Genomic DNA, 573,703 nt, shown 5'->3' with positions numbered 1-573,703 from the left:
TTTATTGGCTGTCCTAAATCTGTAGAAAAAGGTACACTTTTCTATGCAGAAACAGCCTGTACAAATGATTTTTTTTGTGCCTTATAAAAATGACATTTGCACACTGAGGCCCTGATTCATGGAATTATTTGCTTTGGGTTTTGGGTTTTGAGTCCCATTCTGCCCGTAAATCCCCATTCGTCAAACAGGGGTTTGCGTGCAGAATGGCACGCAAATCCCTGTTTTACAAGCAAATAATTCGATGAATCAGGGCCTGAGCATAAATAAACTGCTTGCTCTGTTAAAGCGCATACATCCAGGAATTAAGTATTCTGATTTTGTCTGGAAATCAGTGAGGGACATGCTGATAATGTTAGGTTGTCAGCTAGTCTTGCTTTGACATAGAATGTCTCGTGCCCATGAATGGAAAGCATACTGTGTCCCACCATTATAATGAAATCTATATCGAAAGTGCAGAGGGACATAGGAATAGATCTTTTAAGAAGTGAAACAAAAGTCCTGGAAAAATGCTGAAACAAATCAGAGTTGGATTTATAATAAACTGACTTGCAGTCAGAGGTGCTATCCCTTGACCCAATGACCCCCTTACTTTTTGTGTAATCCTTTTCCTTTAAGTAGGGTTGTCCAAGGAGCATTTGTTAAAGAGTTGTTCTCATAAAAAATGCTAGCCCTGCTTTTAAGTAGCACACATGCCTCACATCCCATCGCTGTTAGTCACATGATCTCCGACCAATCCCTGCTGTAAGGGATCTCAAAGTCCTACTCCAAGGAAACTAGACCTGAGCCGAAGGTTGAGCAATCCGAAGATCAGCAACAAAATTAACATTGAAAGTAGCCTCAGAATCACTTAAAGGATGGTTCAACATCTGTTGCTTGCAGGGGACAATTGGACAGCCTCTGGTGGTGATGCCTTAAGGAACCGCCTGTCCTTGCCTTGTCCTTGATCCAGTCATGAGGCCACATAGACTTACAGGTACAGTGTTTTTCTCAGGTCTATGGGGCTATTGTGATGCTCTCAGACATGCATCCCCCAGCCATTGTGATGGGGTCCATCAACTTGCATCCAACCTGGAGCATGAATCACTGTACCTTTAAATATTATTGGCATTAAATCAAACCCTTTAGGACCAGAGCAATACATCAGCAAAGTTGGCTGGATCATTGTTATTTTCCTTTTAATTTCTTGCCACCCTGATACATAATTGTTGTTTGTTTAAACATTTACCATACCAAATGACCTTATGTCCAACGGAAGAAAGTCCAGAGGTCCAAAGCGATGGGTTAGTTGACTCTAGCTTTGCACTTGGTTTGGTAACACGTGTACTTATATTGAATTGATACGAGGGAAATTAAAATGGCCCAAGTACAAAAAGGATGACGGGCACTTTCGTGAAGCATTCACTATTTTTGACACATGACAGAAACATTCTTAATTTGCAAGTCTTTATTTTTTAATATGTCTTTTAACTGCAAAGGGTTTTCCCCTCCAAGGCCCTTTTTGGTGATTTTGGTATGTCGCCATTCAATCCCTTGTAACTTTTTTGTTACTTGAGGTATCTCAGCAAAATGTGGCCCCTCTTCTTCCCACATGTATAAAGCCACCAAGGAATCATAGTTTGCTGTATGGGGATAGAGAAAATAACCAGAAAGAGAGAAAATGCCAATACAATGATGTACAAACAAGCCTGTGGATTTTTTCCTGGTAAGGGCTAAGAACACATGGTTTGCTGTGCTGAATTCGCCATTTTCCAGGCTTTCAAGAATAGGTTGAGAGGAAACCAAAAAAAAACATATTTTTACATTGTTACCATCCGATTTTGTGAGAGGTAAGCAATGTTGCACTTTTATTCCAATAGGACATGCATGGAGGAAATGGAAGAGCAGGGTAGGAAAGCTGAATGGGAAGAGTCCTACATTTCTGAAAAGTAGATAAACATCCAAGTTTAGGAATGGGTAATTTGCACAGGCCAGGCAACAACTATGTAGGGAAAGTTTCCATAGTTTGGGGAAAAATTGGAAAAATTACAGAAAAAAGGTATGTGGTGGACATGGTTGGCCCAGTAAGGCAATGGCTTCTGTGAATTTTGGGAAAAACAATGCTCTGCTACATTTCCCCGACTCTTCAAGTTATGAAATCATACTTTTTTCGTAATGTTTCCCAAAACAAGCAATACCTCAAGCCATAAACAGAGTCATGGTACACAGGATTTTTATGCTTATGGCCTAAACAGACGTAATTAGCATGTGAAATAAGGAAAACCAATGTGGTGAGGAAAGGCAAGCATACATTTTTTTGAAAGAGCAAAGGCAGACCTTTTGAAGGGGACTTGTGCAGGTTACTAAATTGTATAGTGCCTAAAGCAGCAACTAAATGTAGGTCACATTTGGGAAATGAAAGGTTTATGTGACAAATTGCAGCAGCAAATGTATGAAAACCAAGCAAACACAACAAATGTCCTACCTTTCCATGTTCCCACAGGTATCCCCACAACGGTACCTCACATGTTATCTGGGCGCAAAGGGAAAAGGCTAAACCACTAGTAACCCCAAGTCTTTCGGCAAAGCAGATTTTGCAGGAATTTTCTCTTGTGGACAGTCTACAGATTTGGGCCTAGGTTGTCGAAGCCACCAAGGAAAACAAGGAACCCCATGGATTTCCGAAAAGAAGACACCCGTGGGAATCCACAGAGGTCTGACTTGCGCGAATCACCCCAGAATGCATTACCCGCAATCCCTGCCAAGTCCGGAATTTTGGGAAAACAAACACAATTTTCAGATATTTCCCCCCTGACAATCCACCGAAACGCACCGCCAACAACACATGCCCTACCTTCGCGTGTTCCCAAAGGTGTCCCGACGAAGACGGTACCTCACAAGTGTGGGTGCACCTACCTGGGTCGCAAAGGGAAAAGGCTAAACCACTGCAATCCCCCAAAGGGTTTGGGGAGACAACCTACAGATTTGGGCCTGATATGTCGCAGCCAGCAAGGAAAACAGGGAACCTCATGCATTTCCGAAAAGAAGACACCTATGGGAATCCACAAATATAGGTACATGGAGATTATCAAATATAAGAATTAATAACGTTTGATCTGGCTTCTGTTTAAGCTGCTTCGATTATTTGATTCTAATTTGACATCACCTTATTTGCAGTGGAGACCTTCATTTTGACTTGGAAATTGGGAATTTTAGAATATTTATCAGGTTAGTGGGATTATTGGTTTCCAGCCATGCATGTTGTTTTTAATGCCCAAGTGTCCATCAGTCATATCTGATTATATATACCTCCATTGCTCATTATCCCCTAGCTCCAGTGACGTTTAACAAGGACTTCAAAGGTACATGCCTCTTTTGATTGGCACATATGCATTCAGATATGGCTTTTGTGCGCTTGCTGTGTACGCATCATGTTGAACTACCGCAGGATCTATCCTAAATGGATGTTTTTTGTCTTTCCTCCCTCCCACCCCCTCTTCTTTTTTTTCTTTCCTGTTAGCATCTAATTTGTACTACACCTAATTTGCTGGCACTTTATTCACAACTTGCTGCAATTTGCCGATGCCTAATATCCTTTTGCTTTAATAATTGCACCCACGTAATGTATGGATGATTTATTTTATGTTTTTCAAATGGTTTCGCCATGACTAATGGCTACTGTCCTATTATGTATGCCCTTTTGTGTTTGTTTGGTTTGGTTTTTACTGTTTACTACCTGCATTGGAATTATTGTGTTTAATGTACATGTATAATTCAGCCTCAGAAGAAGAGCCTTACAGCTCGAAACACGTGTTAGGCTGCTGCTCCAACCAAATTAAACGCATGCAATTTGTGCAGTGACTTTTGTATTTAAGTGCGCAGTGTGGAAGCAAGCCCCCCCCCCTTTTCTATCTAATTACACTGGGGATAGTTTGGCAGGCGACCCACAATTTGCTTTCACCTGCTGCCAAACAATACTCAAATTCACCGTTAACAAGCGCTGCAATATCACTCTGTCTCCCTCTTCCAACCTCTTTTTGTCAACAGTAAAGGTGGTAAAGGTCACCTAGATGCCGGATTGGGGACACAGGCTTCTCTAAATGAGATCAGAGTGCACAAGCGGACACAGCGCCGGCAACTCCGCACCCAGTGCCAATGGCACAATGCTGATGTCGGCAGAGAAGGAAACAGCAACATCACGGTAGGAGTCAGGCAGGGAGAGAATGGAGGGGCCATAGGATCACAAAAGTAACTAACTCATCCCCAGGGGAACCCGTGAGCTGTCCGCTACATTCCTTCTCCTCCCACAGACTAGAACGTGCCCAGGGATCCTACACAGAGGATCTATGTAAGAAAAACGGAGCGATCCTTCTCGAGGCGGTCCGACATCCAATACGCACACTCAGGAGGAAAACCCCCACAATGAAGGCCTCTTGGGGATGCTCAGCACACCAGTAAGAGCTCTAACGGACGCACAGCTCCTACAGGAAGGCTCCAAGATTGCTCGAGGCTCTAGAACTCAATCCAAGAACCCAACATAGAACAATGCAAGCACTGGCCTCCATATAAACAAGGAAGAACAACAACAGGGGAGGGGACAGGGACCCTGAGGCTCCGTAGTCCATGGACACAATACCCGAAACAGGGGTGAGGCACGTACGCAGCCAAAAGGGGGCGAGTAGGCACATTCATACCCCCCAACTCCACACCCTCATACAGAGACACAGGAAGGAGCAGATGCAGGAACCCCTGATTCAAGGAACCCCAAGTCAGAGAGCAACAGAACCCATCACCGCTACATACTAGATTGGAGATACACCAACAGGGTCAGCTGTTAATGTCGAACTAACTGAACTCATTCAGGCCACGGTGCAGCCAAGGGACAGGAGACTACTTAAGGACAGGACCCGATCACCTCTTCCATGAACTAAGAAGGGACAAGAGGGGAAACCCACAAAGGACATAAGCCAGCAACATCCATAATTCATCCATAATTCAAGTACCCACAGCTGGCAATAAAAAGGGGAGAATGAAGAACGGGACATAGTGTCAGCAGAAGTTGACGGGATTTAAACAGAACGGGGTGAGAGACAACAATGAATAGCATTGATATCCAAAATCAAGAGGAAAAGGGGTTCAGGCCTCCTCACAGAACCAGGCAGCCAGAAAGGAATCCAGCTTGATCCAGTTGTGGACCAACGACAATTCCATCAGCACCAAAGGGAAAGTCCAAGGGGAAACATCGACGGAGCAGGATCCGACCCCCCGCAACCAATGGTGGCCACAAAAGAGGACATGCAAGCATGGTTCAAGAACCTACAAGAGAAATGCATGACCATGGTGCAGGATCAATTTGCATCAATCAAAGACGAAATGAAGCAAGCGGTCTAGGAATTAAGGACTGATGTACCCAAACTAGAAGAACGTACGGACACTCTAGAAAGGGTGGTCCAAAATATGGAAGAAGCACAGCTAAACAGTGAGACACAAGAACACCTGGTACGCCTCACGCACAATCTAGAACTGCAGTGTGAGGACCTGGAAAACCGCTCCCGCAGATCCAATATACGGGTCAAAAACATGTTGAACTGCATCCTTTATGTCCTTCTCTTCCACTGATTCCACCAAGTATTTAAGGACATCTTGCCAGAGGGGGACGAAGAGGAAATCCTGATAGACAGGATCCATAGGGTAGGCCCAGGAAAGGACAGGGGAACCGGGCACACGCCCTCGCGATGTACTGGTTGCCCTATCCTCCTATCCCCAGAAGGAACAAGAACTACGCAAAGCAAGTGTAATGAATTGCATCAGAATGAATGGGGTGGAAATTCGGTTGTATTAGGACCTTGCCAAAGTAACGCTCCAAAAAAGGAGTGAGATGGCTCCAGTGGTAAAAAAGCTGGTCGTGAAACAAGTAAGATACAAATTCACTTTTCCATTCTGACTCCTTTTTTCGCATGGGAGGGCAAGCAGCACAGAGTTAGCACCTATGAGGAGGGGACACATATCCTAAATGTCTGTGAAGAAGAGAGAGGGGCATACGACAAGTGCAGGACCTCGAAGAAGACCATGGGAATGGAAGACGATACACCAATAGAAGAACCAAAAGGGACACAAGAAATGAGGTGGCGTGATGGCCGGCAGCCCCCCAGCGGGCAAGGACACAAGACACCCAAAGAGGGAAAAGAAACAGTAACCCGAAGGGATCGAAGAGATCAACGAACCAATGACCAAAAAGCAGTCATGGCCCATCAGGGGACCACCATTGGACTCTGGGTAAGAACACAGGGGTGAATGTGGGGTTCAGGATTCCCCACGCAGTAAATTCCGTGTATGTAGAGGGTTAGGCATGATGGACACTTCGCCCACACAAGCATAGGTCCCTGGGCCCTCCTCAGGACAGTTTTTGGGGTGACGACGGTTTTCCAAGTTGGGGGTGGTGGGGGGGGCGAGGATTGAGGTAAGGGAGAGAGGAAGGGGGCAGAGACAGGATAACAGTGAGGAGCACCAGCATGAAAAAGCTGAAAATTCTAACATTTAATGTGAGGGGCCTAAACACCCCGGCAAAAAGTAAAAAAGTGGAAATTCTCCATAGGGAGGGATACGATATCCTAATGCTACAAGAAACGCATATCAGGTCGAAAGATAGAGTGAAACTTTACCTTAGGGGATATAGGCATCTTATACAATCCATCGCGCTAGAAAAAAATGTGAGAGTTCTTATGGCATTCCACAATAACTTGAAGATACAGGTACTTGACACAATAGTAGACAAAAACGGGGAGATATATTTTCGCAAATGTGACACTCGGACACCCGCTCACGCTATCCTCATTATATGCACCAAACATGGGACAGGACGGTTTCATGAGGGAGGTACTGGGAAAACTGGAAGAATTCGCAAAAGGTGAGATAATACTAGGAGGAGATCTAAATCTAGCTTGGCAACCCAATATTGACAGGAGTGGCACGGGACACCAAGGCCAAGGGGCACCCACAAACAACCTCTGTCAAAAAATTGAAAATCTGGCACTTTGCGATGTATGGAGGGAGCGAAGGGGCCAACAAAAAGGGTCCACGCATTTCTTCCATGCATACAGTACGATGTCCAGTATAGACTACTTCTGGGTGTCGGTGGGGCTAATGGGGAGAGTCTACGAGATAGACCTAGGGCCCATATCGATATCAGATCACGTCCCCCTGTGGGTGGAGATCTCACTACCAGGTAGAAATAAGGTACTCTGGAGGTGGAGACCTCCGCAAGAGCTACTCCAAGATCCCATCATGGAGAACAAGATATGAGGAAAGATCAGAGTATTTCGGCCACAATAACACGGATGAAGGGTCTCCAGAAACCATATGGGAAGCCTTCAAGGCAGTGATGAGAGGCCAAATGATAACCCTGAAGGAGTCCAAGGATAAGCAGAGGTTTAAATGGGAAAGAGAATTGGAGGGGAAATTAGGGGACATTCAAAGGGAAATAACTAGACACTCCAGTAATAGGTTGAAGAAGGCCTTGAGACATGTGCAGGGCTAATTAGAAATGCTATGCACGCAATGAGCAAAGAAGAGGGTACTATACCATAAACATTGGTAATACACGAAGGCCAACAAGGCCGACAAATACCTTGCCAGACAATTGAGAGCCAAACAAAACACTCTAATGATTAAAAAGGCCCAAAACAAAGTGGGGGAGTTACAGACACGTACAGGAGATATAGGGGAGGTCTTCACAGACTTCTATCAATCCCTCTATAAGTCGGACAATCCGGTTAGCGAAGAACAAGATTCATATTTAAACACGACCATACCGCAAATTACAGAATTGGATAGACATTCCTTAGACAGGGAAACCAGCGAAGAAGAGGTAAAGAATGCCATCGTAGGACTTCCTCTAAGCAAAGCCCCGGTGCCCAGATGGGATCACTGCCACCTTCTATAGGAAATATGCAGATATTCTTGTCATGATGCCTACCTCCAAGGAGCCAGGCCGGGCCCAGCAACCCCAGAGGCAGACATCATTTTCCCCAGGGAAGTCTCAGCGGGCCCAAGTCGGGGCCCTTTGGACTCAGTCCTGGCGCCTTAGGCTCCAGGCTCATAGCGGACCCCAGTCCTGGCGCCTTAGGCGCCAGGCTCATAGAAGAGGATATGTGTTTAAGTGCTTGGGTGCACACTTACCTGATGCAGACCTTGCTGCTTCATCCAGGCCCTCTTGAGGCCTGAATGGGACTACTTTACCTGTAGGACTACTTCACCACCCGGGTGTGGTCGGGGAAGGATACATACCTGATTGGTGGAAGGATACATACCAGGAACTTCTTCCAAGGCTATTTAAACCCCACCCGAACAGCCACACGTGCTTCGCGTTGTTCTGCACCTAGCAGCTGGACGCTCACCGTGTCAGCTCCTGCATCCTGACTTCAGCCACGCCTGCCAGCACCCTGGAACACCTGCAAGGGGAGAAAGGAAGAGAATAGGAGAAGAAAAGCCCTTACCTGCTAAATCTGCATCCCGGAGTCATTTCTCCAACGGCCCTGAAAAGGAAGACATCATTTTAAAGGCATTTTGTTTCGATCGCTGCAGCGCTGCATTTTACTCGCCTTTGCAAGGCGCTTCCATCTTCAGCAGCGATCTTCCGGATTTAGCTACGCCCCGGCGCCTAGAGGAAAAAAGACAAGAACAAAGGTGAGAGGGAGAAAAGGAATAAGGAAAGCTCAGTTTCCTTTTAAGTCTTACCTGTTGGATTATTCCCACTGCATTTCGGGTCCTGCCGCTTCCTGGCATCTCCGGACCCCGGCCCCTATGGGGAAAAAAGACAAAGACATTGAATGAGCGAATGCAAAGACATTACCTGAGCGCTCATCCAGAACTGTTTCACTTCGGGTCGGCGCCATATCTCCGGCACTCCGAACCCCGGCCCCTAAGGGGAAAAAGACATAAGCATTAGCGCTTGCTGCAATTAGACAACGAACATTATTATTAAGCTTGAACTTTTGAACAGAACTTTTACAGCGCCTTACCTGAACAGTCAAGCTTACCTGAACTCCCATCAATCCTCAATCCAGTGAAGTAACTGGGTTTCAACGCGCCCCTGCATCAGAAGCAGGATGGAGAGCTCATCCTTCCAAACCCTACGGTGAGGCTTCACGGGGAATCGTGGAGGAGGTATCGTGGAGGGTTGGAAAGGAGTGGGAGGCTTGAGCATTGTTCCACAGTTGGTAATACTCCCTTTTCACGCACAGGAGGGTATCCAATGAGCCAGGGAAGCCAGAATGGAGGGGCCCTTCCTGTCCATCTTCAGAGTTCTGCGCCCTCGACGCCGCGCCTCCGTGGGAACCAGGTGAGCGTTACAGAACGCGAAGCCTTACCACAATTTCCCACCTGGGCGCTATGGATTCTTCCGAGACAGATCAGCTGGCCCATCTTTTAGGGGAATCACGGGCAGAAGTGCACTCAGCCCGCCAGGAGACTAATGCTCTCAGAAGGGAACTAATCCTATCCAAGGAAAGAACTGATGATCTGGCCAAAAGGTTATTGCAGGGCCAGGCAGAGCACACTCCTTTACCTGTTTCCGGAGATATTTCTACAACAATGGGTTCGAATAACCCGGTACAAATCAATCTACCTGGACACATGCCTTTGGCCCCGCCGGAACGTTTTGCGGGGGATCCCAAGAAATATGCCGTTTTTATGAACCAATGCCGTTTACACTTTTTATGCAGGCCCGGGGCCTTCCCCAACGACGAGACCAAAGTAGCCTTTGTACTATATTCCCTCAGTGGCTGTGCTGCCGATTGGTCTATTCCATTGGTAAATCAGGATGATCCCATTCTCCGGGATTTCCAGGGCTTCCAGGCCAGCATGGAAAGATTGTTCGCTCGACACTCGCAGGGACAGGCCCTTGACAACGAACTGCTATCCTTACGACAAGGTAATCAGGATCTTTTGTCCTATATCGCCACCTTTAATAGACTAGTTGTGGAAACCGGATGGCCTGAAAATAAAAGGATCACATTGTTTCATCGAGGCCTGCACGGAGAGCTTAAAGATGTTATAGCTCAGATAGTAGATCCACCCCAGACCTGCGCAGACTACATAGACTTAGTGGTTCAACTTGATCACAGACTTCAAAATAGAAAAGCAGATCGGCTCAAGTATGAAACCAGAGTACCTATCAAGACCCACGTTAACTCCAAGAGTACTGACGTTTCCGAACCTATGCAAATTGGCAGTGTTAAAGGACCATTAACGCAGAAGGAACGAGAGAGAAGGCGACAAATGCAACTTTGTCTGTATTGCGGAACTTCCGGTCACTTTCTTCAAAGTTGTCAGGTTAAACCACCCAAGAAGGTGGTTGGAGCCACTGATAACGAGTTATTGACACCTGGTTCGGGAAACGACCTAGCCCGACAAGCGTAGGGGTCCGCTTGCCGAGCTTGAAAACAAACTCTTTGACCTCGCATTTTGTCATGCCAATGGTGCTTGTGAACCCAAAACAGCCTCAGCAGTTGCATGCTATAAAAGCATACATAGACAGTGGAGCTATTGGAAATTACATAGACCGTGAATTGGCTTCCAGGATTAAGCTTCCTCTCCGCCCGAAAGTAACCCAAGATGTAATTACTACAGTTGATGGAACCGAAATAGCCTCAGGGCCTGTAACGCATTCCACAGTTGAAATCACTCTGGTGGGTCAGGACGGACATCGGGAAGCAATCGTGTTTGATGTGATCAAGGCCCCACAATTTCAAGTACTTCTTGGTATCCCTTGGTTAGAAACACATAATCCGAGAATAGACTGGCGAGCAAAGAAGATAACTTTTCCTGATTGTGAACCAACCTGTTACCCAAGGAATCCAGCTATGGGTCTAGCCTCTGTAACTTCCACCCCTGTACAGTTACCATCTGAATACCAAGAATTCCAAGACATTTTTCAGAAAGAGCAGGCTAACACCTTACCTCCCCATCGATCTTACGATTGCCAAATCGACTTGGTACCCAATGCACAACTACCTTGTAGTAGGATTTATGCTCTTACTGAACCTGAGAACCTGCATTTGCGCCAGTATTTGGATCAATACCTGGCCAATGGCTTCATTCGCCCATCAAAGTCACCAGTCTCTTCCGCTTTGTTCTTCGTACCTAAAAAGGAAGCAGACCTTAGGGCCTGTATTGACTACCGCGCCCTAAATCAGATAACGATTAAGAATCGTTACCCTTTGCCCCTGATACCTGAGCTTATCGACCAAGTAAAAGATGCTCGTGTGTACACCAAGCTAGATCTCCGAGGAGCTTACCACCTGGTACGTATAAAAGAGGGCGACGAGTGGAAGACTGCATTCCGCACCAAATTTGGGCTCTTCGAATATCAAGTAATGCCCTTCGGTTTGTGCAACGCACCTGCCGCCTTTCAGTACTTCATGAATGATGTTCTTCGGGAACTTATCGATGTTTGTGTCATCGTTTATATTGACGACATCCTGGTGTATTCCTCCTCAGAATCTGATCACAGAAACCATGTTAGGGCAGTTCTTGAGAAATTGCGCCAGCACAAATTATTTGCCAAGCTCGAAAAATGTGTTTTTCATACCACAGAAGTGGAGTTTCTCGGATTCATCCTGACACCTCAAGGAATCCGAATGGACTCGCGGAAAGTGGACGCCATTCTCAAATGGCCATCTCCTAGCTCTGTGAAGGGAGTGCAAAGCATGCTTGGCTTTGCCAATTTCTATCGAAGGTTCATCCCGGAATTTTCCCGAACTGTTCAACCCATCACAGCTCTCCTAAAGAAAAATAAACGCTTTGAATGGACTCTTGAGGCTGAACAAGCCTTTCAGGACCTGAAAACCAAATTCACCTCTGCACCTGTATTGAAGCACCCGCGCCCAGATCTCCCTTACATCGTGGAAACCGATGCATCCAGTTCGGCCATGGGAGCTGTCCTGTCGCAAAGAGACCCAGAAACTAACCAACTACACCCTGTAGCCTTTTGGTCCAGAAAATTCTCTCCACCTGAACTCAATTAGGCAATTACCGACAAAGAACTACTGGCTATTAAATCAGCTTTCAAGGCTTGGCGTCACTATCTTCTCGGTGCAAGACACACCATCACCGTAATTACGGACCACAGAAATTTGCAGTATTTAAAGACGGCCAAAGCTCAATCTTCGCGACAACTCCGATGGGTTTTATTCTTTGCGGAATTTGATTTTGTAATTACCTATCGCCCTGGCTGCAAGAATGGTAAGGCAGATGCCTTATCCCGGATAGGCATGGAAGAACCCAATTCGAGTTCAGAACCTGTGCCAATCATACCGGAACAAAGAATTCTGGGCTTGACTTCATTGCAAACTATTGAGGACATCCAAGCTCAAGTAAAACAGCTTTTTGACTCTTCTGCCTTACTGGAATGGAGTCAAAAGGGTCCTCACTACACCGTTAAGGATGATTTACCCTACTTCCAAGAGCGGTTATTTCTGCCAAGTAAAGAATTGCAGGAACTTGTCATTACCCGTCATCATGAATCATTAATGGAAGGACACCCCGGTATCGCGAAAACAGAAGAAAAGATCAAACGCCACTTCTGGTGGCCTTCTTGGAGAAAAGACATAAAGTCATTTGTGTTGTCTTGCGGAATCTGTGCCCAAAATAAGAGTCAAAAGAAAAGGCCAGCCGGCCTACTTCAACCTTTGGACATTCCACCAGCACCTTGGCACACCTTGTCAATGGACTTTATAACTGACCTGCCTCCTTGTGGTGGTTACAACACGATTCTCGTAATAGTGGATCTATTCTCCAAAATGGCCCATTTTATCCCTTTAAAAGGATTGCCGTCAGCTTCCACCTTGGCCAAGGAATTTATGGAAAATATAGTGCGGTTACATGGTTTCCCTTCCATATTAGTCTCAGACCGTGGAAGTCAATTTATCTCCCACTTTTGGAAGAAATGTTGCCAATTAGCACAAATAGACGTGCGGTTATCCACCAGCCACCACCCCCAGACCGACGGACAAACCGAGAGAACCAATCAGACTCTCGAGCAATATCTGCGGTGCATGTTACACCAATCCGAGTTAAATTGGAAAGACATCCTTTGGATTGCAGAATATGCATACAACAATTCAGTGCATTCTGGAACCGGACAGACTCCTTTTTATACCCTGTATGGTCACCATCCTCGGACCTCTGACCTAGATCCATCTCTGACCCTGGAGATACCTGCAGTAAATCGCCTACATTCCACAATAACCCAAGCCTTCAAAGAAGCTACAACCCACTTACAGCAAGCCAAGAAAAAGTATAAAGAAAACGCTGATTTGCACCGAAGTAAAACTCCTCCTTACCAAGTAGGAGATCAGGTATGGCTAGCAACTAAACATCTACCCCTCAAGGGTCAGCGAACTTTTAATCCCAGATTCATTGGGCCTTACCCCATCAAAGCTATTATCAACCCAGTGGCCTTTAAACTCGATTTACCATCCAACATGCGGATTCATCCCGTTTTTCACGCATCTCTTCTAAAACCAGTACAACCTGGAACCAGACTGTCTGAGCCCCCAGGCCCTGTCCAAATTGATGGAGAATTAGAATTCGAAGTGAAAGACATTTTAGATTCCAAGATAGTTAAGTCGAAACTCTTCTATCTTGTTGATTGGAAAGGATATGGACCTCAGGAATGATCTTGGGAACCCAGTAACTATGTTCACGCACCACGATTAATTCAACGATTCCATCGAAGATTCCCGCACAAACCAAAACCCCCGGAGGAAAAGACCTTGGGAGGGGCCTTGAGGGGGAGTACTGTCATGATGCCTACCTCCAAGGAGAGAGGCCGGGCCCAGCAACCCCAGAGGCAGACATCATTTTCCCCAGGGAAGTCTCAGCGGGCCCAAGTCGGGGCCCTTTGGACTCAGTCCTGGCGCCTTAGGTGCCAGGCTTATAGCGGACCCCAGTCCTGGCGCCTTAGGCGCCAGGCTCATAGAAGAAGATATGTGTTTAAGTGCTTGGGTGCACACTTACCTGATGCAGACCTTGCTGCTTCATCCAGGCCCTCTTGAGGCCTGAATGGGACTACTTTACCTGTAGGACTACTTCACCACCCGGGTGTGGTCGGGGAAGGATACATACCTGATTGGTGGAAGGATACATACCAGGAACTTCTTCCAAGGCTATTTAAACCCCACCCGAACAGCCACACGTGCTTCGCGTTGTTCTGCACCTAGCAGCTGGACACTCACCGTGTCAGCTCCTGCATCCTGACTTCAGCCACGCCTGCCAGCACCCTGGAACACCTGTAAGGGGAGAAAGGAAAAGAATAGGAGAAGAAAAGCCCTTACCTGCTAAATCTGCATCCCGGAGTCATTTCTCCAACGGCCCTGAAAAGGAAGACATCATTTTAAAGGCATTTTGTTTCGATCGCTGCAGCGCTGCATTTTACTCACCTTTGCAAGGCGCTTCCATCTTCAGCAGCGATCTTCCGGATTCAGCTACGCCCCGGCGCCTAGAGGAAAAAAGACAAGAACAAAGGTGAGAGGGAGAAAAGGAATAAGGAAAGCTCAGTTTCCTTTTAAGTCTTACCTGTTGGATTATTCCCACTGCATTTCGGGTCCTGCCGCTTCCTGGCATCTCCGGACCCCGGCCCCTATGGGGAAAAAAGACAAAGACATTGAATGAGCGAATGCAAAGACATTACCTGAGCGCTCATCCAGAACTGTTTCACTTCGGGTCGGCGCCATATCTCCGGCACTCCGAACCCCGGCCCCTAAGGGGAAAAAGACATAAGCATTAGCGCTTGCTGCAATTAGACAACGAACATTATTATTAAGCTTGAACTTTTGAACAGAACTTTTACAGCGCCTTACCTGAACAGTCAAGCTTACCTGAACTCCCATCAATCCTCAATCCAGTGAAGTAACTGGGTTTCAACGCGCCCCTGCATCAGAAGCAGGATGGAGAGCTCATCCTTCCAAACCCTAAGGTGAGGCTTTACAGGGAATCGTGGAGGAGGTATCGTGGAGGGTTGGAAAGGAGTGGGAGGCTTGAGCATTGTTCCACAGTTGGTAATACTCCCTTTTCACGCACAGGAGGGTATCCAACGAGCCAGGGAAGCCAGAATAGAGGGGCCCTTCCTGTCCATCTTCAGAGTTCTGCGCCTTCGACGCCGCGCCTCCGTGGGAACCAGGTGAGCGTTACAATTCTGGCCCCATTCTTGACTAGGCTATTTAACACGTTCAAAGCGGTGGGGAACATCACAGCATCCATGAATGAAGCCAAGGTACTAGTATTCCACAAACCGGGGAAAGATCCAACGCAGCCGGGATCATATTGTCCGATTGCCTTTATCAACCTAGACTCAAAACTGTACACGAAAATCCTGGCAGCCAGATTATCACCCCTCCTCCCAGACCTAATTGATCAAGATCAATAGGGCTTTATTCTGGGAAGGCAAATCCAAGACAAATCATTCATCTAGTGGAGAAGATGGGCATAACCAAGACCCCAGCAGTATTACTCTCCCTAGACGCCGAAAAGGCATTCGACTGAGTAGAATGGTTGTTCCTCTTCTGCATACTAAAGCACATGGGGGATCAGTTTATAAAAATGGTCCAAGCAAACTATAACTCTCCTATCAGAATAGCCATAAACGGAGAAGTCACAGATAGAGTAAAGATCACCAGGGGAACAAAACAGGGATGCCTGCTATCGCCGCTCCTTTACGCCATCTGCTTGGAGCCCCTCTTAATAAGATTTTCAGAATCAACCAGGTTGAAAGGGATAGAAATGGCAGGGAGTTCCCATAAGGTAGTAGCATAAGCAGGCGAAATGTTAATGGCTCTTACAGTTCCAGTACGTTCGCTACCAGAAGCGATACAGGGACTAGAAAGTTTCAGAGCAATTTCAGGTCTAAAAATAAATAGACACAAATCGGAGCTATTAATATTAGCAGGGGGACCAAGACGAGATCAGGAGATGGGTCTCTTCCCTACATCTAAGGATAGCAGACAAAGGGATCACATACTTGGGCATAACCCTTACAACACGGGTGGGGCACTTATATGGGGAAAACTATCCGCAGCTGCTGGAGAGAATCAAACGAGACCTGGTAAGATGGAACCCATTATTGATCTCATGGTGGGGTAGAATGATATCAATAAAATATCTTACCTAAACTACTTTACTATTTCCATGCCATCCTGACTAAGATCCCCAAGTCCTTTTTTAAGGCATTGGGCCTCATTACAAGTTTGCCGGTACAGAATCAACGCTACCTGTAAGCTTTACCTTACCTTTGCCTTAACGCCCGCCAGGCGGACCAGCACCCGCGAGCAGACCATGTCGGATGCACCGGCACCATTCACAATGGTGCAATTACCAGGTCCGGCGGGACTGTAATGAACCAGTTATTACTCATTCCCAGGCGCTGGTAAAAAAACGACTCAGGCAGCAGCTGTGCCAGTTTTACCGGAACTGTTACCGCCGTAGTCATAATGAGGCCCGTTGAATAAGCTAATCTCGTCATATATTTGGAGAAAAAAAACCTTGAGTAGCTAGAAAGGTACTGGCAGCTCTGTTGCAAGAGGGAGGGCTAGCCCTCCCCCACTTCTATAAATACTATCAAGCAGCACAGCTGTGGGTATTAAAGAGATTGGCATCGGGAGACCCACAAAAAATCTGTGCTATACAGGACAGGGCGGTGGCAGGTGCCCCACTGGCAGAGACCCTATGGAAAGGGAAACAACATAGACACCCTAACATACATATTAGCGAAGTGATGAAATCAATATTAGATACATGGGATGAGTTATCCAGCAGGGCCATCCTAACAGAAGACCAGGCCCCGTTTAAACCCATGTTTGGGATTCCAAAGTTCCCACTGGGAAAACGAGGGTGCTCTTTAGAAAGTGGGAAACAGCAGGATCCATGAAAATAGGGGATATGTCCCACAAGCAGAGCATCCGATCATTTGAGGATTGTAAATCGTTACTGGGCCTGAGAGGCACAGACATATATAATTATGAGCAGCTCAGACACTTGCTAGCGTCAACGGCCATCACTCAAGCCGCGACGAGAGACCTCACCCCCCTTGAAAAATATACTCTGACCAACACAGGCTCAGAGAAACTGGTAGCTACACTATATAAATTAATAAACGTACAGAAAGAAGAGCTCCATTGGAGCTACACGAAAAAGTGGGAAACTACTCTATGGGAAACTATCCCCAGAGCTCATTGGGAAGGTTTGTTGAAGAACATGCCTAGGCTGACACGGCCTATCCAATTGAGAGAAATGTGGGTAAAAATGGTGGTCCAATGGCACTATACACCAGAGAGTCAGAAGGGAATGTACCTGCAGACGTCGAATCTGTGCTGGAGAGGTTGTACAAGGGTGGGAACTGGAGGCAAATCTGTTGGGTCTGCCATGGGATACAGAGCTTCTCGGATGGGGTAAAAAACCAGATACAGGGGATCTTATCGGACATGAGTCAAATAGAAGAAAAGGTTTGGCTATGTGGAATGTGGGACCCAAAGTCAAAGACATTTACAAAACTACAGAAAAGGTGCTTCATGGGCCTATTGATAGCAGCATGGCTTGCGATAGCCCAGAAGTGGAAACAACGGTCCTCCCCGACGATATATGACTAGTTGCAGAAGGTCTGGTCACTGGTAACAATGGAATAGATGACACAAACTACAGGGTACTTCAACAGGTCGGAGATATACAGATCAAAGAGGCAGGGTGCCAAAAGGAAAACCTGCCTCAGACCTACATGAGTGGAAAGGCCTTTGGAATAGCTACCTTCACATGAATCCAACTTCTTACATGAATCCAACTAGGAGAGTGAAGTTGTATGATTATTTTTAATCGGCCTATGGGAATCCCTCAATGCCAAAGTTTATCACAAAGGTGTTGACGGTCAAATCTGTCAAAGGCGATGCTTAGATCAATATAAGCCACAAATAACTGGGTCACTTCTGTATCCCAAGCTTGATTTGGCAGCAATTTTAAGAGTAAAACCATTTAATAAGGTTCTGACTCCTTTCCAGAACCTGGTCTGTAACACAGCAAGCCTATTGGGTTCATATGCTCACTCTTGTAACTCATTAAAGATAAAATAAACAAATATGTTACTTGTAACATCAAGGAGGACGATCGGACGATAGTTACCTAGTTCGAGTCCATTTCCCTTTTCGAAAATCGGGACCAGAACTCCTGAATTCCAAGAGGTCGGAAGTCGATTTTCCCCCGAAACAAAATTTCATACAGGGAGCCCATATAAAAGTATCCCCTATAAAAATAAAATTTGATGACCCATCTGTCGCAATTGCTTTAGATTTTTTCAATTTAACGTTTTAATCCTATATCTTCCCTAACATGGTTTCCCTTCCAGTTGGGTAGGCTGTTGTAGACAAAGATTGGTATTGTGGCAGGTTTTTTACCAAATATCTCCTTTAAAGTAAGTAACTCACAATTCCTCTCTAAAGGGTTTTATTGAGCTTTACTTGCAACAGGTTGTATTCTGTTAATCAGAGCCAATTATTTTTTAGATTGTTGATTCCCAATGCTCTTTGAATATTGGCTCTTAAATTCATAAATGCTTTTGGCCATAACATGCCTATTTAAACTAGTTTAGGTTCAGTTATTGTGGTTTACCACATATTACTATCCACCCTACTCGCACCTGCCTCTCCCCATCCTACCTGCTATCCTCAGACTAATATCTGTCTTTTGTCATCCTCCTCCTAGCCTCTCTATCTTTCCTCAGGGGGCTCCAGACACCCATCTCTCTGGCCCATCCACCCCTCCTTTTTCATCCAAAACGATCACCATGCTCTCCCCAAAAAGACTCTGGGGCCGTGCTGCTGGTTCCCTCTCCCTAACCTCCGTTTTGATGTTACGCTACCAATGCAACTTTCCTCCCCTCCCACAACCGCAATAACTTTACTGGATCACCCTATCACTCTGTATCCAGGGAGGCAGCGTAGCGAGTATCTTAATCTGTATAGACACCTGTCATGGGTGGCGATCACAAAACACAGTACAAGTGACGTTTTCACCCTTTTTTGATTTGTTTATTGAATGTTTAATGAGGATGGTTTGGACCATTGCCTACACGATGGGGTGCCGCTCAGAAAAGAGAGAACTCTATACAAAATGATGTACAAGAGTAGGTTTAACACCAAAAGGTCTGTGCAAAGATCTCTCATCTAAAGGAGGGGTGGTCCAAAATCAGTCTGTAATCTTATGCCAGATTCTAAAGTTCCCGATGTCCAAAATCCAATCCTAGTCTAACAACAAAGCCCTGGTATAACGGGGCCCCCGATGGCCCTGCGGTGCGGGGGCCCCCTCCCCCACATGTCCTGGAGGCGGCACTGAAGAGTGACTACAAGAAGACACTTTCTTTTTGAAGCCCAAGGGCTCCCCCACTCCATCACACTGAAGACCCTTGTTTGAGTCCTCCATGTAATGTGGTGGGGGAGCCCTATGACTTCAAAAAGAAATATTTTTGATGTCACTCTGCCTTGATAAAGACAATATTTCCATTATGGTTCCATCCTTAACGGAAATCATTTCTTTATGAAGTCCGAGTGACTTCAAAAAGAAGCAATGTCTTTTTGAAGTGATAGGGCTCCCCTCAACCCCATTATGTCTGCATGTATGAGTGTAAGGTGAAAGGGTGCACACTTACATGTATAGGTGGTTGCCTGTGTGTGTGTGTGTGTGTGTGTGTGTACAGTGAAAGGGTGCTTACTTAAATATAGGGGTAGCTGCCTGGGTGTGCCTGTGTGGTGAAAGGGTGCACACTTAAATGTATGGGTGGGTGCCTGGGTGTGCCTGTAAGGTGAAAGGGTGCACACTTAAATGTATGGGTGGCTGCCTGGGTGTGCCTGTATAGTGAAAGGGTGCATCTGATGGGAAAGGGTGCGCACTTAAATGTACAGCTGGCTGCATGGGTGTGCCTGTATGGTGAAAGGGTGCACACTTAAATGTATGTATGGATGGCTGGATGTGCGTGTGTGTATATGGTGAATGGTGTGTGTGCTTGTGTTCAGGGGCGCAACGAAACCTACATTTCGGGGGCTAACCCTTCAAATGTTGGGAGAAGCGCTAACTTCAAGGGCAGAGGGTAAAACTTATTTGTGTGGGGGCATCTAATTTCTTTACGCATTTTATTGAGACTATTATAGTGCAGCTTCAATGTTACATGCAGTTAACTCTCTCCTTTAACTCTGAAAGCACCCACTTATGGACTGCTGTGAGAATGAGAGGTCTCCTGTTCCCTCTCTACCCTTCCAATCACTCCCCTGGCATGCACATACTAAACCCACATCACGATTTCAATTGGCTAAAAAATGTGGTATTTGAATGCAGGTACTAACAGTGAAATGCTTTAGGTTAGTAATTGCTGGACCCTTGTTAACAACGAAACCCAGGTGCTGTTTAAAATCTGTGTCCTGTTCTGTCAGGCAACTGCTCTGTAGGTCAGCCAGGTCGAGTCAACATAGACAAACATTTCAAGCGGGTGTAGGGGAGCTCCGAATCCCAGTCAGCTCAATGGTATTTCACCACTAGTTGTTATTTAATGCCTTGATTACTTATTGGTAATCTTCATTACTGCTAGCCCTATTCTTCCTCGTCGCCGTACTTGTGCATGAGGCAGTACTTGTGTTTGAGGAACTCTGACTCATATACAAGTACTGGGATGAGGTAGAGGTACATGGAGGTAATGCCTGACTTAGCTACCTGTAATCTTCATTACTCCTAGTCCCACTCCTCCTCATCCCAGTATTTGCCTATGAGGCAAGTAGCCTAAACAGTGGGACAAGTAAGAGGGAAGTGGAGGTAATTCTAGGACAAGGAGCTGATTATGGAGGCTGGGGTAGGGGTTGTGAGGGAGAGGGGCTGTATGGGGGGCTGGGATTGTGTGATAAAACCATAATTGTCGTCCATGTCCAGGCTAAGCAGGAATAATATGTGATATTGGTGGCTAGAGAGGCATTTTGGTGCAGCCAGTCTAGTCATTCCTCAGTTTGGTATGACTTTTTTTTAACTGGGCATTTCTGATAAAGAAGTCCTCCAAGTGTAATTACCTGGCTAGACTGGCATTTGGGTGCTGGCAGTCTAGCCGTTTCTTACTGCGGCATTGTATATTTTTCTGGGCATCTGTGATAAAACTATGATATTGTACCATAAGTCATTCATAACGCGCCTGTACACAAGTGTTTTGAGGTGTGACAAGGGAGGGAAGACAGGGCGGACAAGACAAATAATCTTACTAAGTCTTGTGTCCTTCAGATCGTGTAAGTGCGAGAATGAGAAGTGCAAGGGGAAAGGGAGGGGGGGGGAAGAGTCCCAGGGAGAGGGGATGGGACAACGGCAGCAATGCTCTGAGTAAGTGCCATCAGGGCAGCGCGGCTCTGGGTAGTGAAAGGAGAACAAGGGACTGTAGGGTTACAGTTACAGTGTCTAAGTGTGTGGTAGGCCTGAAGTCAGTGCAAGGGTGACTGACCAAGAAAGAGCCTGTACTCAGTGATACTCTGAGGGTAGCCAAGCAACCAGCTGGTAGGGCAGACAGGTAGGTCAGGTAGGTCAGCAGATGAGGGAGAGAGAAAGCTGAGGAGAAGAGGAATGTTTTGAGCCATTCCAGAGGGAGGCACCTGCAGAGACGAGGGATCAACCCCCCACTCTCTGCCTGGAGAAGCGTCTAACCCAGGGCTCGAAAAGAAAAGTATGTTGGAAGCGAGCGTTGGATCTAGTGCGGGCCCTAGCCCCAGAAAGCCTTGTGGGCAGTGTAAAGGGTCTTGAACCTGATCCTTGCAGCCAGTTGGAGCCAGTGGAGAGATTTCTGGGCTGGAGAGATACAGCCTTTGGGCTTGAGGCTTGAGGCCAAGGATAATTCTTGCAGTCCTGTTGCAGTCCTGTTCTGAATCTGAATTGGTTGTGTAGAGTAGGGGAAGGCAGATTGAGAAAGAGGATGTTGCAGTAGTCCAGCCTAGAGAGACCCAGGGCTCTGGAGACAGTGAGCTTCTGGGGAAAGTGAGAAAAGGAAGAGTCCCTTTGAGGAGGTGCATTTGGTAGTGGGACTTCTTGGCAATGTCCGACATGTGAGGAGAGAAAGAGATTGGAATCAAAGATAACACCAAGGTTTTTTTCCATGCAGGAAGGCGAAGGAAGAGGGCCCAAGGCTGCCAGCCAGAGTGAGTGAGAGAGGGAAAGCAGGGGTGGGGGACCCAAAGACCAGAAACCCTATCTTACTGGCATTAAGGCAGAGATCGTTCGATGCGCACCAATCCTGAATTTGCGGATAGACCGGAATGAGCGAGAGAGAAGAGGAAGCTGAGGGCAGCCTGAAGGAAGGCTGAGTGTCATCCACATAATAATGAAAGTTAGAGGAAAGGGTAGAGATCAGGTGTTCCAAAGGGGCCACTTAGTGGTTGGAAAACCAGGATTAGAGGATAGAGCGCTGGGCAATGCCACATGTAGAAGGAGAGGTGGCAGAGAGAAAGTGACCAATTTGGACTGGGATGGGCGGTCCAAGAGGAAGGAGGTCAGCCACTCCAGGGCCTGATTCGTGATGCCCAGGTTCTCTCAGAGTCGATTGGTCATGATGGCGTGGTTGACTGTGTCGAAAGCAAAGGAAAGATCAAGGAGGATGAGGACAGAAAGAATTCTAGAATTAAGATTATAGAGCAGATCTCCACGGGTTTTCAGAAGAGCAGTTTCTGTGCCTCTGGCAGCTCTTAAACTAGACTGATTGTCAAGGAAACAACCAACAGATTGAGTTTGGAGAGTAAGCTGGGAGATGTCCAGCTTTTCCAAGAGTTTACCCATGAAAGGGTTGATGGGGATTGAGCGATAGTTTGCCAGGCAGGTAGGATCGGCTGACGGCTTCTTGAGGAGTGGATGCACAAGGAGTGCTTAAGGGTAGAGGGGAGAGTTCTAGTGGCAAAAGATTGATTACAGAAATTGGCCAAGGCTGGAGCAAGGGGGTCAATATGGTCCTTGATGGTTCAGGAGGAGCAGGGGAGTACCTGTTTTAGATGACACTTTCATACATCAGACTTGTCAAGAAACCTTGTTGGGTGTTGTCTGAGAGAAAGAGGAGAAAGGAGGAGGAGAGGGAGAGATTACCCAAGGGGAGGCTGAGAGAGGAAGAGGAGATGGAGGACAGGATATCCTGAGTTCTAGCAGAGAGGTGAGAGGTCAGAGCTGTACAGAGGGCCTGGGTGGGAACAGGAGAGGTAGAGACCACAACGGGATTGGCCAGTTCCTTGCAGATTTTAAAGAGTTTGGCCGTGTTGTTACCTAAGTGGCCTGATACTATCTATTGCAAAATGCGACTGCGGGCTTCTTGCCTTTGAGCCCCGCCGCTGCTTAGAAAAACTTTGCGATAACGTTTAAGAGGATACTAGCGAGAGGTGATATTATTGGCTTCTCGTCTGTGGTCAATTGCTGATTAATGCCTACTATGCGAAGTGGCTTTCGCTCTATTGAAGAACCCATCAACAAGGAGACAGGTTCCATATCGACTAGGCTGAGCACTATGAAAGATAAGGGATCTGATGTTCCCTCCAAGGGTTCGCAGCCTCATCACAGTAACCAACTACAGTGGTTGATTAAGTCGATAACTAAAATGGGGTCAAATGTTACTATTGAGCTAGATGCCATTGTCCCCAATGCAGATTTGGATACTGCAGTACAATCTGATAATAATAAGGGGAAGACCGTACTAGAGAACTCACACCCAGGCATTATCGAAGATGCTTTATTGGGATCTTCCACCACCACTACGGGTTTAGGTGAGTTAACTGACGCAGAATCTTTACAAGAATGCTTACCTGCTGTAAGAAGGGTGGTATGTTTTCATGCTTCGATGCCAATGCAAGTAGTTAACTTAAGTGGCAAGCTGGGGAGGGAAAAATCTCTGGGACTCTTGACCTCATTTAATGGTGGAGGTATAAGTGCTTACAACAGTGAACAGGGTCACACGAAGGTTATATCCGATCTCAGCTCCTCGAATGTTTTTGTATTTGGAGGACCCTGTGGTGACTCCAGGTTTGTATTTGAATCCCTAAGTTTGTTTAAATCGGGATGTTCCTCCAAGCTACAGATTCCTTGTTCAGTAAATCAGGCCCAGGATATACACAAGAAAATGCCCCTGGGTCAGAAACGATGGGGGAGATTGTTTGGAGGATTCATTCTATCAAGTTGCTCACACTACAGGGGACTTGCTTAAAGAAATTATAGATCTAGGTATGACCCATAGGACAAACAACCTCAACCACACTAAGGTAAAAAGGAGCTTGTCTGAGGGTGGTACTGCTCTGGCTGCTTCGATGGGTTATAACCGAACTTTCGGGCCTTTTGGCTTAGGTGTCTTCAGAATCAAACTAAAGATTCAAAAAAGACATCACAACCTAAAGATCTTATCCTGGGTACAGGGGGGTTAAGGGGCTTGGTCCCAATGATTAACATACTTCTCCTCTCTGTGACCCGGCTGAATGTGAACATAGCAAACTCTGCTACATCTGTAAGACAAAAGAGGGGTCTACGAAGATATGGCCACCCGAGAAAGAACTATTGCCTGATTTAAGTGCTGGTTCTATCCCAACCGTTGATTTTGACGCAAGGGAAGGACTGGCGCCTAAGAGCCAGACTGATGGCAAAAAATCCTCTGATATGCTGGGTGTTTGCAAACTGATATTGCCCTTGTTGTCTAACTTGCATGTCAGTTTGAATTTAGCCCTTAGGACCCAGGGAGAGACACATGAGAACTTGGGAAGGATCCTGGTGGGTTAACAAACAGCCTTCAATGAGTTAACTTCTCGTGTGGTATTCCTCGAGGGTCTTGTTAGAGGTAAAAATCTGACTGAAAATAAACCCAAAGAAAATATTGGGTTGTTGGATGATCACAATATCAGATTGTCTACTAGTGATGCCAAACTTACCACGCTATTGGAATATTTCACCTAAGGAGAGCAGGCATCCTCCTCTAATATTAGGGGAATGAGAGGGACGACGGTGATCTCTTGTCAGACTTCAGGTGAACTAATACAAGAGAGGGGTTCTGTTTGTGAATTCGATAGCCCTACCGCCCTGTTGGAATTCATGGGACAGTTGGAGAAGGCTAATCCTCAACAAGTTGAAGAAACACTGAATAAGGGGATATCTTTAACTACCTCCAATGAAGAAATAACGGAGGTACTAAAGACCCCCCCACTCCCCAGAAGGGAATAAATGCAAGAAAAAGTCAAAAATTCCTAGAAAAAATATGGAACAATTGGAGGAGGATGACCCTCAAAATGAGGCTGATTTACCTACTTGGGAGTGGGGGGCTGGGGGGGGTCCATTACCTACTCTTCCAATGAAGAAATAACAGAGGTGGTGGAGACCCCCTCCCCCCAAGGGGGAAAAAATGCAAGAAAACATCTAAATTTGCAAGAAAAACTAAAAATATGGCTGCGGTCAAAATAAAGGGGAGGAATTTAAATCTTAAGGCTATTAGGCAAATATCTAACCAAGAGGAACAAGTTGTTATTATAAGTCCTTGCAAACCTTTACAATGTGGGGCTGTTCCTCAATCTAGGCAGCCGCTGAATAGTCTGGTTGTCCCACATGATGGGGCAGGAAATGGTGGTGAGCTACCGAGTACAATGGAGGGTTCCAACTCGGAAGCCAAGGTGGAAAGTTTACTTGACCGCCCCCAGACTAAACAAACTAAGATGACTGCATTCAGGAAGATCGTTAGTACGATGCATGCCCGGGTGTCTATGGGTTTGCAGTCCATAGTTGTTCCTTCTTCTATGGGTTTGCAGTCCACAGCTACTCAACCTATTACTGGCAAGGGAAGTTTTCCCCTTGGTTTTAATGGGGGGAGGGGACTGGTGGATATACCTGGGCATGCAATTTTCTTAAATAGTATTTTGCCTGAGGTGGTTAGTTCTAATTACACTAGGGTTACAACAGATTTACAAAAACAGCCAGAGGCAGCTGTCCCTAAGGGACCGGAACCGACAATCAACAATGGCAAAATTAATGGATGGATAAATAACAATAAAGGTGACCCAGCGTCAAGTCTTAATAGGATGAACCTTTTAAATATCTTTAAGAAGATTCCGCTCTTACGTTCTATAACTATGGATGATATTGATGAAATCTCACTGCCTGGTCTCAATAATCTCAGAATGGTAAGTAACTTCCACTTGGAAATGGCGGCTGCCCTGGTGAGAGGCCAAGAGAAAAATCTAGAATCGTTGGGTTTTAATCTGGTGGCACTTCATAGTGCCACAGGGGCAAATACCTTTCTTGCCTTTAAAGAACCCATGGCTACATCGCTTGTGCAAGCTGGAATCCTTAATTCTAGCTCTCCACGCTACTCAAGCTCAGCACTGATGCTCATTTCCAATCTTCTAAATAACGGACAAGATTGGTCCTGGTTACAGACAGCCCTTAAGACTTTAGGGAACAAAAGACAAGGAACAGGGTGTGCATGACACCATTGACATTGACATCATCTTGTGTAATGTGTGTGGCGGTGCAAATTTGATCAAATACATGGCTAATCATTCTTCAAATAGCTTTCCTTGTATCTATATGTTCCAAGAAACCATGAACCTTACCCAAACTGCTATAGAAGGTTTTTATACCTTCTAGTGTCCGGGTGTAAGGGGATTGGGGGGAGACCTAGTGGAGGTTTGACTATAGCGGTAGACCGTAATCTGGGGTTTAAATGTGAAATAGTCTGTAGTAAGAAATGGCTTCTAGGCATCATGCTGGTCATTGAGAATTCTTTAAAGCCAATTCTATACTTAACTTGTATTGGAACCCTGCTAGGGTCCTTATTGAATATGTTGAAGGTTTGAGTGAGGTTATTTGTGAATGGTATGAGAAGGGCTACGGGAAAAAGGTTGTGTTGGGTGGAGATCTCAATTCATTTTGTGCTGATGGAGGCCTCTGGAATAACAATGGTGCTAACGCTAATATTCTCCATCCCAATATTAAACATGTAATCCGATGGGATCTTTTTCTTGAGGAATGGGATCTGGCTATGTTGGACCACCCACCCAACTTTTGTACATCTAAACACACTTGGCACAGTGGGCCTCATAGCTCTAGGATAGATTTTGTCTACATTGCCTACGGACTTAGGAATGATTGCAGTTATTTGAGTCATATATATGCTAACTTCTGGGACCATATACCTCTGTCCTTCACTATGACTATACCTATTCCTACTATTGATCTTAGGCTGGATTTGAAGGGGTTAAGTATTAGTAAACAAGGGAGGTCAGTCAACTGGAATATAAATACTATCCTGAGGTTTATACATCTTCTTATGGACTCTCTGACGGACAGGGTTTACTCTGATAAGGTGTGGACCAGTATTCAAAGTCCAGAGAATTCTTACCACAATACTATACTGGCCTGTGCCTAAGAAGTCAGTAAACTGGGAGACAATGCCAGCAACAAGCCAGGCAGAACCGTGAATGATACAAGAGTTTATAATTCTAAGCTCTCTAAACAGAGGGATATGGCCACTCTAAAAAATCAGGGCCTTACACCTTCCGAGTTTGTGGTCCTAAAACGAAAAATCATTCTTAGGCATAAAAACCTTGTTAGATCTTTGAAGATAGACCAATACCGTAAGTTACATCAACATATGATGGAACAACTCTGTAAGGGAATGCATGGCAAATTATGGTCCACTGTTAACAGGACCCTTGATGCCAACAAGGGGGGACTAGATTGCCCTATACAAGCTGAAGCTTGGGTGACCTATTATTTGAACAAATTTACTTTGCCTAACAAATGTACAGAAGTTGGAGGTTTTGACCTGGGACCCCTTGTGGCTGGCCACTGCAGTTGGGATCAGAATGACATCATTTGGGCCATAGGTACACTTAAGCCTTCTCGTGTCCCGGGGCCTAAGGGCCTTCCACCCTTTGTACTCAAGGAAGATCCCGAACTGTGGGCCGACCTCTTGAAGCCCATGTTTGATGCATTTTCGATACGCACACTGTCCCTGCCTCTTGGGTCCAGTCAATTATTGTACTCATTCACAAAAAGGGTGACTCACTTGACCCTTACAATTATAGGCCCATAGCGCAGCTCTTATTGACGCTACGACTAAAGTATTTTCCATCTTGCTTCTCGGGGACCTCAATTGTGTGGTCAAGGGCAACTCTCTTTTTGAGTACATTTCAAGTTGGCTTTTGAGAGGTCCTGGGTGCCACCTTACATGCAACCGTTGTGGCTCACTTGAGAGACTCAGTACATAACACACAATTGGGGATGTCTTTAGCCTCTTTGGACCTCTCCAACGCGTTTGATTGCGTTATTAGATCTAGGCTTTGGTCCAAGATATTAGCTATGAACATTCCACGTAAGCTTGTCCAGCTCCTTGCACTTCTACATACCTACACTACAATACGGGTACGATGGACTAGGGAGGGGATGCTTTCCCGGGTGATTGCTTCTTACATTGGGGTCAAACAGGGTTGCACACTGGCACCTATACTCTTCAACCTGTACGTGTATGATGTGGAGGGATTGTGGCAGGGTACTTCCATCGCACCCGCCAGGTTGGGGGGGTGCTAGGATAGAATGGATGGCCTTTGCAGACGATTTTATTTTATTAGTTCGCACCCCGAGAGGCCTCAGGACGAAAATGCAGCTGTTTTTCAACTATGCTGCTGCTAACAATCTTATGCCCAATGTGGCCAAATCCCATGTATTTTCTAGGAGAACTAAGGTGCAGAGACAGGAAAAAAGTGGACCAGGTTAATGCTGTCACCTACCTTGGATATAACCTTATCAACAGGGTTAGCCTTGATTTCTGGAAATCTGGTCTAACCGATAAAGCCTTTAAACTTAAAGCACAATTCAAATTCTTGGAACAAAACGTATGTACATTTTCTTTACTTCCTTTAAGGCGTTATTATCTTGCTAAATTTGAGCCCATCCTTCTATACGGTCTTGACCTTTGTACTCATGATATGGGTCACACCCTTAATATTATAGAAGGGAAACTTTGAAAGCAATTGTTGTGCTTGTCTCTGGCCGTGCCTAGTGCAGTTATACGACATGCGCTCTCTCTAATATCCCTTAAAGCAAGGCACGTTTGGAAACAACTTAGCACCTTTAGAAAAATAAGTGACCCCCCCGAAAAATTCACTCTATGAAATACTGGGTGTGGTTATGTGTGCCGATTCTGTCCCTTCAATGCAGGAGTTTTGCTCCAGGATGAAGCTGACTCTGGTCTCCCTAGGGTGAACGGTGGAAGACCTTATTCAACGACTGGGGATTGTGAAGAGGTTGATTGGGTTGAGACTGTTGATTGTATAGCCACCTACTCAACCTACAGGGAATATTCAAAATGTGGGCATGTTAGGGAATGTATACCACTCTACCTTCAAAGGGTTCCATGCCCAAATGCTATATGCAATTTAGGCTCAATCGGATGCCTACTTTTGAGAGGATTAAGCATTGGAATTAATCCTCTACAATGCCAGCGCACAACAACTCAGAGAATCAATGTAGATTTTGTGGGGCTAAAGATTCTGCTGAGTCCTTGAGGCACATTGTCATCATGTGTCCTTACTTTGACGCTATGCGTTTGGAGAGCTTCAAATATAAATTTGATTAAAACATGGAGGTCTTAGCAAATCTTTTCTGGTGTAGATGCATGTGGGGCACCAACATTTCTCTGATCTTGGCCCTAAATGTGTTCCTGATGAAAGTTGCAATGGAATTGGACAAAAAGAATCTTTGCACTTAATGGGTCATTGCCAGTTGAAATGAATTAGCCAAATGGACTGAAGTTATCATGTGGCACTGGTTCATAATGTGATATGATTCTCTTTCTATCTGTATTTGATGCTGCTGATACATTTTTCTATGTGTGTTGAAAATTGTTTATATTTTGATATGTTTTAATACTGTAAGGACATTGGTAAGAGACTGCTAGTCTTTCTTTTTTCTCTTATTTCCTTTATTATTCTTGTTTTCTGTTTTTCTCTTTTATTATTCTATCTTTTTATCAACTTCTATATACATTTTTTGTACATTTTGTGTAAGGTTTTCTGTAAATTATGAACAAAACAAAACATTATTTTTTTTAAGTTCTTTGCACTTCGTTGGATTTTGAATCAAAGTTGCTTACAAACATTCTGATTCCACTAGAATATTGGTACATGCCACTTTTAAATTATTCAAATATAGGTTAGATGCACCCTGATGGACCGTAAACACGTCTTTGTAAAGTGACAGGGTAGGTGGGGACAACCTATACAATGTAATCAACTTCCATTCCAAGCAAACCCTAAGTGATGGAACACCAAGTGCATATCTCAGGCATGCTATAGGGATGCAGTCGGACAGATTCAGCACACGCCACCACAGAATGCCCTCCAATCTCTCCCAGTCTATAACATGAGAGTGCAGATTAGTATCAAAGCTGAAAAGGAGGGTCAGTATTATCTTACCTATACAATATTTAATGAGTGATAAAATAGAAAATGTAAAGCACTTATTTGCAATTCTTTTCATCTATGAGCCTAAACGCAAGATGTTTCCATCCAGGGCAGCTGTGGCCAACCCCTTAGTTGGATAGGTTCTGACGACCGATCCCAAGTAGACCATCTCTTTTGTTATGGGGATCACTTGATTATCGAAATACCAGGAGAACGTTTTAGTGAGCTTTTGTGGGTTTTTGAAAATCAAGATTTTAGATTTTTCGGGATTGGTTTTCAGCCCGTTCAAATCTGCATATTTTTGGAAGGCGGTGAGTAACCTTTGAAGGCCAATCTGGGTGCGGTCTAATAGCACAATATCGTCAGCATAGGCCATCCATGCAATTTTGGAAGGACTCTGTTTTGGACTGGCCAATGCTGACTCCACCATCCATTTGACCAGGTCAGCTAAATACAGATTAAACAAAAGGGTGCCTCCAGGCATCCTTGCCTGACTCCGCTTGATATGATGATAGATTTGGACAGACGACCTGATCTATCAAGTCTAAGATGTAATTCTGTCTCCCTATGTAGCTTGATAAAAATGCCCAATAGGTTTTCTGGCAATCCCCAATCTCTTAATTTCCCCAGAGGCGTCGCCGGTTGATGGTATCAAAAGCCTGGGACAGGTCAATCCATGCCCCAAACAAACAAGAGCTGCCCCTGGAGACAGATTCACTACTCGCCGTATTTAAAACAAGGTTACTCAGGGAAGTAGTCAAGCCTCTCATGAAGCTTGTTTGATATTTAGAGATAATACTATGTGTATTGGCACATAGTTCCAAGTCCCGAAGGACAAGGCCCGGAAAGATTTTCCCGTCGGCATCCAAGAGGGAGATTGGGTGGTAATTTTAAGGATCCAACCGATCTCCTCTTTTAAAGAATGGGAATAAAGACGGCCCTTCTCCAGGAACTAGTAATATGCTTTGAAACCATTATTCCCTTAAATAGTGCCTCTAGTTCTATGGCCCAGGTATCGGGGTTGGATCTCAAAATCTCGTTGCTCGGGCCATTGGTACCCGAAGATCTTGATGCTGAACTTTTCAATGTAAGAGTTTTTATTTCCTCCGAGGAAAACATCAATGACCAAGGGAAGTCGCTATTCCTCGCTGATTTCACTTTCTCAATTGTACTATAGAGCCCGGAAAAATGATCAACCCACACCTGCTGCTGAATAACTCCATCCTGGCTCACAGTGACCAGATTATCCCAAGACATAATTATTGACCAAAAATTCTGGGAATCGTTTTGTCCGACTGCTCTCAACATAACTTCCCCCTCTAATTTTGCAGGATGTGCTCTAGACCAATTTATGTAGGAATTTCTAAGTTTTTTAATTTCTTTCGTATAATTCTGTGTGTTCTCAACTGACATCTCATAATCGTTTTCTTTTCCCATGTTTGATCGTCAAAACTATGTGGACGTTTCACTTGCTGCTTCACCACTGCCATGTTGGGGGGATTGATGTCCCAAAGGAAGTCCACAAAAGTGCCAGAAGTCCACAAAAGTGCCAGGGTGACATACCTCCCTCAGCCGTTCTTCCGATATAGAGGAGATAGATCGACCCAAGTTGTTAGTAAAATTCGACCCTTGTTTTTAAATCTAGCAACTCTGTTCCCTCCATTATTTACAGTCAAGTCCTGCGAAAAATATTTTTCAACTACCTATATTTTTTAAAAAAGAAATTAGCTTGTAAAATGGCATGATCACTCGGTTAACCATTAACAATAGCAAGACGAGTACATTCTACAAACAAAGGCCTAGAAAGGAACAAATAATCATCAAGAAACTATCCTCCCTCCCCCAAGTTTGGGTAGGTGGGATGTCTCCCTCAATAGAGCCATTAGTTCTCAGGAGATCCTAGCCCACAAAAAAGTTTACCCATAACTCTGTTAGTTGATGGTACCTTATTAATCACGGAGCCCGGGGCAGAGCTCTTTATAAATTGTGCATTGCAGTCACCCCTGACCAAAACATGGAAACTGCTCTGAACATAACAGCAGATCTGTCAGAGATCCATGAAAGTTCTCAAGTTCATTGATCATGGGGTTCCAATAAAAATGTATTATAATCCACTTCAAAGAGCCCCTTTCAGGCCCTGAGTCAGCCTTCACCGCCAAAATACCTGGCTCTACATTTGACGTCGTATGCTGGAGACTGTATAATGGGACTGGGACCCCTCATCCACTCTGGGATGTAGGTCTGGGAGGAGAAATTGCATATTGGATCCCCAAAAACTGCCTAGTGCAAAACCAGGCTCTCTAAGTAAATGATGCCTTCAATTATCCCAAAGACCATGGAAGCTCTAGGCTCAAAGACACTAAGAGAATGCAAAAATATGATTGCTGAAGGAGTAGTTTGCTGAGGAGACAAGGATCGTCTAGAACAAGGGGTCACCTACCAGGATGCAAGTTAAGGGGAACCCCTGGGCTTAAATCTATCTTAAAGGCCCCTACAGACTCCCCTCAGACCATGGATGCAGTTAGGCTAAAACTGTAGACTCCTTAAATCAAGCAAGAACTCCAACCACTAACCATTGTGGCTTACAGAACCGTACAGCATCGGAAACCACTAGTCCTTTTGTAGATAGACCTCTGCCCACAGGAAAAAAGAGAAGCTACACTTGCTAAGGTACACGATCAAGGGCATGAGCAAATAGACTTTGCCATTTCAAGTGCTAAAATTGTTACATGTATCAAGCAACAATCACTGTTTTTTTACACAGAGGTTTTGAAGGAGGAGGACATGCCGAAGAAAAGGGGCAGTAAGCTAGTAGGGTGGTTGCAACTAAACTACTGGGAGAGACTATAGTAGGATCTGTGACCAGAACAAAGAGGGCTTAAGCCTAATAACGTGGTATTTGTATTGTCATTCCGCTCCCATGACAGGGGAGTCACTCTGAAGGGCAGCCTCATTACGGGCAAGGACACTATTCTTGCCTGATTCTAATAAGATGTGCCCAAAACTCCTATTGAAATGGCAAAATATAGCTTTATACTGTATCCCGTAGTACAATATTTAAAACTGGTGCTACAGTAAAATATACTTTCTTTTAATTAAAACGATAATGTCATTCAGTTTACATTGAACATTTGCACACTAATTTGACAAATACATAACATAAAGATTGCTATAACTCATACAAAGAATACAGCTACACAAAATAAAATCAATCTTAACATTCCTGATTACTCCAAAGTAATCACGTTAATACAAATAGTTCATTGGAAGACCACCCTCCACACGAAATTTAAATGTAAGTTTCCCAAATTATGCACCAATCATATTCTCCCTGTTTCATTAGCCCATTAAGCTCTGATAAAGTCTTTAGCAATAGTTTAGCCAGGGCTAAGGTTAAAGCTTGATTAGAGGATAACATGAGCCTCCCTTGTGCACCCTCTCTTAAAAAAGCTGTCTGCTGACCCCTCCTACCCGACTAACTATCCCCTATTGCCACTACCCCTTTCCTGGTTAAACTCTTGGAGAAGCTGGTCCTCCCCAACTGACCCTCCACACTGACCTTGTTCGTTGCCTTGATGACCATCAATCTGGATTCCCATCATCCAGAGGCACAGAAACTGCTCTCCTGAACACCCGTGAAACCATGCTCGTAAATCTTGACTCCAACTCTCCTGCTGTTCTCATCATCCTTGATCTCTCCTCTGCTTTTGACACAGTCAACTATTCCATCCTCATAAAACGACTCTGTGAGACCCTCAGCATCACTGACCGGGCATTGGATTGGCTGACCTCTTTTCTCACTAATCGCCCTTCCGAGCTGCAATTGGGTAATTTCTCCGCCTCACTCTCTATCTTTGGCACCCACCCCAGGTCTCTATCCTTTCGCCTTGGCTAGTCAACATCTATCTTACCCCTCTTACTCGCCGATTTTCTCTTTTGCTCCTCATTTCCAGTGTTATGCCGATGTCACACAACTTCCCTTCAAACTTCCCTCGACTACCTCCTCTTTCTCTTCTCTTATCCCTGACTGTCTGTCCACCATTCAGGTCTGGGGTACAGTTAACAATCTCTGCTTTATTGCCAGTAAGATGGAGATCTTTCTGATTGGGACACCTGCGCCCTCTTTTCCTCCTACCCTCTGGCCACCCTCTTTAGGCTACCATCTTGTGAGGCCAAAAATATTGTGGTCATTTTAGATTCTGTTCTCTTTCATCCCTCACATCAAAGACCTTCCTAAGAACACCCACTTCCAGCTCCACCTCCTCAGAGGCATTCTTCCTTTATTCACCTTTCCCCAGAAGCTCAATGTCTCCAGATCTCTGGTCCTCTCCAGCTGGGCTATTGCAACAGCCTCTTTCTCATTCTCCCTCTTTCGTACCTACGCCCCTCCAGCTAATCCAGAATAGGGCTGCAAGACTTATCCTTGGCCTCAAGCCCAAGGCGCGTGTATCTCCAGCCCTAAAATCTCACCACTGGCTCCTAGTGGGTGCAAGGATCAAATTCAAGATCCTTTGCATCATCCACAAGGCCTTCTGGGGCCTGGAACCACAGGGTCTCAAACTTTCCCTTCCTAAATACTCCCCTGCTAGAGCCCTACACCCTCTAACTCCAACTCTTTGAGTGTCAAACGCTTCTCTAAGCAGAGTGTGGGGTGCAGGGCTCTCTCCTCGGCCAGTACCTCCCTTTGGAACAGCCTCCTTGCCCCTCTCGGGCTTGAGCCGGACCGCCTCAACTTCTGGAAAATGCTCAAATCTCTGCTCATCTCTACCTCTTTCCATTCCCTGGTATTACCCCCACTGCCGCTGTGACTGGTGGCCTGATCCTCATTAACTTCACGGGATTGCAGGCCCTTCTCTCCACTCGATATCTGCACACCCCATCACCCTCCACTGCATTGCCCTGCTGGCGGCTCTGCATCCGATCAATAGGAGTTGCCTGCATTTGCTCTTAGCCTAAGGTTCTCCTCCTTGGCCCCCCCTTAGCACTTTCTTCCCATGCTCTGCATCAGCACTTGCCTACTCCTCTGATCCCCCTCCTTACCCTCCCTATCTCCTGCACTTCTCCTCACTGCACTTGCACGTCTGAATGCCACAAGGTCTAGACTGTATTTTACTGTTTTTGTCATTGTTATTTTTCTCCTGTTCCCTTCCCACTTAGCCTTGTGGCACTTTGAATCACTATTCCGTGCCCTAAGCCCCTCCTCACACGTTGCTGGAGTCACGAGGGAATTTATCCCACTCTTCAGCAGAGCATGTTCCAATTGTAGGAAGTTGGAGATGAGGAAGAGGATCTGGTGCCATTTTATCTGGAACCCCTCCATCTGAAGGATATTAGGGATTTCCCAGATAGGTTTTACAGGAAGTAGGGAGACCTAGTGGAGCTTGCAGCTGACTGACAAGAGGCTAGTGGACAACACACCTCACCGGAGTTAGACATGCTCCCGCCTGCTACGCAGGGCAAGCCCCAGGCTTCCTTTCAGCAGCAGATGGCGAAGGTAACCGACACCTTGGGGGTTGTCGGCCCCATCACCTCTGAAGATCCAGTGTGAACTCAGGCATACTGGAGGACGGCCCTATGAATGAGGCAATATTGCTCTTAAATCTGGCAGTAGAAGGACCAGTGGTTGAGCACTGGGTGAAACCAACCTCGGTCCTAACGGTTGATTAAGACTTGGCTAAGAAGCACAGACCTGCCTCATCAGACCCCATGTTTCTTTCCACACATGCCTCTCCCGAAAGCATGGTGGTTCAGGCTGCTACGACAAAACTTAAGACCACTTCCTTTCCCTCTTTGACCCTGGATATTGAGAGCAGGAGACTGGATGCCTGGGGAAGGAAGATTTTTGGCTCTTTGAGTTTAGAGCTCTCACTGGGCTATGCTCCATCATGGCAGAGGCACCTGAACATATTGGTGTGGTGGGATGTGTGACGGATTTGAGACCCTGATCAGGGATGGCAAGGAAGCCTCCCGGCAAATACTGCAGTCCAGCCTTAATACTGCAGACTGTGTAGCAAGGACCATGGCGACAAGCACAGTCTTGCACAGGTTCTCACAGTTCAGGACATCTGGGTCACCCTCAGCATTCGGGAGAAATGTCTAGACATGCCCTTTGATGGCTTGATTAACTTATTTGGCACCAAGGCCAATAAGTCTCTGCAGAGGTTTCAGGCCTCAAAGGCCACAGCAAAATCACTGGGGTTAGCAGTCCAGCAACACCGCCCGGGAAGCCCTGCAGGGGATTTCGCCATTTTCCACTTCAGCCCAAAGGGGTAGAAGGCAGGCCCCCTCGGGCATGCAAGGTCAGCTTCCACCTCAACTGTGCCTTCCGCACGCCCGGGTGTGAAGCCTCTGTGAAGGGGACTTCAGCCACCCATCCCCTGTAGGAGGCAGGATATCCCAGTTTGGCAAAGAATGGACACTTACTACTTCTAATGCCTGGACCTTACGGTCATCAACAGGGTTACTGCCTCCCCTTTGCCCTTTGGTCCACCCACCTGTCACAAACCCTTGCTTCCATAACCTCTCCTACTGGAGGAGGTCCCTCAGCTTCTGGAAAAAGGGGACACAGAAATGTTATCCTGCTTGGAACGAGGCAGGGGTTGGTATTCAACCTATTTTCTGGGACCAGAGAAAGATGAAGGCCTGAGACCCATCCTAGATCTGGGGCTGCTGAACTTGTACTTACGTAAGGACAAGTTCAAGATGGTCACCCTAGCCCAGATGCTGCAGGCCCTGGACCTGAACAACTGACTGATTTCCCTGGATAATTCCATGTTCCCATCCACAGGAAGCACAAGAGGTAGCTGAGATTCAAAGCGGGCAAGAGTCATTATCAGTTCATAGTTCTGCTTTTTTGCCTCTCTTTGTGCCCATGGTCTTTCACCAAGCTCGCCTCAGAAGGGAGGACATCCATGTCTTTCCCTATCTGGATGACTGGGTCATCTGAACCCGCTACCCAGATTGAGCGTTGTCTCACATATACCAGACATGCTGCCTGTTGCACATCTTGGGCTTCTCCCTGAACTTAAAGAAGTCTCTGGGATCGCCGTCCCAGTCAATTACTTTATTTTGTATATTACGCCACATGCCTGGAGGCCTCAGCAACATTTTTTTGGCGCGGTCTTGGACACTCGCCTGGGCCTCTGCTTCCCATCCAAGGACAGAGTGGCGAGTATCTACAAGATGGTCCAAATTTCCACCCACAGGCAAGAATTCCAGCCTTGGTATTTCTGTGTTTGCTGGGTATTATCGTCTCTTGCTTCCTTCTGGTGCCCGAGGCCCGGCTGGCATGAGGTCTCTGCAGTGGCTTCTGTGCTTGCAGTATCAGGGACGAACATCGGATCTTCTACTCTTCTCAGAGTGTGTCTCCAGCGACTTGCAATGGTGGTCCGTGAAGGACAACCTACTAAAAGGGTTGTTGTTTCATCACCTTTGGCCACTGGTGACTTTAATCATGAATGTGCCTGAAAGGCTGGGTGCTCACCTCCAAGACCTTATGGTAAGCGGACTGTTGTCCCCATTTACTGGAGCCACTAAGCCACGCCCCCTTACTTTAGGTGGTCTGCTGGGCACCCGTAGCAGTGAAACCCAGGCTGTTGGGAGCTGAGGGCGTTTGGAGCTGTTCTGGCTAACATAGCCACGATCGACATTAGGGCCTCAGGTCCTCAATAATATAAAGCTATCCCATAGATGGTAAGCTGCGAAACTTGAGTATGGGAAATTGTGGAAGCAAACTTTCTTGCTGTCTGTTTGAAATGGATGCCACGTGAGAAGCCAGGAATATTGCGATCGTTGCTGCCTGGTTCTCTGGATCCTTGCCGCTGAAAAACATGGCAGAGCCTTAAGTGTATTATTTTTATACTTTTTTTGTGGGGGGGGGAGAGATGGGCTATGGATGCCCCTCTAGGCAGCTGACTGTGCCTCTCCTCATTTAAACTGGACTGATTATTGACTTATGAAATGACTTCTTAAGCACACTTTGTGCATCTTGTGGACATCTAAAACTTTATTTGCTGCTAAATAGTTCTGGAACATTGAAGGGTTTTTTAGTGTGTATCGAAGACAGTGCATTTTAATTTTTTAGAATATTTTACATAATTTTTAACCAGCTTCTTAATATGGTCAAAAGGAAATAGGAGAATGCTATTCTGGGAAGGCGGGGGGAGGGAGGGCAAGTGGCAGAGCAACATATCTAAATTGTTTAAACCGATTAACAGAGTTAATCTTTTAATCACTGAAATCAAAGGCTTTCTGCATGATATCGATGGCCCTGTAATCCCGGCAATCCTTGCAGGGGACAGGGTTGTAATCTTAAGCACACTTTGTGCATCTTGTGGACATCTAAAACTTTATTTGCTGCTGAATAGTTCTGGAACATTGAAGGGTTTTTTAGTGTGTATTGAAGACAGTGCATTTTAATTTTTTAGAATATTTTACATAACCTTTAACCAGCTTCTTAATATGGTCAAAAGGAAAGAGGAGAATTCTATTCTGGGAAGGCGGGGGGAGGGAGGGGAAGTGGCATATCTAAATTGTTTAAACCGATTAACAGAGTTAATCTTTTAATCACTGAAATCAAAAGCTTTCTGCATGATATCGATGGCCCTTAATCCCGGCAATCCCTGCAGGGGGCAGGGTTGTAATCCCTGGGTAAAAGGGGGCTGTAATTCCTGTGGAAAATAGGACATGAACGTCATTGGGTAAAACGGAATAGAAAGCCTTGATGAGCTCGGCCTCTAATTGTGTGGCTTTGGATAAGGGTGATTTGATTTCTTTTTAAAACCCGGTTTTGTTAAAGGGGAAATTTGCAGGGAGTCTGAAACATAGACTTCACATATCATACTAAGACCATCTGGCACCGTATGAAGTGGCCCCTGTTACAGATCAAGTGGATGGCAGAAGCTTTGCTTTTACGGTAAATCATCCTGGGAAAGAAACGGGAATGGGAATGTTGGTTGCGACCATTGTGGAACTGTATATCCCAGTGTCTGATTCACCTATAATAGACAGCAGTGTTAGACCAGAAACGTAACCCTATAGTCAAATGATATGTATAATATGTTGGCCTGAAACCAATCGCATCATGTGACAAACATTGCGATCACAGAATCGACAATGAAACCAAAGGGCGTCCATTTTGTGAAATGTCGGCCATTTGCTTTTTTTTCCTTTCTGTCAAAATGCTTTGCAAAATGTATTCTATGCTTTAGACTCGCACATCATGCGAGACCACGGCTTGAACGCTGAAACACTAACACAGACAGGAATGTCAAACTGTGCAGAAATACATTGTTTTCCTCTCTCACTAAGTCCTTGAAGTCGAGCAGAAGCAGCATCTAATCGGCAGACCAGGTGCCGGTTTGTCTTGCAAACGCTGTTGTAAAAGCCAGTAAAACATTAATTATATTCTTCTAGCGGTGCTCCTTCACGGAGAATGGTATTTTCTGCTTCAGGACTATCTGACCCTTAGCTCATGAACCAAGACACACAGATAACGTAGTAAGGAATGATTCCCTGCTAAGAACACAATATCTTTGCTGAGCCAGAAGCTCCATGTTCCCCATAACAGAAAGCTGCCTCTGCTGCCCTTGCTAAAATAACTATATTTATCCTGAATGAAGACTTGTCATAATTGTCAATCACTGAACCCTAGCCTGCATGACATGTATGTGGGCGGATTGAATTGCCTTCAAAGATTATGTTTAATGTATATATATTGCTACTTGAGCGCTGATCGCTCTGTCTCGGATCTCGCGGTGTTTGGGAACACACGTCATGAGGCGGTGAGACCCAGTCGGCCGACTGAGAATACTTTGAAATAAACCAGACTTGTTTGGAAAACGAACCTCGTGTCTGACATGTTATTTTAGTACATGGTTATTGTGCCTTAGTTTCCATATGCGGTCTTTATGCCCTAGCAAATATGGCGCCCGAATAGGGACCCTCCCACTAATGCCCCATCGTATACGTTGAAGTTGAAGAAGGCAAAAACGTTTCAAGGACAAAGCCGTCGAGCTGGGATCGGAAGGTGTTCAGGTCGCCCCTTTAGAAGTGATGAGAGACTCCTCCGCTGATCTGTACACAGCCGATTCCTGATCGACGAGCAGCACCCAGCGAGCATCAAGGTGAGAGTCCTGGAACGAGGCAGATTGAGCCAGACACACAGTCACGACGATTCTTGGTTGAATCTGTATATGGGCGAATTGCGCCCTGAGTGACGAATTGGTTCATCAGTTGAGTCGTGCCCCGATTCTTAAACGTCCTGATATTGGTTGAGTGTTGCTCTTGCAAGATCAAATGCCCAGAGTAAGAAAAGGGTAAGAATTAATCATGCCTGGGAAATTGTCTTCCTGTTTAGTGAGTTTTTTTTCACTGCAGTAAACAATCTTTGGAAACTGGCCAGGTCGCGCCACCTGAAGGGCCGCCGGCACATGAAATGTATATCGAATACGGTATAGGGGCAATAGTGTTTAATGCAATTTGGCATCGGCAGACTAGATGTGTATCAGACCTTCAGTGGCCTAATAATGGGAGCTTCGAATTAGCACATATAGAACACCTAGAATCAGTATTACTACGCAAAAAGGCCCGATCAGCAGCGTTCGACGTTGTAAGAGACTAGAGGAAGGAAGCTAATCTCCGATTAAGAAGTAGGGAGAAACATGTGCGCTGACATAAAACGAATGTAGAGAAAGCGCTAGAGCATGACCAACATCTGCAGACAGAAGCCATTAGGAACATGGGCAGGGCCTTCCAATTAGATGTACAGAAAATATATCCTCAGCAAGATTTGGATACATCAGATGAACTAATAAAATATTAAATGAGCGAAGAAATGAACATCAAAGTACTGACCCAGTTGCATCTCCCCCTTATGTACCTCCCATTCCCGTTATTCCATCTGCACCTGTAGTAAGTAGTCCCTCTACCCCTGTGCCTGTGACATAATTTCCTCCAGCGCTGCCAGAGCATGAGTTAGCCGCTTTAGCAGGCAGTTCCACTGAGATGGGGCCTGCGCAAGGAAGCATTAGACAGACTTGTAGCACGATTAGAAAAGGAAGGAAAGAAGAACTGAAAGAGTGGGCGAAACATATATGAATGATGACAATGAAGTGGCTGTGCGAAGTTCCATATCTGATCATAGTGGTCTTGGTGAACAGCAGGTATTCTTAGAATGCATGGGGAATTATCTTGTGAAAATATGGGGTGATTTGACCGATACAGTGGTACTGCAAGAGTTGCGCAATTTGGTGGTTCTTTCGAATTTGCGAGATAATGCGACGAAAGTACAAGACCACGTAAGTCGAATATTTGTGTTTAAGCGAGAACTTGATCAATTGCATAAAGAATTATTGAAAAAAAATAAACCACATATGTCGTATGTCCAGCAACGGTTTTTGCCACCGTTGAAACCTGTTAGTGAAGAAATGCGGGTTTGTACGTGAGACACGCTTAGATGGATTACGGATGCCGCCATTTCCCCAATTGAAGTGCATGATACGTTTAGTCAGTATAGTCAGTATAGTCAGTATACACCAGAAATGCAGAAAAAGGTATTACACGTTATGGTAGAGTACCTACAAGATGAATGTATGAAGAATAAGATATGTTGTCCCGCTGATTTAATGACGATTTACAAAAGAGCTTTTTCGCCTGAAACTGAAACGGCTGTTTTTTTCACTTGATTTAGCTTTGTTGCTTAATAGACGAACAAATGTAGAATTGCCTAGTTTGCAATTACCCATGAGGGAGGTACCTCCCACGTTTGTCCCGAAATTAGAGATTGCTGCAGATGGAGCAGCTCCAGCGCGAATGATAGAAGCTCATTATATTGCACAGTTTGTACATGTCCCTTTTTCTAGGCAAGAGCTAAAGACTATAAAGCAGACGATCCCTGATATTAGGAAGAACCTGTCAGAATTCTATAAGGAAATTGAATCTGTTTTGAATTCATCTGTTTTTACATTGAGTGACATTGATTTATTGTTTCCTGTGATTCTTCCTGTAGACATATGGAAACAGGTTAGAAATATAAGTAATGCGCCAATGTTAGGCGAAACATGGGAGAATTTGATCAGAATTGATAGTGAGAGAAAGGCTGGAGAGAAGCCACCGCAGATAATGTTGGCTTTACCATCGCGAATAGTAGAGACATTGAAAACTTTGGTGCTCGAGAAAAGAATAGTTTGGGATAAATTGACTGATTGTTTGCAGGGCAACGAGGAAGGGGCGATGGATTTTTATCGATTTGAAGAAGTACTTGCGGATTTTAGTGCTCAAGATCTAAGTACTGAACCCGGGAAGAGATTGTTTGTTGATAAGTTTGTGCAAGGGTTATCGCCGAAAATTCAAAGTTTAATAATGACATATGAAAGTGCATGGCAAGCAAAAACACAGAGTGAAGTACTAAATATGGCCCAGTATGATGAGAACAGAGCACATTCAGAAAAGGATTAGGAACTGAGGGAATTTGAAAACATGAGTATTGTTACAGCAAGTAGCGAACAATAATAGAGGTGGTGGGAATGCACCATCAGAGTCCAATTTGCATTAACGTCCAATATGCAAGGGGGTCCAATAGGGATTAGTCAATGTACCTATTGTAGACAAGAAGGCCATTGGTGAGCACAGTGCCTGCATATACAGAATAGAAATGGGACTTTTCCGAGAAGACAGACTAGAGGTTGCCCGGGGATACAAGGACAGAATACCAAAGAGCGCCACAATTTCAGGAAAATCAGGGGAACCAGACCCAACAACGAAACAATACAAATGGTGGGAATGTTTTTGACAATCAGACCAATGCATATTACTCTGGCGACTTTACATCTGACGATGTACTGTTCTACTAGGACAGCCCGAGACAGGGGTTGGAACCAGAATCTATTCCCGTAGACCAGAAAGGGCCCTATGTAGAAATGAAGGTTGGGAATAGGGAACACATTTTTTTTAGTGGACACAGGTGCACAAAAATGTTCAATTGACCATCAGCAGGTTCCAGAAATACCACTGTCAGGGCATAAGAATGTCTCAGTAGGGTTCTCAGGTACGCCAGTAATTAGTCCAGTCTCACAACCAGTGCCTATAAAATTAGCTCCATTCACAGAGTCTTGCCCATTTCTTTTGACAACAAATTGCGGCGAAAATGTGTTGGGATTAAATTTATTGAAGAAATTGAATGCGGTCATTTATTGTTCTCCTGATGGAGTGTATTTGACAATCTCGCCACAAAAGACTCCTGTATCACAATTTGTATTGAAACCACTACAAACTGAATTGAGTAAATTACTGGCTTCTATATGGACAGTAAACGACAATGATGTTGGTTGTTTGAAAGTAGAGCCAGTAAAAATTGTTTTGAAAGAAGGAATTACATTGCCGCGTATTCCGCAATATAACATTTCGGCCGAGGGAGAAAAGGTGTTGAAATGCATTGTATCAGATTTGATTAAAAGAAACCTTATTGAAGAAACCTCTGGTAGTAGTTGCAATAGTCAGATTCTTCCGGTTTACAAGAAAGGAGGTAATGATATACCTTACCGTTTTATAATTCATTTACGCAGAGTAAATAAAGTGGTTAATCCACAATTTCCATTAGTCCTGAATATGACTACAATTTTGACTATGATTCCAGCCTCTGCTTCGTATTTTAGTGTTATTGACCTGAAGAATGCATTTTTTAATATCCCAGTGCATCTAGATAGCAAATATGTATTTGCTTTTACTTTAGGAGGACGTTCATTTACATTCACACAATTTCCACAGGGCTACACTGAGAGTCCAAGTATTTACAGTAGAGCATTGAAGGAACAACTAGATATGCTTGAACTACGGGCAGGCTGCGTATTACTAAAATACCTTGCTGATTTGTTGATAGCAGCAGATACAGAATATATTTGTAAAGAGAGTACAGTTGCATTATTGACTCATTTAGCAGCACACGGATGCAAAGCGTTGCTTAAAAAATTCCAGTATTGTTAAAAGGAAGTGGCCTACTTGGGCTACCTCCTTTCAAAGGAGGGAAGGAGATTGACACCAGAAAGAATAGAAAGCATCTCTGATATGCCTATTGCAAATACGCAGAAAGAAATCAGGGCTTTAATTGGCATGGCTTCATATTGTAGCCAGTGGATCGCAAATGTTTCGATGATTGTGAAACCAATAGTGGCATTGACAAGGAAGGATGTTACCTTTCCTCTGCCATGGAACATGGATGCCAAGAACCATTTGACCTGCTCAAAGCTGCATTATGTTCAGCTCCATTTTTGGGCACACCAAATTATGACAAGAATTTTAAGTTATTTGTGCATGAAAAAAATGGCTGTGCTTTGGCGGTTTTGACCCAGGAACACAGGAGAAGAACTAGACCATGTGGTTACTTCTCTTCCACGTTGGAATCCTGTTGCATGTGCTTTGCCACTTTGCTTGCAAGCTGTTGCTGCAGCCGCTGCGTCAGTAAAACAAACCGAGGGAATGGTTTTAGGTCACGCTTTAACCGTAATGGTAGCACCCTCAGTGGACCTTCTTTTAAATAAAACGCAGACGCAACACCTTACATCAACCAGATTAACAAGGTATGAACTAGTTCTATTTGCACCGCATATCCACATGAAAAGGTGTTGCGCTTTAAATCCGGCCGAGTTAATGCCCCCTCCAAATGAGAAAGGGGATGAAAAGCAATTCCCCCATGATTGCTTAATGCTTACTGAACAAGAGACAAAAGGAAGAATTTACCTAACTGACACCCCACCGAAAGAGCCAGACGGAGAACTGTTTTGTGACGGTTCTTGTTTTAAATTACCAGATGGCACATCAACTGCTGCATATGCCATCACTACACTGAAAAGTATTATAGAAAGCAAAAGAATCCCATATAACTCAGCACAGGCTGCAGAAATAATAGCGTTAACAAGAGCATGTGAAATCTCGGAAAATCTCCATGTAAACATATATTCTGATAGTCGGTATGCCTTTGGGATAGTACACAATTTTGGTCGATTATGGGCTGAAAGGGGTTTCAAGACATCACACGGAACCAAAATCCAACATGGCACTTTGATAGTGAAACAATTGTCAGCACTTGCGCTTCCCAAGCGATTAGCGATAATGAAATGTGAAGCACATAAAAAAGTAGCATGTAATGTTGCAAAGGAAAACACATTTGCAGACAGAATTGCGAAACAAACTGCCACTGATTTACACACAAAAAATGTATGTTTAAAAAATTGAGGAAGTGCCCTGCATGATAGAAAATGGAATTGCAACAGTTAAAGAAATGCAAGCAGAAGCTACTGTAGATGAAATAAAAAACTGCTCTGAGGGCCCAGCAGAATTAGATTCTGAAGGTTGTTGGGTGAACAAGGGAAATAACCGTTGGATGTTACCAAATGCTTATGTGATGGCCATGGTTACTATGGCCCACAGTCCGTCACATATATGTGCTAGAAAAATGATTCAACACCTGGATTCTGTATGGCAGAATCCACACATTAGAAAAACTGCTGAAAGATTGGTTCCAAATTGCATGACTTGTTTAGAACATAACATTGGAAAAGGAACAGTGACACCAATAGGAAGTTTTGGCTCACCGTCTATGCCATTTGAAGTTATCCATTTTGATTTCATAGAAATGGAGAGGTGCCAAAACTATAAGCATGTTCTCGTGGTGGTCTGCGCATTCAGCAAATGGGTGGATGAAAGATTGTACAGCTATGTCCACAGCTAAAGCCATGCTAAAGGAATACCTTTCCTGTTTTGGCCTGCCCCATGCCATATGGCACTTTGTTGCAGCTGTGATATTACAAATTTGTGGAGGTATCCAAATTGATAAACAATTCCATTCAGCCAGACACCCGATGAGTGCCGATTAAGTAGAACGCCAGAACGGTATTTTGAAAAACAAGTTGAGCAAATTATGTGCAGGGAGCAATTTGAAATGGCCCGATGCGCTACCGCTAGCTCTGCTCTGTATGCACACAACTGTACAGGCGAGATCTGGTCTCTCCCCTTATGAAATCTTGATGGGGAGACTAGCAAATGTATGGAATGTGCCTCGGCCGAAAAGGCTGAGGGCTATAAAGTAGCCATTACTTATTGATTACTGGAAACAGTTAACTCGAAACTTGCGTTTGATTCATCAGCAGGTGCAGGGGCTCTTCTCGTCAGGTATACCGGCCCAGGACATTGTCTGCAGCCTGGGGACGGGACACTTGTCAAAAATTTTGAAAGGAAATCTTCACTTGTTCAACGCTGGACAGGACCCTTCCAGGTGCTGCTGGCTACGCAGACTGCAGTCCAAGTGAATGGACGCAAGCAATGGATCCACGCAACAATAAAAATGTAAACCCATGCTGGTAATTATCGTACCACCAGAAAGGGAAAATAGAAATGTTGAACTCCTAGGCACCGACTGCGTATCCACGCTAAAAGAGGTCTTGCTCTGAGCTACATATCCGGACTGGTCAACAGGATTTGTTCTTTAAAACTCAAATATTATTAGACACTCTTCCTCTCTCCCATTATAATATACAACAGTGGGATCGAATAATACTGAAAATTCGACAAGCCTTTACCTTTATTAGAGCTAGTGCTTTAAATATCCCCGCTCCTGAACCTTTTTTTTGTTACCCAATTGTCATCTGTAGTAAGTCCATCAGAGTTAGACCTACCAGAGGCAATTCCTTCAACAGATTCAGAATCCCTACCTACCACACTCAGAATGGACCAAACCTTCACTAAATTCAGACAAAATTGGATTATATGGCTCTTGGAGAATGCCGACAAATGAACTTGCACAACTCGACCTCATGTGTAATTAGCTGTACATTTCTTCTGTATATTTTTTGTCTATTTTTTCCCACCACTGCCTACTGTATGTACTATACACTATTAATTACTAGATTAGATGTTCTGCCATTACTTTGTAACTAATGTAACCTCTGTACTAAGCTGTATGTCTTCTTATTGCATGCGCCCTGATACCTGCGGGTCTGGCGCGCATAATAAATATCAAACAAACAAACAGAATCAGAAGAGCCAGACCACTTCGAAACGTTATCTGAGGGAGTTGAAACCGGTTTCTTTTTAGACTGAGAAAAAAACCATAGAAGGGACCCTTACCCCACTGAACAAAAAGGCCGACCTAGCCAATGTCATTGCCCAGTTGGCGGCCCATCAAATGCAGGCTGAAGCTAGGATCCAAGAAAATTTAACTAAGTTGCTTGAATTTCAGGCTAAGCCCTAATTACCACAAGGGACACTTCAACCATACCTAGAAGGGGAGGATCTGGGAAATGTTTTCTTGAATTTCGAGCGCCTAGCCGAACAACTAGGATGGGAAGAGAACCTTAAAAGGTGCTATTTGGCTGTCTGTTGAAAGGCGAACTACAAACTGCCTATCAGCTACTATTCTTTTAGAGGGAGCCACCTTTCTATCCATTAGGGAAGGGTTGTTAAAAATAGTGAGGCAAACCTGCAATTTTTATCGTCAGAAGTTGAGGGCCATCAGATTAATCCCGGGACAAACCCCCCCTAGTAATGGGTGAAAGTGTTAAAAACACTGTAGCGCTGTGGATTAATAACAGTCCTTAGAAGAACTGATAGAGATGATCACTCTCGAACAATTCACTAATTCCTTTCCCCTTTTTTTTGAAAAAGGCTGTTTCACAGCTAAATCGATCAACCCTAGCCATGGTCATTGAAACTAAACAAAACCATTCAGATGCAGATAAAAAATTCCACTTGGCCCATTGAGGGGAGGAGCGGATGGATTACAGACCCATCCACCGACCTCAACCTCAAGGAGTAGATAAACAAGCAGATTGTATAGAATTAAGGAAGGGATACCAGGAGACAGAGTAAAACTCAAAAGATCTGATCCTAAAAACAAGGATGAAAGCAGAAGGGAGGAAACTAAAGGAAGCAGACCAACCCATCCTGTCTGTATTTCCTGTAGAGAAATGGGACATTTAGCTAGACACTGCCCAAAGAATCTAAGGGACTATTGGCAAAAGAATGCAGAAAGCGTGTAGAGTGGGCGGACCCTGAAGAAGAGCTAGAGACCTTTACCATATGTTTGTCAATCTTCTACTTACTTCACATATGAAAATGCGTGGGTAAATGGGAGACAAGTAAAGACCTTAATTGGTTCGGATAGTAAGCAAACCGCTATACAAGCTGATTTAGTCACAACAAAGGACCTTGAAAATGCTGCCCTAGTTAGTTACCTATGTACACAGGGACAATGAAGTGTATTCCAAAATCCCTGTGCACATTAATATCCGAGGTGAGCCCTATGTAATATCGTCAGCCATCATTCCTGGAAGTTATTCTGGGTCTGGATTTCCCTACCTTCTCTAAACTCCTGCAGGACAACCCAACTCCCTTTGTAGATTTTCTACCCCAGAATTGCTGGCAGTCAAATTATTACTCCAAGAACTCTCCAATATGGGATAGGGCACATTCTGAACCTATGACACCCGTTGCAGACCTTTTCATAGGTTACTGTAGAGAGAACAATGACCCCACTCCACCTCTAACTACACCGTTCAAAGAAAACCACTGGAATATGTGCGAGTTCTTGGACATTTCTCATCCCTGTTCTCTCCCAAGTCTTAACAGAAAATAACCAGGATAAAGAACAGGCATATCCACCTTGCATAGGGGAAGGGTATGTGAGACACCTGAGGGTGTCACACCCACTAGTCCCCGGGGATCTGTCATACAGGTGGCCAGGACACAGCCCTCGCTGTTGGATCCAGTTCCGGGGGGTGAACCAGTGGGGAGGATCACTTGGATGGGGGGGAGGGGTCGCGGGGAGTGGAAGTGGGACACTTAAGGGTGAGATGCAGTATCCCCTTCCTTATAATAGCTTTTCCCCATCCTACCAGATAGGATACCTAGAAACTCAAACCCCCCCCTTTTTCAACACAAACACTTTCTCACGAACAATTCATTGTGAGCGACAGCGGACTAACGTCAGAGCCGTATATGTGACATGTCCCAACACAAGGGTCAGGCAGAGTCCGGCAATTACTGATAACTATACAAACCTGACTCATTACACTTCCCCACACAGATAAAAGACAGAGCATGAAAGCACACTCTGAGCAAGGCAAAACGCACAAGGAAGCAGCAATTCCGACATGGCAGTCTAAACCGAGGAGAAAGGCGGCGAGATCAGAGAGGATGACAAGATGGGAATTACCCTTGCCATTTTCAACACAGAACTGCGACTTTCAAGAAGCGTTGAGGAAAAGAAACGTAAGCCAAGGGATTGCAGCTGGCGATTGTTGTAGCGTATGTCAACAGTGCACGGACCCCCCCTTGCAGCGTGGGGAGAACTGATTGCTGCCGTGGTACCGTGCTTGACTCCAACGGCAAAGAAACATTGAGTTCAGCAGTGCCAGTGAGTTGGAGAAACTGATAGCAGACCGGACTGTGTTATGCTCAAAGTTGCAAGCGGCAACATTGTATGAAGAAAGAGAACTTGACTACAATTGAACTTTCTGAAACCAAGATAGGTACTAGATACAGAGTGGTCCGGCGTTTTGTGGGTGCTCACTCGATCTCTGTTTGGTGCCACCCACTTTCTGAGCGGGTAAGAAATGTTGAACTGTAAAATCGAAGTGGTCCTGCAGCGGGTTGCGTTGAATTCCATGCACACTCGAAAGTCTTCGATTGTCTGTAAACTGAAGTTGGTCTGAGACCGGCTGAGGGGGACTAATGGTACAAAAGGGATCTGAGCCTGGAACATAGAGGTCCAGGGTAAACCACACCCGAGAAGATTGTTGTGACAAATGTGAACCCGACTGAGGGATGCCTACAAATTGAAGTTGGTCTGAACCCAACTGAGGGAGGCTAACAGTGAAGGAAGGATCAGAGCCTGGCTGAGGGGGATTCAGGGTGAAGAGTACATCGCCTGAGGTAAATATTCAGTAAGGAACTTTTCTTTGTCGTTTGTGGTATATCAGGTCCTCAGAGGCAAGCAACTTGGCACAAGAGAGACTTGGGCACAGAAGGCCCTGATGTTGGTGAAAGAAACTGTGACCTTGTGTAAGAGAAGCTCAGGAGTGTGCTGTGCTTCAGTGACCCACCTTGTCCCATGCTAAAATCGTGGGCAAGAGAGGCCCACAGCCTAACATCCCGATTTATCATTTTTGTGAACACTTCTTTTTTTTCCCGAACAATATTCCACACTATTTTGTAGCATAGCGGTAGGGATTGGCAATCGTTTTTTTTAAATTTAGTATGGGCCCTTCTATTTGACTAGACTCCACAAGGACTGTATTATTATTATTTGATGGTCGTAGCTTATATTTTAGATTTAGGTTTAGATTAGGCGTTTATCTCACCCATATTGCAGTTGAATAAACACTGATGAACTATGATCACTTGTGTCTGCCTTACCTTGATACCATGCCATCCTTACACCTGTCCCATGTCATGAATTCTAAAGGGGGGAAAAGCCTAAAGTGGCTGGTACACCTAAAGACATGCATTTTTCAACTGGATATGCCAGCTCTCTGGAATAAGCCTCTGGAATAAGCCACAGGTACCACATGTATGGGATCTGAACACCTTGAAAACTAAGGCAAATAGGCTAATGCTCGAAGAACTGATAGTCAATGCCACAAAGCTGAAATTCAGTGTGGAATACCTAGAATCAACAGTGGAACTGTGGTTTAAGGTTTATCCGGACACTATTCTCTCACCAAGGCTGAAATCTCTCCATGCTTGATTTAAGCTTGGAGACCTATCAGTTGCCTGTATGACCAAGAGATGGCAGGGGGTTTAGATTAGGCGTTTATCTCACCCATATTGCAGTTGAATAAACACTGATGAACTATGATCACTTGTGTCTGCCTTACCTTGATACCATGCCATCCTTACACCTGTCCCATGTCATGAATTCTAAAGGGGGGAAAAGCCTAAAGTGGCTGGTACACCTAAAGACATGCATTTTTCAACTGGATATGCCAGCTCTCTGGAATAAGCCTCTGGAATAAGCCACAGGTACCACATGTATGGGATCTGAACACCTTGAAAACTAAGGCAAATAGGCTAATGCTCGAAGAACTGATAGTCAATGCCACAAAGCTGAAATTCAGTGTGGAATACCTAGAATCAACAGTGGAACTGTGGTTTAAGGTTTATCCGGACACTATTCTCTCACCAAGGCTGAAATCTCTCCATGCTTGATTTAAGCTTGGAGACCTATCAGTTGCCTGTATGACCAAGAGATGGCAGGGGAGGTATTCTGACCTTTTCCCAATGTGTGGTTCTCACCCAGAAAGCATTACGCACTTTTGATTAATTTGCAAAAAAACTCATAGTGTGAGGGGTATGTACCGGCGACCTATCCTGAATAACGCAGGTATTCAACATGTACTTTTTGCCACTAGGTACTTAAGAGAATGTTTGCTCCCCATGTACTATTTGGGACTGCACGTTTCATTTTCAGGGCTTGGCTGTTGAAAAACAGGATTTTAAAAAATGGCTCTGGTATTATGGTTAATGACGTCTAAGTGCCCGAGGCTGCAAGCATTTGCTCTCCTTGGCCATAATTGTGTCAACTTCCCAGTAGCTCAAAAGCGATATCATGAAGAAGTATTGTTTTATGGAGGTTCTGTCAAATGACATTTTTAACGATTGGTAACTTTAAGCGGAGCAATTTTTTGCATACTCGCACTAACCCCTCTCCTTGAATTGAGGGTATTCAATAAAATATGTATGATTTGTATTGATCGATTTGTAATTTCATTATCCTGTGTAATTTCCTATTTTACACCCTCTCACATGAATAATGTATGGAATAATTTACTGAGCTGTATGTGATATTTTTTTATAGTCAGTCATATGGTTTTTTACTTTCTTTTTACATGTATTGTTTTATGGAACTTGAAGGTTGTAAACTGAATACAAGTATGTTTGATGATGACATGTGGGCAGTAGAGCGCACACAGCATCCAACATGTAGCAAATGGCACCTGAGAAGCCAGATAATTCCACATCTGAAGCTCCAAGGTTCTCTGTCATAAATTTGTATCAAAATCGCCTATCTCACCCTTGGAGTCTTCGGCAAGCATATCAATTGTATTAACAGTGACCTGACCTCGGTGAAAAACCTCACCACAGGCCACACTGGTACATTGTGAAAATAATGCAATAGCTTAGGCAAAATCACCATTTTGGCTATAGCAACACCCCAATGCAGATAAGGGAAGCGTGCACCATCTGGAGATCCTACTGCCCATGTTCTCTAGCATTACTGCTTGGAGTGTTTGTTTTGTCAGGACTTTCATTTTGGAGGAGCTTTGCTTCAGTGTTTTCTGGTTTAGGTGGTGACCTTGATATCCTGCTGGCTCCAGGTTATTGTACTGCTTTGGTAGTCCATCAAAGATGAGGAAGCCATGGTAGGAAGGGGTACATTAGAAAAACACATTATTTACCTCTCTGTAAAGTTCTTTCTGATGGATGTTCCTCCCACAGATTCCTCATTGCCCTCCCTACCTGGCCCTCTTGGCAGATAGCTAATACACATTGGTTCTGCAATCTCTCAGCATTGGAGTGCTAGGGGAAGGGGGATGGCATTAATGTCGCAGGGTGTGGCACCTCTATATATACTGGCTCGGGCTTGATGTCCGGTGCGTAGAGGCGTTGGGTGGAGGAGAAATGTACAAAGGGCAGCTGTACCAGGAGATAGATATCAAAGATGAGGAATCTGTGTGAGGAATGCCCATCAGAAATGACATTACGGAGAGCTAAGTCATTTGTTCTTCAAAATGCTCACAATGTGATATACCGCCCAAATAAGTGTCGGCAGTTATAGGGGCAATCAAAATGTGATTGGCAGGCCTTAGCAGATTGAGCATTTCCCAGATGCGTCTATTATCCAAGGGCCTAAAGGTGTGCTGAGAATGACGGTACCTGAAGTGCTGGAAACATTTCTGTGTGTCACAGTACATGAAACGGGTGTTTCAACCCCGTATTAAAGATAACACAAGATGAACTCCATCAGTGTTTCAGGTGTTAAATGAACTGAATATTGTACACATTCACAGGAATGGAGCCACATGCTGCTAGGTTCCAGCAGCTGAGTGCAGCCTAAAATAGGTCTGTGTGGAAAAAATATTTAGATATTTGGATATAAAAATAAAGAAAGCAGACAACGGAGTGCAGAATTCAACATGAAGTGCCAGTTTGTGTGTGATGTTTGTTATTGTTGTTTTATTGTAAATCAATAAAGAGATTTTTTTAAAAAAGATGGTGAAATACTGATTGACACGAAGGAATACATGTGAAACCACCAGGCTTGAAGTCCGGTTCCCAATCAACATGGAGTAAACGAATGCTCAACCTCGGGTCAGACAACATTACAGGATATGATAGGTGCCTGATGCCCCTCACAGTGGGCCCATTTGTGTTGTGGACAGAGCATGCAAGTTCAACCTTTTGGCCGCTCGTTGTGACAAATTGAAAGACCGCAACCTGCAAGGGTGCATAGTGGATTAATTGGAGTGAGATAATAAAGAGTGATATGCACACATTTCATTCACAAGATCACTAATGGCTTTTTAATTTATTTTTTCTTACACTAGCACAGGACCAAGGAAGTGTGCTTTAGCTGCTGGCACAGTATTTAAGAGTGGTTACATTAAGTCTGCTAGGGCAGTAGATAAGACTGCGGGAATTTCGGTAGGCAAACGATTAGTATGTGTTCCCGCTGGATATTGACACTCTATATCTGCCATTGCTTCAGTCATGTGACGTAAGTATTCTTCTACACTACATGCAGCATTTCTTCCAGGTACACCATGTTCTGCTACAGAGCAATTCTCCTGTGTATTTTGGCAGCTGTGGCCTCTGAATCCCATGAGTGCCCCTGATTTTTAGTTTATTATCCAATTCCTTTGGGAAATTGTTCTGTAAATTGCAACACTTGGTCCCATTTTGTGAATAGTTTTTTTGGGTGGAGAAGCACTCTGGGGACATTAGGTTTGCTTGCCCCATGCAGTTCGGGATTGGGTATTAATGCACCACTGAGTTCAACCAGCTGCTGCATGATTTTGAAGCTGGTACTTGAATACCTTTAATGCTGCTGTGTGGGTGATGTATGAGTTACTTGGGCCCTCTGGAAAGTACCAACACAAAGGAAGGTTTAATCAATCACTAGGTTTATAATGTTGGCGATTTAGGTGAAAGTTACTGATTTTAATAGGGGAAATCTATGACTGCGTTATGTTTTGTGATGTGGCACAGACAGTGAGAACGATTTCAGAAGATCCCCTATGCATCCAATGATTATGGATACCCCAGGTGGTGACGTTTCCCCAAAAATGCACCCTCCAGAAAATACAACACTTTCTCCAAATATTCTAGGATTGGAGGGGTCAGGGAATAAATGTGGCTTACCTGGTAATGTTTATAATGTGGACAATTATTAGTGAACACAATGTGTTATTAAATATATTGAAAACTTTGAGTTCTTAAAATAATGAACTGTTGTAGAACTGAACGGTATGCATAGAGTATGAATTAATGTTTTATTGAATTAGAATTTATATATGTATTTTTACAATTTGAATTTGCATCTCATATCTGATCAGAATGAAATAAAATAATGAATAAGTAATCGCAGCTCTAGTCTTTATCTCACTAGTCTCTTCTAATTCTTCCATCTGGTACTATTACTGTTCTATATGACGTTTCCACGGCGACATAATCACATGGAACCGATCCCCTAATGCTGTATGCGCTAACGAAGCAATCTACATGGTGTTGGGCAGTTTTTCCTAGACTCTGTTAATTATCCGTTCGACCCGATGCCATGCGGAGGTTTCTATAAAATCATTCATGGAAAAGTTCTGCACGGGCACGCTCCCATAGTCTTGATGGTGTAATGATTGGCCATGAAGGGCCTGTGCTCGATGTAGCAATTTACCATCAGTCCACCTTAACCAATGGGTCCGGTTATGGTTCTGATCATGACAAGCAAAGCAGGTGATTAATACATTCAGAAACAATGCAGTGCTAATTGCAGGAATGTCTTAAATAGTTCATTGAGATTTTGGTGATTTTATAACGTGTTCTTTTAAAACTTATCTGAAAATAACATAATTATGTTTTTAAACTGGGACATTTAAAGGGTTCATCTGATTTATATGTTCTATGTGACAAAGCTTGTATACACACTACACACTAAGGCAAAAGCCCCACCATAGGGGTCTCCAAGTGCATAGGCTTGTCTGGCAGTTCAGTACGGTGCCCCGCCAGGGGTATATCCATACCTTAGACCGCGGGGGTAAATGAGCAGTAGAGACGCTAAGAGGAGGGGGACGTTTTCAAATGCATGAGGTAATTAAATCTTTGGCTGAGTGATGGGCTCATGCGAACTCTTGAAGTGTGGTGGCTTTTGCCTGGGATTAGAGAACCCTTAAATAATTCCCAATGGGCAAACGCAGAATGGTAATTCTGGGACTGCCAACGATACAGGTTGAGTGTCCGCACGCTCTGAGTCGACAGTGTGAAACAGGATTGTGGGTAGAGAACAAAGCAAAGGAAGGGTTAGGTTGAGGTCAAAGCGACACATTTCAGCATATGTTGAAAGTCTGGCACCCTTAAATGTGGGAGGTTTTCATGAGCAGATTGAGCCAGTGCTGCCACTGTCCCATTTCCAAGTGAAGCCTAGTGGTGCACCGTGCAGAGGAAAACATGCACCAGGGAGCACAAAGACAATAAGGCATCGCATAGGAGGCCACCCTGCGTTGCTCGCTGGGAACCAGTCTGGAACAGGAATCACTGGTGGGAGCACAGCCAGGAGCAACATTATTGTTCAGCCAAATTAAGATAAAAATAGGGAACATGCATAGAACACAAGAATTGTGCATACATTCAGTGGGGAGCGAAGTTAGTGATGTCACTTCCTGTATGTGATGCCATCGCTTCCAATCAGGCCGCCTGGAGCAAATGGCACGTCATGTCCTCTGATGTCACTCGGCAGTACGCCACTTCCTCTACACCGGACGTTGTATGGATTGACATATCTGCTTGATTAATAGGGTGTTGTGAGAAAATGAGCGGGGGAAGAACAGCGATAAGCGTACAGCGGTGTGCAAAATTGGTGTTGGATAGAATGTTCAATGCCAAGCTGAGGATATGAATATTTCAGAACCACAGGGCTGTGGACGAAGGATAATGGTGCGAAGGGAAATGGCAGTCCATGAGTTTTTTTGCAACAGTTAGTGAGGATTGGCAGTTAGTTTGCATGATTCTGCTGGGATAACTGAAGTGCATGACGGTCAAAAAGAAAAGTGGACAAACCTGCATGTAGACGCAGTCAATGCAGCCTTCCGAGTAGATAAGAGTAGCAACAGGGAGAAAAAAAAGAAAATGACAAGAATGAAAGTGCCTTACCTAGTTTTTCTGCCCATTACTTCCTCCATGTGACATTGCTAGGCCTGCATGTGGCAGGGAGACACTGGGGAGGGGAAGCAAGTCGGTGGGAGGTAGGATTGCAAGGCAAAGGGACAGCGTGTAATCCCACTGCCTCTTGTTGACCTAACAATCCACTGCAGCAGAGCCACAGGCACCATTCTCGAGGGCTAGTGCTCAATGATTTGGGGGATCACCAATGTCTATCTCATAAAGGGCCCTAACCCGAAAGCCCCTGTACAAGGAACCATGTTGCATGAGGTCATGAGTTCCACCCAGTTGGTAAAAAGGGGTTGTCCAGACCCTTACTAATTCCCAACCCATGTAGGGCCTAATAGAAAATGTCTGCACTCCAACAGATAATCATCCCCTCTCTCCTGTCATGCATCTAAATATGCTCACTACACAATAGTTGGTTTGTCAGGTACAGTGAACCCATGCCCCCTCTGAGCAGTGCTTGCTCTTAGGGATGAACGCCTTAGTCTGTTTCTTTGCAGATCCCCCTCCCCTGATTCTATGGAGGGGATGCTGCAACCGCTCTAAGAATCCCAGATTATGGTCCATCAAAGGCGCTCCCCTCCAACTCTTTCTCCATGGAAAATTGCCCCATATCTCCCCTTCCTAGTCGCCAGATTGAATAGGAAGTGGAGATATGGGGCCATTTTCCATGTAGAGATTCCCCCATTTGTACCTACCCCCATCTCCCTCCAGGTCAGAGGAAACCTTCCCATGGTCCTCCAGAACTACCCAGAGTGCTCTCATAAAGATCAAGTCCATAGGAACACGCCCAATCCAAAACCAACAGCCCTCTCCCCTGCCAGTGCTAAGAGAAATCGTGATACCCAACACTAGAGGGTATCAGTATTGATGGGGAACAGTTTTCCCATCCCTAGAGGCCTCCTCATTCCTAGTCAAAAATATCTACATGGAATCATTCTGAAGCCATCTATTGACTCCATACTGGAGTAATACACAGCTAGTTCTTGGAGATCGTCCTAAAGCACACTGAAGTACCTATATATGTTATATTATTTAAATGAGGTGACTTTAGAGTATTCACAGTGACTACTGCTTGCTAAATCTCCCTCTCGGAAAGTCTATTCATTCCTATTCCAGGTGATGTTCTTGCCCTAGCTAGCGTTGACGTGCCACCTATCTAGGAAAGAGGATAGATGAACAGGCTGACCCTAATCTAGCTCACTGCTTTACAACAACTACTGGTTATCTAAAACCCTAACACTGGGGGGAGTTTCTTCAATTTTATTTCTCCCTCTTTAGTGTGTCTAAAACAGCAGAATCACCTGCATCAGTTATAACAAAAGGAGTATCTTTCCCTGGTATTCACAAATCTGAATGTCCTCGGGGTTCAGGGACTGAACCATGAACACTTAAGGTCTACCAGTTTCAGCGGATTAGGCAATGGTGGAACCACTTTCTTCAGGACCAAAACAGTCTAAAGCTGTTTTTTAAATCTAAAAGGCAGAGGTTAATCCGTGTTCAGCCATGTTGTGCAGACACAGGCTTAGATGTATGCTTCCTTCTTGGACAGGACAGAGAGTCTGTATTACCTTTGGAGCAGGTAGCAGGCCAGGTTATCAGAAAATGCGCCAGATGCTTTCCACTTCCTCTCAGCCACCCTACACTTGCGTTTAAGGGTGGCGAGGATGGAGTCATACCATGAGTTACACTTGGAGGTAGACCTCAAACAGATCCTCATGACAGGGGAAAGGACATCAAGAGTATTAGAGATGCACGTTACAGAGGGCTGTGTCAGAGTGTGAGTCAGCCGCGGGCATAGGAGGAGGAGAGAAAGTGGCACCGAAGGCCTTAACTGACACACGCCTCATGGGCCGGATGACCAAGAAGGTGGGTGGAAGTGCCGGGGTTGGCTTCACCTGGGGGCAGAGAGCGTCGGGTGGGAGGAGAGAAGAAAGTGGTCAGTCCAAGAGAGAGGAGTGGGAAGTGGATTAGAGAGGGAGATGTCTGAAGAGATGAGAACATCCAGGGTGTGCCCGGCGAGTGTGTCAGGTCAGAGGGTAAAATAGAAAGAGGGAGAGATTTGCAGAGATTGCGAAAGAGCCCTGAGGAGGGGTTACAAGCATCCAGGTGGATGTTGAGGTCTCCGAGAAGGAAAAGTTGAGAGGAGAGGTTGGCCCACTCCAATAGGAACAGGACAACCTGGCCAGGTGGCTTGTTAGTGAGGGCCACAGTAAGAGGGAGGTCAGGAGAGATAAAGAGCCTGCAAACCAGGAATTCAAAGGAGGAGTAGGCCTGCCTAAGAATGACAGAGGCAGGGATCCACTCTGGGATGATCGAGGCTTCTGTGCCTCCTGGACAGTTACTTTTGGGTTCAGAGAGGATCTTGTAGCCATCAGGGTGGAGAGTGTCAAAAAACGTGACAGAGCTGGCCGTGAACCGTGAGTGTGTTCCTCTGCTTTTCTACAATGCACATCTGGCTCAAGACTGCCAGGAATCTCTGGCCCATCTTCTGGAAGACAAGAGTCTTGGAGATGCTTCTCAAAATTACTTTATAACCAGACACCCCATCACTAGGCTACAGCCATCCTAACAATTGGAAAAAAGTGAGTATCAAAAATGCAAACTAAACAGCAGAAAGTGGCACCAGACTTCTGGCAAGACAAATATTGTACACCATGTGAACATTCAATGACAACAGACAAAGGGCCTCTTCACGAGTTGGGCGGTAACACCGGCGCTATTAGGCCTACCGCCAAACCCCCCGGTGCTATTAGCGCCGGGTCACGGGTTTGGCAGAAGGTTTATTGCCCATTCCCCATTGGGCCCGATGGGGAAAATTCACACTATTACCACCGGTGGGATCCCGCCGAAAATCGGCAAATTTGCTGAGGATTTCCCCCCAGTTTAGTGCTGGGGGAAATCCGCCAAAGCCATGATCTGGTGGACCCTTAAATGCGGCGGTAATAGCACTACTGCCGCATTTAAGGGTTACCGCCAGACTCGATTTGAGGCCCAAATTCTTAAACACTACAAAGCCTAACTTTATAATTTACTGAATATGAACGAAGGCTCAGACTACCCTAATCTTTCACACGGATCCATGTCACAGATAGCAGAGGATCACTCCAAGACTCAGATGGATCAAGGTTTTCATTGATTTTTCACTGGGCCAGATCTTCAAAAGCACCTTCTCTCTAATGCAGGTGTGCATTGCCCGTGGTTAGTAGATGGTGGATTTTAATCCCTTCTGTTTTATCTCTACCTTATATTGGAAGCCATGACTTAAAGGCAAGATCCCTTTGCTAAAGATTCCGTCACGTACCTCCCGAGACTGTCCCTACCTCTTCCTCCACAATACTTCGACCACCTCTGGAGGACTTCTTCATCCCCCCTACTCAGTCACCCTCTTTTCATACGCTTCACAATCACTCATTACACTGAATTCACCTAACTACACTCACCACACTACTAAGCACACCCTCACTGCAGTATCACTTCCACTCCTTAGCCAATACATCACATTCTCTAGAAATCACCTCCACACTCCGCCTTGCCTTCCTTCTAACCTGCTGGTCGCTTGGTCATTCACCACCTCCTCTGAGCTCATGCAAATAACCCACACATCTTGCTGCTTCATTATACCTGCGTCTCTTCTGATATTTGTCGTCTTTCACTGGGCAATCTGTCCCTGTCTTCCCACCCAGTGCGTATAAGAAAAGCAAAAAGTCATAAATCGCGTGCTAAACCCCACACACTTTTTCCACACTGGACAGAGTAAGTGTGCCCTTGCAGTAAGTACACTTGAGAGGGGTTCGTGTCACTCCCTCTTTTGTCTCTGGTGGTCTAGGGACTTCCTGAGGTCTTGCCCAAGCTCACCGGTATCCCCCCGGCAGCCACCTTCAGTGCTTGTGATATCTGCCTATGGGCGTGCCTCCACTCTACAGTTCTTGTTTCCTTTGCCAGACTCGCTTAATGTTGTGGCATAAAACCGCATGGCTTCTCTATTTCTTTCTGGGCTTTTGGGTTTGTGGGGCTGATCACTTTTATTTAATGGGGGTCTGGTATCGGGCATCTTAACAGGAATACGGGACACTGTATCCGGATTCACTTTTTTAATGCCTTTTGGTTTCTTGTTCTGATGACTTTTCTTATACCTAGAGAAACACTGACAAGCCTCTTGCAATGGAGGCATTGCTTGAGTCAAAGGTGAACTGCATCGAAACATGCTAGCACCGAGGGAGTGGGACAGGAATTAAGGCACCATACACCTCAGGGGTAGGACTGGCTCTGGATCTCTCCCTGTTAGGCCCCCCACACCCGGCTGAGAGGGGTTCCCTCCCCCTCTTAACAGAGCCAGGGTACTGGTCTTATCACACCCTACTTTCAGTTGAACATGAAGAGGGACAAATAGAACTTAGCCTCTATTCGTTGCTCCCAGGTTATTAGTTAATAAGCTTTTCAAACTGATTAACTCCACACAGGCATGCTATACCACTGTCTTCCCAGAAGAATTGGCCTGCTACTATACAAGGGGCATGACTATAGTACAATTTGAACATCACTAGCAGTATTGTGTAGGTAACTGTAATAATATAGCATGAGTATATTCATTCATTGGATCAATGAATGAATAAACCGGAAAACATATAGGGGAAAATCCACAAGTGGTGGAGGGCAAACTCTTACGGTGGCTTGCTCTGTCTTAGCCCTCTACAGGTATACACAGTCTTATGAGAACCAAAGCAAAAGAAAAAGCATGTGACACGCACATCTGATCCAAAGCCAATCTTTAGAGTGATCCATGGCCAAATCCAGGAAGTGAAGAAACTACAGGTCAACAAATGGAGAAAGCAGTCAGTGAGGACTAGAAGCAGTTCAGGGGCCTAGACACTTAGCAGGAAAGAAACAACAAAGCAGTCCAAAGTGTAGTACAAGAAGTTTCTGAAAGCAGGACAAACATTACTGGGCTTACAAGGTAACTCCTTGTGGAGAAATATGGTAGGGATTTAAAACATTCAAGTAGCTAAGCCTAAAGCAATATGGCCTCCCTGAAGTTGGACTACGGGAGATTCATGGGACCTGTAGAGCAATAAATAGCAGTCGCAACATAACGGAGAAGGGCATAGAGAGAAAAGCAAAAACTGCAGGGAAAGCAAATGTGTGCATCATTTGACTGGGTCTTGGAATTCAAATGACTCTTCCATGTGGGCTCTATCAAAATGCATTGGAAATGAATGGATCAAACGGAAATTAACACACAGCATTCCTGTTTTTACCAAACCAGTATCTCCTTCGAATACACCCAACGTTAATTGCTAATAATACTAAAAAGGTCTCCTACTTTTATGTGTTCACATAACCAATATTTACCTTTCAAGCACTTGGTGCTACAAATAATGCAGTCACTGAGTTTTAATTTAAGGTGTTTTATTTGTTTTGTCGGTGTGGTTGTCCGGTTATCTGGGTTGACCCCATACTGTACATTGTGGGTACAAGGTTCTTCTCGTCTCCCTGGGCTAGTTCCCGGCCCACTATTATGGCTTACATCTTCTGTTCCCTGGGTTAGGGTCTCTGCCTTTGCCTTCCCTGCCTTTTCCCTGGAGACTGCCGTAAGCTTTTTTTCTCAGTGCCTTTTCCCTGGCCAGAGCTTGGACCTTTTCCCACTCCACTTTTTTGGTCAGGGCATCTATCATTTTCTGTCTGCTCTCCTCCTGCCTTTGGGATTCAGCCTTTTCTCTCTCTGCCTTCGCTTTGGCCACAGCCTCTCCCTTTCCTGCTGCTGCATTTTCATGGGCCGCAGCCTCTGTCTGTTCCTGGGCCACAGCCTCTGTCTTCTTTTGGGACAAAAACAAAATGGGGCCCTAGGATTGGAACCGTCCTTGCTAAACTGTGTCTATTATTGTGATATACTTATTTTTAGTGAAAGGTCACAGGATGTGTTTTGAGGTGAAGCCCACACCTCCTTTTTGGTATGTTTGGGAGAGTTTTTCACGGATACCTCGCAATTTGTTTTTGAAAAAGTAGATTTTAGATGCTGTTTGCGTTTAGTGATAAGTGCAGGTTTTATTCATCAATTGTGGTGTGGGTTCATGGTCCCAATTTTGGGACAAGTTGCCCCACTCATCTTCCGATAATCTGATAGTCTGTAGATGAATTCCAGCACAAGATAAGTGACTTAAGACCTTCTTCTGGACTGTTTGCAATGTGCTGGTAACAAGAAGTGAGTTGGGAATTACCCATTTCTAAGACAATTAGTCTTCGTATGGTTGGGACAAAGATCTGGTAGTCCCATCTCTTTTCGCGTAGTATAACAGACACTCCTGTTCAATAAAATACAGTCCCTATTTGGTAAGGAGGAAGCCCCAACAAAATTTCTCCTCAGCAGTGTGACAACCTGCTCAAAGGCATGAAGAGGGGCGATCATTCCTTTGGACTTCTGCAAGCTCATTGGAGAGAGGTATTTCCTCATCCAACCAGAATGGAGTGAGCTCTGGCACTTGCTGAAACATATTTAAGCTATCTACGAGGCATCAATCAACCAGCCTCATCAATTTGGAGACTGCATTGAATGTCTTCCATATAGAAACTGATTGTCTGTGACTTACATATGATGTTTTTGATTTCTAAATACAAACCATAAAAAAGTATGTTATAATAACACAACTGCTTTTTGTTTATCTGTTGTCCTATATGACTACCTCCAAGAAGTGTTGTATATACTGCGTAAGGACCTAAGTCACGTACAAACCCCACCTTGAAAAATCTTTATTAACAGTACAAATTGTTTTTATTCAAGTTTAAAAGTATTAAATAAACTATTTTTGTTAAAAAAGTAGAATTGGAGATAATGTGAGCAACTACAAACATTGTAAGGCTAAATAGTGGTGGACTAACCCAAACAATAACTGACATAGAGAGGGGTAATAAAAGTATTTCACAGATCAACTGAGCAACTGGGTCTCCAATTTTTGGCCACAGCCTCTCCCTTTGGGGAAGGGTGCCAAGGTGCGAGGCGCTAACTACTCATTGAATTGCAGTAAGTGGGTATTTGGGAAGCTCTGACTCTGGTTTTGATGATTCCACTTCTGACACCATATATTAAGGTTGTGGGATCAAGAGACTGCTCAAAAGAAATAGGGCACAAACAGGTTTTCTTTACAACATAAATAGTGTTCAGTGGGTAAATGAGCTGGAGATTAAAAAGGGTGCAAGCCCATCTTGCTTGAGAACTGTAATCCGCCAGTCAGTCTTTCATTCCCATGGGGTTACGCATCGTAGCAGTCAAACAAGTCTTTACAGTCTATGTGGTTTTAAATGTCTCCTGTATTTCTTTGTTGGCTTGGCTGGTTCTTCCCATTGTCGTCATATTCAGGATTCTGAGTTCTCTCTAGGTGGTTCTGCACACCTGCCAGGGTCATCGGGTCTGGACATACCTGCTGTAACTCCATACCTGACCAAGTTCAGGCTTTGGGCCTCATCATGAGTCTGCCGGTAACCCTTAAATGCGGTGCTAGCGCTATTAGCGCTGCATTCAAGGGTCCACCAGATCATGGCATTTGCAGATTTCCGAAATCCGCTGCAAATTTGGAAATCCGCCAGCGGTAATAGCACGAATTTTCCCCATTGGGCCCAATGGGGAATAGGCAATAACTGTTCTGCCAAACCCGTGGTCTGGCGCTAACAGCGCCGGGGGGTTTGGCAGTAGGGCTAATAGCCCCGGCGGTAATAGCGCCCGTGTTACCACCCAACTCGTGATGAGGCCCTTTGTCTGATCAGTTTGTCTCCGGGGAGCTTCAGTTGTAGACCATGGGCTACAGACAGCCAACTCTGCAACAGTTGCTGCCTTTTGCAAGACCATACTAGACTCCTCAACCTCCTAGTCTAGTTATCTCTCTATTGCCTCATTTCTCTACCCCCTCAATGCCCCAGCAATGATCAGGCCCTCGTTATCTCCCTTCTTAACTTTGCTAACTCCTTTTTCTGTTCCAACACCTGTTTGTACTTTCTCCTTCTCGCCCATCTTGTTTTAAATCCCCTCATTTCCTCCTGCCTCTTCCTTCTTTCTGCATGTCATCCCTGTGTTCTCCACTCCCTTCTTTCTCTCCACGTCTTGTTGCTCGTCTCCTCCTTCGTGCCCGACTTACAACTTTTAATTTCTTCTCTCTGCTCCCCTCTCCTGATCTCTCTGCTAGTTTTGACCACTTTCTCGCTACATGCCTATTTAGGTATTTTCCCTCCTACCCTCCCCTTTCTCCTCCTCCAGCCGCTCGGCCTTCTGTTCCTTCTTACTTGCGCTCCTCTACAATCCTTGCTTGCCCTCCTTGCTTTCTTTCACCACCACTAGTCTCCTTCCAGCACCCCCCCTTGTTTCTGGCCAGCTTTACAGTGGCACAGTCGCGGCTCCCGTGCCCACGAACAGGGTGTCTAGTCAAAGGATCGAAAAAAAGGGTCGACAGGACAAAGGATCGACACCAAAGGGTCGACAGGACAAAGGATCAAATTTTTTTTTTTTAATTCTATATTTTTTGTAGGTTTTCGTATAGGTAAAAAAATAGTTTTTAGCAAAAAAACAGGGTTTGGGGGGGACCCCCCAAAAATAAAAAGTAAAAAAAAAATTAAAAAGAAATTCGATCCTTTGGTTTTTCGGTCCTTTGGTGTCGATCCTTTGGCCATTCGACCCTTTGGTTGTCGATCCTTTGACCTACAACCCACTAACAGCAGACTGAACTCAGCATTGGTGTGGGGAGCGTGGAGCAGAGCGATTGGCTGCTAAAATTGTAATTCTCTTCCTCAATTGTTTCACATTGTTCTGTTCTTTTTCAATGTGGCTACCGGAGCAAACTTACAAGAGGGGTATCCAGAGGCATAGCCAGGAATGTCAAAAAAGTGGAGCCTGAAGCTAATGTAGTTTGGCCCACTGCAGTGACATTAACATCTGTAAATGCCCACACAGCGCTGCTAAGTGGGCATTTACAGATAGTGGGTGGGCCTTGATCACTCAGCTTCTACCCAGTCTAGGCCTCTGGGGCATTTGCCACCATGCCTCTCGTATCAATCCTGCCGCTGATACTCCCCTCCGTGGCCGGAATCCAGTAATCTCAGCACCTCTGCTACTCCGGTAGAGTATTCCCTAGGGTTTGGTGTCCATCAAAGGGAAGTGCTCTGAAAATTAAATCACTTTGTCATATTTTTGGGATGCAAATGGTGGGAACTTGCGGCCATTGATTCCCTTAGGCGTCCAGTTGTTAAAAGTTGATATTCTTTTTCACCAGGCTGATGGCAAACATACTTTAACTAATGATGTTCAACGCAAGTCTCGGATGCTTCAATCATTCGTTCTGTCATGGGGTGCTGTAACTTGTGCCGGGCTTGATAAACTGTGGGGCTTTGAGTATGTAGGAACTTCTCAGATGGATTTGCGGTGTTGCTTGGTGGGTGATGGAACGTAGGGCAAGGGTCTGAGTGGCAGATTGATCACCATATGTTAGAGGTGGACTTGGGAACCTGGGAGACCTCTTCCCTATTCCTTCAAAAGCCCCAACATAGCCTAGCTGTTAGTGGCACCTGACCCCCATGATATCTGCAGCCTCCTCTACAAACCTAAAACTTGACACTCAATCACAGGGCTCAGAGCTCTGTGGTATGTGAGGTATTGAAAAGACCCTTAGGTCTCCTGGAGGGGAATCCGTCTCTAGTTTGTGTTCTTCTCTACACACCTTGTGGACAATCTCTAAGCTTATACCAGATGGGTAATCAATAGCTCTGCTCTCAGAGTTTATGGGGTTCGGACTGATCTTCCATGAACCAAATACTCTTGCAGTGAATCGAGCAATGACGTCTGCTTTGTTCATCTGGATGGTTTGGTCTGAAAAATGTAATAAAACCACCAGGTACCCGGAATGTTCAGTGGAAACCGAATCACAGATAAGCACTTGGTCGTGGGTCCAAATGTGGGTGGTAGCAGTAGGGGCAGAACTCCACATATCCTGATGGAATCTCTACATGAAGGTCTGCCTCAAGCAGGAGACCCTCAATTCTCGAGACCCAATAGCTGTGAGGGCAATAGATTTCGAAGGCAAGATTCCATGGGGATCGATGGGTCGGTAGCTGGGACTTTGGAGTCAGTCATAAAACCCATAAAGTTGGTTTTAGTGCTGGGTCACAGAAATCAAGAGCCTGAGCTCGAGCCATCTCTGAGTGATTGGTATATAGTCAGATTGTTTCTGGTGTTGGCTCAAAGGACATAGGTTGAATGATGCATAAGGTTCCCACCACAAAATGCTACAGTGTTAGAAATGACAGATACAGAGTTCTATTTTAAGTTATTTTATTTGCTTTTTCAGGATGGTTGTCAGTGTCTCTACAGTTTTAAAGTTTTACGATACTGTAAAATAGTCTCTAAAAGGTTCTGGTCTGCTCCCTGGCTGCTTTTACTTTGGTCAGAGCACAAGCCTTTCCTTGGCAGGAGATTCAGCATGTCTCTCCTGTGTGTTTTGCTTAGCCAGGGCTTCAGTCTTTTCCTTCCCCACTTTTCTTTTAGGTAATGGCTTCTGGCTATCCTGCTTCCGTCTCTTTCCTTTGCCTGAGTTTCAGCCTTTCTCTCGTCACCTTCTACTTGGCCACTCACTCTCGGCATCATTTAGAGTTGAACGGTGACTGAACATGCTTGGGTATGCTTTGCAGTTCTCGGTCTGGTATAGATGTCTTTAAATACTTCAAATAGGCTAGCCACCATTTTGGATTTATTGTCTATGTGGAACTATGCGCTGTTATGATGGTGCTGTTCTTTTGACTGGCTTCGTGACTCTCACCCTCTTTGAGCCCATCGTGGCAACCACCTGGGCTCATCAGCTTAGTCTGTGTGCTATAAAATCCTTCTATTGGACCGTAGTCATAGAGACACCTTTTCTGTATTTTATTTGGTCTGGGTGTTTTCCCCAGTGATATCAATGCAGTTATTGGTCATTGGTAATTAAGGTATTTCTGCAAGATTATTCAGATCAGGCGAGAAGATAAAACTGCGGAACTTCGCCACATGCAACACAGCTAATATCTACTTGATCAAATGCCCCTGTGGATTATACTACGTGGGTCAATCCAAACGACCGGTGAAACAAAGATGTAATTAACACATATCATGTATTAGAAATAAGAATACCAACTTAGCAGTGTCCAGACACTGGCAGGACAAGCAACACAACATATCACAGATCCGTTTCCAGATAGTTGAGACTGCGATTAGACACAATAAGTATGAAAACCTGACTAAAGAATTAGATCAGAGAGAAACCTTTTGGATCGAGCTGTTGGGCCCCCTGGTACCTAACGGAATAAATGAGGAAATCAATTACAAGTGCTTTGTGTGATGTTGAGTAGGATGCTCAAAGTATAACCAGTATGACAATGATCTGGCACCGACTAATACACCTTGTGTACAGTAACCGGTTGGTTGTAGGATGGTTACTGTCATACTCAATGTACTACTAATGATCTGGGACCGTACTTCCACTACTCTAATGCATCCATACTTGAGCTGTGATTGCATACCTACCAGTTTTAGTAAATAATATGTACACCATAGTGCATCATAATGTATCCAAATCATGATGTTGACCATGTACATACCTACTTTGTGAACACATTGTAATTTTTGAGAACTGTTAAGTACTACAATGTATTCCATCTATACATGCATCAGCATAGTTAGAAACTGTTCAGCTAAGTTTACTTAATTATAAACACGCTCAGCCCTTTATTGTATTATAGTGTATTCAAACTATGTAGCAGACAATATATTTACCTATTTATGTGAACACACTGTGGCATTCATTCTGCATTAACATATATCATTATAGAGTTAAGCTGAACATGACTACACACACAACAGGTTCCCCCTGGGCCAATCCCGCTCTCCTGTCTTCACAGTGACTGCGGGACTGGAAGCGCTGATGACGTCATCACATTTGCCAATGCATGACGTCACAACACCAATTGGTATCCAGGACAATGCAACATAAACATGGAATGGAGATGTGGGTAGAGTCAGCTTATCTTGCGCATGCACTCCCTTATAGTCCACTCAAAGAACGATTTAAAAGTTGCTTGCTTTAACTCCTCAGCGAATTTTATTGTTGCATCATACTTAATTGTTAAATTTTTTGTTGAATTATCTTCATTCAACTAATACATATTGTTGAATTATTCTTCATTTAACTCTCTTAGCTACTGTGCTTGGCTATATTTCCCTCTAATTAGTATCCCGAATTGGCTGTGCGTCCCTTTTTTAGCTGATATCCCGGCACGTGTTTCCCCATCTGGCTAACGACGGTTCTTCAGGGAATATGGTGCGTTTGATGCTTTGAAACGTTGTTGTACAAAGAGTTTTGGTTTTCAATTGTAACACTTGTATTTTTTTATGGATTCCTAAGAGATGAGGGATAATTGAACCAAAAGGTTCATTATTTATATTCTTGAATTATGTATATATTTATTAATTGGTTTCAGGATGTACTTAATACTTACTATGCAGTGCGCTTGCCTTTAGAAATTGTTCATAGTGCCAACAACTATTTATACCACTGGGGCGATCTGTTTGCCCCCTTGAGGTGATTTAATTCAAATTGTTGCATCAATAGTTTCCTTTTGCTCCCTAAACGTACAAACATCACTGAACATTAGAATCAATGCTTTCACTTCACTGGTTACGTTACATTAGGTTTACACTTGATTTGTTTGAAAATCTCATTACTATGTGTTAGGTAATACCTAGTGTCTCACTATTTCTCTGATGCTAAGTGTCCTCAGATCTATATATTTAAGTTTTCTGTCCAAACCAGTGCTTACCTTGATATTTGAATATCTGTGATTTGCTGGTCTCTCCTGGTTCGATTGCCGTAGATTTTAGCCAGCCGTATTGATGTTTTTATGTGGCAGAATGACGTTGTGCGTGATGCACGTGAGGACGTCACACGTTAATCTTGTGTGTAGCCTCCATGATGTGTTGTAGTTTGATTTAGCGGATATATTTACATTTGCTAATATTGTTACTTTCGCTATTATCTATATATTAATGACCCTTTAGGTTATTTTTTCTCTCCTCCAATTTCCTTATTTAGTTTAGTTTTAGTTAATTACTTTTTGTTAGGTTCGCTGAGGTTTTGGTTTAATTATGTACACAGAGGCTGCTTACTGAACTCTGTTGACATTAAAAGAGGTGATCACCTATTGTTGTGTATTCTAGATGTTCGGATTCACTCAACATAATTGCTTAAAAGAAATTACATTCTACTGTACTTACCAAATATTGATCTAAAAATTGTCACCAACATACAAAAACAATATAATGTTCATTTTTTAAGACATGCTCAAATGATTAGAGAAAATGGTACATCTCTTGGTCTATGTTCAGACCAGTATAGCATGTGTCCATGCTACATATCCAAAATTCCCCCTGTCTTCTGAGTTGTGTTTCCATATTGCTTCCACTTGGTGGGGGCAATATTTTTTCTATTCCATAACATTTTAGTTGGGTGATTTCTGATTGCAGATGCTGTTCCTGAAAATGTGTTGCAAGAGGCGATCTTGAATCTTGGTTAGTAATTGCTCTTACATGTTCTCCGATCCTTATTTTTAGTTTCCCGATTGTGCTTCCTATATATAGTCTGTGGCAGACACATTCAATTACGTAAACAACTTACTTGCTATTGCAATTGATGAGATCCTTAATGGTTACCTTAATACCATTGGGTTTGGTGACGTCATGCTTTGCATTGATCATGTATCTGCAGATCTGACACTGGCCACATCTCTAGTTCCCTGTAGTCCGAGATTGAAGTCATGGTTGGGGATCCTGATGTTTGGATTTTTCAAACTTTTCAATATATGGTCAAAAAAAGGACTCAGAATTTATTTCAGATTCTTACATTTGCAGAAGGTGATGCTGCTTGGTTGTCTTTTTAGAATTGTAAGCATGTCTGTATCTACTTGTAATATGTTCCAATTCTTTTGTAGAATACTTTTTATTGTGGAATTGTTTGTACTATAGGTTGTTATGAATCTTGTTTTTGTTGATTGTTGTTGTGCTTGTGTTTTGATCATGTTATTGAGAAGATCAGACCTTGGTCATCTGTTTGCTTTCTGAAGTGTTTTGGTGTTTGGGGCTGTATGCTCTTTTCAAATTTTTCATTTGCCCTAGTTGGATGTTTTCTGAATCCATCTTCTGTTGTGCAGTTTCTTTTTGTTCGTAACAATTCTCCATAGGGTATATTCTGAATTGACAGTTGGTGTGTGTACTTATACTGCGCAAGCAGATCAAAATTACAGTAATCAATACTCAAAATTAAGTTTCAAATCCCATAACATCATCAAAAAATATATGGATGGAGCCGTCCTATATGTGAAAGGTGATTTATTTATGGACAGCCGACACGTGTTTCAACCAATCGGTCATTCTCAAGGCATATCATTCTGGGGATGATGCCCTAATTCGTCTTTAGCAGAACTTCTTGGGTGAATTGAGTTGGTTAAGCTGTTGAGTTGTGGTGCCTTTTTCATAAACCACTATTCTAGACCATCTGTCATGATGCCTACCCCCGGGGACCCAGACCAAGTCCAGCAACCCCGGAAGCAGGCATCAAGTTATCCCAAGCAAGCCCAACAACCCCTGCTAGGGGCTATTTGGGTGCAGTCCTGGCGCCTATGGCGTCAGGCTCATATGGAGAATCAGTCCTGGCGCCACAGGTGCCAGGCTCATAGATCAAAACTTACCTGATGCAGACCATGCTGCAAGAGCTCCAAGCCAAAAGAGGCTTCGAAGGGACTACTTTACCTAGGGACTATTTTTTTACTCGGGTGGGGCTGGGGAGGAATACTTACCTGGGACTACTTTGGAGGCTATTTAAAACACGCCCGAAGAGCAGCAAACTCTTCGCGTTATTCTGCATCCAGCAGCGTAACGCTCGCCGTGCCTGCAAGTCTGCATCCAGCCTTCTGCCACGCCCGCCTTGAGTTTGGAGCTCCTAGAAAAAGGGTGAAGGAAGGAAAAAAGGTTAGAATAAGAGCAATACCTTTGATCCTTACCGGTATTCCCGATCCATCGCGCCTTTGAGCTGGAAGAAAGAAGTTATTTTATGCGCGTCGCCTCGCCTGCTGCAGCGCCACGCTGAACTCACCGGCCTTCGCAGCATCTTCACATTCCAAGGCATCCTCCTGCATGTTCCCACCGCACTCCGGCACCTAAGGAGAAGACAAGAACAGCAAGGTGAGCCAAGGGAATACGCAGAGGAATATTAGTTACCCCCCCATAGACTTACCTGATTTTACCACTGGGGGTACTATTCCTCTTCACGGGTCGGCGCAGCTTCCACTGCATCTTCCCAAACACCAGCCCCTAAGGGGAAACAAAAGGACAGCAAGGTGAAACAAAGGGACTAACAAGGGGAACCCTCCTCACCACAATAGACTTACCTGATTTTACCGCTGGAGGCATTATTCCCCGAGACTTCATACTTTCTCTCAGCGCCTGAATAAGGGAGAAAGGAAGAGGTTACATATTGACATTATTTTATCGAACTGTGTTGGATAATACAAATCCTTACCAGAATATTACCGGTTGCCAAGAGGAACTCTTCACTAGGGTCAAGCTGCAACCTGCAAGGAATCGGACAAAAGTGAAAATCAGGCATTTGAACTCTTACGAAATACATACTTACGGTGTCTTGCCGGGAATCTCGGAGTCAATATTGTTCTGGAACTCACCAATTCCTTCGAGCCAGTGAAGCAACTGGTTATCTACGCGCCCCTGCGCTAAATGCAGGATGGAGAGCTCATCTTTTCAAACCATCAGGTGAGACTATAAGAGGGGACATCAAAGGTGATCAGTGGGGAGAACAGCGGGGGTGGGGGGATTTACGCTCAACTTCACGGGTGGTTAATTCCCTTTCTCCATTTGCATATATATTCCTACGGGCCAAGCAAACGAAGTTAGGTGGGCCAGTCCAGTCTGTCATTTCGGCCCTACGCGTCACATTGATGGAGACCGCAGCTGTCCAGTTCAGATCGACGCCTCTGTGGGAGCCAGGTGAGCGTAACACCATCTAAGTTCAGGGCTTAAATGCCTTAATATATGTCATAGTACGGCGCAATGGCCTGTCTGTTTCAAGGAATCTTCATTGTGTAAATGAAGTCCCAATACCTTGTAATCCATGTTCCAGGGATAGATCCCAGTTGAATGCACGCCGTACTATGCCATATATTAAGGCATTTATGCCCCAAACTTAGATGGTCTAGGAAAGTGGTTTATGAAAAAGGCACCACAACTCAACAACTTAATCAATACAATTCACCTAAGAAGTTCTGCTAAAGATGAACTAGGGCATCATCCCCAGAATTATTTGCCTGGAGAACGACTGATTGGTCGAAACACATGTCGGCTGTGCATAGAATAAATCACCTTTCACATATCGGACGGCTTCATCCATATATTTTTTGATGATGTTATGGGATTTTGAAACTTAATTTTGAGTATTGATTACTGTAATTTTGGTTTGCTTGCGCAATATAAGTACACACACCAACTGTCATTGTCTATTCCCTTTGAGGTATCAAGGGGAACCTCATGTGTATTTTCTGCGCATTTTGACATGACTCCAGAAAGTTGAGCGCACTACCCCCAGTTACTCCCCCACATTTTGGGTATATTCTGAATTGTATGATACGGATGATTGCTTGAGGTGTGTAAGATGCTGTTGACATCACAGAACCAGCGTTCACACGGGTTGCCAAGCTTCTCCCAACGTCTTCCTGACAACCAACTAGGGTAAGTCCCTTTACTAGATTCGGACCACACGTTTTGGTAGAATCTCAACTATTTATTCCACTAAAACTATTTACTTGGTTATAAATTAGGGAGACGGATGGCTGCAATTGAAGCCATCTAGAATCACTGCGTAGCTAAGAGCCGTTTTTTGCATACTGATCAGCACACTTGTCAATCACTTATGACACAGAGCCTTACTGTTCCTATTTTTTCTACAAAAATACAGGAAATACCATTTTAGGTACATTTCCTAACATCTGGGTAGCTAACATTAACAGTGGCAATTGCTAACATCATCACTGAAGTAATGATTTGTTCCTTTTCCTTTTACATCCCACTTTGATTGATGTTATGGTATGTACAACATGTTGAACTTTATTTTGACACCACGTGTTAAGCACATTTTTCTGTATTCCACATTGCTGTCAACTGTACATTTAGTACATCTGTCAATAGCTCAGCCCTGAAGATGGAATGTAATTCTGAAATGCATTGGCTGAGGAGCTAACACTGACAAGATTTCCTCTGAAGAGCATTAAAAGAAATGTGGGCGCTTTTATCAAAGAGTCTATGTATTTGAATACACTCTAATGATTTCTTGTTCAAAGCTAACAATAGAACTTATATCTAATAACTGCAGCTTTTTCTTAAGAGCATATTGTGAGCACTAGACTTACTGAGTGGGCCCACTCAGTTTCTCTTATCTATCGATTTTGATCCTTGTGTCATAGTATTTCTCTATGCCTAGAACCTCCTATTGAATGAATTACATTTATGTAAGAAAGCATTATCTAAAGCATATTTACAAATATACGGTTGTGCCCATCCACTCCACACAATTCTTTCTGGCAAGCCGGTGCCGGCATGTACAACCACAGGAGCTAGTCTTTATTGCATACTTAAGAACAGAGGTGTGTCAAATTAAGTTAAGGAAATCCACAACATCAATGCTCTTCAAGCAGGCCTTTCAAAAATAAATGTTGACTCCTGTGACATGCTTAGTATCTGACCCTCTCAGTAGGGGATACCAGGGGCAGGTTGCGTGTTAGGGTATTTACCAGAAGATGTCCTGCTCCCCGGACTGGGGGTGAGGGAGTTGGGATGGCCACAGTCTCTGACCACAGCCCCTTCATGTGCCTGGTGACAAGTGGGGATTACAACTGTCAATCACTGAATGCTTGCCTTACAACATCCTTGTCATGAACCGTCGTCTACGTCCCTTCTGGACCTCCAGGGTCCCTGACTCGCAGGGGATTGAATGCAGTGATCCTTCCAACATGGCCGCCCGGAACAGAATGCTCCTGGCCAGTCTATACGTTCCACGCCGCCGCATCGGGAGAGAGTAAAGCCAGCTTTACTCTCTCCCGAAGGGGATTAAACAAAGAAATAAAAGATGAGCTTCCAAGGGTTGCCCGCCCAACTCCTTCCAGGCTCTTACGGACCTCTCATTGCAAATAGATTTCCGAATCCAAGAAAGAAGAGCAGAGAAAAGGAAATCTAAGGGAACTTTCCAAAAGACCACTATGGAACCTGCTCCTAGAGCTGAGCCTACTGCTCCTCCTACCCCAGACCCAGAACCTATGCAACTAGGAGCCTTCCGTGGTCCCATTACCCCTCAAGAAAGGATGCGGCGGATCCATACTGGTCTGTGCATGTATTGCGCCTCCGATAAACATCTAGTGAGAGAATGTCCTATTGCCCCTCAACGGCGTTCGGGAAACGCCAGCTCATGATCCTAGATGGAGCACGGTATCGGGAGAGAAATGTTTGCTCCACATCAATTCCATCCTTGAACTCTCCTGGACGAAATAATCTTGTGGTTCTTCAGGCCCTTCTATCACCTTCCAAGACAGAATCCTACCCCATTCTGGCTTTAATTGACTGCGGAGCTATGGGTGTTTTTCTAGATCAAGATTGGGCCACTGCCCACAACATTCCACACGAAAGCCGAGCAACAATGCAACCAGTAGAGACAATTGATGGGAGACCTCTTTCTTCAGGACCCATTACCCTTCAGACTAAAGAGATTCTACTCTCTATTAATCACCATCAAGAAAGGATCAGATTTGACCTCATTAAATCAGCCCATTATCCAATGGTTCTTGGAATGCCCTGGCTACAAAGGCATAATCCTTACATCAATTGGGCAGCAGGTTCCCTGTTCCTAGGATCTGAATATTGTATGGCTCACTGCTTATTTCAGGATACCTTACCGAAGCCCTCTGAAGGCTTCCAGAGAGCCAACAAGGTCCAGTTACCGTTTCTAACATCATCCAGATTCCCAAGGTCTACCAAGCCTTTTCTGATGTCTTTTCGATCGCTATAGTTCAAGCTCTCCCTCCTCACAGGCCAGAGGATTGTCCCATCGATACAGAACCCTCAGCAGTGATTCCTTTCGGCAGAATGTTTATAATATCAGAACCTGAAAAGAAGGCTCTCCGTGAATACCTGAATACTAACCTGGAAAATGGCACCATACGCCCATCCAAATCTCCAGCGGGTGCTTCATTGTTCTTCATGCCCAAGAAAGACACCAAGGAACTCAGACCATGTTTGGACTACCGTGGGCTAAATCAGTGCACTCTCAAGGACCGTTACCTCTTGCCCCTCATCTCGGATATCCTAGAAGCAGTCAGAGGTGCAGTAATCTTTACAAAATTAGACCTAAGGGGTGCCTACCATCTCATTCGTATAAAGGAAGGTGACTAATGGAAAACAGCCTTTAGAACCTCCTTCGGCCATTTTGAGTACCTGGTCATGCCCTTCGGTCTTGCTAATGCCCCAGCAGTCTTCCAACATTTCATGGATCGAGTGTTCTCTGATATGTTGTTCATCTTCGTTATAGTATATCTAGACGATATACTGATATATTCAAGGGACCATCGAAAACATGAGGAACACGTGAAGACAGTCTTGCAATGTCTACGAGAACATAAGCTCCTGGCCAAGCCTGAGAAGTGTCTTTTTCATGTTTCAACTGTTCACTATCTCGGTTTTGTCCTTTGTCCTTAGTCCTAAAGGGATTGGTATGGACTCCATTTTGTCCTGGCCTACTCCTACCACCGTGAAACAGATACAATCCTTCCAAGGACTTGCACATTTTTATCGTAAATTCATACCAACTCATGGACTCCTACTCCAACCAGCAATACCAACAAGACCCTGGGAAATCATCGCCACTGATTTTATCATGGAATTACCACCCTCTAGAGGCTACATGACAATCATGGTTACCATTGATTTGTTTACTGACATGGCTCATTTTACACCCTTATCCAAACTGCCGTCCTCATCTGACCTTGCCGGAATCTTCCTGGAACATATATTCCGACTTCATGGGCTGCCTTCCAAGATCATTTCAGACCGAGGACCCCAGTACATATCACAGTTTTGGAAGCAAGTGTGTCGTTTTTTGGATATCCAACGTGCCTTATCGTCTGGCTACCATCCACAAACCAATGGAGCCACTGAGCGTGTGAAGCAGACTCTCGAACAATACCTTCGTTGCTTCGCCACCAAAGTTCAAGACGATTGGTCACTCCTAATTCCTATGGCAGAATTCGCTTATAACAATTCAGATCATTCAGCTATCAAGACCAGTCCCTTCTTCTGTAGTCATGGATTTCATCCATCAGTGCTACCTTCCGTACTCCCTCACCCTACCCCAGTGCCTGCAGTAGACTCCTGGATCGGGAACCTCATCACAGTACACAAGGAGGTTAAGGAATATATAGAAAGGGCCCAAAAAAAAGTCAAACATTATGCTGACTCCAAAAGAAGACCTGGACCTTCGTATTCAGTAGGAGATAAGGTTTGGTTATCTTCGAAGCTTCTTCCTCGACATCTGCGCCTTAATAAACTGGCTCCCAGATATTAAGGTCCTTTTTCTATACAGGAGATCATCAATCCAGTAGCCTTTCGACTTCGATTGCCTGAGTCCTGGAAAGGAATCCATCCAGTATTTCACACTTCTCTGTTAAAACCATACATTCAGTCGTCCCGAACGGCTCCTAGATCCACCCCTGTTATCGTAAATGATCAACTGGAGTATGAGGTTTCCAGGATTTGTGACTCAAGATATCGACGTGGTCAACTACAATATCTGGTTGAGTGGAAAGGTTACCCATCCAGTGAGCGTACCTGGGAACCCATGTCAAACATGAATGCTCCCAGACTGGTTCGACGATTTCATCTGATCCATCCGGGCAAACCCAGAGGAGCTGGGTTTCAGAGGAGGCATGCTGTCATGAACCGTTGACTACGTCCCTTCTGGACCTCCTGGTCCCTGACTCGCAGGGGGTTGAATGCAGTGATCCTTCCAACATGGCCGCCCGGAACAGAACGCTCCTGGCCAGTCTATACGTTCCATGCTGCTCATCGTACAAGAGAGACATGCCCCCGCGGCTCAGCGCGTCTCAATGCTACCGCTACCTGTAGTCGGACGCGTTTAGTCGGAGTTCGATCGGGGCTCTCGCTTCTATCCCTATTTCCAGTTCCTTGAATCCCGTCCTGTTCCTTTTCCCTCTCCAAAACTCCTGAAACCCTTCTGCGCTCGAGTCACGGACCTCCGTGTCTCTGAGCGTACTTATTTACATCCTGGTATTACCCTGGATTTACGAAGTCTCCTGGAAGCTGAACCGATATCCTCACACTGGATGCCGAGGACCAGCGTTCAGGTCTATACAAATCCCGGGCCGTGAAGAAGAAGAAAACCCAGAAGGTCGCAAGTAAACAACAAAGACAGGTGAGAAGGGGAGAGACTTGTGACAATCCTGGCTGATGTTCTCTCTGTTCCTTTTCATAACTCCATTCACCAGAAACCGATACTGCAAAAGATGAATGACCGGATCCACGGAAGTGTGACGCAGCGATAAATGCTGGCCATCGAGATGCTCCATTGCAGCAGACCAATGACTCTTACATTAGCTATTCCAATGTTTAGCGGCCATCAAGGAGCACTGACAGAATCACATTGGGGAAAAGGGCGATACTTAATTAGCATTTTGTAACCTTGCACCTGTGTGACCCTGCCCTTGGGTGAGAGGCCAGGTAGAGATTGGCCCATGGTAGCATCTGTGTTCTCCAACCAATGGGAAGGTGGAGGGGACCTGAACCGCAGAAGTGGCCATTTAAAAGGGAGAGTACAAAAAGGCTGGATCTTTCCACTGAGGGCAGGTGGGGAGGAAGTCGACAAAAGGACCAGGCAGAGGAAGGACGGTGAAGTGAAGCTTGGAAGAGATTAAGAGAGCGTTTGCAAGAGGTGAGGTACTGGCTGCAAGAGAAAGTGATACTTGTGTTTGTGAGTGCGTGTAGTGTGACTGAGCAGTTTAAGAGTTAGTGAAAGAGTAGAGTGAGAAGTGTGGTTGAGAGTTAAGAGTAATGAAGAGTAGATGAGGCAGGAGAGGGGAGAAAAGAGGGGAGAGGAGGATCAAGAGTAGAGGTGAGAGGAAGGTAGTAGGGAGTGAAAGGAAGGCCTGGTATCAAACAGTGAAGATGGACACAAGTGATCACTGTTCACGGTTGATATTGAACTTCAATGGGTTGGTCGAACGCGTATCTAAACCTAAATCTGAAGATGGGAGCAAGCTACGAGTCGACCATCAAATAAAAATAACGCAGTCCTAGTCAAGTCTGTCAAAATAAAAGGGCCTATACTAATAAACCTATTGCCAATCCTTACTTCTAAATACAAAATGGTGTGAGACAATGGTGTATGCAAAAAGAAAAGTGTTCAAGAAATAATATGTCAGGATAGTACAGCAGTTGACTTCCCTTCCCAACGTTTCCGATACGGGGCAAAGCAGCATGTTCGAGCATCTCACACAATCTGGCTTCTCTTCCACAAGGATACAGTTCAAAGCAAAGGTATCGGGGCCTTTTGCCAAAGCTGCTTTTCCAATAACAGTCTTTTACTGCAGAGAGTCTGTTGCAAAAAATAAGCAACAAAGTTCCTTTCTTCTAAGGGCTTTTACATGTACAAGTTCTCATTTTCAATATTCATCATGGGTCTCTCTCCTTCAGGCTTGGACCCCTTTTTACCACAATGTTCATAACTCGTCTCCCTAGTTCAGGCTCGGACCATGGATCTCCCTTGTTCGGGCTCGGATCCTTTTAGACTGGTCTTGTGTTGGCCTCCCCAACGCACCCGCAGTTTTGATCTCTCTGGCGCTACTTTGCTCTTGGAGCCAAGGACGATACCAGGATGGCTGCTGCTGCTCCCCCCCGACTTGGTCAGCTACTCAGGACGGCCTCTGGTATCTCCGACACACAATGCAGAATTCTTTAGCCTGATTTCCTGGCCTTACGTTTTCTGATCTGCAAGGTTATTGAAAGAAACGGTTTCCTGTCGGAAAGGTCAAGGGTATTTCCCTACTTGTAAACCCTTCTTGGTTTAGCGTCTTGCCCCCCTCGTTCTGCTCTTCTCTCGAACCTACTGCTCTTTTCTGTGCTTTGCCCCGCTCAGAGTGTGCTCTCGTGCTCCACCTTTTATCCATGTGGGGATGTTTAATGGAATTCAGGTGTGAGTGTTTGTCAGTAATTGCCTGACTTCCCATGACCAAAGTAGCGGGACATGTCAGGTGCACGGCTCGGGTGTGAGTCTGTTTACTCCCAGAGCAGGCTGTCTGTGTGGAAGTGTTTGTGAAGGGAAAGGGGCGGGGGGTGTGTAAAGTTCCCATATAGCCTACCTGGTAGGATGGGGTAAAGGTGTTACAGGGGGAGGGATACTGTGTCTCGCCATCCGGTGTACCACTCCCTGAATAATCCTCACCCAGGTAATCATCCTGCACTGGTCCACCCCGAGGGTCTGGATCCAAAGGCGATGGCCATGCCCGGGGCACCTGAGAGAGAGATCCCCGGGACTAGCGGGTGAGACACCTTCTGGTTTCTCACAGGAGAGAGGACCAGAGGGAGAGATCTAGAAAGAAAGACTAGAGGAAGAGTAGGTGAGATTGGTGAGCCTGTCAGAGGGAGAGAAAGAGTAAACCAGGAGAGAAAGAGAGGGAGAAAGAGGGAGCAAGGGAGTAGTAGGGGGAAAAGAAAAATAAAGACCATATTTGGTAGAAACATAAGGGTAAGGAGGCCAGTATGCGAAACTGTGCAGTTGAAAAGGTAATGCATCCCATTGTTCAGACCAAGACATTTCGGTGAGATATTAGGATAGGTGAGACCTAGAGGTACCCAGGAGGAAGTGAAATAGTGAAGGCTGAGACCTTCAGGCCATCACTCGAGTAAATATTTCAGACAGAAGGGGGTTGCCAATCTCTAGTTGCAACCCAAGGGAGCACGGAAGCCTGGGCTAGAGTGGTAGGAAGTCCACAGGAGATGAGGGGGCGGGGGGGCTGCCTTTAGTGTGTCGTGCTGCCCTTGCATACCATCAAGTTTTAATGTTTTTTATGTTCTGGAAAGTAGAAACCCTTGAACTATCTTCGGGATCATTGGCATTCTTTAAGGCCATCTGTAACTTTGGCTCATAGGGTACCCCTGACCTGAACTGAAACTGCACGGTCACTTGGAACAAGCCAGCAAGTCTGCTAATGGGGAGACTGAACAAAAATGTGAACTCCCCCGAGACGTGTAATATCGCCTTGGGACTCGCCTCCACAATGAGAATTTTTTATGCCGTTTGGTGGTGTTCATTAATGTCCAGGCCATGGAAGGTGACCTCCGGTTGCTTTTACTCTGTCTTACTCCTACCCTTCCTCACCTTTGCTCATTCCTTTTCCTAGCCTACATGTCCCTTGCTCCATCTAGCGCTTTAAAGTCATTGCTGCATGCAGCACCCGAAAAGTCAAAGTGAACAAGGTCTAGACATATGGGAAAAATTGCTTTTTGGATGTGTCTTGGTTAGTATATATATCATGTAAATATTTCAAAAAAGGTAGCAGGCGTGCCTCTCAAGAAAGAATATGACATGATAACCTGTTCTGAGATGAGAGTTTGCAGGACACGCTTTTTGCTCACTGTACCTTTCACATGGGCAGTCCAGCACCAAAATGCTATGGCAATTCCTCTCTGAACAAGAGTACCGACAGCAACCCCATACACGCGTTTCAGCCTCGGTGGGCCTCATCAGTGAGGTGAAGCTGTGTCTCTCTGAGCACAGTGAGCAGGGAGTCCACGTCTATATCATGTAAAGCCTTCTGGCTTATGTAATGATATTTAAAATCAATTCTTGACTGTTTACTTCGATGTGACTTTGGTCTAGTCATCTCTTTTATTGGACTATCGGAAGCATGCATGAAAATTATGGAGCTTCTTACTAAACCTGCGATGGTCTTCTTTGCCTGGACTCTCTATTGATCCTAAGAGAGTGGCACTGTTTTGGAATGACCAACCCCAAAGTGTGTTAAGGAAACGCAATGTTTTTTTGTATTATTTATATTTGTAGAGCACTTTCATCATACCGTTTTGACAATGAAATTAATTAAATCATAACCAACGGGACAACATTACAGTGACAGTGATAGTGATAGGGAGAAAGAATGATAACAGAGTTGCAAATGGACACGAGACTGTAGCAAATGAGCTTTTAGTGGACTCTGGAAAACGTGGGAGCAAGAAGAAGAGCTAATATGTAGAGGAAGAGCTTTCCAGTGTTTCGGAGAAAGAAGCGTAAAACAACAGAAGCGAGTAGAGGCACAGGGGGGCTTTGGTACAGAGTGAAAAGCGAAAGACGGTGAAGAGACCTTGTAGGTATACTAAGGAACACAGATAGGGAAGAGCAAGACCGTGCAAGGATTTAAAGACAAAGTAGAGAAATGAAAGAGATGGTAAAGATCTAAAGAGCGAGAAGAGGCAGAGATAAGAGCCTGTGTAACAGAAGAACATGGAGGGAGCAGAAAAGGAGGGCCTGTAGCTGAATTAAAGACAGAGCTGAAAGGTTCTAGATGAGAAGAAGGAAGGCGAAGAAGGAGAACAGAACAATTATTAAGATGAGAGAAAACTAAAGAATAGATTAAGAGTTTTGTGGCCTGCAAGAACTGAAACGGGCAGGCGCACCAAAGGTTATAATGGTGATAGCAAGCTGAATGGGCAATGGAGAAGATGTGAAGGGAAATGGAGAAAGAGGGGTCGAATGTGATCGAGAGATTACAGGCAGAGGGGGAGAGGAGAGGAGGGATGGTGTAAGTAGATGCAGGGGGTAGGGAAGGGAAATAAAGTACCTCCATCTTAGTAGGGTTAAGTTGAAGAAAACGGGAAGCCAACCGTGCCTTGAAAGTGGAGAGGCAGGAGGAGACACTGGTGTGAAGAAAACGAAAGAGAGAAGAAAGGAAAAGTAGATTTGCATGTCATCTGCATAGAAATGACACGAAAGATTGTAAGAATTGATGAGTGTAGAGAGAGAAATGGTGCAAAGTGAGAAAAGAAGGGGCCCAAGGACAGAACCCTGAGGAACTCCAAAAAGAAGTGTGCAAGAAGAACACTGACCAGCCCAGGAGACCGAGTAGGAGTAGTTGGAGATATAGGACTTAAACCATTTAAGGACAGGCCCAGACAGACCAAGAGAGGAAAGAAGGATAGCGTGGTTGACAGTATGAACGGTGGCAGAAAGATCTAAGAGGATGAAAATTGAAGATAACTTATTGAGATGAGCAGAAAGTAATGAGTTAGACATGTAAAAGAGCGGATTCAGTGGAGTGGGCAGGGCGAAAGCCAGACTGTAGAGGGTGCAGAAGAGAATGGAGATGTAAGAAGGATGACAGCTGAGGGTAGACTACCCTCTCTAGAATCTTGGAACCAAAAGGAAGAAGTGAGATGGGATGGAAATTAGATGGCAAGGAATACCAAGGACTGGTGGAGATCATCTAGGCTATTGGACTTTTTCCACCAGAGCTCGGATTTACAGAGAGAAGAGCGAGTGGAAGACAGCCAAACCTGGGGGCGTCAATATCGAAGAAGTCAGCATTGAAGGGGAGAGACCTGAAAAGTCATCAGTAGGGAGAAAAGGAGAGAGAGAGAGAGGAGAGAAAGCATTAGTAATCAAAAGAGCATAGGTTTTGGAAAAGATTGTTACCACGCAGCTAAAGGGCTATTTAGAGGAATATTCCATTCTTGATACCTTCCTGACCGGTTTCAGGCCTGGTCATGGAACTGAAACAGCGCCATTGGCCATGTGGGATGACATCTTGAGGGTAGCAGATGAAGGGGATTGGAGTATGTTGATTCAGCTACATCCTTCTATAAGGTTAAGAACTTAGGCTGCATTTGGCAAGCATCTCTGGGCAGCAATGCCCATGTTTCAGAGGTAGTTAAATCTGTCTATTTTCAAATTAGACTCCTGAAACCTATCTTGCCTCTTGTTTCTGAATCAGACTGTTACATGATTGTAGGTACTCAAGATTGGACTTCTGCAGCACGCTGCTACTTGCAGCAACGGACTGTCAACTGAAACGACTTCAGGTAGCTCAGAACGCTGCCGTCAGATTAGTGTTTAATCTACCAAAAAGAGTTTCCATCTCCAGGTACCGCCAAAAACTGCACTGGCTGCCAGTATGGCAAATAATTGAATTCCGACTGCTATGCCTGATTTTTAGGTGCATAGTAAGGGACCGCACTCAGGTACCTGACCTAAAAAATTAAGGCCTATCAGCCAGTACGCACCTTGCGCTCCTCTGGGAAAAATCTCCTGGCTGTCCCTTCATCTAAATGCCTCTCCCGGGGAGATCGATGCTTTTCTATCAGGGGCCCTCAACTCTGAAATGCACTCCCAGCAGAATTGTGGAGTATGGGCATCTATCATTCCTTTTTGGAAAAAATTGAAAACACATTTGTTTCAGTGATTTATGGGTAATGTGACTGTGTCCTGGTGTGAGCAAAGGATTTTAACATCTGTGCCTAGATGCAGTTTACTGTTTGTAACGAAAGGATGTGCGCATTATAAATCCCTAATTTAATCTAATCTAGATCACAGAGCAAGAGAGGAACAGAAGGCAGAGGTGAAAAAGAGGGAATAAGAAGAGAAGGAAAAAGGGACAGAAGGAAATGATCAGAGGAATAAATAGGATAGGCTTGAACAGGAGGTTTGCAGGAGAAAGAGGTGTAAGTCAAAGAAAGAGCCAGCGAATGTGAAGGAGTAGGACGTTGAGATGGATGGAAAGAATTAAGAAGGGGAAGGAGAGGAATAGAGGCACGAGTGGTCATGACCTGTAGTCATGAGTTACAACTGCTTGGACCTGCCCCAGTACAACTGATAAGAAGTACGTCTTCATCCTCATCAGGTCTGTGGTCCCTTGCCTTTATCTGCAAAACCTAAAGTGATGTGGCTTCTTCAAGCTGTATCACTTTAGGTGTTGCAGATAAAGGCTTTTGATGTGGGTGTGGTCCTGCCCATGATGCTTGGGAATGGCAGACTCATGTGAAATGGTTTGTTTTCCCACACCTACTTCACGCCTGCCCTTTCACAGAACGATGGCCTTGGGATTATTAGCCTCCAGAGGAGTCATGTTAACCTAATGACTGGTTGAGGGGCAGCCTTGGTCCTGGCCTTCGGAGCACTTGTCACTACACATCCTACGCGCCACTATACTTCATCAACATGGAGTGTTTGCAGCATTGCCTCCGCATGCAAAGCCCAGGCATCGATCTAACTCCAAAATTCCTTGTACCATGATGACTGGTTCCCTCAAGATTTGCCAACTCACCCTCGGATGAGCTAGACCTCCAACTAATCATTTTGTAGATGAGTGTTCATGTGAAGGCCAGTTGTTGTGGTCTTGCGTAGAATGCAAACATTGGGGCTTTCTCTGCTGTCGGCCTGCCACAAGGGAAACCTATCATACTATGTATTTACCAAAGGGACTAAAGTAAGCATACATTATAGTCTTTGCATCAACCTACAACTTATTTACCGGGTGTAATGTTTTGAAGATTTTGTGCACACACCAAACCTGCTGTGTAAAGTACATTTCTTTTATTTTTTTATTTTATTTGTTAATGATCTAACAATAGATTTTTACAAAAAAGAAAGAATCAGCAAGCAGAAGATAAAAAGTAGCAGTTCATTCATTCCTTCATGTTGGAGGTCGTAAATCAATTTGTTTGGAGTCCGAAAACTTGCGAACACTTTGGGCGACTCTACTGATTTTGTTGTGATTACACTCAGTGCAGTTCTTCTATATAGCTACAGCGTCAGATACGTTAAAGGAAACAACTCTTTCACTATGTGTTGCATAATGTTGATCGTAGCCAATAGCCATGATGTTTTGTCCCCTCCTATCAGTTTTTGCCAACAGAGATCTTCATCCCTGAGACAAAAGTTCGATAAAGTGCTTGGCAGGTATTTGAAGCGAATAGTTTGAGTCGCTGGACATCTCAGGAGCAGGTGGCGGATTATTTCTTTAATCAACGGGTCATTGCAAAAGCAGCAGAAATTTGTAGCTGCTAGACCTCTGATTGCCAATATTTCTTTTGTTTCAAGCAGGTTCAGCCTAATTCTCATAAAGGTATTTCGGGCCAGCCTGTTTGGGAACAATTTGATATAATTTTGCAATTCGTCCAGTTTTTTGAAGGTCTGAGGTAGATGCTTAGTAAGTTTATTTTTGTTAGCAATGTTAAGTGTCGCGATCCAGTCCAGTTCTTTTATCTTTTTTATGACTTTAGTCGGGTTGTTTAATAGTTCTTCCTCGGAGCTCTCTGCATCTGCTAGAAGAGCCTGATTCTCTATCTTCCATCTGGTCAGCATGACACAAGTGGAGCACATTTCTTTGCCGCCTCCTCCTCCTCCCTTTTTGACACAAAGTGCATTTCAAGTCTTTTCACCCGCATGGAGCCCTTTTGGGCCTTTGCTCAATTAGTCATCTGATATATCGAACTGCGCCATGGAAGAAATATAAACCTTGACCCCTCAAAGGAAAGGGCCACTCTGTCGACGAGAGGTGAAAGAATCAGGCTGCACCTCATCCTCATGACTCGTGACTGAAATTTACTAGGAAGACTGGCATCTAGCAGAGAGACATGGCGAAGTTCAATGCAGCTGCGGGCACCAGCCACAGGGAGGCGGGATGCTGGCGGCAAGGTAGCAAGTCCTTGGTGACGTTTGACGCATCTTATATTATGTTAGCGGTACTTGTATAGCGCACGGTCACCAACGGAATTGGTCCCCAGGCGCTCTGGAGGATCTGTAAACAAGAAGGGTGGGGGAGGGTTAGTCGGGAGGAGGGGAGAAGGAGAGTGGGAAAAGTGGTGTGCTGTTGGCAGCATCAGCTCGGTATACAGCGAGTGCTGGGCTTTTGTGCTAGTATCGGATCGGATGAAGGTCTCGGGTGCTGTGGGTGAAGTTTTTGTGTTGTTGATGCAGTGTTGTAAAGTGCGTGCAGATTTCTGGGAGAGAGATGGTTGTGTGGTTTTGTGTGGGTTTAAGTATGCAGAAGATTGAGGGTTGGGTTAGTGGGGTCTGTATCCTGGTTCAGGTACTTATGATTCCGTTAGAGTTGTATACCTGTGGATTTGGATGTTGCTGGTTCCTCGTGGGCCGACTCGATTTGGTGGTGTTGCGCTGATCCAACTGTATCCTATTGAGTATAGTTTGGATTGGTGGGTGCATCTGAACCTAATCTTCAGGTGTGGGACTGGGTGGGTGATATCTATTCTCAGGTGATCTAGTGAATCTAGTGACAAAAAAAGTGCAGCCACACAGGCACTCACCACAAGCGAGCCTCTGCTCTGCACAAAAAGAAGCTTCCAAGGGCGTTTCCAAAAATGTTTTATTATTAAAATGTATTTCGCCAATTAAATGGCGGCCGCACGTGCTTCAGCACAGAGCCAGAGGGCCACTTATATGAGGCCAAGCTGCATGCCCTTAGGTGAGCAGGCAGGCATACAGGCATTGCGACATCAATGCTGCTGTTTGCACGGCACCAGAGTCCGTCCAGTGCTCGTCGCCAGCTGTCATGAGGAGTGCTGAATGATCGGGCCCACTGGAGCAGTGGGGGCACAGTTGGAAACTCTGGAATGGAAATCACGTGTCAGCATGCGGAGGAGTGTGGTCTGGACGCTGTACACTTCATGTCTCGGAAGGATAGCTCGGGGGCATTGCGCTCGCCTCGGAAGCAAGACTACACAGAGAAACACAGGTTCGACCCACGGGTGCACGCTTAGAAACCTCTGGGTATTAAGCGCGTTATAAATTTCATATCATTAAGTCAGTCCTATTTCTTTCTTAGCCTGATAACGCCAACCCAACAGTCATTGAATATATCTGCTAACACTTAACATCAACACGTCTTTGAGCTCTGAAGACTGTACAAATGGAATTAATGAAATGGACTGCAAACGCATTCCCCAGTGGTTCTTGCAAGATGCAAAGAGGAATGCACACCGGTGAACTTAAAGGTGTATTACACAAACATGTGTGATTTAGCCGTTACAACAGATTTTTCCCAGAAATACCAGCGGGTTTCAACCATTTCCTGTTTGGGCATTGAACGACAATAGATTTCTCTACACTGCCTGTACTTAAAAACTTGCTCTTTTATCCCCTGTAAAATAAATGACCACTACGCTTTGACTATTGTACTCAGGAAGCTGAGGAAAGTAACTAGAAGGGGGCCATCTCCAAGAATAACCATTCTAGCCCCCAACCAGCGCAGCAATAGCCGATACTGAGATAGAGTAAATTAAACTAAGTGCTGAAAACTATACATTCAGTGTATAGTTTCTATAGTGCGAGTTTCCTTTCATTACACAATTCAAGTCCACTTGCCAGCTGCTTGTTGAAACCCATCGAAGTCTTTGAAATAATGACAGCGTCACCAGCATATAATCGTATTCCTATTTTCTATTTGGCAAAATATGTTGTGTCACTGCCTGTTTGTGAGATTCTTAGTGTCAAATCGTTGATGTAAATAAGAAAAAAGTAAAGGGGCAATGAACAATCTTGTCACAACCCACTTTCCAAGCAAAAGGGGTTGGGTTTCACACTGTCTTGACTGCATGTAACGACTGCTGTGTTATTTCCACAAGGGCACCAGATGGGGATACAAAAATCCAGAGGGATTTTTCAATCAATTAAAATGTTCCACTTTGCCCCCGATCCACAGAATCAAATGCTGTTTTAAAATCTGCAAAATCCAAATGTTCTTTACTAAGTGTCACACATTTTAACCCATTAACTGTCAGGCTATTATGCAAGTCTATGCAAAAAGGACGCGCACACTCGTCCTTGGCACATTGAAAAAGGCCTGCTCTACCATGCTCACTCCTCCTGTCTGGAGATCCGAAATGATATTCCTTTCTTGGACCCAGTTCGCTTACCAATTTAGAAGGATCTTCCAGCATACTTTCAAAACCCAGTTATATTGTATTTACTCAATCATTTCCATATCTACATTTCTGTTTCTTAAATAGCTTCTTCCTAAAAAGGTTGAAACTGCAAAAAATAGAGGTCTATTGGGGTTATTCTTAAATAGACTGTTAGCTTCTCTTCTAGTGCGAATTCTGTCAATTTAAAATTGGTTTAAGCCATTTTTGCCTAAGAGTTTGTGCTGGAGTGTGATAAAGTGTTTGCTCCATACCTTTAGTGAGTGCTGCACAGTGGTGTGTTTATGCTCGCTCTGGCTGCTTTCTTCAGTTTTTTTTAGCTTTTTAGCATCGTAGCATTATCAAATTGCCTTGCTCTTACCTGCACCTCAAGCAGGGTCTCCCTTCTCCTGGTTTAATGGGCTCAGCCCCATTGACGTATTTCTGTTAGTCTTTGGTAACAGTTCAGTTTCTGCATTTGTAGAGAATGCCAGGAGAATGACTCCCTTGTGCTGGTCCAAGAGGTCAGCAAATGCAACCTTCTCCTGGTTAACTTGGTCAGTTTCTTGGCTGCTGTTTGATAACCTTTTGCCTTAGTTTCTGATTCAACAATTATATGGAAAACCAGGAGAATGACTCCTTTCCCCTGGTTCAGTAGGTTCAGCCACTGGCTATCTTTGTATAACTTCCTGCAACCGTTTTTTATCAACCTTTGAAATTCTAACCAGGGTTCACCTAGGGCTTGCTTAAAGGTCATACTCTCTTTGGTTTCCAATATACAGTTATTCTATCCTTTTCTTTACCTTCTTCCTGTTGGTAAGAACAAGGGGAACTGTTCCCATAGTGTCCTTGGTTCATTCTAACACACTGACAAAGGAGACTTTTCTCCTTGTAGTCTCTGGCCATAGTGTCTCTGTTGAGGCTAGAGTGTTGAGGAAGACTAATCCCAATGCATTCTTCTCTTCTAATCTCTTTGACCCAACAACTGAGATGAGGAAGATCACTTGTTATGTAATCTCCACACTTGGTACTTCTGTCACAACTCTGGAGACGAGGGAGATTACTCCTAATGCTTTCTTTCCATTCAATATTCTTTACCCCACTACTGAGACGAGGGGGATTACTCCTGATGCCTTATTTATGTACAGTACTTCTGGCACAAAGACTGAGATGAGAGAGATCACTCCCAATGCATTCAGTACTTCTGGGACAAAGACTGAGACAAGGGAGATTACTCCTGATGCCTTGGTTCCACTCAATACTCTTGATAACTACTGAGATGAGTGAGATTGCTCCCAATGCCTTCTTTATATCCAGTATTTCTGGCACAAAGACTGAAATGAGGGAGATCACTCCTGATGCATTTGATACTTCTGGGACAAAGACTGAGACGAGGGAGATTACTCCTGATGCCTTTGTTACATTTGGCACCCTCCCCCAATCCCCTATCGGGTTTCCTGTGACTCCCGCTACCGCTTCTCTGGTGGGGACACGTCACTGGTACTTCCTGGGGTGATGGATCGACACGTTCCCATTGAATGCTCTTCTTGCTTCTCGTTTTGGTCCCCACTACCATGCTTTGACTCCATGAGGTCTCCTGCCAGGCGGTGTCTGTGCAGTTAATGGACCACACAGTCCACGTCCTCGAGGTCATGCCACTGTCGGTCGGTTGCCAGCTTCCAGTCAGGCCTGCTCTGCGTCGGCCTGCAAAGGACTCCTGCAACATGCTGTCGACGTTCTCCCGACTGGAGGATTGCTTCCCTGATGAAGCTTCTTGCCAAGTGTCATTGTCCTTTGTTTGTGTCTTTTGTGTACTCTTTATGCCTCCTTGGAGCCACCTCTTCCCAGTTCCCTCCCTATTCGCCAAAGGACTAGTTTGTATAACTCTGCCAATATTCTTCTTCACAGTATTCTTTGAAGATGACTTGAGAACAGACTGTATGTTTATTTTAGACTTCCCGGTCTTGGTGGTATCAATTCTTCCAGGAAGAAAGGAAGGAGTTTTGCAATAACATACAGTTGTGCTTTCAGATTGTTTCTCAGCAGACTTTATGGGTTTCAAGGTCTTGTAGAGGAGCAGATGTTTACAGCCGCAGGAGTACCCGCCCACTTCCGCTTTTGTATTGGAGACCTGAGACTGTGCCTTGCCTGACACCATCTATCGTGCTAATACTGCAGCACGTATTTGGAAGGAGATATCCGTGGAGACAATCCTATCAAATGTATCCTCGAAGTGATGACAACGTACAGGAGGAACTCCATGAAGGAAAATGAGAAAGAGCAAAGAAAATTAACTGATGACATCATAAGAAAGTGTGCATGACGTCCCGAGATACTGACTGAAGACAAGGTATGAATCCTAAGGGACAAATGATGAAGTAAAGGATCGAGTGAACTCTCAAGTGTAAAAGAAGAAGATTATATGTCCACAAATTTAATGCAAAAAACAGAAGTTCAATAAATGTACAGATGCTGAAACGCAAGATAGATCAAGTCATCGCATAGGCTAGCTGCGAGTAGTGAATACAATGCAAATGAAGCCGTCATTGTATAGAAACTGGACATTGGTATCATAAAATAGTAAGCTAAGAAATCATTGAAAATGAATGAGAAGCTGAGTCGCAGCAGAATAGCAGGCTAGTGGAGCTGCGTGGAGAGGCTGTCTGGCCCGTAGTCAAGATCCTAAAAAACAAGGTCAGCTATCTACTCTGAAAAAGAACGCATGTGTGGAGGATGAATATTCTCACATTAAGGTGCAAGAAAGAACACAAAGGATGTCAAGTTTTAATTCATTTAGAGCTTTTAAAAGCTGCAAAATGGACCAGATTGTGGTCTCGTGTCACGTGAGCCAAGGATGATATTATATGATATGATAGGTTATTTATAACGCGCTTAATACCCAGAGGTTTCTAAGCACGGACCCGGGGATCGAACCTGTGTTGCTTCATGTCGTCTTGCTTCCAAGGTGAGGACATTGCCGCTGAGCTATCTTCCCGGGACAATAGAATTAGATGGAAATAGAGTTTGAACTTGAAGCTACAGACATGATAGCATGTGCCCTCCCGTGCATTCCCAAGAAAAAGAATACTCGGCAAGGCCAAGTACAGAGCCAATTTCATGGCAGAAGGCATGGGTAATGAGCGATGCTAGGCTAATTGGGTCGTGAGGTAGCTTCATGTCCTATCTCCCTGCACCTAGGTCTTGTCTTACGTGCTGCTAAATTAACCGAATGTTCCAGACATGGCAGAAGCGTGCCAACCAATTGTTTTAGTCCGTATAACGAAGGACCTAATAGCTTGTAAGACCAATGAGAAACTGTGTATCTGATGTTTCTGAAATTACATGTTTTAAGAGGTAGGCATAGGTTGTCCACCTGATATCGGATAGCCAATAACAATTCCAGCTTTGAAAATTTAAAACAAACCACCATCCCCTTCCCACCCCACTTATTCCCAAGGTCTACCCTCTGCTTATTCCCTACTTAACCTCTTTCCTCGGCATCTGTCTCTCCTCTGCCACCTTTCCCTCAGCCTTCAAACACACTACCATTATCTGCCAACCCCGTTCTTGTATCCAATTTTCGTCTTATCTCGCTTCTTCCATTCCTCTCTAAGCTTCTTGAACGCTTAGTCTATTTCCAACTCTGTTTTCGTATCCAATCTCTCTCTTCTTCCTCCTTCTCAATCTGGATTCCGCCCTAAACACTCAACTGAAACTGCTCTCACATATGTTCTCAATTCCCTTCTCACTGCTCGCTACTCTAAACAATCCTCTGTCCTCATCCTCCTTGACCTCTCTGCAGCCTTTGATACCGTTCATCACACTTTGCTCCTCAACACTCTTTCTTCCTTTGGTTTCAAAGGCCCTGTTCTCAATTGGCTTTCTTCTTATCTTTCCAATCGTTCTTTTGTTGTTTCTTGGGGAGGTTGCACCTCCTCTACTCTTCCCTTGGACTACGGTGTTCCCCAAGACTCTGTCCTCGTCCCTTTCCTATTCCCACTTTATTCCTCCCTTCTTGCCCCATCATCTCTTCCTTCGGTATTTCTCACCATTTCTACGCTGATGACACCCAGCTTTTCCTCTCCTTCTCTTCCTTCACTCCTGACCTCCACCTTAATCTCTCCTCTTGTCTTACTACTATTAAAAACTGGATGTCATCCCACTTTCTCTCCCTCAACTCTGATAAGACTGAAGTCCTATTCTTTCCCTCCAACACTCTTCCCCCTCCGTCTCCCCCTCCTTCCATTCACTTCCCCCTTCTAATCTTCCCATTTCTGCCCACGCTCGCAATCTAGGCCTCCACTTCGACTCCTCTCTCCTTCACCCACCATATTTCTCTTACCTCTCGTGCCTGTCGCTACCACCTCTTCAATATTCATAAAATCCGTTCCTCCCTCACCTTCCATGCAACTAAACTCTTAATTTCGACCCTTGTTTTCTCTTGACTTTTCTATTGCTCTTCCCTCCTCTTTGAACTCCCTGCCTCTCATTTCACTCCCCTTAAATCCCTCTACCACTCTGCCATCCGTACCCTCTGTCTTCTTGCCCCTCACGACTCCATTTCCTCTTCGCTCTCTTACCTTGGCTGGCTTCCCTTTCACTCCCGACTTAAATTTCACTTCCTTTGTCTCATCTTTAAATCTCTTCATGATCTCGCTCCCCCCTATCTTTCCTCTCTCCTCTCTTTCTACACTCCATCCCGCTCCCTCCGTTTAGCTGATCTCTTCTTGCTTACTGTTCCTCCCTCCCCTTGTGCCTCTTCTAGTTTCTGTTCCTTTCAACTCCTTGCCCCCCTACACTGGAACTCTCTACCCCTCTCTATCCGCTCCATTACCTCCTACTCCTCCATCCGTGCCTCCTTAAATTCTCTTCTCCTTTCCCCGACCTGATTTTATTCTTCACTTCCCTTTCACTTCTCCCTCACCCCCCTCTCACACTTCCCTTGCTCACTTGAAATTCCATCTTTCATCTCCTCCCCTCATCTCCCCCTCTCCTCCACCCTCCTTCAATCGTTCTTTATCCTAGGAAAATTGTTCTACTTACTGTTTTTAAAGGCTTGTCTCATTATTGCAAATATGTTTCTGTTTTATATATGCTATGTATTCTTGTTATATTGAAAAGCGCTTTGGCATAAAGCGCTATATACATTTAATAAATACGAATACAAAATAAAAATTCCCCACATTACAATTCCAAATAATTTCATCACATCAGATTACTCACGTTAAAAAAACCCAATAAAACCATTTCATTTTGCCCACATTTATGGACAATGCAAAATTAAAAGTCCCAAAATGCAAACAGCAGTTGGCAAATGCCCGGGCTGTGTATAAGAGTTAGATGGTGCTATGAAGTGACTTTTTGGCGCCTCACAAGCCAACTATACATAAATAAATAAATAAATAGACATATCATGGGACTACTTAGTGACTCTAAAACCATTGGTGGAATTGAATTCTATCTCTAGAACCTTCTGCCCGTTTCATCTTAAGTGTGAAGTATAACCACAAAAATGTGATGGACCAGTGGTTTTGAATGAATCTTAATTGCTGTCACTGCTCTATGCAGCCTTACACGCCAAATTTGTTTATATTGTACGCCCCATTGCAGAAGGGGACCAGCCATTTGAAAATTAGTATTGGAACTGGCACCAATGGGAGCAGACCAGCCCATATTGGTAGGCCATGTTCCCACTGAAGTGATTCACAAGCAACCCAGGCATGCTTAATCGTTGTTGGGACTCATCAGTGAGGTGAAGCTCTGTTTCCTATGGAGCAGCGAGCAAGAGGCTCACAACTGAGGCGGAAACATGCCTCTGGTTGCTTGTGGTCTGGTGCAAAAAGGATGTGTCCTAGCAGTTCGGACTGGACTGCCCCTTTTGGTATTTGGACCGAGGTTGATTTACTTATGGTCTTTCCCTCATGCAATGGCTTAGCAGGCTGAAAAATAATGGTCTGGAGTTTTGCACCGAGCAGTGCCTATGGTTATGATTAATTTAAAACCTTTCAGCCATGCCCCTTTAATTTTGCTTAAATGTGAAATAATGCACCAGTAATGGCTTGCGGCCCACATCACACTACAAATCTGCTACTTTTTAGTTCTGCATTTACAAAGGAAAAATTAAAACTTCAATGTTGAATAAAAGTGACTTAAGCCAAAAAACGATGACTGGCAGAACATATCAGAACTAGACTAGACAACGCAGGAGCTCTATTTCTGCATAATTTTGAGGGTAAAACAAGAGTGCAAATGACAGTTTGATGTTACGCAATTGTGACAGTAGACTGTGAATTTTTTTTAATTTTTTTTTTTTATTGGTTTTATTACAAACCTTAAAAAAGAGAAGGATTAACATACATTCCAATTCAATGAGGGCTCACTAGTCATCCGCTATACCCCTGACTTTTACTGTTAATCGCGACCTCCAGTACAGACCTCAGGAGGTCCCGGCGTTCAGCTCCACCGGGACGGCGTATAAGCGGTCTTTTACAACTTGAAGGAAAGAAACTAGTGCATACAACACCACTCTGTTTGACCCATCAAACAGGGCTCTCCACCAGTCATCTCGAGTTAGGAACTGAAAGTTCGTTGTTATTGGGCTAAAGATGTTGTTTCTTTCGCTCTCCAACTCGGGACATACTAAGATCAGATGTTTAAGTGTTTCCTTGTTGGTGGAGCAGAACCGGCACGTAAGGTCCAAATCCGTAGATTGAGACCAGTAACAAAGACGTTCCTTGGTTGGCATGGCATTCAGCCTAAACTGCAAATAGGAGGCACGAGACCACTGGTCCGGGAAACACGACAGATAGGGCGGGACCCAGCCATAGGCTCTTGCCTCGGGCGGCGCTTCAAGCATGGACTTAGAAGCAGCTCTTTGGGTACAGGTGTAAATCCAATCATTTCTCCAAAGCTTTAGTTTTGCAGCATCAGGATTCTCAAGCAACAATTGTTTCGTGATGTCGTGTGAACTAAGCACATCATGACATAACTTATTCCATTGGAATAAGATTGAGGGGGCTTTGGCGAGGTCTAGGCTGTGGAGGATCTCCGTCTGAGGAATTGGGTTGCTTGAATTTAGTTTCCTAAAGACACTTAAAAGATTCCACGCAACTCTCGCTTGCATAGATATGTAACCAAGCTCATATCTGACGCAAACAATAGAGGTACCTTTAGGCAGATGGAGAACCCTAGACCAAAAAATACTTTCCAAAGAGTTCCACACTTCAGACCCACAACCAAAAGCGTTTTCACCAGCATAGATCAGTGAAGGTACCACCTTCTGCTGGAAAAAGGTTATCGTTGGTCTTAGAGAGAATTTCCCAAATTTTTTATTAATCAAGACTGCTTGGCACGCCAGTTGTCGGCATTTTTTCTTGGCTGCGTCCGCCCAAGGTGCATCATTTCTACTCGCGCTTAATTGCATTCCCAAATATCTGGTGTTAAGTACGCGCCCAATGGGTTCTTTATCCACATACCATTTAAATTTCTGCCCATTTGGTTTAGAGCCTTGCAGTCTTTCAAAGACGATGGCTTCACATTTCCCTCTATTGATAACCAGCCCCTTATCTGTTAGGTATTTTTCCACGGCGACGAGTTTCCGCTGTAGACCTATGGGAGTTGAGTCCATCAGAATGATGTCATCTGCATAGACTAAGTAGTCCACATGTGAGCCATGAAGTTTAGGTGGGAAAGTGCGTAGTCCATTGAAGACATCTTTGATATCAGATATGAACAGGTTAAATATAATTGCCGCAAGAGGGCAGCCTTGCTTGACACCTCGAGAGGTGGCAATCGGTGAAGATAGGTTGCCCTTTTGGTCCAAACGGACTCTAACGGTCGTGTTCATATGGAGGTCGTGGATAGCAGCCAGCAGACTTTCAGGACAGTTCCATTTGGTCAGTTTAGACCATAGCAAGTCTCTATTTATGCTATCAAACGCCTGGGATAAGTCAACCAGAGCGAGATAGATTTTAGAGTTTGATCGCAGTGCTTCCATTTTCAGCAAGTTCAATATTAAAAGGTTGACGCCGCAGCCCAACCCTTTGACAAAGCCAGTTTGTCTGGGGTCCACCTGATTACAATGTGTGGACCAATCCGTCAATTTTTGTTATAAAAGAGTGGCGTAGACCTTGCCCAGCACATCGAGAAGTGCAATTGGTCTATAGTTCTTTGTGTTGCGACGGTCGCCTTTTTTGAAAATGGGTATGATCACTGCAGATTTCCAAGATGTAGGGGTCTCGCAGCATTTGACAATCCTGTTGAACAGCAGCTCACAACAGGTGGTCCAAACTTCTGGCTGAAATTTGAGCGTAAAATTAGTCAAGCCATCTGGACCGGGAGCTCTTGAGTTATTCAAATTCTTGATGACTTTAAGAATATCTTCGTGATCGAATACTAGGTCCCAATGTGACAACACTCGAGGGATCCATACATCCACCTCATTGGTTTTGCTGAAGAGGTCGGCATAGAAGGATACCCACTCAGACTCAGAGACCAGGTTTGCCTGAAGAGCATGTTGTGGAGCAAAGTTGTCATTTATCAATCTCCAGTAGTCAGCAGAGTTAGAGCTCTTCATTTTTGATAGCATAAGCTCTGTGTCATTTTGCATCATAATGCACTTGTGAGATTTAAGCCAGTTCTTATATCCTTGTTTGAATTTTCTTACAAGACCAGTGGCAGCAGTAGGCAATTGTTTGCGGGCCGTTCTTAACTGCCAACGTAGAAGGCGTTTTCGTTGTTGCACTTGGAGGTCAAATTTGTGCTTCGGTATAAATAGGCTGTTTCCCATATGGTTTCTGCATTCTTGATATTGGGTTAAAAGATGGTTGTATTCCAGGGATTCAGACAGCTGGAAACTCAACAAAATATGGCCCAACTCAATAGGATCTAGATTTAGACGAATCCTATTAGCTCCTGTTCTCACTGAGAAGGCCCAGCGATCCTGGTGCGTTCCGTCATTTATCACAAATGACAGAACCACCATGTCATGGTCACTGTGCTTCATTGTTTGAACAGACAAGCCAGTCGTTCTCATATGAATCTTACTGGATACAAAGATATAATCTAGGGTAGAGCTAACGTCCCCTCGTCTCCAAGTTGGGGCTGCGGGAATATCGCCCAGGGTTTGACCATTCAACATGAACAAGTCCCGCAGCTCCATTTCCAGGCACCACTGAGTTGTCTGGTGAAGTTCTACGGTGTTAACGTTCTTCTTGGGTCTTGGTGTGTTTGAATGACTAAGACAATCGATGTTGAGGTCGCCACAGATAATCAAGTCATCTGAATGGCCATATTCCATGTGCTCATCCAAAGTCTTTGTAACTTCGTCTATGAAGTTTTTAGCTCCGGTTGCCCCATGGTTCCAGTAAAGATTAAAAATACAGAGGTTAGTTGTCGGGCCAACAGCGAGGCTTCCAACCCCAATCGTAGTCACTTGGATATACGGAGAAATGTCAATTGAGTTCAGAATCCGAAGCCCTGAATTAATCCTGACGGCTACCAGTAGGCCAGACATTGGTCTACCCCTAGTCTGTTTGATGGCTGGGGTATGGGCGATTTCAAAGCCCTCCAGAATTGGTTTTTCACAAAGCCATGTCTCTTGTAGACAAATGAAATCTAACTCGTCAGCCCAGGTGGAGTTAAACAGGTGACTAAAGCCCCTTGTGTTCCAGGATCCCAATGTATAATTTTTTTGGTTATTGTGTCGTTTGAAGGCCTGGCGTTAACATGACGTGGTGTTGTTTAGGGTTTCAGCAACCCAGGACCAACCATTTCCTTTCGCCCTAAATGGCGTGTCAGTCTCAGGCAGGTCTGTGATCTGATGCGCTAGGCTAGCTCCTTGGATTGTTATCTTTATGTTATTATAGCTGGAGGTTCCGCTCAATGACTTCCGAATATTCTGTGTTGGAGAAAGAGTGCTTAGAGGGAGAGCTGAGGGGCCACGCTCGCTCGGGCATACTGAAGGATTTTTATTAGCACTTCCAGCCTCTACCGGATTCACAACTTCATTCAAAGCCTCAATTGGAACACGTGTAGGGGCTAAGGAAATGTCAAAACCCAGAGACAGCAGCACCGGGCTAGCTTGGAGCAATGTGTCCACTATGAGCTTAGACTGGACGTGCAAGATGACTGCGTCATTTTTGGTTTCTTCAAGGAATTCGACAATTTTTAAGTCTTCAGACTCAATTGCCCTAAGACTTGGTACCAGATGGCATAGCCACAAGACATTGTGGCGATTCATTATCAAGTCGTCTGCAGAATCAATTCGTTCCAAAAGTACTTGGTGGTATGGTGAATCATTTTTCAGATGTATATTCTTAGAAGATTCATTTGTAGGGTACTTTTTCAGTGGAGGTCTTATTTGCGATAGCCCATTAACCTTAGACTGCGACGACTTAGTCGGGACAGAGTCCCTTGGGTAGAGGCGTGTTGAGTCGAGCTTCGGGACCACCAACGATGATGAGTTGCTACAAGAATCAACGGCGACTTTGGCCCCTAAGTCTTCCGTTTTGCGAAGGCCTTTGTTAAAATGATCACAACTCTTACGACGTTTTTCATCTAGCGTCATGAAAGGTTTGGAACAAAGAGCCGTGTCATCCGTTGAAGTGGTGATTGGCCCGCTGACTTCACACAGTGATACAAATCTAATTGCCTTTTGGAATGGCACATGGGGAGGAATGGTGTTTGGGCCAGTTTGATTAGACCCTGGCCCGGCCTGGTTGTTCATTTGCGGGCCGGCTGCAGTCGCGGGGACAGGTGTATTGTCAATCAGCTGGGCCGATACAGGGAGGCTGACAGATGAAGAATTAATTTCGTCAGCCCCAGCCAATTCCTCGGTCACTGCGTCCTCGTACACAGACATGTTCAACAGCTCCTCTGATATGCCACATAAATCGATTATGGGTTTAGTGGTCTGGACTAAGTCGATGGCAACATCATTTGACTGGGGGTCAGGGACAACCTTTTTGTTTTTAAGAGTTGTTTTGTTAATAGTGACATTCACAGTTTTTAGGTTTCTCAGGAATTTCCTGGAGTCGTTACAACGGTTCCTTTTTTTCGTAGGCATGTTTTTCGATTTTTTTAGTTCATGGCCTCTACAGTTCCCATCACTCGAACCTGTGATGGAATCAGTCTTGGGGTGCTTGAATATGTCATACACTGCCAAGCCAGCATCATATCCTTGTTTTTGTACAGAATCGTGACCACCCACAGCTAATCCCAGACCAAGATTTTGATCAAACGGGGCAGCCATTTGAGGATCCAAAAGAGCCAAATTTTCAGGAGCTTGAGTCTCCAAGAGGATGTCCTGGAAGTTAGTCGACAGGGGTGTGTTTAAGTCACAGGTGGAAGGGAGAGGGTCTGCCATTTGCGGTCCTACAAGGCATGGAGCAGAGGCAGGCGACAGCATGGATTGTTCCTGACAATCCGCGGGAACAGATTTTTCAGTACGAGCCAACAAGTCTTTATTGCTTTCAAGTTCTAAAGCAGTGGCCGCTGCAATCTGAGCACATGAGGCTAGTGGTATCCGGACAGGAGAGCGGAATACAGGGTTGTTTACGGGCCGAGAGGTCAGAACACCTCCATCTTCAGCAGCTCCAAACTGACCGCAATTTTCAACTTTTTGTTGAAAAAGATTCAATGCCTGTTTCGCCACTTCAGCCAGTAGTTTTCTGTCTAGAAAGGCATTTTTATTACTATCCATTAAAGCACCCAACGCCGTTTCCACCTGTTTATTAGTGCTCAGTGATGTGTTCATTATAGTCGTCTGAGTAATCTCCAGCTCAGAGGTCTTTGCATTCATGCCAAGAATTAGAGCAGTCAGGTCTTTCAGACTGTCATGCAAATGTTCATACATTTTCAGAAATGGAGCCAAAGCTATTGTTGTTGATGACATAATGATGGCTTGGAGATCTTTCATGCTTGGTGTGGGGTGTTCATTGCCAATGCTGTCCGTAGAAAGACTGGTGTGTCGCCTTTTGCCTACAGGAAGACGTCTAATTTTTGGGAATGGGCGCTCCATAAATGATGAATCCGATGAGGATGACTCTGACATATGGTCAGAGCGTATTTCCACAATTGGAGGCCCATCCACACATTGATGCAGAATGGTCGATGGTTGATTTTGCGATGTATTGGAGTCGACCCTTCCCAATTTAGGGAGTTTCCTCTGTGAGCAATGGAGGCTCGGTGAAATACTAGAGCGTCTTCGTCTTCTTCTGTCATCCATTTTAGGCGTGGGGGGGCTCTGCAGGGGGCTTTTGCCAGACAATGCAGGTAAGGACAAACCAGCCACAAGATTAGTAGTAGACCCCCCCGCTAAGGTTGTGGCACCCGGCACAGAGTCTTTTATTGCCGAGTTATTCACTCTGCTTTTGTTCAAGTGCTTAAGATCTATAAGCAGCTTGTTGACGACTTTCAGGGAATTTCTACGGTTATTAGAGTCCTTCACTTGGAGAGTAGACACCCTCTCCCACTCAGTGTTTGTAGAGGAAGCACAGGTAAGTGACTCAATGCCCAGGTTTTGTGTCGGTTCGTCCGCTTCATTGTATGTAAACATATTGAGGTTGTGGGAACCTGCTTCGTGCAGCGTACTTAGTGGCAGTGCCGGCGAAGGGAACAGTTTCTCATGTGCACTGTAAAATCTTGCGCGCGGAGATCCACAACTTGTTTCTTTTTGTATATAGGGGCATACAATATCACTTGCACTTGAGGTCATGAGGCACGCTTGAGCACCAGGCGACACGCTGGTGACTATGGCCGGGCTGGCTATGGCCGCCGAGTTTGTTAGGGCACCGTACAAACTGGCGCACTTATTGAGTGACATATCATGTTTACTTTTAGGCGGCAAACAGTTTAAAGGGGAGTGTATTATGATCGGCTGGGCTGGGATGGACTGGGCGGGAGCAAAACCCAATGTAGAATGACTCTCATATGGGTCGACCGCAGTCTCGCCCCGCAAGCCCCCTGCCGCCCCTCCCGTTGGTTCAACACAAATGGGAGATACAAAGTCCACTCGCGAGAAGGCAGCCACACATTCACTTACTGTGGTTTTGTTGTTGTCTGTAGAGGTCGAGTTTGGGGCCGGCTGCAACAAGAGCCCCCCCTCATTCGGAATCTGGACGCAAACAGCGGGGACGGCGTCCGGTGTCAGGGGCGCCTCTGAAGACTCCGCTGAAAGCCACGAACGTTCCGAATCGGGACATACCGGGTCGCGAGCACGCTTCCTTTGGGCTCGGGTCTTCATGGAAGCGCCCACAATCGTTCTTTTCACCGGCACCGCAGTGACATTTGTTCGCATCGTGACAACAGACGATGAGGCGGAGATGAGACAGCGATGAAACAGGGAGTCAAGCAAACCAGGAGCCAAGAGGAGAGTCCCGAATTCCACGGACTTCCTCGGACTCCTCAGACTCTGCCAGACTCCGCGCCCGCTCCGCGGGGAGAGGCAGGTTTTGATGAACTGCAAACAAAGTCACTCCCACAAAGAAAGAAAATAGTAGAGTTACTGGTCACTCCTCAGACTCTGCCAGACTGTGAATTTTAATAGTTGCATTGGCCTTCAACATGTTATTTTAGGATTCTGGTTCAGATATGCCTATCACAGAGAGACCGATGATTGCCTTTGCCTCATCCTGAGAATAGTCAGGATAGTCTACATTGTCTCTACTGGTTATTAGTTGAGTCTTCTAGACCAACAGAGATCTCATGATCATGGGACAGTTACCCACTCCCAAATTATTTCCCCAGGTGAAGCCAATGGCTGTACATTGGGGAAGATTTGTTTTCCCACGATCATGACCCTTCCTGAGGTCTATAAGGCTAATAATAACATATGTAGTTGTGCAAATAAAAAGGAAAGTTAATGATTTTAGGCTGCTGCTCAAGACCAAATGTTTGGAATGAGGTAATTTATTTATTTCTTTTATTGTTTTTTTATAACATGCCTAATACCATACCCAAGTTTGGTTTCTAAGTGCGGAATCAGGATTCGAACCTCTGTTGCTCTGCGGTCTTGCTTCCAAGACCAGCGCGTGAATCCATGTGCTTATAGGTTTTATAGTTACTGAACCGTGTTTGAATGTGCTTGAAAAGTTGAAGCACCCGGTGAGACCTACCAAAATGTACCTGTACCATAGAGTTTACAGACTTCTCTACAGCAGATCTGTAACCAACTAAGCTATGTTACCTTTCATTGTCTTGCCTGTTATTGTATACAGTGTTTTTCAATATATGAATACACAATGCTAAACAATTGTTAAATAACATGGGGGAGTAGCTCAAATAGTTACTTAAGAGCAATCAGTGGAGTTCATGGATTTTAACACAAACGCAAACGCTTTCCTTCCTAGCATTGGGTGATGTACTGTGGAAAATGACCAAGATGGATTTTTATTCCAACTATTTTCCCAGATTGCACTGTACTCAAGTTGAAGATGGGCATGCTCTGTTGTGCTCTATTGCTCTTTTAGAGAAAATCCAGTTTACTTTGCCTAACATCTTCCTGTACAGATTGTACTTTTGAAGGGTTAGTCTGCACTGTAGTTGGGTGCTTTATAAGTCAAATTCATAAAACTCTGTAATGGTTTAGTATTTGAAGACCACTAAGCAAAAAGCATTGCCTTACGCTAAGATGGGAGGAGCTGTTGTCCAAGCTATATTTCAAACGGCATAACCGGGAAACAGTGCTGGCTTCCTGGTTTAACCAAACTGTCACCTTGAGAAAATGTATCACTATGCAATATGTTCCTTAGTGACGAAAGATGGATCTGCCGGAATTGTTTTATTTTGTGTGCATTTAACAAGTAGACTCACTTGTACCCAGTTTCATAGACTACAGTGTTGCTCCTTTTATCATGCAATAATATTATTATTACTAATTAATGGAACAGCCCATGTACACAGGCCAAAGTGCATCGAGAAAGACATTTTCAGAGTGTTAATAGAGGCATTGTGGAGGCGTCATATGCTGAAAATAATTGTATTTACAGAAACCCTCTCTATGGGGGAAAAAGTTATCTATTCTGTTGGAGAAATAGTCCTTAATCAAATGAATTTCTGTTTTATGTATTTTTTTCAATGTATATATTTTCATACTGTATGCAACTTGAGTATACTGTGAAAATGGTATCCCTGTATTGGGCCTTTTATGCTGCTAATTGTATGTTATCATTATTGATTGTGTTTGCCTGAAGATGAACTTGAAGTCTTATTATTGTATTCGTATGGCAACTGCTCCCTCTAGCAGTGGTAACAGGCGAAGCTGGTGCATGATGGCTTCGGACAAACATACATCTGGTCTTTTGTTATATAGTATAATAGTACTGTTCTACCTTATAGAACATCTAAAGAAAGAAATATATGTATGCATTCACCTTTTTTTAACAATACTTTGTGTCTGTCTTTCTAAGTCTTATCTTTTCGTAACTTATAGTAATGTATTCAGTGATGTCACTTCCTATGGGGTCATCTGGGTCATTAGTCAAATGATATTACTTTCAATAACCCTCCCATTTTGGTGATTTCACATCACTGCCTAAGCTCCACCAATAAATTGGAGAAGCTGGCACCCATGGGTACAGCCATTTGGCTGTGGCAAAGGTCAATAATTAAGTCATATAACCCGAGCGGGGGGGCCTTACTGGTCAGGTAATGCCCCGGCGCATAATTTAGAAGTCCGAGCAACGCAAAATTGGGGTTGGTGTAGGGGAATGAGAGGATAGGGCTGGCTGGTATTAGTCTTCTGTCCCAACATTCCAATGCTTCTCCTTTGTCTTTCCTTGTTTTAAACTCAACACTCCACCTTCATTAAGTGGAAGGTTCTAATAGAAATAATGCCCCCTTCTTTGGGCGATTGCCTGATGGAACAATCCATTGACCCGCGTTCAAAGCCTTCACTTCACACACGACCCGGTAAAGACACTTGGAATGCAGCAGCATTGCTTAAATAACAGTAGTACTGTTTTGAAATTACACTAAACAAAGCAATAACGAGCAATTTACCAAAAGGCTGTTGGTTTGTCAAACCTAACTTGTTTTAATACTCTTTACTTTGGAATTTTGATCTTGAGCAACTACTTTGAAACTGATATTTATGCATTATTAATATAAAACCAGGCATTGATTTGGCGCAGTTATATAGTGATGATTTCCCAATGTAATGGCTACCAGTTTAGCGATGTCAGAAGGATGAAGGTCTGACTGAAACCGGAATTAGTATTTCTGATGTGCAGACTGGCCCCCTGTCAGGGGCGAGCAATTAACCTCTGAGCTATCCACCCATATGCAATGTTTTTACTGATTACTCAAAAAATAAAAATCATAACACTTGAGAGATGTGCACATACCTTTGAGATTTCGGGACAACTGGGTCATCCATGGAGGACATTGTGAGATGAATTGTTATGAAATCATTACTAAGAAATCTAGTTGCGAAATATGGGACTTTTGACTTTGGGTTGCAAGCGATTCGCGGAACAAATAAAGGAATTTCCACTGCTTAAAAATAAAATGCCTCTGAAACCAGTAGCCAGGGTACCGATAAAAGAAACAACGCAGGAGCGAATTCAAAAATGGAACTGGACTGTTCTCTGGGGCAGATATGACCAATGATAGAAAATGCATGCACTATACTTTGAATGGAGGTGTGGTGCACTAGACACATTTGTCGTTTTTTTTCTTTTATTCAAGGGTTTACAGATGAGTTAGTTAACGTTTTCCTGCTGATGGGTGAATCCTCATGGTCAAGGTCCTCTGTCCCTCATGTGCACCCACCTCTGTCTACAGTTGGCAACGCCGTTGAAAAGTTATTATTGATTTGTGAAACCAGTGAGTTTTAACTTGTACAACTTCTTCAAAAGCATGTATATTCCTTTCGTACTGTCCAGGGTTCCGCATACCCGGAAGGACCAAGGGGTGAAACAAAACAAAACAAAAAACAATTTTGCAAAAGATATCATGCCTACATTTGATGACCTCTTGGAGCATATTGGAGAATTTAACCTGTTTCAGAAACAAACGTTTTTCATTCTGTGCTTTATTTCAGCTGCATTCAGTCCTGTGTATGTGGGCATCGTGTTTTTCGGCCTTGTCCCTAAACATCGGTGCAGGGCCCCGGGAGTTTCCGAGTTGAGCGCGAGATGTGATTGGAGCCTTGATGAGGAGATCCGTTTGACAGTTCCAGGGCTGGGCGGATCCAATGAGACTTGGTTCGAGAGCCAGTGCAGGCGATATGACGTTGACTGGAATGATACTGCTCTCGGCTGCACCGACCCGCTGTCCCATTTTACCAGTTACAACCGCAGTTCCATACAGCTCACGACCTGCACGGATGGCTGGGTGTACAATACTTCCGGGTCCTCTATTGTGACCGAGGTAAGCCAAATTTGATTCGAAGCATCTTTTTCCATATTCTTTGTTAGCATTTATGAATGAGTATGTATGATGCCAGCACTTTAAGAGCCAATCAAAAAGCACACTACCCAGATTGTCTCTCTCTTATTCGTTTGGTTCACTACAACCCATGTAGTGAGTAGAATAGCAGATATTGTTTTTCGTTTTTCGGGCTCAGTTAAACCATTATTGTAAACCGTTTTACAGTTATAAGTATAGCGCCCATTTTAAACCTTGTTATAGTCAAATAAAAGTAACGCCCATTTTCAAATAAATAATTGCCGGTGATATTATGTGCCCGTTGTGTTGCTTTGTACTGTGGGCAAACTGCACATATTGTTTTGCAAACGAACTTTGTCTCGGCTACAGAATTTGAGGAAAGATCAACATTGTTTAAGCATTAAATGTGCTTGCCATCACTGTATTATGACAGTAGGATTCTGCTGGCCCTGATATTGCCATGGCCAGTTCATTGATTTCAGATTCTTATACATTGATTGGACGATCGAGAATAGGGGGCGGGGGTAGGGGGATAGCGGTTTCATTAGTTATTTGCCATTTTTTTCGCCCAACCTACTTGTTGTTTTATCCCATTTACCCCACCTCTGATGCATCCTTCACAATATACTTATTTGTGCTAGATCTATGACTTAGGCCAACGCCCGCTTTGTCCCCTCTTTGCAAAAGACATTGGGCCTCATTACACGGTAGGCGGAGGACCAAGGTGCAATTAGCACCTTGGTCCATGCTGGTAAAATACTGGCACCGCCTTGGAGGAAAGGGGAATTACCGCCCTATTCCAAGGTTGGCGGGGCGGTAATTCCCCCTTCCCCATTCCCATTTTTGCCCCATAGGGCTCTAGGGGAATGGGGAAGGCGCCAATTACGGTGCCGCAAATTGCAGTACTGTAATTAGCACCCTGGTCCCTTTGCGGGTTGGTTGTTAACGCCTGCTAAACAGCAGGCGTTAAAGTACCAACCCGCAAAGGGACCTCGTAGTAAGGCGGTAAGTGTTTACTGGTACCGGTGCTCTTACCGGTACCGGTAAACCCTTACCGCTGTCCGTGTAATGAGGCCCATTGTTTTGGGCAAGGCAATAGCTGGGTCAACGACTGATCTATCTTTTGTGACCTGGCCAATATCAGGCTCCAAACCCTGACACTTGTTTTCCTTCTCCTACCATTACCCTTTTTACCAGGAACTCCTTGTCCCATTAAGACTCCATGTCACCAGGGAACTGCCTGCTTCAGTTCTGGGCGTTAGTTTTATTTTACAAAATTGAAAAGGAGTGCGGGAGCCCATCTACTGAGAACGAACATGGGTCAAATACCTTGTTCTACCGAATTTCTTTCACCCAGGAGAGTCTACAACCACGTTTTAGCTCACTGCACCCTTCACAGAGGAGAAATATCAATTTTCCTATCAGTCTTTCTCACACGGACCAGGCCAGTCCAGCACCGAAATGCTAGGCAATTCTCTGCTGAACAAGAATACCATCAGCAAACCCAGGCACGTGTTTGAGCCTTGATGGCCTCCTCAGTGAGAAGAAGCTGAGCCTTTCTAGGGCACAGTGAGCAAGAGGTCCACGTATGGATAACCCTTGGTTACTTAGGGTGAAACCCCAAGTTTTACAAAATTGAAAAGGAGCTTGGGAGCCCCTCTACTGAGAACGAACATGGGTCAAAAACCTGGTTCTATGGAATTTCTTCAAATCATTAGGGTCTTCACCCACGTTTTAGCTCACTGCACCCTTCACAGAAGAGAATTAACCATTTTCATATCAGTCTTTGTCACACGGACAAGGGCAGTCCATCACCAAAATGCTAGCCAATTCTCCTCGGAACAAGAGTACCATCAGCAACCCCAGAGACGTGTTTCGGTAGCTAAGGGTAATCCAGACGTTGACCCCTTGCTCATTGTACCTTAGAGAGGCTTGTCTTCACCTCAATGAGGAGGCCCAACAAGGCTGTGTCTGGGGTTGCTGTTGGTACTCTTGTTCAGAGGAGAATTGCCTAGCATTTCGGTGCTGGACCGTCCAAGTGGGTGGGACCGGACTGATATGCAAATGGATATTTCTCCTCTGTGAAAGATGCAGTGAGCTAAAACGTGCTTGTAGACCCTCACGAGTGGGGAACCTACCCAGAGAAAAGGTTATTTGGCAGAGTTCATTCTCGGTAGAGGGGCTCCCTGACCTTTCGCATATTATTTTTTTTTTAGTACATTTTATTCAATTGAAGTGAGCCAAGGCCACTCCTACCACACTGCATTTGAGAGAAATGAAAGCCTAACACCGAGTCATGGTGATTCATTTAGGGGTCTGCAACCAGCAGACCTCCAGAGGTGTTGGATTTGAGCTCCCATGAAGTTAGTGCCAAGTCATTTGTGTTTTTCTTGCAATGTGCGTTTCGAGGCAGAGTTTTCCATCGATGTTGAACCGAAAGGGACTTGACCCAGGTGTCCAGATGGGGTATTAAGCACTAGAGGTGCATAGCTGAGAGCCAGGTCTGCATGTCAGGCTGTTCAGTGTTGTTGGTCAGGAGTAGGAATTCAGTCTTGGAAGGGTTGTGCTTCTGGTAAGCACTGGACATCCACAATTGGATCAATGAGTGGCAGACCATGCGCCTGTGGATGTCTTCGATGGAGGATATCTTGGGTAGAGTTGCATGTCATCAGCGTATTGGTGGATGTGGATGTTGTGTGGAGCAAGAAGGGTTCCAAGTGGTTCTATGTAAAGATTGCAGAATGCGGGGAGAGGCTGGATCCTTGCAGGACTCCATAGGTAATGGTTAGAGATGGTGATCTGGAGAAATCCATTTGTACAAACTGGTGGCTATCAGCAAGATATGATTTGAACCACCTGAGGATGTTCTTGTTGATCCCATTCAGCGATGTATAATGTCAGTGGGTGTTCAATGGTGTACTGTGTAAAAGGCTGCTGAGAGGTCAAGGGAGAACCAGGAGGCAAGGATTGCCATTATCAAGGATTTTAAGGGCATCGTCAATCACCTTGATGGTAGCCATTTTTGTTTTGCATCTGGGTCTCTGTTCAGTTTGGTAGGACTGAAGGAGGTTGTTGGCTTCGATGTGTTGGAGGAGTTGCATGATTACTGCTTTTTCAAGGATCTTACCTAGGAAGGGAAGATGGTGATGCAGCGGTAGTTGCTGAGGACATCAGGGTTCACTGTTGGTTTCTTGGGAAGGAGGAGGATTTATCCAGTCTTGAGGGTCGAGGGGAATGTGCTTTAGTTAGGGAACTGTTGATGATTGTCAGGTAAGGAAGGAGTGCTTCAGTCAGAAGGTTCTTGAGTACTGATAGCAGGCAGGATGATGTCCGTGTACGATGTGGCCTCGAGGGATGCTATGGTGACAGTGAGGTCTTCCATAGTGAGTGTCTTGAAAGTTGTTCAGGTAGTTGTGGTTGGTGGCTCATGCTGATCTTGTTGATTAAGAAAGAGTTCATGGTGGTGGATTTTTTGATTGAGTTTAGTACGGGTGGGTTGGGCAGATGGTTGATGTGGTGCCTGATGTCTTTGAAATGGCAAACCTTTCACTGTTGGCCTTAGCTATGGTGTTATCATTATAGTTGGACTTGGTAGTGGTGATCAGTCCTCAGTGTGTTGCACAGAGTTCCTTGAGCAGGGCAGGGTTGGATGGGCTGCAGGATTTTTGCCAAGTCTTTCCTTGTTTTCTGATGGTTCGTTTGTTGACGTTGAGTTCTTGGGTTTGCCATGTTGTGGAAGGTTTATGCTTCAGGATGCGTTATTTCACTGGGGCAAGGCAGTTGATGTTGGTTGTGAGGGTGGTGTTGAGTTCTTGGAGAGCGAGTCAGAGTCCTGGTTCGTCAGAGGTAGATCAGCCATGTAAAGTGCAGTTTGGTGAAGTCTTTAGTGAGGGCCTCCACTGGGAACATCTTAAATGTTCTGAAGGCTTGTTTGCCTGACTGGTCTCTTCTGACTAATGTCAAAGGGGATTGCCAGATGGTCTGACCAGTCGAGTGGGTTTGGAGGACTGTGATGGAGGTTGGGCAAGGTGGTGATGATGAGGCCAAGGATATTGCCTTTCCTGTGAGTTGGGTCTTTTGTGTAAAGTGTGAGATTCAAAGTGTTCAGTAGGCAGTGGAGATCTTGCTTCATTGACTTGGTCGCTGGGTTGCCAGGGATGTTGAAGTCACTGAGGAAGATGTTGGCATGTGTGAGACACATGGTGTTGATCAAGTCTGTCAAGTCTTCGATGAAGGATGCATTGTGCTTGGGTGGTCTGAAGATGAGATGAAAAGTGACTTTGTCCGTTGGGGAGAACGGGACGTGGCATGAAAGATTTTCAAACAAGCCAATAGTGGCAACATCCAGTTGGGTAAATGGCCATGATGCCTTGATGGCGGGGCCTCCCACCATCTTGCCCGGCGGTTTCGTTGTAGAATTCTGCAGCCATTGGAGATGAGGACATCTAGGATGTGGGTGCAGGTGATTATCATCCAGGTCTCGGTAATGAAGATGGCGTCCAAGTGTCATGTGTGGTGATGAGGTTGGCTATAACTGCTGCATGGTTGTTTGCTGAGCAGACATCGTCAAGCATCACTTTTTGTGTATTTGTAGATGATGGAGTGCTGATGGGTGTCTATGGTGATACAGGTGAGATTGCTGAATGGGGTGTCCATAATGATGTTGGTGAGCAGGATGGTTGGTGATTGTAGGGATGGGCTGTGGGGACAGAAAGGTGAAATACATATTTGAGGGAGCTTACCTGATGTTGGAGGAGCAAGGGTTCTGGTCCTGGGTCCTCCCAGTCCTAACAGGTTCAAATTGGAATTGCCCTTTCATTCATCTGCCCTTCACTCCGGGATGGCCGGATGAGACATGCTCTTGATATAAGAGTTAAGAAAGAAAAGGAAGGGACAGGGCTAAGCAGGTGGGTGGGGCTTAGGTCACATGACCAAGATCCACTTGCATCTGCTCACCAGCTGCAAAGGAAAAGAGGGTGTTCGGAAGATGCAAAACTGGTCACATGGTGTCACGCGCCCCTGCAGATGACGCCTAGGGAATCAGTGAAGGACTCGCCTCCATTAGACTTGCCCATTATGTTCTTTCTCCGCGCTCCGCGATCTAGTGAACCGCCACCACAAGGTTCAAAGCCACACTCCTCCCGGCAGTCAGCGCGTTGCAACCCAGTAACCTTCTTTGTGGGTTAGACGCTGTTGTTATTTCTGTCCCGCTCGCTCTTTGAGCTTTGTTTCCATCCGCCTTGCCTTTCCATGCCGGCTCCAGGCTCTGCCCCTCATGGCTCTGCCTTTCTCTTTGCCGGTCCGCAGTTCCCTTGCTTTCCCTCTCCCTCTCTTGGTTCTCTCTCTCTCTCTCTCGAGCAGCATCCCTGCCTTCCGGGCTCCGGTCTAGGCTCTCGCTCGCTGCTTGGCTCTCTTTCTCGCTCGCCTCAGGTTTACTCTGGCTCTTCGCCTCCACCTCTCCCTTTGCTGTTTCCTGGATTACAGCATTCTGCAGCTGTTTGCTGTGGGCCCCCCAGCACAGGGTTCTCTCCCGTGCTTCCCCATTGCCTGTGCCAGGGATTCGCTACCTAGCTTCTCCAGTTTAGGAGTGCTCTCCTTACACCTCCAGACCAGAACCTGCCCTCCTCTTGGCTACCATTCCGGACAAGAACGCTGCTCAAAACCTTCCCAAGGATTACACCATCTACTTCTTCAGCAAAGCATAAGGGTTTTTTTATGCTTACATAGGCTTTTTAGTTTAGTTTAGTTTATTATTTGTATAGCGCGCCATACCCTGGAGTATCAGGGCGCAAACAGACAAGGATATGCTCAACTTAGTTACAGGTACATAGAAATCAGATGAAGGTACAGAGATGCGCCGAGCTTGGTTACAGATATGCTCGGCTAATTGCAAGTACAGGAAGAGGCAGGAAGAGTAGACAGATATCAGCAATATTACAGCAAGCAGATATGAACAGGGAGAGATCAAGGACAGGGGAGCAAGGAGCTTGCTCCTGTTCGCGTAATATATAATTATATACAGTAATGTACAATTTTTCCCCTATTGTGGCTTCCCCGGGAGAGGGGCCACAGGTCTGCTAGCTGCGTAGGTAGTCACTGTGTCTTCCTTTCGGGGTAGACCCTATCTTCAGAAAAAAAAGGACTACCGGACCAGGTGAAGGAAGAAGAAGTCGCAGCTGAGCTCCAGTAGTTCATGCGAGGAGGAAGAATTTTTCTCAGATTCTGGTGAAGAACCCAGGGAGGTTGACACTTGGTCAGCAGCCTCCTCAGTGATATCTGCCTGAAGCTGGACTGGAGTCCTTAAGTAGATGTCTGGAAGGTGTGAAAACTGGTGATGGGCGGAGCAACTGAGTGGCAGAGCCTGGTCACATGACAAACAGCCTCCTCAATGTTGTCTGTCTGATGGTCCTTACATTTCCCCAGCCTGTACCTCGATTTAGTGTTTGCATGTGTCATGATGTGTAGTAGAGGGTGACAGCTCACTTATGAGTCCAAGAGGCCAGGAGTTCTTGTCTCTCCTAGTAGTAATTAGTAGTAATTATCCCATGATTATATCAGTGCCCCTAAATGACGCAGACACCCTCATCACCCTTACTACCAAAACAAAACCTGCACGCTATCTGAATGATGCATGCCCACCTCAAGATGCATCCAATTGCATCACCGCCCTCACTCCCCATGCGCTCAATATTATCAACTGCTGTCTCTCACATGATACTATTCACCCTGCTCTCAGAACTGGAAAAATGTCAGCCCTCCTAAAAATAATCAACTCTCGACCCCACACCCAGAAATTACTGCCCATCACTATCCTGCCATACCTCACCAGAATCATTGAACGTGTCATTGCTACCCAACTCAACAATACATCACCACAATCTACTCAACCCCTTCTAATCTGCCGTTAGACCTCGAAACATGACTGAGACTGCTACACTTCACATCACTGTCAAAGGACACAGCACTACTCGTACTCCTCGACCTCTCTGTAGCATGTGACACCAGCGACCACACCACACCACTCTACTCAACATCCTGCCCCACAGGATGAAACTCTCAGGCATCATCCTCAAGTGATTCACCTCCTTACTTACTGACAAGACACACTTTGTCTCCATGCCCCCTTTTCGATCCAACCCCACCTAGGTCAAGTACAAGTTCTTGCAATGCTCCTCCATGTATTTACTCCTCTTCAACCTATATGTTGAATCCCTTGGACAGACCCTTCTCAAACACAACATACATTTCTCTCAGTATACAGATGACACACACATATACTTCCAAATCTCATCCTCCTCACAACTCCACTTAATCAAAAGCTGTTTCTCCACAATCACCACCTGGATGGCCTCCCACTTCCTCAAGCTCTCAACCCTTCCAAAATGGAATACCTTCTCATCTGCCCCCCAGAGAAAAACCAGAACCGAGCCCTAGAGCAAAGTACTCATCATGGACACCCCACACATATCACTCTCCACACCTGTGAAATCCCTTGGCTTCACCATTGACCCCCACCTTTCCTTCACACACCACATAGCTGCTGTCACCAAAACATGCAATCTACAACTACACCTATGAAAGATCAGACACATCCTTCCTACTGATGACTTCCGCAAGCAGTCATCCAAGCTGGACTACAGCAATTATCTCCTCGCTGGACTCTCCAGCAGCACCCTTGCCCCCCTGCAAGCTATACAGAACACGGCAGCCAGACTCATCCTCCACCTACCAAAACATTCGGACATCACCCCATCTCTCACCCAGCTCTGCTGGCTTTCCATACCCCAAATAATTGTCATCCAAGGAGTTTACATTGTTTTTAAAGCCATCCACCATAAAACCCCATCTTACCTTCACGACAAACTCAAACCCATCACAGGCACAAACACCAGACAAGTATGCCAGCATCTCCTACACATTCCACTCTGCAAACTTACATGTGCACAAAACAAGCATTTACCCACTATGCACCCAGGGAATGGACCACCCTACCTCTTCACATCTGCACTGCACCCTCCATCACCACTATCAGAAAGAGCCTCAAAACATTCCTGATTCCCCACACATAACCCTACCCTCAATCTCATCTGCTACCACTTGTGTATCCTAATCTTTCTATCCTATACTGAAAACATTTAGTAACTTCTGTTTCACCTCCCACCATTTTAACCTTTGAACTTTGCACGGTGCTTTGAGTCGAGACCCTCTGGTTATGGCCAGCACAAAAAATTCAAATAAAATAGATGTGGAGCAACTTCAAAATACCAATGACATTATGTCCATGGTGCGGATAAAAGTTATTTAACTTGAATTTCTAAACTCATGAAGAGAAAATTGTTCACCAACTAAGAATTTGGTACTTTACCGATTGGTGATACCCTGGAAATGTGACATACTGCACCAACACTTAAAAAACATTAGCTGGCATGGAGCGTCTCAAAGAGTGCAGTCTCTGGAACAAGATCATTTAACCGTGGAGTGTGTTTCTACATGGCGCCATTTACTGCTGCACCAACACATAAAAACCACTACTAGGCGTTAAGTGTCTCACAGAGTGCAGTCTCTAGCAGTCTTTGGCAGTAGCAGGCAGCATTGTGAGCTGAAATAGAAATGTGCATAAAACAATCTAGTATGAATAATCAAGCTCTGATTGTTTGACTCATAAAACGGTTGCACAGTAATAGAACTTTTTTGAATCACACTCCTTCTAACACCAGCCTAACTATCTAGTGTCACATGCTCAGCCCTAGATGTACGTCCTGCAAAGTAAAAGATGGGACCAACTACACTAAATATGCCGAACACCTCTAAGAGTGAATTTTGTGTCGATCAGGAAGCTGATTAATCAGTACTGAAAGTCACGCAATTAACCTCTGTAGGCTCTAAAACCCCAGGATCCTTAAATTGATCCAGTGCAAAATCGCTGACTTTCTTTCCAGTCTGGGTGATTAATCAATTTTTGTAGCAGCAGATGAGGCTGATTGCCTGATTAATCTGATCCACGATAAAAATATTTATTTGAATCAAGATCCAGTTGAAATTTCTGATTCATGATCTCTATCAACAGAACAGATTTCAGGGGAAGTCACAGAGGCTAAACAGCAGTTGCCAGACTTAGTCATTTCTTTTAAGGGGTCTTCCAAGGGTCTTCCTAGCTGATTAATGTACTGAATGATCCTCTACTGCTATCACCTTCATTATTCAATACTGAGACTTCAAAAGGCTGCAATCCCTCTTCATTTTCATACAACCACTCTCCTACAACCTTAAATTCACCTCAGTTACTGGGGCTATTGAATCAAGTCCGCCAGATTGGTCCCACTCATTGTTTGCACTGAACTTTGTGCTCGACTTGCTAGTTAAACTGTATGAAAACATTCATTAACGGCAAGCTTTCGGATCTTAAGTCCCTTCTTAACATCATTAATTCCAAGATGGTATTTTTGGAGGGGTATATTTGTGCTCAAGCGATCTCTGTAAAAACTGTAGTGAAGGAAACATCAGGAAAGTCCCTGAATATTTGCTCTGTACCTGAGGCTTCCCATTCCCCATCATAATGACGTAGCTAGATTACCTCTGTGGAAGCTAAACCGTACACGTTCAGGTTTTTTTCTTCTGCAACAATAACCAGGGGATCTTCAGATAACCCTCCAGATGTACCAACCAAATTGAAAAAACAGACTAAGCAGAATAACTTGAGAAAAAGACGAAATTAATAAGATTCCATTGATCTAACAACTACTACACAAGATTCTTGTTTTGTAAAGTTGATATCGAAAACCCAAAACTCTCTTGATTAGGTTGCCAAGCGATCCTTATAAGGCCACATTTTTTTATGTTTTATTTTTTATTAAGTTTTATATGCCATAACCACAACCACCACAGAGGGAAACATGCCCTTATGTAATACAGAACATTTAAACAACATATATATGTTTCTAGCGATCCTGACTACTGCTGCTATATAACACCCCCCCTCGTAGCCTCCATGTTAATTAGTCAATCAAGTATAATTACTGCATCTACCTCCTCCCTCTGCTGTTCACTTTCTTCCCCTCCCACATTTGCGAACAACGTTACCGTTAACGCTATCCATCTTTGTATGTCTATTCCAGTCTCTGTATTTTGCATTTTGAGTGCCTTTTTCCACACCCCTGTTTCCGCTGTGCACCACTTTCCCAAATCTTTCCACCATCTGTGCACACTTGGTTCTGTCGTATCTTTCCATCCCATGGCTATACTGCACTTGGTCAATATATACATCAAGTCTTTGAGTTTCATCAGTGGCTTATCTTTCGCATTCCTCTTATATAACCCCAACATGCATGCTTCCGGTGTCTTGACATCTAGGTTAATGCCCCCTTGGGCCGCTTTGGCTGCTATCTTCCCCCAGAACCCCAGTATATCCGGACACCCTCAGAACATGTGTGTAAGGCCTGTCTCCTCCCCCCTGCATTTGGGGCACTCTTGCTTCCCAGCCCCTTTGAATGTAGAGATAACAGCAGGTGTGAGGTATGCCCTTTGCACTATGTACTTTTGTATTAACTGTAGTCTGGCATTCCGGGATACCGACTTGTGATATCGCTTTATCTCCCCCCACTCCTCATCGAATGTCTTCCCCAATTCCCGCCCCCATTTGCTTCTACAATTCAGCTTAGCCCGTGAGGTGCAGTTTAACAAAATCTCATAAATTCTGGACACTGTGTGTCTGCCTTCCGCCACTGTAAGCAACATCTCGATATCATCACTTTCAATATCCCCCTCCATAACATTTGGCCACCTTCTGCGTGGCACCCCCAGAACCGTGTTATGAAACAAGAACTGTCCTGCTTGTATCCTAGCCTCCTCACGTAACTCCTCAAACGTTTTCCACCTTCCTTCGTTCCTCAAATCCCCCACCGTAGCCACTCCACGTCTGCCACCTTGTTTCTATCATGGTCCTATCCCCTTCACTAAACCCTAGAACCGCGACTATCGGTATCTTCGGACAGAGTGGGTTCGCCATCCCCATGACCTTACAGGCCCTGTGCCAGAGTAGAGTGCCCAGTTTCACCAGGTATAGACTCTCATGCCGCTCCTTCGCGGGAGCCCAGAGGAGGTCTCTCAGGTCACGTTGCCACAATGAGGGCTGCAGTAGCGCTGTCTCTATTGTGGGTTCCTCTGCCATCCATTTCACAACGTGCTGCAGTTGGCACGCCAGGAAATAAAGCTCAAAGTTCAGTACCTTTAGTCCCCCCCTGGTTGTACGGCCTCTGAAGTGTACTCAGAGCTACCCTATTGCGCTCGTCTTGCCACAGGAACCCCCTGCACAACTACTCCAGTTTTCGAAAGAAACACCCCGGAATGTTGTATGGGATGTTTGCAAAGCAGTGCATAAGTCGTGGTAATGCCACCCTTTTTAATAATTTTTAATAATTTACGCCAGAATCCCATGGAAGCGACTAGTCCCGTCTTGGCGTGCACCGTGTTATCCACATGCTCTTGATAGCGGTCCCTATTCATGTTAATACCCAGATATCTAAAGGAGGTCCTCCACCAGGGCAGAGGGAGATCAGGCAAGTTCCCCTCCTCTCTCTTTGCTGTGGCCGCCAAAGGGAACAAACATGATTTCTTCTTGTTTATTTTAATACTGGTCAAGCACCTCCAATATGTATGGCAAATTCATCTCAGGGTCTCTTACTTATAGCAGTATGTTGTCTGCATACATGGATATCACGTGCCCTATTCTGTCTATGCCCACATCTCCGTATTCCTGCCTCAGGTATGCTGCCATGGGCTCCACTGCCAAAATATTTAACATCGGGACAGTGGGCACCCCCGTCTAGTGCCTCTGTATAGCTGCAATGCCCCTGAGCGCATACCTCCCGTCTTGACCCTGGCCATTGGTTCCGTGTAGCTGCAGGCCAATCCCCGTCTTTGTCATCGTGGCATAGAGCCTATCCCAGTGCACTGAATCAAATGCCTTTGTGGCATCTATAGAGGCAACTGCAACCTGCGAAGGCCTATCTGATGTGCTGTAAAGCACCTGGTGAAGCCGTCTTAAATTCTCCGAGTTGTTCCTTCTGGGCACATACCCTGTCTGATCCATGTGGATCAGCGTGTGCATTACCTGCCGGAATCTACTCACCAGGATTGCTGTAAGGATCTTGCTACCCTGGTTTAATAAGGACAGTGGCCAGTAGGAACCACAGTCCGTGCTTACTTTATCTGGTTTGAGCAGTGGTACTATCAGGGCCTCTCTCATACTTGTGGGTAAGATGCTATCCGCAAACGACTCGTTGTACACCTTGGCTAACAGTGGCACCAGTATATCAACGTATGCCTTATAAAACTCACTTGGGAGCCCATCCGTCCCCGGTGCCTTCCCAGTCGGCAGGGATCTGATAGTGACCACCACCTCTTCCAGTGTTATGGGTGCCTCCAGTAGCTCCGCCTGGGGGCCATCTAATTTGGGACGGTTTATCTGGTCAAGGACGTCCTCCATGCCCTACTCTGTACCACCCTGGGAGGCCGCATGCAATGCCTTGTAATATACAGAGAATACCTCATTTATCCCCTCCTGCATGCATACCTCCTCCAGTTCCGCATTTCCGACCGAGCAAATCGGAGACTGGGCAGTCTCCCGCCTGCACAGCCACGCTAGCGTCCTCACCCTGCGCATGGCTCCTCTCAAGATGCTTGGCATAATTAAACTTCCCAAGCCTATCCCATTGTGCTAGGCATGTTTGTTTTAGCGCAATCATCTCATCCAGATGCTCTTTACTTATCGAGGCCTCCGCCCCGCGCCTCCTCAATTCTCTCTCTGTCTCCTCCAATTCCCTCATGAGGACCTTCTGTACCCCTCCCGACTCCGCTATCATCTCTCCCCTGATAACTACTTTGTATGCTTCCCAGACTGTGCCCACCTTTTGTACACTCCCCTCGTTTACTTCAATGAATTCATCAGTGCTTTTTATGACATGCTCAGCAAATGCAGTGTCTTGCAGTGCTTCGCTCCTCAGTTTCCACATGGGAATTGGTGGCCTTGGAGCGGACACTCTCCATCTCACCACCAGGGGGGGAGTGATACGACATTATCCTGTCCAGGTACTCCGATTCCGAAAATTCAGATCAGTTTTCCCTACCCGCAAACATATCTATTCTGGTATATACTCTGTATGGAGCTGAGTAATGGGAATAACCCCTCGTTTCTCCATGCTCGGCCCTCCATAAGCCACGCAATTAGAAATGGTCCACTAATGAGTTCAAAACTTTGGCCGGGGGGGGGGGTGGCCGCTTGGGTCCCTTGTGCAATTGAAATCCCCTCCCCAAATCAAGGTACAGTTCCTGTATGGACACAATCTCACGTACATGGATCTGAAGAACACTGTGGCGTCATGATTAGTGGCAAAACCGACGGTTTTCTAGCAGTCCGTGCACTATGGCCATCCTACCCTAGTTGTTGGTTTTCGCTGCCAATAGTTTGAACGGTATGTTGGGGGCTATCCAAATAAGGACCCCCCTTGCATATGTCGAATAAGTAAAGCCCACCATCACGCCTCCCCATGCCCTTTCCAGGTTCTTCTGCTTCTTCCCATCTAGGTGTTTCCTGTAATAGTGCTATACCAATCTTGTTTTCCTGGATCTACGTGCCCACTCTCTTACGTTTCACATAGTTATTAAGACCCCTCACATTCCAAGTCATAATCCTGACCGTGTTAGCCATCATAGCTCATGTTGAAGAGTTAGTGAGGCCACCAGCCTGTGGCCAGCCTCAGTAGGAGTTTGATGCAGTTCACTATTAACTGTGACAGGCTCCCTATTGTTGTCCCGCCTCCCTCCTTCCCACACAAACCCCACTTTAAACATAACTTCAAACATAACTTGTCCCGCTATGCTATGCATGCTGGGATAACGCTGTTTCCGCTCCATTCCACCTGGTCATGAGACTAGTTTCCCGGTGCCTTACGGGCGGGCCCTAAACTCGACCCTCAACTATTTAAGAGGCGGTTGTAGGAACTACTTTAGCGCTCCCACTAACGAATGTCCGCGATTCCCATCCTGCTCTTGCAAGTTTAACCTATCATATCCAGCATTACGTGTAAGTGTCTCTGTATGCAACATCTCGAAGCTCCACATCACTGCTCGGCTGCTTGAATTCTGTGTTGCGTCGCCAACTCGAACCCCTTCTGTCTAATTCTTCCAGGTCCTTGGCCGGACTCCGGTTCGTCAGGCAACTGTGTCCTGTCCATCCATTCACATTTCCTCAGGTGATTAGAAGAAGAGGGATTTGCCATTGTAAATCACTTTTAGCCTCGCTGGGTAAATAAGCATATACTTGAGTCCCGCTTTGCGTAGTCTGGCCTTTGTGGTGATGAACTGTGCCCTCCGTCTCTGAACTTGAAATGTATAGTAAGGGTATACAGCCACCTCAGCACAGTCTCAAATGGAACACCCACTGTGCACGCAAAGTGTCCTGTGGCTTGCCGCTGTTTCCACCAGTCTGTTCCACGTTATTAGCCATCTTGTGATCTTGTATTCTAATTAACTAACCGCACTGTGTAAATGTCGGTGCGAGACAGCTTTCCATTTCGTTTCATTATGCCCGCTCTCTGTTCAATTAAATCAGGCGCTGAGCCGGCCGCCCAGTCAGAGTGCACCGCCTGTTCTCCGTGCCCTCGGCCGCCTGCTCAGGCTTCGCGTCGGGGTGTGCTTATGCAATAGTAGTGGTCCCACGGCGGCCCTAGGCACTGTGCAGGGGTGTATTTCATCCTTGTGAGCTTCACTCCTGGGACACCGTCTCCAGGTGCATATTGATTAAAGCACTAGTGTTCCCTGTGTCTCGCCTAGGTTGCGAGCTGCTCACCGCCTCCCTCAGGCTTTCAATGTCGTCGCTGTCTCGGGGACACATGCAGTGGACTGGAATCACTCCTCTCACGTCTATCCATTATTAACTTGCATTTGCTTGGCTACAATGTATTTCCATCTGCCGGTTGCGCTTCACGCAGCTTGGGCGGCCGCTCGCGCATCTGATGCCTTTATTTCCACGCTGATGTTACTCTTCCACGACCTGCACATGATGCACTGGGTCTTCTTCCATGAAGAGCAAGCTCTTTGTCATTTCTCCGGCGCATCTACGAGGAGCCTTTGTCTGACTTGCGTGTGGGTGCCATTTTGGTTTTTCAATACGCCGAGTCTTCCGAACTTCTCCTTCTGCTAGTTCTTAATTGCACAAGCGGTTCACATCGGACACTTCACAGCCGCCTACCCACCGCTTTCATAGCTTAATGGTTTCAGTTCTGCATCTCATAGCATGTGTTGCACGCCTGATCAATATCGGATCAGCAAGAGCTCTCGGGATACACTTCTGAGCCCATGGCCATGTAGCCACACCCCTCCCACTTATAAGGCCAAATTAGGCACTTTTTGGAGCCAATTGTGGAGAGCATGGAACAGGAAAAGGACAAAAGTAATCTTTATAATTTATGAACATACTCTTATGATGAGATAGAAGATGATCATACACCTGCACCACAGTTGGCCAATTCACCAAGTGCCTCAGGGATAGCTTATTTACCTGCCTCTCAATTCTATACATTGGAGGCAGAGAGGATTGCAGCTACTAAATCCCCGCTCGAGAGTATTTGATCTCAGCTCATCCACGAAAGCGAAAGCCTTTGTCTCTTTTGGAAAGTCCCTCAATTCAGCATGATGTACATCTTAAACTTCTCTTTGACTCTCATGAGAAAATTATACCGAATAGGCAGGCAGTTCTCCAGCTATTTCAAGATATTCATAGACTAAGGACCCTGGCCTCAGAAGACATTGATCAGATTGAATTTGTTTAGAGTCAAGAAATTGTTTAGTTTGTTTACCTTTTAATTCAAGATTGGTTATAGACTTATTATTGGAGGAGGTATAATCATTTTTAACAAGTGGCTATGATATTTATAGAAAGACAAATCAAATAGTTGCAGATATTAACTCTGGGTAACACCATCAGCCCCTGACAAAAAATAACATCTCTGTAAGGGACTTGAATTTAAAGATCCAATGCAGTTTAAACACTCAAAGCTCTAGGAATGTTTTTGAATGACCTTTGTGGGACACAGCGGTCTCATTAATAGAGCCTGATTGGTTGAATGTTTCCTCTGCCTTGCATAATTCTGCTTCTTCAAATGATATCACACATTGAGCGTTTGATCTTTACACATTATCAATCCTTTCATGGAATACCAGAGCTCACACACACCTTTTCAGACCTGGTTTCTTTCAAGAAATGTAGCTTAAAGATAAACCAGTACTAGACGGGCACAGTCTGTATCATAAGGCAGCCCAGAGGGGCCTAAAGGGCTGTCCTTTTGGTGGGCTATTGATTGCAATTAGATCAAAGTGGGATGTGGCATCAGTACAATGGTTCACAGTACGGATGATATACTTGCTATCAAAATAAGAAGGAATTCTCTGATAACGCATAATAAGTGTGAATGTCTTCACCTTTTCTGGAATCCATTGAGAGTGAGACAGGTTGCACTCATTGAAAGTTTATCTAGTATTTTTGAAAAATAATTCTTGGAGAGTTCTGGTAAATTAATTCTGTCTGGTGACTTTAATTCTTCATGTTTTGATATTGTAAATAGCCCTGACAAATGACCTCAACAGGAAACAAACAATTTAACTATACGAGGCAGAGGCATTGTGAGACGTGTGAAGTTGTGGGGCTTGATGAGGACTAATGGTAACATTTATAATGGTCTTCCTGCCTTCTCCACTTGGTGGAGGGGTGCTTCCTCTTCTACCTTAGATCTTATTTACATCTTGCAAAAACTATATGAAAGGTCTTAAGAGCTTAACATTCATGTATTTTTCTGCTAGTGATCACTCTGCTTTGCATTTAACGAAAGATTTATGGATCCCCAAAAAAGCCCAGATGTCTTGCGCTACCCTAGCCCCCTTATTTCCAACCTTAGAGCTACGAGACCTATCTAAAATCAAACGACAGTAGCTTGTTATAATAGCAAATTAGAGGGGGATTTAGGTGACCTATGGGAGTTTGATCCTTACCCTGAGCTTCTTAATAAACTTGTGAGCTGCATGAAAAAAGATGTTCCCCTGAGGCAATTTCAACAAAAAACAAATGATTTCCATGTCTTTTTTTTTCTTCCTTTTTTAAACTTTATTTAAATGTTGTTCAGCAAGCATTACAGAAACATGATGATCATACCGAGTGTTGCAAAGTAATCATGACAATCCTAGGCTGAATGCTCACTAGACATACGTGAATATACATGCAGGATTTGGTTCATCATAAATGCATTCCACAATTGAATCTTAGCCAAAAACTGTCCAAACTCAAGCCATATGTCTCTGGGGCTCGATGTCGCCGGCTGCATTGTTATATACATGTCCTCACACTCATTAACCCAGGTCAAATCTTGTAGCCAATCACGGTCATTTGGCGGGTGCCGGTCCTTCGACTTTAATAGGATACATCTTTTTGGCCACCATGCATCCAACATTCCCAAAGTACCTTAAACTCCTTTCCCGGGACATCACCCCACGCCCCAAACAACAGGCACATTGCAGATTTCTCCGGTTGTTTCCCAATCACAGTAGACAGTGTTGTGAGGACCTGAACCCAATAATACCACAGCTCCGGGCATCTCCATAGCATGTGAACATATACTGCCTCCGCCTCCCCGCATCTCAGACATCAGCTATCTTAATCAGCGTATATTTTCCCCAGTTTACGTGGTGCATAGTGTAACATTTGCAGGATCTTATATTGAATCAGCTTCAACCTCATATTCATAGATACTGTTTTGGTAAACTTGCACATATCCTTCCTCTGCCCATCTGTTATGCAAAGCTCCAATTCTGCCGGCCGTTTCTCACGTGTCTCATCCCTCCCTACCGGGATCCCCTCTATAATCCCTTGATACAGAATGGCTAGTAATCTACGGCTCCCATAAGAGTTGGACATGAGGACCAGCAGTCCACTTTACGGGGGTTCTATCGGATGGCATTTCCACTGCTGCTAAACTGCAGCTCTCATCCTGTAGAACTGCCACATTTCTGTTGGTGTACCCATGTGCCCCTCCCGCCAGCTCTGAAGTGTCAAGAACTTCCCATCAGGGAACAAATCCCCTAATGTGTGGTATCCTAATTCATTCCAATGTGACTTCAACAAGGCATCCCATCTAGTGGACTAGTCAGGAAATGTCTTCAATGGCAGCCATTGATAATACGGGTTCTCCACCTTGGTTTTCACAAAGAGTTCTCTGCAGTCTCCCAGCGGCGTCTGCATGGGGTGAAATAAGCAATGATCTTTATAAGTTCTATTTAGAATTACTGTTTCCGTTTCGGAGCCACCAGCACTGCCCTTTCAAGCTTAACATGTGGTGGAGCCCCGTCAGTCCTGTACAGTAGGTTGCAAACTGCGCTTGGGCTGCCAGCCAATACACCTCCATGTTTGGATTATTAAACCGATCCCGTTATATGGTTGCACCATGCCGTCCCACTTTTTCCATACTGCACCGAATCGGGACATGCTATAATGAAGATTCCTAAAAACTGTTTACCCAGCCATACCGGTATGTGTCCGAAGAGATACAGGAATTTGGGCACCAATATCATTTTGATCAGTTCTAATCTGCCAGTGACATGGGTACCCACGACCACTGGCTCATTTTTGTGTGTGCAACGCTGCATTGACTACAATGTTGTCCGCCAATAGTGTAGCTTTATCCGTGGAAACTGTCCCCCCTAAATATTTAGGCCCGTCCCGTGCCCACTGCAGAGGGAAGGTCAGCTGGGGATGAAATGTGCTCTCAGTTAAAGGTAATTCCTCAGACTTACCGTAATTCACTGTGAGTCCAGAGTACTTGCCAATTTGAGTAATGTCCTCCATTATAGGGTCCAGGTTGTTTTGAGGATCCCTAACTTACAGCATCATGTTATCTGTGTATAGCAAAATGATTTGTGGCTGTCCCGTTATCCGAATTCCCCGCTTCCTGTGGCGGGCTCTGAGCAGGTCTGCTATTGGCTCAAACCAAAGCAAACAGTATGGGCAACAGCGGGCAGGCTTGCCGAGTCCCCACTGCTGAGATTGAACGGTTTTAACTGCATCGCGTTAGTCCAGCCCATGGCAATGGGATATGTGTAAGAAGTTTAATGTAGAGTATTAGACGTTCCCCCATGCCACACCTCTGGAGGATGGTGAACAAGTACGTCCAGGATACCATATTGAATGCCTTTTGAGTGCCCAATGCCACTGCTTAGGCTGTGGGGAGATGCCAGCAATGATGTTAAACAGCCGTTTGATGTTTAGGTACGTGGATCTACCCAGTATAAAACCAGCCTGGTAGTGGTGGATTAGGGAAGGCACCAGGGGTAGTAAGTAGCCTGTTTGCATAATTTAAGCATACACTTTGGTATCTGTATTCATTAGGGACAACAGCCTGTAGGACCCGCAATTGACATTCAATGGCTTACACTTCTTTGATGAAATTATTCAACTTAAAAAAAGGAACTAAGGCATACTTTTACGACAACTGCGCCACACAAATGACTTGTTGACCCTTTCTGTTAAAAAAACAACTTAAGCAGACCTACAGAAATTGGTTTAGGGAATGGTGCCTCTGAACTTCCCCCGATATACTATTTCTATTTCAGAAGTAAAATTATCCCTATGTCTACGTGCAAACTTGATAATAGCTGCTATTGATACTTCTCAGGAAGCTGACTCAATCTGGGCTTTCCAGAAGAGGTTTGAGGTGAGGAATACACTGTGAGGAATCTGAGGCGTCATCACACTTCTTTTCACTGGATAGCCTCCTCCTGGATGGCCAGGGAAAGTCTGTTGCTATCAGATCCTGACCCTGGGGTTGGAGATGCGTGCGAGGACTACCTGGGTGGAGGAGACTTGGGGAGTGGAGGCGAGGGACCCTTGGGAGAGACGCAGTATCCCCATTTCCCTTTTCCAATGAGTCAGACCCCAGGTCTCTGTAGGCTATGACAAGTCTCTTCTCTCTCTCTCTCCCTCTCTCTCTCTCTCTCTCTCTCTCTCTCTCTCTCTCTCTCTCTCTCTCTCTCTCTCTCTCTCTCTTTCTCTCTCTTTCTCTCTCTTTCTCTCTCTTTCTTTCTCTTTCTTTCTCTCTCTCTCTCTCTCTCTCTCCCACACACACACACACACACACACACACAACACGATATAAAGTAACTGTGTAGCTTGAGAGAACAAGCATTGACAAGAGCCATAAGAATATATGAAAGTGCAGCACATCATGAGGATATGAAATGAGAGTAAATCAAGCACCACTGTAGAGCTGAAAAAGTGGCAACGGGCATATAAAGAAGAAGCAGTCAGTTGTGTGACCTGTAATGGGTGGACCATGTGGTCTGACAACTGCACCTAGACCAAGGACACCTACGTATGTAAAAGCCACTTAAAATACCTGTAAAGAAGCTTGTGATTGAATATAAAGGAAACCTTGTGTGAATTGATATTAAAAAACTGAACTTTGTGAAATTGGTGAAAGATAACCAAACCAGAAGAGCTGGGGAGTATCCCAAGGAATTGTGCTTATGGAATTGTTGAAAGGCTTGAAAGCTTTGCACTGTGAAGGAAACCCTTTACAGGCCAAGAGCTGGAAGAAGCACTGAACTGTTATTTGAACAATTATTATTTTGAGGCTGACATCCATACACATTGTATAAAAATAGATGTGAGGGCAAGTATAGGTTTTGGACACAGACAGACATTCACTTTGAGCTTCCTGACACAGACTATTCTTAGTTTCATTTAGGTAGGGAAATCCCACCTTAGCATAGGGCAAGTTGGCCTTTTTCCAACCTTCTTTTCTTTTGAATAAAAGTTTATAGCCCAAACTTTAATTCCGTTGTCTGTGTCTACTTCCTGATGCCTTCACAACACCCAGATACGAAAAACACTCAACCACATCTATGTATTCCTCATCCAGCTTAAAGCTGGGCATTGAGTTACTCCTATGCAGGTTATTGAGGATCATTACTTTGGACTTTGATTTATTTAAAATTAAATGATTTGAGGAGCAATAAGCATGTAGTTCAGCTCTAAGGGCATTTGGTTTCCTGGCAAGGAGGACTGAATCATCAAAATAAAGTAGCATAGGCAAAGGCCTTCCTTCAATGCTGGTAATGTCTCCTGCAGATTCTTCAGCAAATTTGGGCTTGGCATGTCATTTAAATATAAGCAGAACAGAACTGGGGCGAGCAGACAACCCTGTTTGACACCTCTCGCTGTCTGAATTTTCTGTATGAGTTCACCATGGGGTCTGAATCTGATCTGTACTGAAGATTAGGTGTATAGTGCCCTGATGATGGCAAGCATGTGTCTGTCCATTCCTATAATTGCCAACTTCACCCAAAGCCTCTCCCTGACCACTAGGTCGAAGGCTGATAAAAAACCTAGAAAAGCTGCATAAAGGGAAATGTTCTTAGCTATGGCATATTTATTTGACAAGTGCAGTAGGAGGAAAAACCTGATCCACTGCGGAAAGCTCTCATCTAAATCCGCCTTGTGCCCGCTCCAGTGTTGCATTATCGTCAATCCACCTATTTAATACTTGAAGGATTAGAAGAGAAAAGATTTTACAGTCTATATCAATAGGACTGATTGATCGATAGGATGTAACCTCATGTGTAGGCTACTACTTATAAAGTGGTATAATGATAGAATTTGACAAGGATGCTGGATGTACCCCACTGCTAACAAAGAGGCGAAAGACAACTTTAAAAAGCTGGAACCACCAGTGACGTCAGAACTAGAAGACTTCTGCCAGAATCACCTTAGGGCTTGGCGCTTTGCCTCTTGCCAGAGATGGTCGCTAGACTTACAGATCATAGCTTCCATAAAAAGTGATGTTTCAGAAGGTCCGGATTGCCCGCCCCAGGGGTTTCCCATAACAGTGGGTAATGGAGAGGACCCCTTTCTCCTAGCATCGATCGAATCTGATGGAACTTGACCTAGATGTTCTGCTTGGGGACAAAATATCTTCGTCCGGTCTGTCCGTTGAAGGAACTAAGGTTCACTTTACGAAAACTGAAACCACAAACATGACTTGCTGGCCCCTTCTTTAAAAAAAAAAACTTAACCGGAACTACAGAACTTAGCTTAGAACACATAAAGCTGCAAGATTGCAGCAGGATGCTGAATGTATGCCCCTAGATTTGGGATCGAAGAAGACAAGATACTTTTGGAATTTGATAAACAATGCCCGCTGTCTCCAGGTTTGCATACAAACTAATTCATTCTCTCAAACAATTTGGAAGGATCATTTAACAAAAATGTACAGTTGTCCTGGTTCTGTGGAGCGGAGTACGGAAACTCTACTAACCTACTGATGCCATTTCAATTTGAGCTGTGAGGCTATGATTTGTTTAAACAAGAAAGCTAATCATTCCAGAACTTCGGGTTCTGACGGATTATCTAATCCCACCCTAATATGTAACCCCATTTGATGGGCTTTGCAAATAAGCTTTTTAATCACATTCTTGCCACACAAACGACACCTGCAACATCAACATATTGTCCCCACATATAAGAAAGGTGACAGACCGGATCTGACTTATTACAGGCCCATTGCCCTTGGAGACAACTCCAGCAGAATGCAGGATTTAGGAAGTAAATTGGGACATCGATTAACAGGTTAATTCTGCACCTTTTTACTGATAAACATTATTCTTTATTTTTTGTTTTTGTTGATCTGACCGTGGCTTTTTATAAAGTGAATCAGGTTATGGAAATGGAGTGAATAACTGGTAATTCAGGTCTATCCCTGGCAATGATGTGATTATCTGAGAATTTGATTGCAATATTTGCTAATGGTGCACAGGCCTGGGCTATGGATGGCAATACCAGCCAACTTTGGGAACACCTGTGTGTTTAATGGCTGCAATAGTTTGTACAAGTACATTTAATGCCAATACCGGGAATTGTTGCAGGACACGAATGTCTGATGGCATTATCTGACAGTAGTGTGAGTACTAGGATTTTTAAGGCAATAACAATGAGAGCCAAATCTGTGAAAAATGGGGCCGGATGATATAAAACCCATGTAATGTCTGGCCATATACCTTGCCATGTTATGGGAGTATATCATGGAAATACCTAGAATGAAAGTTCACTACCCAGTGTGATTAGGCGAGTAATCTGCAGTACACTACTGCTGTACAAGGTCCTGCATATGCATACAGAGTGCCCCCAGCTGCAGGGGCACAGCAGTGCCAGAGCAATTCGTGCCATGCTGCAGATATACCACCAGACTCCTCAAGATTCCCCATTCTGTGCATGAGTAGGCTATCCAGTCCTATTTTATAATTTGAATTGTGGGACTACTAGTCCTGAATTTAAAATGGGAAAACCAAAACTACAATTTCCAGAATGCAAAGAATAAAATTGGAATTCGATGACGTACTAACGCACAAGTGGAAAAACTTGAGATCTCTGTACTTCTAACACTGATACAGGCATGTGCCTTCCGGTCTACTGAACTAGTTAGTTGCTCCCAATATCACAGCTTGTTGGCAGCTGTCCATATTAGCCACCCGTGCCACCCAGCCTGTTGGAGCAGTGATACTGGTTATTACAGTAGCGGCGCAGTGCCAATGTCATACATGCTTGTTGGGACAGTGTGTGGGTATGACCAACAGGAACGCTTAGCACTGTCAGCATCTGGCTCGTTGTTATTCATGAAAATGAACACCCACTACAGCAGCGCCAGCATGGCTAATCAGGTTCATCAAGGACAATGACCTGGCCTGGGTTGCAGAGGCACATGGTCTGTGCTTATTTTGTGAGTACGACTGCCAGTAAAAATCATGAAGTTGCCAGAATACCACATTATAATCAAATTGAGTCTGAGACAAGAAGTGCCAATCTTGAAATAAGCTCTGCCCTGGCAAACACCCACACCAATTAAGCATATGAGGGATTACAAGTTGGTATCCTATCCCGAGGCCTCTCAGTTGGGATGAGAGAAGCACTCACGACTGCTCCTGGGTCAATATGAAACACGGACTACCCTGTTCTCCTATCTCCTGTTTTTTGACAAAATGCAGACCGCACACTATGACATATAAATGACTTATAGCATTACAAAATACCCACTAAACATATCAAGATTGCGGAAGAAACACTGTGGGCACTACTGCCCGTAATAGGCCATTACAAATGTGGACAAGGTTCGGTATGCGATTTAACAACCAACACAAAAAGTATTGACCTGTATCACATCAAGTGGAAACTGAATTAATTCACTAATTGCAAAACATCGTGGGCAGTCTATGGTATAAGATGCTGTGCAATCTTTGGTACATAGGGAAAACAAAAAGATCTGTGTGACAACGCATATGTGAACAATGATCTTGTTTAAAAAATAGCGTACCCGATAAACCTCTTGTAGGTCATTATGTACACAAGAAACATAGTTACACAGATTTCAAATGGGTCATGATTCAAACTGTAAAAGCAAAAATCTGAGGAGGCGACAGAGATCTGGAACTCAAAAAATGAGAACAAAAATGGATCCAGAAACTGGACAGTGTGAAAAATGGCCTGAATTCAGCCATAGAATGGATTCTCTTTTTTTAGGAATGCCATCTGTCATTTCAGTCATTTCAGGAACATCGCCTACATATATAGGGTAATTGCAATGTGCTTACACTTTTTGAGAAACATAGCTCAATATAGATCATCTGGAAGACAAAACGACAGTAAGAATATAAAATAGAATTAACATTGTAATAATGTCAGTGTGAATACTCAAATAAGGTAGGATTAGAAGGAAACAATACACCTGTATATGATTAAAGATGAAACATCTAGAGAAAATTAATGTGGCAATATATTATGTGAGAGACCCACGTTTGTGAGAGAATTGTCAATGAATGACTACAATGTAATCTACACCTTGTGACTCTATTCACTATGTTAAAATGCCACAATGTGTAACGCTCACCTGGTATCCACAGGGACGCCACCAGTCTTGGTTTGACTGCTTCCGACCTGGATTCGCCTCCCCCGGGTTCTCGTTCTGCCGAGGATCTATTCTGGAAGACAGGAGTTCTGGTTTAGCCCACAATCTCTTTCTCTCGGGGCCCGCCTCCCGTGTGAACCCCAGCGACCCCCTTAGAGTTTTCCTCACCTTGTGTTTCAATAAGATGCGCTCTCCATCCTGCAGTTCTGTGCAGGGGTGCGTTGTGAATGGGTGACTTGCTGCCAAGTTACTTCACTGGCGTGGGCCCGAGAGCCAAGACCTGCTGCGACTCCGCTCTTGATGCAAGTCTATTGTTCTTAAATAATGTGTCCGTAATTGTAATTTCCCTGGTTAATGTCCTCCTTCTCTCGTAGGTGCAGAAGGGATGATGAAGACGTCGATCTGATGGATAGGGCTGTGCTCGAAATGGTAAGTGAATGCACGAAGCGCGGCGCTATGTGCGCTTTTGCTGTTTGGCTAACCTGTATTATTATTCTCTTGCAGGCCGCCGTGATGTTCCTGGATGAAGAACGGCCGGGAGGATGCGGAACGTTGAGTGGAAGATGTCCGGACAGCCGTCGAGTACCAATAGAGTCTTTCACTAGGTAAGCGCGCTTCCGAATGATGCTTGCTAATGTTTTTTCTTTGCTCCTCCAGGATGCTGCTTTCAAACGAGGACGAGCTTCCGAGGTGACACTGGAGCGATTGAGGAGCTGGATTGCCAAGCAGGTAAGGTTGGTTAATGGTGTTATTCTCTTCTCCCTTGCAGGTGCAGGCCTGGAATGCTGAGGACAGATCACGGTGAACGTCACGCTACGTGTGAAGAGCAACGCGAAGCGTGTGCTGCAGCTCGGGCATGGCTTAAATAGTCTACAGGTATCCCAGGTACCTTTGGGGCTGACCACACCCTAGATGCTAGACCACATGGTTCAGTTCTGAACTGAACCATGTGGGGGCAGCCATGTTGTTCTATTCCCATTGGAAGCTCCATCTGCCATACAAGCCTGACACCAAAGGTGCCAGGACTGTCTCCAGGAGAGTCTTGATCGGCATTATTGGGCCCTTGGGGCCCTGCAGGAACACTGTGATGGGGTCCAGAGACCCCGAGTACCAGGGCCAGGGGCTATGGCCATGACAGCACTCCCCCCCCAAGTCCCCTCTCAAGGTGGTTTCTCTGTCTGGTCCTGGCTTGGTGGGGTACTCACGATGAAAACGTCGTATTAAACGTGGTGCATGGATGTAATCACTGGGTTCCCATGTTCTGTCCTGTGGACCATATCCCTTCCAGTCCACTAGGTAGTATAGTTTTGTTCTAACATACTTTGAGTCTAAGATTTCCTTGACCTCGAATTCTGGTTCTCCGTGGACCATTTACAGGTCCTGGTGGTGTGGTTACTCGAGTCCCAGGCTGAACTGGTTTTAAAAGGGACACATGGAACACCGGGTGGATATGCATGTTGGTTGGCAGAGTCAGGTTATCTGCAGCTGGGTTTATGATGGATTCAATGGCAAAAGGGCCTAGATATCGTGGACGGAATGTCCGGGTCCCTTTTAGAGGTACATGCTTGGATGCTAGCCACACTCCGTCTCCTACTTGGTAGCCTGGGGCATTTTCGCAATGCAGGTCCTCGTATTTCTTTTGGTGAACTTTGGCTTGATGCAGGTGCTCAGTGGCTCTTTTGAAGGCCTAAGAAATTGTGGCATGTAGGGTTTTGATGGCTGGCATTTCCAGAGTCGTGGGAATGTCCAGTTCGGACATGCATGGGTGTCTGCCATAAACAGTATAAAATGGAGTCTGCCCAGTGCTGCTGTGTAGAGAATTGTTATAGGCATACTCGGCAATTCACAACAAGTCTTTCCAATCCCCTTCCACTTGATGGAGCATACAGCGCAAGTATTGCTCGAGAGTCTTGTTTGTCCTCTCCGTTTGGGCATCAGTTTGGGGGTGGTGGCTAGTGGATAGCCTAATGTCAATTTTAGCCATTGAACAACATTTCGTCCAGAAGTTGGATACAAATTGGGTACTCCGATCCGAGATCACTACTGACGGGAACCCATGGAGCCATACAATGTGTTCTAGGAATGTCTTAGCCAGGCTGGATGCGTTTGGGAGTCCTTTAAACGGCAAGAAGTGGGCCATTTTAGAGAACGGGTCTACGACCACTGGGATGGTGTTATATCCTTGACAAGAGGGTAGGTCGGTGACAAAGTCGAGAGATAAAGTATGCCATGGAGCCGGCGGAATGTCCAATGGCCTAAGGAGCCCTGCTGGTCTTTGTTTTGATGACTTATTCTGTGCACAAATACCACAAGAGATGATGAAGTGAATAACGTCCTTCGCCACGTTGGCCACCAGTAGTTCCACTTCACCTTGGCCAGGGTTTTAGCTATTCCCGGGTGACCCGCCATGAGGGAGTCATGATACTCTGAGATGACCTGTTCCTGAAGCTCTTTCTTGGGTAAGAATAAACGATCCCTGTAGTATGGTAGTTGGTCTTTAACTGCATAGTGTTCTCCCCACAAATTCCATTCACCTAGTAGTTCCCGAGTCATTACTTGTCGGATTTCTTGCAGCAATTCATCTTGAGTCATGGTGGTTGTAATGCCTAGGAGTTTGTCGCTCGGAATGATGGCCACGGGACCAGGGGGTATGTACACCCGTTCATCTGTGCCCATGCGCGAAAGGGCATCAGCTTTGCCATTTCTGACTCGGGGCCGGAACGTGATTACGTAGTCGTACTCCGCGAAGAAAAGGGCCCAGAGTAGTTGCCGAGAGGACTGGACCTTCGCACTCTTCAAGTATTGTAAATTTTTCGATGGTCGGTTATCATGGTGATAGTGGGCCTCATTATGACCCTGGAGGTAACCATGGCGCTGTTAGTGCCATGGTTGCCTCCAAAACCTTACCGATTCTGCCATGGTGAATGGAGCAATTACCGCCCCATTCCACGGTTGGCAGGGGCGGTAATTCCCCATTCACCATGGCCCTTCCCCGTTTCCATTTTAGCCCCCATAGGGCTCAATGGAAATGGGGAAGGCAGTAATAACGGTACCGCAAATTGCGGTACCTTTATTACCTCTAAAGTCCCTTTGCGGGTCCCGTCCTTAACGGCTGCTTTTACCAGCCGTTAAGGGAGGACCCGCAAAGGGAACTCGTAATAGGGCGGTAAGGGATTACCGGTGCCCTTACCGGTACCGGTAATCCCTTACCGCCCGGTTCGTAATGAGGCCCAGTGTGTCTGGCCCCAAGCAGATAATGTTGCCAGGCCTTGAAGGCTGATTTTATGGCAAGGCGCTCCTTGTCAGTGATGGTATAATTGAGCTCGGGCGGCGAGAACTTACGCGACCAGAAGGCTACTGGATGTAACTGGCCGGTTTGTGGGTCCCTTTGCGATAGAACAACACCCATAGCCATACTGGAGGCGTCCATTTCTACCACATACGGAAGATCTGGGTGAGGATGCCGTAAGATTGGAGCGGTAATGAATTTCACCTTGAGTTCCTGAAAAGCCTTTTCAGCCTCTTCTGTCCACTGGAATTTCTTATTGCACTTTCTTAATAAAGACGTTATTGGGTGTACTATTTGAGAGAATCCTGGGATGAATGGGCGGTAAAAGTTTGTAAAGCCTAACATGCTTCGGACCCCTTTGAATGAACTTGGAGCTGGCCAATTTAGAACGGCGTCAACCTTGTGCACATCCATTCTGATTCCTTTTGGAGTGAGGATAAATCCCAGGAACTCTACCTCAGTAATGTGGAATTAGCATTTCTCAAGTTTGGCATAGAGATGAAGTTGACGAAGCTTGGTAAGGACGGAACGCACATGCTTGACATGGTCCTGTTTTGAGGTCGAATATACTAGGATATCGTCTATGTAGACTAGAGCACAAACGTCAATCAGCTCTCTCAAGACATCGTTCATGAAATATTGAAATGCGGCGGGGCATTGCAAAGGCCAAATGGCATTACCTGGTATTCATATAAGCCATATTTGGTACGGAACGCTGTTTTCCATTTGTCCCCTTTTTTAATGTGAACAAGATGGTAGGCCCCTCTAAGGTCCAATTTCGTGTAGATTTGGGCGTCTTTGACTTGGTCTAACAATTCCGGGATCAGGGGCAAGGGGTACCGATTCTTGACAGTGACTTGGTTCAACGCGCGGTAGTCGCTGCAAGTCCTCAAGTCTCCTTCCTTCTTCGGCATGAAGAATAAGGGAGACGCTGCAGGTGATTTTGAGGGGCGGATTAAACCGTTGGCCAAATATTGTTCCAAGTATAATTTCAAACGTTGGTTCTCAGGCTCTGTGAGTGCATAGATTTGGCCACAAGGGATTTGTGCATCAGGTATCAGGTCGATCTGGCAATCGTAGGGTCTGTGGCATGGCAAGGTATTAGCTTGTTCCTTTTGAAACACATCTTGAAAGTCCTGATATTGGATTGACAGGGTACCAACCACACCTAAGGCACTTAACGCCCCTTCCTGAACAGATGAGCCAGTGTTTGCTGTCTTCCTCCCTTTATGATAGCAGGTGTGTGTGCAATCCTGGGAAAAAACAATTCTCGAGCACGCCAGTTGATTCATGGATTGTGTGCGACCAGCCACGGCATCCCTAGGATCAGTCAGAACTGAGGTGCTTTGATAAGGTCAAAAGCGATTGATTCCCGATGGCCATCCTGACGTAAGAGGGTGAGAACAGTGGTACATCCTGACACAGGGCCGGAGGCGATTTCAGTGCCATCTATGGTGGTTACAGTCTCAGTGGTGGACTTAGGGCAGAGTGGGAGCCCCATCTTTGCTAGAAGGTCCTGGTCCATGTAATTCCCCAGGGCTCCGGTGTCAATGCAAGCTTTTAACAAATGCATCTTTGACGGCTGTTGGTGGTTGATCAGGATCACAGGCAATGCAAAATGGGAGGTCTGTAATTGGGTTTCTTCGCTTGACAAATGGACCCCTACAATTGCCGGGCTTGGTAGTTTTCCGACTTCTCACTTGAATTCTCCTTATCTGTGGCTCCTATGGTCCTTCTTGGTGGTTTTACTGGGCATTCTTTGAGAAAATGACCTGCCTTTCCGCAGTACAAGCATAACTGCTGTTCCCTCCTCTTGTCCCTTTCTGCTTTGATTAAAGGGGGTCTGAACCCTCCTAGTTGCATTGGTTTCACTGAACTTTCTGTCCCCCTCTGAACATGGTCCTTGGAACGCACGAACATGGGGCGTTTACCTGGTCTACTTCGATCCGTTCTTCGATCTTGTAACCTATGATCAAGTTGAACCACCAGGTTAATAAACTCGCCATAGTCCTTGGGAGGATCTACTACTTGGGCAAGTACATCCTTTAACTCCCCTCGAAAGCCCCGGTGGAATAATGTGGTCCTTTTGTCCTCCGCCCATTCTGCTTCGACCACGAGCCTATTGAAGGTAGCTATGTACGTCAACAGATCTTGCTTTCCTTGACGGAGGGACAAGAGTTCATTGTCTAAGGCATGTCCATGGGAACGACGGGCAAAGAGCTTTTACAGCTCCTACTGAAAGCCCCCAAAATCGTGTAGCAGTGTATGATCCTGGCTAATGAAGGGCACAGACCAGTCTGCAGCACTAACACTCAGATAAGACAACACAAAGGCCACTCGCGACTGGTCATTAGGAAACACACCAGGTCTGCAAAGAAAATGGAGGCGTCACTGATTGATAAAGGTTGCATACTTCCTAGGGTCCCCCGAGAAACGCTACGGTGCGGCTAAAGAAACTGCTCCAGGAAGGGTGATCTGCACCGGGTTGCTCACTGGGACTGGCATCGATGGGTTGATCCCAGGCAAAGGGGCTTGTCCGGCCTGTGATTGACGGAGTTGTCTACCTAGATCATCAGTACATTCTTTGGTCACTATTAGCTCTCTCTGCAATACATTTGTTTCCTGTCTGGCAGAATGTACCTCTGCGCCATCACCTAAGCTAACTGGTCGGTTTCCGAGGTTTCCATGCTCGGCGCCCGGGTGGATTATAATGTTGAGGCTTTGCCTTCTGTAACGCTCACCTGGTATCCGCAGGGATGCCACCCGACTTGCTTGGACTGCTTCTGACCTGGATTCGCCTCCCACGGGTTCTCGTTCTGCCGAGGATCTAGTCTGGAAGACAGGAGTTCTGGTTTAGCCCACAATCTCTTTCTCTTGGGGCCCGCCTCCCGTGTGAATCCCAGCGACCCCCTTAGAGTTTTCCTCACCTTGTGTTTCAATAAGATGCGCTCTGCGTCCTGCAGTTCTGTGCAGGGGTGTGTCGTGAATAGGCGCCCTGCTGCCAAGTTACTTTACTGGCGTGGGCCCGAGAGTCCCGACCTGCTGCGACTCCGCTCTTGAGGTAAGTCTATTGTTCTTAAAAATTGTGTCCGTAATTGTAATTTCCCTGGTTAATGTCCTCCTTCTCTCGTAGGTGCAGAAGGGATGATGATGACGTCGAGCTGATGGAGAGGCTGTGCTCGAGATGGTAAGTGAATGCGCGAAGCACGGCGCTATGTGCGCTTTTGCTGTTTGGCTAACCTGTATTATTCTTCTCTTGCAGGCTGCCGTGATGTTCCTGGATGAAGAACGGCCGGAAGGATGCAGAACGTTCAGTGGAAGATGTCCGGACAGCCGTCGAGTACCAACAGGGTGTTTCGCTAGGTAAGCGCGCTTCCGAATGATGCTTGAATGAGGAAGGCGAATGCTTACTAATGTTGTCCTTTTCTTTGCTCCTCCAGGATGCTGCTTTCAACCGAGGACGAGCTTCCGAGGTGACACTGGAGCGATCGAGGAGCTGGATTGCCAAGCAGGTAAGGATGGTTAATGGTGTTCTTCTTCTCTTCTCCTTTTCAGGTGCAGGCCTGGAATGCTGAGGACAGATCACGGTGAATGTTGCGCTGCGAGTGCAGAACAACGCGAAGCGTGTGCAGCAGCTCGGGCGTGGCTTAAATAGTCTACAAGTATCCCAGGTGCATTCGGGGCTGAACACACCCTAGATGCTAGACCACATGGTTCAGTTGTGAGCTGAACCATGTGGGGGCAGCCATGTTTTTAAAAAAATATATTTTATTAATTTTATTCAAACCAAACAACAATACAAACAAACCCAACACGCAGTGTAATTTACAACAATTCCATTGAACACCATTTGTATTTCCATTTTGCCACTGCTCCCCAAGTCCCACCCTCCATTATGAGCCTATTTGTACTTTGCGTTCAACATCTGCTACATGTGGCCGGGTCTCACTATCTTCGTATTCCATCGGGTCCGATATAGATCCGAACAGTTCCGCTATTAATAATTTCCATGCCATCAAGGTACCCACTTCTTCCTCCCCACTCATGCTGCTCGCCTCCTGCCATACTACAGTTTCAGCCTCCGCCCATTTCTGTAACTCCTTCCACCATACCTCCACCCGTGGCTTGTGGCACTTCTTCCATCCCATGGCGATCCTCCGTTTTGCTAACACATATGCCAAGTTTCTCAGTTTCTCAACATGTTTAAGTTTCCGTGGTCTGGGGAACCCTCCCAGCAAGCAGGCCCAGGCCGTATCTATGACAAGCGTGACCCCTTTTGTCGCTAATTTTTGTGCCACTTCACCCCAGAAACCTTCGATTACTGGGCATGACCAAAACATGTGCGTCATGTCAGCGTTTTCCATGTCACACTTAGGGCACACCTGTCGCCCAGCGTTCCGGAACTTGGATATCCTCAGAGGGGTCATGTATACTCTATGCGTTATGTACAGCTGTATTTGTTTAAGTCTGGCGTTTCTTGACTCTTTTTTGTGATATCCCAGGGCGCGTTCCCACATCCCATCTCCCATTGGGGCCCCCACCTCCTCCTCCCAATCAAGTCTCAAATGTGTCAATTCCTTCCCCACCTTGGTCATCACCATCTCATGCAATCTAGAAATCTCATGCCCCCCTTCCGATATGTCATATATTACCCCCACAGTAGCATCTCGTTCCTCTGCCAACACTGTTTCAGGCCACTTTTTCCAAATTTTCTGAACCATCCTATGGTATGTAACATATTGGCCAGTGTGTAATCCCACCTCCTCCCCAAGTTCTTCGAAATCTCTAATGGTCCCCTCTTGCCAGATGTCCCCTAACGCTACCAGCCCCACCGATTCCCAGTAGGTTCTGATAATCACCCTCAGCTGCTTGTCCCCCCCTGCTAATGCGACCAGCGGTACTTGCGAGGAGCACGGGAATGGGTCCTCCATCATCCAACACGCTCGACGCCACATTTTCCACCCCAACATCATCATTTTAGGGCGCTCCTTCATATCTGTCTCAGGCAACCATATCATTTCCCTTAAGTAAAATGGGGTACAAACCCGCCCAAACAACCTATGTTCAGGGGTCACTTCATCGGAGAGCCAATTGGCCACATATTGTAATTGACTTGCTATATAGTAGACCTCAAAATTGGGCAGCCTGATACCTCCCTTTTCGTAGAAGTTCTGCAACTTCCATAGCGCTACTCTATTCCGGGTACCATGCCATAGGAAGTCCCTGCACACACTATTCAATTTAGCGAAGAACTTCTTGGGTGTCATATGTGGGATATTATTAAAATAATGTAAGAGCCTAGGTAGGATCACCATCTTAAGCTTCCCCCCCCTTCCCATCGTAGCTAGGGGCAATTTCTCCCAAAACTTCATGCATTTCCAGATTTTCGCAACAGCTACCTCGGTGTTGTGCTTACGTTCCTCTTCTGCGGTGTGATACACATCTGTGCCAAGGTAACGGAAAGAACCAATCACCCATGGTATCTGTAACACCGGCAACCTTTCCTCCGGGGTCCCCTTATAGCTACCTAGGGGGAATATACTAGATTTGTGAGGATTTACCGCTATGCCGGACAACCCTGTGTATTTCTCCATCACTTCAAGGATATATTGAAGATTCTCTTCCGGGTATTTCAAGTACCAGTAATAAATCATCCGCATATAAGGATATTAGATGCCGCTCTTCCCCAACCTCAATACCTATCATATCGTATTGTTGCCGGAGGTATATCGCAAGGGGCTCCAGGGCTAGGATGTAAAGCATCGGGGACCAGGGGCACCCCTGCCTGGTACCTCTACTAAGCTGCCATCTCTCGGATATCACTGATCCCATTCGAACTCTGGCTAACGGCTCACTGCATAGCATTTTCGCCCACCTGATATAACCCGGCCCTACTCCGTAACCTCCCAGGGCCGCCAGGTGCCATGGCCACTTAACAGAGTCAAAAGCTTTAACTGCGTCTAGGGATACAATCGCCATTTCACCTTCATTTCTATCCGCCCATTCGATCACACGGTGGAGTCTCCTATGATTATGGGTTATATTCCTGTTCGGGACATAGCCCGTTTGATCCGGGTGGATTAATTTACTAATTACTCTCCGCAATCTGTTTGCCAGGACAGCCGTCAGTATCTTGCTGTCCTGGTTCAGCATCGACAAAGGCCTGTAGGAGCTACAGCTATACCCCGGTTTGTTGGGTTTAGGAAGCAGTATTATGATCGCTTCTCTGAGTGACTCCGGCAACCTTCCCATCTCAAACGCTTCGTTAAGCATGTCTAGCATTGGGGGTAGCACTTCTTCTCTATATACTTTGTAAAATTCGCTAGGGAACCAATCTGCTCCTGGGGTCTTACTGGTGGGCAACTGCTTCACAACCTCCCTCAGCTCCTCCAGGGTAATTGGTGCATCAAGCTCTTCTCTCTACTCATCACTTATCTTAGGTAATCCTATATCCTCTAGTGTTTCGGTTATCTCCTCTTGACTACACCCCTCCTTGTCCCCGTATAGCACCCTATAATAGTCAGCAAATTCCTTGTTAACTCCTTCTTGAGTGTCTACTACATCGCCATCTTCTCTAGTTATTGTCCTAATCGGGGGTCTAGGGGTCTCAGTCTTGTACAGCCACGCTAAAAGCCTACCCGTTTTATCTCCTCCCGCGTGCTGTCTTTCTACATACTTTTTATAATTGAGGTTACAGAGCCTTTTCCAGTGTTCCGCACATTGCTGTTGTAGTTTAAGTACTAGCTCAGTGTCCACACTTTCACTTTCTAATGTTCTTTCTAGTTCATCTTCAACTCTTTGTAGGTCAGCCAGAACCCCACCTTGCAGGCCCTTTGACTTAGCTATGGCTGCCCCCCGCATCACCAACTTAAAAGCTTCCCCTAGTGTACCCTGGATCTCAGGCACCCCCACATCTAGCCCCATCCAGCACAAACTTATGCTCAGGGCTCAGTAGTCGCCCTAATGGCCACTTAGCTATTAGTATTTCGGGGGTGGGTTGCCTCCATCCTATTGCTCCTATTACCAAATGTAATATGCATTGTGTTAACCCTATGCAGCTTCCAATTACAATTTACCTACTATATTCCAGTCCATGACGGGCACAAGGCCCGAATGCTATCCAGTGTTCAATCAGTCTCGCTTCCCAGTATAATCCGGTACCCCCAATGTCCGTGGCACCAGTTTTTCAGCCGTCCTGTTCCTGCAGGTCACGGTCCACTTCTTGTTCCGGGCAGTCTTGCAAATCCAGCCATGTTACCACCTCCTCGGGAGTGTCAAAAAAGAGCGCTCGGCTCTTATGTAGCACCTTCAGCTTTGCCGAGTACAGGAGCATGTACTTGATGCCTGCTGCTCGCAGCCTCCTCTTGACGGCAACGTAGCTGTATCTCAGTCTCTGCACATGCATCGTATAATCTGGGTATGTTGTAATGTTGCGGATGCTCTCTGTATTGTCCCACCTTTACGAAAATATTCCAGGATCTTCTCCCTATCTCTAAAGTTCAAGATCCTTGCGATGATAGGTCGCGGCGGAGCCCCAGGTCGCGGTTTCGTCATCAAGGCTCGGTGCGCCCGCTCCACCGTGAATCCCGGCGAAAGCTTATCTGCTCCTATTTCTTGTAGGATCATGTTTTCCATGTAGTGTGTAGGGTCTTGACCCTCCTCCCCCTCCGGCAGGCCGACCACCCGTATGTTATTTCTCCTCGCTCTTCCCTCTGCTTCTTCCACCTGATTTTCGAGGTTAGCAACCTGTTGTTTGAGCACATGAACTTCCTTTGCATTATTTGTGCTGACATCAGTATTGGTCTTTACGGCACTCTCCAGCCCACTTGTTCTCTCCGCCAGCCCCCTGACATCTTGCCGTAATAGGGTAAGTTCAGTCCCGACCGCATCTATTTTGCCCTCCAGGGCTGTCCATAAGTCCGCCATTGCCGCTCCCCACTTAGTGCTCAGTTCTGATATAGCCTCCAGGATTTGGTGCTTATCTCCTTCTGGGGTTTCTTCAGCAGTAGTCGTGGATGCGCTCCGCTCCCATGTTGTGGGGGTCCTCTGCGCTTTCGCGAAGACCTCCATTGTGGGTTGTTTGGTCTTGGTTCTCAGACTTTTCACCGACATGATGCAACCTTGCCCACGTGTCTGGCTCCGGCCCGGTGCCGCTTAGTTGTAGTTCGAGTCCTTGGAGTCTCTGTATATCAACCTACACCAATTGTTACACATGGAGTTGTTATTCAGGTGGATTGTAACTTTCCGCGTCACAATTACCTCTCAGTGTCCGTGCCCGTTATCAGCAGGGTGCTGTCTTCAGCATCTCCGGTGCTTCTTCATGGTCTTTGCACCTATCAAAGGCCGATGGTACATACAAGATGCATATACTCATTTGCTGCATCCCAACCCTTACGAGGCCGCTTCACGGTCCACCAGTGTAATCCTTTGTTCAGGATCGGTCGCCATTTTGTTTCGGGCGTACAGCTCTCGGCACCACTTATTGTGTCCATATTTGCTCATCCTCGGTGCGGCTTCGGGATGTAATCCCTGCATGCTCGACGCTTCCAACCTATTGTGGGAACGCTGTCATTCTTCTTGTCCGTTTCGTGTATATATCGCCCTGGTCTAGTGGGAGCACCAAGGACGTGCCGCCTATCTCATGGCCCAGTGGCCCAACGCTGTGTACATCCTCTCGGGCTATTCGTGGGCTTCTCTCCGGTAGTCGGCCACTCACTATTCCATCCGCCGCTGCACCCCTGCAGTCCATTCACTGCCCGCCTGGCACCCGATTTCAAGTGCCGCCGGGTGTCCCTTTGTGTTGGCAAGCCGCCATCTTAGTATAAATTGCGCCGCTCCCGGATCAGGACACAAAGTGGCCTAATTCAATCTGCTGTGTCCACTTTCTCTCGCCAATATGCTCATCTGCTGCCCGAAGTATTCACCCAGATACAGTATCTTTTTTCCGCTGGAATCAGCCGTCAACACATGCGTTTTGCTTCGAATCAATAAGTCGGAACACAGAGCTCCAAGGAATCGCAGCCTACTCCATGGCTGCTTGGCCACGCCCCCCCGTGGGGGCTGCCATGTTGTTCCATTCCCATTGGAAGCGCCATCTGCCATATGAGCCTGGCGCCAAAGGCGCCAGGACTGACTCCAGGAGAGTCTTGAGGGGCATGATTGGGCCCTTGGGGCCCTGCAGGAACACTGTGATGGGGTCCAGAGACCCCGAGTACCAGGGCCAGGGGCTATGGCCATGACACAATGTCAGTGTGAATACACAAATAAGGTGTCCCCAGAAACAACACACTTGTATGTAATCAAGATGAAATATCTAGAAAAAATGAATGTTCTTTAGTTGGCAATATACTATGTTAAAGACCCATGATTGCGAGAAAATGGTCAATGAATAATTACAATGTAATCGACACCGCGTGACTTTAGTGACTATGTTAAAATGTTAAAACAATAGAGGTCATTCTTTGTATATCAGATGAGAGATTAATTTATAAGCTAATATATACATGCTTTGATTGTAAAAAGAGAGGGTTAAAATTCTGTAAAATCTTGTAAGACACGAATCAAGTGAAACAGTTTGATATATGTTCATTGAAGACACCAGATGTCTTGTGACATGACTAATTATTCACTGGCAATCTGTAGTCACCACGATACTTGGTTGATTATTCGAAGATCGGGAACGTTTATCGAACGAGTCCCCTTTCTATCTCTAACATCACACACATCATAAAACAGCGGTGCCTTTAAGAAATGCTTCCGGAAATGGGACGTGAGTTTTGAGCTATGTGGTGTCTCGAGTAAGCTCAAGTTCTCACGTTTTGGAAAACAATCCCGGGGGAAATAAGATCTACACCACATAGCAAAAATAAGGTAACACTGTGTAATGATGCTTTCTCTGTGAGGGAAGGTTTTTTTCCCTCAGTACGGGCAGAGTGCGGTATTTCCTTTTTCTTATTAAACGCTGAATTTTGAAATGGATAACAATGAAGAGTTAACGCTCAGGAAAAGACATTAGAAACTGACAAAAGTGATGTAAAGTTCAATAAATTAACTCAATATATCTATGTAATACTAGGTAACATATGATCAATTAATCCTCTAATAGAGTTAGATGATGCATAACGTAAACCACGTTAATTAGTGTGCATTATGTCTGGCTAGGAAATAGAAATAAGTGTAATTTCAGTTCCACCCATAGGAATCCCATTTGGAGGGAATTTAGCCAATATGTTTTGCGACAAGTGGAAACTCGTTGTTATTTCAAGGTATGTTAATCTGCCTATAAGTTAAATTGCAGACTAATTTATAAAAGAAATGTTTCTATATTAAAACAGTCATCCTGTATGCTGTCCTAACAGCTAAATTACTCGCCCCATCAAATGAGACCTGTATAAGAAAGTGGTCCCTGTTTAAGTCCACCAAAAAAGGTTAGTAGACTAGATCCACCTGTGACTTACGTCATCTTTTAACTAAGTAGATTAACCCACTGACTCAGCGTCTTTGTTTGTTTTTATTATTTTTGTAGAACACAATATATTGAGGGTTAGAAGACTATTTAGCCACACTAAATAAGCACCATCTTCTGTCCTGACGAAGGCCCCCTGACCAACACCAGAAAAACCTACGCAAGGATGTGGTTTATTCTATGGAAAGAGGCCAAAACGCGTTGACATATCATCCTGAAGAGACATTAAATTTGAGAAACTACTTTTCTGTACTTAGAAAATCTGTGGGGAAAAAATGTTCTGCAAACGGATGGAAAATTTGTGATTAGATGGCATATTAAGAAAGCCAATCTACATGTAATCCTTGAAAACATTTTGTTTTTTACTGTGATTATTATGCTATTGGCTAAGCTTTTTATATGAAAAGTTATAACAAGGAAACCATTGTGGAAAAATAAATTAACCAACATGTGTACTTGATGTAAGTATAAGAGTTCTGAGTCTGGGTATTTGTAATTGTATAAGTCATTTTAAATGTCATAGTGTGTGGTCTGCACTTTGTCAAAAAACAGGAGACAGGGTAGTCCGCGTTTAATATTTACCCCATATTGTTCTCGCTCTGCTATAACACGGATCCCTCAAAAAAAAAATACTGGGCGTGACCTACTATATATATATATGTATATATATATATATATATATGCTCCTGGGTCAGACATCCGACTGGTCTTTTCACTTGTACTGGTTTGGGGGAAGTACTTGGAGCACCAGGGAGAGGGTGCTGCGTAACTGCGTGATATATTACATGCTGTTAGCTCACTGGCTAGTTCCTTTTTAGGAATGCAGTGACGAATTTTCTGCTTGTTTTAAGGGACACTCATATTTTCCCTCATTTTATCTCAAGTGTGGTTGAGCAGACCTCCATGTGTTTTGACAGTACTGGGGGGTCTGGGGACCAGATGGTTGCCAGAGCACGTTCTGCCATGTCCACTGTCCTGTTGCCTTCTGCATTGGTATTGGTTAGCAGACCGGGCAGGATGAGGCCCATGGTGCTTGAGAGGAAGAGAGTAGTGTGGTGTCCCTTTAAGGTAGCACACGTGGCAAAGTGATGTAACTATGTCGCGTGTGATTGTTATAAAAGGGGCTGGTCACGTGCGCTCTAAAGAGCATTTGTGGAGCACGGACGATATGCAGAGCCTCATGAGTCTTCTGCTTGCCGAGAGATCACTGTGCGCAGTGGTGTTCCTACTAAGGCGCCACTTACCACAAGCAGTGGCCCCATGTCCTTCTCCACATGCTTTCAGTAAGAGATAAACGCAGGTCCATGTTGCCCCCTTGCCTCATTGTGCCAGCCTGTATGTTCACCGCAAGGCCAAGGGAATCGATGGGACAAGGAGAGCACCATGGGAAATGAGGAGGAAGGCAGGTGAGAGTGGGGTTGTCCTCTCCCTCTCGTAATGCTTTCAGCATGAGGAGAATAGCCTCCTTGCCCTCTTCATGCCTCAATAGGGACTCACGCGGATGGGATGGTTTTACATACTAAAATCTCTCCAATGGCTCTTGGTTGCTGCAAGGATCAAGTTCAAGATTCTCTTCATCATCCACAAGGCTTTCTGGGGCCTGGGACCCGCTACATCCAACTCTCTCTCTCTCTCTCTCTCTCTCTCTCTCTCTCTCTCTCTCTCTCTCTCTCTCTCTCTCTCCTTAAGTTCTTCTCTGCTAGAGCCCTTCATTCTTCTAGCTCGAATTCCCTGCAGATCAGACGCTTTTCCAAGCAAAAAGTGGGGGGTAGATCTCTCTCTTCCACAAGAGCCTCCCTCTGGAATGGCCTCTCTGCCCCCTCTCAGATTTGAGCTGGATCTCCTTAAGTTCCAGAGGCTTCCCAAGAACCTCTGTTTCTCTTCTTCCTTCCCTCTCACCCTTCCCTGCTAATGCCCCCCCTCTGCCACATTGCAACAGGCTGCCTGGTCCCTTTTGATTCTTATAGGGCACCAGCCCCTCCCCGCCCTGTCTATCCCAAGCACTTAGTTCTCTCCTGACCACCCCACCCTCCACAACCTGAACTTGCCTTTCCGTGCTCCCTCCCCTGCACTAGTCTGGATGGGCCTGCACCGCCTTCAGCCCCGTCCTTGCACTTGCTTGTGGACCTTCACTCCCCTGCACTTCAGCATTCCACTGGCACCTGTCCACCTGGCCTCCCCTTAGCATTCGCCTAGCCCAGGGGCCCTCTTCCACCCCTTCCTACTCTTCCCTCCAGCACTTGCACGTTCTAAACTCCGACTTGCATTTCCTTTCCCTCCATAGCACTAGCGCTTTCCGCTCTGACCGGCACTTCCCCCCCTCCTCCCCACTCCCCTGCAATACCTGGTCTGCACTTGCACGATCTGAATGTCACAAGGCCCAGTAGGACCGTTTTTGTTTGCCATCATCTGTTCCCACCACCCGTCATCTGTCGTGTTGCGCCTTGAAACACCATTTGCTGTATAGGTGCAGTATACCCCATTATACTAAATATCCCAAGTAATCATCACATCTCTGAATCTAGACTATCACTAAAATGGCTTAACATCAACCAAAGAATAGCCTACAAAACACTGTCTCTTACGCATAAGTGCCTTTCCAACCAGGCACCCATTTATTCGGCCAACACTATCTCTCGCCACATATCATCATGGCCCATCAGAACTGCCTTAAGGCACTGTGTCAACAACGTGCAGGCAGGGCTAGTTTCCCCGTCCTCGCGGCCAGAAAATGGAATGCCCTCCCTCTCTCCTTAAGAGAGGAACCGTCCTACCACCTATTCCAGAAAAAGACCGAAGCTTGGCTCCAGGAGCAAGATTCTATATCTAACGCTTAAGCTTGTCCCGACACACATTTCCTTGCAAATACCTGTACTTTGTAAATTTGTTGTATATACTAAAATCTGCTCTATTTTTCTGTTCATATCATGTATGTTTGTAAATGCTGTTTTCATTCCTGTTCTTCTTTATAAATGTCTGTATTATCGCAACATGTAAGTTTAGCGCCAAGTTGCCTAAGGGCTTGGTGCACTCTATAAATAAATAAATTAAACTAACCTAAACTAATTATAAATACCCAATAAATAAAGAAAATGAATAAAAAAAAATACTCTAACTGCCATCATCTGGAAATCTATCAGTGATGTTTGTCTCATAAATATAAGCTTTTGAAAGCTACGTCAGTCAAGCAAGATGCATTATATAATCTCCCCCGCAATTCAATCAAAGTATTGAGCATGGAGGCATTTGTGTTATTGGTAGAGGTGAGCCCATGAGCTCTAATCTGCCATCTACTCTTTATCACACTTCTTTGCTTTATCTACAATATTTTATTTTAGTCCTTGTTGAAAAACAGTTAATTCCTTTGCAATGTCCTCTGCAGTAAATAACAGCACTAAAATGGGAGAAACATGAGCAAAATGACCTGTCGCATGCCACTCGGTGATCCTGACATTTCAGCTTATACAATGCACCTGTTTCTGGAGCCAGACCACATTAGCTACATGGAAACATACAAGGACATTGTTTGAAAAATAAATGGATATCTCAGGTGTGCAAGGGGCTTGCAGTGATAACAGAAAATCTGTTATTCCAATAGTGTAAGTCACCCAAGGTAGTGGAGAACAACAATTTGCTGTGATAAATTTTAACACGTCACTTATTTATTGTTTGCTTGTTAGGCGCTTATACAATAAGAATATACTTTTTCAAAGCGCCCACAGGAGAGGGAGAGGGGAAAATACATTACAACACAATATTGAGAGAAGAAGGGGAAGAGGGAGAGGGACGAACCTACTATGCCTTGTGAGTATTCAGAACGTGCAAGTGCAGAAAGGAAGAGGGATAGGGAGTAAGTGCTGGGGAGTCTGAGCTCAGGGGTCAGCGTCAGGACGAAGTGCTAGGAATGTTGAGTGCTACACGGCCTGGCCCGCGGGAGGTGTAAGTTCGAGTCTCCAGAGTGGAGGGTGTGCAGATGCAAGTGCTGTGGATAGACAGGAGCTGGGAAGAATTGGTGTGGGAGGTCAAGGTCCTGAAGATGCATAAGGGCTAAGGACACAGATTCAACATCTATGGGATTAGCAGAGCAGAGAAGGAGGGAAGGAGGAGAAAAAGTGGAAAGTCTTAAGGAGCTTATGGAATTTGCAAAGATCCCGCTCAAGAAGGAGGGAGCCCGCAGAGGAAAGTGAGCGCCCCCCTGCCCTGTGTTTAGCAAAATGCTTTACACACAAAGAGTTGGTGCCAGAAAAGTGTATTGGGTGTGATAAATTTGAAGATAGTATGGTCCCTGGGCCCAGAGAGGCTTGTGGGTGATGCAGAGGGATTTGAATTTAATCCGTGCAGCAACCAGGAGCCATTGAAGACTTTTTAGTGCAGGAGAGATGCAGTCCATGGGCTTAAGGCCAAGGATATGTCTTGCTTCCCTATTCTGGATAAGCTGGAGGGGTCACAGAGTGGAAGAAGGAAGATTCAGGAGGAGGCTTTTACAGTAGTCAAGTCTCGAGAGAACCAGGCTTGTGTCACATTGACCCTCTGGGGGAAAGTGAGAAAAGGTATAATTCCTTTGAGAAGGAAGAGCTGATAGTTGGACTGCTTCGCAATGTCCTTAGTGTGAGGGGCGAAGAAAAGATGTTGAAGATGAATCCACGGTTTCTGGTTTCAGATGAAGGCGCAGGAGGAGAGCCCAAGGAAGAAGGCCAGACTCAAGGGAAGAAAGAGGGAGCACGGGTCCCAATGGGAAAGATCTCAGTTTTACAGGCGTTGAGGCAGAGATCATTGGCGGCGCACCAGGACTTGATGACAGATATGCAGTCAGGAATGGTTGAGGGTGCAAGAGGGTCAGCAGGGAGTCTGAAGAATAGCTGTGTGTCATCTGCGTAACACTGGGAATTGCAGGAGAAAGAGGATATGAGGCGTGCAAAGTAGATGTTAAAGAGCCAGGGGAGGGTATAGAGCGCTGAGAGACACCACAGGTGGAAATGGAAATAGGAGAGGGGAAGGGGCCATGATGACTTGAGAAGAGCGTTAGTGAGGAAAGAGGACAGTCAATCCAGTGCCTGTTCTGAGATACCAAGTGTATAATGGACCCTTTATATGAGGATGGAATGGTTAACTGTGTCAAATGCAGAGAACAGATCGAGGAGGAAATGACAGCTGGGAATTTGGAGTTCAGGGATGCGAGCAGTTCTTCATGTGTGTTCAGAAGAGCAGTTTCCTTGCCTCTGGATGCTCAGTATCCAGCTTCATGGTCATGGAGGCCTTCAACAAGTTCAGTATGAGAGTTACATTGGGGCAAGTCCAGCTTCTCAAGTAGCATCCCCAGGACAGCTGTCAGGGCAGTTAGGGTCAGAGGATGGTTTTTTCATTGGTGGGTGCACAAGGGAGTGCTTTAGGGGGTAGGGGAAAGATCCAGTGATAAAGTGGTGATTGCAAAAATCAGCGAGAGCAGGGGCAAGAGAGCCAATGTTATCCTTGATGGTCCTGGATGAGCAGGGGAGACCTGTTTAGAAGAGGCCTTCATGGAGTGGACAGCTCTGGTAACTTCTTCAGGTGTTACAGGAGAGATGGAGGAAAAGGAGGAATAGAGTACAGTAGCAACATTTGTGTGTCATGCCGTCCCGTGGGGAGGCCCTGCATCTGTGATGGGACATGCCTTTCTTGTTGTGGGGCCATTGCATACTTGTACACAGAGTGAGTGTGTTGTTTCTCAGTGCAGTATTCATCACACCGATATTGTCCTGTCCCTGACATAGAATATAACAGCTGGTGACAAGGTGGGGTGAGGCGCAGTCCTCCGTGCTGGCTCACTGACCTGCCAGTCTCTGCTCCACGGACGACTCTATTTTTCGGCAGCTCTTGCGCTGCATGATGGACCATGTGGCTACATCAGGGCAGTGGCCAGAAGCTAATGCCATGGTGCTCATTTGGCCTGCTCAATTCTGTGTTAAGGGGCACAGGGGTGCTGGACCCTGCTTCGGAAGGGCTCTGCATGGCATGCCCTGCCCCTGATGTCGTGCTGGTGCAGTGCAGTAACTGGACACAAAGGCAGGCGTCTGGTGGCATTTGACTGGTGAACACAAACTGGTAAATACACTTGCACACCAAATTAATAACAATTCAAATTTGTAAAATGAGGACTGTTCCAAATAATGATTACAGAGTTCAAGGTGCAGGGGAGAAAATACACAGCCTTGGTATCTAGGCTGGAAACATATGCAAAAAAGAGAAAGCAATCCGTGAGGGATAGCCGCGTCCCCTGCACACTGTCTAACAGGCCGAACGGCCTAATGGAGTTGATAATCCGAAGATTATTTTGAAAGTTTATGAATTTCTTTATATTCAAAATACAGAAGATTTAGGAAAAACACATTCAATAGACAATTAGTGATCATCAACAGTAAATTCTGTTATTTATTTGTGTTTTCAAGTGCCCAACGCGTTTCGAGTCGAAAAAACTCTTCATCAGGGGCGACATATTCATCAAACAATTTCTATAAAAGGAAAATTATATACAATATATTAGTGCTTTAGATAGACTTAATGGTGAACAAAATCTAACAACAAAATCACATTTGTTATGAAGACAGTAATTAGCTTAAACATTTTAGCTGTATTGGTGGGTAACACATTCTATTGAAAAAAAGCCCAACATTACCCTAGTCTTTCCACATTCACCAAGTTAGTGTGATTATGCCATATATGTGTCTATATAGAAAATAGGTAGCTGCCCCTATATTTTGCCTTTGGCGCAGTGAATTTTGGGGGGATAATTTATTACTAAGGAGTGCAAATTATTGTGCTGCATTGATGCAAAATGACCTCTTACCTTGAGTTATGCTAATAACCAGCAAGGACTCAGAGGGTAGACGATTGTGTATTGTCCACTAGGCTCACGGTAACTAGTTCTTTTAAATCTGTGACCAATGGGGACCGATGGCAGAAGCGAATCTCTCAAGCCTAGAGAGAAGGAAAGATATTTTAATACAATGTATGTGAAAAGCTTTCTAAAAGAAAAAAATAGGCTTAGAGCCCAAAGTTAAGTGCGTTTACCAAGTAGTTTTAAAGTCCGGTCTAAATACTCACTTCGATTCACACCAGCAATCTAGGAGGAGTTCAGGAGCCGTAGAAAACGGCAGTTGAATGAGCCTCTCTCACATTTTGCGTGTTTTTATATTGTTAAGTGTTATGACGTCACTCGCGCATGCGTTGGCGGCGTCACGCTTACGCATGACGTCACCCGCGCATGCGCGGAGTGATGTAAACAATCCCCCATGTTGTGTATGAATTAAAATGCAGCATTCTACCATAGGCGATCCATATGCGGAAGCAACGATATCGATTTTTAATTATATGGCGTTACTTAGTAAAAAGTGATGGCCGTAGATGTGTATTTCTAATCTAAAATTTGAAATAGCGGTAATCCGTGAACCTCGATATGGGCAAAAGTGGGTCAAACGGGCTAATGATTAGGCTTTTGTACTAGGGCAACTGAAGAGAGTAGGTTGCTCTCTGAATTGTGATGTTATGTAATTATAATTTGTGTATATATCATCAACAATACTGTCGTGGAAACTTTGTTTAACACATTTAGCATTTTTCAGACCCTTATAAACGTTTCTTAGTTAATCAGTGGAGCATAAGGAAAACACACATTTCAATCACAATGACATAGCAGAATCCAAAAAAGGATAAGGTTTTGAATGTAAAGAATTAAACCGAAAATAGCTTCTAAAAGACATGTCATTGGTTCGGAAAGTTATATCTAGTGTAAGGTTGACCTATGTGAGTGAGACTAAGATGGCTACCTCCTTGTAGTGGGAGTTCATAGGAATGGCCCTTTTTACTAAGTAACGCCATATAATTAAAAATCGATATCGATATCGTTGCTTCCGCATATGGATCGCCTATGGTAGAATGCTGCATTTTAATTCATACACAACATGGGGGATTGTTTACATCACTCCGCGCATGCGCGGGTGACGTCATGCGTAAGCGTGACGCCGCCAACGCATGCGCGAGTGACGTCATAACACTTAACAATATAAAAACACGCAAAATGTGAGAGAGGCTCATTCAACTGCCGTTTTCTACGGCTCCTGAACTCCTCCTAGATTGCTGGTGTGAATCGAAGTGAGTATTTAGACCGGACTTTAAAACTACTTAGTAAACGCACTTAACTTTGGGCTCTAAGCCTATTTTTTTCTTTTAGAAAGCTTTTCACATACATTGTTATAAAATATCTTTCCTTCTCTCTAGGCTTGAGAGATTCGCTTCTGCCATCGGTCCCCATTGGTCACAGATTTAAAAGAACTAGTTACCGTGAGCCTAGTGGACAATACACAATCGTCTACCCTCTGAGTCCTTGCTGGTTATTAGCATAACTCAAGGTAAGAGGTCATTTTGCATCAATGCAGCACAATAATTTGCACTCCTTAGTAATAAATTATCCCCCCAAAATTCACTGCGCCAAAGGCAAAATATAGGGGCAGCTACCTATTTTCTATATAGACACATATGTGGCATAATCACACTAACTTGGTGAATGTGGAAAGACTAGGGTAATGTTGGGCTTTTTTTCAATAGAATGTGTTACCCACCAATACAGCTAAAATGTTTAAGCTAATTACTGTCTTCATAACAAATGTGATTTTGTTGTTAGATTTTGTTCACCATTAAGTCTATCTAAAGCACTAATATATTGTATATAATTTTCCTTTTATAGAAATTGTTTGATGAATATGTCGCCCCTGATGAAGAGTTTTTTCGACTCGAAACGCGTTGGGCACTTGAAAACACAAATAAATAACAGAATTTACTGTTGATGATCACTAATTGTCTATTGAATGTGTTTTTCCTAAATCTTCTGTATTTTGAATATAAAGAAATTCATAAACTTTCAAAATAATCTTCGGATTATCAACTCCATTAGGCCGTTCGGCCTGTTAGACAGTGTGCAGGGGACACGGCTATCCCTCAGGCATTTGACTGGTGCACGGCCACGATTCTTCTTTCTCTTTGCAAGATATTCTGGCAGTGTGCTTTTTGGTTGCTGAGGCTTTCGCCTTATCACTCCAATGTAGCTGGTTGAAGTTTTAAGTCCCGTTTAGGAATACATCTTGGTCTGCATTACATCGCTATGCAGGCGGGATGCAGTAGTTGACAAGTTCAATATAGCAATTGGCAGTACGTATGGGTCAAATGGGTTTGTGGTGATCACAGCAAGATTCCAATTCAATTCTTCATCAAATTATTTTGTTCAGTTTTAGGAGATGTGTGTCTTGCATTGCCATACCCAGGTCACAATGGAGATCTGCTGCACTTGTCCAGGGTGGAGGAGCCGCTGCATTTTGTAGTGTCTTGTTTTGGATTCTTTGGAGAATGCTGCAGTTTTGCTTGTGGCAGCCACTCTACACTGGAGAGACGTAGGTCAAGGTGGGCCTGATTATGACTTGAATTACTTTTTATCTTGCTCTGTATTGGCATAGATCTACTCTCTTCAAGAGTGGGTATAGTGCCACTAGTTTGACAGTTGCTTTTTGCTGGATTTTTTCGTTATGGTTTTTCCAGTTTAGTTTTGCGTCCATTGTTACTCCAAGGTAGGAGCTGCTGCTTTCCCAAGTGATTGTCTCTCCATTAAAGTGTATTGCTGGCTGTTCTTTCACCTTTTTTCTGGTAAATAGAGTTGCTGTATTTTTACTTTAGTTGAGAGTCATCTGCCAGTCTAGATACCAGTTAGATAGCTTGTCAAGGGACATCTGTAAATCTTTTGTGACTTCCTTTTCACTAAAGGACTGCGAAATCACTGCTATCATCACCAGCATTAAGAGCAAGTGCTGTCTCTTTAAGTTGTTTTGGGATATCATTAGTAAACAAGTTGAAGACAAAGGGGGCCCATGATAGATCCTTGTGGAACTCCTGCTCGAATGCAACGTGCTGTTGAGCATTCCTCTCGAACAGACACATAGAATTTACGTTCAGTCATGTAGCTCCAGAGTAGTTTAACCAAGTAATTTGGAAACATGAGGTTGATTATTTTATGGAGATGTCCTGTGTGCCAGACTCTGTCAAAGGCTTTGGATACATCTAGAAAGACAATCCCAGTCGACTTGTTTATGTTGAAGCCGTGGCAGATTATGTCAACCACTCTCAATAGTTGGTGGGTTGTGGAATGTTCAGCTCGAAGTCTAAATTGCTCATTTCTGAGGATGTTTTCTCTTGTACCATGTTCATTTAGGCATTCAAGTACGATCTTTTCAAGGAGTTTTGATAGTCCAGACAGCAGTTTTATTCGTCAATAGCTGGCAGGGTTTCTCAGTGACCTTGAGGCTTAGGAAACACTATGACCTTCACTTCTTTACATTTTGCAGGTAAGTGTTGGAGGTGCAGGCAGGCATTGAAGATGTCAACCAGGTACTCCATAGCTTTAGGCAGAAGCATTGTGATGGCCTGGTTTGTTATTAATGGTGCTTTGCCATTTTTCATATCTTCAGCGAGTCGGAGAACCTCGTCCAGTGTGCATGTCTTTACATGTTCTGCTTCAGTTCCTGGCGCTTGCTCTTTGAAGTGGTTGGCAACATTCTGTTGTATATCCTGTGATATCTTGCTGGTTTGGTTGGGGGTGAATGATTCTTCCAGTGTGCCAGCCAACATTTCTGCCTTGCCCTTGTTTATACAGGCAAGGTGGGTCTTGCCTTGAATTGGCAGACTGAATTCTTTTTTGCCAGTCAGGCGGCGTGTCATCCTCCTTAACGACCTGTCTGTCTCTTCCAGCTTTGCCACTGCAGCCTCCCTTTTTTTACCTCTGTGCTCCTGGATTTGGTCTTTGAGTAGCTTTGTGAGCAGGCTGTATCTCCTCAGTAGGTCAGGTGTTCTTGCTTTCTGCCATTGGCGTCTGGCTCTACGTTTGGCCACAATTGATCTTTTTATTCCTTCTGGCAAGTCAAAAATAGAACAGTGTGAAGGTCCTTGTTTTGGGACGCTCATCTCAACAGCATGCTGGATTGCAGTCGTTAGGTGGTTGACATCCTGTTCGATCTCTTCAGTGGAGTGGAGAGGGCAAAGATTTGTCATTTTGCTTAGCTTTTGTTTGTAGAGTTTTAAAGTTGTATCTTGAGACTTGTCTGTGAACTTCTACCTCATCACCAATTTTGACTATCACTAGGTTGTGATATGAGGTCAGCTCCAATATGGTTTCTAGCTCCACAGTCTGGGGGAGATGTTTCAGCATTACAATGTCCAGGACGTCCGGCTCATGGCCTGCTATGCCAGGGTAATGGTGTTAGTTCTATGAGAGTTCCACCTTTGGTGATTTGCATCCAGGTCACCTCCTATCATCGTTGGGAGATTTAAGTCTAGTAGGGTGTCAATGTTGCTCTCTATTAGAGCTACCCATGGTGCAGAGTACACATAAAATAAACATAGAGGTCCTTTAGCAGTCTGTATCTGGATATCAGTTGCCTCTATATTTTCTAGAGAGGGCACGACTAGTTTATGATGCTTGATGCTGGTCTTTACTAGCACAGCTGTTCAATCTCCCTTTGTTGTGCAGTCTGTGCGGTAGTTCGTCAGGAGTAATTTCTTGTGGGGCTGAAGGTGTGTCTCTGAAATCAGCTCCACACAGATGTTGTATTTCTCCATTAGGAGTAACAATTCAGCTGTTTTCTTCTGAATGCCATTGGCATTCCATATCAGGATGTTGAAGCTAACTTTATTTGTTGCAGCCATTCTGGTTGGTATGTTCACTGGGGAATACGCTCATGATGAGTTTAGCTAAAGCTGTTACAACCGGATGGATTTGCATCTCCATAATTGTGCTTGCAGCCTTCATGATAACTTCATGCCAGTGTATGGGGCTGCTTGTGTCAGGGACAGAGGTAGATTCGCTAATTGGAGGTCTGATATGGCAGAAGCAGCAGCGTAGTTCCGGCCTCTTGTACTTGGCCCAACTTGTGGTCTTCTTGGCAATTCCTGATGCTGGTCTCCCTGTGGGATTGTAGCATGTGCTGGCACTTATGGATTTGGTCTTGGCAGAGCATGGGAGCTGTGCAAACTCTGTTGGTTATTTGTTCTTCACTGTTGGTCTGCCTGTTTCACTTTGACTAGGTCGGGACAGCCAAGGTAGCTTGCTGGGTGTGCACCATCACAGTCCTTTTTTTTGGTCAGGGGACATTTCTTAGCTTTGTGGTTCTTGCCACAACAGACACAACGTGGTTGTTGGCAGAATTCTGAGGTGTACCCAAGCCGTTGGCAGTTGTAGCACATCATGGGGCCTTGTCTCCCTCTTGGTGCTTCAGTGGTGACTATGCATTTGCAGAGACATGTGAGTTTTCTGAGGTCCCTGGGATTACCTTCAGGGGAGGGTGTCAGAGTCACAAAAAACAGTGGGAACTTTGCATTCTTGTCAATCAGCGATGACAGTTTTTCACAGGAAATCATTTTTCAGCAGGTTCTTCCGAGATGTTGCATAGTGAGGCATTCGCTGGCAGTCCCTGGATGACAAACCCCTATTCTTTGGTTCGAGTTATTGGGAAAGTGTGGTATTGCAGATTGTGTTTCAAAAAAGTGTCAGTAAATGGTTAATCCTCCTCACTAACGTGAGAGGGGGTTTAGATTCCATTAAAGACAAGAGGCGAGTATTATGCAACTATCTTTACTACTGACACATATAGCAGCAAAGAAAAAACTTTTACAAAGACAAAAGTTTAAATGACCAATCTCAAACACAGTTTGAATGCAATGCAAGGGGCAAACCCCAGTCCAACATGGAGGGCAGGTCATGCCCTGTAGCCACCCAATGAGCTTAGACCCACCCCCATAAAAGTCCTTTTCTCTGACAGCAACTCCTCTTTCTGCAGCTGACTTGCATCAGACGCTAACTGCAAACATCCAAAGGCGTTGCGCTGAGAAGAGGATCCAAATGAACCGGAGGATCACCACCTTTCCTCCGTTTGTAACTGCTATGAAAAACCTTCTGATCAGATCTCATCAACCCTAAGCTGAAAGAAGAAACAAAGAAGGGTGGGTGGGTGGTAAGAACAAGAAACAAAGAAGGTTGGGTGGGAGGGCGGGATAATACTCGCTTCCTGTCTTTAATGGAATCTAAACCCCCTCTCATGTTAGTGAGGGGGATTAACCTGTAAGTGACTCCAATCTAGCAATCCAATCAAGTCAATGCCTGGTCTGGGATGCCCAATGGAAGCCCTTATTTATATATTTTTCTGACAAGTTCATAAATCTGGATGATGAACCCTTATATAACGCCCCTCTCTTTGAATCCCCCTGACCTCACTGAGCCAAGAAGTAGGTTTGTTTTGCAACTTAAAAGATTTATTTGAAAAATTAAACAATATATACATATCACACTTTAATGAACAAATTAATATTTGATAGCACACTTATGAAAATAATGTTGATCAACAATGGGTAATGTCACAGTAGCACAATACTTTAATTACTTAGGAGTTGGTATAGAAAGGATACGGTAGCAGAGAATACTTTTATGGTTTCAAGGAAAAGCAATGATGGAAATAATGCAGCATAGAAATAAACTGATATGGTTTGAACAAGAGATAATATGATCACTTTTCCCCTTGTGGCAATTCACTTCCCGCTGATGCCATATAAAGAGATGGAAAGGAGAGCACACAGTTCTCAGGAATACAATCAAAATGCAATTCAAATTCCAGTTCCCTCCTAGCAAGCCTACAGCAACCGATATGCTTTTAAAAAGGCAAAAATACTTTTAAATGTGATTTGCAATGAAGTGAAAAATATGCTAAAAATGATTTTAATTCCCTATAGGAGATTTAGGGTAGGTGACATCTACTTTGAATCAGTTCAGGCCAACACTAGCAATGATTCAGGAATGATTATCAGAGTGAAAACGAATTTCAGCAGTGGAAAGCAAGAAGCAGCTATTTTTACAAGTGGTGAAATTGAGCCAGTTTGCAATTCGCGGCACATTTTCTGAGTGCGTCGATTATGTAAAAACTATAAGGAGTTGGGATGTCGTATTACGTTTGTTGGAAAGCTTAGGTTAGGTTCTTAGCTTTAAAATGAAAGTTAAATCTCGCGTCTAGGACATACGGTTCAAAAGATACGGACGTTTTTGTGGAGGTAGATTTTCAGAAATGAAGTAAAGATTCAGAGAGACAAATGACACTTTCACAGCTTTGAAACCACAGAATGGACACACGATTTCTATGCAGTTCTGGACAGGTTGAAATGGTTTGAATTAGATTATTTTAAACTAAGAGATTGTTTTGCACAGTTCTGGCTGGATACTCACTCCTAATTTTGGACTGGAATAGGCCGCCACTGGTTCTGCTCACAGCGTGGCCTCTGGTCTGGGTCTGGCACTGCACAGCGGTCTGGTCTGGTTTGCTATTGGCACTGCACAGTGGTCTGGTCTGGTCTGCTATCAACGCTGCACAACGGTCTGGTCCGCTATCGGCGCTGCACAGCGGTCTGGTCTGGGTCTCTGGTTCCGGCAAAAGTTCTTGGCAAAGAAGCAGAAACAGCACAGCCCGGCAGTTTTATTCTGATGTGCCCCTTGGAAGTTTGGGGTAAAATCAGTTTGCAAGATTGGAAGGCCAGCTGAGAAGGGTTCAGCTTGCAGTAGGCCCTCTGCTTCAAAATTCTGGAATCTGGAGTCTGGTTTTCTTGTGCAGAGCGTCCCGCCAATGTTCAGGTGATGAGTGAATCTGGAAGCCCTCCCACTAAGGCTTGCCATCCTTACTTATAGCAGAAATTGCATCAACAAAATGGGTGTGTGCGTGGCATAACTAAGCCTGCCCCTCACAACTTATCATTGGCCAAATTCTCCTCTCTCCCTTGATTGGGGGGAGGAAAAGGAGTGTCATCGTGATGAGGTATGTTTATGGGTCAGAGAATCCTCCCCTTGTCACTTTGCACACAAATCTATTTTTGATTCAAATGCATATTTATCTGTGTACAATTATTCTAATATTATATGTCCAGTTAACATATTTTCTGTAGCGCCAAACCATCCGATCCCTGTCTTTGTAAGATGTTGTGTCCACTTCTGACAGAATTCTGCCCTTTTCATCCAGAACACAATATCTAAATTTTTCCAGAATTTACACAAATGTGCGCAAGGAATATGGGCATCAGATGAGGAGGTGTCAGATTTTTAACGTACAGACATTTGGAGTAATACCCTATTTTCCGCCACTACCCCCAGAACATACCACAGAGTCCTAACACCTCTTAAAATGTGCACAGAAAAATCATTTTGACAATTTTGTACTATGAATCATCCATCTTTTTAAAATTATGCTCTGGCCCAGATGGGTGTGGTTAAATCTCAAAGCACATGGGGGAATTTCTGGTTTGCCCACTTCCTCCAAGCTCAGCTGGCTCACAGAGGCAGTGCCCCTCCCAGTTCCTTCCAAGAGGAAGTAATTTACGACCTCCTGATTTAGCAATTGCTTTGAGCCAAGGGAAGTTCACTGTTCTGTTTCCCTGCAGTCCCAGGTACCCCTCCCCGGATTCAATCAGAGAGGTGTAATCTCCTTTTGGTGGGGGCAGCAGAAGGCAGGCCAGGCGTGTGAATGCAGTTGCTGGGCAAGTTTCAACTCCTGTCGCGGGTAGTTGCCAGGCAGAATTCAATCCCTTTAAGCCAGGCTTTAGCCAAAGGTCACTTTTGTTCAAATTTTTCTTCATTCAAATCAAACTTACAATTTTTACACATGCAGCTAGAACGCTGATTCTAAGTTCAAAACTATGACATTTAAACAGTTGCAACCTATGTGACACTCAAAAGTAGGTCACTCATTTATTTTAAACATTTCAATTTTAGTGGCTTTAAATCCAATTTCACTTGAGCTGCTGACATCCACAGCTCAGCCAGTTTTGTTATGAACATTATTTTAGGCTCTTAATCTTTCCAGATTTTGTATGCACACAAGACTTCATTCTACCAGACGTCTGCTGGTGTTCAGAAAGATGCTTGAATATCTTGCAATGTTTGAAATAGGCATTTTGAGCTTGCATTCAGAGAAACAAAGGTGATTTCAAAGCACTTTTTGAGCTAACAGGTACTGCTGTTTTTCCTTTGGCACCACGTTTCACTCATGGCGCTTCTGCCCATCACGCTCGCACTGGTGGGTGGCAGGTCAGGCGACCATTTTGGTGTGCGCAAAAACTGCGCGGTTTTCCTGGATTCTGGCGCAAATGTGGGCTTATCGGCCATCTTGGATTTTCTAAGCCCACAGCACCAAATGTTGCAGCATAATAACTCGAACATGGGTCAATACACCTGACAAGCCTCCGCCTGACTGCGCTTTGATTTCGAGTCGAGGGGGAGTCGGGTGCAAAGGATGTTTTGATCCACGCGAAGAGGGTCATCTGCTTCTTCTCCTCGGTGCTGGATCATCTGGTTCTCCCAACCGGTTCTGACTGGGAGTATTGGGCGGTACCCCGGGCCCCTCGGATCTTTGCTCCCGGTCCCTGGCTCGTCCTCCTTGGGCAGTCTCCATGGTTTATCTCTCTCTCTTCTCACCTAGGATGACAAAGAAAAAGCGGCAGAAACATATTCGTAGACATTTCCCCGCCACTATTAATATGGTGGGGTGAACATATACATTTTATCAATCAGGAGACATTTGCATTCTTATCCTTGTATTTTAGAGACTATATGTGGGATTTTTTAGGGTTGGAAATTTATTAATCTGGAGCGTCCCCCTCTGGGATTGCAGAGTACTCCTCCAGTTGCTGCAGAGTGTGACTGGGATGGCAACACTTTAGCTGATTAATATGGACCCACTTGTCTTCCCCTTCCGCCAAACTGCCTTTGGGGATGCGGATCTTATAAGCGACTGGTGAGATCTTGTCTACAATTTCGAAATGTCCCTTCCATGTAGGCAGAAATTTCTACTGTTTGACCTGGTTCCTTTGGAAATTGTATAGATAGACCCGGTCTCCCACATTGTATTCTTTCCTAGTAGTCTTCAAATCATAATGAGTCTTCATGCTATCGGCTGATCTTTCTAGGTTTCCCTGAGCATAGACAAAAGCATGTTGAAGGTGTTTCCTTAAATTTTCAACATACTCATGAGTTGTGGAGGCATTGATCAATGTTTGCTGTTGGGTCCTGTAAAGCAAATGCTGGGGAAGCACCATCCTGCGTCCAGTCATCAGCTCAAACGGTGACATTTTAGTTGCAGATGAAGGTGTAGATCTGATGGCCATTAGGACAAGAGGTAATCGGATATCCCAACTTGGCCCAGAATCTACCACAAACTTTTTTAAGATGCTCACAATGGTTCGGTTGTAACGCTCTACTGCACCAGAAGAGGCTGGCCGGTAAGCAGTATGTAGCTTCCTTTTAACCCCCAGTATCTCCCACATCTTTGTCATTACTTTGCTGGTGAAATGCCTACCTCTGTCTGACTCAATCCTTTGGGGTAGACCAAAACGGGAAAAGATGTGGTTGATCATCAGGGCAGCTGCTGTTTTCTGCCTTGCAGTTTGGGGTCGGGAGACATTCCACCCATTTAGTAAATAAGCATGTCACCATAAACATGTACTTATTTCCCCTAGAGGAGCGAATCACGGGGCCTATGAAGTCGACTTGCAAATCTGACCATGGCAGCGTCATCCCCCTCTTTTGGAGAGGCACACGGTGTGTGAGGGATGTTGGCTGAAATTGTGCACACACACGACACCCCTTCAAGTATTGGTCGAGGTCCTGCCCCATGTGTGGCCAGTATGCAACCTCTCTTAAGATCTCAAGTGTTGTATGAAACCCCATATGACCAGCGGTGGGCGCATCATGGGGGTGACTTAACATCAGGCTTCGGAATGAGGTAGGGACCACCCACTGATCATGGCCAGCTTGGGATTTCCTTACCAACGAACCGTCTTGGATTCGGAACATTTTTGGATATTTCATCAACACTCTGAGGTCCTCTTTCCCAATGTAATCGGTATCCGTCAGGGGAAAGTTTTCAGGGTCCTCAATGTGTTGGTAAAACTTACCAATTATTGGATCCCCCTTCAGAGCCCTAATCAAATCAGCATCTGGGGTCTCCTTACTCCACTGTGCAGTTGAAAGATCATTGTGAGCATTTGTCTGGGACCTAGTGATAGCAGTGACCTGGATTTCCCCCAACAGGGACTCAATCTCTATTAGATTCCCTTGGATGGCCCTGGTTTTGGCCAGCTGATCAGCTAAGTCTTTTCCAATTTTGTCTGGTCCCTCTACTTTGGAATGACCCTTAATCTTTTTCCAGTAGATGGTCATCCCATTCAAGGTGACCAGATCATCAATATTTTGTATTAACTTCCCATGTTACAAGGGTTTGTTATTAGCACATAACATGCCTCTGGTTTTCCAATTAACAAGGTGCTCCACGAAACTGTTCCGCACATAATCCGAATCTGTGATTATGACCAGTTCGTGGTGTTGATGTTGGACAGCAGTGAGGATGGCTTGATGCACAGCCATCAACTCTGCCACCTGACTACTTCGGGGACCAATCTTATACCCAGCGGAGGTTTCTGGGGACTCATTCTCCCATGCATTCCCTACGCCGGCCACAAGTTCTTTTTCTCCGTTGTGGTCAACATGGTAAGAACATCCATCCACATAGACAGTGGGCATTCCCTCACACTTGTCGTATTCAAATACTTTGTGTGGGGAATTAAGGCATGCCTCCATGTTGTCCTTGATTTTTAAACTTTCATCCTCGAGACAGTTTTCTCTGGCACAATCATGCAAGTCAGCCACACCTTGCGCGAGGGGACTCTTCTTGTTTGGCCATATCTGACCTCCACAGGAAAGCCTTGCATTGACAGAATCCAGGAAGTAATTCGGGAATTACTCACATTTCCGGCCCGGATTCTGTCACTTTGGAGATATTGCAGAGGCTGGTGTAGAGTCTCCACTATGATGTGTTCCCCCTGGATAAACGGGCGGTAATTCTTCAATGCCCACACCGTTGCCAGGAGTGCCTTCTCACAATCGTTGAATTTTTCCTCCACAGAGGATAAAGTTTTGCTCGCATCGGAGATTACTTTATTGACCTTGTCATGCTTTTGATATAATACTGCAGTCAAGCATGTATTAGAGAACCCTGTCTCCAAGAAAAACTCCTTGTTTCTGACAGGTTAAGCCAGGCAAGGTGCTTGTGAGAGGCTTCTTTTGAGCTGTCTTACTGCCTCAGATTGTTCTGGACCCCATTCCCACTTGACCCCCCCCTTCCAAGAGATAAATCAGGGGTCTGGTGATCTCTGCGTAGCCCTCAATGAACTTTCTGCTGTAATTAGTCAGTCCAAGGAGGCTCCTTAGTTCCCGCAGAGTTGTGGGGTCTTTCTGTTTCTGGAGTGCTTCCACTTTCTTTTCCTGGGGACAGAGACCCTGAGGAGTAATCTCATGCCCCAAGAAATTAACACGGGTTCTACACAACTGTGCTTTCTGAAAGGAAAGTTTTGCTCCGGCAGCCCTCAACTGTGTAAGAACATAACGGATCTCCGCTATGTGTTCCTCCACAGATGAACTTTTGATGAGGACATCATCTACATAAGCCAGGTTACCCCTCGCACCCAGGTCGGGCATGGCCTTGTGTAGGAAAATGTTGAATTAATTGCCGGAGTTGAGGTATCCGAAGGGAGTCCGGGTCCATGTGTACTGCTGGCCCCCAAAGGTAAAAGCAAGTTTGTATTGGTCCTCCCTACTGACAGGCACAGTCCAGTATGCATTGGTCAGATCTATTGCAGTGAATAACTGTGACCCCTGGATCTGGGCCAGCCCTTGGTCAATGTAGGGAAGAGGCCATCGGGAAGTATGGACCCGTTTGTTGAGCTCCCTAAGGTTGGCACAGAGTCTCCACTGGCCGTTTGGCTTCAATATTCCCAGCACTGGATTATTGAAGGTGCTGTGAACTGGACGGATTATCCCCCGGGACTCAAGGTTCTTAATTATTTCAGTAAGGGACTCCATGGATGCGAGAGGCAAGCGATATTGCTTCACAAACACTGGAGTCATGCCAGGGTCCGTGGGAATTGTTGTTGTGTGGATGTCGGTGCGACCACAGTCATATGAGTCCACCGGCAAGAGATCTTGGAAATCCAAGAAAACTTGTTTCAACTTTTGCTTCTGCTCCAGAGTCACACAGGCATCAGCTAGGTTGACTCTCTCTTCAACCATCTGCCTGAAGCCTGGAAAGACTTCTGGTTTTGCTATCTCAGCGGCCTCCTCCAGCTGGGTGGAGAAGTCCCTGGTCAAAGTGCTGATTTGGACTGGAGGCTTCAGGTGGGAAAGGCAGCCCTCATGGACCTGGAAAATCACCTCATCCCCTCTGAAGTCACAAATCACATCTTCCTTACCATAAGGGCAGGAAGTGTTCACCAGGAAGTTCCCCCCATACCGGGTAAAGATCCTGTTTGGTGTTGTGTTGTCATTACTGTCACTGTCAAAACAGTCCTTGCGGATTGGTCCTAACAGTTCATTTCCTAAATCAATGGAAAAATGTCAGTCATCAACCGCCATTCCAATAATGGTGCCTGCGGCTAGAGTAATACTCTTTAAGTCGCTGTTATCCACCTCTATTGGAATGGTGTCATGTTCTAGATTGACTAACGGTGTTGGGTTTACCCCCAACCCTTGCTGTTGGAGAGAAGCATTTAGATGAATATAAGTATCAGGGCTTTTCAATTTTTGTCCTCTTTTAACTTTCACTTCCAGGGAGAATTGTCGGGTCCTTTCTGGGATGGTGACTTCCTCTCCAATCTGAATTTCAACTGCATAAGGCAGCAGTTGAGCTGACCTAAATGCTTTTTCTGGATCATCAAAGTCCATGGGATTATCTGCTAATCGGGATCAAGCTTTGAAGTTTATTAGGTCCAAACTAATGGCAAAGAAATTGAGAATGTCACTGCCTAAGTAAAAGGTGGCAGTGACGTCTCGCACGACTCAACAATTATGAACTATGCTCTTGTTGCCAATGGAGATTTTGAGCATACACCTGCTTGGCAGGAGACGTTTGGAATTGGGTGTTTCCAGATCCATTTCCCATTTGTCTATCAGTTTGAATGTGGGAATGGCTGGATCCTTTGGGAGTTGGCGGAACATGGCTTCGCTGATGAGGCTCTTACCGTTGTTCACACACACCCGGGCGAGAACAGAGTCCTTCCCATCATTTAACTGAATAGGGATGAACAACTGCTCTCCAATTTGCTGAACATCAACCAGGCTCTGAGCTGATTTCACATCTTTCTGGACTATTGGAGTGGGAATGTCTGATTGTGGATTAGTAAAGAATTTCAGAGTGTTTCCTTCCAGTGTGGAATACCACCTTAAACTGGAAGGAAGGTTGATTTTCATAAGTATAGAGGACCCCCCATCACCAGTCTGTTGTCCTACTGCTATTACTGTCAAGTCTGGAATTTGGTTATTCTGGAAGTGAAATTCTACTTGGTCAGATTTTTGTTCAACCATGTGGCATGTGCCTTTTAAACTAACATGGTTGACACTCTGTTTTAATTTTATTGGTCGGCTAGTCTGGGTCCAGAGACCTTGTTTACGCAATCTATTAGGGGTGACAACCTTCTCAGGAGGTCATTCCCTAGTAAACAAGGGGTGCCCTCTGGAGTCACTACTATGACCGGGTGTTTCGCCTTGTGTCGCCCAATTTTAATGTCCAAACCCAAAGTCCCCTCGATGGGAATTTCCTTCCCGTCAAAGTTCTGAAGTTGTCCAGGAAGAGAGGTGAGAGGAATTTGGTAATTCTCCTCCCTCCCTGCATTTAGTTCGTGAAAGGCTCTTTTGGACAGAAGGGTAGCTTGGGATCCAGTGTCCACCAGTGCCAAAATTGTACACTGCCCCTGTACTTGTACCGGGGCATAGTATCTTCCTGTCCTGATGCCTGCCCCCAGACATCAGAATCAAGTCCATCTGCCCAGGAAACCGGCATCCAAGCACCCACTGGGATTCCCACAATCCCAGTTAGGAGCTATATGGGTGCGGTCCTGGCGCCGTAGGAACTTAAGCATAGGCCATCGTGAGGCCTGGAAGCGATTACTTTTCTTTAGGGACTATTTTTTGTTTGGTTGTGGTTTTGGGACTTTTTACCTGGGAGTACTTTGAAGGCTATTTAAACCATGCCCGATCAACAGCACACACTTCGCGTTATTCTGCCTTCTGCAGCGCAACGCTCACAGTGCCTGCAAGCTGGGCATCCTGTCTTCAGCCACGGCCACCTCGACTCCGGACTAGATCCTAGAAAGAAGGGAAAGAAGAAGGAAAAGTTAGAACAAGGACATTACCTTTTGATCATCAGCAGTTCTCAGAGCTGCCGTACCATCGAATAGAGAAAAAGACTTAAAATTAAAACGCGTCGCATCGCCAGCTGCAGCGCCGCACCATACTCACCAGTCTTCAGAGCATCTCCATGACCCGGCGCAGCCTCTATCGCCTCGTCGCCGAAATCCTGGCATCTGAAAAGACAAAACAATAATAAGGTGAGCCAATTGCCAACAAGGACAATCTTCTTTCACCGCAAGCTACTTACTTGAGTTCATCGCCCCAGGCATTCTTCTTCTGCACACCATTTCTTCTTACGCCGCACCTGTAGGAAGACAGAAGGTAGTCAGTTAAATACATTTGGACCATTATTTTTCACCGGACAGTTTGGGAAGTACAGACTCTTACCCAAGCGCTTTTGCTTCCAATGAAGTGATCATCCCTCGGTTCAAGCTGCAAGAAAAAAGGGAGAAAAGAGGGGCAAGAGTGAATAACAGACATTTTGAACTCTAAAGAACTTTATGCTACTTATCTCGGAGTCATCAGTTGTCTGGAACTCGCCCAACTCCTTCAGACCAGTGAAGTAACTGGTTTTCTACACGCCCCTGCCTTCCACGCAGGATGGAGAGCTCATCTTTTCTAACTATAAGGTGAGACCAGTGAAAGGGAATACAGGAGGTGTTCAGTGGGGAATAATTGAGTGCGTGTATCCTATCGCCCACGGGTGGCTAATTCACTTTTTTCTACCTTTAGGAGATTATTCTTAGGGGTCAAGCAGATGAAACTAGGAGGGCCAGTCCAGTCAGTCATCACCGCACTACGAGTCACGCTGGTGGAGTCCGTAGCAGTCCAGTTCCGTTCGACGCCCCTGTGGGGTCCAGGTGAGCGTAACACTTCCCTCCTTCTCCTCAAGGGGGCACAGATAATGCACATTTTTGACAACTGGTGGGCCAATTTTCTGGTTTTGGACATGCAAAGAGAAGAGATTTGGGCAGAATACTGTGGAGAGTCTTGGGAATCTGAAAGAAAAAGTTGGCACCCAGCAATGGGAGAAATTTTGGGTTCCCCTGGTTCTGGTTCTGGGTGACCCCCCCCCCCTTTTTGGAGGCAGTCACCAGAATGGGTTTGAGCCAGGGGATTTTGAGGCTGTTGGTTCTGGGATGAGATGATGGGCGGCGCTAGCTCAGTCCCCACATCTACCCAGTCTGTCTGTGAATCCCTTGGGACCCATTTTTCCTTGGGAGGAGTTCCCCCGTCTCTGAAGGAGAAGATCCTTTTCCCAGGATCCTCTGAGGATCCCTCTCCCTCAAATTGGAAGATCTGTACCTCCTCCTCAAAGTGAGTCTGTTTGGGTCCTTTGTTTCTCCTAACTTCTCTCTGCTCCTTGGGTGGCAGACTTTCAGGGATAGGAGATTTTGTTTCTGTTTCCTGGGTTTCCAGGGGCTGTTCACAAGTGGGGAAGGAAGCTTCCTCCGAGACTTTACACCCCCCTTCCCCTTGTGCCTCCTCCCTGGGAACCGGTGGGTTATCGGGGTGCTGCCCCCGTCATTGTTCTGGAGCACCAGGCCCAGAGTTTGGGGCATTCTGCGCCACCATGCTCATCTGGGGGTTCTGCTGAGCCCTCAGCACGCGACCCAGCTCCTGTGCCATATTTTGGACCTGGCGCTCTAACTGTGAAACCCGCTCAGGCTGATATGGGGTTCTGTTTTCTCCCCTGGGCTGATCCCGGGAGGGTAGCTATCCCTTCTCTGGTAGTACCCGGGTTGGGAAGATTTGGGTACCCCTCCACCCTTGGCCTCCCCTCTCCTGGATTAGGTGGTCTGGGCTCAGGAAAGTGGGGAAAGAAGGATGGATGATTTTGGGGCTGGAAGTTGGGTGGATACCTAGGGAAAAAGTTCTGCCCAGGATTTGGGGAATTTCTGCCCTCCTGGGGGAAGTTAGGAGGGAAGTTCCCTGGGTTAGGTGCTTGGCCGGATCCCCCCTTGGGCTGGAGGAGTCCAGACATAACCCAGGATGGGTCGGTTTCCCTTGTAGCGGGGACTTACATAGTCAGGGGAGTGAGGGACCCCATTTGTGGGACTACCTCCTTGGCTCCCTGTCTGTGACTGGCCCGAGGGCCTTCTGGGCTTGGAATTATTCTGTGCAGGCAAGTTATTAGCCCCCCCCCATCTCCAAATCCAAAATGGGGGCAACTTTTACCTCTGCCACCTTGGCAGCAGCAGGGGTGCTGATCGGTTTGGGGCTTTTCTGCGCATTACTTTTATTTTCTATGGGCTTCTGCACCTCATAGATTCGGGTGGCCTGTTCAATGACCCAGTCTAGCGACCTTTTCTCATGAAAATCTCTCACTAGCTGGGTCATGATGTATTTGGGCAAGGCATGGAAAAAAGTGTTAACAAATTCTTCACTGTCTGTGTGCACCCTTTTCGTAGTCTGCGCAAAGGCACACTTCAACTCCTGCACAAATTCTTGTGGGGCCTGATCCTCCCCACATTGCAAATTGTAGGCTGCCTCTTGGGGATTCCGGTGAACAGAAAAATGTTTCAAGATGGCCGCCCTATATGTGGACCATCTTGAATGGTTTTGGTCCTCCAGCCCCGCAAAGAAACTGGAGTATTCTGGGGAGAATGTCCATTTGACGTACTGCATGCCACTACTGCTGTCTTTCAAATGGAAAGTCTCCATCATTTGCTCAAAGAGCTCCAAGTGTTCCCACACAGAATACTTGGCGTTCTTGTGATAAGGCATGATGACACTCCTTATTTCCTTAATTTGTTTTAGGGGGTCCTTAAGCAAGGCCCTTTTTTCCTTATTGGCCTTCTTGGTTCGGGTAACCCTGGTCCATTCATCCTCTGACTCAGAAGCACTGCTCCCAGAGGTGCCTGTCTGATCTTCCAGGTTTTCCCAAATTCTGCGAGCCTGGGAATGGCCGGCAGAATGTGGGGACCTAGTCTCTTGTGTCCTGGGACGCGCAGAGGAGTCTTCAGATTCCTCCTTGCTGCCCAGATTCGATGGGCACCCCCCCACTGACCTAACTGGGGTGAGGTTATCAGAATGCCCTTAGAGGGCCTACTCTCCCGGGGTTCCCCACTAAATTGCGCCGTACTTGGGTGCCCATACCCGGATGCCACCCCATCCATTCCTGGGAGGTACTGGCCTATGAGCCCCATACTTTTGGCTGGATAGTAATCTGCCCTCCCCGTGGCCCTGGGCTCATGTGCGTTAGGGGACATAGGGGTGGCAGAGTCCAGGGACTGGTAGAGATGAAGGCCTCTGGTACTAAGGCTCCTGAGATTATGCTCAGGTGTTTCCCTTTCCCAGAGACCCTCGTCTCTATCAGCCCCTGCTCCCTGTTGCCATGCAAGAGCCTGTTCTTTCAGTTCCTCAATCAAGGCCTTACTAGACTCTATCAGTCTCTCCTGCATGGCTACCTGTTGCTGGAGCCTATCATTGTGCTAGCAGAGAGCCTCATTCTCTCTGTGCTTCTTGGTTAGTCTTGGAGTACTGGGCCAGTCTTTGCTGCAGGAGGGTTACCTCCTGGGTACCGTCCCTACTGGCCTGCTCCTTTCTTGCCAGAGCATCTTCCACTCTCCTGGTGTGCTCTAACAAGTTCTGATGCTCTTTTAGGAGGTCACCCAGTCCCTGGAGGGCCAGGTGATTTTCTTAAATGTTTTCTTTTAAATGACAGACTTCCTGGCCTAAGGTGTCCCTTTCCTGACTAAGAGCCTTCATTTGTGCCGCCAGGTCGTCCCTCTGCATTTGAAGGGCGCCAGCTTTCTGGCGCTCTTCCTCAAATTCTGTCTGGGTGTCCAGGTCTTTCAGAAATAATTTGTTGCTCTCTGCCATCTCCCTATCTAGGTGGCTTTGCAGGGTGACTACCTGCTCAGCGCATACCCTATTGAGGTCCAGTTGTTGCTCCAGCTTTTTCTGTCTCTGCAATAGGGAGTCCAGACCTTCTTGGTACTCCTTCTGCAAGGCCAGAAATCTGGTATCCTGGTCTGCCTTTTCCTGTTGCAGGATACCCATATCCTCTTTTATTTGAATGAGATAGTGTCTACTCTCATTTTCTGACTCCTGGCTCCTGTGCAGCCTCTGCTCAGAAGAGACCAGGTCAGATTGGGCCTTCTCTAATGCCATCTGTTGCCTATTTGCCAGATCTTGGCCTTCAGCACATTTGTCCTTTATGGCTCCCATATATAAATATAAATATGCCGCTATCCTGGCAATCTTGTCATGCTCATCTTTGGCTTTAGGGGCCATATATAGTTCACTCAGGGCCACATGTAATGGACCCTGATCTCTCCATATGTCTGACCCTGTTGCAGTGATCTGGGGTGCGATTGCCTGCGACCACACCGTCTGGCCCTGTTCCGTCCATTCGCCTCTCACAAATAGCTTATGTAAGAGGTGCTCTGTGGCTATTTTGATGTCTACCAAGGTCGTCATTCTGGAAATGTATTTCCTTCCTGACTTACAGAAGTTTGTATTTTATTTTATAAAACGGACAGTCTCCTTAGAGCGTCCTTCTTTTGAGGGGTGCTTTTACAGTGTAACACAGCGTGGTGATCCAACAGGATTTATGTATCCTGTCAGTTAGCACACTGTATTAAGCTGCACAAGTGGTAGATCTAATCCAGGTGTCCCAGCTCGAGCCCCCACTCTGTAAGTGACTCCAATCTAGCAATCCAACTAAGTCAATGCCTGGCCTGGGATGCCCAATGGAAGCCCTTATGTATATATTTTTATGACAAGTTCATAAATCTGGATGATGAACCCTTATATAACGTCTCTCTCTTTGAATCCCCCTGACCTCACTGAGCCAAGAAGTAGGTTTGTTTGGCAAATTAAAAGATTTATTTGAAAAATTAAACAATATGTATATATATCACACTTTTATGAATACATTAATATTTGATAGCACACTTATGAATATAATGTTGATCAACAATGGGTAATGTCACAGTAGCACGATTATTTAATTACTTAGGAGTTGGCATAGAAAGGATAAGGTAGCAGAGAATACTTTTATGGTTTCAAGGAAAAGCATTGATGGAAAGAATGCAGCACAGAAATAAACTGATATGGTTTCAACAAGAGATAATATGATCACTTTTCCCCTTGTGGCAATTCACTCCCCCGCTGATGCCATATAAAGAGATGGAAAGGAGAGAACACAGTTCTCAGGAATACAGTTAAAATGTAATTCAAATTCCAGTTCCCCCCTAGCAAGCCTAGAGCAACCGGTATGCTTTTAAACAGGCAAAAATACTTTTAAATGTGATTTGCAATGAAGTGAAAAATATGCTAAAAATTATTTTAATTCCCTATAGGAGATTCAGGGTAGGTGACAGCTACTTTGAATCAGTTCAGGTCAACACTAGCAATGATTCAGGAATGATTATCAGAGCAAAAACGAATTTCAGCAGTGGAAAGCAAGAAGCAGCTATTTTTACAAGTGGTGAAATTGAGCCAGTTTGCAATTCGCAGCACTTTTTCTGAGTGCGTCGATTACGAAAAAACTAGAAGGAGTTGGGATGTTAGGTTCATTGGAAAGCTTAAGTTCTTAGCTTTAAAATGAAAGTTAAATCTCGCTTCTAGGACATACGGTTCAAAATATACGGATGTTTTTGTGGAGGTAGATTTTCAGAAATGAAGTAAAGATTCAGAATGACAAATGACACTTTCACAGCTTTGAAACCACAGAATGGACACATGACTTCTATGCAGTTCTGGACAGGTTGAAATGGTTTAAACTAGATTATTTTAAACTAAGAGATTGGTTTGCACAGTTCTGGCTGGATACTCACTCCTAATTTTGGACTGGAATAGTCCGCCACTGGTTCTGCTCACAGCGTGGCCTCTGGTCTTGGTCTGGCACTGCACAGCGGTCTGGTCTTGTCTGCTATCGGCACTGCACAGCGGTCTGGTCTGGTCTGCTATCGGCGCTGCACAGTGGTCTGGTCTGGCCCGCTATCGGCACTGCACAGCGGTCTGATCTGGGTCTCTGGTCCGGCAAAAGTTCTTGGCAAAGAAGCAGAAACAGCACAGCCCAGCAGTTTTATTCTGATGTGCCCCTTGAAAGTCTGGGGTAAAATCAGTTTGCAAGATTGGAAGGCCAGCTGAGAAGAGTTCAGCTTACACTAGGCCCTCTGCTTCAAAGTTCTGGAATCTGGAGTCTGGTTTTCTTGTGCAGAGCGTCCCACCAATGTTCAGGTGATGAGTGAATCTGGAAGCCCTCCCACTAAGGCTTGCCATCCTAACTTATAGCAGAAATTGCATCACCAAAATGGGTGTGTGCGTGGGCATAACTAAGCCTGCCCCTCACAACTTATCATTGGCCAAATTCTCCTCCCTCCCTTGATTGGGGGAAGGAAATTGAGTATCATCGTGATGAGGTATGTTTATGGGTCAGAGAATCCTCCCCTTGTCACTTTGCACACAAATCTATTTTTGATTCAAATGCATATTTATCGATGTACAATTTTTCTAATATTATATGTCCAGTTAACATATTTTCTGTAGCGCCAAACCATCCGATCCCTGTCTTTGTAAGATGTTGTGTCCACTTCTGACAGAATTCTGCCCTTTTCATCCAGAACACAATATCTAAATTTGTCCAGAATTTACACAAATGTGCGCAAGGAATATGGGCATCAGATGAGGAAGTGTCAGATTTTTAACATACAGACATTTGGAGTAATACACTATTTTCCGCGCCTACCCACCAGAACATACCACAGAGTCCTAACACATCTTAAAATGTGCACAGAAAAATCACAGCAATAATGATATTATTTATATAATTTTGACAATTTTGTACTATGAATTATCCATCTTTTTAAAATTATGCTCTGGCCCAGATGGGTGTGGTTAAGTCCCAAAGCACATGGGGGAATTTCTGGTTTGTCCACTTCCTCCAAGCTCAGCTGGCTCACAGAGGCAGTGCCCCTCCCAGTTCCTTCCAAGAGGAAGCCATTTACGACCTCCTGATTTAGCAATTGCTTTGAGCCAAGGGAAGTTCATTGTTCTGTTTCCCTGCAGTCCCAGGTACCCCTCCCCTGATTCAATCAGAGAGGTGTAATCTCCTTTTGGTGGGGGCAGCAGAAGGCAGGCCAGGCCTGTGAATGCAGTTGCTGGGCAAGTTTCAACTCCTGTCGGGGGTAGTTGCCGGGCAGAATTCAATCCCTTAAAGCCAGGCTTCAGCCAAAGGTCACTTTTGTTCCAATTTTTCTTCATTCAAATCAAACTTAAAATTTTTACACATGCAGCTAGAACGCTGATTCTAAGTTCAAAACTATCACATTTAAACAGTTGCAACCTATGTGACACTCAAAAGTAGGTCACTCATTTATTTTAAACATTTATATTTTAGTGGCTTTAAATCCAATTTCACTTGAGCTGCTGACATCCACAGCTCAGCCAGTTTTGTTATGAACATTATTTTCGGCTCTTAATCTTTCCAGATGTTGTATGCACACAAGACTTCATTCTACCAGACGTCTGCTGGTGTTCAGTAAGATTTCTGAATATCTTGCAATGTTTGAAATAGGCATTTTGAGCTTGCATTCAGAGAAACAAAGGTGATTTCAAAGCGCTTTTTTGAGCTAACAGGCACTGCTGTTTTTCCTTTGGCACCACGTTTCACTCATGTCGCTTCTGGCCCATCACGCTCGCACTGGTGGGTGGCAGGTCAGTCGAACATTTTGGTGTGCGCAAAAACTGTGCGGTTTTCCTGGATTCTGGCACAAATGTGGGTTTTTCGGCCATCTTGGATTTTCTAAGCCCACAGCACCAAATGTTGCAGCATAATAACTCGAACATGGGTCAATACACCTGACAAACCATTCCATGACACGACAGGAGGCTTCATATTATGCAAGTTCAAAGCCCTTGCATTACATTAATTACCACCCGACCAATACTTTATGATAACATGACTCAACATAAACTTTTTTACCAGTCAGCTGCTTTCAAAACTTTGTTCAGAACCTCCACCCCGCCAAGGGCGTCAAGGAAGAAACCAAGTCCTCCCCCAGACTGAGAGAGTACTGAAGAGGCGGGATATATATATATATATATATATATATATATATATATATATATATGCTAAAGGGTCAACCATAAGAAAGCAGCTGAAAGGTACCTGGATACTGTGACACCACCATATTTCAAAACATCTTAAAACATTGAAGAACCTGCAATTTACTGCAATTTTGGCCATGCTGGATACTAAATTAGAAAAAACAAACATTTATTTGTTCTAGGCCGAAACACAAATACCCCTTAAGGGGAGAAATCCTTTATGCCAAAGACCTAAAAGTCTAACCTTCTTTGGCTTGAAAAACGAGATGTAAAAACATGGCCAATTTTGACAAAAGTCATAGTATGATATAATATGAAGTGTTGAAAAGAATAAAGACAATTCCCAATCACCCAGATAACCCAAGTGGGAACCCGGCAATTAAAACCTCGTTGCTCTGGTCCCTTTGTTTCTAAGGTGAGCTAACCAACCCTGAGCTACTCTCTTGAGACAGGAAATATACTATCTATATGGGACCAGAGGACAATTGAAAGATGTAATAAGCCTCCTAAGTACTTAAACTAGTGTGAAGGGGGGTGTTTACCGCAGATGGACCTAATGGTCTACCGTACTAAACATTCTGACTACTTCCTCTCTTAATTACTAGCACCCAACCAGCTCGAAATGATTCCTAAAATCAACCCTGCACGGGAAGAGCAGACAAAATAGGATGGCCTAAGTGGCGAGCCAAACCCCCAACACATGTAACAGCTGCATGGTGTTAAACAGACTACTAAACAGACTACAAAACGGAGGTTGCCCAGCAATTCCTGCTAACCAAAACAGAGTCCTGCGAGAGTACTTGAAAGCTCCAAGCTATACCAGAGAAGACAACGCACACCTCAAAAGGACCGAGACGAGAAGAAGACCCGCCGGGTCCATCAAAAAAATCACAAGCATATATGGAGAGGGCACAGGACACCTCCTGTCAATTCCTGGAAAAAAGGCTAATTACCCCTGAGGTGAACAAAATCATTCACTAAAAGGAACTTCTCTGACAACCACGGATAACCAGTGAAACCGAAGGAGAAGGGCCCAGCCCGATTTCAGGGAGAAACAAAGAACGCCCAGGAAGCCAGACCTAACTTGCAAATGCCAATAGACCAAAGGAGCTGCATTATTGGACATTTTTACAAAAACATCATGCCAAAGCCCTCTTACCATATCCCAACCATTCCAGGTAATGGAAATAATAACACAAATAATAATAGAACAAATATAACACCTAACATATTAGAAAAATCCTTGTAGAATCTATGCTGAAACAATGAGGAAGCTCGCCTTTCGAGCGCTCCTCTATCTGCTACGTTTAAGCAGTTGGAGACGGTAAGATCTTTACTTGTCAAGGGTTTCAGCATAGATTCTACTGTAATTTGAGAGGTCCAAGCCCGGCTGTGTTGAACAGTGAATTGAACTGAAACCAAGTAACTTTGTTGTGGAAGGCCGAGTGGGCCGTGATCTACGTTCTGAACTGCACCTTGAGAGTCTAGAGCCAGAGTGTGTCTCGCAGCTTAAGTGGGCCACCTTACCCTGTGAGGTTAAACGTGAGGAAGAGACTTTGCTCAGCCACACCGACATACAATTTGAACCCTGGTTTTTCCTTTTGTGAATTTACATTTCCCTCTTCACATTTATTATCCTAGAGTACGGCAGGCATTCGTTTTATTTTTAGTATAGGCCACTTTTGTTTGACTAAAAACTGACTAGGACTGTGTTTCCTTTGATTTGATGGTCGAGACTACTTCCATTTTAGATACAGAGCTAGGAAGGAGTTTTCCAACAGCATCCAAATATTCAAATAAAGGATTTGAAAACGTGCAGCCCTTGTGTCTGTCATATCTTTGATGCCATGGGTCACTTGCAAAAGTGAGCCCTCTACCCAAGGACTTCATGCATGTGCTCTTTCTTAGTTCCAGGTAATGGTTCCATGTTGTTTTACCGACAGGAATTACTTAGAAGTAATTTACTCTGAAGTAATTCCTTCAAAAAAGCTCAGCAGATTGCTTTTTTTTTTATCTGGGGGGATCCCAACAAGCCTCACCTTCCCATGTACTAGTAGCCCTTCCCCAAACCCTTCCCCACCCCTTTTAATCCTTAACCCCATCCCCTATATAATTCAGTGAGTTACTTCGAAGTAATTCCTATCTGTAAAACAACGGGATACGCAGCTAACACTGAGCCTGGAGCTAAAAATGAACAAAAGACTAGTACTAGATTTAGTAGACTAGTACACGATCATTCCCAAATAAGAACTGACCTATTCTCAGCCTCACATCTACTTCTCAAATGCTCATACACAGGAAACATTACATGAACAAGGCCAAGAAAAGAGGGCCCATGGCACAAGGCCTGAGCTGTGCTATGACCAATACTCATGTTTCAAATATTCACAAACAGTAATCACTACATCATCACTGCCGTAAAAAGCCTTCCACCCAAGAACCTAATTGATGCAACACTGAGCTGAGAGATTCAAAATGTTCAAAGGCAGCAAGCAATCCGTCATTCCCAAAGAACAGTAGAGTCATGTTCAACATCTACCAGGCTCAAGGCCTACTTTTTCAAATGCTCATAAACAGCACACAATCCATCAACAGTGCCAGGGTAATGTGACCCCAGGCTCACTTTTGCCTGCCATGGATTATAACAAAACTCACAGCATCAGCAGGACCAGACAATAGAGATTACAGGGCCTAACCTGCAGTCAGGCCTAAAGCCCACATCCCCCTAGCCCTGGTTATGACAACACCCACAAAACGGACAGTGCCAGAGAAAATAGGCACTGTGTGCTTGACAGCGGTTACGTGCTCATTTAAGGTTTAAGCTTTATCTGCTCTCTGACTGTCCAGTGATAATCTGTAGCTCCTACGTGCCCTGAAGCCCTTCACTTGTGTATAAACGATGTGCACATAAACAATTACAATCAAGTGTTAACCACTTCCAAGAAATGGCTTATAGTATCCACCTATCAGTTAAACAGGCAGCAGCGTAATCAAACCAAAGGTCACTTATCTGTGCTTTTGCCGTTTAAAGATGACCTTGATGTGTTCACTTATTCCTGACATCGTCAGTCACCCCTGGAAACATCTAGGAGAACACCCTTGTGAAAGGAGAAAAGTCCAAATACCACCAAAACAGACTACTAAATCAAAGAGTATTTTTGGAACATAAGAACACACACAATAATTGCTTTTATATATGGCATATCTCCGACAGTGATTGAATCATGCAACGGTCCTGTGTCCAGAAATGTTCAAAGTCCAGTGTGCATTATAATAACCAGTATATTGACGGCACACTGTGAGTCATAAATACACATTTTGAAGGCGTATTGTTTGGAAGTCAAATACTAGCTGTCCTGCTTTAGCAAACAGACAGCTTCCATGTACCGCACTTGCATGCGTGCTCTTTACTAATTTAGTGCCACTTGCTTCTCATGTTATACTGAGGGAACAGCAGCCTCACCCTATTTCAAGTGTTCAGACCGTTTACTGTGTTTTAATCGCGACAATTAATAGTGGTGTTTTCACCCATGCCATTTTATATATATACATGCATTGTGGGTTTGAGTAGGGGATTTAGGGGTGGCAGGGTGAGGTAGTGGGGCGGGGTTAGATGGGGGACCAGTGGGGATCCCACCATGAAGAAAAAACAGCCATGTTGAAAACACCAGTGTTAAAATAGCCAGAGTGAAAATAACTGCGATTACAACACATGAAACCATCAAGACCAACTAAAGGACAGATATTTTCATATGTAAGTTATGTGTAATTCTGTATGCTATGACGAGCGTAGCACTTTACGGTCCGCCAGGGGGCGTAGAATGGGTAGGGCCTAAGCGTGCAAAGCCCACCCAAAATCTGTAAATACCGATCAGCAGCGCTCTGAGCATTTACAGATATTAATAGGCTCTATCCTGAGTTGGGCGATATCCGGCCGTTAATTCTCTGGGATACCACCAAACACAATTAACTTTACTGCAACTCGGTCCGGCGCAATTCGCGCCGAATCCCGAGTTGCGGTGGATGAGGGGGCTAAGTCCCCATTCCCCATGGACCCAATGGGGTTCGGAGGTGCTATTATCACCAGCGGTAATAGCGCCAGCTGTAATTGTGGCTAAAATGGCCTTGAAGCCAGTTCAGGTGAATGCCCCGGAACACAGGATTGGGCAGAGCAGTGAATGCAGTGGTAATTGCATTAGCAATGCATTTTCTCGCTCTGCCCAACTTGAGTTGACCCCCAATGCCACAACGGTGGGCCCAGCTACATTAGCTTCAGTCCCCACTTTTTAGACAATCCTGGCTATGCTTCTGCTGTTCGCAGATAGCATATTATGCCCTGGACATATGGGTGTCCAAAAACATCATAAAACAGATTGTATTTGCCCTTTGCTAAACCTATTCCACACCATCCTTATCTCTCCAATGGTTGTTTCATATTAAAAATAGTGTAATTTTGGTATTTCGCAAGGGACAGAAATATTTTTTGTGCCCGCCAACATACTTGCGAGCCCATTAACATCTCACTGTTTGCTTACATTGGAATAAGGATGTCCTTTTTACGCCCTTTACTACATATATTCTGCCCCCTTCTTATCACCTCTCACCTCCCCAGAAGTTGTTGTGTAATGCTGTGTTTTCAAAAAAAAATATTTCACTGCAGTGTTTGTGAATCAGGACGTAGAATGCAAATCCAAAATGGGGTCCATTGCAAAATTGTTGATGTTCATGACATTTTTCTTTTGACCAATCGGCATGTATACGTCTGATTGGTCTAAATACTTCAGCGGACACCAAATCAGGAACTGAGCCAGCAAACTGGAAAGATATATGTGTCATTTTACCCAGTTTCTGTACATTGTTAAAGAATCCGCTTGAGGAAGTAACATTAAATTAGCAAAATGTTTTTGGGGCCAAACTGTCGCTCCTCGCACAAGTTGAAAATCCATCCAGTGGTCGGGCCGTAAGTGCAGCAGTAAGTCCATCCTGATTTTGAAAAGTTTTCCGGGACCCCCACTATAACTTTGCCTCCCTCCCCCGCCTCCTCCTCCTCGCCCTCCTCCCCTCTTGACAGAACCACACCAAACGTTTAAAAAACCATTCAGTGTCAGGTCTATATTCTTTTTGGAAAGTTTTGTGCAGATTTATCAAACAGCGCCAAACTTATAAGCCACCCAAAAAGTGCTTTTTCTATGGGAAAGCCAACTTAACCATATCTACAGGGACACACACTATCAACGACCCTCTGATATACATATGCATGAATGTCCTTGAACATTTGTCAAGTTCGCAAGTTCAGGAATTTTGCAAGCAAAATGCCCCTGATCATCTGCCATGTTCACGTACATTAGAAAAGAAACATCACACCCTTTTTATGCCCTGAACCGCATATATTTATTCCATCTTTATCACCCCTCACATTACAAGGAGGTTGTTTTATGTGTAAAATAAGGATAAGGTTTTGTTTTATAATTTTCTTACCTCACCTTTTGCGGGCTACGAGTGCAGTTCGCGAATCCAACATGGCAATTGTTTCAGCCTTTTTAACGTACCTCACATTTTTGACTTGACCAATCGGCGCCTTTTTGTGTTCTTTGCGAATGTTACGCGGCTCTCAGTTTGGTCCTGAAGGGTCAGCTGACACCTATAACTTTGCATTCCCTTGACGAAACCACACCAAACTTTCCTAAAACATTGAGAGTCGAGTCTAAATATTTTTAGGAAAATTGTATGTCGATTTTTTAAAAGCACCAAAGTCATAAGCCGCATTAAAATTTCTCTTCTTATGGGGAAGCCAACTTAACCATAACTACATTCTGCAGGCGAAATTACTGTTACCCCTGATTTGTGGTGCACGCACCCGCCAAACCGTCAAACACCACAGCGGTAACAGTAATTCCACCTTACTTGCAATGAGGCCCAATGTATTCTGCCCTTGTTTCTTCCAATGTAACGCACAGTATACAATTGTAAGTACATGCAGACATTATTGCAAAGGAGAATGGTATGTGAGCATTTATGTACTTTGGAAGGTAAACTGTTATACTGGAATTCGAAGTTTATTTTTCAAAGAAATGACAAAAATATTAGTAATACTATTGCTATGTTTATAATGAAATATTTACTTTCTAGTAACTGATTTATTGTGCATATTAACCAAACTTTGATTTCTTAGAGTATTTATTTTCACAATGCACACGGCACATACTTTCTTTTGTATGTGATTGTTTTTTTTGAATAAAACTTGTCATTTACAAAATAATGTGTTCATGTAATGTTATTACAGTATGGAGAATTGTAAATTTAAATGTGAACATTTACTATTTTCATAACTCCTACAATTAAACATGTTTCTACTTCTATCTATTCTTATTTTTTTTTACTATTACATATAGTATTATATTATGTTTGAAATACCTGAAATAGACTTACCGGCATCAGGTACTTTTCCTGCAATGAAGTATTGTAATTGTTTACTAATACATGAAATTCAAACCATTTGTATAATGTTACATGCTTTTATTTTAAAGTTTATAAGTTGATAAGTACTACAAATGATTTAATCAGTAATGATACATTTGTTGTAATTATTGATCTCATTAGTGATTTCATCTGTGATGTCATCATTGTGGTCACAACCTGCACAACAGGGGGCGCATAGTGAAGGTGCACTTGCTCGAAATGCGACTGTTGAATTTCAGGGGTTTTGTTGCGTTAAATCTGATCACCTTAATTCCCTCTTAACCAAGGTTTTTTCACTGAATATATATATTCACCGCACTATAGTTAAATTGGGTATCGAGATACATAGGAAACCCGAATAATGAATTGCAATAATTTTTGGCTCGAATGACGTATTTGGCTGGTATTTTGCAAACAAAAGTTTTGTCACACGGTTGTGGGAATAGTTTTTTTGTATATAAAAATGATATTAATACAAAAAAGGGGCATTTCAAAGCTACAGCGAGGTGTAAAGTAACCTATTGGGGCAACATGTCAAAGGGTGCAATATGGCCCTGGCCAGAGAGTACAAAGGCCATGTTCATTGGCCAGAGCTATAGGCCCTGGCTTTTGGGCCCGAAAGACATGTATAGTGGCCACGGCCGATGGCCGTGGCACCTAGTGGGTCCAAAACAATCATATTGGGGGTACATGTACAACTGGCCATTGCTAGTGCCCTGTAAAAAGACAATGAAATAACAAAACCCTTGAAATTCCCTGAACAACCTTAGTTCAGGTGTAGTTAAGTTGCACATATATTCTTTTCAAATATGTTTTTATTGTGGTCAAAGATTGCACAGCAAGTATTTTACAACAACATTTGCAGTATGCGGCAAATACATGACCAGGTGTTTTTCATTTGAACATAAAAAATCTTCAACTGATTCCCCCCCCCTTTACAATGGGGTTGTTTAGTTGATGAGAGAACAGTGGTACATTTTTGTCCACACCTCTATGTTGAGGCGATATCTGGTTGGTTTTCAGCCAGTTTTACATTGCTGCTGTTTCCGCATCATACAATAGACTTGTTGGGCCACATTTTGGGGTGTAGTTGACCTGGAGTGTTTCAAGGGGATCCCTCAACCACTGGGGATTTCTTTAATGGCCTACAGTGTTCCGTTGGGCCAGGGTTTCACAGGGGTGCGCTGTTTGATTCCCAGTACTCAAGAAAATGAAGCCACTGTGCGTCTATGTGTGTGGGGGATTGCAATAGTGTGGACGTGAGGCTTTCCATCTCATATATTTCTTTTGCTTTGCGCAGCCAGTTTGTCTTTGTCGGCAGGGCCTTTCCTTTCCACTTTATTGTCACACCCACACGCACCGCCAGGAGCAGGTTTCTGGATAGGTGGGGGAGTACTAAATATTGCTCCTCCACTAGTTCAACACCAAACAGCACTAGCAGGGTGGTATGTTCTCTATTAATTCCCTCAATCTCATGGATCCAGCCCAAGATCTCCTTCCCGTAGGTTTGTATACCGGGACAGTCCCACCACTGATGCCAGTATATGCAGACCTGTGTACACCCATGCCAACAGTAGGGACTGATGCCTGCATACATTTTTGCCAGGCTCTGAGGGGTTAGGTGCCACTGCGTAGGCACTCTACAGTGGTGCATTTTGTACTGAATGGCTATTGATGACCTCCAGACCACTTTGAATATTGCCGTCCATCCTTCTTGGTTATCTTCCCACCCCAATTCTTTTTCCCAGTTCAAATGTGTGCGCGGAGTGGACATCAGCGCCCGATATATTCTAGCGATTGCCCCTTTGTTCCTTGCGTGTATGTTTAGAGTGTTCTCGAAACGGGTAAGGGGGCGTTGCAGCTGCTGCTTACATCGTGGGTCTGCGAGGACACCTTTCAGTTGTGAATATGGTAGGTGATTGATTTTCAGGCCCTGTTGTGCATCTTCTAGTTCCTCTCTAGATAGGTGAACTCCTTCTCTCCACATCTGGCCCGCTCTGACTAACCCTTGCTCATACTGTGGCTGGTAGTGGTTCGAGTCTATGATGATGTCTCTGATTGGGGGGGGGCCAAATGCAGCTCAGTGGGGAAGGCCAGGACGTAACTCTGCTCATGTTCATGCTTTGTTTCCAGACAGTCCATAATGCCCCTAAAACCGGGTCTTCTCGCATCTTACGTGGAATGGAGTTCAGAGGGGCCCAGAGCCATTCACCCAAGATGACCGAGGACGAAGAGGCCATTTTCCAACTGGACCCACTGATTGTTTTCAGATTCTCGAATATGGTCCACTAGCACTCGCAGCTGCGCTGCTCTGTAATACTCTTGAAAATCAGGGTACACCATACCTCTCTTTTCTTTGGGGAGAATGAGAGTGCTGTATGCAATCCGGGGCCTCTTTCGTTCCCATAAGAATGTTAACAGGGTGCTCTTGATCTCTGCTAGAAAGGAGTCTGGGAGAGCATTGGGAAGTGACTGAAATAGAAAGAGTAATGTTGGCAGGACATTCATCTTGATGGCAATAAACCTACCCGCCCATGAGAGCTGCAGTTTTGCCCAGTTCCCTGTATCCTTTTTTATGTCGGTCCAGAGTGGCTCGTAGTTTTCCTGGTATAACTCATTTAGTTGCTTTGTTATTGTGATCCCCAGGTAGTGAATGCTGTATTTGGCTACCTTTAGTCCCCACATCCCTTTGTTCACATTCCGATGTGTGCCTTCGTTTTTCAATGGAAGAGCTAGTGTTTTGTTGCGGTTTATGCTGAACCCTGAATGCGTTCCGTATTCTTCGATCCTGGCCAGGAGCGCCGGGATAGAATGTGATGGGTGAGTTATGTATACCAGCACTTCGTTCACACACAGGGCTAGTTTGTATTCTCTACCAGACTTTTTGAGGCCCCTTATCGAGTTGTCATTTCAGATGTTCTGGGCCAGGGGCTGCATAACCAGGGTGAAGACCAGCGGCGAGAGGGGACACCCTTGTCTGGTCCCTCTTGTCAAGGCAAAGATGGGGGATGCTCTACCATTGACCACGACTCTCGCCCTTGTGCTGCTGTAGAGCACTTGTGCCCCCCAGATCCAGCCTGACCCCAGGTTCTCTTGTTCTAAGACATGAAGCATAAACCGCTACTCAGCCCGGTCGAAAGCTTTCTCAGCATCGACCGAGATCAACGTGGGGCCCACGTCACATGCCTCATCCGATGCCATAGGATCCAGTGTTTTTCAGACATTATCCGTACCCTGTCTCACTTTCACGTATCCCACTAGGGCTCTATGCACAAGAAGCGGGAGCACTCTGCTCAATCTGTTGGCCAGGCGCTTGCATATATCTTTGCGTCAACGTTCAACAATGATATCGGTCTGTATGCGCCGCATTCAAGCCTATCTCTTCCTTCTTTGGGTATTACTAAAATTCTGGCCTCCGTAAAAGTGGGCGGGGCTTGCCCGGTGGCCAGGATATCGTTGAACAAGAGTTTCAGGAAGGGCGTTAGGGCACTCTTCAACCTTTTATAATAGGCCAGGGTGTAGCTGTCTTGACCCGGTGCCGATCCCGCTTTTAGGTTTGAGATGGCCAAGTTGACCTGCTCTGTTGTTATGGGGGTGTTTAAACGATCGCGATCTGAGGGCGGCAAGTGTGGAAAGGTGAATTTGTCCATGAATCTCGAGATGCTCTCCTGCGATGGTTCACACTCTGAGGTATATAGCTGTTGATGGAACGCTGCAAAGCGGCTGCTATTTCCCTCGGGTCTTCTATTACAACGCCTGTCTGAGATTTGATCTTAGTGATCGGCCTCTCCGCTCTTTGCTTTCGCAGTTTTTCCGCCAGCAGGAGTGTGGGGCTTGTCCCCTTTTTTATAGTATTTTTGTTTGACATATCTAAGGTAGGTCAGTTCCCTTCCCTGCCAGATTTCTTTTAGTTCCTGTCTGAGCTCCCTGATCTCGGTTTACGTATCGGTCGCCTCTGCTTTCCTTTCCTCTAGTGCAGCTTCCTTCTCCCTTATTTCCTTTTTCAGTTGGGTTTCTCTTAGTAGTTTGATTCTCTTCACTGATGCCCTCTCTGCTATCAAGAGGACCCTTATTGTGGCTTTTGTTGCTTCCCATACAGTGGTGCGTGGTAACTCGCCAGTATCGTTGCCTTTAAAAAATTCCTGTACTTCTTTGTCTAGGGATTCCCTGAATAGCTTGTCTTTAAATAGCATATTGTTGCATATCCATCTCCTGTCTTTCATTTTGCTGGGCCCCATATCCAGACCTATCACTACCATGTCTTGGTCTGACCACCCGACTAGCTCAATTGTAGAGTTTATTAGTTGGTGATCGAGCATCACTTCTAGGAAGATGTGGTCTATTCTAGAGAAGGTTTTATGTGGTGGGGAGTAAAAGGTGTATGCTTTCTGTCGCGGGTGCTGGGCTCTCCAGGAATCTACCAAAAAGTGTTCCCTTATCAAACTCTGCAAGGTGTCTCTCTCCCTTAGGGGGCACTGCTCAGTCTATATATGATTTCCAGTCTAATACTGGGTCATTAATCAGGTTAAAATCCCCCCCACAAATCAAGACTCCTATGCTCCCACTGTCCAGCAGTTCAAAGAAGTCTCCACAAAATGGTAGTTGCTGGGCGTCTGGGGCTTAAACTGAACATAGGGTAACCTCCCTTGTTTAATGGTTCCATGCACAATTAAGTATTTGGGTCCCGGCGCATTTGTGTGATCTGGAGCCCTAGTGAAGTGCTGTATAGAATCCCCACTCCTTCTTTTTTTTCTGGCCCTGCTGGCCATATGACCCTTCCTATGTGTCTAGCCCTGGGAGTGTACTCCTCCTTGTCTTTATATTTTATTTCTTGTACAAATAAAAGGTCCCCTTCATCCCCTTCCCTGTGTCAAAAAGAAACAAAGAAGGAGAAAAAAAGGCTCAAGGTGACTGTGGAGACGCCCTCTGACAGAACATTGGGCCACACTACGGATGCCTCCCCGAGGATCTTTTGAGCAAAACATGTTTAACTCTACAACAGATAACAAGCATGAGAACGTTAGAACAAATCAATACATCGCCCAGCCCGGCGAGCATTTAGTTGTCAGCCATGGGGAGGGGTCCCATGGTGTCACTCTTGCAGTAACACACTTTTGTCTGGTTCTTCTGTCAGGACACAGCTCCCCGCCACCCGGGGGAGCATGTCGTCCAATCAATCATGACCCCCCCTCCCCCGATACATTTTTCTCGTGATGCATTCTTCCCAATCATGGGGTGTTTAGGCTCTTGAATTTACTTGTGCCTTTTGATCTGCCTCTTTGTGGCCAGGGTCCGAGTGGCTTTCTTGTTGGCTATAATGATGATAGCATTTCGTCGTTGTCGGCTATTCCTACCTTCTCTTTCAGCGCCTGCAGCACTCCCACCGCTTCCTCTCCTGAGACCACCCTGTATTCTTCGTTGGCCTGCTTGAAGAGAAGGGCGAAAGGATAGCCCTATCTGTATCTTATAGAAAGCTCCCTCAGCCAGGCGGTCAGGGGGCGACAGCTTCTTCTCTGCACGAGTGTGACGGCGGAGAGGTCTTGGTATATCCTCACTCTCGAGTCTTCGAAATCTATGAACTCCCGCTTTCTTGCTTGTTGCACTATTTCCACTTTGTGCCTGTAGTAATGGCATTTGGGTAGCACTGAACGTGGGCCGCCCGGGGGGCCACCTGCTCGATGTACTCTTACAAATTTTAGCTTTGGGGACAAGGGAGAAGAGAAGAGTGATCCGACCAGGGCTTTTACCCTTCTTTCCAAACTCGCTGGTATTTCGTGGGGGGCTTCCTTGAGGCCTTGGATTTGTATATTTGCTCTCCGTTCTCTGTATTCGACCTTTGCTGCCAGGTCTAGGTTTCTTTGTTCCTTGTCTTGGAAGTGGCTTTCTGCCCTCATTTCATTGAGATCCGGTGATTGCTGGTAGTTTTTGTGGGCCTCCACTTTTTCCTCAACCTTATGCACCCTTTCTTGAAGGGCGTTGACTGTTGTCATACTGTTCCTAAGGAAGCAGATTTCTTCTAATAAAATCTGCACTTCTGCTTTTCGAGAGGTCTCCTGGTCTCCCCCAGGAATGAGGGGAGCCTCATGGGGTGGGAGAGCTGCCATGTTGGTTTACTCCAAGCGAAATTCTCGCAGCTTCTGTACTGTGGCTGGGTTTATCCCGCTCTGCATGTGCTCTGGGCCTTGTTTGTTTCCCTCTCTCGGGGGGCTGTTGAGAGCTTGGCCATTGTGCTCTGGGGGCATATATATATATACTGCTGAACTGTAACCATATTGACAGCTCTTTTATTTTGCTTTTCACTGTACTTTATATCATTCAACATAATATGCATGTTTTGTCAAGTGAATAAGCTGAAACAGAGCCACGATGCCCTAGGGCAGATGTGCGCTTTGTAAATGCAAATAAATAAATAAAATGACTCGGGGAGCGGGTGCGAGGCGCTGTGTTTTTATTGGGAAGGGGGCACATGCCGCGCCACGGTTGTGCTGCCGCGCTCTTGTGTAGCCTTGTGCCTTCTCTTGCCAGCAATGGCTGACGCTACTCTAGTTGGTAGCTTTGGCCCACTGAACTATATGATCCTATGGGGTTCTCCTGGGTGTTGGCGGATGTTCCAGGGTCGACTTCTTGGTGCTTCCCGCGGGTTATTCGCTCCTACTGGGGTAGCCGTGGGGCGCTTGTCACTCAGTGCTTTTTGCTGTTGCGCCTTGCAATTTCTTGTAAATGGAGATGGGGGTAGCCGTGCCCTGTGTGTTGTATTTTATTTGGGGGTGCTTTCAGGGTAGACTGCCTCGATCAGCGTTGCCCTCTGGAATTTATTGTCATGAAAAAGTGTCCGCACTGCTTTGGGTTGATGATGTGAGCTCTGCGCTTCCTCTCCTCTCTCCGTGTGTTTTGCTGCCTTTTACGTCTGGCACCCGCTCCCTGTGCTACGGGTTTCTCCGTGGTGCGGGCTGTGGCACTATCTTTTTACCTTGCTGCCCCTCTCACTCTATTTGCCCCCCCCACATAGGTCTTTACTTTCCATGTTTGTCGGTGCGGGGGCATGCATCCACTTTCCTGCACCCCCCCTCTCTCCTTACCAGCTGCGGCTTATGAGCGGGTTGCCTGCATAATGGTTGCCGTTGCTGCGCGGTGAGCAGTCTTACCAGGTTGCTCGAGCCATTTCTGCAGGACCCTCCACTATTCAGTCTGGTCGACACTGTGTGCCGCACTGGCCACGGGTGTTGAGCTGTCTCCTGCTGCTTTCATGCAGCGTCTACACTTTCGCTGTGCTCAGGGCACTCCCCCCTTGTCTCTCTTCTTCACCGCTGGCACGTTTTGTGAGCTCTGCTGCTCCTGGGCCGGCTCCATGTGTTTTCGGTGCTGGCGTGCTCCTGTTCCCCAAACCAATTTTCCTCGGGGCTGGTGTTATGTGCTGCAGTATGCTTTAGACACCGGATCGCGCTTTTGAGAAAGGCTCGCGGGCTGGGCAAGCTATGTGTTCTCCGCCGTTGAATACTGGTCTTCGAGGGGTCTGACGTTCAGGCAGCCATATTACCTGCGCCCCCTGGTGGTCTCCCTAAATTGCACATATTTAACCCAACGAAACCCTTGAAAATCAGAGGATGTGGGAAGTCATGACCAGCTTAACTCACCGGGTTCCCGTTGTAAAGCCCATGAGCGCATACATATTAGAAGAGAAGGGATTCACAATGACATACAAAATTGCATTATGGGGGACATAGCATTATGGGGGAAATCAATGGGAGTGAGCTGAGTTAAGCTGGTCATGACTTCCCACATCCCCTGAATTTCAAGGGTTTTGTTGCGTTAAATCTGCGGAACTGAACTGCATCTTGACTAAGGTTTTTTTCAGTAAATATATATATGCATATATATGTATATATATATATATATATATGTTTGTAAATATATGTATTTTAGGAAACAAAAAGTGCTAAACCACCACAGACTGCACTCCTAAGAAACTCTGCTTCAACCTGAACACAATTGGAAAAAATAGCATGTGCTCGGAGAAAATTAACGTACAATACTTCATTCCATAACTCAAGATAAAATAAAACCAGCCACGTTACAACACGTTTTGCAGCCAGCCGGCTGCTTGATCACGTACAACAATTAATTTGGGAAAGCCTTTATATATATTACCCACTGACTCTATGGTTGCTGTGATGCAATGGAACCCTTTTCCATTTCGACAAATTAAAAGCCATGTGTGTTGCCTTACAAGTTTAACTTCACTGTCTTACAATCTTCAATTTACAATGTTCCATCACAGCTGTCCATACATATATAGAAGAACACAGAGTGAATGCTTTTAACAGTAAAGCGCAGATTGACCACAAAATAGTTTACCCACAATTAATGCATACATTCCTCAGTTGTCTTATAGCAGCATTTCCACATTTTGAATTGTATCCTTAGATAAAGTGCAAGTGCATTTAAAAAACCCTTTTAATACTGCAGTAACATATTTGTTAATACACTGATGATATGCCAATGCATAACAATGCTCCTGACTGACTAAATTCCAGAAAGTGCAATTGTGCAATTATTCTAAATTTGTCACGCCAGCATTTCAAAAGGAGCAAATCCTCAATAAAGTGCAAAACAGTACAGCTTGTTTGTATAGCAACATTTCTTACATTGGCAATTAGATCACAAAATTAAGTGAAAGTGCATTATAATGTCTGTAATTACGCAAAATAAATTAATGAAAATGTAGGCACTGATATGTTTTGATTGTTTTTCAAATACATGTTTTTTTTTTATAACTCTGTTTATTGATTTTAAACAACATAACATAAAGAAACGTACATGAATAAGACATGGATCAGCGGTATACATTTTGAAGGCAATTAACCATAACAACAGGGTCCGCGGGGCCAAGGACCGTAAGACATCAATAGGACAAGGCAGGCAAACAATGCTAGCAGCGTTACCGATGTACCCCCGCCCACAGGGCTCATTGAGCATCCAGCCATTTACCGCATATTTTTTTTAATTTGCGGGGACAGCCCCTTGCATTATAGATCCGGCGCTCTAAGGTTGCACACCTGTCCAGCTCATTACTCCACCGGTTCAGGCTCAATGGATCGGCAGATCCCCAATTGGCCGCGATAAGTCTTTTGCCTGCCCCCAACGCAATTGCCAAAAAATTTTCTCATATTTGGACAGGTCTACTTCACCCCCAATGCCCAAGAGTACCATCTTGGGGTCCCTAGGGATTGGTGTCGCCAGAGCGGCTGAGATTGTGTTGACACAGCCCACCAGAAGGCCTGTATCGCCTGACAGTCCCATATCATATGGTAGAAGGTGGCGGGTTCAGTTTTGCTTCGAGCACATGTCCCGTCTTCTATTCCGCCCCATCTGGCCATTGCAGTGCGTGAGTGGTATGAACGATGGAGGATCCTCAGCTGTATTAGTCTGAGCTTTCAAATACATGTTAATACAACATACCTGAATTCATTTAGTAAAGTGCTTGTGCTTATGAGAAAGCCAATAGCTGCCGACTTATAAAACAAATCCCAAAAATCGATAGCCTGATTGTCATGATCTCTGCTTCCAAAAGGTCAGGGTTTTCCCAACTCCCTTGGAAGCAGATCCATAACCCAGGTTCCGAGTGCCAACCAGTCCCAATTGGGACCTTTTGGACCCAGTCCTGGCGCCAGTGGCACCAGGCTCATAAATATGCCCAGTCCCAGCGCTGGAAGCGCCGGGCTCATAATGCTTGTGTGGACTTACCTGCAGCAGACCATGCTGCTTACTTGCCTGCCAGTTGAATCTCTGATCCTCTTCTGTTTGGAACTACTTTTCCTGTTGGGTGGGGCAGGAGCCACTCCCTAGATTCAGAACACTGGAACTCTTCTGGAAAGCAGGAACTCTTTTCTTACCTAGGCGTGGCTGTGGAAGGAGACATCTAAGCACTACAGGAGGCTATTTAAACCACACCCGATGGATGAATCTTGCTTTGCGTTATTCTGCATCCTCAGCAGCAGAACGCTCATGGTGTCTTCTGCATCTGATCCTGGGCCTAAGGAAAAAGGCTTACCATTCTGAATCCAGTCTTCAGCAACACCTATAAAGACAAGAAAGAACAGGTTAGCATTACGGTCTTCAGTGACAGCTCTTCACTTACCTGGTCCATCGGCTGTCACCAACGCCTCGCGCTGCATTCCGGCATCTGAAAGACAAAGGCTTACCTACTCTTCGTGCGCTCCGGAGGTCTTCACACTGCATTCCGGCATCTGAAAGACAAAAGCTTACCAACTCTTCCACGCTCCGGAGGCCTTCGGCGCTGCATCCCGCATCTGAAAGACAAAACAAGGTGCGTTTAAAGACATTGGGGAACTTTAATACTCACGTGCCATTACTCCTTTCCACATCCAACCCAGTGGGTATTCCGGCACCCTGCAGCCGCCCCGAACGTGTACCTGCAAAATAAAAAGACAGTTAGAGCGCATCGTGAAGCAGGCAACAAGCGCTTACTTACGTGCTTCCAGGCGCTTCTATTCATCACACGGGCTCCATCTTCAACTCACTTCAGCCCGCCATCCGCCATCGCCGGAACCCTGCAAAACAAGAGACATCATTACTAAAGACTTTAAAGACATTAGAATTACTCGAAACTTACCGTTCGTGCAGTAAACGACGGACAGCAGTCCTCTGAAGTCAAGAGGCCTGCTCCCCTTATCCAGTGAAGAAACTGGTTACAGCACCCTGCCTCGAGGCAGATGGAGAGCACGGCGTTCACTTACCTAAGGTGAGAGCGTTAACCTTTGGGGTTCTACATGAGAAGAGAAAGGGAAGAAGAGAGAGACATTCAATAACCCAGTTCATTAATCCCACATTTTCTATCTGCAGACATCTTACCCTTCGAGCCAGACATACAGTGCACAGAGGTCCAGCCCAAAGAGCCAGCCGTGTGTTACACATCACCTTTGAAGATACGGTATATGCCCAGTCAAGACCGGCGCCTCTACGGGAATCAGGTGAGCGTTACAGAACGCAAAGCCTACCACAAAACACCCGTCCAGGCGCTATGGAAACCTCGGATACCGACCAGCTAGCCCAGTTACTTGGGGAACTAAGGGCAGAAGTGCATGCAGCCCGTCAGGAAACGAACGCTCTAAGAAGGGAACTGATTATTTCCAAGGAGCGAACAGATGATCTCGCTAGACAATTGCTACAGTCACAAGCCGGACAGACCCCGTTACCCGCATCTGGGGGAAATCTTCCTTCTACATCCTCTATGAATCCAGTGCAGATCAACCTACCTGGGAATGTACCTCTGGCTCCGCCCGAACGATTTTCTGGTGACCCAAAGAGGTTTGCAGTATTTATCAATCAGTGCCGGTTGCATTTCTTATGCCGGCCAGCAGCCTTTCCAACTGATCAAGCTAAAGTAGCTTTCGTGCTTTCGTACCTTAGTGGCAATGCGGCAGACTGGTCGATCCCTCTAGTAAATCAAGATGATCCGGTCCTCCATGATTTTCAAGCTTTTTAGCTCAGTATGGAAAAACTTTTCGCAAGACATTCACAGGGGCGGACCTTGGACAATGAGCTTCTTTCGTTGCGACAAGGTAATCAAGACCTTTTGGCTTATATTGCGTCTTTCAACAGACTGATAGTGGAAACTCACTGGCCTGAGGACAAAAGGATTACGCTGTTTTATAGAGGTCTACGCGGAGAGCTCAAAGATGTGTTAGCCCAAGTAGTGAATCCCCCACAAGATTGTTCGGACTATATAGACTTAGTCGTTCAAATAGATCACAGACTGCAGAACAGGAAGGCCGATCGTTCCAAGTTTGATGCTCGAGTATTTTCCAAACCGCCAACTCCTTCCAAAGGAGTAGACTCCGGGGAACCCATGCAAATAGGGGGTCTGAAAGGTCCTCTAACACAAAAGGAGCGGGAAAGGAGAAAACAGTTGCAATTATGCCTCTATTGCGGAAACTCAGGGCACTTTCTTTGAGACTGTCCGGTGAAACCTGCCAAGAAGGCAGTAGGAGCTGCAGTTACCAAAGTTACAAACTCTGAGCAGGGAAACAACCTCGCCCGACAAGAATAGAGGTCCTCTTGCCGAGTGTGAAAACCAGTTCCGTGACCTCGCATTTCGTGATACCTATGGTCCTCATTAGCCCTGATAATCCGGATCGATTACATGCAATTGAAGCTTACGTCGACAGCGGTGCCATCGGCAATTATGTGGATCATGAAATGGTTTTGAGGATGAATCTAACTCTTTGTCCCAAGGCTGTAAAGGACGTCATTACTACGGTGGATGGTACGGAGATAGCCTCCGGGCCAGTAACGCATACCACTCAAGAAGTGACGCTAGTAAGTCAAGATGGACACCATGAGAAGATCGTGTTCGATGTGATCAATGCCCCTCAGTTTCAGATTATTCTAGGAATACCTTGGTTAGAGAAACACAATCCTCTGATCGATTGGCGAGCAAGAACGGTCCAGTTTCCAGAATGTGTCTCTACTTGTCACCCTCCACCTGGTGTTGCACTGTCAGCAATTTCTTCAGAGACTCCCCAGTTACCTCCCGAATACCTAGAATACCAAGATGTTTTCCGGAAGGATCAGGCTAACTCTCTACCTCCTCATAGGTCTTATGACTGCCAGATCGACCTGGTACCTGGATCTTCTCCTCCTTGTAGTAGAATTTATGCCCTCACCGAGCCTGAGAACCTTCACCTTCGACAATACCTGGATCAATACCTGGCAAATGGGTTTATTCGTCCTTCCAAGTCCCCTGCTTCTTCAGCTTTGTTCTTCGTTCCAAAAAAGGAAGGAGACCTTAGAACCTGTATAGATTATCGCTCCCTGAACCAGATCACCGTTAAGAATAGATATCCGTTACCTTTGATCCCTGAACTCCTGGACCAAGTCAGAAAAGCATGCATATATACAAAGCTGGATCTTAGAGGAGCTTACCACTTGGTACGAGTAAAAGAGGGCGATGAATGGAAGACGGCCTTCCGCACCAAGTATGGGCTATTTGAATATCAGGTCATGCCCTTCGGACTTTGTAATGCCCCGGCCGCCTTTCAATATTTTATGAACGATGTCCTCAGAGAGCTCATAGATGTGTGTGTTGTTGTTTACATTGACGACATCCTCGTTTATTCTTCATCGGAATCTGTACATCGGAAACACGTGAAAATGGTCCTCGAAAGATTGCGTCAACACAAACTTTTCGCTAAGTTGGAAAAATGTGTTTTCAACGTGACTGAAGTTGAATTCTTGGGATTCATATTATCACCTGGCGGAGTGCGTATGGATTCAAAGAAGGTCGATGCAGTTCTCAAATGGCCATCACCATCCTCCGTAAAAGGTGTGCAAAGCATGTTAGGCTTCGCTAACTTTTACCGCAGGTTTATCCCCGAATTCTCTCGAATAGTCCAGCCCATCACTGCCTTGTTAAAGAAAAACAAACGTTTTGAATGGTCTACCGAGGCGGAACAAGCTTTCCAGGATTTGAAGACTAAATTTATCTCTGCACCAATCTTAAAACACCCTCGCCCCGAACTCCCCTACATCGTGGAAACTGATGCTTCAAGCCTTGCCATGGGGGCAGTTCTATCACAAAAGGACCCGGTAACCAATCAGTTGCATCCCGTGGCATTTTGGTCCCGCAAATTCTCGCCTCCTGAAATCAATTACACGATTACTGACAAGGAACTTCTGGCTATCAAGTCTGCCTTTAAGGCTTGGCGGCATTATCTGCTGGGGGCCCGACACACCGTTACTGTGATTACGGATCACCGAAACCTGCAATATTTGAAAACCGCAAAAGCCCAATCCTCTAGACAACTCCGTTGGGCATTATTCTTTGCCGAGTTTGACTTCATAATTACCTATCGACCTGGTACAAAAAACGGTAAAGCTGATGCCCTTTCTCGGATGGGAGTGGAAGAACACTTGATCAACCCTAAACCTGTACCAATCATTCCCGAACAAAGAATTCTGGGTGTAATCGCCACACAATCCATAGAGGAAGTTAAGGATAAAGCCAGGCAACTTGTAACTCCAGCAGACATACAGAATTGGCATCTGCAGGGAAAGGACTTTGCAGTAAAGGACAACTTATTGTATTTCCAAGAACGATTATACCTACCCAGCACAGATTTACAGAAAAAAGTAATCTCTTGTTATCACGATTCTTTAATGGAAGGACATCCCGGTATGGCCAAGACCTCAGAAAAGATCAAGCGCTACTTCTGGTGGCCGTCTTGGAAAAAAGATATCAGAGACTTTATAATGTCCTGTGGAGTATGCGCCCAAAACAAGAGTCAAAAGGAAAGACCAGCAGGCCTCTTACGCCCTATTGACATCCCACCTCGCCCTTGGCATACGCTTTCTATGGACTTCATCACCGATCTACCTCCATGCTCCGGATACAATACGATTCTAGTAATCGTGGACTTATTCTCCAAGATGGCGCATTTCATTCCGCTCAAAGGCTTGCCAACAGCAGCAACTCTGGCCCGAGAATTTCTCGAAAACATCGTCCGACTGCACGGTTTTCCTTCGGTTCTAATTTCGGATCGAGGTAGTCAATTTATTTCTCATTTTTGGCGAAGTTGCTGTCGGTCGGCTCAAATTGATGTGAGACCATCGACCAGTCACCACCCTCAGACCGACGGACAAACCGAGAGGACCAATCAAACTCTGGAACAGTATTTACGCTGCATGCTGCAACAAACTGAAAAAACTTGGAAAGACATCCTTTGGATAGCAGAATATGCCTACAATAACTCTGTCCATTCGGGAACTGGGAAAACCCTGTTTTTTCTTTTGTACGGCAGTCACCCTCGAACCTCGGAGTTGGATCCCCTCCAAGATCTTGAAACACCAGCAGTAGACTACCTGCATTCTACAATCACCCAAGCCTTTAAGGAAGCTGTTTCTCACCTTCAAAGGGCTAAAGAACAATACAAGAAAGGAGCAGATCAACATCGGAAGGAAGCCCCTCAATATCAAGTAGGGGATCAAGTCTGGTTATCCACCAAATATCTACCTCTAAAAGGGCCACGCACATTCAACCCAAGATACCTTGGTCCCTATTCCATCACTACCATAGTAAACCCAGTAGCGGTCAAGTTGGACTTGCCCCCGCACATGAAGATACATCCGGTCTTCCACGTCTCTCTATTAAAACCCGTGCAACCTCAAACCCGACTAACCAAATCTCCAAAACCTATCCTAGTTGATGGAGAACTCGAGTTTGAAGTCAAAAGTATTCTGGACTCCAAGATCTCCAAATCTAAACTATTCTACCTAATTGACTGGAAAGGCTACGGCCCCCAAGAGAGATCCTGGGAACCTGCTGAATATGTCCACGCTCCTCGCCTAATCAAAAGATTTCACCGAACATTTCCTGACAAGCCAAAACCCCCGGAGAAGCCCGGTTTGGGAGGGGCCTTGAGGGGGGGTACTGTCATGATCTCTGCTTCCAAAAGGTCAGGGTTTTCCCAACTCCCTTGGAAGCAGATCCATAACCCAGGTTCCGAGTGCCAACCAGTCCCAATTGGGACCTTTTGGACCCAGTCCTGGCGCCAGTGGCACCAGGCTCATAAATATGCCCAGTCCCAGCGCTGGAAGCGCCAGGCTCATAATGCTTGGGTGGACTTACCTGCAGCAGACCATGCTGCTTACTTGCCTGCCAGTTGAATCTCTGATCCTCTTCTGTTTGGAACTACTTTTCCTGTTGGGTGGGGCAGGAGCCACTCCCTAGATTCAGAACACTGGAACTCTTCTGGAAAGCAGGAACTCTTTTCTTACCTAGGCGTGGCTGTGGAAGGAGACATCTAAGCACTACAGGAGGCTATTTAAACCACACCCGATGGATGAATCTTGCTTTGCGTTATTCTGCATCCTCTGCAGCAGAACGCTCATCGTGTCTTCTGCATCTGATCCTGGGCCTAAGGAAAAAGGCTTACCATTCTGAATCCAGTCTTCAGCAACACCTATAAAGACAAGAAAGAACAGGTTAGCATTACAGTCTTCAGTGACATCTCTTCACTTACCTGGTCCATCGGCTGTCACCAACGCCTCGCGCTGCATTCCGGCATCTGAAAGACAAAGGCTTACCTACTCTTCGTGCGCTCCGGAGGTCTTCACACTGCATTCCGGCATCTGAAAGACAAAAGCTTACCAACTCTTCGCACGCTCCGGAGGCCTTCGGCGCTGCATCCCGCATCTGAAAGACAAAACAAGGTGCGTTTAAAGACATTGGGGAACTTTAATACTCACGTGCCATTACTCCTTTCCACATCCAACCCAGTGGGTATTCCGGCACCCTGCAGCCGCCCCGAACTTGTACCTGCAAAATAAAAAGACAGTTAGAGCGCATCGTGAAGCAGGCAACAAGCGCTTACTTACGTGCTTCCAGGCGCTTCTATTCATCACACGGGCTCCATCTTCAACTCACTTCAGCCCGCCATCCGCCATCGCCGCAACCCTGCAAAACAAGAGACATCATTACTAAAGACTTTAAAGACATTAGAATTACTCAAAACTTACCGTTCGTGCAGTAAACGACGGACAGCAGTCCTCTGAAGTCAAGAGGCCTGCTCCCCTTATCCAGTGAAGAAACTGGTTACAGCACCCTGCCTTGAGGCAGATGGAGAGCACGGCGTTCACTTACCTAAGGTGAGAGCGTTAACCTTTGGGGTTCTACAGGAGAAGAGAAAGGGAAGAAGAGAGAGACATTCAATAACCCAGTTCATTAATCCCACATTTTCTATCTGCAGACATCTTACCCTTCGAGCCAGACATACAGTGCACAGAGGTCCAGCCCAAAGAGCCAGCCGTGTGTTACACATCACCTTTGAAGATACGGTATACGCCCAGTCAAGACTGGCGCCTCTACGGGAATCAGGTGAGTGTTACAGCCTGATTCCCCCAAAACTCATCTTAGTTTCTGACCAAAGTGCAAATGCGATACTGTCATTGGACTCCATCAGTTGTTCATGGAATGCTTTCTACTACATTATTATTTGCATGAATATTACTGGCTGACATTAAAGTGCCACAATACATGTCAATATAAAAATGGCCAGAGTGGAACTCCCCTAATCAGGATTAGTCCTTCTCAATCATATGATTGAATGACGCTCTGGCAATTATTTGTCCCTTAAAACATCTTAGACATGATTGAACAACATGCATTGGCAAAACCATTTCATGATATTTAGTGACTTATATTAGTCGCCTTGCTCTTATCTATTGCGCAATCTTCTGCTCATTGGAATATAAGTGGCTTTCCAAAACCCCACATTACATAAAAGCAAACACCTTAAAAATAAATCTGATTTGAAGATCCAAGACCGAGAACATTTAACCACCACATACTTTCAAATTACATATGACTGATGCATTGATCAGGATAACCAATCTATTCAAAATGCATATGACTAGTACATTGATAGGGATAATCAATCCCACAGCAATGAATACCAGATGAACCAATGGTACTGGTGATGGTGAGATCTAACCTAAGAAACACATGAAGGAAAATCACTTTACTATGACATGAAAGTAGAGTATCTAAAACCGAGTCATGTTCTCAAAAATGTATAAAATTCCTCATCCAAATTATGGCCGCTGTTTTTTTTGTGTCAAAATCCACGATACATCGAGTTTCTAACTGTCGCAGCTGTAATTCACGATCTCCTCCACTATGTGATTTCTTTTTTATATTGTGAATTCCGAAAAAGCCAAAGCTTTGCTGCCTGCCTTCATGCTTCTCCTGAAAATGTTTGGCCATTGGATATGACGGTTCAGCATTCTTAATGGCTCTTATGTGTTGTAAAATACAGAGTTTTCATTTTCCGATGGTGCTGCCAATTTACCATTTTTCTCATGCACAAATCAATACATGTATAACAAATTCAGTATAACAAATTCAGTGTTGCATGACATTCTAGAATACAGATTAATTTCATGTTCAAGAATCAGATGCTTATAACTTAACTGGGTTATGGAATATTTGGCACGCTTTGCACTTAAAATATTTATAGAACCCTGGAGTGCACTCACTGAGTCCGTTGTCACATGACTCTATTTTTCTGTGTACATATAGCTGGACACCAGAGTCTTTGATAAAGATTTACGAAATGTAATATTCACTCTGTCCCCTATAGATGGTTTAAGGTTTTCATCAAGTCTCAAGACTTGCCAATGTCGATGCAAAATGTGCCAAATGTGTTGCAGAATTAGATGAACTGCTTCATTTTCCTCAGTTTTCATTAGAGTTGAAGTCGAGAGCAGCAGAGAATCTCTTTTCAAATTCTGAGCTTTAATATAAGCCTGTTCGATTACTCTCCTTGGATACTGTTTACTCTTAAATCTTTGCACTGTTATTCTACTTTCATAATCAAAAGATTCAATTTTGGAACAATTGCGTCAAATTCTGATGAATTCCCTATAGGGGATGCTCCCTTCAAGCTTGGGGGATAATTGCTGGCGGTCAATAAAGTTACATTTGGACTTGTGGGTTTCCTGTAAAGTTCCGTAATTAATTCTTCTTTATCATGTTTCACCATTACATCAAGGAAAATGATAGAGTCACGGCTATGGGTCTATGTAAATTCTAAATTCAATTGATTTTGATTAAAAACCGTCACAAACTCTTACCAATCTTTTTCATTCCCCTGCCTTATAACAAATAGATCATTGATGAAGTGAAGCCAGAGAATTATTTTGTCAGTGTACCTGGTATTGTCTCCTGTCCATACAACACACCTTTCCCAACAGCCCATCAAAAGGTTCACAAAAGGAGGGGCAAAGATTGTACCCATGGCAGTGCCTTGGAGTTGCATGAAATATTCATTGTTGAAGAGAAATATGTTATTGGTTAGGCAGAGATTGATCATAATACTGTGCTGTAGATAATTCAAAGACCTGGTATTTAAAATATATTAGTAGGCTTTTTTTCCATGTTTAGTGGACGTGTAGAGCGGAACTGTGTCTAGTGTAGCAAATATGAAATCCGTCTCCCAAGGATACCATTAATCTTACAAAGAAAATTGTTGGTATCCCTCAGGTATTAAGGGAGAGTTGATACAAATGGCAAGAGGACCTAGTAAACATATTTAGATGTATTTTCCAATAGAGCCCCTTTCAATGTGGCGCTCGGCCTACCTGGTGGTTTCTGTAAACTGTTGTGATTTTTTGGGAGGAAGTATATAGTGGTCATGATGAATGTTTGGAATGCAGATAATTGCATTCATCCTTATCTATATATGTATTTATATATATGTTATGCTGGGTACATATAGTGTATGTATAATTATTGTGTGGTGCAAGCTCTGTTGACTAATTAACATTAATTGTTGTACTAGCTGGCTTTGAGTTTAGGAACCATAAGTTTAGGTCAGAAGTTAGAAACTACTGTTGGGGTAGTGGTTCAGCCAGCCCAGCATAGAAATGACCAATAATGAGCTAATTTTGCTTCTTGTCGTAAAAGTGTAAAAAGATGGTGGACTCTTTACACTTCTTTTTTGCACTCTGCAGTGCAAATAGAGTAAACACTGCCTGCCATGTATGCATGGCAGCTGGTGTTTACAATGAGTTCTTTCCTATGGAATCAGTGTCCTTTTTGCTTGTGAAAAAATCAGGCATATTGCATGAGAAATCATTGGTTTTACGGCAGCATGAAAATCATATGCTGGCATGAATCCAAGTTGTTTTTGAAGGTGGAGGGGAAACAGGAGGCAGAAACGTAACTATCATTCTGCCTCCGCATTCAAAAACAATGATCCCCTGCAGTGTGAATGGAGGCGGTAAAACAGGCATAACTTTGTTACGCCTGTCTTTTGCCTCTCCATTTACGCTCTAGGGGACTTGAATATGTGCTCCTAAAACCTTTGCACAAGGAACATGTCTAGTTTGCCAAATTTGAATATTATTAGCATTTATATCTTGCATTTAATTATGGCTTTCATCATAACTGGCATGTTGCCGACATTGCATTTCCTGTGGATTTGGCATTTTTTTCATTCATAGAAAAAGAAGGTATTGTCCATAGGAATCCAGGCCAATCCTGCAAGGATCAGAATGCTGGTTCTGGAGGATAGTCTTTGGAGTCCCAGCAGAGCATTAAATGATTCCTCCTTGCATTCTCCGTCCACATGGGCAATTATTGTACAAAAGGGCAGTTTGGAGCAAGGCAATCAAAACCTTTTCCCCCTGACTTCCTATCTCACCCTCCTAACCCGCAAACATCATTCCATTTCTGGCGAAAAGATAATTGCTTATGAGTTAGCCAGTGTGTGCAAGCTGTTTCTTACCTTGATGTCTTTTTGCATGCATTCACTGCAGTTTGACCTTGTGTGCGCTGATGCCTGGAAGTTGGACCTCATTCAGTCATGCGTGAACCTTGGATTTTTTCTGGGCTCCTTATGCATTGGATACATAGCAGACAGGTATGTATGATCAATTGTGTGTCACTTTGTAGACATCTGTTTTTTTGGTTCTACAGTCTGACCCGCTTCTGGGTTGCACAATAAGTGCATGCGTTGTTTCGTGACAGGCCGCCGTTCGGTGAAAAGCAGCCTGTCAGGGAAATTATTTTAAACAAAGTGGGCAGTTTGGTTCTTTTCTTGTTCCTCTGCAGAAGTAATATAGTGACATTATTCTACAGTCAACGCTCTATCAGTACCATGAAGTGAAAAGTGCAGTGGGATATTTTATCCTTTTCAACTGCGGGTTGATATGATATGATATGATATATGATATGATATGATATGATATGGCATTTGCAACGCGCCTATACACAAGTGTTTCAAGGCGCGACGAGACAGGGGGGGGAACAAGGGGAGACAGACAACGATCCTACTAGGCCAGGTGTCATTCAGATTGCGCAAGTGCAAGGGTAGAGGGGAAGGGAAAAGTGCATGGGGGAAAGGGAGAGGGGAAAGTGCAGTACAGTGTTATTAGCATACAGGATAAATAACAAGGGCCAGCTGGTGGCAAGTGCGAGGTAAGTGCAGACACGTGCTGGGAAGGAGGGCTGTAGGGATACAGACACAGTCCCGCAGTGCAGGGGTTTCCGGGGAGGCAGTGCAGGGGAGAGTGGCTGGGCCAAGGACCAAGAACGGTGAGTGGCCCAGTTGCAGATTCAGTGCAGTTTCAGTAGTATTAGCAGGGGAGAGGGGGAGAGAAGGTAGAGGCAAAGAGGAAGGTTTTGAGGTGCTTCCAGAACCGGAGATGGTTCTCCTCAAGTTTCAGGGAGGCAGGAAGGCTGTTCCAGAGGGAGGCCCCAGCAGCAGAGAGAGATCTGCCCCCAACTCGTTGTTTGGAGAAGCGGCTGACCCTGAGGGAGTTGGAGGCGGATGAGCAAAGAGCTTGAGAAGGAAGATATTTAGGAAGAGAGAGTTGAAGGTATTTTGGCCCAAGGCCCCAGACGGCCTTGTGGACAATGCAGAGGGTTTTGAACTTGATCCTCGCAGTCACTGGGAGCCAGTGTAGCAATTTCAGTCCTGGAGAGATAAGGTCCTTGGGCTTGAGGCCAAGGACAAGTCTCGCAGTCCTGTTCTGGATGAGTTGCAAAGGGCGGAGAGTAGAGGTGGACAGATTTAGATACAGGCTGTTACAGTAGTCCAGCTTCGAGAGAACCAGGGTTCTAGAGACAGTGATCTTCTGGGGGAAGGAGAGGAAAGGAAGGATACCTCTGAGGAGGTGTAGCTGGTAGTGTGACTTCTTAGAGACGTCGGATATGTGAGGAGAGAAGGAGAGTGTGGAGTCGAAGATGACCCCAAGGTTTTTTGCCTTGCATGTAGGAGCAGGAAGAGGGCCCAGAGAGGCCGGCCAGAGAGCAGCAGGGAAGGAGGGAGTGGGAGTGCCGATGAGTAGAATCTCAGTCTTACTGGCATTAAGGCAGAGGTCGTTGGCGGCACACCATTCCTGGATAGCAGAAAGACAGTCAGAGATGAGGGAAGGAGAAGAGGACGCCTGAAAATGAGCTGGGTATCATCCGCATAGCACTGAAAGTAAGGGCAGAGAGTCGCGATGCGGTGGGCGAGAAGTGCCAGATACTGGTTGAACAGCCAGGGAGAGAGGTTAGATCCCTGGGGGACACCACATGTAGAGAAAAAGATGTCAGAGATGAAAGACCCCAGTTGGACCTGGGAGGGTCGATTTGAGAGGAAAGAGGTCAGCCACCCCAGAGCCTGACCAGTGATACCCAGGTTATCACGGAGACGGTTGAGCAGGATGGTATGGTTGACAGTATCAAAGGCAGAAGAGAGATCAAGCAAAATGAGAACACATGGAATGTTAGAGTCAAGGTTCGAGAGCAGGTCCTCACGGATGTTCAGGAGAGCAGTTTCCGTGCTTCTGGCAGCTCTGAAGCCAGACTGATGGTCATGGAGACTACCAACAGATTCAGCATGGAGATTAAGCTGGGAGATGGCCAGTTTCTCCAGGAGCTTGCCCAGGAAGGGAGTGATAGAGATTGGGCGATAGTTAGCTGGGCAGAAAGGGTCGGAAGAGGGTTTCTTAAGAAGGGGGCGCACAAGGGATTGCTTGAGAGGGGATGGGAAGACTCCAGAGGCGAAGGAGTGATTGCAGAAGTCAGCAAGGGCAGGAGCCAAGGAGTCGATGTGGTCCTTGATAGTTTTGGAGGAACAGGGGTGGACCTGTTTTGACAAGACTTTCATAGATCGGACTTGTCTTGAAACCTCGTCAGCAGAAAAAAGGGGAAAGGCAGAGAAGGAGAGAGGAGGGGTGGCTGTAGAAGAGCCAGAGGAAGGGCAGGGAATAGAGGGGGGGAGGTGATAGGAGGAGCGTGAGGACAGGATGTCCTGAGTTTTTGAAATGAAGTGAGAGGCCAGTGCCGTGCAGAGGGCCTGGGAGGGGACAGGAGAGGTAGAGACTGCAGCAGGGTTGGCCAGCTCCTTGCAGATTTTAAAGAGTTTGGCCGAATTGTTAGATGCCGCAGAGATGCGGGCTTGGATAAGGGCTCTCTTCTTGGTGGGAACGGAGAGCCGGTTTTGCCTTTGGAGCAGGCGACAGGTCAGTTTGTCGGAGGATGAACATGAAGCACGCCATTTCCTCTCTGCCACCCTGCACTTGCGTTTAAGGGTGACGAGATACGAGTCATACCAGGAGTTACATTTGGCTTTGGGCTTTGGGCTTCAGGCGGATTCTCATGACAGGGGCAAGGATATCAAGGGTATCAGATATAGCAGAGTGGAGAGTGGAGAGGGCTGTGTCAGGGTGGGAGTCAGCCGAAGGGGGAGGAGGGGGCGAGAAGGTGGCAGCGAAAGCCTCAACTGACATGCGCTTCATGGGTCGGATGACCGAGAAGGAAGGTGGCAGTGATGGGGGTGGCTTTGCCTGTGGGGTAGGGAGGGTGAGGTGGGAGGAGAGGATAAAGTGATCACTCCAGGAGAGAGGAGTGGAGAGAGGGACAGAGAGGGGAAGGTCAGAGGAGATCAGGGCATCAAGAGTGTGCCCTGCAGAATGAGTCGGCCCAGGCGGGAGAATAGAGAGTGAGAGAGAGTCGCAGAGGTCGTGAAAGAGTCCAGAGGGGGGACAGGAGGCATCCAGGTGGATGTTGAAGTCACCAAGAAAAAGGAGTTGAGTGGTTGAGGACAGGAGTGAGGAGGAGAGGTCTGCCCACTCGGAGAGGAAGGAGGAAATTTGACCAGGTGGCCGATAGATAGTAGCCACGGTAAGGGAATGGCTAGGAGAGAGAGAGAGTCGGCAGACAAGACATTCAAAAGAGGAATAGGTCTGCGTGGGAGTAACAGTGGCAGGAATCCACTCAGGGAAGATAAGGGCCACACCCCCCCAGCACGGTTGGGCCTGGGCACGGAAAGGATCTTGTAACCGTCGGTTAGGAGTGTGTCAAAGCTGGTGACAGAGCTGGCCGTGAACCATGTCTCATTGAGGTCGAGTACGTCAAGGTTGGTTCAAATTACTGAGCAACCCAGAGTTTTCTTCTTGTTAGGTGGGTGCGTCAGGGTTGTTTTTGGAGGCTTTGTCTGTTTCAAAGGAAATACTTTCCCCAGTTCTATTCTAGGTGAATCATGGAACTACATAATGGTGTCTAATTGTATTAGGTTGGGATTTTTATTTTGTCAGTAGAGTGCCATTTAATTTCAACTTGACCTTTATGGTCCAGTATCCAAAACTTCATATACTTTAAATCGATCTAGATGAAACCATTTGCAAGAGGACGACCACATTTTCCGACTGAGAGAAGAGAGCATTGCCAGATGTTCAAATGAAAAACACAAACAATCCCTTAATGAAGCGGGATACAAGGCAAAATACATGCCTTTACAGGCTCCGAAATTGGGATTCAATGAGCAGGAGCTAAAACCTGCTCCTGGGTGTCTGCATCACCCTGTAGGCAGGATCTACCGCAGGGGAACCAGGAGCTACCAGAGATGCTCCTTAAACTCTTTGTCTATTTTGTTTGAACCATTTTGTTTAAATGTGTATTAAATGTGTTCTAATTCTTATTTATTAACATTCTGAAAAAATCAAAGCTATTGGGCCTCATTACGACCCTGGCGCTAATGGTTTAACGGCGCTGTAAAGAGCGTCAGCGCCGTTAAACCATTAGCTCCTGATTACAAGGTCCCTTAGCGGGTTGGAGGCTTTAACGCCTGCTTTTTGCAGGCGTTAAAATCCAACCCGCTAAGGGACCTTGGAGCTAATTACGGCAACCGTAATTTACGGTGCTGTAATTAGCGCCTTCCCCATCCCCATTATGCCCTATGGGGCAGAATGGGGAAGGGCAAATGGTGAATGGGGAATTACCGCCCCCGCCAACCTTGTGATGGGGCGGTAATTCCGCCATCCACCTTGCTGGAGACCGGCATGGACCATGGTGCTAATGGCACCATAGCCCAGCGCCTGGGTCGTAATGAGGCCCATTGTCACATTTAAGATGTTTGAAAGGCACCAGTTGGCTCTAGGAGCGAAAAGTAGCTCCTGGTAGATGTTGGGTTACCGCCAGCTAACCAGGCTCCACTATGCTTGAAGCAGGAGCTAAATAGATGCCAGCTCCCCTCCATTTCGAACCCTGGTTTATTATTACACAATATCTGTGGTTGGTTGACTGTTTCTCAAGGTTGCCAAACCCTGTAAATCTAAAGTACAGCATCAGGTAGTACCATTCAAATAGGCAGTACCCCCTCTAAATACTGACTGGATGATCCAGAGACAGTACCACATGCAGTATAACCAGATTTGTACTGAGTCAACTTAACACATGCAGTTTTGGGCCGATACCTCATACGATAAATACTGGATGCTGAAAAATACAACTACCACATATGGTAACTACCACATGATTATGAGGCGTTCAACTGCAGAAATAACTCAGATATTTAACTCCTGCGAAAGGGTGTCAGGCATGACTGCCAGGTGAGGCCAATTAATACAAAGGTGCATCCCATACATTACCTGCGGATAAAAAATACCCACCCTACTTCCAACCCAACACAGATCACAATGTAGCAAGGTAGAGACATGACACTCACTCTTACTGAGATTATAATCTTGTTTGAAGGAAAAATACACCAGCAGGTCCCGCATGAGATGGTCTTATTGTTAGGAATCTCCTTGACACAAATAGAATCCTGCATATTCTACAGCTGATAGAGGGGGACCTACATAGCCCTGTCAATATCTGCAAAGCCATACGTCCCTCTTCTGAGGGAAGTGTCCATACCAATGGCACAGTCCATCACTTGGTTGGCATGTTGTACGTCAGGTCACAGACCCCATTGTCACAGGGTCTGTGTACAAATATTGAAAAAGCACTGCGAATACGAAAATACTGATTATATTTGTGACCCCATACCACTGCATATATATGTATGTGGGGCAACCCCCCGCAGCCACCACCTATACCCCACACATTTATGATCAACTTAACCCATCCCCCCACAGATATATGCTGTGAAACTGGGCTTTATGAATTGGACTTCATCAGATGAGCAGTGATGGTCTGCGATATTCTGTAGTAATACTGTGTCACATGTGCTTGCCCAGTTCTTACATGCACTCCTTCAACAAACCCCACATGGCTGCTCTCTTGCACAGGCCTTAGACTACCACCAGACCCTTCACCGCTGTTTTATGACTAGACATAGGAATGAGATACCAGGAACTTCCCCTTCTTGCTACGCTACCCTTTCCTTCACCACTTTCATCCTCTTCTTGGTTCTTTTCTCTCTTGCTCTGTGCTGTCAGCTGTTCACCCCCCTGTCCACAGCTGTTGGCCTCTTTCCGGTTCTTTCACATAATTAATTCTTTAACCTCACCTCTCCTGCTCTACTGACCTCCTGGGGCCTCCTGACCCCATATAATAGCTTTCCTTTCTTAACGTTCTCAATTTCCATTTTCTCATCCTTTGGCTTGGTTTCTCCCTTCTTCATATTTTTCTTTCTCTCTTTCATTCTCAAATGTTCCATCTTGTCTCCTACCCCCACTCCCCCTTCTCCACTCTCCTCTTGATCCTCTGTAAGTGTTTGTTTCTTCCCACTCCGGCTCTTTCCTCGACACCTGCTCTTCTTTCTCTCACCTGTGCACTGCTTTCTTCCATCTCTGTTCTTCTTTCTCCTTACTCTGCTCTTCTCTGTGCCTCCACTCCTCGTTCTCCCTCCTCCTCTCCCGATAACCTATCTTGGCCTCACTCCTACTGACTTTACTCCTTGCAAAAATGCCATATATATCGACCTCCTCTCCTCCTCCCGTACGCCTAACTTCCACGCCACCTGTAGCAAATTGCCCCTCTTTATACGTTCAAGGATCTGGGTTTGGGTTGGTTAAGGGCACAAGTGTGCTTAGCTGGGTTTGGATTGCAGGGGATGAACATTGACCAATCAAGCAGATGGCACTCCCCTGCACTTGCGCGATCTCAATGTCACTTGGCCTAGTAAGATCGTTGTGTTTGTCCTCCCTCTGTTCCCCCTGCCGTGCCGTATCACGCCTTGAAACACTTGTGTATAGGCGCGTTATAAATACCATATATCATATCAGATCATATCAATACTCCCTTGAACTACAAGATCGTCAACTGCAACTGTACCGCTCCACAGGCTGACTTAGTAAATGGCCTGCACTCCATCTTTGTTTTCACTACTACGTGAGAATTGTTTATGTTGGGATAGAGACTTGAAGCCTGCTGCTCTTAACTTGCCTGACTTTGACGGTTCCCTGACTGCCAGGCGAGGATTCTATGTGTTAATATCCCCCAAAAATATTGCGATAACAAAATATTGCCATATTTTTGCGGCGATATTGACCCATGGACCAGGCGGGGGACACCCCTGCAACACGTGCATTATTTTACAATGTGCGGGGGACACCCCCGCAATCCCCGCTCCCACAAATAATCCCCCCCCAACAAATATCACATATGGCAAGACAAACGTCCATATGTACGGCAATATTTTTGGTGGAGATATTTTGTAGGGATACCCAGGCGAGCTGCACTATCAAGCTGCTGACTTTGACTGTCCAGGTTTCGCTGTTGCACATACCTTGGATGCATAAACTGGTGGCTCCACACATTGCATACCCCGGTCTGTTATTCTGTAGTACTGGTGAGATGGTTTTCTATATGACCCTTGCCTACCATTCTGCTTGATAGTTTCACTGAGATTGTAGTTTACCTGTACACTGCTAAGGGCAGGTTGGGACTATCAAAAGATCTAACACAATGAGTATATGTATGGACTCACTGGGTACATGAGCAGGATCCTCCAAGTGTACACCCTCAGGGGCAGGCATCATGGAGGTGTTGTGCCGCAACCCCAAGGTTACCCCAGTCCACAACCACTAGACTCAAAGATGGGACTTTGTCATAATGCACATACTGGATTGCACAACAACTCTTCATCTGAGGCTTTTTCTTTTGGATGATTTCTGATACAGCCACCAATCGCCAACGTTTGTCATATGCATGGCAGAAGGCTTAGGCGAGTCACTGGACTGCATAACAAACACTCCTGTCTGCATGCAGAGTAATGTATTGAGTACTGATTGATACAACACAGAATGGCGTACAGTGCCTGCTCCCCTAGTTACTGGAGAGCAGGCTGTGCCCTTAGAGCAGTGAGGTGGGGTGCTGCTGTAAAGGTCTTTTTTACTTTACACACAAAGTTCACAATTCCTGGCCAGTGATGTGATTGCTTGATGGTAGAAGTTGGAAGTAGTGTATGCCTGGTAAATGCTTATACTGAATGCAAAACGATTGGCTTTGTCTATGTTTGCTGTACTTCCCATGCAATATTTATACTGGTGGAGTGCTGACACAAGGAACAGTACACTCATGGTTCTTTTAATGTTGCTAAGGGGGATTGAGCTTCCAGTCCTAAGTAAATAAGTTACACTTTATACAATCATAGTATGATTAGGATTTACGAAGTGAAAATGTAGAATTAAAGGGTCTCTTAGGCCACAGAACATTCGGCCTCTTTGATGGGGAAGGGCGGTTTTGCGGTACAGTATTTGCAGTTCTTTGTGGAATGTATTGCATTGTATGAGTTGAATGTATATGCCTTTCCCATATAGCCTTGGCATGGTGCTCAATGGACACACTGCCAAAAAATGTTTTCAACTAGGATCGCTCATGCTTGTGAATTAAAAGCTCATTGGAGTTAAAATGTATATAATTGAATGGAGATAAAGGCATCCTACCACCATAGTGCTCTGTTGTCCCCATGCCCACACCACCTCCTCCCTGGAGACGCGCTCCTGGGAACATCTGCATGCACCCAAAACTGCAGCCCAATCAGCATCCAGGCCATGAGGATCTCCTTTCTGACCTGGTCTGATGCTCATCATCCATCAGGAGCTCTTCTGTAACTGGGACCCAGAGTCTGGCACAGGGGCATGTACTAAAGAATCCCAGGGCATGGGATCCAGCACTCTTTCTTCAGTGTCTTGCAAGCCCCCTTGTTTATGGATCATGTGCATGGGTAAAAGCCAACAACAATAAAGTTACTTTGAAGTTGGATACAGAGATAATCATTGTTTCCATGGTCAGAGTTCAGGGTGGCAGAAAACATGCCTTGGGTGGTCTGAGTAACATTTGGAAGAAAGGAACAGGGAGAACTGCTTGGTTATTGACAATAAGTTGGTTTGCTGGGCACAGTATATCTAAATGTACTATTCTAGCTCCATGAGAAAGTAGCACTTTTCTTTGTGCCAAGTCGCTGTAGTTTGAAGCATGGGTCATTATTATGAGACCTCATCAGAGCCTTTGCAAAAGCATGCATTCGTAGGAGACGGGGCGTGGGGGGTTTGTCTTTGTGTGCTAGAACAGCTTCATGCAAACTAATATGACAATCGCTCCCTGCATGTTCTTCAGTGCTACCTGCTGTACAACGTCATCTTTTTAAGGTTCCTTCTACAGAGAAGTCAGCATATTGATATAACATTAACTGCCTGATTCATGGAATTATTTGCGCGCCTTTCTGCCCGAAAACCCCTGTTTGAAGTATGGGGTTTCTCGGGCAGAAAGGCGCGCAAATCTGCGTTTTTCACGCAAATAATTCCATGAATCGGGCAGTTTATGTAGACGATGGCCTACCTAGCAGATCATGTTTTTCTCCGATTCTTCCACCAGATAATGGGGGTAACTAAACGATATTACTGTTTCCGCTGACTGATATCCCGGTATTCCCGGTATATTACAGACGACGGGAATACCAGTAATTCCCCATTCCATGGAGTTCCACAGGACTCCATAGGGGAATTACCGGTAATACCAGTGCCGGAAATACCCAGCAGTTTTTTGCCAGTGGGGGCCTGATTTACCTTCAGCTTCCATCATACATTCATGGTACCCCACATGCTTTACAGTAACCACAATATCTTTCAGTGGCACCACAGCATATTCCCCTGTCATTTTGGTTGTAAATGTTTTATACGCTAGTATCCCATCAAAGCTATCTGTCATCCAAACGAATGCTATCATATATGTTAAGATTTATACAGGCAAGGAATTTATTTTTGTTTATTAACCAATATTAACAAAAATCATGTGGTACTAAGATGGGAGAACATGTGCTGTTCTATGCAAGTGTATTTATTGGCTTCTTTGAAAAACAATAACTGTCCCAAGACAACCACTTCTCAGAATATGTATTGAGTTTGAAACACTCCATCGATATTTTTCTTATCTGGACAGGAGACTCGCAAACCTTCTTGAAATGTAAAGATTGGCTAACTCTAGATGCTTTGATATAAAATTCACTGCGAATTACAGTGAAATCAATATTCAATTAAATTCATGTTTATTTCGGAATGGAATTCTATATAAACGAGGTGACGCGACAAACACATTATTACAAGAAAACACATTCTTCAATCACATAGAAAAACAATAAAATTGATAAAATTGACAAAAATATTACTCTATTAAGCTTCCTATAAATAACTATACATGAGCAATATACACATTATTAACTGTTATGATACCAGTAAATGAACTATAAAGTGAATGTAATTTAACTCTTTCAGATCAGTGAGGCTTAGGCATAAATGGGTATTAAAAAGTCTAAAGAAACCACTAATCTTTTCCTTCTATTCAGGGCCTGCTTCAGATTTGACAATAAAGCCCAACTAGACCTGGGTGAATTTGTCCATGACAAATACATCCGTTCGGGGGACATTGGGTGAAGCTCAGCTCAGCTCGCGTAAGAGCAGGGTTAATGTTCTAGCTCTGATTCAGGTATAAACTGGGCAAATAAGAATAAAATGTAGATCATCTTCTAACGGGACTTGACATAGAAAAGATTGTTTTACGTTGCCTTCCCCTGCCGATAGGAAAGTCATTGCTCTGAAAGGGGTAGGCAGTTGAATCTAGCTCTGGAGATGATATTCCTTTCATTCAGGGAATTTAGCCACACCAAATATTTTTGAATTGAGGGTTCTGAAATTATTGCAAGCTTGCGGTTACTGGGTTTTACTATTTCTACTGATTCTCTGCATTCAAGTGTGTGCAAAATAAGTTAGGATTTTAATTGCCTTACCACAAGAGAGGTCAGCATGGAAGGATAAGTAAAGTGCTGTGGTGTGTTTAATTTCTTGAAAGATGTTTTAATGTATCAGAGCCATGGGATGTTCAGAATTCTAGGTTTTAATCATAATTGCATTAAAATCAGTTGTCATAATGTGAGTGTGCACTCGCCTCGGCTGTTTTGATGTATTTTTTTAAAGAATTGGGATGTTGGTAGATGAACCTCCGGGAAATGTGTGGTGCTAATCTGCTCACATTTCCCAATGCTCACTGCACAATAAACACATTGGGCCTCATTACAAGTTAGCCGGTCCAGAAACAACGGTGGCAGTAAATCTGCCGCCATCGTTGTTTCCAGACCGGCTGATTCCGAGTCCTGCAGGCGGGAGGTGTCACTCCCGCCAGGTCTGATCTGGCAGAAGTAACACCACCTGCCTGCAGGCGGACATGGAAACACTGGCTCTGTCATAGACGGAACCAGTGTTTCCATGGTCCCCATCCCCATGGAGACCTATGGGACTCCATGGGAATGGGGATTTACAGAATTCCGCCTCCAGAATTACCGGGTCACCGGGGTTGTAATGCCTCAGTGATTCCAGCAATCACGGAGGTGGAATGGGATTACGGATCCGGCGGCAGGTTGCCGGTTTTTCCGGCACGGCTACCGCTGGACTCATAATAAGGACCATAGTCAAGTGTACTCTGGGGGACACAGCCTACTGGCGCAGTACTCCTGTAATGTGCAGCCGGAATGTGACAGCCACGGGTAAATCAAAGCATCTCAAGAAGGCAACACCTTCGTCAGCTTGAAGGTAGCTCCCACCCCTCTGTATGAAGGGCAGTGAATGTCATGTCTGGGACAACTGTTTACAGTCGGCAGCCCTTGCAGGGAACTCCCTTTCAGAGGGTATAAGTATGTGATTTGATAGAGGCAGAAAGTCTGTTCAAGCCACAAACTTCATGGGAGACCAGCGCGCTGATCATGAGCCACAAAGAGCTCAATTAACCAGAGAGACACTTTGATACACAACTGGCAGGAAAATGGGTGGGACATAGTAGATGTTGTCTCGCCTTACCTTTAGTGTTGCAAAGCATTCTGGTTATGACTTCACGCATAAAAGAAGATTGTTGGTGGGGACCCAGGATTGGTTTATTAAGGTAGGCTTAGCCTTCACCAATCACTGGGGCCCATTTGGCTTTAAAAGAGGCCTGAGCCCCTCTTTTGGCAGATCATCTGACGACTTCGCAAGGATTAAGAAGGACTCATTTGGACCCTGCCTGAAGGTACAGTCTGCCTTACAGCTTCCGCCAGTGAAGGAAGGCCAGGATTTCCAATAGGAAAGCAATATTCCCCCCTAAACATCTCCCAGGGAACAGAGGGAGATACTGACCTCAGAGCACCCATCCAGCAGCTCCAGAACCGGTACCCAGCCAGCACAGAGCATGCCCTGTTAGGTTCTGCCAGTAAGCTTCCTAGGGGGGAAGTGCCAGAGAGTCTCTGACCAAATGACAAGCTGTTGCCTGCAAACACTCTGCTCAGCTTTGGGCTGTCCGCCTTAAAGGAATACACAAGCCCGGCAAAGAAGCTGGGAGGCGTGCCACAACAAGCATCAACAAGCGTCCATCTTTTAAGGACATTTTCGAGGCAGTCGAGCCCTCGAACCGTGACCGGCTGCACCACTGACTGTTGTCATGCTGCAGTCACTAAAGCCTTCTGAGATGCCTTGACCAGCGTTCCAGATCCACCAACCAGTACAGATACAACGATTCTTGACCCTGAGCCACCGTGTCGGCCAGCCTGCAGCTGTCCGTTCACCATCACTTGCCGAACTGCCTGCTGCCTGACACCCGCAGAAGTTTCCCGTCTTGAACTCCGTCACATAAGCTGCAAAGCATCCTGGAACCGACTCGACGCTACATCAAGATCATCTCAAGCACCAGGTACATTGTGATTCTGTGCGCCTAGTCCTTATCCAAAGGCTCGCAGTGACATTTACGACCCCTTGCTCCCTTGGTGCTGAAACCAAATAACTGTGAACAGTTAAGACTGATTGCTTTGCCGACTACCCTTCTGCCAGTATCCAGAGGGCATCCCTTTCCTTCGTGAAACTGTCTTACCTCTGTGTTCCTTTGCAGGATGGGTTGTATTTTGTAGTATGCTAGAACTGTCTGTTGTTATAATAATAAAGTACATATTTGTATAAAACCTTGGCAGAACAGTCCCTTTTTTTCATTGGGTAATATTGTATTTTCTCTGTGTTGCAGTTAGCCAATGATCCACGACCTTGCTAAGATTAGCGTGCCGTTCTGTCCACGTTACCAAAATTGGACAAGGAGGTTTATAATTTACTTGTGTTTCCAATCTGTTGAGATCCCTTCTGGTGTGCGAGAGGTGTGGGGCTGATTGATGGTTTAGAAACCGATATTCATCCCTGGACCACTGGTTCCCTCAGAAGTTCATTCGTCACAGATAAACCTGCATTTAGGCTACTCCAAATTCGTAACCAGTGCAGAGTTGGTTGAACCATTATATCATCTTCTAAAAATTGTGTACCTAGTTCCATGTGGACACCAAAGTTAGAGGAAGAACATGGCAACCCTAAGAGCATTTAAAAAATGTGTTTTTGGCCACCTGGATATCTTTAGTGTTGACATGTCCCCATAATGAAGCACCATACTTCACCACCGACACAGCTTTGCTACAATCATTTGTTTAAATCAGGTCAAGTGGTTGGGAATTTGACATGTTTAATTTTTGCTCTTAACAGTTATAAGGTAGGAACTGTACGGTGGATGAGAAAGTTTCATATAAATACTCCAGCAAACGCAACATTACATGCCACATTTGCAGATCCACAAAAGGCCTTTCAAAGCATCAACTATGGCAAATTGATAAAAATCCATTTACATTTCAGTGACAACGATACTTATCTATGTGATGCAATTGTGTCCTGTATGCGACTGCAGGCAAGAGGATATGATAACTCATTACTCAGTTCCAGCGTAGAAAATGTGAAATCCCAAGCTACAGAACATTACTTAAAACTGAGACACAATATTCATGTCATGCTTTGAATTAAATAATAAGATCCTTTTGACATTTTCATACTATCGCAATGAGAATGATAAGATATTACAGAGACGCAGGCATTTATTTCTGTAACACCAGGGTATAACGTCACTGGTTGCAGACAAACCCAAGACGACTCTCAGATACTATGCGGGACACCTCCTCCGACTCCTCACCTGGTTCTTCTGTGGATTTGTCTTGTGATCCATCCTTCGTCTTTCTTCTTTGTGGAGTTGTCTTCTTTCCCTTTTTCTGGAAGAGATAACGGCGAGCTCCCACGGAGGCCACTTTGCCTTGAAAGCAATCTGCCAGCTAGTGGGGACTCCGGGGAGCCGACCCCCGCCCAGGGAAAACCCTGGTGGTCTTTAGTGGTCCAGGTAAGTTCTTGTTTGCTTGTCTTGAGAAACCACGTGAGGCTGGTGGACACCAAGAGAATCCTGAACTGGTAGGCGGAGAGATCCACAAGGCATGCACACTGCGCAGGAGATAATCCCAGAGTCCTTGACTGGGGAAAAGGTAACGGGTCTCCAGGTACAAGAATGCACCAAAACAAGAAGCAAAAGGTATGGGAGGAGAAGCGGTGAGAAAAAGGAGGAAAGGGCAGTCTGTGACCAGAGATACAGCCCAAGAGAGGAAACAGTAGCAGGGAAGCCCACAGAAGGTAGCTGAAGAAGAGTGGCACTGCCGGTAGAAGCTAGAAAAGCGAAGTTTTGTTGGGAGACACAATGCCAGCAAGAGAAAGCAGCAGACAGCAGCCCGAGGCTGCGAGGCAGGAAAGCGAGAGAAGCCCAAGAGCTCCGTGATCCGGGGATGGAAGGCACGAAGCGAGGAGGGAAAGCGAGAGAGACAAAAGAAGGCACAAACCTACAGAGCGCCTAACCAAGCGAAATGCAAGGGTTGCAACGCAGTGACTGGCTGCACGGAAGCCGGTATAAGCTGGTGGCAGCCATCTTGGTTTGGAGCACTAGAGCGCAAAGCACCTTCTGGGGAGAATGTGTTGGGCATTTCAATGGCAACTCCAGTGACGCCAAAGCTTCCAAGGCTGCATCTTGACAGTATGACCCCCCCTCAACGCGGATCCCCCTGGCTTGCCCTGATGGAACATGTGGATCTGTCATATAAGCCGGGAGGCCTTGATGTTGCATAGAGGTTCCCATGATCTCTTTGTTTCCAGATAGCCCTTCCAGTGAACCAAATATTGTAGTCCACCCTTTCTGTAATGGGAATCAACAAGTCGGGACACCTCATACTTGGATTCATTGTCCGTGTGCTTCCTGGTCTTCTTATCTTCCGAGAGTAAGGATCTGGTAGGTATGCATTGAAGAGGGATGTATGGGACACTAGATGAACCTTTCGCAGATGGTGTGGTAGCTTCAAACGCAAGGCTACTGGATTGATTCTTGCTTCAATGATATAAGGCCCAATGAATCGAAGAGAGAACTTCCCAGGATGGACCCACCTAGGGCGATATTTAGTAGATAGCCAGACTCTTGATCCTACGTCCCACTGGGGATTTTGTCTCCTTCCCTCATATGCCCACTTCTTGTAGGACTGTCTGCTTGTCTGCAGGTTCATCTGCGCTTCCTTATGGGTGTCTTTAAAGGTTTCCAAAAGCTGATCAACGGTCGGCACTCTTGAGGGAGACAAACCTGTCATTGGTATATGCCTGGGGTGAAATCCGTATGTGCAGAAAATTGACTCATGCCTATGGGCGAGTGTTTGGCGTTGTTTGGTTTGTACTGGGAACATGATTGATGATGGCCCGTTTGACCTGGTGTAGAAAAGTCTTTACTACTCCGACAAAACTCTGCCCGCAAGGATCCTCTCATGCCCCTTGTACTGTCCAGAATCATCTCCAAGGCTGCAAGATAAAGCATCTGCCAGGATGTTCTCCCGATCTGGTAGGTATGTGATGGTGAAGTCAAACAGTGAAAAAAATAGGCCCATCTGGCATGTCGTGAATTGCGACACTCCATTTGTTGCAGAATGCAGAGATTGCATTGAGCTGTGTGTACCTGGAAGGGAAAGGCCGCTCCTTGGAGGAGGTGACGCCATTCCTCACATGCTTGTCTGATGGCGAGGAGTTGTTTTTTGAGAACCGAATAGTTCCTCTCACTTAGGAGTAAGGGTACGGGAGTAGTAAACAATGGGATGTTCCAAGCCATCTTCCCTCTTTTGCAACAGAGCCGCTCCTAAGGCCACTCCGGAGGCATCGGTCTCCACCACAAACAGAATGGTCTGATCGGGCTGTCAGAGTATGGGTGCCGATACAAAGGCCTTCTTGAGATCAAGGAACGTGCCTTCCGCCTTGCCTTCCCACTCAAACCTTACCCCTTTCTTGAGGAGCGCTGTTATGGGTTGGACGATCTCGGAAAAGTTTGAAATAAATTTCCAATAAAAGTTTTCCAACCCCAGGAAGCATTGAATATCCTTGACGGAGCTTGTAGCTGGCCATTGAAGGATGGCCTTAATCTTGCTGGGATCCATTTGGACTCCGTCTTTGGAGAGGATAAATCCTAAATAAGGGACAGTGGATGCCTCGAAAGTGCATTTCTCTGGTTTGGCCAACAATTGATGTTGGCTTAAGTGATGGAGGACTTCAGAGACATGTCTTCAATGTTCGGATATGCAGGATGAGTAGACAAAGATGTCGTCCGGGTAGACCACTACCAAAGAAAAAAGGAGATCCGCAAATTCTTTATCCATAAAAGGTTGGAATTGGGCTGGGGCATTCACAAGGCCAAATGGCATGACTTGGTACTCGAAGTGGCCTAAAGGTGTCCGAAAGGCCGTCTTCCACTTGTCCCCTGCTCTGATTCTCAGGAGGTGGTAAGCCCCTTATAGATCTATAGATCTAGTTTTGTGAAAACTCTGGCCCCTTGTACTGCTTCAAGGATGTCCTTTATGAGAGGCATGGGGTATCTGTCCGGGATGGTAAGACTGTTAAGTCTGCCCTAATCAATACAGGGGCGGAGTTCTGATGTCCCCTTCTTTTGGATAAAAAAGAGCAATTCTCCCGCTGAGAATGTAGACTCACGAGTAAGTCCATTCTGGAGGATACTTTCAAGGTACTCCTTGAGTGCTCTTTTTTCAGGCAAAGACAATGGAAACATCCTTCCCAAAGGGATGATGGCCTCGGGTTGGAGCTCTATAACGCAATCTTCTTTGCAGTGTGGTGGTAGCTTCCTAGGCAGCACATCATCAAATACGTCCATTATTCCGGTGTACTGAGGCGTAATGGAGTTTACCACCGAAGATGGGAGAGAGACAGTGGGCCTCATTATGAGTTTGGAGGTAGGCATGGTGCTATTAGTGCCATGGCTGTCTCCAAAATCGTGTTCGGGACCGGGTTCCTTGAATGAGGAATTACAGGGTCATTCCAACCTTGGAGGACCCGATAATTCCTCATTCAAAAAACCAATCCCCATTCCAATTTGAGCCCCCATAGGGCTCATGGGAATGGAGATGGAGCTAATAACGGGCCTGTTAATAACCAAACGTTCTGAGCGGGTTCCGCAAGGAAACCTCGTAATAGGGCGGAATGGGTTTACCGGCACCATTACCGGTGCCAGTAATTCCATACCTCCAACCTCGTAATGAGTCCCAGTAACTCATATTTGGGGTTTTCCATCACTCAAGTGCAGGCAATGGTTAAGGCAGTGATGGGACTGGAAGTGAATGGTGTTTAAAGTCCATTTGATACACGGGTTATGCCTTCTAAGCCATGGAATGCCCAGTATGACTGGAAAGTGGGCTGCTCGAATGAGATTGAATGTGATGGTTTACTGATATGACAACATGGCTACGTGTAGACCCTTGGTTTCTTGAACGATGGGTCCAGACATCCAAGGAGTGCCATCCAACCGTTCCACCGGTATGGGATCGATCTTGTCTTGACGTGGGATGCGATGCTCTTTAGCCTATGTGTCGTCCATAAAATTCCCAGCTGCTATGCAGTCAAGCATAGCAAGGACTTTAATTGGTCGACTTCCTTCCAAAAACAACTGTACGTTGAAAACCATGAGACGGTTGCCAAAGGTTTGACCTTGAGGTTGTGTGGTATCGCAGGTACTTGTCTGCCTTTCCCCTTCTTTCTCCCTGGTCACGGTCGTGGTCTGTCATTTCCCTGCCACCTTGGGGGAACCTCGGGACAGTTTCTCAGAAGGTGCTTGTCGGATCCGCAGTACATACATAAGCCTAGGTCTTTCTGCCTTTTGTGTTCTGTATCTGTGAGAGGGCCTCTGGCGGCACCGATCTGCATCAGCTCTTCAGTTGAAGGTTTCTCAGTCAGGAATGGCACATTGGAAGGCATGGGAAGACCAGCTCTTGTCTTTCTTTTTTCCATTTTTCGCTCTGTTAAGCGGAACTCAATATGTAACGATAAGGTTACCAAGTCCTGGAAGGTCATGGGTCGTGCTACCCGGGCCAGTTCATCCTTGACTTCTTCTTGAAGACCTCGCCGGAACAATTTTTGCTGGGCCGTATCTGGCCATCCGGCTTCTGCTGCTATCTTCTGAAAGGCGGAAACATATGTCTGGACATCCGACGTCCATTGTTGGATGTCTAGCCGGCTCTCATAGGAGGAAAACTGGACCTCAGGCCTCTCGAACCGGGTCCTGAATAGCCGCACAAGCAGGGTATAGTCATTCAATGCGGTATCAGTGTTTGTCACTAGAGGGGTTGCCCAGGCTAGCGCATTTCCTACCAGATTGGAAATAAGAAAGCCAACCCAGGCTCACTCATGCTCGCAGGTGGAAAGTGAAATACACCAAGCAGGCGTCTAGAAACTCCTTCAATCTTCAAGGGTTTCCGTCGTATTTCCCACATGGCAGGGACATGTGGGGTAAATCACCTCTTTGATCATCCCTGAAGTTCGCCTACTTTCGCAAAGCCACATTTCTGCTCTCAGATTTTGTACGTCAACTGTGAGTCCCTGAAGGGCGGCGCCAAGCACTTGATGCTGTTCCAGACTTGCCATAGTGCTGTCTAGGCATTGAAAACACTCAGATACTCACATGGTTCTTCTGTGGATTCGTCTGGTGATCCGTCCTTCTTTTTTCTTCTTCATGGAGTTGTCTTCTTGCCCTTTTTCTGGAAGAGATAAGGGCAAGTTCTCCCGGAGACCACTTTGCCTTGAAAGCAATCTGCTAGGCAGTGGGGATTCCGGGAGCCGACCCCAGCCAAGGGAAAAACTGTCAGGCGGAAAAACTCTGGTGGTCTTGAGTAGTGCAGGTAAGTTATTGTTTGCTTGTCTTGAGAAACCACGTGAGGCTGGACACCAAAAGAATCCTGAATTTGTAGGCGGAGCGATCCACAAGGCACGCACACTGCGCAGGAGAGAATCCCAGAGTCCTTGACTGGGGAAAAGGTAACGGGACTCCAAGTATCAGAATGCACCAAAAACGAGAAGCAAAAGGTATGGGAGGAGAAGCGGGTGAGAAAAAGGAGAAGAGGGCGGTCTGTGACCGGAGATATAGCCCAAGAGAGGAAAAAGTAGCAGGGCAGCCCACAGAAGGTAGCTGGAGCAGAGTGGCACTGCCGGTAGAAGCAGGAACAGTGAAGTGTAGTCGGGAGACACAACACCGGCAAGAGGAAGCAGCAGACAGCAGCCCAAGGCTGCGAGGCAGGAAAGAGGCAGAAGCCCAAGAGCTCTATGATCTGGGGAGGGAAAGCAAGAGAGACAAAAGAAGGCACAAAACTATGCAGCGTCTAACCAAGCGAAATGCAAGGGTTGCAACGCACCGACTGGCTGCACTGAAGCCGGTATAAGCTGGTGGCAGCCATCTTGGTTTGGAGCACTAGACTGCTAAGCACATTCTGAGGAGAATATGTTGGGCATTTCAATGGCATCCCCAGTGACTCCAAAGCTTCCAAGGCTGCATCGTGACAACGACCCTCAGGAAGGGTGCAAAAAATGTGAAATATACTAGTTCAAATTACTTTCAGCCAGGGAAGGCAGCATCGGACACATGGTTATCAATACTTCCCCTTCAGGGTTCTTTCACTCTGGATTGTGCATTCTGTAGATACTCTTTGGGCAAACCTGAAGAATTTTCCTGCAACACCAGAGGTTGTTTTTCAATCAAAGGTTTCATTAATTGTCTTTCAACTATTTGTATATTTGTAGTGATGTGTACCTGCCATAGGATTTACAGAGGTAGATCTGTACATCAGCAAATAATCACTTTTTTGGCATCTAAGTTCCATCAGAATTAAGAACCCAAATTCACGCTTGCCTGTTCTCTGGCATGAAGCTCCCTTAGATGATAACTTGACCACAATATGTTTGTTTGTGTTCTGCAAAAATGTGCGTGCAAAGCAAAAATGATGATATTCATCTCCAGATCTGGAGACCAGCCTAAGTAGTAACTACTACTGCATTCAAAATAAACATCATAACACAATCACAAGATGATTCATTTGTAGCTTCTTAGTGACGGTCTTTAATTGTGCGTGTTGTGCCCTCTTTAGAACTGAAGTGGTAGAATCAGGGGCCAAGGCATTTCCCACTTGAAGTCCATCATCAGGGCTAGCTCTATAGATAATGCAGAAACATGCATATTTACAAGGTGGTAGAAGTGCAGCAGTTTTTCAACAAAAAGGTATGTTGTCAACTAGACATACCTTTCCTTCCGGGCATTTGTATCACCAGTAATTAATCATGTGATTCTTGTGACAATGGGTTGGTGTCTGACACCAATACTGGAAGTAACGAAAAGAGAGAGAATAAAAAGAGTACACCTTATCAGACGTAATGACATACTTGGAATCAAAGTTTAGTCTGGAAGGGAAGGAATTATCATTATTTCTGAACGTATAACTTGTATTGTATTGTACTTGCCATTTATATAGCGACTTTTACCATTATTATAGTCTCAAGCTGCTGGTAGTGGGAACGCCCACAGAGGACCAATGCCCAGAGTGTTGGAGATCATGGAGTATGATTAGAATGTTTGTGTGCATTTGGCCAGCAGGGCTGGCCAGGCTCCGGTGGAGAGCATCCCATGCGGTTAGGTATGTGCATTGGTGCTGAGAGGAATTAGTTGATGGCGTGAGTGCTAGAGGCTCTCTATGTGTTCAGCGTGCCCCAATTTGTCATAGGCCTTCACTGCATTCAGGTGTCAGAGGTGTTCAGGCGTAGTTTGGTGTAAGTAGGCAGAGAATTATGTGAACAGTACGACCAAATTTTGTCATAGTCCTTGCTGTATCCATGTAGCCATGGTTGCGGCGAGTGTCCATCGGAGAGGTGCATTATATGTACCTAGCAGATTGCGTGGTGATTTGTTTGCACAACCACTCAGGTATTGGCTTCTTCTGTCAATTCTTGCGACTGCGATAAAACGGTTAGCGCCAGTCTATGCTCCAACTATTTGCAAAAAGGGAAGCACGGGTTGGACCTACAGGTTCTTCTAGATGCATAACGTGACAAGTCTACCCTGATATTGTGTGCTACTGAACCTTTTTAGTTGTTACCTTTACCTCGGTGGCCCCTCATATAGTTCATACAAGCGCAACACCTGCCCATCCCTCAAGTCCTTCCAGTGCGATTCCGAGACTAGTTCTTGATTGCCCCCCTGGAGTAATGCACGAGGGACCTCACGTGGCCTTCTGGCGCAAGACATGGCCATTACAAAATTACTCCCATGGCAATTGCCTGCAGTGCCTCCCAATCTGTTCGATTTTGATGGTGGTGATTCCATCCCAACCACTTTGAGTGCAATTTGCCTGTTTCCCCACACATGCCAAGTTCAGTGACTTATCAATCCTGTAACATTTCATATATGAAGAGCTGTGTTTGAGCAAGTGATGCTTGTGGGAAACCACAGTCATGTTTGGTGTTTGATATTGTGTGTGGTCCCGGCCACCACGACCACACATTCTTGAGAAAAAAGTATTGCTGGTATGTCCACAAGATGAGTCGACATGTGTAGGGGTAAGTTAAAATAGAAGAGAGAACCAACTTACCTTGTCCGTAATTAACATACTATTCCTCCAAGCGAAAATAACAATGGTGTGTGAACACTGTGCTTGATTCATCTTCTATTTACAAAAATTCACAGGAAAAAAGAGCTCAATGTGTGACATCACAATGACATCTTCATGCTGGTGTGTCTGGGATCGACCGGGACTCACCAATTCAAATAATTACAAAAGGAATCGAAAATGCAGGAAGTAATGCAGGTTCATTCAGGGCCAATATGCAGCGGGGACAGCTATATTCAAACGGATTGTGGAACAGAACTGTGTGTCAGTGAAACGCCCCTAAATCTAAAACTTTTATAACAATCAAGCTAATTAACATTAGTAACTTTGCAACATGAAAAAGGCTCCCCACACCAAGCTGATTGATTCTTGCAAATTGTATCCTATAGAAAAACAAATGTTATGTTCTGTAATTGGGTCCACAAACCTTCCCACATCGCCCTTAATTATAATTTGTGACATCACAATCCAATCCCCATTTCCCACATTATAATGACAATTAATTGAAACATTTGAGATGGCCAGCAGAACTTTATTCATCTGTCCCGGTCACCTCATCTACGTTCTCATGAGAAACATTCTCTACCATGGCACTGTCAGAACCTTGAACCACAGACATACTGCTGTACAATTGTTGCATATTAAGAACTATTTGACCTCCTTCCCAGTCAAAACGTAATAAGGGTCAATTTGAAACCGCTGTGTTTCATTTGACACATCTAAAAATCACGTTTTGCAAATTGTTTTGAATTATAAAATGGTTATGCCCTCCTTGCCTGTCACCATGGGTTTTAATCAGTGACCTCGAGAAATAACAATTATTGTTTGCTTCTTACCCTAACATCCTGGGACCAGCAATGTGTTACCAGCCACTGCAGCTTTGTTGCAGATTAATAAAAAGCGAACACGTTTTGTGTAAAAGCTTGATTTACGGCCTATTTATCACATTTCAGCCTACCTCTAAGTTTGGTTATACTTGCCTGTGCCCCTGTATTCCTTTTAAATGTAAATTACTTTTATTTTGGGCTTCACTGTAAAAGAATTCAAATGAGCCCCGTCCCCATTTACAGAGCTAATCTCGCAATTGATAAGTGCGTGCCTTTTTACCAAGCTGACCTTCATTTTTATTAAATAATTCCCGCTTTTATTGATCTATCAATAACTAACTCTTCTTGCCCCTCCTGTTCCCTTTCTGCTACTTTATCTTTGCAAATCCACATTTTTTCCAACCTTGTCATGTCTCCCCCAATCTCATCACAACCATCCAAAGTTTCCCCCACTCATATACACCCTGTTCCATCCTTTAGACATGAAATCCAAAATTGTTGATAGTTTTCTAAGTCTACTGGTTGTGTAAAGACCCACCCATCAGGATGCTCTTCCTCATTTTCCCCAATTACTTCATTATTACCCTTCTTTTCAGTAGCCTTTTATCACCTTTTATTAACATCAACTCTCCTCTTTTCTTGTTAGAAAATAATCTAAAAAATGTTATTAATGATGCAGAAGGTGTTGAGAATGAGCACCAAAGCGGGGACAGTCACTTGAAAAAGTCTGGAAACCAATGTGGGAACCCATGTGAAAATGCTGTCCAATCAGTTGTTTGATTGCACCGCATTAAATTTGCTGGTCATTTTGTCATGGAGTGCTCGTATCTCTGTTATGGATGCTTTCAATGTTCCCTTTGGAGCCTCTCCAGGATGCTTTCAATGTTCCATTTGGAGCCTCTTCATCTGGTATCATTGTGCAACAGCTGCTCCCAAACTTAGCGTGCACCCCTCACTCGATAGCCGTTAGGAGGACCAGTATGTACTGGTTCTGGAGGGCCACCAAGTGCAGTGCCCTCATCTCTTCCTTAATTGCATTCAAACATTTTGCTGTTGAATTTGCCAAATGTGTCAGCTCATATAGAGTGAGCTGCAGCCATTTTGCATTTTGGACACCTGGGAGCAGTAGTGAGTTAAAAAACGTTGCAGCCTTGGAGAACAATCTGAATTTATCAGCGATAGCGGCGTAGTTTTCAGCACTTTTCTCTGAAAAACAATTATCTGCCTTCTTCTTCCTTTTTATTGATTTGTGTTCCTCATCTTGCTTTGCCATTACTCCCTGCAGCGCAATTTTCATGATAGTGCTATTTTGGGGCACAACAAGTGTGCAAAGTTACAAGAGGACTACCACCACTCCTGTCAGGTGGAAGTTGGGCATAGGCCTTCGATCCACAGGCCCAACATACGTCCATCACCCCGGCAGTCCCCTGCGTCAGCGCTGCATTCTGCATCACCTTGGTGCATCTAGAGTTAGTACCCAGATAGGTAGACCCACTCGACCTGAAACAGAAGGGGAATCATGTAAAGGTCTTGATGTCAACCGGTTGATGTGTTTCATGTAACCAAGTTAATCCATGTACATATTTTCCCCAAATTGCCCCGCAACTGTGATATTGTCCATATATGTGTCTTCGTGTTCAGAGCTGAAGTGGGTAGAGAGCGGGTGTCGCAGGTCTCTGTTTTTTATTGCTCGCATGTGTTCAAGAAGTCTAGTTTTCAGAGTCCTAATTGTGCTCCCTATGAAAATTTTTTGGCATACACATATGATGCTATAAATCACGAATTTGCTTTTGCAATTGATACATTGTTTGATGGTTTTGCTTTTACCCGTCCTCCACCCACTTCAGCTCTGAACAAGAAGACAGAGATATGGACAAGATCACATTTTTGGGGCTGGAAAGAGTTAATACTCCTGAAAGCGGTGGAAATAGAGAACTTATATTGAGAAGAAAGGAATCAGAATGTATTTGTCTCATAGACACGTGTATAACAGGATTGAATTCTGAACATGAAATGGCCTATTGGCCTTAGATGGAACAATTGGATGTATTTTGGGCTGACCAATGGGTGGGGGAAACCCATGGGGTGCTAAGAAACTGACATATTTGAACTTCAGGCTGCATGCTTTAAGCCTGAAATATAGAAGGAAATAACATCAAAAAGTATTTTGCTCTTGTCTGTACAACAAGTCTGTCTAGACTTGTATAATAATTATTTGTTAGGAAGAGAAGAGGTTCCTAGATAGTTAACTACAAGATATTGAAATTAGTAATGGAGTATGGTAGGACAAAAACCAGGAATCAACTTAATAAAAGGACAGCAATTGCTAAAGAATAATAAATTGACTATTAGAACCCAGAGATAACGAAATGATACAATTGCAGTATCTACACTAAAAGAAGATTGCAGCGTGCAATAGTAAAACCTTAGCAAGAATGTGTCTATAAATACATAGTTACATTTAATAGGTAACACTACAACGAGAATAAAGTAAACAAAGCGGCATCTAAAATGGCCGCGATACGCAAAAGCGTGATGACATCACCGCGCATAGAAGCGCGATGATGCCACTCATGCAAAAGTACTTAAGAAAGTACAAAATGAGCAGAAAACACAGCGTGGAATGGATGCTGCTTGGAGAATCGAATCCAAGGGTACACTCACTCAGGTAAGGAGAGGGGAATCTCTTTGGATTAGATTTTGATTTCTGGACTCTCCAGACTTCATAAGCTAAGAGGGGGTAGCTAGAATTCCATCTATATTATTTCCTCTGTCTGGATTTAGATTTAGATGCTTGACTGTTTGACCTCACTCAACTAAAAGAGACTAAAAGTATGGTCAATTTAAAATGGTGAAAAGAAAAGAATTTAACCAAAGTTAATCTTAAACTAGAAAACAAGTGCAGCAGATTTTGTAAGGCTATAGCATCCAAAACCACAAGAGCCTACTAAAGAGCTCTAGAATAATGAAATGAGCAATAGAACCTAGTGAAAATGAATATAGTGATGTAAAAAGAAAAATTGAATTTAATTATTTATCCTTTTATTTTAAGGCATTAGAAACACCACATATATAAAGAGAATATATACGAACAAAAGCAAAGAAAGAAGAGCATAAAGTGGCAAATTAGGGTAAGCACTGGAAAATAATAGAATACTCACTAATTGATCTAAGAATATGCTCAAACGACCTATATATGAAGGTTCAGTATACATTGGTAATTTTAAATTTTTTCCCAGTTAGATTCTCTCCTGAAGAACCATGGAAACCAGTCAATGGGGAAACACATGTTGAGGGAAGAGATAAACTTGGGATTACTTGCATTTTAATCACATGGAGAACTTTGAATGTGAACATATTCAATGAAGATATACAGGGTAATTCATAGAATTTCGCACAAAAGTGGCGCACGTGGCTGGCGCACAGTGTGCGCGAGCGAATGTCTGCGCCAGCCGCATGCGCTAAAATCGATTTCCGCGCACAGCGTATTCATGGATTTTAGTCTCCAAAACCAGCCGTGGCACAGAGTGGCGCAGCGACCCTGCAGCAGCGCCAGTTACGCCCCCAAGAATGCCCTCGCGCAACGAAAAGCCATCAAAATTCCCAATTCAGCGCAAAGGGCTGCGCTAACCCTGGACCAGTATACAGGGCTGCCAAACAGCAAACGCCGAGCGGGGAACATGTATTACTGGGGTGCGCGGGAATTTCCACACGCGATTTCAGCAGGGTACGTGTATTTCTGTGGTGCGGGGAAGTTTAACACGCCATTTCAGCAGGGTACGTGTATTACTGGGTTGCGCTGGAAGTTCCACACGCGATTTCAGCAGGGTACGTGTATTTCTGGGGTGCGGGGAAGTTTAACACGCGATTTCAGCAGGGTACGTGTATTACTGGGGTGCGCGGGAAGTTTCACACGCGATTTCAGCAGGGTACGTGTATTTCTGGGGTGCGGGGAAGTTTAACACGCAATTTCAGCAGGGTATGTGTATTACTGGGGTGCGCGGGAAGTTCCACATGCGATTTCAGCAGGGTACGTGTATTTCTGGGGTGTGGGGAAGTTTAACATGCGATTTCAGCCGGGTACGTGTATTACTGGGTTGCGCGGGAAGTTCCACACGTGATTTCAGCAGGGTACGTGTATTTCTGGGGTGCAGGGAAGTTTAACACGCAATTTCAGCAGGTTACGTGTATTACTGGGGTGCGTGGGAAGTTCCACACCCGATTTCAGCAGGGTACGTGTATTTCTGGGGTGCGTGGGAAGTTCCACACCCGATTTCAGCAGGGTACGTGTATTACTGGGGTGCGCGTGAAGTTTCACACGCGATAGGCCATGTGCGAGTGGGGTACGTGTATTTCGGGGGTGCAGGGGAGTCCTACACGTGAATTGCCAGTGTGGGTCCTCCCAGGTGTTCCCTCTACACCCTCCACGACCCCTGCAGGCAGCCCACACCACAGGGGACTACCCTGCACCCCTGGTCATGTCCCGCAGGCTGCCCATCCACCATGGGCATGGCCCCCCAGCCAAGCCACATGTCACCTTGCACTAGTGATCACCAATGCATTACCCCCTTGCACTCCCACCCCCCAGCAGTGCAGGGCACCTGCCAGCAGGCCCCCACTCATGCCCCACTCATGTCCCCTTGCACCCTCCCCCCCCAAGCAGTGCAGGGCACCTGCCAGCAGGCCCCCACTCATGTCCCCCAGCACCCCCACCCCCAAGCAGTCAGGGGCACCTGCCAGAAGGCCCCCACTCATGTCCCCTTGCACCCTACCCCCCAGCACTGAGGGGCACCTGCCAGCAGGCCCCCACTCATGTCTCCTTGCACCCCCACCCCCCAGCAGTGCAGGGCACCTGCCAGCAGGCCCCCACTCATGTCCCCTTGCGCCCCCACCCCCAAGCAGTGCAGGGCACCTGCCAGCAGGCCCCCACTCATGTCCCCTTGCACCCCCACCCCCAGCAGTGCAGGGCACCTGCCAGCAGGCCCCCACTCATGTCCCCTTGCACCCCCACCCCCAAGCAGTGCAGGGCACCTGCCAGCAGGCTCTCACTCATGTCCCCCAGCACCCCCACCCCCCAGCAGTGCAGGGCACCTGCCAGCAGGCCCCCACTCATGTCCCCCAGCACCCCCACCCACCAACAGTGCAGGGCACCTGCCAGCAGGCCCCCACTCATGTCCCACTCATGTCCCCTTGCACCCCCACCCCCCAGCAGTGCAGGGCATCTGCCAGCAGGCCCCCACTCATGTCCCCTGCACCCCCACCTCCCAGCAGTGCAGGACACCTGCCAGCAGGCCCCGACACATGTCCCCCAGCCAACACGTCATCACAATATAGATCCCTGGACCTTATGCCAAAGACCCACCCATGTATTGCATCCACCCACATAGAAATGCCAATTACATGATACAACCCCAATGGCAAGTATGTAAATGAACACATGTCCGTCACACACACACAATGGGTGCAAGTGAATGTCAAAACCCATATCATGACATGCATGAAACCAATGAGATAATACCACAAATGGAAGTATAAAAAAATATATATTAAAGATAACATGAACGTAAATCAAATTAAGCACACAACAATGGGAATAACAAAAGAAATGGTCGATGTCCGATAAATAATGAAAATCAAGAAAACATAAGCAAAAGAAATCCAAAAAGTAATGTTGTCCAAAGTCACAGTCCAAAAAATCAAATCCAAGGGAAAATAAAAAGTAAAAACCATTGCTCCATGGTGAACACAAAAAAAAATATTAAAAAAGATGAATCCAATGTAGAACTATGTACAATTGAAGAATCCAGGGTCCATGAGCCCAACTTAAGAAATGAAACCTACCAATAACTACTACCTAATAAAAAAACTATATACAAAAATGTGGTGCATCGTCCAAGCGGTCCAAAATAAAGAAAAAACGAAAGGAAACCTAATACTAACTAACTATTTACAAGGGCAGCGGGCAAGTCCAACGGCTCACTTGTTGATGTCCCGGGCAAGGGCATCATCAAACTCCTGCTCGATGTCCCGGAGGCGGTCCTCTTCCCTGGCCCCGAGGGTTTGCAGGGACGATGACATCTGGATCTCCAGGTCCCTGCGAATGGCCTTGAGGCCCTCGGCCCGCCTCAGGGCTCTACGCATGGAGTTCTCCGCCCTGACCATCGTGAGCCGTGCCTCTTCCGCCTGCTGCCGCTCCGCATCTATCGTATGGCCCAACCGCTGTCACATGGAATACACTTCCCGTCCAGGGTCCTCCTGCCCTCCGGCCGATGCCTGCCCCTCCAGGCCCCGAGCCATCATAGCTCCCACCTGTGCCGCTGCCTGTGCCCTGGCTCCTGCTGCCTGCACATCCTCCTCCATCTGGGGTGCAGTTGTTGAGGTGGCCACCCCTGCTGGACGTCCGACTCCCGACTGTGGCAGGGATGTGTCCTCCACCAGCCTGGCCGCAGGGTCAGAGGCAGCTCCACAGGGCACCCAGATGACACATGGGTGGGAAGATGGCACGGAGGACGACTGGCGCATAGGGGGTTCAGTTGAGGAGGGGGTCGGAACAAGATCCAGAAAACGGAGGAATCCGGCCCTGGTGAGCTGTCCCTGTGGGTCAACGCGGTCAACGAGCCATGCGAGAAGACGTGCAGTCTCCTCATGAAAAGACTGCAGGTCAGCTCGCATGGCACGTTGACGCAACGCCACCCCACCCAGGAGTGGCTCCACCCGGTGCCGGATAGCCACATTTGCAGGGAGAGGAAGGCCAGTTGGTGTAAACCGATCCCCTCCCTGAGAACGGGTCTGGACGTAGGTATCCCTGCTGGTGCAAGATGATGCAGTAACAGGATCGGGGACAGGATTACACACAGGCACCTCCGCGGCTGCCTGTGCTGCCTCCTGTCCCTGCCCCTGCACTGCACCACTAGCACCAGTGGAATCCCCACCTCCAGACCCTGTCTCTGTCCCTTGCATGGCCTCCTCCTCCACCAAACCCCCCACCAACCTGGATGACTCCGTGCCATCTTTCTCCGTCGGGCCCTGTGGGGTCTCAGCTGCCCCTTCGGCTGCCGAGGAGTCCAACTCCAACCTCTGCCTCTTGGACCTCCCCTCGGCAGCTGCGACCTGGGACGCGGCACCGGACTCCTCACTCTCCGACGAGATGACAACCTGGGAGGGGAGCCGGGCCTTGCATCTCCGGCTGGCGGTGCGATCCCTGCCGCTGTGCTCCACAGCACCCTCTCCGCCCTCTTCATCAGTCGACGCTGCAGACAGGGAGAGATAGGACACAGGCATCAGGGCACTGTACAATGGACTCATACACACATGACAGTTGCGCACGAGTGTCATTGTCAAACTTCAGACATGGCATCACAATCCCCAACACACATGTAATTTCATATCACCCACATGAGCTATTCCACAGCCATATCGCAACAGCCAGCACCATCCATACACATACAACAGCATGAGCAGGCAAAGGTGAGCCAGACATCACATGAGACACAGGGAGTGCACTAGACATGCACACACGCCACCACACTTATATGCATGTGTACACCTCCACCAAGTGTCGCAATGATGAGATTGGCATCCATGTCACATCTGGCAATCAGTCTTCTACATATCAGTCTCACATGCATCCATGTTGCATGACAGTTGCACACTTGTCAGATACACATACATGCACATGTACACAGTGCAGATACGTGCAGCTGGAACCAACATCCATGTGTGACATCACAACCTTGACAACTGACATACACAGTCATTCAAAAATGTGTGCTCACACATCTGCATTTGGCCTGCATGCTTACCCACAAATACACCATCCATGTGTCTCACACGTGAAAGGACTCGCATGTGTCAGCCTCACGGCCCTGTACATACACATCCATACATGGCCCTACAAAACCACATGTGCAACCTGCACACTACTGGCACACCACCACACGCACAGCTTCCAATCAGTATGCATGTACACTTACCGCTCGACTCCAGACAGGTCTGCCTCTCAAGGACCTGGACGTGGAGCGCTGGGCATACGTGTTCCAGGACCCTCATTTGGTCTTCCGACAGGTGACCCAGCGCCCCTTAGCATCCGCTGCCTTCAAGAGGCGCCGGGCCTTGTTGAGGGTCCTGGACCTGAAGTCCTCCAAGCGCTTCTTGACATGATGGAATTCGCGGACTGCCACCCCCTCCGCGTTGATGGCAGTCCCGATGTCCGTCCAGATCCTGGTCCGTCCTTCCTTGTTGGCACGCAAACTTCCAAAGAGGGCATCATACTGCCCCAGGACTTGCTCCACCAGGACACCAACTTCGGTGGCAGTGAAGCTGGTGGCCCTCTGCCTCTCTGGCTGGGGATTGCCAGTGGTCTCAGATGGTGGTGTGCCCGACATGGCAACCCCAGAGGCAGGAGTGGGTGGGCAACTGGGTCCTGGGGCTGGGCTGTGGAGCGATGGAATCCCAGTCGGGAGTCTTCGGTTCCAGCAGGGGTGGTCACAGCAACAGCACCCCTGGCTGACGTGCAGGCAGAAAATGGCAGGGCACGAGGGCAGCAGGCAATCAGGCAGCAGCAGATGGCAGATGGGAGCGTGCTCGGGGCTCTGGGAGGCAGTAATTCGGCCTTCTGGGCAGGAGCGTGGACTTCCGTGTGTGAGCGCGTGGCCAGCTTGATACGGAGTGATTTGGCACGTGAAAATCTTGCACGTCAGCATGTAATTCGAGGAAAGGCCCTTAGCGCGTAAGCGCGTCAGCGCACGTACGCGATTTCATTGGACCAAAGGCCCTTAGCGTGTAAGCGCGTCTGTGACGTGACGCACGCGGGTGTTTCCCTCATAGCACGTGATGACAGAACACACGTGGAAAAGCTGCACGTCCGAGTGTCAGTGCGTGTAATTGGGGGAAAGGGCGCGTACACACGTAAGTGACGTGTACGTGTGGGCCAGTTTAAAAGGTACGTGTAGGACTCCATTTCCTTGTATGTGCTTTTTGTGGAGAGCGAGTGGGTGGATTCTGTACTTCTTGTCGGTTCACACGCGATTACTTCACAGCGTTTCAAGTTCATACTCCCTGTTACCTCTGACAGCTTTCATTTTTCTACTTTTTTTGGGCCTGTTTCCTCAAACAGTGTTCACTTCTCCTTTTGTCCTGTCTCCTCAGACAGCGTACAATTCTTCTTTTGGCGGGGGTGTTGCCAACGCGCACACGTGCGTATTTTTCACGTTCTTTTTCCAGGCAGACGGTGAGTTCCGCACGTACTTAGCAACTGTGCTTGCCCCGTGTGTCGCGTACCCCTTCAGAGGTCATTGTAGGCTGCGTGTATTACGCGTACGCTTATTTTTGTGTTTCTGGGTGCCACAGCGTAGGGAGGGTTAATTTTTCCACACACGTGGTCTACGAGGGGTTGCGTGCATGTTTATTTTTGTTTTTGGGCTGCCTGTGCGTTTCGTGACCCGTCATCTTCCCCCAGGGGTCACAGACAGCCTTGTTAGAACACTAGGGTACGACTTACATCTAGTACCCTACCCCTTTGACCCCCAATTGCCCAGGACAATAGTTTACTGCTCCTCCCATACGCACAACAACATCAGTGCCATGGTTGGGAGGCAACCAAGCGGTAAGGGAGGCAAAGGTGGCCGACCTTCAAAAGGTGGACGTGGTGGGCGCGGTAGGGGACGTGGCCAGGATTTGCAGGGTGCCCGTACACCCCCATGTGTGGAGGACCTATCAGGGACACCCATGCCCCTCCCCCCATGGTTGAGGGAAACGTGGCTGAGACCATCCCAGCTCAGCCCCTGTGGACCAGCCCATTGTGGCACCTGACCTGGCACAGGATGACTCCCTGGCTGACTTCCAGGTCAGCAAGTCTAGGCCACGTGTGGCGGTGCAAGTTGTCACCAAGGCACGTGGATCTGGGGCAGCTATGTCATCTGCTGCCCCAAGTATGCAGGGTGGTGAGGCTGCAGGGGCAGCTGCAGCTCCATCCGCCCCAGCTCTAACTCTCCCAGCCAGGACAGTGTCGGTCCTGGTCCATCATACTGATGTTCCCACTGCCAACATCACACTTCAGACAATGCCTGCACCAAGTCCTATGGTCAATGTGCATTCGCACACTCCAACAACCCAGTCCACCGGTGATTCTGCCCCTACTGACCAAAGCGGCGTTAGCCACTCTGGCTCCGCTCCACCTTCTAAAAAGAGGAAGAAGGGTGCTCTGGCACGACAGGCTGAGACCCCAGGCACGGCTACACACTCCGGCACGTCAAGGAAGCCTTGCTTTAATGACGCGGAGCTTAATGCATTTGTGAGCTATGTGTTGCAACATAGCCACGAAATGGTGGTGACTGCAGGGTCCAAGACCACACCTGGTCAACGTAAGGCACACTGGCAGACCATCGCCAACGACATAGGTGCCCTTGGATTTGTGAGGCGCTCAGCTGATGATTGCTACAAGCGGTGGAACGACCTGAAACGCAGAGCAAAGGACAAGCTGGCCTCAAGTCATGCCGCTACTCTGGTGACTGGCGGTGGGTCTCCACAAGAGTACAACAAACTCACTGAACATGAGTCTGTTGCTGGGACCTTCGTCACAGAGGAACAGATCCGAGGTGTGGGAGAACTACCCGATTATGAAACATTGTTCGGTGAGTGCCCATGCGTGTGTGTGTAATGCATGTGTATGTTTTTTGGGTGACGGGTTCTGATTGAGTGGCAGGTGAGGGTGTGTGTGACTGAGTAGTATGGGTCACCCATTTGCTTCATCCAAAACATTCTGCGGCCTTGAATTTGGGTGTGACACTATCCCTTCTGCCCACAGTAGTAATTTAGCGCAACATTACGGCAGTTGCCCTTGAGGTGGCATCATGCAACAACATTGTTTGTATTTTTCAGTGTTCTTTCAGGCTGATTGTTTCAATTCTCCCACTTTTGCAACACATTCCTCAGCCCTATTGTGACATATGTGACATGCTTCTGTCAGTGAAGAACCCCACATAGGCCCACATGTGTCACCTTGGTAGTTGAAAGATTTGACCATTCAGGCTGAATAAGTATTGTCCTGATCACATGATGTTTTTGGGCCTGTTTGAATGTGGAACATGCTAGTCGTTTCCTGTCATGTTGAAGTGCACAACCATTGATGTGTACATGGCCCTGCAATCACTGTATTTTTGTACACTGGATGTGTTGCAGTGTGTGGCACATGGCGTATCTTTTCACACTATGTGGCATTTTTCATCTCTTCATGTCCATCTCACATGGATGGGTGACAGTACTCATTCACTGACATATGCATGTACTTGTGGAATGTACCATGGCTATGGTACATGCCATCTGTGTGATGGCATGTGTCATTTATGTGTATAGGACATGCCACACACAGGCCAATGTGTGATGGCAGTGCTACCCAGCATGCAGCAAATGTGTTGCTCTTCCATCTTGGTGTCATCAGTGTCAGACTTTTGCCTCCCCTTCCAACTCTGTGACAGTGCATGCATGGGAGGGTTATAGTCATGTGGGACATGTGTACATCATGCACTGGTTCTGTAGCTTGTCAGGCCTATTTGTGTGCTATGGTGCTAATGCCTGTTTCCATTTTTTGTCTTTCATGTTTTTGCAGGGGATGACGCACTTGATGCTGGTGAGGTTGAGGAGACCTAGGAGGAACCTGAGGCACAACCGGCCACCAGTGGGGGATGTGGTGTGGTGGTGGGTGAGAACCCACTCTTGCTGCAGAGGATACTGTCAAGGGGTGTCTCTGGGTGCACCTCCCCAGACCTCTATTCAGGTGTTGATTGGGATGATGAGACCTATGTGGCATCGCAGGTAAGTGTTTCTGGAAGGGGTTCTGTTCTGTCCAACCCGCCTGCACCAGGGGTAGAACCCTCTATGGGGATGTCAGTGTTGGTTAGTCAGCCTTTGGCAGCCTTTGGCAGTTACGGGTGCAGGGTCACACTCCACAACAACTGATCCTGTTCCTGGGCCAGCAGATCAGAGGGAGAATGCAGTCCTTGCAGCCTCAGGCAGTGCCGGTACAGCAAGACGCAGATGGCCTTGCCCCAAACAGGTGTGGTGCCCGCCGACGCGGTGGCCGTACGCCACCAGGCAATACCGCATGGGAACAATCCATTTACGGTATGGCAACCCAACAGGCAGCATCAGTTGAGATGATGGCTTAAGCAATGGAGAGGGTGGCCACTTCCATTGTCCCCCCTGAAAGGCAGATGGAGCTACTACAGCAGGCAACAGACTGCATTTGCCAATCACACAGGGAGGACATGTTGGCGTCCAACAGGGACAGACGGGCGGCACTGGAGACTCTACGCCAATCGATGTCAATAGAGTCCCAGGGCCACAGGGAAGCCCTGAGGGTAGAACTCCATCACCTCAGGGAGACTCTTGTTGACCTTGAGACTTCCACTAACTTGAGGACAGAACAGCAGCTGGAGCGGCTCACACGTTTGCTCTCAGCTGAGATGCAGGCAACTCGGGAGGAGATCCGGGCATCACATCAGGTGCTGCATGGGGATCTCCACACTATAATCCTCCAGAACGAGACCTTCCACACCTGCATGCTTGCTGCCATGGAGGACCATACCAGGGCTTTGCATGGGCTGCCTCCCATAGCACCACCACCTCCTGTGGCAGCAGCAGAGGGTGTTCAGAGCGACAGCAGCAGTTTTCCCACATTGGCATAGCCGTGCAGGCCATGAGCCCATGGGTGTTTTTTTCCCAACATCCACACAGGCGGCTTTTGGTGCGCACCCTGTCCTCGGACCTCCTGGGTGGCCCCCCTCCCTGCCTCCCACATGGCCATTTTTGATTTTTGCTTTTTTGATTATTTTTTGACAGTGTGTTGCCTTGTGTGGCTCCCGTGGGCATCCACTGTATTCTGGCTGGGCACATGCAGGCTCGTCCTGAGTTTGGGTTCGATGCTTGGGTTCGTGAGACACACACCACTCCTGCTTCCCGTTTCCATGGGCTTGCAAAGGGTTGACCAAGTGACAATGATGTACACAGTGATGTTGGGCTCCCATGAGCTGTGTGGGCAGTCTGTAGTCAATACTGTGTAGACATTCTTTGTGTATATTGTAGTTGTATCGTACACTGCATGTTAGAATTATGTATGCTTCTGCTTACATGTCTCCCTCTGAATTTGCAGGTTCATTCCTCATGTCTTCACAAGGCCGTCTACTTTGGAGATGGAGTTCATGTTGTATGCAGTACACAGACAAGTTTTGAAGCCTGCAAGACTACAGTTGGAAGGGGGCGATGTGGTGGCATATTCAGGTTGTAAGACTACGACTACTTTAACTTAGTACTGTCATGTTTTAGTTATGTTTGAGCTTGTGTAGCTGCATTGTATTGTTGGTAAGTATTTGGTCATGTGTGTTGTTAGTTCAACATTACTGGGAGCATATTGTTTGTGGCCAGTTTCCATTAGGGACACTGTACTTTGTGACACTTGTGTCAGGTTTTCGGTATTGCTTTGTTTGCTCTCACATAGCATGACATGCCATGGTGTGTTGAGTGGTGGTGCTGGGGAGGGGTTGGATGACATGGCACTGTTCTCATGTTGTATTTTGCAAGGGGGTAATGCATTTAGCAGCATATGTGTCTTTTGATGACACAGCATTGGTGGTGTTTCTGTAGGTAGGTATGCACACTTTGTGACACTTCCAGGTGACCAATCTCAGGCTGGTATGGTAGTGACAGTTGACTGTCCCTTGAGTCATCATCATTGATTGTCAGATGGTATGTGCCAGGGCTGTGTGCACTCCACAGGGGTGGGATTCTAAGTGAAGTAATTAGCCACCAGCTGCGTTTGGGCTGCCTCACCCCGTGCCCCTTCCCCTCCCATGCGCAGCGGGCGTGCATGTGGTTGGGGATGTGGGGGCACCACCATGTCCACAGGCAGGCCCCGGCGTGTTGCAACGTTGTGCAGGACACATGCTGCCACTATGATCCTGCACACTACTGGGGGAGCGTATAACAGCTGCCCGCCAGAATGGTCAAGGGAGCGAAAGCATGACTTGAGCACTCCGAATGTGCGCTCCACTATGTCCCGGGTTGCAATATGGGCTGTGTTGTATCTTAGATCGGGTGGCGTGGTGGGGTTCCGAATTGGCGTCATCATGTGGTTGCTCAGAGGGTAGGCACTGTCCCCTAGGGAGGTGGTGATGTGTATCATTAGTAGGGTTGTGACATTACTCAGTATCTGGCATGCATGCATGGGCTGTGGCATTTATACTCACCGAGCAGCCATGTATCGCCATGCCGCCCAGCTTCTATGTCCCGGTTTAGGGTTGACTTTCTGTAAATGAAACTGTCGTGGGTGGACCCTGGATAGTTGGCATATACTGAGGTGATGATTCCCTTGGCATCACATACTACCTGGACGTTGATGGAATGCCAGTGCTTGCGGTTTCTATAGATGTGCTCTGATGCCCTGGGGGGACGTAGAGCCACATGGGTGCAATCAATGTCACCTAGGACTTTGGGGAATTGTACCACCCCGTAGAAATCCTGGACGGCAGCCTGTCGTTCTGCAGGTGTCCTGGGCAGGTATATGTGCCTGCGGACTGATGGGCGTGCAGTCATGATGGCCAAGACCTGGTGTAGGCAGCGTGACTGCGTGGCCTGTGACACCCCCCCCCCCCACTATGGCACTTGTCCGCTGAAATGATCCGGTGGCCAAAAAGGGCAGTACATTGAGGACCTTCTCCAGGGGGCTGAGTGCTTGGGAGCAGAGGGTGGGTGATGTGAGGTCATCCTCCCACTCACTGACCAGGTCGAGTATTATGTGAGGTGGAAACCTGTACCTCCCATACACCTGGTCATCAGGCATGCCAAAAAGGCTGGTTCTGGTTGTGAAAATTCTGGGCCTGACTATCCTCCTCCTCCTCCTGCGGTATCCCACGACTACTGCTGCTAGGAACGGTATGTTCATCCTGGCGTCTGAGCTTGCTTGTTGTTTGCGCGAACTTTTATGCTGCGCGGGTCCACGTACGCCTGCTTCCTGCTGGCGTACGTGTTTCCGGATTAGCGCGTCTTTTTTGGCGTGTGCGTGTGGGCGTTCCGCGCATTTGCCTCCTGTACTTCCCCACCCACCCCAGTAATACACGTACCCCGCTCGCCCAAGGCCAATCGCGTGTGAAATTTCCCGCTCACCCCCGAAATACACGCACACGCTATTTTAGACACAGCAGGTGTTCGTGTTTGTCGTATACCCCTTTGCACGTCATTTGTCCTAGAGGGCCACAGTATGGGACAATCATCAGAGCTGTATATACGTGCTTTTTGTTAGCGCACATTTTGGCGCACATTTTTTTCATGCGCAGGGACGCTACCGCCTGCCTCGTGTGGCGTACGTGTTTAGGCCTGTGCGCGTCTTCGCCGGTGTGCTGGTTTGCCCTATTAGATTCCATGAATTCGTGTTGTGGGCGAGCCTGTGGGCGTTCCGCGCAGTTGCCTCCTGTACTTCCCCCGTGATGCCCACATTTTCACGTGTTGTTCCCCATTCCGCGTGTCACGCCCCGTGTTACGCCTACTTTTGTTATGTGCGCCACGCTATGTGCGCTTTCGCTGTGGCCGTAGCGCACGCCGTTAGATGACCTGTGCGCTGGCGTGCGCCACGCAGATTTTCAGCGCACATCCCACATTTTACTCGCGCACAGACTTCCATGAATCGATTTGCGCGGGTTTTGCTGCGATTTTCGCACTTGCACTGCGATTCGCACGGTTTCGCACGCTTGCGCGGGAATTTTCAGCGCACATTAATTCCATTAATTGGGCTGATAATTGATTTGTGAAAGGTGCATAAATGAATATAATCATATGAATGTGAAAAAAATCAATGAAGATACAATTGACTTGTGAAAAATGCATTCAGAATACAATTATGTGGAGAAAAAAGTAATGTGGGAAAAAGAAAAAAGTATTGGAAAAAATGAAAGGAATAAATCTGTTAAGTAATCATGTACCAGTGAAACTAATTTCTAAGACATATCATAAATACTTACAGTTGGCGCACTGCAACAGGGCTCAGTTTGGAGAAAAGAGTACACAGAAGAGGCCTTGTCTTAGGGCCTAGCTGATGAGAGATGGTAGGCTAATTGCCCAACTGCGCAGTAGTCTGGCGTTGTTCTCCGTACCTGGGTTTCGTTTTGCGTAAGTCCTGCTAACGAGCCGAATGTACAACGTTGAGCGCGAATGTCAACCAATCATGAGGGCCTATGTAGCAGTGTACATACATTGTTACAGAAGCCAATCCTTTGCTGTTATTCTGCTATTAATCTGCATTATACGTATTAAGAGGTAGTTCAAGGCGTGTCTACCTGATATGGAGCAGCGAGTTATGTTACTAACATCTAAATAAAGTATAGGAATATATGTTCCCTTAACCAATCCCGCCTTTCGATAGGTTTTTACTATTTGCCATGTACGATGATGTTATAGGTAACGTACATCGAGGTATAAAGCCTTTGTGTAATCGAAATGTTGATGAGAGTGAGTGAGCTGCAATCTGTTTGTTCACCAGGTTTCACATTGTTTAGCTTTAGTTGTGCGGACAATAGGCGGGTGTAGAAGTTGTAGGCAGGCTGGTAAAAGGCCCAATAGCTAATGTTGAATACTCTAATGTTTAATAGCAGCTACAGTGCTGAAGTCAAGCAGTTTGGATGATCCTTTTTTGCAGAAGGCAGGCACTCTGGTGTTTCCACGAAGCAGAGGGGCCTCTCCCTAAGAACAGCCCGTGCCCGGCTCCCAGGCTCGCTTCGACCACCATGCATGCACTTTGCACATAATGATCATGTTGCCACAGGTACGCTCCCCACTAGGTGAAAAAAATAACTATCTTTTAAGTCAAATATTGCTTCTATCATCTTGCATGAAAATAAGTGGTGCTGCACCTCCTGGCCAAACCCACTTGCCACCACTGTTCACGGAGAGTAAAATGACCATGTGCATGTGTGCAACTGAGGCATGTTTTGGTTCCAGTGGGAGATGGCAGTGGCTGAGAGGATACCAGTATTGTGAATAACTCAGGGTCAGTGGTGGCAGACAAATATTTTTACTCGAGGGGCATTAATATTCCCACAAATGTGTGATATCGACGGGGCCCTAAGTAATGTAGGAGGATCAATGTCTTGAAATGGTGTATGTTAGAGCAGAATTTATTTATTTATTTATTTTGGCATTTGTAAAGCGCACCTAACCCTAAGCTTCTGGGCGCTGATATTCTTAGAAAGTTACATGTTGCAGGAATATGCTTAATGGTTACAACTTGTGGGAATCTAGGTTACATGTTACATACATATGACATGTTATGGGAGCAGTCAGATTGGCATACAGTTCATAATTTACATTCAGCAAGGAAAATAAGTGTGACCGTGTATGAGGTCAGGCAGGGCTGTTGAGATGCTATCTGGAGCAGACGGATTTGCAAGCAATTCATAGATTACATTCAAAGAAGACATTCAGTATGTGAGTGTATGAAGTCAAGGGATGGATGTGTAAACTGGCAGAATGTTGGGTAGGGCTAAGTATATTATTCAGGTGTGAAAAGTCGAGTTTTCAGGCTTTTGTTGAAAAATACAGGGTACAAATCAATACAATTTATCATTGGTTCTCTAGACTAACACATGAAATTATCCAGAATATACCATGTTACCAATAATTCACTTCAGCAATTTACAACATTTTCATAATGTCTATATCCACAACATGTGCCTAGGGGTCAAAGACAGCCCATACCTGCATGTGCAGTTTGGTGGGAAAAACTAACAAATACAGTCTGCCTTTCCCTGAAGCCATCCTGCCGACAACTGAGGAACAGCTGAGGCATGGAAGAGGCAGCCTAAAACAGGAAAAGACATTCAAGGAAATACATATCTCAGCTATGTTCCAATAGCTGTTAGGGCTGCCTGGAGACCACACCTGTAGTATGGCTGGCATGGCATAGAGAGGCCAACGCAGCCAAGATCCAAAAAAACAGAAGATTGCAAATGGGACGGTTGACAGTATTTCTTGAAGCCTCTGCTTGTAGAAGCACTGAACAGTGTAGAGAAGAAGGGCCCAGAAGGCCGATGAATACAGAAGTGATATCAAGCAGGGATAGGAAGGAAATTAGTTAGGGTGGGGACAGGAAGGGTCAGGCAAGGAAGAGCAGAAGCAAACAACTATCACCAAGCAAGGAGTAAAGCAGGCCACGAACAATCTGGACATCACATGGAAAACATCTAGCAGGAGTAGAGGAATAGCTGCAGTTGCACAGCAGCTCCCTAAGTACAACAATCCTACAAAGCTCCAGACTCTGGTAATGACCATGGCATAGTTACAGGCATTATCTTGGTGGAATTAACAGCCATGGTATATTTGTTTAGTGCTCCTTAAGACCAGCATTGCCATGGCATCCACGTACTTGGATGTCACCGCAAGTGGTCCATGACGCCAGTATTGTCAATGTAAGTCACTCGCATGCAGCTGTGCATGCAGTCTGTGTCTGTAGGGTAACTGTGAGTCACTTTCATGTAGTTGTGCTGACAATCTATGCTTGTGTGCTCACTGTAGCTCACTTTTATGAAGCTGTAGCAACAATACTAGTAATTGCCATTGTAAATCAATGGGCCTCATTACAACTCGGGCGGTAGCCGTGCCGATAAAACCAGCAGGCTGCCGCCGGAGTTGTAATTCTTTCCAGTGCCTGACTTCACAGACCACCGGGGCATTACAGCCCCAGCGGTCTGTGAAGTCAGGCGCCGGAAATGTTACTCCCCATTCCCATTTGAGTCCCATGGGACTCAGTGGGAAATGGGATGACGGAAGCACCGGCACCATGTGCAACAGTGCTGGTGCTTCCGTCAAGGTCTGTGAGTAGCTGCTGTGCCGCCGGCAAGTCAGACATTGCGGGCGGGACGGCAGCCGCCCACAAAACTCGGAGTGTGTCGTCCGGTAACAACGGTGCCGGTACGCTTATTTGGCACCATTGTTACCAGACCAAAACACTCATAATGAGGTTCAATGTAATGAAGCTGCAGCCCCAATTTGTGCAGATATGGTCACTGTAACTCACTTTCATGATACTGCAGCCACAATCTATACCACAATCCGAACTACAGCACTGTGAACAGACAATATATTTTGCCTTAAATGTAATGCAGGTGGTTTTGAAGATGATCTTGGCTGGCATCGGCAACCATTGTTACTCCTTGGGAAATGCCAACACTTCCTGATGTTAATGATTTATCTTGCTGCTACATGTAGTACTACTTTTGATGGTGCCAGGGCTGCAGTTGAGACACCATCCAAAAGTGCTTTTCCCATCTAGGAGGGATATTACCAAAGATTGGAAAATGCTCTTGAAACTAGAGAGAGGTAGAGAGGATTTTATTTTAAGTAATAGTGATAGTTGATACCCAGCGTGTTCGGTGTTTTGGTGTTGTGCTACCTGATTTATCAGTTGAAGTTAATGGTAAAAGCGAGGGATTGGCACATAGAGCAAGATTTGGCTTTACCCTTCAAGGTTCATGTCATGTAGCCCTGACTGAATGGCCATGTGTCTAGCTAGGTTTCCGAGGAGCACAAACTCAGGTTTGCTGGAATTGTGTTTTAGATATGTGCTGGTCATCCATTTATCTGATGAGGCCCAAACATTGTTTTAGCCTTGAAATGTTTTTAGTGAGGCTGACCTTTCATTATAGTTCCATGTCATCCACATATTGATATATGGAGATGTCGGGATCCGTAATTATAGCTCCTAGAGACTCCATGTATAGATTGAATTGAACCAGTGACAGGATGGACCCATGCAGGATCACACACCCAACTGCATGGCACAGTGATCTGAAACTACCCATCTTAACATGCCGGTGTATCTGTGCATCTGTGGTTCCTCACAGCCTCTTGGGCTGTTTCTTCTTGGGGTGTAGCCGGGCCTGTCCTCCCTCCTCCCAGTTCCTTGCACACTACATACCTGGGTGGTGGCTTGGTCCTCCTTGGCAGATGCGAAAGCACAGTTTCAGCTTCTCCATGGTCATCCGTGTTGGTTTGTAGGAGTCAGGATTTACAATCGGCTCGTTATGGGACTTCAGTGTCAGTTCTAGAAGGTGCAGTTTGATTACTTTCTGTGCAGTTGTATCTCTTCTCTCATCTTTGGTGGAACCGAGCTTCTCCAGCTCCCAGCCATCCCACAGGAGGCAGCGCTCTCCAGGCTTTCACTCCTCCACACTCCACGCTATCTGCGTGGGACTGCTGCCTGGCTCCACCCCAAAGGGGGGCATACCCTCCTCTGCATTACTCTGCAGGCTTGCGTCTCTGTCTCTCCTGCTTCTTCTTCGTGTTGTTCTCACAGGACCTTTATGTTCCTCCCTGCATGGAGATGAAACACTCCATTGGTCTGGCACTTTATGCAAGGGTGGAAACAGTGAAGGGTTAGAAACCACACCAGCTACTTCTCTATGAATATTCACACAGTTGCCTTGTGCAATCCCCATATAGCTAATAAAGAAATTGGCTGTTAAGCGATGGCCTGTCCTCTAAGAGGGGGGGGTTACCTCAAGTAGGATACCGCTTGCCCTGTCTCCTAGGGTGTGTTAAGCTTAGCAGGCTCACCTCCCTAGTCCCAAAGTGGGGGGCTCCCCCTTGGGCAAAGGGAAGAATTCCCTGGATTTGTCACATAGTGTAATCTCTGTAGACCATTCATTTTAATCACCTCCCAGTCTGCCAAACCACGAGAGATGTAGTTTACTTCAACGGAACAAGTCCTTGTTTATCTATGTCTGTAAACTTGGATAATTAGCACCGTAAAGATGTTCCAATTTCGGTGCCATTGTAATTCCTAGGTATGGCTTCCTTAATTTGCTCAGGCAAAAGGAAAGCAGGTCTTCAATCTCTTGCTATCATTACTTGGTGTGTAAATGTTTGGGATCTCTGATTTGCTTCCATTTATTTATTTATTTTGAACCCGAATACCACACTAAACCATTATATTTCCGTCATCAGATGTTCCAGTGAGGTGTGAGAATTGTTAGAACGATATATTCAGCAAAGAGGTTCAGTTTGTGTGCCGTCTTTCCAAACACGATGCCCGTTATCCCTTGAATAGATTGAGTCTGGGCTGCGATCAGCTGCACTTTTAAGAAAAATAAAATGGGCAATAAGAGACATCCTTGTCTCGTACCCCTTGTCTGGTGGATAGGTACTATAAGACAACCGTTCACTTGTATCTGGACAGTTGGCTGTTTATTAGTTTATTATTTAGTTCACTAGAATCATATGAGACATTATTAGGACAAAATTATATTTAGAGATGGTTGTTTTTGGGAATCCCCAGTCCACTCTATCAAGCACCTTCGCCATATCCAGGCTAACAGCTGAGAATGGACAGGGCATCTGTTGGTTTTGTCTATCAAATGCTGAGCCCGCTGAATGTTGTCTGCTGTTCCTCTGCCCAGCACAAACCCTGACTGGTCTGGATCTACTAGCAGAGGGATGTATCGTTATAATCTGTTGACGGTTTATAGTGATATTTTCGAGTGGCAAAGTGTCGCGTTAAAAAATCCTTTTTTTTTTTAAATGGGTGGGTCTCCCCAACCCCTGTTTTTTTACCCTTTAACACCCATTTTATTAAAAAAAAACATTACCTAAAAAAATGCATTTTTTCGATGCATTTTTTTCTAAACTTTTGTCATTTGAAACTATGTTTTCGAAAAAAGGACTGAATACCTCTGTTGACCAATATATTTGTGCATATTTTAACATCCAGATTCAAGAGGACAATTGGCCGTATGAAGCACACGTTTTAGGGTTTTGACCCCCTTTGGGGATTAAAATTATATAGGCCTCCCACATAGAGGCCGGGAGTTTCCCTCACTCACTCTCTGATATAATGTAAAAGCTCAGCTGAAGGGCTTGCCAGTATTTGCAGAAAGTGGCTGTAAGCGTGTCCGTCGTGGGGTTTTGTTAGGCTTCAATGATTTAACTGCAGAGATAATCTCTTGGGGCTCTATAGAAGGCTCTAAGAGAGTCCTGTATTCATGTGATAATTTGGGTAAGTTGCCCCCATGCTCTAAATATACCAGTTCTGATGTAGTATTAATGTTTTCAGCATTGTGAAGTTTCTCAGCAAATGTTTGGAAAGCCCTGATATTGTGTACTTCTCTCCCTCCTTCATGTCTTCTATCATCAATTACAGTATGTATATATTCTTTACCTGATTTTGCTCTCAATAAATTAGAACATTTTCTCCCCGGCCTATTCCTCTATTCGTTGATTCAATCATAGCAAGACTCTATCTGCTTTTTGTGCCATTAGTATGTGTTGTTGATTCTTTTCCCTTGCCTTTTGTCTATGAATGGTTCTAGTTGGGCAGGCCCTGCATTCGATCTGCTTTGGTTTTAGGTCTTCCAGGATCGGGTCTATCTTCTAATTGTTATATAGTGTTTGAGGTGAATGTAGGTGCATGATGATGCTGAGAGAAGGTTGGTGTGCCTGAGAGAATGTTTGGGCTTGAATGCTGTCGTGAAGGTTACAGGAGTGAGCAGTTTGAGAAGCCTAGCCTGGGTGATGGGACCCAGTGGTTTACTGTATCAACTTAATATGTAACTAGAATAAAGCTTACCTGAGGAAGCGTACGGATGTGTCCTAGGAATCTGCTTTTCTACACTAATCACCTCATAGCCACAGCCAGCTCTATCAAATTGCCCTTCGTCACTGCCTTACGGGCATCCCAGTAAATCCCAAAAGACATATTCTTAGAGCTGTTAAGATTTAGGTAATCTCTTATCATATCTTGATGTTCTTCGACACTTACTAGGTCATTCAAAGTATCTGGCGTCAGGTGCCATAGACCTCATTTTTATTTGTCCCTAGGTCATGAAATGATGTAATCACCATAATGTGATATGTAAGTGTCATGGTTTTAAACTCCACTTTAGATAGTAGCCTCATTTCCTTTGAGAGGATAAACATGTAATCAATCCTAGAACATTTTTATTCTGTACATCTCTGTGGTTTGAGGATAAAAAAACTCCATGTGTCGATGAGGCCAGGATTCTTCAAGGCTTGTAATATTGGGTGTGATGCGATGCCAACCCAAGAATATGTAGTTTGGGAGGATCTATCTAGTTCACTATTCATAACCAAATTCATAGCCCCATGATGATAGTCACCTTTAGCAAAAATCAATAAATGATTTAAGAACGTTTATCATAAACACTTTTTGCACCATGTTTGGGGTATTAAAGGAGGCAAAGCTCAAAGCTTGGTCCCTTTTGACACAGGGTCCTATGATAAACCTCCCTTCTGAATCTTTTTTGTATTCTTGAATCCTAAGTAGGGTGTATTTGTGGAAATGCAGCACTACCCCTGCCCTTTTGCTTCCAGCAGAAGAAATGTATCTGCACAGGATAAATCCCTGTGTATAAGTCTACACTGATCTTTTTTTAAAATGGGTCTCCACCAGTGCTAGCATATGTACATGAAGTCTCTTTAATTCTCTAAATAGTTTGACTCTTTTGTTGGGTGTGTTGAGCCATCTAACATTTAGTGAGCTTATTGTATCAACCATTGTCATTGCTTTTCTCTAATGTTGCTTTTTAATTTAGCCCTGTATCCCCATTCCCCCGGCTTGTATAGAATTGGTGCTATATCAGCGCTGTCTTCCCTAATTCAAATTGTCTCACTTTTCTCGCAATGTTCCCTAAGATCTAACAATGCCATGAGGGATAGATTCTGACTCTAAAATGTCCCCCCCCCGTCCCCAATAACATCATTATCTCTATTAGGCAGAAGGGTACTCCGCCTTTTCCCTGGGCCAACATCTCCCTGACATTCCCCTTTTGTATGTTAGCTTCATCAATTTAACCTCAGTCACCCTCCCATAGTTGATTTCCCTCCCAATCCCCAACAAGACAGAGAACAGTGAAACATTACACTTAATCAACTTCAGAGTATCCTGTGTATCCTGTGTATCTTATTGTTCCTTATATACCCTCCTTCTCCCCCAAACGTGCCTCGCCTTTAAATAATGTTCAAGTCTCATCCTATAAAAACCCATGGATCTAATCAAATTCCCTACTCCAACCACAGCCACAATGTTGCCGTATTAAGTCTCCCCTCTCGAACTTCATTTAGTCTTTCTTTTTAGCCTCTCTTCTGGGTTTCTTCTCTTGAGTCTTGGTCCACCCAGAATATCAACTGAGGCAGTGATAGATGTTCAGTGTTTGCATGTTGAAAGGTTTAAGTCCAGGCTCTAGCATAAAGATTATGTAGATTTGACCCTCAGTCTTAAGCTATATCCCAAAAGGGTTAGGCCAATCATATCAGATTTCCTGCTTTTGAAGTTGTTCTGTAAAGGGTTTAATTGTCAGTCTCCTTTCCAGAGTGGCCTGTGGTAGGTCTCGGAATATTTGCACTCTAGTATCTGGCAACTGAAAGTACTTCTTTTTCCTTGCATCATTGAGTATTGCCTCGTTTACTTTGTAGTTGTGCAGTTTTGCCACCACATCTCGGAGATGGGAGAGGGCATAGATCCCCCATTCTTGTGGGTCAATCCTCTGTACTATCTATTTAAATAGTAGAGATGGATGAGTCCCTCCAGCACAGCTTTAAAAAGTTCCAGTGTGCACTTTTCAATGTCTCCATCTTCTGTCTCTTCTTTCAAGAAACTTCTCATGTTATCTCTTCTATCCTTACTGTCAAGGTCTTCACGTTTAACTTAAAGGAATCCATTATTTCTTTGATATTCTTTGATTGCAAGTGCCTTCTGTGTGTTTTCCATTTCATGGGTGTTGACTGCTGTCCCATCTCTGGTCCATCATCTTTTTGGCTAACTTCCTACAGGTTGCCAGTACCTCCTGCTGCACCCATGTCTTCCTACCCTTCAAATAGGCTGAAAGGTGTTCTCTCAAGATCGGGGTAATGCTACCTTACCTCTCTCCCCTTCGATCCCATTTCAATCACAGGCGGCTCTTCACCCTTACTGGCACCATGTCAACAGTGGGATGGCGAGGACTTGCCCTCCGGCGATCATCACCAACGGTGGCGGCACAATATCTGGTGTGACTGTGATTTCACAGTCTCTCAGGGCCTCAACATTCTGGCTACCATGATGGAATTGTAGTGAGGCCCTGCACACTCGCTTGTCTTCTACGGGTGTTCCGACACCCAGCCTCTCATTCTGAGCTCACTGGAATGGGTGCAGGAGTTTAGCGGTCTTCAGCCTGCGCTTCATGTCACAAAGCACTGACAGGGAGCAACTAGGGGTGGGATCCATGAGCGGCCGCAGGTGTTTTATATCTGTAATTCTTTTACATATGTATTGATGAAATGTTGGTTCATGGATTATTTGAATGGGATATAAATAGGAGCAGGAACACCATCCAGCTTCTCTGGTAAGGCTCCAGAGTGCCAGGCCACTTTCCTAACTCGGCCTAGCACGGTATGACCAGCGCCTCCTTGCGTTTCCCTTTCTTATCCCTCCTCTCCTGCTCCCCTCCCCTACACCTCCCCACTACCTCTCATCTGCACCGTGATTGGCCAAGGCTTCTAGGAAGCCTTCTTCACTGAGAGCCCCATGGCAGCCTGCCACAGCTGGCTAAGGGCCAAAGGCAAAGGGCAGCTCCCTTTGGCAGTTCCCACTACCTGTTTGCCTGTTCGCGCGGGGCTCATGACAAAGAATTCTACTGCTACAAATAGCAAAGGTGGTAAGAGTTGGGAGCTCAGCCATCACCGGGCCCCTGAAAACCTGCCACTATTACATTACTACCACTTGCATTACACTGTCCTGAAGTTGCCATCTTTTTTAAACCTTCCTGTGCTCCTTAGTTAGCCATTGTGTTAAACCTTACTCCGCTTCTTAGTTAGCCATTATGTTGAACCTTGCTGCGATCTTTAGTGAGCCATTGTGTTGCATTACACTGTTCTAAAGCTGCCATCTTGTTTAAACCTTGCTGCGCCCCTTCGTTAGCCATTGTGTTAAATTCCACTGTACCCTGAAGCTGCCATCTCGTTTAAACCTTGCTGCGCTCCTTAGTTAACCATTGTGTTGAAGTCCATTGAACTCTGAAGCTGCCATCTTGTTTGAACCTTGCTGCACTTTTTAGTTAGCCATTGTGTTGCATTTCACTGTACCTTCAAGTTGCCATCTTGTTTGAACCTTGCTGCTCTCTTTAGTTAGCCATTGGGTTGCATTTCACTGTACACTGAAGCTACCATCTTGTCTGAACATTGCTGAGCCCCTTAGTTAGCCATTGGGTTGAACCTTGCTGCACTCCTTAGTTAGCCATTGCGTTGAATTCCACTGTACCCTGAAGTTGTCATCTCGTTTAAATGTTGCTGCCCTCCTTCGTTAGCCATTCTGAAGAACTTGCTGCGCTCCATAGCTTACCATTCTGTTGAACGTTGCTGCACTCTTTTAGTTAGCCTTTGTGTAAGAGACAATGACATTTGTTTCTTTTATATAATGTTAATTACATAGTTGAAGTTAGGCGTTTTGAAGTTAGGTGCATGTTTATAGTACATCCAATGTATTGAAGTTAGGTGCATATCTAGAGGATAGCCACTGATTTGAACCTAGGCAACAATCTGGTCCATAGCCACTGATTGAATTTAGCGCATATTTAGAGCATAGACACTATTCTTGCTGAGATCCAAAGCTAGCCAATGTATTGCACGTAGATTAATTTTTGATATAGCCAATGTATTGCACATAGATGCATTTTTGATGATAGCCAATGTATTGCACTTAAGAATTTTGAGGGTAGCCAATGTACTAGCCACACCTGACCCGCCCCCCATCCCCCACATGCCTCACAAGTACCACACACGCTCCAGGGGCCAGCCAAACTACACACAAAACACACATCCAACATAACAAACATTTGCATACAACAAACCCTCCCAGACAATGGGTCTTACCCCTCTGGATACAACAAGCCATTGCACACAATCAAAACTCAATTAGAAGCTGACGTGCACAGACACCAGTTTCTCCTGGTTCTGCAAGCATCAACAGAGGTGCACAACCTCTATCCTACCCCTCTTCTTTCACTAACCTAACCCACCCTCTTTCTTAGCGCCTAGAGATCATGCTAATGGTAACGGTGCACGGTATAAGTCAACTTAAAATAACAATAAACATGATTATGATGATGACTAAGGAGGAAAAGGATTACGATAATGGGGAAAAAGGACTGAGACAAAGGAGAAGCACTAAGACGAAGTACTCAGTGGAAGGAACAAAGTAGAAGGACTAGGTCAAAAGAGAAGGACTAGGCCAGAGAACTAGGGTGAGGATAAAGGACTAACACTCAGGATTTGGATGAAGTACCAGGTTGAAGTAGAAGATGCAGAAGAACTCAGTGGAAGGATTAGTATTAGGGCTAAAGAATAGGATGAAGGGCTGGATTAGGATGAAGGTGAAGCACAAGGATGTAGAGAAGGATTAGGACAAAGGAGAGGACTAGGGTGAAGAACTAGATTTAGGAAGAAGGACTAGGATGCAGGGTGAGGATGAAGGACTAGGACAAAGGACTAGAATGAAGGAATATGACTAGGGATTGGATGAAAGACTAGGATGAAGGACAATGACTTGGATGAAGGAGAGGAGAGGGACAGGGTGAAGGACTAGGACAAAGCAGAAGAATTAGGACTAAGAACTAGCACCAATGACTTGGACCAAGGACAAAGACTAGGATAAAGGATGATTAGGTCAGAGGAAATCTAAGTTAATTACAAGGAAAAAGGTGGTTTAGGGTGAAGGACACTTGGATTAGGACGAAGGACTAGAATGAAGGAGGAGAACTGGGGTGAAGGAGAAGTACTTGGATGAAGGACTAGAATTAGGACAAAAAAGACAAGGACGAAAGACAAGAATTAGGTTGAAGGAGAACCACTATGATGAAGAGAAGGAATAGGACAAAGAAGACAGACTTGGGTGAAGAACTAGGATGAAGGACTAGGTTGCAGGGTGAGTATGAAGTTTGAATATGCAGAACTAGGACGAAAGAGTAGAGCTTGGACAAAGGAAGACTTTGAAAAAGGAGAAGAAAAGGAGGACTAAGATGAAGGATAAAGACTAGGACTCAAATGAAATACTAGGATGAAGGACTAGTACAAAAAAGAATGATCTGACTAACTGTGGTCTGTTTCCGGTGGTGGTACAATGCGAGTATGGTTTGCCCCCTGACTCAGCCACACCTGTCTCAGGTTACAAGACACCCAAGGCTGAGAGAGGGGTACATCCCACAAGAAGAAAACCTTGATTGATGAAAAACCTGCATTTTGTGGCTGCACAAGTGTAGAGTCCACGTCTCGCGGTGCAGAAGAATGAAGGCAGTTTGGAGGCAGTGGTGAAACAGCTCCAGGAAGGAACAGAGACCACTGGACCAAGGAAGAAGCAAGAGGCAGTGAAGCAGCAAGGAGAAGACAAAGGAAAGAAAGGAAGCACCAGTGAAACAAAAGCAGAGTTGCGACACACCAATCAACAGCGCAGCCGTCCTATGTACTGCTTCTGGGTGTGCGTGGCTTGATGCTGACAAACTTGCATCAGAGCACGTAGGTGGTGGCCATATTAGACTAGTCAAAAAGGTTGCATCCGGTTCCAGCAATGCCACAACGACCAGGATCGCGGTTGCTTAGGCAGTTTCAGGACAAATTACTATGATGAAGGACAATGACTAGAATGAAGGTGAATAATAGAATAAAGGAGAGGGAATAGGATAAGGGTGTAGGACTAGACAAAGTAGAAGAACCAGGAAGAAGAACTAGTACCAATTATTAGGATGAAGGACACAGGCTATCTTGAGGGAGAAGCACTAAGACTAAAGTCTAGGGTTTAGGAGACATACTAAGAGAAGAACTAGGACAAAGGATTAAGGACTAGGTTGAATGCGAAGGACTAAGATGAAGGACAAGGACTAGGATGGAGGAGAAAGGCTAGGACAAAAGTCTAGAATGATGGAGAAGGGCTAGGATGAAGGGAATTGTCTATGAATAGGATGAAGGACTAGGAAGAAAAACTAGGACCAGGATTAGGAAGATTGGCTAGGATGAAGGAGAAGGACTTGGACTAAGGACTGCTGAAGTACAAAGTGTAGGAGAAGAACTAGGGCGAAGTAGAAGAACTATAATGAAACAGAGGATTAGGATTAAGGACTGGGAGTAAGGGGAATGCCTAGGACTCAGGACTGGAATGACTGGGACTAGGTCAAGAATGAAGGACTACCACAAAGGAGTAGGTAGATGGTAAATAGGACTAGAACTAAGAAGAAGACTAAGAAAAAGGGAGAAAGATTATCACTGGGACTAGGATACAGGAGGACTATGGCAAAAGATGATTTGAACGAAGGGCTAGGACTAGGATGAAATATTAGAACAAAGGAGAAGGACTACGATGAAGGACATATAGACTAGAACAAAAGAGAGGGACTATGGTGAAAAACTAGGGAAAAGGAAGATGGCTAAAATGAAGGACCAGGTTGAAGGACTAAAAGAAATGAGAAGGACTAGGATCAAAGACTAGGAGGAAGAAAAGGACTACAAGGAATGAGAAGAACTATGGTTAAGGACATCTAGTACGAAGAAGTAGGACGAAGGAGAAGGACTATGTCATAGTATAAGGACTTGCTCTGAGGACAATGGACGATGATGAAGAAGGATGATGAAAAGGATGAGGGTGAATGACTAGGAAGAAGGTCTAGGAGATGGATGAAGGAAAAGGACTAGGGAGAAGCTTAACTAGGATGAAGGAGGATATTTAACAGAGCTCTTCTATTTTCTTTCTTTCACTTGCGCTTGTGCTAAGGCATGCTGGCAGAAGTAAACATGATGTGCAGCAAGATACAAAACAATTATCTGTGATGCAGCCATTGTATGCCAATAGCAGTGCCAGGTGCCATGCCAAGTGGCGATAAAGCACCACATATGTGCTAAAACCAAAAATAAGTGTAACTTTAAGGAGTTTGTTGATATATAATAAAGGACTAGTGATGTAGAACAGAGTGGAACTCATTTTCAATCAGACATAACATGACTAAAAAGAGTAAAAGCCTTATATAAAGCTTGTAAGCCTTTCATTCACGTCACGCCCCATTTCCTTAATTTATATGGCAGATCATAACTTTTGCTTTCTCAACACCCTTTATTTAGGCCATGCTAATACAAAAAAATGGTCGCCATGGAACAGGGAGAAGGGACTTTACATAGTCCCTTCTTCCTTTCCATGGCGGCCAGTCGTGGGAAGAACTCCGGGCTGCGCTGAGCTCTGAGCCTTCTGGGGCAGGTAAGGCCTGGGCGAGGGCCAATGAGCTTGCGTTTTACAAGCTCATTAACCCGCCCCGGATACTAATGTCACATATGCATGTTCGTTGGCCTGGGGAGCCAAAAGTATCTCCTGGTAACTTTTATTTTTAAGCTATCCAGGCTCTCCTAGGGTAGAAGCAAGAGCTAAATAGCTTGCAGCAATTTCTAACCCTGCATGGGTGCGCACATTGGCAAGGTAGAACGCACTGAAGAGTACAACACTGTACAGCACAGCGGCATGCGTTAATTTGCAGACTTTAAACTCTGTCATTAATAATTTGTTCTTTTTTGCACAGATTTGGAAGAAAACCATGTCTTCTTACCACTATCTTCATAAATGCAACGTTTGGGATGCTCATGGCCTTTGCTCCATCTTACATACTAGTCGTGATATCGCGCACGATCCAAGGACTGGTCAGCAAGGGATGCTGGCTATCAGGCTATATTCTCAGTAAGAATTTATGTATTTTTCGTTTCTTAATGATATTTATTTCATTAAGGTTTCTGACAAGCTATCGTTCTATGTATAGGAAACCCGCAGTCTCAATGTGAGCGTCCATGAAGGCCGCATATTTAGCATCTAATTTATAGTATGTGAGTGTTGGGTTCTTTAAGGGTGTGGAAGGAGGATACTGACAAACAGATGGTATTCTTTTGGGTAAAGACTTTTATTTTTAACAAAGACAGAGAAAACCTACCTACCCCTAACTATAGGATGGGTTTCTCTGCGACAACAAAAACTAAGGAAATGTCAGAATGTCCGTAACTAAAAGGTCCACTGTCCCGTGTCAAAATCCTACTTCTACCTCTTACACTTATAAACAAACTGAAACTGGATTTGTCTGTTCCGAGTCCAGAAGAATGACTCTCTTCTTCTGGATGGGTATAGTTCACAAAGTAGGGGGAATGTCTCTCTTACCCTGGCCTTTCTCAGGCTTCTCTTCACAGTTCAATGTGGTTAGGGGAATGTCTCTCTTACCCTGGGCTTTCTCAGGCTTCTCTTTTCAATTCAATGCGGTTGGGGTAAAGTCTCCCTTCGTCTGGCCTTTCTCAGGCTTCTCTTGGCTGTTCAATGTGGTTGGGAGAATGTTCCCCTTTCCCGGGCCTTTCTCAGGCTTCTCTTGGCAGTTCAATGTGGTTGGGGTAAAGTCTCCCTTCGCCTGGCCTTTTTCAGGCTTCTCTTGGCTGTTCAATGTGGTTGGGGAATGTTTCCCTTCCCCGGCCTTTTTCGGGCTTCTCTTTGACAGTTCACCAGACAGCCCTGGTGTACTCTCCTGCCACAGATGGCCTTTCTCAAATGCGGGTCAGAGTCCACTTAATATTGGTCTCTTTTGTTTGAGTCCCAGACCTCTTCACACTGGTTTCTTATATGTGTCTCATGGGCCCCTTCACACTGGTTTCTTATATGTGGGTCTCAGACCCCTTCACACTGGTTTCACATATGCGCGTCCCATACCCCTTCACACTAGTTTCTTATATGTGGCTCCCAGTCCCCTTCACACTGGTTTCTTATATATGGGTCTCAGACCCCGTCACAATGGCTTCTCCTGAGTCCCAAAGGTCCCCGGGCATTCCCTACATCTTCTTTCTGGGCTTATGGTCGTTGGCCTCCTTCTCGGGTCTCTGTGCATATTCTGACAACTCTCCTTTGCTCCTTCCTGTTTTTCACATTGGGTTACACGGCACATTTCTGTGGAGCCACGCTGCGCATTCTTGCTCGACTGCAGCATGCAGCACTCTCCTGCACCTGGACCTTCTGTCTGGCCCGCTTCCATGAATTCGGTCTTCGGTGGAGCAGGTAGGGACTCCGGACCTCTCCCCGTTATTTCTTGGAAAATAGCTGCAGGCTCAGCTCTTCCTGGTGCAGGAGGAAAGGACCTCCGCTCGCAGTGCCTCCGAGGAGCGACTGACAGCAGTGTTAGTCCATCTTCTATCTTTAAGCTGCTTAAAGTTTGACCAATAGTTCAATCCAGTTCCCTGGGAGGTTGCTGATCACAGTAGGTTGACTGTTCTCCCTCGTCTCAGTACTACAGGTACTAAAGGTTTGACTCAAGTATATAGTAATGTTAATAGGGGTAGAGGGGGACAAAGAAGGAGTTGTGAAAGAGGTGGATTAGTGGTTGGAATACTGCATTGACCCATGATGTCCTCCCACATCCTTGAGGGGGAATCCCCCCAATGAGATACTCCCTCTGAGTACCATCCCCAGGGTAACTCTGGTAACGGTCTCACCTCCCTGGCCTCATGAGAAGGCCCTCCCCTTCGGTGAAAAGGGATAACATCATAGGATGCGTCACAGTTCTAAAACCTTTTACAGTGTTCCTTTGTATTGTTACATCCTATCATTTGACAGGCTCATGAACCTATCACAGAGGGTTTCACTTTGCATGCAAGGCAGCACAAAATAATTACAGTTGTCATTTCCAGAATAGGTAAACCCTTTCTGCCTGTGCAAAATATGTGATGGGTGGTAAATTGCACCATACATCTATGTTTGACTGCTCTTATTTTCCCCATGATAAGTTTAACAGCAAGGAGGTTTGAAGAAAGAATACATATAAATAATGCTTTTATGTAAATAATCAACTCTATGGCTCTCATTATGAGTTTGGCGGTATGCTGTAAAAGTGGTGTAATGGAATTACTGCCACTTTTATCTCTCCACCGAATTAGGGCTGTCTGAAAATGAGTAGTAATTTCGCTGGCTGATTTATAGCCCGGCAAAATTACCACCAGAGCGAAGTCCGGCATGTTCCTGAGGTAATTCCATCGGTGCTAAATCTGCTGGCAGAATTACTGCTGAAACAAACATTTGGTAATTCTGTCACATTACAAGTTCAAATACTGGTAAAATCCCACCAAAAATGGGGGCAATTCTTCCAAAAACGCAGTGCAGTTACCTCATTGACTGACGCCAACTCTAAAAACACATGGATCAATGGCCTAAAATCTAAAGCTCGCTCATTGACGTTTATGATGAGAATAATATTTAAAAAATATTGTAAGTATTCAATGCTTCCTGTCATAGACGTTTATAGGTTGAAGGTAGAACCTATATTATTTTACGGGTTAGATTCTTGCTTACTACAGATTGATGACAACTTAAACACTATTCATGACCAGATCTGGAAGCGTACATCAAGGTTGGCGTCTTCAGTACCTAACACTATAATATTGCATGGATTGGGTCTCCTTTCGCTTGCTTCACGGTGGACCTAGAGCAAACTTGCTGGTTGCGCAAACATTCTGGTACCTCCCTCTAACTCATTACATTAGGACATAAACAAGATCATGAGACAGGGAAAGTTGCCATCAATGGTAACATTTATTGATCGTATGAATCTAATTTTGGCTGAACTCAACTCTTCCCCCTCTGATCTCGCACTGGGTATACCTAATGTAAAAACCAAATTATATGAGTATGATTGGATACGAACAATAGAAACCAATAATTCATATTCATTTTACACAGAGTATTCATCGTTCTCCAGAAGTCAATCTTCTTTATCTCCATATCTTATAAAATTCCCTTGTGAAAAGGTGAGATCAGCATATCTCAGATTCAAGCTGAATCAATACCACACGTTGGAATGTATAAGCAGTTGGCATAAATCACCAATAGCTATTTGTCAGATAAATTGCCAGTTCTGTTTAAATTTACATCAGCAGGAAACCCTAAAACACCTAGTTGTGTATTGTCCATATTATGTATCTGATAGACACACATGCCTTGGCATATATTATCCAGAAGAAACGGATATTGCAAGGATTACCTTTTGGGGATGATGCTATTGGGGGAATAATATCAGTTTGATTGTGGCTTTGACTAGAATGCTAGACAAAATCAATGAAGCCTTCAGAAATGCAGAAACAATTGTATGTTTATTAGATCACTTGTCATAATTCTAAAAATGTCTGGTCTAGAAGCTACCTTTTTATATTTAGCTATTTCGAATCAATTGTGATGTTTTAAAACGTCTCGAATCAACAAATCATCTAATACTAGGGTATTCTTGATGATTTTAATCGAACATACTTATATGCATGCAAACTATTGAAAAAGCTAATCTAATGTTAAACTTTGCTTATGTTGTTCCATATATCGTTGTTTGATTTATCTTTTATTATTTTCCAACTATGAATGTTTATGATAGATTTATTTATATAGGTGGATGTAATTATGTATGATTTTCATCGATTTGAGTTATTATTGTCTGGAAACCTTTGTTATATGTTTACTAATAATTTTAACTGTAGCGTAAGATAAGTGATGAATTGAGATTATAATGTTTATATTAATTTCTTTTTCTCTTTTGTATGTTGTAAAAGTTTGTTTACAAACTAAAGACAATTTTAATTAAAAAAAAGGAACTTAAGTCACAGGTGCACACAATGCACTCAGAAAGGGTACATAAGGCCCACACCTTGCACAAATACACTTCCCCATACCATGCTGCCACTAGCAATTTCAAATGTGGACATTCAGCACCTCCTGCACTACATATAGATGCACAGGCAGGAACAGGACCACAGAGTACATGAAGCAGAGAGGCAGAGGAGACACCGTGCAAGGCGAGTGCTCATTCAGGGACATCATTTGGGGTCACCTGGGGTTGCGTCTGCGACCCTTGTGGTCTCCCTTGCTATCCCTAAAAAAAAAAAGAAATATTTTATTTTTACAAATTGAAGCTCCTGGGCTGTGGCCAGTGCCATGTGGCTCTTTGTTTCTAGAGTGGCTGGCTTTCTTGTTCAGGCTTCTTAAAAAACCCAGGGGATCCACAAGTGTAACACTTTGAGCAGTGACCCTAAATAAGGAAGAATGGGAATAACACATGTTGTGTTTTTCTGGAATTCCATACAATAATTGCTAGAGTCATTAATGGTTTATTTCAGGCACACTTCAGGGGGTGAGTCACTGATTTAGTCTGTCCTTAAACACCCCAAATTTACAATGCAGACAGAAAACTCCAAAAAGCATTTAGAGTAAAATAAGCATCAATTTTGGACTATGTATTTTGCTTTTCACAAGTTGCAGTTATATCATGTTTATTTCTGCCGTTGTCTCTTTACGATCATCACAAGACATTCCATCTCGGTGTCCTTGGTCACTTGACAAAATCCTTTTGCTTAAAAGCTTGCATACATTGTAGAAATGTTTGACAATAGCACATAAAGTGGTCCTTGATTTCATTGTGCCACAATTAATGCTTTGTTGTAATGTATCTATCTTTCCTATCTACATGGCATGCTGTTCAGGGTTATATGTGATTTTACCTACGACAATTAAACAGTGGTACATTTCATTGCGGTCAAAACACTGAAAAACACAGATTTTGTTATTGATTTTTTAAATTGGGGGTTATGGGGTCCCCTCCAAGCCCCCTGATTTTCCACGCTTAAAACACCTCTCCAACCTGACCCATTTTAACCCTTTGCCCCACTATCCTTTATGTATATATTTAATCTTTTAGTTTTTCAGTGTTATAGTCCGCTCTGTTATGCACCACTCTGTAATGTTTGCGATAAATTGACTGGGTACCGCAGTATGTTTGTTTGCATGTAGAAGGTAATTAGTGCCCAGAGTACGGAATGCAGTGTGAGTGTGCTGCTTTCCCTGCGCTACTCTAAATTATTTAATACACAGTTATGAACCAACCCAATGGTATGTATTTGCAGAACCTCTGAAACCTGAAAAGTAGATCCACGCAGCCTTGACATCTGGCCAAGTTTGAACCAGACCTGCAGATGAACTGGCCTGCTGTTAAATATCAGTTACCAGTTTAATGGTATCCACTACACAGTTTAATTGGCTTTCTGACTTTGAGAACATTCAGACATGTAATTTAATTTTACTATAGCGGGTACGCGAACTATAGCCAATAAGCTATCTCAGGGGGTCGAGCACTTGCTGCTGCTATGTGTGTGTGATCTGCAGGTTGCAGGTTTGAATGCCGGCAAGGCCAACTCAGCCTTTCATCCTTCTGAGGTTGGGAAATGAGTACCAACACAGGTTTGGTGATATTGTATATATATTTGTTCTATATAAAGCGCTTAAGCATAAGTGCTATATAGTAACACATTATTATCATTTGGCCTTGGACACCTGCTTGCATTCACAGTAATTTGGTAATATGGGCCTATACACTCTGATATTAACGATACATATGGTGATCCATTCTTGTATGAAATGTATATCTCATTACAGTGATATTGCAACTATATTTTTCATAGCTTAGGAATAATGCTATGTCAGTTTTGATCCCCACCTTAAAAGATTCTTGGCTGGAGGTGGACAAACAAGGGCTAGACCTGTCAGCAATCCAACAAGCTCTGGGGTTGAAAAAGAAGAAGGAAGGAGATATCACTCGGAAGTTTCAAGAACTTTTGATCTACTTGAAACCTCAATTTCTGTCAGCTGACAAAAATGGGGAGGAAGGCAGGGATGAAGAACCGTCTCAACCCTTTGACGATACGCCCTTTCTGAGTCGGTCTTGGAGTAGTTCAGAAGATTAACTTACGTGGCAGAGGGGGCTGGAGAAGAAGTCACAGTCCCCCACAGTCTCTGTCAGAGGATAATGCTCAGGTTACAGACGCTGATACCCCATAATGGATAGAAGCAGGGCATAAGCTCCTCCGAGGGAGAAGAGCACGAAAAAAAGAAGTCAGAAAGAGGAGATCGAACCTAATCTCCAGATCAAGTAGGAAAGAACTAAAAAAAAACAAGAAATTAACCAATGTATAACCAAATAAATCAGAAACAAATGCCTTTATTAAATCTCTGCCGAGACCAGCCTGCGATGATGACTCAGGAGGTACGGACACCCTCAACTCAACAGCAACGTTTAGAATGGATAAAAGTGAAAACATTTTGAGTGAGGATAAACTGGGGACAACAAGAAAAAAAATGCAGGAAGATTGATCCCTCAGAAGCTTGAGAAAAACTGATTGAGACCACAAATGTGAGCGTGGGGCTCCAAACGGAACCGCAAGAGTGTGTGACAAGAAGTATAGCTCCGCCTCCCAATAACAATAATAGGAAGGGGGCTAGCACTCTGTGCGGAGATGTGGAAAATAAGAACGCATCATTGAGTCTGCCCTGAAAATAATAGTTATGGAGTCTCTTGTTAAAGTGGATACTGATGTTGAGCCACTGATAAGCAATCCACTAAAGGCTAAAAAGTATTTTGGGGGTGGAGGTCAAATGACATCACCCCCTGTGATGTCATCAGAGGTCAAAGGTCATGTGATGTCACTTCTGCTAGACCAGCCATTTTGGTGAAATGACGTCCTTGTGCCCATTCCCGGGATCAGGCCATCAACCTGGGCTCTAACAGATGGACAGCTCATCACTCTCTACCGGCTGAACAGGGAGACCATCACAGAGCTACTATCCATGATCCAGGATGGAATCCAGAGCCAGATAAACATCTGAACGGCCCTATCACCATTGCTGAAGCCTGTGGCGGTGCTGCATTTCCTTGTTACATGCACCTACCAACACACAATGGGCATGCATGGTAGCGTGTCGCAGCGCACATTTTCCATTGTGTTTGTGCAGGTGCTGGGTACACTCTTGCAGCATGGACCCAGCACATGTCCTTGCCCACCACCCAGGCACAGATCAATGACACAAAGGCAAAATATTTCTCCATCACCCATCTGCCCAATGTGATAGTAGCCCTCGAATGCCCCCATGTGTACCTGGTGGCCCCTCAGGCAGCAGAAGAGATATACCGCAACAGGAAGCAGTACCAGTCAATGAATTTACAGGTGACCTGTGATGCGGACCTCATCACACGCTGCTGTGCTTGCTTTCCTGCATACACCCACGACGCCATGATCCTGGGGAACAGCACATTGCCTGGCTACATGGAGAGACATTGAGGGCAATGGACATGGCAACTCGGTAAGTAAAAGTGCTATCATACATTACCAAACTTGCATGACAAGGTAAATAGCACATGAAAGGGGGCCATAATCCAATGTAAAAACAATGCATGCCCTGTCACAGCCTAGTGCATGCAGGACCTGCCCTCTCACCACACACATTATAGCCACCAACCCACATGACTATGCCCTGCATGAAAATGCTCTAGCATGACAGTAAAGGGCAATGGCATAGCAAGTGAGTAATGCACCAATATAGAACTGCATGTACTACAATGCACAGGGAAACCATACATACACATGCAATATCACACACTACAGCACAAAGAAAATGAAATAAAAAAATGATTATGCAACACTGCAATTCACTGATGGCATGTATGCTGCAAACCATGAATGACACTGCACAATAGCAGGAACACGCAAACCATACAAATGCACAGTAACAACTGAACGCCCCAAGAGGCACATTCATAACGGAACAGCATTGGAACAACACGTCAACATTTACATTGCTAATCATGTCACAGTGTATAAATGGCGCAACTGGCGGATGAGAGATGTGTGAAAGAAGTATCCCAAAATGATATTGCAGACGTATCCCTGTAGAACATGACGCTTCAATTAATTACAGTAATACACAATCATGTTGAGCAACTAAGCACCCTAACGTCATCTAAACAGTGTAGATGAACATGCCTTGTACAAATGCAACACATCCTCATTTTATTGTTACTGACACCTGTGCCTTTTATCCTTGCAGGTGACTCTGGATACCCACAGTTCCCGTGGCTCATGACACCTGTGCGCACTTCAAGTACGCCACAGGAGGTGGCCTATAATGAGGCACACATTCAGACCAGGGACCAGGCTGTGCATCGAGTGGACCTTCGGCCTACTGAAGGAATGTTTCAGCAGGGGCCCTCATGTACAGCCACCGAAAGTGGGGAAGATTTATGTTTGCTGTGCCATGCTGCACATGTCTCCCTGCCCCAGATGTGGACATGCCTCCCTGAGAGGACAATGACACAGATGTAGATGACGAAGTGCTGCCATCTTTATATCACCTGTACACTGTCATGAGGACCTTAAGGAAAGCTGGACTCACTGCCAACCCTAAAAAGTGTAAGCTTGCCCAATCTGCTGTGAAGTACTTAGGTTTTTTTTGTGGATAACGGTAGTGTCCAACCCCAACATGAAAAAATCAGAGCAGTTCGCGAAACCCCTAAACCAAAAACTAAGGACTTGAGAGCATTTTTGTGTTTGATAGGGTACTATCGTCAGTTCATCCCAAACCTTTCTAGTAAGACTTCCAAATTGACAGATAAGTTGAAAAATGCAGGGCCTCAAAGGGTTAAATGGGATGTAGAGGATGACCTTTGTTACAACACTCTAAAACAAGCCTTATGTTAAAGTCCCATTTTAAAAGTAGTTTATTTCTCTAAAGAATTCATCTTACAAACCAATGCATCCCTAACAGGACTAGCTTCTGTATTATCCCAAAATCATGACAGATTAGAACATCTGATATTATACATCAGTGGGAAACTGTTCCCAAGAGAGAAAAATTACTCCGCCATCGAGTTAGAGGCTCTGACAATAAAATGTGCAATTTTGCATCTGAAATACTGTTTACTAGGCAGAAAATTCAGACTAGTCACTGATCCCTCTTCGTTAGTCTAGATTAGCCAGAGAAAGGAGTCAAACGCTAGGGTTATGCAGTGGTTTTTAGAGCTTCAACCATACTGCTTCTCATGGAACATCGAAAAGAGCAAGAGCAAGGTAACGTGGATTATCTCTCGAGGTTCCCCTGTGAAGCACCCTGATGTAACCCGCATAGGGGAAGGGTATGTGAGAAGCTTGAAGGTACTCTCATATCTACTCCCCAGGGATCTTCTGTTCAGGTGGCCAAGGAACGGCCATTGCTTTTTCATCCCAACCTTGAGGGTGGACTAGCTAGGGAGGATCATCTGGGTGGAGGGTCTTTGGGGATTGGAGAGAGTGTACCTGAAGGTGAGACACAGTATCCCCCCTTTCCTGACATTAATGTATCCAAGCCTCCCTCAGTCTTTGTAGGATATTGCTGTTATGTACTGCGAAGTAGAAGATGCCCCAAAGAACAGTACAGATTTCCTATCGGAAACACCACTATAGTACTGGGGCAAAGAAGAGGGGTTTTGAAGACTACAGGGCTGAAGGTCAGGCATGTCCTGTTAATTTGATTGATTGGTATTCAGGTAATTGAGCCTGCGACTGTGCACCTGCAGCCTGTTAGAGGCCCACTGGTGTATAAAAGGTATAGTTCACAAACAACAGAGAGAGCGAGAAAGGAGGGAGTGAGAATCCTTTGCAAGGAGAGAGCAGCAGGATGTCCATCCCAGCCCGTGGGAAGCCGGAGGAGAACGGGACGCCAAGATGCTGAAGGACGGCAGACTGAGAGAAGCTGTCAATGCGTGGCGAGGCAGCCGTGTCTCCAAGGAGCCGGAGAAGACAGGAGAAGGGTACCGATACCTTTTCTGTGGTCAAGAACTGCTAGTTCCCCTGAATGGCAGTAACCATCCAGGTGCGTCTGAGGGACAGGCAGTGAGACCCTGACCTCAAATCCCAGAAAGCATCTTACTGAGGAAATGTACGTTGCAGCCGGTGAATTTCAAGGGAATGCAAGGAAACCCAGTGCACGTATGAAAGTGAAGGAATTACATTGTAGCGGAGTGGTCGCGTGTGGTCGGCACATCCTCAAAAGCCTGAGTGATGCAATACTTGGATTTTGCAGAAACATTGTGTCAGAGTGATCACGAGTAAGCGATACGTGTTCAAGATTCTCTGATGAAGGACATTGTGAAAGTTTCAAGAAATAAGAATACTGTGAATAAGAGAGTAAAAGCGATGAACAAGCAACCTGAGGGGAGCCAGTGAAGTATGTAAAACAAAGCTGTAACTGAAAGTCAAGCTTGTACATTATAGAAAGGAGAACCAGAGAAGTATCAACAAAGGCAAATCCTGAATCTAAGAACTGTAACCCCTGTAACTCTTCAAAGTGTTAGAAAGCAGGGTAAGGGCAATTGGTTGCGTGACCCGTAATGGGTGGGCGGTGCGGCCTGTCAACTGCGCCTAGACCAGGACTCCCCAAAAAGGAGAAGTGTGAATGCAATTGTGAAATATGAATGCTATTGAACACTGTGAATTTTGTTGAACATTGAGAGCAAGTGCTTAAAGCTTGGTAAAGGGAACCCTAATCACCTTTTTGAACTTTGTGATTGGAACTGTATCCCAAACTTGTGAAGGGGGCTAGAGACTGCCCGAGACTTTATGTTGAACCCTATTAAAATTAAAAGATCCAACACTATATTTCTTTATTGGACGTGAGGGCAAGCATAGGTTTTGACACATATAGACTTTTAAGTTGAATTTATGGACTTAGACTTTTACTTAGTTTCTTTAGGTAGGGCTATTCCCATCATAGCTGTAGTGCAAGTTATACATTACACCCATCCTGATATTTTAATAAAGGTTTTCAAAACTGTTACATCTGTTGACTGTGTCATCTTTTGATACCATGCCTGTGTCACAGTTACCATATTGGGAAAGGAGGTGTCCTTACTAGTGGCCGTAATACCTGATCTTCCGGATTTGGGGAAGTGAAGTTCCCTATTTTGATCAGTGGATCCTTCAAGTGGCTCAAGTAACTTTTAAAACAACTAAGAACTTTAGGGGAAGGGTATTTGATGAATCTGGGGGAGTCATCAGCAAACCCCAGCCTAAAGTCTCTTCCCATGTGGCATGCGGAAGACAGCCGCTACCTGGTCCTAACCCTGGGGGTGGAATCAGGAGGGAGGCCCACATGGGAGGAGATGACTATCAGGGAGAAATTGTGACTTTGCTGGGAAAGACACAGTTTTCATCTTCTTCTGGGGATGAGAGTCATATCATTCCCAGATACCTAATGGCGTATTATCAATGTACAAGTCCCTCCCACATAACTACTCAAATAACCTGTTATGGGAAATCATCTAGACAGAATAAGGTTGGTGCAACAATTAAATGTGAAATCCTTTAATTGTCATAATTCTGCTTTAGATAGAAATATTCAGTTCCATATAAAATCACAAAACCTTTTCAGAACCTCTCCTCACTCTCATAACTTTCAGTACATAAAGCAGTCAAAACTAAGTAAGTATAAAAATAGCAATACCACTAAGGTCTTCCGTACCCATAATACTTATGGTACTGAGACGAGGAAGAAGGACTCGGAAGCAGTGAGGATTAAGAATGCTATTAACCAAAAGGTGCAGTATAGTTGTTACAGACCAGGGCAACTGAGTGGGACATTTAAATCCTGAAATGAGGTACAGCTAGGGGAAGGAGGTGAAGGAGATGTAGAAAGGCAGTTCAGATGGCGGAACCAAAGCAGAAGCTGTCGGAGGTCCAGGTGTACAGCCACAGAGGGAAAAACACCAGTGGAAGCTATCATGAAGAGTGAAGGCAAGCAACATTGCAAAGGTACATGCAGCGGGAAGCGGCCTATGGAGAAGAAGCCCAGTTTATGAGGAGACATGCTCCCAACTCAGCAGACGGCTCGTTGATGAGTGAGAAGCCACGGAAGAAGGATGGAGCTGTCAGAGCTCCAAGGGTGAGACACGCAGCCCATCGAAGGTATGCAGAAGCTGGAGAGAGAGCGGGCAGGATGCAGGAGGTGTGCCACAACCTCCGACCATGAAGAGGAGACGCCGGAGAAACCTGGTGAGTTGGCCAGATGCTAATGCTGACGCCGGGCACTCCAAATAAGACAATTGTTAAAGTCACATAATTTTGATTACCGAAAAATTAAAGAAACAGAGCAGAAGTGGCAAGAGGGTAAGTCTCCTTATATGGGACGACAATTTGGGAAAGCTTTTAACCAACATTGCCAACAGCTAAGAGGCTGCAAGAAAACCACCCTAAAACAACAAGGGAATAAATCCCTTTATAAGAGGTATAAATTGGGGAAAACTTATAGCCACACAGTGGATGGAAGAGACTTTTTGTGTTACATTGAACAGAACTTTATGGAGTCAGAACTTTGCTCATAGTATTCCTGAATTGACCCAGGAGAAGGGAGCTCAACCCTGGTCACAAGGAGTGCTTTCAGAAACCTTTAGGTTTGAATTAATACATTGTTTTGTTGAACTAAAGCTACATTCCTTATATAATTTGGTGTGAGTATTAGTCTGAGGGTCAGAGACATTTTGGACACTAGGTCACTTTTCTTTAGTTTTAGTTTGCTAGGCAGGGTCCTCTGTGTTAGGATAGGGAAAGATAGGCATTTATCCCACACTTTTTCATTTAATAAATGCCAGACTTTGAGAAAATGCGACCTTTGTGTCATCTCGCATTTCTGACCCCTCACAACAGCCACCAATTAAATTGTAGACTGTCACTCAAAAAAGCATTGTCCTTGCTTTCCGGACAGCCAGCCGGCCAATGACACCAGAGTGCATTCAGGTCTCCTAGGACACTAAGCACAGGGAGTTTTGGGCACCTCCCTCACATCCTGTCCACCTCAGACCTCCTGACGCCAGAGGAGGGCTTCAGCACTGAAGCCCGCCAAAGAATACGAACAAAGGGACCAAACCTGGTTTGGCGCGCAGAGACAAACACAAGAAGGACTTTTCCTAAAAGAAATAGCGAAAAAAGATGACCAGAGTCTGTTTTTACAGATAGGTCTGGGGCGCCATATTGAAAAACATGGCTACTCCTGATTTTGAGCTACCGTTTTTAGCGGTTGCAAAAAATCATGGTAGTTGATCTAAACCACTGCCACCAGCCATTTAAAATAGGAAAAGGTAACATTTTACTGTTACATGAGTGTTTTGACTCGGGGGAAGCTAAGCAACCCCTCCAGCACTCTATTGGAAGATAATGTGTGATTGGTCAGTACATTTAAAAAGACTAGTAAAGTCAATTTAACTCTAGATGTCCTGAGAGACAGTAGTCATTCTCAGGGAAGGTATTTAAACATGTGGGGAGTCTGAAAAGACACCCCTGTGCCACTGCACTGAAGGTGCTGTGTGACGCACAGAAAAAGATGATGCCACTGGAGTTGTTTTAAACTCCATAACCAGTGAACACAAAAGTAAAACACACACAAAATACATGGAAGAGTGGGGAAAAAAGGCTCACACTCTTCCCAGGTAAAAAAAATAAATCCCTGAAATCCAGCAAAGTTGGTGGGGGCCTCAAAAGGTAAGGGAAATGAGCACATTTGAAGAATTCTCCCTAACACTTGTCCCACCAGATTAAGGAACAGGAGGATTTAATCCACTCCTGGATGAATCTCCTTACTCCACTCGGTCCAACATCCTGGAGAGACCATCAGCATTTTGGTGATGACACCCTGACCTGTGTTCAATGGTAAAATCAAACCCTTGCAGGCTGATTGACCATCTCAGTAGTTTTGGGGCTGGCCCTTTCATTTGCATTAACCATCTCAAGGGTTGGTGCTCAGTTTGAATCATCACAAAAGTAAATCCATACAGGTATGGTCTAAACTTCTTCAATGACCACACAATAGCAAAGCACTCACGCTCAATGGTTGCCCAACTTGTTTCTGGTTCCTTCAGCTTCCTGCTGATGAAGCAAATGGGGTGTTCCCTACCTTTCTCATCCAGTTGACTAAGGACTGCACCTATACCTGTATTTGAAGCAACTGCCTGCACAATGAAGGTTTGGTTATAGTCAGGAGCTCTTAGGACTGAAGCTTGACAAAGGGCTTTCTTTAGGCCTTCAAAGGCTTGAGTGCACTCCTCATTCCACCTGACCTTTATAGGGAGTTTGGGAGAGGAGAACACATTCACTGGAGAAGCTATGGTCCCATAGTTCTCTATGAAGTTCCTATAGTACCCAGGGAGACCCAGGAAGGCTCTCACCTGGGTTTGAGTAGTAGGGGTGGCCCAGTTTTGTACAGCTTGTACTTTGATAGGCAATGGCCTTATTTCACCTCCTCCTACCTCATGTCCAGGGTAGACCACTTTACTCTGACCAATTTGACATTTACTAGCCTTTATGGTCAGATGGGCCTGCTCAAGAGCCTGCAAAACATATCCTAGGTGGTCAACATGTTCTTTCCAAGTAGGGCTGAACACTGCAATGTCATCCAAGTATGCCATGCAGAAGTCCTCCATCCCATTCAGAACCTCATTAACCATCCTTTGGAATGTAGCAGGTGCATTTTTTAGTCCAAAAGGCATAACCTTAAATTGGTAGAGGACTGCTGGGGTCGAAAATGCAGTTTTCTCCTTGGCATGGTCTGTCAGTGCCATTTGCCAATAGCCTGAAGTAAGGTCAAATGTACAGAGGTACTTGGCTGAACCAAGTTTATCCACCAGTTCATCTGTCCTTGGTAAAGGGTGGGCATCAGTCTTGGTGACTGCATTAAGAGCTCTATAGTTCACACAGAATCTCAACTCCTTGGATCCTGCCTTTGGTACTAGAACAACTGGACTAGACCATGGACTGGTAGAGGGCTCTATTACCCCGAGATCAATCATCTTTTTTTTAAAAAAAACTTTTGTTTATTGGCATAAGGTTAAGACAGGTACAGTACAGATTGCGCAGAGAAAAGCAAACAACGTATCATCACATATAGGCATTACATCACAGCTATTTTGAACCCCTCAGACTGGGGAAGGGGGGGGAGTGTTGACAGCCTTGGGGAGCTCCAATGCTCAGTTCTCAAGGTTAGTTGGGCGGGGCCGGCGGGGGGTTGGAGCTCCACTCAACCTCGTCTTTATTGTTCAGGTAGCTGCAAAAGTCTGTCCATACATTTTTAGGGCGGGATGGCGTAGGCAGGGATCCGATATACTCTTCTTCACACATTTGTACCCAATTGAGGGCTTTCAGCCACATCTCAAAGGTGGGTGGAGTACGGCGCTTCCAGCATTGCAGTACACATCTCTTGGCGATAATGGCACTCACATTTAGAAACTTTGACATTTTCCTTTCATTTTCCCCAGCCCAAATACCGAACAACAAGGCTAGTGGGTCTAGGCCCACTGGGGAACCAGTTATCTCTGAAAGTGCCTGTGCTATTTCCGTCCAGAAATTGTTTAGCCCAGCACAGGACCAAAACATATGTACATGGTCTGCCTCTTCAGATTTACATTTCGGGCATGAATGGGTCGGATTATGTGTGAATTTCGCGACTTTGAGCGGAGTGCAATAGAGCCTTTTGAGGAGTTTGTACTGTATGCAATGGAATCTGGCACTAAGGGAGACTTTGCTCGTGTGTGCACACATCTTGCTCCACATTCCTTCCGTGATCTCCGTTCCCAACTCCCTGGCCCATGCCTCCCGTGGCTTAAGGTATACGTCCTTTTGTTTTGCCAGCTGCATTTTGTATAGGGAGGATATGATGCCCTTGCAGCCTGTGGAGTTTGCTATGTATTGGAGTTCAGGTGAGTCTGGGGGTTTGTCCGGGTACGATGACCACATTGCTCGTACCGCCGCTCTTAGCCTGAAATATTGCAGTAGCTCAAGCGCAGAATTGGAGTGTGCGGGTCGCCATGTTTGGGGGGTGATGAACTTGCCATCGGGGTATAGGTCCGTTAGGGCTCGGTAACCCAGGTCTTCCCAGTGTTGCGAGAGGTGCTGGTCGTTTGTGGGGGCAAGTCCAGGAAATTGCCATATGGGGAGCCATTTATAGTATGGGCAGTAGCCTTGTTTAGGGTGTAAGATATTCTTCCATGCTCTAATCGTGGTGGCCACAGGGTCTGATGGGGCGTCTGCCCGGAATGTACAGTGTAATAGTAAAGTCATGATGTTAGTTCCATTACCTGCTAGGTTCTCTAATTTGACATGAGGAGGAGGTTTTAGGTGTGTGTACCAGTGAGTGGCGTGTTGGGCCTGTGCCGCATTCCAGTATAAAGTTAGGTCAGGGGCTGTGAAACCCCCTTTCTCATATGGTGGGGTCATATGCTGTCACTTCTTGCGGACCGCTCCGGAATGCCAAAGAAATTGGGCACACGCCAATGGAGCCTCTTGAAGTATTGTTTCCCAGGCCATATTGGTACATTGGCAAAAATATAGAGGAGCTTGGGGAACACGATCATTTTTATTAGGGACAGTCTGCCCGCGAGGGACAGTGGGAGATTGCGCCATTTGAGCATCTTGGATTCAATGAGTTGTGCTGTTGTCTCGTAGTTGTCCACTAGTAAGGAAGCTTTGGTCAGTGACACTTTCACCCCGAGGTACCTGATGCCACCCGGAGACCAACGCAGGGGAAATTTGCATGCCGGTTGCTGGGTTGCGGTGGTGAGAGGGAAAATTTCTGATTTAGAATAATTGATGGTGAAGCCCGAGTATGTGCCTATTTTGGTTATATCTCGGATGATTGGGTCTAGGTGTGTGGAGGGGTTTCTGACGTACAAGAGTATGTCATCAGCGTACAGTGAGATGATTTCTGGTGTGTCCTGTAGGCGGATGCCCTTGTTGGTGTGTCGGTCTCTGAGGTGGTCCGCAATGGGTACAATGGCGAGCGCAAATAGGTCGGGGGAGAATGGACATCCCTGACGGGTACCCCTGTGTAGTTCAAAGAGAGAGGAAATGACAGAGTTGACTAGCACCCTGGCCAATGGTCCCGTATACAGTAGTTTTATGTAGGAGAGCATGTTTGGTCCCACTCCCATTTTTTCTAGCACAGCCCATATGTATTGCCATGAGACCATGTCGAATGCCTTTTGGGCATCCAGTGTGACCACCACCGCGTCGGCACTTGGATCAATTCTGGACATCACATTAAATAGGCGGCGGATGTTTAGTGCTGTAGAGCGACCAGGAACAAATCCACTTTGGTCAGCATGGACTAGATGGGGCATGAATGGGAGGAATCTGTTAGCAATTATTTTAGCGACAATGTTTGTGTCCGTGTTAATGAGCGACGGGGGTCTATAGGACCCACATTCGTCTGGGGGTTTCCCTGGTTTGGAGAGGACTGTTATTAGGGCTTCTCTTAAGGAGAGGGGAGGGTATTTAATCGGAGTGATTCGGTCCATACACCGTACAATATGGGTGCTAGAATGGCAACATGTTCCTGGTAGGACTCGGATGTGAGCCCGTCAGGGCCTGGGGCCTTGCTCTTAGGGAGATCCGAGATTACGTGAACGATCTCATCTAAGGTGAACGGGGCATCGAGTTGTTCCTTGGTGTCCTGGGAGATGAGGGTCATAGGAATGCTTTCTAATAGGTCGTCCAAATCGTGGGCTGCGTATTCGGGCTGGGGGCCGTATAGGTTGGCATAAAAGCTAGCAAAAGTGTCAATAATGGCTTGGTCCGACCAGTGTCTTAAGCCCTGTTCGTCAATAATGCTATCTATACGGGTCTTGCCGCTCTCCACCCGCACCACTTTAGCCATGGTTCTCCCCAATCGGTTTCCCTCCCCATATCTTCGGGCAGCCATGGGCGGGCATAGTATCGCACCTCGCTTAGAGCATGGGACTCAAACAGTTCCAGTTCTGTTCTGATTTTTGCTAGGGTTGCCTGGGCTGATGTGGAAACGTACTCTCGTTCTAGGGTTTTGAGCCTGGTTTCGGAGTTGTTTAAGGCCTGCCTTATGGCTTTGATAACCCCTGCCTCCCTCGAGACACACATCCCTCTGATGTATACTTTAAATGCCTCCCACCTGGTCCCCTCAGGGGTATCGGATGTGTTGTTATTCTCAAAAAACGTGTTTATGTCCGCCAGGATCTCAGCTTTAAAGACAATGTCAGACAGAGCATCCGGCTTAAAACGCCAGGCGGGTCGGGCCAACAGTGTATTACCCATTTGGATCTGTAGTAGCACACAGGAATGGTCAGAGAGCATGCGTGGGAGGATGGTGATATCCGACACCCTGCCCATATGGTTCCCAGACAACAGGAACATATCTATTCTTGAGGAGCTGTCATGGACCGTTGAATAAAAAGTATAATCTCTTTCTTGGGGATGGAGCGTTCTCCATACATCATGCAGGTTTAGGGAGGTCATTTGCACCAGGAGTCGCTTAGCAGAACGGGTTGTGGCCCTTCGGGTAGTGGTCGTTCTATCTAGGACATTATCAAGTATAAGATTCATATCACCTCCCCATATAATGGGGACTTCTACCTATCTCGTGAGAATAGCGGCTATCGTGTCTATAAATTCGGGGGAATCTGTTGGGCGCGTATGAGTTTACAAGCAAACATTCTTTGTTAGCTAGAGTGCAGTGGAGAATCACATATCTACCTTCTGTGTCAATGTGGGATGTATGGAGTGTGAATTTTATAGACTTGTGGATGAGCGTAAGAACTCCCCTGGCCTGAGTGGAGTATTGCGTGTAGTACCTGTTGGGGCCCCAGGCCTGTGCAAGGTTCGATGATAGAAGTTTCAGAGCATGTGTCTCTTGCAATTAGGAGCACCTTGATCCCATCCCTTTGTGCATATGCCGTGATCATACGGGACTTTGTGAAATTCGTCAATCCTCGAACATTCCATGTCAACATTTTAATAGTCATGCAGGCAATTTATGGGACATCCCTAGTGTAGAATCTTTCTCTGAATGCCGCCATGTGCGCTGCAATGGCATAAGAACGGCACTCTTTAAGCCCAGTCACAACCTTTCTGCCATTTTTAATATAACATTCCCCAACTACACCACCCCCCACCCTCACCGCACGGTACAAACTAGCAGTGTGACAATACCCACCCCCGGAGCGATCAACTGCGCGCCATCCCCAACTTGGCGACGCTTGAACTATAGCCCAACCGGGGCTTGAACACAAACACTCCGCCTTAGAAGGCATTGCAGATGCAGTGGGGGCCGCTGCTGCCGTCTGACCCACATTTGTTGCTATTTTTTATGATAAAACATAATTAAATTTTTTGGATCGGCTAATGGAAGTAAGGTTACGAAGAGAGGACACACATGTTCTAGAATGGCAAGGTCCAAGCCGCTACTGCCCCAGGGTGATACAGCACAGTAAGGCTTGGCTATCGAAGAGCGGTCCCAATGTGTGGCGATACAGTTCGGTGAATTAAAGATGTATCCCCTTCATGGCGTTATATTCTTGATATGCTGATGTTTGGGCTGTGTCGAGCCCAAAATAGGTGGCGAGGGGGGGGACCATCAGCCCGCCGAGGGGCCGTTCACTGGTTGGCCATGACCATCGGGGCACAGCGTAGGGGCCCGGAAGCGCTGGCCTTAGTCGTTGTCCATGGGGTCCTCCAGAGGGTCCAATAGTGGGATTTGTGCCTCAATGAACTTGACCGCCTCGTCGGGCACCGTAAAAAAATAAAGTTTGTTGCGGTGGGTGAATTTTAGGCGAGCAGGGAAGAGCATCGCATACTCGATTTTTCTGTCTCTTAGCATTTTTTTCACCCCTGCAAATTGACGTCTTTCCATCTGCACCCCCACCGAAAAGTCAGCGAAGATCCTGATGATTTGTGAATCTAACCTTAGTTCCCCTTTCTCTCTGGCCAGACGGAGTATGTGGTCTCTCTCCTTGTAACTTAACGGTTTTGCAATTATTGGCCTAGGGAAGTCTCCAGGTTTGGACCGAGGTGCCAGCGAGCGGTGTGCTCTCTCAACTGTGAAGAATGGTGAGAGCGCAGGATTATCGAGGAGGTCTTTGAGGAGTTGTTCGACCGCAAGCTCCATGCGACCTTTTAACGCAGATTCGGGAACCCCCACGATACGAATGTTGTTTCTCTGTGACCTCGATTCAAGGTCGTCACACTTAGCTTTGACCTGTTTCATGTCGCGGACTAGCTCGGTGAGTGTGTTTTGTAATGTATGAACGTTGTCCTCGTTGGTCCCGACTCTTTGCTCCGTTTCCGTGATCCTGGCCCCATGTTGATCGAGTTTAGCTCTCAAGGAGGCAACATTAGCATTGATGTCATCTAACTTTTCATGGAAGACTGCAAAGTTTTTGGCCATGGACTCCATCATTGCGGTTAGGTCTGGTTGCAGGGGGTCCGGCAGGACATCGACCTCCTGCTGTGCTGCTGAAGAGGACGCCTGGTCCGCCCTGGGCGCCACCTTGGCGAACTTATCCATGGCGCCCACCTTGTTAGCACCACGCGACCTGTTGGACATTGCTGTAGTGGAAGGCTGCGTCTAGCTTGACAGGTTTGGTGGTGGGTGCAAGTTGGGCCTCCGTAGAGAGGGTGGCGGTAGGCCACGTTTGTGGCGTGTAGCTAGCTTGAATTGGTGGCAGCGGTAGTGCCCGGTAGGGCGGGGGCGGCCGGTTTGCCGGCGGACAGTCCCGTCGGTGAGGCAATGAGCAGGTGTAGCCAGGGGGGCCGTATGCTATCAGACCCCGCAGGTGTCTCGAGGCAGTCGCAGACCCTGTGGGTGGAGAGGCTGGGTGAAGTCAAGCACGCCCAGTTCGATAAGGGGCACCGTAGAATATGCGTGGGCTCACTTGGTGTTGAGTCGTAGACAGGTTATTTCGTTCACAGATGTGTGCGTTTATAAAGTGGGATGACTTCACCTTCAGTGGAACCTCTCAGGATGTTATACTACAGACACAAAGGGTGGTCAGTGAGGCGGTGAGGAACAGGTTCCAGCGTGTCCGGGACAGTGAGAGTCAGGGGGGTCAAGGTAGGCCCCAGTGGGGTCTCTCCCACCCCAGTTGCAGCACAGTGCACTGGGTGAGGTGTGGGTAGGTGGGTGATCCAGGTCCCCCCACTTGAATGGGGGGGGGCAAGTGTAGCCCCCCAACACCCACCTTACAGCCTTCAGGGCAGCTGGACCTGTACTTCTCAGGCGTTCTCCTGCGCGGACAGAGCATGCATCCCCAGGCTCACCGGAGCAATGCCCAGATTCAGGGCCAATGGGGCGCAGGGGGCCGCGGGCGGTCAGAGGCAGGCGCCGCGATTGTCTCGCAGCCCAGCAGGGTGCAGGGGGACCGTGCCGGCAGGCCCCCGATGGGGGTAGAGGACCGTAACTGTAGGGGGCCGCCAGGGTAGGGGGGGCGCGTTCGGCGACCACAGCTGACGAGAGCAGTAGCCGTTTGTCGGGGGAGGAAGGCCGCTCCTCTCTTGCAGTGTCCCGGAGCAGCGTGTAATATAATGCAAGCGGCCCCCCGCCCCTCAGATCATGGAGCGCCGCATCTATACATAGGCGCGGGGGGGCTCCAGCCCAGCCCGGGCGGGGCGGTAGTTGGTGAGACGTTCCGCTCCGCAGGGAACCAGCAGGAGAGCGGATCTTTCCGGCGAGGAGGCGCCGCAGGGAGCCCTCGGGTGGCGGCGCACAAAGATCAGAGGGAGCAGCGCCACCCGGCGCGAGCGGGCACAGTTAGGCCGCGTCAGGAGGCTGCGAGACGCCGCAGGCCCAGGCGTTAATTAGGCCGGTTCCAGGCAGCACATCCCCATCAAACTTCAGCCACAAAAGGAGAAAAGTGTCAGATGAAGAATCGTGGTGGTGTTGATACGAGATTCTGTGGATTAGCGCCGATAGTTAGCAGATTCTGGTGGGCCAGGACGGAGCTCTCGGACTAAGCTGGCATTTTCTTCGGCTGCTCAACAGCGCCCCCCCCCCCCGAGATCAATCATCTTGTTGACCTCTTCCTTTATGTGGGATCTTACATGATCTGACACCCTGTAACCTCTGTGTTTGACAGGTAAACAGTCACCAGTTTGAATATCATGCTGGCCTCAAGGGGGTGAAGCCTGGTGACAGTGAAAACAGGGAGGCAAACTGATTTAACAGAAACTTGCACTCCTCCTGTTGTTCAGGTGTCAAGTTAGACGAGAGATTAACTCCTTCTACTTTCTCATCTAAAGGCTGGCCTCTGAGTAGGTCAGGTAGAGGTTCAGTCTCCTCCTCCTCTTGGGCTGAAGCTAGAAGCAAAGCTCCCACTTCTGGTCTTGAAACATAAGCCTTTAAATGGTTGGTGTCAGGGACTCTGGGAGCCTCCTTAGGATTGCCTAAGTCCACCAGATATTTGACCCACAACCATCCACTTGTCCTGTAAGACCCTCTGCATTGTAGGTACCATAACTAAAACGTGTTGGTCTTCAGCAAACTCAACCATGTTGGCCTTCTGGTAATTTTTTTTTTTTTGACACAGGGACACAGGCCTATGTCATGAGGGTATATAACAGTATTTTTTGACACAGAGACATAGGCTACCCCACCTGTATAACACTTGCTGGTAGTGTGATATTGCACTAAAGACTATGGCATTGGTCTTTAATTTATTTTGCAGTTAATCATTTTTTTAAAACAAGCCTCTGTGGGCTGCTGTATATATGTCACCAATTTCCAACTCCTTGTTCATGGAGAATGACATACAAAAGCCATCATATTGTATCTTTATATGACTAACAAATTGTAGTACTGATATCTTGTGAGGGTTAGTACCAATTGTGACTTATGATGTGGTTAATCTACATAACGCATCTATCTAGTCAATAATTCTCCATGAACAAGGAGTTGGAAATTGGTGACATATATATAGTAGCCCACAGAGGCTTGTTTTAAAAAAATTATTAACTGCAAAATAAATTGTCACATATAAAAATGAATATTGGTGCACTCTGTTTTATGTAAAGACCAATGCCATAGTCTTTAGTGCGATATCACACTACCGGCAAGTGTTATACAGGTGGGGTAGTCTATGTCCTTGTGTCAAAAAATACTGTTATACCCTCATGACATAGGCCCCCCTGATCAATAAAGAGGGCCACTCACACCCCTTGGTATTACATAGGCCTTCCGGTCATGCCAATGTCTGACCAGAGCCTGACCTGCTTTTAAGTTATCTAATGCTTCTGCCATCATGTGTGACATTCTCCTCCGGAGACCTATCTCATAGTCAGTGACTCTCACTGGCTTGGGGGAAGGAGCACTCTCCAACCACTCCTTAATTAGGGCCAAAGGGTCTCTAACTGGATGGCCATAAAGAAGTTCAAAGGGACTAAATCCAACTCCCTCCTAAGGGACTTCTCTATATGCAAAGAGAAGGCATGGCAGTAGAAGGTCACACTTTCTTCTAAGGGGTTCCTCTAAAGCACCTATCATGCTCTTCATTGTACGGTTAAACCTCTCTACCGATCCATTTGTCTGAGGATGGTAGGCAGTTGAGAACTTTTAAGTTACTCCACAGTTTTTCCACTTGGCCTGCATGTAGTGGGACATAAAATTGGATCCCCTGTCAGAGATAACTTCCTTAGGAAAACCTACTCTGGTAAAAAAATACCAAGTAGGGCTTAGCAACAGCCTGGGCTGTAACAGTCATCATAGGTATTGCTTCAGGATACCTAATAGCATGGTCTACTACAACCAGGATTAACCTGTTTCCTGAAGATGTAGGAGGGTCTAAGGGACCAACAATGTCAATTCCTACCCTCTTAAAAGGGCCTCCCACCATTGGGAGAGGCACCAAGGGTGCCACATTCTTGGCTCCACTCTTGCCAGAGGTTTGGCAAGTGTGGCAGCTCCTACATAATGTATCTACATCAGACCCCAATTTAGAACAGTAGAAATATAAATAGAGCCTTTCCTTGGTCTTCTTAAAACTTAAGTGACCAGCCAAAGGTATCTCATGGGCTAACTGTAGGAACTGGAGTTTGCTTTGAAGAGGCACTACGAGTCTTCTGTAGACCCCTGGGATAGACTCAGTTGGTTCACTGTAGAAGAGGCCATCTTCCCAGTACAACCTATGCTCCCCTGGCTCTTGCCCGTCCAGCTCAGAAGCTGCCTGTTGGCGAAGACCTTCAAGAGTAGGACAATCTCTTTGACCTCTGCTGAAGTCTGCCCTACAGGGTCCACCTTCTGCCAGTAAAGACTGCAGCTCAGGATGGTCGGCAGGATCCAGATCTCAAACAGGAGCAAGGTCCTCTTCCAGCTCTGATTTCTCAGCAGCTGATTCAACCACACAAGGTTGTTCCACACACTCAGCCTCAGCTGGTGGAGGGATCACAGGTGTGATCTTGGACAGTCCTCTTGGGGATGTCCTTGTTGGTAGCACAGGAGTGCTGGCTGGTTTCTTCCTGGAGGTAATAGGTTGCCCCTTTTCCTCCTTCTTCCTAGAAATTGCAGTCAGTAAGTCCTGTGGACTGGGAGTTATAGTTTCCTCTATAATCAACTCCGGAGAGCCCCTTAAGGTACTCTCTGTGGCCTTCCTAGACTTTTCCTGTTTCCTTTTGCTGGGAGGCCTGGGGGTGCTTGATACAACTCCAAGAGTTTTTAAGTCATTCCCCAACAGGACTCTCCCAGATACTTCACTCTGCACACTTACAGGTATCTTGACAGTCATGTCATTGCACTGGATGAGAGCTGGTAACGATGGAAGCATTTGGACAGGGCCTCCAGCAAGCTTAGTTAAGATCTTGGGTGCCTTAGCAATATCCCCAACCTTGGAACATGATTAATCAACTACAGTTATGCTGGCCCCAGTGTCTCAAATGGCAGGGGTCTCCTGAACATTGACAAGAACACTGTCTTTGTAATACTCTTTAGTATTATCTGGGATAGAGTTATACACATCTAAATTATGTTGTTCCCACATACCCAGGGACACTAAAGAAACACTGGCTGAGACTTTCATGGGTTCCTCAGCCAGTAGGTGAAAGTTTCCACTTGCCATTGGTACTTCATCCACTGCGGAGAAGGCTAAGGAGACAGTGTGGACCCCTGAAGGTTTACCCTTGCATCTGGGATCCCCTTTCACATGGTCAGTTGACCCACAAGCATAACATTTACCAGCTGTTTTAATGAATGGGGGTTTGTTCTGACCTCCTTCTGGTTTGTCCCCAGAAGGTACACTAGCCTCATTCAGTTTTCCCTGTGGCTTACCCTTGGTATGTTTGTGGCCCTCTTTTGGATGGGAGGCATAAGAATTCTCCTTGTTGTCTTTCTTGCCCTGCTTTCCCTCCTCCTTCTTCTGAGTTACCTCAGAATCCTTGTGAGTAGCCCTGTTGGCAACCCACAAGTCAGCAGCCCTTGCTAACTTCTTGGGATCAATTTCCTTAGAGTCAGCCAAGTGCTGTCTCAGCTCAGGAGAGCCAGCATCATAGATAGACTCCAACATAACCAGATTTCTCATACCTTCATAAGTGTTCACTCTGTAACCCTTAAGCCAACCATCTACAGTTTTCAAACATTCAGTCACCCAGGTAGCCCAAGGGGTACCATCATGCTTTTTGAGGGTCCTAAGCCTCTTAAGATACTGAGAAGGGGTCTTCCCAAATCTAGCTATCAATGCTAGCTTCACAGTTTCATACTCCCTTCTGTCTATATACCTCAACTCCATTACCACATCAGTTTCAACAGGTTGTAGACTAGAAAAATACCAAGGAATCAACTGATTCCCTGTAACAGGCCTCATCACGGATCTGGCGGTAACCCTTAAATGCGGTGGTAGCGCTATTACCGCCGCATTTAAGGGTCTGCCAGATCATGGCTTTGGCAGATTTCCCCCCAGCTCATAGCTGGGGGGAAATCCACGGCAAAGTTGCTGATTTTCGGCGCGGCGGTAATAGTGCAAATTTTCCCCATTGGGCCCAATGGGGAATGAGAAATTCCCTTATGGGCCCAATGGGGAATGGACAGTAACCGTTCCGCCAAACCCGTGTTCCGGCGCTAATAGCTCCGGTGGGTTTGGCGGTAGGGCTATTAGCGCTGGCGCTAATAGCACCAGCGTTACCGGCCAACTCTTGATGAGGTCCAAAGTCTTGAATCCCATGGTTATATTCAAAAGCAGCCAACCAAACCAAAATATCAAGCTTAAGCTCATAATCCCAATGGGGAATGAGAAATTCCCGAATGGGCGCAATGGGGAATGGACAGTAACCGTTCCGCCAAACCCGTGTTCCGGCGCTAATAACTCTGGTGGGTTTGGCGGTAGGGCTATTAGCGCTGGCGCTAATAGCGCCGGCGTTACCGCCCAACTCGTGATGAGGCCCAATGTCTTGAATCCCATGGTATATTCAAAAGCAGCCAACCAAACCAAAATATCAAGCTTAAACTCATACGTACGTACTGCATCTTTGGGCATGCGAGGCCTCTTGGGACTGGAAGACCTAGAGGACTCTGGGAGAGAACCAGTTTCAACAGACAATTTTTTCATCTCTAGTGCATGGTTCAATTCCATCTCTCTGAGTTTAAGTTCTTGATGTTTGCATTCAGTTTGAGCTTGGATTCTTTTAAACTCTAACTCAAGTCTCATTCTTTCTAAGGAGACAAATTCAGGACTTAATGTTGGACCTGATTGGGTCCCTGTGGTCAGAGGTTGAGGCCTATAAGCAGGTAGAGGTAAAACAGGGCCTACATTTGGAGACTCTTCTTCCTCATCCAACTCATCCATAACATTTCAGATACTCTCAGAAACATTATCATCCTCCTCAACATTTTCCACACTTGCTGCAGGTGTGGGGGTTTCAGACCCATTCCTCAGACTTTGGTATTCTAACAACCTTTCTATCAATTCAACCTTTTTTGCCTTTTACAGTGTGATTCCTATCTTTACACATATCTCTCAATTGATCAACATTTAAAGTCACTAGGGTCTCCTGTCTGTAGCTTTCCATATCAGTCATGATAAAACAATTTCTTTACTAGTGTTGCTTTGCCTGAACAAAAGTAAAAGTAGCACTCTAAATGTAACAAGTATACTGTATCCTCACCACTGTACTCCAGTGTTAGGCAGAATCACCTGCAGTACCCTTTGGGAACACTAAAGGCAATTAGGACTACAAGTGTAAGCACAATTTCACCTTTGGTACAAGCCTGTACTACACAGTAAAGTGATAATGATGGCTAAGCAGCCAGACTTATCTCAAGAGTTTAAGTGAGCAGTAGAACAAGTTACACAAAGGACCAACCAATACAGTGATTCAAGTAAACACTTACTCAAGGTTTCTTAGTAAAAGAATATACATTTATTTACTCAATCATTTATAAAACATTACACTAGCATAAGCAGCTCAAAGATACACCACAAAAATCCAACCAGTAAGTAACTGAACAAGTTTAGCTCAAAAATGAAGTAGGAGCAAAATGGCACTTCAGATACTCAGAAAAGGGAGGAAAAGACAAGGTTATAAGAATAGGCAGCCCAAATACATTCATAGGCAGGGCAAAGGGTTTCAGTTAAATACAACCAGCAATTCTTCTCAACAGGCCTGGGCCAAAGTCAATGGTTCAGAGTCTTTTGTATAGGATAGCACAGTTCTGGTAGATAACGGTTAAGTCTTTGCCACAGATTTTTAAAGGATTTGGCTAGGCGAAAAGTTTGACAAATGTTTAGGGAAGGACAAGCCTTCGTAGTTGAGGAAAGTTTCACGCACTTTCTCGATGGCCGAAAAGATTTCCAGACCGCGTTTGCACAGTACCTTGTCAAGAAAGAAAGCTGTAGCTGAGGCAGTTGTTCCTGGCAGTTCGAGCAGATCTTGCTGTTCCTGAGCTTCAGTCATGGGGACAAGAAGGAAGGGCCAAAAGCTGTAGCAAGACGTCGGTTTAAGGTTTGAGTGCCTTAAAGTCCCCCTGGATTCCTTCCCTCTGGCTATCCGGTTTTCAACAGCACTCTGAAGAAAATTCGACCAGAATAGGACGGTGCCCAGGTGGCTTGCGAGTTGGTTGTTCCCACCAAACTCAAGGGAGGAAGTTAACCTTGAAGGGCTTCTCTGTCTGTCTGAGTTTTGGGCAATTCGGACCTGCAGCAGGGCTTCACCGGTCATCCAGGAGTTGCAGCAGTCCTCTCCCTACCTCTCCTCTTCGTTTCTTTCGTTCCAGTGTTCGACTCTGCTTTCCAAGTCCCAGAGATCTGCTTTTAAACAGTTTTCCCCCATGCATTCAGCCTGGCTGTCACTCACACAGTAGGTTGGCTGTCCTTGCCGGACAGCCAGCCGGCCAATCACACCAGAGTGCATTCAGGTCTCCTAGGAGACTAAGCACAGGGAGTTTCAGGCACCTCCCCCACATCCTGTCCACCCCAGACACCCTGATGCCAGAGGAGGGCTTCAGCACTGAAGCCCGCCAAAGGGCACGAACAAAGGGACCAAACCTGGTTTGGTGCGCAGAGACAAACAGAAGAAGGACTTTTCCTAAAAGAAATGGCGAAAAAAGATGACCGGAGTCTGTTTTTACAGAAAGGTCTTAGGCGCCATATTGAAAAACATGGCTACCCCTGATTTTGATCTACCGTTGTTAGCGGTCGCGAAAAATCAGGGTAGTTGATCTAAACCACTGCCACCAGCCATTTAAAATAGGAAAAGGTAACATTTTACTGTTACATGAGTGTTCTCACTCAGGGGAAGCTAAGCAACCCCTCCAGCACTCTATTGGAAGATAGTGTGTGCTGGGTCAGTACATTTAAAAAGACTAGTAAAGTCAATTTAACTCTACATGTTCTGAGAGACAGTAGTCATTCTCAGGGAAGGTTTTTAAACCTTTGGGGAGTCTGAAAAGACACCCCTGTGCCACTGCACTGAAGGTGCTGTGTGACACACAGAAAAAGATGATGCCACTGGAGTTGTTTTAAACTCCATAACCAAAGAACACAAAAGTAAAACGCACACAAAATACATGGAATAGTGGGAAAAAAAGGCTCACACTCTTCTCAGGTAAAAAATTAAATCCCTGAAATCCAGTAAAGTTGCTGGGGGCCTCAAAAAGTAAGGGAAATTAGCACAATTGGAGAAATCTCCCTAACACTGGCCAATCCTGCTGCAGTCTCCACCTCTTCTGTTCCCTCCCAGGCCCTTGGCATGGCTCTGGCTTCTCATTTCACCACTAAAACTCAGGACACCCTGTCCACTCTCTCCTCTTCCTCTCCCTCTCCCTATACCATTCCAGGCCCCTATCTGGCCGTATCACTTCTTCCTTTCTCCTCCTTCTCCCTGTTTACTCCTGTTGAGGTTTCTAGACAAGTCTGATCTATGAAAGTCTCTTCAAAGCAGGGGCTCCCCTGCTTCTCAAGAACCATCAAGGACCACATCAACACCCTTGCTCCAGCCTTGGGCAATTTCCGCAATTATTCTTTTGCCACTGGAACTTCCCCTCCCTCCTTAAGCACTCACTTGTGCCCCCCCTCCTCAAGAAGCCCTCTGCCGATCCTTCTACTCTGGCAAACTACCACCCGATCTCCATCACTCCTTTCCTGGGCAAACTCCAGGAAAAGCTGGCCAACTCACAGCTTAATCTATATACTGAATGTGTTGGTTGCCTCCATGACCACCAGTCTGGTTTCAGCGGGGCCAGAGGGATGGAAACTGCTCTCCTGAACACCCGTGAATACTTGCTCTCTAATCTAGACTTTTAATCTTCCTTTTATCCTCATTCTCCTTGATCTATCCTCTGCTTTCCACACGGTCAACCACGTTATCCTGCACAATCGTCTCTGTGACAACCTGGGCATCTCTGGTCAGGCCCTAGCTTGGTTGACCTCCTTTCTCTCAGGTCGACCCTCCCAGGTCCAACTTGGGTCTTTCCTCTCTTCAATCTCTTTCTCTACATCTGGTGTCCTCCAGGGCTAAAACCTCTCTCCCTGGCTCTTTAACCACTACCTGGCACCTCTCGCCCACTGTATCCCTACCTTCTGTTCTAACTTTCAGTGTTATGCAGATGACACCCAACTCTCCTTCAGGCTCCCCTCAGTCTTCTCTGCTCCTTCTCTCATACCTGACTGTCTGTTCGCAATTCAGGAATGGTGTGCTTCCAACAATCTTTGCCTTAATGCCAGTAAGACGGAGATCCTCTTCATTGGAACCCCTGCTCCCGCCTTCGCTCTCTCACTCTGGCTGCCCACTCTGGGCCCTCTACCTGTACCTTCCTGTGAGGCTAAGAACCTTGGTGTCATCTCCGACTCCACCCTCTCCTTCTCTCCTCACATCTCTGACGTCTCTAAGAAGTCACACTATGAGCTGCACCTCCTCAGAGGTATTTTGCTTTTCTCACTTTCGCCCAGATGCTTACTGTCTCCAGAGCCCTGGTCCTCTGCAGGCTGGACTACTGCAACAGCCTCTTTCTAAATCTGCCTGCCTCTACTCTTCGGCCCTCTACAACTAATCCAGAACAGGACTTCAAGACTTGTCCTTGGCCTCAAGCACAGGTATCGTATACTCTCCAGCCCTGAAATCTCTCCACTGGCTCCCTTTGGCTGCAAGGATCCAGTTCAAGACCCTCTGCATCGTCCACAAGGCTTTCTGGGGCAATGGGACCACACTATATCCAACTTTCTCTTCCTAAGCATCTTCCTTCTCGAGCCCTGTGATCATCCACCTTCAACTCTCTGAGGGTCAGACGCTTCTCCAGGCACAAAGTGGGGGGGTAGATCTCTGTCCAAGGCTGGGGCCTCCCTCTGGAACAGCCCCCTGCCTCTGTCAAACTTGAGTAGGACCACATAAGGTTCAGGAAGCAACCCAACTCCTTTCTTTTCGCTTCCGCTTGTTCTCTCCCTCTCCCTCGCTGATGTCCCTGTCTGCTGCACATTCTGGTTACCTGGCCACCCACTGAACCTATGGGAACACAGCCAGTTGCCCTTGCACTGCCTCTGGGCCTCCCATCCACTTAGGAACTGTATCTGCAACCCTACAGTCCCCTGACTAACTGCACTATGAGCCACCTCCGTGGCAGCACTTTAAATTCCTTTGCACTCTCCCCTCCCCCTTGTCGCCTGGCACTTCTACCCCCCCCCTCCTCCCCGCACTTGCATGAGCTGAATGACTCAAGGCCTAGTAAGATTGTTGTTTTGTCTTATTTGTGTATTTCCTTCCTTGTCTTGTCACACTTGTGTACAGCGCGTTATAAATGAATTATCATATCATACATTTCAAAACACCCATAGCCACCCCACACCCTCAACCCCAACACCATGGCCCTCCCCACACCCTCAACCCCAACACCATGACCTTCCCCACATCCTCATCCCTCAACACCATGACCCTCCCTAGACCCTCATGTCCAAGACCATGACCCTCCCCACACCATTGTGGTCTGTCGCATAAATGTGTCCACTACCACCTCCCCTGGTCACCATTTCTTGTACAAGTGGTAGCATGACTGCTGCAGTGCTGCAAGTGCCTTGGTGGTGTGATTGCCACAGATCCCTCAGTTGGGGTGACTGACACAGAACTACCTGGTTCACCTCCCTGGATGAGCTACAGGGTGAGGGTAATGACCCTGGAAATGTTCTCATTGTGGCAGGCATATGCTCGCCAACTCTTGCACCCTTTGGCTCCATCAGCAGCACAGCAACACAGATAGTCCAGGGCAGTGGCCAACTGCCTGGAGGCATCCAGCACTGCATCCCTGCATAGCCTGCGAGTGGCCCAGTTGCTCCTGAGCAATCCTCTCCATTGTCTCCTTGCGCTGCTCCATCCCAGATGCTATTGAGGGTGTGTTTTTGCACTGGCCTGGGAGACTGATGGAGGTGCCATCCCTCGATGCCAGACACATAGTGTCCATGCACCTTATCATCCTCAGGTGGGGATTCTGTGTCCTCTCGACAGTGCCAATGGAGGGCACAGCAAGGTGACAAGAGGGAGATAGTAGAGTGCATGGGTGGGATGCTGGACAGAGGGGATGATTCCGGGACATCTGCCTCACTGGAGCAGCTGGAGAGGTGGAGCCAGTGGTGCCAGACTCAGGTTCTGCTGTGTAAGCAGGCGCTATGACCTGTGGCCTGTGTCCATTGCAGTGCCCCGGTTCACTGCCTGAATGGTTTCTGCACTTGGGTGGGTGGGTTTCATCTCAGACTCGCCCACAGTGTTGGAAGGTGGTTCAGTGATAGGTGGTCCTGCAGGCTCTGTCATGGGTGGAGTTGGTCCTCGGCCATGGCAGGTGTGCATGTGCCCTCAGAGGTGCCAGCAGCAGTGCACTTGGATGTTGTCTTCTGAGTAATGTCCTTCCTGGGAGCAGCATGTTCTGATCCATTTTTGGCACTTCCAGGGGCAGGTGTGCCAGACCTGTTGGTGACTTCCATGGTGTCCTGGGTTTCGTGTGTGTGTTTTGGGAGACAGGAAACAGTGCATTATTACCCTTGTTGGAATGTTGTAGGGTGTGCTCTCATGAAGCGTACTATGGGGTTCCAGGGTGCTACTGCCCCACATGGGCCTTCTTCATGAGGCAGACAGTATGATGGATTACTTGCTTGATGATTGGGTGTGAATCTAAACTGTTGGGAATGTGTGCCTTACCTGAACTGTGGTGCCATATGCTTCACGGTTGTGCAAGGAAATAAGTGCCCATGTAGCGCTGGCCCAATGTTGTATGCGCATCCTGTAGTCTTGTCAGTTGAGGTGTCCGTTTGTAGCCATGATGTTGTGGGTGCAACATTAGGTGGTACATACTATTCATGGAGGCTTTGCTGCTACTGATTACAGCTGTTGAATTTGTGCCATATATGGCAGCTATTTTGCTAATATGTTTATATGCTTAGTTTGCTGGAAAGAGGTGGTGGCAATGTACCATGTGACTGGGTAACTGATACTTGCTGTTCCATGGTAGTTGAATATGTAAGTGTGTATGTTAACGTTCTATTGGCGTTGTTGTTCAAGGGGCCCATGATTCACTCATGTACTGACGGGGTCCTCCTGGCTGCTTTCTCTGACCTGTGCCGTCCCCACGCCCTAAAGGCCCACAATGGGGAGGATGCTGCTCACCGTCTCCTCCCAGGGTGTGACCTGGAGCAGGGCAACACTTTCTAATGACAGTGGTTTGAGACAAGGGTGCAGACCCAGGATTTGAGGTTGTTCTACCTCTTACGTATGTCCTTGCAGTCCTGTGGGACATTTCCTACACCCACCACCTTGTCCCGGAGATCTTCTGCTGCAAGGACTTCTTCCTGCTGTGTGTCCCATACAGCTTCTCTGCATGAGCCACCACCTGCTCTGCAAGAACACTGTGAGAAACCTGAGGGTATTCTCCCTGTAAAACCTAGATGATCCCTTATTCAGGTGGCCAGGACACAGCCATCGCTGTTGGATCCAGTTCTTGGGGGTGGCCCAGTGGGGGAGGATCACCTGGGTAGGGGAACTCAGGGTTGTGCTTAGGGGAATGCCCCAGGTGAGATGCAGTAGGTTACAGACAAAGATGACGAGGCGGGTGAGGTCCCGGAGGCCTTTGTGGGCTGTACTACATCTGGCTCTCTTTCTCTGATAAAGTCTGCCATATCACAATCTGCCAATCCCCCCCCCCCCCCCGCAGCCCCATCATATCTGGTAAAACCTCCACGAGCATGAACCCTATAAATCACATCTCCCAGAAACCTTGCTTTCCCACTTCATACCCGAAAACTCTCAACCATTCTTCTCCTCATCCTTTTTATTACTCTTTTACGAACACTCCATCTGCCCTGACAAAACACTACTGGTCACAGAATCCCTAGTGTTCATTTCACAATCCCAGTTATTCCTGAGTACTTCACAAACCCCAACAATACCGTTCCTCTGAATTTCAATGTCTAAACTCCCGGTCAAATGTAATCTACCCATCCGAGATCCCCACAAGCCCTAATACAAAGGTCTTTATTCCATGTAACACCTTGTCCCCTTCTGCCCCGGTAAGACATCTGAAAATTCTACCTCTGCCCTTTTACGACATGAACATTCTTTCACAACACAGCAGACTACAGACTAATCCCAGAACCGTTTACTTGACACATCCCAATCCCAGCATCAGGCAAAGTCAGGCAATTAACCTGAATCATACAGACCTGACGGCCCTTTCATTTCCCCATAGGGATAAAAGGTGGAGCCAGAGAGCACAGTACGAGAAAGGAGAGTAGAGCAGACAGCACGAGAAGATGGCTACCACTTGGCAGTTCAAAAGAAGGAGAAAGGCATCGGGAAGTGAGAGGGTGGTGAGGAGAGAAGTGACCTTGCCCTTTTTGTGCCAGGCCCACAGAACATTTGCGGAAGAGAGCCGAAGACCGCAAACAATAGCACAAGTGTCCTGCAGCAGATGTCAATGGTCCATGAGGCAGGCCTATGCCAATAAGCAGGAGCAAGGGAAGCTCCAGTGCCCGTCATACCGGCCTTAACTTCAGAGAAGCCAACAGCCAAACGGTTCGACACAGCCGGTAAGGCAATGGGAAAACCGATAAGAACCGGGCTGTGATGAATGAGAATCGCAAAGTGGCAACTTTTGAAACAAAGCTGAAGAACTTTGAATGAACTATTAAAAGTGGGAAGGGGAGACCAGCTGCAGAGGGAAAGTGGCACCACCTAGGTGCTTATTCGAGAGACTCTGGTCGAGCCCCATATGAGATAAACTACAAGTACCAGAAGGCCATAGGAAGGCCCGCGAAATAGGCCAAAGCGGTCATACAGAGGGTCAAGCAAAATCCCTGTACAATCAAAAGACTTTGATCTACAAGCACTGTGAAAGAAAGGGAAGTGAATCCCACAGTGAAAGTGAACATTGAGAAACCAAGGGAATTGCATCCTGTTAAAGCAAGATGAGTCCGAGCCCGACTGAGGGAGATCCATTGTGAAGCCATCATTCAAGAATATAAAAGAAGGGTTTGAGCCCGACCAGGGGAGATCCAGGGGTGAAGCCATCACCCAAGAATATGAAAAGAGGGGTTCGAGCCCGACCGAGGGAGATCCAGCAGTGAAGCTATTACCCAAAATCGACTAGAAACTGTGATATATTTTGGAATACGATTGAGAAGGGTCAGCGCCCAGAAGAGGGGGACCCAGGGGTGAAATCGTCACCCTATGTAAAAACTGTGGTCAACAATTGAGAAGGGTCAACTTCCAGAAGAGGGGGACCCAGGGGTGAACGCATCACCCAGCGAACTTTGGGAAAAGAACTTTCATTTGTTAAAGGAACTTTTGTTTTTTCATTGGAACACGACAGACCCCGAAGGCGAGAGACTTTCTAAGGAAACGAGACTTGGCCGTCCTGAGAACAACCATCGGAACTGTCATTTCGTGCTGGAGAAGCCTGAGATCGTACTGTCCTCTAAATTTTGTGCCGGAGAGACCCGAGACCGTACTGTGCATCAATCTCCCATTTAACCCTGTGTCCAAAACGTGGGGAGGGAGCTCCAGGCTACCGCATCCTGATATATTGAGAACACTTCTTTCTTTCCTTGAGAACTATCCCTCACCCCTTTTTGTATTAGTTGTGAGGTTTGGCAATATGTTTCTTATTATTGCCTTTTTTGATTTGACACAAGATCACTAGGACTGCCTTGTTTTCATTTGATGGTCGACGCTTGTTCCCATCTTAGATTTAGGTTTAGATTAGGCATTTCTCCACTCTGCATACAGCATTCATTGTTCAATAAACACAGTTGAAGTGCGATCACTTGTGTCTGTCTTACTTGTTGTCACCATGGGTTTCTCACAACACTGTGCTCCTGCTCTGCGAATTTGTACTTTTGGAGCTGCATTACTGGGACCTTGCCTTTGGCTCCAGATGGCACTTCCTGTGGTAATTTTGAGGGACAGAGTTTTTAAAGATGGCCACTGCTGAACTCCCTATTGGCGTCATTGTGGCTTTCCGTTCGGCGATAATTCCGCTGGCGGATTAAGCGTTCAGTAATTCCACTAAGTTATGGCGATAATGGTAATTCTGCTGAAAATTGGTGGATTTAACGTTGGAGTACGGTTTTGTGGTGGTAATTCCATCAATGGTTGGTGGACACACCCGTCTAATCATGATTCGGTAGTAATTCCACTGGAATGCTTGGAATGCTCATCCATTACAGTAATTCCGCTGGGAAGAATTACCACCATACTCACTGCCCTACTCGTAATGAGGGTCATTTATGTTCTCTTTTTCTGCCATGCCATGTGGTAAAACACATAGATGGCTCAGTGCTGATACGTGCACAATGATTGATAGGAAAGATGATACTTCACATCCAAAGTGGCATCACCATTTTCTGCCCAAAATACTGAACCCTGTTCTTACACTGTAGTTCAAAAATAAAGAAAAATGGTATCCAATGATTTGGACACCCCTGACCCCTGCTCACCTTACTACTTGTACAACCAGTCATATAATTCCGTTTTCATTAGAGTGTACATTCATATGAACAAATGAAGAAAATAATTCATTTGAGAACTTGATGATTGGCCAACATTCCTTTTATGTTCAAAGATAGGGCCAACACATTTCGAGATAGCAATTCCTAAATCAGGAGCCGATCAACAAAATCTGTCAACACACTACAACATCAAATGAGTATACATTCAAAAAAACTGAGGAGACTTATTCTCATTAGTTAAACTCATACAGTGTAATGAATTTACAGTACTTTGAGGTCTCTACGAATTAAAGGTATAATGTGATAAAGTTACTCTGGACATTGGAATAGGAGTGTTCATGCTAGACATAGCAGCAGATCACAAACGACTTGGTGAAAAATATAAACCAAAGTATTGTGCCTACAATATACATGCTCAAAGAAGATGCAGAAAAATTACCCTGCACAGTGAGCAAGAAACCTCACCCTATTGCAGTGGGGGGGCAAAAGGGTGTCCAAGGGGGGCGCAAGGCTCTTCCAAAAGGGAGTACAGTGACTGATTTTAATAGCAAATATAAGCAGAAATGACATCTAGAAGCAATATATTTACTCAAGGGGGGGCTTGGCAACAACTTTTTTTTACTCAAGGGAGGGCTCGGCATAAAAAGGTTTGAATGCCACTGCCCTAGTGTATGTCGAACATGCAAGTGTAAATCATCCTAAGAGAGTACTCTTTCAGGTGTGCACTGGAACATTATTTATTTAGCTTACACTGTAGGTCCCTAGGATCTTGAGATTTGATGTCAGCCTGGAGCACTTATATGGATGCAAGTTCTCTCGGCAAGGCATCATCTCTGACTAGAGGAGACACCCTGACCCTGTCTTTGTTGATCTATAATTAATCCAGGGTATAACATGTTCAGAAACTGCCATGCAGATACAACCTGACCCAAGGCTGACCCGTGTTGGGCATATGTGAAGATGGTGAAGCTAATAGGAACAGGAAAACTGTTCTTACCACAGTTCTGGGTATTGGAAAATAGTTTATAGCAACGCAGTGCCAAAAGATGGAAAGGATCACGCAGTCCAAGTGACAAGAAGGGACGATAAGGGGATTTTATGGGATGAAGTGGTGTATCTCAAAAGAGGCTGCATGGATGGGTGTGGAAGTGTGTGAGGCTCATGGGAGAATGTCCAGCACTTAAGGGAGTGGCCACGCACCGTGTCCTATAGGCCCCAACGAAGGTGGCAGGAACTTACGCTGGATAAGAGTGAACTGATTGTTTAAATTTACATAATATGGCAATGAGCTCTCCAACAAATGTGTCTGCACTAAATTGCTTTGCAGTTTATTTGGCTGGTTATACATTGTTGGTTCGGTTTCATTTACTACTTTGGAGGCTATTTAAACCACGCCCGAAGAGCAGCACACGCTTCGCGTTATTCTGCATCTTGCAGTGTAAAGTTCACCGTGCCTGCAAGTCTGCATCCAGCCTTCTGCCACGCCCGCCTCGAGTTTGGAGCTCCTAGAAAAAGGGAGAAAGAAGGAGAAAAGGTTAGAACAAGAGCAATACCTTTGATCCTTACCTGAATTCCCGATCCATCACGCCTTCGAGCTGGAAGAAATAAGTTATTTTATGCGCGTCGCCTCGCCTGCTGCAGCGCCGCGCTGAACTCACCGGCCTTCGCAGCATCTTCACATTGCACCGCATCCTCCTGCATGTTCCCGCCGCACTCCGGCACCTAAGGAGAAGACAAGAACAGCAAGGTGAGCCAAGGGAATACACAGAGGAATATTAGTTACCCTCCCATAGACTTACCTGATTTTATCACCGGGGTAATATTCCTCTTCACGGGTCGGCGCAGCTTCCCTGCATCTTCGCCGAACTCCGGCCCCTAAGGGGAAACAAAAGGACAGCAAGGTGAAACAAAGGGACTAACAAGGGGAACCCTCCTCACCACAATAGACTTACCTGATTTTACCGCCGGAGGTATTATTCCCCGAGACTTCATACTTTCTCTCAGCGCCTGAATAAGGGAGAAAGCAACAGGTTACATATTGATATATTTTATCGAACTGTGTTGGAAAATACAAATCCTTACCAGAATACTACCGGTTGCCACGAGGAACTCTTCATTAGGGTCAAGCTGCCACCGGCAAGGAATAGGACAAGAGTGAAAGTCAGGCATTTGAACTCTTACAAACTTTATACTTACGGCGTCTTGCCAGGAATCTCGTAGTCAATATTGTTCTGGAACTCACCAATTCCTTTGAGCCAGCGAAGCAACTGGTTATCAACGCGCCCCTGCGCTCAATGCAGGATGGAGAGCTCATCTTTTCAAACCATTAGGTGAGACTATAAGAGGGGACATCAAAGGTGATCTGTGGGGAGAACAGCGGGGGTGGGGGGATTTACACTCAACTCCACGGGTGGTTAATTCCCTTTCTCCATTTGCAGAAGAATATTCCTACGGGCCAAGCAAACGAAGCTAGGTGGGCCAGTCCAGTCCGTCATCGCGGCCCTACGCGTCACATTGGTGGAGACCGCAGCTGTCCAGTTCCGATCGACGCCTCTGTGGGAGCCAGGTGAGCGTAACAGAACACGAAGCCTACCCACAAATTCCCATCCGGGCGTTATGGATACCTCAGAGACTGACCAATTGGCCCAAATTACTAGGGGAACTGAGGGCTGAAGTGCATTCCGCCCGTCAAGAAACCAATGCTCTTAGGAGAGAACTGATTTTGTCAAAGGAGCGAACCGATGACTTTGCTAGGCAACTTTTGCAAAGCCAGGCTGGACAAGCACCACTACCTGGTTCCGGGGGAAATCCAGCTCCTGTGTTATCAAGTAACCCTGTGCAAATAAACCTACCAGGAAATATTCCATTAGCTCCACCCGAACGCTTTGCCGGAGATCCCAAAAGGTTTGCTGTGTTTATGAACCAATGCCGCTTGCACTTTTTATGCAGACCTGGAGCCTTCCCAAACGATCAAGCCAAGGTAGCCTTCGTATTGTCATATCTCAGCGGCAGTGCAGCTGATTGGTCAATTCCACTAGTTACTCAGGATGAGCCAATTCTTCGGGATTTTCAGGGCTTTCAAACGAGCATAGAAAGACTATTTGCCCGGCACTCCCAAGGACAGGGCCTGGATAACGAACTTTTGTCCCTACGACAGGGTAAGCAGGATTTTCTATCCTACATCGCAACCTTCAATAGGTTGATAGTGGAAACCGGATGGCCTGAGGTAAAACAAATCACGTTATTTCATCGAGGGCTTCGAGGAGACCTCAAGGATGTCTTGGCTCAAGTCGTGAACCCACCTCAAGACTGCGCCGAATATATAGACTTAGTGATCCAGTTAGATCACAGACTTCAGAACAGAAAGGCTGATCGAGTCAAGTTTGAGAATCGGGTGTTGGTCAAAACCCACGCTAACCCCAAAGGAGCAGATGCTTCAGAACCCATAAAAATCGGAGGGGTTAAAGGACCCTTAACCCAGAAGGAAAGAGAAAGGAGACGGCAAATGCAATTGTGTCTATATTGTGGAACTTCTGGGCATTTTCTACGAGATTGCCCTGTAAAACCACCCAGGAAGGTGGTAGGAGCTGCTGATAAAAGCCATATGGAGTCAGACTCGGGAAACGACCACGCCCGACAAGCGTAGAGGTCCTCTTGCCGAGCCTGAAGAAGGATACTCAGACCTCGCATTTCATCATACCAATGGTCCTCATAGATCCAGGGCAGCCATCGCGTATGCATACAGTAAGGGCATACATTGATAGCGGGGCCATAGGAAACTATGTGGACTACGAATTGGCTTCCAGGATGAATCTACCTCTCTGCCGAAAAACCTCCTCAGATGTCATCACCACAGTTGATGGAACTGAAATTGCCTCTGGGCCTGTAACTCATTCCACCGCAGAGATGACACTATTGGGTCAGGATGGGCATCGAGAGACTATTGTGTTTGATCTAATCAAAGCCCCACAGTTCCAAATAATACTGGGGATACCTTGGTTGGAAACACATAATCTTTGTATTGATTGGCGAGAGAAGAGAATAACCTTCCCGGATTGTGCACAAACCTGTTACCCAAAGAAAAGTCAGAACGCAGGCCTGGCCACAGTAACCACAGCAGTCATGCAACTACCTCCAGAATACCAAGAATTCCAGGATGTCTTCCAAAAAGAACAGGCAAACACCTTACCTCCCCACAGATCGTACGTTTGTCAAATCGATCTCATACCCGGTGAACAACCCCCTTGTAGCAGGATCTATGCCCTTACAGAACCTGAGAACCTTCACCTACGACAATACTTAGACCAGTACCTTGCCAATGGCTTTATTCGCCCATCCAAGTCCCCTGCATCTTCAGCTTTGTTCTTCGTGCCCAAAAAGGAAGGTGACCTCAGAACGTGCATAGACTACCGCGCATTGAGCCAGATAACTGTTAAGAAAAGATACCCATTGCCTCTGATCCCTGAACTACTAGACCAAGTGAAGGATGCTTGTATATACACTAAATTAGATCTCCGGGGGGCATACCATCGGGTACGTGTGAAAGAAGGCGATGAATGGAAGACTGCTTTCCGCACTAAGTATGGGTTATTCGAATACCAGGTGATGCCTTTCGGGTTGTGCAGTGCACCAGCAGCCTTTCAATACTTCATGAACGATGTCCTTCGTGAACTCATTGACGTTTGTGTTGTCGTATATATCGATGATATTCTAGTATATTCCTCTTCAGAATCTGACCATGTGAAGCACGTCCGAGTAGTCCTTGAGAAATTGCGCCAGCACAAACTATATGCAAAACTGGAAAAATGCGTTTTTGATTCCATAGAAGTTGAATTCTATTGGGTTTATCCTGACCCCAAAGGGAGTCCTAATGGACTCACGAAAGGTGGACGCAATACTTAAGGGGCCATCACCCTGTTCAGTTAAAGGAGTACAAAGCATGCTCGGCTTTGCCAATTTCTACCGCAGATTCATCCCGGATTTTTCACATGTTGTACATCCCATCACAGCACTCTTGCGAAAAAATAAACGCTTTATGTGGACTGAAGAAGCTGAAAATGCCTTCCAAGAGCTGAAAGCGAAATTCACGTCTGCACCTGTATTAAAGCACCCGTGCCCTGAACTTCCATACATAGTGGAAACTGATGCTTCCAGTCTAGCCAAGAGAGCTGTCCTGTCTCAAAAGGACCCTGAAACTGGCCAGCTTCATCCAGTAGCATTTTATCCAGAAAGTTCTCGGCACCCGAATTAAACTATGCGGTTACCGACAAGGAGTTATTAGCCATGAAATCCGCCTTCAAGACTTGGCGGCACTATCTTCTTGGTGCCAGGCATACCATTACTGTGATCACCGATCACTGGAACTTACAGTATTTAAAGACAGCCAAGGCCCAATCGTCACGTCAACTCCGATGGGCATTGTTCTTTGCCGAGTTCGATTTCGTGATAACCTATCGACCTGGTTGTAAGAATGGTAAGGCAGATGCCTTGTCCCGCATAGGGATGGGAGAGGCAGAAGTAAACCCAGAACCAGTACCTATAATTTCCGAACAAAGGATTCTTGGCATGACTACTCTACAGACACTAGAGGACATTCAGGTAAAGATCCAGCAACTCTTTGATCCTACAGCCCTGCAGGACTGGGTAAAGAAAGGGCCGGACTACTCTGTCACCAATGATCTGCCTTATTACCAAGGGTGGCTATTTCTGCCACACAAGGAACTACAAGAGCTAGTCATTTCCCGTTATCATGATACCCTAATGGAGGGGCACCCAGGTATTGCAAAAACCAAATCTAAAATTAAAAGACAATTCTGGTGGCCCACCTGGCGAAAGGATATTAAATCATTTGTGATGTCTTGTGGCATTTGTGCCCAAAACAAAAGTCAAAAGAAAAAACCAGCTGGACTCTTACAACCTTTAGACATTCTGCCTACACCATGGCACACCTTATCATTCAACTTTATTACTGATCTACCCCCATGCAATGGATTTAACACCATTCTAGTTATTGTCGATATTTTTTCCAAGATGGCCCACTTTATTCCTTTAAAGGGATTACCTTCAGCTTCAATCCTGGCCAAGGAGTTCCTCGAAAACATTGTTCGCATAAACGGATTTCCGTCCATATTGGTCTCTGACCAGGGCAGTCAATTCATTTTACATTTTTGGAAAAAATGCTGTCAATTGGCGCAAATCGATGTGAGGTTATCGACCAGTCACCCCCCCCCCCTAGACTGATGGTCAAACGGAGAGGACCAACCAGACTCTCGAACAATACCTACGTTGTATGTTACATCAGACTGAGAGTAATTGGAAAGACATTGTTTGGATCGCCGAATATGCATACAATAATTCAGTACACTTTTATACCTTATATGGGCACCATCCTAGAACCTCAGACCTTGACTCACCCCAACACTTAGAAATGCCCGCAGTGGACCATCTGCACGCTACAATTACACAAGCCTTTAAGGAAGCAATTACACATTTAAAACAGGCGAAAGAAAAATACAAGAAAGATGCTGATCGGCATAGAAGTGATGCTCCACAATACCAGATAGGGGACCAAGTATGGTTAGCCACAAAACATATACCTCTAAAGGGAACACAAACCTTTAACCCCAGATATTTGGGATCTTACTCTATTAAGGCCATTATCAACCCGGTGGCTGTCAAGTTGGACTTACCTGCTAATATGCAAATTCACCCCGTCTTTCATGTGTCACTTTTGAAGCCAGTGCAACCAGGGACAAGACTAACCAAGCCACCAGACCCCATCCTTGTAGACGGAGAACCCGAATTTGAAGTTAAGAACATCCTGGACCCCAAGCTGATAAATTCAAAACTTTTTTATTTAATCGACTAGAAAGGTTACGGATCACAGGAAAGGTCATGGGAACCTAGTGACCATGTTCATGCACCCCGATTGGTGAAAATATTCCACCGAAATTTCCCAGACAAACCGAAACCACAGGGAAGAACGACTTTAGGAGGGGCCTTGGGGGGGGAGTGCTGTCACGATGCCTACCGCCGGGGACCCAGACCAAGTCCAGCAACCCCGGAAGCAGGCATCAAGTTATCCCAAGCAAGCCCAACAACCCCTGCTAGGGGCTATTTGGGTCCAGTCCTGGCGCCTATGGCGCCAGGCTCATATGGAGGGTCAGTCCTGGTGCCATAGGCGCCAGGCTCATAGATTAAAACTTACCTGATGCAGACCATGCTGCAAACTTACCTGATGCAGACCATGCTGCAAGAGCTCCAAGCCAAAAGAGGCTTGGAAGGGATTACTTTACTTAGGGACTATTTTTTTACTCGGGCGGGGCTGGGGAGGAATACTTACCTGGGACCACTTTGGAGGCTATTTAAACCACGCCCGAAGAGCAGCACACGCTTCGCATTATTCTGCATCCAGCAGCGTAACGCTCACTGTGCCTGCAAGTCTGCACCCAGCCTTCTGCCACGCCCGCCTCAAGTTTGGAGCTCCTAGAAAAAGGGAGAAAGAAGGAGAAAAGGTTAGAACAAGAGCAATACCTTTGATCCTTACCTGAATTCCCGATCCATCGCGCCTTCGAGCTGGAAGAAAGAAGTTATTTTAAGCGCGTCGCCTCGCCTGCTGCAGCGCCGCGCTGAACTCACCGGCCTTCGCAGCATCTTCACATTCCACCGCATTCTCCTGCATGTTCCCGCCGCACTCCGGCACCTAAGGAGAAGACAAGAACAGCAAGGTGAGCCAAGGGAATACACAGAGGAATATTAGTTACCCTCCCATAGACTTACCTGATTTTATCACCGGGGTAATATTCCTCTTCACGGGTCGGCGCAGCTTCCCTGCATCTTCGCCGAACTCCGGCCCCTAAGGGGAAACAAAAGGACAGCAAGGTGAAACAAAGGGACTAACAAGGGGAACCCTCCTCACCACAATAGACTTACCTGATTTTACCGCCGGAGGTATTATTCCCCGAGACTTCATACTTTCTCTCAGCGCCTGAATAAGGGAGAAAGCAACAGGTTACATATTGACATTATTTTATCGAACTGTGTTGGAAAATACACATCCTTACCAGAATACTACCGGTTGCCAGGAGGAACTCTTCATTAGGGTCAAGCTGCAACCTGCAAGGAATCGGACAAGAGTGAAAGTCGGGCATTTGAACTCTTACAAACTTTATACTTACAGCGTTTTGCCGGGAATCTCGGAGTCAATATTGTTCTGGAACTCACCAATTCCTTTGAGCCAGCGAAGCAACTGGTTATCAACGCGCCCCTGCGCTCAATGCAGGATGGAGAGCTCATCTTTTCAAACCATCAGGTGAGACTATAAGAGGGGACATCAAAGGTGATCTGTGGGGAGAACAGCGGGGGTGGGGGATTTACGCTCAACTCCACGGGTGGTTAATTCCCTTTCTCCATTTGCAGAAGAATATTCCTACGGGCCAAGCAAACAAAGCTAGGTGGGCCAGTCAAGTCCGTCATCTCGGCCCTCCGCGTCACATTGGTGGAGACCGCAGCTGTCCAGTTCCGATCGACGCCTCTGTGGGAGCCAGTTGAGCGTAACACAATGTTCAAGAGTCTTTATTTCAGTCCATTTCTTCTTCTAGAAGAGAAAATGCCAGGGGAATGGTTCCCTTCTCCTGGTTCTGTAGGCATCACCCCTTGGGGCAATGTTCAATAGTCTTTATTTCAGTCCAGTTCTTCTTCTATAAGAGAAAATGCAAGGAGAATGGCCCCCTTCTCCTGGTTCTGTAGGCATCAGCCATAGAGGCGATGTTCAAGAATCTTTATTTCAGTTCAGTTATTCTTCTATAAGAGAAAATGCCAGGAGAATGATTCCCTTCTCCTGGTTCTGTAGGCATCAGCTCTAGGGGCAATGTTCAAGGGTCTTTATTTCAGTTCAGTTCTTCCTCTTTGAGAGAAAATGCCAGGAGAATGGCTCCCTTCTCCTGGTTCTGTAGGCATCAGCTCCAGGGGCAATGTTCAAGAGTCTTTATTTCAGTCCATTTCTTCTTCTTGAAGAGAAAATGCCAGGAGAATGGTTCCCTTCTCCTGCCCTCTAGGCATCAGCCCTAGGGGCAATGTTCAATAGTCTTTATTTCAGTCCAGTTCTTCCTCTTGAAGAGGAAATGGCAGGAGAATGACTCCCTTCTCCTGGCTCTACACCGTCAACTTCCTCTTTTACAACCTTTAGCTTCTGATTCAACAACTGCAACCCAGGCAAACGACTCCCTTCTCCTGTTTCTGTAACTCAAAGTGCTCTTCTGTGTGTTTTTCACAGTAGTTCTTATTAGCCCTTCTAGTTCCCTCCGGGCTTCTCTGAAGGGTCTCCAGAATGTTTCACAATCCTTATCTCTAGTTTGAACGGTCTTGTCCCACTTACTGAGATGAGGGATACTACTCCCGAGGCTTTCTTTACTTTGGTTACTGTTAGAACAGTTATTAAAAAGAAGAAAATCAGGGTTAGAATTTTCAGGGCACTTAGCGCTTATTAGCTCCTGCTGGCACTTACTCAGCAATTTCAGTGATTGCAGGCGCGATTAGCTGCGCCTGGTGTATTGCAGTGCATTTTACATAATTTGCCACTAGATATCAGCAAAGCTACAAGAGCACTGGAAAGCATAGCCTTGCCATGGATCTGTGGAAGGCTGCTCATTCCTGAAACCTCTCCGCTAAGCACTGCTGCTGCTGGATCCAAGGGTTGCCTGCCGTGCTTAAAGGATAGTTCCGGGACTTTTTTTTTATTGTCCCTACGGTTCGGCCATGTGTTTTTAAGCATAAATCGGTAGATCGTAGAAAACTTTCCTATGGACCTTACCCGACTTTTCGTCCATTAACGCACTCGAAATCAGCCGCCATTTTCTGATAATCCTATCATTTCCCCCCATCGCCCTGGCTCACCTGCTTTTGCGGCACTAAATCAAATCCCCCACCCCTGAAACAGACTTTATCAAAACATTCATATTCCCCGCCTCTATCCCTGATGTGACTGTGCTGCGTAGGCAAACGCGCCCAGGCGTCTTCTACGCGACTCCACACAGAACCGGGAAACCAACACAGATTAGCTCACAACGCAGCGCGCCACAATTCGGAATATGAAACTGTACTTTTAAATCAAACCGCAAGATTGTAAATTTGGTAAAGTACATTTATTTGACATCAAATGTTTAGAGAATATTCAGCGATTTGCATTTTTATTTGCTCACGTTCCAAAAAGTTCGTTTTGAGGCACGCGATGTTCCTATGCTGTACACAGGGTCTTAGATCATCTCACAATGCAGCGCCACAATTCGGAATATGAAACTGTGGTTTAAAAGCAAACGGCAAGATTGTACATTTGGCAACGTACATTTATTGGACATCAAATGTTTCGAGAATATTCAGCGATTTGCATTTTTCTTTGCTCTCGATCCAAAATAGTTCGTCTTGAGGCAAGCGATGTTCGTGTGCAGTACACAGGGTGTTGGTTTACGATAAAATAAGCTCTTCGGTCGCACTGATAATCGCATGGCTGTTCCAACAACGAGGCACTAGGCCACCACAACGGTCTGTATGTTGCATCTAGCCGTTAGTACCGCGTAAGGGCATACTTGTACTTGGTGATCGTCCCATAAAATGGTCAGGGTGGTAACCTTGTTCACGCGGAGAAGCAACTGGCGGTTATAAAAGCCATCCGCCGGTGTCTGGTACTCGTGACACATACAATAATGAAGGATGTACCTGTTTTAAAAACATAAAAAATGAAATTAGTCTCACCATCAGATCTTTATTAAAATTATTCATTTTATATATTAGGTCGGGAAATTATTTCATAGCTAGGACAGTGCAACTGGGTATTATACATCAATGGGGGGGCTGTAGGATACTGAGACAGTCCCCCAGTGCAGGGGTTGACAGGGAGGCAGTGCAGGTGGAGAGTGGAAGGGCCCAGGACCGAGGTCGCAGACAGTGGACCAGTTGTAGCAGGGGAGAGGGAGAGAGAAAGCAGAAGCAAAGAGGAAGGTTTTGAGGTGCTTCCGTAAAAGGAGATGGTTCTCCTCAAGATAGTGCGCGGTACAAAACAATATGCCACCTAGAACGAACAAGTACAACTTAACCCGTCTTTAAAGCTACTGTATAGTAATTAAATTGCGGTATAAACTCATCTAAAGAGTTACTTACATTATATTTGCATTTTCCATTGTGTCTGTGCGTAGGGCAGCCCCGAAATACCACTCCTTCTATGCCGACGTTATTTCTTCTAATGAACGAACATTAAATGGCTTTCGTTTCTGAAATTATATTCATTATCGTTTCTTACGTTATTGCCCCACACCCCCAAAAAGAAGTCTTTCGGGATGGTCCCGGCCTGTCAAGGTCAAATAACAATAGAACCATATACTGAGTCGTGGGCCATTCCGGCACCCGAGAAAAAAATCAAAGCAGCTGACCTTCACTTTGAACGAGCACACATTCCTAGTTAGCTACATTCAGTGTAAGGCCATCTCACAGGACTCACAGAGCAATCACTTTTATTTACACAATACATAGCTACACATATTCAATGGGCCTGCGACATGAGGAGACTCGAGAGAACAGACAATCAAATTACAATCATTTAAACCGTGATGTGTATTTCTCAATGAGCTCTTCTTTAGGTGGACATGGAACAGAGGCAATGTTGGGTGGCAATGCAGTTGTCCCCTGCACAGGTTCGTTCACAACTCCATGTATGTGCCTATCTAGGACATCAATAATAAGTCTCTCAATAAAGTCATATTGCATATCTTCAAACACTGGTTTGATAACCCATTGTTTACTTCTTTTAGTGAAGGCCTTATTGTAGCGAAGCGTCCCTAAAGTTCCGGTCGTCCTACTTTGTTGACGGCCAACATTATGGTTATGTGCCAAGACCGCTAGAAGAGTCCGATTTATCATGCCCTCCATGCCAAAATGCAATCGTTTTGGCCTGTACTTTAGGCACATATTGTGGAACACCTCCAAATCTCCTGTGTGGCAGAATTCCGTGAGTCCCCTCAAATCTCTTGTTATAGTTTTATCAAATACAATCTTTTCAATGGCTTTGTGAGTGGGTGATGAAGGAATCAACCACTTCTTCTTCCGTGCCTCCTCTGTGGACAAATGGCCATGTTCACAATTGTGGAAATGTTGGTTTGTGGTCCAGCGGTGAACGTTGCTACAGTGTAGCATTACTGACCGCCATTTTTCCAGTAGAATTTCCAACGACCCTCCACATGTTTTTGAGCTCCACCAAAGATGGTTGCTGATTGACTTGGACCACTGTGAAATACCTTGCATATCTTTTTTTTTACCTGCAGCCGACATTTTTTTATTGATTGTTTTTGCAAGATGCCAAACGTCAAATTGGTGATTTATATTTTTGTACTCTTCTTTCATTGTCTTGGCAATTGAAACGTGTCTGTCCGTGGCTATCAGGTCGATCACCATTCCCCGCGATTGTAGTTCTTGCAATGATGCTACAAAGCCAACTTTCTCCATGGCCACTGAGGATGTGCTTTGTGACACCTGCACGACCACCGAACTCACAATTTTCTTACTTTCCATGTCCTGAAAGTGGTAGGTGCAGTACTTGGCTGAAAATCCTGGGCTGTCGCACTGTCCATCAACGGCTAGCCTGAACCGTTTGCCCGCAAATGTACTATCAATAGACATTTTTTCCATTCTCCAAGCTTCGCTAATGGCTGGAAATAGATAATCGGTTTGGTATTTGTAGAACTGAGTTTTCGCAATGAAATGGATTCCCACAAACTGAAAGAAAGACTCTAACTTTTTAAAACTTGAACCACTAAAAAGTGCAGCCGCTGCACAAAGTAGATTGCCTGCTGGCAGTTGCCCCAGCATGGGTTGTGCAGACCATGAGAAAGGATGATATTTTGTACAGGTGGCATGTATTTTAAGGTTAGTGCCTCGAATTGCACGAGTCACATTAATCAATGGCTCCCCACATACTTCCCCACCAACCGAATGCCCACATTTCATCCGAATAATAAAATCAATCAAACAACTATCGAATACAATGAATTTGGCCTCTTTCCTTATACTGTCACTCTGCATCCCAGCTGGTTCGGCCTGTAACGTTGAGGACATGTCACTCACATGAAAGGTAGAATCTCTGATATCGTCTTCCGCTATGTTCAGTGATATTGATGGTGTTTCATTGTCGTCCACTTCATTCTCTTCCATTGCAACATCTGTTCCTTCTCCGGCGATGGGTGAATAAAACAATTTCTTAAACTTTCTCGCGGTCTTAGTTTTTGCGGGTGTGGATTCTGTGAATTGATCTCCGACTGCATCCGAACTACCAGGAGGACATTCACTATCAATGGCTGGATGTGGTATAGCTCCGTTGTCAATCACTTCATATTCTTCCCATTGGCACGATGCATCTCCAGTCTCAAGTCCCTGCCAAAAGGTTTGACAAGCAACATCTCTCGTTCGCTTCACTGTCTGTGTAGATCTAGTTCGTACACCCACTCAAAACTAGAGGACAGATTGGAAAAGGGATGTTCAGTTTAAACACAACTTACAGTATTGAACTATTAACAGTGAAAAACAACATAATATAGTGACCAGGACACTAACCTTCTTTTGCTTTCTTTTCTTTGAAACTTTCTTGCCTCGAACTTCAACATCGGGACGCTGTTGCTCCGACTCGTGTGTGCATGTCTCCACTTCCTCTTGCGCTGCAACGACTATATTTTCATGATAAGCACATCCATCACGCACTGACGCTCCATCGACTCCCTGAAACATAGAACTTTCATTAGTATGTATAATAATATTGAAAACACAAAATGTACTTGGGGACCAATACCCACGTACATCTCAATAGCAAAACACGAATGAACGCTTTGTGTAGAACATTCAAACGACAAATATTCACGTATTGTTGATCTAGTTAGATGGAACTGTCAAGATCCATACCTCGGGCTCCTCATAGACTTCCATTGATGATATTATTGAAGATGATGCTTCAGTAACTCCCTGAAACACAGTAATTGCATTAGTATGGTTTTCTATTTTGTTAAAAAGAACATACACTTTGTGCAGGCGTCAACGGCTCATCTAAATAGACCTGCACAAATGACCAGTTAAATAATGGATATCTAAATATGATTCGATTTGCTCGATCGTTGGAAGTGTCACCACCCAGAGAACTGCATCAACTACTAGGGGTGATGTTCTTGTAGAAGAAGCTCCGTCATCTCCCTGAAACATAGTACTTGCGTTAATAAAGAAGGAAGTATAGCGGATGTAATCACGTCATATGATTTCGCTTGATCGAACTGTCAGTATCCATACCTCGAAATGCATAAGAACATCAAGGGACGATGTAACTGCGGTGCACACTTCTGCAAGCTGTTGCGCCGACCCGTAACTGCATGCTCCCCCTTCTTCTTGGACTAATGCTCCATCGACTCCCTGAAACATAGGACTTTCATCAGTAATGAACACAATATTGAAAAAAGAAGACACATAGGAGGGCGACGACAGAAGGACATATCAATGGCTAAAAACGAAAGAAACATTGTGTGTAACAATCACGCTACAAGAATGCAAGATCTGATGATCTCCATCGATGGAACTGTCCGGAAACGTACCTCGAGCATCTGAGTGACATCAACGGTTGTCGTCAATGCGTTGGACTCCTCAGCATCTCCCTGAAAGACAGTACTTGAATTATTTTGGATAACAATAATTATAACTGAAAACAAAGACTAGAGGACGAGTACAAGGGTGTACCATTAGGTAAAATAATCACACGATAAATTAAAACTATTGATTTACATGCCTAAAACAAGTCAGTGGCAGAATAGCTAAGTAAGATTACCTGATAGGCGCTTGAAGTGGCTGATGACTGCAATAACGACACGGATGGAGAATCTTCCGCCTTCATATTGAGTGGATACATAAATGGGGAAATTATTGTTAGCTAATGCTACACACTACCGCAAGGCCGAGAGATAAATACGTAAACTTGACTCACCAGTGGAGGGATGTGGACGAATAGAGTGGGAATAGCGGTTGAGAGCAATTTTCGCTTCGCTCGCGGTGTGTTCTTCTTTATTAGCAATGATGTGGAGTACATGTCAGAGGTAAAGTGCCTGCTGCAGATGCGGTATCGATCACCCCTCTTGTCCGCAAAGACTTCTAGGACTCTACTTTCAAGCTCAGACGGTGGATATCCGCAATATCGGACCCATTCTCTTATCTGATCTATTGTCTTAGGGAAAACATGCATTATAGTACCTTCAGATTTACTATGAGTCTTCGAAGGGCAACCGCCAATGGAACAGGCAGGCATTGTGGAAAGTTCTGAAAAGTAAAGATCAACAATTCTCTATGAATACCAATGTGTTAAAAAATTAAATGACACATAAAAGGTTCAATGCAAGGTTCTTTTTGGTTCTTGGAACTATACACGTTATTCACATGCGGATAAGTATTTGAATAACTTTAAAAAAATAGAAAAATAATTTCACTAAACTCAGAACATGTGACTAGTTCCTTGCATGTACTGTCTTGAACGAAAAGAAATTGGACGCAAAATGATTATGGTACATGGCCTTACCTTGACGAACAAACAGTTAGATGCAGGGATCAGAGTAGTTTCTTGTCGTAGAACAGGGAGCAGTTCACAGGTTGCAAACTGACGAGTTTCCTCGAAGTGGTCACGGAAGTTCACAGAGACGAAGAGCAGATAACCAGCACCTTCACGGGTTGACTAGCAAAGGGCAAAGAAGTTCTCATTAGAAATATGAAGTGGGTTATAAAGAATTCGAAACAGGGGTGTGTTTGTGAATGAATGACGTGTATATGTCGTGGCATTATGCGGTTTGCAGGGGGCCGTCCAGCGTGAGGGGGGATGCTTGGCAGGAGACACGGGGTCTGGAGGTAGACATGGGAACAAACACCCATGCTCTATAGACCACTTTGAAGTGTACATGGTCTTTGGCACCTCTTGGCCTTTATCGCTCCCTGACAGCTCCACTTGCCAGCACAAGTACCCCGGTGCGAACTGCCTTTGATAGGGCGGGGGGTGGATTGGGGCGGTGGTCGTGCAGACAAGACACAGGAAGACTCGTGAATGGAGACACACTTATGTGGATTGCAGGGGGCCGTCCAGCGTGAGGGGGGATGCTTGGCAGGAGACACGGGGTCTGGAGGTAGACATGGGAACAAACACCCATGCTCTATAGACCACTTTGAAGTGTACATGGTCTTTGGCACCTCTTGGCCTTTATCGCTCCCTGACAGCTCCACTTGCCAGCACAAGTACCCCGGTGCGAACTGCCTTTGATAGGGCGGGGGGTGGATTGGGGCGGTGGTCGTGCAGACAAGACACAGGAAGACTCGTGAATGGAGACACACTTATGTGGATTGCAGGGGGCCGTCCAGCGTGAGGGGGGATGCTTGGCAGGAGACACGGGGTCTGGAGGTAGACATGGGAACAACAACCCATGCTCTATAGACCACTTTGAAGTGTACATGGTCTTTGGCACCTCCTTGGCCTTTATCGCTCCCTGACAGCTACACTTGCCAGCGCAAGTACCCCGGTGCGAACTGCCTTGGATAGGGCGGGGGGGTGGATTGGGGCGGTGGTCGTGCAGACAAGACTCGTTTGCCGCAGGGCCTCACCAAGGAGAGGCCATCTAACTGCATGTAAGAGGCAGGCTGCAGGATCTAGTACATGGAAGGCAGGGGGGTGAGTTTATAAATACCTCACCCTCCCAGGAGAATATATGGGTGCAGTTCACCCTGGAGACCCTGGATGCCTAGGCAGTTAGTCAGCAGCAGGCTGGCCTGTGGTGGCAAGGCGGCACGGGCCAGAGGGGGTCATCTCTGTACCCGGTGCCCAAAAGGATGATTTATTATGATCAACCATATTGATTATTTACCTATAACCATGTTTTGTATCAATAAAATCCAACGGCCTTTTATTGCCAATGCTTGAACAAAGTGGTGTGGTAAGTATTTTTGGGGGAGGAGGCAAGGCCGGGAGGCTTGATGCCAACCCGCAAAATAACATATGTATGTCTGCTGCATATGGGTTCAACGGTTATGTGGATTGAAGGTGGGCGGCCAGCGTGAGGGAGGATGCTGGCCGGAGACATGTGGTGTGACAAGACAAGGCACAGGAAGACTATTCAATGGAGACACACTAGATTCATTTAAAAAATCCAAACAACCATTGTTAAAATATATGTTGGGTTTTATTTTAGATCTTAATTTCAATTGAACATAAATAATAAACATTACACATTGTAAAGTTCCGGTTGCAGCACATCCAGGGAAAATCCGCGGTATTGTCCACTGTCGCTGGGGAAATGTTGTCTAATGGCAAGTACCGCACAGGCAGGTATTACTCTCCGAACGCGGTGTCCGAGCCTCCCGTGAAGCCACCAAGTGAAGCAACGATAGGCCACCAGCCTGTACCACCTGTGAAAATGAAAGATGCAAACTGTATTAAAATGACAAAAATTTCTAATCACTGTCGATTCAGGTAAAAAATTTCATTCTGCTTTGAAAAAAATTCTATCTAGAAAATGCACAATATGGAACCAATTTACATGCGTTCGAATGATATGTAGATGTAATTTTATATGTGGGAGACGACCATGAAATAGTAGTGGCATCACTGACATCACAACTAGAGTATACTTACTCGTTACTCGGATTACGCGGACGAACAGTGCCGCGAAGTTCGTGCATAAGCACCATCATCATCCTCAACACGGTCCGTGAGAGGCAGGCTTCCCTGAACTCTGGCAGCTCGGTGATGCATTGCGGACTTGGCTCGCCTTCCGAAATGCAGGACAAGCACCCGGAATTTTCACGGCAGCAGCAGTTCTCCTCCTCAGTTGGCATTAGCTCGCACCGATTGCACGTGCACCAGGTGGAGACGCCGTCCATGCGACATGGTCCAGGCTCTTCATCCGTTGACTGGTCCTCCCAACTGCCGTCCGAATCCCCATCGTTTTCGCGTGCTTGCCTTTCCAGTAGTTCTTCCTCGGTGTACTCGGGCTCGTACATATACGGCATTATTGTAGCCATTGTGTGGTAAAGAAAGTAAAATAATTTACAGAGATGGTACAGGTGTTCACAAGGCCTAGAAGCGGCGAAGGTAGCTGACCAGAGCACAGAAACGAGTCACAGAATACTCAAAGTAACACAGATAGAGTAATGGAATCGAAAATCTGCTGCTGTGTGTTGTGAAACGGTGTGTTTATACTTATTGAGGAAAGAGGCGTCCTGCCATTTCCATGGCGACACTTCATTAGCTGAGGCGCAGCGATTGTTGACACGAAACGTGCTTTGGCGTTGGGAAATGGGCGGTACGCGTCTGCTGATGTCAGGCTCAGGGGCGGGGGATTTGATTTAGTGCCGCAAAAGCAGGTGAGCCAGGGCGATGGGGGGAAATGATAGGATTATCAGAAAATGGCGGCTGATTTCGAGTGCGTTAATGGACGAAAAGTCGGGTAAGGTCCATAGGAAAGTTTTCTACGATCTACCGATTTATGCTTAAAAACACATGGCCGAACCGTAGGGACAATAAAAAAAAAGTCCCGGAAGGCCAGGGGATGTTGTCACAAAGACACTCCTTGTGAAGCAAATTGCCATGCACCAAAGTGCAGCTGCGGGCCTAAAATCCTCCTAAGGATTTGTGGCGCCTACCATATCTTCACATTTATTCAGATCACCAATTAAAAAAACCTAAGGCAATTTTAAAAATACAATTCTGTTACAAATGATTCATTGAGTACTAATCAAAAACGTTTAGCAAAATACTTTACTTTCCCTTAAAGCAAAATAGCGCGCGTTTGCAAAATGTAAATACATTGCACCTTGTAGAAAAGCCGTCCGCAGATTGGCATGCATGCACAATATTTAGAACACCAAGTTTTATATGTTGAAAAGCATGCCATTCAATAGTTTCTTATTCCTATGTCTTTCAAAGTTGGATTACTTTTGCAAACTGTGGTCGGCACATTCATGACCAAGAAAATAACAATCACCTCTCTGATTTGATGGTAATGTGCATATAACTCTGATTGCATCACCTACATTTGAAATAATTATTGGAAGTAAATTGGCTCTGCTCTCACTGCAAAACCGAATCACCCTTTCACCCCACTGTGGTGGTTTTGGTTTGCTTGCAACTTCTCTGAGATGTATGGTGCTAATTAGAAGGGCCACAGCTGCTATTCTTCAAAGACACCATGAGCGGCTCGCCTTAATCAACTCTGCAATTTTGATGACCTGAGATGTTGCGATAGGCGGCAGCCTCCCTCCGCGACCACCGCACATGGCTATCAGGATAACATTTCACTCAATGCCTCCTGCCTGAAAGCGACTTCCATTTGCTCATCCAGGATTCAGCGATTGCAAGATCTCACGAAACAGGGCATTGCACACTTGGATTTGATATCCGTTTAAAGTGTGAACACGTGGCACGAAAAGTACAACAGATAGCATCAGGAAGCTAAATGATTGTAAAAACATGAATAGTACAATGGTAGAACATGAATCATGATGCAACCGCATGCCTGAACTATGTCCACTACAGTGAGGATAGATGCTGCTTGATTGAAATCCATGGAATATGTACAAGAATTATTTTATGGCCACCATCAAATCCATTTTTCACAACTTGTAAAATACTTGCTAAAACTTGATTTTGTCACCTTTCACTGTGAACATAGATTTTGTTGATTTGTATTAAAAAGGTAATGGCACACAAAACTAGGGGTACACATTCAGCTCCTTAAACATGCAATATAGTGCGTCTGTCAAAAAGCTCCCAAACCATGCTTACTTATGCTCACAGAGCCTAATGCAACATATTTGCGCTATGGGCACTGACGTACAGACCTAGAAAACAAATCTTTATGGTTTCTGTATTTGTTTCTGGCAAAGAGTGCAGAAACCGATAGCATTCAGAAAGTAGGATTCCCTCAAAGACACCTACAAATACATTTTCCAAACAATATTTAATAGCTCCTGGTCAGAATAAAATCCTGATACCGAGGAGCTATTTCCATGAATCCCAATTTCGACCCCTGAAGATTTCTTCCAAGGCGTTCTTCCCAACTGTTTTTATCCGTAGTGCAGTTACTGGGACAAGTTATATCACTCCTGAGACTTCCTTCACAACTCTTATTCTCAATGCAGTTTCTGAGATGAGAGAGATCACTCCTGAGGTTTTCTTCACAATTCGTATTCTCAATGAAATTACTCAGACAAGGGAGATCACTCTCAAGGCTTTCTTCCCATTTCTATTCTCAGTGCAATTACTGAGACGAGGGAGATTTCTCCCGAGGCTTGCTTCACATGCCCGTAACACAAAAAAAAGGTTCTTGGAGCAAGTATTTAGTCTCAGCAAAACATACGCGTTCTTGCAGGCAAACCAAATCAACATTCAAACTATCCCTGAGAGAAGAACACCCTGTCCCTGAAGGGGGGTGCTCTGCCTAGGTGGCGGTTGTGGTGCGTCGCCTATCTAACAGGCATAGCAGAAGAGAATCTGTCGCCCGTCGCCGCTTTTCACATTCATTAAATCAAGCTTTCAACTAAATACCAACATATAACAAAAGAGAAAAGGAGACTTTACTTGTGATTGGATAATGTCTCTTGTATGTCTATAGGAGCTCTACAGTCAGAGGACTAGTTACTTTTATTCACCTTCTGGACTTGTATCTCCGGACATTACCAAAAGGTACACGTAGGTATTAAAATGTCCCTCTGTCTAGGGATAACCTTAAAAGTATTCTCACAACGAGTGAGTATATCCAATTGCTAACGTGTCTTAGATCAATTCTATGGACATCGTACTGATCGCGAGACAAGCTCACGATTTCTGTGGTCGACTGGTTTCAATGACACCTTGTAGATACTGTCATCTTCGTCAGGACCCATTGCTTCTATGTAAGTGGAGTTACTCCAAGTTATATCTGCTTGTCCAGATAAGGGGGTCATCTCTGTTCCCTAGACCAGGAGACAGAATGAGAGAGCAATGGGTTACTCCCAGATGCTGTGCTCAAGTGACTTAGCTGTCATGGTGTGCTTATTTAACATGCAGTTATGTGCTTTGGTCTTTTCACCAAGGTTGTAGGGTGCCTTCAAAATTACAGAGGCCCATACTTCAAGGAGGGGTCAGACAGGAATAGGGGTGGGGGGTTGTGAGCTGTGGGGAGTGTGAAGGAAAAAGGGGACAGGGTGTTGGTTTTGTGTGGGTGATTCCACTTCCTGTCGTGTGCACATGCACTGGTCCATTCAATGTGAGTGTCCAGCTGGTCCCACAAGGGGCCAGTGATTACAAGTCCAGTGACCCACGTCGCTACTTGCCCCTGCACCTACCTAGCCAGCCATTGAGAGTTGCCTGGAGGCTGGTGGGTACTGGTGAGTGGGGCAGTGCATCCACTCTGTGCGTTGCATATTTCCGTAAATGCTTCCCAAAGTCTAGTATGGCAGAGGGAAACAGACATTGTAACTAGCTATGTTAATCAGTTCATTATTGCTGCACAGCGGGGTCCGCTGTTGTAACCGGGCTGGCATATATTGGCACCTTGCCTCCCCCGCTTACCTGTATGAAGCACTGCGTTGCCTGACTTGCGTCTCTGCTTATTCCTAGCGGAGGACGACTAGCTCTGGTATCTCGTAAGTAAAAAAAGAAGGTTTCTGCATACGTCAAAGGGACATGAGAATGGTGCTTGCCCCATTGTGCGTCATTGGGGCGTGGCCATACTGTTCCTCTTGTTTCATGCGACTCGCGGCCAAAGCCTGAGTATTGAGGCTGTATATGACAGTGTTCTGGGCAAAGAGAGCAGCATAATCTGCCGATCTGGTTGCACCAGCGGTTTGTTGCCTCAAAAGTGTCTCTGCTCGTTAGTGATGAAGGGATAGGAAGTACCCACTGACTTGTGCGATGGTGGTGGTATACCGCATACGTCAACGGGGGCGTGGGTATACTCCCCGCCCTGTAGTGCATCATAAGGGGCGTGGCAACTAGGTTCGTCCCATCGCTCTGTCAAGCGGCTGCAGCCTGCATGTAAAAACTGAGTCTGTCACTGTGTACCCAAAGGGCTTTTCGCATTGTCGAATGATCCAGTTACGTTGTAGATGTCGGATGGCTCATGATGTATTTACAAGCATGCTGATTAGATCCACTGTAGTACCTATTCAGGATCACTGACGTGTATCAGCTTATGATTACCCAAGCCGTTGTGTTCTAATGTTCTTTCAGTGGCTTTGCCTCACGTGGGTAGGACAATAGAAAAATGAATTTATGGTGGGCAATCACTGAGTGTTTGGCATTACACTGTTGTAAAGTGATTGCCGGATGGAACGTGTCCTGGTGGCAGAGCACACGTAGAAGTGGTCACATGGCATGATCTCAGGTCGTGCTCCATGAGTACTGTAAATTGCCATTCATTGGGCACTCACGTGTGCTTGCGTGCAGAGTCCATAGCAGTGAATGGTCACAGCAAGTGCAACGCCCGCTGATGGTCATGAAATGTATTTTAAGCTGGCGTGTTCAGCGTGGCAGCACTGCTAAATCATGCCATTGAACCGCCTCGTTCAATCCCCGATTGCAGGTGTCTAGTCTAAAGATCCAATTTTGTTCTCTATGCATTATGATGTTATTGAAGTTGCCGCCTCGTTTTGGCATCTTGATCTTCTCAATTATTGTCCAATTAAAGTCATCTGGACCATGGGCCTCCGCCATAAAAGGTGGTACTAGGGGTGCCAATAGTTTACCGGTCCGTAGACAGGACTTATGTTCTATCATTCTCTTCCTGACCTAACGTGTGGTCGTGCCTAAGTACTTGAGATTACACAGGCAAGTCATCAAATATATCACCCCAGCGCTGTTGCAATTGGTGGATGTTTTTTGGACCCAAGGGATCTTCCACACAATGTCAACACTTCGTTTTGTTTGAGTGCGCACAGAGCATCTGCCGCATGGAGAATGGCCTGTCGGTGGTCCTCTTGTCCACAGCATAGGCTATATTTGTTCTTGCTCCTCGTTCTGATGGGGTAGCGTCTGGACCAATCTGTCCCTTAGGTTTTGCCTCCTTTTTAAGGTAAAGAAGGGGGGCCCTTAATTATTGTTATTGTTATTTTGCATTTGTATAGCGCCTTATGTACCATTGGTATGATCTGAAGGCGCTGGTAGGTTGAACGTCCTCGTGAACTGCAGTTCAAGTCAGTTGAGAGAGAGAGAGCCATAAAGTGCGTGGGCGCACCAGGTATGTGTGCAGCCGGTGTGGTTGTTGCATGATAGCTGCTACTTAGCGGTAGGTATGGTGCTGAGGAGATCAGTTGAATGTGTTCAGTCTGGAGGGTTGATAACCAGACTGAGTTATGGCTGCGTTAGGCCTGAGGAGACGCCTAAATTAGCCGGTGTGTGCTAGCTAGCTGTGTTTTATTAGGATGATGCGTGGTTTGATGGGTCATGTTAGTATGAGAACAGCTTTACCGAATGTGTCATAGTACTGCTGTGTTCTAGATATTGTGGTAATCAGTGAAGTGTATGCAATCAGGCACAATCTACCTCTTAAATTTAACTTTTAACACAGTGACTCTATTAGGGTACATTTAACGGTGTTGGTGATACTATCTTAATTCAACTCTAATACAGTGACCCTAATAGGGGATGCTTCTAGGTTGAACTTTAACACAGTGACGCTATTGGTGCACACTCAATGATGTTGGGAATACCGTCTATGTTCAACATTAACACAGAGATGCTACAAGGGTGCGCTTTCTAAGTTCAGCTTTAACGCAGTGACGCTATTAGGTACACTTTCTAGATTCAACTTTAAGATAATGACGCTATTAGGGCACAGACATTGATGTTGGGAATATCTTCTAGATTTAACATTGAAACAGTGATGCTAATTAGGGTACGCTTTCTAAATTCAACCTTAACACAGCAACGCTATTCGGGCATGCTTTCTAAGTTCAACTTTCACACAGCGACTCTATTAGGATGCACTTTTTAAGTTCAAGTTTAACACAGCGACTCTATTAGGGTGCACTTTCCAAGTTCAACTTTAACACAGTGACGCTATTTGGTATGCTTTCTAAGTTCAACTTTAACACAGTGACGCAATTAAGGGCACAATTTTTACGATTAACTTTAACACAGTGTCGCTATTAGGGCACACTCTCTAGATTCAACAGTAACACAGTGATGATTTTTATGGCACCCTTATTAGATTCAACTTTAACATGGTGATGCTATCGGGGTACACTTTCTAAATTCGATTTTAACACAGTGACGCCACACTTTCTAAGATTCATTCTAACACAGTGACGCTATTGGGGCACACTCTAGATTTAACCTTAACACAAGGACGCTGTTATGGCACACCTTCCAAGTTCAGCTCTAACACAGTGACGCTATTAGGGCGGGCACACTCTCTAGGTTCAACATTAACAAAGCAACGCAATTAGGGCACACTTTTAGATTCAGCTTTCACATGGTGACACTTTCTTGATTCAACTTTAACACACTGATGTCATGGGGCACACTCAATGATGTTGGGAATACCATCTAGCTTCCATATTAGCACAGTGACGCTATTAGGGCACACTCTCTAGATTCCGTTTTAACACATTGACGCTATTAGTGCACATGCTATTTATCCCAATTGTGTCTAACTGCGGCACATGCTATCATTCACAATTAAACTAAGAGTGGGACATGCCATCAATCACAATCCAACTAAGAGTGGGATATGCCATCATTCACCGTTCAGCCAAGAGTGGGACGCGCTAACATTCACAATTCCAACCAGGCGTGGGATATGCTAACAATCACAATTCAACTAAGAGTGGGATATGCTATCATTCAGAATTCAGCAAGAGTGGAACGTGCTAACATTCACAATTCCAACCAAGAGTGGCATATGCTAACAATCACAAGAAATCCCAATCTGGTGCGAGTTTAATAATGCTATAAGGGCGCGCTTGTAAGTTCAGCTTTAACACAGTGATGCTATTAGGGTACACTTTCTAGATTCAACCTCAACACAGTGGCGCTGTTAGGGCGCACTTTTTAGATTTTGCTCTAACACACTGACACTATTAGGCATACTCAATGATGTTGGGAATACCATTGTGATTCAGCTCTAACACACTGACACTATTAGGCATACTCAGTGATGTTGGGAATACCATCGTGATTCAGCTCTAACACGGTGGCGCTATTGGGGCACACTCAATAATGTTGGGAATACCGTCTAGATTCAACATTAACACAGAGATGCTATAAGGGCGCACTTTCTAAGTTCAGCTTTAACACAGTGACGCTAATAGGACACACTTTCTAAGTTCAACTTTAACGAAGTGGCGCTATTAGGGCACACTTTCTAGATTCAACTTTAAGATAATGACGCTATTAGGGCACACACATTGATGTTGGGAATACCTTCTAAATTTAACACTGACACAGTGACGCTAATTAGGGCATGCTTTCTAAGTTCAATTTTAACACACCAACGCTATTCGGGCATGCTTTCTAAGTTCAACTTTAACACAGTGACAACGCAATTAGGGCACAGTTTCTAAGATTAGCTTTAACACAATGACGCTATTAGGGCACACTCTCTAGATTCAACATTAACACAGTTACGATCTTAGGGCACACTTATTAGATTAACTTTAACATAGCGACTCTATTAGGGCACACTTTCTAAGTTCAACTTTAACACAGTGACTCTATTAGGGCACACTTTCTAAGTTCAAGTTTAACACAGCGACTCTATTCGGGAACACTTTCTAAGTTCAACTTTAACACAGAGACGCCACTAGGGCACAATTTCTAAGTTTAATTCATAGTAATATAGTGACGCTATTAGGGCACACTCTCTAGATTCAACCTTAACACAGTGACGCTAATAGGGCGGGCACACTCTCTAGATGTCATTCACAAGTCTATCTAAGTGCGGGATATGCTATCATTCACAATTTAATCGAAGTATGGCACATACTATCGTTCGCAATTCTATCTATCATTTACAGTACCAACTAAGTGAGCTATATGCTACCAGTCATAATTCTGTCTAGATGAGGTACATGCTATCATTTACAATTCCATCTTAGTGTGGCTCTTGGTAACATTGTTGCACCTGTCTTAGTGTGAGGCTGGTTAATCATCATTGTCTCTGGGAGTGGCACAAGTTAACATTGGTAAGTATGTTAGTATGTTATGCAGGACAAGCTTTACAGTCCAGCCTTCAATGGATTTAGCTTCGGGGTCAAATCTCTCTAGGTGTGCTTTGTGTGAGTCTATGGCGGTTTACGTTAAGGAAAGATATGGTAGAGTGGCGGGGGCTTTCTGGAGTAGAGTGATTGCTCTACACCCCACCCATGCCACACTTAGTTTTGTTGGTGTCTGTTCACTGCTGGCTTCCTCTGGTGACACCTGCAGACACTTTCTGGAGATACCATTGCAGGAGCCGCCCTTTGCCTTGGGGTCCTTAGCCGCAGGGGCTGCCAGGCAGAGGGCTGCCCTGGGAAGGTCAGTTATGACCAGGTGAATGTACCAATCAGGGCAGGTTGGAGCGGGGAGGGTGGGACTGGGAAAAGGCCAGATACAAACAAAGGACTACACCCCACAGACTGCACCCTTTGGATCCAGCCCAGACCAGAAAAACAGCCTCAGAAGCCAAAACAAACATCACAATCAACCAACTTAGTGTTGTTTTTCCTTTGCTTCCCATTCCCCCACTTCCCTACTGGGTCTCCTGCAGCACCCATTACCTTTAATTCGGTCAGAGCACATTACCAGTTCTTCCTGGGGTGTTGGGCTTCTGTGTTCCTAGTGAACACTTGTTCGGCTTCGCTCTTCTCCCTCTTCGCGGTCCTGATGTGTCTCCGCGGGCATTCCTAGCAGGAGATATCAGCGTAGTTGTGGTACCCACTCGGTCCACCTCCTCGAGGTCACGCCACCATCTTCCGGACTCCAGCTTCCAGTTCAGCTTGCACTCGTTCGGCCTTCGTCCTCCCAGTGTCTGGGTTATTCCTGCAACCTCCTGTCTCCTCTTCCGGTTTTAATTTCCTAGGCTGACCAGGCTAACCACCTGGTCAGAATAGCCTTTCCTTACTCTCTTTACCTCTTTTTTACTGAGTCCTTCTTTGCATGTTATCTTGTTGGGCTGGGACCTCCCCAGCAGAATGCCATAGTCTGTCGTTAGGCTTAGTTGTGCACTCCTGTTGCCTCTTTGGGGCCATCTCGTCCCAGTATCTTTCACTTGAGTGTTCTGCATGACTCTGTAAATGTTCCTCTTCTCAGTTCCTTCATACTACAAATCCTGTTTAGACTGAGTGTTCATATTCATGGTCTCTAATCTTTTAGGAAGAAGAGAAGGAGTATCACAAAAGTACACAGTAGTATTGTCAGCCTGAGCCCTGACAGATCTTAAGGGTTTCATAGTTTTTAGGGAAGGAGGATTAGGGAGTTCCATCATGGAACAGAGGTCCTTGTCCCCAGAGGGGGTGTCTCTAACTGTGATATCTTCCTTCTTTCTACCAGCCCTAGGGGGACTATTAGGTAGCGGCCTCACCTCTCTAGCCTCACAGGCAAAGGCTCCCCCTTCGGGAGAAGTGTTGTGAACCAATGAATCATCACAAGACCATATCACAATAAAAAAATTGCATATATAGATTTATGAGTGCATTTCTGTCGTTTATTTAAATTAGCAATTGGGAAATTCTACTGCTACTCTGTCAATCAAGAGCTGTGTTGATTAAATATCTTTATCTGATTCAGTTGCAGAATTTGTCGGATTAAACCAGAGGAAGATTGTTGGTATTGTTTACCAAGCCGCTTTCACTGTGGGACTTCTTATACTCTCGGGTATGGCATATGCAATCCCACACTGGCGAATCTTGCAGATTGCAGTTACTGTGCCAAATTTCTTCTTCCTGCTCTATTATTGGTAAGGCTCTTTTTAGAGGACTAAAACATCATGTGATCTGTTTAAGCCTGTTGTAACTGCTGTACCTTGAATCTTCGGATGTGTGACTTTCTTTATAGCTAAGTGTGTAGTATTTGACCTTACTGTTTAATGAATAAACTCCTAACCTTGTAAGTGAGGCCACTACGCATGTGTTTTATCTACAAAAAGTTGTCTTTTTGAACCGTGGGTAAAGGTACTACTTCTACCTACTGGATGACTCTAAGCATTTTACTCAGAAAATCTAATTGCTCTTCCTCCGTCTGCTCCTCACATTACTGCCCTACCTAAAAAAGAGGCGATTACGCTTTTTATAAAAAAATAAAGGTGATCGAAATGATATTTCAAACTCTTGCTAGGCCACAGTAATGGCCCATGACTCCTTTACAACTGCCAGCCATCAATCGGGCCAGTCAAATCTGGCAGATATCAAAGAAGAACCTTTGACGGTCATGGATGACAATAAGGCAGGTACCCTAATTCGCTTGACCTTTGCATGGCTTATGAAATTGGTGATCGGGCAGTTCTTGAATGCCCTCAAAACTACCTGCAGTACATCCCTGCATAGCCTAGTTCCCCCATAACATTAGCAGCATTACTGATTTATCCATTTAGAATAATGTATCCCTTTAGAATTTAAAGGGATATCCTTTTGGAGTGCCTTAGGGATTTCCCCTCTCTCCGTGGCTTTTCAATGCTTATTTTCAACTACTTCATCCACTGATAAACCTAGCTGATCAAAATAGGATGACTTTATAAATGCATGCAGACGTCAATCAGACCTTACGCCACATAATGAAAACACTAAATCAAGCCAAGTCCTACCACCTTGTCTGTCCCAGATCAATGAATTGATGAAGCAATGGTTCTAAGACTAAGTGCTGCTCCACGGGAAACTCGGTCCAAAACATATATTATTTAACCTCCCTGAATCACTGACATTTAGCAAAGCCTACTTATTTATTTGTTTTATTGTTTAACAAACTATTGTATTACAGTCCTATAACAAACTAGATCATAACCTTCAAAACACAATGTCTCATCACATCTTTGCCTGTATCCTGGCCGTAAATCCACCAGGATACCGGCAATCTTGAAGGGAATATCGTATCATGGCGTGCACACCTCCAGCTACACCTTTATTCAATTTTTGACACATAGAATTGGTCATGGATTTACTTACATCTAGATTGTACTGCTGCAATAACACTGGCTTGCTTAAGAAAAACCTATAGCTATTGGAACTGGTTCAAAAGTCTGATCATATGATACTCGCCCAAAATCATTACTCTGGCTCCCACTATATTCAGGGATCCCCCTTCGAGATGAGCTAAAGCATGGCCCCCACATCATGTTCCAAAGTACAAAAAATAATTACGTTGAATGTGTGTAATGACTCATCTTTTGAGCATCTCTCCCTTTTTCAAGAATCCAAGTATGGAACTCTCAATCCTGTCTCAACCCGAATTGCACTCCCCGCACATCATTAATTATTTCAATAGTACTATGCTTTCACCACCTTTTTTGTCTAAACTACACCCGTTTTTTAGTCATAATTAGGAATCCTGGCTATTCATCATTCTTGATTTCCTTCACTTTTATGAAATATTGGACTTCACGCATACACTTCATGCGATATATGATGAATTGAAAACAAACAGAAACAAAGAATCGAGACAAAACACTGTGCATGTCTCCACAATTCAAACAAAATTCAGCAAGCATACAGCTTGCAAACAAAGAAATCACTTTTTACTGGGTAGGGGAAATACCTTGTTATATTATATTTTTTGTTGCAAAGTTTGGTTTCCACTTTTGTTTTCCCTCGTGTGTTTCTTCCCAGCCCCCCTCTCCCCTTTCGTGTTCTCATGGTGTCCCCTCCCTCCCTCCTGCCTCCAAACCTCCTAGCTCCACCCTGATTGGCTCCTACTCTGTGTCTCCTCCTAGCTAGGTTGCCTTGCAGTCCACCGCGCTCGCCACTTCCATCAAGGCAGAGCCGGTGACTGCAGGCTTCCAGCTAACGGTAACTGAGCCCCTCCGTGGGCCGTGTATTTCTTTTTGGTTTTTTTTTGTTGCAAAGTTTGGTTTCTACTTTTGTTTTCCCTTGTGTGTTTCTCCCCAGCCCCCCTCTCTCCTTCCGTGTTCTCCTGGTGTCCCCTCCCCCCCTCCCGCCTCCAAGCCTCACAGCTCCCCCCTGATTGGCTTCAATCCCCCCCCTCCTCCTCTTTACTGGTGCTACCAGGGCAGCCCCACGGCTAAGGGCCCCTTAGGCAAAGGGCTGCTACCTCGTTTGTGCAGCTCCTGGTGTGTCCGCAGGTGGACGCCAGATGCCATTTCTTTCTCCTCTGGTTTTGCCTCCCGGCCTACCCCCACCTACTGATTCCTAACACAGCTGGGTCGTCCCCTAGGCTGCTGTAAATAAGTACTGTATCAGTATTTCAAATCTTGCACTGTGAATATTAGGCCTTTTTCTCCCCTATAGGATTCTCAAACTTAGGTGGCCTGCCACTGGTTCAAGAGCTGAGCATTTGTGAGCTCTTAACCCCTGTCCCTTTGGGCAACTTGCCTGCCGCTCACTTCTTGTCTGCTAACTTCTTGACAGTTTCTCCACCTCTCCTTCCTCACCCCCTCCTCTCTCACCTACTCTATGGTGCTCTCTGTCTCTCCTATCTTCTCTAACTGCTTCTCTATTGACTATCCTGCTCTCCTCACTAAATCTGGTAGGAAGAAGTTTAAAAAGGACATCCTGGTCTCAAACCCAGGCCTCCCTATCATTGACACCTACACCAGTGCCTCCTCCAAGGAAACTCTCACTGACATTCTCTTTGTCGTTCCTTCACCCGACACATGGACCCTTCATATGGTCTCTGTACTCTCTCCTTTCTCCTCTTCTACCAATAATGGTGGCACCCATTGTGATGCCCTCCTGGCATCCTTCCATTCCTCCAAGGTCATCATTAATGTTTACTCAAATGGGACTGTCTTGGTCCAAGGTCCTCAGGCCAACCTTCACCTCTTTGATAGACGCTTCCCGCGCCTTATCAACTTCCTTTCCTCTCCTGCTGTCCCCCCTCCCCTTTCCTTGTCTACCTTGCCCTCGCCCCCTCTCACTGCCCTCTCACGGACACCTTCTACACCTCTGCAGGGCGTACCTCTGATTTATACCCCCCCCCGGAAGTCTTTCAAGGATGGCAACCTTCTCCACATTGCCACTCTTAACTCTTACTCTGCTGTTAAACATTCCTCTGATATCTGCCGCCTTCTGGAAGAATTTGACCTTCATGTCCTCGGTCTCACTGAGACTTGGTTCACGGCCAGCTCTGTCACCAGCTTTGACACGCTCCTACCCGACGGTTTCAAGATCCTCTCCGCGCCCAGGCCCAACCTCTCTGGTGGGGGTGTAGCCCTTATCTTCCCTGAATGGATTCCTGCCTCTGTCACTCTTACGCAGACCTACTCTTCTTTTGAATGCCTCGTCTGCAGGCTCTCCCTCTCCCCTAGCCATTCCCTTACTGTGGCTACTATATATCGGCCACCTGGTCAGATTTCTTCCTTCCTCTCTGAATGGGAGGATTTCTCCTCCTCTCTCCTGGCCTCAACTACTCAACTCCTCCTTCTTGGAGCCTTCAACATCCACCTGGATGCCTCCTGTCCCCCCTCTGGACTCTTTCGCGACCTCTGTGACTCTCTCTCACTCACCATTCTCCCCTCTGGCCCGACCCACTCTGCAGGGCACACTCTCGATGTTCTGATTTCCTCAGACCTTGCCCTCTCTGTCCCTCTCTCCACTCCTCTTTCCTGGAGTGATCACTTTCTCCTATCCTCCCACCTCACCCTCCCTACCCCTCAGGTCAAGCCACCTCCATCACTGCCACCCACCTTCTCGGTCATCCGCCCCATGAAGCGCGTGTCAGTTGAGGCTTTCGCCGACACCTTCTCACCCCCTCCTCCTCCTTTTGCTGACTCTCACCCTGACACAGCCCTCTCCATGCTCCACTCTTCTATATCTGATAATCTTGATATCCTTGCCCCTGTCATGAGAATCTGCCTGAAGCTCAAAGCCAAGTGTAACTCCTGGTATGACTCAGACCTTGTCACCCTAAAACGCAAGTGCAGGGTGGTCGAGAGGAAAGGGCGTGCTTCCTGCTCATCCTCTGACAAACTGGCCTGCCGCCTGCTGCAAAAGCAATACCGGCTCTCGTCCTCACCAAGAAGAGAGCTCATATCCAAGCCCGCATCTCTGCGGCATCAAACAACCCGGCTGAACTCTTTAAAATCTGCAAGGAACTGGCCAATCCTGCTGCAGTCTCTACCTCTCCTGTCCCTTCCCAGGCCCTCTGCACGGCTCTGGCCTCTCACTTCATTTCTAAAACTCAGGACATCCTGCCTCACTCTCCTCCTATCGCCTCCCTCCCTCTCCTCCTTGCCCATCCTCTGGCCCTTCTTCAGCCACCTCCCCACCCTCCTTCTCTGCCTTTCCCCTTTTCTCTGCAGACAAAGTTTCTAGACAAATCCGATCTATGAAAGCCTCATCGAAACAGGTTCACCCCTGTTCCTCCAAAACGATCAAGGACCACATCGACTCCTTGGCTCCTGCTCTGGCTGAATTTTGCAATCACTCCTTCGCCACTGGAGTCTTCCCTTCCCCCCTGAAGCACTCCCGTGTGCACCCTCTACTTAAGAAACCCTCTGCTGACCCCTGCTGCCCGGCTAACTATCGCCCAATCTCCATCACTCCCTTCCTGGGCAAGCTCCTGGAGAAACTGGCCATCTTCCAGCTAAATCTTCACACTGAATCTGTTGGTTGTCTTCATGACCATCACTCTGGCTTCAGAGCTGCCAGAAGCACGGAAACTGCTCTCCTGAACATCCGTGAAGACCTGCTCTCCAACCTTGACTCCAATACCCCTTGCGTCCTCATCTTGCTTGATCTCTCCTCTGCCTTTGACACTGTCAACCACGCCATCCTGCTCAACCGTCTCTGTGATAACCTGGGTATCACCGGTCAGGCTCTGGCGTGGCTGACTTCTTTCCTCTCTGACCGACCCTCCCAGGTCCAACTTGGGTCCATTCCCTCTGATATCTTTTTCTCTACCTGTGGTGTCCCACAGGGATCTAACCTCTCTCCCTGGCTGTTCAACCAGTACCTGGCACTCCTTGCCCACCGCATTGCCACTCTCTGCCCCAACGTTCAGTGCTATGCGGATGACACACAGCTCATTTTCAGGCCACCCTCGGCCTCCTCCTCCCCTTCCCTCATCTCTGACTGTCTGTCTGCTATCCAGGATTGGTGTGCCCCAAATTACCTCTGCCTTAACGCCAGTAAGACTGAGATCCTACTCATCGGCACACCCATCCCCTCCTTCCCTGCAGCTCTTTGGCCGGCATCTCTTGGCCCACTTCCTGCTCCCACCTGCAAGGCTAAGAATCTTGGGGTTATCTTTGACTCCACACTATCCTTCTCTCGTCACATCTCCGACATCTCTAAGAAGTCACACTACCAGCTGCACTTCCTCAGAGGTATTCTTCTTTTCCACTCCTTACTCCAGAAGCTCACCGTCTCCAGAGCCCTGGTTCTCTCTCAGCTGGACTATTGTAACAGCCTCTATCTAAATCTGCCTGCCTCTACTCTCCGCCCTTCGCAACCTATCCAGAACAGGGCTGCGAGACTTGTCCTTGGCCTCAAGCCCAGGGATCGTATCTCTCCAGGACTGAAATCTCTGCACTGGCTCCCAGTGTCTGCGAGGATTAAGTTAAAAACCCTATGCATTGTCCACAAAGCCTACTGGGGCCTGGGGCCGAATTACCTTCAACTCTCTTCCCAAATATCTTCCTTCTCAAGCTCTTCGCTCATCTGCCTCCAACTCCCTCAGTGTCAGTCGCTTCTCTAAGCAACGAGCTGATGGTTGATCTCTCTCTTCGGCAGGGGCCTCCCTCTGGAACAGCCTTCCTGCCTCCCTGAAACTTGAGGAGAACCATCTCCGGTTCCGTAAACACCTCAAAACCTTCCTGTTTGCTTCCGCTTTCTCTCCCTCTCTCCCCTGCTGAATTCCTGGCTAAATCTGCACTGTTCAAAACCACCTGCCCACCCTGTCTGATTCGGGCGCAGGCACTGCCAGTTGCACACCTGCACTGCCTTCCATGGCAACCCTGCACCAAGGGACTGTTTCTGTCTCCCTACAGTCCCCCTACCAGCACTTATGTCTGCACTTACCTTGCACTTGCCACCATTTGGCTGTTTATTATCTTATTTATTCTACTACCCCTTGTACTGCACTTTCCCCTCTCCTTTCCCCCTCGCACTTTTCCCTTTTCCCCCCTCCCATGCACTTGCGCGATCTGAATGACACCCGGCCTAGTAGGATTGTTGTCTGTCATCCCTTTGTTTCCCCCCCTTGCCTCGTCGTGCCGTGAAGCACTTGTGTATAGGCGCGTTATAAATGCCATATCATATCATATCATATAAAGTACTTTTGTAGTGTGTACTTTCATAGCACTCTCTGAAAAGTGGCAGCCCTTGTGCAGCTCGATGTTGCATTTCCCAGTGCAGTTATCAGTTATGGAAAAGGGGTGAGAGGCAAGAGGCCCGGCCAGTGTGGTGTTCAGTAATGACACGCAGTGACATGGCACGTCACTGCATTCCAAATAAAGACGGCCTCCGATCACTGGAAAGGCACTCACGAGCGGGGGACTGATAAAGACGGAACCGTTGTCTGTGTCTTCCTTTTGCATGGAGGCACCAGGTAGCACACAAAGAATGGCGATGAACGGGACCCGAGCACAGACTCGCTGATCTCAACACGATCTGACAAGCATCCAGCGTCAGAAACGCTCACAGCTGTGCCGAGTCTGGGAGAGTCATACAAGTAAGCGGTTTCCCACCGGTAAGAGCCCCCAGGCCCTCCTCATGGTCACGATTGCCCACGCTATTCAGAGGTGCCCCACCTCCATTTTTGGAACACTTGGATCCGCAAGTCGATCTCCAGCCTGTTGGACACCCCACCCACGGCAATGTGTGCAGCAGTAGGACGCAGATTGTGCGCCTCACTGTGCAGGCATACTGCCAGTGGCCATCTCAACTGCCACAGTGGACACAAGAAGGTTGCGACTTACCCAGGAGTGCTTGTGTGCCCACCATTGAGGGGAGAGTGCCTGTGCCAACCTGGAGCAGAATAGCAGCGGTTCCAAATGTCAGGGTGAGAGGAAGGTGGCCCGGCACCACCACCCAGAGGGAGATCATGCCGTCAGCAAGGCTCCTTGGCTCGTGAAGGTAATGTTGACAGGGCTGCGGGCCACTCTAGGCCCACGTTGGGAACTTTGGCCGCGAACATCTAGAAATGTACTTTGATGCCACTGGTGAATGCAATGACAAAGTCAAAAGGTCCACGCTACTATACTCAGCTCGCCCCATGGTACACAATGTATTCAAGAGGTTTAGCACAACAGATGGATCATATGGAGCTGCAGTGGCTGCCCTATCTGCGCCCTATCGCGCCGATGGTCAACATGGATTATGAGAAATTCTGAATGAGGACTGCTTTACAAAAAGCTGATGAGAGCCTGGATATGTACCGCAGCCATCTATGGCAGCTTGCCTCCACCAGCACTTTGACAAATTAAGAGGAGGAGGTGAGGTTGCAAATAATCATCGGCTGCTCCTCAGTAAACTATGCCGACAGATCCTGTGCGAGCCTGGGATCATGCTTCCTAGGATCCTAGAGGTGGGATGCTCCCACAAACTAGCTGACATCAGGGCATCCAGGTTGGAGTTGGCCCTGAGGTCTGTCAAGCTGGAGGAGGTATGTGCAGTAGAAAAACACCCTGCAAGGTGCTTGGGTGGCCGAGGTGCCTGACAACAAAGAAAACAACGAAGCTGTGTCGATACCAGAGAAAGCACCACAAAACGCAAATGCAGCATCCACAGAGAACGCAGGTGAGCCACAAATGGGTGACGAGGAAGATGAAGACATATTCTTCATATCAGCAGTAATGAGCATCAACGGAAAAAGGAAACATCAGCCAAAGTGTTCCGTGAAGATACTGAACGCCACCATCCCTGTACTCCTTAATACCGGGGCATCAGTGAACATAATGGCAGAAATGCAGTAACAGAAACTGAAGGACCCCCCACCACTACAGAGCACAGGTGTGCAAATATTCACATTTGGCAGCAAAACCCCATTGCACCTGGAAGGAGCGTTTGTGACCATGGTACAGTACGAAAACAAAACGATCAAAGCCAGGTTCTTCGTGTCAAAAATGGGTGACCTAATCCTGCTATGGTGTGCAGCAGCGGAAGCCCTCAAACGGATTCAGTTCGAACATGGCGTCTTCGTGGAAGACGTGTAGGCACTGGTTGAACGATTCAAGGAAGTCTTTGCGGCCATTGGGTGTATGACTGGGGAACCCATACGCCTTCAGATAGACGAAACGGTCCAACTCGTGGCGCTGAAGCACAGGAGAGTGCCCTTCCACCTACATGAACGCGTGGAGAAAGAAATCCAAAATCTCATCCAAATGGATGTCATTGAGCCCGTAGAGGGACCCACACCGTGGATTTCCCCGATAGTCATCGCACTGAAGCCTAAGCAGCTTGACAGTGTAAGGATTTGCGTCGACATGAGGCTTACGAATAAAGTCATCAGGAGAGAGTGCCATAACGCCAATGATCAATAAAATTGTGGCAGATCTGGAGTGTGCCACTTTCTTCTCTAAACTGGATCTAAGAGCCGGGTATCACCAGCTTGTGCTCCAGCAAGAGTGCAGGTGCATAATGACATTCACAACCCATATCAGCCTATTCCGGTACAAACGGCTTAACTTCCAAATCTCGTCAGCGGCCGAAGTCTTTCAGAACACCATCCGATGGGCCCTGGCCCCACTATAGGGTACACTAAATGTAAGTGACGACATCCTTGTTTTCGCGAAGTCAGAAGCCGAGTGCCTGGAATGCCTTGGAGCTCTACTGGAAAGGATACGATCTCTGGGACCCACTCTCCACTGCAAAAAAGGCAAATTCTTAAAGAGGAGAGTAGAATGTTTTGGCTTTATAGTCCAAGAAGGTGGAATATCGGCTGACCTCACCAAACTCAAGGACATCTGCGAAGCAAAGGCATCAGAAACCTTCTCTGAAGTAAGACGCTTCTTGCTCGTTCTAAGAGGTAGCACACTAGAGCCAGGAGTGCTTGTGCTGCATGGGGAGGTGGGTCTTAATCTCGAGGTTTCCTCCTGCCATGCTGTGGAATATTGTCTATGGTGCTCCTAGTTGACAGTTTGCAGCCCTGATGGAAGCGTATGCAGCCTCTTTCCACTTGAGGGGCTACATTGCCTATTCATGTATTTAATGACACTCTGCCTTGGCCATCAAGCTGTTTCGATCCTTACCATGTCTGACGAGGAACACGCTGGAAATGGGAAACATTTTTTGGGGAAACGCTCGCCTCCTTGTAGGGCTGGGGCTGTGGGGGAGTAGTGGGCAGGGCCGAGGGACATGGTGCCAGGCCAGGTCACGCAATACAGTATCTCTTGATTGAACCCAATCCTGGCGATTTAAATAAAAGCAAGGAGCATTATGGGAACATAAGTATGTCCAGAATGTTAACCATGTCTTATTGTGATTCAGTAAGCAACCCTTTTGTGAGAATAATCGAAGATGGGGATCTGCAGTTTTAATGGGCCACATTACTCATCCTAAGAAAGAAATATCTCTACATTTCCGAACCTATATTCCAGTCTGGACAGCTACAAGTATGTCAGGTTTTGGCTGTATAGGCCCATGCCGAGTCTACTGAAAGTGTCTGTTTCTTGAAATGTAATAACTCGGCTTCAGGACAGATCTCGCTGGGAGTATCCTGCTCTGAAGCAAAGTTTTCACACGCTTGTACAAGCAACGCAAACTTCGAGCATACTCCTTACAGAATACTTGGCCAGGCTGCAGTGTCTTCTGAAGCCTGCTTGTTAAAGCGTGAGTGTTGTGGGCAAGCACATGAGTCTGGGGACAGAGCAGGCAAAACATGCTTTCCTGTTGCCCCGCTCCGTCCCGTTCCGGCGCATTCCCTGCATGGTTATAATTATAATTGTTCTTTTATAACACGCTTTATACTGGAGACCAGTTTCTAAATGCCAGACCGGGATTCGAATCTGTGTTGCTATGCGTTGTCATGCTTGCAAGACAAACACGTTGCCCCTGAGCTATCCTCCATGCGTATCTTTTCAGTACGTGCCCATACCAGAATTTAACGAACAAGGTGAGTCACCATCACTTGGGCCTTGCTGGGACATCTGGGTTGAACCCTGGAACATGTTCTTTTCTGCAAGCAGGATGATGTAACAAAGAAATCTATGCTTTGTTTATTCGCTGACAAGCAGTCCACAAAATCTAAAAAACACTTGAATATGATCATGGGTCAAATAGCACCATGAAGTCTGCTCTTAATAATTACTTTCGTCCACTTGTCAATGCAGATTTTGAATGATTTAAATTGCATCAAACCTGATAAGAGACCCAAGAATCCCACAATGCGTACCATGCTTGCCTCTGCCATCTTGCCCTCACATACGCATTGGGAGAAAAAGAGGGTGAAGTATGAGCACAGCTCGTTCAGGATTGTTTGTCAACACAGCTCAGGCGTCAAATCAGACAGACACCAGACATCCTACTCCAAAGTTACATGAACTGGCATTTGCTTTGCCGACTTGTGCATCAATTTTTCCATTTCTTGCAAAAGTAACACAGACAAAATGTTACTGTTAGCATCCAGAAGGGCGATAGCTTGCGGGCGACAAGCGATCACCCTTGTTAAAGATGGGGACAATCACTGAGGTCTTCCAAGTTGGAGGAACAGATCTAGTTTTTAAGATGTTTTAAAAGTAGCAGCAGGATTAAAGCACATATCCCTGGAGCAAGTTTCAGAATCCTATCACAAAGCCCATTAGGACCTGGCGCACATGAATTTGAAATTGATTGTATTATATCAGTGATTTGTTCCTCCTAAACCTCTAAGAACTAAGGTTCCTCATAATTAGACTCAAATTGCTCCATAGAGGACTCATTGTACAATTCCAGGAAGTGAGCTTTCCATTGACTCTCTGCAATAGGATTGGTGAAAGAATCTATGCATAGTCCAGAAATTCTTTTTATTTTATTTATTTATTTATTGGACATTTGCATGGCACCCGTACACAAGTGTTTCCAGGTGCCACAAGACAAGTTGGGGCGGGGGGGAGCATAGGAAAGAAAGTAGAACAACAAACGGTTATGTTTGCCTTGTGACAATCCTACCATGCAAGTGCAAGAAGGTGGTAAGTGCAGGGGGCGGAGGGTAGAGGGAGAAGGGAGGGTAAGTGCGGTGGACAGGGTGGGCCAGGTTATGGCTAGCCCGGCGAAGGGAGCCTGAGGGGAAGTGCTGGAAAGGAATGCTGGGGGGACTGGTAGGGGGTGGTCTGGCACCTGTATAACTCTGAAGGAACCAAGCCTCAGTCGCAGCGGCTGAGGTAACATTAGCAAAAAGGGGTGAAAGAGATAGGGCGATAGTTAGCCGGGCATGAAGGGTCAATATACAGCATTTTTAGGAGAGGGTGCACAAGAGAGTGCTAAAGGGGTTGTGGGAAGGAGCCAGTGGCAAAGTAGTGGTTGCAGAGGTCAGCCAAGGCTGGGGCAAGAGAGGCGATGTTGTCCTTGATGGTTCTGGAGGAGCAGGGGAGCACCTATTTAAAGGAGACTGTCATAGAGCTGACAACTCTAGAAATCTCGTCTGGTGCTCCAGAGATGTGGGCTTGGACATGCACCCTTTTCGGTGGTCAGTCAAAATATCGAAAGACAATAATGTCGAAAACAAAATGTCGAAAAATAAAAAGTTGAATTATTTTTTTTTGTATTTATGTTTATTTTTTGGCTCTAGTATATAAAAAAAAGGGAGGGGGATGGGTGGAACCCCCCCATTTCGAATAAAAAACGTATTAAAAAAGAAATTCGACTTTTTATTTTTCAATGTTTTTTTTTCGAAATTATGACTTTCGACTTTTTTGTTTTCGATGTTATCACTATGAACCGCCCTTTTCTTGTAACGGATGGCGAGACGATATTGGATTTGGAGTAGGCAGCAGGCCAGTTTGTCAGAGGATGGGCTAGATGCCTGCCCCTTCTGCTCTCTGCAGCTTTGCACTTGCGTTTCAAAGCTGCCAAGTCAGAGTCATACCAAGAGTTCCTCATGATGGGGGCAAGGATGTCCAGGGTGTTAGAGAGAGAGAGATGGAGGTTATCTAGAACAGAGTCAGAAGGAGAGACAGGTGAAGGGGGTGGAAGAGGGATGAAGGAGGAGGCAAATGCAGTGACTGACACACGCTTCATCGGTCGAATGACAGAGAAGGAGTCTGGCAGTGTGGGCGGAGGCATCATCGAGGGACAGGGGATGTCAAGATGGGAAGAGAGGAGAGAGTGGTCAGACCAGTAGAAGAGGGGTAGTGAGAAGGATAGATAGTGGGATATCTGTGGGTTATCTGTTGAGATGAGAGCATCCCAGGTGCGTCCAGCAGAGTGGGTTGGGGACTTGGGCTAGAGGGAAGGATAATGAGGGATAGAGAGTCAAATGGGCCATGAAAGAGTACAGTAGTCACATCTGGAGAGTCAAGATGGATGTTAAAGTCCCCAAGGAAAATAAGTTTGGGGGAGGAGGCAAAGAGAGAGGAGGACAGGTCAGCCCGTTCTGAGAGGAAGAGGGAGGTCAGTCCAGGGGGCCTATAGATGGTACGGAGAGTAAGAGAGAAGGTAGGCGAGACAGATAGCCTGCAGTCTAGGCTTTCAAAGGATGAGTAGGATTGAGTGGGGATGATGGAGGCAGGAACCCACTCAGGAAAGGGTAGAGCCACTCCACCACCATATTGGGAGGGCCTGGGGTTGGACAGGATCTTGTAGCCCTCCAGGAGAAGAGTGTTAAAAGCAGTGGCAGGGCTGGCCTTGAACCACATCTCAGTGAGAGCAAGGATGTCAAGGTATTCAAGGAGGAGACAGATGTCAGAGGAGATTTTGATAGCAGAACAAGAATTGAGGGTAGCTAAGTTTTTTAATATCTCCAGCAGTAGCTTCTCCATCACATTGATATAACCAATACCTATGAGCTTTTATCCAGTTCTTATAGTCTTGCTTCACCTTCCTTATGGATTCAATCTTTATTATCAGGGAAGTTAAACTCACTTGTATAGCTTTGATATCCTGCCTCATTTTGTTTTTCCTATATTGCACCATGTTACAATAGCTATATTCCGGAAGAGGATTCACCCAGATCGTATTACGTTTCCAAGATTCCATCACTTTTTGAGTGATAAAACTGGAAAATACTACAGTAGAGAACATTTTTACCTTAAACCCCAAAGTAGCAGTGTGCCAAATTTCTTCTATTTCAATATTGAAAAAGTCAAGATTTAGGTGATTCCAAGAGATACATGTTTGGGTGTTGGTGGTTATATCCCTACAGTCTTGGGGGGGAAGGGGAGGTTGTGTATATTTTACACAAACCCCTTGTTTGGTTGCAATCAACATACTATGATCGCTAACTACATTCTACAATATTACCAAGCTCTCACAGATTTATATTCAGAGAAATCCAGACGAGAACAACTTCTCTATGCCAAGTTGGTATAGACTCTATGATGATACCATGGAAATATTGCTATCATTAGCGCACTACCAAATTAAGAGTTGGACGTTGAAGTGGAGGATTTACCCCCAGCATCATTCTGCTGAAAAATCCTCCACGTTAAGGTAAAAAATCAGCAGGATAACTGCTCACAGTAATTATGCCAAAATGCCCATAGAGTCCTATGGATTCCAAAAATGGGCATTTACACCACCCTTGCACTACTCATAATCTTTTGGTAAACCTGCAGGACTGAGTATCGCTAATGGTAAATAGGTTTGGCAGTAATTTAGTGGATTTACTTCGAATTACCACCAAACCCGTAATGAAGCCCTAACTCCTGAATAAGAATTCACTTCCTACCGACATCACCTAATTCCTCAATACTCTTAACATATGTTGGGGTATTCTGCTGAACCCTCTCTCTGGAGCTATAGCCTTCATCAGCCTACCTGCTTAGACCTTACATGGACTACATTTTCCAGCCCCTGGCATCAGTTTTCTTTTTCATTACAGGTGTGTTCCAGAATCACCCAGATGGCTAATATCTCAAAACAGACATGATGAAGCCAAAGCAATCATTGACCATATTGCAAAGAAAAACAGGAGAAAGCTTCCACCTGACTTTGAGGTAGACATTTACATTCCATCTGTGTGAAATAGTAATCATTCAATGAGATATAGCATTGTATGGAAAATATGACAGCAGATGCTTGCAATCATTATATACTGGTTGCATGTAATAAAGTCGCCATAATAAATCCTGTGGTAAAAAATGCCAAATTATTTGTATTTGGTTTTTTACTATTTAAACATATATTACCCTGCACCCCACCCAGCACACCCCATAACATAAATATGTACCATTACCTCCCCAACATATGCATGTGAAATAAGTGCATTTAAAAAAAGAAAGAAATCATCATTTTTTACCGTGGGATTATCTCTGCAACTTTATCATTGGATACCAATATATTATAAACATTGAAAAAAGAAAATACATGTGATGCACCATGTTAGTTTACTATCCGCGTTTGTAATCTTTGAAAGTTCAAAGCATGGCAAGCAGTGTTCAAAAAGGAAAAATAAATGCTGTCTGACATGCAAGCATGTTGGGCAGCATTTAATAGTAATTGTGAGTGCTGCCTGCCATGGAAGAATGGCAGGCAGAGTTAACAATGAATTTCTCTGGCGTCCGCCTCCTTTATGCTGGTGCATAAAGCTGACAGACCCCATAGGGATCTGCAGCATTTTCACTGGCATGAAACTCCATGCTGGACCAAATGCTGGAACATTTTTATGGCGGAGAGGAAGATAGGCGTCAGAAAGTTGCGTTCTGACCCTCCTCTTTACCATACAAATGAATACAAATTAGCTGTGGCATCAATTGAATGCATAAAAGCCTTATGCAAGGCTGTTATGTTTTCCATTTACGTTACGGCTCAATTGTAAATGAGCACCATTGACATAAGAATTTACCTTTTTCCAGAAATAATGTAGCAAGACCACAACACACAACCTAAATATCAATTGGAAACGTTAGTACAAGTATAACTTAGTACACCACATTTTACATAAAAAAGAGAAACAAAAAATTGCAGAACGTTATTACTATCTCTACTAAGTAAATGCACTAATACTTACACTTGATGCTTCATTTTCAGAAGAGAAACGCTTTGTTTGGGAAACATTTGTCTGCCAGCTGATTGCAAAGGAGCCATCGCAGTACAACGCTCACTTCCTGGAGGAGGCGGAGCTTGGGCATGATCACGTGTCTCATCACGTGACATCTCTCCACCTCAAAGGGGAGCGCAAAGCAGCCGAGCGGCGTGTGCTTCATTTTCAGAAGAGAAACGCTTTGTTTGGGAAACATTTGTCTGCCAGCTGATTGCAAAGGAGCCCTCGCAGTACAACGCTCACTTCCTGGAGGAGGCGGAGCTTGGGCACGATCACGTGTCTCATCAAGTGACATCTCTCCACCTCAAAGGGGAGCGCAAAACACCCTTGCGGCGCTAAGCCCGCCGGGGTAAAGAGCGCTGGCTGTTGTGTGGCTGTTTGGCGCTGTGGCGCATAAGAACGGCTTCAAGTCTTTGTTTACCCGAGGAAGCCAACAAGTCGTGCGCATAGTCAGTCCGTGACTGGCAGTGCTGTACCCTGAGCCATGACTGCTCAATCAGGTCAGGGGGGGCCCTCAAACCAGGCGGAAGACGATTCAACAACGACGGATGCAGAATCCGTTTACAGCCCTGAAGGCAGACGCGGTTACTGACACTTCAAAGGTAAGCACTGTTTCACGGAAACGTGCGTCCAAAGTGTTAACTGAAACTGTGGACTTAACGGGAAAAAAGCAATCACTGACATTCTCTGTGTCCTCCCTTGCAACCCTCCCAGAGCCCCCTACGACTCCCCTTTTACTTGATAAACCTTCCGATGCCTTATCTGTGAACATGCTGTGCCTTCTGTCACCTGGAAATCTCACTAATCCCGTCACACAGCCGACCATTGTTCACATTAACCCCATCAACCCCATCGACCTTGTGCAGCTCGCATCACCAGTTCAAACTGCCGATAAACAATCTGTCGACGTGGGAGAACACATCACGCTTGATTCTACCTCTGAGGGGTCTGTGCCTGTGTCCGTGCCTAAGGAGACCGACGTGAGCGATTCACTCGTAGTGGGTGCTTCACCTGACAAGGCCGCCCCAAGCTCGAACGCATTGTCACAAAGACCATTACTAACGTTAAATAACTTACTCCCCATTGAACTAAATTCATCAAGAACATTTTCATTTAACAATACATCTCAGTTCACGTCAAATCGGATCAGTTCTGAAACAGTCGACAATTTTTTTTTGCCTTTCGAACTTACGGATGCAGAAATAATGGAAGCCTCGCAAGACGAAGAGGGAGCTGACAGTTTGATTGAAACAGATGAAATAATGTCAATTGCGACGTGTTTGGATAAAGATCCTGTGGTTGCGGCTAACCATCCTTTAATTGTTAACATGCCGCACAGAACTTCTGAGTCTTCTCAGCTCCAACAAGTCAAGGAACATGTGATGCCACATACTGCCCAGTCTCTTCATGGCTATATGAACTCTAATGGTAATCAGCGACACATAGTCCACCAACAAAGTCGCAATTATGACGACCATGTGGAACATCCACAAGTATTAGTGGGAAACATTGGCCGTGCTTCGATGAGGAAAAGTAGCAAAATCTGTCCGCAATTACGTGACAAACTAAATCTTGGTGGCACAGCAGATGGTACTATGAGCACAACCAACATCAAGACTAGAGTACAAACTCTCAACATGGATCCATCTAGTACACCAAGAAATGCGAATTCATGATCTAAAACATCACAACCCCTACAAGACATCTTTGCTACCACGGTTGTGAACACGTCGTCGGCAAGTGATCCACAATTGGAGAATACAAATAGCTCGCATTCATGCTTGGCTGATAAAACCAGCTTGGAGTCAAAACCAAGTCTTTCCTCTGCACCTGCAATGCAGATCTACAACAACGTTCTGGCAGCTTCATCTGCAGCACTTCTTCCGTTTCTGAAGATGTATGAGTCACTGCACGAGGCCTACAAAGACCAGACATCACTTCTAACAATTTTAAAAGAAAAATTGACAAATTTGACTCTGTGACAAACTTCTTGCAAGCACAATTGACACAAGAAGCTGAGCAAACGATGCGATGGCACGAGTGATTAAGTGATCTTGCCGTGCGTCACCATTGTCAGAATGACACTTTATCTGACGGTTTGCTTGATGCCGTAAAATTGATGAGACATTCTTCAGCTATGATGAGCTTAAGCATCGGACCTACAAACCTTCAAGCATCTTTACGACCGACTAAAGACCTCAACATATTGCAAGAACGAACACAAAATACAAATGTCAATGCTCTACCTTTGAAGATTACAGAAGCAACAACAGTATCTTCTGTCCTGGCCGTTCAAGCTGAAGCTAGAGACCAGGTTGTGCATCCTTCTGAGTCTGCCCTGGTGTCATCTTTGAACGAACAAGTAAATTGTCTAAATCCAAGGTTGACTTCTGAAATATCTTCGACCTCCTTTGGAATCTTCGAAGGCCCGGCAAAATCAATAAAGGCCTCCACAAGGTCAGATCAAAAAATTCTGCAACCTAAAGGTAGGCAATCAGTGCCTGGGAAAAAATTACCCGATCTTAAAAAACATGCCCAGCAAACAAAGTCGCAGAAATTCATCAGAAATGTTACTTCTGACATCAGGACCGGCTTATTCTGCAGAACAGAATTGCAAAACCTGATGACCAAGAAACTGTTCACGTAGACAACAACCTCAGTGGAATTGACCGTTTTGTCACACCAGCAAGTAGGAGACAAAGAGTCGAATCAGACTGCGAAAGTCTTACGAGTAAGTCATCGGGATCAGTTATCGACATATGTAACTTCTCCACATACTCTGATGAAGTTTCAACTGACCATCCTATCATCTCCTCTAATGTGGCTCCTGAGGATGTTCAGCGCGAACCTTCACATAGGGCAAACCTTAGAGTGAGGCAGGAGACGAATCATGACAACAGGTCGAAGAATTTTGAGGACAGTATCAAAATGCCCTCACGGTTAAACCCCAAAAAAACCCGATTTCAAGACAAGAAGCAGGCACATCATTCCTAACATGCCTCCTCTTACTCGAGACCTGGTGCAAGTTCTCTGAATTGTAAATTGAGATTACAAAATCTACATCGGGAAGACCGTGACTTGAACCTGAATCTCAAAAATATACTGAAATTATTTTCTTGCATTCCATCTCTTCGAACGATTTTGTCTGAAGACATACGAATAGAAGAGTACGCGACTGAAAAGTGTTGTGACCAGGTTCTGCTACATATCATCTCAGTATCAGTCCGAAACACAATTCTGAATGCATCCGAGGAATTGCTAATGTTTGGGCTCGACATATCGGTTGAACCGATGAGTTTCAGGTCTGACACGTCGGACACAAATCTAAAGAACACCTGTCAAGGAACGCAAGAGTATCGACGTGCTGAGCTACGTAGAGCAATAGCAATTAAAGAGACCTTAAGTACACATTTCAACCATTCTGTGAAAAATGGCATTCATATTGAGACCACTGGTCGGCGCTAGCCACCAGTAAACAGCAACAAGTTTACTTGCAAATTTATCTCTTGGAATACCAGAGGTTTCATCCATTTATTCAACAAATTCGAAGCAGATCTAGAAAAGGTTTTCGTCATTTGTCTACAGGAGACACGGTTGTGCGAGCCACCATCAAGGGATGGATTTCTGACACTCCTAAAACCTGCAATTAAAAATGCAAAGGGGTGACCTTCATCTGGACTAGTAATCATGATTAAAATAAACACCAGGTGGCGCCTTGCTGATTCTTCCTGCCCCAATCCTTTTGTGTAAAGTGCACTGCTCCAGACTACCGATGAAAACCCGGAATTAAGGAAATATTTGCTTATTTTAAACAGATATTGGAACCCGGCCAAAATCAGCACCAAAAACTTCATAGACTCAATAACCTCTTGTATTGATCAGATATTAATAGACAACAAGAATCTATCAATAATATGCGCAGGTGACTTAAACTGCTCATGGTTCAAATACGATCATGCCACTCAGCAGTTTAAATTGTTAACAAATGACGAAACAACATGTCGGGAGCTTAAGTGGAGTCAGGCACTATGCAATCGTAATTGCAATATGGTAAATGGACAAGTACCGGGTGATCAATCACCCCAGAAAACTTGGTCATCCCCAAAAGCTCAGTCAATAATTGACTACTTTTGGGTATAACAAAATCTATTTGAGAGCGACTTGACATTGTCAATAAGTTTGATGCCAAGTAGCGACCACAACCTTCTTCGGTTGGCCTGTACGGTGGAATGGACAACTGAGCAAAGAAAATACGACCTGGCAATTTCCATAAACAGCGGCGGAACCCGTTTTAGGATTGATAGTCCTGGGATTGAGACACTAACAAAGAAATGGTGTCTGAACACAGATTTGTTCGTACATTACGCACCTTTGCTTTCTGACTTCATCACAGTTAAAGCTTCTGATCGTGCAATGGGCTCCAAACATAAACACCTTTCATCTATAATCTTGACCCAAGCCAAGCAGGCGATGAGACGTGATGTAAGAACCCTAAAGAAGTCTTGTGAATCAGCTAGCGATGCAATTGCAACCAAAGACGCAATTCGTACGCATCGTCAAAAATATTGTAATTGGTTGAAATCGCAAAAATCAATAATTGAGCAAGAGAAAGCCGAGCATCTAATGAAGCACCTAGTCCAAAAGAACTCACGGGAAATCTGGGCAATCCTTAACGCAGGTAACACGAAGCACCACTCAACACCATCTAATGAGATTGATGCCGATACATGGGAACAACACTTCTCCAATATTTTCTGCAAAGCATCTAACAAGAACATGAATGAACCCGCATACAAGTTGACATCTTGGAAACTCCAAATAACAGTGGAAGACATTAGAGTTGCCATACGGACCTTGAAAATCTCTCATGCAGCAGGCCCAGATTTAATATCAAATATGATGCTGAAAAAGAACGAGGAACAATGGGCTACCTTTATTAAACTATTGTTTGCACGTTTGTCTACATCAGCAACGATTCCCGAATCCTGGCGTGACGCCATCATCGTGCCAATCTACAAAAAGGGCAATCGGGCTGATCCGACCAACTATCGCCCGATTGCCCTCCTTGATACCGTAGGAAAAATCTTTGCCTCCTTTTTACGACAAAGGCTAGCTGTATGGTCAACGTCAGAACACATTTTGGACATCCGGCAAACAGGTTTTACAAAAGGTGTGGGGGTGGAGGTAAACCTGTTGCTACTAAGCATTCTTAAACTCGAAAGCCTAAAGGCAAAGACAAGACTATATCTAGCTTTCATCGATCTGAGGTGAGCCTTTGACAGCGTTAATCGTAGTAAACTGTGGCAAAAATTGACAAATCAGAATTGTCCCAGAAATCTGGTTGAGCCAATCAGAGCACTACATACAGAAACCACCATCAGCATAAGACTAAACAATCAAGGCACCCTATCCAAGCAGATACCAACAAGCTTGGGTGTGAAACAGGGTTGCCCTTTAGCTACCAAACTTTTCAAATTGTTTATCTCTGACATCCCTGCTCATCGCAAAAATGTGCAATGTTTTCCACCAAAATTAAACAATAATGAAATAGGATGCTTAATATATGCTGTGGTCCTACTGGACAGGACCCAGATAGGTCTACAACGTCAACTAACAAATCTTCACGATTATTTGAAAAAAAAATACCTGGAGTTAAACATCCAAAAAACTAAGATCATCATCATTTGCCAAAGCCGTTTAAAAAAACAGAAAATCTTTACGTGGAAAATTGACGACAACCGTCTTTATGTAGTCAACTCAATTAGATATCTGGGAATCACCTTTAACAACTCACTGCATGAACATCACTGGAAGGTTGACATGGTCAACCGAATGACTCAATTCAGCATTCACGGACAACTGCTGAATAGAAGTTTCGGCAAGTTTACTCTAGCACCGGTCTTGACCTTTTATACCCAAAAGGTGGTACCAGCAATCATTTTTGGTTCAGAAGCTGGCTGGAACATAGATGTTTCGTTCTGGCAAAAGCTGGAAGGAATTTTTTGGCGGCGTGTTCTGAAGCTTCCTACTTACATCTCGATGATCCAAATTAGATATGAACTCTCATTAAATTCTCTACACTCCCATGTGATGTGGGAGTCTCTAACAGCAATGCGCAAGATGAACTTGACTCCCAACAGCTCCTGCATTTCAAATTTTTTCCGCAATAAGTGACACAGGGAAATCAAAACTTTTAGAGGAGTGGAAACAAATCATGCTGTCAATTCTGCCCACTGCTGATCTCAACTTGAATGATTTGTTGATGAGACCACAATCTGCCAAAATAAAGTTTGATGTTGAAGTTTGGTGCTGGATTTTGAACAACGATCGACGTCTCTTGATGCCAACCACCTTAGACGCTGGAATCGGGACACATAAGCTAAATATTATAAGCAACTATCTAAAAAACTGTCCATCTCGACACCATCGTGAGCAGTTTCTACAGTTCCGTTTAAACGCAGTTAAAACAAAAGAAATGGTGTGGAGGCGTCACTTTAGAGAAGCAAAGGATAATCTATGTCGCTTTTGTCACTGCGAAATCGAAACTTCCGAACATCTCCTTACCAGAGGTAAGGAAACCATCACAAAACGGATGCAGCATCTGGGAGACTATACTCAGGTGGATTGCAATAGTCGAGATTGGTGTTCATATTCGGCAGCTGGACATTGTATCAAACTAAGCTGTGCCGTAGTCAATTACATGGACTCTTTACGACTTGAAATGAATTTCTAATTGAAACAAGATTTCTTTATTTTGGACCATCTAAGGTGGATCCACGAAATAGTTATTGTTTTAGAGAATTTTGGAATTTTTTGTATATATGGATAGATTGTAATATAAGTCTCATGCCAAAAATGCTTGCATTGAGGCAAATCAGGCTGGTGTTTCAATAATAAAAAAAAATACTTACAAAGAAACAATTAGAGTATGACCTTTTTTCCTCTTTGGGTTTTATTACACTTCTTACACATAGAATAATATAATATGCTTACAAACGACTACCTAATTATATTGTAATCTAAAAAAAGATTACAAAAACGAATGAATCAAAACCAAATACTGTTACAGCTAATTTGTTGTGTCAAGTGAGCACACCCTTTCCTGCTATTGCTGTGCACATTGGTTGTGCTGATGTCCCTAATGTCACCAATCTTATTGCTGCTAATGCTGCACCCATATGCAATGATGCTACCCCCATTTGAGCTACCAGTGTGACAAATACTGCTACTACTATGTTTTGTGAAGTGACAAACACTGCTACTGCTAATATGTTGTGTGAAATGAGCACATTTTCCTACTAATGCTGTGCATACTTGCAGTGTTGCTGCCCCTAATGTTGCTAGTGTTGAGCCCCTGTGTGATGAAATGATGCTTCTCCCCACAAATGTTGCACCCAGTTGGACCAGCGCTCTCCCTATTGTGATGACTACTGTGACCTCCTGTTCACCCAATGCCTCCAACAGTGAGTCCGCTGACAATCTAGCTGAGCCCAACATGGCCAACGGTACCATTGCCTATGGTATAGCTCCTGTCAGTAGCTTATCTCCAGCTAACACTGTTAATACCTCCCCCTCACCCTCAGGTCTAGCCCTGCCTCAACCACCAATCAGTCTTACAATGTGACTTACAACCATAACCCTAGCCTTGCCGTTGCCCCCTCCATTCGGGCCATCCATACACCTGCCTCCACTAACCTTGCCACCCATAGTTCAGAAGTAGGCATCTGCAAACACTCCAGTCTGACCCTCAATTTAGCTTTGGTCAATGCCCGTTCACTGCCTGCTCATGCCTTAGAGATCCACGACCTCCTGACAGTAAACCACCTTGATGCCCTCGCTATCACAGAAACGTGTCTGCATGCAGCATCAGGTCCGGCTCTATCCCTCGCCATCCCACCAGCTTACACTATCTTCAGGATTGATAGGCTGAACTTCAGAGGCGGTGGAGTGGCCGTGCTAGCCAAAGACCACCTACGTATTAGACAACTCAACACTTCACTTAACGATAACTGTGCCATCCCCTCACTATAACTGACCTCCTCCCTCACCAACACCATCACTGCCCACCTTGTCTAGCACCCACCTGGCCCCATCGTAACATTTGAAGAAGACCTACTCCTTTACCCTAGGAGATAATATCAAGCCCTCCTCGCAAGTGATTCTCCTGGGTAATCTCAATGTAGGCCTTAATGTCCACACCGATTTACCAGCCACCTCATTAGCGAACTCCCTGACCGCGTTAGGTTTCAGTCAGCGTATCCACAACACCAGGCACATTAAGGGCACTCCCTGGACTCGCTAGCTAAGCTCAATTCACATCTCAGTCAATGCCAATACTCCCTGCCTGGGGTCGGACCACCATGTCATCACTTTCACAATCCCCCTTGGCCTATAAACCAAACCTCCCACTAAGCTGCTACCACCATCTCTGGCCCGCAGTTCTCGAAAACAAACCAAAGACAGTCTCTCACCATTCCTCGATGCCCTTAAACCAGAGTTTCTGGACACCTCTGACCCTAAGAGAGTAGTGAATATCTACACCAAAACATTGACCAGCGCAATCGACACCATTGGCCCCTTAGTACCTAAAAGAGCCAAACTTGTAGCTCACATCGATTCCTGGTACACCGGGATACCACCCAACTCCTGAGGAGGCCCTATCTATTTTAGTATGAGTGCCCCTCTGCCTCTGGGCTACATTTAACTGGTCCTTTTCAGCGCCCTGATGCATGAAGGTTTGTGTGCGCTATACAAATGAAAACATAAATAAATTAATTATTTATCTGAAACTAAAACTACACTGTACATTTTGATCTCAAAGCAGTTTAAAAAGGCACTTTTAAGATATCTTGGCTTGAAAGAAATGCAATGAATAATTGCAGACAAGCCACTTAGTTTCTCGTTGCAGCCAACTCGTATAATGGGAACTGTGGATGCCTGCTACGTTTTGGGATATAATTCTAACAGTTTTAAATGTTTTCTGTGTTATTGAAACCTGACTGTGTGCAAACTTCAACATGGGTCAGTGCTTAGAAATCTCAGGATATTAAGCATGTTATAAATAGCCATTTATAATTATAATTTTGTTATTAATGTTTGTACTGTCAATTCAACATTGCAGCAACAAAAGTATCACACAAATTTGCACTGCACTGCACTGCCCTGCACTGTTTGTAATGTAGAATAGCACTAAACACCACTTGACCACATGCCATGTCCTGGTAAGCTTTGGTAACCAGGTCACAGAAAGAAACCCTATCTCAGTCTAGTACTGAAAGGTACACAACCCGCTCAGAGGGTCCACAGTCCACAATATAATGATGATAACCAGAACAAACATGTAACCACTTATTTGACAAACCAACAAAAGAGTCAACAGGAACATGTTCATTGTGTAGAACCTCAAATATTGACATTAGACACTCATGAGCATTTTGTTGAGAGGTTTCATAAAAATATGAAGGTTGACTTGCAGGTGCAACCACATGACGAACTGAAGATGTACAATGCACATCCAGTGGATCTGCCTGGTTAATTCCTCACAGAGAATATTGTGTGCATGACGTTCTATTAATGTTGTCACCTGAAACATCAAAGTCATACCATTCAACTCGTGTTCTGTTACTGAAAGCCAATTCTGTGAATTCATGAAAAGAAACACTGTTATTCTCTTCCTTGACCAATGTTTGCTTTTCAAAAGGGATCATTCCATCCCTTTGTCTTTCAGTAGCAGTATCTATCCTCTTTCTTTTAAAAACTAGACCACACAAGAACTGGCAGTGCACCCAGATGAGGAGCATTCTGTAATCACAGATGGTTGTATTCTACAATTTACTTCACGTCAGCAGCAATTTTAGTCTCCTCAAACGCAATTAAATATAATCCTAGCAAACGTCTTGCACGAGACAATGCCACATAAGATATGCCTTCCTTAAAGACAGTCTTTCCAACATCCACCAGTACAACATCTAAACTTAAACCTTGGGGTTTTTGCACTGTAATGGTATAGGAAGAACACAGAGGGAACTGTGCACTTTGGACACACACGTCTCTAAAATGTTAAAACTGTGCAGACGTTCTCCCTACCAACTGTGGTTCTTCAATGCCTTTAAACTGAACAAGAATGGACTGTGCAGAAGTACTCTGGGAATAACTTGCAAAACCAACTACTCCTCCCATTGCTACATTTACAAGTCCAATTAACCCTCATGTTACGTCTGAACATAAAAGTTGATTCTTATCCTGCTGTTTGGGAAATTGAATTTCCCAAGTCACCCAGACATGCCTTTCCTTTCCTATTTATTTATAACTATCAGTCCCCGGCCACGCGTTGCTGTGGCTCAGTCCGGTTAAATAGAAAAGAAATAAAAGAGAAAGCGCACGTTTCTGATATGTTTAATTTCACAATGCTTGTGGGTAGTTTTTAATGGCTCTGGCGGTTCTCCAAGTTAAGGCAGTTTAATTTTCCCGGCGGCGCAACACATTCCTCTTGTTTCTCCATTAAATGTCAGAGCCTTGCATTAAGGACACGCTTCAGTCATGGTGCCGATGAGAACATGCCTGCTCAAACTATAATCATCAGCTGGGTTGTACCGGAATGCAAGGCGATTTTAATGGCATGATTGCTGAACAAGGAGTCATGTGTGATGCTGATCTGCTGTTTCTCGTTGACATCTTTCAGCCACTCTCAGCCTGTCGCGTTCATTCTGGTGAGAACGAAGCAGATCTGAAGCTGTAGAACGCTATCGCATTGCTCGCAACTGTGCATACCTGTGTTGCTTTTACGTCCAACAGATGGCGCTGTTTTTCAGTAAAATATTTAGTATATCGTGTGTTGTTTTTACGTCCAACAGATGGTGCTGTTTTTCAGAAAAAAGCATGTTTTTACCTGTCACAGGTGTGACATCTATGTATAGGCCCTCATTACAACCCAGGCGTTAAGGGGTTAACGGCGCCGTAAAAGGTGGCGGTGCCGTTAAATCCTTAACGCCTGATTACGAGGTCCCTTTGCGGGTGGCACTTTTACGCCTGCTTTTAGCAGGCATTAAAAAACCAACCCGCAAAGGGACCTTGGTGCTAAGTACGGTGCCGCAATTTGCGGCACCGAACTTAGCGCCTTTCCGATTCCCATTGAGCCCTATGGGGCAAAAATGGGAATGGGGAAGGGCCATGGCGGCATGGGGAATTACCGCCCCGCCAACCTCGGAATGGGGCGGTAATTCCCCATTCCGCCATGGCGGAGTCGGTAAGTTACCGGCATTGGACCATGGTGCTATTAGCACCATGGTCCAACGCCTGGGTCGTAATGAGGGCCATAGTAGGTATATAAAAACACGCGCCTATTCGAATGCAACATTGTGTCAAAATTTCAAAGCAATCGGTGAAGAACTTTCGGAGATTTAAGATTTTGAACAAATGAACATTTACATTTTTATTTATATAGATCTGGTTGTATGGTATTTATGTTTCTGCCGGTATTGAACCATATGTATTTTTTTGCCTTTTTTTCTGTATTTATCCACATTTACTTTTTGTAATGCGAAAACATAATTTGCAGAGCAGTATTTTTCTGCATTTACTCTAATAAAAAATGCATTTATTAAAGCACACATCTAGCCATATAGGAAAGACATGCTAGCTCAATTTTTTCCATAACAACAAACGGTTGCTCCTGGAACTCCTCCTGTCAGCGATGTGAAGAATGTTAATGCTGTTTTTAACCAACTTGTACACTCTCCATGCTGCCAATCTGCAATCCGATTAGCCTGCGACGTATGAGTGACACCATAGAGAACCAGAAAGAAAGACCTGTTTTTCTGTTTTTTTCCATTTTTATATATACATACAGACATAAAGAAGGTTGATTTCCATCTTTATTTATGTGTAAAAATCAGTAAAAACGGAAAACTGGAAGCCTTAATTATAATGTCATTGCCTGACCTTCTTAAACATTTTGTAAGGGTACGGAAGTACGGGTCTGACACAATAGTGTGATGGTGATTGGCAAAGTCTTATATTCAGGCAAAAATAAAGAGGAAACCTAACTACCCTAACTCTAAGAGGCGTTTCTCTCCCTCTAATAAAGAACTAATGAATCAGTCAGAATGTCCAAGTAAATAAAAGGAGTGCACCGTTGTGTCGACATACCTACTTCTATCCCTCACACTTATAGCTAATAAGAAAAAGGGTAGGGGGAATTTTGCCTATGAGAATGGGCCTCATTACAACTTGGCCGGTATGGAAATAGCGTGCCGGTATTACTGTATACCAACACGTTTCCTCACTGGCCACGTACAAGTTTGCCAGTTAGGTGCCTTCTCCAGGTACATGGTTTTCAATGTCCTCACAGAACCCGGGGAATGACTCCCTTACGCAGGCCTTCTTTTGACCTTCTTTTTGGGACGACATCAGGAGGTATTGTCTCCTTCTCCTGAGGTCTCCTTGCTCTCCAGTTTACAAGGGCTGGGCAAATATTTACAAGGTCGGGGCAGAATGACTGCCTTCCTCCAAACCCTTATTTATTTTGATTATTTATTTATTTATTTTATTGCATTTGTTGCTCGCCCAGACCATTAGGTATCACGGCGAGGTTAAAGACAGCTTGAAAAATGCATATATTAATGGAGCCGATATGGCGCAGTTACATTGGCAAGAAATACATGGCATAAAGTAAGAACAGGTGATTACAGTAGTTAATAACGTAGACTTATATACATACATCTGGGCCTATTTACAAATGTTGTGGTGGCTAGTTATTATTAGTATTGGTTAAATAGCCAAGTTTTCAGCAGTTTTTTGAACTTATTAAAAGATTCCTCATTTTTGATAGTAAGCGGGAGAGAGTTCCAGTGTTTAGGGGCTAGATATTGCAAACTTGCGTCCCCTGCTCTGATATTTTTATAGCGGGGTATTGCCAATAGTGAGTGGTTATTAGATCTTAGGGATCTGGTAAATGTTTTTTGGGTGATTACAAGGTTTAGGTAAATGGGTGCTTTTTCATGGAGGCATTTGAAAGTAATGCACAGAGTTTTGAAAATGACTCTGGCTCTGATAGGTAGCCAATGGTGCTCTCTTCTAGTTTTGGAAATGTGGTCAGTTTTTCGTATTCCAAGGGCAGCCCGAAGGGCTTTATTTTGTATCAGTTGCAGTTTATTGAGATTGGTGAAGGATGTACCGAGCAGTGATACATTGCAGTTGCCAAGTCTGAATAAGATCAAGGCCCTGGCTAGGGTCATGCAATTGGAGGGTGTCAAAAATTGGCAGATAAGTGAGATAACTTTAGAGGTGTAGGAAGTAGAAGATGAGAGTGCACTGATGTGTTTGGTTAGGGATAGGTTTGAGTCCAGGTAAACACCTAGTGTCTTTACGTGTTTGAATACCGGGATGGTGGTGTTGTCTATGTTAATGGCGGCGTAGTCTGGATGAAGTGCATTTATTTTAGATTGGGAGCCCACAATGAGAATCTCTGTCTTCTCATCGTTAGGGCAGAGACTATTTAAAGCCATCCAGTTTTGGATTATGGAATATATTTTGTTGATAGTCAACGTATCTTGGATGTAGTCCCCTGAGAGGGGGATAAGGATCTGGGTGTCATCTGCAAAGTTAGTGTAGATGACACCCATATCGTCCAGCGCTGAGAAGAGGAGCTTCGTGTAGGCATTATAGAGTGTGGGAGATGGGTAGGAGCCTTGAGGGATGCCGATGGGGACTGGTATGGGATCTGCAGCTTCTTTGCCTATGGACACTGTAGATGTTCGTTCTGCCAGGAAGGATTTAATCCACATAGTTGCATCCTTAGAGAAATTGAAGTCTTTGGCTAAGGTGGCGCAGAGTATGTTGTGAATCACAAGGTTGAACGCAGCAGATAAATCCAATAGGAGGAGGATGCAGAGTTTACCTGAGTCTCTGATGGTGTCCATTTGGATTTTGAGATCCAGGAGGGCTGTTTCCGTGCTATGGTTAGGGCTAAAGCCAGATTGTCTAGTGCTGAGGAGTTGGTTCTGTTCCAAATGTACTTGGACTTGGTTGTATGCTATTTTATCAAGGATTTTTAGTAAGAACGGAACTGTTGTTATCAGCCTATAGTTAGTGAGCACAGCGGGGTCAAGGGTAGATTTTTTTAACAAAGGGCTGACCCACGCTTCCTTAATGCTGGCTGGGACCAAGTTTTTGTTGAAGGAGGCGTTTATGAATTTAGTTATGATGGGAGTCAGAGTGTGTGCACAGGATTTGACTATATTCGCTGGGGCGGAGTCTCCCTTGCAATTAGAAGCTTTAAGCTTCGATATGGTGTTGAACACTTGTTCTTGTGAGACTTGGGTAAATTTAAAGGTTGGTTTGGTGTTTTCATTAAGGGTAGGTAGGTTATTGTTAGTGGCATGTTTGTCTATTAGGAGTTGTTTTTTGGCTTTGATTTTGTTTTGGATTAGGTTGATCTTGGCTGCAAGAGCGTCTTGGATTGTAGTGCACCACTCTTTGCTGGTGTTGGTGCAATTCGTGGCTGGGATTGGATTTTCCAATTCTTTTAGAATTGAGAATAGTTCTTTTGAATCGGATGCAGTGTTGCTGATCCGTGTATTCAAGGCATTGGCTTTATGGGTGATGATGGCTTTCTTATATGTTCTATTAGTCTCCTGGTAGGCTGTTTCTCAGACTTTCACAGTTCATACACAATCTTCTGGGAAGACAGCACAAGGTATTGTTTCCTTCTCCTGAGATCTCCTTGCTCTCCAGTTTACAAGGGCTTGGCGGAATGACTCCCTTCCCCCAAGCCCTCCTCAGACTTGCACAACTCACAGTTCACACACAATCTTGAGGGAGGAATGCCTCCCTTCCCCTGGCTTGATTTCCACTTTAAAAGTTCTTACTTCACATGAGTTCCAAATCTTATGGATGCAGGTCTCAGACCTGTGTATTCCTCCTGACAGAGTACAACCCGTGGGATTCTCTCCCTTTGGTGTTGCAGTTCCTTTTCACTAGGGGTGTCTTAGCATCTACGCCAGTGGCATCCCTCAGGCCCCAATAGTGTAGCTCCAGCATCTGCCAGTGCCTTCTGGTACCCCTTCCATCTAACCCAGTAGCCCTTGTACCTTAAGGGTCTCCACCCTCTCTGCCTGGTCAGCCCTCAGTTTCAGGCATTTCTAGGCTAATGCGCTCTTCCAGCGTGCTGCAGTGTCTCTGTGGCACTCATAGATTTTCAGTGGGTGCACCTTCCTGCAACCGTAAAGTCCTTCTGCTTGGCTGGCCAGGATGTCCGCTGCTCTGCTTCGCCGGATTGCCCTTCCACCTCGGACCAGGTAAGAGCCTCTCTGCCTGCCCGGTAAGCTCTCCTGCAACTCCTCGAGTCCTTTGCTAAGCCGAGCGTTCCACACGCTTGCGGTTCCTCAAAGGAGGGCCTCTCTCCCTTTCCTCGTTTCCCGCATCAGCTTTGAATGTGTCTTGTCCAATTAGCTTTTGGGAACAACTAGACTGTTCATTCAGGTTCTCATAAATGCTCTCTATGCTTCTGCACTACTTTTTTATCCCTTTGCTGATCTTTATGTCTTCCAGTGAGTCAACTGGTGTTTCCCTCATCTCAGTCCACACTCTTCTATGTCCGAGTACTTCCTATATTGGTGGCATGACAGAAATATATAGGAACACTAGGGAAAGTGTTGGTGCAGGGGGTAGGAAGGTGTGTTTTGATTATGTGGTCCATGGGGATACCCATGTTCTCCCCAAGTCGTTACTAATCCCATAGCGGGCTTCCCTCCCCATGAGGTCCACCCGCTGAATGCCACCCTCCCTAGGGGACTATTGAGTAGTGGCCTCACCTCCCTGTCCTCATGGGAAAGGGCATCCCCTAGGGGAGAAATGGCGACATCTGGGGATTTGTCACAATATACAGAATGTTGGCCTCATCACGAGTTGGGTGGTAATTTCGTGTTAGTGAAGTGTGCATGTACCCATTTCGCATATTTACTTAGGACAAGACGTAGATCATGGCACAGAAAACCCTAGCGTTTGGTGCAATGTCACACATAATGCCATAACCCCATTCAAATGGTTGGTCACTCATTTGATCTGAGACTGTTCTGCGTGCTCACTGGCTGCAGTCATACATTGAAATGGCCTTGAATTCTGCTACATGTACTTTTGTTAGTATTTAAACAAGGGTGTGTGGCTGCCTACTAGGAGCCTGGTATCTGGTACGGTGCTAACAATCTGCCTACCGCAGCGCAGTGCCCAAGAGGCCTGGCACTGCTGTGTGCTGCTGCCCCATTGCCAATCCTCCCATGTCCATATCCTCATTGCTTACTATGGCACTCCATGGTAAGGGGGACTTGCATTTTACCGGCACCTGGCTTCCTGGGCCCCACCAACCTGTAATGGCCCTATGACACCGGAAAGCTAGGTGCATGCTAAGGTGTCTGGAGTCCAGCAGAACCCCGGCAAGGGAACAGTCGGGTTTCCCGCCGGACTCCTGATGTGGCCCATGTGCGTGTTCCCTTTGATGTCTCTCACATATTGCTGCCCAATTCCACTGCATTGTTCGTTCATGTTGTGTGTATTGTGTGCTTCACAATGCCATTCTGCACCTTCTCTTATGTCAATTTGCATGTCTGCGTTCACAAGTACAATTTGTTGCATGATGGCACATTGACGTGCATCGATTTGGGATATGGGTACATGTGTGCAGTGATATGTTTATCGTTCATCACACATAATGCAGCATGGCTGTGGTTGTTATTCATTGTCAGAATTGGGTAGTGTTTGTGGTGGGTGTATGCACTGTAATGTGCAATTAGTGCTTGCTGCACAGTTGTGTAGGTGATGGCGGGTTGCCAATAGGTATGCCGACAATTGCCTTGGTCGCTATGCAGGGTTGTTGACTGGGTGGTTTGTTGTCACTTTTCCGGCACTGATTCTCACACACCTTGCCATGTTGGCCTATACCTCCATGCCCTTCTTCTATGCCCATTGCATCAGCCCATAATGTGTTCGTTGATATGTCATAATTTGCTAATCACTGCCATTAATTTCTGTGTGCCACATTACATACATGTCACGTGCATATGGGTCTGTGCTCCCGTGACAGGCATGTGTACTGGCTACATGCTGTGCGGTTCACTGCTGGTGGTGTGTAGGATTGCATTCAGTTGACCTGTCTGTGATGCGGTCGGTGGGGATGTGCACAGTCTTATTGGCGCAACATTTGTAAATGTTGTGATGCACTCTGGTTCATGTGGTACTTTTGAGTTGCTTCTATGACTTTAAAATGATTGGGATTGGGTGTGATCCGTATGCCCATTTGGTACATGCGTTCCATGCCTTTGAAATCAGGGATGCAATTTGTGTGTGTCAGGTTGCATTTAGCACATGCTCTGCTGACTGTGCATCTACCTCCCCCCGCCCACTGCATAGAGGTCATGCATTGATCATTCTACTCACCAAACAGCCAGGTGCGCTCTCCGCTTTGCTGTGCCATGTACCCTGGCACGTGGTGTTCCTCATTACCATTGAGTCGTGGGAGGATTCCAGAAACCGGGCACAGCAATGGGTGATGAGGTGTTCAGCATCACAGACCATCTGCACATTGAGGGAGTGGAATTCTTTCCGGTTTCGATACACTGCCTCAATAGCCTGTCTGGCCACCAGCTCCACATGGGTGCAATCTAACGCAGTGATGCATTTAGGCATGTCTGCCTGGGCTTGGAAGACCACTTTTGTGGCATTCTCCTGTGCAGGGGTTCGGGTTAGGGCGATGTGGTCTGCCACATGGTGCAGCTGTGCATTCAGGAACTGAAACAGGCCCTTGAGAAACAGGGTTGTGACAACCCGTGCAGCTCACCCACGGTGTGTTGGTATGTGCTAGTTGTCAGGAAGCGCAGTACCAACACTATCTTCAGCAAGGGGGGGATTGCAGTCCGTATATTTATCTGGCTGCTGATGTCGTCATGAATAAGGGTGACAATTGATGTAATGGTTTCCCTGTCAAGCCGGCACAGGGTGTGGATTTGGCCTGGGGTCAGGTTCCAGGGCGTGGTCCTGATGCAGGGTATTGGTGGCTGCCTGTGGGGTGCTACCTGCGGGCCATTGATGTTCTGCATGGCCAACTGGTTCCTCATTCGCATCCTGCTCCTCCGCCACCTCCTCTGCCACCCTGCTGCTTCATCCCCAGTCCCTCCTTGCAGGTTCCCCAGCCAGATTGCTGCTACAGCGACTGCCAGCACGGTTGTGTTGGGAGGAGGGTGTGTTCCTTTTGTACATTCCCAGTGGTCAATGGTGTGCAGCTGGGATGATTTTGGGGTCCTGGGGCCTGTTTGCCAGGATGGTTGGGTTGGGAGGGCGGTTTGGTATGGATGTGGTCCTTTTGTACATTCCCAGTGGTCAATGGTATTCATCTGGGCTGATTTTGGACACCTGGGGCCTGTTGCTGCTCACCTTGCACTGTTTAGCACCTGGTCCGCAGTGCCGGTATTACAGGCACGGTATTTAAGGTGCCACCGTCATTTTCATGGCAGTGTTTCTGTCTAGGCGGTACTCGGAATGTGCCCGTACTAACAATGTGCCAGTAAATCAGGCATGTCTGGTGACACATCCAGAAGTTTATGGTCACAGTGCTGCCAGATGCGATGGCGCTGTGGGTGTGACTTTGCAGTAAGAGTGTTTCTTGGTTTGAAGTCCCCAACTACCCCACCTCACTCTTCACCATCGCAGACACCCACTACACACACATGGCACACCATTACAAAATATCGCCCTCCCTCCCCGTCCCTCTGTGCCCTTCTCCCACTGCTCAGACTTTCGTTCCAGGGAGACCTCGAGTAGCGAGCCCAGCCATTCGCATTGGACCAAGAAAAAGAACATTGCAGTCGAACGCCATCCGAGCATACGGTACATATAACTTACACCATGTCTGTGGACACAGGCCACAGGACGGCCACCCATCCATGCACCCGAAAAAGCAGCTATGGCTATGCTATTTCAGCCTAGCAGCCAACATAACCGTCCACACAAAACCCCTGATGTACCTCAACACTGCTGTCATTAGTATATAGCAACAACCTACGAAAAATAATTTGTTCTAGCTGGGCACACATCGTATCCTAAGCACTAGCACGCTATCCTAAACCACAAACAGCACACACCCACGTGCCTGACCTCCAGGCTGCTTACCAGAGCGTAGCCACCCCACCCAAATCCTAAGCTGGCAAAAATGCACACATGCATCTTTTAACTCAAACTCTTAGAACCTCCTACACATGGACTACGGTACCAAAGGGCATTCCAAGCACAAAGTGCATTGAGGCTATAAAAATGGGGGAAGGGCACTATATAAATGACAAATACAATACATCACAGTTCCTCGACATAGTACCCCAATATTAATCACTAGCAGTAACCCCACATCCCTCTTCCTCGTCCATGTCAATTCCTCATCCCAGTACCCAATGGTCATCTTACCTTTACCCCCACATCCCTCTCCCTGGTCCCAGTACCCAATGGTAATCTTACCTTTACCCTCACATCCCTCTCCCTTGTCCCAGTATCCACTGGTAATCTTGCTATTTCCCCACATCCCTCTTCCTCGTCAGAGTACCCCACTACCCCACTGATGACATCACATATGACATCACTTAGGACATGTCAGATGCCATCAGTGATGACATCATATGAGAAATCAGGGTAGGACACCACATACAACCTCCTCAATGACCTTACTGATAAGTACCAGCCATTGGGAAACATTTTAAACTGTATTTGAAGATATTTAGCACAAATGCAATATAGACTGGGCCTCATCACGAGTTGTGCGGCAGCCCTTAAATCCAGCGGTAGCACAATTAGCGCCGCCAATAACGCTTCACTGGATCACGAGCCGGCGCAAATACCACCAGCCACAAAATTAACCGCCGCTATTACAGCCGGCGCTAATAGCGCTGACAACACAAAGCGCAATTAAAGCAGTATCCCAAGTCCATGTACGGAGGTATATGCCCCAAAAATGGTGCCAATACAGCCCAGATTTACCTCCAGCCTCCAGCTGGAGGTAAATAAACACAGTTGCCAGAAATAAAGCCACAGGTGCACACAATTCACACCAGAGGCTACATAAGGCACACCCCTACCCCAAACACTTTTTCCAACACCATTCTGCCATTATTTGCTGCGAGCTGGGGCAGGCAGCTGCTCATGCTGCGCCTGGATCTTGAGATGCTGGACAGCCAGGCCAGGGCACGGGGAGCATGGGCGGTAGAGGGACAGGAGGAGGAAGAAGAGAACTGGCCAAGCAAGGTATGCACCCATCCCCAGGGTCAGGCCATCACCCTGGGCCCTCACTGACACCCAGTTAGTCACCCTGTACTGCCTCAACAGGGAAACCATCACAGAGCTGCTGCCACAATCCAGGAAGACTAGGTAGCAGGATAAACATCCGGACAGCTGTGCCCCCACTGGTGAAGCTGGTGGCAGTCCTGCAGGTCCTGGGAACAGGCACCTTCCAGCACTCTGTGGCCATGATGCACAGCATGTCCCAGCCCATATTCTGTGCAGCCCTGGGCCAGGTGCTAGATGCCCTTCTGCAGAATGTCAACCACCATATTGCACTGGCCACCACTCCGGCCCAGGTCAGCGACATGAAGGCAAGTTTCTATGCCACCGCCGAACTGCCTAATGTCATTGCAGCCATTGACTGCAGCCATGTGGCGTTGGTGGCACCCCAGGCACCTGGGGCCGGATACAGAAACTGGAAGCACTTCCACTGCCTCAACGTGCAGGTTGTCAAGACTCGTGGATCACGTAGATTAGGTATACCTCCGTCCCTAAGTACCCAACAGCGATATACAAGAAACTCGCTGTTCGGTTATTAGGGCCACATGTGGCAGGAACAGGAACACCGGGTCCTCCGAGTGGCTGCAAAGGAAATGGGCAGGTTAGACAATATACACAACAAACCCAAGGGCATGCGCAACCACAATGAAACGGACAATGAGGGCACCTACCAGGAAGGTGTACGTAGGCCGTAAAGATGGGAGGACAAAGCAGCAGTAAAAGGGTACCCCAGGCCGGTGTCACTCTCCCCTCAGTGAGCTACGTTGCAGCAGCAGAGAGCGACCCTGGTGACAAGGTCAGGCAAAATGAAAGCTCACTGGAAGCACCTGAGGGACAGGGAATAGTCAATGAATCCGCTTTAGGTGGAATGGGGTATAGCTCCAGCAAAAGTATGTGGTGATCCGGAAGGCAAGAAGCAAGACTGCAAAATCCAAGCAAAACAAAACAAAGAAGGGCAACCCAGAAGCAATCCGTTATTCCGAGTCCGAGGTCACAGCTGAAGAAGCCAGTAGCAAGACCAGGCAGCACGGCAAAAAGGGACAAGGCGAAAAGGCAGTCCGTGAAACGTAGTCCGAGGTCAGAACAGAACCAAAACAGCAAGAATCCAGAAACAAAATGCCAAATGCGTGGTAGGAACTACAGCTGAGAAGCGAGGTATGGCACGAACAGCCGATGTTTTATGGGGTTGACATGGATACCGAGTCACGTGATCATAGCGTACGTGACACGTGACGGATTCCATACCATGTCATCCTAGAGACATGGTTAGCAGATGGGCGTGTGAACGCCAAAGACGTTGGGTCACGTGATCGTTGCCTTTGTAACACGTGGCGAGTTCCGTGTCCTGTTGCCAAGGTGAGGCGTCTCGTTGATGGGCGCGTGGATAAACGCCATGGTAGTTGCCAATGATGAAGCGGGCGAAATCGCTCCGCACAGCGTGTCTGTTGCATATCCTTCTGCGAGTATGTGCCCATTTCCCGAAGTATCAGTGAGGTAAAGCGGTGCTGCTGCTACAAGGTAGTGCAGGGCTTGGGCGTGGGGGAGGCCAGAGGTTTGGAGTAGGGAACTGAGGGATCCTGGGACTGTGAGTGCTTGACACAGATGTCCTGCAGTCCTGACATCATCATTCACTGCTGTGCCCGCTACACAGGTTCCACCCACAACTCCATGGTCCTGTGTAACAGCACACTGCCAGGATACATGGAGAGTCACAGAGGACAACAGACATGGTTAGTGGGTGAGTACAATTGATGCCACATGAGTACAGTGCAGCACTGTACCAATGGGGGCGGGGGGTGACGGTTAAAACTGACATGAAGCATGGCATGACAACTGAATGCACTAGCAGCACCCGGCCAGCACATGCACCAATGTCAGGGGATGTCCAAGGGAGCATACACACGTTGGACACACCTGGACACACACGCTCATGTACATACACATACCGCAGCAATTACCAAAACACACATCACCACATGTACGACAATGCATCAGGAATGAGGCACATCGAAGAAGAACCACACTGCAGCACCCAACTGCAGGCCAGCCAGTGCCACAGCCATGTTCCCACATGCAGCCACCTGGGGGTGTTGACTCACTGCCCCTAGGAGGGTAGGGTAGGACACCAGGCAACCCAGCATGCCCCATGCAAGAGAGCAGCACACAGCCGCAAGACAGCCACCAGGGACAACCCACTGAACAACTGCCACAGGGTGAATGTGCAGGGAAAGGAATGCATGACACCATTGATGAAGACTGCACAGACATCACACATACACATGTCATGGGTGGGAAGAACACATGCATGCACATGATGACCAATGCTCCGACACTGTGTGAGACCATCCCTAAGTATGACACAAGTGACTAATGCCTTTGAATCACCCCATGCAGGTGACTCCAGATATCCGCAGCTGGCATGGCTGATGACCTTTGCGTGTGACCTCTGCGTGTGACCCACATACAACGGACAAGACCGCTTACAACCATGCCCACAGCTGGACCCATGCATGCATTAAGTGCACCTTCGGACTACTGAAGGCATGATTCCGGTGCCTAGATTGTACTGGCGGAGCACTAATCTATGCCCCTGATAAAGTTGGCAAAATCGTCCTAGTGTGCCCAATGCTACAAAATATCTGCCTGAGAAGAAATGTGCCACTACCCCAGACATACCCAGAGGACATGCCACACCCAGAGGAAGATGCAGATGAACTGCATGAGGCAGGAGCCAGAGCAGCCACTGCCAGGGATGACGCGAGGGATGAGAGACTGGCCCGGCAGGCACTAATAGATAATTTTTTCTATTATAGTACCCTGGCGTAAGCCACTTCCACCACTGTGAATAAACTGCACTTGGAAACAGTCAGGAATGTCCTCGCATTGATGAAGTTCAACAGTTTGAATGTAATATTGTGCACTAACTATCCCCCCTCGCCCCTCACCCTCCCACCGCCAACTCCCCATCACGCTATCACCCTCACCTCCCACCACCAACTCCTCAGCACTCTATACCCCTCTCTCCTCCCACCACCAACTCCCCAGCACTCTATCCTCCATCCCCCTTACCCCCACCAATTCCCCGCTCCAGACCTCACCCCAACCACCTCTCACCACCAACTCCACAGCATGTCCAGTCAGGACAATCGTGACGTCACTGACTATGTCCGTGGCCTCTTCCCCCAACTCCCAGCACCCAGTGATCTGGAGTGCAGATTGCGCAGGGACTGATGCCTTGGCGTTTTGTCCTGGGAGTTTCCTGTTGGTGTTGTGTAACTTGAAGGGATGGAGCTAGGCCCCAGGAGCTGTTGGCGTACCAACTTATTGCTTTGGCGGATTGCCTCTGCAAGAGCAGAGGCACCTTCCGTCATCTCCCTGACTTTTTGGCCAAATGCCGTCAGTGCGGCCATACTGGCAGTTGTCACTCTCCCGGTTCTTGCATTGTACCGTGCCACCCTGTCTGTGGCCCCTTGGATAATGTCATGTTTTGCCTGCAAGTGTCCTGAGTGGGTGTGCCCAATGGCCTCCATCTCCCTCTGCTCCATGTCCCCCAGCCTCTGCAGCAGCATGCTGAGTGTTGCTGAAGGCTGCGGTGGAGAGGGGTTACGTTGTTGGCATGGGCTGTTGGCAGGGGGGCCAAGTGTTGGTGTGTCGGGATCCGATTCAGGTGTATGCATGTGCCGGCTGTGGGATTGGCTCTCAGGGGTCTGTCCATGCTGTTTCCTGTGGGGGTAGGCTCTCAGGGTTCCACTAGGTGGCGATGCCTATGTGGCGGAGCACGCAGCTGCGTGTGAGTCCAGCTGGCATTTCTGTGCTCCTGGTGGGCTGTGGGGGGAGGGGGCGTGATCTGGTCCTGCTGTGTTGCGGTGTGTCATGGCATGACATCCGGCTTTGCGTGGCCTGTCTGCCCCTTTGTGGGTGGTGCTGGTACTGGCAGTTTCTGAGTGACGGGACATCTCACTCATAGATAGGCCTGCCACCTAGTCGTCCTCGGATGCCTCTGGCGTTGCTTGTGTGCCTGTAGGGGACCTAGGGGATGTCGTCAGGTTTCACTCCCCCCGTGTTTTGGCATGAAAGACATTCATTACATGGCGCTGAGTATGACCCCGGACATTTGGGTGATGGGCATGGTTGGTCAGGGGTGTTTGCAAGTGGGTTCCCAGTGATGGGAATGGCTGCAGGTATGGGTGTGTGTCACTGGCCAGTTGGTATTTGGCTTGTGTGTGAGGATTGCAACGGGTCCATGCTAGGGCAGCTGTTGTCTAGCATGCATGCTTCTGGTCCCCATGCACCCACGTCACCTCCACGGGTGCCACTCAAATGGGGGGTGGGTAGCTTGCTACATGGCACTGGCAGGTCCCTGTGGGGCACTGCTGTGCTGGCAGCATGGGTGTGAACTGCATGGCACTTGGATGGGTCCCTTGGCTCCTCTCCCCACTGCTCTGCCTGATAGGGCTGGTCTTGGTGCACTGGCACATGGCTGCTGTGGTAGGTGGCTGATGTGGCTCCCAATCACTGCACCCTGTTACCATGCCCGGCTCCTGGGTCTGTCCACTAGGTCATCTTGTGCTAGGCTGTCATTGATGCATTGTTGCAGCGTAGGGGGGGTGTTGACTCACCTCCTGACTGCTGGCACTCGCCTCAACACATCCAACTTCCTCTATGCCCTCCATGTCCAGCACCATGCTGCACTTCTCCTGCCATGCAGTGAGGACCAGTGGCTCCACAGTTCCTCCTCCGGTAGCCATACTCTCCTGCCGGTGTTGGGACAGCAGTCCACGCACCCTGACCCTCAGGCCATTCCAGCGCTTACGGCAGTCTTCCCCATCACGGGGTACACTGGCAACCACTATCACCTTCTGGTTGATGGAATGCCAGATGGCTGTCCTGCACTGGGCTGATATTTTGCGTCGTCTCCCCTTGCTGAATTTGAGTTTCCTTAGGCGATCTTGGGCACCCTTGCCTCTGACCCTTTCCTGGGACATTCTGTATTTTTTTAGGTCTGGAGGCGAAAGGAAAGCTGAGATATTGATGGATTGTGATTTTCAAAAAGGCCACCGCAGTCCTTCCCGTTCTGGCGGTGACGCAATTTCCACTGGTGCTAATAGCTCTGGCCACGGGCGATAGCGCTATTTGCACCGGGATTTTCAGCGCAGCCCTTGTTTTGATGCTATTTCCGCTGCGTGCAAATTTGCATTACCGAAGGAGCCGGGTGCACGTGCTCACAATGTTATGATATGGAGCTATTTGTGTCACGGGGCACGGCGGAAACTCCATTTCCGCTTGGCGGAAATATTGCCTGCATACTGCCCAACTCGTGAAGAGGCCCAGCACTGCCTTTTAGGAAGGTCCAAAAACATTTGTCAAGCATTGTAAATAATGGTTGAGGAACTGCAGAAAGTCAGTCTTACACATAGCATTCTACAATTTCAGATTCAATATAGTGGGAGTCTGCAAGCTTTGGCTTTCTGGAGGTTTTACATTACATTAAGGGGTTTTCCTGGATACCTCGCAGTATGCTGTTTTTCAGAAAGTAGATTTTCCACGCGATTTTGTGTTTAGTGATAAGTGCAGGTTTTTATTCATCAAATTAGTTGTAGTGTGGGCTCATGGTCCCAGTTATGGTCTGCTGACACGTGTTTCGACCTTGTGGGTCTTTATCAAGAGGAAACCTATCACTCCCAAACTCTAAGAGTGGTTTCCCTCCCTCTATTAAGGAACTAAGGAATTGGTCAGCATGTCCAAGTAAATAAAAATAGTCCACCGTCGGGTAAAAATGCCTGCTTCTGTCCCTAACACTTGTCTCTAATAAAAACAAGCATTGGGAAAGCCAATAGTTTTGGCACTTACTGATGTTCGTTGCCTTTTGCATTTATAGGCACCAAGGTGTCAGTAGGAGAGTGCAACGTTTCAAAGGAGGATGGGAAGAGGAATAGAGCAAGGGAGAAAGTGGTTGAGTGAGGGTGCCATTGAAGATGAGCAAGAGGAAATATGAGCAAGAGAGTGGAGGGGCTCAGGTGGGAGTAGAGAGAGTGGGGGTGGGTGGCTGGGTGTTGGTAGTTGGTTGGGGGCAGAAAACATAAAGAACAAAGAAGCCTCAGGAGGAAATCTCAAAAGTAGCCTAAAATATCCCAAACAAAACCCAACCAGCAAATGTAATAGGGGCAGGTGGATGGGTGAGGGTAAAGAGACTGGAGGTTGGGTGGGTGAGGTAGAGAGAGTGGGGGTGTGGTTAGAGAGAGTGGACATGGGGTGGGTGGGTGTGGGTAGAGAGACAGCCTCAGGAGGACTAAAACAACAGCTCTGCCGTCGAAAATAGTCCAAACCCTGCATCTGCCTGTAATTTCCGACACAAATTGCGGTTTAGGAGCCCAATTGTGCACGAAAAGCCCAATTGTGTGGGGAAATAAACCCCAAAAAATGAAATGGAAAGCCCACTGTTTATTGGAGCAAATATTGTTAGGGAACTCCTCAGCCTTGGGAAGGATGCGCTAAGTTCTAATGTGGTTATTTCCCAAAATTATTTGTAGTTATTGGTTATGTAATGAAGGCATGGTATCAACAGTAAGATGGACACAAGAGACCACAGTTCAAGGGTGTTTATAGGGGCAGGTGGATGGGTGAGGGTAAAGAGACTGGAGGTTGGGTGGGTGAGGTAGAGAGAGTGGGGGTGTGGTTAGAGAGAGTGGACATGGGGTGGGTGGGTGTGGGTAGAGAGACAGCCTCAGGAGGACTAAAACAACAGCTCTGCCGTCGAAAATAGTCCAAACCCTGCATCTGCCTGTAATTTCCGACACAAATTGCGGTTTAGGAGCCCAATTGTGCACGAAAAGCCCAATTGTGTGGGGAAATAAACCCCAAAAAATGAAATGGAAAGCCCACTGCTTATTGGAGCAAATATTGTTAGGGAACTCCTCAGCCTTGGGAAGGATGCGCTAAGTTCTAATGTGGTTATTTCCTAAAATTATTTGTAGTTATTGGTTATGTAATGAAGGCATGGTATCAACAGTAAGATGGACACAAGAGACCACAGTTCAAGGGTGTTTATTGAACTTCAAAAAGGTTTTGAAAAACGCCTATCTAATCCTAAATCTAAGATTGGAGCAAGCTACGACCATCAAATAATGATAAAGCAGTCCTATGGTGTCTTGTCAAAACAAAAGGGCCTATACTAAAAAAAAACTATTGCCAATCCTTACCTCTAAATACAAATAGTGTGGGAAACAAGGTTATGTAAAAGAAAGTAGTGTTCAAGAAATTATATGTCCGGATATTCAGGCCGTTGGCCTCCTTTCCCTACTTTTTCAGTGCGGGACAAGGAGGAACACTCAAGCTTAGCACAGTCTGTGGTTTCTCTAGCACGAGGGTGCAGTTCAAACATTACCATCAGGGCCTTCTGTGCCCAAGTCTTTTTGCCTTTCAAAGTCTCTTCTTTCAGAGGGCCTGATGCGACAAACAAACAATAAGTTCCTTTCCTCTCAGGATTTCACACATACTCAATTTCTCAGGCGATCCACTATTCACTTCGGATCCCCCTCAGCGGACTCAGATCCTCTTTAACACAATGCTTGTAGGATTTCCATGTATCCAATTTCTCGGGTGATTCACGTTTCACCCCGGATGCCCCTCAGCTGGGCTCATATCCGTTTCAACACAATGGTCAATCAGTCCACCTCTGCTGGGCTCAGACCAATGTTAATTCACATTAACACAAACTTGCTTTAACCCAAAGCTTTTAATTGATCTCCCTCATTCGGGCGTGGACCAACTTTTATCTACTTTGTCAGTAACTTTCTTGGCAGTATCAATATCTAAGACGTTCGATTGTGCACAGGGTTTTGCTTGACCCGTTGCTGGACCACTTCGATTCACAATCCTTTGCCACTTTTTTTCTCTTTTGCCACCTCTCAGTTGGATACCTTACAGAGACCTTCGAATGAGCATGCATGCAGTGCCGGACCACTCTGTCAAAGGTATCGTATCTCAGTTTCAAAGTTCAATCACTCATCTGTTGTTCAATTTTACTCGCATTGGTTATCACATGTGTTTCATACACTGTTTGCTTCAGTGTTCATCATACAATGTTGCTGCTTGCAACCTTGGCTTCAACACAGACCGGTCTGGTATCGGTTTCCCCAACTCACCGGCTGTGTTGATTTCACTGGCGCTGCTTTGTTGTAGGAGCCAAGAATAGTACCTTGGCAGCAGGCGAGTCCCTGCCTTGATTATCGACACAGGAGGGCCTCGGGTACCTCCAACACACAATGCAGGATTCTTCATCCTGGTTTCCTGGTTTTACACTTTCTATTTTCAAAGTCTCGTGAAAGTAATGATTCCTTGTCAAAAAGGTCAAGGGCACTTCCCTCCTTGCAATCCCCTTCTGTTTTGCCGTCTTTCTCTTCGTGTTAAACTGCCATCTTGTACCTGCTGTTTCCTCGTGTGTTTTGCCTCGCTCAGAGTTTGCTCTTGTACTTTGCCTTTTATCCGTGTGGGGAAGTGTAATGGGAGTCAGCTGTGCGTGATGGTCAGTAATTGCCTGACCCTGCCTGACCATTGTATTGGGACATGTCAGATATACGGCTCGATGTTAGTCTGTTTTCTCTCATAGCAAGCTGTCCGTGAGAAAGTGTTTGTTTTGTGAACCGGGGGGGGGTTGAGTTCCTAAATATCCTACCTGGTAGGATGGGGTAAAGGTGCGTCATATCCAGTGTCCCATTCCCACTCCATGAAGACCCCTCACCCAGGTAATCCTCCAGCACTGGTCCACCCCCAGGAACTGGATCCAAAAGCGATGGCAGTGTATTGGCCACCTGAATGACCGATTACTGGGGACTAGCGGTGAGACACCTTCAGGTTTCTCACAGTTAGTTATTGGGATCTCATATGTATATCCCTATTAATAACTGATGGTCGATGGCTAGATGGTGAAGCAGGAATGTGTTTACGCCAATATTCAGGTTAATCATGTCAGTACTCACCAGAAATGGGTTCAAAAGCCTTTTACTGCAAATCCATGTGAAATGAATCTGGCCCCCACAACTCTTTGATGGCTCATGCTTTACACAGTGTTAGGACACTTCCTTTAGGCAGTCCAGTAAAAAAAGTAATCGAACCTGAAGTATTTGAATTTTTTGATGTGCCAGTCCAACAACAAACCTTTCTTTTCATCACTGCGCAGCAAAATACCTGTGATATTATGCACCCTACAAGCAAAGGGTATTGCTCACAGCAAGTGGCTCTGACTTGTTAACACAGGGAGTAATTGCTTGCATTAGAATAGTTAATAACAACCATCTAATTTATTGGCATGGACATAATCTAACATAGGGTTTGGCAAGGATGGTTTAAGTGGCATAGTATCTGTACTGCTTCGGAAGCTTTGAGCACCGAATGCCGAGGTCTAGAATTCGCTGCAGCAATGGCCGCTGATGCACGTCAGATCCCCCGCATGGAGAGGATCACATGACTTCATCAAAAGTCAAATAATCAATTCACCTCATTTTGGCACTGTACTTAATGCACAAACAGTGCGATCTGCGGGTTGTAATTGTATTGTTAGGGCCAAGAAACAAGGCTGTGCCTTGTCAGCAGACAGCTGACAGGGAAAGAGGCATGTTGTTAGTAAAGAGAGAGTCAAGGCAAATATAATTACTGCTAATGCTCGGCAGGAGCCCTACTTGCCTAGTCCTAACGATGGGAGCCAAGTGGCTGTTGTAATCCAATTATAGCAGCATAAGCAATTTGTTGAACACTCAGCATAATGTAATCATTTCCCAATAAACTCTGACTTGTAATAACATCGGCAAGAGCCCGCATAAATCTGCCGAATGGTGGTGGCTGAAGTGTTCGGCTGGGGGCTTGTAATTGGCACCATTACCACATTTTGGGAAGTGCAGCATAGTGCAGGCATCGAGTTGAAGACTTGTAAGTAGAGCGCTATGGGATGTGCCACTGATAGAACATGGTGAGAAATACAGCTTCGAAGCCCCGCCAATGTTACCACAAGTACCAATTCATTTAGAAAGTATTGCTGCAAATCACCCGGGACGGAAAAGAAGCACAAATCGCTTTCAGTTTAACGCATAAACCGCTACATGAAGGAGACTTGGATAGTGTTTCAAAATCAAGCCATCTGAAGCTTTTGCTTTGTATACAATTTTCGGACACTAGCCCTTGCCAGAAACCTGCTTCTTAGAGACAGAAATACTCAAATAAACCGAGATACAAGTTAGAAAACTTTTAGCATCAGTCTACCATTAGAAACACGCAACTGAGAATGTTGTGAGGAGCCTTGGGAATACTTTAAAAGCCTCAAGTGTACACTTAATGTGAACATGTTCCGGCATGGCTCAGAGGTGCTTGAACCGGGGAGGGCAACTCCTCTGCCTGGTGAGCGAGCTGCTGCACATTTTATAAATACAACATAAATGTCCTCACCTCTCTCCCTTCTAATGCTGAAAGAAAAAGGCTGCCTCATGAAACAAACACAGATCGGAGACCCAATCCCATCATGCTGACATCACCAGACAATGGAGCACCACGCACAAATCAGTAAATGAACATTTTCAGAGAGATTTGAAAACAAAACGTAACTATAACAGTAACCTGTTTATTTGTAATACAAAATACATACACATATGTAACATAACTTAAAAGCTGTTGTAAATATTTTCTAAAGCATCAATCAAGTCAAATAACTTTTTATTAACAGGAACATATGTCAGCTGCCATTTTAGAAGTAAAAATGCCTGCCAAATTCAGTGTACAATACAAATACAGGTAAAGAGTGCAATAGGGGTGTGGTTTGGGGTTTAGATAGGTGGGAATGGGTGGGAAATCATATAGATTTGACTTAGAGATGGGCTTTAAATGGGTGGGACACATATCCAAACAACACAAATCCATCCTCATATATCATCTGCATTGAAAAGCATTACAGACTCTCATTCAAAGCTCCTAATTGAAGCTCTTATGTTAAGGCTCTTATTTTAATGACACTATTTTCGGCTTAAAATGTGCACTTTCAGCACCACCTAATAGCCAAAACTAAAAATAGAGCAGAGCTTCCTGGTCCAGAAGAATAACTCCCTTCTTCTGGACAATTAAACGCAGTTCCAATCGTAGGTGGGAACTTCGCCTGAGAGAATGACTCCCTTCCCCAAGGTCTCAGTTCCTTTCCAAGGAAACAAACAAAGTTCCTGCTTGTAGTGTTGTAAAGTTCTCAATTCCAATTTAACATGTAAACTTCCAACTCAAACATCATTCCCTATTGACAATAGTTGGCTTCACTATTGGGTTCCTGGAAAATGCCTTCCTTCTCTAGGTTTTTGGTTCTCAATATCCTCACTGTGCCAGTGGAATGACTCCCTTCCCCGCGCCTTCTTCTGTTTGACTTCACGACCTCATGATACACAATCTTCACTATTTGGGGTAGTGGAGAATGCCTGCATTCTCTAGGTATTTTGGTTCTCAATGTTCTCACTGTGCCAGGGGAATGACTCCCTCCCTGCTTTCCTGTGTGCTGCGGTGGGTCCGCAGCGGTTGGTTCCTGGCAGGCTGCACGTCTCCTGTCGGCTGTGCATTCCAGCTGCTTCTCATGCTTGGATGCCTGCTTCTCTATGGCTCCGGTTGGTCTCTTCATAGCGGACTAGATACGGACAACTATGCCTGCAGGGCAGCGTCTTCAGGAATGACTTCCTCGGTTTTCCGCTCCGGTCTGCTTCCCATCTCACAGTTCCTCCAGGTAGGGCTTCTCTCTCCTTCCTGATTTCCCTCTTCAGTTTTGAATGGGTTTTGCCTAATCAGGTTTTGGAAAACACTAGACTGTTCATTCAAGTTCTCATGAGTGATCTCTATGCTTCTGCATTTCTTCACCCTAGTACTGATCTTGAGGTTTTCCAATGAGTCATTCGGTCTCTACCTTGTCTCAGTACTTCATGGATCTACTCACCTCTCTACTCTGACAAACTGCTTGCGGAAATCAGCAGATTTAGCACCACCCCGGAAGAGTATTCGGCTTCAGAATCATCCGGGTAAGCCATGGTTTACGGATGGACTCAGAGCCGCTCGCCTGGAGGTTAGAGGGCCGGAACGTAAATGGCGGTGCTCCTATGGTACAGCCGAGAGGACAACTTATAGGCTTTTGGCTAAATCGTACCACAAGTCTATATTTGTTGCTAAGCAGACCTTCTTTACTGAAAAAGTAACTATGGCTCTACAGCAACCTAAGGAGCTGTTTATTATTGTACAGTCCCTAACGTTCACCGAGAAGCTCTCACCTGCTGTGATCCCCTCGCAATCTCTCTGATATTCTTTAGCTCAATTTTATCTGTCTAAGATTGAGGCCATCCGGGCTAAAATCTATGGAAACTGTGGGAGTTTGAGGAGACTCATCAGTGGTCTGCGTTTCCAGTATTCTCAGAAGAAACGTTTGAGAGAGCTGTTCGTCAGCTTAAATCAGCTTCCCCTCTGACCACTTGCCCCTAGTTCCAATACAATTCTTAAGGTTTGATACTCAGTTACATAAAGTTCTGTTGTTGCAATAACGTATCCCAAGAACTCACAAGTTCCCACTGCTCCTGGAATAAGATCAGTCTCAGATTTGTATTCTCCAAATAAGCAACAACAATTGTCTTTGTCCAGATAACTGTAACCACTTTTAGTTACAGAAAGAAATAAACTAATCCCACTGTTCCTGGAGTAAGAACAGGTCTCGCCTTTGTAGGAACAACAAATGTCTTTGTCAGGATGGTTCAATTCAATTTTGGTTTCAAAAATAATTGTATGTTTTCTTCAAGAAGCTTTCACAATTCTTCTTCAAATATCATAAATCAATACAAGTTTGTTCTTTACTTGCAACAACTGCTAGATGGCTCATTCCTTTACTGTGCTCTTTTAGGCAACAACCTCTTGCCCTACGTGTATACTTGCCCGCCTGTCTAATTCTTCAACAACAAGAACAGAAAAGTGCTTCAGTGGTAACTTCCAACTTAGAATAACAACAGCTTCATTAGGTTTCTTTGGCATCAAACTTTAAACCAGTTGGGGGGTAAATAATGGGCAACAGGTAGTCTCACTTTTCCTCTATCTTGGCTTTGGCAATGTAGGTTTTTATCACCTGAAGATCTGTGCTTCATAGAACATGCGCAGTAAGTCTCACAATCATTAAGCCTCTCAAAATGTCCCTTTTGCCTTGAGTACTGTTTGTTATATTGGTATTGCTGGTTGGTAATACATTCTTGGCTTGGGTTTTGCTTGTAAGCTTTTGGACCGTTTACAGCTTTCCCATGAGGAGTTTGGGCTTTCCACACTCTCATGCACTTATTTATACAGTCATTTTGTTTAAAAAAAGAACCACTTGTGTTGGTTTCGTATAGTTCGGTATTAAACATTACTGCTACTGTTGCTTTCACTCACTCACTTCTCAGACTGGGGACAACCAGACATAGATCTATTTACAACCCAGCACAATGCACAATGCCCAAACTACGCATCCAGGTACCCTCAGACAGGGTCCAAGGGGAACATTCTGTGGATGAATTAGTCAGGGAGGTTTGCTAACGCTTTTCCCCCAACACCTCTTCTCAACAGAATCATCCACAAAATGCACCAAGAACCAGTCAAGCTAATTCTGATAGCTCCAATGTGGGCATGTCAGCCATGGTTCACACACCTGCTCACAATGTCCCTTTGCTCATCATTGAAATTTCAATGCTTATATAACATGCTGTCCTAACACCAGGGCAAAGTGTATCACCCGTGCCCCCAAACACTGAACTCCTGAAGTCATAGGGCTTCATTACAAGTCCGGCGGTAACTGTGCCGGTAAAACCGGCAGGTTGCCGCCGGACTTGTACATTTTTCTGGCGCCTTGCTTGCCGGAAACACTGGGGCATTACAACCCTGGCGTTCCGGGAAGTCAGGCGCCGGTAATTGTAAATCCCATTCCCATTGGAGTCCAATGGGAAGGGGGAACCCAGAAGGACTGGCACCGTTAGTAACGGTGCCGGAGCTTCTGTGAAACTCTGCGGGCAGGTGCCGTTCCGCCCACCAGGTCTGACCCTGGTGGGTGGGACGGCATCTGCCCGCAGAGTCGTACTGTGCCGGTCCGGTAACAACGGTGCCAGTAGGCTTACCGTCACTGTTGTTATTGGACCGGCACAGTCGTAATGAGGCCCATAGTGTTTGGTAATCTCTATATACCACAGATATGTATAGACATACTTAAAGAGGCCTGCAAACCTAATATCAGACATTGCTACTACAGTAAATGGAAACACTTTGTTTTCGGGTGAACAAATCAAGACATCTGTCCAATTGATTGCTCTCTGTGAGAAACCTGAGGGCATTCACACAGGTAATCCCTGAGGGGGATCCTTTGTTAGGGTGGCCTGGCAAGGGCCATCTCTCTTGGATCCCAACCCAGGGTGCAGACAAGTAAGGGAGGATCATCTGTGCAGGGGATCCTTGGGGAGTGAGGGAAGAATGCCTGAGAGCGAGACATGGTACTCCCCCCTTCTTATTACCCCCTACTCAACATACCTTCAGGCTTCATGGGTTATCGCAACCTGAGTCCCATCTTACCTCAGCACTTTTCCTTAAGGAATAGATGGAAAGCAGCATCCCCCTTTCGCTGCAGATCCCGACCAATCCTCAAACCTAGATGCCTTTGGGCTTTGTGCGCTCTTAAAAATGTACTAAATAAATAACACACAACCATTTGTGGTGCCAACAGGACAAAGTAAAATTCTGAGCAAGAAAAGAAAAAGGAAAGACTATATATCCCAGTATCATCATTCCTATTCTTATCCCTATTTTGAATAGAACATCTCATCCCCACGATGTGTAGAAAACTCTACAATAACAAATCCCTGTCTAATACCAACTTCAGACTTTATGTACTTAACACCCATTCATCTCCCCACCCCCCAAAAGCAGGGACGAAGAAGAACATACCATGAAACATGAGAATTACCCAGGGGAGTCAATGGGCCATTGATTCTTATGGGTGTTCTCCATTTTGTCCCCTTAACAAGGACAGACACAGTCAAGCAATTCAGGTTGACCAGCCACATATGAAACCCATTTACTATCAGGGCAGGTTTAAAAGGTGTGGTTTGAAACAAGGTGGAGAGGGAGCTGGAATCGCAGAGAGGACCTGGAGAGGCCAGAAGCAGGAAGCAGCAGAAGAAACTAATGCTGAGACAGTCCGGAGGAGAACGGAGAGGCAAGGCGCGGGCCCAGTACCTGTGAGAGGCTGCAGCATAGCTGAGAACCGTGTCTCCCAAGGGCCAGAGAAGGCAATCTACAGCCTGCTGGTTGTGTCCTCTGAAGTGCTTGCTTCCCTTGGTCGTGTGAAAGGAAGCCCAGGTATCAGAAGTACATGGACGAAGACCCTGACTTAACGCTGAGAGCAGTGGAACCAAACAACACATCAGGCAGCGACCAGTGATTTTTTTGTAAAACCCGGTGCGGGCATGAAAGGAAGCTCAGAGAAAACCTTTTTGTTACAAATGAAGATTGGAATGTGAGTGACCCTATTGAAGTCAAGGAAGCAAGGGAAAAGCTATGGGAAAGTCCTTAATATAAAATCCCATTGCCTAAGAGAAGGAGGTATTATGGGAAATGTCATTTCAAACTAAAGTGATTAACTTTCATGAAAAAAACAAGTGTTCTAAAGAGAAAAAGGCCACACAGAGAGGCTGTGAAGTAACACTTGTAATAAAGAGAATTGAATAGTGATGAAAAGGCAAGAGCAAAGCTTTATGGGACTTGTAGGCTGAAAATGAGAAGAGAAAGATTCAATTGTTGCAAGTTTGATACAAAGCGGAAACAAAACGCCTTGTCGAAAGCCTCTGTGAACTGTGAACTGAGTCTCTCAAAGAAAGTGGAGTTGCAAAATCCTATTCGAAGTGAACTATATCAAGAGTAGGGCTCAGACCCAGGTGAAGTAAGCCTGGTGGCCTGATATTAAATTGTTGTGAACCCAAAAGTTAAATACCAAAAGAGACCCGCACTCAGGTGAGGGAAACCTGAGAGGTCTGGTTTGAACTTGCTTGAAATTAAGTCATGTGGAAGGAAGTGTTGGGGAAGAAACCCCTGAGAGTTGAAGTGCGAATGATACCCCAGAGAAGCCAATGGAAGTAAACTGCGATCTAATGTGCTAAAGGCAAAGAGTACTATTGAGCAATAAGTGGTGATATAAAAGATTTTGATAAATGACTAGCTTTTGAGAAACTTGTATACGAACTGTCCCAATACAAGAGAGCGTGATGAATCCAGATGGCTTGAACCTGGAGAGAGGACCTGAGGGACGGCTCCAGTGGTTTTTGAACACTTTGCTAATAATCAGAGGCACATGGTAGCTCGAGCCCGACTGAGGGAAGCTTACCAGAAGAATTTGGTTGAACTGTGATATGTTAGGTGCCTCAGGCCCGACCGAGAGAAGCCTACCATAGGTATTTTTTGGACTAGGACAAACCAGCCACCTTACTAGAACTTTTGAGAACCCTGTGGTTTGAACGTGTGGAAGGGAACTGCCCTTCAGATACAGAACCATCCTGACTTTAAGTGGACGCAATTGTTTTATTTAAAACCCCATTTCCCTTGTTGGTGAGGTCTGATATGCCAGAGTTCTGGGGGTTACTACAAGCTCACCCATTTCAGCTCCAAAGGGCCCAACAACCCAGTCCCCCAGAACAAAAGGAGGACTCAACCAAGGGCAAGCTAGAACTGTCGTTTATTACAAAAAACCAACAGGGATCATACAGGACATTCAAAAATCTCCAGAGTCACCATTCCCAAACCCGTGTCAACTCTTTATTGTACAGAATGTCATCACAACATTGGCCCTCCCCCAAAACCCTATCACAATTTCTGGTTGGGTGCACAAAGGGGTATACACTATGGATTGCCCTTATAGATCTTAGTCAATTGGCGCTTCCATGTCAGGTGGCAGACCTGCCCCTTCCCCAAGACACTATCTATTACATTGTTGCAGGGTTGCGTTATTACCATTGGCCCTTGCCCTCTGCCATCCACCCCTGGATTTCTGTCCCCTGATTGGCCGGAACTGGTCTCCCCAGACCTGGGACCCAGCTTGGTTTTCACCGCTCTGTACACCTTTTCAAGGTGATGTGAATGACTATGTGTTCCCAATGTATCTGTTAGCAACACCACTTTTGCCTGTGAGAGTGCTCTCCACTCCATGTTCCAACGTTGTTAACTTGTTCATGTTTCACTTCATGTCTGTGTTGCTGAGAACTGTTCATCTTCCCCCCGCGGGTGAATGACTATTGTATAGCTCGGCCGCATCACGTGGTTGAGGAACACAACATCAAGCTTTTCTGGTCTACAATTATGAGGATTTATTCTATTTTTCTACAGATGACCCCTTGTCTTTTTAGGTTTGAAAAGTGCTGCGTGTCACTGACCTTGGCTGTGATCCCTGTCCTTCCTGCTCTGTGCAGCCTGGTTGTGCTTTCCCTTGTCTCTCGTCCTACAGCATGTGGCCGTATGTGATCTTCGTTATACTATGATTTCTGCACATCTACATCGGGCTATGTTTCTCCAGCATGGGGTCTGGCATGGATTCACATGCTCATGAATATTCCCCGTCGTCAGGCTGGGAATCCTCGGCAAAGAAAAAATCAGTATCAGTTTCGTTTCTGATCTGTCTTTCGTAGTAGTAACCAATCACTGATCTCTGCGTCATACTGACCACAGCCAATGACTGCCCTCTACCTAAGCCCCGCCTCTGGCAGCCATCTTCAGATTTTTACCGCATGTTCAAGTGTTGGGATCCTCGTGCTATTGTTCTCGAGCGTTAGTGCTATTTTTTCACGTATTTTCTCGAAAAACTTTTATTTTTCAGTCAAAAGAGCCTCAAGCTCCACCGTTTCTTCATCCGATCAACGGGGACCCGTGTCGGATTCGTCTACGCCCCTCAAGGGTGAAGATTTTGTCGAGCCACGCTTTTGGAGGACTCCAGAAGTTTCTCTGGCCCATCTCGGACATGGCCCAGGAGAAGGGAAGCTCGACGCCCGGAAAGCTGTTCAGGGTCTGCCCTGGATGCCAGCTTCAGAATGTCTTTAAGGAGGACGAACACTCCCTTTGTCTTTACTGCCTTCATGAGGACAAGACGCATGTGGAGAAGGACTCTGCGTTTTGCGGCAATATGTCGGAGCGGACCATGAAGGACCGCCATCAACGTCTCGCCAACTGGCTGGAAGGGAAGAGCCCGTCAGGCGAGAAGAAGAAGAAGTTCGAGCGGACTTCTAAGACCTTTGAGGACGCCCCGGCGACGGGGGTCCAACACAAGGCCAAGCACCGCGAGTCCGCTGGCACCGGCAGCGCCGAACGGTCGGGCTCTACAGGCGCCAGGCAGGGCGTATCCTCCCCGGCGCCATCAACCATGAGCCAACGCTCTGGTTCAGGTAAGAGGAAGGCCGAGCACCCGGCGAAGCTCCTGGAGAGACCCCGGTCGAGCTCGAAGGCCCCATCGGAGGGGGAGCGAGGCAGTGACCCTCCCCCCAAGGAGAAGGCGGTGAGCGCACCTAAGGTGGTGAAAGCCTTAATCCATCCGGCCAAGGCCTCTATCGAGACAGTCGCGGCAGCCCTGGCTCAGCCTGTGGAGGCTACACCAGTGGTGGCGACCTCAGGGCTCAGAGTCTCCCTGCCACCGTGGAGGGAGTCCTCTTTTATGCCCATCGACAGGACCCCCGTGAAACCTCCGACGGAGAAGTAAAAGGGGTGGCAGGAGGTCGTCGTGGATTCGGCCTCAACCTCTGAGGAAGAGCTGATCGAAGTCTTAAGCCACGGCGTTTGCGTGGAAGAAGACCAGCCCGTCGGGAGGGACCCCGACGTAGGAGACGACGATAACGTCGAGGGTGCCGACGGGGCCCCTGACCACCCGTCGGACTCCCCTCAACCAGTGCCGCAAGACAACTCGGCGGCCATTTTGTTGGCTATACAGTCCTTATGCTCGGAGATAAGGACGAGACTGCCGTTACCACCAGCGGAGGAACCGCTCCCGAAGGGGGACCCGGAGCCAGGCCCTTCTGGGAGCCCTCCCCCTAAGAGAAGAAGGATTCATCCTCCACCTCCTTTTCAGCCATCGCGCCCTGTTCAGCCCTCTTCCCCGTCCACGACTCGTGGGGATGATACGGGGACTGACACGGCCGCGACGGGTACGGACGACGAGTTTTACGACGAGGATCTGCCGTCGTCACCTCCCACCCGGGCTTCCCCGCCCGACGAGATTGGATCGTTTCACTCCATGATCGCCACAGCATCCGAGCTTTTCCAGCTCTGCCCGGAAGAGAAGGAGAAGGAAGGTTTCCTTTATCAACGGCGCGAGGCCAAGAGGAAGACGGTCCTCTCTGTACCTCTACTGGACGATATTTGGGATGAGGGCCTCGCCCTCCTCAAGAACCCATCCACAACGCCGGCTAGAAGGGATCGGTATGAGAAGAAGTACCGGGTCCCGGACGCGGCCCCCTTGTGCCTTCGGGCACAGCCGACCCCGGACTCGGTCGTCTCCGCGGCGGCCAGGAAGAAAGCGGGGGGGGCGCGGCCTCTACGTCGACCTCCCCGCCGGATGGCGAGGGAAAGAAATTAGATACGATGGGACGCAGAGTCATCTCGTCTGCAGCGACGAAGATTAAGGCGGCCAACGCCTTGGCTATCGTAGCCCGCTACGACAGGGAGTTGTGGTACAAACTGGCCCCCCTGCTGGACTTCCTACCGGACGACAAGAGGGCTGAAGCCCTAGAGATCTTGCAGGAAGGAGAGGTGGCGTTGGACCACACCATTACGATTGCGACGGACATCGCTGACACTGGATTTCGCCAGTTGGGCAACGGCGTGTGCCTTAGGCGGCATGGATGGCTCAAGGCTACTGACTTCCGTCAGGACGTGCAGACCAGAGTCTTGGACATGCCGTTCGACGGAAACAACCTGTTTGGGAAAACAGTGGACGATTCCCTTCAAGCCATCAAGGCAGACACGGAGACGGCCCGGGCTCTTGGGGTTCTCCAGCAACGGCGGCCGCCCTTTCGTAGCGGCGGAGGCAAACAGGGTGCCTCCAAAGGTTCTGGCGGCGGATTTTCCACCTACCGTCAAGCGGCCCGTTCGTTGTCGCAGGAAGCTTACAGGGGACGAGGCAAGTCAGGCAGACCCCGCCGTCGTCGCCAAGGAGGACAAGGCGGCAAAGCCTCGTCGAAGCAGGACTGAACCGGCCGTGGGATCGGGCCCAATACCGAAGCACCCCGGTGGGAGGCCGGCTGGCGAGCTTCGTCAGCATGTGGGAGTCCATCTCCACCGACCGTTGGGTGCTGGACGCCCTAGCTCAGGGTCACGTGCTCGAGTTTCTAAAAAGGTGCCCGCGCGTCCCCCCTGTGGCCAGGAAAGAACATCACGTCCCTCAACTTCTCTTGGATGTAAAGGCGATGCTCAAGAAGGGCGCAATTGAGCTCGTCCCAAAGAGGCTTCGGGGCTCCGGAGTTTACTCAAGATACTTCCTCGTGAAGAAGAAGACGGGAGGATGGCGTCCCATCCTGGACCTACGATGACTGAACAAATTCATCAAGGCACAGAAGTTCGGGATGGTCACCCTCCAACACGTCCTGGGTCAGCTGGAGGAGGGCGATTTCCTGTCGTCGTTGGATTTGGAGGATGCCTACTTCCATATTCCCATCCTAAAGGGACACCGAAGGTTTCTCAGGTTCGTGGTCCAAGGGCGTCACTACCAGTTCAGAGCCCTTCGGACTGAGGTCGGCACCCAGGGTGTTCACCAAGTGCCTCGCACCGGTGGCGGCGCAGCTGCGCCGAGAGGGGATCCACGTCTACCCCTACCTGGACGACTGGCTCATCCGAGCGAAGACGAAGGAGCTCGCCGTGGAGCACACGGCAAGGACCGTCCAACTTCTCACTGACCTGGGATTCTCCATAAACTACGCCAAGTCCCACCTGGTGCCCGCGCAAGACGCACTGTTTCTGGGAGCGAAGCTCGACACAGTGTCGCTTCTGGCCTCTCCGTCGGAGGAAAGGACGAGGGCCATCTTGGGCAAGGTGCAGCGGATGCTGGTTGCGGACGCGGCCAGAGTGAGGTCCATCAAGTCCCTCCTCGGAATGATGTCTTCTTGCATTTACCTCATCTGCCTGTGCAGGCTCCGGATGCGCCCGTTGCAGGAGGATCCAGACGATGGGCAGCTTCGAGGAGAGGATCACACTCGAAGAGAGTTTCCGACGAGCGATCCGGTGGTGGGGCACCCGCGCGCATCTGACGGCGGGCATGGACTTCCAGACCCCCGGCCACCAGGAGACAGTGACCACGGATGCCTCCCTGGAAGGGTGGGGAGCGCACACCGAAAATCTGCGCGCACAGGCCTTTGGCTCCCGACAGAGAAGTCCCTCCATATCAACGTCCTGGAGCTCCGTGCAGGGTTTTGGGCCCTCAGGTCCTTTCTTCCGTCCCTCAAGGGCAAGGTGGTGAGGATCTTCACCGACAACACCACCACCATGTTCTACATCAGGAAACAGGGCGGAACCAGGTCCCCAGCCCTGTCCATGGAGGCGCAGGATCTGTGGCATTGGGTCGTCGCCCAAGGGATGTTTCTGGTGCCGTTTCATCTGGCAGAGATAAAAAACACCATCGCCGACTCACTCAGCAGGGAGCTGTGCTCGTGCTACGAGTGGGAACTACGACAGGATCTAGTGGACCGCCTCTTCCGACGGTGGGGCACACCCCAGATCGATCTGTTCGCGACGGCGACGAACTCCAAGTGCCGGAGTTTCGCCAGCAGGTTTCCCCAGCCGAGGAGCATGGGCGATGCTTTCTCGTTCCCCTGGGAGGGCCTGTTTCTATACGCGTTCCCTCCATTGCCATTGCTGATCCGGCTCATCAACCAGCTCAAGAGGTCACGGTGCAGGATGATCCTCGTCGCACCTGCGTGGCCGAGGCAGATATGGTTCCCGGACCTTCTGGACTTGTCAGCGTCCCTGTCAATCAAGCTGCCAGTGGACGCGGATCTTCTCTCCAGGGAAGGAGGCGCCATCCTCCATCACGACCCGAAGTAGCTGAGCTTGCAGGCCTGGCTCCTGCAGCGTTAGAGTTTGGAGGATACGACATACCGGCCGACTGCAGAGAGGTTCTTGCAAAGGCCAGGGCGTCCTCAACTCTTAAATGCTACGGACACAAATGGAAGAGGTTCTCTGTCTGGTGCCACACACAGAAGATTAACCCTCTACGGATTACGGCTCCCCAAGTACTGCTGTACCTACTGACGCTGGCCAAAGCTGGACTGACGCACGTGTCCATCAAGATTCATCTTACTGCGATCTCCCTATGCACCAGAACCACGGGGCGGACGTCTTTGTGGTCTCATCGTCTGGTGAAAGAGTTCATGAAGGGACTGTTCAGATTGTTCCCGCCAGTGAAGGCTCCGGCCCCGGCGTGGGAGCTCAACGTGGTGCTGACCAAGCTCATGGGACCTCCATTCGAGCCTCTGCACTCGGCTCCGTTGAAGTTCTTGTTGTGGAAAACAGCGTTTCTTGTGGCCATCACCTCCGCACGACGGGTGGGAGAGATCCAGGCCCTTTCCTGCAAGGCCCCGTACTTGACTTTTCACGACACAAGGGTAGTGCTCAGGACGCACCCCTCCTTCATGCCCAAGGTGCCGTCGGACTTCCACCTCAACAAACCCTTGGTGTTGCCTGTTTTCTTCCCGTCGCCTCGCACTCGCTGGATGTGGCTAGAGCGCTGAAGTTCTACGTGGACCGCACGAAGTGTTTTCGGAAGACGTCACAACTCTTTGTGAACTTTGGACCTGTCATTCAGGGGAAGGCTCTCTCGAAGGCTTCCATTTCCAGATGGCTCTCCGGCTGTATCATGTACTGTCATCGGTTGGCAAACCGACCGCTGCCTGGCCGTCCGAGAGCCCATTCCACCAGAGCGATCGCAGCTACCACGGCATTCCTATCTGGTGTGCCCTTGCTGGACATCTGCAGGGCTGCTATGTGGAGGTCGACGCACACCTTCACGAAATTCTACTGCGTCGATCGGGATTCCAGGGAGGAGTCCAGGGTCGGCCAAGCAGTGCTGCGCAACCTGTTTGCCTAAGGTGAGCCTGGTGAGGAGGTAAGAATTGCTTAATGTTGAGTTTGATGTAATGCTTAATGTTGAGCCTTTGCCACCTCCCATGGTTGTGCATGTGTGTACTGCTATGTATTCTTTATTCATGAGCATGTGAATCCATGCTGGAGAAGGAACATGTTACTTACCTGTAACTGTTGTTCTCCAGCATGGGTCTGGCATGGATTCACATGCGAACCCTCCCGCCTACCCCTCTGCGGCTCTTCACTTGGTCATACTGCCACTTCACGTGCTACCAATTCTGAAGATGGCTGCCAGAGGCGGGGCTTAGGTAGAGGGCAGTCATTGGCTGTGGTCAGTATGACGCAGAGATCAGTGATTGGTTACTACTACGAAAGACAGATCAGAAACGAAACTGATACTGATTTTTTCTTTACCGAGGATTCCCAGCCTGACGACGGGGAATATTCATGAGCATGTGAATCCACGCCAGACCCATGCTGGAGAACAACAGTTACAGGTAAGTAACTTGTTCCTTCCTATAGGTTAGTCGTATTTGTTCCTGCCAGGCTCCTTATGTGATCCTGTAGTTCCATAGAGTTAGTTGCCATAAGCATCTGCAAACTTGCTCTCCATCTCTTTGTTGCCTTGCATTCAGTGTTTCTGCACTTGGCTAATGAGAAAAATAATAAAAAGCTTCTGACAGTATGTATATGTATCTGTCCACTATCTCCAGAACTGTGTAAGCATGTTCTTTGTGGAGAGGAGTGTGTATTTGTGTAAAATTGTGCATTGTTGTGAGTGTACTTTATGACTAACGTGGCTATATTGTGGTGTCACTAATGATGCCAGCACAGTGGTTTCTTTAGCATTAGTCAACATCATCCATCAAGGCATTTGGGTCTATGACCACTGTTGAAGCACCTGTATTCATAAAGACATTCACTGGTGCTCCTGGGGGCTGTCCGAATAGTGAGTGACTCTTCAGGCTGTCTTTTACATGGCGATGAAAGGGGCACTCCTGGGATCCTCCCTTCACCCCACATTTATTATATTTCAGCGTGAGGGCGAGTATAGGTTTATTTAGTATAGGATTATATTTTGACACGACTGGCATTGACAGGTTTTCTTTGATTTGATGGTAGAGACTACTCCCATCTTAGCTATAGGGCAGAGTAGGAGTTCTTCCAAACCCCAAAAGCTAATAAAGGTTTTGAAACTTGCAACTCTCGTGTCAGTGTCATACTTTTCATACCATGAGTACCTTACATCTCTTTCACACATTGTTCTATATTTGCTTTACCTTTTGTATTCAGGGTTAGTTTTCAACCCTCTTAACGCCCATCTAGGTGCACTGTCTGCATACACCACCTCTCAAACAAACCTTTCTTGGTGGAAAGTGCCAGTAGTTAAGGCATTCATGGAAGGGGTTAAAAGATTACACCCCCCTATTTCAAATAATACTCCTGGATGGAATTTAAATGTTGTTCTTACAAAGCTCATGGGTCCCTCCTTTGAGCCGATGCATAAAATCAGTCTTAAACACCTCACTTACAAGACTGATTTTCTCGTTGCCATAACATCCATCAGAAGGTCCAGTGAGCTACAAGCACTCTCCTCTCAGCTCAAGATACCTTTGTTACCATCCAAAAAGACAAGGTGGTGCTACGATCACACCCACTTTTTTCACCTACATTTATTTCCAAGTTCCATGTTAACCAATCCATAGACCTTTCAGCTTTCTTCCAAAACTGTACCAATTTGGCAGACAAAAGCCTCCATACATTAGATGTTAGGAGGGCTGGTATGTATTACCTTAACAAAACAAAGTCAATCAGAAAGCCTGATCAATTCTTTGTGTCTATAGCTACTGGAAGAAAAGCGGATCCTGTCTCTAGGTCAGCTATCTCAAAATGGATTGTCAAATGCATCCAAATGTGCTACTCCCTTTCTAACAAAACTTTGCCTTTTACACCGAGAGCACACTCTACATGTGACACAGGCGCTATCTTAGCTTTTATTGCAAATGTCCCTTTAGATGCCATTTGCAAAGCAGCTACTTGGAGTTCCACACATACCTTTACACAGTTTTACTGTCTGGATACATATTACAAACAATATTCACAGGTGGGACAAGCAGTATTAAAACATATGTTTGCTGCTGTACCTTCAAAAATCCCACCACCTTCTCCAGGTACTGCTAGCTAGTCTATGCAAAGCATGTGATTCTAAGCAGTTCAACACTATAGTTAAGTTGAGTATTGCATTCCACAGCAAACCCAAAAAAAGAATTGCTAATACATTTGGACTCGTATGACGGATTTGGCTGAAATTTTGCCAGAAACAATTGTACTCATGCGCCCCCCAGACTTGGTAAATCCATCCAGTAGTTTTTTTAAATATTTGACAGAGAAGGGGTGTCACCTGCCCCTTAAAACCTTTATATCTGCCTTGGTGCTTTTTACAGCAGGGCGGCTCAGCGAGGCTAATAACCTTTGACTTGCTGGATGGATTTGGATGACATTTTCCAAACAAACAGTTTATCAAGAGCCCCATTAAACTGAACATTTTTGGAACCATAGAGAAAAAATGCAGTTTTTGAACAGCTGTAGCGCGAGCATTGCTTGTCAGATTTGGACCAAATAAGAAAAAATTTGGGCACAATGCATTGACTTAAATTCCCAGACTGGTTTGGGGTAAATCCATCCAGTAGTTTTTAGAATATTTGACAGAGAATTGGGGTGACTCCTGTTTCTTAAAACCGCTATATATATATATATATATCGGCCTTGGTGCTTTGCAGCAGAGAGGCTGAGAGGCTTATCAGAAATTAAAAGCCACCTTTTTGTTCACTCGATATAATTTATTCCTGCAATATTACCGGGAGAAGCTGCAAATGAAAGAATTCAAAATTCTATTTGAAGGAAGGAAAAAGGATGCCATCAAACTTTGGAATGAACTCCCCGTGAACTTTCCGAGTCTAATAACGTTCTCGACTTCAGAATGAGACTCAAAACTATTCTGTTGATGCAGTCACTCCTATGGAAACACTGATTGTTTTGAACCACAGTGCTTAGAGGGCCTGGCCGTATGGGCATTATAAATACCCATAGAAGTAGCAATCACATCAGGCCTAGAGATTGGGAGTGGGAAAGAAGACATCATGTGATGTTGGGGTTTTGGGATGGGTTGGGGGGGCCAGTTACTGGTAGAACTTTTTGGTTTATCAGGGAAAGACCGCATGAATCTCATAAGATTACAGTGGCAACGCCGCAAGACGCACTCAGAATAAAATGTGCCTCACACACATCAATGAGTGATAGGGGGTAATGGGAGTGGGATAGGGAGGGAAAAACAATTGAGTGGAGTGAGGGGACCTGGAAAAAAAGAACAGGGACACATGCTGAGTGCCTGTGAGGACGTGGAATACTTTTTAGTTCTGAGCAATTTTTCCCATTATAGCGGGAATCACCAAACTGCAACTCTACCACGGGAATTTCTGTTATTGGAAATTATTACTGTGAAATTATCCTGGGAATAAGCAGTTAGAAAAAAAACATGTTTACATTTGCAGTGCCTACATTTACTGGGCAGAGGGTCATGGGTGTTCGGTAACAAAGTGATGGCATGACATGGCCAGTGGCCATGGCTAGTGCGCTCAAAAGACAGATATTGATGCAACACGCACATAGGCCACGGCTGAAGGCCACAGCTAGTGAGACCTCAAGAAATTATGCAGCATGTTCGGCCGTGGCCACTGGCCTTGGCTGAAGGACACGGCTAGTGGCCCAAAAGAAAACTATTGGTTGAACATGTGCAGTGGCCAATGCCGAAGGCCGTGGCTAGTGGGCCCTGAAGAAACTAAGGTATAGCAAAACCCTTGAAATTCAGTAAAAAAACATTTGTTAAGAGAGTTAAGGTGATCAGATTTAATGCAACAAAACCCCTGAAATTCAGCACTCATATTACAATCAAGGCCACCTCTGAGAACAAAAATGTGTCACACTAACCAAACAGTCATAGGGAGTAATGACTAGGAGAGGGCCAGCGAGGAAAAAAGCAATTGAGGGGAGTGGAGGGACCATGGGAAGAGTAGAGGGGCACTTGGTGAGTGCATTTGAGGACAGGGAAGAGTTTGGGATTTTCGAGCATTATCGGGGGAATACTGGCAAAATCCCACGGACATAGGTAGTTCAATGCAGCTGTATGTGTTGTTCAATGCCATTATTTGGGGGGCATCGGGGGGATGGGGAGAGAGTGAAAAAAAAGTAATTTTACACCTGTAGTGGTCCCATCTCCTAGGCAGGAGGTAATGGATCTCTGTGCCCAAGGCCTTGGCTAGTGGGCCCCAATGAAATCTATTGGTGCAACATGTACAGCGGCCATGGCCAAGGGCATGATGGAATGTGTAGCGTCAGTCATAGCATGTGCAATCATACTGAAAGCCGGTATATTTTAGACATAGTCAACTGCATGTCCATCTCCTTTAAGTCTGCTGCCCACCATACCCACCGAAGCTCAAGGCTGGGCCAGGAAACGCCGACAGTTACCCTCTGGACAATTGCATTTAGCAAATGATTCAGTTTGTTGCTCACATCCTCAGTATTGTGCTCAAAGGACATGTTAGTGGCCATAGCCGAAGAGGAACATATACAGTGGACATTGCGAGTGTCCAGGTTGTGTTTTAAAATATAGTATGGACACGGGCGAAGGGCGTGCTTACTGGCCAGGGCTAAATGCCCTGGCTAGAGGGATCAAAAGGCATGTATAGTGACCATGGCCAAAGGCCCCCTAGTGGGTCCAAAAGACACATATTGGGGGAACATGTAGAGTGGACACAGACTAAGTTCTGCTGTCGTAGGTGGCCCTTTAGTGTATACAAATGTACAGTGGGCACGGGCAAAGGCTGTGCTCTCTAGCCAGGTTCAAAGGCCCTGGCTAATGGGCTCAAAAGACATGTGTAGTGGCAAGGGCCAAAGGCTGTGGCCACCCACTGAGTCCAAAAGAAACATTTTGGTGGAACATGTACAGTGGACATGGCCTAATGCCATGGCTAGTGGCCCGGTAGTGTTTTCAAATATACATTCGGCACCGCGATGGATGCATTCCAGTTACAAAGCCCATGAGCACATACATACATATTATAAGAGAAGGGATTCACAATGCCATATAAAATGGCATTATGGAGGAGATAGCCTGATGGGGGACATCAACGGGAACGCGCCAAGCTATGCTGTCATAACTTTCCACGTGCACTTTAACTAAAAAAAAATTGGTGAATGTATATAAATATAAAAAAACTCATCTTGGTTTTTGCATTCCCATCACTTTTGAGCAATGTTTCAAAAAAATGCGAGAGACAGAAAAATCAAATGTACAAGATGTGAACTGTTTGCACGCGGTGGGCGGTTTAGAGCTCATTGCACTGCAAAGGGGTGGGTGAGGGAATGATGGAAAGCCTTGACTATTTCTAGCAAGATTGTAGAAACGTGTATCATGACTCATTGAGCTCACCTCAATTTGGCACATGCTGAAATGTGTCACATGTTTAACTTTAATCTTTACTTAATGTGTAAAATGACCTTCAGTTGGCACTTCGGACCCTCGCCGCAAGTCAGACAAATATCCTTCATGTGATTTTCCTCTGCCCCTGGCCTGCAAGAGAAGCAGTGGCAAAAACACAACGACCAAGATTCTCATACTGCTGCTAAAACTGCCCTCACGAAATACAAGAAAGATATTTTTTCTGCAAAATCTAGGTTTTTACAGGATACTATCAATCGTGCCATGAACAAAACTAAAGAACTGTTTGAGATTATACAAAAAATTGTAATTCACAATGTGTAACGCCCAGCTTTCCACCCACAGCACAGCTGGCTAATGAGTTCAACAAATTCTTTTTGAACAAAGTCAACATGATTAGGGGTAATAGAAAACCGTCCGACCTGCTGAAACCCCACTGGGCAGTCAGCCCAAGGATAGCTTTGCACTCTTACCAGTTTCTGCTGGGACTAACTTCCCAATACTAGCCTCATTAAAACCTACCAATTCTCACTATTACCCTGTTCCAGCTTGATTTGCTTGCCGTCAAGCAAGCGCTCTAAATGAATGTATCTCTTGCTTTGTTAACCTATCATTTATACTAGGGATTGTTCCACAGGAATTAAAAGCCTCTACCCTAAGACCTTTACTAAAAAGAAATCCCTGGAGCTACAAATCTACCGCCCTATAGGCCTGCAAAGATACTTGAAAAGGTAGTCACTCTCAAGCTGCACAACTTTATGGAGACAAACTTACACTTGGATCCCTTTCGATCTGGCTTTAGGTCCTTTCATTGAATTGAAACAGCTGTTTTAACAGTCTGGGATGACATCTTGAAATCTGCTGATGAGGGCGCCGCTCACCATGTTGGTGCTGCTTGACTTATCAGAAGCTTTCGACACAGAGGACTTTGAAATACTGCTATTTTTATTATCCAGTGTTGCCCATGTGTCCAAGAACTGCTTACTATTCTAGCTTCTGACTGGTCACCTGCAGGGTTCTACAGGGCTTGGCACTATCCTGAATCTTATATAATATATATATTGAACCCCTCACTGGGATTTTTTCTAATCTCAAGCTACACTACCACTTGTATGCGGATGACATGCAGAGTTATGGGCCTGTTACTAATTATATTGACTCACTTGACTCTGTTGCTAATTCTGACATTGGCTAAATGAGATGGGTATGAGATCTAGGGATATGCCGGGTGCCCTAACATTTAAGGGCACCAGGGGTAAATCAACTGTTGACTATTTCCTGGTAACACTGAACATCTGCGAAAGGATTGAGCAATTTCGGATCCATCCTAATCTTTTTAGTGACCACCATGTGCTGGTATTAAGAATCGACTTGGATAAATGTTGCCAAACCAACAATTCTATCCATCATTTGTCAGATATTACCTTCTAGGGGTAAACAACGAAAAGGCTAAAATGGGAAGTGGTGGACGGGTTAATGATACAAGATCAAATTCTAAAATCTGACATGCTGAATCTTTATATTTTGTTGAATGAGGACGTTAATTCAGATGTAGCCTTTGTAATGTATGACAAATCTACATCTTATCTACACAGGGTTTTAATAGTGCAGGCTAAGGGTAATTCAACTCACCAGAAGAAAAAGGGTTGGTTTGATTACCACTGTAGAGAGGTGAGAAAGCACAAAAAAGGGCCTAATCCTATCAGCAAGAGCTCATTATGAAGGTGCACCTAACAAACAGAAATTGGAACTTCATCAAATGGCATGGGAAGATGTGCATATAGCTCAGAGAAAAACTGTAAACAAATAAACAAATCTGGGAGGCAGTTAATAGGGCCCCCAAATATAAAGAAGAAATGTCTGGCCTGCAGAAAATTATAGCTGATAGGCCTATAGGACAAGGCACCTTAATGGCAAATGCTGAGAATGTGTCTGATCTTCATAATGTTTAATTTACGTATCAGGAGGTTGTAAAGGCCATTGTGTCATCAAAATTAAACAAGCACCGGTAACATATGCTATCCCGGTGGACTATTTCCCGGACTTTATTGAAATTTGGGGACCGCTCTTCACTGTTCTTTTTAATAAAATATTGAGGTCTTAATTAATTCTTGGTCATTGTAAAAGAGCTATTATTGTTCCACTATTCAAAAAGAACAACAGACGTTCCCCTCATGCATACAGGCCAACATCTCTTCTTAATACAAATTTGTTGGTAGGTGCTTACTAAACTCTGGCAGAGTGGGTCACTACTAACAATGTCCTTGCCCCAATCCAGTTGGGTTTTCGTCCATGTTTGGGGACTATGGAGCAAGGTCTTAATGTGCACCTGATAATATCTCATTTCTTGTTTATAAAAAAGGAACCTGTGTATTTGGCATTCATGGACCTAAGCACTGCATTCAACAAGGTCAACCGGTAGAAGTTATGGCGGGTGCTTAGGTGCTATGGATGTCCAGTTAATATTTTAAATATACTTAGAAGTTCACACTACAATAATGAGGCCTGTGTGCGATCAGGTAGGGATGGCCACTGTACGGTTGTGTTCTATATTGGCACTGAAGTCCGGCAAGGGTGCCTTTTAGCCCCACTTGTATTTTCTTTGTATATTAATGATCTGCAAAAGGAGCCGATTGTGCTGCCGATGTTCCAAAGAAAGGCGGGAGGTGGCTGCCCACACTGGTCAATGCAGATAATTCTGTATTGATTGCTCGAACTCCTTGGGCCTTGCAAACTTAATGGCTTAGTCATTTAGGTTAATTCATCTAAATCCGAGGTTATGGTTTGCCGCCAAGCAAATAAGAAGACAAATTTCCCTTCTATATGGTGAAATTCAGCTCTTATTCCAAGAGTAAAACCTTTTCGATCACCTGGGAATTTCATTTTCGGAGACCTTTTCTGTGGAGCCCCATTGCTCAAAACAAGTGGTGCATATAAAACAGTCTTTTGGGCGTATTGTTTGTTTTATCATTCAACAACCCCTCAAAATTATTAAGTCAATTTATATTGCACGCACACTTGGGACGGTCAAATACTTTGCAGCTATTTGGGGATTCTCAGATAATTTAGAAACGCAGATAGTTGAAAACCAATTTCTCAAGTCCTTATTGGCTCTGCCCAGTTCTGCCCCAAACGGTGTCTTGTCAAAGGATCGAAAATAAAGGATGGAATGCCCTTTTTCAAAACCAAAAGGACCGGAAAAAAAATGTGAATGCTTTTATTTGTATTTATTTATATATTTTTTGGTTTAGTATGCATACAAAAGTTTTTTTAAAAAAAGGAATACGGGGGTTTGGGTGGGAACCCCCTCCCCACATTTTTTTTTTTAAAAGCATTAGAAACCTTTTTTTCCGGCACTTTTGGTGTCGAAAAAAAGGCATTCCATCCTGTTGTTTTAGATCCTTTCACCTATAACCACCCCAAACTTTGCAACACACAATGGGCCTCATTACACGGAAGGCGGTGGTCCAGGGTGCTATTAGCACCCTGGACCATGCCGGTAAAATACCGGCACCGCCTTGGCGGAAAGGGGATTTACCGCCCCATTCCAAGGTTGGAGGGGCGGTAAATCCCCTTTCCGCCATTGCCCTTCCCCATTCCCATTTCTGCCCCATAGGGCTCTATGGGACTGGGGAAGGCGCTAATTACGGCACCGCAATTTTGCGGTGCCGTAATTAGCTCCGAGGTCCCTTAGCGGGTTGGTATTTAACGCCTGCAAAAAGCAGGCGTTAAAACTCCAACCCGCTAAGGGACCTCGTAGTACGGCGGTAAGGGTTAACGGTCACCGTTGCCATTAACGGTCACCGTTAACCCTTACCGCCGTCCGTGTAATGAGGCCCAATGAGATTGGTCTTGGTTTTATCCAGGTTGAGCTGTCTTTGGAACCTATCCTTTTCTGGTTAAGTATTTGGTTCTAATCCAAATGTTGTGTTAATGCAGCACATCTGGAAAACTTTACCTCAGAGAAAAGTGGCAGAGAAAATGAAATGGTTAAACCACATAAGGGAAAAACTAGAAGGCATCAGTGCCACCATACACGTTGATCGTCTGACTATCTTAACTCTTCTCAACGCAGTGTATACAATGAAAGAGAAACAGGAAATCATGAAACCAGCGTATAGGCGTTTCATGATTATTGCCACAGATACTATGAAGGACTGTCAAGTGTGGAGCAATTCAAAAGCTCAAAGATGCCAAAAAGAAGAGCTTTTTTAAACTGCCTTCTTTTGAATGGTGTCTCAGCAATGAGATCAGGTTTTATTTCAGTGGCACGGTCCCCCATGTGCCGGACGGAGGAGGAAGATATACCATATTTCTTCTTGTTATGCCCGGCATATGCTTCTTTGAGAACAAGCTTATTGGTGTTGGCTCTAAAAGTCAATAGATATACCCACGATTGGTCAGCACTTGATTGTCTTTTGAAGGTGGAGTCTCCCTTAACTGCATGTGCTTTGTCCCTGTACATACAGAAAGCTTGTATATAAGGGGAAAGAAGCTAAGGGACAATGCCCAATTGTGCTGACTTAAGACATTGGTATTTAACCCTTGTTAGAGTCTGAGCATTGTTATATCCTTTCTGTCAATCTTTACATATTGCCCTAAGTTTGAAGCTAGTTGAGGATGGGATTTGCAATTAATTTTAATTATGTTTTAATTCATATGCTCATGATTAGTAGATGCTTATATTACATTTTATGCTGTGAGTGAGATACCAATAAACTATAAAACAATGGAGATCTGTAAATAGTTTTAGTTGACGTTTATGTAAATAGATGAATTGTATCACAAAGATCTAAGGCATATTGATAGAACTGACATTTTAACTTTGTTGTTTGATTTTAGATGTACATATGGGTTCTGTTTTTATACTTATTATTACTTTTATGGATATATTTGATCTGAATAAAGTATTTTCTGATTTTGCTAATTCTGCACTGAAGTTAGAAACTAGATGCAGGTGGAGAAATTGCAGCTAAATCCTTCAAAAACTCACATTATTCATCTGGCCACAAAAAACATCTTGAACTGCCAATTCAAACTACCCTCTTTCCCGATGATGTTTGATCTTTCAACATCTTTTGCAAGCTAGGTAAGGAACCTGAGATGTATTTGGCAATCAAACCTCAACTTTGACCAACATGTAGGAGAGACTAGTAAGACTATTTACTTTCACCTACGACCAATTCTTCCTGTCCTGCCAAAATCTGATCGACCCGTAGTAGTGGGCTCTTTGATTAACTCCAAGTAAGACTATTGCAATTCCATCCTGTTACTCAAGTCGGAAAGCTTCAAAAAGATCAAAATCTCACCTTAAGGCTTCTTTTTCAGATTCTGAGATACTCATGCTTCTCACCCTACCAGAGAAAACTCTGCTTGTTACCAGTTCAACAACAAATCTCCTTATTATTTGCCTTGTTTTTAAGTGCCTCAACAGACGTGCGCCTGCTGCCCTTATGGCCAAACAACTTTCTTACTGTCTCCCCTCTTCACCCCGCGAACTTCATTCTTCTGTTCAACATCGCTTAGTTGTCTTTCTATCTCATTTTGTCCATAGAGGGGACAGATACTTTTCAGCGCTGGGTCCCTGCTTAAGGAACGCTCTCCCTGTTGAACTTGTTGAAAAGAGAAATCCTTTCTCGCTTTCAGAAAATGTTTCAAAACCTACCCTTTTCAGTAACTCTATTTATACATGCTCCAATTTGCATATTTGTAGGATCCAGTGCATATTTGTAGGATCCATTGCCCAGAAGCAGTTTAGTCTGCCTTACAGTAGGTAGGCGCTTGACAAATAACTCAAACCAAATCAAGATCAATATAGCTTGGGTTTTTGTTTCAGCTTCAAACTCCCTATAAGCATATAATTTGTCTGACCCATTTAGAGGAAGTTGATATTGTTATAAATACTCCTCCTTGTTAATAATGCAAACTTGTAACCTCAATGAATCACACTTTCACAGTATCATGTCCTCTCAGTATACATTGTTGATAGCGAGTGCCTACTTTTTGGACATCTAATGGGTCATTGAGTGGATCTGTGTGCCCTGTTTATGTTATGCTATGCAGATCAGCGTTTATATGAATTTCAAACTTCTCTAGTTCATATGTCTGAGTATGTATTCATCATTAGTATGCTTACCTCATAGTGAGTATGTAAGTTTTGGAACCCTAAAATGACATCTTCTGTTATCTTCTGTTATGTTATTCAGCTTCTATGGATTTTTTAAATTCACGGCATCAAACGTTTAAGTCGTCATTCCTCAACAGTATACTTCACTGATTGTGAATGACTATTTTTTGAACCTGTAAAATGTCACCCTATAGAATTGTATGTACTATGTGTTATGTTAGGTTACTCAGCTGGATTGGGATATAATGTCTAGTGAATGCCATATGAGTTGTCCCATAGCTTAGGTATAGCCCTATCCTTAATAGTGAAATCTTAGTTACCATATTTTATCCTAAGCATATTACCCTTACCCTGAAAATGCTCCACAGAATCCCGGTGCACGAGAGGAGACCATTTCAAATCCACTGTGCTGTGTCCAATGTATACTCTGAAAAGGCCTGGCATGTCTACTGAGCTGGCCTCACACTTAACCTGACTGCTACCAAGGTACATTGACTCCGTTAAGTACACGAAGCCAAATACAATGGGTCCGGTATAGAGGAAAATCTACAAACATGCTCAGCCTATAGCAGTGGAGCATCCTAGATTGAGATCTTCAGCACATCTACATACCTTCAAAAAGACCCTGAAAGCAGCACTATTTGAGGAAACATTCCTGATGTATGACTAGGACTGTGCCTGAGAATCCTACACTTCAGGAACAAACCACTGTATTCTGCAGTCAGGGATCTCAGACTGGCAGTCACACAGGGCCACTCTGAGAAGACTGCTTAAATCCCCTTGCCGAAAAAAACGCAGTAATGCAGTGGTAATTCTGTTACCAACGGATTACCGCGCTGCCAAACTACGAGTTTAGCGCTAAGGAGGAACTAAATGTTGAAAGTAAAACATCCTCCCTAAAGCCAAAAATTGGCAGAATTACTGTTGGCTGTAATTCTGACAAAATCCCTATTGAGTCCTACAGACTGCAAATATGGGGCCTACACCGCCCTACCACCACTTTTAATCCCACAGTAAATCCCTGGAATCAAGTGAAAGTAGCAGTGATTGAATTTTTCGGTATTTCGGCAAATTTACTGCACAAATATCACCAAACTTGTAATGAGGCCCAATGTATCAAACCCATCCAAACCCATCTGTATGGCATGAACCAGCAAGTTGACTGCTCTAACTGGCCTCTACAAGAGTCTCTGTGTGAATGAAATGAGCAATCGCAGTACTGGAAGTAGATGTAAAACCAACATGCATTGCAAAACCCCATAAATCAATAAATGTGCACCATTTCTGTAAAATCTTGTAGTAATGTACAATAAGGACCTCGACATTTTTTGTGTGAAAAGATAAAGGCATTGCTGTAAACCAAAACGACTTTTCCAAAACTAGTGAAAGTAATGAACTATCGTATGATAATGTAGGTGAACAATAGGTTTCTGTACATATACTAATTGTCTTGCGGAATTTCTTCTAGAGTCTTCAGTCTGCCGATGCTGCATGTGAAAATGAGAAGCAGACCCCTGCCTTTTTGGACATGGTCAGAACACCACAGATTAGGAAGTATACATTTATCTTAATGTATATCTGGTAAGAAAAAGCTACAGAAATAGTCTATTGTAACTGGATACTCATCAAAGTTTCATGTGCACATGTCTGTCTTATTTGATATGAGGTACGCCACTAAGGATATGCAAGCAGTCACTGGTGAGACTACAAAAAGTTGTGTGAATGTGACGCCACTAACATCCAGATCCAGAATCCAGATGCAATAATGAATTTTCCTCTTTGTCAATTGAATGCAATTCTGTGAATTGATCATAAGAGAACTCTTCTGCTCAAAAGGAATAGGAACAAAAAACATTTTAAACACTTCCATACAACCCCATAAACAAAACCTGATGCAATTTCATCTGAGTGTGCGTCTTTTAGAATGGTTTAGAAAAATCATTTAGAAATTCTTAACTTCCAGATGCTTCCATGACATTGGCCAGAATATGTCCTGATAACAAATAAATCCCGAACTAAAAGTAAAGAATATGGGGCTGATTAAAAGGCAGGCCTGTCCAGCTGGGAGATCCGTGGCCCCCAAGGGCAAACTTAAAGTGGGCCAGTCTGGTAAAAATGCCAGTGCTGGAATTACCAGCATTTTTACCAGACCGGCACACTTGTAATGATGCCCATGTCTCTCACTAAGCACTGTGAGCAGTAGCAAATTAAGAATAATGCCACATTATTCTCACTGGACAGTTTTTGTACAGCTTATACATTTGCAGATGACTATCAGTCAGAGGAAAATAAATTCACACACTTGCAGAAGACATTTATTGTATACATTGCATCCACCTCAAACAATCGTAATATCCATATAGTATAATTAACTCCATGCATGGGGCAAAAAAAACTAAAGGGTAAGGTACAAACTATTCCTGAAAGTACATTAATGAGTATAAGTAAGAGATTCCTTTGGCCAAACATTCTAACTTGGTTAATAGCCTTTCCTCAGCTTTCATTGTTTAAAGGTATTTAAGATGTTTAACACCCTGTGTATAGTTTTGGATTCTGGAGTCATCGCAGGAGTAATCTGATAAGATTAAATTGGCAATTTTAGGCACACATCCAGGTTGACATTGAGATTGGAGGCATGTCCTCAGACAAACAGTGGGAATGGCCATGCTCAGTTAACTCTGACAGACAAATTATTGTCAGAGTTGATCAAAAAGGGCCTGGGATCCACTTCCTATTGACATGATCCTTGCCCAGTCGAAGTGTTTCAATATCTAATATTACTTGTGCGCTACCCAAAATAGTTAATGTTTCCCATTGTAATCTTAAGAAACACTTGAGACTATACATGGGGTGGTGACACCCTTGTGACGGATCTGACGATTTGATCAACTTCATCGCATGATTGGTGATGTATTAGAGGCTAAAATAACACATGCAAATACAAGTGAGCCACTCTTCTACCTTCTAGGTGTGGCGCATGGTCTGGCGTGAATACTGTTGCATTTCTCTGCTGTAATCAGCACTGTCAACATTTGCTCACTTGTTTTAAATCGCAGAGGGGAATCACTGGGCAGTGCTAGATCTATCAGGTGGACTTGGGAGAGGGCAGTCCATGCGATTTGGAGTCTATAAATCTCAGAGGACCAAGATCGCAAGCAAAATCCCACAGGTCTCTGCACTCTCTCTGTCCTTTTCAACATCTCAGTATTCCCCTTGGCCCAGGTACCTGTGAGGTTGTGGCTGCTGGTGTGAACTACATGCAGGTGACACATAGATCTGACTTGATCTTCACAACAATCTAGTGGGAATGTCTTCTGAGCCGAGCCATTGATGAAGGAGTTGCTATTATTAAAAGGTTGCACAACCAAAGTCCTTCTACAGGGCAGCTACCTATTAACACATATAAACCAAATCAATATCTAAAATTGGACTCATACACATCCATTCCTGACACACAGTGTGCTCTCAAAGCTACTTTTCTGGCTGCTTTTTGGAGGGGTCACTGGAAGCTTCTTGGCTCATTCAATGCATTGCACTGCAAACCCTCACACCATATCTAAGGTGCACTTGAGCAAACTGTTACAGGTGAAAGGTTCTGAGGGTACAGGTAGGATGGATATACACATTTAGTAATGTCCTGTAGAAGAGCAGCAAAACAAAAGAGGTGGTGGCTGCAAGGTTAAGAATGACGCTTAACCTCTGGCATAGCTTTAGGCAACTCTCTAGGATTATTAGTATAGGTCCTTTTATTTTGACAAGACACTATGAGGACTACTTTGTTATTATTTGATGGTCGTAGCTTGCTCCCATCTGTAGATTTAGGATTAGATAGGCATTTTACAACCCCTTTTTGAAGTACAATAAACACCCATGAACTGTGGTCACTTGTGCCTATCTTACTGTTGATACCATGCCTTCCTTACAGAGAATTGCGAGGAATCTGAGGGAAATGCCATTGATTTTGGATCCTGATCCTGGGGGTGGGTATGCAAGGGAGGATCACCTTGGTGGAGGAGACTTGGGGAGTGGGGATGAGGCCCCTTTGGGTGAGACCCGGTATGCCCCATTTCCCTTTCACAAGGAGTCAAACATCCCCAAAGCCTTTATAGGGTATAATCAAGCTCTACCCTATTATTCCAGAAAAAGCTCTCCCAATATACACCAGTCAAGTACTGAGGCGAGGAAGAGACTACCCAGAGTTAGACATCTTCTCATTATTAACATAGACATACAGAAACACCACTCTGGTACTGGGAGAGGGAAGAGGGATGCAGAGTACCATGACATTACTCAGTAAAGGAATATTGCCTGCACCTAGGACATGGTTGGGTGAGGCTTAGAGATTGCCTCTGGATCGCTTGCACGAGAAGCCGGAGGTGAGACCAGGGATATGCATGCCCGAAGCATCCAGGAGTTGCAGAGTCGCTGCAGTGGAAGCAGAACAGGTCTCCGGTAGCAGAACCGGTCTGCAACCCTTCAGGAGTCGAGGGGACTCCTTCTCCGTTCAACCGAGGTGGCAGAGATACTGGAACTAAGGCGCATCAAGCCGGTAGCAGCGACAGTCACAAGGAGCCTGCTGATGCAGAGAGAATTACCTAGTGACAGCATACCTGGTGAGTCAAAGGAGTTTGAATGACTCCTGGATGCTGTGGGATAAACCACGTGGTCTGAGCAACTATAACAGTGGCAGTGTAACTGTGAAGAAGAAGCAAGTAAGGTGCGTCGTTTGTGTGAGCTGTAATGGGAGGACCATAACTCACCCATAAGCTTGTGTTTGACTGTCAATGAGAAACTTGGGTGATCTGATAATATTGAACTGTACTTTGTGATATTGGTGAAACTGATAAAAATCAAAGCTGTCAGAAAATCTGGGAAGTATCCTAAAGAATTTTGTTGGTTTTGGAGCATTGAGAGACTTGAAAGCGTGGGGAAGGAAACCCCTCTTTTTGATAAAGTGAATCATCCTGAATCTTGGGGAAGGGAACACCCATTTTCCAACCACAAGCTGGAAGAAGCTTTGAACATTTATTTGAACACTTCTCATTTTGATGTTGACATCCCTACACATTATATTCAAGTAGTTGTGAGGGCAAGTATAGGATTTGGACACAGCCAGACATTTGCTTTGGACGTCCTGACAAACACTCTTAGTTCCAGTTAGGTAGGGAAATCCCAGCTGAGCCTAGGGCAAGTTAGGCATTTTCCCAACCTTCTTTTTATTCGAATAAAAGTTTGTGAACCAAGCTTTACTCAGTTGTCTGTGTCTGCTTCCTGATGCCTTCACGAAATGCATGCGTGGAGACGAAAAAGTAGGCAGCCGAATTAAAGATGGATTGTAAAGGGCTGCAGCAGGGAGGCAAAGAAGTGCAGGATAGCAGTAATCATGACAAGAAAGCATCAAGTGCCCTGCGTGAGCAAGTGATTGCAATATTACAGGCCTTATTTAGTGCTACCTCTCGAAATACTGTCAAACTCAAATACTCTTATTGCATGCATTAAGCATGCAATAAAGATAAGGGTCTGCATGCTTTAGAGTCATCCGGACTCTTCAGTTAACCCCCATTCTGGAGACTGATTGACACCATTGGGGATTGGCATAATACTGCATGGGTTGTATTGCATGCAGCTATGGTTTTGTGAGTAGGATGTTATGTAATGTATTTGTGTGCATTACAGCAATGACGATGCCAGCAAAAATAAATGTAGCGGTTAAGTAGCTAAGGCAGTTAAGCAGTCTCACCACCCAACCTGCTGATGCGGGTGAAAATATACCATGTATAAAATCTCACAGCATGTAGGTACTTAGTAGATTTGAAGGCTACAGATTTCTCCTGATCTTCCAAGCTTCCCAAAAAAAACAAGTGCAGCGTTTGCTTTTCCAAACAATGGAAAATCCATAGCTAAGCACGGATTGTAATGCCGAAGTTCCTAAAGGATGGATGAAGATATGTATTCCTTGGACAAATGTGGTTACTTGTTTCTGTCGGCCTTAATTGATAAATACATTGAATGCATTGGTTAACACTAGGACCCATATCATCTTGTGGATTATGAGCAATTCTGATAGTACAGAGTCCAGCCTTGGGTTTCCTCCAGATTTAAGAGATGAAATTGCAAAGACATTGATTTTCTGGTTAAGGCGGATGACAAGAAAATCAGGACTAGCTCAAATCTTTGCTGTCCTTTCCTCATAGGATAAACGTTACAGATTGAGTCATTTACTGCTCACCAAGCTCTCATTTTGCAATGCTGGACAGCGACATGAGTTTGTCTATAGAGTTACTTATTGGGGTTGTCATTAGTCACTAATTATCAGACCAAATGACACCCAAGATCAACAAGCCTCATAAATAATAAACCCATCTGTAAAGTAAAGAACTTAATATTTAAAAGCATTAGGAGGTGTACCTGCCCCATATCATCTGCCCCCCTCAACTGATGTTAAATCAGTACACCAATTTTCCCACTCCTGAATCCTGTCCAAGACAAGTTTAGAAACAACCTTGCAATTTAATTAGGGCCCTCTGTGAAGGATCGAGTGGTAGGGTTGGATTGGGCCCTGGCGGAGAGGTAATGGTAGAGTTTGAGATCAACAGAGGTGTAAGGCAAGGCTCTGTCCTTGCTCCTACATTATTTAACCTATTCATAAAGGATGTTGATAGCTGTCCTCCGCATGGTCTTTGAGATCCCACGAGGATGGTTAATGAACATGTTTCTATTCTTTTCTTTTATTACAAGCTTTCTTTTAATTTTATCATTATATCATAATCAAATTAAATCCGATCTAAACTCAACACAACAATAGCAAAGAAATAACAACAAACTCAAAATAGAAAGTATAAATCAAAATAATGTTAAAGTTTAGGACAAGAATCCCCTCAAATATCTGGTTAATGTATCTCATCCTCAACAACATCGATTTCCAGCAATCATCATCATCCAACTACTACTTGGTCTCCCCCGCAAACCAATCATAATTCCACATTTCCCATTTAATTTTTATTTTTTAATCACTTTATTTAACATTTTGAACAACAAAATCCAATATAACAATATCCATTTCGCAACATCATGTCCAATTTTCAAAATTTATAATAACAATAGAACTAAAATAAACTAATACATAACAGTACGGACATCCATAACTCATGTAGAAAAACATTTTCCAACCTTATAAAAGATCCATGACACACAACCAAAAAGACAAAACAACAGAAAAACACACAACTAACAGTCCCCCAGCACCATATAAAACATCCCCCACTCAAGGGATAGACCATCAAACACTGGAACCTGTACATTCAACCATATAGGTCATTAAAAGGTCCCCAAAGCCGAGTAAAATGCCCCTCCCTTCCCTGTCCAAATAGCATAACTTTATCATAGTTTGACCAGACTTGCATGTCTAATAGCCACTCCTCCACACCAGGTTTCTTTCTAGATTCTCCAAACTCTCAAGATCTGTTTCATTGCCAAAACTAAAACTCTATTAATCCAATCAGCACTATCTCTAGCCCTGTCCCCTCTCCCCCTGTTGGACAACAATATGGTCGAAAGAAAAGTGCAAGGAAGTTTCTCTTCTATTACAAGGTCTAACCTGTCCAATACACTGGTCCAAAAATCAGATACTCTCGAACACATCCATAACATATGCATCAAAGAACCCCCACTACATCCACAACCCCAACAAGAATCAGAGTCCAAAAGTCCCAACCTTGCCATCTTGGACGGTGTCCGATATAATCTTTAGAGGACCTTTTGTCTAATATATCACAGCTGTAAATCCATCTTTGCTTGCACTCCTACATGAAGTAAATAGACCCATTCTTGAATAGGGATATCCGCACCAAGGTCATTCATCCAGGCCTGGCGAAGTTTCTCCCAAGCCCTCACATCCATTCCTTCTATTGGCATTAACCTCATATATGTTGAAACCACACACGAGGTAGAGCGGAGAAGTTCACAAAATGAACGTCTCTCATTCATGAACCCATCCAACATCCCTGTCCTTTCAGTCAAGAGTGCATTCAAGGCATTATAACAACCTTTTTCTCTAGCTCCAATCCCAAAAGACGTTCTCAATTGGTCAAAGGGGATCATGCGAGCATTTAGCCACACATCACAAATTCTAAGTATGCCCCTCCTGATCCAACTCTTTCAGTTTAAGGGCCCATTTGCTAACTGCAAACACGCATTATGCCACAAAGATGCATCATAATGCATCCAAGCATTCCCACCATCAATTTCCATAAAGCAAAACAACGCCTCTCTAGTAGCACACATTGTAGGCAGCGTTTTCACTGAAGACGGTACTTTTAACATAGAGTATATATCTCTAAGAGCATAAGGTGAAAATTGGGTACTCTCAATAATATGCCAATTGGGAACATATTCATTAATATCAGAAAAATATGAGGTTGATTTCTTCAAGAGAAAACCAGTGCAATAATTCATCAAGATCGGGTATCCAAATCCCCCATCCTTCACAGGACATGTTAAAATAAATTAAGGAACTTTAGGCCTTTTACCCTCCCCCCCAAAGAAAACCTTGGAATGCTTTGTCAACAGGAGCAATAACTTTTTTTGTGAATTTTAGGGGGATGGACTGTATGATGTAGAGAATGTTTGGTAAAAGTACCATTTTAATGGCATTAATCTTGGCCCATATTCCCATCTTCAACTGGCCCCACTTTAATATGTCCCTTTTAATTACCTCCAATATTCGTGATACATTGAAAGCAGTCATTCTTTTCAAATCTCGGACCAGTGAATACCCAAATACTTCATTGCTCCTTTCTCCCAGTGGCAGTTCCAAGAACCCAAAACATCATGTGGGATACTGACATCCAGAGGGAAGGCCACTGTTTTTCCACAATTTATCTTGTGGCCTGACAAATGACCTACCTCTTCAAACGTCTGTTTAAGTTTCACACATCCCTCCGCCGGATTAGACAAGATAATAGTCATGTAATCAGCGCAGCACAGAACTTTCATCTCAGTATTTCCAAATTGAAGGCCATGAAGACCCTGCTCCTGTTTCAAGTATAAAATGAGGGGTTCCAATGCCAGATTAAACAGGTACGGAGACAATGGGCAACCCTGTCTATTTCCTCTAGACAACAAGAATGAGGAGGACATAGCCCCATTTACCCATACCTTCGCACTAATATCGGAATTCAATTGTCATGATCTCTGCTTCCAAAAGGTCAGGGTTTTCCCAACTCCCTTGGAAGCAGATCCATAACCCAGGTTCCGAGTGCCAACCAGTCCCAATTGGGACCTTTTGGACCCAGTCCTGGCGCCAGTGGCACCAGGCTCATAAATATGCCCAGTCCCAGCGCTGGAAGCGCCGGGCTCATAATGCTTGGGTGGACTTACCTTCAGCAGACCATGCTGCTTACTTGCCTGCCAGTTGAGCCTCTGATCCTCTTCTGTTTGGAACTACTTTTCCTGTTGGGTGGGGCTGGAGCCACTCCCTAGATTCAGAACACTGGAACTCTTCTGGAAGGCAGGAACTCTTTTCTTACCAGGAACTCTTTTCTTACTTAGGCGTGGCTGTGGAAGGAGACACCTAAGCACTACAGGAGGCTATTTAAACCACACCCGGTGGATGAATCTTGCTTTGCGTTATTCTAAAACCTCTGCAGCAGAACGCTCATCGTGTCTTCTGCATCCGGTCCTGGGCCTAAGGAAAAAGGCTTACCATCCTGAATCCAGTCTTCAGCAACACCTATAAAGACAAGAAAGAACAGGTTAGCATTCCGGCATCTGAAAGGCAAAGGCTTACCATCCTGAATCCAGTCTTCAGCAACACCTATAAAGACAAGAAAGAACAGGTTAGCATTCCGGCATCTGAAAGGCAAAGGCTTACCATCCTGAATCCAGTCTTCAGCAACACCTATAAAGACAAGAAAGAACAGGTTAGCATTCCGGCATCTGAAAGGCAAAATCTTACCAACTCTTCGCACGCTCCGGAGGCCTTCGGCGCTGCATCCCGCATCTGAAAGACAAAACAAGGTGCGTTTAAAGACATTGGGGAACTTTAATACTCACGTGCCATTACTCCTTTCCACATCTAATCCAGTGGGTATTCCGGCACCCTGCAGCCGCTCCGAACTCGTACCTGCAAAATAAAAAGACAGTTAGAGCGCATCGTGAAGCAGGCAACAATCGCTTACTTACGTGCTTCCAGGCGCTTCTATTCATCACACGGGCTCCATCTTCAACTCACTTCAGCCTGTCATCCGCCATCGCCGGAACCCTGCAAAACAAGAGACATCATTACTAAAGACTTTAAAGACATTTGAATGACTCAAAACTTACAGTTCGTGCAGTAAACGACGGACAGCAGTCCTCTGAAGTCAAGAGGCCTGCGCTACCTATCCAGTGAAGAAACTGGTTACAGCACCCTGCCCCGAGGCAGATGGAGAGCTCGGCATTCACTTACCTAAGGTGAGAGCGTTAACCTTTGGGGGTCTACAGGAGAGGAGAAGAGGAAAGAGATAGGGACACCCCAATAACCCCAGTTCATTAACCCCATATTTTCTATCTGCAGACATCTTACTCTACACGTCAGGCATACAGTGCACAGAGGTCCAGCCCAAAGAGCCAACCGGGTGCTACACATCACCTTTGAAGATACGGTAGTCGCCCAGTCAAGACCGGCGCCTCTGCGAGAATCAGGTGAGCGTTACATCAATGCTCTTATAGTCTTAATGAATGTCACCAAATCCCATCCTCTTAAGAGTGATAAAGAAAAGACCAATTGACCCTGTCAAAGGCCTTTTCCGCATCCATAAAAAGCAACAAGGTATCCCGAGTTTTTGTCTTCGGTAGACCCATAATGTCAATCAACGCCCTAATATGATCGTAACCATACCTACCTCTCATAGATCCAACCTGTGAACTACCAATCAGCTTACCAATGCACGCATCCAGTCTATTAGTCAATATTCTAGTAAAAATGTTGAGGTCCATATTCAGAAGTGAGACCGGCCTATAATTCTCACATTTCCCACCATCCCTCCCCGGCTTCGGAAGAACGATAACACAAGCCTCTTTCATGGTGGGACAAATTATCCCGCTCCTCATAAATCCATTATACAGGGTGCACAGGAACGGTACTAGCACTCGACTCAGTGTCTGGTAAAACTCTACGGGAAGACCGTCCATCCCCGGTGACTTACCCTTTTTGAGCTCACCAATTGCCACCAATAATACCTCCTCCGTAATAGCGCTATCCACCATCACAGACTGCTCCTCACTCAAATTTGGCATGACAATCTTATCAAAAAAGGAGTCCATATCAACCGGAGTTGGGAATTGATCCTCCCGATATATAAAGTACCATAAAATGTCCTAAAACCCTTGCATATCTCACCCTTTTTAATAATATGTTCACCATTGTCATCCACCAATTTTTGAACAAAGGAGGTAGTTGCCCATTTTTGTCACCTTGCTCCCAGAATTTTTGCTTCATAAAGAACATGCCCTTTTCGTATTGGACATCCATTTTTTGCTTGAGTAGCTCTTTCTGCCTTCCAACCACTATCCTGTCCTCAACACTCTTACATTCTGCATAATTTTTCTGTGCTTCCTCCAATTCCCTTTACCTTTCCAATTTCTGAAGCTCAGTCAAGCTCTTTTTCCTAAACCGGGATGTAACATTCATCAGTTCCCGCCTTATAACTTTCCCAAACCATGACATCAGAGTCCGAGCCAACATTAATTTCAAAGTAGTTCTTCGTGAAACCCTCCAGAGAGTCAGCTACCCTCTGTTCTTGTAAAATATAAGTTTTAAGTCGCCACTTAGAAAACCCCGACCCCTCCTCTCCTATACTCAAATGCATCATCATCAGAGAGTGGTCCGAAATACTCCTTTCCTTAATGGTCACATCCTGTAATTTGCCAGCTAACCTATCAGAAATGAGAAAATAATCAATCCTCGAGTGAGAGTCATGCACCGGCGAGTAAAAGGAGAATTCCCTCTCCTCCGGGAGAACAAACCTTCAAGCATCAATTAAATCCAGGCCATCCATAAACTCTTTAAAGGTTCTACTTGCGCTCTCAGCAGTATATCTACATTGTGCCGAACGGTCCATTTTCCCATCAATCACACAATTGAATCACCCCCCAAAATTATATATTTCCCTCCCATCTCTCTCAAAAGTAAGGACAGTTTCCCAAAGAAAGGACTACCACAGGACCATAAATAGAACCTATCATAATTAGCTTATCTTCATATTTGACATCAATAAGAAGTACCCTTCCTTCCTCATCCATCACTACCTTATCCACCTGAAGCAGCAGACCTTTGCGCAGCAGTACACCCACCCCCCTTGATTTAGAACTGTGGCAATTTTGAAAGGTCTTAGTATACCATCTATTTTTGAGCAGATGCACTGAATCATCCAACAAATGAGTTTCTTGAATAAGGGCAATATTTATCTTTTCCCTCTTCTGCCTATTCAGTACCTCTTTCCTTTGCCTTGCAATGTTAAGGCCTTTAACATTCCAGGAACATAGCCTCAGTTCACACAACGACATGCGTTATACAACTCGACACCAACCGTACTGGTCCAGAACATGTTCAATTTCGAGGATGAAAGGGGGAAGCAAATAGACAGAGTTGTACAGACACTACAGGACAACACACAACAAACACAAACACACTGAACCCATGAACAAACATATAGCAAACTCAACAACACACCCTGCAAAACTGTAAGGTGATAGTGAGTGCATTTATGTACAAAAACTCCAAAGTCTTGAACTGTAATTGCCCCAGAACCCACACCCAATACTTATTCAGTGATAAGAATAACAATAACCTTTCCCATAATACCCTTAACACTATCTACAAAGAATTCCAAGTCAGTATGGAGACCAAGAGTAACCCTCCATTTCCCCATCCAAAGCACAATGCCATTTCAAAGCCAGCATTAGTGAAGCCAAAAGGTGTGTGATCCAGTATCTAAATCCCAAACCTGACAATTTATAGACCCAACAGTAGTCTGTCATTGCGATTTAACTAACCCAATACCCCATTCAATCCCCAAAATATATACAGTGGAAAAGAAAACACAACATATACCCCATCCCACATCCAAGTAATGCCGATAACAACACCCCTTCCCCAGCCTCTGTACAATCTGCAAGGCAAGCATTCAAAGGAGCCCTCTATGGCACGAAGACTTCAACTCATCTGCAACACAACCGCCCGCACCCACTAGTATAGATCAGTGAGAAATGGATGACAAGGCAGACTACTCAACATCATACCACTAAAAATATGGCCCTAAACCCACTTTCCGCCTAGACCCATCAATTGGAGCTCATTATCAAACAGGATTACAACGTGGCCTATAGAGAACCAAAATCTAAAGGAAGCATCAGTAGGCACCAGCAACCCCCTCCCCAACCACACTCCTGCATACCCCAGAGCACACACACAATAAGAGTATGACCCACATCTTCCCCAACCCCAATCAGCGCTTAGGACAGAGTACCCATTTGTAAAAAAGAAGACATATACACACACAGTGCCAAATAGGAATACATCTTAATCACATTTGCAAGGAAGCACATCTGGAATCAATGTCTGCTGGTCTCCAGAACGCCCTTGCCACTGTCCAGCAGCCCACAGCCACAGGTCGAATAACGATACGAACCTCTAAAAGCATGGGAAGCACTCACGTGACCCTCTGCGCTTCCCTGAACCCATCAAACAGTTTTTAAGTCATCCATGTTTTGATGTATTCTTTCAACTAGGTCATTCTCAGGAGTACAGTATGGATGTACTACGATTCAGCACTGTATACATTAGGATTCCTGTGGAAGGAAATAAGAAATAGAATGTTCTCTTTTTTTGACCCAAGATATTAATTGTAAATGTGGGTTGATTCCTGCAGTCCAGGCCAACAACCTGTAACATACACAGCTAGTTAAATACCCATAGACTATTCTTGGTTGCCCAGACTAAACCAGCAGCCTGCTCATTTTCCAACTATTTTGTTATCTTTGTGGAAAGAGGTTTGTTTCTCTGATATGAGTTTTGCTGCACTGCACGTCAAGGAGAGTGTGCTAGTAAGAGGCCAGCACCAGACAGACAGGCACAGCCGAAGGGGAGGGTCTGCTTAGTGGCAGGCATCACCCATGGCACCTGCGTCAGAGGCGTGGCGCTGGAAATGGTGTCAAAGTAAGTCTCGCAGTGTTTCGTAAGGGACTCTCATAGTTGGCGGCTGCACTGGAGCAATCTCCATTTCCCCGTTAATCACTGTACCTAGTTGTGGGCCTCTAGGGTGCCAGATAAGGTGTCCTTCTGGTACTCCACCGGCTGGTACTGATTCATTAAGGATGTATCTGAGGTGAGAGACGAGCAGTTACTTGTTTCTTAATAAAATAGGTCATATTTTTTTCCCCACATTTATTACGTGTCTTGCATAGCTTTTCCAGCACTATCACTAGCTGGCATCCGTGCAACCTATTAGACGTGTCACTCATGAGTCGGTTATTTTCTTATGTGCAGTGTTTGGGTAGTGCTCCAAGTTCTGTATGCTTACTTTTTCTAGTTGACCCAGGTGGTGGCTGGAGGACACTGGTGCCATGTCCTCAGCACATTGACCTGATGGCATCAGACCCTTCTCTTTTGAAGGCACTAGGGACAATGGTTCTCTTTGGCACGCCATCAGTTATCTAACTCTCAACACTTGGCTACGGAGAATAGCGTTACCTTTAAGTACAGGCTATATTTCACTGTTTATTATTGCAAAATTATTTTTTTTGTGGCACATCCATGTACCCGGATCCTGTCTGTCCCCTCCCTCCATAACCACACAGCTCAATCTTGCGCGGACATCCATAGGCCATGGGAAGGCTGGTGAGAGGAAGGTTTCCGGAGCAAACCGAACGTCAAGCTGTTCCCGTGACCAGCCAGATAAAAGAATGAACATGCACGAGGCACCAAACTTCTTTACAGTCCCCCGTGCGTGTTCAGTAAACCGAGTGAGACATGTGGCCACAGAGATTCTCCATGCCAATGGAATGAAAGTAAAGAACAGGGAGGCAAGCGGCCACAATCTAAAACAGTGCGTGAGCAATAATAATAATAAGGAAGGAGATGCAGATTTCATTAGAGGGGAGTGCGTGGCCACCCCCGGAGGCAGGGGGAGGGAGGCTGAGAAGATTAGTTCCCCGCATACCGACAATTACTTAAAAGTCGGATGGAGCACGATATCAGAAAAAGGGGGCCCATCTGCAGCACCTACCGCATGATTATAGCCATCCTGAAGTGCGCTCCGTAGTAATATGCGTACGCGTACGCAGGGTTCTCCCTCCTTGCGAGCACCGGCATCCATTAATCACATCCTCCATGACGTGAAGCAATGTGAGGCAACGTCAAAAGCAACACGGCCTTTCCTCTGACGGCTCGTGTCAACAATATTGAAAAAATACAGCCGCAGCAACGGATTCCAATGTCTGTTACTTCCAAATAGATGACAATTGAATTGAACGTTATATATAATTACATTATATAGTTCAATTGGGACGAACAGTAAAATAAAATAAGACAAAATGTATCCAACCCTTTCAACTCGTAGAAGTCTGTAAAAAAACCCACAAAAACCCCAGTTGCGATCCAATTGTCCACTGGCAAGCCCGACTATCTTTTCTTCTTAGATGGCAACACCCTTTGAGAAGTAGCCTCCATAGGTTGCTCCAGATCACTTCTATCATCAGCACTTTCCAGGTGACTCAAGAAGGCCTCCGCCCCTTTACTATCACTGAAGGAGAACATTCTGCCATCCTTAATTACTCAGAAGATGGCTGGATATACCATATAGTATTTGAGGTTCTTTAACTTTGCCTTGTCTTTAGCAGCTTTGAACTCACTCCTCTTATCCAAAACATCCTGGCTGAGGTCCCCAAATATCATTACCTTGTGACCATTCCAGGACAAGTCATGCAGTTCACTGGCTTTTCTCAGCACCATTTTTTTAATTGGAAAGCATAGGAACCTAACCACAAAGTGTCTGGATCGCTGGCCTTGAACTGGTTTAGGACCCAAACTCTGATGTGCCCTCTACAACTCCAGGTGTATCTTGGAGTCCAGTTTGAGTACAGAGACCAACACTTTTCCAAGGAATTCCATGGGTTTGCCTCTCTCCATATCTTCAGGAAGACCAGCCACCCTCACATTGTTCCGCCTTGAAAATGTTCTTGCTCAGAGAGTTTCAAAAACAATCTTTCATTTCTTGATTGCAGGTCTTTAATCTGGCTTTCCATCCTTTCCACTGTGTTATCCATACCATTCAAATGGGTCTCAACTCTGTTAAGGTTTGAAGTTAGTTGAAAGTATCTTTCGCCTCTAGATATCTTATCTTTGATCTCATTCACACCCAGAGTCAGTTTAGTAAGCATGTCTAGAATGTTATCCTCCATCTCATCTGAAGTCTTCTCACCAGCCCCTTTCTGCAAATGTAAAGTTTTTAAATGTAGATGGTTTATGTAGCATATGTCCAATATCATTGTTGTAATCTATAAACACTGTCCACATATAAAAATAAAAATGAAATCTATCCAATGTCAAGGCTATTATTTCTCCATAGCTAGTTAGTCCCATACTCTTAGCCACCGTAAGGTCTGCCACGGTCCCTCTTTCTGCTTTCAGCACTGTATTACCATTAAACGTGTGTCATTCAATACATGAGTAATCAGGACTGCTATGGAACCCGACATAGGATAGTGTCCCTCTAAAGTATTCTCCAATATAAAAGCAAGAGGGTGCATGGGCAGTTGAACCCAACACATTTCTCTAATATTGGTCAATACCTCCTTCCAAAAGATCAAGACCGTACGCCATTTCTACCACATATTCCCTATGCTCCGAGATTTTCCTTAGAGCACTGAATTGAGAATGTTGATGAATCTGATGTAACCTATTAGGAGACATGTACCAGCTCAAAATAATGTTATTGGGGCATTTCTCATTTAGTCATGTTAGGTAATGTCTTCTGGTGGGATACATAAGCCTGTAACATTGAGAAAGTAATCTATCTGTCTGATAATCCTCCCTAGCGCACGAGTCAGTTAGATATCAAATCCCTTATTTGTATATAGCAAACCTTTTAGGTTTCTCTATGTTGACATTTGCTTTGACATGTTTTGAATATAAGAGGAGTAGGAGAGGAGAAGCCATCATAATGAGCTCTCAAAGCCTGCTTCCCATGGGTCTACCATGCTCTAAAACCTAATTTATATAATATTTCAAGTAATTCACTGAAAAGCCATACGCCTCACAAAATGAATTCAAAAGCTTAATAGCTATTTGGAGGGATGCCTCCACATTCCCCCCAAAAGCATGCCATCATCAGTACATAGAGTTGCCTTGTGGAGCATAGAGTTGCCTTGTGGAACATGTCACCAGACTGTGCTCCCCATTTTTCTGCATTCTCCTGAATAGCTCATGCTCCATTTCCAACTCAAAGAGCAGAGGAAAGAGTGGGTTCCTTTTTTATATCAATTTTCACGTAAAAAAGCCACATTTATTTGTATACTTTTTTGGGCATCTGAAAATGTACTATGATATAACTGAGGAAATTTGGGCCAAATCCAAATGCAAGTCATTTTTGTATAAATTACCAATGAACGCTATCAACAGCTTTTTGTGCAACCAATGCAAGCAAGGCAAACCTCTGCCCAGAGCGCAAGTCCCTTTAGATTAGATTAACAATGTGCCAAATATTTTCATATGTATTGTAATTATTCATAAATACATGTTTCATTCAGGACAACCAAAGTGCCAAGCACTTGCATCAAGCATATGGCAATGACCTTAGCAAAAATGTTTGCATCTGTGCTTTGAGTAATGCCATCAGTCTATATGAATCACATTCGGTGGGCTCTTTGCCCAGTTTTAGCATTCAAGTTGTGACATAATCCCTGATGATTGTGAAGTGATACCAGATAACTCGAAGGAGTTATACATTAGTTTAGCACTTGGCCAATATATAAATGTATAATAGAAGAGATGTATGTACCCACCAGGGCCTGGAACTGTATTGCTTGGTAATGCTTTTATTGCATCTCTGACCTATTTAATAGAAATGGAAGCATCTGAATCTCCCCTCTCTGTTATATTAGGCATGGGAAGAGAGATTGAGCTCAGGGATGCCTTCTGACTTCCGAGAAGCAGAATTGTTGGAATCATCCAAAAAGATAGACATTAAAAGACCGAATGGGTGATTTGGCTGAATGTCAGCCGTTCAAAAATTCAGAACGGCCGAAAAGTTTGACCAAATCCCCCATTCGGTGCTAAATGCTGCAGCGTTGTCCCCGCACCCTTGTTCACAATATTGTGAGTGGAGGTTGCAGTGGTGTCCCCAGCAGTTGATGCCAAATAGCATCCCCAATAGAAAAAAGAAAAAAAGGAAAGGACCCTGCGGCACCGGTTCACGATCACGGAAGTGAAAGAGAACAGGTGTTGCAGGGACCCAGTGAGTTGGTGGCTTCTGCAAGGTAAGTAGGTGGGTGGGGGTGTGTGTGTGGGGGTGTGGATGGGGCGGGGGCCATGTCAGAAATGTTCAGGGGAGAAAAGACCAAAGGTTATTTTAGAAAAATAATCTTCAGTCTTTTCTCCCTCGAACATTTCCTTCATGGGCTTTCAACCCCGATCCGAATTGTCTGGGTTGTCTCCCAGAAGGAGCCTACTAAGACATTCTTACTCTTACTATCTCATTGCCCGTTATTTTCTCTCAGTAAAAGTGTCAGAAGTGGCTACATCATTGTTGCTCTTGTTGCAGTGCGGTTTGAGGCACTCCAGTATTGCTTGTACATAATGCATGTTGCCCATCACTGGGTGCTTTCTTTGAACTAAAACAACTCTGAAGCACCATGTGAGAGAGATGCAGTGAGAAGCACTGGGTGAACAGCAGGGGTGAGCCCATCCCAGGGCCCAGTCCTCAGTCAGACTCTGATAGTAAGACTGTGGAGGAGGGAGTTCGGCAGGCTCGGGAGTAACAGATTCAGTATGTTATGGTATAGTCTTTCCCCCGCAAATATGCTGAGGTAATGCCATACTCAGCTTGCAACAGCCCTTGTTACGCTGCAAGTTTGGTCTGGGTCTTGGGTGTTCTCTTGGGCAGGAACCCTCTAGGTGGTTTCTGTTCCTAGATTTGCTCATTTGATTGATTGAATGAGCTCCCTTGCTCTACACTATAAGTTCTCTTTTGCCAGAATTGCACTGGACATTACAGACAGGCTGGAGCGTTTGCTTCCCGGCGACTCCCTTTCTACAAATCTCCTACTACTCATGTGAAGTAGTGGCCTGTCGGTTGGAGGTGGCAGGCGGGGAGGCACTGTTGGTAGATACCACTGTGCAAAGTACATAAGTGGGAGACACCTGGACTTGAATTTGTATCATTCTAGTATGCGTTTGGTATATCCTAGTAGAATAGTCACAAAGAAAACTGGGAAGAAGAAGTACAATCTGCAAAGCAATGAAAGAGGGAAGTATAATTGAATGCAGTGAATAATCACGTGGATATGGGTACAGTATTCTCACTAGCTCCCCTGCTTAGGAATTCTGATACGCGGTGTAAAGCCAGTAGTCTTAAATCCATAGTAAAAATAATTGAATGCTTCCCTCAGGTGAACCCTGGTGATGACAGCAATTCATCGCATCCCAATAACAACATTTCAATTACTAATATCTCGTTGCAGTTGCCTGTAGATAATAATTCCATCTTGAACCTATACTACTCCCTCCAAGCTGAGGCGAATCAGCTTGTATCATCAGAAACGGCTCCGCTGATTGAACAACAGTAGGAGCAGGGATTTACGGATCCATTGGCAGATTATCTGAATGCTTCATTAGAACTGTTTAATAATAATACATCATCTATGATCTCAGAGGGGGAAATGACGGTGCACTTTGCCTTAAATATCCTGCTGAAATTGGTGACAAGGCTACAGGAGGAGGTACAGAAGCACCCAACAATATTGGAGGGTTTAGGAAAAAGGACAATGGGATGGTCAGGAGCTGAAAGAAAGAAGGGGGATGGAGATGGAAGCATATACAGTGGAAGGATTGGTAATTGAAGAAGAAGGGCGGCAGTCTGAGAAGCCGTCTGGTGTTATAAAGCGTGAAGAAGATAAATTGGAAGCCCAGAACGAAGCAAATATGACACTGGGCGAAGATTCATTTCTTACGCGCAAAGAGCGCAGGAAACGGAAAGGAGCAGCCATGCAGGAAGCAAATAAAAGTAACAGTAACAACAAGGTGCCAGTGGGCAGGGGACTGTCTAAAAAGGCTGGGAAAAGAGCTAATAGAAAATGGAAAGAAGTGGCAAAGGAAAACGGGACATTAACTAGTTGGCTGATTAAATCAAAGGAAAATCTCAAGGACAGTGACCAGCTGGAGGAAATAGACAATTATTCTTCTGTAATAAGTGAAGTTATGACGAAGGGTGGTCATATTTAATCATGTGTGGAGGGTTCTCGGGGTGATGCTAGTTTTGAGGGGCCATTGGAGGACTCACCACTCCTGGTAGCCAAATCCACTAAGGCACGAAGAAGTGAAGGTCAAGAGGATTAGAAAATAATGGATGTGTCTGCAGCCTTCTTTACTATTAGTTGCCTCTTTCCAGAGAAAGAGAAGGTCTCACTTTATCGGGCAAGGTTTCTACAACTGCTGCAACCTATACCTCATTTGATAGTTCTCACGAGTGGGGCCTTTGATTATGTAGAACAACTGGATGTAAGCAAAAACCGGCAACTAAAGTGCATTGTGTATCATGTGACATGGTCAAAATGATAAAATGATAGTTGTATTCATTGCTGAAGTTGGGGTATGATATTTATTTGTATAGATATGGGAACGAGAAGAATAGTTGTTAGGATAAACTGGACTCCAATATAAAAATCACGGTAGAGGGGTGTGAGATCTGTTACATCTACACGAGCCCAGTTGAAATGTGTGAATATGAGAGAAGAGGAAGTACCAGTTAATAAGTGGGGATGGTTGTCAACGTTTTTACCTGCGCGTCTGCAGCAAAGACCATGATATGTTGAGGTAAAGTCCTGGAATACGCAGGGATACAAACACCTCCTGAGAGGAGAGGATGTCTCTAGAGGTCTGTTAGTTACAGCAGGGTTTATAGTCCTTGCATCGAAAATGATGCATCGAAATGCCAATGCATCGAAAAAGATGCATTGAAAATGAAAGCATCGACATTCTATCTTTTTCATTAAAAGTACATATCCATCGAAACTTTTCCATCAAATGGATATGTACTTTTAAATGTAAAAGATAGCATTTCAATGCTTTTATTTTCTACATTAAAACGTTACATGGAGCTGTCCAGTGCTGATATTTCGGCACTGGCCAGCTCCTTGTAACGTTTTCTTTTTTTTTTTACATACGGGGGGGGGGCGGAACCCCCCAACCCACATGCCCACCCCCTTAACCCTAGCCCCAACCCTAACCCCTAACCCTAATCCTAATCTAACCCTTAATGTAACCCTAGCCCCAACCCTTAATCTAACCCTTAATCTAACCCTAGCCCAACCCTAACCCTAACTCAAACCCTAATCTAACCCTTAATCTAACCCTAGCCCTAACCCTAATCTAACCCTTAATCTAACCCCTAATCTAACCCTAGCCCCAACCCTAACCCTAACCCAACCCTTAATCTAACCCTAGCCCCAACCCTAACACTAACCCAATTCATCGAAATTAACCATCAAAAATTATTCAATGAATATGCTTTTCGATGGAAAGGCAATTCAATGAATAATTTTTGATGGTGTGGTATTCGATGGTATGGCTTTAGATGGAAAGACCAGATACCTTACAGCAGATATTGTGATGTTGCAGGAGACCTGGCATATGAGTAAGATTGATTTTGATGGGTATGTGGGGTTTCAAATATTGGCAAGTAAAGGAGACATGGGTTGCCCTAGGGGTAGCAGTATTACCTTTTGTTAAAATGTGTATAAATAGGAAGAGATTGTTTTAGGAGGGGGACGGGGGAGAGAATGTGTTCTGATAGTACGTACTGAAATTGATAGAGAAACAACAATTAAAACAGATAATATTTATGACCTCGCGGGAGAGCTAATACGGCGCGGATCCACCTCTATTTATACAATGCTATTGTCCCCATTGTGATGCATAATGCTAAAGATATTATGTTTATTGGATGGACTTGAATGCACACTGCCTGGAATATTATGAGAAAAGAAAAGCAGGATTTTAAACAAAGTAGAAATAATTTGAGGATGTATGGTGGTGTTCTATAATGGTGTGTGCTAATTCCTGGAACCAGCCCAAACACATGCACACACACCCGCTACAAGATGCGCCTCATGGAATGCGATGAACTCACTCTGGAGAAATAATTCACGCGTATTAAATTTATTTAGCAATGAGTTGATAACATAGCAATTTGGCATAAATGGGAACAAATTGTAAGTTATAGGTTACAGATTACATGGAGCCCAATCTTACGTTCCTTGGATGTAAGCTATTGATACCATGCCAGGGACCGTAACGTAACGACTGGGCTATTTCTCCCTCTCAAGCACCGGGCTGGCCACTCCTGTGCGCTCTCTCTCGCTCCCACTCTCTGCTCAGACCGCAAGTCAGACATAGCAATGTCAGGAACCACCGCTAGGAGCAAGCTGTCAAACCCAAGGCATTTGAACGCTCACGATGCAAATCTTCTGGAGAATCCCCCTTTGCCCATGTGAGTGCACACTTTTATCAGGTGTGCCTGTCACTCAGCGTGACGTAAGCCCTTCCAGAACATTCGGTGCAAAAATATGTTTTTGGCTGGGAAAGTACCATTTTGCACTGGTCCAAAGTTCTTTCCTCCTCCCATCTAGCCCTGGTAGTTGGCCTCTGGCAACTGGGCTAGAATCCTGCCTTATCACCAGACAAGGGCGTGTTGCACTCTGTTGTACCATCCCGCATCTATTTACCATGGAACTCAGAACATTGCTTGTGAAATCAAAGTGTCTCAGTAAAAGTTAAAAGTAAGTGCTGCCGACCATCCAGGCAGGCCCGGTAGAATGAAACAATTAACCCCTAGTGAGCAAGCTCTGCAGTCCCATGTGTTCTGCTAGTTATTATCTAGGCGTTACACTGCTAGGTTGCAAGCACTCAATGCACGGATCGATAAGCGATTAACCCCATCCTGCCATGGCAAGCTGTGCGCCTATGCACAGTGTATTCAGCTCAGCAGGTTGTGCGTCTGTGCACACCTTAATCATTATATTGTTATTTTAAACTTAGCTGTAACGGCTGAGGTAGCTAGGGCACTGAAAGCCTTCCAGGAAGCTTGGACAAACTAACTTATGGCTTGGAGTCGTGAGGTAATTATGCCGTAAGGAAGAGTCCAATTTATCATGTTAGGCAGAAGTAGACGGGAAGTGTTCAGCTGTGTTAGCTGTTCACGCTGCCCCATTTTTCTTCAGTTTGCTTGCAGCAAGTCTCATCAACGCGTATTGCTGGTGGAGGTGTGGCCTATCTGCTGTTTGCTGCCGGTTCGAGGAATCCTTCAAAAACTACCGTCCAGCCGCAGAAGTGGACGGGAAGTGATCAGCTGTGTTAGCCGTTCACTCTGTCCCGTTTTTGCTTCATTTTGCTTGCAGCGAGTCTCATCAACGCGTATTGCTGGTGGAGGTGTGGCCTATCTGCTGTTTGCTGCAGGTTCGGGAATGAATCACGGGGAGTGTCAATACACAAACCAGCGTCACTACAACATCAGGGTGAGGAGGATAATAATTCCTGTACACCTAATAAAATTCAAAGACCAGCCATATCATCGAAAGAAAATCTACATTACCCACCCCAAAAAAGCAAATTCAGCTGAGATGCCTAGTAGTCGAATTTGCCTAATTAAGAACTTGTACCAAGAAAAGGAATGCAGATGGCTCACAAGAACTGAATTCTTAATCAGACTATATTCAGTGCTCCAACTGAGGGTACTGAAATCTGATGATTTTTAATATGTGGAGCCATTAGAAGGAAGAAATCCAAATGTATCTGCGATCCATTGCAAGTTCTTGGCAACAGCGCAATTACTCAGAGCCTATAAAGAAGACCTATTGACAGTTGATGTTGAATTGGATGCTGATCTGGATAAAGAAGATCCAAACTGGCCCAAAATAGATGAAGAAGAAGTAAAGAGTGGAGGAAGAGTTTGACTGCTCCCGATAGGGAAGGAGGTTGGAATGGCTGAGATCCAGAATGTTTTGAAATGGTTAGCGGTGTCTCTCTCAGAAGTAGATATAAAATGATGAGACTTTACAGTAATATCATGGAACTGAAGAGGTTTCTCTCATTTGTTCTCACCCATGGGCTCACTCCCATATATCATTACCAACACGTGCATATGTTTACAAGAAACATGGTTAACCTCACCTATGATATTGGATGGCTGTTATTATCAATCTTTAGCCAAAAATGGCCTATGTGAAAGACCTTACGGGGGGTCTACTTATTGGTGTAACCCATACAGTAATGTTACGTCGCATAAATACTGAGCTTGATGAGAACCTCATTGCTGTTGAAGTAGATAGTTATCATTATGATAAACTAGAAAGAATATTGTTAATCAACTTGTACAATCCTCCAGGGGCCGAATTGAGGGGACAATTACAATTACAAGAGACCATACATGATCTATTGGCAAGCTGGTCTCTGATTTCTGGGAATGGAGCCGTAGTGCTTATTGGCGACTTTAACTGCCACATGATAGGGAAGAAGGGCACCTCGTCAAATCCTAATTTAAGACCTAAAAGTATAATGGCGCATACTGAAAGTGACTCTGAGGGATTGTGCTGGTTGAATTTATTTGGAAATTGGGAGTTGGAAATTTTGAATGGAAGGACACATAATGATAGCCCTGGGAATCATACATGGAAAAGTGGTACACGTCGGAGTACGTAGGACTATATATTTGCAAATTGGGTGAAGGACATGAAAGTAATTCCGAATACGTGGAGTGATCATGCCTCACTATGACTATCATTGGGAGTTGATGAAAGATATCCCTACTACAAACCCATTGGGAATGTGCATGTTAATCATGCACCAACACATATATGTTGGTCAGAAAAGAATATAAGGCAAGCAGCTTATGCTGTATCGGAAAAATATATTCTAGATCTCTACCAATTTAATACAATGTCAGTGAATGCTATTGAGAGCTGGATATATTCATTCATGGGCAAACATGCAACTATAGTAGAGGGATTGATCCCTAGATAGTCAAGCAATAGACATCCATTTGACAGAGACGTAAGAGATGCCAAAATAAAATTAAGAGCTGAGTTACGAAGTTCTAAGAAAATGAGTCCTACTCTTGAGGCATTCTGCTCCGCGTCCAGGGCTATCAAGAATAAATATAGAGCTGAGATTAAAGCTAGGAGATATTCTGAGAAACTCTCCCGTTGGCAGAAAACAGTACAAACATCTGCTAAAAAAATATCAGAAGTGTATGGGCACTATTAGGGGAAGCCCAAGGCAATAAGAGCAAAAAAGCTGACAAATCCCATTGGTGCATTAGAATGAGTCCGCTTTTTGGAAAATTGCAATGCTCCAATAAATAATGAGGGACTTGCTGTAACAAGTCTCAATCCACTAGGCCCTCCTTTTCATATAACCTATGACCAAATACTCTGCAAGATCAAGAGTTTAAAATCGTCCCGAGCACCAGGCCCGAATGAACTGGCTAACATTGTAATTAAGGCCAAGCCAGAATTTTGTGCTGGGTTATTAAAAATCCAATTTGAAAAAGTTCTAGCTGAAGGTAAAATACCATCCTCCCTACAGTCTGCATCTGATGGAATTATGTGCTCAGCCAGCCCACAAACATCTGGACAGGTTTAGAGCAATCAGGAAAGGTCTGAATGAGTTAGGCCTGGATTGTTCTTTGGATTTCCCTGTACAGGTTACAAAAGCAGGTATGGAAGTGTTGAAGTCGAGAAACTGGGAGATGAAGAACAAAAATGTACTTGAAAAAGCCCTCAGCGATCATTATCTATGACTAAAATATCCAACTGGACAGGAGTCCTATCTATTACAACCCTGTCATTCTGGAAAGTCAGGCGCTGGTAAATTGTAATTCCCCATTCCCATAGAGTGCAAGGAACACCGCCACCAGGAATAACGATGGCAGGGCTTCCGTGACGGTCTGCTTACCGTGGCCGCTGTGCCTGGCAGGGTCTGACCTGTTGGGCCCAGCAGCTCCGGCAGGCAAACTTGTACTATGCCGGTCCCGAAACAACTGTGCCGGTAAGCATACCAGCACAGTTGTTTACGGACAGGGATGCTTGGAATGAGCCCCTATAGCTTCATTAAAAGTTTGCAGTGCTGGGAAAAAAGGCAGTAATTCCGTTACTGCCAAAAAAGTGGCAGTAACGGAATTACCACCATTTCTTCCGCATTGCCAAACTATAATTTTTGGTGGATTTACCACTGGCAGAATTAATGCACAGTCAGTCAGGCAATTTTTTCAGGAACAGTGGCGAATTCACATGCAGCATCTTGCTGGACGTAAATCCTCCTCTTTATTTCCAAACATTGACAGATTTACCGTGCAGTCATTCCGTCAGTGGTAAATCCACCAATAATCTGGAGTCCTATGGGCTCTGTGAAGGCATCATGAAGCAAGACACGGACAACAGATTCAAATTTAAAAACAAAATAGTTTATTAAATCAAATGTCAGGATGGTAGAAGGCCTAACTTGCCCTATGCTAAGGGGCAATTTCCCTACCTGACCGAAACGAAGGACAGTTTGAGTGAAAGAGTTCAATTTAAAAGTCTGTCTGTGCTCAAAACCTATCATTGCCCTCACAACTAAAGCTAAATATTGTGTAGGGATGTCAACAGTAAAATAAAGGGTGATCAACACAAAGTTCTGAGCTTGATCCACCTCTCAGCTTCCTCTTCAGCTCCCCTTCCGCAAGTTCAAGAAAGTTATACAAAAGTCTCAAGATGATCTTTCTCAAGTTCAAGGCAATATAGTTCCACACAATCCTTGGGGTTCCCTTCCTCAAGTTCCAAGCATTACAGTTGAAAGGAAAAGGGTCTTGAGGCTCTGTCCTCAAAACAGCATTTTCAGTTCCTCAAGTCTCAGGGTTCCCTTCCCTAAGACTTCAACGTAGCAACTTGTATTGGTCTCAGTCTTTCAAGGTTTATTTTTTTTAAAACGTGTTTTTATTGTTTTCACAGAAAAGCAACAGTTACAACTTACCCACAGTCCCCCCGCCCACCACCCCCCTCCCGAATCTACCCCCTGCCGGAAGAGATCTCAATGTTCAATAGTTCTCGGGACTATCTACGATGCGAAAAGGTCCGTTATTCTTACGTTATGAGGGCACCATTGTTCCATGTAGTCTGACTGAAGATACTCGGCCACTCCCCCCCATTCCTTCAGGAAAGAATCCCGCGTTCCCTGGAGACTATGCGTAATCTTGTCCATAGTCATTTGCGACCAGAGCTTCTGTAGCCAGGTGAAGATGTGTGGGGGGGGCTTGCTTCTTCCAGTTCTGTGCGATTGTGGCGCAAGCCACGATGACTAGGCCCATGAAGCTTCTCCACTGCGCTTTGGTGTATTTATTTGCTTGATGCCCTTTCAGTCCGCAGAGCCAGACCTTTTCCCCTAATTGATCCGCCTCTGGAAACATCTTTCCCATTTCCGTGATAATTTCTGTCCAAAAGCCTTTGACTCCCTGGCAATCCCACCATATGTGTCTCCAGGTGCCAAGTTCATTGCATCCTCTCCAACAACGGTTCGAAGTTTGCGAATACATACTGTTGAGCCTCTCAGGCGTGTAGTGCCATTGTGTGATTATTTTTATCCGCATTTCCCTGGTTTGGGCGGCTCGTGTTATTTTGGGGATTTCCGGCCATAACGACTGCCATTGAGTGATCGGGATCACCTCCCCAGTCTATTCTCCCATTTCTTCATGTATGCCCATTTTATTTCCTCTGCTTGTGTGTTAATTGTTAATAAGATTATACAGAGTGGAGACTAGCTTCTTGCCCCCTGAGTTGGTGAGGAGGAACCTTTCAAATGTAGTTAGTTCCCTGGTCGCCGCCTGGGTTATCTCGGGCGTTGTCAGCCAGTGTTTGAGTTGCTCATATTTGAACCTGTCTGCCGTTTTTAGTTTCCACATGGACCTGCAATCTGAGAAGGTTCTTACTTCTTTGTCTAGGAACATTTCCCCTATTTTACTGCACCCCGCTTCCTCCCACTTCTCATAGGCTCCTGGCTCCAGTCCCGGAGGGAATTGAGGGTTCCTACAGATCGGAGTGAATGGGGCTGTCTCCGTGGTCATACTCCCTTTTCGCGTCTGCTCGTCCCATGCTTCCAACGTTGCTTTCATGATCCCACTAATGCGAAGATTTGGTGTCTATGGTTCTTACGCTTCCACAACAGATCTTCAAGAGCGGTTCTTGCCACCGCCCTATCCTGCGTCACCCATATCGATCGCTGGTCTTCCCCAAGCCATTCCTTCAGAACCCAAAGTTGTGCCGCCTGATAGTAGTTTCTAAATTGTGGGAGTGCGAGTCCCCCTTCTCTGGTGTGAGCAGTGAGGACTCCTCTGGCAACTCTTGGGGTTCTTTCAAGGTTTAACACAACTCCAGGCCAACTTGACCCTCCTTCTGGTTTGCATCACCAGCACACTTACAGCGCTCCTTCGTGGTTTATTTCACAATGACTTTGGCTTTCAATATTCAGGGCTCCCTGACTTAGGCGCAGTTATCAGACCACACGGTCCACCCATCATAAGTCACGCAACAAGGAACCCTAGGCTCTTCAGCCCATGCAGGTTTTTTTGTATCTGACCCTGTGTTCAGTTTCACCTTCACTTAACTACTCTTTGTCGGCCTCTTGGCTTTATGTGTAGCATCACACTCTCCTAGCTACTCCCGGTTTAGCCTCTTGGCTTTGCCACAAATTGTCACACATCTTATGCTAGTCTTTGGCCTTGCTGCACTGTATCCATTCATAAGGGTAGCCTTGTGGTGGTCCGGTTTATGCCCCACCTTTGTGTCGCACTCTTTCACACTAGTGGCGTTTCCGTAGGTTTACTTTCTAATGGGCACTTTCCCTTTTTGCTTTCATCAGTTATTAGCATTGTCCTTAATGGTTTAATTCATTTCGATATTCAATATGTGTAATTTCACTCGATTACAAGTTTTCATTCAGTTCGGTATTCAATGTGCATGTTTTAGCTTGGTTTTGAGTTTTATTCACATCGGAATTGAATATGCGTAAATTAACTTAACTTCAAGTTTTCATTCAGTTTGGGATTTAATATATGTCATACATCACTTTAGTTTTAATGTGCTGCCCCTAGGGACTTCCCCCCCAGCTTTGAGTGACATTGCCTTCCACTCACCGATCCTCTGTGTCTCTCCTCCAATGGCTACGTGGCTTCCATTCTGCCTCACCAGCGAGTGGGCCGGTCTCTGCAACCCCTGCTCGCACTCAGAGTGCTTCCTGACACAAGCCGGCAGCTCTTCTCTTCTCCTCAGACGTGGACAACATCCTACCTCCCCTCTCCCTTGCTCCCAGCTCCGGCTGCTTTCTATGGACAACGGCGGCTCCCACACCTATGACAGCCTAGCAGCCTGGCTCGCCCTGGGCTCCACAGGTCTTTTGGGACAACGGCCGGCAACCTGGCTTCCTCCCAGGTCCCACCATGGCTGCCTCCTCACGACACGGGTCCCCTGCTGGTCTCTCCCAAACAGGCCTCCCTGCGGCTCTCTTTGCTGCTTCATTTGTCTCCTTGTATACACCTGCAACCACTCGACCGGTTGCACGTGTGGATTTTCAATTGGGCTTGCCTGACCATAATTAAAGGGACATGCCTGACTTACAAAGCACTCTGCAGGCATCTTCCTCGTCCCAGTACTAGTGGTAAAAGGAGGTTTTAGTGTTCATTACTCTCAGTTGCCTCTTCCTTGTTGCAATACTTGTCAAAGGTCAAATGTGAGGAAACGAGGGGGAGAGGTTTTACAGGACCTATAAAGGCTGGGGAAGGGTTAGGGTGGTCTTCAATGGGGAAAGGGGGATACAATGTCTCACCTACCTCACCCTTAATCCCTCTCTTCTTCACCCTTTTCCTAGTGTTTTCAGATTGATAATGATTGATAATAGCCCCTGGCTTTTTCTTGGTCACTGGGACAGGGATATCAACATCCGGATAGAGGATTCTTCTTCAAATGGAAAGGCGGACTACTGCGGTTTATAGTGATATTTTCAAATGCCATAGTTTCGAATGGCAAATTTTCGAATTAAAATGCGCCGAAAAAAATGCATTTAAAAAAACGAATTAATGGGATGGTCCCCCCGGGTCCACACACCAACTCCCATTTTTTTACCCCTTAACACCCATTTTAATTTAAAAAAGAACTTTACCTACAAAAAATGCATTTTTTTGATGCATTTTTTCCGATGCATTTGTCATTCGAAACTATGTTTTTCGAAAAAACGACTGTATACCAAAACTGCGTCTCACCTGAGGTCATCTCGGCCCCAATCCCCATGGACCCTCTACCCAGGTGATCCTCCATCGCTTCTCCACCTCCCGGGTCAGGATCCAAAAGCGATGGCCTTTCCCTGACCATCTGAGAAGAGGATCCAAGGGGAGTAGATGTAAAGATGCCCTCAGGTTTCTCACAGCTAAAGTGCTGGTATCCATGAATACTGGCACTTTTTTACCAGACTGGTCGACTTAGAATGAGGCCCACTGTTATCAATGTGCACAATATATGGTGTAACGGCTGAGGGATCAAATGACAACGCGAAGCCAAGACATTTAGTTAAAATGTCTTATTTACAGCAACAAAAAGTGGGTGATTGAGTTTATTGAGGTACCAGGTGAGTTTAAAAAAAACTATTATGTTACGGCAACTCGCAATGGGACGCCACACAAATTAATCAGGGCCTCAGCACAAGGTGGCGGTGTGGGAAAAAGTGGTGGTAATTCCTTTACTGACCCTTTTCCTGCAACGCCACACTACAGGTTTGCCAGTGGGGGTCGACTGATTTGCCTCCAGCCAAGAGCTGGTGATTAATCAGGCCCCCACCAGCAATAAAGAGCTGGTATTACTGGCACCGGTATTACCAGTGCCAATAATACCAGCAATCCCCCCATGGAGTCCTATGAAACTTCATTGAATGGGGAATGACCGCAAATACCGACTCCTGTAATATGCCAGTAATTCTGGGATATCAGGTGCTGGTAACGGTAGGTCTGTTTTCCGGTATCCCGACAGAATTAACGGCGGAATACCGGTAGACTCATAATGAGGTCCTCAGTGGTCACATAATTCAGTTTAAACTGGTACTCTGACCAGTTGCAAAATAAAGTTTGTGACAAAATACAGCTAGCTGCTATATTTAAGAGCTCTGAAAAAATTGAGGTCCTCAGTTCTCAGCAGATGTGAACCAGTGTTTTCTGATAGCATTCCAAATTGAAGCAGTACAGTGGATTGTAACCTGGGACTCAGTTGGTTTAGGGAGTATCCAGTTGATGAGACATTTGTCCAGATGATGGGTGCACATCAGGTTCACACCATGGTCCCCACTCTAATCAAGGTTACAGCAGGTAGGTGATCAACTTCAAAACCACCAGTGCTGCAAAAAACAATGGGTGCGTGAGTGGCTATGCGTTTAAAAGAATTGTGCGCGTCACAATCTCCAGGAAAAGTGCCATGGGGTCCAGTACGCTTAATGGTTCTTCAATTTAATTCTTTAATTGACGAACAGATTGTACATATCCTTAAGCCTCCACTTCGACCTAGTAAACTTTAGTTATGGTCCATGATTTGGCAGGGATGCCTCTGCCTTCACTTGTTGAAGGTCACTCCAACAGGGGAATGCTGCCTTGTAGTCCGAAGCCAAGCATTCCTTTATTTCATAAACCTATAGAGTCACCAGTTGCCCTTTCCCCATTATTTGTGTCCTTTATAAGCACAATGCTGTAGGAATAGCGTCAGGTTATTCTCGGGCAGTAACTTTACGTTACGTTGCTTTATGAGTTCATCACATGTATTAATAATGTGTGTTCTTTCCAGTTCCCTTTTTTTTGGGCTGGTCAAAGTTGATATTGCTTTTTATATACTCATTTTGTTGGCACAGTGACCAGGAAGACCGGGCACGGTATTAATGCTTCTGTTCACTTATTCACTCTTATTCAATCAATTCCACCTTCCCTCCCAGGATGGTTGGGTAGACATTAGCAGGAAAAGGAGTAGAAAACTGTGACTCTTTTTAAAAAACATTTCCCTTGGAGGTGGAGCTTGAGAAAACGTGTATTTTTCAGGGAAAAGGTAGACTGCCTTTCTTGGGTTGTATCCTCTCATTATGCAAGGAATGGGATGTGGAAGACGTTGGGCTCAATTTCGCTCTATATGGGATCCATCTTTGGTGAGTCACTGCAGCAAAAAGGAATCCGTGCATCTTTCAAATGTTTCGATAACGGTTAAATGTTTAGCCGAATCTAGTCTTCTAAGTATGTTCTTCTTTTCTTACAGGTTTTCGTGTGCCGTGCTCTATCAAGGCCTCATCATGCACATGGGCATTGCTGGTGGTGATATTTATTTTGATTTCTTCATCTCTGCTTTGACAGAATTTCCTGCTGCCATCATCATTTTGTTGACAGTGGATCGTGTCGGCCGGCGATACCCTTGGGCTATTGGGTCCTTTGTTGCAGGGGTAGCCTGCCTCATTAATGCTTTTATTCCTCATGGTGAGTTGTTGCAGATCAAAGAAAAGAGCATAAGGAGATAAAGCTTCTCCCCAGGGGGGAATAATAAACATTTTCCTCTCAATTTTCTATTGTGTAATGGTTTATCTTAACAACACTGCTTGTAGAGTACCACTCCTACCTTTAGTAAATAGCCACCTGTTTTTTCTTTCACTTGCCCCATGGTGTGATTTGCACACAAACTTTGGGTACACTGTGACAATATGTTCCACAGCTCTATGTGTATCAATTCCTCTGATATCTGATCTTGTGGCAGTGTAGGCAATTCCTGTGCTGCATACGTTTCAAGCCTTATGAAAACATGTTGTGAATATTAAGGGCCTCATTACAAGTTTGGGGGTCCAGGAAAAAAGTGGCATAAGTAAAATCCACCACTTAACCTACAAAGATTGGTGGATTTATCATACAGTAATTCCACTGGCGGCAAGTATGCCAAATATCTCCTGGGAGTCATATGGACTCCAAAAAAGGGGGAATTACCACCACTTGTAATCCTGTTGTAATCCCACGGGACCAAGTAGCGATAACGGTGATGGAGTTTGGTGGTAATTTGGCAGAATTACCGCCAAACTCGCAATGAAGCGCCCGATCTTTAAACTATTAGGTTGCCCGTCTAAGGTGCTCCTAAAATGTAAATGCTGATGGAGAAAACCCATGAGGACATGGAAATGAATCTGGAACAGAAGCAGGGTGACTACCAATTTGAGTCCCAAAACACAGCCAATTTGTTTGTGGTTGTTTTTTGTATGTTGGGGTCACGAGGAGTTGACAAAATGGCTGTAACAGCTATATGAGCTCCTCCCAGACATCTCTGATAACTGGTATCTGGCTTTGATTGAATGAAGATTTTTCAAACACCTCAATTGACTTCTGTATGTGTGTACCTGAGGGAATGGAGTTTGGATGCCAATTCCGATTAGATTTCTGCCAAAAGGTGCATGGTTATGGAGTAGTGGTCTGGGCTAACCCCAAACCAGTGCATATGTTTATAACACTGGTCCATTCTTCAGATTTGTGACTAGAAAGTTATTGAAAGCTGCTGGAGTCCCTGCGGCTGGCTGGACTGCGGACTCAAGATCCTCCTGTATTTGGGCTCTCATTCGATAGGCCTACCTCCTTGATGGACTAAATTGAGTCATGTCACTAGGTTAGGCTGTTCCAGCTGCTGGGATGGTTTCTCTCGGTTGGGCGGCCCACGGCCCCACACATCAGTAGAAAGGCAAGCCAGTACTGATTGGATTCAGCCATATTGGGAGGACTGTAGAGCACAGTGATCGGTAAAAGGTTGTGTTCTATAAAGGGTTCTTAGAAGAAAAGGTCTGATTTCAATCACTGCCGAAGAATGGGCCTGAAAATGGGGCAGATTAGGAATGCCTCGCTAGGATTACAGAGGGGCTCAAATATAAGTCAGATAGCAATATACAATACAATGCAATTCAATATAATACAGTCATTCTTTATTCACATGACCTAAGAATGAATATCTACAAGTAATGGCCAAACGTTTTCAGGTTCATAAGTATGATGTCCACCCTCAAATGAATTTTGAGCCTGAGATTGAAAATTGTTATGAAACTTTTTCTGTGAACTCCAAGTTTTCTCATTGTTGATGTTATTGATCTTGCAGGAAAATGTGCTGTATTGGGTTTTTATTATTTCTTTATATTTGAAACAATGCATGAGACAAATAACTAATTTTTTTTATCAGACCCTAATTGGATTGTTCTCTGAGCCAGACTTGCATATGTTTTCGAAGGTCTTTAGAAATAAAAATAAAATGTTGGATTGAGAGAAAGAGAGAGCGAGCGAGACTTTGAATGAAAAAGAGAAAGACATAAACACATATATCTGAAAAGATGCACTGAGAAACAAATATTTATATTGAGGAAAATGTGGATATGCAGAGACCTTCACAGAAAAAGCAAAAGCAGGATATTTTGAAAATCACAATTTGAATAAACAGGAAGAGGGATTCAGAGAAAATAATCATTTTTTGCTTTGTCGCACAATTAATCATCCATCCGAAAATGTTGATAGCCTTTGCTTCTTTTCTTTTGCATAGTTTTTATTAAAAGAGTCATTGGCAATGCATCATTGTATAGGGAATAGTGCTGTGGGTGGTACTTTACTTCCTCCTTCATGCTGGCAACATTTTATTGTGCATGTGTTTATTTTACTTTTAGTTTTCTTTCAGTGAACTATGATGAATGAAGAGCTAAAACAGAGCCCCAGACTAACATTTTAGCCAAGGAGCCAGTTGCTTGTGGATGCCACTTCCAAAATGTGGGGCATCTTAAACACAAAGAGCCTTTTTACAGTTTGTGTAGATCTTTTAACCAAATTTCCAATGGTGATAATCCAAAATATCTGCCCAATTACAGTGATTCCATTATATTAGTTTTAACGCTAATGGATTTCCTTGAATACTGCTGCTTGTATTACAGACAATCCACTTGGAATATAATTTAGATTTTTTTCCCCAATCTTTTTCCAACCTCATTTCAGGGTTGTGTGGAGAATCCTGCAGATCCCCCACGAAAACCCTGCCTAATGTCTCCTACCAGGTGGTCTGCAGAGGGCAGACGCTTCCTGATTCCAATCCTAGGGCTGACGTACTGCAGGAGGAGCACCTGGGTGGAGACAAGGCCATGGGTAGTGGGGTAAATTCCCAGGGTGAGACACAGTATTTTTCCTTGAAGAGGAATGCTCTTACCACAGACGATAGCTTTTGGCAAGGTCAGGCAATTAGCCCCAAGGGCCTGTTGTTAGGAAGGATTTCATGTATGTTTGTTTGTTTATTTATTTATTTATATAGTGGTCCACACCCTGAGGTAGCTGGGCGCGGTTTATAGTCATAAAATCGAATGACATTATGTCGAAAGTCATAATGTGGAAAAATTAAACTCGGAAAAAAAAATTCGAATTTCTTTTTTAAATTGATTTTAGTTCGAAATGGGGGGTTCCCCCCCCCCACAGCTCCCCTTTTTGTGCGTTTTACCCTTTTTTTTTTTACTCCCGGAACCCAAAATAAACATACAATAAAAAAAAGAAATCTTTCAATTTTTTTTTTTCGACTTTTTTTTTTTCCGACATTATGTCTTTCGACATCATGTTTTTGACTTTTTGACTGCACACCGCTGGGTTCGTTACAATTATTGCAAATTACAGGTTTCATATAGTACATGGCGGAATAGTTGCATTACATTCTTTACAATATTTACACAATGAGGATAACAGTATTATACATAGACAATATACAAAACACTTTACATCTATACAAGCATTGTGATATTTTGACTAGTACTAGTAGTGGGCTACTTGAGCCAGTCATAGAGCATTAGCAAGGAGCCAATTCTTGGTGTTTTTCCTAAAGCTATAGAAGGATTGGTCAGCTCTTAAGGTGGTAGGCAAGGAGTTCCAAAGCCGGGCTGCCATGACCCGGAAAGCTACTACCCCCTGCTTTCTTCAATTTATATCTAGGGACCTTGATGCAAAAAGAATGCAAGCATCTAGTGGGACGTGTCGATTCGTTTTTGACCAGTTTCTCCATAAGGTAAACTGGGGCAGAATTAGTTAAGCATTTATCATTTATGTGTGAGGGAAGCAACTTTAAACTGAATCCAGTCCTTGACTGACAGCCACTTGTTGCTGCGTCTAGCCTCTGAAATGTGTTGTCGTCTTGGAATATTTAATGCAGTTCTTAGTGCATTATTCAGTAATATTTGAAGTTTGTTAAGAATATATTTACTTGATCCAAGGTAGAGCGCGTTGCAATAGTCTAGTTTTAAGAGGATTAAAGCTCTTGCTAGAGTAATGGAGTTGGCTGTAGATAAGAAGGGTTTGCACACATGTATCATCTTACAAGTGTAAGCAGTTGCTGAGGCCGTGGCGTTGACTTGCTTGTGCAATTTCTCCTCCATTTATGGACGCCCCACATTTTTTGCTTTTGTGTGGATATCCTAACTTAACTTTTTCCATTGGAGCCCAGCCTTCAGCTAAACTCCCCTGGGCTTCTGCTCATTTGCTATGGGGAAACTGACACGTCCTTCAGATTGTCAGTACTGGGAAAGTATGTTTCCCTTAGTCTTTGACTATGTTGCCATTTCTTGGTAACTTTTTAACAGTGCACAATGTACCTTCCAGTACTGTGCGCTGGGGTCCCTTTTTGTTTTATGGCCCTAGACATCCTCAAAGGATTTTTTGGTGATTGTACGAGTGTGCATGGGACAAACTTGTAGCAGTAGTTACTTTTCATAATGTTTTACTTCCCTTTACTGAGTTAAACCACGTTTACAGATTTTGGCTCAAGAATGTGGCCAGTTCTGAAAATGGCAGTGCTACAAAGTCTTTTGTTCTGTCCCATGGTCAATTTGTCCCTTGCGTTCACCCACGTCGAGTAACCAGGGTTTTCCTTATTTGTGCATGCAGCCTCCTGAGAAAACCGTTCTCTTTCGCGGGCTTCTGCTTGTTACGTATGTGTGCCCAGGAAGAGGGCTGGGACTATCTAGTCCCAATCCACACTACTATTGCCAGGATGTCTGAGGTGCCTGAATGATTGAGACCGCTGTGGGCCATGATTGGTCTATGTCTGGGCAGAGGCATAGACAGGGCAGGGCCTGAGCGGGCAAGGCCCACCCAAAATCTGTAAATGCCCACTCAGTAGCGCTGTGTGTGCCTTTACAGATGTTAATGACACTGCAGTGGGCCCAACTTCATTAGCCTCGGGCCCCACTGGTTAGACAATCCTGGCTACGCCTCTGTGTTTGGGATGCCTACAAGAAAGCAGATCTTCTATTGGAAGTCCTCGATTTTGGCGCAAAGCTAATCGTGGATAACAGAAGGGGCTCTGCAGCAATTCCAGGTCGATCACCTGTGTTCTCACTGAACTACAGAGGAGCCAAGCCCCCTACATGAAGAAACCGACTTGTGAAACCGCTGGAGACACTTTGGAAGGTTTTGGCACCCTTCGCCCTCTGCTGTCCCATCAGACCCCTGCTTTCTTCTTCAATCAAAAAGGCCTGCCAAGGCGCTTCATCCCCTATGGAGTTGTGGGAACAGCTACTCTCGGGGCCCCCTGCTTACACACTGAACTATCCCCTTCGGAAGTGTTCCTGGACCATCCAGCGAACTGTCCAGCTCTACCGCATGGTAACCCGCAGCACGGTCGCCATCTCAAGTGCATACCCGAGACTTGGGAACTTGCTTGCTGGTGGGCCTGTGCAGTCTGCCACCAAATTTCGCAGGCCTAGCTCCTCTGGGTCCCAAGTAAGGATAGTGCATAATGATGCCCACATCCATGATTCCTGCGTCACTACCTGGTGGTGAAAGTCGCTATAGTTCCCCTGCTTTTCTGCTCTCTTGTGCCCTGAAGCTAGCTGCACTGGAATTTTCTTCATACCTCCTTCGGAAGCTGAGAAAAGGCAACTGTCCCATCATGGACGATCGTTCTCCATCGCAGCCGCTGAGAGCCGGAGCGCCGCAATACTGCAGGAATTGAACCTATTAGTGATCTCGACTAAACTGCCGAAGTTTGGTCCAAACCATGCCGAGGGTCGGTGAGTACTTGCATAACTTACCGGTGGCCCTCTAGCACAGCCGATCATTGTTACGCACAAGTATCCCTTAAAGGTATTGGAACTTGGCTGGGTTAGCCTGTGCCCACTAGCTATTCTCCCTTTTTTAACACTGCTTTGCCGCCAAGGGCAGGACCTACTCGAATAGAGGGAACCAATTCTTCATCGCCTCAAGCCCCTTCCTGACTTGCTACATCCCCTACGAGAAGACCCACTTTATTTTCATCTGTGCGATTGTGCGTTTTTTTTTTTAACAACTAACAACTTTAATTAAATCTGGCTGTAGCGGAATACAGTTTATGCAGTAGTAATATTATCACTTGTATCCCCATGTGTTCACAACTGTTCTGTTGAGCATAAGGCTCCCCACTTCCTAGGGTTGGACTAGAAAGTTAGGGAAGAAACGCTGAAGAATTACCCAATGTCAATTTTATGCTAACTTAACCCTCTCTTCACAGGTTGTGGTTATTTGGTCTAACTGAAATTGTATTAGGAACTGTATTGAATATATATATATATATATATATATATATATATATATATATATATATATATATATATTGTATAGAGTAAGAATTTGTGTGATAACTGTTTTTCACATTGCTAAAGTTACTTGTGTCTATTTGGTCCGGCCGACAATACATGTATAGATATTTTTCATATACAATTGTCTAAGAGTAATTTGTGGTTTGTTGCTGTGTGTGCTCATTGTGGGCTTCCGATCACTCTCACCCCTCCTGAGACTTAGTCTTGACCGCCAGACAAGCTACTTGATTGGTCTGGCTTGTTCAGAAGGTTCCCCTGTTTTACTAAACCGAGGGTGGCCTCCTAAACTTCTGCCCACCAGGTCAGAGTTTAGAAATCCATCCTAATACCTGTACCTGAAGCCAATTAACCCACCTGAGGGGCATAAAAGGCTGCAGCAGGAAGGAGCAGTAGAAACAAGCAGGAGCTGGAAGGTCGGCAGAAGTAGAAAAAGTAGAGCACGAGGCTGGCAGTCCACTATGAAGTGTGCACAGAAGGGCCGAAGAAGCGGAGGGAGAGCAGATTTCACCTACAGGCGCTGAGTTGGTCATGTCCTCACAAACCCTGTTTGGTTGTGGCAGCATTGGAAGAGGCTGGAAGAAACGGGCAGTCTTTCCAGATGCACCTAATTGCTGTGAACGCGGAGCTGAAGTCGTGCATCCACACAAGGCCTGTGTGCAGAAGCCAGCTGAGGGAAGCTGGAGAGTGGAAGACTCTCCCTTAATGAGGCGGGATTGGAGACACCCATGCAGCAGAGGGGTGTGGGTCCCAAGAGAGCCTGTAGCAGTAGCAGTAGAAGAAATCAAGCCCAGAAGCAGCCCGCAGCCACTGTGATTGTGGAGTCAGTAAAGGGAAGCTCTGTATTCCAAATCCTCAAGAATACCCGGCTGTTAACTGTAACCAGCTTATTTTATACTCGCACACACATAAAAGCAAGTAAAAGTTGTTTGCAGAAGTGGGAAGTCATCCTAACAAGGGAATTGTATCACGCTTGTATATTAACAAAGCTGAAGTAGACGCATGTAGAGACAGCATCTCTTTGCCTCATTGTTAGATGTAACCTGTTGTCAAGCGGTCACATGTCTTTAATTAAGGGGAGAATGTTGCTGGTAAACCTTATGAAGAAGAATTTGACTTTCCCGCAATATTACAAGTGCATTTAACATCACAAGATGTCGCACATGAAACAGTGTTTTCCAATTGCCTTGGAAGCTTAACGCTGACCGAGAGGTGGGACCACTTATCCTTTTGAAGTGGAATTTCAACATCAGAACCAAATCGCATACACCTAGTTTTGTTTCCATTAAGAAATGTGATACTTGTAATATACCAAACCTTGTTGTAGAAGTTGTAGAAGTGCCTGAAGTTGAATTAAGAACAAGTATAACTCAAGCCAGTAGACCAAACCATGTTAAAGTAAAACCAGCTAATTTAAGAACTAAATATCCCTATTTTAACATTGCTGAAGTTGTTGTAATCCCAGTTCCTCTTATACAAGAGTGGCAAGGTTATCCAAGGCTGAAAGAGTGGCACTACAGCCTACGGGCAACTACTGGAGGCAAAAGACATATGAAGCTGGGGAAGGGAGCTGGGTATTTGTTAAAAGAAACATAATTAAATCTGTCGAGCTGAAACTGTTTAAGTCAAGAAGAAACAGTTTGGAAGCTAAACACAGATTTTCTGGTAGCTGCAAGACAAAAGGAAGGCAAAGAGGCTGCCCTCTCTTGCCATACAAGAGAGAAGAGTGCCTTGCTAACCTGTAGAGGTCGAAGAGTCTTGTGGAAGTTGCCTAAAATTCTAAGTTGCAGTAGCAGCAGTAGAACTCTGGTTGTCCATACCTTTGTCAGAACTGTATCAGTTGAATGTGGCAGAAGTAGAAGTCAACTGTGGAGCAAGGGAGCCTGCTCTCACAGTATCATTGGCAGAAAGGAGAGGAGAGGAGAGGAGAGGAGAGGAGAGAGAGAGAGAGAGAGAGAGAGAGAGAGAGAGACACCTAAGAAGCATCCTGACAACTGTATTTAAAGATGCCGCAGACGTTGCAAGAAGAGTTGTTGTTAAGCAAAAGTGGTAATTTTGTCTTCATTCTTTCCTGAAAGGAGGTTATTCAGGAACACCATTGGTGCTGTTTTTTTCTTTGTGGAACTTGGAAAGGGAATCTTCTCATCAGGCGAAGAAGGAACTGTTTCCAGTGGATTTTTATTTGTGTGAACTTTTGTTTCTTTGGAACTTTTCAAGACGTGATTTAAGACTCTTATTTCCTTGGAAGAAATTGACTTTGGTACATTCCTGGGGAGCAGGATCTGCTCAGGACAAATAGAAGTCATCCAAGACACTAATTGTTTGGTAACGATTTATTTATGTTGTTTTTATGTTGCTTTAAATGTTTCTGTTGTTTAGTGTGAGGGTTAGTTTTTTGTATGCTAGGAGGGTTTTCCCTTAGATCCTAGACTGGGTAGGGAATCCCCTGGTAGAGTAAGTTTAGTTAGGGGTTATTTTCTGATTTTGTTTCAAATAAAATGTCATACCTTGAAAAAACTAAACACAGTTGTGAGTCTCACATTACTGATCCCTTGTTGGGATTCAAGGTACCTACCGAGATCAGTCTAAAACCTTCTGGGTTACTTCCTCAGGACCCACTGCCAATAGTAGGGAACATTCACATGGCACAGATGGTAGCCACATCTCCACCAGATAGTACCCCATGGCCAACTTTACAGGTCAGTAGGGCAAAGAATGGGATTAAGCACTACAACTTTTAGAATTCCACACTGTGTTCAACCAATCCCCAGAAGGCTACTTGAATTCTAGGTAATGCTTCCACAACTCAGTTCACACATGAGGCTCCTATATGATCAGATGGGGAGGACTACATTTCCCATATTCTGAAGAGCAGGCGAACCCACAGAAGGGAGTTTAAAATTCTGGGAATGATAGCCCAGGGACTCCCCCAGTCCTTGTCCCTAAGAGGGGGGATAGTGCACCCCCTCACATTTTTTATAACAAAGGAGAACATTTGAAATTGCAGCTCACCCACGCTCCCATGGAAATAATCTGGTACGGACCAACCTGGGAAAACAGGACAGCACCAAAGGCATCATTAGCAGGAGAGAATCTTCCAGAAGATATCCATGTGAAAATATCATATCCATCACTGTGCAGCCGCAAATGCCGACTGTTTTTTTCTTTTACCCAATTTCTCTGAATATATATGTGGGGGCACCTCCTGTAGCCCCTCATACCTCCCCGGAAGTGTTATTCACTTAACCCACCCCCCACATATTATGCAGTGAAATTGGGGTGTTAAACATTAGTATTTTCGGCTTTGCACTGATGTCTGTGATATTTTGTAGTAATAACTCTAGATGCAGACAGGGAGTGAGCTGCAGGCAGCAGGCAGACATGACGAGACAGAACCGACTAGCGTAGTCCAATATGGTTACCCCACCTCCTGTAGCCTCTGCCTCCATGTGCCCACTCCTCCCCTCAAGAGGACCTGTAGGAAGAAAGATGTGCAGCCAATCATGGTGGAGCCCTCCCCTAAAGTCACAGTTGCAGCCTGATGCTTGGATGACGAGGGGGACAGAATACTATTAAAACTATTATAAACCAAGTCTGTGTGTGGGTCCCACCATCCTTTTATTGGTCTGGGCTTATAAGCGAGCAATTTTCTCGCTTTGTTTCCTTGCTCATAATATAGCTGCTTAGTTTTTAAGAGGGCAAATTCTTCTTTATTTCCCTCAATCAAATTAACCTGAATCCCAACATCATGCTGCTTCCCATAGATTCTCCTTGAGCCACATTCCCTATACTGCCCTTCTAATTCTTTTAGCTGCCCTAACGGGTTCTCAAGGTCTAGCGCCCATGTTCTTCCGTGCCCGCCCCCTTCGAAATGTTCACCCCCCTAATACAGGCCTTAAATGCTTCTCAGCGTCACTCCTCCCGGTATCCACCTGGATATTCTCTTGAAAGAAACTTACAATCTCTTCACTGATCTCTAGTTTGCACATTGGGTCGTGAAGTAGGGAGGTGTTGAGCCTCCAGTAGGAGGATCTGTGTTCCCTCAGCTGCAGGTCCCATGTGATGACAACTGGGGCATGGTCAGAGTATGTGATGGTGCCTATCTCTGCCGCCATCACCATGCCTGCATAGCTTAATCCCACCATGATGTAATACAACCTGGAGTATACCTTGTGTACGTGTGAGTAAAATGAGAAGTCGCGCCCAGTGGGGTGTACACTTCTCCAACTATCCACCAGTCCAGCCTCCTCAAAGCTCTTCAGTGCCTTGGATGGTTGTGTTGCTGTAAAGACAGGAGGGGGTGGTCTGTACTTCTGCTCTCTATATGGTAGAGGAGAGGCACAGCCAAGATTCTCTATTGTGGTAGCAATGGACGAGCAATCAAGGCCTAGCTTCTCAGGAGGTGATGCGGGCTGGTTCTTAAGTACAGTGTAGTCCCCAAGGACCCACAAAGGAATGTCTGCACACTGGATTGGTTAAAACAGTCTTTATATAATCAATATTCAAAGTTATGTACAGTATCACGATGACTCACTTTGTACTCGGAAAATCGGCAATGGTAAATATATACAGTTCTAAAGTGGTACCACGAACGTTATTAGATCTCATTAAAGTGCAAACGGTCAGAATGACACAGAGATCAAAATAAAGAGGAAACCAGCAGTAGAGAGGAAGGAAAGCAAGATGGTAAAACAATTGGCATAGTACTGGTCACTACCGTTAAACACAGTTCTCTGTGGAGATCCCCCCCCACCTGGGCAACCTGTAGAATAAAGATACAAGCTCAGTCCATATATTGTTCTATGAGTCTTATTTCCTTCTACAATAGTTCTACAGCCCCAAAGTACCTGGCGTTGTAGCGTTCCTTGTCGGGGAATCGACGACCCTTCTTGAGTGCCCTCCCTTTAAGGCAGGAGTTACGGGTGGTCGAACGTCCAACGGAGAACAGGTCGAGCTACGACGGTGAAGTGGCTGCGTCGTTCCTAGCGGTGCTCGTTGGAGGGGAAGCGCAAACGTCCTGCGAGGAAGAGGCGTGCGGGGCACCTCGGTGTCGATAGCTCTGGACCGCAAAGAGTTGAAGAACTGTGGCCCAGCAAGGGCGTCGAGTCGTCGGCGTCTCTGTGGTCGTTGGGTGCGGGAAACCCACCGGTGAATGCTCCTCGGTGCGTCGACGGTCCGGTCTTCTCCAGCAGGCTATAGCGGCGACGATGCGTACAAGAGTGTCCTTGGATCAATGAAGTTCTTAGGCAAACGGGCACACAGCGGCTCCAGTCGGCGATGGCGGTCGTCGACAGTGGCAGACAACAGTCTGGGCGCTTCTCCTTGGAGTTCCGCAGCAGTCCCCGTATCGGGTTGGCAGCCTGTCGAAGGTCTGTCTACCAGGGATCTTAGGCAAAGATCAGCTGTGCACGATGGTCCCTCGTAGCTCGGGAAGAGGGCGCCTTACCAGGTCCTCTCTGGGTCAGTCCGTGAAGGCACAACAGCTTTCAGATTGTGAAGAAGAGCAACAGCAATTCTTCTCGTCCAGCAGGGCTTCAAGGTCAAGCTTCAGTTACTCCAGTTACTCGTCGTAGTGGACTTCAGTTTCTGAACATGATTCCTAGCAATGAGAGGTCCCCATATATACTGTTGATCTCCCATTCATTCCGCTGGGTCACACTCAAGCATCCAATCACGACTAAGGGCATTCAGGCAGGCAGGCAGCCAATCAGGCACACAGTGCATTCAGGCCACTCACTTCTCTGCAGACACTCACAACAAGTTATGTGTATTGGGACAAGTACCGAGCCATTCAACACTTCATACTGCATTCATACCGGTTTCGGGCAGGGCTGTCTCAGTCATTGTGTCAAACACCAGATACTAGACATCCACAACACTGAATGCATATTTGTTACACACTCCATTCACCCAGGTCCCACCCACAGGCGTACCCACAACATACGGTCGTTGAGAACACTCCAGCCAGTCTGGTCAGCACTCCCCACACTACCATATATGGAATTTCCACCCAACAGCCAGTCAGGGGGAAGGGACAGAGTCAGGGGTTCCCGGGACCTCGGGAAGATCAAGGTAACAGGCGATGGAGGGCGAGAGGCCACGGGGGCCATCTTGTCTCCATCAGGAATCTGCCAATCCCAATGACAGGGCCTGGGCATCCCAAAATGGAGGACGCTCAGGGCACCAGTCCTTTCAGCACGGAGCTGCCACCAGCCCGTACCCTGCTATGTGGGTCACACACATTTGCCCAAAAACATACACTTGGGGCACAGGGTTGCACCCCACCCATGGGTGCCATAAGGGTATCCCATGGGTCTGTTCACCAAACCAAAAGAAAGAGCTGCACCGCCAGGAGTCCCCCATGAACTCCTGCACGGAAAACACGACAGAACACACGATAAAAAGCAGTAAAGGACAAGGATACGGAGGCCCTGCCCCTCCGATGCATTTCCAGCATCACAGTTGCGCCCATGTACGTGCCCCTAGAGATGCCCCAATTAGGGTCAAATGTCAGGTTGAGATCTCCTGCCAGTAGCATCTCCCCTGTTGCAAACCCAACTAGCTCTTTTAACACTGCACAGCAGAATTCGTTTTGGCCTATATTTGGCACATAGAGCGATGCTATGGTGAGAAGCACTCCATTAAACCATCCTTTTACGAGGAGAAACCTCCCTCGCTTGTCAGATTTTGGCCTGAACCAATTTGAATTGCACTTGCTTACTCACTAAGATGCCGGCTCCTGTACTTTTGTTCTTTGCGCAGGAAAAGAATTGGTGAGGGAAATCTTAGCTGGGGGAAATCCGCTGAAAATTCGCGCTATTACCGCCGGCGGGAAATCCGCCGGCGGGAAGAGCGCAAATTTTCCCCATTGGGGCATTCCCAAATGGGCTCAATGGGGAATGGGGAATTACATTACCGCCGAACTCGTGATCCGATCGGTAGGGCTAATACCGCTGGCAGTAATACCGCCAGCATTACCGCCAAAGTCGTGATCAGGCAGTGTGTTTCTTGCAGGCATGCTACATCAACTTGTAAGTGAGAGAGCTCCAGGGTAGTCTACCTCTTTTCTGCGGGGGGTTTAAGCCCCTCACATTATATGTCAGGACTTTGAAGGGCATTGTTTTGTAAGATGAGGCATTAAGTTCAGCTGAGATCCGCAAGTATGCTCTTCTTACATAGACATGTGCTGTGGCTGCGGACATTTTACCCCACCCGCCCTCCCCTCTATCCCGCTTTCCCATTTGGACCCCACCCAGGATCAAAGGCAAAAAATTGAGATGTTCCACCCCGCATTCTGTCATTGGGTTGAACTGAAGGACTCGATTCGCTACCCCGGGAGAGGGACGACGCCTCATCTGATGAAGGCCTTGCACTGTATTGCCTTCATTGGGCTTCTAGCAATTGTGAGTGTGCAAGCTGTGTACTCCTCTCTCCTCTAGAGTCAGATGTGTGTTTGTCTACTGTTGGCACCTCATCTGCGCAGCTCTTTGATGTAACTGCATTTGGGTGCTCACTTCACCTACCTACTGTGTGCCATTTCCAATTTGCTCTTGGGCAGCGCACACTGCCAGTGAAAGGCCAGTGCCGGCCGGACTCAATCCACCTCTATGGTTCTGTAAATCTCAATGAGCCATTGCAGATTTGCTTACAATCTGCACCAGACGTATGCTGCTCCTCCACAACACTGTCTTATAGATGGACAACTGTGTGAGCACCTGAAGGCCTTTGTGCATTCCTCACTTCACTTCCACTGATGTAGGGGTGGGTGTGTGGTCTGCCTGGGAATACTGTGAAATGATCGAAAATAAAATACATACTGCAAAATGACCGAATTGCTTTTATTTTAAAACACCCACCACTTCCCCCTACCTTAACCGATACCCTAACCCCACCCCCATCTATAGTTTACTAAAAATGTAGAAGAATCCCTAACTAATTCGACCCAAAAATTGTGGCCATTTTGCAGTAGGTATTTTCAAATTCGATAATTTCTGTAGATGCCGCATGCCTGCACAGGTAAGGCTTGTTCAGCAGGCCCAGAGATGTTTGGTGTGACGGCCTCACAAGCTAGAGTCTTCCATAGATTTCACTGCGGTTCTTGTGTCTTGTTACACTGAGGACATGCTGTTGCTGGCTGCAGAATGCTCCATGGGGCAGAGGCATTGGTGCAGCTTGAGTGCTGACACTTGTTTTGTTAGGTCCTGCTCTCCGTTGAGTACTTTTCCAGTGCTCGCCCACCCCTTTCTCCCCAGCTTGTGCTGTCTTCAGCTGGCACTGTCCGCGCCTTACTACCGTTTCATGTGCACTCCCCGCCGACTTTTCAGAGAGGGAACACCTGCCTCTGGGCTCTGACGTGTTGCCTCTGTACTGCTTCCGCAGTCTGTGGACTTGTGGTGCACTCCAATGTCTGGGCCTGGGGGGTCAGCCCAGGTGCTGTGCCATAGTGCTGGGATCCCAGGGACAGCACCGGTCAGACACAATGGGGGTGCCCTGAGTGCCTAGGCAAGTGCTGCTGCCGCCTCCCCAAGCACGCTGCACTTGCCTGTAATGTTCCTGGCTGCTGTGTGTTCCGGCACCCGCCGGACAGCAAGAATCCTCTTGGCTGTGGAGAGCGCTGGGACACAGCCTCCATGCCGCAGCATGGGTGTAGCTGCCACGCCACGGCCGGCTTCGGCCAATCTGTAGTATATTTAATGGAATGATGCGCGTAAGGGGATGTTGCTTTATTCGTCATCAACAGCAACTAACAAATTGCAGCTTAACTCAGGTAATATTAAATGGGCAACAGGCCCTGTAACTTAGGTGCAATAAATGAGAGTCTCTGGTTTTGCTGTAAGGCCTGCAGGCCAGTCCTGTGGAGGAGCTGTTAGGAGCCGATCCTGCTCCGTGCCTTCCTCCAGGAGTCTGCCCCGCGGGAAGCGTGGGAGCAGCATTTTCCCTTTGCGAGGTCTCGCAATATCTCTACAGACCTCCCTCTGATAATGCAACACAAGTTATTGCAGAACATAGTCATTGTATCTCACCGGTCTTCTGTGTTCCCTTTTCGGCCGGTCATCTCTCCCGATGCGGGTATCTTGCTCGTGGTCATCTGCTTGCTCTTCTACGGGTGCATTCGCTTCAACTTCTTCTTCTTTGACTTCTCATCGGTCTGTTCTCGGCTCTTGTTCCCTCTCTCTCTCATCGTCCATTACTTCCTCAGTTTCAGATCTTTCATGGGTCTTTTCTCTCCCTTGCTTCTTTTCAAACATGGCTACTGTCTCCATGTTCCATGTGCGCCCGTCTTCGGTGCGGACATAATTGGTTCCTCTGTGAACCACCCTTACAGGTCTGCTGAACCTTGAACCTGTAACTTGATCCTTGGCCGGCAACTGTATTTTGATCCAATCTCCTTCTGTTACCTCTCACCTTTGCCCTGTTCTTCTTCTTCTGTCGCTCCACCTTTTATGTGTGCTTTGCTGTTTTCTATCCTCCGCACCACTTCTGACATGTCCACTTCTTCGTCTTCTCTTACTCTGGCCGACCATGGTGGCACTAGTGTGGAGACTGCCCTTCGCCCTCTCAACATGCGAAAAGGGGAGATGTGGGTGATCCCGTTGGGAGTCAGTCTGTGAGCTGCAATGGTCTCCTTGGTCGTCTTGAGGGGATCCATTCCCGACGCAGTCGCTAATTGGATGGCTCCTTTGATAAACCTGTTGGCCCTCTCCACAAGCCCATTGGCTTGGGGATGACACAAAGCCGCTTTCTTCTGATGAATGTTGTGCTTCTTCAGGAATAGTTCCATGTCTCTGGATATGAGCTGTACCCCACTGTCTGTCACTAACTCACTGGGGAACCCTTCCCTCTGGAATATGGCGGTAAGAACTTCTATTACGGTGGCCGTTGTGATGTTGGGGACAAACTCAGCTTTGACCCACTTTGATAAGTAATCTACTAGCACTATGCCATAGCGATGTTCAGATGCCATTGCCTCCAGTGGTCGTATAAAGTCCAGGCCTACTTTTGACCACACTGCTTGAGGGGTTGCTGTGGGAATCATGGGCGCTTGTCTGATTTTTAGGCGCTTGTCACTGTTGAGACACACATGGCACCTCTCTATCATGGTGCGGATCTCTTGATCCATAGACGGCCACCAGTAGGCTTCCCTCACTCTGCGCCGTGTCACGGTATTCCCCAAATGGCCTGCATGGGCCCTGCACAGGATGGTTTTCCTCATGCCTGTGGGTGGAATTACTTGGTCGGTCTTCATAACTATGCCGTCATTCTCAGCGATTTCATCTGCCACTTTCCAATATGGTCTTAATCCTTCTGGCACTGCCCTTTCATCTGACCATCCTTTCTTGACCCATTCTCTGATCATCGCCATGGTGGGGTCTTTCCCATCCTCTTCCATCCAATGTCTCTCACTCAGCTCTAAGTAGTCTGGGGCTTTGAGATCTGTGATGTATGCCACAATGCACTCTTCTTGCAAGAAGGTGGTGGCATTGTCTTTTCCTTCTGGTAATCTTGACATGCAGTCCACCGGCGAGTTCTTCCACCCTGAGATATGTTGTACCTCGAACGTGTATTCTTGCAGCTTGGCAGCTATGCGTGCTAATCTGGGCGTTGACACTTTGGTGCCGCCTGGGCTAAGCATATGGATGAGGGGCTTATGATCGGCAACTAACTTGAACTTTGTGCCCCACACGTATGTCCTGAAATGTTCCATGGCCCATGCACACACCAGCATCTCCTTCTCGATGGTGGAGTAATTCTGTTCAGCTGACGATAAGGCTTTAGAAGCAAATGCTACCACATGTTCTGTGTCACCCTTTTTCTGGGTAAGAACGGCTCCTAAACCGTAGGCACTGGCGTCCATGGTGATGACTGTACTCCAGTCTGGGTTAAACGGTTGCAGTCACGGCGCATCCACTATGTGCCGTTTGATGCTTTCTACCGCTTTCTTCTGGGATTCTTGCCATGTGTATTCTGACCCTTTCTTGAGATGTTCACGGAGTGGTGCTGAGGTTTCTGAGAATTTGGGGATGAATTTGGCGTAGTACTCTGCCAACCCGAGGAATGATCGCACCTCATCTTTGTTGGTGGGTTCGGGAGCATTGATTATTGCTTGTAGTAAGTTTTGCTTGGGGCTTATTCCTTGCTCTGATATCTTGTACCCCAAATACTCGACTTCATGTGCCTTGAAAACACATTTTTCGTACCTTAATCTTACTCCTGCTTCTTGAAGTTTGGTGAGCAGAGTTTTCAATGTGGCGTCATGTGTTTTTTTTTTTTTAAATTTCTTTATTAATTTTACAACAAACTGTAATCAAAAGAATCAAAGGTTAATCATTGCCGTATGAGTATTTCAACAGAACATAACGACAAAATAAACAATTCCCCCCCTCCCTCCCCACCCGCCTCCACCGAGACCACCATTAGAACTTCAATCTATGTTTGGCTCCTTGACGGACCTGGACTGTCTATGTCTTCTGAGGCGCTATCGAGCGCTGCTGGGTGAAGCAGTGGCACCGTCAATGCCACCCACCGGAGTAGTTCCTCGCTGGATTCTAATCTCTGCACTTGGATTGCTGTTTCCCATGCAGCAGTCTCGGCCGCTATCCATCTTTTGAGATCGGCCCACCAGAGGGCTTCACTCGGGCCTCTTGCGCTTTTCCAGCTCATGGCTATGCGTCTTTTCGCCGTTATGTATATTAAATCCTTGAGCTTATTGAGGGGTTTGTTTTTGCTGCTCCTCTTGTAAGTCCCCAATAAGCATGCTGCGGGGTCAAGAATGTCAACTACTATTTCAGCCTGTGCCACCTTTTCCTTCACCTGGGCCCAGAACCTTTGAACAGCAGGACAACCCCAGAACATGTGGGTCATACCAGCTTTGGGCATATTGCATTTGGGGCATGTCTGGATTGTGGCTCCCTTGAACCTTGATATGGCTTCTGGTGTGAGGTAGGCTCTGTTGGTAATGTAAAGTTGGATGAGCTGTAGGCGGGCATTCCTAGAGATTTTTTTGTGGTAGTGGGCTATCCTCTCCCATGTTTCGTCTTCAAACTCTCTGCCCAATTCGGTCTCCCATCTGCTCTTGCATTTGAGTTCGTTTTTGGTTGTGCCCTGCAGCAACGCTTCATATAGTCTGGAGGTTTCGTGTCCTCCCTCAGCAGTGTCGAGCATTGACTCTATGGTCTCGTTTACTATGACCTGGTCTGTGGTCTCAGGCCATCTCTTCTTTATGATTTGGATTACTGCTCTGTGGAGCAGAAACTGGCCAGTGGGTAGGCCTGTGGACCCGCTGAGGTCGATGAATGACGCCAGTTCCTGCTCACAAGTGAGGTCCCCTAGCGCCGCCACCCCCCAGGGTTCCCAAAGGGTGCGTATTTCCGTGTGCCCCCATGGGTGTTTAGCCATGATTGCGGCGATGGGAATCTGCGGGGAGAGAGGGTCTACAGACCCCACTTTTCCACAGGCCCGCCTCCAGAGCTGGTTCCCAAGTTTAGCTAGATAAGGGTAGTGCCGTAGTGTCTCCCTCTCGACCCACAGTGTGTCCCGAAGCAGCAGTGTAGGCAGGGCAGGCTGGAGAAGTCGGGTATCAGTGGTGGTTTCGTCGGCCATCCATTGTGTCACGTGTCTAAGCTGGCTGGCCAGGTAATACAGCTCGAAATTAGGGACTTTCAGCCCTCCTCTCTCAAAGGGTCTTTGGAGAATTTCCAACGCCACTCTGTGCCTACCCCCCTGCCATAGGAATCTCCCACAGAGTTTGTGCAAGTCTCTGAAGAATGAGGGGGGAATGTTAAAGGGAACGTTAGTGAAGAAGTGCAATAGTCGAGGGAGTGCTACCATCTTGAGAAGACCTGCCCGCCCCGCCACTGAGAGGGGAAGCTTGCCCCAAAAAACCATGGACCTTTCAAGGGAGTCTTTGGCTCTGACTGTATTAAGGATATGTTCCGTGTTGGGGTTGCGGTGTATGGTGACACCAAGGTATCTGAAGGATGTCTCCTGCCATTGAAGGTCCAGTGGGGGTAGGGATCTAAGTTCCTCCCTGTATAAAGCAGCCAAGGGGTAAAGGCACGATTTGTCCTTGTTAATCTTAATGCCCGTAAGTCTATAAAAGCATTCTAGGGTCTCTAGTATGTAGGGCAGAAGGTGCTCAGGATTGTGTAAGTACAGCAGCATGTCATCTGCGTACATGGACACGAGGTGAGTCGCCCCATTTAGTTCAATGCCACCGTCTCCATATTCTTGACGGAGATATGCTGCTACAGGCTCGGCCGCAATAATATAAAGCATAGGGGACAGTGGACATCCTTGCCGGGTGCCTCTGTGAAGGGGCCATTTATCGGAAAACGTCCTGTTGGTGCGCACTCTGGCGGCGGGGCAGGCGTAGACCAATTGGGTCCATTTCAGGAAGGCGGGTCCGATCCCCATTTTGCCCATAGTGGCATACAACCATTCCCATCTCACCGAGTCGAAGGCCTTGGTGGCGTCCAGTGACGCCACCGCGTATTTTCGGGGGCTGTGCTCAGTGCTGTATATAATGTGGTGCAACCTACGCAGGTTTTCGGTAATAGAGCGCCCCGGCACGTAGCCCGTCTGGTCCTGGTGGATCAGCTGGGGGATCACTCTGCGTAGCCTATTTGCAAGCAGTGCTGTTAATATTTTGCAGTCCACATTTAACATAGAAAGTGGTCTATAAGACCCGCAGTCTATTCCATCCTTTCCAGGCTTTAGCAAAGGAATTATTGTGGCCTCCCTCATGGAGTCGGGGAGGATGCCACGCTCGTATGCCTCATTGAATACCCGTGCTAGCATTGGGGCGAGGGCGTCTTCATATGTCTTATAAAACTCCCCAGGTATGCCATCTGAGCCTGGCGCTTTTCCAGTTGGTAAGGATCTGATTATAGCCAACACCTCATCTGGGGTAATTGGCTCTTCTAGGGTTTCGGCCGTTTGAGCGTCTAGTGTAGGTAGCTTAATACTACTCAGGGCATCTTCTATTTCAGTGTTGGTGGGGGGCGGGGTCTCGGAGTAGAGTTCTCGGTAGAACTCGGAGAAGACCAGGTTGATCTCATCTTGAGTATGTGCTGTGGTGCCATCTGGTCTGAGTATGGTACAAATGGGTGTCCTGGGGGTTTCTCTCTTATAGAGCCAAGCTAAAAGTTTACCAGGTTTGTCCCCTAGTGCGTGTGTCCTTTCAGAGTGTTTAGCGTAGCTCAGTTTCCCAAGCGACTCCCAATGGGCCAGACAGGCCTGTCGCAATTCGGTTATTTTCTGTATATGTTCCGGGGTCGAGTTTGCCCTACCCTCCAGCTCACTCAGCTCTTTTTCAGCGCCCACTAGGGAGGTCGTGATGGATTTCAGGGTACCCCCGATTGTGGCTATCATCTCACCTCTCATAACAACCTTATAAGCCTCCCAAGCAGTTCCGATGTAGTCTACACTATCTAGGTTGTTCTGCCAGTATTCCTCAGTGCTGTCTCTTATATGTTCTCGGAAGGCTGTGTCTAGCAGGGCCTCGGCTCTAAGTCTCCACGTGGGAACTGGGGGTTTAGGTGGATATATCTCCCAGGTGGCCTGCATGGGAGAGTGGTCTGATAGCACCCTGGGCAAGTAACGTGCATCTCTAAACCTAGCTTGCAGCCCTTGGCTTATCAAGATATAGTCCAATCTGGTATGGACCTTGTGAGGTGGGGAGAAAAAGGAGTATTCGCTTTTCTCGGGGTTCTGTTCTCTCCACAGGTCACATAGAGCCAGTTGGGTTATTAGTTTAGAGAGTACCTTGGCTGGGGGGGAAGGGCGGGAGTGTTTAGAGTCGGACCTGTCTTTCGTGGGGTCTAACGTACAGTTGTGATCACCCCCCCAAATCACTGTGCAGTCTACATAGGGGCCGATTCGAGAGAATAGGGAGTGGAAGAAAGCTGTGGCGTCATGGTTAGGTGCGTACGTGCTAATCAAACATATCTCCCTCCCATCCATGGTCCCATGCACCAGAACCATCCTACCCTCGTTGTCTGTCTTGGTGTTCACAACTCTAAAAGGGATGGATGGGTCTATCCATATCAGGACCCCTCTAGCGTAAGAAGAGTAGGGGGATCCAATCAGGGTTCCTCGCCATATTTTGGCCATAGATTCTTGTTTGTCTTTTGTCAAGTGTGTTTCCTGAAGCATGGCGATTCCTACTTTACATCTACGCAGGTATGCGTGTATCCGGCGTTGCTTAACAAAGCTATTCAAGCCTCTGACGTTCCACGTTATTACGTTAATATTTCCAGCCATGGGTGTCGAGATATCTGTAGATTGTCCTCCACTCAGGTCCAGGCCTTACAAGTGGCATAACTGTTAAGGAGTGTTCCTGTGGTCTCGGTGTTGTCTGACTAAAGTTCCCAATAACAACGGGTCCCCAAAAATGACCCCATAACTGCGAAATCCCGGAACTATGAACCGGTCCGTCTGGGTTCTTCTCGCATAGACGGGCTTCCAGGAGTGTTACATATGAGTTCCCCGTCCCAAAAACATTAACCGTTGAACTTTTAAACAATACAACCAGTCTAGTGGGGTTGCCCCCCCTCTGACTATCCCGTTTCCGCTCCGTTTGACCTATGTCTACAGGTGCCCTACGGGTGGGTTAATCACCCAAAAGTGTTCCTGGGGGTAAGAGATAGGTTGGCTCAGCAGGTGACTTACTTCGCCGTTGGTCTCCAGTATGGCTCCAGTTGACTCTGTGTTGCCGCGTTTAGAGTTTCATGCAGTGTGTTGCCGTCTATAGGTTTCGGTCCAATGTGGCAGTGGTCAGGGCGCCGACCGCCGTGGCCGACGCTGTTTGATTTCGATGTCAGGGATTTGTTCCCTATCCATCCACTCACATACTTCCGCTGGTGTATCGAAGAAATGGGCTTTATTGTTGACCAGGACCTTCAGTCTGGCGGGGTATAGGAGCATGTACCGCAGGCCTGCATTTTTCAGCCTGACTTTAGTGTGAATGAATTGGGCTCTGCTCCTTTGAACCTGGAGGGTATAGTCAGGGTAGATGGCAATTTTCACTGAGTCCCTGATTATGCTGCCGCCCGACCTGGAAAAAGCAAGAATCGTTTCCCTGTCTTTGTAATTAAGTACCTTGGCTATTATTGGCCTGGGTGGGTTTCCAGGTGGTGGCCTTTTGGTGAGGGATCGGTGAGCCCTTTCGATGGTGAATCCTTGGGATAAGTTGCCAGCTCCGATTTCCTGGATCAGGAGGTCCTCCACGTAGTTGGTGGGGTCATTCCCTTCGATTCCCTCCGGTACGCCGATGAGTCTGATGTTGTTACGGTGTGCGCGCCCCTCCGCTTCATCCGCCCTGTCCTCTAGATTCTTCACTTTCTGAGTCAGAATGTCTACTTCCCGGAGGAGCAGCGTCTTTGCCTCCGAGTTTTCCTTAACTTGAGTCTCTAGCACTTCGGTTCTGCCCGCTATGGATCGTACATCTTGCCTCAGCAAGTTTAAGTCTATAGCAACTGCGTCGATTTTACTCTCCATCGTTTTTTGTAGCGTCATGATGGCTTCCAGCAGCTGGGAATTAGCGGGTTCGGGGGGCTCGGTGCCCGCCGCAGCTCCCTGGCTAGAGTTAGCGTCTGTCCCCGCAGCCCCCGTGGCCGCGTAGGTCTCCATTGTCGTTTGCCTCTGCTTGTTCCTGGCCCCTTTAGTGGCCATTGCTTCGCATAAGCCTTCGCGCCTGCTGCCCATATGGTGAGTGTTAATAGTGTGGCGATGTAGTTGCCTCTGCCGGGGGCGCCTCCGTCAAGTGTGCGTCGCCCAGTTGGCCTGACTCGGAGTGGGGAGCCCCCGGGGTTATCAGCGTATCCGAATAAGGTGCTTAAGTGTGCCGGCCACTGGCCCTGTCTCCTAGCGTAGGGCTGCCCCGTCCTGTCTCAATGGCTCCTGTGTGGAACCTCCACACCCCCACACCACGGAGTCCGGGCCCCCGCACCCCTTTCGCCCCCTCCTTACTGCGTTTGGCGGGGTATTGGTTGCGACTTGCTGAGGATCAACCCAGCCCGGCGGGGGCCGGTCGCTTCTTCTCCTCCGTCGGGTCCACCGCTCGCGTTGCCTCTCCTGGCCTCGGCAGCCCAGGTCTTGTGTTGTGTCGCGCTACTCCGGTTCAGAGCTACTCGCCGCCAGCGATTTCCGCCTCAGCTCGCCCGCTCCTCGTCATGCGTGCTCCGACCCTTGCAAAGTTCGCCGGGTTCTAGTCTCCAGGCGTCTAGGCCGATCAGTGCCGATCACTGCTGCGGTTGTTGGGCAAGCGCCATTTTGTGCGCCGGATCGATTCGCCCAGAACCACGGCGTTTCTCCTCAGCGGAGTCCTCCAGACGTCCGAAACCTCGGCAGGCAGAGCCTCCAGCCGACTCCAACCTCTGGGGAGAAATTCGGGAATAGTTGTTGCGGCAAAATATTGTTTTAGCGGCCAAATGTTGGGCACATCGCTGGAGCCGACTGAAGACGCGTCCTTCTCACATGGCAGTTAGCCACGCCCCCTGGCGTCATGTGTTTGTTCGTTTGCAGCGTATACTAGGATGTCATCCTGGAAATAGGACACGTTCTTGACATTCTGTAGTAAGACGTCCATCATACGCTGGAACGCTGAGGCTCCAGATGATAGGCCAAACGGCACTTTTGTGAATTGATAGGTACCAAACAGAGTGATGAAAGCGGTTAGTGGTTTGGATCCCTTATGTAGCTGTATTTGATGGTACGCATTCCTCATGTCTAATTTCGAGAACACTCTGGCCTCCTTCATCATGAGGATTGATTCATTGATACTTGGCAAAGGGTAACTGTCCGCGATTACTTCCAGGTTTAGATTGCGATATCGATGCATACCCTCAGCTCTTGTGAGTTCTGTTTCTTTATAAGCACGACTGGGCTCAACCACTCAGATGCTTCAATTTCCTCGATCGTGCCGTCTTTCTTCATGTTGTTCAATTGATTTCTGAGGGTGTCTCTTGCGGTTGCCTGTACCGGCCTTACCCTGTGTTTGACTGGGACTGCGTTGGCCTTAAGTAGTATTTTGTGGACAAAGCACTTGATGTGTCCAGGCTCTTTCGCAAATAGCTTTGGGTAATCTTCCTTCGCTACCAGTGCTCTTCTATACCCGACTGACAGTACTTGATCCTCTGTGCTGGGGTCCAGCTTGATTTTTAGTTTTGCCTGGTCATCCCAGCCCAGCACTGCCGGGCCTTCTTGACTGAAGTAGACTCTGGTGGGGTCTCTCTTCCTTTGAACTCCACTTTGTCTTTTTTGTAGCCAAGCAGGTCTACTGACACACCACCAAACACTGTAGGCCTGTGCGGTGTGCTGAGCACTTAGACTCTCTCTGTGTCCATCATCATCTTGTACTTGAGCAGCGGTATTATGGTTAGGTCCGAGCCGGAGTCAGCCATGACTCTTGTTTCCAATCCATTGATTTTGATCGCACAGTGAGGCTTCTCTCTTCTGGCTCGCGTGCTGCTTACCATTATGACGGTAGGTCTCCCTTCATCCGAGGACGAATCCCTCTCTGTATTATGTTCGGCGTTAACACTGGTGATTTTTTGTTGCGCCCTTGGCACACTACGGAGAACTGTCCAATCTTCTTGCATACCGAGCATTCTTTGTCTCTTGCCGGGCACTCTTTGTCATACGCTAAGTGTTTCGTGCTGGTGCACCTGTGGCATTTCAACGGTTCTTTTGTCACCCATTTCCCTTCTCTCGAGTCGGGGACCGGCCTCTCTTTCTTTGGGTGGAAGGTTACCGCTTGTACCTCGGCTTGGCTGTGCCCACTTGCGTATTCATTCCTCCTGCCTGCTGTCCCCTCCACTGCTTTCGCTATTTCAACCGCTTTCTCTAGTTGCAGTACTTTCTCCATTATGAACTTATCTTGCACCTTCCTGCTGTTGGTATGAACCACCAGCATGTCGCAGATCAAACTTTCAGCGTTGTTTCCAAAGTTGCATAGCGCTGCCAACTCGCACAGCTTGGTCACGTAGTCGTCTACTTGTTCTGACGCCTCTTGTTTGCGGCTGTAAAATCTTATCCTGTGTAGGACTGTATTCTCCTTACTGGCGAACCGCTTGACGATTCTTCTTACGGCTTCCTTAAATACGTCGTCATTGTCACCTGCTACCGGCTCCGGGGTGAGACTTTCGAACACCCTCAGTCCCTCGACGCCCAGGGCATTTAATAGCATCGCCCTGCGTCTCGTCACCGAATAGCCTGCACCACCCAAGGCCTCCACATACGTGGTGAATAAGGGTTGCCACTGTGGCCACGGAATGGCTGGCCTACCTGGAGTCTGGAGGAAAGGTGGTGGTGGTGTAGCCCCTTCCATGGCACCGCGCAGATCCGGTGGTGATCCTCATTGCCAATTATGTAGTATATTTACTGGAATGATGCGCATGAGACCTTGAGGCTTAAGGGGATGTTGCTTTATTCGTCATCAACAGCAACTAACAAACTGCAGCTTAACTGAGGTAATATTAAATGGACAACAGGCACTGTAACTTAGGTGCAATAAATGAGTCTCTGATTTTGCTGTAAGGCCTGCAGGCCAGTCCTGTGGAGGAGCTGTCAGGAGCCGATCCTGCTCCGTGCCTTCCTCCAGGCATCTGCCCCGCGGGAAGGGCGGGAGCAGCATTTCCCCTTCGCGAGATCTCACGAGACCGGGAGGTCTCGAGATATCTCTACACAATCCATGGTGTCCCTTGACCTGCTACAGAGGAGTGGATTGCCCCGCTTCCCAGCAGATTTCCCTCGTGAAAATCAATCAGTTGCTGCCGGTAGCGATCTGCTCACGGCTCCTTATCCTATTCAAACGCTCTGAGGAAAAAATCTGCATGCAGTCGGCCCCGGCCCTCCTGTTGGCACGGGAGCCGCTCACTTATGCAGCCATCTTTGGTGGCCCTTAGCCACGCCCGCCCCGATTTGCTGGTATTACCAGCAATTTTTGACAGTGGGGTTCTGGATATTACCAGCAGCCATGAGCTGGAGGTATTTCCGGCCACCCCACCATCAAACTCGGAGTTGGCCATTGCGGTAATGTATCAGTAAACAGACAGCCTTCAAACACAGGGTGGAAAAGAAACTACAGTTCCCAGCGGCCCTAGCTTTTTTACCAATTGGGTGACCAGGTGCACCAGCCCACCTGAGCCTATCCCAGTCTTTGCCGGCCATCAACTGACATTGGCAGCGAGGCCTTTCTCTGCCCCCGACTTCTAGTAAGTAAGTGACTGGTGACCATTTCTTTATATTCTTTGTGATACTGCCCCTGAGTCACTCTGACAGGAGAACACTATGTTGCATCATGGGCTTACCTGTTCCTCTTGATCTGCTACTCACGGCTCAAAGACTGAGGTGGTTAGCCATTGTTAATAAGCATGTAAATATGAAACTCAATACATTTGGTAAATCCAGATGTCACCTGTGACCCCCCCTAGTGATTCGACTATTTCGCTTCTCAGTCAGTATCCTGAAAACCTCTGTCCCTTGTTATATTTTCAGCCAGAGATTCATTTACTTCCACAATCTGGGAATTCGTTAACATCTACCTTCCCTGCCTCTTCTGTGTCACTTGATCAGTCTGAGACCTTGAAAGCGCTTTTTAATTGTCGCCCCCAATTAGCTGTTCCATCTCAAAGTGCCCAATTTCAGTACTCCTCTTTAACTAATTACCTTGAATCCGTCACACCTCAGTATACTTCAAACAGAGCATTAACAATGGCCCTCTTGAACACAAGATCACTTAATATTCATGCCACTAACATGCACAACTACATTACCCAAAGAGACCTTGACATTATGTGCCTCACTGAGACATGAATTCACGATACTAGTGGTCAGTCTATAAACATGGCCGTTCCGGAGGGTTATTGCATCTTCTGTAGCAATTGAGAGTCAGGTCAGGGGGTAGGGGGAGCTTTTTTATTGCAAAACACGATTTGAATATCTTCCCTTCTCCCTGTCACTGTGAGATTATGCACCTCAAGATGACTCCACTAATCAATCTTGTATTAATCGATACTGATTTATCATCCTCCGCATGGGATGCTGGATATCAATGATGAAATCACCCATTTATTGCCTAGTGTCAACGGGCCTAACAGCTGCACCTTATTCTTAGGGGATTTAAACCGTTGGCGTGGCAATGTCCCTGATAAAGAAGCTATTGATCTAGAACAGGCCCTGATTAACATTGACTATCATGTCATGAGCAGTGAGCCCACCAATGCCAAGAACATCATATTCGATTGGGTCATGTCCAAAAACCTCACTGCTCATATTGAGCAAAATTCTCCATGTATTTGGTCCGATCATTACTTAATTGAATTGTCAATTGAACCTCATGTTCTTTCAAGAAAACCTCATAGCCCCATCAAGAAGGTCCTGAGTCGGAACTTTTGTCATCCACTTCGGATTCTGACTCCATGGAATCTTTAACAACTTCTTACTCTTCCACTTTTCAGGAAATGATTGACTGAGTTGCACCTTTTCAATCTAAGCTGGTTAGAGCTAACTCCAGGCATCAAAATTGGTTTACCCCTGAACTTTGCTCCCTTAAGAGAGTTAAACGCACCATTGAATCTAAATGCTTGAAATGTCCAACTAGTGAGAATAAGGTCAGTTGCAATGCTCATGATAAGCATTATAAATTACGAATAATTGAAGCAAAAAATTACTTTTTTAATACTCAAATTGATGAAGCAGTAAACAAACCTGGCAATCTCTTCCAAATGTTCAAACGGTTAGAAAAGCTGAATGCACTAGCTACTTCGATAGTACCCACAGTTTATTATTGTAGTCCAGGCATCATTTGAGGCCACAATTACTAAGGCTAGGGACAAGATCTCTTTTTCACAAACATCCTTGAAGCCTAGTGATAACTCTCTAATAATGTTAGGCGATTCTCTGCACACCAGTCCGCTACACACCAGAACACTGCTCACATTTCCCCAACATCTCCTCCCACGGTTCGAGGCTCAGGTGATTCGGTGAACCCAAAGGACCGGAAACTCTGTACCAGCTATGGTGTACGGGCTCGATTGCAACCCTTTCTGCATTGGCAATTGCCTTGGCGAACGTACAGCAGAAGGGGCGGTGTTACGTCTCCACGTCGATCACGTGATCCAGAGTGGCGTTCCTCACGTGACCTTGGTGGACGTCATGTGACCCAGAGACGTCACATGACCCAGAGACGCACAGTATAAAGATCCGAGAGACAGAACACTCATTGCTTCTCAGCTGTCTTCAGACTCTGTTTGGCGTTACGCATTGCTCCACTGTTGCCTTTGATCACGGAACTCTACCTCGGACTCCTTCGGATACCCCTTGTACCTTTGCTTGGAACTGTTTACCTGTTGCCGGACTTTGGACTACTTCCTGACTTGTCTTTGGATCATCCTTTGGTACTTCACTGAACTCCTACGCCATTTCCCTTCTGGGGATTCAAGTCACACCTTCACTCCTACAGGTGGCTGTTCCTACATCCACGCTATCTTGCGGTCCTACTATTTCAGGGACTGCCGCATCATCTGAGTCTCGAACCTCTACTAGGTTTCCTGGGTTTTCCTAACACCCGATAGGTAAGACCTTTTAGATCCTTGGTTTACTGTATATGTATTGTAGTTGCCTGGTACTTAACCTCGTTCCTTTTTGACAGCAGCATCGGTGTTCCAGAGGTTCCGTGGATCTGGGAAGTCATCTCCCACCTGTGGCCTCAAAGGTCGTACAGCGGGTTTCTTTAGTTCCCCTGTACGTCACTTGGGGACGGAGGTCTCATCGGTCTACACGACACTCAAGTCAGAACAGACTGAGAAGCCATATAGTCGTGTCAGACAATGCAGGGATCCAGGGAAGAACCCATAGCTGCTTTAGTCCAGGCGATTAGAGTATTAAGGGCAGATATGGCCGCCGCGAATACAGTGATCCACCAAAGGTTAGACTCCATACAGAGTGTTCAGCATTCCCTTCCTGCAGACCCTGAGTTCGGAGACGCTAGTTCCTCAACCACACCTCCTCCCTTGACTAATACTACAGTCCCAACTCCGGTGATCCTCCCAACCCCTTCCCCCCTGGCCGCTCCTGAACGTTTTCAAGGTGACCCCAAGAAATTCAGGACCTTCATTAACCAGTGCAAGTTACATTTTTTGTGCAGACCTTTGTCCTTTCCTACTTCCACTGCTAAAGCCGCCTTTGCCCTTTCCCATTTAGCCGGGAGAGCTGCCGCTTGGGCTAATCCTCTGTTGGAGAATAATAACCCAGTCCTTTATGACTTTGATCTGTTGGTTCTAGAAATGTCTCGAGTATTTGATACCCGACACAAGGCACAGTCTAGGGATTTGGAGTTGTTAGAACTAACCCAGGGTAGAAGGACCTTGATAGAATACATCACCTGGTTCAATCAATTAGTAGCTGAAACATCATGGCCAGAAAACAAGCGGGCAGTTGTCTTTTATAGAGGGTTGAGTAACATAATGAAAGACGCTTTAGCAGTGATCCCTTCTATGCCCACTCAGTATCAGGAACTAGTTGATCTTGCACTACAAGTAGATGCACGGCGATCGGAGCGTAGAGCCGAGTTGGGGGTTTCTTCCCATCCTACACTTACCAGTCCTCCTGCTTCCAGTACGGAAGAACCTATGCAAGTGGGAGGTTTACGTAGCCCTATTACAACATCAGAGAGGGAACGTAGAAGGGTGGATAATGCCTGCTTTTATTGTGGCACCACAGGACATTATGTGAAAGAGTGTCCTCGACGTCCCAAGAAGAGTCAGGTTTTTCGGACAGCTCGACCTTAGATCCGGAGAGCAGGTCGAGTGTTCAGTCTCCATCTCCGGGTACCTCTCTTGCCTTTGCTCAGGTTCAACCCGTCTCTGTAAACGCTACTATATGGGCCTCATTACACGGAAGGCGGTAATCCAGGGTGCTATTAGCACCCTGGACCATGCCGGTAAATTACCGGCACCGCCTTGGCGGAAAGGGGATTTACCGCCCCATTCCAAGGTTGGAGGGGCGGTAAATCCCCCTTCCGCCATTGCCCTTCCCCATTCCCATTTCTGCCCCATAGGGCTCTATGGGAATGGGGAAGGCGCTAATTACGGCACCGCAATTTTGCGGTGCCGTAATTAGCTCCGAGGTCCCTTAGCGGGTTGGTTTTTAACGCCTGCAAGAAGCAGGCGTTAATTCCTCCAACCCGCAAAGGGACCTCGTAGTACGGCGGTAAGGGTTAACGGTCACCGTTGCCATTAACGGTGACCGTTAACCCTTACCGCCGTCCGTGTAATGAGGCCCTATGTCCCTCTACAGGCCTTCTTCATGCAGTCACAATCATCATTGATTCAGGCGCCACTGGAAATTACATAGACATTGCGTTAGCCCATACAAACAATCTACCTTTAGTGGTAAAAACCCGACCTGAACCTGTTCAAGCCGTAGATGGTTCTGAGTTAGTGTCTGGTCCTGTTAGACACCAAACTGCACCTCTCTTGTTGACCATACAAGATATTCACACAGAGACCTTAAGTTTTGACTTAATCACCACACCTCAATTCGGTATCATATTAGGGATACCATGGTTACGTGAACACAATCCATTGATTAATTGGCAATCAGGCACTGTGCTCTTCGAATCCGAGATCTGTCAGAATTATTGTCTCCCGACCCATCAAACAACTGATACTCCTTCTCGGGCTTTGGGAGCCTTAGCTCAACTCACGCTGAGTGTTGATGGATCTGAGCTTGTGACTCCACATACAGTTGGGGGGTTGGTGTCTGGGATACCATCGGAGTACAAAGCATTCGAATCAGTGTTTGATCGTGGCTCTGCTGAGGTACTACCTCCGCATAGACCATACGACTGCCCAATCAAATTAATCCCTGATTCCTCTATTCCTTCGGGCAGGATTTATTCTTTATCTCCTTCGGAGGAACTAGCATTGAAAGAGTATGTACAGAACGCCCTTCGTTTAGGACACATCCGCCCCTCTACTTCACCAGCGGCAAGCCCTATATTTTTTGTACCTAAGAAAGAGGGGGATTTACGTCCTTGTGTGGATTATCGACGTCTTAATGCCATCACAAAAAAGGATAGGTATCCAATTCCATTAATCACACCCCTTCTGGACCACTTATCACATGCTTCTGTTTTCACCAAGCTTGATCTGCGCGGCGCATACAATCTAGTACGCGTTCGCGAGGGCGATGAGTGGAAAACTGCTTTCTGTACTCGTTACGGCTTGTATGAATACCTAGTCATGCCCTTTGGTCTGTGTAATGCCCCGGCCACATTCCAACGCTTTATGAATGACACATTCAGGGATATTTTGGATGGTTGTGTACCTGGACGACATCTTGATCTTTTCTCGTAATCTTGATGACCATGTAAAACATGTCCGAGAAGTATTATCCCGTCTCAGAGAACATTCCTTATTTGCCAAACCTGAGAAATGTCAGTTTCATAAAACGTCTGTTGAGTTTCTGGGATTTCACATTACTCCGGGAGCATTATCCATGAACGATTCCGAGGTCAGAGCAGTCTTAGAGTGGCCAGTACCTCAAACACTCAAGTCATTGCAGTCCTTTTTGGGCTTCGCCAACTTCTATAGGCGTTTCATTTCCTCCTTTTCCACAATCGTTGCCCCGCTCACGGCCCTGACCAGCCCTCAGGTACCCTACCGTTGGCAAAGAGAACATCAGGAGGCTTTTGAGGCTTTGAAAAACGCTTTCACTACCGCACCGGTGCTCCAACACCCCAATCCTGATCTTCCATTCATAGTTGAGGCGGATGCCTCTTCTTTTGCTCTCGGTGCGGTATTGTCCCAATCATGTCCTACAACAGGCAAATTACACCCAGTGGCATACCATTCCCGTAGGTTCTCCAGTACTGAGACACACTACACCGTTACGGAGAAGGAACTCCTGGCTGTCATGGACGCCTTTCGTGTTTGGCGCCATCATCTTCTGGGGGCTAAACATCCCATCACTGTATACTCAGATCATCGTAATTTACAGGATCTGGCTTCATTGAAGTGCATTAATAGCAGACAGGTTCGGTGGCATCTTTTCTTTTCCTCTTTTGATTTTCATATTACGCATCGTCCTGGAACTTCACATGGTAAAGCAGACGCCTTGTCACGTTCCCCAGGTGGGGTCCAGTTGCCAACATTCCCCGACACTGTTCTCGGAAAGAGTCATGTAATTTGCCTCTGTACACCCTCATTGTCATTATTAGACTCGATCCGATCCTGGACTAGCATTCATTCTGAACAGTTGCGAGAATGGGACCCCGTGTATTCTGATGGTTTGCCTTTCGTGCATGAACGTCTGTTCCTTCCCACACCCGACACTCGTAATCTGGCCCTTGAGTGGTCTCATGATGCTCCTTTTAATGCCCATCCCGGTCAGGAGCGCACTTTAGATCTTCTCAAGCGCTGGTGTTGGTGGCCCTCTATGAAGCGCGACGTGGAGTGTTATGTCAATTCGTGCCCAGTATGTGCTCAGGCTAAACATCGGAGAGGCCGACCGGTTGGGTTGCTACTTCCGCTTCCGGTACCTCCCAGACCTTGGCATACACTGTCTATGGATTTCGTTACCGACCTCCCCAAGTCACAAGGTTTTGACTCCATCTGGGTAGTGGTGGACACGTTCTCTAAAATGGCTCGTTTTGTTCCTTGTAAGGGTATTCCTTCGGCTCCAGTCTTGGCGGACTTGTTTTTTGAACACGTGTTCATGTTATTTGGACTCCCTTCGGTTATTATATCCGATCGAGGATCACAGTTCACCTCTCGTTTTTGGAGGTCGTTGACTAAATTGTTGGGTATTGATACCAGGTATTCTTCGGCCTATCATCCTGAGACTGATGGGCAGACTGAAAGGACGAATCAATCCATGGAGCAGTATCTTCGCTGCCTTGTATTGCAACTCTACCTCGGACTCCTTCGGATAACCCTTGTACCTTTGCTTGGAACTGTTTACCTGTTGCCGGACTTTGGACTACTTCATGACTTGTCTTTGGATCATCCTTTGGTACTTCACTGAACTCCTACGCCATTTCCCTTCTGGGGATTCAAGTCACGCCTTCACTCCTACAGGTGGCTGTTCCTACATCCACGCTATCTTGCGGTCCTACTATTTCAGGGACTGCCGCATCATCTGAGTCTCGAACCTCTACTAGGTTTCCTGGGTTTTCCTAACACCCGGTAGGTAAGACCTTTTAGATCCTTGGTTTACTGTATATGTATTGTAGTTGCCTGGTACTTAACCTCGTTCCTTTTTGACAGCAGCATCGGTGTTCCAGAGGTTCCGTGGATCTGGGAAGTCATCTCCCACCTGTGGCCTCAAAGGTCGTACAGCGGGTTTCTTTAGTTCCCCTGTACGTCACTTGGGGACGGAGGTCTCATCGGTCTACACGACACTCAAGTCAGAACAAATAACCCCCCACACACCCAAGGTTATCAGGTTGCCTGAGTTTCTGCTTATCTCCAATATGTATTGCTGAAATGTAGAAGTTACTTTCCTCCATGAAACCTACATCATGTGCCGAAAAATATTCTTTGTCCCAAAGTCATTCTGGGACATGGAGCTGCATTTGCCCCTCTGCTTACTCACATAGTTAGTGCCTGCTTTCGTGACAAGTACGTCCCTTCTTCCATCTAGCCTGTGACGCCCCTTCCAAACAAAACAGGTTGCGATTCTAGAGACCGAGCCGATCTTAGACTAATCACAAACTGCAACTTTCTGTTACAAATCTTAGATAAAGATGCCACTCTACAATTTTAATCTTTCGTGGACGTTAACAACATACTACATAGCCAGCAATCTGGTTTCAGCCCAGTACATAGCAATGAAATGGTGCTTGGAGATCTACAGTCTCTCATGCTTGGGATTCTTGAAAAAGGCAGGCCTATTGGTTCTTCTTGACCTTTCAGCGTGCTTTCGATCTGCCCGACCCCAAGTGTCTTTTGAGAACATTAGAGTCTATAGGAAATTGCTCTAAAGAAGCAATGGCTTGGTTCGGGTCCTTTTTATTCCATTGAGTGTCTAGGATACATTTGGGGCGATGCCTTTTCATCTCCTGCTCGTATCCAGTGTGGTGGCCTCAAGGAGCCTGTTTGTCACTAGTATTCTTTAACATCTATACTAGACCCCTCTGTGCCCTCCTTGAGGGTTCTGGTGTATTTTTCACTAATTACGTGGACGATACGCTGTTGGTCTTGGAACTTAGTGGTGACTTCTCTCAGGACTCCTCGAAACTTCTCCAAATATACAACCTGATCGAATCATGGATGTCACAGAATTGGATGTGTTTGATGGAGGAAAGAAAGAGCTCCTGATTTTTGGCTCATCTCAAGCCAGATTGAAATTGAACATCGGATATGAAAGCTTCCTTATTAATGACCGTGTCATCTCAGTCAAGAGTAAGGTCAAAACGTTAGGCATTATTTGTGAATCCTCTCTCAGTGCAGACAAACATATCAACCTGATTACCAGAAATTGTAATTACTATCTCCACCTTTTAAGAACCATTCAGCCTTTTCTAATAGAGGATAGCTGCATTACCATCGCCCATGCCACCATTTTGGCACACCTAGATTATTGTAATGCTCTGTTAGTTGGGGCTAATACCTCCTGCTTAAAGAGATGTCAACTCATTCACGCCCCAGACCTATGGTCGTAACACTTACATACATGGAAGATTAGCATACATAGTAGAGCATAGTGCTATCCATGGATTTATGGATCTTGCGTGAATTATCATGTTTTGAGGCTTTTGCGGAAGGACCAAAAGGATGACTTTGATCCTAGTGTTAGCTGGAGTGCGTTCTAGTGTTTGGCTGCCACCACTGGGAAGCTCCGGCCACCTGCCTTTCTTTGCTTGAATTTAGAGATGGAGAGGAGGTCTGAGTGGACAGCCTTGTAGGTCTGCTGGATTGTGATTTGGTATGGCAGACCATCTTAAGGGTTCTGAGGAATATATTTAATGTCACAGTACAGTTTTAATGTTTTGCCCCTCTGACGCTAATGCTAAGGACTGATCCGGGGTGTGAGAATGTGTGTGTGGGGGTTCCTGCACGCGGTTTTGTCTTTTTTTTACAGTATATGTTTCATTCCATTTTAGCATTCATTGCTGGGCTTACAATGTGTGTGTTATTGTGTGTTTAAGCGTATTTAAGGCTGTAGAAGTTGGTGTATTTATGGAATATTTTCATTTCATAGAATATTTTTATTTTCATTTTGACCTACTGATCCTACTGCACACGCCTGAATAGGGTGCAGTGTTTGTGTGTAGTGTTTGTGTTTATTCTGGAATAATTTTGATTTTTCAGTATTTCTTTCACTTTGTTTTGTTCCCTACTGCTTATGCTTTGTGGTTCTACTGCGTGATTGCTGTGGCAGATCATCTATTGCGTTTTGTGCAATGTATCTCATTTCACATTATATACTTCATATTCTTGTGCCCATGCAACCCTACTGTGCATGACGGTATTGGGTTGCTTGTGATTGTTGGGGGCTGCAAATGTTTTGGTGCATTTTCAGGTATATTTTAATTTGATTTGCCCTCCACACCTACTATTCATATTGGAAATATTGAGAATATGTTTGGGCATTCAAAAGTGACCAACTCAGATCTATTTGGCTGATGGAATTTTTTGAAATGTGGGCAAAAATCTCAAAAGTCGAAGTGGATACTTTTGAGATATTGGGGGGGTCATCATGAGTTAGCCGGTCAGGGAACAATGCTGATAAAACGGCTGGTACTACTGGCTACAGCATTTTTCCCAGACCGGCATACCCCAAGTCTGCCAGTAGGGGAAGTTAGCTGCCGACAGGCCCTACCTGCTCAGAGTTCAAGCCCCTAGCAGCAGAAAATTCACTGAATTACCAGCACCGTTAGCAAATGATGCCAGTGAGTCAGTAGTTTCCATTCCATGGAGTCCTATGGAATGAAAATGGACAGCGGTTGCCAGTGTCTGTAATAACTTGGTAATACTGGGATATCGGGCACCGGTAACGTTAAGGCTAGTCTGCCGGTAACCCACCGGAACCACTCAGACTCGGCGGGTTACCGGCAGACTTGTAATGAGGCCCATTATGTTCTAAATAGAGTTTTTTGAAATGCTGCATTTCAAAAATATATATTTTTCAGTTATTATTTTAGCTGTGATGATGTTGATATGTTATTTATGTAGCGCTTTCGCCAAAGCGGTGTAAAGAGAGCATATTTACATACGATATCACCCAACCGAAGTTGGCACTTATTTATCGACCTCGGAAGGAAGAAAGGATGGCCTTACCAGGATTTGAACCTGCAGATCACACAAAGATTGGAGGAGCAAGTGCTCAATCCGCTGAGCTATCTTACCAGCATGAAAGCATTGGTGAAACATTCCCAAATCTGGCATGAGTGTTCCCATTTGGGTACAACTGTGGCTTGCCACATTTGGTGAACTTTCATAGATGGAAACAAAAGTTGCAGAGGAAATACTGAAGCCTGTGAAGTTCGATGCAACCTAACTATACTACCACATATTGTCCTATTGGTTTTTAATATGAGCTGTGCACGTTTCATGTCATCGGTTTAAAAAGGATGTTCATTTAGCCCTGTGTTTTTAAACTACCTTTTACATAGCTAGTCCTAGCCTGACTCCGCTCCCGACCCCTGCCCCCCCCCAATTGTTCTGGCCACTTAACCCAGAGGTGGGATCCCTGAGTAATGTTTTCCCATTTTTAGCAACTCCCCTTTATAGTCCATGCGCAGGCGAGTCTTCACATGTATCAACGGATATTAAGCCTCCCCTCCAGCCAATCTCGTTTTATCCTGAGAACGTATCCCATTGTTTTAACGACAGGAATTATTACAAAGTCATTTACTGTGGCAATAAGACCCGAGGCGGCGGGCCAATAACGCCCCAGGTAATGCCCCCGGGGCCGTAGTTACAGGCCCGAGCGTAGGGAGGGCCTTAACGAAGCCCCGGGGCATTACCGTGGGCGGTATTGGCCCGCCACCGAGGGTCTTATTGCCATAAGCACCCGGCCCGTTAGACCGGGGTGCTAATGGCATTTTCTTTTCCGTTTTGCTTGTTTCGAAACAGAAAAAGAAAAAGAAAAAAAAAATGAAAAAAATGGCTGCCGGGAAAGGGAAAACGTAGTCCGTTTTCCCTTTCCATGATGGCCATCGGGAGCGGACGCGCTGGGAACACAAGTGTTCCCAGCGCGTTCGCTACCAAGACCAGAAGAAGGTAAGTGGGGTTGGGAGGGCGGAAGGGAGGGGGACGGGGAAGGAAAAAAAAACAAAAAAAAAGTACCGCGGGGGACGATGGAAGCCTCGAGCCGAGTCTCCGCACGGCTGGAGGTTTCCATTGTCCCCCGCCAGAGATCACAGGATAGAAGGTAAGTCGGGTGGGGTGGTAGATGGGAGGAGGGAGGGGAAAAAAAATTCTTGCCTGAGTCCCCGGCGGGGGACGAAGGAAGCCTCCAGCCATGGGGAGGCTCGGAGAGGGGATTGCCCCGATTCGTGCCTCCTCATTGGCTGAGGGGCTGCCACGCCCATTGCTGGGAACAGAGTAGCCGGCACGCACGGCGTAAAAGGGAATACTGTGTGGTATGGCTCGCAAATGAGCCAATCACCACGCAGTATTCCCGTTGCGCCGCGCGTGCCGGGTGCTAATTTGAAGTAATTCCTTCGAAACAACGTATAAAAGTAAGGGGTTAAAAGGGGCGGCGAGGGGGTTTGGGGTAGGGATACTATTATAGGGAAAGGGAGATGGGGGCAAATAAAAATGTGATGAGTTTTTTCGTTGGAATTACTTCGAAGTAATTCCTGTCGTAAAACTACATGGAACCCCTAAGTGCATTGTGGGTTCAGATTTCATGACACTACCAGAACGTTGCGTAATTGTTATGTTTTCGTACTTCCTATAAAGAAGATAAGGTGCAGCGTGCAACATTGAAACGTTGTATTTGGATGCACCATGACCATCTCCGTTCACAGCGTATTTAAACGGATTGGATGGATTTTCTTGTTTTCTTAACAGATGCGATTGTTTTACTGGGATGTCAAGATGGCATCCGCGCAGACGCTCATTCAAATCGCAATTTATATCCAATTAAAATGCTCATTTTACCTAGACCTGAAGCGCATACCTTCCAAAGACACCAAATTTGATTATTTGACAACATAATAACTGGAATGTGACCTTAGCTGCAGGGACGTCATTTCACCAAAATGCCAGGGGTAGCAGAAGTGACATCACACAACCCTTGACCTTTGATGAAATCACAGGAAGTGATGTCATTTGACCCCACCCCGAAGTGATATCACAGGAAGCGATGGAACACAACCTTTCACCCCTTGACAAAACAGGGAGTGACATCACATAGCATTGTTCCTAAGTACACTACGAAAAATATGGTAACGATATCACTAGAATGTGATATACATTTCATACAAGAATTGATCGCCATATTTATCATTAAGATGAGTGTGTATAAACCCATATTACCAAATTACTGTGAATGTAAGCAGACGTCCATGGCCAAATGATAACTATGTGTTATTATATAGCACTTACGCTTAAGTGCTTTATATAGAACAAATATACATACAATATCACCCAACCTGTGTTGGTACTCATTTATCGAAATCAGAAGGATGAAAGGCTGAGTTGAGGTGTTTAAGAACAGACTAAATCAGTGTGCCTGAAATTAACCTTTAATGAGTCTAGCAATTATTGTATAGAATTCCAGAAAGACAAACTATTTGGTAGACCTATTCTTTCTTATTTAGAGTCACTGCTGAAAGTGTTAGACTTGTGGAACCCCTGCTCTTTATTTTGTTTAAGAGGCCTGAACAAGAAAGCCAGCCACTCCAAAAGCAAAGAGCCACATGGCGCTGGCCACAGCGGAGAACCTTGCATTAAAACGTTTAAATAAAAGAAATGTTTTAGGGGTAGCAAGGGAGACCACAGGGGTAGCAAGGGAGACCTCAGGGGTCACAGTTGCGACCCCTGGCGACCCCTAAATGACGTCCCTGCCTGGCGATACTGTGCAATGACACCTTTGTTGGGTTTTGCAGGTCTGGATTGGCTGAAGGTTACAATGGCCTACTTCAGCAGAATGGGGATCACTTTATCCTACGAGATGATTTGCCTGGTCAATGCAGAGCTGTATCCCACCTTCATAAGGTCAGTGTCATGAATCCCTTTCATTGCTGTAACAAAATATTATGTAATTTCAGTTCATTTTCTGCAATGGTCTCCGTTTTATTTTATCTGCAAAAAGGAGGTTGTAGGTGCACAATTCTAAAAGTAGATGGAGAAAAGCAGGACAAGTGGCATATGCCACCATTAAATTGTGAAATAAATCAGTGGTGCAAATGGAAAAAATGTAAAGGGGGATCCCAGAAAGGCTGGGGTAGGGGCAGAGTTCCTAGGGGGCGGAGCTGGCAGTTGGACTCCACTCAAAGGAAATATTCAAAATAATAGTTTAAAAATGGGGCAATTTCTTTAATGCTGTTTCTTTCCAAATTCCACACTGTATATCAATTCCACTTTTAGTCACTTCCATGGCAGTGGTGCACCCAAAATACAGTTGATAATGCAGTGACTTTTTAGTACATTAAGGGATCCATAGACACGCGTTACAGTAGACGGCTATCAGCGTTACTCAGCAGGTTGAGAGACTGTTGCAGAGATTTTTTATATTAAAAACTTGTTGTTAATCTGTTAGGAAAGATTTCATTTATGTGCAGTTTTCCCTCCATTTTTGGATCCCCCCAAACCTTTTGCTTCTGTTTGGCTATCCTACCCTGACATTTTCCAGTGGAGCCCAGCCTTCAGCTGAACTCCCTTTGGCTTCTGCTCACTTGTTATGGGGAAACTGACACGTCCTTCAGACTGTCAGTACTGGGAAACTATGTTTCCCTTAGTCTTTGAATATGTTGCCATTTCTTGGTAACTTTTTTAACAATGCACAATGCGCCTTCCAGTACCATGCACTGGAGTCCCTTTTTGTTTTATGGCCCTAGACACCCTCAGAGGATTTTTGGGTGATTGTACGAGTGTGCCTGGGATGAACTGGTGGCAGCAGTTACTTTTCATAATGTTTTACTTCTTTTTACTGAGTTAAACGTGTTTACCGCATTTGGCTCAAGACTGTGGCCAGGTCTGAAAATGGAAGAGCCACAAAATCTTTTGTTCTATCCCATGGCCATTTTGTCCCTTGCCTTCACCCACATTGAGTAACCTGGGTTTTTCTTATTTGGGCATGAAGCCTCCCGCGAACACCGATCTCTTTCCCTGGCTTCTTCCTGTCACGTATGTGTTCCCAGGAAGAGGGCTGGGACTGTATAGTCCCAATTGACACTACTGGTGGCAGGATGTCTGGAGTGCCTGAATGACTGAGACTACCGTGGGCCGTGATTGGTCCACATAAGGGATGCCTGCAAGAGAGCAGATCTTCTATTGGGAGTCCTTGATGTTGGCACAAAGCTTATCTTGGATAACAGAAGGGGCTCTGCAGCCATTCCAGGTCGATCACCTGTGTTCTCACTGAACTACAGAAGGAGCCAAGTCTCCTACATGAAGAAACAGACTTGTGAAACCGCCAGAGACACTTTGGAAGGTTTTGGCACTCTTCACCCTCTGCTGTCCCATCAGACCCCTGCTTTCTTCTTCGATCAAGAAGGCCTGCCAAGGTGCTTCAACCCTTTGGAGTAGTGGGAACAACTACTTGCGGCGACCCCTGCATACCCACCGAACGAGCTGCTTCAGAAGTGTCCCTGAGCCATCCAGTGAACTGTCAAATAGGTCCTGCAAATGTGCGAATGACTGCTGGGGAAAGGAGCACAGAGCAGATTAGGTGGGGGCTCAGTAGAGCATTGTCAGGGCTGAAGAAGGAAGGACATCCAGGGAGACATCGGATGCTGGATCTAAGACCCAGCAAGAGCTGGCCCATTGACCAACGCTGTAAATAATAACACAGCACTTAGAACAAGGAAGAATACAACATGAAGCACTATATAAGATGTGATATTAGCATTATTATTAGTAGCACACGCACACACACTATGCAGCAGTAACAGCCAAACGGATGTATCAGCTAGAGAGCAGCATCTGCATTGTACAAACTTTGCACATGTGCAGTGCAATTGTCTACTTACACTTGCACATTTCCTTGGTGCATACATATGCTTTGCTTCAATGTATTTTTTTGTTCTATGACAAATGCCTGGAAAATTGCACTGCACTGGTACAAAAGTCTCCCAAAAATGAGCCCAGTTTTATACAGAGGTTATCAAAGAAAGAAAGGAGGAAAGTGAGCTTAAAAAACAAAGTGTCTTATTGTATCATTAGATTGTCCCTGTTGCTGCTAAGCCAGGTTATGCTCAATGGCTCTGCAATCCGAGGAAATGGACAATTCTTCTCTGTTTTAGAATCAATCTATTTCAGGTAGATACTGTCCGCTCCTCGGTGGGACCTGTTATTGATTTCAAATGCAGTGGCCTCTGGTTTAATGCTAACAATCAGTATCCAGTAAAATGGTGTGTTTACAAGCTAAATTAGCGTGGGGGCCTCTCTATTTTGTTTAAGGTCTAATGCTAACAATCTCTAGCATTTTGTTTTTTCCACTTAGAGGATGTACAGGTATTTTGCTGAGCAGAAACCACAAGTTGCATACACATACATATGACTTGCTTGATGATGCTAAATGCAACTAATGTGGGCGGCCATGTAAATCAAAATGGAGGTCACAAGCACATTGAAGAGAATGGGAGATGCTGAAAGGATTCCAGAATATGGAGAGAGGCAGACGTGCTGATTTTGCAAAGATGCACAGACCCTGTTTCCAGTGCAGTCACAGTGCACAGCCTTGCCAAGGACACTGAAAGGGAAAGGTTTCATATAAGCAGATGATATGCATGAGTAAAAAGCCAAAAATCCTCATAAATACAGGCAGGAGAAGGTCAAATTTGTGGTCCCTTCACACGTGATCGAGACCTGAGCAACAAAGCCTGCTCATTTGAGCCAGCCAGGGTCAGTTGTTCACATCCAACCGAAAGCAGGGTGATACAAAAGAAATACCAGGTTCAAATCCTACATCTTCTGTCTCCAAGCCTAGAGGATTTGAGATGGTAACTTAACGGGAACATGCAGCACCTTCGGGGTCGTTCTCACTACCTTGAATAGTTGCACTTGGCTGGTGAATTTCCACAGCACCAAGGATGAGAAGGCACTCACTGACCAATCCTTTCTCACCTTTCAAGTTACGCTCATACTATGGAGTATTGCCCAATTGCAGCACACTCACCAGAGATATTGTAGTTGAAACATTTAAAGGGTGGTCGCAGGAGAAGCCACCAAATGTCTGTCCAATCCCTGAACAAATAGCCTATAAATCATATGCATAGTTGACCTTACTGACCAATCCCGCTCCATGTTATGTTTTTTTATGTAAACATTGTTTTGTGACGTCAAACGGTAACACAAATAGCTGAAAAGCTTCAGATCGTTGGAAGAAGTCATGGCGAATTGCTGCATTGTCCTGAAAATCAGAGGTCCAAAAACCATACAGCCCTCTACCTGGTATTTGCCAATAAAGAGACAACGCAGAGTGGATTGTGGTATGCTAAATGCAAGGTAACCCAGCTTTATTGGAAGTAAGCAGCTGGGGAGAACACAAGATCAACAGCAAAGCTCTCTTTAACAAATTCCTCACCGTTTTGAACAGCAAACACAGTTCATATAATGTAGATGCGTCACTCTGATATCATCATAATCACTGTGCTACTGTGAAAACCTATCTCTACTGCTCATTGGTCCTAATTGCTAAGCTACATATAGTATCTATATGTCCACCCTACTTATTGGGTAACTATCGTGGTTCCACCCATAAAACATCCCATAAAAATGTATGACCTCATCATGCTTGAATGTTATTGGTAAGTTCTAAATTACTTCTGCCATCTGTCAACTCCTTGAAGACTTTGACCTTGACGTCCTCGCTCTCAATGAGATGTGGTTCAATGCCAGCTCTGTCACTGCTTTTGACACTCTTCTTCCAGAGGGCTACAAGATCCTCTCCAAGCCCAGGGCCAACCGGTCTGGAAGTGGAGTGGCCCTTGTCTTCCCTTCTGGGTTCCTGCTTCTATCATACCCACTCAATCCTACTCTTCCTTTGAATGCCTTGTCTGCAAGCTGTGCGTATCTCCTACCCTCTCGCTCACTCTCACCACCATCTACAGGGCCCCTGGCCTGGTCTCCCTCTTCCTTTTGGAGTGGACTGACCTTCTCTTAACCAATCATAACCTTCTCTCCTGACCTCTACCTCCAAGCTTTTCCTCCTCTGAGACTTTAGTTTTCATCTTGACTCTCCTGATGCGGCCACTTTACTCTTCCACAACCTGTGTGACTCTCTTTCCCTCACCATTCTTCCTTCTGGCCAGACCCACTCAGTTGGGCACACCTTGGATGCGCTCATCTCAGCGGACATTTCTTTCTCTAACCCTCAGATTACACTTCTCTCTTGGTCTGACCATGCTCTCCTCTCCTCTCATCTGGCGCTCTAGTGTTCCCCAGCTAAGCCTGTGTCCGCACTGCCAGCCTCCTTCTCTGTCATTTGACAAATTAAGCGAGTGTCAGTAGCTGCTTCTGCCACCTCTTTCATTCCCCCTCCTAACCCGACTATTGACTCTCACACTGACTCAGCCCTTGCTAACCTTCACCTCTCCATCTCCAACACCCTTGACACCTTTGCCCCTGCCATGAGGATCTGCAAGAAGCATGCCTCCAAGTGCAATAGTTGGTATGATTCTGACCTAGACTCGCTGAAACACATATGCAGAGTTGCAGAACAGAAGTGGTTGGCTTCTATCTAGCACACCCTCTGACAACCTGGCCTGTTGTCTGCTCCAAAGGCAATACAGACTCTCCATCCGCTCCAAGAAGCGGGCCCATATCCAAGATTGCATCTCTGGGGCCACCAACAACACGGCTGACCTTTTCAAAATCTGTAAGGAACTGTAAGGAATCTGTAAGGAACTTGCCAATCCTACTGCAGTCTCCACTTCTCCTCTTCCTTCCCAGTTCCACTGCAAAGATTTGGCCTCTCACTTCACAACCAAAACTCAGGACATCCTGTCCTCACTCTCCTCTATCCCCCTTCCTCCTCCACTTGCTTGCAGGCCTCCCTTTGCCCCCCTCTCTCCTTCCCTCCTCTCTTCCAGCACCGGATGAGGTCACCAAGACAGTCTGCTCTATGAAAGTCTCCTCCAAACAGGTGCTTCCCTGATCCTCTAGAACTATCAAGGACAACATTGCCTCTCTAACTCCCTCCTTGGCTGAGTTCAGCAACCATTCCTTTGCCACTGGCTCCTTCCCACTACCTTTCAAGCACTCCCTTGTGCACCCCCTCCTAAAAAAGCTGTCTGCTGACCCTTCCTGCCCGGCTAACTACCACCCTATCTCCACTACCCCTTTCTTGGGCAAGCTCTTGGAGAAGTTGGTCATCTCCCAACTAATCCATCACACTGAATCTGTTGGCTGTCTCCACGAACACTGGTCTGGCTTCAGAGCTGCCAGAGGCACAGAAACTGCTCTTGGGAACACCCATGAAGACTTGCTCTCAAATCGCGGCTCAAATTCTTCCTCTGTCCTCATCCTCTGTCCTCCTCCTCCTTGATCTTTCCTCTACCTTCGACACAATCAATCATGCCACCCTCATAAATTGGCTCTGTGATATCCTCAGCATCACAGACATGGCACTTGATTGGTTGACCTCTTTCCTTTCTGATCGACCTTCCCAGTTTCAACTGGGTCCTTTTTTCTCCTCCACCTCACTCTCTACATGGGGCGTTCCTCGGGGCTCTATCCGCTTGACGTGGCTTTTCAACATCTACCATGCCCCTCTTGCCCACTTGATCTCCACCTTCTGTCCTCATTTCCAGTGTTATGCTGATGACATACAGCTCTCCTTTCAGCTTCCCTCCTCTCCTTCCTCTCTCATTCCCGATTGTCTGACTGCTATTCAGGCATGGTGTGCTGCTAACGATCTGTGCCTTAATGCCAGTAAGACCGAGATCCTCCTTATTGGGTCTCCCACCCACTGCTCCCCTCCCACTCTCTGGCCGCCCTCCTTGCCCCACCCTCATGTGAGGTAAAACCCTGGCAACTTTCAGCTTCACCTCCTCAGTGGCATTCTCTCTTTCCTCACCTTCCTCCAGAAACTATGTCTCCAGAGCTCTGGTCCTCTCCAGGCGGAACTATAGCAACAGCCTCTTCCTACTACATACCTCTTTCCTCCCTCCGCCTACAGTGATTTTGCACTGTATAAATAAATCCTGGGGGAAAATCCCCTAGGTCCCTCTTGAAAATTACAGGGAGTGTGAACAATTTATTTTGAGCTCTTCTTTTGCTACTGGAATTTGATGTGGCCAGTGCCATTGATTAGTACCATGTAAGGCTCTAAAGCTGTGATGGAAAAAGCATAGCTCTCAGGTTCATAAGGTCAATAAAATAAGCGCTCATATTTCTTATTCATATTGATTTTATTTAACAAATATGAAAGCCTCTCCTAACCCCCAAGCATTGAAAAAAAAACACTTCTACATTGATTATACAAACTAAAAATTAAAACACCCAGCAAAAATGCACTCAAAACAAAATAAAGCACTGGGCCAATAGAGGGGAATGGGGGCAGGACCTGGATATGGACCTTTAGGTAGTGGGAAAGGTAAGCAATGTGTCTTCACTAATCTAAGGAAGGAGAGGGAAATGGAGGCACATTTAATATTCTGTAGAAATTTAGAGATCTCCACCAAATTGTTCACCCTTGGAGTCTAATTTACTGATAGATCGGATTACCACCAACGTCACCTCCACAAAACACCAATTAATAGTATCTTTTGCAACCCCGACCTGGGCAAGCTTAAGAGTAAGTAGGAAACAGATTGGGGCCCCATAGAACCGGAGGAATGGATAGAGACCCTAATTTGCCCAAGGGAGGTGGCAATCTCTGCTCGATTCTGATTGGTTCGGCTAAAGATTCTACACCCGGCATACTATTCGCATACGCTGCTTTTTAGATGCAGATGGGCCGTACATCTGCGATGTCTGCAATGCAATGTCTCAGATGGAACACTCTTCCATACTATGTGGGAGTGCCCAAGGATTGGATGCTTGTGGTCTAAATCCCTTGACAAGCTAGCAGGGATTTTGGGGGTAGATTATACCACATGAGCCTAAATTGCTGTTATTGGAAATTTGGGGTGACACCTTTGGTCTGTTTGAAAACGTATTTTTGTCTACAGCGATTATCCTTCTAAAGCGCAACACCGCAATGCTATGGGGAAAACCCAAAAGCCCTATGGGTCTCAGATATGGATGTCTGTACGTCATTAGAAAAAAAGAGCATATAATGCTCTGGGATGCCCAAAGAAGTTTCTGAAAATATGGGGCAAATGGGAGGAGGCGAACCAAACTCTCACATGCAGGAATGGAAGGTTGGACAGGGGTTCATGATCGACTCTTGATCTATACAGGTCTGGATGCCGGTCTTTTAAGTGCTCTTTTGTTGTACGTTTTAAAATAATAAAATGTGTTATAAAAAAAGAAAAAGCCCGTTTGGAAAGAGAGGTGAGCCTAAAATTAGGAATATCCAATGTATTGCCCCTTTTACTGTGGCTGGTCCTGCGTCCACCCCAATCTGAAGTTTCTATGTTAAATAACCTGAATATGACAGGGTCAATACTTTAAAAGTGAAACAAGCAAGCTTAAATGGAAGTGTTGGAGTGATTTGGTCAAACATTTTTCACACCAGCAAATGGACTGCAGGATGGACTTTAAAAGCAGGAAATCCCATAAAGATAGCACCGATGCCATCCAGCTCAAATAATACAAGAGCCTGAACAAGAGGGGAAATCAGAGGAGGGGATTTATAGTTTAATCTGTCCAAGTAAGGTAAATTGAAATCACCAATTATGAGCTAATGTAGATACTTGGGAAAATAAGGTTCAGAAATGAATGTAGGGTAAAACCAAAGAACTGTGCTTCTGGAACCAAGCAGGGAGCAAGACAAATGATGATGGTGACGGTAGCCAAGAGAATGCAGGGGGCATATAAAAGTAAATGCATTTTTGAGGGATTGTGTTAGAGTGAGTGAAGGGACATCCAATCTTCTATGGCACAGACAAAGTCTGTCAGGTGAAAAACAGCCAGGCATGGCATTCTTAAACTTAACTCAGTGTTGCCAGCAGACTGTGATAGAGACATCAGCTTCCAAGCCCTAGACAGCCCAACACTACATTGTAGATGTTAAAAACATCGGCTAATACCTTGTGGTTCCCATCCAAACGAGTTGGGACCATGTTTAAGGCCACAGAGAGGTCTAAGATCATTAAAAGGCAGACACCCTGATCCAGTTTGGCCAAGACATCATCCATCACCGGAAGAGCCACTAAAACAGTCTTACAGCTGGGATGAATGCCAAATTTGGTAAGGTCAAGGGAGTTTGTGATCGGAAAGGTAATCAATCAGTAGAAAGTTGACTTATCTCTTCAGAAACGTATCTTGTGGCACTCAGTCAGCTGTGACTACACTGCAATTGGGCTGAGATTTACAGTGGCTCAAAATAGGGGGAGGGCTATGGGTTGTGTGCTCTTGGACCTAGAGTACTAGTTGTGATTGTGTAGGTCTAAAGCCTTTGCTTGGCATGATTTTGGAGTGGTTAGCTTCCTCTGGTAATAAAATAGCTGCAACCACCTGTGTGGTATGGTCTGTGAATTGTCTGCTCTTCATCAACCAAGCCAACATGGGAACCTAGCCAAATATGTTACACCCACACACAAAGTTTCCTCTCTCAGCAGATGAATGAGCTGATGCATGCTCTGGTTGTTTGCTTACTTTTGCCCAAAGCAATGGCAGAGGTTAAGATCAATTCTAAACCTTCCAGCCATCACCTCTTCTGTTTTGCTGTAGTCACCCCGAGTGGGACGGGTATGCCCAGACGTGGGTCCATTGCCTGCTGGGCCTAGAGACTCACCTCCAGCCATCACCTCTTTTTTGTTTTGCTTCTTTTGCAAAGCAGCATCTGACATAAAAGACCTAACATCAGGGTCACCCAATGATTCAGAGAAAAGCTGTATTGGCGAGTGACTGGGTAATGAAGGTGTATGAATGTGTGTGTGCATTATAGGCTGGAGCCCATTAGAGCATGGACATGTTCTTATAGCAACATAGCACGTTTGATTGGAATTTTTTTGGTAAAGCCAACTTGGTGGATTTTACTACTTGGAGGAGGAGTTAGGGTGGGACGTAGGCTAATACAATGGGCAGGTAGCCTGGGCAGTTCTTTTTTTTAACCTTATTTATTGAAGATTCATGTCTCAAACCATCCTGCATTATAATAATACAAAAGAAAAAAGAAACATAAACAAAGAGAGAATAAATTGCCACCAGAGAGACAGCAGGGAAATCCATAAACTATTGGAGACTGGCCTTGCTCATTCGCAGCCCGGTAGCACAGAATTAACAGTTCTGCATACCATACAACCTAGCCAGTTACTTGCAGTGCAGGCCTTGCCTCTACCGGTTTCAACTCAGAACGTTGAGCCAACAAGTAGGTCACAAAAGGACACCAAATGTTCTTGGGTTTATTCCGCTGCCTGCATAGGGAACCATATTCTTTGTATGTGTCGCTAAGTCAGACCAAGACCTCAAGCTAAGACTGTATGACTGGGGGTGCGGGGTCGAGCAGGTCCATCGCAGCAGGATACATCTCTGTGCGGCTATCATCCTTGTTGTTAGCGATTTCCAACAGTGTTTCTGTGCTCTCAGGAGCCAGCAAAACATTCAACATAACAATTCACAGGGTACTTCTTGGCCAAGCATACTTGAGACTGCCTCCACCACCCCTCCCAGAATTCCCGCAGCTTAGGGCACAACCACAGCAAATGAAGAAAATCGGCCGACTCAGCATTGCATCTCGGGCATCTATCCATCTTAGTGCAATTAAACAAATGAAGGTGAGCTGGAGCAAGGTATGCCCTATGTAGGGTCATATATTGAATCAACTGTAGCCTTGTGCTGAACGCACCACTGTGTGTACGTTCACAGAGCATCGAACACTGTTTGTCTGTGAAAGCAGCCCCGGCATCCTCCTCCCAGCGTGGTCTACACTTCAGGACCCAGCGGGGGGAATCTTGCTGAACAAGCTCATACAGCGTAGAGACCACCCGCCTTGTGGAGGGAGACCCAAGTAGGTATTGCATTAAGAGAAGTATGAGAGGCATATCAGGAAACACTGGGGACCACTCTCTAAAGATGGCCCGAATTCTGAAATACTGCAGTCTACGGGGGAACCCTTCGCCCATCCTGACAGTGAACTTTTCCTGGGAGACATATACCCCATTGGGATATAAATCAGCCATGTATTCTATCCCTGCGCCCCTCCACTCTTGAACCAAAGCTTTATCACATGTCAGTGGTAGGCACTCAATATTTCATAGCTGAAGGCCCGGTTCAAAAGGGATATCAACATGCAATTGCCCCAAAATCCTATTCCATGCATGCAATGTGCACTCTACCGGGTCAAATTTACATTTGTCCAACACTCTCCGCGACACCAGAACCCCTTGTAGTGTGAAAGGTGCACCAAGCATTTTTCTACATGTACATGAGGGTAATAGGGGTCCCCCGGCATCCAAAACGACATGAAGTGCAACTGCATCGCCAAAAAGTACAACTCCATGTTTGGTGCGCCAGGGGAGGACCAAAGTGTCCCAGCTGATCTGAGGCTCCCGAGGATACCATGCCAGCTTAACTAACAGGGCCTTCAGCTGAGCGAAGAAACTCTGCCTCGGCCACACAGGGATGTTTTGGAAGATATGGATCAGCTTGGGGACCACAACCATTTTACATACCGCAATCCAGTCCAATAGCGATAGAGGGAGTCTGCACCATCCTTCCACTCTCGTCCTTAGAGTACGTCACTGAAGTCTGTTCCCACCTAGACCCACCAATATCAAGGGGCTTAACAGTACAATCATTTCGCGGAAACAGGATTGACTTTGACCAGTTTATTCTAAGCCCCGAAAACCGACCAAACTCCCCTACCTTCTGCGGCAACGGGTGCAAATGAACTGCCGGGTCCTTAAAATACAAAATCGGCTCATCCGCATATAAGGACACTAATTCTCTGGCACCACCCATCGGCAGGCCCCTCGTAAGGTGAAGCCTCTGCAGTCGGGCTGCCAGCGGCACAATCGCGATTACAAAAAGTGGCAACAGCGGACATCCCTGTCTGGTCCCACGGCCCAGGTCAAAAGGCTTTGCACCGCTTTCTGCCCAGATCAATCCGAGATGTCGCTCCTGTGTACAGCAGACACACCGCCTTCAAGTAGTATTCCGGGATACACACCTTCGGCAATTCCTCAAATAAGTAACTCCATTCAACTGAGTTGAATGCTTTCTCCATGTCAAGCAGTGCTGCCACTGGCTGCACCTTAGGGTCGGTCTGAGCTAGTATATACAATGAGCCTACGCAGGTTTAACGAGGTCGACCTCCTATGGATAAAATCACACTGGTCTGTATGGATGAGAGTCGACGCAAATGGAAGCAGCCGGTCTGCCAGTACTATGGCAGAGATTTTGGTGTCTAGGTTTAGCAAAGAAATTGGATGGTACGAGGCACAATCCAGGGGATTTTTCTCAGGCTTTTAAATCAAAGTCACAACCGCCTCATGCATTGTGGAAGGGAGCTTCCCTACCTCCATACCCTCCTCGCACACAGACTGCAAGTTTTTAACTACCTCGGGACCCAGTTCTTTCTAAAATTCCACCGTTATACCATCCATGCCTGGCGCTTTAACAGCGGGCAATGTTCGTATCGCTGTTAAAATGTCACTTTGCGTAAGCGGTTTAGCTAATGCCTCAACCATCTCCCGTTCTAACGTAGGGAGGAATGCTTCCTTCACAAACCCCACTAGGTCTTCAACAGCCACAGTTTCCATAGATGCATACAATTGCGGCTAGTATGCACGAAAAGCGTCCAATATGGCTTTGGATTCTACCACCACTCGATCATCCGTGGCGCATACTGCTGCAATATCCGTGGCGCCCATTCCTGGCGAAGCCTTGCCACCAAGAGTCGACCAGGCCTGTCCTCCTCTCCATACTGACGGGCCATTGCTGTGCGTGCTCGGTATTTAACCTCCCGATCAGCCAGATTATTTAAACAATCTAATGCATCTCGTAGCCTGGCCCTAGAGTCTGCATCCCCTACCTCCCCGGCTTTTGGCTTTTCTCTCATAACCCTTAATTTCCAATTCTACTTAGGTCAATTGTCTTCGAATCATCTTCAGTACTCCCAACTCCAAAGAAATACCCCCCCACCGTGGATACCAATCCAAGGTTTTCTTGAAAATACAACTTAACAAGGCTAAGCACTTCACTCCGGAACACTATGTCAGACAAGGCTGTGACTTTAAACCTCCAGAAGAGCCTAGGGACACCATCACAGCCCACATCTAGGGACCAAAGAACAGGTGTGTGGTCTGACAGCGTTCTCGGGAGAAGGAAGCATTCGATCGTCATGCAGACCAGAAGCAGGCTTGCTTCAAACGCAACGAAGTATTATGGACCGACGAGTGGAACGAATACTCTTTAACCTCAGTGTGGTGCACCCTCCAGACATACATCAACTCCAACTCAGACATGCACCTCCGCACCATTTCCACAGCCAGAGAAAGAGGACGAACACCACCAGCAGATGTATCCCTCACTTGGTCTAAGATGACATTGAGATCACAAGCGCACACCATATTAGTATGCTGGTATTTAAGACGCCTAAATAGGAGTGACTCAAAAAGGAGGGGTCATCCACGTTGGGGCCATAAATAATAACAAATGTTTTAGACATGTGTACCCAGCTACCCGACACAATCACAAACCTCCTCATTGGGTCAACTACAGTTTCCGTGGTACGAAATCGAAGCTACTTGTCTAACAAGATCATGTCGCCAGCCGACTATGTAGAATAGGAGGTATAATATCTACAGGCCCCCCAGGATCTGGCAACCTCCTCATTCGCCCCACCAACCAGGTGCGTCTCCTGTAAAAGAGCGACTTTAGCACCGTGTCTTTCACAATAATGAATCATCTTTTGAACTTTACGCAGATTGTTTAGCCCTCTCACTTTCCAACTCGCTATCTTATAACTGGCCATAGTAAGCTAATTGTTCCAAACAGTCTAGCCCGGTCTCCAAACATCTTGGTTCCAACATTATACTCCTATGCCCAACCACAATATAGACTTACCCACAAGAGACGTGAATCATTTTTCAAATTCAACTCCCAACATTTCCTTCTTACTGCCCCTCCACCAACCCCCCTAAACTCCAACTGCTCCCTGATGCACCCTCCCCCACACACACTGCCAACCCACAACTAGTAGTGAAATATTCCACCCCCCTCCCTGACCCACACATACAAGCCAAAATGGGCAACACCCCGGGGTCTCCAGACTCCGCTACCAAAGGGACCCGCTGGCTTCATCTGCCTCCAGGGGGAGGCTGTTGTATCAACAAAGGTGCACAGCCACTGGACCAATTCGTAATATGGGCAACCAAATATAAAATCCACAGAAGGTGCACACATATATTAATGTTAATCCGGCAGGGCACACAGCAGTCTTGCTTCACCAGGGCCGTCAACTCCCAACACTCACAATGCATATTCACAAAAGTGATACAACAGCCCCACATAGCCTTGACGAGGATATCCCCTCACTCCTTCGGCAGCGCCTCTAGAAGGTCCTGCACCGGCCAGGGTCAGTGAAAATATTGGACTTGCCGCCATGAAGCACCCACAATCTAGATGGGTACAGCATAGCATATTGCAATCCACACTCATGGAGGGCGTGCTTTGCCGCCAGCAAAGAGAGGCGAACCTTCTGGACTGATGGGGTGTGAAGTCTGGATAAAATGACACCCAGGTATTATCATATTGTAAGTCTCCAAGCTCGCAGGCTCTGTGAAGAATCATGTCTCGATCCCTGTAGGTTAACAAGCGAGGTATAATTGGTCGCAAGCTCTGTCCCGGCCTATGGATCAGTTGTGACACCTGGTGCCCCCTTTCGACCAGAAATTGTGATGACAATGGGGGTGCCTGCAGTACCTCCCGGATTAACTTTTCCATGAAAACCTCCATGTTCTGCTGTGAGACTGAATCAGGGACACCCACCACCCGGATGTTGTTCCTGCGGTTTCTCGCCTCCAAGTTTTTGTTCTTCTCACTGATTGCTTTAACTTCCCTCTGCAATGTGCGCATCACCTGTGTCACTTCCCTGCTAGTGTCCTCCAAGACCCCCACTCCGTGTTCCGTCTCAGATATCCAACCACTCTCTTTCTCAATGCACTCCTGCATGCCGACGACCTTGTATGACATTCTGCCAAGCTTTGTGGTAATGGACAGAAATCCGGATCTCATTTTGGACAGCACTAAACTGAGTTCCGACGCTGGAGCACCTTCAGTAGGTTTTGAGCTAGCCTCATCCAGGCTGGTGTGACCTGGCTGTCCAAGGTGTCCCTGGGTGATAGCATCTTCTCTCCCCTGCCACTCAGGCCCTCCTTCTTGGATAAAGGCAAGCAGCATTGCCACTTATTACCCTTTGCCATGCAGTACCACGGCTCAGGGGGCTTTTATAGCACCACAACTGTACTTTCAAGGTGCCCCAGTCACGGCTCCCTTTCCAGAAATTCAGAATATGCACTTCAGCGCCGTTCTCCAGAGCCCTCACCAGCAGTACTGGTAAAGTTGTATATGCCCTTGATCACACGTGAGAGCACTGCTCTGGAGTTTACAACTGTGGAAAAGCCGTCTTTCCTGTCACCAGTGATGACCATTAGTCCGTGATGACAGGGGTCAGCCCCTGCAGGCAGCCAGCCAGGATCTGGGACAGCAGGTAGCTCACTCCACCCAGCAATGGGAGAGCACCCAGCTGCCAATATCCTCAGAGAGCCTCACTCCACTCTCAACAAATGGCACTGCCTGCTTCTCTGTGAAAGAGCCTCCTGCGTTCACGCAGCACCAGCTTCTCCAGGTTGCCGCCTCCCGCAGGCTGGCACAGATACCAGGGAAATCAGGCACACAACTGCAGACCCAGCAAAGTGGACCCCAGGCCATCAGCTGTAGCGATGTAGGGCGCAAAGCCCACGCTCCTCCTCCGCCATCTCCAAGCGGGCGGCCCCGGTACCGAGACACAACCCGCATCAGTGGCCCAGCTGCTCCGGGCTCCTCTGGCGATAACCAGCACCACGGGGGGCAGCCTCTCACAGCCTCACGGCACCGGTCCTCTCCGCTATACTCCCCCGGCCACCACAAGTAACTTGCTCCATCCGTAGGCCGCACAGCCACAGGAACGCACTCTGGACTCCTCCACAGTCCCAACTTGCCCAGTTGGTGGATGGCACGTTTTGGATTGTGCCCCGCTACAGGAATTATGGGCACATGCGGTGGGTGCAGTGCTTGGCTTCTGAGCTCAAGAGGAAGCCATTTGGTTGCGAGCGCCCCCTGCAGGGCATTTTCTTACAGTGGCATGGCATTGTTTTACTCGCATTAAGGTTATCATGTGTTCTTAAAATGGGCCTGGGGGGTGCCCTTTAAAGAAATTGTTCCTTACTATGGGATTGTATTTTTCGCTAGCGTGAAGGGCAGAGTAGATAAGATGAGTGTTCTTACATGGTTCAGGTGGGGGCATTTTGCTAGTGTCAAGAGAAAAGTCAACATGATGAGTATTCTTACATGATGAAGGGGCATTCATGCAGCCAGCAATTACATGTTTTCTTACTGTGGAATGTCTTGTTTTTTATTGGCATTAATGGCAAAGTCAACTTGATGAGTGTTCTTACATAGTGGGGAAGAATTTTTGCAAAAAGCAAGGAAATATTTTCTTACTGTGGCATTGCATTTTTTACTGTTGTTAAGCCCAAAGGTAACATACTGAGTTCTTAGAAGGTGGTGGAGGGGGTTGGACGTTTGTGCAGGGAGCAAGGAGATGTTTTCTTACTGTGGCATGGCCTATTTTGCTTGCATTAAGGGCAAAGTCAGCATGATGGTGGGGACAGGTGAGAAATTTCTGGAGCCACCAAGAACACGTTTTTTACTTTGACATGAACGATTTAATGGCATTAATTGGATGTTTTCTTACGGCTTTACTACTACTACTAAGGACAAAGGGTTCCCAGTCTTGTTGCTGTACATTCTTTACTGCATCCATTTCATACCACCAATGTTTCACTGAATTTTACTTCTGGTGTAGCATGGGGGGAAATGGAATGTTAGGGGGATGTCCCCCACATTTTGCAGTGACAAAAACGGTAGGAAATTTGCTGTGATTAAAACATGTGCAGTAAAACACAAAAGACCCATACACGAAGCAAAAATGCTCTTGTGGGAATACTGGCGTAAAAAGGAACGGTAAAGTCTATATGCAGCCAGCATAGACATGTATAGGCACATTCAGCATGACATTCCTTTTATACTGGCGTATAGTGGGCAAAGGCATCATGACAATACTCCTGTTCACTGTTGGTGGCATGGAATCTAATGGCCTTTGTCATGCCTACTAAACTTATTCTAAACTATGTGGCTTTTTACCCAATTTTGCACAGACATTGTTCTGTAAAATGTACCATTTTAACCAATTATTTAACACCTTTTCTTAAGGGAGAATGCTCCTGAAACCCCCTTTGGTTGATTCAGACTCCCTTGCTATGCTTGGTCTCTCCCACATATTTAGCCAAGAACAACCCCTATTCCCTCTGCGGATACCCCTTGAGGTGGGCCCAACTACATGAGCTTCAGGTCACACTTGTTAAAGAATCCTTCCTATGCCTTTGTCACTGCACAGGGCCAGGGCCAGGGTTTCAGTTACATACTTTAACTCAAATTACATAATGTTTCCAAATGTCATCTATGCTGAAAACAAAATGTATTTTCATGATTTCCTAGAAACCTCGGCATAATGGTCTGCTCCTCTATGTGTGACCTTGGAGGCATCATCACTCCATTCCTTGTCTACAGATTAGCAGAGGTTTGGCATGAGCTACCCCTTGTCGTGTTTGGTAAGTGGTTGCCCTTTCTTACAAAACATTGCAACTCTTAAAGTAGAATAATATGTAATCAACACTTAGGTATTTAATATATATTTTCACTCGTTAATGAATGTTAATCATGTGGTAGCTTTAGACCAAGGCAAAAGTCTTACATCGCTGATATCAGTATTTATATACTAACAAATGTTTTTGGCTACAACAGAAGACTGTCACCTTGAAACCAAGTGGACACCCCAGTGGCCGAACCATACTGTTTTTTCAACAATAAAGGTTACTCTAGTTTACAGTACATTTTGCACACAACAATGGAAAACACAAACATACAGTACTTGAGAGTGACATCTGAACTTATCAATCCTTTTTCTCACCCAAAAGGGCCATTTATGAGCACATATCACTACTATTTTGGCTCTATAAATCTGCCAGAGATGCAGCGGATAAAGCTGTCATTCTACCACTAGGCATTCCTTGTCTCATAATAGCCAGAGCTTTGGTGAAATAGAAATTAGAGCACGCAGCCATGAATCATGAGTTAGAGACTCATCCCGGATGCTCTCTTTTACATTGTGTTAACATATTTCTAGGTCAGCTTTTTATTGAGATGTAAATCAAAGACCCTTTATGTGTTAAATGTGATTTTGTTTATGTAAACAATTACAAATCAGTAGGTACTTAAAACATGAGACACAGATGAAGGTCTTGTGTTTATAGCATAGGGCAACTGGTAGTAACTATAGAAGGTCACAATCAGTTTAAACGTATACAATTAACATGTTTGATCCCACTAGGGAACCAGGGCTCCTAAGCAGACTCTTTACTTACTTAGGGGATTTGTCCCTAGTAGCAATGATGTGCAATTCCTATCTCAAAGGAATAGTTTGAGAGAGCTCCCACCAGTATGATTTAGGCTACCACAACCTAAACATTGAATTGATTTTTGCAAAGTCGGTTTTACAGTCTTCTTATGAAAATAAAGAAGATACATTATTGTTTTCTTCTCAGAGAGAGTTATTTGAATCAATGATTGTATTGTATTGAAATTTGGTATAGCGCGACCATGACCAATGAAGGCATCAAGGCGCTAGAGAGGGAGAGGAGGCCACTCAGAATACTTAAAGCAGAAGAGTCTTCGGACGTTTACGGAAAGAAAGAAACTGCGGAATGGTACGAATCTGAACCGGAAGAGCATTCCGCAAAGTGAGAGCCAACACAGAAAATGATCGACCTCCAGCTCGAGTCCGAAGAAATCGTAGACTACAGAGCAAAGAGAGGCCAGAGGAGCGAAGAGCTCGACAAAGTCTGAAGGGGGTTAGTTTGGATTGCAGAAACTCTGCCCCGGTCTTATGAATGGCTCGATAGACTAAACAGAGAGCCTTGAACTTTATACAGTTTCTCACAGGGAGCCAGTGAACCCAGTGAAGTTGATAGAGGAGTTCCTGAGAGTGTGCTAGTCTGGGTGCATTCAGAGCCAGACGAGCTGCCAAGTTCTGAAGAGTCTGCAGGCGTTGATGAAGAAACTTGGGTTGGCCATGATAGATTCCATTACAGTCGTCAAAATCCCATTAAAGAAGCTGTAACAATTTTGGATCTAGAAGCAGCTGTGAGAAAAGGGAGAACCTTCTTTAATATTTTGAGTTTGGCAAACCCTGTTTGACAGATTGCCAAAACTTGAGCTGATCTAGAACTAGAAGACATGATCTTTTATACCAAGGTTTTTAACCACTGTAGCAGGTTGAGGGCAAGGGCCAAAACAAGAAGGCCAGTAATCAGAAGACCGAGAGGAGTCAGAGCAGGCAGCACCAACCAATAATACCTCAGTTTTCTCGCCGTTACGTTTAAGCCAGTTGATAGACACCCAGTTAGCAACTGCTGAGAGACAGTTCTTAAGTTTATGAGGAGGGTCGGTAGGTGAAGCATTAAGACGAAACAAGATTTGAGTGTCATCGGCATACGAAAAGAAGTGAATGCTGTGACTAGAAATCAGATTAGCAAGAGCCAGCATGTACAGATTGAATAAAAGAGGGGAGCGAGCAGAGCCCTGTGGAACCCCACAGTCTAGTGTGATAGAAGAATACATAAAAGGAGGAAGAGAAACAGTCTGGGTTCGGCTAGAGAGAAAAGATGAAAACCATTTTCAAGGGATACCAGAGATTCCTGCTTCTTGAAGACAGTGTAAAAGTCTGTGGTGGTCACAGTATTGAAAGCAGCAAAGAGGTCAAGCCGTATAGGAACAGCGGCCTCTCCACTGTCCTGAAGTAGCGCAATGTTGTCAAGAAGAGAGACCAGGTCAGATTCAGTGCCCATGCCGGGGCGAAAACCCACCTGGAAATGATGGAGAAGCTGATTGGTCTTGAGAAAGGCAGAGAGTTGAGGAGTAACAATGGCTTGAAGCAGCTTCATGATTACGGGCAGAAGAGAGATAGGTCAGTAATTTTCAACCTCAGCCGAATGAAGGTGAGACTTCTTTAGCAAGGGTGGAGACCACAGCCTGTTTCAGTGTATCTTTGATAAAGCCCATTGAGAGTGAGTGTTGAAGAGCTGAGGTGAAAAGGCGAGCGAATCTACGAGAGAGACTTTGCAGAATACAAAGAGGAATAGGATCAGTAGGAGAAGCAGATGTAAACTTATGAAAAGCAGTAGAGACCATAACATTAGTCACAGTGGCAAATTGAAAGTTGTTAACAGCAGTAACAACTGTATAGGGCAGAGAATCGAAGGAAGTGTCAAGAGCAAGTCTGTCGGCACAAATCTTCTCCAGAATTTTGTAGATCTTATCCTTGAAAAAGGGTGCAATTCGGTTGCAGTGGGTTTGCGTGACTAGGGTGGCAGGGCGAGGGCGAGTCAGTCAGGTGGGTTCCTTGGCCACCTGGAACAATTCCCTCGAGGAGCAAGCAGCATTCAAAATGCGATCCGTGAAGTATTGGGCTTTAGACTTTTTAGTGCACCTTGGTAAGTGTTGCGCGCCTGGACATAAGCCAGGCATAAGCCAATGATCATGTTCTTCTCTGCCTCATTTTTGGCCAAAGAATAGGCTGCAAAAATACTTTGTATGAAAGCTTTAAAACAGTTATAGACATTTCTGTTTTCTTGTAGGAGACATTGGGCATCATTACAGGTTCTGTACTGCAGTACAAAGGTGGCAGTAATTCCGATATCATCACCTTTGTTTGGCAATAATGGAATTACTGCTGTTTTTACTATTCCTCTGCATTCCAAGATTGGAGGAAAAGTGGAGTATTCATCTGCAGCAAACAGCTGGAGGTAAACCCTCTACTTTCCTCCAAATATCAGTGGATTTACCACAGTGGAATCACCCCTCAGTTATTCTGCCAAAATCCCCATGCTTCATCCCTCAGTAGACATTATGGCAAATTCTTCAAGAGTTCTTCTGTAGGCTATTGTGTAAAACATAATCAATAAGAAATATATGCCATGTCTTATTCTAAACTGTTACAAATAATATGATAATAAAACATGAACATTTATTATATTTTAATGGGCTCAATTCTCAAAATTGGTTGCATAATTGCATTGAAAATACTGAATGCTACATAATTCTCCAAACATTTTATCTACAGTATTATTCATTTGGAGTGCCATTGCAAATATGACTCTTTTTATGATCCTCAGCTGATGTCTGATCTCTTTTTGTTCTATCCACTCCTGCAAAGATGCAAAGTGAAGCTCTTCATCTGTATTCCCTAGTTTATTTGTACACAATTGCTCAATAACATCCTTAAGGAATGCCAACATATCATCTTAGTGATGACTCGCAGTAATGAATCGCAGGAATTTGTCCCTTCTTCCCAAAGGGGAGCCACCCCCCCCCCATGAGGCTAGGGAAGTGAATCTGTTCCACAACACCCTCTCTAGGGGTAGAGGCAAGTGGGACCTCACCAGGAGACACTCTCCCCCTTTGGGCACAAGGCCTCCCGTTGCTGCGAGGAACTGCCTAAATCACATGCCAAGAATAACTCTTTGAATATACCTTTACGAAGATTGGTATGAAGAAAAGCTCAATATGTGTTACTGTTATCAGGAAACTGTGAAGCTTCCTTTAAAGGAGAAAACACATGAAATTGAGACAAAAAAGAGGATATGGAGGCAAGAAGTGAAACCACATGACGCAGAGAGAGAGAGGGAGAGACGTTCATTGGGGAAGTCCCACAACTAGATCACATTTGAGAGGGGAGGAGATTGGCAAGGAAAGAAAACAAACGTGTTGGAGATCTGATGTAGAGGGAAAGCCAGACGTGCTGCATCCCATTACAAAACAAATGCAAGGAACTGAGTTTGATGCGATGCATCTTAAAACCGGGAGAACAAAGGAGAAGAAAGTCTGACGCATGGTGTCTGACAGCGCTGAGACAGAGAGACAGAAATTGGTGGTGTGACCACAACAAGTCAGTGGTGGACCCCGGGTCCCTTAAGCAATGCCAATACCACTCCACAACGAAGGATGCAGAATCTAATGGTATTGAAGATACTGTCTGGCCACCCAGAACAATGACAGGAAGAGAGAAGCAACCCCTAGTGATTAAAAAGCCTGGTGATGTTATCCATACAGACATCAGGTAATAGGGAAACCGGGAGTCCCAGGAGTGCGAGCAAGAATAATTACAGGACCAATCGTATTCGTCCCATTGAAGTCCAAGAAACTGTAACCTTTGTCAAGCTGATTGGCCCGAGAGGACCGCGTACCTGTAGTCTTGGTGGTTTGTCTCGCAGAGGTCGCCAGTCTGGAGTCCAGGAACTGATGAGATAGCGGCACGAGGAATCAGCCCCTCCACCACCCAAAGGAGGAACTGGGTGAAGGATGGACCAACCCCCAATGTCACAAAGGCACTCTCCCAGGTAAGCGTGACAAGAGGATGTAGGCTCAGATGGAGGGAACCATAGTCCAGGTAGAGCTTGTTGTCCAGACCCTGAATCTTCCAAGAACCTCAGTGCAGCGACAGTTGATAGATAGACCAGTGTAGCAGAAAGGTATTCGTAGTAGGCAAAGGAGCTTGGCTGGTGCAGATAGTTCCAATGGTACACAGGATGAGATTCGGAGTCAGGCAAGACAGGAAAGAGTGAGGACAGTTGGAACTAGTTGTCTAGCCAATTAGAGAACTGTAGGAACGTGCCCAAGATGGAACAGGGGGAATGCAGGCTAGTGTGGGATAAGTCCCCTCTACAAAATGATGACTCAGGACAGAACTCCGGAATGGACTGAGGGAAGACTGACCCAGGGCAGAACCTAGGTAGTAGCTGGAGGCTGGCTGGCCCAGGGCCGAACCCAGGTGAGGATTGAAGGCAGGCAGGCCCAGGACAGGACCCGGATAAGAACTGGAGTCAGGCTGGCCCAGGGCAGGCCACAGGTAAGGACTGGAGGCAGGCAGGCCCAGGACAGGCCACAGGTAAGGCAGGAGGCAAGCAGGTAGGCCCAGGACAGGCCACAGGTAAGGCTGGAGGCAGGTAGGCCCAGGACAGGCCACAGGTAAGGCTGGAGGCAGGTAGGCCCAGGACAGGCCACAGGTAAGGCTGGAGACAGGTAGGCCCGGGACAGGCCACAGGTAAGGCTGGAGGCAGGTAGGCCCGGGACAGGCCACAGGTAAGGCTGGAGGCAGGTAGGCCCAGGACAGGCCACAGGTAAGGCTGGAGGCAGGTAGGCCCAGGACAGGCCACAGGTAAGGCTGGAGGCAGGTAGGCCCAGGACAGGCCACAGGTAAGGCTGGGCAGGAACAACGAGGAAAGCGAAGCGAACCGCGTTGAGACGCGGCCCGCTTTGACTCGCGGCCTCTTTTATGGGCCGCCGGCGCCCGAGAGGCCTGGAACGCAAACCGTTCCGTTTCTGGGCGCCGGCGAACCCAGAACGAGGCTTGGAAGGCAAGCCCCCACGGCGCATGCGCGGAACCGAGAGAGAGGGCCTCCGCGCATGCGCCGAAGGCCGCCGGCCCTGTAATCCGTTGCTCCCCTCCCGGCGAGTCCCCAGACGCGAACGCGCGGGTAGACTCGCCAGGAGGAAATGGGAGCGGCAGACCCCAGTCTCCCGCGTGACATGACAACCTTGAAGCATAGAGGGCAGAATGAGGATAATTATGGGACCAATCATACTCGGCCCATCGAAGTCCAAGAAACTGTAAACTTGAAGCATAGAGGGCAAAATGAGGATAATTATGGGACCAATCCTACTCATCCCATTGAAATTCAAGAAACTGCAAGACTAAAACCCAGAGGAGTTAATGATGAGATTCGTTATAGGAACAATAATACTCGTCCCAGTAGAGCCAAGGAAATCCGAATACTGAGGCATGAAGAAGTAGATGAGAATCATTCTTGGAATACTATTGGTTGTATTAAACAAAGTCAAAAAGGAATATCTCTCATTGGGGAGAACCAAGAGGAGCAACCCATAAGGAAAGAGAACATGTATCAAAGAGAAACGAAGCCGAAACAAGTTAGTATATTGAAAGAGCTGCATAAACCGATCAAAAGAATCTCCAGAGACCACCTGAAAATCACGTATTAAACAAAGTTGGTGGAAAGCCATAAGTCAGGAGAAGGAAGTCATTCTCCTGTTCTTAGTTGTTATCTTAGCGGTAGGGTCAGTTGAGGCTAGTTTGGACTGTGGACAGTTTCAGTTAAGGCAACCACTGATGGCAGACAAGCACCTTAGCTTGTTTTTTTTAGGTAGGGATGCCTTACAGTATACGGAAAGATAGGCCTCAAGCACACACTTTGTTTTTTTATAACATATCCTCTGTACCAATACACCTCTTGTATATAATGAAAATTAGTCTGCTTTTAAAGGCGTTTTCACATCATCATTCAACATTCTGACCCGAATACTTTTCTGAATATCTACATATTTAAGATATTCAGATTGTATTATGTTGACAGTTAATTCATGGTAATGGAAATAACACCAAAGAGTACACTTTTCTATACGCCCAATTGAGTTTGGTGCATCTGTACTATGGAGGGACTGAAAGACTGACTGTCTTTTTACATAAGTAACTGCAGGGAGTCATCATAAACAATAATGTTTTCCTACAAAAAGTTCTTCATTGCCAGTTTTAGCACCTTCTGCTTTCTCAAATGTATGAAAGCTATCATAATATTGGATGCCATACTAACTTCATCAATTATTAGAGTGTTAATTTTCTGGAGTACTCTGCCAACCCTGTGAGCTTCTTCTGAATTCCAAAATATTGATATACTCAATTGGTAGCATCACCTTGCAGTGAGGAGTTACACTGCAATGTTAAATGTTGCCAAACCAATGGGGCAGTCATCACCCAAGATAGAGTACATCATATTTCTTAATTTAAAACAATCTGACTCTGTATCACTTTCCATGTTATGATGCAAGTAGTGTTCAGCTACATTCTACAAGCAAAGGTCCTCCATGACATTAACACTTTTGGGCTAATACGTGTCAGCCAGATTACTTTATAGGATGTCTTTACTGACCAAGATATGTCTTCAGTTTCATAAAGTGGTTTAAGAACTTGTTTCCTACATATTACAGCACCAAGACTCAATTGCACAACATTGAATGTAAGGGCATAAAAAGGAGCACTAGTTTACCTGTTCAAAGCCTCTTAGACACCGTATTCTTCATGAGAGACTGCCTGTCTGCCAAAACCACATTAACTTTACTTTTTCCAGGCTCGGCCAAATAATCTGTACCATACCATGCAATTGCATTATCAACCAGTAATTCACATATGCATGATCTGAGATTGTTCATCTCATTTGCTGTTGTATGTATATTAGATGATTTGCCTGTGATATGGTGGCTGTCAGATAATAGAACACTGTTTGCCTGACAAGCTACACAAATAGGCCTTGGGAAACCAAATCTACACTTTGTACGAAATATCCCTTTGCTGAAGAGAGAGACCTAAATGTGGCACTCTCAACCTCACAGAAATGAGGTGTACATCATTCCTGGCCTCCTCCTGCCCATCATCAATGTATCGCAGATATGATAAACGTTATTCACTCAGCCAGCCATTTATACCCTATCCTGATGACCAGAGGTGCTGCTAGGTCTGGAAAAGATCCGGGGCTAAGCTAATGTCGGAACTGTCGGGACTAGGGGCTAGCTATCCTTTTGGTTGTAGTCCCTGAGCTTTTATCCAGGGCTACAGCCAAAAGACCCGGGGCTATAGACCCCTCAGCCCCCCTAGCAACGCCTCTGCTGATGACGTTGTTGAAGAGATACACCTGCAATTGATGGAGCAGTTCAACTGACTGTAACCAAAAGGAAAGCTGATGACGTCACGACTAACACTACGACGTAGATGCGTTAGACATGAAGCACACACGCATTCATGCACGTAGTTACACAGACACTTAGGCTGCATTACTCTTAGACACAAAGAACACGCTTATGACTCACTTAGCTAGAGGACGGACTCACCTTTGCTAGGCAGTATCCGCAAGTTGAACAAAAATACATAAGAACCTCTTGCTGACGCTTATACGCAATTAACGTGAACGTCCATGAAAACAAAGATTGAAGGCACAGGTACATTGAAATGAATGGGAAGATGCTGGAAGGGATCGAGAACACAGAGGGAGACTTGACATGCTGACATGCTAATATGCGCAGACCAGGCTGTCAAGCCTCTTTCCCAACCTCCCTTCCTCTACTCTTCATTCTCTTCAACTCCTCCAGAACAGAACCACAAGACTTATCAGTGCCCTCAAGCCGAGGGACAGCATCTCTCAATGTCTCCCCATGGCTGCAAGAATCAAGTTAAAGACTCTTTGCATTGTCCACAAGGCCTTCTGAGGCCTGGGTGCACTCGATCTGCAACGTTCTCTTCCTAAATACTCTCCTTCCCGAGCCCTCTGCTCATCTACTTCCAATGCTCTGCGAGTGAGCCGATTCTCCAAGCAGAGATATGGGGGGAGATCCTTATCCTCAGCAGGTGCCTCCCTCTGGAACAGACTCCCTGCCTCACTCTGTCTTGAACCAGAGCAGCCAAAGTTCCAGAAACTCCTCAAGACCTTCCTCTTTGCCTCCTCCTTCTCTCTCCCCCTACCCTGCTAACCATCTCCTTTCCGCTCTACACTCCCTGCTCAGTATTGCGACTGGCTTCTTGGTGCACCTTCAGAGTTTCACAGGTCTCTAGCTTTCTTCACAGTCTTCCTGCACTTGCCTTCGAGCCCTGCTCTACCACAGCACTTCTGCACTCCTGCACTTTCGGTTACGACCCATGGTGGGTCTACAGCCCAGCACTTAACCCATGTTCTGGTGGATTGGGAGCACTTGTTCCCATGACCCTCCCCCCACGCACTCCTTTTAGACTACACAACCTGACTGTACCACACCTAGTAAGCTCGTTGTCTTGTTCTCCCTTGCATGGTTGCACTTTTGAAACACTTGCTGTATAAGTGCATAATAAATAAACAATCAATCAATCAAAGCTATTGTGCACAGCCTTGCCAAGGGCACCGAGAGAGGGGAGGTTTTGAGTTAACAGAAGAGATAGGGCACCTGCAAGAGTAAAAGCTGTAAATTCTTATAAATGCAAGCAGGAAAATCAAGTTTGTGGTCCTTACACACATGACCTGAAACCTGAAAGACAGAGCCTATTAATTCAAGCCAGACGGAGAACATCATTCCCACCCAACTGAAGGCAGGGTGATACAAAAGTAAAACAAGGATGAAAGCTTAGTCTCAAGTCTCAAGTCCTATAGAATCGCAGATGGTAACTCTGTGGCTGTTTCCACCACCTTGAGCTGGTACCTTTCCAATGCACCAAGGCTGAGAAGACCCTTGCTGACCAATCCCTATCCACCTTCCATGCTAGCTCACACATTGTTGCGAAGCCCAATCACAGCACGTTAACATGGTAGTTGCAACATACTGCCCAATCTCCCTTTTGGAAGAAGCTGGCAAACATTTTGGGAAATTAATCCTAATCTCCTTCAGGACTGGGACGTAATTAGTCACCATCACGCAGGGTTCAGACCAAATCGGGGCTCAATGGACCTCTGTATTTTTGTATCTAGCTTATACAGAAGTATACAGTTGTTAAATGAGGAGTCTTGTGAGAGCTGGGTACCTGTTCTTCCTGGTGAGTGACAGATAGTCTGTCGACGTATGCAGAGGTGAAGAACAAGCAATGCGGGGCACCAACCGAACACCCACCTGGTTGACTCGAACAGGACGGAGCTGGACTGGCTCCCAACACCACGGGGCAACACTTCTCAGATTAGCGTGACATCAGGACAGTGCAAGCACTGGCATAGAAGGCCTCGAGATGGTCCAACTGTAGTTCAGGTGTTCCGAGAGACCGAGGTAAACAGGTTTCAGGAGGCAGGACGATGAGGTTACAAAAAGGGAGCAGTGAGCTGGTTCCAGAAGGCAGGGCACCAAGCAAAGGCACAAGGCAGGGCAAATGACAAGAGTCTGACATCCAGGAGACAGCCAGGAAAGGCCAAAGGGTGTCAGGAGAGGGAATCCAGGATACCAGAGAAGAGAGCGGGAAACCCCCAGAAGGAGAGACAAGGAACCGCAGGGAAAGGACCCAACCCAGGCCCGGGGTAAGATCCCAACCAGACTCAAGGAAGGCACAGAGACCAACCCAGCAAGGAGCAGGCAACAAGGACATGGAAGGAGAAAAGGCACGGCAATAAGCAGGGACCAAGGACTAGTCCAGAGCGAATAATGTGATCAGGGGACTGACCGCATTGAGAAATGGTGTATTCTTACAAGCAGAGTCCGGATGTGGGTCCGGGTCCAAAACGAGCCGTGGTGCGCAAGCCATGGTTGCCAAGCAGACTGCGCATGTGCACAGCTTCGGACACAGACGCCTGCGCATGCACAGACCCATGATCATGGCTGCACCCAAGGAGCCAGAGACCTGGACCGGACGGGCCCGTAAAATGCTCCATCAGGGCTATAGCATCCATGTCGGGACCCGCCGGAATGGACGACCCCGCCTCCCAGTCCCAGTGAATGGCATAACAACACTATTAAACAAAATGCATCTTTACATGGTTTTCTTAGACCTAAGGACTGCCTTTAATCTAGTCTCAAGGGAAACATTATGGCAGATCCTGCTAGCCCAAAAAACTCCTGTTGATCTGGTCTCCATTATTTCTTCCCTCTAACCAGCTAACAAAGCAAGAGTCCGGAATGGCCCAGGTGGTGAAACGACCTAAGCCTTTGGTGTACACAGAGATGTAAGACAGGATTGTGTCCTGGTGCCCCTCTTATTTAACATCTACGTACAAGAGATCATCGATGCGCTGGTGGAAGAGTGCCGGGACCCCCTGAGGATGGCATTAGACAAATATCCTGCTCTTTTTTATGCTGACAAAGCTGTCCTGCTTGCGACCACCCCAAAGGGCCTAAAAAGAGATTTGTGTATTTTCCAAGGCATATGTAAGCTCCTGGGTCTTAGTCTCAACACTGACAAATCTAAAGCGATGGTTTTTAAACCTTTCCTCACCAAACGCAAATCGTAAGTGTTGAGTGTGTGTGATTCAATTATCAAACAAGTACCCCATTTTGACTACCTAGCGGTGCGTTTCCAGGAGTCTGGAGGCTGAGGAGCACAGTTGCTAAAATCTGCCATCACACTGGATAAATATACTCTCTCTTTTTTCTGCAAACATGGTAGTAAGGCAATTGCTCTGGCACTGGACCTGTACCAAAAGCAAGCCCCAGTGGCTTCAATTTACGGTATCGAACTATGGTGTTGCTCCAATACTGGTAGGTTGGGTACTTGTGAAAATGTGTTTTAAGAAAAAATGGTTGTTATTACCAACTAGCGCCCCTTCTTCACTGCTCTTTCTAGAACTTGACCGTGTCCCACTAACATCACAGATAATATCTCAAGCCAGTATTATTCTGGCTTAGAGTGTGAGACTCCAAAGAGCTAGAAAATATTGTAATGTGCTATCCCTAGTTTTGAGCTTAAACAGAGGCAAGAGTTTAAAAAGTTTCAAGCATGTGAAGGCAGTAGTTTTTGACTTAGATTGGCCTGGTCTATGGAATAGTTTACTGAAGGGAGGATCCAGAGGACACAATTTTTATAAAGGTATCAAAAATATTTATTTAAATTGATACAAAGTCATAAGACGCAAGATTTAATGAATTAATCTAAAGAGACGCAAGATTTAATGAATTAATCTAAAGAGCGACAATTCATTGCAGATAACATCACAACTGTGACAAAACACAAGGGATTAAGTGACAACTCATTCACACCCATCAAGCAAACAATCTATCCTAATACACTCATCCATATACAATTCAACATTCATACTTACATAACACGTAAAATAAAAATACATATACAAATTATTTCATCACAACATTGAAAAAGAACAATATTCCACAATGTATGTGTATTTCTTTTTTTCTTTCTTTCTTTTCCTCTGTCTTGGAGTGAGTCTAAGTAATTATCCAATATAATGCAAGACCAATATTTCTTTTTTTCTTTCTTTCTTTCTTTTCCTCTGTCATGGAGTGAGTTTAAGTAATTATCCAATATAATGCAAGCCCAATTTTCAAGACTCTAACAGGACCGACCGGTATCCGACGTGTAGTTGTTGTTTCACAACATCTTCATCAGGGGACTAAAGGACAATCTACAACAACAAAATATATATATAACAACATAGGTCTGATGGGCTTCACCAATTAGTGGCACCTGCAATGGTCATATAGCAGTCAGTACATTCAGATGCATGAGTGACCAAAATTACCATAGTAAATTCACCAGATGCTGGGATCACCTCCATGACTGGCAGGTAAGCACACAAAACCTCTGGTGCCCTGGGGACCTGGGCCTTCATTGAGTCAAGGGTGGGGTAGGATGGGTACAAACAAAAACCATATCTTAGTCATGGTAGGTGAAGACCAAGGAGGAAGACGGGGACAGGGGGGAGAAGAGAAAAGAGATCCACCTGCAATGCTGGGCAGTATCTTCTTCTGAGACAATGGGGCATTGCAAGAGGTATACATTCACGGAAGGGTTATTCTGCACCTGGTGGCTTTCAATGGACCACAACAAAATGTGTGCTGTAAATTGTGCAAGAAGATGAACCTAGTCCTAAGGAATAAAGTATGGATGATTGAGATATGCGCATATGCACGCATTCTGGATTGAGTGACAGCAACGTTCAACAAACCAATGCAAATGCAGTCAGAGTAACTCACTTTTAAATCTTTAATTGCCAGGTCGCACTGCCACCATGCTCCTTGGAAGGGAGCACAGCACAGATAGGGGAGTTAATGATTTGACCCAGTACTCCTAAAGACAACAAATTGTGAAAAATGTTGGAAAAACCTTTGCCGCCGGTCAGTCGACACACACAGCAATATCAATAGAAGATTGACAGGGCCCTCCCGGCTGATGCACACAAGTTAAACACAAGACTGCACTTAATGCATAAATGGCGTCGGGGTCCGGGATTTCTGCAGTCTTACTAGCACAAAGGTGGAAACCAAGTGAGCTCTGCCGAATAGACCATTACCTGGAATTTAGCGTTGCATTTGGCAACGCGCTGCTGGCGGCATCGGGCGGAAGTCCTACTCTGGAAGTGGGACAGCCCTGATATTAAAGGGCTGTCCACTCAGTCATATTCTCGGTCGCCTGATACATATGGGCGGAGTCATGTCCGCGGGCCGCCTCTAAGGCAAAAAAGAGAAGACAATTATAAAAAGTAATTAAAGTGCACATCCTATTGAGTGAACAAAATAGTTTCCAATTTAGGAAGCTGTGACGCAAAAGCGCCCACCTGTGGAGACAACCGTAGAGGATGGTGGAAGATATATTATATAATATGTCAACGTGCTCAGGCTACGTCAAGACAAATCTACAAATTAATTGGAAACTAATGATGCCTACGTTGGGGCGCAGACAAGGTGTGTACGAATAATGCATTATATAATATGGCGCCGTGGTCATGATACATCAAGACGAACTGGTCACCTGGTACATTTGGGCGGAGTCAAGTCCGCAGGATGCCTCTAAGGCAAAACGGAATAAAAATTAATTACAGTGCACGACCTGTTAAGTAAACAAAGCAGTTTCCAATTTGGGGAGCCGGGACGCAAAAGCACCCACATATGAAAGCAACCATAGAGGATGGTAGAATACCTATTATGTAATATGTCGCCATGCTCACGCTACGTCAAGACAAATCGGTCACCTGGTGCACATGGGAAGAGTAATGTCCGTAGGACGCCTCTAAGGCAAAAAGGAATACAAAATATTTGTTTGTGGACATTTTTTATGGGCATCGTTCTAGCGCATCAACATAGACCTCACTGCTTTATCAAAGATTGTTTGCTTCCTGGTCTGGTCGAGCTTGCATTATTCGTAGACACCTTGTCTGCCCCCCAAATATAGGCGCCACAGGTTTCCAATGAATTACCCATTGCCAGCTAGATAGACCTAGCCCCCTCACCCTTCCTGTCACTACAGTAGCTTATCATATCTTAAAAGCCCTTGTAATGTGCACGTACGCCCGAAGGAATCTTGGTGCTACTTCAGCAACGGTCCTCCAGAGCATATGAGCTGCACAGGCAGCCTGGCCTCTGTAACCAACCATTCAGGCATTCTTCACTAATTGGCTGCCAAACTGTTAGTGATGGGGGCTTCATGGTTTTTCCTGCATGTTATTTCTCCAGCTAATGAGATCTAGATTCCAGGTGAAAAAAGCTGTGGCACATTTAGAACTGCCTTTTGTAGGACAGCACAGATATCTGCTCTTGGCACTGCCTCTTGGTCCAGTGGCCAAGGTGTCGCAAGGACTGGTCTAGGGGTAGCAGAGGGTGACCCTGGGGTCCCTGACAGCCCTCAAATGACGTCCCTGCTGGAGCACCTCCCCATTAAAATAAAGAAAAGATCATGATTAAAATGAACAAAAAGTCACTTGCTACTCAGTAATTATAGTCGGTGAAAATGCATCGCACCAAAATTTACAGAAGAATCCAAACTGCCATGGAATAAATTAGCAAGCGAAACATGAACCACCATGCTTTAAGAAGTTAGAAAGTTAGCCATGGCTGTTGTCATTGAAAACTGGGACAGACCATAATGCTTTGTGGAGGAGTGAAATGTATGAGGGTCCATAGCACCTGGTTAGATGGAGCGAGGCTGTGCAGGGAAGGCTAAGACATGAACAAGCAAAGCAGGGATGTGCAGACGAGGACAGCACGAGGCAGCACTATGACAGCAAATGTGTCTTCTCTACAAGGTCATAAGAACCACGATCTCATTACTCCTTATTTGTTATGAGAAAGACTATAAAATAAGCCTGTTGATTGGGTGTCCCTTTGTTCTGAATGGGATACTCTGTTGTGTTGATTCATTGCATTGCAAAAATATGAACTGACACTGTTCCCTGTTGTGAAATGAAATTGTTGAGTCGACCTAGGCTCTGAGAACGCACAGCGCAAACGTTTATGTTCGTTTTTGAACATTCACTTGGGTGGAGGACAGACCGTAACAATCCACTTGTTTGTGTGTTGGTGGTAAAGCATATCTATGTTTTGACCACACCAGACACACGGTCACTGATGGTGGGAGGATGCCATGTGCAGTTTGCTTGCTGCATCTGGTGGCCACCAGTATTCACACATTGGGGCTGTTTCTTCCATTTTACTTTACCTTGATGCTTTGTTTTCTAAATTCCACAGAAGCCTAGCAACATCCCTTTGCACTATCTGAAAAAGGGGCATAGTTCACTTGGGAGAGTGGGGCAACATTGTAGTAAAACAATTAGAATTAGTTGTAGCCTTACCTAAAATATATTAGAGCACAACTAGTACATTTCGCAGTACATGCATAACATAACTCAGACACTCATACTTGATACTGGTCCCAACATTTATTTACATTCACCCACACATTTCCAAAACCCAGTCTTGCTCTTTGCACCTATCACAATTCAATTTGAATGGTGGCATTTCAGTTTCGACGAGCTGGAAATAATGTACAAAAGAAAACTGCTTTATTGAGGGTCAATTCAATTAACTGTAATTTGCATTTCACCAATATTTGAAGTCAAAAGGTCCATTGAAACAGATCATATAACCTATCTGTCTTTTTTCCCTAGCTGCGGTTGGAATGACTGCTGGCGGGCTGGTTTTGCTTTTACCTGAGACCAAGGGCAAAGCTCTGCCTGAGACGGTTGAAGATGCAGAAAACTTGCACAGGTGGGTTCAACTTTCCAGCTTAAGTCCGAGTTTGAGCAGCCATAGAAGGAACAGCCATAGCAGAAGATACTTGAATGACAGACCCACAGGAAATACATATCTAACCACATTTGGGATCTCACTATGAGATGCAAAGTAGCCATTTTTTGAGTAGTACAATGATGACTTTGCACCAGACTAGCAAAGATTACAACATACATGGGTAGGGATAGTTTACCCAATCAGCAAATCTACATATACTGACAGTATAGCAAATGGTAAAGGTCAGGGCAGGTGGCCTGCAAAGATCAACCATGTGGGTTGAAAAACAGTTTCATATTGTGAGGACACGGGGATATCTGGACTGGAGTTTACTGAACAGACAAATGTTGCAATCTTTTTAGTGCATGGGCTGGAAAACTGCATTTGACCACATGTTTTGGATTATGAACTTCCATGGTCCCTAACCGTTGCCTATGCTGTGTAGGGCTAGTGGAAGCTGTAATGTAAAACCTATGAAGGTTCAAAGATAGCAGACACCCACTGTATTGTATCTGAAATCGTAGATTCTTATGTGCAAGACCTACTTTCTGTAGTTATTCTGCTCTTATTTACAGTGCTTGGCAAATGTTTTTGGCTCTTTCTAAAAGATATAGTATATTGCATATGTGCTAGAATGCACTCTATAACTTCAAACACAGTAGAAGATGTTTCACCATGGCTAGTACTTACCAGTAAGGTCATTGAGGCGATCATAAGTGGTGTCATAAATGATTTCTCATTCAATGGGCCTCATTACACGGATGGCGGTAAGGGTTTACCGGTACCGGTATTTTACCGGTACCGGTAAATCCTTACCGCCTTACTACGAGGTCCCTTTGCGGGTTAGGGAATTTAACGTCTGCATTTTGCCGGCATTTTGCGGTACCGTAATTAGCGCCTTCCCCATTCCCATAGAGCCCTAAGGGGCAAAAATGGGAATGGGGAAGGGCAATGGTGGAAGGGGGAATTACCGCCCCGCCAACCTTGGAATAGGGCAGTAATTCCCCTTTCCACCAAGGCGGTGCCGGTATTTTACCGGCATGAACCATGGCGCTGATAGCGCCATGGTTCACCGCCCTCCGTGTAATGAGGCCCATTGTCATCACTAAGTGATATCGTTTGTGTGATGTTATCAGTGTGCTTAGGCGGTGCACAATGGGGTCCTCATAGTTAAGGTGGCGTAGCTTCCAACACCTGGCAAATTTCAGGTGTTATGTTGCATTAAATCGGCACCTTAACCTCACTTCAACTAAAGTGTTCTTACCGAATTTCAAGAGTTTTGTTACACTGAAAATGTCCCCTTAACTTTCCTTTAACTATGTTTTCTGTCCACTGGATTTCAAGGGTTGTGTTATTCTATACCTCCCACCACCTGTAATTGTGTCTTTTTCCTGATTATATATCCACTGTCATAGCATTTGTTATCAATATCTGTTCTTGAATTATTCAACATCGGGTTTATCAAGTATTTCATAATTTGTTGTGTGCACTGCAAAAGAAGGGATTGGTAATGGTGTACTGTGATGAGGAAGAGTGAGGTGAGGTAGTTGAGTACTGCAGCGAGGAAAGGTGAGGTGGAGTTAGTGAGGGACTTTGAGGAGGAAGAGTGAGGTGCAGTAGTTGGGGACTGTGATGAGGAACAATGAGGTGGGGTAGTGAGGGACGGGGAAGAGAGAATTTGTGGTAGTGGGGTAGGGTCACAAGGAAGGGTGAGTTGGTGGTAGTGGTGTACTGCAGAGAAAAAAGATTGGTGTTGTGGCCGTATAGGACTGTGATGAGGAAGAGTGAGATCATGGTAGTTCCGAACTGTGATGAGGAAGAGTGAGTTTGTGGCAGTGGGGGACTGTATTGAGGAAGACTGAAGTTGTGTAGTTGGGGACTCTGATGAGGAAGAGTGAGGTGAGGTAGTGAGGGATGGTGATGAGGAAGAGTGAGTTGGTGGTAGTTGGGTACTGTCACAAGGAAGAGTGAGTTGGTGATAGTTGTGTACCGCATTGAGAAAGAGTGATGCAGTGGTATAAGGGACTGTGAAGAGGAAATGTGAGATTATGGTAGTGGGGAACTCCGATGAGGAAGAGTGAGTTTGTGGCAGTGGGGGACTGTGGTGAGGAAGAGTACAGTGGTGGTAGTGGGGTACTATGATGAGGAAGAGGACACTGTAGTAGAGGGCCTGTGAAGAGGAAGAGGGAGGTGGTGGTAGTGGAGTACTGTGAGGTGGAAGAGTAAGGAGGGGTGACTGGTGATTGTGACAATGAAAATTGAGGTGGAGTAGTTGGGGAATGTGATGGGGAAGAGTGAAGAGTAGTTAGTGGGGGAACTGTGATGGAAAAGAGTGAAGTGGAGTTAGAGTGGGGGGTTGTGATGAGCAAGAGTGAGGTGGGGTAGTTAGGGACTGTGACGAAGAAGAGTAAGGTGAGGTAGTTAAGTACTGCAGCAAGGAAGGTTGAAGTGAAGGTAGTGGGGGACTTTGAGGAGGAAGAGTGAGGTGGAGTTAGTGTGGTACTGCAACAAGGTAGAGTGAGATTGAGTTAGGGGGGTACTACCACGGGGAAGAGGGAACTACGTTCATGTAGATATCTTCCTGCCTGACATCAGGAGTGAGTCGAGATCGTCACAGTTAAGTCACATGAAAAGCTTGTCCAATCACAACAAAGGATATAGTAAACAAGCATCAGCTTCCTGCGCTTATTGATTGTGCACTTTGTATTCAACTAATTATGCAAATATAAGCTTAATTAGATCAGTTAGCACACCCAAAACATATTAAACCCCCTAAAGTCCCCATTCCTCTCATTTTAACTTTTTTTTTAATAAGTAATCACTGCAATGTATTTTTCGAAACATAAAAACTGTTTCCTAAAGTAACTTAAAATACTCCTCTTCCCCTAACTAGCAGTCACCATGATCGCCGCATCTCAGTTTATTATAGTTTTGAATTAATTATGCTTTTTTGTTTTGCCCTTCATGCCAATTCTCGATTTTGGGATCTCTTAACCTGCCCACATGCTCCCTACTTGCACCCCTTATTTTGTCATTTTTGGGCAGTTTACAAAAACGATTTGAGAACTTGATTCTCGAGTTGGTTAAAGGCAGATTTCAACAATTTAAAAGCTTGGCACCAGCAAAGCATCATGGGAGATATTGCTAACATTTCAGGGGCATCCTGCTCTACGTCAGATTAAAAATAGGTGGTGATGGCCCTCTCAATGTCACTTTTAAATTCCACATCTGTTAGGGTGTGTGACTTAAATCGCTGGAGCGGGCGTTCAACACCGCACAACTGTTCAACCGTGGTCTAAAAGAATCATAGGCTGGAAGAAGCATTCTTTGGTTTTTCTAAGAGCCTTATCTGTGCGAAAATGTAATCAATCCATGACTGTGTGTTGGGGAATGAGGAGTAGAATGAGTATTCTCGCTCCCTAGGATGGAGCGACCTCCATATGTCCATCAGCTCCAGATCACCACTGCTTCTGTGAATTTCCCACGCAGATAATAAGAGTGTTCTGAGGAGTTATGTTGGATATGTCCAAAGAGGTGTCAAAGATGGTATTAAAGTCTCCAGCCCATATTATCTGCATGTGCATATTCTTGGAACACCTCCCCTGAAGGAGGATATAAAATTGGGGATCATCAAGGTTTGGTGCATACTTGTTAACAAAAGTAATATTGGTATGTGCAATGTAGCTGAAACTATCACAAATCACCTCTGGGTCATGTTCATATGTATGTGGCTCAAATCTTAGGGACTTATGGAGCAGGTTAAGTACCCCTGGGGAGTTGGAGCAGAAGGACATTTAATACCTGGCTGTGCCCAAGGATCGAGCAAGCGATTTGTTGGCCGGACCTAATAGGTGTGTTTCTTGAAGTAAGAGGATCTTCACTGCGTAGTGCCGCAGTTTGCTTGTGCTTCACAGCCTTTAATGACATTATTGAGACCCTGCACATTCCAGCTTACCAGAGTGCTGGAATCTGAGGTGGAGGACCCCACTTACTAGGTAGGTCAGCAGGGGCATGGTTGTACATGTTTATGTTGCGAGTGGTGTGAGCTCTGGTCATGTTCACGCTGCAATGAGGTTTAATTTTGTTTATATCTTATTGAATTCTGCCAACTGTACCTATGTCACCCCCACCCACTCTGCCAGATAATTCACTTTTTGGGCACAGGGGCACCCTGCTCTATGCCACATTAAAGAAAGGTGGTTATGGCCATCTCAATGGCACTTTTAAATGCCACATCTGTTAGGGTTAGTGACTTGAATCGTCAGAGGGGCCTTTCAACCACCCACTCTTCTATACAGAATTTCTGCACTAGCAGGGAATGGTCTGAAAGGATCCTATGCAGGAAAAAGCATTTGTTGATCTTTCGCAAGAGCTCTAACTGTACCTATACCACCCCCACTCATGCTGCCAGACCCCAACTAGCAGTGAACATTCCCACATAAACTTGAAAAAAAAGAATCCCACCTAACAAACCAGGGGCAAACGCTTGGGGGCAACATCGAGCCATTCGGGGGGAAGGTGCACATTCTGAAAACACTTGTACTTATGGAGAATCAAATGAGGCATAACATTCTTGAACCTATACTATCCACAAATACATGGTCGGTAATGCAGCAAGACAGACATTGGGATAGTAACAGGGTCACAGCGGTACCATCCCAGTTATCCAATGAATCTCTTCTTGGGGCTGCAACAGTTCATGGTAGTCCTCTCCGTGGAAACGTAGGGTGAGCCACCTTGCTGTAATGTTGGAGTTGACAAGGTCTGGTAGGCTGCTTCAGTCATGTAGGAGTGCAGGAAGAAATGGGACTCAATTGGGTGTTTCGAAGAGGAGTGTTTTATTATAGATGAGTTTGGACGGGTACAGCATTACATACTTCAGGCCCCTCTAGCTCAGCTTGAGCTTCACTGATGAGATTGACTGCTGGGCCTTTTGGGTGGCTCATGTTAAGTCCTCCGGCGAAAAAGAGATTCTAGTTCCTTGGTTTGTTAATCCCCCAGCTCATGGGTTTATCGCAGGATCCCGTTGCGGTCGCTGTAGTTTAGCAGCAGTACAATCTTTGGGTGGGGGTTTTGACCTGGATGGGGGGATCGGGCTGGCCACACTATGTGCCTTCTCCACCAGAAATTGTGCAGATAGTGGTGGATCATGCAGTACATCCTTGATTAATGATTCCATAAAGTTCTCCAAGTTGCCTGTCGAGGGTGGATTCCGGAATGCTCACCACCCTCACATTATTTCTCTGTGAACTTACTTCCAGGTCTTCATTTTTGGCCTTGACCCCTTTCACCTCCTGTTGCAGTGTCTGTATTATGTGACTCACTTCTGTGTAAGTATCTTCCATGACCCACACTAAGTGTTAGATATGCACCCACTCTACTTCTCGATCCACTGTTACATCCTGTCAGATTTAAAAACTAGATTATGCAATTGACTGTTAACCGAGTCAAACCCTGACTTTATTTGGGCAAGGATAATGGACAATTCAGACGGGAAATGCTGTACTCCAGCCTTCAGTGTTTCAGACATCAGGGACCTTGAGGTCCCCACTCTCATGCCAGGGTAGTCAGCCGGTTCCAACATAGGAATCACCTCTTTATGCCTGAGATCAGTGTGAGGCTCTTTGGTCGCGAAAGGTAACTTGTATTGTCTTTTGCCTCCCATAGCCATGCGAGAGGATTTGTCCAGAGGCCACTGAGATTGGGTCTGTGACACTCTGGACTGGACCCCAGTTGAAGATGTAGTGCCTATTATGAGGTCCTGGGGCTGCACCTAGGTTGTGTCCTTGTTAAACCAGTGGCCAGCATTTGGTGAGTCCCACCTGTAGGACCAGGCGTCCCAAAGTGCCTCAGGCACACCACAGGTGTATTCAGGGGGGCCTCAAAGGGAGGACGACTCGGTCCTCTGGTGTAGAGCAGCGTTGTCTGTGCTGAGCCTTGCACCTCTAGCAGGATCATCAGTTGTCCGCGGGTGTTCGGCCAGCGTGTGGCACAAAGGCTCTGCAGGATGGAAACCCTGACAAGGCTGAGGAGTAGGGATCGGTCTTGGCAGCCGGCCTCACCAGGCTTTCTAGCCACCCACAAGTATTGTCTGAGCCTCCGGTGCAGACCGCATGACTACTGTGTTGCTGTGCACACTAAGGTTCAGGACACAAGGCTCCAGAAGGTGTTCCCCCAGTGATCCTCCAGTACGAAGCTATCAGAATGGTCAGGTTTATGCCAAGAAGCTGCGTTCCTTCCGCGGTCGCACAGAGCCGAGAGTTAGTTAGCCATCTTGGACACGAGCTTGAGAGCACTCCCCTGTTATAAACATTTTGATGCCAGAGTAAGTGTTATTAAAAATGCAATGAACACTGAGCCCAGTATTTTATGTACTTAGTGATTGAAGCAGTCATTCTTATGTTCTTAAAATGCTCTTTAATTTTTATGCAGAGCATCCAGGAACCACGATTAGTTCTATTTGCCTCTTTAGACTGTACCAGACTGTCCATTGAGGAATGATAACCTTCTATCAGGTACAGCTAAATGCTATCATATTTAAACATGGCTCATAAACTAGTGCTAAATAAACCCTCTTCAGCATTACCTTTTGTCTTCTTCCTTTCCTCGCAACAATAACCCAAAGATTTAGTAACATGATTCAAGGTGAAATGTTCTATGCTCAAAAAGTAGGTAATTTTAAAACTCTATCAATTCACAGCTTTTATGCTGAATGATAACAAAGTCAAGGTGATATTTATTTCATGGTATTTAAATGATGTAAATTAGCAATGACTTCCACGCACTTTGCAAGGCGTTAGCATGAAAGAAAGCTTGAATCAAAAAGTGCCAGAAAAACTAAAACGGGCAATCATTTGACTGCTGCTGAAATATGTTAATATTGCATATTGTACGTCTGTCCACCCAAATATCTAAAAATAGATCCTTGCCAAAGAAACTCCAGGGGCCATCTTCGACTCCTCCCTCTCCTTTTCTCCTCACCTATTGGATCTTGCCAAGGAGGCCCACTTTCAACTTCACCTGCTCAGGGGCATTCTCCTTTTCCTCATCTTCCCCCAGAAGCTCAATGGCTCTAGAGCGCTCGTCCTCTCCATGCTAAACTACTGTGACAGCCTCTTCCTCAATTGGCCTCTTTCTTCGCTCCGTCCAATTCAACTAATCCAGCAAAGGGCTGCAGGACTTATCCTTGGCCTCAAGCCCTGGGACTGTATCTCTCCAGCTCTAAAATGTCTCCACTGGCTCCCGGTTGTTGCAAGGATCAAATTCAAGACCCTTTGCATCATCCACAAGGCTGTCTGGGGCCTCAGACCTCACTATTTGCAACTCTCACTAAATACTCTCCTTCCAGATCCCTTCGATCCTCTGGCTCCAACTCTCTGCTGATCAAACGCTTCTCCAAGCAGAGAGCTGGGGGCAGATCTCTCTCCTCAGCTGGCTCCCTCCTATGTAACAGCCTCCCTCTCTCTCTCTCTGTCTTGAACCGGACCACTGCAGGTTCTGCAAACAACTCAAAACCTTTCTTTTCTCCTCCTCCTCCTCCCCTCTCCCCCTCTCATACTAACCATCCCCTCTGTGGCTGAGATTGGTGGCCTGGTCCCTCTTGAGTCCAATAGGGTCCTGGTCTGAAGACTGGTCAGAAGACTGACCAATCGCCCATTGCACCCTCCCCTTGCACTGCCCTCTGGGCCCACACCCGCCTGCCGGTGGCTACCTCCGCTCTGCACTTACCTTTGGGTGGTAGAACTCCCTCGCATGGGATGCCTTCACCCATGCACTTATCTGTTGCCTCCCTAATGGGTACCTCTGGCATTTCCTCCCCTTAGGGACCGTAACAGCACTTACCCCCATCCCATGCTCCTTTTTCTTTCATTGCACTTGCACGCGCCGAATGTCACAAGGTCTAGTAAGAACGCTTTATTTTCTATTTACTCATTGTCAATTTCCTTGTTTATCTGCTGCCTTGTTCCTTTGCCTTATGCCTTGGGTCGCTTTGAAACCCTGTCTTGCTGTATAATCGCCTTATAAAAATCCAATAAAAAAAAGGTCAACGGAAAAAAGGACTAGCCAGAATATAGGTGTCACCTGATGTGCTTTGGGCTTCTTTGCACTTTACACATACATGTTGGATCCATACTTGTTTGGGTTTTATGTTGAACACTGACGTTTTTTGTGTCTGTTAAATTGAGTAGATTTGTAGCTATGCAATACATCTAATTGCCCATGTATTATCGGTTGAAATATGTACACTACATTGACCACAGTTTATAACTTCTGATACATGAATAAAATAATTTATTTTCAATATAAAAGTTGGGTGGACACTGTGTGACATGGAGGCCTTGATCCCCTTTCTTTGTTTATGCTGATTAAAGCCTGGAAGATCAAGGCCTACCAGGCACCCTAAGTGTATATCTACATTTAGCAAAGACTGTAGTTTTCAATCCATGGGATGCCTGTCCTCGTAGATATTTAGTTCCTATGAATCACTCATAGTCTTGGGATTTGAGTGTCCCTGCACTCCTTTTGTGACCCTTCTTTCTGTAGACTCGGGTCCTCAGCTTCTCCTCCTCGACACTAGAGGAGACTCTTCACCTGGGTCGCAGCCCTACATGCACCTGTGCACTAGGCCATGATAACAGTGGAAGTCAAAGTTGGATGCTCACAGGATGCGTCCCAACTATTTTACCAGGCAAGTGCCAATTGAGCTTCTCAACAGGTTGAAACAGGGCATGGTGATATGGCGGCGCATGCTGAAACCTCCCCCTGTAGGCTGGACAGTTCAATGTTTCTGCAGGTTGGGTCAGATTGCTTTCTCCTCCTCCCTGTCTTGTGTGCTTGGCTACAATCCCCAATAGCCCAGCTTGGTCTGCTTCCTCAATATGTCTCAATTGTCTTGTACATGAGAAACCTCTGCTGCACCTCCTGTTTTAACCCCTCCACTGTGTCCCTCCTTCCCCTCTTCCTGTTCCCCCTAGATGTGTCTTCACATGCTTGCACCTCCACCCTTCCGTAACGCTATTATTTCAGGCTGGCAGCATGCCTGTTCTTTCTCAACTCCCCAAATATCTTCTGTGTGCTTTCTCTTCTACCAATCCTTCTGTTCACCTGTGTAGCGGGCAGTGGCACCAGGCTCCCATACTCACAATACCCTCTAATCCAAGCGCCAGGAAGGGTATTGCCTCACAAGCAACAGGTGCCATCACCTTTCCTCATTTACTTACCCCATCAATACAGTCTTTGAAGATTCAATGAAATAAATAATACTCTATAGATCATATAGAACTTCTTGTATCTGAGTGACAGCAAAGTAAGGCTGTACAAACTGACATTTATACACACCTAGCAACAAATGACAGTTCCAAGAATGTAGAAGGAGCTGATCAAATGCAGTGTAGCAGTCTTCACCTCTCAACAGTACATGTCAAAGGTTTTGGCAGTAGGTGGTGCTTAAGGCCCACCCTGAGCTAAAACAAAAAAAAAGATAACCGCTTAAAAAAACACAAAACACTGGAAAGAAACAAGAATTCAGCTGACAGCCCCAGGAGGCAGGAGCCGACATCTACTTCACCCTGATTCCAAGGGTAAGCGCGTGCATCTCCACTGGATGCACCGGTCTGCCAGAGATTGCAGCCCTATTTTGCTTATTAATCCAACCATAGTGCCCTTACAGCACGAATCGCAGCCTCGCTGCACGAGGAGAATCACAAAATGGCGCCCGCAGCATTGTTTACATTCATTGCCTAGCAACATATCCTGAAGCTGATAGGCCGGCCTCCAGCTCTTCCGTGACGCTGGGTCACCAGAAGGCGAGAGCCGGCCTTTCCAACAAGGGTACCCCCAGAGCACCACATTACCTGCATTCAGCAGAGAGCCCCAGGAGGCAGGAGCCCCCTGCATCAGCTGTCCTGGCTGCCGGAGCCTGTGTGCTCGTGCCGTCGACCGACATCTACTTCACCCTGATTCAAAGGGTAAGCGCGTGCATCTCCACTGGATGCACCCTTCTGCCAGAGATTGCAGCCCTATTTTGCCTATTAATCCAACCATAGTGCCTGTACAGCACAAATCGCGGCCTCGCCGCATGAGGAGAATCACAAAATGGCGTCCGCAGCATTGTCTACATTCGTTGCCTAGCAACGTATCCTGAAGCCGATAGGCCGCCCTCCAGCTCTTCTGTCACGCTGGGTCACCGGAAGACGAGAGCTCGCCTTTCCACTAAGGGTCGACAACAAGGGCACCACCTGTCTGTGCCTGTCTGTGCGTGACCGCCGGACTGCCACCTAATTAATTCCCGGCCCAAAACGCCCGCGTCTCATAGCATGTGAGCCTTCACTCTTTGCCACATCCAATAATCCATGAAGCAGCGCCGCTTCAATGAGCCACAAAGCTGTTTTAAATCTTTCATGCAGCCGCACCTGACACTAAAATGGCCGATGCAATGCGGTTCGATACCAAGGTTTGCAGTTGCTGATAAACAACTACCGATAACCAGCGCCACTTCAGTGGCAGCAAGTGTTCCACCCACCGTATGAACACCCTAACGAGGCCCAGCTTGCCACTCACGCAAGGTACTGTCCCGTTGTCAATTTCCCGACTCAGTTCGGCGCATACAATTCAAACGCCACTTCATCTAACGTCCCTTACATTTGTGCCTGCCATATGTTTCTGTGCTTTATGCGTAACTGTAACCTTGCATACTGCCTGCCCCCCACCAGTCGCACTTTTATTTTTATTTTTTTATTTTTTCTCGAACCTAGCCCATGCCTCATACTGTCTCTACTCCCCCACACTGCTACTCTGTCACCCTGCCCATAGCGTGTCTGCACCAATTGTACTGCCTATTGTCTAAATACTGCATTTAGCCTTTGCTGCCTTCCATCTGATTGCTGCATTTAGCCTCATGTTGCCTACCGTCTGATTGCTGCATTTAGCCTTTGTTGCCTACCATTTGATTGCTGCATTTAGCCTTTGCTGCCTACCATCTGATTGCAGCATTTAGCCTTTGTTACCTACCATCTGACTGCTGCATTTAGCCTTCGCTGCCTACAATCTCATTGCTGTATTTAGCCTTTGTTGCCTACCATCTGATTGCTGCATTTAGCCGTTGCTGCCTACCATCTGATTGCTGCATTTAGCCTTATGTTGCCCACCATTTGATTGTTGAACTTAGCAATATGCTGTAGCTTGACCTGCCTAGTGCGCTCTCTGCTTAACTTGCCTCAAACAATATGTACTTCCATTTGTCAACCCAAGTCTACCTGGCCGTAGTCATTAACCTTACAGTTCTACTTATTACCACTGCTTATTTCACCATGCCCTCTGTGCTGCCCCTAGAGAACGGAGGAGCCTTTACTTTGCCACCTATTCCTAAATCCCCATTCAACACAGTACAGAGAAACCTCAGACTCCGCGCGCGATTACCCAAAATATTCGAACCCTTGAATAAATATAATATTAACTTAGATCACCTTCGACCTAAAATACATCTCCCAATGGAAACCATCCCTATTCCCAGCTCCAAGTCTTGCTCTAAAAGAAGCAAGACTACCACTAACCCACATGCCACCTCGTATTCACGCCTAATGCCACATCCAGAACCTGACCTCAAAGGCTCATTAATAAATGCTTGATCCTTAGTCGCCCATGCTACAGACACAGCAGAGACCATCTTGGAAAATGACCTTGACTTCATCGCCATCATGGAATCCTGGCTCCACGATGCAGCAGGCCCAGCACTAACGCTAGCAGTCCCAGACAATTATACCATCCTTAGAGCTGACAGACTAGATTCACGTGGTGGAGGATTAGCGATTATCGCCAAAACGAATCTCTCTATGAGAATTACCTCAACACCTAACGTTAAATCCTGTGAGTCACTATCCATTAAACTACCTACCGCCAACTCCCAAACACTAAACATCCATCTCCTTTACAGACCCCCAGGCCTGATCAGTACCTTTAACGAAGAAATTACTACTATTATCTCTGAGAAGCTAAAAAACTCCTCACAAACCTTAGTGCTAGGCGATTTTAACCTAGGGTTTGATGATATTAATGATCACCAAGCTACTTCCATAGCTAACATCCTGACAGAATTAGGTTTCACTCAGAAAGTGAATACTTCCTCCCACACCAAAGGGAGAACTCTCTATTGGATTGCCAGTCACAATTGCAACCTCTCCATCACATCCATCTCCCCCAAAATATGGACTGACCACCACCTAATCTCCTTTACTCTCAATACTAAAAGACCCACTGCACCAATACCTCCTCCCGCCTTACCTACTTTAACTAGAAACAAGAAAAATATCACAGCTGACAATATCTAACCCTATATTCTACCCAATCTTAACTCCCTTTCAGACCATACAGACCCAGGCTTATTAGTGCAAGAATATAACAATGCTATGACTTCTGCTCTTGACAGCATTGCTCAGCTAAAACTTAGGAACAGCAAACCCAAAAAGCATCTTAACTCTTGGTTTACACCCCACCTAAAAAAACTAAGATTACAGAAAAGAAAATGTGAAATGGCATGGAATATACATCCCCACTATAGAAAAAATAAAACTAACCTAATAAATATCTCAATACATTACAAAAAGGATATCATCATGGCCAAACAAGAAACGTATAACAACAGGATTCCACAAGCTAACTCTAGCATGAAGGAGCTCTTCTCTATTCTAAAAGAATTGGAAGCCCCAATTGCAGTACAGGATGACTCTATTAAAGATAAAACTTGGTGTACCGACATCCAGTCTGCCCTAACTAATAAAGTGGCCAATCTCCAAAACAAAATAGCTCTAAAGAAAGCTTTACTATCAGCTCAAACTCCCCCAAATAAAACACCAAAGTCTAAACCCAAAGAACATACTCTATTTAACTTCTCTAAGGTCTCAGTTATTGAGGTAGAGAAAATGATTCTTGCGCTTAAACCATCCAATTGCAAAGGTGACCTATGCCCAACACAACTGATCCAGGACGCTGCTAGAGATCTAGCCCCTTTCATCACCAAACTCATCAACGCCTCCTTCACTACTGGTACCATCCCACGTAATCTAAAGGAATCCTGGGTACTCCCTCTTCTGAAAAAACAAACACTGGACCCTAATATACCCACCAACTACAGGCCCATCACTACAGTGCAATTTCTCTTAAAAATCTTAGATAAGGTAGCATACACCCAAATTCAAAACTTCCTTGAGGTGAACCAACTCTTAGGCGCTCGCCAATCTGGTTTCCGACCACAACATGGCACAGAGACAGCCCTTATCGAGTTAAAGGCCCAAATAGACTCACTTAAGAGACGAGGGAAAATTAGCACTTCTCCTCCTACTAGACCTATCAGCTGCCTTTGACTTGGTGGACCATAAAGTCCTGTGCAGTCACTTGGACTCAGCAGCCCATTTCTCAAAGGAAGCCATAGTCTGGATTCAGTATTTCCTTAGTGACAGGACCGTAAGGGTCTTCTCCCCATCAGCCGCAGCAGACCCGATACCTATTACTTGTGGAGTGCCCCAGGGATCATGTGTCTCGCCAACACTCTACAATATCTTCACCAAGCCACTCTTTGATGATCTCAACAATCTGGGTATCACATACACCAACTATGCAGACGATACCCAGATTCTCGTACCACTCACTGGGGATTAGGGGGAAGATCTGGCTATGGTGAACAGTGTCTACAGCATTGTTCAGGCATGGATGGCCAACCATGGCCTGTGTCTGAACGATGACAAAACAGAGCTTATCATCCTGGGTACCGCAGCTCGCATCTCAAAACTCAACCTTAATTACTCAGCGTTCATTATTGACGGGAATAACATCAAGATCGCCAGAGAAGTAAAAACCTTTGGTTTTTACCTCGAGTCAACCTTATCTTTTAACAAACAGGTAAATTTACTGGCTTCCTCTACGGCCTACACATGTAAATTAATACGAGCCGGAAAACAATTCCTGTCAGTTGACAGTTGCTTTATCCTATCTAGATCCCTCATCCTATCAAAACTTGATTATTGTAATGCTCTCTACATAGGGGCAAACAAACAAACTATCAACAGAATACAAGTGCTCCAAAATAATGCTCTTAGGGCTGCCTTAAGCATCCCTAGAAGAGCACATATATCTGAAATAAGAAGGAAACACAAATGGCTCTCCACCCTAGAAAAGATCAATCTCAAATCGACTTCCCTCATCCACAAATGCTTAAATAACAAAGCCCCTCATTACCTACCAGAACGATTTATCAGAAAAAAATCCATCAGACCGCCAAGAATAGCCAATCCCAACTGTCTTCAAGTGCCAAGATTTAAACTCTCCACCATTGGAGGGTCCAGCTTCCCAGTTAGGGCAGCACAACTGTGGAACTCCTTACCACACACACTCAGATCTGACCAAACGTTTATCAAATTCAGAAAGAACACAATTCAATGGCCCTCATTACGACCCTGGCGTTAACCAATGGCGCTATTAGCGCCATGGTTAACGTTGGTAACTTACCGAATCCGCCATGGTGAAATGGGGAATTACCACCCAATTCCAAGGTTGGCGGGGCGGTAATTCCCCATTTACCATTAGCCCTTCCCCATTCCCATTTTTGCCCCATAGGGTTCAATGGGAATGGGGAAGGCGGTAATTACGGTACCGCAAAATGCGGTACCGTAATCACCTTCAAGGTCTCTTTGCGGGTCCCTACCTTAACGGCTGGTACAGACCAGCCGTTAAGGTCGGGTCCCGCAAAGGGACCTCGTAATCAGGCGGTAAGGAATTACCGGTACCGGTACCCTTACCGGTACCGGTAATCCCTTAACGCCAGGGTCATAATGAGGGCCAATGGCTCATAGACAAAGATATGTAACCCACACTCTCCTACTGCACTAACTGAGCCCTGCCTGCATGCAATGTATTTTTTATATAGATTTGCTAATATGTAAATGTTTGTTAACTATGACATGTTGGCTACATATGTACTCTTCTATACATGCACCATACTGCTTTACCCTCATCCTGTAACGCCGAGGAAACAGTTTTAACCTTTGCTCCGTAACATCTGTAACTAAGCTGTAAGTTCTCTTTTTCACCTGCGCCCTGACACCTCTAGGTCCGGCGCGCACAATAAATAAATAAACAAACAAGGAATATGGAGTCACAAAATGACCTCACTTGTTCTATCCAAACAAATGCTCATCCAAAAGTAAGGACATCACTGGTTAGAAAAGTTTGCCTTAGCGATATATGATGTTTTGCTTTTTCTGCGCATCAAAGGGACACGCATCCCAACCCATCTGTCGAGCTCCACGCGCTTTCATGTCATTGTCCTTCTTCACCTATGAACCTTTTGTTGGAATATTCGCGCTAACACGATTGCTAAAAGCGCTCTATTCTTTCAGGTTTTAATCTAAAGCAAACAGCTTATCTATCTGTAAATCATATGATCGGTTATTTATAACGCACTTAATACCCAGAGCGCGAGTCCGGGAATCGAACCTGTGGTGCTCCGTGTCGTTTTGCTTTCAAGGCGAGCACTTTGCCCCGGAGCTATCCTCCTGAGACAAAAAATTATTTAAATGTGTGTTTAGTTACAGGCAAAATAACCTGATTTAGTAGCTGCAATTAGTTTCTCATTTTTCCACACGTGGGTCTGAACACCCTGTGTTTAGCCTGTAGGTGAAATGCCCACGCAACTATGTGGTTTTCTAAAATTCAAAAAGCATTTAAAAGCCAAAGGCTTGAGGAACTGCATGTTAACCCCCATGACACTCTGAGGCTGCTGTGTTGGTCTGGAAGGGCAGGCATCTAAGTGGAAATAATCCAAATGAAAATAATAAATGTAGAAATAATAACTATTTAACATATGCAACAATAAAGTGTCTTTGCACGCCATATAAGGAGAAGTTATAATTTCACAATTCAATATTACTGATCTTATAGGAATAATTAAAGGCCGAGACTGCCCTGCCTGGATGCAATCATGAGGGCTGCAGGTAAGATGGACACCTGTCGCAGGTGCTTTCTTTCATATTGTGTGATCAAGAAACTTGTAAGGCTGCAATTCTCTTAGGGCAGGCAGGTCACCATAATCTTGTGCCGCCTGACCTGGGGCCTGGGTCTGCACGAGGGTGAGATGAGAGTATAGCCAGCCCTCAGCCTCACATTCAGCCACTCACCACACCAACATCCGAAAGGAGACATCACTAGCCGGGGCTTAGCAGCAATCAAGGTACAATCACACATATAATAAGAACAGAGGGTGAAGTATAAGGGGGCTCCTTCATGACTTATATCCTTCCAGACATCCTGCCCCACAAACAATCTATGTATGTCAGATGGTATCGCTTTGTTTATCCCCAGGAGTTTTTTCGATGTAATTCTTTCAACAACAAAAAATTCTTTCTTGAAATATATGGGGGGTGGGAGGTGTGGTAATGAGTTATAAGGGGAGGAGTTCAGGGTATTATAATTAATGGAAGAGGGGGGATGAGAGGGGCACCCCCCAAGATAAAATCGCTGATTGTTTTTGAAATGATTTCATCTAAAAAAAAAAAAATCAAAAAAACAATGCCTTGATTAGGAGTTCATCAGTCAGTCTGCCATCATTTACTGCTCTTGCTGGACCTGGATTGGGCCCTCATAGAGCAATACTTGCTTTTCCGAGGCCCGGGGTGGAGGGAGTTGTTTCCAGCCACCTGCCAGCAAAATCCAGTGCGAAAAATACAAGTACCAGAATCCTCAGAGCTAATTAACTTGTCACACCTGAAACAGAAATGCAGACCCGCCTGAAAAAACAAAGAAACTCAGCCTCCCTGAAGATTGATGAAGTCATGAAAACGTGCGTTAGGAGGAGAAGCTAAAGACTGGTAACAGAGCGCCTGCCTTCACATCTTTAAACCGGGGTGCAAAGAATAAGCATGTCAGGTGACAGTGTTGGTCGGTGGGTCTTCCCCACGCCATTCTGATGGATAGGGCTTTTGTCTCCCCATCTGGGCCCTGGCTATTCTCCACTACTCCTCCAAAAGCTGACATACTACTCATACAGGTAGACGGGCCTTGGAGGAGTCCTAGCTACAATGTAGGTGTTTACAGTGTCCATTGGCAGAGCCCCTCTGACACTGCACAGCATCATGGATGGGAATTGGAGAGAAACCAGGCACACCTGTAGAAAAACCAGGCACATCACCGTATTGTAGAGGACCTTGGTCTCAAGTTTACATGCGAAAACTATTTTGAGCTGGAGCCCCAACACGTTCTGCTCGCTCAGCGCTTTTCATGTACTCTGTGGTCCACTGGTATGAGGAGCGTATGAGCTGCAACTGCCAAGAGCGCCGAATACGCTAATCTCAGCATTACCCATTAAGGTGCCAGCCATTCCATTTCCAAGGTGTTGGGTCAATGGCCCTTCAGTTCAGCTCCTGGCTTCTCCACCCTCCCAACAGATCATTCATACTCCCCTCCTCAAAAAGTCAAAATAGTCTACTCCAGCTTTTCTTTTCTCTCTACAACACTCTTTTGGCTCCTCCCGCATCTCCTCGATGCACTGTCACCTGATCATACCTTCACCGTCCTTTGGGTTTCTTTGGTCCTCATCTTCTCTTGTCACTCGTCTACCACCACAATTTTGTTTTGCTGTTTCTCCTCTTCTCCTTTCCACGCTTCATCTCCTCTTCACTCTTCAGCACGTGTTTACTCTCCACCACCTCCTTGTTCTTCACCATTCCCTTACTCGTCACCTTCTTCTTCGTGTTCCCAACTCGATATTCCCCCACCTCTTTTTTTTTGTCCAGCACCTCCTGATCCTTCACCTCCTCTTTACTCTCCACTGCTTTGATTTCACCCCACTTGTTTACTATCCCCTCCTCCTTCCTCTTCACTTTTCACCAGCCTTCGGTTTCATTCTCCCACTCTGTCTCCCCCTCTTGCTTCCGCCCCAACACACTACCAAACTGATCTTCTGCTGCCTCTAAAAGCACACACTCACCTGAAAGGGGGCCCGGCCCTGCCTCGGTGGACCGCACTCACATTACTCACTGTATTCGGGTGTCCATTATTATTCTAAAGCGAAATTGGTTACATTTTACTACTATGCTGCTTTCCGGCCAGCCTGGTGGCCCTGCCCACTCCCACACGAAAACAAATCGGAAGCCTTAAAACAAGCCGGAACACCATTCCACAGTACACTTTGTGGGCGTGGCATGTCACATACATTATTTGACTACAGGATTCAGTATTTCCGTCACTGGTCCTGTGTACCCCTAATCCCGCCTCCTCTGGAATATTTCCCCATTGATCTGCCGATTCTTTCCCACACAGGGGGCTATTATACTCCCATACCAGATTTGCCGCCTGTTCTACCAGAACCGTTACTAGAACTGAAGTGGGATTTCAACTAATGTGGCATGGAGCCTGGTTTGGATATTTTTGTAAACTGGTGGTTTAATGGATCTGTCGATGCAAGAGGCCTCCCTTAAGACTTGAGCTTTTAATGTAGAAATAGTGATCTTTAACAAAATAAACAAAGATCTTCATTTGGCTCGTGAAGTTAAGTGCTAAGGACGAGTATACTCGTCCTATTTGCATGGAGTTTGATAGAGCTCAGCGTTTAAGGGGCTAAGTGCAAATTCTTTTTTCCAGGTAATGATTGGTGAGAGTAGCTTGCAGTCAACCTGGTGAATGTTGCCTTTGTGCACAAAGGCATGTTTTGGTTCGGATCGCTATTTCTACGATATCAGCTAATATTATCCCCACAAATAATATCACCATATTTATGGTCGTGGGGTAAACCCATAGGCAATATTATTAGTGGGGAAAATGTATGGGGTTATTTGGACCGGGGGTTGTGGGGTTGTCCCCTGCTCCATTCAAAAAATTATGGGTGTTGCGGGGGTGTCCCCCGCTGGTTCCATGGCTTAATATCGCCGCAAAAATATGGCGATATTTTTCCGGGGATGTTAACACATGGAACCATTCCAACGTTCAAAAGGTTTCATTAAGCCTGAAAACTGAATTCTGTAGGCCTTGAGAAAGTGCCGGCAGCCTGAAATAGGCAGTATGAAAACGAAACATTGAAACGCCGTCTATGAAGTCTAGAAAAGATGGTTTCTTTACAAAATGAAAAAAACGATATACAAACTTTTCCTGAAAGGACTTGCTCATGCACATACAGTTGTTATTATGAGCGAGATTCTAAACCAATAACTGCACACTTGGTGGCACAGTGTTTACCCAAGAACCCCCATCTTTTATTAGGTACATTAATATGATTGGCTGAACCTTCCAAAAGTACCTTATTGTTTCCCCCCACAGTGGTTGTTAGGTAACAACAATACTTGCTATTGTCAGTAATTCCGCCATGAGAATTCCGACTTTTAACCTTAAAGTGGCGGCTTTACCTACAGCATGATGCGGGAGGAAAATATTCTACTTCAAGGTCATACTTGTAGTTTGGCGGTGTGGGAAAAACAACACTAATTCCATTACTGCCATAAAAAGTAGCGTTAACGGAATTACCACCTGTTTTTTTTTTTGCACGGCTGAACTTGTAATGAGGCCCTGTGATTTAGCACTTACAAAGGAACTGCTTGGCATTGAATGGAACACCTGCTAAGACACACTGCATGGCACAATGGTATAACACTTCAAGGTAAGTGCTACTTGTATACACCGCACCTGTTGAGGCACGCTAACTAGACCACTGCTAGGACACTCCAGCAGTAAGCTTTGTACTTATAAAGGGCACCTACCGAGGCACACTGCATGGTGCATTAAAGGTCAGAAAAGTCAAATGGCAAGCTTCCACACTCCCCCATATACCTAACTTCAATGTTTGTCACGCTGCAACCATTTCAAGTCTACTGAGACTCACCTATAGAAGATTATTAAGGTGAAACATGAGGAGAGGTATGAGTCAAACCCAAAGATTTACTTAAGCCATAAACCCAAACTGGTGCGGGTAGGGGGCTGTTACAGGCCCAACCAGTGCTTGGGCCTTAACGGATGTCCCGGGGCATTACCAGACACGGTAATGACCCCCAGTGAGAGGTTTATTGCTATTAGTATTCCAAGTGTATTACCCGGGATACTAAAGGGGATGGAGATGCGGGCAGTTTCTGTCGCAATTCGCTTTAGCAACTGCGATTGCTGAACACGGTGGCAACATGGCTGCAGAGTGAAAAGACTAGACTGCTGACTTCGTTTGAAGCACAGCTAGTCTTTGGCGGCCATGTTGGGATGGATATAATAAACAAGGGATACATGGTCTGCATGCATCCTTTTATGGGGCATCAAGAGGTTGACCAGTTGCGGGAAGCAAAAAAAAATAAAGGATGGCAACGCCTAAGAGAACGGTGAGAAGAAGGAAGCAGAGGTCGCAGGGGCGGAACAAACAAAGGCAGCAGCAGTGGTGAACTGACGTAACAGGAACGGAAAAGGAGGGAATATGGAGAGGCATCCAGCACACGGACAAGGTGAAGGAGAGGGATTGTAGGCTTGGTAATGCTCGCCAAACGACCAATCACTGCATTAAAGTAAGTGTAAAACATGGCGCCGGGGAGTACTAATATCCTGTAGAGCACTAACTGAACACCACACGGTAAACCTGAAAATTCCAGTCGTCTCTCAGTAATCTCAGGACTTTCTACTCACTGACTCTGGGGCCAATACCTGGCCTATTCCTGAGTTATTCTCCCTCTTCAAAGATTGTGCTGGCTGCCAGTAAGCCACACAAACACAGAATGTGAGCAGTCTGTAGTTGTATGTTTTCTGGCAACTGAGGGTTGAAGACACAAAAGTTTCTCTAGGAAGAAAATAGTACTGGGACAATATATCTGTGCTCTCTTCACCAGGACCCACAGGACCCCTCAGGATCCTGTGATCAACTCCCTTCGGTAACATTTCCTCAGACCTAACTGGCAACTCTCCCATGGGCGAGATGCCACTCTCACATGGGCAATCCCTCTTTACACCAAAGGCACTGACAACTGTATCCCCTGCTGCGAAAAATGTGCACTGTCGTCACAACAGCTGGCCGATAAGAAGTCACTGATGTCGCAGATAAAACAGGAAAATATATTAATTTAACAAAATAAGCACCAATGCGAACAAACTTAATATCCAGCAGCAGGACAAACAGATGTGATTTTCTCACCCACATAGACATGGGGCTAGAGTAATAGATGGGATTCATTAAATTTAAGAGGTTTTTCCCTTGGCCTGCCTGACATCATTATAAAATATATTGAGTTCCTGAAGCTTGAGGACTTGCTTCATTTTAATTTTATTTAATTGGTGTTCGGTATAGCTCCAACTCACAACAGAAAATGGGAAAAGAAGAACTGGGTAGTGCATTTAAGCAATATGGACACCATACAGAGTATGGCAAATTCCTATTTGAGAATAACCATCTTGGAAAATTAACTGACATTAATAAAATAGAAAAATAAAACACACTGGAATTGCCATGTAGCGGGTTAGATGGACGTCTGGGGGTCCATGTAATGAGGTGGTCTTGAGCTATGCTAAGGGTCAAATGCAGGTAACTCAAGCAGGGCTTGTCTGTGTTGGCTGAGTAGCTCTGAGAGATCGAGCTAAATGTTGGAAAGGATGCCTTGAACAAGGTTTAAAAAAAAAATCTTAGTTCTGCAACCTGCAGTTCTCAAGATGTTTTGGACTGCCATTCCCATCATCCCTCACCGTTATCTATGCTGGCCAGTGCTCATGGGATTGGTAGTACAAGACATCTCTACAGCCAAAGGTGGCAGACCCCTTTTGTAGTTGAGTTTTGTTCTAAGGGAAGTTGATCAGTTGTTCCATGGTTTGGGGGGAAGGTGGCAAATATTATATCGCTGTCCCTTATCCTTTTCTACTTGGGTGGTCAAGTGGTTTACAGATGAGATTCCTGGCTGGTGAGTAGGGAGTCATCAGGGCTCAGATGCACCAGGACCCTGGCTGTATGTGAATAGCTCTGTGTGTCAGACACAGTACTTTCAGGCAGGCTATGGACATGAATCGGAGCCGGTGGAGCACTTTGGGTGCAGGAGCAATGGCGCCTTGCATGTTAAGATACAAGCTATATCTTGAAACATGTTTTTGGATGAGCCTGAGGGTATCCCTTGTTCAGGCCTGAATGTCATCTATTTTCCACTACGGATCCTTATTTCGTTTATTCGTAATCGCACCTAATCTGCGGCGACATTTCTGTACCTTCACTGCCCTCTAGTGGTCCCTAGCATCTACATGAAACAACAATATGAGAATAGCTGAGTAAAGCAAGGAGTTTTAGGACAGACGAAGGAGTTACATTAAAAGCAGTTGTGGGGATCGAGTTTTAATTAGGGGGTAAAGAAGGGCTTGCCTCCCTTTTTATTGTTTCCCATGTATATCTTGACTGAGGCTTTTTTATGTTTAGAAATAGGGTTGAGATTTGGGGTCCAGTTTTTGGTAACATTAGGTGAAAGTATTAGAAGTCAAGATTTAGGTAGGAGATCATTTCCTGATGACTTTTAGGACAGGTGATATTATAGTAGGTGATTGAAAGACATGTACCCTAGAAGGTGATTAAAAGTAGGGCTGAAGTCGAGGGTACACGCGGTTGGACGGGGTCCCCCCACTTTTTTTCAGAGGGAAATTTACTATGCTCATTTCTGGTGATGCGACATTTAATTGGTATGTTAATGAGTGTCCCCCACTTTTTTTTTAGGACTTGACGCCTGATTAAAAGACATACATCCAGCCTGGGTGGATGTGCTTGAGGTTAAGTTAGTGCAAGGTACATACAATTACAATATTCGAGGTTAAATGAGACTAGGGACCTCATCAGGAGTTGGGCGGATCGGGAAAATGCAGTGGTAACGCTATTACTGCCACCTTTACCGCTCCGCCCAATCCGGAGTATGGCCCTACCTGGACACATTCACCCCCAGCTCTGAGCAGTATGGGCATTTTCGGTGCTATTACCACCAGCGGTATTTGTGTCAGCGGTAATTGTGCCACGCTGCCCCATTGGGGAATGGGGATTTAATGCCTTACCACTACTCGTGATCCAGTGCAAATTGCACTGGACAGAGTAGTGGTAATGCTAATTGCGTTGGTGCGGTATCCCAGTGCAATTACCGCTGTGATACTGACCACCACCTTGTGATGAGGCCCTAAGACTCCAGTCAGCTCAATTTCTTATTTTTTTTGCGTCATTGTTAGGGACAGTAAGCTCTTTCACAGCATTAACAGTTTAAAATCTGCTTTGTGGGTGAGGATTAATGATGCAACAAACGATCTATGCCTTTTACTCACCTTCTAGTTAACCAACTAGTATTATGGATGCCACAGCAGACTCTCCGTTTTTGTTCAGTTAAGGACGTGATTATTCAGCATTAGACGGTCGTGATTGTTCGGACACAGTTGGACATCTCAGTGCCGTGGATGTCATTTGTATTGGGATTAAAGTCTATGGGGGTCATTACGACCCAGGCGGTAACCATGGCGCTATTAGCTATTAGCGCCATGGTTGCCTCCAAAAAGTTACCGATTCCGCCATGGTGAATGGAGCAATTACCGCCCCATTCCAAGGTTGGCGGGGCGGTAATTCCCCATTCACCATGGCCCTTCCCCATTCCCATTTGAGCCCCCATAGGGCTCAATGGGAATGGGGAAGGCGCTAATAACGGTACCGCAAATTGCAGTACAGTTATTAGCTCCAAAGTCCCTTTGCGGGTCCTGTCCTTAACGCCTGGTAAAACCAGGCGTTAAGGGAGGACCCTCAAAGGGACCTCGGAATAGGGTGGTAAGGGATTACCTCCACCAGTGCCCTTACCGGTACCGGTATTCCCTTACCGCCCAGGTCGTAATGAGGCCCTATGTGTGCAGCTGGAACCTTGGAGAGAACTGGCTGGTATCCAGTCAAGTGGACCATAATACTGAAAAACACTGCAAAAATTAATTAAATAAATAAGGGGTAGTGAGGTAAAGGGGTTAAAATGGGTCGGGATGGGGTTGGGTTGCCGTTATAAGGGTTAAAAAACAGGGGGCTTGGGAAGGGACCCCCCAAGTTAATACAAAATGTTGTTTTATTTCGGTATTTTGTCAGCAATTAAATATACCACTCTGTAATTGTGGTCAGTAAAACCAACTGGCTCAGTATATGGAGGCCAGAGATCCGATGTTAGCATTACTGGCGCTGAAGCTATGGGTGAGGGCGCGCTGCAGCACCAACTGAACCATTGGAGCAAGGCTAGAGCAAGGCTAGAATGAGTGCTCTGTTTTGAGGTTGATGGTCTCGCAACACTGTTTGTGTTCATGTCAGTAACATGTCAGGCGAAAAACAGATAAAGGTCAAGAAAGATGTAATGAAAACATGAACTCATTCTTATGTTTGTTTGGCTGCAAATTGAGCGTATTTTGTAAGTTGTGACGAGGGGTATAGCAAGGAGTCTATGTGAAAAGATTCCTAGCACATGCAAATGTGTAGCTTTTTAAATTAACAAGCTCTGGGGTGCTCAGTGCGAAGGTACCTGTTGATCAGACTGCTCCGTGTGTTAATCGCGTGTTGCTGAGGTCTGTATATAACGTGCAGGACGCAGGTTTGAATTAGGACAGGACAGACACAAACTTTCATCCATTCGAGGATAATGCATTGATCACTACTGATCTTGACACCAGCAATATAGAATGCTGGCCAGTGTGAGAGGCTGTGCGAGAAGCAGCTTCCCAGCAGCAGGCAGGGCTGCTATACATGTCATTGGTCAGCAGCATACCATATGAACAGGGACAGTACCACCAAAGGTTGAGGGACTTTACCTGAAAAAAGTGTAAGCACCAACAATAAGAGATATCTCTAGTAACATGGAAACGCAGTCTCAATGCACTTATTTCACTGCATTTTCTAACCATGAAAATGTGATGCTTGATACACTTCATATCAATGCATCAATGTATCAGCAACTCTGTGGGATTTGTTCCTCAGTTTTATAATGGGATTCTTCAAGTTATATTCCCTTCACTGATGTAATCCTGCTATTGCTCTCTCCTTCATCTCAACCTACTCCACTTTGCAGTTTTGTTCCTATTTTGTTATCACTTATGTATGACCTTTTCCCCTTTCCTTATGATTAAATATTTACATTTTAATTTTAAAGTGCACCTTTTCTTGAAATATCTATTTTTTTAAATGTAACACAGTGATGGCATTTTCGGTGAAATATATTTATATTGAGGTTGTTTTTCACTGCGTTATAATTGGTTGTATACTAATTGACCTTTTCACAATTGACCTTGGGAGAATTGACCTAATTTAGAAGGCCAATTAGGATACATATGCGGGGGAAACTCCCCCCCCCCCGCCACTCCCCACCCAATCCCCTTATATTATTTATAATCCAAAACCAACCCAATACATATATAAAATAACTAAAATAATATAAAGGTCAATTATGCAAAAGGTCAATTGTAAAAGGTCAATTTGGGTAATACCTTATATATCACTGAAGTCCGCATTAGCCAAAAAAAGACAATTAAATGATAGTGGTGATGGCTCAGGAGAGCTTTTTGCCAATGGGCACGTTCATCGGCCTTCTATGCCAAGGAGAGCCTCAGCGGCCGTCTCTCGCCATGATATGCCAGGATCTGTTTCGTATTCCCTTTTCCGGCAATCGCGTGCCAGGTGCAACCTTGCACGACCAGGATCAGATATTGTTGCCCGTGCACCACTGCCAAGGCCAATTTTAATCTCCTGTGGCAGCCATGATACCAGCGCATATCAGACATATGCTCAGGGGATGAAGAGTGGAGAATTAACGTGATGTGCTGATGTGGGTGTTGATGTTGCTCTCGATGGAAGTAGCTGGACAGGGGCTTCACTGTCCCTTGGACACCTTCTGGAAGATCACTAAATTGTTGACATCAGAAAGTGTGGTTATGGAAGTTGTTCAGGCAGGGCTGGTCTTCAGGTGTACAACATGGGTGTCCAGCATGGCTCGGTATCCTCCACACTGGATTTTCAAGTAAGTTTGTCATCCGGGGACCGTGATTCGCTCCAGCTATATTGTTCCGTTTTCCTCTGTTTTCATCTTTGTGTGTTAAGCTTGTTAACAAGCTCTTTGTTGGTCGATTTGTGAATGGTGATTTGGTTCGCTCTAGGTGACAGCATGTCCCGGCATCTGATGAACTCTAGGTCTAGTGCTTACAGTAGCTTGATAGTTTGCCAGGCGAGTGGCCTCTGGGTTGATGGTATGCCAGAAGTTGAGTTTGAGTTTGATGATCTTTTCTTTATCAGTCTGAAGCAGACTCTATCTACTTGGTGTCTCGTGGGTTTGACTTTTACTGGTGTTGCCAACTACTCGCAATTGATTGGGGGTCAGACCAGGGCACTGAAATGTGTGCTGCCATCTCTAGGCATTGTGGTAAGTTCCCTGACCTCTCCATGCTGTTGCGGGGTAGACGTCTGCTAGGGATGAGTTGGTTCAGCCACTACCTGATGCTCCTCTCTGAGGGTGAATGAGGCGGGGTCTACCAAAACCTAAGACATGATATTCCCTCACATCAGGTACCTTGGAGGGAGAAGAGCTCTGAAGCTTACAGTGCCTTTGAAACAGTACAGAAAATACCTCCAAAATGAGAAACAAATATACAATGAAATGGGGATTAGAATCATCCAGTTAGAGAACCTGTGACAGCCAGAGAGTTCAGAGAAACTCCAATACTCATTACTTGGAAGATGTCCACCAAAAAGCACCCTGGGCATATCACGTTCTGCTATCCCCAGCATGGTACCAGCTGCAAGACGCAGGCAAAGGGACAGTGAAGCATAGCACTGCCAGGCGTGCCAACTGGATTTTAATGATGGTGCCGAACACCTCTGGTACATTTGACTACTTGCCCACTCGGCAGAAAAGCAATCTGAACAATCAGATGAGTAACCAGTCACATAGAGAGTACACTCATTCCTGAATCAGTGCAATTAGGAAATGGTTTGGGAACACCCAATCTGGAGGGTGGGTTCAAACCACAATGAGGATCAACCAGTGGGTAATACAGGCAGAGACATGCCCCCACCGAAAGATGTTGCAAGGGGCCATAAAACATTAGTGAGATGGAGAAACCCAAATGAGATGGGTCTGCTCACTTACCCTTAATACCATAGAAGATACCTGTATATCTTACTCGGAAGACTATTATGGAGGGAGCAGATGTGCGTATTCATGCTTCCCGGTTCCAGGGGGAGATTTGGGAAATAGAAGGTCTTCAAATTGGTGTGTTGATTCATCTTACCCTCGTTCTTTCCATATTTGACTCTCAAACTATATTGGATAGGAGACATTTTAAGCTCATAAAATGTGTTAAGAAACGACTTATCAAAGTAGGCCAGTTCCCACATGCACAAACTCCTAAGAACAGAGAAGTTGTCCGTTCTGATACGTCCAGGGTTCCCCGCTCCCGACAATGCCCCATATCCTTGGCGCATCAGGTCTTTGTTACAGCCCGGACCCGTTTCTCTGAACGTGTGTGGTTGCCTTGGAAACTAGGACGCTTTTCGTCTTCCCATAGTCATGTGCAGCGTGGTACGCGATCACGTGACATACGGCTCATAAGCGGTTTCAGGAAGAAGCCCGGCGCTTCTAGTTGAGTCAATTTTCGTTGCGCTAAGCTGTTTCTAGTTACGTTACCTGGTTTATTTATTCTGTTTCTGTCTCTCAGATTCTGCCTCTGTCTTGCCCTTTTGATTAGTTGTTTCAGATCTTGCCATTACTATTCACGTCCTTGCCTGGTATATTTTGAACCCTGCCTGCCGTACAGAACATCCTTCAGGATTACCCTTGTCTGTTTGGATTTTGACCGCCAGTTGCCGACCTCATTTTTCTGCTTTACGGACTTTCTTTGGATTCGATTCACCTGTTCTCTGTGCTCATCATTAGGCGGCTGACTTGCCGGGAAACTTTCATTTCCACCTGAATCAGCAGAAGACGTCTAAGCATTTGCGAGTGTTTGTTTTCCTTCAGAACACCTGTTGACTATTGGACCATCATTACGTCTGGGTTTCAGTGAGAAGTCTCTCTGGTTGGAGGTTTCCTAACTAGGCGTCCTTGTGCCGTCGGGCCCGGTGACTCCTTGGCACTAGAGACTAGTCACCTCAGCAGTAGGCGTCCTCGTGTCGTCGGTCCGGTGGCTTTCTGGGACATGAGACTGGCCATCCTAGGGCTTAGGCGTCCGCATGTCGTCGGGGTAGCTTTTCCGCCTCTGACCAAAGAAGAACTTTGAGATATCCACACAGTGGTCAATGCTACGCTCAGAATAAGTTTGGTTCATCGCTTAAGAGAACACCATGCACTTGGAGCATTGCTGATTCGTTGCACAGGACCAGACGTCCCGCTGATCTCCCCCTTCTGGTCAATCTCCCATTTGGTGTGTTTAGTATCGTTTACACCCAATTGGTACATTGTCTTGAGGAATTCCGGGGCTACACAACGGTGGTCAAGGCTGTCGGAATCCTAAAAAAACTAGAAGCCTTACTATGGAGATCAGCGAAAACCTGGCAGGGATTATGCAGTTAGTGGCTGATCTGCGGAATGACATGGCAGCAGCACATAATGTGACGCAAAGAAGAATGGACGAGTTACAAGCCGCTATCCCAATTACTGGGTCTGGTGTACCTTCAGTACAGGGACCATCCACTTCTGGTTTGGCGGATGGAGGTCAAGGACAAGGTCCTGTATATCTAACTGCCCAATTCCCTTTGGCACCTCCAGAGAGGTTTACTGGGGATCCCAGTGTTTATAGGACTTTTGTTAATCAATGCTGTCTACATTTTCTGTGTTGTCCGAATTCCTTCCCGGACTCCACTACCAAAGCTGCTTTTGTCCTTTCACATTTAGGCGGTACTGCAGCCGCTTGGGCCAACCCTTTGCTAGAAGAAGGTAGTCATATGCTGTATGACTGCGATGCCCTTCTGGAAGCTATGAGCAAGGTCTTCGATACTAGGTACAAGTCGCAAGCCACAGATTTAGAATGATTGAATCTTGTACAAGGGGATTCAACCTTGTTCTCTTATTTGGCCAAATTCAATAAATTGGCGGCAGAAACCAATTGGCCAGAAGAGAAGAAATCCTCCTTGTTTTACATAGGATTATCTGATTCACTGAAAGACATTTTAGCTACAGTTCCGCTCTTACCTATGGCCTTTCCTGACCTTCTTGATCTGGTTTTACAGATAGATGCTAGACGATCGGAATGGAAAGGGAAGCATAAGTCCCATGTTCCTGTTTCCCTACCTGCTGTCCCTGCCAGTAATCCGGAACCCATGCAAATAGGGGCGCTCCGGGGCCCTCTCACTCTAAAAGAAAGAGAGCGACATCGCAGGGACAATTTATGTTTCTACTGCGGAGCGTCTGACCATATTTTACGTGCATGTCCTTGCAAACCTAAGAAACAGGGAAACTCGAAAGCCCGGCAGTAGAGGGGGTCCCTCTGTCGTGTGCACATTTTTCGGACCCGTTCCATCAAGAGTTTGCTCAGTTGAAGCACAATTGTCTATTCCGTCCAGTCTTTCTTGGGAGGTCAATGCTATTCTTGATTCAGGTGCCACAGGCAATTATATTGACGTGACGTACGCCCATGATTTGTGTCTACCTTTGGTTCCCAAAAGTAAACCGGAACTAGTCAATACAGTCGATGGTACTACATTGTTATCTGGTTTGGTTACTGACCAAACCGTTCCATTAATCATGACAACAGGTACTGGTCACATAGAATCCATATCCTTTGATATCATTGCTGCGCCCCAATTCCGGATTATTTTGGAGTTGCCATGGCTGATGCTACATAATCCATGTATTGATTGGGTGACTGTGGAGGTGCACTTCGTTTCCTCTTTCTGTGAGAATTCCTGTCTCTCCTCTAACAGGGACACTCATAATCCATGTCGCTCTTTGTTACTTACAGCACCTGTAGTGGGAGTTGTTTAGAAGGTTTTGCTTCCGGACGCCTATGCGTCTTTCCGTGATGTCTTTGATCCCAAGGGTGCGGAAGTCTTGCCACCCCACACACCTTATGATTGTCCGATTGATCTTGTCCCAGGTGCCAAACTTCCTGTGGGAAGGGTATATTCATTAACGGTTAAGGAAGACGCCGTGTTGAAGGAGTATATTGAAAATTCACTCAAGTCTGGTTTCATTCGACCTTCACGATCACCTACAGCCTCTCCTATGTTTTTCGTGCCAAAGAAAGAGGGAGATCTCAGACCGTGTATAGAGTATCGTGAGTTAAATGCTATCACTATCAAAAATCAATATCCCATACCTTTAATATCTGTTCTGTTAGATCAGCTGGGATCATCTGAGATATTTACCAAATTAGACCTACGAGGTGCTTATAATCTGGTGAGAATACGACAAGGCGATGAGTGGAAAACGGCCTTCAAGACGCGGTATGGGTTGTACGAACACTGCGTAATGCCGTTTGGGCTATGCAATGCGCCCGCAACGTTTCAGCACTTTATCAATGACATTTTCAAGGATATGCTGGACGTTTTTGTGGTTGTATATTTGAATGATATCCTTATATATTCTTCTGACCTCGAGACCCATGTACACCATGTATCCTCGGTCTTACAAAGGTTGCGGGAGCATCGCCTATACACGAAATTGGAAAAATGTGTATTACATGTTACCTCAGCGGAGTTCTTGGGATATATCACTACGAACCATGGAATCCATATGAGCAAGTCTAAGGTTGAGGCGGTGTTGAATTGGCCCACTCCTGGAGACTTAAAATCCCTACAATCTTTTTTGGGGTTCTCCAACTTTTATCGACATTTCATACGGTCATTTGCATCTATTGTGGCCCCTCTAACAGCTTTTACCAGCAACAAAACTCGGTTTTCCTGAAATCCTGAAGCACAATCTGCCTTCGAACAGTTGAAACAATCTTTCACGACTGCTCCGGTTCTCCAACATCCTGACCCAACTCTACCTTTTGTGGTAGAGGCTGATGCTTCGGATGTAGCCGTGGGAGCCATTTTATCTCAGAATTGTCGAGATACAGGATTACTTCACCCTGTAGCCTTTCATTCTCGGAAACTCACCACATATGAAAGAAATAATTTGGTTACTGAAAAGGAGCTCTTGGCTGTATGAGATGCATTCATTGTCTGGCGGCATCATCTGCTGGGCACCGTATCGCCCGTACAGGTATACACTGATCATAGAAACTTAGTGGCCCTGCGATCAGTGAAATGCAACACCGCCAGACATGCACGTTGGCATGAGTTCTTCTCGGCTTACAATTTTGTGGTTACCTATCATCCTGGTTCCCAACATTCTAATGCCGATGCGCTTTCACGTATCCATGCCTCAGAAGTTTGTTCAGTACCAGAAAAGACGCTTGTGCTTCCTCACCAGGTTGTTTGTGGTTGTGTTCTTCAATCCTCCATGAAAGTTAAATTGCTGGATTGGGTGTTGTCCGACCCCTCAGAGATCACTGAGTTTAAGTTGGATCTCGTCAATGGTCTTCCTTATGTGCAAGGTCGAGTCTCTTTACCAGATGAGGACACCCGGTCTATGGCCCTTAGTTGGTGCCATGATTCCAAAGTAGCGGCTCATCCTGGGGTTCGTAAGACTTTGGAATTACTGAAAAGGTGGTGCTGGTGGCCGTCTATGCACAATACTGTCCACCAATATGTCTCCTCGTGCGCAATTTGTGCTCAAGGGAAAGGGGTACGCGCTAAACCTATGGGACTTCTTCAACCACTTCCAATCCCTGAGATTCCTTGGTCTATGATATCCATGGATTTTGTTGTGGAGTTACCCTCTGTAAGGGGTTATGACACCATATGGGTGGTCATAGATTATTTCTCCAAAATGGCACGTTTTGTCCCTTGTAAGGGTATTCCTTCTGCCCCACGATTGGCAGAGCTGTTTTTGCAGAATATTTTTAGTTTTTTTGGTTTTCCCACCATCATCGTCTCCGATTGAGGATCACAGTTTACCTCTAAGTTTTGGAAGGCACTTACCGCAGCTCTAGGCATTGATGACAGGTTCTCCTCAGCCTACCATCCTCAGACGGATGGACAAACCAAGCAACTGAATTCTACCTTGGAACAATACCTACAGTGCCTTGTTCTGCAATACCATGATTCTTGGCTTTCTGTATTAGGAATGGTTGAGTTTGCTTATAATAACTCGATGCATACATCAGTGGGTGTTTCTCCTTTTTTTGCTTTATATGGTTTTCATCCTCGTTCTCTACCTCTGACCCCTGTTATTCCATCTACTGTACCTGCTGCCACAGCCTGTGTACGAGATTTGATCAAATTATGGGAGGATGTAAAACAGTGATTGGCTGAGGCTCAGTTAGCAGCTAAGAAGGCAGCTGATAGGCACCGAAATCCTGCTCCTCACTATCAGGTGGGTTCGAAGGTTTGGCTCTCAACCACACATCTTCGTATCCCAGTTAGGAAGGCTCTCAAACCCCGTTTTGTGGGGCCATATACTGTTGTTGAAGTATTGAATCCTGCAGTGCTTAGATTGAAGTTGCCTGACCAGTGGAAAATACATCCGGTATTCCATGTATCGTTATTGAAGCCTTGCCGTGCATCTGTGAGGTTGCAGTCAAAGCCTTGCCCTATTGTGGTACAGGGTTCTGAAGAATACGAGGTTAGTCAAGTGTTAGAAACTCGCGTATCGCGGGTTGTCCGTCAATACTTGATTGACTGGAAGGAATATGGTCCGGAGGACCAGACCTGGGAACCTATGCAGAACGTTCATGCCCCTCGATTGGTTACCTTGTTTTGGGCCTCTAGGAGAGAGGGGCGATCTTTGGGAAAGGGAACTGTTAAGAAACGACTTATTAAAGTTGGCCAGTTCCCACATGCACAGACTCTTAAGAACAGAGAAGTTGTCCATTCTGATACGTCCAGGGTTCCCCGCTCCCGACAATGCCCCGTATCCTTGGCACATCGGGTCTTTGTTACAGCCCGGACCCGTTTCTCTGAACGCGTGTGGTTGCCTTGGAAACTAGCACGCTTTTCGTCTTCCCGTAGTCCCGTGCAGTGTGGTACGCGATCACGTGACATACGGCTCATAAGCTGTTTCTGGAAGAAGCCCGGCGCTTCTAGTTGAGTAAATTTTCGTTGCGCTAAGCTGTTTCTAGTTACGTTACCTGGTTTATTGATTCTGGTTCTGTCTCTCGTATTCTGCCTCTGTCTTGCCCTTTTGATTAGTTGTTTCAGATCTTGCCATTACTATTCACGTCCTTGCCTGGTATATTTTGAACCCTGCCTGCCGTACGGAACCTCCTTCAGGATTACCCTTGTTTGTTTGGATTTTGACCGCCAGATGCCGACCTCATTTTTCTGCTTTACGGACTTTCTTTAGATTCGATTCACCTGTTCTCTGTGCTCATCATTAGGCGGCTGACTTGCCGGGAACCTTTCATTTCCACCTGAATCAACATAAGACGTCTAAGCATTTGCGAGTGTTTGTTTTCCTTCAGAACACCTGCTGACGTCGGGCCCTGTGACTCCTTGGGACTAGAGACTAGTCACCTCAGCAGTAGGCATCCTCGTGTCGTTGGTCCGGTGGCTTTCTGGGACTTGAGACTAGCCATCCTAGGGCTTAGGCGTCCGCGTGTCGTCTGGGTAGCTTTTCCGCCTCTGACCAGAGAAGAACATTGAGATATCCACACAGTGGTCAATGCTACGCTCGTTTGGTTCATCGCTTAACAGAACACCCTGCACTTGGAGCATTGCTGATTCGTTGCAAGGACCAGACGTCCCGCTGATCTCCCTCTTCTGGTCAATCACCCATTTGGTGTGTTTAGTATCGTTTACACCCAATTGTTACATTGTCTTGAGGAATTCCACAGCTACACAACGGTGGTCAAGGCTGTCGGAATCCTAACAAAATGTGACTATAGGGGAGTCCCTAGTTACTAGTGTTAGGGTGAAAATTCCTAGCATGTAGCAAGTTATTAAAGTCAAGTGGTTTCATGATCATTGTGTGACTTCTCTAATGTAAACTTACACATCCCAAAAATGTACAAAATCCTCATTAAAATTCCAAGTAAACTTTGAGATCTTGCAAATCGTTTATGTATACAACACATGTAAATATTTCCTCTTGGGCGTGTGGCCAGACACCAAATATGTCATTAATATACCGTTTGTAAATGTTTCAAAAGATCCTCCCATTGCAAGGTAATAACCACACATCTTGTTTCGAAATACAACAGGACTATGTTCGGATAAACAGGAGCCATGCTGGCTCTCATGGAAGTCCCTGCAGTCAGTAAATAAAATCGTTCATTGTAACGAAAAACATTGCTGTTCATAATAAGTTTGACAAGATTGATATTGAACTGTATTAACCCTTACTTCCTCGTGAAGTCGTAGAAACCATTGCATGGCTTTGGTGCCCTTTTCATGTGGAATCGAAGACTACAGACATCATGACATCCATAGTGTAAAGTAGATCAGTGTTTACATCAAATTTCCCTTTGTTTGGAATATTATGAGAATGTACGGTATCCTTATGATGAGTAGATGTAGACTGAATCAAGGGTTGTAAACTAGTATCAATATATTGTGCTAAAGGTGCAGGGCAGCTACCCATTCCCCCAAGTATATCTTGTAGGGTAAAGTAGACATTTATTTTTGGGGGGGGGGGGGGGAAATGTTCAACACCTGTGTAATTGGATAAAAACAACTCATTAGAAGAAGTTTGATGTTTGAATTAATCCACTCAAATGTGTGAGCCTCAAGGAAAGCTTATTCAATCAATTTAGGCTCCGACGTTGTAGGGTCATCATCTACGTGGAGATAAATAGTCACATCGTCTAAGAGACTCTCGATCACAGTCCGAAATGTTCAAAATAACTATGGCACCACTTTTGTCTGATTCATACAGGACGGTTGATTGGTCATTTTTAAGAAGTCATTGGTGGTGACCACAAAATGTATGTACTGATACCTGGAAATAGCTTGCCACCAAATGTGTTTGCGATAATAACCTAATTCTTACCGAACAGTGCTGTGTCCAGCATTTCTTGGCAAGGTGGCCATGCACATCGTATGTGTGGATTTGGGCCATGGGTTGCTGCATTTATTTTATCAGAGTATTGTCCTTTAGCTGCTCCTTCGGACCAGGCCAAAGTTCCAATATTATAGGGTACTGAATACTGAACATGCAATTCATTAATTAATCAAAATGCCACTTCATTCATCCATGATGCAAGTTGAAGGGAGCCCCAAAAGTAATCTCATCTGCGTTTTTACTATTGTACTTGATTGCTAACTAAGGTGTGCGGGGATTCTGAAGTCAGATACACTCATTGCAGTGCAAACCCCATCAAACATTCACACTTAATCGGAAGACTTGTCACAGGCAAAGAAGTAAACTTCCCTCCATCATAGTGAATGCTAGTAGCTTCACAGAATTTAAACCATACATCTTACAAAAACAGAGCACTGAAAGCATAGCACCTCACGTACATCCATCCTGGCATTTGTAGTGCATACCATTTTGCATTCCTCTACACGTTACTAGAATACAATATTGTGTGAGCCTAAAAGCCATGACTTGTTAATTTTTTCACACTTGACATTCCCTGTGGTTGTACTTGTACAACTTTCAGAAATACACAAACCGTAGAAGGACCTGTGTGGTAGTCAACAGCTTGTAGGCATTATTTGACACGAGCAAGTACCATGGTGCTATTTCAGTCCTTTTGTTACTTGAGTTGTGGCTTGCCCATCGCCACCAGGCCAGTGTGGCACCATCCTGAGCCCATGGCACAACTGCAAAGAAAAATAACTTTAGGCAACCTGCTCATAAGATGACATTGTTAACAGCAGATGGGCTACCATCCTGAGTTCTTTGTTTTTAACCCTGACACCACAGTGTGTTTTTAAGCCTCAATGGGGACCATTATTTTTCTTTGTTTAAATATCACCTGCAAAGAGCGTTAACTTTACCAACATTTATACCTTCTAATTTTCCTAGCCCTGGTATGACACTCCCTCATGATGGTCAACCAACCTCAACCCTGAGCACGACTGCAAATAAATACATATGCGGCTGAGTAGTTTAAGTCAAACTAAATCTACTAAGGTCAAACTATACTGTAAGTAGTACTTAAGCCATTATTTGGGTTAGGTTTTACTTACACTATTTTTGTTAGCTTAGTAAATCAGCCCCTTATATGTATATATATGTATTGGCCTGATTTACTATGCTAAAAAAATAAGTAAAGCTTACTCTACTACTTGAGCTATTTATATATTTGTATAAAGTGATTTAAAAACGCTTTACATAGGACATATTTACATACATTACTATCATTACCCAATCGAAATTGGTACTCATTTATCAACCTTGGACGGATGAAAGGCTGAGTTGGCCTTGCCAGGATTCATACCTGTGACCTACAGATCAAATACAGATCACAGCAATGAGCATTTAACCTGCTGAGCCATTTTACCAGCTTTAGCTTAGTAAACCAGCACCATATATGCATAGACATTACAGGGTCTGCGTTAGCTACCCTGTAGTTATGGTGAAGTTGCTCAACCCAGTGGAAGGGCCTTTTTTGGGCAGTTTTCAACTTTGGTGCTATTCGACGAATCATTACAAAACTTTGCAAAAAAAGTATACAGCCACCTCTGAAATATTTATCAATGGTTTGTGCAATTTTATCAAGGGCAGAAAGGTCATAGGAGGGTCCCAAAACTTTTGCAATCTGGATAGACATGATTTCATGATTGCAGTTGCAGCCCAAACCACTGCACAGATTTGCACCAAACTTGTGTGAGAAGTGGCAGCCGGGTCCTGAAAGTGTGCTTTTGCAAATTTAGTTTTAATCCATGCAGTACATTTTTTTAAATGGCCAAAATATAAGTTAAATAAATGAGTGATATCTCCGTCTGGCCGTGGACACACTTCCTGGTTCGGTGTCCACGGACAACTCTGGGCCAATCAGGAAGCCGCGCAACATTCACAGACATCGTACGCACCCTCTGATTGGGCAAGTAAAAATGTAAGGTGTGTCAACACCTTTGAATTGAACGCTATGTTAGATTTGAGAACTGTGCCTGTAGTCCGCTGACATCATGATAAAAAGATATAAAAAAACACATTACACTTGTCAAACAAATTAAACAATCTTTGCGGGGGTGAGGGGTGATGAGGCTGGGACCAGAAAAAGCCAAAAATCTGTTTTCTTTCTTCTCAAATGTTCAGTGACATTTCTGTGATGTTTGCAAACTTGACAAAAGTTCGAGGACATCCATGCATATTTCTGCATTACTGGGTCGTTGAAGAGAAGTTCCTGCACAGTTTATAAGTTTGGCACCATTCAATGAAACTGCATGAAATGTTGTAATATATGTTTAGACCCAACTCCGAATGCTTTTGCAAAGTGTGGTGCAATTTCGCCAAGACGGGGCAAAATTAGAGTGGGGGTCCCAAAACGTTTGAACGGCTTATACATTTGGTGCCGTTTGACGAAACTGCACAAGTTTGCGAAAAGATTTTAGACCGAACTTTGAATGTTTTTGCAATCTTTGGTGGGATTTTGTCAAGAGGGAGCAAAATTAGAGGGAGGTGCCAACATTTTGAGATGGCTTATAACTTTGGTGCCGTTAAACGAGTCTTCACACAAGTTTGCAAAAAGATTACAGACCCAATTTTAAACGTTTTTGTACAGTTTGAATGGATTTTGTCAAGAGGGCACTTATTTATATCACTGTTTTGTGTACCTACAGTTTGACACTTTCCAAAAAATAAAACATGGACAGATTTGCAGCAAACTTGTGCGAGGAGCATTGGCAAGGACCCGAAAGCATGGTTTCGCAAATGTGTCTGTGTTTTATTTTCTGAAAAGTGCCATAACGTAGGGACACAAAATAGTGATATATACCTTTGGTGACTGAGGTATAGCCTGTGGCGATGGCCAGTAGCCAGATGGTCTGAGGCATGGCCACTACGGACCAGCAATGGGTTTGAAGTGGGCATTGCCACCACAGACTGGCTCTGTGGGAAGGTTTTTTGAAATCGGCATAGGCTTGAATGGTGAAATAAATTCTGCTTGCAACTAAAGCCCGAAGTGCTGGACTGAATTGCAGCAAACTTGCACGAGGAGCATCAGCATGAACCTAAAAGCATGATTTTGCAAATCTGCCTTGTCTTTCATTTTTTCCAATGTGTCAAAATGTATGCAAAAAAATAGTGATATCATTTTGGTGCCTGGGCAGTGGCCCTGGCACAAGGCAAGGACAAATGTCTACTCGGATTTGTTTATTAGGGCATGCGGCATGGCTAAAGCCCATGCCCCATAGATTGTGGCGACTGGCCATGGCAGCAAGGAATGACCACTGGCCGTTGGTCACGTTATGGGGTATTGTGGACACTGGATCAGGATGCAGGCAAGGTGCAGTGGATAATGGGGTGTTTTGATGGGCTGAGGTCTTGGTCGAGCCTCATGCCGTAGGCAGATCAACCATGACTTGCATCCCCAGCATGAGCTGCTGAAAACGACATACATCAGTATGCATTGCAAAAAATATGTTTGTTAAAGGAGTTTTATAGTCCTTTCATATATGTTAAAAGGGGACTCATTAATACTTTGTATACAGTGCTGTAACATCATGAAACATTTTCACTTATAAAAGCCATTGAAATTCACTGAAAACACTTTGTAAAAGAGACGTTATGGTTAAGGTGCACTAATAAAACCTATGAAATTCACTGAAGAAACAGTGTTAAACAGACATTATGGTTGCGAGGTAAAATCAAATAGCCACTGCTAAGACTAACACCCGGGATATCTAAGATGATATCACAAATGGCATCATTGAGGAAATCACATATGACATCAAATCTGATGAAGAGTCCCTACAAGGGGTTCTGTTTAGAATGTTGCTAGCAACATACAAATGGTGATTGGGAGACCTTTTATGAACTAACCTCAACACAAACTATACCTATTGAAACAGAAACATTCTATTGAAGTGTTGTTAATACAGCAATCTAATAATACATACACATAGGATTTTACTGCAGCATGGACCATTGAAGTGGAGTATTTTTTTTTATTTGATTTTATTCGAGTTTTCTAATAGAGTTTTCACATAGCGCCGCGGGTTCCTCTCTTAACTTGGCGATTCCTGTGGGTTACTCCATGTTGAGAGCAGACAGGGATGTAGGGAGGGGATGGGGCGTGGTGCTGATCTTTAAAAAACACATCGCCATCTGGGGCAATAGGCATTAATGCTGAGACGACCATCAAGCTATTACTGTTATATAGACCCCCCCTCTCACTCTGAGGATTTTGTCTCTGCCCTATCCAACCACCTCATGGCCTGTCTCAAACCCCACACTAGCTTTATTTTATGGGGAGATTTAAACTATTGGCTTGGCCATCAAGACGATCAAAAGGGAGCTGACCTGGAGGCCACCTTGGGCTCACACGGTTGCGCACAATTTAATCGCCAACCTTCTCATCAACTAGGACACACTCTGGACTGGCTTGCAGCAATGCATGTATCCATCCCTGACCTAACCACTTCGCCCTGCCCAGATCATTACTTTGTTAACTTTGCAATTCGATTGCCCTTTCCCGCCTAACCAAAAAGCAAAAGCTCCCCGCCAACAAAGGGACGTAACTCCAAATTGCTCACTTTGGAACACATCTCCCCACTAGTTAAACATCTGACTAACGATTTACTCCCAGAAACAGCCCAGGAACTCTCCACCATACTCATGGAAACCCACGATGACATTACCAACTGTCTAGCCCTGGAGAAAGTGAAAAAACACAAGCTTGTCACCCCCAATAAATCCTGGTTTACCCCAGCGCTACACACTCCAAAAGTGGCTATGCGTAAATTGTATTTTAAATGGAAAATTAATTATTCTGATGACTTTCGTGTGGCCTACAAAACACAGCGAGATTGTATAAAGTGGCCATCCTAGATGCAAAGAAGAATTTCTTTACCAATAGGATTACAGAAGCATGATCAGAGGCCAAGGAATTGTTTAAAATTCTCAAGGAGCAGGAATCGACGCCTGTCCTCGAGGTCAATGAAGTCATAAAAGACAAAAAATGTTGCCAGACTATCCAGGATGCCATGGCCTCGAAAATACAGGGAATCAAAGCCAATATCAGCCTAAAAAAGGCAAACGCCCGGAATGAAGGTAACACCCCAGACCTCAGGAGCACATTAGAAGCCCACTTATTCCAGAATTCTCCTTCTCAGCAATTACGCTGGAAGAGCTGACGGAGGTGGTCAAACACCTGAAAACAACTAGTTGCAGGGGTGATCCCTTCTCAGCCATTATAATTAAATCATGTCCCCCCTTTTTTGCTGGAAGCCATCCTGCAATTTGTTAATGCCTCCTTTAAAGAGAGTGCCATGCCAGACGAACTGAAACGCTCCTGGGTCACTCCATTGCCCAAAAAACCAGGCCTCGCCAAAGATGACCCCTTGAACTATAGGCCTATTACCAACTCGGCCTTCTTGATGAAGATTCTGGACCGAGTTGCCTATATACAAATAGCTAAACATATAGAAAGCTACCCAATTCTTAACTGTCAGCAATCAGGCTTCAGAGCGGGTCATAGCACTGAAACGGCCCTCCTGGAACTAAAATCCAGGCCGCTTTCCAACATAGACAAGGGAGTATCCTCCATGCTCATACTGCTGGACCTTTCAGCCGTGTTCGACCTGGTTGACCACACGTTGCTGGTCACCAAGCTCGAACAAGTGGCAGCTTTTTCCACCAAAGCCTCTCAGTGGGTGGCTTCTTTTCTCAAAAACAGGGTCAGTTGTGTATGCTCAGACCTAGCTGAAGCAGATACAATCCCGATTGAGTATGGCGTCCCACAAGGAGCAAGTCTTTCGCCCTGTTTTTATAATATCTTTACCGTCCCCTTCTTCTCTATGTTGGTGCATGAAAATATCGGGTTCACTGATTTCGCAGATGATACCCAATATATCATTCCCCTCACGGGAGACCACACACAAGATGAAGAGCGTATAAACAAAGTCTACACCTGTATCGAGAATTGGATAGTACAAAATGGACTGGCGCTTAACAGAACTAAAACGGAGCTCATGGTTGTGGGATCCCCTAATCGGATTTTAAAACTTGACCCCAGGTATAGCAAAATTCAGCTGGGCGAAGTCAAACTAGACACACTTAAAAAAGTTAAGTCGCTAGGGGTGATTCTTGATCAACACCTCTCTATGAATGCCCATGTGGGAAGTGTTGTATCTGGGGCAGCCTACTACCTTAAACTCTTCACTCACCTCAGACCTATGATCTCCCAGGCCAACGCCGAAACACTGGCAAGAGCCACAGTAGACGCAAAAATGGATTACTGCTGCAGCTTGCTGACTGGTATCAGCAAAAGGGAGATTAATCGACTGCAATTTATCCAAAATGGTGCTGTGAGGGTGGTCACAGGCCTCTCCAGGCGGGCCCATGTTACACCAGCAAGAAGAGGTCTACACTGGCTACATGTAGAGGCTAGAATCCAGTATCGTCTTATGGTCCTAACATTCAAGAGCCTTCTGGGCATTATGCCCCATTACATCAACAAACTCATTCTGCCTAAGTGTTCTCTTCATGTTCTCAGGTCTCAGGATACTAATATGCTCTTAATCCCTAAAAGCAAATCTTTGAAAGTGGAAAGGGGTGCATTTGCCACAGCAGCCCCTATTGCCTGGAATCGCCTTCCCCTGGACCTCAGATTGGAACCGACCCTCGAGGCCTTCAAAAGAAAGTTAAAAACATGGCTCTTTGAATAAAGCCCAGTTGAATCCTCGGTTCTCTCCCCCAGCTCTTTCTGCGCATATATGTTTCTTGTTGTCTAGTCTCGTCCGCGCCATCATGCCCACGGGTTCATTGCTGCGCAGTACAAATGCAGTAAAGTAAAGTAAAACAGTTCGTGAAAAATACAGGTACACTGTTAGGAACATATTAAACTCAATAACATTCCGTTTCGACCCCGCCGCCCCCAACTACGCCTAATTACAAAGTCCACAACAATATTCCTCGCACCTCCCCCTTATCCCCTTTGGAACGGGGTTCCCTATAGCTTCAAAGTTTCTTGAAACAGATCTCTTGATTGTGATCTGTCTTCTCACTTATCAGTCAATAGTGAATGTGGCCGCCTCCTTGGGATCTAATTAAAACAGTCACATTGGTCTCCTCGGGCGAGATAACCTTCCCATTTGCAATAGTTAGGCGAGGCTGGGTCATTGTTCCCTCTCAGGTACAAGTTAACAAGACCCCGGGTTATATTTACTCACAAACTCTCCCCACAAGTTCGTATTGAGTGGATTTCCCATGAAGAGCGTCAGTGATTCTCTCCATTATACAAATATTGGTGGCCACATTTATCCATTCATTCTTCCCTCGTACCTGGTTCACTTTCCACTTGATCACTAGGGCGGCCTGTGCGGCTAATAACAGAGGGGCCCCCAGCCCTCTTTCTCTCTTACGTTCATCCTCACATTCTTCAAACCCAAACAATATTAGGAGGGGGTCGGCGGTTCATTGGATCCCGTCCAGGTCTTTGATCCATCCCAAGAACTCATCCCAAAAGATCCTTATAGAGGCGCATCCTCACCACATGTGCCAGTAGCTTGCACTCTCCTCACACCCCCGCCAACGCAGCGGGCTCGTTGACTGGAACATTTGTGACAATCTGTGTGGGTCAAACTGCCATCTATGTAAATGTTTGATGGCATGTAGCTTATACTGGCTGGCTATCGAGACCTGCGAGGCGGCTTTACGCATTTTCACCCACATATTAGGATCAATTTCATCCCCGAGGTCTCTCTCCCACCTACACTTCAGATTTAGAGTTGATCCTTTTCTTGGGTCAATCAACTCTCTATACATGGCAGAGATCAGGACTTTAGACTCGGTTCTGGTATTAAACAGTTCTTCAAAGGGAGTGAGGTCCCTCTGGATCTTCTCCCTCCATTTGTCCCTCATAGAAATTCCCTTGAGTTGCAGGAAGGGGAAGACGGGAAGGGGGCCCAACCCCAGTGCTTCCTCTAGCTCTGAAATCGTCACAAAAGCCCCCTCCCTCCATAGTTGTCCCACCCTCTCCAAACCTGCTTCATACCAGGTCTGAAATCTACCATGTCTAGGGATGTCCTCTCTGACCCCTGGTGCCCAGATGTAGCTCAGAGGGGACGGCCACAAAGTGATCCCCGCATGTTGATCCCATCTCTCCATATGTCCCATATGGTCCCAGTATCGGGTGGTCCCTTAGTCTCCTTATTAATTTATTCCTCGGGACCCATAGCCATTCAGCAACGGTGCCTGGGGCCAGGTGGGAATTGTCCAATTCAATCCATTGGAGCCCTTTCTGCCTTCTCAGATGAGGGATCAGAATTCTCAACTGAGCCGCCTCATAATGCTTCCTACGGTCTGGTAAGCCCACACCACCCTTATCCTTGGGTAGCATCAAGATCTCATAGGCTACCATGGCCTTCTTCCCCTGCCAGAAGAATCATAAAGTTGCCCTTTTTACTTAATCAAAAAAAGGTTTTGTCATTTGGATTGGGAGCATCTGAAAGGGATAGAGGAATCTAGGGAGACATTGGCCCTCGTTACAACCCAGGCGTTAAGGGGTAACGGCGCCGTAAAGGGTGGCGGCACCGTTAAACACTTAACGCCTGATTACGAGGTCCCTTTGCGGGTTGGAGACTTTAACGCGTGCTTTTTGCAGGTGTTAAAAATCAACCCGCAAAGGGACCTTGGTGCTAAGTACGGTGCCGCAATTTGTGGCACCGTACTTAGCGCCGTCACCATTCCCATTGAGCCCTATGGGGAATAAATGGGAATGGGGAAGGGCCATGGTGGCATGGGGAATTACCGCCCTGACAACCTCGGAATGGGGTGGTAATTCCCCATTCCGCCATGGCGGAGTCAGTAAGTTACCGGCATGGACCATGGTGCTATTAGCACCATGGTCCAACGCCAGGGTCGTAATGAGGGCCATACTATCTTCACTGCATTTAGTCTCCCTAGCCATGATATCATTAGTTTCTCCCACTTGACCAGGTCCTCATGGAATCTCGAAAGGAGGGGAGGGAAATTGGCATCATACAACATTTTTAAATCTCTTGTAATGTTTATTCCCAAATAATTTAGAGTGTCGCCCCGGATCGTTAGCCCCAACGGGGAGAATGTTTCGATGTCACATTGTGTGGTCTCATGCAGCGGGAATAGGATGGATTTGGCTCTATTTATTTTAAAACCGGAGAGTTCACCATATTCTTAGATCAGGTGTACCTCTCTGGGTATAGAAGACATGGGGTTCAGAATGTGTAGAAGTAGGTCATCTGCGTATAGGGCCAGCTTGTATTCTTTCCCACCAATCTTGAGTCCGTCCACCTGTTTGTCTTCCCTGATTGTCTGGGCAAGGGGCTCCAGAGAGAGGGCAAACAATATCGCTGAGAGGGGGCACCCTGTCGTGTTCCCCTACCCATGCCAAACCAATGAGAGTATTCACCATTTACAAACACTGAGGCTTTGGGTGACATGTATACTGCCTGGATCCCTTTTTGAAATTTGGGACCAATTCCCACCTTGCCCAGAAGCCCTCTCAGAAAGCCCCATTTAACCCTGTCAAAGGCCTTTTCTGCATCAACTGAGAGGAGGGCCAGGTCATTAGCCATCATCCGTGATTCGTGAATCAGATGTAGGGTCTTTAGCATAGTGTCCGTCCCCTGTCTCCCCATGATGAATCTGACCTGATCGGTGTGTATCAGACTGGGCATGTGCATTTCCAACCTAGCGGCGAGGACCCTCGTATAGATCGTGGCATCGACATTTAACAGGTATATGGGGCAATACGATCCACACAGTTTGGGGTCTCGGCCTTCTTTTGGAATCACCATGATGAGCGCCCACGAGAAGGAGTCAGGAGCAGTAGCCGTCTCCAGGATCTCATTGAAGAGGTTAACCATGAAGGGGAGGAGTGGGGAGTGGAAGGATTTGTAAAACCCAGCAGTGTAACCATCTTCTCCTTGGGCTTTCCCTAGCAAGAGTCTCTTCACAGCCCTCTTAATGTCCTCTGCGTTTTGTGTGTGCGTCAAGAGCAAGGGTTTCGTCAGGAGTGAGCTTCGGCATCTCAACCTTTGCTAGGTAGCTGTCTAATCCCAATTGTGTAGGGTCGGCCTCTGATTTATATAGCACCTCATAAAAAGTTGCAAAAGCCTCTGGAATAGTACCCTCTTCTGCCCTCTGGACACTACTACCTTCCTCTATGGACGCCACCCTCCTCTCAGCACGTTGACCCCGTAGTCTGGCGGCCAACAACGCGTCTGCCTTGTCTCCCTTTTCATAAAACTTCTGTTTGAGAAGTTGCAATTTTCGGACTACCTGCCCCTCTTCCAAGTGTCGAATCTCCTCCCTCTTCTGTTGTGCCTCCAGGATCTGAACTTCCTTACCGTCTCCAGCTTTCCTCGCCTCTTTGTCTAGTCGGGCTATCTCTTTCCTCAGTTTGGTTTCAATCAGGCCCCTCTCCCTCTTTTTGTTGGCTCCTTCTCTAATCAGGATTCCCCACCACGTTGCTTTCCGTGCCTCCCACAACGTCATCTTTGAGACCTCTCCTGTGTTGTTCATTTTAAAGTATTCCCTGATTTCATCTTCCATTTCAGTCTTAAAGACCGGGCCCCTCCAGGAAGTGGAGTATTTTTAATCTGGTAATATTGGCCTGTAGAATCATAAATCCAAGACTCTCAAAATCTTGACTAATGTTAAACTTGAAATTAACAGCTAACACTATAAGAATGACTACGCACTTGTGTTAGTACAAAAAATAAATATAGAGAACATCAATGCATAGAAATATGAGGCAAATACAGGGAACATAAAATGACACTAAGATTACAGTTTGTCATCATGTATAAAATTTTATTATCTGTCTGGGGCCTGAATATTGTCCCATGCATGTGCACCATGGGCTCAGGCCAAACCGTATGGAAAGTACCGTAAGAACATAGCACAAGGTTAAGGTCTACATATCCAACACATTTAAGAGTGTATTATGTTTTCAATGCAGTATGACCAGATCAAGTCATCTGCTTGCAATGACCCATATAATCTGGCCAATGGCCATGGCCACCATAGACCGGCAATGGGGTTTAAGTGGGCATGGCCACCAGGGACCAGCTATTTGGTAACGTTTTTCAAAATCAGAATATGCTTGAATGGGAAAAACAATTCTGCTTGCGGCTACTGCCCGAAGTTTTGGGCGGGATAGAAGCAAACCTGCGCGAGGAGCATCAGCAAGGACCTGAACGCATGCTTTTGCAGATCTGTCCTGTGTTTTATTTTTTCCAAAGTGTCAAAATGTATATATAAAAAATAGTGATGTAACTTTCCTGCCTAGGCAGTGGGCCTGGCCCTCGGCAAGGACAAATGTCTACTCTCATTTGCTTTTTGGGGGCACGCGGCATGGCTGAAGCCCTTTCCCCGTGGATTGTGGTGACTGGCCATGGCAGCAAGGCATGAGCACTGGCCATTGGCCACATTATGGGGGTATAGTGGGCACTGGACCAGGGTGGCAGGCTAGCTGCAGTGGATAACTCGGGTGGTTTGGTGGGGCTGTGGTCACGGTCGAGCCTCATGCCATAGGAAAGTCATGCATGAATTGCATCTCCAGCATGCACTCCTGAAAACGACATACATCAGTATGCACTGTAAACAATGTTTGTTAAAGGAGGTTTATAGTTCTTTCATATGTGTTGAAAGGGGATTTATTTTTCAAATAAGCTTTATTGGTGAATTGTCACAGTTTAAACTGAATAGGACATGTTCTCACTTACAAATTACATACTTCACTGTACCACATTTTTATTTTTAAAACCAGAAAGAAAAAGAAAAAAAGAGGAAGAAATGAACCCCCACCTGAACTGTGGGAGTAAAGTCAACCCCCCCCAGGCCCCTGTATTCTAACTCCCCAACCCGCACCTCCTTCAAACAAACATGGCTCTAGGGTGAACATAGCGGCTGTCTCATCTGAGCCTGCTTTAACCAGGCTTTTCCCGTCATTTGCCCCATTCCCGACTCTGAGTCTGTCTTCTGCATTCTGTATGGCTTCTCCCATATCCGCCTTCTGGGGTCTAGGGTGAGCTCTACCAACATCAGCCCCCACCCCCCACGTTGTTTCAACCATGGCCATCCCCTTCCTTCTTTCCCCTTTCTGCTTCAGCCTCTCACCCAGCTCACTCTCTCCCCATGGGGGGCATCCGTAGGCACCAGCTCCCCGTTTCTTCCCCATGGCTACAGTCTCACCGGGTCGTACCTTTCCAAGAAAGGTGCCAATTCCACTGACCTTGACGGAGTTTGATTGTGTAGCTGTCTAGTGAGTTGTTCCATCCTGTAAATGTCTAGGTCTTTACAGGCCCACTGTCTTTCACTAGGAAGTTCTTCTCTTTTCTGGCCTTCTGCTAGGCAAGCTCTGGCTGCAAGCAGCAAGAAGTATGGCATATGTGGAAGCTTGACCCAGTACCCTTCTGCCTCCTCCACTCCGAACAGCACGAGAAGGGGTCCAGCAGTCTATCTACCCCATCTAAGCTCCTTATCCATCCAAGGATTTCTTTCCAATATCTCTACACTTTCGTGCATGCTCACCACATGTACCAATAGTCCGCTATCAACCCACATTTCCTCCAGCAGTGGGGGTCTGCTCCCGGGTACATCTTTGACAGCCGTGCCGGATCCCACTGCCATCTATATAAAAGTTTTAGCCCATGTAGCTTATATTGACAAGCCACCGATGTATGATGTGCATTCACACATAGTCTTTGCCACTGGTCTCCCTCCATGTCGTTTCCCATATCACTCTCACATCTCCTCTTATGTAACTCCTTATGTACAGTTCCGAGATTAGACCCCATGTCCCCTTTGCCGTGTCCAGCATCCTTTCAGTATGTGTCAGTTCCCTCTGTAGTTCTTCCTTCCATTCATCAGACATCAGCACACCCTTGAGCTGCAGGTATTTGAATACTGAAATCTTACTCCCGCCTAGGGTTGCTTCTAGCTCGTCCAGCTCTATAAACACATCCTTCTTCAAGACTTGCCTCACTCTTTCCAGCCCCGCTACAAACAAATCTTGAAACCTCTCATGACCTGGGATATGGTCCCTAATTGGTAGAGCCCAGATGGGATTTAGGGGCAAAGGCCATGTCGTGACCCCAGCCATTTCCCTTTTGACCCTCTAGAGCACCCAAGAGAGCCCAGAATCCTGTGTGCCTTTACCCTTCTTGGAGCTGCTTCCTGCAGCAACCAGAGCCACTCTCCGAGCGTAACCGGTCTCAAGAGGTGGTTCTCAATATCCACCCATTGCTTCTGCTTGTCTACCCGCAAATGAGCTGTAAATTGGGCTGCCCTGTAGTACGTATGCATTTCCGGTAAGCCCACCCCTCCCTCTTCCTTGGGTTGCACTAACAGTCTGTAAGCCACTCTTTGTTTTTTCCCCTGCCAAAGGAACCTCACTATTCTTTTCTTTAATTCTGCAAAGTGCTGGTCTGGCAGTTCCATTGGCAGAGCCTGGTATAAATATAACACTCTAGGGAGAAGAACCATTTTCAGTGCATTGAGCTGCCCTAGCCAAGAGATGGTAGATTCGACCAAGTATCTAGGTCTTGGAAGAGCCTGTTCAGTAGGGGGGAAACGTTTATCTCATATATTTTATCCAGCTCTGTGGGGATTCTCACCCCAAGGTACTTTATGCTGTATTCCTCCACCTGTACAACCATCTCTTCCCATTCTGCTCTTTGCTCCTCTGTAGCCCCTCTCAGTGGGAGAAGGATTGACCTAGCTACATTTACCTTGAACCCTGATAGGTGCCCATACCCTTCCAATACTTGGAGCACCGTGGGGACTGTTTCCTTCACTTCAGAGAGATATACCATTATATCAACCATTATATCATCTGCGTACATACTTAGTTTGTGAGTATCCGCTCCCACCCCTATGCCTTCTATCTGTTCATCCTTGCATATTTCCTCCCCCAGTGGCTCCATCGTTAGGGCAAAGAGCAGAGGCGATAAAGGGCATCCCTGCCTGGTGCCCCTACTAAGATCAAACTCCCTGGACTTTGCCCCATTCAGTAGAACCCTCGCCGTAGGTCCCGCATAGACTGCCCTGATAGCCCTACACATTCTGTCCCCCACTACTATTTTCCTCAGCACTGCAAACAAGAACCCCCATTCGACTCGGTCGAAGGCGTTCTCAGCATCCAAGCTCAACAGTGCGCATTCTCCCGGGTCCCCCCGACGTGTTCCATGAGGTCTAAAGTCTTTCTAATGGCATCCGAACCCTGACTGCCTGTTACTAACCCCATCTGGTCTGGGTGGACGATTCTGGGCAGTTCATCTTCCAAGCGTGTTGCAAAAATTTGCGTGAATATTTTCTCATCCAAATTCAAGAGTGAAATGGGACGGTACGATGAACACTGGGTCGGGTCCCTTCCTTCCTTCGGGATTACTGCTATTAGAGACTTACTACAAGTAGCTGGTGCCTCCCCCGTTTCTGGGATATGGTTATATAACTTTGCCATGTGGCGAGACAGCACCCCTCCGTACCTCTTATAGAATCCAATAGTGTATCCATCCTCCCCTGGTGCTTTGCCATTCGGGCGGTGCGATATCGCCTCCTGTACCTCTTCAAGTGTTATTGGACTCTCTAAGTGGTCTACCTCTGGGTCAGTGAGTTTGGCCATTTCCACCTTACTCAGCTATTCCCTTACAGCAGCGTCCCCTCTGACAGCTTCAGATGTGTAAAGCTTCTAATAATATTTGGAAAAGCTATTCAGAATCTGTTGTATCAAATACTTCAAGGCTCTAAAACCACACTGGCTGCCATTTAATGACTAGGTATAATCCTCCTCTCTAGATTCAATTCTTCGCAAACCGTGCACTGTGCCTTATTTTCACTCCAAAGTTGAGACTAATATGGCCATGGAACCTTATTAGTCTTTTATCCAGTGATAGAACCAAACGTAGCCTCAAAGGATGAATGGAAAAAGACCTGTCAGTAGCTCTGACTCTAAATTTGGCCAACCGCTATGGAATGGCATAAAGTGGCAAAAGCCTCCTTATGCCTACTTGTAAATCTTCTACTAATATCTCCCCTGCCTAAAGTTCTAATACCGCACCCCCTTTTGTTGATCACACTTCCCTTAAGAATCTGCACATCTGCTAAACCAAATAAGCGGCCACAAGTAACTATATATGTTGTAATGCACATGAATAAATAAAAACATCAACATGTTATAACAATTGATTCCCGATGTGATGTATAATATTATATCTGAAATTATTTGTTTGCAAATCCAGAGATAAAGTTTTCAAATGCTGTGTTTAAGTGTCTTTTCTCGCATGCTTACACATCTAACAAACCTATGCTTCTAGGGGTACTTTCAGTTGTTAGCCCTATTTGTACGGTTACTTATGTTGACTTTTTCCTTTTACCATTCTGACTGTTTTCTCTATTTTCAGGCAAAAGAAGATAAACACAGAACGTGTGACCTATTTGGAAGTTAGAACATCAGATGTTTGAAGGATTTGTGAAGACAGAGCATTGCATCGCCATAACTTTGTTCGCTAGCAAGCAGCCGAGGCAAGGTGCGGCCTGAGGCTCTATGCCTGGCAACCTATACAGCTGACTTTTGGATAGTGCAATTGTTTTGTTCTCTTAACAGGTTCTGCTGTCATGTGCCCTCGTATGCCGGGTATTGGCATCACGTGCCCACAGACTTGTATGAAATGGCCATATAATTGCATCACATGCCATGATATGTTAAGTATGCCTATAATATACCAACGTACTGTCATGAAATGGCAGATAACTATATCATTAGCTACACATGTGTATCTGATGATTATTTGAGAGGAGCTAAGCAACTGCCTAAAAGGAGCTCAGCCTCCACATCACTGCAGGAATCCCCCAATGTTTGCTGGCCTAGCCAAATGAATGCTCGTGCAGTAGCCTCAGCGATGTATTGTCAGCGGGGAACATACCTAGAGAAGGCCCCTCTAGCATGGCATCTCCCTCTTATTGCTACTGTTCAAAGGGCCATTTGCAACTGTTCGGGCTGAAGAGCCCTCCAGTGCGGTCCTTTGAGGGCACTGCTGCTTACATCATTGGCATGCAGCCCCAAAGACTCCCTCACCACTCTTCACCCTGGGTTCTGTAAGGTGGTCTTATTGTGGCATATGAGGAGGTATAAGCAACAAGCATGTACATTCCTTATGTGGTGACAGTCATGTTACATATGCAGCTCCCTTCACATGAACCCTCAGCTGTGCAGTAACCACATGGCCATGGATAAACAGACAACTAGAAGTCAAAGTACCACTTCCCCACGCCTAATGCAGCCACAACACTTACTCTGGTCATCACCTGTCTATCCTATCTTATTATTCTATCCTGAAAAATGTTGTAACTTCTGTTTCACCTCCCACAATTTGAACTTTTAAACCTTGTAAGGTGCTCCGAGACCGTCTGGGCACAGGCATCACTCGATTAAAATAATATAAATACATGGTCGCTTTTCTTTATTTGATACAACAGAAAATGGGGATTAGGTTGGCCTGGGACCAGGGAATGGGATCTGAACTGGGTCAGTTTCCTTTTGGCCTTTGGTCCTCAGTCTTTCCCTCTCAACAACTGTGCCTTCTCTGTGGCCTAGAGTCATTGATAATCTCGAGGGTGTTGAGTGCCATTGATCTGTATCATACAATCACTTTACATCCCATTACTGCGCACACAAAAATGCTGAATTTCGACAGCCCCATTTCACCGCATTTATATGTGGGGGGGGGGGTGTAAAGTTAAAATGAAATGTCAGAGGGCGTAGGGCGGCTGTGGGGGGGCTCCCCTGCATATATATATATGCAGCAAAATGGGGTAAAGGAAAAAAGAAATCACCATGTTGGTATGCATAGTAAAAAATGTGCAGTGATCACAAAGATCCCCATGATCTTCTTTCATGGCAAGTTGTAGATTATTACCTCAGCTGGACTTGTTAGGATGTCAAGTTGGTCCACTTCGACTTGGAAATACTTGGCACTACCACTCCTAATGCCCTGTGTCATCTGGACAGAAGTCGGGCTTCAGAATCTTTCATTGGTGTTGGACCCCAGGATTGACATCTATGTCTTTTCCCTCTAATGGCAGTGTGTTCCAGGACCATACTCTTACAGTGCTTCAGCCATAACTGACACCACTCCACCACCGAATTATTCTGCTCAGGAATGAGGTTCTGGGGAAACTCTCTCTCTCTCTCCTCCAATCTCCCTTTTACTTCTTCCCCCCTCTCCTTTCTGCTTGTTACTCCGGTTCTCCTTCTCTTTCTTCATTGTATCCTGTCTTGCCTCTCTCCCGCTGCTCGACTTCCCTGCCTCCTTGCACATCTAGCATGCAGCTCATTGTACATACTCAACCCTCACCTCCTCAAATCTTTATTTATTCTTCTTCCTCCTTTTCTCTTTCTTGACCTCCTATACTGTTTGCTTTCTTTATAGCCTCTCCTATGTGCATGTATCCCTGCTTGTTTTCTCTCTTCCACTCATGTCAGTCCTTTATCATTCCACCTGTCTCTATCTCTCACCTTTTCCTTCAGCCTATGTACTCTTTCTCCCAGCTCATTCCATCTTCTCCCGATCTCACTTTACTAGCACACCCATTTTTTTCTATCTCCCCTTTACATCTGTTCTTTGCCCTTTCTCCTATAATTCCTTGCTTATGTTTCCCACTTCTGCTTCAAATCTTCTTTCTCTGACACCTCTATTCCACTCTCTGCCAACTCTACTCTTCTCTCTCCTGTTCAATCTCCACCTTTTATCCACACTGCACCGCTCCTTGCTGCACCTCTCTTTCCTAACATCTAACTCCCACACCACCGGACAGTCCGGATCCCTTTTTATCCCCATAGGGGGCTCGGGCTGAGAAGTGTAATTGCCAAGTGAGTTCCAGTGTGAGGATTGTGTGAGCAAGCTGGGGGATTGTCTGTTATTTAGGTGTTAACCCTTGGTGAGTGGGATGCATCACTGCTCATCTGACACACACATGTTATATATATAATGAAGAGATATGGAGTCCGCAAAATGTAAAGCAGCATTACATCTAATCACGTTACCTCCTAAAAATAGTGGAGAGCAGAATTAAAGAAAGCCAAGGATTTTGGTGCAGTTTTCTTACACTGTTTGGAACCCATTTTCTATGTATTTACCGGCATATTATGAATACAAATGTGGGTATGTGTCTTCACATGAACCATCACAGTGCAAAAATATGTAATTCCATAAAGTGTTGACATGTAATTGCAAATAAATCTTCATATTGTACCAGGCAAGTCAGCTTGCAATGCATTCCATTCACAATACAACAAATAATAGGTCTACAATATAAAAGTGATCGCTTTAAAACTGCATGTGGAATATATTACTGTTTAAATGTATAGGAAATCAATGGTTTTATACCATGTCTTTGGCAATACTCATTTTGTTGGCTTGCATGTGAAACCTGATACATCATTTCTTCTCTTTTAGCCCTGCATACATTATCAAACAGGGAAAGGTTTAAGTGTCCTCTGAGGTTTGCCTTGGCCATCTGGAGGGAATATTTATGTTTGCCTTTTATCAGGAAAAAACATTACATTCACAGAAGATTCAACTGTACAAGATCCGTGAGGGATTGCAAAATTCCTACATACATTCAGAATTATATTGCTAATAAATACATCTTTAAATTCCCACAAGGCTGAATTCACAATCTTTGCAAAAATATAAATCTGACCTGACTACATGGTCAGAGCCATTTTCCAAACTTCCAGCCTCAAATAGCCGTAACGCACTTTTAAGTGTCACCCTTTCATATCATTTACAGTTATAAAGTTCATCAGATGTCCAGCCTAATGAGGGAATGAACAAAGAAACCTGTCACTCGCTGAAATCAGTCATTGACTATAAGCATTACAAAGAACTGCTCACATGAGACATTTTGCTGAACACAAGGTTTCATGGCCATCGTTCAAATATAGTTTTTTTTTAATCGGCATTTGGTGCAATACATTTTTTTTTAACATTACTCTGTAAATGCACAGCGTAGAATGAAAAGGAAAATGTGTTATGGCCGTAGGATTCTCCTTCATCAAATGAGTTCTAAATTGTACGTTTGTATGATGAGTAATAATTGATTGAATCGGAAAAACAATAATAAATCATTCATATTTCATCACTCTTTGTAATGTTGGGTATCCTTTTGTTTGTTTGGACAAGAGGAATCCTGAAATCCATATTTAATTGATGTGTAATATTGAAATGCTGAAATATGAAAACAAATGATTTTATCTTTAAAAGTATTTAGAGCAGAAACCCCCAATAATTTCACATATATTGAAAATATGCTCAACCTAAGAAGATTGAGGGGTAAGATAACATAACAGGTGTATTTGTAGAACACAAATTCACCCCCAGAGGGGTCTCTTGACGCTATTGACAGGTATCAAATATTTATTGTTACTCAACTTAATGGTACTCATTTTATTAACCTCGGAAGAATGAAGGGCTGAGTGGACCTGCCGCGATTCAAACCTGTGACCATGAGGTCAAACACAGGCCCCTGTAGTGGATGCATTAGTCCACTGAGCCACAACCCCAGCTTTTCTCATAGATCTGCGGTATATTCTTTGGGAGTGTCTGGCTATTAAGCATGCCAATGAAAAGACTTTGGCCAATCAAATAGTGTGCAATAGGAATTACACAGTGTTGGAAAAATCACCATTACAAAATCAGAAACACACAGGGAATAGGGAGAACTCTAGAATCAAAGCCTGCATAGACGGATAACACCCATTCCAAATAGATGAGAGGTCGGTTTGAATATTATCTGGCCTTATCCATGTGGAAACGTGTAGCTGGGGCAGACCTGCTTTGCAGGAGGAAGAAGAAGCTGATTGCAAGTTCATTTGAAAACTCAGGATGGTCAGTCCTGGTTCAGTGCCTTAAATAATTATTCAAACATAGTATGAAGATCCCCCAAGTAATTAGACAGAGGCCCTCTACGACAAATGCTCTGTTAAATCCCAGGAGTGGGTGGACGTGGGGGTGGTTTTCGCTATGGGAGCTAATTTCAAATAGAATATTTTGGTAAGAAATGCAACAGTGCTTTCTCACTATACATAAAACCAAGTGAGATTCGATTTCTGGAAAACATCACAAAAAGTCTTTGCACAGAGCGCAGAGGCTAATAAATTATTACTAGCAGAATGGGAATATGATTGTGTAGTTTGTTAGTGTAAGTTTGCAGTAAAAGCCTACTTTCACTGCACTTAAAGCTGAGTGAGATTACATTTACATAAGAACAAATAGTATTTTGCTTTTCTGTGCTATTTGTGTAGTGTAAAACTATGAGCATTTGCCAGCGCAGAAAGCATAATCTTTGTAAATGGTAGCTAAGTAAACTGAATCCTTCAATTTTCACATGCATATTCAACATTCTAGGCAGTGAATTGGTGTCCAAGTTTCCTAGCCTAACAGAGAATTGCTACATCAACACTTGTGAAAGACATAGGGCCTCATTACAACTCACCCGGTATGGAAACAACGGTGGCGGTAAACTCGCCGCCACCGTTGTTTCCATACCGGGTGATCACGACTCCTGCAGGCGGAGGCGTCAATCCTGGCAGGTCTGACCTGGCGGCTTTAACACCGCTCGCCTGCAGGCGGACAAGGAAACACCGGCACCATCATGAGATGGTGCCAGTGTTTCTATGATCCCCATTCCCATTGATTCCTACGGGACTCAATGGGAATGGGGATTTATACCATTCCGCCTCCGGAATTCCCGGGTCACTGGGGTTGTAATGCCCCGGTAATTCCGGGAATCATGGAGGCGGAATGGTAATATGAGTCTGGTGGTAACCAGGCAATTTTACCACCTCGGTTACCGCCAGACTCGTAATGAGGCCCATAGATATTTAAAAGTACAGAGTGCGATGGAAGGGAGTTAAGAATTGTCATTGTTATAGAAAAGATGCACTTCTAGATTAACACCATGATTTCTCTAATAATCATTGTGTTGAAGTGAAAGGACTCATAACTAGATACACCCAAAATAATGTTAAGGGATTGGTGGGGCATAGTTGTTTTTTCAGAAATTCATAAACTTGGGTGGATACATCTTTGTTATGTTATGTTGTCGTTTACCAGGCACTGTTTCCACTGGGGTGGACTCCAGGCACACACGTAGCTCTTTGAGAAAGAGGGGAGGCGTGTTAGTGAGGGTAGAGTGATAGGATAGGTCCAAACCAGGAGAAACTTGCATCTATGTGTGTTGGCTTGCAGGTGAGTTGGTGGCATGCACTAGTTGTTGGTATCATAAGGGTAAGACTCAATGCTTTGGTTGGTTGTTGTATATGAATGTTGTTATAATGGGCGTGTATTTGTATGTTTTATATGTGGTTTGGGTTGTAGTTTGATTGTGCGCACTGGCATGCATCCATAAGGAGAGGTCCAGTGCCCTGGTTGTTTGTTGTATGCTGGTGAATATTATGTTGGGTGTATGTTTTAGTGTGTTTTGTGTGTAGTTTGGCTGGTAGTTATGGCTACACGCACTGTCTTGTATCTAAAAGGGAAAAGTCCAGTGTCTGGAGTTGTTTGTAGAGTGCTAAAGTTAGTTAAGATTGGTGTGTGTTTGTGTGCAATTTGGCTAGCCCGCATTCATGCATAGTACTTGCGAGGTATGTTTGAGAGTAGCAGGAGTAGGGTGGTTATTATATTGGTTACTCAGAGAGTATATCCTCAGAGCTCATTCTGCTAAAATTCAATGGTACCCTTCAGTTCTTCCAGATGCAGTACACTGGCTGCCCCTGCAACCCCTCAGAGCTCAATGTACTAGTTGTCCCACAAATTCCTCTAAGTGCAATACATTGACTAGTCCCGTTAGCCCATTTCTTCGCAAGAAGAATTACCAAACACAATTTGTGCTTCTTGGTGTTATGATATATTAACTTATACAGCGCATCGTTGCCATTGATATGGTCTCCAAGTACTCTCATATTCCTGGATACTCTATTCCCACTTTGTCATCATTTATATGCTATTAAATACATTAAGTCGAGACATGTGCTGTTATTGACGTTCATATGTGTTATAATGTTGAATTGGTGTGACGTCTCACCCTGAAATTGTGTTCTATTTACTCAATTACGCACACCTGGGTTTTTCAGGGCATTGCCAGGTGCCCTTACATTTATTCCTGTAAGAGAATGGGTTGGGTAGGTTAGTAGGACGAGAGGGAGAAGGATAGAGGTTGTGCTCAGATGTTGGCGCTTGTAGAACCGGGAGGAACTGGCATCTTGTGCGGGTCTGGTTTCTATGTGTGTATGGTTTGTGTGCACTGGGGCATTTTTTCCTGATGGGCAGCATCTAGTGATTGGTTGTTTGTTTGCGACAGTTGGTTTCGTGGTGTGTTGTGTGTTTCGGTAAAGACCATGCAGATCCGGAGGATTGTGTGAAGTAAGTGTGGGGTATGGTGTAGAAAAGTAGGACACCGGGGTTAGTAATCAGTGGTTTTCGTTTCCGTCCCAGTCATGGCCACGCTGCGTCACCCATTGAGAGTTGAACAGCCACGTTTAAGTCATTTTCTAAATGTGAGATGGTCTTCTATTGTCTTATTTCCTTTGGCATTGTGTTCCATAGGTTGGCATTAAGGCGTGAGAATGCTGTACCTCCACATTTCCTTTTTTCATATTGTTTTCTTTCAATTTGTAGGACACTTCTGGATCGTAGGTCTCTTCCTGGGTAATAGCAGTTGATTTTGGCTTGGACGAATCCAGCTCCTTGTCTGTGTAGTGATTTGAGGGCAATGCAAAGGGCTTTGAATCTGCTTTGTTTTTTAATCAGAAGCCACTAATATTATATATGATATGATATGGCATTTATAATGCGCCTTTACACAAGGGTTTCAAGGCGCGATGAGGCAAGGGAGCGGGAACAGAGGGAAGACAGAGACAGCAATCTTACTAGGCCAGGTGACATTGAGATTGCGTGTAAGCTTCTTAGTGCTGGGTTGATGTTGTCTCCTCTGTTTAGTCTCAGCAATATCCTTGTTGCAGTGTTTTGGATGCACTGGAGGTTTTTGTGGACCATTCTGGCATTCAAAGGTAAAGGCTGTTTAAGTAGTCAATTCTTGATAAAACTAGGGAGATGATTGTGAGGGTTCTGTGTGGGAAGGATAAATAGGGAAGTATCCCTGTTTAGTGATTTGTGGGCAATACAGAGGGCTTTGAATTTGATTCATTTTTTTATTCGGGAGCCAGTGTAAGCTTCTTCGCGCTGGTGTGATGTGGTCTCTTCTGTTTAGTCTCAGAAATACCCTTGATGCAGTGTTTTGGATGCACTGCTGTTTTTGGTGAGCCCTTCTGACATTACAAGGTAAAGGCTGTTTGCTTTGTCGATTCTTTATAAAACTAGTGAGATGATTGTGAGGGTTCTGTGTGGGAAAGATAGTGAGGGAAATATCCCTCTGATTAATCTCAGGAGGTAGAAGCACTTCTTTGTAATAGCATTGACATGTTCCAGTGAGAGTCTTTTATCCATTAATATTCCCAGGTTCTTTACCACCTTTTCTGTCTCCGGTTTGGGTTCCTTGCTAGGTGGCCAGTTGAATTGTGAGTTGGCTGTTGGGTCCCCTGGGGGTGAAGATTGTTATTTCTGTTTTGGGCAGATTTAATTTGAGATTGCTGTATAAGTATGTGAGGCATTTGTTGTGGATGTTATTTGGCACTTGAGTTGTGTCTATCTTGACGATTAGTTGTGTGTCGTGTCTATCTTGACGATTAGTTGTGTGTCGTATGCATAGTTGTAGGCGGTCAGTCCGTGGTTCTGAATGATTTTCATCAACAGGGATATGTAAAGGTTCAAAAGGACAAGGGAATGGCTGGAGCCTTCAGGCCCTCAGCAGGAGGCATTTTTGGAGTTTGATGTAAAAGGTTGTAGGTAGGTTCTTTCACTTCGGTTTGTGAAGAAGGATTTTAGCCATTTTAAGGCAGAGTCTTTTATACCGTATTCCTCAAGCCCTTCGATTGGCCTTGCGTGTCTGATTGTGTCAAATGCTGCTGATAGGTCTAGAAGGGTGAGGGCAGATATGATATTGCTGTCCGCATTTAATTTTAAGTCGTCCCATATGGATATAAGGGCTGATTCTGTTCCTCTTCTGGGTCTGAAGCCAACTGGTGAGTGATTGAGTAATCCGTTTGTTTTGACATAGTTTTGTAGAATATTATATACTTGCTTCTCCAGTAATTTTGCTGGGTACGGCAGGTTGGATATCAGTCTGTAGTTGCACGGGTCTTCTGCGCATTCCGTTTAATTTTTTATTAGAGGTTTGATGTATGCTACATAGATAAATCAACTTTCGCTGGGTTCTGAATTGATAGCACTGCTTCTCTAATCCAAACATGCAAAATTAGCTGCAATTTGTGATAGCCTGCTTTCAAATTGCATGCACATACTAGCAACACACAGCACTGTAGTCACATGGGGGAATTGATTTCTGTTGAATGACTACAGTGTTGTTATTTATGCAATCTGCTAGTACCTATCCCTTTCAATGATCTTGGAGCAAATAAAATGTTCTAAAATTTGTGATTGATTATAAGGAAATGTATGTGATTTACAAACCGCTCAAATTATTTGGATATACTGGCCAGCAAGCTACGTTTAAGTAAATGGGAAGTAATTGTGTTTCTTAGGAATAGATATTTTGAAATGTATGTAGCCTATTTAAAAAGTGCTTGTGTGTGCACAATCTCCTAGGTAAATTGTCAGAGGAAGGCTAACTGTAATAGTGAAAACAGGCTATCAATGTTCATGTATGTTAATATGGTGACTTCCCCTGAATGAAGACTGGGGACCACCTTTGCTGTTATTTGATTTAACTAAATCTACATCTATATTTTTAAAAGTCAAAATGTGTGTGTTGTTTGCCGATGCATTGTTCCTTATACAATTCCATGCTGTTTCACCAATCTGCACCAAATTCTGCATAGTTACATGTTAGGACCCTCTGGACATTACTTGCTACATGACATTTTGACACCCAGTCCCCTTCCCCGTATTTCAGCTCCTTCCCACATGAGATGGTTGCCTGAAATCGGCAAAACATCAATGTGGTCGTAGAAGGACCGGTCTCGATACGAGGAACAAAACTCTATGACACATGGTTTGTGAGATATTTGCATCGCAATACACTGCAACGAACTGCACCACACCAGGGTGAGGCAACAGGTGGGGGGAGAGCACAGAAGGTCCCAGTATGCAGCAGCACACAAACACTCGCCTTCCCCAACGTCTGCTCCGGGGTATATCAGACAATCACACATGCCCAGTCTCAATGCAGTTTACTTCAGGGTGCAAAGCACATCAAGCGATAAGCGAATCAGAACAGCGACCTACAAGATAATTGATTTTTAATGATTGATGAGAGTGTTGTCATGTCTGTCTACAGAGCCCGTTCGGAGAATGGGTACTTTTTGCTAGTTTAACTATAAACACAACCTGTTTCTTATCCTAGAGTTGTGGGGTGGGAGTGTATATAAGGGAGTATATATATTATATAAAATTATTTAGGTAAATCATTTATTGTATTTATTTGGTTACAGGATCGTTCATTTTGATTTATTTATTTATTTATAGAGCGCTTTACACCAAGGCGCTGTACAATGGAACAACAGAATACAAAAAACCAACAACACTTAACAATGGGAGCAAAATATACATCTTGAATCATTCAACAAAACAGTGCAAAGAGCAATTTTACATAGATTAATCCCTATTGTGCGGAAGTACACAATTTGATCATGTCATGGAAGGACATCAGGGTGGCTGATTTGAACGTGACTCTTGATCAGGGTGCAACATTTGCACTCACCACTAGCCATTAGCTTGTAATTGTTTTTTAGCGAGTAAGAAATGGTGAGCTGCCTGTATGTATAGAAATGAGGTGGTATATGGCTTTCTTCGGCTTGCTATTAGTTAGCTATTACGTTGCTACAATCGAAACAGAGGGTACCAACCTAACTGATTATTGAGAGAACTAATGATATGCACACATGTTAAGTACAATGCTACTAACCCACAACCGCCTGTGAACCTTAACAGGGATTTATAAATGTACTATCCTTTGTTTCTAATGTTGCCTATTTAGAATGTTATGCCCTGACAAAGCCCACAACAGGGTGAAACTTTAGCACCTCCCACCACTAGGTTAATGTTGGCTCAGACACAAACTCGCACAACTTAGAATCATATCAAAAATCAATAAACATTCTCTTTTACACAACAATTGACCAATAATGTCTTTGCTATGGTGCAGACCCTAACTAACAAACATTCATAAATGGAATTATCAATGAAATAGCAACAAGGAATGCTTACAAATTTCGTTATTATGTTTGTGTAAATGCTTTCCTAATAAACAAAGAGGGAGAAATATAAGGGAGAACCAGGGTACAACAAAATCAACACAGTCTTTACAGATGGAGATGGGCCTTAGGAAAGGAGTGGAATGTGTAGTGTGATGAAGTACCATACCCAATATTGTGTGATGGGGCTTGGGTGACCCTGAAGACAGGGTGCCACCATCCTCTCTGTGATGCAGGCCCCGGAGACGGTACATTGAAGATCCCTCAGGCTTAGCAGTCTATTGCCACCCTCAAAGGTAAGCTTGAAGTCAGGATCCCTTAGAATCTTCAGGATCTAGAAAACCTCAAATATCCACAACAGTGGGGGTAAGAGATAGGGAACAACAAATCCCCTCATTTCTAGTACATAGGCTAGAAAGGACCAGATTGAACACTTATCCTCAGTTCCACCCTCAGTGTTTCCCTTGCATTCTCTGAGAAGAAAGGGGAAACATATGACAGACTAGGCCCAATAAGTGAAAGTAGCCCCAAGCTCCAATACCCTAAAACCTCTATCAAATACAGGGACGCCCTAGTAGCTCCTGTGAAGACCTCTCGTGATAAGAAGGAGGTGGCTGTAGTTCAGGCAGAAAGAGATGTGCCTAAGTACTTTTAGTACTTTCCTGATGAGGCCTTATAAGGACTGTTGGATGTTTGTCAAATCAGGCAACATCCTCATTTACTACAGTCCAGAGGAGGGGCACTGTACACACATGTGTTTGTATCCTTACAGCGACTGGTGGAAAATCATCTGTATGCAAAGCTAAAGATATGTTTTTTGCATGTGACAAATGTCCAGTTTTTGGGAATATTACAAAACACCACAGAGGGTACACATGAATCCAAAAAAGGTAGCGCTCAGGTGGCCCAGCCCATATCTGTGAAGGAAGTGCCAGCCTTGCTATGGTTCACACATGTCTACTGTCACTTTATGAGGAACCTCTGAGGGTTCCCGGTGCTCATCATGCTCATTGGCTATGAAAAGATGCTCTCTATAATTGATCTTCTGAGGCAGAGCAGCTTTCTGGTCCTGAGAGAGCTGATGCGGTGCATGCTGGTTCTGCAGAGTGTTGGCTCACTGACACTGTCTTCCAGTTTCTCTAGATCCGTACAGCTTGACTATTGTCGCTGGCAATGTCCATTCCTGTTGCAACTACCAAATTATCTTTTTTCCAAACGTTAGATCTTCAAGAATGTTTCGAGAAGTCCAGTGGTGCAAGAGAGGCCTAGCTGCCTTGCGTTTCGCCCATTAAAATCATGGGGTGAGAAAAATAAATTTATGGCGTCATTGATATATTTGCTCAACAGAAAGCATGGAAGAAGCTACAACACAACACGAGCAATGTGAAGAAAGAGGTGATGTATACAGGTTGGGGCAAAAAAGCAGCGAACTGTGGTTTTATGAAGAAAGTGTTTTGAGGAGGCGGAGTAGGGGTGCGTGGCTGGATCATGAAGACACGCCTTTCTGGTGTTTTTTTGTTGGCCTTTCATTTGGATGCAACAACTATAAGGAATATGATGCTATTTGCTCAAGGAATAAAAAACATGTAGCTTTGAAACATTTAGAGGTTGTTTTTGGATGTTAAAGACTGCCTGGCTCCAAAGAAAGCATGCAGGCTCAGGGGCACTGATTGGTGCTGCCCACAGAGCAAAAACTCTTTTCAAGATCAAGCTATAGTGGCCAACCAATAAGTAAATCTGAACATGTTAGGTCCAATATCACACTAAAGGTATGGTTAAATATTTATTGGGGTACTGGTCAAGGTGTGATATCCAGGAGCTGGTCGTAAGAACTACATTGGGCATCACCGTAGAGAAACGCATGGTAGGGTACTAATGGCATTGGGCATCTGGGGGCAAATTCACAATAGGAAACACAGGGGAAACGTTCCAATAGCACCTTGGAGCAAATCCCAGCAGGTAAAATCACACGGGGGCACCTATGGGTACTATAGTATAAGGCAGAATGTAGACTGTTAAGCAGGTTACTGAGGAGTGCAAACAATGACGCCACATAAAGCCAGGCATTGCATGGCCCAGCAAGGTATGATAAGGGCATGACAAGACCTAACAAAAATTAAGCTATCGCAAAGCACGAAAAGGCCTGACAAGGAAAAACAGCCTGGTAGTCTCTCTCCACATCTACCACTGGCCTTACACAGAGAGGTCTCCTTTTTCTATTTCTCTGGTGTCCAGACATTTGGTCGACTGAAAACTGGTCGAAAGACATTTGGTCGACGCAATTTGGTCGAAAACCAAATGGTCAATTTTTTTTTTATTTATATATATATTTTTCGGGTTTTCGTTTGGGACCCCCCCCCCCAAAAAAAGAGGTGAAAATAAAAATAAAAAAAAATTCGACCATTTGGTTTTCGACCAAATTGGTTCGACCATTTGTCCAGTCGACCAATTTTTTTCGACCAAATGTCTCCTAACCATTTCTCTCTGGGAGGGTATCTCTCTCACTCTCTCATGAGTGGGTGTGTGTGTGTGAGAGAGAAAGGTGCAAGTGTGCAGTGCGGGAGAGAGTGAGACAGTAAATATCCAATCATTTGAGGAATTATATGATTACTAATGAAACGTTGGTTCATTGAGTGCGGGTGGCTGACTTATTGTAAATGAAAACAAATATTTGGTTATCAAAGCAGACCTTGTGAGGGGATTATTCAGGTGTCGAGATGTGATGTTATTTTGAATGATGCAGCCAGTTTTGTGTTTGTGTTGATGAGAGACGTATAGGGTGAGACACAGCAAGCCACAGATGCAAAGAAGGGCCCTCATTATTGTCTAGATAGGTCACGGGCAACGTGCTCGCCTTGGGAGCATGACGACGCAAAGCAATACAGGTTCGGTCCCCAGGTATTAAGTCTGTTTTAAATAACCAATTAATTATAGTTATCGAAATAGGAAAGGGTAGGCTGGTCTACCACTTTAACAGCCTCTGCCGCCCTGAAAAGCTGATAAGCGTGCTCTGATTGGCTGTTCATTTAACAGCCTTGAAAATGCAGTGTTGATTTCAGACATTAAAATAGTCTTGACAATTAGAACACCCTAGCGGGTGTGTCACAATCGTGATTGGTCAGTCTTCGGGCGATACGAACTTGTATAGCCCGCAGATTGAATACAGCCTGCAAGTACTGTTTTAATTACTTACCTGTTCCAGCTGCATCAGGGAGATGACCTGTCGTTGTGATTGCACACACCGCCGTATACGCTGGGTTGTGTTGCGTTTTGTACATGATGGTGTTGATACGCTGGGTTGTGTTGCGTTTGTACATGATGGTGTTGATACGCTGGGTTGTGTTGCGTTTGTACATGATGGTGTTGATATGCTGGGTTGTGTTGCGTTTGTGCGCTGGGTTGTGTTGCATTTGTACATGATGGTGTTGATACGCTGGGTTGTGTTGCGTTTTGTACATGATGGTGTTGATACGCTGGGTTGTGTTGCATTTGTACATGATGGTGTTGATACGCTGGGTTGTGTTGTGTTTTGTACATGATGGTGTTGATACGCTGGGTTGTGTTGTGTTTTGTACATGATGGTGTTGATACGCTGGGTTGTGTTGCGTTTTGTACATGATGGTGTTGATACGCTGGGTTGTGTTGCGTTTGTACATGATGGTGTTGATACGCTGGGTTGTGTTGTGTTTTGTACATGATGGTGTTGATACGCTGGGTTGTGTTGCGTTTTGTACATGATGGTGTTGATACGCTGGGTTGTGTTGCGTTTGTACATGATGGTGTTGATACGCTGGGTTGTGTTGTGTTTTGTACATGATGGTGTTGATACGCTGGGTTGTGTTGCGTTTTGTACATGATGGTGTTGATACGCTGGGTTGTGTTGCGTTTGTACATGATGGTGTTGATACGCTGGGTTGTGTTGCGTTTGTGCATGATGGTGTTGAACCTGGCTGCGGTCGTCGGGTGTGCAATGGGCGTAGGGATATTTCTTTGCTCCGCATATCTATCCCAACCTTGCTTCTCGAGTAATCTGAAGGCACCATAACCGTCTTTTTGATGTGCCCTGAGGCGACCGTCGGTGCATGCAGCGCTGTCCAATAATAAATAGCCATAATTGCTGTGTGATTTCCACGTTTTAAAAATAGAAACTGCCATTTTTTTTATCATCATATGGATTACTGAAATGGTCTTTGAGTCATTAAGCAATGAAATAAAAATGAGTATGGCCTAATAGCCGTTGCTTTTTTGAGGTCATGGTAGTTTAGATGTTTCTTCCCTAAGAAACTGACTAGCCAGAGAATACAAAATTATTCTCTCATTTGAAGGATGTAACTTTCGCATGATTGAGGGGCTGATTCAGAATGGCGCAAATCTCAGTTTTTTCGGCGCAAATAATTCCTTGAATCAGCCCCTAAAACACTCCAAAAAGCACACTGCGATCTAGTTTCCACTCGCGGCAAGTACGCGTTTAAGGAAGCTTCCAAATTCTTTCAAATGTGAACCAAATTGAGCACGAAATTGGGCTGGTTTGAAGGGAATATAGGCTCGGTTCCATTTTCACACGTGCGGGGCTGCACGGTATGTGTAGGTCGTGCAGAACAGACTGTGGTTTGATTGTTAAAGTCTCTTTGGGCCTACCTGCAGCCCGCAGTGTGCACAGACAGCCAGGTGGATGAGATAATTAGGGGACATCGACTGCTGCTGATGCTATAACGGCTTGAGCTCTCATTTGGGCATGTATTGAAGTGTTGAATCAGGCGAACCCGAACGCCTTAAGGTCTCATACTGTTTCCTGTCACGTGCAGGTCAGACAGAGACGGGGCACAGTGTACGGTCACCGGATCAGTCCATGGCACTAGGTCGCCACTTTTTCAGGTCTGAGCTTTTTCTTTTAACAACCGTGTGTGCACTCTGGGAGTTGTAGTCGAGTGATTTGAAGCAATTGATACAAATGGGTTTTAAGGGAAAGCCCAGGACTGGGAAAGCTGTGTCCCACGCACATGGGTTCCTTTTGTGCTTCTATCACAGTAACATGCCCTCATCTGATCTGTAATGAGCAGGAACAAGCAAGAACATTTTGCAAAACTTGTGCTGTGCACCACCGCCTGTGGTTCTTATATTTTATGGCTCGAGGAAAAAAAATTGCAAAATGGTAAATAAAGGTTTTTATGAATTAATTTTATTAAATGAATAGTTTACACTGATCCTTTGCTTATCTAATGTTGTCCGAAGTCCTCTAAAATGTAGTTAATCTAAATAATGCACGTTCCATGAGGCATCACTTCCTTTGGTTTACATAATAGATGCGTCCATGTAGCCACATCATGGTCGGATGATGCCAGGGTGGCTCCATGCCCGATAGTGGTTCCACGGCAGCAAGGGACTCTGACCCCGCACCACCCTTTCTAGAATTTGAAATTCTAGCTACACCATCTAACCAATGGCCGAGGTAGGCTCTTTGGGTGGAAAGGCTTAAAAAGTATTTTGAGGCCACTGAAGATGTGAACGACAGTGCCAAGAGGCCCACGCGTCTATACTCAGCGGGCCCTGCAGAACACGTTCCATCCTGTGGATAACTCTGATCATGCTGCTAAGACTATTTCAGCCCAATGGGGAACGCTGACTATGAAAGATTCCTACTGCGTGATGTCAAAGAAAAAGGAGCACGACTCAATCAATGTGTTTCACGCAAGGCTGAGACAGATTGGTTTCACATGTGTACTATTGAATGAGGAAGATGAGATTAGAGCCCAGTTGATCCAAGGCTGTTTTTCGATGAAACGGAGAAAGCAGATACTGAGGGGACCGGGCTTCAGCCTCACCCGCCTCTTGGAGCTAGGAAGAACACTTGAACTGCTAGAGGTGAGACAATCTAGAATGGATCCGACCCTGAAAGCCGTGAAGATAGAAGCGTATGCTATTGCTAGAAATCAGCCCAAATCGTAACCCAAAGCGAGAGGGATGCTAAGAATGATCGATCTTCTGATTCGAAGAATCTATGTACCTCCTGAAGTTATACATTGCCACACACTAGTGCATCCCTGGCCATGAGTCACACATGTGGGAGGTGTGGTAGGATGAATCATTTTGCCAAGGCCTGCAGAGCCCAGCTTCCACAAAATGCTCCTCAGAGCGGGAATGAACAACAGCCCTTCTTTGCAAGGAGACGCCATAACATTACTCAGGTGAAGACCTCAATGCCTGAGGCAGACACAAAGTCATTGGACGAGGAAGGGGTTTGGGGGAAGGACAGAAACACACGAGGCAGCCACGATGTGTTGTCCGGACAAAAGACACAAACACTCGGTTCTATGTGATTTTGCCAAAATCACTTTCTGAGAGGTATTTTATATCAACACATTTATAACGAAAAAAACAACACATTTTTTGTTTTATTTTGGGGGGTTCCCCGAACCCCACTGTTTCCCGATGCATTTAACCCCTTACCCTAACCCCCATATATATGTATATAAAAAACATTTTCAATATAAATGTTTCATTACAAAATACCACTCTGAAAATGATTTTGGTGAAATCACTGGATACCAAACACTCCTGACTTGACCAATACGGGAGCGTCTGTGAATGTGATGGCTCTCTCGCATTACCAGAAGATGAACACTCCGGCTCCCCTAGTACGCACCCAGGTTTGCACATTCATGTTTCGGTGTTCAAAACCCTTTCCCCCCTTGCAGGGGGTTTTGTGGCTGCTGACCAGCATTGCCCACAGACAATTGGGGCACAATTTGATAGGACTGCTATTAGTGAAGCTACCTTACTTGGGTGTGAGGCAGCAGAAGCACTGAACATCGTGAACTTTACTAATGGGGTGTATGTGGAAGACGTTAATTCATTGATGAACAGGTTCAGCTCATTATTCAAGGGCAAAAGGATTCTTGAGGGTGACCCTATCAGACTCCTTGTCAATTACACTATCATGCATAGACGGGTAGCCTTTCACCTGCGAGGAAAGGTAGAGGAAGAACTTGACAAATTGGTGCATCAGGATATTACTGAGAGAGTACATGGGCACCATTGGGTTCCCCAATAGTGGTGGCAGCTAAACGTACGCAGCCCCGGTCAGTCTGGATATCGTGGGCAAGTGGCTTGCCCAATTAAGTGACCAAAAGGAAAAGGCATATCACACCCATGACAGATGACATCATTACCGATCTGCAGGGTGTGGTGTTCTTGTCAAAGCTTGACCTGAAGGCAGGCTACCATCGGGTATGATTTCAACCAACGTCCAGATATGTAACCACTTTTACTAAACATAAAGGATTATACACATAGGAAGGCTCTCACTTCTGGTGTTACTGTGGCTTGCATTGACCCGGGAAGAAATTCGGAACTGGTCGTGGTAGTGGGTGCCAGTCCATTTGGGCTGGGGGCAGTGTTCCTGTGGAAAAACACAGGGGATCGGTTGAAAATTGTGAAATAAATAGAACCTGGAGACAATGGAAATGGCAGTGGTGCATTGTATAAATCAACTTAACAACGCATATGCGAGCCAAGCGCTTGTCTTTCGGCTACATAGCAAAGATATTTACAGATTGAGAAAGAGGTATTGGCTATATTATGGGGCTGTACATACGATCTTTTGGTCACCTATTACAGTGATTACCAATCATAAGCCGCTGATCCCCACCTTGACCGGTGCCTCCTCACATCCCCGAGCGAGGATAGAATAATTGATGCTGGAACTGCAAGAGTATCATGCGTTGTTGTCTTATAGATCTGCAGGTTGGAAACCCTGCTGACTACCTATAAAAAAGCCCGTGGGTGCATGGCCAGTGCTCTACAGTTACCGAAAGGCACATATGCATGGTCACAAAGGACATGGTTTAGAAATCTACGTTGCTGGAGGACATTTCGGCAGCATCAGTGGAAGATGAGTGTTTTCAGATCATTGGGCAGGCAATAAGAGTGATGACGGAAAGCGAATGCTTCCAACATTGGCCAGAAGAACGTGTGAGTCCAAGGACACCCTAGAAAAGCATGGCGTGTGAAGAACGAGCTGGCACTGGCTCCAGATGGATTGCTGCTTAGAGATTCAAAGATTGTGATTCCTACCAAGTTGACCTCAAAAGCTATAGGTCTGGCTCATCGTGGACAACATGGGAAAGCCAAAACAGAGGCCAGTCTGTGTCAAAAGGTCCTGTTTCCGAAGTTGGAAGACAGAGTGGGCACATATGTGAAAGAATGTTTGCGGTGCCAGGCAATAGCACCAGAAATGAGAGCACCGTCCAATTCAGTCGGAAAACGAATACCTGTGTTCTGTGGGAGCCAGTAAGCGCTGATTTTGACTTCATGATTGTGCAGAAACACTTTCTGGTTGTGTTGATCAGTATTTCAGAGATCCGGAGATGGAATTTATATCCTCTACAGTGGTAGATGATGTTGTTCCGGTGTTGGAGAAAATATTCGTGGCACATGGATACCGGTTCGAGGTGGAATCGGACAAAGGATCCCCATTCATCTATTCTTGATGGGTAGGGGAGTCTATCATCGAAAAATAACCCCCATCATGACATGGAAACATGGCGATGCAGAGAGGTTTATGAGAACCGTAAACAAGGTTTTTAGAATGTCTGAGAGGAAAGGCTTCAGCATGAGTTGAATAGCTGAGGTGCTATTTGGAACATGCCCCTGAGGGCTGACCCCGCATCATGCTTCTAGGGAAGCCCAGAGCACTGACGATGTGGCAGCCGATGCAGAAGGCAGAATGATGAGAACATAGTTGTAGGGGACAGTGGGCTGGTAAGAAATCGCAAGCCAATGGGAAAGTTGAGTCTTACGTACAGGCCTCGCCCATTCCAAGTTATACAGCAAAAGGACCCATGGTTAAACACCCTTCTCCAAGAAGCTGTCGGGGTCAGTGGATGGGAAGGAGGACAAAGATGTGCCAGGTGAGGATGATGGCCTGCAGGACGAGCAGGTTCGATCTCCCCTAGATGTTTCAGCTGGGCAGGGGCGAGTGGACAATCCCTGTGGTATTTCAGTTGAAATGAGGCAGGACCCACAGATGGAGCTCATGTGTCGGGCCACAGAGGACCTCCTGGAGTAAACCGAAGTATCTCTGTGACTATCTGCTAACTGAACAGCTCGAGGCCCTGATTATGTACTGAATATGTGACATCATCTGGCCACCTATGATTGTTGTTATTATAAAGGAGGAGTGTTATTGTGTGGGGTCCGTTTAAGGGAGACGAGGTTTGTAGCGTTATCACTTTGTGCTAATAAAGTGAGGGTCACCGGATGTGGAAGGCAGTTCACAGGGGAGCACCCGTAATGCGAACAACACTATCGCGGGTGTGTTTATTATGTGGTTGCCTTATCAGCCACAAGATACAGTGAGTTTATTGACTCACAAAAGTGCAGGTGCTGCATTTACCGAATAACCAAAGCAACTTTAAGAAGGCAGAAAAGCTTAAAACAAATCAAGGAAGCGGCACTTTGCACGTAGCTGTGCCACAAGGTTGCTGTGCAAGGCGCATTGATATGTGAGCATTCTATGGCCGCCCCATCGGGAGGAAGCTGGCATACATTAAATAGCAATGCAATTAAATAGATAATGCCCTTGGAAGGCTCCCGCTCACCTGCTATGTATGTTGATGTATGTTGAGCGCAAGTGCACACGCACGTATCCCTTGCAACTCAGCTGCGCGTTTGCAGAAAGGACATTTACAGTGTGCAAAACAATTAAAGAATTTACATTTAAGAAAAACAGAACCTTCTTGTAACATGAATATTTACTTTGCATGTAGATATGCATGACAAATGTATATGCATATGTTCACAGGTTTATAGCAATGGCTGTGCATGCATGTGCCATGCAATGTCAATCCAAGCAGTTGTGAGATTTTAATTACATTTTCACTACGTTAGAAAGGGCCTGCAAATACAAAGGTGAGGATTCCAACTGAGTGATTCGCCCCGCTGATTGGTGGAAGACAGAGCCCAATGATATTCATGATCGCCATGCTCCGACCGGGCCGGTTGGACTTGCCTATTGACTGCGTGGCAGACGTGCATGCTTGCAATGTACTTCGCATCCTGTTCCCCATTCCTCCTCAATGCTCATGGCGGGCTCAGTCAAAGACTGAGTCATGGAAGGCGTTGTGGCTGGGCCAGATGGGGCTGTCTCTGCACACCGTGAAGGGACGCCGCGCAGGCGGCAAAAGACAGTTAATGCACAGGCGCCGCTACCACTTGTTGTTGGTCTAGGGATCACTCTGGGCCCACACATACAAATGAACACATGGATACAGAGCACTGTGGTCCAAAGTCCACTGCCGCACTGCCGCACGTGCTGATGAAACTCCCTTTTATTGGGACACCGTTGTCATGACAGTGAGTCTTTAAGTGGACGTCACCACACTGCTCCTTTTTCATAACAATAAACAAACTCAAAGAGGCATAAACTTAAACAATGGAACAACAATCCAACAGTTTATATATCATAGTCCTTGTCCACATGTTGCTAACCATCTAGTCTTGCAAATATGATGGGCGTCCCCGCCACTCTCTGGCCGGATACCTTACTTTTGCCAACACGTCGTCAGCACTCTCTGCTTCCTCAGAATGAGTATAGACTAGAGTAGGGTCTCTGAATGACTAGAGACCAGCTCCCCTGTTGCAGCGTCAGAGTCTTAGCTCAATTCCTCTTCAGTGTCCTCTCCCCCTTCGCCCAACGGGGCAAGTGGCAGTGAGTTTTCTCTTCCTTCAGTTTCAGAAACACAGGGCCTCATTACAAGTTTTGTGGTAGCCTTGCCGGTAAAACCAGCAGGCTGCCGCCAAACTTGTGATTTTTTCTGGCACCCGCGAATGGGCAATTACCGGGTCATTACGGCCCACCCGGACCCAGTAATTGCCAATTCGCAGGCGCCGGAAAAAAGGCTCCCCATTCCCATTGCATAGGGCTCAATGGGAATGGGGAGGTCGGATGCACCGCTATCATTCAGAATGGTGACGGTGCATCCGACATGCTCTGCTCGTGGGTGCCGGTACGCCCGCCAGGCCAGTCCTGGCAGGCAAGAAGGCCCCCGCAAGCAGAACTCGTAGTTTACCGGTCTGGTAACAACGGTACCGGTAGCTTGCCAGTACCGTTGTTACCGGACTGGCAAACTTATGAGGCCCACAGTATCTTTTGAAGAAACACAAGTTCCTTGTCACTGTGTTGTGGTAATTCAATGCCATCACCATTGACCCGTTCATGGCTACCACATGCAATGGGTCAGGCTTGTAGGTCAAATCCAATTTTCCTGTGGTGTTTCCTGACTTTATTAGTTCTGCATCTCATTCTTGTAGCAGACTCCTCACATTTTCTCCTTCATTGGTCCTACGCCTCTCCTGATCAACCCTGCTGACATCTATTTCACCAGGATTTCGATCGCTTCCATCAGGGTTGAGGCCTTGAAAACATGTCTGAAACAACGCCTCAGCAGGGGGCACTCCCGTTGAGCAGTGCGGAGTAGAGTGATAATTCATGAGGAATTGGTATAGCACCTTTTTGAGGCACATCCCTTGGCCCGATGCTATTCAAAACACTTTGTTCAGAGTCCTCATGAAACTTTCTGCATCACCACTAGCTCGGGTCACACTGGTGTGATCTTTCTGTGGTGGATCCCAAAGTCCTGCATGAGTGCACCAAAACTGTCGCTCTGGAACGGAGTCCCATTATCTGAGCACATCACCTCTGTCAGACCATGGGTGGTAAATATTTTCTTTATTATTGGGATGGCGTCAGCAAGAGCCATATGTGCCACAAACTCCACCTCAGGGTACCTTGACCACTTTTCGACCATGACCAGAAAATGTTCATTGCGGCTGGTGGAGCCAAAGTCAATATGAACAACCTGCCAAAGAATACTCCCTCTCGGCATAGATTCGATGGTGGGCTCTGTGTGCAGGGGCTGCCGCCTGGCACCATACGCATCCTCGAATGAATTCATCCACATTTCCTCAAGCCCAGGAAACCACACATTTATCCGTAGGAACGCCTTCGTCTTTGCAGACCCCTGGTGACCCTGGTGTGCCAGCATTATAACTTTAGAGACATATTTGGATGGAATCACAGTCCGGGACCCTCTCAGCAACAACCCATCATATGTAAACATGAATTCACTTTTTACACGCTGCAGTTGTTCTAGCGATTTTTTGGTGCTTTCGGTGCGTCTGTCCAACTTTATCAGCATCCACTTCCATTGTCCTCTGGTGATTGCTTTGCGCATCATCAGGAAACACTGGTCATTGGAGGAGGCAAGTCTTGTCTCGTCAATGGACATGGAGTTGGTGTCATTACTCTTAGATACCATCTTCTGTCAGGCACTCCTCTGCGGCAGCATGCTCATCCCTGGGGGCAGAGTGTCGGGAGAAGTAGTCCACCGCATTGTCTGCCCCATGTTGGTATGTCAGGCTGACCTTGCACTCCTGCAGGGCCAACATCCATCTCTCGATGCAGGCTGGTGGTTTGGCCAAAGATCCTGCCAGGATCGGGATCAATGGTTTGTGGTCTGTAACTACTGTAATCTACTGCACTTCCCCCTCTCCCTTCCCCCAGGCACTTTTCCCTTCTCCCTACCCTTGTACTTGCGCGATCTGTATGACACTTGGCCTAGTAGGATTGTTTGTCTGTCTTTCCACTGTTTTTCCCTCTCCTGCCTCGTCGCGCCTTGAAACACTTGTGTATAGGCGCGTTATAAATACCATATCATATCATATCATATCACCATTACAAGTTTCCCAAAGATGTATAAATGGAAGTGGCAGCAACTCCACCGCAGAGCCAGCGCCTCCGCCTCATGCTCTATTTGGGAGTATCATTGTTCTGTTGCCGAGAGCGTCCTGCTGGCATAGGCAATAGGCCTCACCTCGGCCGCTATGTTGGGTAAGCATGGCACCCAAACCATATGGGCTCACATCCACAACGGGCTCTGATGGCACCCCTGCATCAAAAAACACCATTGTGGTGTCTGCAGTTAGAGCGCCCTTCATGCTATCAAAAGCAGCCTGTTGCTACGACATGTACTTTTTTATGTGTTTCCGGAGGGGTTCCAACAGGGAGTCCAGACCCTTTATGAATCTCCTTCAGTGTGTGATCAAACCTAGAAAACTGCAGATCTCGGAAACATTCTCTGGTGGTCTTTCACCTTTAATGTCTTGGACTTTGACAGGATCTGCCGATACTCCACTCCCCTGGAATATGAATCCAAAAACTAAATTTTTCATTGCCGAAAACTGCACTTGTCTTGGTGCAGCGTAAGCCCCAACAGTCGTAGTCTAGTCAGTACCTTCTCTAGACAATCCAAATGTTCGACTTCTGTGCATGTAACACCAGAATGCTGTCGTTGATGTTAAGCACCCCTTGGATGCCAGCTAACGCACCCCGCACTGTGTTCTGAAAGAATTCAGCAGCAGAAAAAATGCCAAAGTTGAGACGCTTACAGCGCTGCTGACCCTTGTGTGGGATGAATGTTATTATGTACCAGGAGTCCAGGAGCAGTATCAACTAGTGGTAACCAGCCTTTAGGGCATGTTTTGAAAAAACAGTACCCTGTAAATCAGCCACGATCTCAGTCTTACTGACGTTGAGGCTGAGGTTGTTTGCAGAACACAATAACTGTATTGCGGACAGACAGATATGAACGAGGTAGAAGAGGTGGCTGAGGGTAGCCTGAAGGAGAGCTGTGTGTCATCCGCATAACACTGGAAGTAAAGATGAAAGTGGCAATCACAAGTGCCAGGGCAGCCATGTAGTCATTTAAAAACCCGGGGGATAGGTTAGAAACCTGGGGAATGCCACAGGTTGAAATGGTGACAGTTGAGAGAAAGGACCCAAGTTCCACCTGGGATGGGCGGTCGTAAAGGAAGGAGGTTAACCATGCCAGAGCCTGACCTGTGATTCCCAGGGTGTCACGGAGATGCGCGAACAGGATGTTGTGGTTTACTGTGTCAAAGGCAGAGGAGAGGTCAAGAAGAATGAGAACAGAGGGAGTGTTAGTGCCAAGATTTGAGAGCAGATCTTCATGGGTGTTCAGAAGAGCAGTTTCCATGCCTCTGGATGCTCTAAAGACAGACTGATGGTTGTGGAAGCAACCAGCAGATTCATTGTGGAGGGTAAACCGAGAGATAGCTAGCTTCTCCAGGAGTTTGCCCAGGAAAGGAGTGATAGAGATAGGGTGGTAATCTGCTGGTGTGGAGGCATCGGCAGAGGGTTTCTTGAGCAGGGGGTGGGCACAAGGGAGTGCTTAAGAGAAGTTGGGAAAACTCCAGTGGCAAACGAGGTGTGGCAGAGATCAGGCAAGGCTGGAGCGACAGAGTCAATGTTGTCGGTAATGGTTTTGCTGGGGCAGGGGTCCACCTGTTTGGATGAGGCCTCCATAGATCAGACTTGTCTGGCGACTTCATCAGGTGTGATGGAAGTGAGAGAAGAGAGAAGTGGTGGAGGGGTCAAGGGATGGTCCAGAGGTGTTGGAACACCAGAACCATGTAGAAACTGTGAGTGATTTTGTGAGAACCATTCAAGAACTGTCAGTAACTTTGTGTGAACCACACCAAAGCTGCCGATGACCTTGTGTTAATAATTCATTGCTCTTCAAGCAAGGTATATGAACTCTTGTTGTTATAGTTTAAAAAGTTGTAGAAAAGAGGGTGTTCATCGTCTCTTTTGACCCTTATTTATCTTCTGCACTCAAATGCCAGCATGCAAGTACGCCTGACGCTTAACGGTCTCCTCTCAACTTCATTCCCCACATTTAGGGGACTTAAGCAGGGATGCATTTTATTATCTATACTTTTATATGTTTTATACTTGACATGAAGGATATCTTTTCATCTATTCATTCAGATGCCCCTAAGATGGGTTCATACTCGGTCCAGTGGTTATAAAACGCGGATGACCTTGTGCTCTTGGGAGACAATCAATTGGTAATTAACTTGTATAAACTCAAGTGATGAAGTGTGTAAAGACTAAATCCCGTAATCTAAAAACCTATATGTGGACTCTTCAAGATATAGGGCCTCAGTATAAGTTTGCTGGTCCAGGAACTATGGTACTGGTAAGCTAGCTGGCAAACTACGAGTTGTGCTATGCGAGCACAGCATATCGGATGCACAGGCATCGTTGTCAACGGTGCCTGTGCATCCGACCTCCCCATTCCCATTTAGCCCTATGGGGCCGAATGGGAATGGGGAGCATCTTTTTTCCAGTGCCCGCAAATGGGCAATTACCGGGGCTGGAATGCCCCAGTAATTGCCCATTCGCGGGTGCCGGAAAATATTGCAAGTTCGGCGGAAGCCGGACGGTTTTACCGGCAAGGCTACCGCCAAACTTGTAATGAGGCCCATAGTTTTAGCAGAAGTTAATTAATACAAATACTTAGGAATCAACATAAATAACTCAAGCAATGATAGTCCTTATCTCATGGACATTGATTACAAACTAACAGCACTCTCCTCACAGGCACGCATAATAATGTATAAATATGGTACATTTTTATGTGGTTCTGCTTAAACCTTTTATAGGCAAAAAGCTGTGCCTGTAATAATTTATGGTGCCGACTCTAAATACCCACAAAACCAAGCCTACTGGGATAAATTGGAGGGTATGTTTTGGGGAAAGATATTCAATCTTCCAAACTGTGCTCCAATATCCTTAATTAGGTATGAACTTGGACTGTCTTCTTTGTATCTGATTTATATGTGGATGCTATGCTGCTTATTGAGGAAATGTCTGTTGGTTGGAGAGGGGAAAAATGTATTTCACATGTTTGCAAGCTATCTTTTAACATCTGCACATGATTTGCCCTTAATTTGGAGAAATCATGTATATAATGCCTTGGCTGACTCTGATGTCTCAATAGAAGTTTTAATTGGGAATCCTGCTCACGCACAAAGGAAACTATATTATATGGATTGGATAAACACTCAGCAGAAATTAGGACAATATCGCAATTTTTCTAGTAACCATCTTGGATGCAAAAAATTGAATAGCACAGAAAATGACTTGCTGAAATTTCCATCATCTCAATCCAGGAGTCCATATCTTAGATTTAAACTAAGCCTACTCCATAAAAAAGATATTATAGCGCGCAGAGGCATTATAACCAGCCAAGAGAACTTCTTTCGCTTTTGAAAAACAAAAAGAAACTTTACAAGATTTGATTGCTGAGTGTTTATTTTTAATGTGGAAACTTTGCTACTGTTTAAACAACATTTTACTTGCCTTGAGATTTTGCATACAGGAGAACTTTTAGTACCAATATCAACTCTGTCAGAATAGCTACTATTCAATTTCTTAAACTGTTGGACCTGGCAAATGAGCTTTATTTTTAATCCCTCTTTTATCAAGAAAGCGTGACATCTTTTAGAAAAACCTGTTTTTAAAATTGTTATAGAAGATATATTTTAAAAAATTTAACAAGGCATACTGCAAGTTTTTAGAACATTTTAGAACATTGGTGAATTTGTATATGTGAAGATCTACTGAAATCATATTGTATTTTAAATAACAAAATAGTTTTTATGTGAATATTGTGAAATTGACTGAAACAATGACATATTATATTGAAAGGTTGTATATACAGCCATAACAATAAAAAAATAAAAAATATATGAACTCTTGTATACTAGGGAACTTGGATTTAGGACTACAACCGTCCCTTTGACTTGAATATTGCTCTCACTAAATTGAACTTTGAACCTCTGCACGAAGCCTATCAGTCTTGAGTCTTCTGTTGGTCCCTCGGCCCCGGACAGTGTATAGGATGCTTTGTGAATCTCCATGTGTTGGCCACAATCGACACCTGTCACTATATGTCTGATGAATTGGGGACCAGATGTGAGGTGCTTGAGCCTCAGGTATAGAATGGAAACACCTC

At 45.6% G+C, this 573,703-nt stretch overlaps 1 protein-coding gene across 3 annotated transcripts; it reads left to right on the top strand.

Annotated features, from left to right (window-relative positions):
- Window positions 1-105,775: 105,775 nt before the first annotated feature.
- Window positions 105,776-548,750, top strand: LOC138453708 (solute carrier family 22 member 2-like). Of its 3 annotated transcripts, XM_069606815.1 has the most exons (11): window positions 105,778-106,278; window positions 202,185-202,288; window positions 255,315-255,469; window positions 319,633-319,801; window positions 333,970-334,084; window positions 391,654-391,766; window positions 422,745-422,959; window positions 462,158-462,266; window positions 479,085-479,197; window positions 495,269-495,368; window positions 545,893-548,750. In XM_069606815.1, the coding sequence occupies exons 1-11, from the start codon at window positions 105,862-105,864 to the stop codon at window positions 545,951-545,953; spliced, it is 1,671 nt and encodes a 556-aa protein (XP_069462916.1). In that variant the 5' UTR covers window positions 105,778-105,861; the 3' UTR covers window positions 545,954-548,750. The 3 variants fall into 3 exon arrangements, with proteins under 3 accessions (XP_069462918.1, XP_069462917.1, XP_069462916.1); XM_069606817.1 differs by lacking the exons at window positions 202,185-202,288; window positions 319,633-319,801 and having other exon boundaries at window positions 105,776-106,278; XM_069606816.1 differs by lacking the exons at window positions 202,185-202,288; window positions 333,970-334,084 and having other exon boundaries at window positions 105,776-106,278.
- The last annotated feature ends 24,953 nt before the right edge of the window (window positions 548,751-573,703 follow it).

The sequence above is a fragment of the Ambystoma mexicanum genome, chromosome 4p (assembly GCF_040938575.1).
Source record: "Ambystoma mexicanum isolate Mex_15411 chromosome 4p, UKY_AmexF1_1, whole genome shotgun sequence".
NCBI lineage: Eukaryota > Metazoa > Chordata > Amphibia > Caudata > Ambystomatidae > Ambystoma > Ambystoma mexicanum.
Note: the sequence above shows the minus strand (reverse complement) of the source record. Positions and strands in the feature narration are given on the sequence as shown.

Bases quoted from the DNA above. Each gene is read 5' to 3' on its own strand.
- LOC138453708 (XM_069606815.1), top strand. From the start codon at position 105,862: ATGCCTACATTTGATGACCTCTTGGAGCATATTGGAGAATTTAACCTG. The intron at 422,960-462,157 runs GTGAGTTGTTGC...TGGGTTTTGCAG, and splicing joins TAATGCTTTTATTCCTCATG to GTCTGGATTGGCTGAAGGTT. The intron at 479,198-495,268 runs GTAAGTGGTTGC...TTTTTTCCCTAG, and splicing joins GCTACCCCTTGTCGTGTTTG to CTGCGGTTGGAATGACTGCT.